Here is a 448,524-nt window from a genome sequence, read left to right as displayed (position 1 = left end):
ACACCTAAAATTGTTCAAAACCTAAATATCACAATAATAATAATAATAATAATAATAATAATAATAATAATAATAATAGGAGAATGAAAACACCAAAATAAAAAAAAGCCTTACTAATTTCTAGTGGTTTCCCAGAGTTACTAGCTACTCAGCATTTTCACTAGCCACAATTTTGTGTTTGGATAATTATGTTTAATTTGGTTAAAGCCGACAATGACATGCTAAAGTTAACTTAAACTAGATTTACAACCTTTTTAAATGTTAATGCCCCAGTTCACACACAAATCATGACTACATGCCGTTATCAGGTATTGAGCTCTGAAACTGTTTAGGTTTTGCTGAACCTTGTGGTTAATTCGAGTTGTCATTCAAGTTTCTGTATCCAAACTTCAGATATATTGCTTTTATTTTGCAAAAAGGAGTAGGCCAATGGAAACGCAGCTATTAAACACTCAAAACTGGTAGGGTTTTGTCCTTCAGAACATTAGCCTGCTATCAGGAAGTAACCAACTGTTGCTGTGAACAGTTAAGTGCAAAACAAATCCATCTAATTAAAGCTAGTCAAGTGTTGTGATAGGATTCAATGGCTAAGGTGGCAATGGCTAGCTTTTCTGCTACTAGCTAGGTGTAAACATCCTAGCTAATGAATTTCCTGCTCAGTAGTTGAATGCTAGCTTTCAGCTAACAGATTTTTAAACACTGTTTCTTCATTGTCTTTACAGTTGCTCTCTTATCTAGAAGCAGTGAAATGTGGACAATTTGACACAGAACATGTACAAAGCTAGCAACGCAGCATTAGCTTCCCATGCTGAGCATGACTCAGCAGAAAAGTGCAGCTTAACAGTAAAAACATTTGATTTCATAATAAGAATGTGTGATTCCTGAGTGCCTTGCTTGTAATATTTTTTAAAAAACATTTAAATATTTTGACTTTTTTAATCTCAGGGCATCCAGTTTGGGATTTCACTGTGACATAAAACCTACCTTTATGGTTTCGGCCGAATCCTCATTTGTATCTCGTTGAAGATGCTGTATTAAGCTTTTCTAGCCAAAGTGAGTGTCAGCGTGTGCATGTGTATGTGTGTGTGTGCCATTTAGTACCACAGTTTTTGCCTTAGGTTTCAAAATTCTTCTTTTTTTGGGGTAATCCAGATGCTGGAAACTTTAGAGGAAATACTCGAAATATGTATGAAGTTTGGACCAAAGGCAGAGATGACCCACAGCCACGTGTAGGAGCTGTGTTCACCTGCTTTTCATCATGTGTAGTGATTTATATCAAAGCCCGTTGTGGCGTTTTATTTTGAAGGACAAAACAATCCGGTGAAGGTGATGAAGTACTCAGGTTCAGTATTCAATCCTGGACTCTTTGGTATAATTTTGTATGAACTGTTCTCACGGTTGGTGTTATTTTATTTCATTTTGGACAAATAAAGGATATCATGTATGAAATCTGGAACTGTTGGCCTCTTCTGTTCAGCACCTTCAGAGTCAGAGTCCTGTTTCTCTGTTTTCAAACCGGCACGCTCGGCCAACCTGTTGCTGGAAAGTAGGTAATCTATTTTCGTCACGCAGGGAGTATGGAGCAGTTCTGGCAGCAGCCCATCAACACACAGCTTCTTATTCGCTGATGGAGAGGAGGTCCCGTTACCGCAGGACAGCTCCCTCCGCTCAGCCCGGTGTATGAATAAATCCTCTGTGTTCAACTTAGGAGAGGAAAACTTTTCACAAGTATAAAAAGTGTGTGTGTGTGTGTGTGTGTGTGTAAGGGGTTGTGAGGACTGGAAAGCTACGTTTGTGTACCTGCATTGGGCTGTAACTAATGCTAGCTTCCCGTTCTGTCATGACACTGATACCCCTTAATGTGAGTGGTTATTAATGGACACCACGTGGAGGAGATTGTGTTCAGGGTTACCCCATCAGCACGCACATGTGTGTGTGTGTGTGTGTGTTCTTGTAGTTGTGTCTTTTAGGGATCAAATTGAGGATCAGGGGATGTCCATGGGTTCACATGATTGTAGAATTTTTTAAAGTTTTCATTACTTGTTTGTAAACACAACTTTCAAATTGGGCTCCTCCTCCTTGGCTCAGTGCCAGCTGCAGCACACACCCACAGCCTTCAACCGTGACTGCATGAACACACTCTCTGGCCCAGCAACCACCTGTGGCATCGCGTTCCTTGGCATGTTAGCACAAGCTAATCACAGGTATTTAACACATACCTGGTTAGCAGGAAGCTCACTCACGTCACTCTTTGTCCCGTGCTGCTCTCCAAGTTCCTGAAAGCGAGTGAAAGTTGAGGAAAAAGCTTTTTCTGTTTGACGTAGCTCTGAATCAGCCAGGTCGATCAAAAGCACATTTTGAAGAGGCCACTTTTGCAAATTTTTTCTGAAACAAATATTAAGTTTTAGTGATATGTTTGATACATATTTGACAGTTAAAAAAGCAGAGCAAGACTTAAAATCAGAACTCTGTTCTTACAAATGTGCTGGTAAAAAAAGAAGTAGAAGTAAGAGGTACCACTTTGTCCTTAGGGGGTGCTCTCACAGGAACTTGAAATTTGTAGACTTGTCAAGGGCCTCTTTCCTTTTTCAGACTGACACAGATCCTTGAAAAAGATAGCTTGGGTTTTTGTTTAATAAACAGGGAATTTTTTCCCTTTTTTTCTTTTCTTTTTTTTTCTTTTTAATTTTTTTCTTTTTAATTTTTACAGCATTTTTTCTTGATTTTTTTTAATAAACAGGGAATTTTTCCCTTTTTTTCTTTTCTTTTTTTTCTTTTTAAATTTTTTCTATTTTATTTTTTTGCAGCATTATTTCTTGATTTTTTTCAAAAAAAAAATTAAGAAATATTTATTTTTCAATACAATTAGTTTAGTAGAGTACTAGTTTACATACTTCAATCTGTTTCAAAGGTCAATTTATGGACCCAGTTACAGACTGTAAAAAAATGGACGTCATCTTGCTTGGCTCAAAGTGAGGTCACCACAAAAACTGCTCCCCCTGGTGGCTGGCTGCAGTACAGGTCAAAAAATCCACCTCCCCAGTCATTCCAGATGGGCTGTGGTCAAACTTTAAAAAATTAATACACCTGGTAGTAATGTTTCTCACGTCCGATTGTTGTGGTGATTTAAGTATATTATTTGGCTGTCTTGCATTCAAGTCCTCTTTTTTTCTGAAAAGTTTTGTTTTCATTACTTATAAGAGGTTAAAAACGAGGCTTTATGTCACATTTAACGGTGATTGAAAGCTGACGATCTTGTGTATTTTTTTCTGGGATTGTAAAATATGTCAGAACGGAGAGCCAAGAAGAGATTAGACTCTTGAAAGGAAAAAAAAAAACATTATTATAGTCACCCGGTGGGGTATTTTGGCTTCAAAACTGTACAATGTTCCATTAAAAATCTGCACAGAGCGTTCATCACTTTTTGAAACGAGGATGAAGCAGAGAAAAACAGCAGACAGTGAGAAGGGAACATGAAAAGTTTCTCGAAAACAACATTTTTCTTGCTGTCCGCTCTGAGCTGAAGCAGTGCAGGTAATTTCACAACTGGAGGAACCAGAGGCGAGTCGAGTCTGGGGTGAAGTGATGGACGGGCTGCTGCAGGGAACACAGATGGACGTGGTCTGGAGGCTCTTTCGGCCTCTGCCCGTCAGCGTGATATGAGCAGAAGCAGCTTGAAGCTCACCTGATGTGGAAAAGATGTCACAAACTCCTTCACACACACAAAAACAAGTGGAGCAGGGCTGCAATAGTTAGACATTTATTTCGAAGACGGTAAAGTGATGGATTGCATTAGTTACTGTTAACCAGTTTTCAGCTGATGATAAAAACTTTTCCTTAACACACTTTAAATGCCAAAAAAAGTAGTTCCATAGCCGCCAGAAACCAAAGATACAAATGATCAAGTTCATAAACATTTCTTTCCTTCCTGAGAATCTCATCTGGAATGCAAATGAATACAAAATAATAAATAAATCTGGCAAAATAAGGAAACACTGAACACAAACCAGAACAATGAGAAGAGATTAGGATGGTCGACGGAAAGTTTCAGGATGATGGTCACACGTTAGCTTATGGTTACTGCTCTCAGGATGGTTTTTACATGAGGGATAAAAAAATACATGCACTCTGAATAGCTGCTGGAGAAATAAAGTGAGTGTCAGCTCGGACTAGCAAGACAAAAACAAACCTTTAAACAGTTTCCTGTTTGAACTTACACTGCAAAAAACTGGAGTCTTATCGAGTGTTTTTGTCTTATTTTCAGTAGAAAATGTCTTTTTTGACTTAACATGAGCCACATTCACCTGAACAGTCCAGAAAAACGAAATTCAGACCTCATTATTGTCTTACAGTGGCTCCTTGTAGTTTTAAAAAATAGTCCTGGAATAAAGAGTTTTTCTTTTTCTTCCTGAGGGTATTGATGATTAAAGACACTTACACTAAATAAAATCCTGTGTTAACATTTAGTTGAACTAAATCTTCATCCCATCTGTCAATAAAGCCTGCCACCGCTCTACTTCACCTCCTACAACATCAACAGCCCACCAACTTTCCATGCACCTGTGGCTAACCTCAAGTTTTACAGCCCTGGGAAGATAACTACATCTACAAAAAGACTAATCTGGAAGAAAATACTGATTTTAATTCTGTGAGGATGGATTCATTTAACTGACAACGTGCCAGCTGAATATATTCATTTTTTTATGTTTGAGAAAATTTAAAAGGTGGAAATTATTTGAAGTTTGGCAAATTTTTTAACCATTTCTTTTTCTTTTTTTTTTTTTATTCCTTTAGAATTTCAATTTTCTTTTGAAATGTCAATTTCTTTTGGAAAGTTTTGCAAATTTCTGATTTTTTCTGCAACTTTCTGAAATTTCAGTTTTTTTTCAGTATTTCTGAATTATGAAGATTCATTTTTAATGACATTTTTGCAAATTTCTGAAATTTTTGGGACTTTTTAAAATTTCAGATTTTTTGACATTCAAAATTTTGAAATTCCTTTTTTTTTAATTTCATTTTTTTTTAATATTTGCAAATTTCTGAAAATTTTTGAAAGCCTTATCAGGATTTTTTGACATTTCAAAATTTTTGAAATTTCATTTTTTAATGAAATCTATGCAAATTTCCAATTTTTTTGCAACTTTTTGAAATCTCAGATTTTTTTTGACATTTTTCAAAATTTAGAAATACCTTTTTGGTTTTTGAAAAATATATATATTTTTAACATTTGCAAATTTCCGAAAATTTAAACAACTTTTTTAAACTTCAGAATTTATTTTTTAATTTTTTTTAATTTTGAGATTTCAACTTTTTTAAATTTGGCCATTGTTATTTATTTCAAATTTCTTGAAGTTCAATTTTTCTTTCATTTTCCTGACATTTTAATTTTTAAAAAAAGGAAAAAAAGTTTGAAAAATGTATTCAAAATATTTAAACCTAGACATCATGTGTAAAATATCAGAAATAAAAAAAGAATGTTTATATTTAAACTTGTTAAGATAATTAAATCACTAGATTTTTACTATGTATAGAATCTTGATCTAGACTGATAGGATGAATGTGGCTTATATGGAGTATAATAAGACAATTTTCATCTAAAATATGACAAAAACACTTGATAAGAGTTCCGTTTTTTGCAGTGTAAAGGCATTTTAGTTTCCAGTTTCGTGACCGTTCGGCTGCTGAATTTCTGGAAAAGTCACCTCAGAAAAAAGTGCAGTATATTCGTACAGTTTTGTAATGCATCCTAGTAGAAACACTGATATTTGGCAAACTTTTCAACTTTGGGTTAAACAAATTATGCGCCATAAATGCTCTTTTTAACTCAAATCAAGCCTCAACAAAACACCCCTTCAAAATAAAACATCTATGCTAAATTCACTTCCTGCGGGTCAAACTGGATCATTCGTGCACACGTGGTTGGAATTCTCTGAATTCATAACTGAGTGCTCAGCGTTTCACCCTCATTTATACCTTTAAATATCTCACACATCTGTCAAACACCATCACACCTGACGAAGGTTTCTGCGACGCTGATGGGTGAGATTTGGCACTTTCAACAGTCTTAGACGACTAATATACAGAAAAGGGTTTTGGTACTTCTTTATCTGTGGATTCCTCTTCCTGTTCCAGCTTTAAGGACGTTCACCCTTTCATAAAATCTTCCTCTTTCTTCTTCAAATGTCTCTGAGGTCGTCTGCCACAGCAACACTCGTAGAATAGTTCCCAACACTTTAAATCTCAAAACTTGCGCTAATCTCTCCTGGAGATTACGGCAATGATGCTTTTTTTGAAGGAACCAAAAACTTGATCGAGCACGTTGAGCTTTGCATTATGTCCCATTGTTCTCTGTGTTTTTTTAAATAGAGCATTAGTCCTTCAACTCTCAACCCCACAGTCCGTCCTCGGTGCTGGGCAGGAGTCTTTTTGCAAATGGAAAGCAGTGCCCGCGCAAACACGGCTGTCAGGATCCACACACACTCCAAAAACACACCTCACTTTTCACGGGAATGCTGAAAGATGGGGAGCGCTCCCCCCTCCTCGCTCACAGGCTGCCTCCAGCTCTTTCCAGCCCGTTCCAGCCAATCAGCTCCTTTTGGCTACGTCCGCTGTTTGCTCAGCGGCCCTCAGGGGTGGACCAGCCAGCTGTTGGCGTCCTCCAGGTCCGTGTCCAGCTCCTCGTCCTCCTCCAGAGGCTCCGGGGTTCGGAGGGCCAGGTCTCTGAGGAAAGCGGGCGAGTAGGCGGTGGGCTGGGAGACAGACTTGAGGCCGATTTTTTTCTTCATGAGGTGGAACTGGTCGCGGATGAAGTTGTAGAAGTCGTACTCGTAGCGCATGCGGTGGTAGAGCACCTGCAGGGCTTCCAGAGTGGGCGTGTGTTTCCGTACGGTGCCCGTCATGTTTCCCATCTTCCTGTAGTCTGCAGGAAAAAAAACACATTATCTTTTAAAGATAAGTGTTCTCTATGTTTCACTCTTTCAAAATAAAATACATGTTTCAATCAGATATGGAGGTAAAGCTGGAATTTTTGGCCGAAGCCCAGCATTCAATTACTGTTCCAGTCTCAAGCAATTTTTATGTAACGAGTAACATTCAAGTTGTTGAACACTTGTTTAGGTGTGTCTGGACCAAATTTAAAGGAAAAATACGTCAAATAAGTTGCATAAGTTTGTAAAAATCAGTGTGTTATCAATTCAATAGTGACAAAGATGGCCCAGATTTTCTGTTAGGTCTCAGTTTCACTGTAAAAGTAAGCCAGAAACTTAAAAAATGTTTTGTTTTGATTTACTACCAAATTATTCGATCAAAACTTTTAGGATAACTTTGGAGTACACCTTTTGATTTAATTTGGGATTCTTTGATATTTCTGAATTTTGCGACATTTAGTTTGCTTTTTTATCACCAGACCAAGAGAAAAAAATTGAATGATGATGACATCCACAAACTTTATCATGAGACATATTTTCCCCAAAACATGAACATTGTGAGTCAGTTTTTAGGACTAATTCAGGGGATCTGAAATCTCAACTTTTTTTCAATCTATCTTTTAAACAAAGACTGAAATGAAAGATTTGAATTGAAAAAAAGAGCAAAAAAAATCCTGATTTTAAATCATGGAACAAAAAATCCTGATTTTTTTCAAGAGAAGAGATAGATTATTCCAGTATTGTAAGACAAAACGTTTTCTTGAGATTATGAGAAATAACACTGGATCACAAGAAAAAAACTGGAATGAACTTGTTTTCTCAAGACATAAGAGCCTTTTAGAGTTTATGGAATTAATATCAGATTATAATGTTAGGTCTAGCTAAGGATTATGGACATGATGACGCAATTTTTTTATGAATTGTTTTCTTAAGCCACAAAAAAAGTATTATTTACCCAAGACAAAGACAAACTAGCAGTGACTAGCAGACAAGCAGACTCACTGGTTTAAGCCAAAATGTGCAATAATTACCTTCTGTACAATTAACATATTTGATGCTTGTATCTGTGCAATAATCCAAATTTTATGTAATTATTTTTATCACATATTTTTAGTAAATTTTCATACTTCGATTTTATACTCATATTTGTTTTCACGTAAAATTTTTGCTTCCATTTCGTACTTTCTTATATTTGTATAATTTGTATTTTATAATGTCTTATCTTTTATATTTTTCACTTTTTATTTTTAACACTTTTTGAAGGGAGTAGCTGTTACTAAAAAGCAATTTCCCCTTAAAATCATGAATCAATATTTATCTATTTATTTTTTATTATTTTTTTTATTCATTTGTTTATTTATTTATATTTATTTATCTATTTATTAATTATTTTTTTGTTTGTTTATTATTTATTCATCTATTTATTTTTTCTTTATTTCTTTATTTTTATTTATTTGTTTATTTACAAATTATTTATTCATCTTCTCATTTATTATCTATTGATCTAATTATTTATTTTTTTATTTATAAATTATTTAGTCATCTTCTCATTTATTATCTATTGATCTAATTATTCATTTTTTATTTATTTGTTTATTTATAAATTATTTAGTCATCTTCTCATTTATTATTTATTTATCTTACTATTTATAATTTATTTATAATTTAGCTGTTCTCTTCTAATTTGTTGTTTATTTCTCTAATTATTTGTTATTTATTTATTTTTAAATTTTTTTTTTACACAGAACACACTGTTGCGTGCACCAACCAGGGCTCTTGTAGATGTTGAGAACTCCGGTGAAGTAATGAGGTAAGAGCCTCTCCAACAGGAGCAGAACGTCCTCCAGCTCCTCCAGGATTCCCACCAGGAGGTAGTTCTCCAGAACGTTCTGTTTGGCCCTTTCCAGAGCCCATACCCCCGGCTCCCTGAGGAGAGGATAGAGATATGAAGCGTCAGAGATTGGAAAGCAGAAAATCAGTGTTTATTACTCTTCATCCATACGGTACCTGCACTGAGGATGCTGCCCGCAGAAATAAGGGATGATGTAGAAAACTCTGGGGTTGGAGCATTCTGGGTAGTTCTCTAAAATGCACACATTGATGTCCTAGAGAAAGAAAAATAAAACATATTTTATTCTTTAATCAACATTTCTGGTTTTGTTTCCTGGCTGTAATGACTCGTCTTTGCCACTAGAGGGAGCCCTCCTCCAGCACAGCGCTGAAACCCTGACTGTCATCTGAGAGGCCGAGTTCTCTGCCAAACAACATCCTGAGCGCTGAGATAAGCTCTGCCCCTTCACCCCAGCTGCTCTCTGGAGGTGTTGAGTTGTATAACAGATTCCTGCTCACCTGTGAAGGCGATCTGTGGCGTTTAGAGCAGAGCTACGACTGCTGAGCTTCTGCAGAGAAAATCTGACGTGTTTCAGAAACAAAGTGGTTAGATTAGAGCTGTTAACCTCAAATGTTTGAAAAGTCAAAGTAAAAAGAGCAAAAGTCAGGCTGAGGAGGAGAAGAAAGGAGCCACAAATAAGATGTTAAACTGGAAATCCAAAGCGGCCCTTTAAGATTCAGACTCTGATAGAATCAGTAACGGCAGATTGAAACAGAGCAATTTCTCCAACACCGAGGCCGACATGCTCCACCACAGAGATTAAGCCGGGTCAGACAGAACCAGAGGCTCAGACCTTCCCACAAGGCGCGGACTGCAAATGAGGGTGAGGTATGAGGGGCCTGTGGGTGAGCGCTGGGAACCAGGTGGGAGAGCTGTCAGGATCAGCTCGGATCACTTCGCTCCGGGGCATTTTTGGCTCCAGAGAAACACAACCCGTCACCTGACGTGGTCATTTTTGACTCAGACCATCACATTCAGAAAACTGTCCAGTTTCATTCAGTTCAGATCCATCTCCAAAACCAAATCCACTTTTAAAGCTCACTCAGGTCTCGCACCATGCTCCATCACAGAGACGTTGACGCCTTACAAGCCGTCTCGCAGACTCAGTGTTTTTGTCTTATTTCCAGGAGAAAATGTCTTTTTAAACTTAATATGAGCCACATTCACCTGACCAGTCCAGAAAAATGTCTTCAAGTTATTTAAAGACAAAATAAGGTCTGAGATATCTACCAATGGAGCAAGAGAAAAGTTACTTGTATTGGGACATTATTCTAGTTTTAAGCAAATTTTTGAGCATTTTTTGCTTCTTCTTTTTTTTTTTTGTCGATGATGCACCAATCCGATCCTGGTATCAGATATCTGTGGGAAAGGATCGGTCCAAACTTGTCACTAAGGCTAAAATATGGTTTAGTCTACAAGGTCTAAGATTTTACAATCAAACAGTCCTTCCTGTAAATTCTGAAGCATTTTTTTGGGACCAAACGGCTGTTAAACATTTAAACACTTGCAGTTAAAATGAATATTAACTTTATTAATTCCATATGTACTCTATTTTTGTCTTTTACCTAAAACATTACCAGTCTTATCCCTCAGTAGAGCATGCAGGTTATTATTTAACACTGGTATCAGTTCAGGATCGTCCAGGTATCAGTATCGGGACCACATAAGCTGGATCAGTGCTTCCCTACTTAAAATAAGACGTTTTTCTAGACTGATCAGTCGAATGTGGCTCAATTTGAGTAAATCAAGACAATTTTCTTCTTTAATTCAGTCAAAAACACTTGATAGGATTTTAGATTTTTGAAGAGTAAACCTCATTTTTTCAGATTTGCTTTTATGATGTTTGACTCGTTGTCCTATGCTCTCATTTGTTTCACCTTTCTTTCTTTCTTTCTTTCTTTCTTTCTTTCTTCTTTTTTCTGTCTTTCTTTTGTCTTTCTTTCTTTCTTCTTCTTACTTCCTTTCCTTTTTTTCTTTCTTTCTTTCTTTTTTTTTCCGTCTTTCTTTTTTCTCTTTCTTTCTTTCTTTCTTTCTGTCTTTCTTCTTCTTACTTCCTTTTCTTTCTTTCTTCTTTTTTCTTTCTTTCTTTCTTTCTTTTTTCTTTCTTTCTTTCTTTCTTTCTTTCTTTCTTTCTTTCTTTCTTTCTTACTTTCTTTCGTTCTTTCTTTCTTTCTTTTTTCTTTCTTTCTTTTTTCTTTCTTTTCTATTCTGTCTTTCTTTTCTTTCTTCCTTTTTTCTTTTTCTTCCTTTTTTTCTTTCTTTCTTTCTTTGTCCCTTTCTTTCTTCCTTTTTTCTTTTGGTAATTTACTCAGTTGTTTAACGTTTTTATTCTATTAACTTTGTCTCAGAACCTGTTCCTTTTTCCTATTGATGTGATGTCATCTTTTTCCCTCTTTTTCTATTTTTTTAATATATATTTTTTAATTCAATTTATTTATTTATTTATTTATTTATTTATTTATTTTTGTCCGTTTAATATCTTACTAACCTCTAACCTCTCACAGTCTGATATTCTATATTAAATTCCTTGCCATGTTTTTATGTGTCAAAGCATTTTGTAAACAATTTTTATCTATTTATTTATTAATATTTTATTAATTTATTTATATTTTTATTGCGTTTTCATGAATACACATTTATTATAATCAGTGACAACAAAGACAAAGTGAAGTAGAAAGGAACACTTATGGTGCTGGTGGAACGTATCAAGCACGACTCTAACATGGATGAAAACCTCCCAGAAAAACAAAGACAAACAAAAACAAGCAAACAAAATATCCCATATATATGAAGTACAATACAATACAATACAAAAATAAAATAATTGTTAGAATCAGGAATCAAGTTTTTTATCATACTATTATTATTCTTACTCATCTGGATCTGTCCAGCTTCCACCAATGTCAGGAAGTGTGTGAACATAAGTCTGTCCTAATAAGCTGGGACGACATAAATGATGCTCCTCGCTGGTTATTTTCTCCTCTCAGCTGAAAACTGCAGTTGTCTCTGATTCACCAGGCGGCTTCAGGGTCTGTTTGAACTTCATGACAGAGCTCCACGACTTATTGGTGATCAGTGAAGCACGCCACGACACAGTTCTTCAGAGAAACCACAACAAAACCCAGAGGAGCAGTTCAGCATCGCACCATTGTTAGAAAGATAGAAAGAGGGTCGTGGCTGGACTTAAAGCGAGTTTGCAGAGCTGAAATGTCATTTATTGTTTGTTCACTGCGAAAAAACTGAAATCTTTTCAAGAGTCTTATTTTAAGTAGAAATTGTCTTGTTTCCCCTAAAATAAGACACTGTTTTTTTTTACTTTTATTTAAAATTATATCAAATAAATACAAAATAATAACATCTAGAGCAGTTTTTAAGGAATATGCCTCAATTTTCTCAGTAAGATCTGAACACGTGCAGAAATATCCCAGGAAAAAAAAAGTTGCATTAAGTAGCTTTTCGCTCACACTTGCCATGCTAATAAACACGCTGGCAATGACCCGAGACAGGATTTTCCTTCAATAAAGCCTCAGCACAAAAGCTCTCAGAGAAAATCACTACAAACCAAATTAAAGAACGAGTGAGAAAAAGCGAGTGGGAGCCAGAGACAAAAAAAAAAAAAAAAAAAAAAAAGAGAGAGGGGTCAGAAAAGCGGACAGGAAGTGACACGTGTGACGCCATTCCCCGGCACACACACACACGGCTCACTGCCAGGAAGTCCCCGCTCAGCTTCTCTCAACACTTGATACTGGACCCTTATCCTTCAACATTAGGGGACCTCTGGGAATCCAGCCACAACTCAGTTATACACAAGTGCACACACACACACTCTACACACACACACACACACTCACACACACGATAGACAATGAGCACTCTCTTTAAAGAACCCATTAGTATTTTGTAGAGAGCTCCTGTGTGCACACTCAGGCTCATTGTTCCTTTCCTCGCTGTGGATTAGGCTAACTGAGCAGTCACAGAAACCACAACAAAGTCGACCCTAATCTCTACAACTGCCTCCTGTTCCCTGAAAAGAGTGAATGAATCAAATCAGAAATAATTGATGATGTAAACTTTTCCCGTGGGACGGTTTTGCTCCTTTACCACCAGGGAGCGTGGGAGCAAAATGCAAAGGAAGTTAGCTGTAAACACAACGTTTAAACATTCTCACTCTTTCAGCTAAATATCAAATGTGCTTTATGGACAATAGCTTAAAAAGCTGCTAAACTAGTTGCTACTTTGCATAGTGAGCATATGGCTTGTTGAACTGAAACAGTCTCCTTTTAGCTTTTCGTTAAACTCGATGCTAACCGTCAGATTCTTTAGCTTTCTGCGCTGTTTGCTAGCAACACCTCTCATTTTGCAAATATCAAGCTTATTTTATTCCTTCGATCTTTTTTAAACATCATCAGCTCTTCACCAAATCCTGAGCTAACAGTCAGTCTTATGCTCATATACCTGTTATACTAACTAGCTAGCTAGCTGCCTATGTCAAACAGGGAGTGATTGTTGCCTTATGGCTTCATCTATTCTATTTCTTTTTAGCATCATTCTGGCTCTTCATTGAATCCTTAGCTAACTTTCAGACTAGCTATTGCCCTGGCTGTTAGCTAGCTAGCTAGCTAGCTAGCTAGCTAGCTAGCGAGTTACATTAAACAGGTATCTTGTTTTGCCTTCCTTCTTTATTTCTAAAGCTTATTTTCAGCTCTCATCCAGCTGAGCAGAGCGCCAGACTTGTTATAAAGTAAAGTCTCTGCTGTGTTTTCTATCTTGTTGCTTCTTTTCAAATCCTGTCAGACTTTCGCTACTGTCCCTGCTATGCTAACTGGCTAGCTAGCTGCTTATATCGAATGGGAAGTGTCTGTTGCCTTTTTAGGGTCAGATCAAAAATGTTTTAAAGGCACGCTCTGCTCTTTTTCAACTCTTTGCAAAATGAGCTGTGTAAGACTCGTAAAACCTCTGCTTTGTTTTCTACCTAGATGCTACTTTTCAGGAACACTGGGTAAGTTATTTTCTCCTATTTTTTCTTATCATTCTAGCTTTTTACTCAATTCAGAGCTCTCAGACCCCAGCTATTACCCTTGCTGTTAGCTAGCTGGCTAGTTACATCGAACTGGTACCTTGTTTTTCATTATCTCTTTATTTCTGAAGCTCATTTTCAGCTCTCGTCCAATTTAGCACAACACCTGACTTATTAGCAATTAAATTCTCTGCTGTGTTTTCTATCTTGTTGATACTTTTTTTAGTTAATATTAGGTTAATTTTATTCATTCTGTCTCTTTTTAAAAGTGTTTTAGCTCTTCATCGAATCCTGTTAGACTTTTGCTACTGTCCCTGCTATGTTTACCAGCCAGCTAGCTGCTTATACTGAACAGGAAGTGATTGTTTCCTTTCTGGGCTCAGATCAAAAATGTTTTAAAGGCATGCTTTGCTATGTTTTAACTCTTAACAAAATGAGCTGAGGAAGATTTAAGAAGTCTCTGCTACGTTTGTTAGCTAGATGCTACTTTTCAGGAAACATTGTGTCAGTTTTATTCATTCTATTTATTTTAAGCATTATTCCAGCTTTTTACTTAATTCTGAGCTCTCAGACCCCAGCTATTGTACCTGCTGTTTGTTAGCTAGCTAGTTACATTAAACAAGTATCTTGTTTTGCCTTTCTTCTTTATTTCTGAAGCTCATTTTCAGCACTCATTAAACCGAGCAGAACGCCAGACTTGTTAGCAAGTAAAGTCTCTGTTGTGTTTTCTATGTAGTCGCTATTTTTCAGTTGATATTAGGCTAATTTTATTCATTAAGTCTCTTTTCAGAAGTGTTTTAAACTGTAAAACAAATCCCTGCGGACGTTCGCTACTGTCTCTGCTATGTTTACTAGCTAGCTAGCAGCTTATATCGACTGGGGAGTGTTTGTTGCCTTTTTAGGGTCAGATCAAAAAGGGTTTAAAGGCACGCTCTGCTCTGTTTTAGCTCTTTACAAAATGTGCTGTGTAAGATTAAAAAAGTCTCCGCTATGTTAGCTATGTTGCTAGCTTCATGCTACTTTTCAGGAAACATTGGGGCTGTTTTATATATATTCCATATATTTAGCGTCATTATATCTTTTTTTGAATTCTGAGCTTTTAAAATGTACCTATTGCTCTTACTGCAAAAGGATGTAACTAGCTAGCTAGCTAGCTAGTTACACTGTTTTGCCTTCCCCAGGGTCATTTTCAGCTCGCATCAAACTGAGCAGACCACCAGACTTGTTAGCAAGTTAAGTCTACGCTGTGTCACACTTTCACTTTCACTACTGTCCCTGCTATGTTTACTAGCTAGCTAGCTGCTTATATTTAACAAGGGGTAATTGTTTATTTTTTTATTTTTTTATTTTTTTTAATTCTGCTTAAAGTACTGCTTCAGCTTCAACAAAAAAACTTGAGGTCATACATAATTTCTACTAAAAACCTTGCCTATGTTTCCTAGCTAGTGGCTAACTTAAATATATTCTGGCGCTATTTTTGATCAGGACAAAACTTGACAAAACAGAGAAAGTGCAACTTTTCAGCTGCTAATTAAAACTAATAAAAAGTTGACAAGAAGACAATATAATTATGTTTTAACTTTTTTTTCAGGCTTTTTATGCCTTTAAATGGAGGGGATATGACAGTGGATAGAGTAGGAAACAGGATGAGAGAAGGGAACTTTGAGCTAACAGGTGCTAGCTAGCAAGCGCCTTATACATCTATTTCCTTCCTCTTTGTGGCAAGTGTTTGCGAGTGTCGCTAACAAAGTTTTCCTGCTTGCTTCTCAAAGTCCTAAAGAGTTAAAGGACTTGGATTTTAACAATCTCTCACCTTACAATCATCCATTGTTAATACATTTATTAGTTAAAGCTGCTTTAAACTCAAAATTCCAGGTATTTGCTTCATTTTTTACACTCTCAGCAGGATCGGTGTGTGAAAACACTGAGCTCAGCTGCCGCTCACAGAAATCGAAACCCAACTGACATGACTATACGTTCTGTGTCTGAAAAACCATAAACCCCTTTGAGACATCATCTTACAGTAAGTGGGCTGGACCAGATACCAATGTACTTTCTGTTAATGTCAGGGCATGCAAGGACATGAGCAGCGCCTCTTTACAGGCGCACTTGTTTTCTGAGCACGCTGTCGTAAATATCAGATTAATGGGAGCTGATGATTTTCCTTCTCATGGGAATATAAACTGATCAGACCAGTATAAAAGTGTGTCACCTAATCCCTGTTGGTCCTGGATCTGAATTAACCCACAGATATTTTGCAAAGACTTGCATGTTATGCTTGCTAACACATGCACACATTGTGGTAGGTCTGGTTAGTCACTCCCAGCAGCTTTTTGGGAATTACTCATTTTCATGCAGAGTGTTTGAGCCAGCTCAAATAAAGTCATTTCTTTCTAAGTAAGAGCTCGTATTTTACGTCCTCCATGACAGCCCACTGCTCAAGTGTGTGTCCAGTGCATGCATTTCTCCACTGTAGTGTATATGTGTGTGTAAGGAGGGGTGTGGGGACTGCTGGAAAATCCAAGCCGACCACAGGAATGTCTCAGTAACACGTGCATCAGGTTCCCTCAGCCCCTGCTAGCAAACTGACAGTGTTCTTTCATTGACACCTCTCACATACAGGGAGCGCAGGGCAGGCCGGGCTAACACGCAGCAGGCAGGGGATAAATCCAAGGCTGGTCTGAACTCAGAGTGTTGATTTAACAGGGCACTCATGCTGATACACACACATCTGAAAGGCTATATTTGTGAGGACGCTCAAAGATTTATTGAACCGTTTGGTGGACTTTAACCCTCTGACATCTGAAATATAAAAGCATGTATTAACACTTTCTACCTAATTGTTTTGATTCTTCTGAGGGGAATGAAAAAAATATTCATTTTTCCAACATATTTTATTTTTTGAAGATTTTTTTTTAGCTTTTATTTGTTAGACACATCTCCACTCCAGGACATTACAACATAAATCAAAATTGACTAAATTTTTTTTTTCTAAATCTATTGAAAACAGAATTAATTATCATATATTTTTTTAAATTATTATTATTATTATTATTATTATTATTATTATTATTATTATTATTATAGTTATTATTATTATTAATAATAATAACAATACAATTATTATTATTATTATTATTATTATTATTATTATTGTTATTATTATTATTATTATTATTATTATTGTTGTTGTTTTTTCTTTAATTTTTTTTCTAGTCGATAAGCTTTTGACCCTTTGATGCATGTCTGTACCTTTTCTGGAAAATTAAATAAACAACAAAACCAAAACAAACAAACAAGCAAACAAACAAAAAAGGGGGGGTTATCCTTCTTGGGGCATGAATAAAGTTTTTATTTATTGAAGATTTTTTTAAAACTTTTATTTGTTAGAGACATCTCCACTCCAGGAGATAACAAAATAAAATAACATGAACTCAAGTTTTTTTTTCTTAATCTATGAAAAACAGAATTCATTATTATGTTTCAAAACATTATTATTATTATTATTATTATTATTATTATTATTATTATTATCATTATTATTATTATTATTATTAATAATAATAATAATAATAATAATAATATAGTTTTTTCTTTAAAAATATACTAATTTTTCCTAATATATATATTTTTATATTTTACAACTTAACTTTGTGCTTTGTGCTTTTATAGTTGATAAGTTGTTGACCCTTTTATGCCTTACCTTTCCAGAAAATTAAATATTTGAAAAAAACAAAACAAAAAAAACAAAAAAACAAAACCAAAACAAACAAAAAAAAACCCAAAACAAAACATTTTTTAATGCCCCAAGAAGAATAAAAATATCAAAGGACAAAAAAATAAAAAAAAATTGACACAGGCTAATCTGCAGTTCCACCATGGAAATCATTGCATTTAGGAGGAAATGACTTAAATAACTCTCCACTGCGGTGACCAATATTCCCCACATGGTAAATTATAGCTGTTCATGGAAAATAAAATCAGTGCTACAAATTAAAGCTTTTCCTCAACCCAGCCTTACAGAAGCTAAAAGCTCAACTCTCCAAACCAGCAGCTTTACGTTAAAGCTTAATCCTAAACCCTAAACCTGTAATCTTAATACATGATACCCATCTGAATATTTACACTCACAGCTATTGCACAAAACTGTTCAGTCTATTACTCCATGTGAATTCATCTGGTGTTCTGTATTTATGTTTCATAGTTAATTTCAGCTCATTTTATGGGGAACTGTTGCAAAAAAGTGGATCATACAGAAGCTAGCAGCCGCTTTTTATTCACATGATGTAGCAGGTAGCAGCAAGCTGACAGTGTAAAGTTTGTTGCTATTGCTAACATTCCCAAGTTAATATGATGTAATATAACCAAGATTTGGACTGTCGAGCTGTAAGAAAAAACAGAAAGTTTGGGGCAACGATGTAAGGCTGGGCAACTAAATTCAAAATTTCACGACAATTTTTTTTTATTTTGTGACAACATGCTAACACTTTAGCCCACAGCTTTGTGCAAACTTCTGGAAACTTCATGAGAATTTTATTTTAAGTCATTTAAAGGCAGAGTCTGCTGGATTTTACTGAAAAAAATAAAATGTTAACTTAGTTATCAGTGTCTGTGTCTGCCTCAACCCCTTCCTCTGCCTGGTTGTTGATGTTTTAGTTGTTTTGGGACAGTTTCTGGGAGGAGGGTAAGCCTTGTTACATCACCAAATCACAGAGCACCTGGTGGGCAAGTGACTTTGCGTGTTGATTAGTGAGTGGAAGAAGCTAACCTGATAGCGGCTATGGCGGAGAAATGTTCTGCTGTTTGTGCCCCAGTGTTTTAGGAGTTAACCATAATGATTAAATATCATCTGGCTAACAGAGAATACCAAGGGCTCTTATTTCATAGACCAGGCGCAAGCGCAGGCGCACCTGCTGTGTGTGGGTTTAACACAGCCGAGCGCTGTTATCACCAATCAAATGAGCGCCTCTCATCGCCTTTAAATGCCCTGCAGCCGAGGCGCAGCGTCTGATTGGTCACATACATTTACATACAAGTGCACATACATTTATTTTGTCTCTTTCTTCTTCGTCTTTTCTTTGAATTAAATGAAATGAGAGAACCAGATATATACTCAGTATCAGATGTTAAGGCTGTTTATTGTTTAATTGTGAGATGTGCATCAAACTTCCAGCTGCCGTCAGGTTAACTTTCCATTATGACAAACGGCTTTAATCTGACATCAGATGTGACGGGAAAATTAATATAGATATAAATGTATATGCCGGTTCAGACGGTTACATTAAATAGTGATTGCTGTGATTGTTTATTGCATTAAAATGTGCCTGACACTCTGGAAACCTGCCTCTGAGGCTTTGTTGACATGTGCGCACTGTCACCAAATTACAGCTGCGGAGGGTGCACTCCGCTTTGCGCCGAGGATAGGCCAGGTTGGAGCTGGCGAGCTTTCAGCGCACTTTTTTTGGCGCGAAATTGTCACTGCGCCAACATGAATCTGCTGACACCTCCCCCTGGTGGCCGTCACACCCATCTCTGCGCAGACAGTCTACCAAATTGGCAAATTGGCAGCGCACTGCGCGGGGGTGCGCCAGGCTTGCGCCCCCCTGCGCTGCGGCACGAAATTAGAGCCCCAAGTGTTTAAAGATAAAGTGTGCAGGATCTTCCTAAAAATTACTATGTCAACTTTCACAGGAATAATCCTGCTCACTTGTCACTTGGGGGGGTTCTTTACATGTGTGTCAGTATCTGTGTCTGCTTCGAACCCCCTCCTCAGCCTGGATGTTGATGTTTTGGTTGTATCAGAAAGTTTCTAGAGAAGCTAATCAAAGCAGCATGACCAGAATCCAGCTGATTCAGACCCTACCTTTAAGAATGTAACTACAAAAACTGGAGTTTTGACCCAGGAACAGCTTTTTATGGAAGTGTAGGTCACTCCCCAGCAACAAACGGCATTTATCTTCTAACTAAATTTCATTTTTTTCCTCGAAATGTTTTCCCCTCAACATTTCAGCTAAATTCTGTCCCTTTTACTTCTCTCCTAGAGTGAAACATGAAAAAAAATCTCCCTCCTCTCATTTTTCCTCCTTATCCCTGGCCCTAATACCCTCCCACACTCGGGCCTTATAGAAGTAGAAGAGTAAACACTCACACTTACAGGTAAGCCAGTCTGCAGCCGTACAGCTCCCCGTCCCCCTCCCCTTTAACTGTAGCGAGGGGCCCCGTGGTCTGCATACTTTAATAACTCAACTCACATGCTCCAAAACTCCAGGGAAAGCAGTGCAATACTTAATTACACCCAGTCAGACTCGAGCCAGGATGACATCCACTCCTCCTGTTGGCCTCTCAGGATGGCCTCCTGAGCTCTCAGGGCCTCTGACAGCGAGGGGTGTGAGAGCAGTGACTAGCATTTTACCTGCTGTGAAGATTCACCTTAAAAACAGTGACATTGTTACAGTTTTGATGTTTGTTAAGCCAAAGGGTGCTCTGTTTCTGCCACATCTTCTCCTCTTTGATGCACACCTTCACAGCTAACTACTGACTGTTACAAACTCTGACTTTGTTCAAGCAGACCCCCCAGAGAGATCAAAAACTACAGACTTTAACATTAAAGTGAAGCTCTGAATGCCATGCACTGCTAACATCACACTCTCTGCCTTCAGTTTGAGATGCTACACCCCTGGGAAACAGATGTAGGATTCAGAGTTTCTCATGTGGTTACGCCAAATAAAAGTCTGTCACTGGAATCACGATCACATTTAAATACTGGGTTAGCATCAGTCTGCTGCGGCCTTACAATTTTCTCTCCTCCCTCAAGCTACACCTCGTCTGTGACATCTTCAAAGAGCGTTCAGTTCAGTGTGTTTTTTTATTTCTGTAGGAGAAAATGCTCTGCTGTTTGTGCTCCAGTGTTTTGGAAATACAAGAAGAGGAATCATCTAGCTACCAAAGAAAATTAGGTGTATAAAGATACAGTCTGCAGGATTTTCCTCAAAAAATTAAAACTTTACAAGTGTGTCAGCGTCTGTGTTAGCCTCAAACCCCCCACCTCAGCCTTGATGTTGATGTTTTGGTTGTATCAAAAAAAAAAAAAAAAAAAAAAACAAGCAGGAAGAAAAACAACCAAAGTGAAACAAAAATCCAAACATGGTGAAGCTTGGCTCGACTTTCACAGGACGAAGAGCGACTTGAGTTAGCTTCCTGCTAACCAGGTATGTGCCAAATACCCGTGATTAGCTTGTGCTAACAAGCTAAGTCAGGTGCATGGCTCTCGAGTCTCTCCCACATAGAAAAGCCATGCTACAGGTAGTTGCTGGGCTACTGAATGTGTTCACATAGTCACGATTGGAGGCTGCGGGTGTGTGCTGCCGCTGGCACTGAGCCAAGGGGGAGGAGCCAAGTTTGAATGTTGTGTTTACTGACAAGTAATAAAAAATTCCTGCAGACCCAACCTTTAAAGAGGGGTATTTTATGTTACTATATTTTAAACCGTGGTATTTAGTAAGAATGCTGGATGTTCATAATGAATGTGTGCAGATTTTAAAACTGTTAAATAATCGTCTCATTTCCGTAATCTCATTCCCAATCAATAATTGGAAATGAGATCTTCACAAAATCTTGAGATCTCTATAAGACTTGCTAAAACAATGGTAGGCCTCAAACACCAAGGTCTGTCCATAGCTTTGGCCCAACACATGCTGGTCAATCAGAAGAAAGGGGGTTTGTTGAGCCAGGAGCCTTAAAGAAACAGCAGCTAAAATGTAGCATTTCAGACAGACCCTAAAAAAAGGGTTTTCTGAACACCAGTGTGAGAAAATCCTGCTGTAAATCATGTCACGCCGAAAAGGGACAGCATAGACTTAAAAAAAAGCACTAAACCCCTCTTTAATGAATGAACTAAAAAATGTAGGAACCCTCTAAAATCACCAGGGTGTGATTTTATTGCTACTGGGGCTAACTTGTTTACATAAACACTACCACAGTTTCATTCCTGGCTCTCTTTGGCTTACACACCTCTATAATTAGCGTGCATCATGTTCATACCAGAAAAAGAGAAAAAAAGAAAACATCTCAGGTCATGCCTTAAATAACTTCTGAAACTACCTGGCCTGGAGTCAAAACAGATACAGATTGAAAACAGTGTTGTTGGCTGGGATTCAGACATTAAACGACTTCACTGCTCCATCAAATGAGGCAAACACATTAGTGTTTCAGTCCATTAACGACGGCCGCATTGGTTTAGTTTGATATCTACATTAGAATGAGTGGGTCTGTGAGCACTACACTGAAAAAAACTCAAATCTTATCATGTTATTTTTTATTTTTTTTCCAATAAGAATGTCTTTTTAGACCTAAAATGCGCTACATTCACCTGACCTGTCCAGAAAAAATGTCTTGTTTCAAGTTGTTCAAAGACGAAAATATTATATAATATAATATTATTTATCTATTTATTTTGCATTGCATATTAATTGACACTTCTGGAAATAGAGTTAGCCAAAGGCCATGGTGTTAAAGTAGGCTACCTCAAAAGCACAAGATAAGATAAAACAAAGCAGAATAAAATGTATGGGGAGTCAGGTATTAGGGCCCCAGGCAAGGCCCTGTTGAAACCCTTGCATTTCATATAATTCTTTCTGTAGGGCACCATAACCCCAAATTTGGTGCCTTTCGCTTCAGAAAAATGCAAACCCACCTAGCCACAAAATTCAATCTCGGCCAAAAATTGATGATTTTACTGCTTGCCCAAAAATGAATGTTACACAGCGCCCCCTAGGGGTTTAAAATTGCAGCCCCTCAGGCTCCTTTGAGCTACAGCCTTGAAATTTTTGCTGCATGCCTACCATGCCTAGCCCTACAAAAAAGTCTCTTACGACTTTCATGATATCCAAACACTTACTTCGCTATTTTGACCTAAGCATCGGAATTTTTATGATTTGTAGGCTGTGTATTTGAATGAACTCATCCTAGGTTTTTTGGCTTGTGTATACTAGACACATTGTAGATGAATCATATTAATAGTTTTGTCCAATCTGCATGAAAACAAACACACATTTTCAGTGGTGTGCCTCAATTGCATCTATGTCATTGTTTTTACCTGAAACTACAGCGCCCCCAAATAGCAACAGGTAGAAATACATTTAAAGGGTATGTATTTGGACAAACTAGTCCTAAGTTTTTTCTCAGATCAACTCCAAACTTGCCATGTGTATACTACTCACATTGAAGCCGAACAACCATTCTAGGTTTTTTGTCATCTTAATGGGCGTGGCCACAAATGACCACCAAAGTTCACCATTTTTGCCACTTCATGAAAATCTTGATAGCTCTCTTGTACACTGTTGGATCTGAACCGAAATGCGCACAGAGGTTCAGTGTCACAGCCTGAGTGCATTTTTACCACTGGTTGCGCAAAAATATCAATGCTCCAAATTTTTTGGGCTTGAATGTCATGCCTGGACCTACAAAAAAGTCTCTTACGACCATAGTGAATTCTGAACAGGAAGTTGTCAATTTGGACGTAAACATCGGATTTTGACGATTTATAGCCTTTGTATTAAAGTGAACTAGTCCTAGGTTTTTCATCTGATTATCTCCAAACTTGGATTGTGTATACTACACACATTGACGATGAAACTTCATGCGTGGATTTTTGGTAACTCAATGGGCGTGGCCACAATGGACCGCCAAAGTTGACCATTTTGTCAGCATCAGGAAAACTTTGATAGCTGTCTTGTTCAATGTTGGATCAATGTTAACAAACAAGTTAAGTGTGTCATCCTGAACACATCTATATGCCTGTTTCAGCTCAAAGTAAAGCCCCCCCTACTGTCAACAGGAAGTAATATGTTTTTATCTGTCTTTACAACGCGAGTCAAAAAGTCTGGTCAGACTTGACATAAGCTACACTCATTTGACAACCCTCGATAAACATCCTGTTGAAGATCTTACTTGCCAAAATCAAGACCTGAATTGCTCGTTGTGAGGTAAAATATCTGCCTTAGGGATGAGAAATAATTACCTGTCAAGTTTCTCAAAATGAGAACAATGTCTCATTTCCAGAAACAAATAGCTGCATTATTCCTACCCCCTTGGCATTTTTTTTTTAAATTACAAGCACACAGCTGATTAACAGATACAGATTATGTAATATATACAGGGAATTCTCTTTCAAGGTAAAGGATAAAGCTCATAAACAGCTCATATCAACACAAACTTGTGACTTCATTCAACTCACACACACCATCAAATATTTAAGATAATAAAAGTCAGCATCCAGACGATCCTTTGCTTTTGCTAAGAATTATTTACCCAAGTGTGAAACTGATCTTCTCCGTCTAAAATCTGTCAGTATCAGACTCTCATTTCCTCCCCCTGCGACACGCATCAATGCAAACATAAAATTCAGCTTGCAGCGTGTAAATCTCCGACTAATGCCTGAGAAAATAGCTTTGTATTTCAAGCCAGACACAAAACATTACCGCTGCATTAAACACAGGCCTCACCAAATATCGCTCGTCATCCTTCATCCCCGGCGTGCGGATGAGGTGGTTCTGCTCCCCCCTCCAGTCCCCGAAGCGGCGGAAGAAGTAGTTGGAGAGGAACCGGTTGATGGGGTCCCGGATGATGTTGATGTAGACGGGCTGCTCTATCCTAAACCTTCAGGAAGACAGAGGAAGACAGAGTTAGGACGTGGAAATAATGGTACCTGAGTGTGACCGTACAACAGTGCACATCTGTACCTGGTGAAATTGAGGAAGTGAACATGCCGTGTGTAGAGGAAAGGCTGAGGGATGCTGCTGATGTTCTTCATGAGATCCACCTGGAGGAAGAGAAGAAACACACAAAGGTTAGCTTAATGAGTCAGAATAGATAAAGAAGTTTATCTGCCTTAAATATGGACGGTTATTCAAGATAGATGGAAATCCAACACAAAGTCAGCAGATAGATTGTCCGTTTCTTGAGATTTTTCGTCTCTTTTTCGTCATCTTTGCATTTGAAGTGGATCATTACTTTGTATGGTTCATTTGTTGTTCATGGACACCAAACTGGTTTTGTCTTTAGTGATACTTTTACTACTTTTTCTCCTGTGTTTGTCTGAAGATCCTACATGTAACCATGGCTGAATTGTTTACATGTGAAATCAGCTGTAAGCAGCCTATAGCATGTCAATGCTAACTGGTGCTAGGCCAGATGTTTCCCCACAAGGTGAGGAGAAGGAGGTGAGGACGACGTGTAGGTGTGAGCTAAGAAGTGACGACATCGACCTGTCCTTCCATCCATCGTTATTGGGAACATAAGATCTATCTCCAATAAGATGGACGAGCTAGCTGTGCTAACCCAGCAACAGACGGAATACCAGAAGGCAGAGTAGCATCATGCTATTCACAGACATGGCTAACAGAGCTAACACCAGACACCAACGCCACATGTGAAGAGCTTCACCTGCTGTGAGCAGACAGGATCCAGGAGACAGAGACTGAACAGACTGCTGAAGAAGCTCAGTCCTGGACCCTGTGGAGGTGGAGGCTGGCTGACTGGACAATGATGGACAAGCTGTCAGCATCTATTTTCTTATGAAGCTTTTTGCACTTTCTATACACTTTCTTACTTTTGTTTTCTCAATTGCTGCTGTGACTCCACCTGAATTTCTCCTTGGGGATAAATAAAGTATTTTCTATTCTATTCTGGAATTGGATATCCTTGGACGTAAACAAATAAAAATGAGTAAAAATCTCACGTCACGCGACACTGATGTACTGTTTTGTTGTATGTTACTGACTGAAGTAGGCCATATGGTGTCTTTCAGTGGATATAGCAGTATTCTAAGTTGTTCGGAACCTTGTCGTAGTCATGAAGCCAGTATTGTTTATAGAGAGTAACTGTGATATGTTTCTGTTTAAATTCTGTTTAAAATTGCTGTATGCTAACTGCTAGCATATCAGTGTAATTTCCATATATGTTAGCATTTAGCTAACGCTATTTTGTTAATATTGTTTTTGGTAAATAAGGAGATTTATACCATGTTGAATAGGATTCTTAAGTAAAACTTCAAGTAGAAAATCCCAAATCAGATTTTTTTGGGGAAACGTTAGTTAACTGCTAAGCTAATATAGCTGCGCCAGACTAGTCCACCACGTAAGGTCCGGCAGCTCCGGTGTGATGTTAAGAATTGATAAGGGAATCGTTATGCACAAAGGCTAATGATATCGATGGATTGAAACATTTCTTATCAATTCGGAACAGGAACTAGCTTTTTGATACCCATCCCTATAATTAACATAGCTTTAAAACATCATGGATATAAGAACAAGTAGTTGTTTCAAAAGGATAAACAATGCTTAAGTGTCTTTGACATGTATTTTTTCCAGTGGCCACTAGATGGAGTCTTAGCTAATTGCAAGGGAAATTATGTTAATACAGAAAACAGGATGCCGCCTAGCAAACCAATCACAGGGTTTTCTGTCCATTCTGTTTCAACGCATAGCTATGATCTACAAGATATATACAAGCTACGCCACTGATTTGAAGTATGTAGAAGTATAAACACTAAAACTGGTTTCACTTCACATTGACAAAGACCTTTTACTAAATACAAATCCAAATATAAAATCATTTAATTACAGTGAAATGAAACCAAGATTCTCTTTGAAATGGTTAAATGTTCAAGTCGAGTTTATGACCGAGGACAAAATGCAGTTTGTTGTGTATTCATCGGACCATGAGTCCACCTTTATTCAATTTGCAGAATCTTCCACCACAGACTGACCTCACCGCCGCTCCAACCTTTCCTGCACAACAACATCATTGTTTCGTTTCTTATTTCATGTAACAACATTCAGCGCTCTACTTCTAGTTTCTTCCCGACAGACTCAAGAAGGCCAGCATTTTTAAAGCAATTACCCCAAGTTTCTTCTTCCTCTGCTGCAATGAAAGATAAAAAAAACACGCCCCAGAGGCTTTCCAGTTCTGCATGGAGAGGCAGGCTCACAGCAGCCAAAACAAACTTTGGGATATCACAGCACAGAGCTCCTGCATGATCTCTCTGAATGAAGGCCTTACTACTCAGATCTACTTCCTCCTTACAGAAATAGCTTCATGTTGGAAAATTTCCGCGAGTGACGCGTTCCTCTCAGGGATCAGTTATTTTCACCGTTAAGTCTGCTTCAGTCAGGAGATGGAGTTATTTGCTTTCAGTAAGTTATGTTTGGTGGTCTGGCTCTGTTCTCAGAGCTCCCTGCCCCTCCACATGCTTACTTGTGGCCAAAGCCTGAGACAGAGAGGGTACACCTTCTTTCTTTCATGTTCTAACTAAAGTCAAGGCAGGGAGAGCAGCAGCAAAGACTTTTGGTGGGCGGGACAGAGCCAGCATCAACAATCCTTTTCGACAGAGCTGATGCTAGTGCTAGTTCTGGGCTAATGCCTGATTTAGCACTGGCTCCAGGTCCTAAAAACTAGTGCTTAGCAATCCCCAACCGTTTGCTGGGCCAGAGCAAAGCACCCCGACTACGCCAGGGGCTGGGGCGAGGTTACTCTGACCAACTGTTTTAACTTTGGCGGTGGAAAACAGCCATTTTTAAAATGTAAAGCTGCCGAGCGAGTCTTTATTGTAGCTTTGTGGGCTTGAGTATAGTGTTGGTGTCTTTGGGTAAACATATGCAATGAAGTACGGATGTACTAGAACCAACTAAGCGCAAGAGTAAGCACTAGCATGGCGCGGGAACCTGGTTCTTTTGATGCACAAAGGATAAGTATTAATATGTATGACACCAGTAAAATCAGACACAGCATAAAAAGAGCTGTCAGCTGATGGGGCTGGCGATAAGAGCAGCCAAAGACCTGTGGGACAATTTTGTTATGTTTTTGGGAAGGCATATTGTGACCTGGATGAGGGTCCCAACCTCCATTTGGGTTCCACTCAGGGAACCATGACTCTAAAGCCCAATTTGGTACGGGTTGAAGCCTGGTTCTGTTTGCACTTCTACAGCTGACCAGGCCCCTCTTGGTAGACGTCGAATAAGCTGGGGGCCGATAGCCGCATCAAGAAGAAAAACAAGACATAGTAAACAAAAAGCGATGATGGAAGACACTGAGCAATTTGTCTTCTTTGGTATTGGCATGTGCTTTCGTCACAAAGAACAATTAAACTTTGTTTCAGAGAAGGCTGTGTGCCGTTAGGAGAAATACAGCAGTCACTGTCACACAGGAAGTGACCATTCTTTCAACCAATCAGCAGACTGCAGCGTTTTAGCTCCACCTTCTGGGATTGTATCAGCTTAGTTTGGCAACTCAACAAGGTCCCAAAAGGGTCCCAAAAAAGTGGGACAGCTTGTCTCGGTTATCTGGGGTTCTGTCCCAGGATCAGTCAGTGGAGACCCAACAAAATATGTGCCGTACTGAGACGGAGTGAACTGAACCGCTTGGTGGAAACGGAGCTTAAGGCACAGGATAGACCAGCAATTGTTATACATTACTCCAACATTTAAGTAAAATGATCATGACTTAATCACTAGTCTCCTTCCTGCAGCTCTTCTGCTTGCAATTTTGGGCATATTATGTTAAATTGAAGCTGATACATGTCGCCACAGATCAAGGGTCCCTTCAACCTGCAGCTCTGGGGCCTCATGCGGCTCTTTGACTCTTTAGCAGTGGCTCCTTGAAGCTTAAAAAAATATTCAAATACATTAAAATAGACATTTTTAATTTATGGGTATTGATGATTGAAGACACTTGCACCAGAAAAAAAATGTTCACATTTTTTTAAACTAAATATTCAGCGCAAGCATTATCATCAACCATTAGAGGACAAATTTTGCAAAATTTTGAAATTCCCCAAATTTCTGACAGTTTTAGGCATATTTTTAAATTTCAAAAGTGTTGGAAAAATTGTTGGAATTTTTGCAAGTTTTTCAAGTTTCTTAAAATTTCAAAAACTTAATTTTTTTAGAGTTTTTAGATAATTTTTGAAAATTTTTGAAATCACAAATATTTTTTTTTTGTTTATTTTCCCAATTACAAAACCTTTTGAGATCTTTGCAAAATTTTATTTTATTATTTATTTTTTTTTGCAATTCCTTAAATTTAATTTCTTATTTAAAAATTTGGAATTTTTATTAATTTTTTTGGGATCATTTAAAATTTTTGAAATTTGATGATATTATTTTTTTTATTTTAATTTTTTAATTTTTTGCATATTTTAATGAACATTACCCAATCACTTACAACAGTACATACCCAATGATGTTCTGCATTTGGCAAAGAGCAGCTGTTTATAAAGGTGTAAAATAAATGAGTCTGTAGTTCAAGGCCTGAGGAAAGCTTGCACAGCTGTAGGAAGCTAAAACACTCGTAAATAAGAAAGCAGCGAAGAACCTTCAGCTGGATTATAACGTCTTTAATTGGTCGACAAATGCAGACGATGGTTTGAGGATATGGAGTCTTTACTTCATGTTTTTATCCCTCAATCCCAGCTGCTGTGTATCTCCAACTACAGATTAATCTGTTAATTCTTCTACCCCCAGCGTGAGAGGAGATCGTAAAAACCAAATAAAACACAAATGCTTGGAAACGAAGCGTTAACCTTCAATACTGGTGATCCACAACAAGTGTTAATCATTTTCTCAAATCAATGCTCGCTGCATCTGAGTCCCATAAATAGGATTTTCTCCCTTTTCTCTCGTGAAGCTGGATCTAATTCTTAGAGATTCTCAGCAGAGACAGAGCCGAGCAGAAGTGACACAGAGTTGTGAAATTTATTCAGCAGAACTTATAAAAGTTTTAAACTTTTATACTTTACAGCAGGAGAGACTGTTGGAAAGTGGAAGCAGAGTGAGTGGAAATGTACTGAGTTTATGGAGCGGAGGGAGGGTGTGAGGACTGGATCTGACGGGGGCCTCAGATTAGCTGCCCTGTGTACATAAACAAGTATACATATTACTGTTGCTAGCCAAATACTGCTGACGTAACAGGAGCCTATGCATGGTTTACGAGAGCAGGACAGTGATGCAGTTTCTCAGATGTTTGATGTTTCCAGAAAAACAGCGTTAATCTTTTAAAGTCTATGTTTAAAAAGTGACGCTTTAAGTCCAGACCAATGAGTCCAGAGCTAACCTCCAGAGTCCCCTCCCCCCAGCTCCAGGTGGATGTGCAGACCCTGAACACATTTGGCACATTCGATGTGCAACAGTGTATCTGGTCCGTCTGGCCAGATCCCCCCCCCCATCCTCTCATTTAGCTGCCGGGAGACGAAAGGGAAAGTGGAGGACAGTCTGAGATTCCAGGCATACCTGCAACCCCATTGAACCCCCCCTCCCCCTCCTTCCTGAGCCCCCGTGGCGTCCACACAGAGCTCATCAGGGGAAATAGAGGAAGAGCCAAAAACTACAGACGGCTACGACTGCTGCCCTCACCTCAGCTCAATCTGTCTCTGTCTCTGTCTCTGAATCCAAAGACGCTCAGATAATCCCAGCTGTGGACCAGACAAATGGACTTGATTTCACCGTTGTTAGCCTAATTACCACACAGAAGAAGAGCTGTGCTTCAATATCACTGCCTACACCTGGAGATGTTTCTGTCCTTCTGACGCCACGTTCATCCTCCTGAGCTTTGGACCTGGCTGATACATTTTATTGGTGGAAAAACACTGATTGCTAAGACTTTGCTTGATTTTCCAACATTAGACTCTCTCCTAGTTCACTAGTGTGGAGACATCTAATAACTCTAAAACTTGTTTCAACACAGATGCCAATGCTGTCATCAGTACAAACACGTGTGAATATCTGTACTCAGACTGGTGTCCAAACCAAAACAAATATCACAATCAATGATGTTCAATCAGTTTGGTCTGGCACTTTCATGAAAGGTTCCCAAAAAGTGGGACAGCTCATCCCGTTTTATTGAGGGGACAAATTGCATGCCGTGCTGAGACGAACTGAACTAAATTACTTGGTGGAAACGGGGCTAAATACATGTTCCCTACAACTGTGACGCCATTTAAAAGGGAAGAAAACAGACTTTCCAACTGAGTAAATTTATTACCAAGACGCGTTGTTTCAACAAAGAAAAAACCTACCAATTCTGGTTTTAATACAGAAAATGATACCTGTGTCAGTAAATATATATATATATATATATATATATATATATATATATATATATATATATATATATATATATATATATATATATATATATACACATATATATATATTTGGTATTGGTGATTAAAGAGACTGACAAGGGAACAAAAAACATGTCCACATTTGTTAGACAAAATAGGCAGCACAAGCATCATCATCAACTTTTGCAAATTTTGAAATTCCAAAAGTTTTAGACGATTGGCATATTTTTAAATTTAAATTGTTGGAATTTTTTCAAATCTTAAAATTTTCTTAAAAATTTCAAATTTAAAAATACTGCCAAAAAACCCCCCCAAAAATGGCAGATTTTTTTAAAATATTTTTTTTATTATTTTAAATCACAAAAATGTAATACATTTAATGATTTCTGTCAAATTTCCCAAAGTGTTTTTTTATTTTTCAATTTTTTCATTTTTTTTACAATAGTTGCAAATTTTTTAAATTTTGATCCTTTTTTATTTTACATATATATATATACACACACACACACACACACATATATATATATATATATATATATATATATATATATATATATATATATATTTATATATATATATATATATATATATATATATATTTATATATATATTTATATATTTATATATATATATATATATATATATATATATATATTTATATATTTATTTTTATATCTAATTTTTTTTTTTTTATTATTATTTTATATATATATATTTATTTATTTATATATATATATTTATATATATATATTTATATATTTATTTATATATTTATTTATTTTTATATCTTATTTTCAAATCTTTGCAAAGTGTTTTTTTTATTTTTCAATTTTTCCCTTTTTTTTCTACAATAATTGGAAATTTTTTAAATTGTGGTCCTTTTTTATTTTACATACATACATATATATATATATATATATATATATATATATATATATATATATATATATATATATATATATATATATATATATATATATATATATACATACATATATATATACATATATACATATATATATATATATATATATATATATATATATATATATATATATATATTTATATATATGAACCAGGGAGAGTTGACAGTTAAACTGTTTTATTTTGCACCTTAGTTTATATAAAAAATAAAAGTTTTTAGTTTTATTTGCACTTTCATTCATTTTTCAGTCATCAGAGTGACTGTCCTGTCTTTGTTTAAAAATGTTTCAGAATCCCGTTGGGATCTCTTTTTAATCCTGTCTCATCCACTTTCCCTGTAGTCGCCCAAAGGCAAACTGTTGCTGAGTTTAGTTGTTCTGAAGCTTCTAGAGAAAAACTATTTACGATCTTTTGTTTGTGCTGAGGCCAGACGCTTCCCTGTGTTTGCGTTTCTGCGGCCCCGCAATGCAGAAACACGACAGTTTGACGGCTGCGCAGCATCTGCCTGCTGCTGAATGTTTGCAGGAGTCGGTCGGAAACAGGATCCCACATGAACCGAGCCACGCTCACTATAAAGATGCTGTCTTTCTCTTTCAGGAGGCTTTAAAGGACACTTTTCCCCCCTGACTCTTTTTTTTATTTTTTTCCTCAGGAAACCTCCCTCTCACTCACTCACTCACTCAACATTCTCCCACTTCTGCTGAAAGGGACAGACGGGTCACTATGTGCCTCAAATCTGCAAAAAAAGAAAGAAAAAAAGCTCCAGACGCGTAAGGCACCTTTAGTTTTTGGCAGAACCAACGCACGGGGTATCAACTCTGGGCAAACGCATTAGCGGACGGCGGGGAGAGCCAGCTGGAAACGGGTCGGAAACACTGAAGTCTCCGGCCAGAACCACAACTGATGAGACCAGCATCTCTAAACTTAGTGCGTCTGTATCTGCATAAACCAACACACACACACACACACACACACACACACACACACACACACACACAAACACACTCTTTACAAAGACAGAGGAAGGCACACACTCTTTCTCTGACGCTCACAGTTTTCTGACCGGAGCGTTAATGAGCGTAATGGTTCGCCCTCTGTGTGCTCACTGACAGTTTGATGAATGAGTAAACAAGATGCAGATTCAATATTAGCTTTACATTAACATCAGATCGCCGCTAACGCCGTCACGTATGGAGCGTCCGCCGACCCGTCCAGGAGCGGTTCAGGCTTCTGTCCGTATCATGACGCGAGGAGAGGATATGAGTCATGGCTGTGATCCTCCCACCAACGTGAACTCACCCTCTCACCCAGATGACTAAAAGGAGGCGCTGCGTTTGTGCTAAATGTCACTGGGAGGTGTGGGCATGAGGAGGCTTGGCCTGGCACCGGCTCTCTGGATCCAAAATCTAAATTAACTCCTGCACGCTGCGCCTCCACTGCAAACCATTGATCTTCCTGCTTCAGCTCTTGACAGGAAAGGTCAAAGGTCAGAGCAGAGAAAAGAGCAGAAAATCTCCAGCTTCAGTTCTCAAAATAGGAAAGTAAGAAAACCTGATGTCAGAAAAACTGATGTCAGATTTAGTAACTCTTTGGATGGTTCCAGTTTTTGCTGATTTATTATCTTAATTAACAGCATGTGAAATATTTAATTTTGGTGTCTCAACTTAAACTTTATTTAAAGAGCTCATTCAAAACAACAAAAGTTGACCAAAGTGCTGTACAGACTAAAAGCAGCACAAATAACAAGATACATAAAACCAGAGCAAACATAAATTGAAAAAAAAAAACAGAATGAAATAAATTTAAATTTCATGGTGAGTCTCAGGCACCCCTTTACTTTCAATCAAGTCCTCACATGATAAAAGCTTTTTTTGACAACTGAGCAAACCTGGTGTTCAAATATCAGCCTGTCTTCAAAAACTACTCCAGGATCCCTCACAGTAGACCCTGGTGTGAGGAGGCCTAGAAAACCAGGTGAAAAAGTTTGCAGGACCACAACCAAACATTGAGACTTCCTTCATTCAAGTGAAGAAAGTTTGCGCTCATCCAGGACTTAACATCCTTGAAGCATTCGAGCAGGGTCCTTATGGATTTTACAGTCAAAGACAGGTAGATTTGAACATCATCAGCATAACAATGCAAAGAAAATGTGTGCTTCTTAAAAATCAATGGGAGTGTACAGAGTAAGAAGAGAATGGGCCCAAGGCTGGAGCCCTGGGGGACTCTAGAGGTGAGAGGTGCTGAGGATGAAGTGAGTTCACAGTCGTAACAATTCAGAATAAGAGGAAAACGGAGTCTGAAGGCTGATTTATGCTAGATGCGTTGGCGGGATCCGCGGAGCTTTGTGTGGATGAATGACATTATTTTCGTACCTACACCTCCTTGCGCAGTCCCTGTCACGCGGAAACTTTTCGCACCGCACACACTCGACGTTTGTGCGGACAAATGGCAAAAGAACAGGATCTCTTAGAGGTCGAAGTGCAGAAATACAGGCATCTGTACGACTCTTCACACAGAGATCACCGTGACAACCGAGTGGTAAATAATTCATGTCGTGAAATTTCGGCCACTCTCCAGGACAGATATGTCATGTTGTAAACAAAGGCAAACTTCTTTGACTCTTGTTTAGTACTCTGGTGGATGTACGTTTGTGACACACCGCCCCCTGCAGTTTGGGAATGGACACCAATGGACGCTGTGCAGGGTGTTAAAAAGCATAAACGACTCACAAGTTCTCTTGTGCGTCTGATTCCTGTGTGTCACGTTTGCACGGAAAGCATATCATCACCCTTAAAGTGATACCCCGGGATGGAACAAGTTGGGTCCTATCACAAGGTTTAGGGCAGAAATTACCCCTACAGCAGTGTTTTTGTGCAGCAGAAGCCCAGAGCGCTCACACCACACACCCCCTCCCTGCTCCTCTGCCAGTTTCCTCTGCACTCAGACGGGGCCATATTTTACTTGACCAAAAAAACAAATAAACGGACTTCCACCGAAAAAATCTGATATCGGTCTGCATTCACTCTTTATTTAGAGAATTTTCAGTGCGTTACTTTCACACAAAAACACCGCTAAATAAGGCTCTACCTGCGTTTGTTTATATCAGGCACGCCGCGCGCGGACTGATACACTAAGCGGCGAGCGCCTTGTAGAGCTGTGGCTCTGCAGCGGAGGTAGCGCCGTTTTACGACACGATGAGAACTCGAGACTTATTTAGCGGTGTTTTTGTGTGAAAGTAACACGCTGAAAATTCTCTAAATAAAGCGTGAATGCAGACCGATATCAGATTTTTTCAGTGGGAGTCCGTTTATTTGTGTTTTGGGTCAAGTAAAATATGGCCCCGTCTGAGTGCAGAGGAAACCAGCAGAGGAGCAGGGAGGGGGTGTTTGGTGCGAGCGCTCTGGGCTTCTGCTGCACAAAAACACTGCTGTAGGGGTAATTTCTGCCCTAAACCTTGTGATAGAACCCAACTTGTTCCATCCCGGAGTATCACTTTAAGGTGCTGTTTACACGACAACTGTTTTAGGCTGAAATGTAAAAGTATTGTGGCATTTCGCCTCACGTTAACACGGAAACAGTGCTGTAGCCAATCTGAAACGCAAACTTTTGAAAACAGCCTCCAGAGTGATTTTTTTTCTGAAATGCTGCTGACACTGTTGTTGTGTAAACAGTAGGGATGTGACGATACACTTTGCTCAGGAGACGAGATGAGACCATATTTTCACACTGCTTTTAGGATACAAAAATGAAAAAACCTATGACTGGACAAACAAACTTTTTTATTGCACAGTCACAAAACAGTGCATTTTGATTTTCTTTTATAACTTACACCCATGCATGACCCAAGGATGAGCTTTTAACTCATCGTCGAGTCATTCCTCAGTTGTAACCGATGATTTGTGCATATTTTTGGGTCTAGAAACCAGTCCACACATTTGTAGATTGGCATGCATTTTTAAATATTTTACACATTTATGTTTTAGTTCACGTGGATTCATTTACACAAACACAATTTTGCTGCAGTAATAGCTCCATACAGACCTTACTTTTGCATTTTCCGCAGCATGACCGACATGTTGGAAAGAATATTTACAAGAAACAGGATGAGATTTTTATTTCTATGACGTGTGTAATGGACAAAATCAGCAGATCAGAGAAAAGTCGGTGCCTTTGTCTCAAAACTGACGCACACTGAAAGTTTCCCACAGGAGCTTTTATTTGTCAGGTGATACGCAAATTAAAGAGAAACAAAACCCGACTTCCACTGCTGTTAACTTTCAAACACAGGAACCCAGATCCTCCAGCCCAGGCTTTGTGTCTGAGCGTTCCTGCCAGCGTTGGAGGTTTTCTCTGGAACTACACTTTAGAGTCATGTTCACAGCACAGCCCACTAAATCCACCCCGCAGCCACTGGAAAATCTTTGATTTAAGTCGTTTATTTGTGTTTTTAAGAAGCTGAAACACTTCAGGGGTTAGCGGAAAAACACACATGAGGAAGATTACTGTGCTTCCTCACTGAATCTGTGCCGTTTCGATCGGCTATTCGAAAACTTCACCCTGGCATTCCCGCTGGCACATGCCGGCACGTCCCGGTGTCTGAGAGGCTGCGGTTTCTTAAACGAGAGCAAAGCCAACACTCGTGTCCTTGAGATATTTCAGGAAATAATAAAAAGAGATCCCCTGTTCCTGAGCCGTGTTCTCACACTGAATGAAAGACAAACACTGAATGAGCTCCTGATGCTTTTTTTTTCTCCTGCTCGCTGTGACCGTGGAGTTAATGTGCAAAATATGGATCCATTCAGGCTTTTCCCACCTCCTCCTACACGCTGAGATCCTCATACCTGCAGGACACCAGGGAGCGTCCTGACACCAGCTGCTGTTTTTCTCTGGCTCATCAAATGGAAGTTCATCATTTTGGCCTTTTGTATTTCCTAACGATAATGGAAGCATTAAGTACGAGCCTCAGAAGTGAAATCTAAAAAAATTGAAAATAGGCTTAACAATACTAGGATTTAAACTCCATTTATTTTAAATTTCCCAGATGCAAGAAGCAAATTGAAACGATTAAGTGCAAAGAGTATAACTTATTAAAAAAATGAAAACAGACGCTGGAGAGTGATTTTTGATTACTTGCGCAAATTTTAAGCTCTAATAACCACCATTAGTCATGAGTTAGAGCAAGAGTCAGAAAACAGATCTGCTTTAAACCATGCATGAAATGATTGGAAGTTTTAAAATGAAGGTGTTTTCCTCTAAAGGATCCTCTTCATCAGCTCAGTCTTCTTCATTAACTTAAAGAGCAACAGGGAGTTGGTGCGAAGCCCCTGGTTGTTCACGAACCAACGCCTTCTATATCCGACTGTCACGTACCTGTTCATGTTTGGTGAGGCGTGTTTTGTTGTGGATGTCTGAGGAGATCAGGTTGAACTGGTGTTTCTCTGCCAGTAATCTCAGGAGGATGACCACCGTCCGGCTCCCGCACTTCCCCACGCGGTTGTAGACCACCTGGGAGGGGAATGGGAGCACCTGCAAACAAACACAGGAACAAAAACCCTTGAGTCAAGGCAATGTTTGCCAGGAACAAAGCATCGGTATCGTAATGTTTCAAATGTGAAAGTGTGGAGGATTTTTGTCTAAAAAATTTAACGATGGGACAGTTCAGTTGCAGCGATCTGACCAGCCCATCTCCACTATGGACAAGACCATACAATTCCCAACCCTTTGCCCCCTTGTAGAGTCTAACGACCATTGGACCTGAGCTTGTAGTACAAGACTGCCGTGTAAAGAGAAAAGTTAAATAAGATCCAGAAGACAAAAAGGATTGACTTAACAGTCTTTAATGCCCCCTAAAGGCAGTTTGGTTGACAACAGAAGTTTAACTATACATTCACGAAACCCTGACTATCCTTTACCTTTGCCTGCCCACTCAGAACACTCAGAAACAGGAAACCATCGTAAACCTTCCAAATATACATCCAAAGACAAAAGCATCTGTTGCCCAAAGAAAGTCAGCCAATCTCCATCTGGGACAGAAAAGACGCCTAACACCAGGGTATGTAAGAAGCTGCCTCACCCTTGCTTAGCAGTTGATTCCCTGCAGACCTGTCAAATCACTTTGGTCAAATTTGCCTACTTTGAATAAAGTTTTGGACTCAAGCTGGCTGAACTCTCCTCCTTCATCAAGATAGCAGCAGGGCTTTAGATGACTAAGCTAGCAAACAGTTAGCCAGGGGGAACTCAGGGTCCATTCAGACCCCACCTGCAAGAGACATCGGGCCCGGAATCCGTCTTCAAGAAAAGATACTACAAAAGGTACCCATCCCTATCCAAGAATCCTTTAAACTGGACTGAGGTGTAGTAGAAAACTGTCCTGTGATCCAGTGGTGACACTCTTTTTGGAAATCATGGACTTCAAGTTCTCCACTCTAAAAAAAGGAAGGGACCACCTGGCTTGTTGTTAGCACACAGATCAAAATCTGTGATTGGATGAGGATACTGAGTACCAATGGCTTGGGTAGATAACACCTTGGAGGGTACATTAAAGCTAAAAGATACTAGGAATGGGATTTTAGCTTTTAGCAACATAACTTGAACACACGCAGCATTGCAAGTGTGACCAAGCTTTTTGTCCCAACCCTAACTCAAGATATTAGGTAGGAAAATAAACAGGGTACAAACTTCAGCAACGACTTTGGGACACCGAGCCAGATTTCAGCAGGAACAACTGTTTTATGACAGCTACGGCAACTCCCCAGGAACATGCTATTATACCATAGGCAAAAGCACAACAAATGCAGAACCATTTGCTGCACCTGACACATGTCAGTCAAGAAAGTCAGGCATTGAACTTTCACATCTTTGAGTAACTAGGTCAATGCTTAACCACAGGCACTCAAAGCACAAGAGGAAAACAGCGGAGACAGGAAGTCTCACAACACATCAGTTGCTAGCCCTGTTACCACATGTTATGATGAAACCAGAGCGGAGAAGCTAAGCCTGCTAATAACCAAAATGCTAACTAGAGACATGCTCCCATGAAGCTTTGTGGAAGGTGAAGGCCTCAGAGAGCTGATGGCTGAGCCGGTGTAAAAGCCACTGCCCTTGAAAACAACATCAACAAGAGTGGAAAACATATACCTAAAGACTTTGATTACAGTCCCACAGACTTTATTTTTGTTTATGGGTAAAAAAAAGAAATCATCTGCAAGTATTTGCATATTTGAGTATTTAGAGTATCTTAAAAAACTGCTTTTTTAAAGATGAACCTTAGGGACAACTCCAAACTATTCACTGCACATGGCAGATCATTATTGCTCTGTAGTAGAAGTCTCCGCATGGTAACCTGGCCTGTCTGTACATTCAACCTGTTACCCATTAAAAAAGCATTTGGCATCATGACGTGACAAGTATGAAAAAAGAGAACTGTTGAGCCACTGGAATCATATACTGGCAAAAAATTGCACATTTTACTCTCACAACACCAGAAACTGGTCCCTTTGCTTCCTGAATGGTGACAGTGTCGACACTAAATATTGAACTTGCCTCATCCCAATTATTTCGGAACAAGTGGCTCGAATCAAATTAAAAAGTTTCCTGAAACTTTTTGTTTCAATTTTTAATAAGTTGTGTTTGCACTTCAATTAAATATATGCTTTAAAGGATTTGCAGACTATGAAATTCTGTTTTATCAAGGTTTTTACACAGTGTCACTTTTTTCAAATCAGAATTGGATTATAGCAGAAGCAGGGGTGTTTTGAAAAACAACAGAAAAAAAAAGATCAAAGCGTGAAAAGTGATACAAGGAAGGGAAAACAACAAGTCAAACGACAGAAATTCATCAGACGCTGGCTGGATTCTCTTCCCTCATTTTCTCTGACCTTTAACCCCTGTTTCTCACATGCACTCTCCCTGAGGCTGGACTCAATTGACCTCGCAACATATTCTCTTTCAGCTCCGAAACAGCCGCACGCACGCACGAATCTGACTGCTTTCATCTTCTCCCCTCACATGCTTTTTTCCTCTGCTGAGCCCAATGAGTCAGAGATTCGGCCGATTTCTCTGCAAAGCGATACTGACACAGCTTACACACATACACACACTCAAGCTAAAGCATGCGCACATTGGAACCACATGACTCACCAATTAAACAAGCAGCTCAGCCATGAATCGGAGACACAAATGAGGTGGATGTGAGAGTGTGTAAATGGTGGTTTCTCTTGCAGAAAGGAGGAAGTTTCTGGCCGTCGTGTACTGAACTTAAAACTCATTTTAGCACCCGGGTAGCAAGAATGCACTAATTTGGCAATTATCCCTGAGGGCCCCCGGGGTTTACACAAGGAGCCCCTGAAGAATGAATGCAATCTGAGGGAATTCACCAGAAAGACGTGGAGTGACAGGGCCACTCAAAGGAGTTCACCTGAACCACATCAATAACTTTCTAAAGTCAGAGGAATAATGTAAAATCAAGAAAATTAAAGCTGCAAGTAGTGTTGGTCAGATTCTTGCACTGTCTCCGTCCCTTCCTGCTAGTTTCACCTTCACTGTTAAGGTTTTTATCACTTTATAATATGTGTGTGTTTGTCACATTCCGTTTTCCCGCCTTCAGTGAGTCACATGACCAGCTGCACGGAACTCTCAATCAGTGTGACATCATCACTAACTGCTGCCCTCTCAGGAGTGAAACTGACTGAAGTTTTAGAAACAACTCCTCATAAATGCCACAATTTTGTCCAAATCTCTCTCAAAATTACATATTTTAGTAGTAAATTTCGTCAGGAATCCACCCAATGCGTATTTAAAGCTGTACCACTTTTACTATTTTGTGTAGAGGCCTAACTGCCACAGCTTGTGTGGAGCCAACTCCTCCTCCCCCATTCATTCTAATAGGGATAGCTGAAACTGCTTCTTTGGAGTTCACCAACTTTGAAAGCTTGCCATTCAAAAACCATTTAAGAAAAAACAAATTCCTATATCACATTCGTAAAGCGTGACCCACTCTGTCATCTGAGCAAATTTCAAGCTGATATCATTAATGGCCTAGGAGAAGATCATTTTTATTTGAGGCCCTAAAAATTGGCTTAGTTTTGTTTTGAAAGGCAAATTGTCAGCTTCCTGTCTGAGAGGCCAGGGTTGTCTGCATATATTTTGTGAGTATCAATTAGACAAACAATTTGACGTTGGTCCGATCTCTCTACGACATTCCTGCTGCTATTGAGAGCTCTTTTAGTGTGCCTAGGTGGTGCTAAAGAGCACATTTTGGTATAACGGGGGCCAAATCTGAGGTGTATGCCAATTTTGGTGAGTTTTTAAGCACGTTTAGGAGTCAAATTAGAGCTGAGACTGGACAGAATAATAAGAAAGAAACAGATGAAATACAACAGTGAGGATCCTAATTACATGCCTTTATTTGAACTTCTCTTTTTAATTGTACATGTAAATCTTCAAGAGGGACTAGTTTACTGTTAAATGAGCTCACTTTAACAGCTTTAAAGCTGTACCACTTTTACTTTTTTGTGTAGAGGCCTAACTGCTGCGGCTTGTGTGGAGCTGGATCCTCCTCTCCCATTCATTGTAATAGGGGGAGGAGGATCCAGCTTCTTTGGGGTTCGCCCTCTTTTAAGGCTTGCCATTCAAAAACCATTTGAGAAAAAACAAATTCCTATATCACTTTTGTAAAGCAGGGCCCACTTTGTCATTTGAGCAGATTTCATGCTGATACCATTTATGGCCTTGGAGAAGGTCATTTCTGTTTGAGGCCCAAAAAACTGGCTTGATTTTCTTTTGAAAGGCAAATTGCCAGCTTCCTGTCTGAGATGGGTCAGGGGTGTCTGCATGCTATTTGTGCATCTCAACTAAACGAACATTTTGACGTTTGTTTGATCTCTCTACGACATTCCTGCTGCTATTGAGAGCTGTTTTAGTGTGCCTAGGTGGTGCTAGAGAGCACATTTTGGTATAAAGGGGGCCAAATCTGAGGTGTACAGGCCTTTATTTGCACTTCTCTTTTTAATTGTACATGTTCATCTTCATAAGGGACCAGTTAACTATTAAATGAGCTCATTTTAACAACTTTCCTGTTTTTCTTAAGCCTGGCTCTCCCTTGTTTTTGTCTCCAGTGTGGCTTGAAGTCATTATTCATCTTTAGTTAATATCAGTCTTCTTTATCTCTGTGACTGCAGATAGCACAAAGCTCAGCAGGGCCCCCAACACACACACACACACCAGACACACACACTTCCAGATTTTGTCTCTTCTCCTCCAAAAGCAGCAGCAGTAAAAGCAGCGAGACTCATTCCGAATGCCAGCAGTCCAAGCATAACAGCATTAAAGGAGACAGCATGACGGACAGAAAACAAGCACAGAAGAGACAAAGGAAGAAAAAGAGAAGAAGAAGAAGGAGGGATGGGAATATTCAAAAGAGGAAGCAGCCTGATGACAGAGCATTTCCTCCAGAATATTTCCCGGAATCAGCGTTTTAGTGGCCGTCATGTGTGATTAATCCAGTCTGATGTTATATCAGAGGAGGATGTACGGGAACATTTGCTGAAGGATGAAGGGTAAACTGGAAAAACACTTCATTGGTGATGCTTGAACGAGCTGAGACATGCTTTATTGACAGGCGTGCGTAAGCTTGTGTCACTTCCTGTAATAACCACCTTACACCAGATACTCTTTCGTAACATGGATAAAAACAAGGATCAAAGTCTTTCATCAGCTAAATTCATTCAGCCATGAGGCATCAACTATTGACCAATAACTCAATGTGGGGAAAGGAGTCAGCAATTTTGAAAACTGAGAGCATTAACCTGAACAGGAAGGAGGTTATACACATCCTCATCAGTTTTATCTATGTTATTGGAGGGAAAATTGATGGTGTAAAGATTGGTTGACTTGTCAAAATACAATTCAGACAATACAAAACGACAAATGACGAAACCATAAGTCCTGGTATACGCTGTGTTTTGACAAAAGAATTGGCTAATGGTAAGAGTAGCTAAAAAGTCCCTCTGTTCTTCACACTTGTGTTTTCTTGAGAAGACACTACTTCTATATATAACAAATTAAGAAAGCCAAAATTCCCTCTTGTCTTTGTAAGTTGATCATAAGTTAGCATGTGTTAGCATTTCCAGCTTAGCGACTGCCTATTTCAGACAATATACCTACACTTAAGAAACAAGTGGGTAATATTGCTGACACCACAGCAAGTTTTAACACAGTACTTAAAGCTCCTATTAAGAAAATGTATCTGTGTTGATTTTGGCGCCCTCTCGTGGATAGTGTGATATCTTCTTTTGCTAGACTTGTCCTGTAAATGTTTTTTTTGGACAAAAAATACATCCCCTTGTCTTTAAGAGTCGAAAACTTTACTCAAAATATCTGTTTTTTCAGTGCCGCCAATTATCTTGATTGACACCCACCCCCTGGTGGCGGTTCAGGCATAAAATTTGTAACAATATAGAGATTTTAACATTACTAGTGATAGTCTAATTTGCTTCTTAAGGTTATAAAGCGGCTCTACTGTTAATTTCAGGCTGTTTCATAACTGTATAAAAACTTCTCACAGCAGCTTTAACATGCCCTTAAAACTAGTGGCATAGCATGGTGCGCAAAGGTGGACAAGACCTATGCAACAGTCCTTACACTCTCCAGGTTTTGCCCTTTATCGACGGTTCTATCTTCAAGGTAGGGTCTGCAGGATTTTACTAAAAAATTAAAAGTCAACCTTTACCGGAATAATCCTGCTCAATCGTCACTTCTGGGCCTTTATACGTGTGTGTCAGTGTCTGTGTCTGCCTCAGACCCCTTCCTCTGCCTGGATGTTGATGTTTTGGCTGTTTTGAGGCGTTTCTGGGTGAAGAGTTAAGAGTGGTTACCTCAGCCAATCACAGAGCGTACAGTATGCAAGAGACTTTGCATGTTGATTGGCAAGTGGAAGATGCTAACCCGATAGCGGACGTAGCATGGATAAAGAAAAACAAGCAGGTGAAGCTTGGCTCAACTTTCACTCGCTTTCAGGAACTTGGAGAGGAGCACGGGATGAAGAGCAATGCGAGTTAGCTTTTTGCTAACCAGGTATGTGTCAAATACCTGTGATTAGCTTGCGCTAACGTGTTGAGTCAGGTGCACAGCTCTCCTATGTAAAAACATGATGCTACAGGTGATTGCTGGGATAGTGAGTATGTTCAGATAGTCACAGTTGGAGGCTGTGGGTGTGTGCTGCAGCTGGCACTGAGCCAAGGGGGAGGAGCCTAGTTTGAATGTTGCGGCATAAATAGGCATAAATAGGCATAAATAGGCATAAATATCCAAGAAACTAATGGAAAATTTCCCCCAATAGCGCCATCTAGCTGGTATTTGAAAATAAAAAATAACTGGCTGGATAAGTTGGCAATTAAGATAAGGTGAAAAAAACACGTTGTGTTTAAAAGGAAACTCATTTGAGCAAACAGGGCCTGGTTCTTTTGGATGGCGCCCCAACATTCCTCCATGTTTTCAAACAGACTTCTCAGCTTATCACAATACAAATGATCTGGATAAAATACATGCAGTGTTTTTGCAGCACCCCATTTCCCCGCTGATATGATGACAAATGACTGTGTCAGACCTCTAACAGCCTGCTGTTGTATAACAGAAGAACAACACCACAGATGCTATCAGAAGTCCAAAGCTAATGTTCAACACTGTCAGCGCTGAAAGGCCAAACTCTCACACTGAGCCGCCGTCAATTTCTCTCTGCAGGTTTCTGATGGATGCTGGAAGAAAAGGTACCAGGAAGGGACTCTGCCGACAGTCGATCCTCGCTGTGGAGAATGATTTCTGTCAAAGTTTTGTTGTTTTTTACTTTAAATGTGAGAGGTTTTGGCTCTCCTGCTCTCCAGATCTGGTGCCGTCTCAGAGGAGATGAGTCCAGCCCTTTTCCTCTCTCATGCTCTGTTGTTTTCACTTTCTCAGTGTTCTTTCTTTTCTCACACTCTGCCCACACACTGGCACCAAAACCTTCACACACTTCATGCTGTTTTTGAGAGATTATTGGAAGAGACATCGGGTGAACAAACACATACTGACCACAAACACCTCTTTCTCCAAAAGGTCAGCAGACGCCGGGATGGTGAGATCTCACAGGCAGATCCTTCAGGGTGTCATGGCGAAGAGAAGTGGAGAGGTTTCTGAATCACATGGCTGGGTACCAACCAGGAGAGGCTGGCTAACCCTAAACATTAGCTACTGACTTTGACTGATTTCATATGTCATCATTTCCGTCAAGCTAAGACTGATCTTTCACTTAAAGCTGAGGTTGGCAGCAGGTCAGCATGTGCACGCAGAAAACTGAGGTTCTGGTGGACGTGGGGATAGATTAGGAATCAAGTGGAAAGCAGGATGTAAATGAGAGCGTATGGAAAAACCACGCAGCTCTCTGAATAGAGTTATGGGTCTTTATGTGAAGGGAAGCATGTCAGGATTGGCCCCCTGACATGCTCACATGTGTAGAATGTGTTTTCCAAATTCACTGAGTGCTTTTCCAGCATGTTTTCACCTAATTCATGCAAGGGATGGATCAATTTGATTTTTTTTTTTCTAAAAATACATATGCAGTTATTTTGTACTTTTAAGAAAAGTCTTTAAGGCAATGGTTTGTATGTTTTTTAAATTTGAAACAACTTTCAAAAAGCAGAAACACCTTTGGAGAGTTTCATAAGTAATGATAGAAAAGTTTTGATGATGTAGTAACCTCATGGTTTAAATATTTAATGAAACCAGTAGAAAACAAAGGCACTTAAAGTTTTTGTGTCTAGTCCATTAAGCCTGAGAGGCTGTTGGTTAAACACGTAAAGCTTTCTGATCCGTATCTCTTCCACACATTAAAATCGTTAGCAGTGCTGCTGGAGAGATTACTGTCTCCCATTTCCTCTCAAGCACTGGAAATCAATTTATCTTAATTCATATAAACAGCTGCAGAGAGACTTCCTCCATCCGTCTCCAGTTTAAAAGGATGCATCATTAATAACGTGAACGACTTCAGTGTTTTGGGTATTTCTTGGCTGTAGTCTCCAGCTAAGCGCTCACTTTGTTTACCTTTCTGATTGAATCTTGTTTTAAATCTTTGGAGCGGGAGTAGAGGGTTGAACACATTGTAAATTCACACCATGTGAGTTGCTAAATTTGTGATGCTAGGCTACGATAGCTGCGGTAGACGTTAGGTCCAGGAGCTCAGGCATAGTGTAAAGAAGTGTTTCTCAGTTTTTTTCCAACCAAGGACCGTTTACCCCTCCAGAAAAATCCTGCGGACCACCACGAGCTAAACAACCCCAGAACAACACCCCACAACTTGCTAGAGCTGCAACTAACGATTGTTTTTAAAATGGAGTGATACGCCACTTATTTTTACGATTTAAACACATACATTATATTTCTTCAATTCATTGATTCAGAACAAGTATTTTTCACAATTACAGTGACTAGAGTAAAAAAAGTACACTTAGTCCCTCATGGTATTCTATTTTTCTTTATTTTTTTTTAGAATGAGGGAGGAAATGAACCTGAAAATCTGAGTATAACTACATTACTGATATATTATTCCATAATCTTAAAATTCCCAGTATTCAAATACTTCTTATAACCTATTCTTTCATTCTTTCCGAAAAATAAAACAGATTGGCTCCCAATCATGAGCCGGCTCCTGCCATTCACTTTGAAGACCGACACATCACTAATTAACGTCTATAGATGCCAATCCAATTGCAACATTTACTGCGACAATGGAAGAAAATTGAGTTTTCAGGGCAGGTCTGGCAGAGCTTGTCAATCAAAATCCTGCTCGTAAACTACTGTGAGTGAGAGCGGTGCGCTCTTTGGACGAGAGCTCAGCATGGATATGAGGAGAAGATGAGAGATAACAGAGACATAGCGAGACGCTGCAAATCAGAAAAGTTCAGGCAGCTCACGCTCCAACTGAGGACGTGTCAAGGTAGTTCAGAGAGAAAGAGCGGCGCCATCACGAGAAAAGACGACAGATCATGGAGAGGATCAAAAGATGGAGCGCCCGAGATGAACAGGATCAAAAAGAGTCTGATTTGTCTGCTTTTTGGATCAAAGCAGAAAGAGAGACATAAAAGAAGAGAGCCCACTCTTCTTAGGTAGTTTTTGTGTTTACATGGTCAGAGAAAACAAGATTAATTGGGTCTTGAAAGATCATTCAATATGCTCTGGAAAAGCCAAACACCTTTCCCTCACAGTGGTCACAAGCTTTAGAAATCATGGTATAGAAACTTCTAACTAGCTGCTGCTGGTCTCATTTGGTTTGGTGGGTCATAAAACGACATCACTGTTAATTTCAGTCTGTTTCATCGTCGGCCAAAAAAGACTCAAAGGGGCTTTAAAGCCAAACTCTGATTAAATTATTTATGCGATAAAAGTGTTTTTTAAGCCCTGCATTGTGTCTGCAGCTCTCCCTGCCAGGCTGTGCGGAGCCTTAACGAGCTCCAGCAGACACAGAAAAGGGCAAATTATAAACCCTTCATAATGTCTGCCTTTGATACTCTCTAACAGCAGGAATTACAAGACAACTCGGAGACAATGCGTTCAAAAGCCTCAGCACACTTTGAGCAAATTGGTCTTTCATGAAGTCCTTAGGAGACTTAAGCTCGCATTAAAAATCCTAATTTTCTGTTTTAAAGAGAGCTCAAGCTTTGTGTTGGTGTGGTAATGTTAATAATCAGAAGGGTTTGAATTGGCCTCGGGACACTGTCAAGCTGTTTCTCTCAGTATCCAATGGGAAATAATGGGAATCCTTGTGATTTATAACACATTATTACCACTACAGCTCCACAGGCTCATGCTGTGTTAGCAGTTTGGAAACAGATTGACTGAGTTTAAAGCAAAATGTCACCATGAGCCTGTCATAAGTAGGAGTTTAAAGAGGGGGCATTCTGTCTTCACATGTTGGAAACATGGATACACAATAACAATAAGGGATGTTTGATCAGAATATGTGCAGATTTTTGAACTGCTACATGCTCATATATTTTAGAAAATCCTGGATCTGTCTGAAAACTGTTTTAAAAGGGGCTGTCCTAAACAAAAATGGGTATTGAGTAAGTATTTGTTGAAACAAATGCCTTTATCGATTCCTCCTGTGAATTTTCTCGGTACAAAAAGTAGCTTAACAGGTTTTCAGAGTTGACTGAAGTAGGCCATCTAATGTCTCAAAGTGGTTATAGCAGTAATTTGAGTTGTTTGGAACCTTGTCGTAGTTATGAAGCCAGCCATGAGCCTGCACGTAACTTTTCTTTCATTTGCCTGTGAGGATTCTGACATTTGTGCCACATTTCCTGGTTAAGGGTCTTATTTTCTTTCTTTTCTTGTTCACTGTTTTTTTTTGTACCCACTCTTGTCTCTTGTTTCAGGTCCACTGACTCCCTGCTCTTCCGTGTCGCCACGGCCCCGCTTCTGTTTTTCCTCACTCCCTGTGTGTGTTTTTACCCAGTCTAATCACCCTTCTGTTCCAGTTTGTCTCCGTCTTTTTGACCTTGTCTCCGCCTAGAGTTTTGGATACTTCTTCCAGTGTGTTTGCTTGCCCAGTACCAACCTTGGACTGATTAAACCATTTTTAAACTCTTAACCTGTCCCCCGTGGTCCTGCTATTTGGGTCTCTACCTGATGTAACACAATTTGAAGTTTTCAGTGTCGTTCACAAAGACTAAAGGCTGTGTCATGCTTTCCGTGCAAACATGACACGCGGAAATGAGATGCACGAGATCCGCGCAAGGGAATGCGTGTGACATCCATTGGTGTCCATTCCCAAACTGCAGGGGGCGGTGTATCAGAAACGTACTTCTACCAGAGTACTAAACAAGTCAAAGAAGTTTGCTTTTGTTTACAACATGAAATATCTGTCTGTTCTTTTAATTGATACCTCTTCTCTGCCGAGAGTTGCCACAATTTCACGCCATGAATTATTTACCACTCGGTTGTCACGGTGATCTGTGTGAAGATCACCATCATACAGATACCTGTATCGCTGCACTTCAACCACTGGGAAATCCCCTCCTTCCGCTATCTTGTCTGCATGTCTCTGTCCGGCAGGTTAGAAATTTTCGAGAGTTCACAGCGTGGAAATTTTCCACGTTAAAGGGACATTACCAGGGGGCAGGGGTGCGAAAATGACATCATTTGTCCGCACAAAGCCACGGGGACCCCATGGACGCACCAAGCATAAATCAGCCTTTACTGTGACATGTTTCTTTGATGAAAGTTGAAATTCTGTTGTAAAAACAAAGATATACCAATGTATGCTAACCGCTAGCATATTAATTGATTTTACCATATATGTTAGCATCAAGCTGGCGCTATTTTGTTTATATTATTTTTGGTAAATAAGGAGATTCTTACCATGTTCAGTGTATTGAATAGGAATCTTGTGTGAGAAAGTAATAAACATTTTGTTTGCAAGTTTTCTTACAAAACTGTTAGCTAACTGCTTAGCTAAGATAGCTGCAGCAGACTAGTTGAAGTAAGGCCCGGCAGCTCTGGCACAATGTAAAGAACCAATGAGGGAATTTTTTAGCAAAAAGGTTGATGATATCAATAGATTAAACCATTTCTTATTGATTCTTAACAGTAAACACTTTTTGATTCCCATCCCTAGCTCTATAACTAGCATGAGATCTTTATGAGACTTGCTTTAATGATGAAGTCATCACATAGGGATCAGCTAAGTAGTTAGAATTTACTATTTCGTCCAAAGTGACTTACGTTTGTTGTGGAGTTGGGGGGGGATCTGCTGCTTTGGTCAAGGGCACCTCAACAGGGCTCATGTTGACACCTCTCCTGCTCGTAGCTCACCTTGTAGCTAGCCCCTGTGGAGCTACTGCTGCCCACATAATGGCTCACTACACATTTGAGGGGCAGGCTTCAAATACCAACTTCGCCACTTACTCTACCGCCAACAGGACTCTAGAAGGGTAGCCAATCAGAGGGAAGGGGGTTAATGGAGTGGGGAGCCTTAAAGAGACAGCAGCTAATATGAAGCATTTCAGACACAGGTTGAAATAAAGCTTTCTAAAACAGCAGTGTGAAGAAAAAAATATTTTTTTGAAGCTGTAAATCCTGTAAAGCTACTATGGGGGCACCAAAGGGACAGGTTAAAGTCTTAAAAACAGGCAAAATACCCCTTTAAAGGTGATGACTCTACTTTTAATTAAAGCTTGACTTTTTTGGAGTTCACCACAGTGCGTCCCATACAAACAACAGCCCACCTCTATCTGCACGACACATGCACTGTGGCCGTCTGGATCGGCTTACAGAGGCAAGAACAGGCTCCTCTCGGTAAACATATAACTCACAAACAAAACCCAGATGTGACCTGACCGTACAGCCGCTCACAAACAAACCAGTAACCCAGCTAGATTACACTAAGCTACAAGTTAAACGCTCTGCCAGCCGACTGGCTCGATGAGGCTGCAGGAGGAGATAAAAGTGATAGAGGAGGGCATTAAACGGCGAGGAATGGGGTGAGAATGAGCTGGTGATTGACTAAAGGTGGAGATAATGAACAGACGGAGGGAGGGAGAAGCTGGCGGAGGCAGAAAGAGGCAGCACAGAGGAGAGATAGTCATGCAGACATGCAGCTGGATGAATACAAGGCCCCTGTGTAACGCTCAGAGCATTACTGTAGCGCTGAAGCCAGGTCTAGTTGGTATTTAGAGGGAGTTTGCACGCAGCCCCCTCGCACAGACTCAACCTTATCCTGACTGGACTGAACTGGCTCCAAAAAGCAGAGAAACACATCAGAGGGGGAGAACAGTCCAAGGACAGAAAGAGGGACCAGGAGATGTGGACTTACTCTGGGAAGAGGGGGTCCGTGGTCATCCAGATATGTGGATTCACCTGCAATGACATGAAAGAATACGTCTCAGGGTTTGGACATGCCAGATCAGAAGCTTCAACTTCAAAGCAGCAAATACAACGACTTTACATCAGCATAAAGAATCAGGTATTTGAGCTGTTTCCAGATTGAGGAGCCTGAAGGCTCTGAGGATGGTATACAAAGGAAACAGTGGGCCATGGTCCAAACAGTGTTAAAGTAAAGGCAAAACACCAACTTTCCTAAAGCTCCCCAAGATCAAAACATACATTTATTAAACGCTCAGTTTTTCATGTTTCATTCATTTCATGTTCAACGCACCAAGAATGTCCAAAAGAAGAAACAGTAGATCAACACATTTGGCTACTGAGACAAAAAAACTGAGATGACCTTGTCTAATTTTCAAAGGTCAAGAAAGTTATCTTCCTGTAATGATACATAAACAACCCTTTCTGTCAGCCGGCAAACACATCCACCAAGTCAAACGATGAGTTGTGCAGGGTTGAAAAATTCCAGGAATTTTTTTGGGGGGGATTAGTATAATTTGTATTTACCTTGTCATATACATTGTTTTTTATTTTTATTTTTATTATTTATTTTTTTTACTTTCTCATCTTTTTTCCCCTTTTTCTTTTTCTTTATTTTTTTAAACGCCCCCCCCCCCCCCCCTTTTTTCATGGTATTTGTCATATACATTGTTTTTATTTATTTATTTATTAATTTTTTTACTTTATTTTTTTTCCCTCTTCATTTTTCCATTTTTTCTCTTTTTTCTTTTTTTCCTATTTTGGCCAATTTTTCCATCGTATTTCTCATATACATTGTTTGACAAAAAAAATAATTTAGTCTGATAAAAGCAGACATGCATGCAAACATGTCCAATGCAATATTTTAAATTAAGCTGATAACAACAAAAAAGGCTCAATTTTTCCTCTGAGTTTCTCCTGAAATTCAAGAAATGTTACAGACCTCTGAACCATACTGTTGTGCTGTTTTGTCAACTCTACTCAAACTTTATTTATAGAGCACATTTAAAAACAATTGAAGTTGACTAAAGTGCTGTAGAGATCAAAGGCATGACTGAAGAGCTAAGATACCTTAAAAAAAGCTGCTATGCATTTAATTTATTTTATTTCATATTTTATTTATTTATTTAATTCAATTTGAATTAATTATTTTATTCATTTAATTAATTAATTTATTTAATTGCTCTTCTTCCTAACTTTTGATAATGTTTTTTAAATGTTTTTGTATTTTACATGTAGTGTCCTATTTTCTCATGTTAGCTGCTATGTATTTTATTTATTTATATAATTTATTTAAATAATTAATTTATTTATTTTATTTATTTGTTTAATATAATAATTATGTGTTTATCTAATTTAATTTAATTTAATTTATTTAATTTATATATATTTATATTTATAATTAAAATCTATTCTTAAAGCAACTGGGAGCCAGCACAGCGAAGGTAAGACAGGGGAAATGTGGAGTTCTCCAGCCCAAAACACAGAGAGCTGAGATGTTTTATGTTAAAACAAAGAAGTTTATCAAAGTCTGAACACTTCTCCTGCTCTATGCTAAGCTTCCTTTCTAAAATCAAGGCCCTGGCTTCGATCCGGCCTTTCCATCCCATCAGACTTATCACCTCCCGTCACATTTACAACATTCAGATGTCTCAGCGCGGAGACAAAGAGAAGACAAATTGGAGCGTGTTCAGGGGAATACGGCTATTGAAAGAAGAAATATTACCCAGGAGAACAATCTTTCCTCTGAGCGTCTGAAATGGGATCTGACAGACGAGGATGGAAGTAGCGAGAAATGATGCATGAACACACACATCGGCTGAGGAGGACTCCAGCTCGGATCTGTGTTCGAGATGTGTTTACACAGGGAGCTGGACTTCTGAAGTGCTGTTTACATCAGAGATAGTGGAGATCTGAGTAATTAGTCTGTGAGTGTTTGGATCAGTTACAAAATCACACACACTCTGCTGTTACTGTTACTGTGCAGGAGCTACTTCCTGTGTGTTATGGTTCATTAATTTATGACCCAGCTGCACCCTGAGGTGTTCGCGCTTCTAGAGTCTCCTTTGACACTTTTCTAGGAGGAGACTTGAGGGAGGTGTGTGTGTTCGCAGCTCCTCTCCGAGGCATTTAAGGTCACAGCACGGCGAGTTCACAGGCTGTCCGACATCCCCGCTCCTTCTCCTGTCATCCATCACAGACCCTAACCCCCAACCTCCTCCTCTCCCCTCCTCCACGTCTGCCTCCCGTGTGTGCTTCTCATTAGCGTTTCTGGATAGCGGGATTTGGAACTAATTTCTTCCAGGGCACAGAGCTCATAAAGAGCTGACAGCTGCCCCACGCCCCCCCACCACCCACAGAGCGGGAAATGAACTTCGAGGGCCACTGTACAGTGCTCACTGTACTCGTCGACCCCGCCGTCCTCTGACCCACGGTGAGGAGTCAGCGAGCATGAGGACGGAGACTTCACGGGACTCTTTGGCCGGACTTCAATTCTCAAAGTGAACAAAGCTCGCAGAAGAACTCAAACTGTACATTTTTCTCCTGTTTTATTGTTCTCACATGATTTCATACTAATCCAAACTCTGATGACTTCAGTCTGCGCGCTATACGCTACCATCTGTTCATTTAACACTCCCAGGAACAGCTTTCAGCTCTAGCAGAGCACTTTAACACTTCTCTGTGTGTCGTCAGGATTGAACAGCAAACAGAGGAAAGACAGTCCAAACAAGACATGGAAACATGGGTAAAATAAGACCTATATGCCTGTCAAAATCTATTTATTTACAGATGACAGTTAGCTCTGTGTGAAATTTGCGAGGGATGCTAGTCTTAGACATTCCTTTCCCAGTTTGACAAACATAAACTGTCACCAGGCCTGATGTTTGGGGTTATTCCAGCAACTAATGATGGCGTGTTCATTTGAAACCATGCCCCCTAGTGGTAGGCAGCGTGTAAGCTGGATGCTGATAGCCGTGTCAGCTACGAAACAGCGTGACGCCACAGCAGTGCGACACAGTGTACCCCGCTAATAAATCCAACAAAGAAGAAAAACACAACACAGTAAACAAAGAGCAACGATGGAAGACATCCAGCAATTCATCTTCTTTGCGATAGGCATGTAGCTCTTTGATACAAATCCAAAGCTCTTCTTCTGGCTCCTGCCTACCTGGGGTCCCTCACCCAGGTCTGCACTCCTTCTCACCCACTACGCTCTGCTTGTGAAAGACGCCTGGTGCTCCCAAGCCCAGCATGGCTCCGAATCACTAGCCAGACTCTTCTCCTCTGTTGTTCCCAAATGGTGGGAAAAAACCAACAATGTGTGGTTTATATGGATGGGTACCGAGTTAGGTACTCTTTTAGGTACCGAATCATGTCAAAAGTACCGGGTACCGATTTATGTAAAGTCAAAAGGTTTCATGTTTAGGTACCTAAATGCATCCTTGTGACTGTGAGGAAGTGGAAAAGTCAGCGATTTTCCATACTGGACATGAACACAGCATTAAAAGGTTATATATTGAAGAATAAATGTGTTAAATTGAAGAAAAAAAACTTATATTTTATCATAAAACAAACTGATATTTTTTCAACATTAAAACAAAAAAGTACCCAAAATTGGTACCATTGAGTACTAATACTGATTGCCAGGTACCCGGCATCTGTATCGTATTGTTTCAGATGGGAAAGGTACCCATCCCTGGTGGTTTATCACAACCCTCTATTTAGTGTCTTTGCTGGTGGCTGTAGAACCAAAAGTTTTTATGTTCTAAAAACATGTTAAATGTAATGTAAATATCAAAACATCAAAAATGCAATCGTGTTGATCATTTGTGCTGTTTGAAACTGATATTCTTGGATCAGTGTCAACAGGGAGAAGTGTATCCATCTTTCTTTCATCTGATTTGTATCATATGGCTTGTTTAATCAGGTTTTTACAAGCGTTACTTTTGCTGTTAAGAACTAATCACCAGGGCCATTAGGCCCTCATCGTTCTGTTATGGAACGGCCTGTTTGGCAAATAATCGTCCGGTTGGCTATTTACACCATGAAAGAGACGCAGGTGCAGATTACATCATAATTAAGGGGAACCTCCTGGAAAACTCCATCAATCAAAGTCGAACTGTGCATGTTTACCACTCACTAAAAGCAATAAACCTGTGAGCGGTAACAGTGTGACTGAGAGAAGATCAAGAAAAGTTTTTTTAATTTAGCCAAAGAAATGGAGATTATATTTCAAGAATACACATGGACAAACAGCTGTTATCTGTGAGTCAATCAAGCAAACAAAGAGAAAGAGAAAGTTTGGCGATCTTGAACAGTGTAAATACATGTGTTGTTTCTGAGCACACAGTAGAAAACCTAAATTATAAAATCAGTTAAAGCAGTTGATGAATTCCAACATGTCATTCTACGTCTCTTGGAAGGACCCAGATGTCTAAAAGCAAAGAGTGAATCAAACTTTGAAAACTGACGGCAGCAGCCTTGCCGGTTTGTCTCTCTTACCTCATCTGTTCCCTGAAAGAATGTGTCTCCTAAATCCAAAGTTGCTGTATGGCTGCACTGTCTTTGCACATTTTGTCCATTACGATCACACAATGACCGCCTTTAAACAGCCAAACAGGCGCTGTATTCCTGACGTTAGCATTTGTAACCGTGGGGTATACCTCCATTAAATCTAACATCCTTTGAGACGTTAACCTGGCTCATGCATACCACTAATCAACTTTTCTTTCGCCACTGGCAAAAATCGTCAGTTTTCCTTGCTAATTGCCTGTCATACATACGGGCCCAGGTTTTGACCAATCAGGTTTAAAGGGTTTGACTACTAGCGTTTAGGGCCATGAAGCTAACCATTAAGCGGGCGGCCTGGGTTTGAATCTAACCTGCACCATCTCAGACACAGTTCCCACCATAGACTGTATCTAGAGTAGACAGTGTGGCTGTCCACTCACATTTAACGTAATTCATCGTTAAATGTGATGTTTTCAACCTCCTATAACAAGTAAGGATGAAACTTGATAGAAAAAGAAGACTTGTGTACAAAGCAGACAAATGATATCTCCAAATCACCACAACAGTCAGACGTGAGAAACATTTCTAGCAGGTGTATTAATTTTTTAAAGGTTGACCACAGCCCATCTGGAATGACTGGGGAGATGGATTCTTTGCCCTATATTGCAGCCAGACACCAGGGGGAGCAGTTTTCGTGGAGACCTCACTTTGAGCTGAGCAAAGTGTGTGTCCTGCTCTATCCACTGTCCTGTCCGCTCCAGACAAATACCCACAAAGCCCCGAAAAACAACCGTGACAATGTTTCTCCCATGACTCCAGTCTTACCTGACAGCCGCAACACCAGCATCGATCGTCTTGTGTAACCCCAGAAGAAACTTGATATAAGTTTATCCCTGAAGTGTCTGAACTTTCCTTAAAGCTTGTTTTGAAAGCTGAACAGCTGCTGAGGAGGTGTGTCATTGTGGATGGTGGATGTGGAAAAGAGATTAAGACAGCTTTGATGGCTTTCCAACAGCAACAACAACAGCTCAGGCTTCTGCAAAACAACAAAAAGGAGTGCAGCCTGGGTATTCTGCATGCCTGTACCCAAGGACATATCACTTTTAATCTTTAAAGGCAACCACATGGGAAATTACGGATCACCAAAGGTGGGATTATCCTTCAAATTCCAGTGATTTGCGATATCTGAACCGAGACAGAAAGTTTGCACTGACCCAGAAAATGACTTTTCACTCCATGTTGGCTTTCATTAGTCCACTTCCTGTTTTTCTTTGTGCTAATGATACTTAATAAGGGCAACGAATGGTCAAGTGTGAGAGTTCGAAGGGCTCAACGGAGGTCAGAGCGCTCTTTGAACTCATCTTAACGTTTACCCTGTGTTTTCCCTTTTCTCTGAACGAGTGTGTGTGTGTGAGAAAGAGTAAGTAAGTGAAGGAGAAACTAACTGTGCAGCCTGTATGCAAAGGCATGTAGCTAAATGGTTAATTGGATTACTGTGTCACAAGATGCATGGACTTGCGCCAGGAGCAGCTGCAGAAACGCTCCTGAGCAAAACCACCGGATCGATACGCTGAGATGGAAAACTTCGATCAGCAGAGCTTTTACGCTTTAATCAGTGACTTTCAAAACAGTCTATAAATTACACAGATGAGTCTAAAAAATGAAGAAAATCTGTGCTGTTCAAAGTATTTTTTCTTCCCCTGGATTAAAAATAAATTTGCATAAAATAAAAGTGACATCTGCAGAACAAGATGTTTCAATAAATCAACACTTTTGATGATTTGCTGTAAAACATATGTGACTAATACAAGATAAAAGCCTGTGCAGTGCATGTTGGAGCTGCAATGTGAAGTTAGTGTGATTTATTTGGCAGAACAAAATGCAAAAATCTGTAAGGATGACTCTGATTTAAGTCGATCTGGTTGGGATGTGCAGTTTTGGGGAAACTTGGCTCCTGATATAATCTGTACACATCATCATCAGCATCATTTAACTTCTTCACTTGGTCAGCCCTAATACAAAGGTAACTTTTTTTTATCACCAAATGAAGTTTTGCCTTCTTCTTTTCTTTTATTTTGTTTTTAAAAATGTCAACACAAATCCCTGTCAAGCTGCACTTTGTTTTGGTATTTCGGGATATTTGTGCCGAGTTCTGTCATAAAAGTTCAACCAGATGCATTTCTGCCTTCAAAGAGTTTAGCTTGGTTTTATTTCTAGCCAGGGGAACAGGTGTCAACACAACAAAAACAAAAGAGCTGATGCAGTAAATCAGTCTAAATTATACAAGGCAATGCAGAGGTCTAAATCAAACAGTCAAAGTAGGCTGTTGTGTAAAGCTAATGTGATGCTGAACTGAACCCTCTAAAGTATGCATAGTGATGCCGGTTAGAAAAAAATGTTTTGAGTGTTTTTTTTTTGCCTTAAAAAAGTAAAAAAAAAAAAAAATAATATTCTAAAATATAATTAAAAAATTATAAAAATATTATTATAAATAAAATTACTAATAAAAATACTAGTGGTGTCAGGCGATTAAAAAAAATAATGTAATTAATTACAGGATTTGTAATTAATTAATCGAATTAATTACATTTTAATCTCATATCTGCTTGAGATCCCCAAATCAAGAATCTGAATTCTAGGACATTACAAAATTAAAGTGCATGACTAATCAACTGGAAACACCAAGAAGAGGTTTGTTAATCCACATTTTTTTAAGCTGACCAATATTAAAATGTCTGTGTTCGCTGACATTTACGTAAAGATGTCAATTTGATTGCAACTGTTTACTGCGTCTATAGAAGTAAATTGTGTTTTTCAGCAAGGATAGGCTGGGTCTGGCAGAGCTTGTCAATCAAAATCCTGCTTGTAAACTACTGTGGGTGAGAGCGGTGTGCTCTTTGGACGAGAGCTCAGCATGGATATGAGGAGAAGATGAGAGATGACAGAGACAAAGTGAGACGCTGCAAGTTTTTTTGGATCAAAAACAGGAAGATAGACATAAAAGAAGAGAGTCCACTCTTCTTAGATAGTTTTGGCGTTCACAAAGTCAGAGGAAACAAGATTTTTTGGGTCTTCAAGGATTGTTCAAAATGCTCCGAGAATGACTGGCAGCCAATGAGTTAATCGCCTTAATTTTTAAAATGCATTAATTTGCGGTATTATTAATTAATCTAATTAATGGCTTAAAGTGACAGCCCTAATTATTAATTATTTCTTTATATTTCAAGACATTTTTGGATAATATTTGATGGCCTCAACATCTTGCAAGCCATAAAAAGTTTAAAAACTTGTAAAAATACCTTTTTTTTTTTTTTTAAAGATTATATGTCTGAATGTTTCCTGCAGGCAACACTGTACCATTAAGGAATGCCCCATTGAAATGAATGGGTCAAGGAGTCTATATATTTTTTATCTAAAGATGTCACTTATAATAATTTTTCTAATTTTCTTTTTTTTATTTTTCTGATTTTTTTTCTGATCTTTCTAATCAAATACATTTTTTAAATTTGTTTTCTTTTTTTCTTTTTTTTCTTTAAATGGAACATCACAAATTAAATAGACTTTATATCCCTTGTATTTAAAAAGTGAAAGTTAAAGGGATAAAAAGAGTGGAAGTTAAATGGTTAAGTTTGAACTTTACCAAAACTAACATCAAATTCATATTTTCATGGTGAATCCATAATGGTACTATGTTTCCTCAGGGCAAAATTTTCATTTTTTAATTAGCAAATGAATTAAATTAAACTTTAAGAGATAGGATTTACTTGTCTATTGATACAATCAATTTTCTTCTAGACTGAGAAAGACCTGGTAAAGATCTCATTGGTCCTTGCAAGAAAGTACAAGAAAGTGCAAAAAAAAGGGATTCTGCCTCCAGAGGGTCACATGACAAATCATATCAAACACTGTCATTGTTTCCTTAAGATCTTTTCTGTTTTTTAAAAGTATGTCATGACAACCAGGATGTGTTGTGAGTGTAAAAGGTCAAAAATGATTAGGTAGCATAGCGGGTTAAAGGACACTGCAGAATAATGTACAGAAAACCTGTCAAACTTCCTCCGACCCATCCCACACCAGGTCCCTCCGGCTCTGGAATTTTCCCCCATGGTGTTGGCTGACTCCAGGAATGCTACAGTAAGTTTGGGAATTTCATAAACATGTATTTAGAGCTGAGAACATTTCATTTGCTCTGTGAAATTGGCAACCTGGCTAAGTAGAGCTTGGGAAAAGGACACATCCCAGAATAGGGAATAAAGAGGGGAGCTGAAAAACCACACAGGAACGGCCGCTTCGCTGGGTCGCAGTCTTTGGGGCCTTGCTGCGGGACGCATGGAGGGTTACTGAGCTGAAGAGCTGGAATGTTCTACAAGTATGTGAAACCAGATTACAGGTTACAGACTGCACTTTCACATCCAGAACCACATCCTGTTGTAGATTCAGTATCTACCACAGACGAAAACGACAGAGCGGAGGATGTGCACTCACTGTGAGACCCCGCTGAGTACGTACATCCTCCCACCGAGTGACACCGAGCTGCACGTCTGTGGTTATACACATTCGTGGCAAAATAGAAAGCATGTGCAAACAAAGGGTATGGCTCAAACACACACTTTCCCGTGTGTTTTTAGGTCTGTAATGTGTGTGTGTGGTCAGCCAACCCTTTGATTTAGAGTGTGGGAGTGGCCCTCCATTAGTGCGACCCATTCGCCTAATTACAGAAAGGAGTTAAGCTCAAGGGTCAGGGTCTCCACCCACTGCGCCCTGCTCCACAGCAAACACTCAGGGACCAGCAGCGGTGTGGCTGCTTTGTTGAATGAAAATAAATCCTGATTCCAGCTCTGTGTTATTTCAGGTGACCTGGTGGGGAGACTAATTTGTAGCTTTTTTTTGCTCCCCTAAAATTTGAGTTCCTGAAATAGAAACATGGATAGACACATTCATGCAGATGTCTGTGTCAGAGGTTTGGAGACTTTCAGCAAACTGACAGAGACAAACCGTGACGCTGATGCCCCAGGAGAGTCAGATTTCTAACACCTACACTGTAAAAAGTGATTTTACACATTTGTTCTTTCAACTCAAAGGTCTGCAACCTGCAGCCTGCCACCGCTCTACTTCACCTCCTACAACATCAACAGCCCACCAACTTTCCATGCACCTGTGGCTAACCTCAAGTTTTACAGCCCTGGGAAGATAACTACATCTACAAAAAGACTAATCTGGAAGAAAATACAGATTTTAATTCTGTGTGGATGGATTCATTTGACTGACAATGCACCGGATTAATATACATGTTTGATATGTTGCAAACCATTAGCAAACAAAAAATGACGAGTCAAGCAAAATATTCAAATTTTGTTATCTAACTTATATATAATTTAAAAAACATTGAATCATCTGCAAGTGTATAAATTTTCAGAATTGTGTATATTTTTTGCATATTTCAGGAACTTCATTTGTTTCATAGATTTTTGCAAATATTTAAATTAAAAAATTTGAAATTTTTTGCACATTGAGAAAAAAAATTCTGTTTTCATTTTTTGCTAATTTTCTAACTTGACAATATTTTTAATTTTGTAAGTTTTTCAAGATTCAAAATTTCTTGTGATTTTTTCAACTTTTCAAAATTTCAACAATTTTTGTACTTTTGCTAATTCTTAAAATATCAAGTTTTCTGAATTTTTGCAAATTGACAAAACATTTCTTTTTGCAATTTCTGCTTATTTTTTAAACTTTTACAATATAATAGATTTTGTACATTTCTTCAAGATTCAACATTTCTTAAAATTTTTGAAAATTGCCAAACTTCTTTTTTTTTTGCAAATTTTGCCAATTTCTGAATTTTTACCATATTTTGAATTTTTTTTTAATTTTTCAAAATTCAAAATTTCTTGACAAAATCTTTCTTTTCTTAATTTTTGCTATTTTTTATTTTTACAGTATTTCTATTTTTTGTACATTTTTCAATATTCAAAGTTTTTTTTAATTTTTGCAAATTGAAAAATTTTATTTTATTTTATTTTTTGCAGTTTTTGCTTATTTTTGAACTACTACTTCTAGCTTCTTCTCTATTTTTTAATTTTGATTAGTTTTTCAAGATCACCTTGACAAAGACGGTTTTTGGTTGGGAGTGGGAAACGTGCCTACGTCATCATCTTTCTGTTATATTGAAACACAGCATGGTAAAAATTTCACTGTAAAATAACAGTAAAATACTGGCAAACCTGCTGCCAGTACTTTACCATTGCATGGCCGTCAGTGCTCCACAGCACAGACTAGCTGTCTGTGCTTATCTGCATGGACGGGCTGTCTGTGCTCCACAGGGCATGGACCCATGTACTTGGTGATTTTTAAAGTGAGTTTAGTGTTTATGCGAATAAATGAGGTGTGTTGATGGGTTAGGGTCAGGACAGACAAGGCAGCTGGTTGTTGCAATGGAGCTAAACTTGATAAATTAAGTTTGACCTCTTGACCTTTTTTAGTTCAAATTACTTGACACTTCAAGATGAATTAACTTCACTCAGTCAAAGCAACAAGATGTCTTGAGTGAGTTAAGTTGAATCATTTTTTTTGCAGTGTAACTTTGTGTAACAGGAAAAAAAAGTCAACTTTGATCATTTCCAAAGCTTCTGTTCTGCTTCTGAAAAGAGGAATCAGGAGTGACTCATGCAGTTCATGACGGAGTCAACCGTGAGAACGTCTCTGTGCTTTATAATTAGTCAACATTGAAGTGAGCGCTCAGGCTGACAGAGATGCAACATGACAACCTGAAGCATTCATAATTGACACACTTGAAGTAAACAGCACATTCAAATCAAAGCGTGCATGTTGAGTCAGATAACGCTTGATCAGCGCTCTGCGTAGCCACCAGTGCAGATCAGAATAAAAGCTGAAAATAACACTTTGGATTATCACTCCTGAACTCCCACCATATCATTTCACACTTGGCAAAATACTTCAACCTTGCTGTGTGATTTGATGTGAAAGAATTCGAGGAAGGAGAGAAGCGAGGCATCACGTGCATGAAGGTCACGGTGCTCCTCGGTGTGATATCAACGCCAAAGATATCACTTCCAGAATCAGATACAGCAGCCCCGAGCAGGTTGCACTCTCCAGGTGCGAGGAGCAGGGAGGTGTGCAGAGTTATTCTAATTTAAGTGAGGAAAGCACCGTGTATCGCTATCAGCCAAACTGCCACTTAATCTTTTCACACCCCTCACGAAAACATGTTTGAATCGTGACCTCCCGAGACCCGACTCCGTCTCCCCTGCTTCCTCAGGAAACGGCGCCGCTTTGAAATGAACACGAGTGCCGTGAAGTAGAAAAGCAGGCAAACAATTTGAAGCCTCGCTGATTTTCTTACACCTTAACGTGAAAGGAAATGGAAGAAGTGACTCATCACATGATGTTTTTTTTTTTTTTGACAGTGAAAAAGAATCAAAACCTGAGAAACCATCGCCGTTGTCGGCTGTGATCAGAGATTTCCGCTGAGCTTCGTGCTCTGTCAGCTCAAACCAGACGAGTCACTTCTGGTTGAAAGTGCTTGTGCAGTTTGTACGTACCTCGTCTCGCCTTGTGGACACGAGGGCATGACACCGGCTGTCGAGCTAGCCTGTCCTTATGGATAAAGAGCCTGCCGGCGGCCATTTTGACTGACCAGTGATTTTTCCCACACACCCCTACAAAAGAAGTCAAATGGAGGGATCCTTTTAGGTCTTACTTTTAGATTTAGAAAGGAAATGTATCAGACACAGCAATTTTTGAAGGGGTGAGGGGAATCATGTACACTGCAAAAAAAGAAAATCTTATCAAGTGTTTTTGTCGTATTTTCAGAAAAAAAAGTCTTTTGAGACATTTTCTGCCACTACAACAAGAGAAAAGTTACTTGTATTGAGATATTATTAAAGTTTACGTAAATTTTCAAGTAATTCTTACTTAAAATAAGACAAAAACACTTGATACAATTTCAGATTTTTTTGCAGTGTATGAGAAGGTTGTGAAAATATGCTAGGAAAAGCTACAGAAAGAGGTCAAACAATTCATTCAGAACATGGCAGTGGACTGACTGCCCAACATGTGATTTCTTTAAAAAATAACTACACACCAGGGGGTTGAAAAAGTGCTTTGAATCAAATTTGAAAGTCAAAATATTAGAGGTAGACCGATATATCGGCCGGCCGATATATTGGGCCGATATTTGGACATTTGTCTCTATCGGCCATCGGCCGTATTTTCTTTTAAAAAGCCGATTTTTGATCCGTTGTATAAAATGACGCAATTTTTGATCAGGCACAAAAAAGATGAGCACCTCAAACTTGTGGAACCACTTGGATACATTACATACTTTTGTTCAAATTATATTAATAAGTTTAAATTTCTTTTTTGACATTTTAAGAAGAGTGTGAATGTTTACTACTGCTTGTTACATTGTGTGTTTACTCAGACAAAATATGTCATTGTTTTGAAAGCTGAATAAATGTTCAGAGGACTGGACACGACTTGTTGTAATAGATTTCTTTTAGTTGCTCAGAAATTGCTGCGTTTCACAAACATGTGATAAATATATATTTATTTAACAATCGGCCTGAATATCAAATTGGAAAAATCGGGTATGCATATCGGCATCGGCTGCCCAAATTTGGAAAGCATCGGCATCGGCATCGGCCCCCAAAAGACCCATATCGGTCGACCTCTTCAAAATATATTTAAACTCTTAACGTTTATCATTAAAATCAACTGTAGACATCAAAAACAAAAGAATCAGTTCAATTTTAGCGGCTAGTTCATTATAACCAACCACTACTAGGAAACTTCTTGGTCTCTGCTGCTTTGCAACCACTGACAAACCCACAGCAGATGTGAAAATGCATGATGTGTAAATATGTGTCGTACATAAGGGGAACTCAGCTCAAACTGAACGAGTGTATAACGAGCACTTCTGCAGTAGTTGTGAAATGTTGAGTAATTAGCACCAACAGGAAGTTGTTCGGAAACATGCAAACTTGGAAAAATAAATGGAAATCTTATTGAGTGTTTCAGTATGAAATGTTTTTTTTAGACTTAAATTGAGCCACATTCACCTGACCAGTCCAGACAAACGTCCTATTTCAAGTTATTTAAAGACAAAATGAGGTCTGAATTGATGTAACATGTAAAAAAAAAATCTGCCAATGGAACAAGAGAAAAGTTACTTGTGTAAAGAAATTATTTTAGTTTAGAGCAAATTTTCTAGCAACTTTTTGTTGCAGCTCAATGTTGCTCATATCAAGCATAATAAGACAATTTTTACTTAAAATAAGACAAAAACACTTGATAAGATTTCATTTTTTTTTGCAGTGTAGAACCTCCTGAATATAGGTCGGCCTCAAACACCATGGTCTGCACTGCAAAAAAACTGAAGTCTTATCAAGTGTTTTTTTCTTATTTTATTCAATATGAGCCACATTTAACTTATTAGTTTAGAAATATGTCTTGTTTCAAGTTAAAAAATTTGCCAGTGGAACAAGAGAAAAGTCACTTGTATTGAGACATTTTTCTAGATAAGGTTCTCTTGTTCCACTGGCAGATTTTTTAATACTTGTTACAAACAATTTAGACCTCATTTTGTCTTTAAACAACTTGACATTTTTCTGGACTAATAAGTTATATGTGGCTCATATCAAGTATAATAAGACATTTTTTAACTAAAACAAGACAAAACACTTTATAAGATTTCATCTTTTTGCAGTGTAGAACTTCCTGAATATAGGTGATCATCAAACACCATGGTCTAAATGCAAAAAACTGGAGTCTTATCAAGTGTTACGTGTCTTATTTTCAGTAGAAAATGTCTTTTTAGACTCAATATGAGCCACATTCACCTGACTAGTCCAGAAAAATGTCTTATTTCAAGTTTTTAAAAGACAAAAATGAGTCTGAATCGCTTGTAAAAAGCAAAAAAATTTTGCAAAGGGAACAAGAGAAGTTATTTGGATAAAGAAATTGTTCATGTTTTGCGCTAATTTTCAAGCAATTTTTCGTGTGGCACAATTTTGCTCATATCAAGTATAATAACACAATATTAACTTAAAAAAAAGACAAAAATACTTGATAGGATCTCATTTTTTGCAGAGTAAAACTTCCTGAATACAGGTTATCATCAAACACCGTGGTCTGCACTGCAAAAAACTGAAGTCTTATCAAGTGTTTTTGTCTTATTTGAAGTAAAAATTGTTTTATTATAATTCATATGAGCCACATTCAACTCATCAGTCCAGAAAAATGTTTTGTTTCAATTAGAAATATCTTCCAGTGAAACAAGAGAAAAGTCAGCTGTATTAAGACATTCTAGCAAATTTCTCTTTTTCCACTGGCAGATTTTTTTATACTTGTAACAAACAATTCAGACCTCATTTTTGTCTTTAAATAACTTGAAACAAGACATTTGTTTGGACTTATCAGTTATACGTGGCTCATATCAAGTATAATAAGACAATTTTTTACTTAAAATAAGATAATAACACTTGATAAGATTCCAGTTTTGTTTTTTTTTTGCAGTGTATGAAAAGGTTGTAGAAATATGCTGATAGAAGCTAAAGAAAGAGGTCAAACAATTCATTCAGAACATGGCAGATACAGTACACAATCACCACTGGTGACATCTGTGTCGTACGTAACAGGAACTCAGCTCAAACTGAGTGAATGTATGACGAGCACTTGTGCAGTTGTTGTGAAATGTTGAGCAATTACCACCAACAGGAAGTTGTTCAAACAGACGCAAACTAAAAAGGGCAAACTGAACTTTCTCTGAAAGTTCTTTAATTAAAAAAGGGATATTGTGCTTTTACATCTTTAAAGCATGGAAACAAAGTAATAATGCTTGATGTTCATGGTAAAAGTGTGCAAATTATCATAGTGCTGCATATTCATATGATGTACACTGCAAAAAACTAAAATCTTATCAAGTGTTTTTGTCTTGTTTTCAGTTGAAAATGTCTTCTTAGACTTAACATGAGCCACATTCACCTGACCAGTCCAGAAAAATGTCTGATTTTAACAAGAGAAAAGTTACTTACGTGAAGATATTAATGTAGTTTAATTTTCAAGCAAATTTTTCCTGTTGAAAAGTTTTTTTTTTTACTTGTTACCAGCAATTCAGACCTCGTTTTTGTCTTTGAATAACTTAAAACAACATTTTTCTGGATTGATAAGGTGAATGTGGCTCAATCAAGTATAACAAGACAACTTTTACTTAAAATAAGACAAAAACACTCGATAGGATTTCTGTTTTTTTGCAGTGAAGAACTCCCTGAGTGTAGGTGTGCCTCAAACACCAAGGTCTACCCTTGTCAGAGTCAACTTTCACGGGAATAATTCTGCTCAGTCGTCTCTTCTGGGCCTCTTTACATGTGTGTCTGTGTCTGTGTCTGCCTTGAACCCCCTCCTCTGCCTTAATGTTGATGTTTTAAATTGTTTCAGGACGTTTCTGGGCAGAGATTGGGCGCCAATCACATCACGCCTAGTGCACAAGTGACTATGGCTGTGTCCGAAATGGCATACTAACGTACTACTCATACTAAGTATGACGTCAAAAATAGTATGTAGTGCGTTCACATTAAATAGTATGAAAAGATTGTGTGCGCGAGAAATACCCGGATGTATACTATATCGGTAAAATTTTTAAGTATGGGAGGTGGGCATACTAGTCGCACTGACACGCCCCATAATGCATCGCGAGCCCCGTATTTATAAAAGTAAATACAGAATGAGATGACAAGACGAGAAGCAACTGAAATGGACTTAGCTCTACAGGGAAACCTAAACGTAAGTACAAAGAAATAAAGTGCCTGAGGCGACGGTGTCGCCTTCGGTGTCTGCGAGCAGTAAACATTTTTTAATTTTTTGAAGAGAGATGAATTCGTTTTGAGACCGGTGTTAGCTAAAAATCATCCACTAGCGAACTTCCCGTTTTCAAAATAAAAGCACCCGTTTATCTCCTTGAAGTTCTTTAACGCTTTTGTAAACTGGGCTCTTGTTTTGGAGCGGACCGGAAGTTTCTTCGATAGCATATTGGCGCTCTTAACAGAATGTCCGAAATGTCGAAATTAAATTTGTATCCGTGCGTTTTATGGCCCAAATGACCACATTTTGGTTTTCTACGTGATGACTTTCTCGCCTAAAATGTTCTTAAAACTTTCAATGTGGCGAATCAACTGAGATATATGATAGCCTGGTGTGCTTCCATAGACTTATGTGTGCTTCCAATTTTTGTCGTCAGAGGTTTTGAAATGCATCATGGGAAACCGAGTAGTATACTACGGTGTAAACGGTTGGCACTCTAATCATACTTATAGTATGTAGTATACAGTATATACACAACGACCATGTAGTATGTAGTATGTTAGTATGCCATTTCAGACACAGCCTATGTGTGTTGATTAACGAGTGGAAGAAGCTAATCAGAGCAGCTACGATAGCGGACGTAGCACAGAGGAAGACAGAGGCTGAAAATAAGAGTTTTCTAAAACAACAGTGTAATAATTTTCTTTTAGCTGTAAATCATGTAAAGCTACGACAGTTTAAAGCTTAGAAAAAGCACAAAATCTGCTTTTTAACAATGAACATCCAGAAGAATATTTGGCCGGGCTCATCATGACCTCCAGACTAGACAGCATTGGCTCAGCTGTCCTTCCCATCACACCCATCCTTCAGCACAATCACTGCCCCCCGTTACAGCAACACACCACTTCAAGATCCTGTTCATTACCTACAAAGCCCTAAATAACTTCACCGAGGCCGCTTCATACCTGATCCATCTTCTTGAACACTGCTCCCAATCTCACCACCTCAGATCGTCTGATAATAACCTCCTGTCCACCATCGCTGAGACCAAACACCGTATCTCTGGGGATAAAAGTGCCATCACTCTGAAACTCTCCCACCAAACATGTGACCTCAGCTTCCTCGCCATCTCTATTAAATCTTTCTGCATCCTTTTTTCTGTCGTCTCTGTGAGTACACTTTTGTTCTTCTGCTAAGCCTCCGTCCACCAAACACTGACTTTCTGCAGACGGCTTTGCTGAACAAGAGAAGCCAGAAAAAAACAGTTTTAATTGTTTGTTTACAATACAGCTGCTTTGACCCTGAACCTCAACCGCAAAGTTCAGTTTGAAAGAATCTTGTTTTTCTCTGCGTATTCCTCTGGTTTGTTTACGACTCTCACTCCTATTCTTCTTTTATCTTCCTCATTATCCGTATGGTCTACATGTGGCATCCAGCGCTGCTCGTGAAGGTGACTGGTTGCTGAATGACCCGTCTATCCCTCGTGAACTCTAACATTAGTCATCACCAGATGATGCTGATTTTTCCCCAAACAATGATCCTCCTGCACGTGCTGCGCCCTAACCACTCATCATTAGCATGAAACAGGCGCAACAATCGAAGAGACAAACTCGTTTATCATGATGGGGTGGGCGAAAAACAGAAAACAGGCGGCTGTGGGAACTCCAAACAATCTACTCCCTTGTTTTAGTACTCATTGGTGATTGTGCTGAGTCACAAATGAGGCACGCTAAAGATAAATCTGGAAATTACACGACGGATGGACAAACAAACCATATACTGTATTTTAAGAGCGCTGGTAAACCAAATCTTAACATCTACTTAGTGTTTTTGCTGCTGTGTCATGATCTCTTCCATGATTCACTCTTTTTCTTCCTCCACTGTGAACTCACATTAAAAAAAAACAGAAGCCACCGTGAGCAAAGAAACGCCAAAAACCACTTCATATATATGTTTAACTTTCCCACAGAGCACAAAAAATGCTTCATTCGTCTTAAACCTGCAGATTTCACACTGAGCATGTGCGAGCTGCTTGCTTTAGATTTCATGCTCGAGTGTGCGTGCAGCCACAGACAAAGACAGAGTGTGGAAAAGACCCTCTGTTGTCAGAGCAGTGCAGAGTGCGAGCTATAACCCCAAAGCCAAGGACACATATGAAACACACACACTCACACACACACACACACACATGTGAAACACATCTGTCAGGAGTCTGTGTTAGCTTAACAAAAGAGTGAATCAAAACCTGAAGGGTCGGTTTGAGATTTCAGGAAACACTTACCAGTGTTCTGGTTCAGCGTTAGATCAAAACACTCAAAACATCTTCATGTTTTCTGCGCTAAGTGTGAAGTTTAGGCTACTAGCTTAGCTTAGCAGAAGTATTAAAAGCAATAACCTCCTAAATCCACACCTCCTTTAGAGCTAGCTTAATAGTTTCAAAGTTCCTGGTAGCCTAACTTTAGTTGTTCCCTGTTTTGTTTTTTTGTTTTTTACATTAGCTAATTTTTTAGCCTACTATTTTAGCAAGGTTTACAGTTGGCCTGAAACAAGAAATGAAGATACAGTTTTGATCCTGTTCTTGTTTAGAGTTTAATAAAAAAAGAAAAACACTCAAAACATCTTCATGCTTTCTGCACAAAGTGTGAAGTTTAAGCTATGAGCTTAGCTTAGCAAAAGTATTGAGAGCAACTAACTTCTTAAATCGTACCTCCTTTAAAGCTAGCTTAATAGTTTCAAAGTTCCTGGTTGCCTGGCTTTAGCTGTTCCCCGTTAGCTAAAATTTTAGCCTGCTAGTTTGGCAAGATTTGCTGTTAGCTAGAAAAAAAAATTAAATTCTGATCCAGCTTTTACCAAAGTTATATAAAAAGCTACCACTTTAAAGCTAACATAGTTGCAAACTTACTTATTAAAAGACTTGTCATATCCTAATTTCCTGTCTCTAAGCTAAGCTAAGCTTATTGTCTTCATCTGTGGTTAACCGTAAAATTGGATTTGTTTAATTTATCTTTGTAAAGCAAGTAAACAATAAGCTTAGATTAGCTTAGCTTAGTGTCTTTGGTTGGCTGAAAAACACTATACTACTGAAAAAGCTAACATAGTTGCAAGCTCACTTATTCAAAGGCCTACCACTTCTCTTGTGTCCTGTCCCTAAAATAAGCTAAGCTAAGCTTCGAGACAGGACAGGCGCTAACCTTAGCTAAGCTCAGTGCCTTTTGTCTGCTGTAAAATTCAACTAGTTCAATTTAGCTTTGAAAAGAAAAGTAAGTAAACTATTGATGAAAGTGTTCAAATGAATTTTAGTATTGGGAGAAATAACCTACTACATCCATAGCTTCTTTAGAGCTAGCTTAATAGCTTCAAAGTTGCAGGTAGCCTGGCTTTAGCTGTTCCATTTTTTTTTTTATTTTTTTACATAAGCTAATATTTTAGCCAAACATTTTAGCAAAAAGAGTATAAAAAGGAAATGAAATGCTGATCCTGCTTTTACCAAAGGTATAATAAAAGCTACAACATCAAAGCTAATGTAGTTTCAAACTCACTTATTCAAAGACTTGTCACCTCCTTTATTTCCTGTCTCTAAGCTAAGTTTGGCTAAGTGTTTTGTCTGTGGTTATCTTTAAAATTGAATTTGTTTAATTCAGCTATGTTGAGCTAAGCTAAGCTTACCATAGCGCCTTAAATGTCTGTGGTAACCTGTTCCTGCTTTTTCCAAAGGTTTTAAAAAACAACAAATTTAAAGCTAATATAGTTGCAAAGTTACTTAATGAAAGACTTGTCACCTCTCTTGTGTCCTGTCCCTAAGATAAGATAAGATAAGATAAGAAACAGGACAGGCTCTAAGCTAAGCTAAGAATAGTACCTTTTGTCTGTCGTGAAACTGATTTTTTTTTACAATTTAGCTTTAAAACAGAGCAAGTTAACTTTTTAAGAAACTGTGAAAATAAATCTTAGCAGAAGTATTGAAAGCAATTACGTTCTAAATTCAAACCTCCTTTAGAGCTAGCTTAATAGTTTCAAAGTTGCTGGCAGCCTGGCTTTAGCTGTTCCCCTCCTTTTTTAAGTTAGCTAATTTTTTAACCTGCCAGTTTAGCAAGATTTGCTGTTAGCCTGAAACAAGAAATGAAATGTTAATCCTGCTTTGTCCAAAGGTATAAAAAGCTACAAATTTAGAGCTAACATAGTTGTAAACTCACTTATTCAAAGACTTGCCATTTATCTTATTCCCTGTTTCTAAGCTAAGCTTGGCTAAATGGCTTCGTCTGTGGTTAACTGTAAAATTGAATTTGTTTAATAAAGCTTTAAAAAGAAAATCTGGTTTATCATTTTTTTAAAAAAAGAGTGAAAACAAATTTTAGAAAACACATTTCATGTTTTTTTCACAGTGTTGTTAAAGTAAAAAAAAAAAAGAAGCCCATTAGTGTCATAAGATAGTTAGCTTAGTTTAGTGTAGCCTAGCATAAATAAAACTCTGTATTTTTTGCTACATTGTGATCCAGCTTTGTAAAAAAGTCTCTCCTACAGCTTTTTTGGGGCTAACTTGATTGCATGCACATGCTAGTTGGCTAGCTAGGGCTGTTCCAGAATGTTCTCCTAAGCTTAGCTTCCTGCTGTTAGCTGCTGCTAGCTTCATATTTAGCATAAAAACATCAGAGTAGGGTGCATTTTACAACCTTAATCTCTTTCAAATAACTTTATGGCCAAGAAGTTGAACTGTTTAACTTTAGATTTCTCTTTTTTCGTTATTGTAGTAAAAAATAAAAACACTAAAACACAATAAAATGCAGATTCCTGTTTTCTCTGTAAAGGATTGTTTTTCTGAAGTTCAGGAAGCAGGGATTAAAAAATTGAGGGCAGATAAAAGTATTGTATGATGGAAGAGTCCCAAAGAGGAAGTGAGTTACTTTTAGGAGCCAGGTCTCCTCTGGTTTTGTCATGTGACACGAAGGAGCATCAGATTCAGGAAAAAGCAGCTGGTGTAGTCCACAGCGCAGCGAGGAAATGAAAAGAAGAAGAAAAAAAAAGAAAAAGAAAAAAGTCAGGGGGTGAAAGATGGCGAGAGGGGGACAGGAACAAATTTTTATCAAATCAGTTTGTGAGCCCTCTGCGGAGGTCGGCGGGGGAAGATGAATGGCTCTATCTGGCAGTGAGACATTCCTCACTGGCCTGAAATCCCCTCTGCTGAGGAAAACATAATGATTTCACCAGGACGCACTGATTCAGGCTCAAACAGACGCAGATACAACACTGACTGTACTCACATGTGTTGGGGAGTGAAAGAAAAACGGTAATCAGTGGGAAAATAGGAAAAACTGCAGCTTCTGTGATTATCTGGAGATGTTAGCGGTTAGCAGCTTGATTTATACCTTGAATGAAAAGGCGGGATGGAGTGTGATTGACTTTTATTACATCCTGACAGGAAGTGCTGGCTCAGGGACTCGAGCAGCTGTGAGAAAGACCCTTTTTGTTTTCACGACAGCAGGGGACACTTGCATTCCTTTGTATATTGTTATGAGCAATAACAGAAGTTTAATCACACCAATCTGTGTGAGTGTGTGAGTCACACACTGTCAGACTGAGGAGCTATTGATTACAACGCTTCAAACCCAGGATTTAATATCAAATACATGCCTGTGTCTGCACACGGTGCTTATCAGGGTTTGTTCACTGCGCGCTGAGAGGACGGCGCTGCAGCTCTACAGCTCAGCAGCTCGGCCCGGCAGAACAAACAGACAGCATAAAGAGGGCCTGTGTGGTGCTAAGTCTTACACTGAAGTGAGGGACAGAAGTGAGAAGGAGGAGGAATGAGTGAGAGCGACAGAGATGGCATTTTCTCAGAGGTGATAAGCACAGATTGAATGGAAAGACAAGACTTGAAAAGAAAAGTGATGGAGTAGTAAAACCCTTTGGATTGCCTTGTCAGAAATAAAACCTATAAAAAAAATTTCCACAGGGGGAAAAAATCACACAAAGTGCAACTGTTGACCTTTAAAGTGTGCTGCTTTTCTCACGGGCCCCAACAACGGACCTTCATGGGACTGTTTGACACGGAGACATTCGGCATAGATGATCCTTTTCAGGCCTTTCAAAGATTCGTATCACAACAGGTAAAGGTTGTGCTATTGTTGACTGACAGTCACACTGTGGTAAAGATGTGACTTTTAACCAGGTGTGTGTTTGTTCTGGATCAAATTTTCCTTGTTCAAGTCAAGTTTTTACCAGATACAACGTGACAATGTCAGGTATTTATCAGTACAGTTAGTAGCCGTCCATATGTAGTGCTATCGGCAGCCCAGTGCTGTGAGACGTGTCTGTAATGTGTAACATTAGTGGATCCTGGTTATGTCCTGCCACTCATCTACCAATCAGAGCTAACGTAACCTCACTCTTCATTTTATTGATAGACTCTCAAGTTTGAACAGACCACTGCAGAATAACTGCTGACTGTGGGTTGGAATCAACATTAGCACAAACAGTTTAGCCCTTTTAGCCTTGAGCTTGTGCTCTATCTCTCTCCTGTTTAGCTTTCTCCTGCTCATCTGTCCTTATCCATGTATTAGCCTCTAGCTCATATTTTAGCCTCTAGCTCATGTTTCAGCGTTTAGCTTGTGTTTAGCTTGTGTTTAAGCCTTTAGCCCGTGTTTTAGCCTCTAGCTCGTGTTCCAGCGTTTAGCTTGTGTTTAGCTTGTGTTTTAGCCTTTAGTCCGTGTTTTAGCCTCTAGCTCATGTTTCAGCGTTTATCTTGTGTTTTAGCCTCTAGCTTGTGTTCAATCACTGTCCTGTTTAGCTTTCTTCTTCTCTTCTGTCATTTTTTTTGTTTTAGCCTTTAGCTCATATTTTAGCCTCTAGCTCGTGTTTTAGCATTTAGCTTGTGTTTGAGCCTCTAGCCAGTGTTTTAGCCTCTGGCTCATATTTTAGTTTTAAACTTGTCTTCTGTGGTTTAGCTTGTGTTTTAGACTCCAGCTTGTGTTTTATCCTCAAGCACGTGTTTTAGCCTCAAGCACATGTTTTAGCCTCAAGCACATGTTTTAGCCTTTAGCTTTTAGCTTTTAGCTAAACATGGTACCTTTTGATTTTCCATGAATCGGTACCTGGTACTTTTGACAGAATTCGGTCAGTACCTATAAAAGTACCTGATTCTGTACCCATCCCTAGTGTCCAACATCACTTCAAAATTAATTACAGGAATTGTTTCAGCAGATCATCAAAACTTTGCCATGCTCAGTCCCGAAGTAGCATTTTGAAGTAACCTATATTGGCGATGATAATCTTATTATAAAGTGTGGAGTATGATCAGCTTGACAGATTTTTTTACTTGTTACAGCAATCCAGACCTCATTTTTGTCTTTAAATAACTTGAAACAAGACATTTTTCTGGACGTTTCAGGTGAAGGTGGCTCATATTAAGTCTAAAAAGACATTTTGTGCTGAAAATAAGACAAAAATGCTTGATAAGATTTCAGTTTTTTGCAGTGCAAACCACAGCAATGTAGTGCCAACTACTGGCAAGGAGGACTTACTCAAAAATATTGAGTATCTGCTGCTGGTATCGATACCTTAACAGGTATTGATACCTTAAAATAAAGCTGGTATCGGCCCAATACAGAGACAATAATTGATCATTCCTATCAAATATTAAAAAAAAGAAAGAAAGAAAAAAAGGAAGGAAGTGTTTCCATGCAAAGTGGTCTTCTTTTTCTTTATCATGACAAAAAATTCTGCAAAAACAGTTTTCCCTTTCCATGCTGAGATATTAAGTAGCACATAAAACGACCAGCTTGTGCTTAAAACATCTTCTGAAATAATAAAAATCTGACCCATAGCCTAAATAATAAAAACCTCATCATAATTTGGGAAACAGCTTCTATTCTCTGTGGAAATAGTAAATACTTGTGGGTCACATAAAGTGGAACTCAGCACCATGACTGCAAAAATAGATCTGTAGTGTAAAAACTGGCAGGGTTAGAAAAAGAGGAGCATGAAAACTTTCTCTCTGACTTTGTTAATGAATGTTTCGTAAACAACATGACAACCAGGTGCCACAGTCAGACGAGACACGTCGAGCTCTTCAACCGCAACATTTTTCCACAAATGTCAAATCGCTGATTCATCTCAATGAGATAATTACTTTCCTTTAATTCCCCCGATACATCATCATTATGAACATATTTGGGGAGCACGCTCTTACCTAACTACTACTTTGGAAGAACTGAACTCTTCCAAACCATGACTCTTCGTCTCCACTTCCCAGTGTTTTCCATACACTGCAGAAGCCTCGCCATTCTCCGGAGTGTATTTCTGCAGCAGACTGAAAAGTAAAGCTGAAGTATGTGCGATGTGTATAATTCTATAGCATCTGTCCCATGTATAAGTGATGCATGTCTATAATTACACAGTGCACGGTGGCTGAGCTGTGGCCTCTGCATCATCGCTAACATAAATACTCATTTGACGGAAAATGCTGTCAGGCTCTGGTCAGTGCCAGGTTAAACCGCAACTGGACCCGGGTGCAGCCACTCCCTTGTTTTGTGCTGATTTTTTTGCAGAAAGCTTTGAAAAATGTCTGAAAGGTTGCACAGAGTTTGATGCATGAAAAACGGTGCATGCATGATTAAAAAAAGCACGGGTAATGTGTGTTTAAGCGTGTGTGTGAAAGTGTGCAAGGACATTTTACAGTGCCTATTACCAGAAGCCACAGGATGTGTGTCTGCAGCAGACCACCTTGTACCCCATTACATCATAGCGCCTCCTGTAACTCTATACACACACACACACTTCCCTCTGCGTTATTTTTTCCCTGCCCTCATCAGGTGCCAAATAAAGTGCAAAAGCCATGTGTGAAGCACATGTCAGAGGAAGAGGAGAACTTTAACAAACTTTCTGGATAACACTCCGACTATCATGTATCACACCCTCGCTGTCTTCACTACGAGCGTCCCCCCGCTGCGCGTTTTTCTACGTTAACCCGCCTGAACAATCTAAACTGAGTGGCGAATGTTCGGTGATAATGCAATGACAGGCGTTTGGCGCCCCAGAGGACCACAGTGGCCAGGGGAAAAAAAGCAGAAAGAGCAAAGAGCAACAAGCGAGCAATAAACAACAGATGGCGGCTCGCACTTCCAAGAACAGCAAAGGAGTATTTATAGATGAAGCCTCTGAAAGCGGCTGCAGGAACAATCGAGTTTTATAATCAATCCTTCATCATCATAAATAACAGTAAGTTAGAGGAGCAGTCACAGTGGATAACAGAGTGAAGAGGAGACTGGGGGCTATAAAACGAAACACCAGCTTTGATCTGACTTGTGTGTTACCCAATGAGGAAGTGAAGGTGGTGATTACAGAGAAATTAGGTTTGTTCATGAAAATGATTTCAGGGTTGTATGTAGCAGCTGAATCATTTTACACATTTACAAATCATTTTGTAACAATAAAAGCTCCATATTCAGAGAATTAAGTTGGAAAACTTGACTTACTGTAGAAAACTTTAGGGAACTACTTATTTTCTTAAGTAAGCATTTAACTTTCTAAGACAGCTGCTGAGTCTGGGAGCTGTTAAATTAACATATGCTTAAAGGTTAGGGATGCACGATAGATCGGCATCAATATTGGTATCGACTGATGTTGGTCATTTTTTTTAAACATATCTGTATCAGCCGATATGTTACTGGTATCGGCCTATTTTGGTCATTTTTTTAACAATCAGGCCGATATTTTATTGGTATTGGCCGATATATTATCGGAATTGGCCGTTGTTGGTCATTTTTTTGTTTAACATATAAGTATCAGCCGATATGTAATCAGTATCCGTCGATATGTTATCAGTATCGGCTGATTTTGGTCATTTTTTTAACATATCAGTATCGGCCCATATGTTATTGGTATCGACAGATATTGTCATTTTTTTTTAACATATCAGTACCTGCCCATATAGTATCGGTATCGGCAGACATTGGTCATTTTTTTTTAATCATTTCAGTATGGGCAGTTATGTTATCAGTATCAGCCGATATGTTATCAGTATCGGCTGATGTTGGTCATTTTTTTAACATATCAGGAGCGGCCCATATGTTATCGGTATCGGCCGCTATTTACTCATTAGCTATCAATCATTTTCAGAGCATCTTGAAAGATCTTTCAAGACCCAAATAATCTTGTTTTCTCTGACTATGTAAACACCAAAACTACCCAAGAAGAGTGGACTCTCTGCTTTGATGTATCTCTTCCTGTTTTTGATCCAAAAACAGACAAAACACACTTTTTTGATTGTGTTCATCTTGGGCGCTTCATCCTTTGATCCTCTCCATGGTCGTCTTTTCTCATGATCGTGCCGCTCTTTCTCTCTGAACTACCTCGACACATCATCTCAGATTGTTTTTGTCTTTTTTTCCCCCAGTATCAACATTGGTAATATCGATGCATCCCTATTTTAGGCTTTAGACAAAGATAAGCGTTGAAGTTTGTATTATCCCAAATTTTGACGCCAATATTTTCATTTTTACTGCAAATGAATATCGACCCCAGATATCAGTTATCAGCTTCCATGACCACTGATTATCATCATTGGTATCGGCCCTGAAAAAAAACCCAAATCATTCTGTCTGTGCTTATTTCAGTCAGTCTGTCATTAGAACTCAGGAAACATCTTTAGGCTGTAGGAAGTGGAAGCAAATCCCAGATAATCCAGATTTGAACACAAGATCAGCATCTTAACCATTCTATTAGGTGTATGATTGCACACGTCATCAAGGATAGTTTAAACTCACTCAGTAAAACTAAAGCAAATTTGTGTAACTGTTTGGCTCGGAAGTCATATTATCTTGTGTTCTTTAATTGGGCTCTGTGCATTTAAATCTTCCTTCTTCTTCAGAAGACTCATGTATCCCATCCATCATGTTGTCTGTGCAGCAGAAAACAACGCCTTTGGCTCGGAGCTGTCAATCAGGTCTCATTAGTAAATTAAAAAAATACTCGCCTCAAGGTTTGTGTCAAACATCGCCTCTAAGACATGAGTGATACGGCATGAAAGAGTGGAAAATCATTGAGAAAGGAGCAAAGGAAACTGAGTATCAAAGAACACAGGGCTGGAAAAAGTTAAACTAGTTGTTGTACATTTTTTACTTTTTGTTTTAATGCCTTTGTTCAATACAAAGTACTTTTGCCAGTAATTTAAGTATATTAACAAAGTCATAATATTACAAAATAGTTTTCTAAAATCAAGATTTTTTTTTTATCTGAAATTATTATTATTATTATTATTATTATTATTATTATTATTATTATTATTATTATTATTATTATATCAATAAAAAATTCTAAACTCAATAAAACATTTAAAAGTAGTCTGCAATTATTATTGTTATTATTATTATTTTTATTATTATTATTATTTTTTTTTTATTATTATTATTATTATTATTATTTATTAGTCTAAAATCAAGAAAATATTTAAAACAGTCTGAAAAATTATTATAATTATTATTATAATTATTATTATTATTATTATTATTATTATTATTATTATTATTATTATTATTATTAAAACATTAAAACATTAAAACACAACACAACTTTGGGTGAGGTCTCACCTCACTGCCCACGCCCAGCTTAATCTATTTTTATCTGATATTTTAAATTGTTGGTTTGTATATTTCCACGTCTGTTTAGTTAGTTTTTGGCACAGATTTAGGGATAGACTGATAATTGGCCGATTGTCAGCGCCGATATTTGACATTTTGAGGGATATCGGCATCTGCCTTTTTTTGTTAATATGATAGCCGATAAAACATCAATTTAAAACAGTATTACTGTCTTGAGCATTGGCTCCAAATATCGGTACCTCTTTGACTACTGATAATCGGTATCGGCCCTGAAAAAAACATATCAATTCATCTCTAGTTTTTAGCGTATTAGTGCTTTTGTTTCACAGATGCCAAAGAGCCAGTCCAGGTGCAAATGAAAGGTAAAAATCCATAAATCAGAGCTGACAGAGGCACTTAATCCAAATTCTTCACTTGTTGTCTTTGACACAGCTCATGCACTTTAAGCTTTGGAGCATGACTGCACTTTGGGCACTTCTTCTACATCCACTTCCTCCTTTTTTGTCCTGCACTTTCCTGGCACCTCGACTCCAACCACAAGCCCTGAAGTAGAGCAAACCAAGACATACCGACTTATTATGGGTCATTATGAGCCTAATTTTCTGCACAAAGTGAGTTTCAGCTCTAAATTTACTCCCTCTGTTTCTTTTTGCGCTGTGATGCTAAGTTTACTCGGCTCCTTTAGCACATGCTCACCTCGTTTATCACAGCTTGGTTCGAGGCAGCGCTGAAACCCTGCACTGTGCTCCTTTTAACAGACACCCTGCTGAGCCTGACACACACTCTCTTCCTCTCCCTCACACACACACACACACACAGCTACTGTACACATGCATGAGAAGCAGAGGCAAACAAACACAGCCTCCAAACGCCGACGCTGTTGATTCATGCTAATATGGGAGCAGTGGAGCTGCACAGAGTGGAGGTGAGGGAAACTCTGTCACCCTTGACTGGCCTCTTGGACGCACACTCACTCACAGAGACTCAGGAGCAGACATTCTGCTAGCTAATGCAGCTGTAGCATCTTTTTGCACCCACTTCCAAACTTTTGCACGGGCTAAATTTATATTCAAAACCTCAGTGACATGTTCCCGACGTCAGCGCCCAACCACACGCTCGCTTTGCTTCTGTATTGGTCCAACTGTACTTGTGGTCACTCCTTGGTCCATATGCTGCTCCTGCTCAGAGGTCACCATCTCAGACAGTCTGCCCTGGCCTGTAATCAATGTGTCCTGCTGCTTTTAGTGCTGCCTATAAATACACACGCAGAAATCTGTCCCACTCTTTAGTCTAGCAGACGACTCTGCCAAAAAGGGATTAAAGAAAAAGGAGAGAGGCTGAGATAAAGAGGCGGAGGAGCGATAAAGGGAGTCAAAAAGCAGAGGACATCTGGATAATGAGAGAACAGAGACACAGAGGAGGATGCTTTGCTCCTCCACCTGTCTCTGTGAAAGAAAAATCACCAAATAATCTCATTCATGCAGCGGTCACAGCACACACAGTCTGGTCTGAGTCCTGCGGTTTGAAGCGTCTGTGGGGGAATGCAGTCGTGGAAAGCTCAGAGTTGTTTTGTGGGAAGAGTAACCAGCGTGGGCTCAGGTTTGACTGATCCCTCGACCTTTTATTTAAACCAAGCCACTGTGATCATTTCCTCTACACATACAGACAGCAACATGTACAACACACTCTGTTAGAGTTTGCTTTGAGTTCCTTTTCTGTGACGCTCAGAGTAAAATATTCTGCTTTTTATTCCACTTTAGTCGTCTGGCAGTGATGAATGTGATGATATGCATTGAGAGGCAATCAGTGATAATCATTATTGTTACCATCCCTAGATCAGTTTGCATCAACGAGACAAAACATAATTAAAACAGTCAAGAGTTTCAATAAAAACCTTATATTTATTTTGTAATAATAATTAAAAGCAGTTCACTCTCTGATGCAGAGTTGACAAAATAATGTAACTCTGAATAATGGTGACAATTTTAAATTTGACACTCCAACACATTTTGCAGATTAAACTGTAGTTATAAAACTAAAAAATACAATTTGAATGGCATTGATTATTTGTTAAGGAGCATTTTTGCAGCTCTTGAGTGATCTAGTTTTTTAATGTGTGTAACTTTTATTCAATATATTGATTGTAAAACCGCCTTAAAGTGATACTCTGGGATGGAACAAGTTGGGTCCTATCACAAGGTTTAGGGCAGAAATTACCCCTACAGCAGTGATTTTGTGCAGCAGAAGCCCAGGGCGCTCGCACCAAACACCCCCTCCCTGCTCCTCTGCAGGTTTCCTCTGCACTCAGACGGGGCCATATTTTACTTGACCAAAAACACAAATAAACGGACTCCCACTGAAAAAGTCTGATATCCGTCTGCATTCACGCTTTATTTAGAGAATTTTCAGCGCGTTACTTTCACACAAAAACACCGCTAAATAAGGCTCTAGTTCTCATCTTGTCGTAAAACGGCGCTACCTCTGCTGCAGAGCCACAGCTGGTTATGAGGCGCTCGCCGCTTAGTGTATCAGTCCACGCGCGCGGCGTGCCAGATATAAACAAACGCAGGTAGTCTGCCAGGATGAAGAGACACGATGAGAACTAGAGCCTTATTTAGCGGTGTTTTTGTGTGAAAGTAATGCACTGAAAATTCTCTATAATAAAGTGTGAATGCAGACCGATATCAGATTTTTTGGTGGGAGTCCGTTTATTTGTGTTTTTGGTCAAGTAAAATATGGCCCCGTCTGAGTGCAGTGGAAACCAGCAGAGGAGCAGGGAGGGGGTGTTTGGTGTGTGCGCTCTGGGCTTCTGCTGCACAAAAACACTGCTGTAGGGGTAATTTCTGCCCTAAACCTTGTGATAAGACCCAACTTGTTCCATCCCGGAGTATCACTTTAATAAGCTGTCCATCTGCTAGGTTGCTAGGCGGTTGCTAGTTGACTTTGGCTCTCTCTTCTTTGTACGTTTCTTGTAATTTTTTCGTCTCTTTTTTCGGAATCTTTGTATTTGGAGTGGATCCTTTCTTTATATGGTTCATTTGTTGGTCATAGACACCAAACTGGTTTTGTCTTCAGTGATATTTGTACTTTTTTAGCTCCTGTGTTTGTCTGGAGATCCTACATGTAACCATGGCTGCATTGTTTACATGTGAACTCAGCTGTTAGCAGTCTGTAGCATGCCACTGCTAACTGGTTCAAGGCCGGATGTTTCCCACAAGGTGAGAAGAAGGAGGTGAGGACGACGTGCTGGTTCTCAGGTGTGAGCTAAGAAGTGACATGGACCTGTCCTTCCATCCATCGTTATTGGGAACGTAAGATCTATCTCCAATAAGATGGACGAGCTAGCTGTGCTAACCCAGCAACAGAGGGAATACCAGAAGGCAGAGTAGCATCATGCTATTTACAGACATGGCTAACAGAGCTAACATCAGAAACAAACGCCAAATTGGAAGAGCTTCACCTGCTGTGAGCAGACAGGATCCAGGAGACAGAGACTGAACAGACTGCTGAAGAAGCTCAGTCCTGGACCCTGTGGAGGTGGAGGCTGGCTGACTGGACAATGATGGACAAGCTGTCAGCATCTATTTTCTTATGGAGCTTTTTGCACTTTCTATACACTTTCTTACTTTTGTTTTCTTGATTGCTGCTGTGACTTGAATTTTGTTGTACTTGTTACAATGACAATAAAATTCTATTCTATTCTAATTGCTGAAAATTAAGTTTGTCATAAATTCCAGGACATCCTTGATAGATTTATGTAATCTCCATGTCTATAAAGCTGCTGTTTCACTGCGTGAGAGAGTAAATGAACTTTTTTGTCCGTTCATTAATTTTTACTTGAGGTGATCCTGAAACAAAACACACCAAAGGAGATAAGAGACTTCTTACACCAAGACTGTAGCTTCTGGTGGTTATAGGAAGCATCCCAAGGAAATTCAACTAGCTTCTTTATGTTTTGACCTTCTCTGGATTTAAAAAACTGACACTAAGGGAAGACTGACAACAACATGAACCCATCTTTCTTACAACATTTATCTCTTTTCTTTGGTGGTTAAAGTGGGGCTGCTACGCATCTCTGCCTTAGCATGTAGCTTAGTGCCAGCTCCCCTTTAATTAGCTGCTCTGTTCTGAAGCTCAAGCTAACTGCTAACCACAAGCTAGCATAGCCTTACCCACAAAGCTAAATTAAAGAGAAGCTAAATCTTCAAGGCCACGCTTCGCTGAAGTCTGCAGTCAGAGGACACAGCCCGGAGCCGGTTGGTGAGCGGTAAACATACTTCACATTCAGGAGAAGAAGGAAAAAAGTTTATGTCTGTTGTTAAGATGCACCGTGTTGGAATTATACGCCTCGTGTTTGCTGTTTTTGTTAAGACACCGACCACAGCTCCTTGACTTTTAAAAACAGAATGTGGACAAGATGATGATGAGGGGAAGCCACTGTTTACAGAGGTTTTATTTAGTTTACAGGGCAGATATGTCAAATTTATATGTAGTTAGAAAAAAATAAAAGTTTATTTCTTCCATGCTAAAAATGTTGAAAAATGTTGGTGTCATTTATGTTATCTAAGTTAAATGTTTCGTTCACTGAGAAACTCTGCACTGGAGCTGCAACTAATAACTACTAACTGTTCAATGCATCAGCCCATACTGGAGTGAAAACTGCAGTTCCAGCTGTGTCCACTTGAGGCCACCACCAGAAGCCAAGGATTTCCCACTACGGTCCAATGTTCACGAAACTTTTCACTGCAAAGTTACACAGCCTGGAAGCAAAAAGTCGAAACATGTCCCAGTTGCACTATGCATTGCAGGAATCTGGCAAATGATAGTTGGCACGACCCTTAGCCTGTTAGCTTCCCAGCTAAATGAGCCATGGGTCGACTTGGAGCAGAAAGAGTCAAATGCCTCATCGACGTTTGGCAGATGAGCACATTTGTCAAATGTTGGACACCTCTAACAAAAATACAGAAGTTTATGAACTCATGAGTCATGGTGTGAACAGAGGTGCTGTTAACGCTCTGCCAAGGCCAAGAAACTCCAACAGTAGTTGGTAAAGGTAAGAGACCAGCCGGGCAAAACTGGATTGGACGTTTTCAAAACTATCAGCCCAGTTCTGTGATTTTGTTACGTCTACAACTGGCTGTTTTGTTGATGTTTAACTGGATAAAAATGGTAAGAGATGTTAGCCTATTGCTGTTTTTATGCTAATGACCTTACCTACTACTGGAGTGTGATCTAGTTGCTGGGTTGACTGAGTGGTCAATGCAAACTTAGACCCCGTTTACACTACAAATTTCACCCCAAAACAAAAAAACACAGTTGAACAAAATCTGTGCTAAAAAGGAAATGCCAACAGACTGTAGTAAGCATGCTAGGACTGTTGTTGGCGCTAGAACTGTCTTGTCCAGAAGTGGCTTTTGGTAGACTTCCACCGAAGTCGAGTTGGGCCGATCACCTGGCATACTGGCAAATTCTAATTGGAGCAGTTGTTTCATTTTTATTTCATTTTCCACCGTTTATCCAGGTCCGGGTTGCAGAGGCAGCAGTGCCATCAGCAAGGACCAATGACCCCTGTCCCCGGCCACTTCCCCCAGCTCCACTGAGGGGATACCAAGGCGTTCCCAGGTCAGTCAAGAGACATAATCCCTCCACCATGTCCTGGGTCTACCCCGAAGTCTCCTTCCAGTTGGACATGCCCGAACCACCTCATCTGGCTTCTACTCCGAGCCTCTCCTGGATGTCCGAGCTACGAACCCTATCTCTAAGGCTGAGCCCAGACACCCTGCAGAGGAAACTTATTTAAACGGCTTGTATCCGGGATCTTGTTCTTACAGTTACTACCCACAGCTCGAGGCCATAGGTGAGGGTTGGAACGTAGATTGACCAGTAAATTGAGAGCCTTGCTTTCTGGTTCAACTCTCTCTTCACCACAACAGACCGGTATAGCGTCCGAATCACTGCCGACGCTGCCCTGATCCGTCTGTTAATCTTTCACTCCATTTTCCCCTCGCTCGTGAACAAAACCCCGAAATACTTGAAGTAATTGGAGAGGTGGTACAACAAATTTTGAGAGACAGTCAGCAGATTATTCAGCAGGAGCACATCGTAGGAGGCCATTTTTAAAAGTTGGTGTTTTGGGTCATCTAAAACACCATTTCCATGTAAACAAGAGGCCGAAATGCAACAATGCTAAAATAAAAAGTTGCGTAAACGTCCCCTAACAGCATTGGAGTTCGACTGGAAGCAACAACTTCTTCTAGATGTTGATGACTTGCTTGTTTTGTTCTGCAATGTTGACATGAATCCAAACGACTTTAAGGAAGGAGGGAACCAGCTCCTGTGTTGGTACAACTTCTCAAAACTCTCTAAATGTGAAACCATGTGAGAGTTTGCTAATGCTAAGCTAAAGTAAATCAGACCTGAAAGACGGATAAAAGCATAAGAATGTGAAAACTCACACTCACAACATAAAGAAGCAGATGAAACATCCACTAACAACAACACATGTACTGGAGCTGGAACGGGGACTGGGTGGAGGAGGATCCAGGCCAGCCCAGAACGACAGCGGTTTCTGGTTGAGGATGTCAGAGGACTGCATGTAGTGATTACAGACACAAAGACTCCAGCTGGCAGCATCACACAGCCAATGCACCCAGTGGCACCGCGCTGTGTTTGTGTGTGCGTGTGTGATTGTGTCAAACACACCCACCACTGCGCGTACAACCAAACAGAGGCGGCATCTGTTAGCGTAAGAGTTCGCTGTCAAGGAAAGAACAACTTGTGAGTTGTTTTTCATGCTTCCAGGAGAGAAAGCAGTCAGTGGAGGAAAAGTAAAAGTGAAGAGGTGAATGGAAAAAGTTGAGAGAGTAAGAGCAAAGTCTGGGTAAACAGTAGGAGAGAGCGTGGCACTTCTTGGGGTGATAATTTGTGGTAAAGAATTAGAACAGCTTTCGTCAGACTGATGGATGGATTTACAGAACGGGCAGGTCCAGCTGGCAGCGTTTGGGCCCAGGCCCTAACCAGACTGGTGCAAGGAGAAGGTTCAAGTGGGCCAAAAGGCAGGCAAGTTGTTCTGGGCCGGACCAGTGGAAACACACTACACAACCAGGACGTGAGCCAGAGAAAGGAAGAGCCAGGCATCTGATGGCTTTTCAAGAGGAGCTGTAACACAGGAGTTTTAAGGATCATCCCAAAACTATAGAGTTACCCATTTCACCTCGAGCTGAGTTTATACGGATCCCTGACGCGACATTTGACCTCTTGTTAAAGTCAGAGGAGATGCGGTAATCCTGAACGGTTCTAGGCCAAGGGTCTTCAACCTGCAGCTCTTTGACTCCACTGCAGTGGCTCCTTGTAGCTTTAATAAAATATATATTATTAAAATGAAGAATTTTTATTTTATGTATTTTTAAAGACATGACACTAAATAAAATCTTGCGTTAACATTTAGTTGAACTAAATCTAATCTAAACTAACTCTACTTCACCTCCTACAACATCAACAGCCCACCAACTTTCCATCCACTTGTGGCTAACCTCAAGTTTTACAGCCCTGGGAAGATAACTACATCTACAAAAAGACTAATCTGGAAGAAAATACAGATTTTAATTCTGTGGGGATGGGTTCATTAATATGCAAGCAGTTCAAAATACAGGCTTGATGTGTGGCCAAACATTGTCAAACACAAAGACAAAGACAAACACAAAAAATGATTCAAGCACTATATTTAATATATGTTATCAAACTGAAGTATTATCACTTTATGTTATATATTTTTTTTAATTTTGGAATTTTTACAATTTTTTGAAATTTCAAAATTATCTGAATTTTTTGCAAATTATTTAACATTTCATTTTTTTATTTTTTAAATTTTACTTGACTTAATTTAAGACTTTCAAATATTTTCAAGGTTTTGCAAAATTTTGACATTTCTCAAAAATGTGTAATTTTTCTAATTTTTTTAATTCATCTTTTTTAAATGTAAGATAATTTATTAAATTTCAATTTTCCAATTTATGTGCATTTTTTTTTAATTTTCAAATATTTTCAAGGTTTTTGAAAAAAAATAATATCAAGGTTTTTTTTATTGTTATTTTAATAATTCTGTTAAAATTCATTTTTTTTTAAACACCAGCAAAAATATATCATTTCAATTTTCCAGTTTTTGTACATTTTCAAATTTTAAAATGTATTAAAGGCTTTTTCCAATTTTTTTTTTGAATGTTAAAATTTTTGAATTTTTTTGCTTTTTTTTTTTTTTCAAATTAAAGAATTTTTGGTTTTAATAAATTTGCAAGTATTTTGTAAAAATTTTAAAACTAAGACATCACATGTAGAATGTTATAAAAATCTTATTTAGATAGTTATTCACCAGATTTAAACTATGCATATATATTTTTTTACACTCCTTTGTCTTTATTTGGAAGATGAAGTAGATTTCCTCTAGAATGACTTAAATCCAGGTGAGCTGAGGCTAAACGGCTCTTCTGGTAAAACGAACAAACCCCCCCCCCGAAGAGTTTAAATCTAAATCCATGGCCCTCTCATAGAAACACACTCACTGGCCGATTGCAGCTCACCAACTATGTAATTAACACCCCGACCACGCCCGCTGACTCCTTCCTTCGACCAATCCCCTGCCGAGAAAGACGACTCAACCTCAGTCCTGACCAGAGCGGGAAAAAGCACAGAGTTCTTGGAATCTGGGCGTTTGTGTGTCTTTGGATAAAGACTTTGTTAACTTTGGACTTTACTGCTTCAGCTCGAGATGTGCCCTTCAAACATCTGGAAAACGTGGTTTTCTCCACTCAGCCAGAACATTTGTACAGGGTTACTGCAGCTCTACGGCGGATAACGTGAGAATAAGAAAGGCCCGGGAACTGAAGAGCCAGAAGTGTGACAGGTGAAGGCAGGATGTGAAGTTTTGCACCAACTCCCACTTTCCTGGGGGGATTAATCATCAGATGCTTTTTGACCTTTTCTCTCCAAATAAGAGAAAAGTTTTCAGACAGAGTTGGGTAAGCCAAAGACGAGGAGGAAAGAGGGGAGAAGGAGGGAGGCAGTGGGAGACAAAGGTGGTTTTCAGAGGAGGAGAGCACATTTTGTGACAGAGGTGTAAGATTTGGCGAAGGCGAGGTTTGCTTTCCACGGGGGACGACCACATTCCATGGGAACATTTCAAAAATGCTTTTTAGGCCGTTCTCAGAGCCACCACCCCCTCTTTTTCTCATCAATGCATGGATCTGTCTGAGGCGAGGCAAGACGCTCTGACTTTAATATCTTTACTCTCTGCGGATCGCTACAGTAGCATTCCACCTGAGGCAAGTCGGAACAGGAAGAGACACTTGGAATAAAAGTATAAAGATGTGTTTAGTTAAGTGGAAGGTGAAGAAAAAGCAACAAGAGTCGAGCATTTCTTGGAAACGGAAAGGGTTAGAAAAGGTCTCAACTCAACGTTTGCTGGCAGAGCACACTCATCTGTCAGTTTCTGATTGGTTCTAACTTACAGTTCAGCCTCTGGTGACACACAGGGGTAAAATCATCATAATAACTACAGTTTTTTCCCTCAAAATGAGTCGAAACTTTATTAAATAACAGAGTCAGCGCCTGAGGTTGACAGCTCCGACTTCAGGCCCTGTCTCGGTTACAGTTATGACTTTCTGAGTGACGTGCAGAAGTAAAGACCTGTTGTTTGGATATGTGCAGGGAGGGGCTGCGAGACATCTTGGAGGGGTTTCTCTTTATTTAGCTTGGCCTTCAGATATGTGGAGGGACTCTGTAAAAGCCTATAAACAAAAATAAATGCATTCTTTCTGGCCTGTGTGAAGAGTTTGTTTCTCATAAAACCAAAACAGCACGTCGACAATGCAGCTCTGACTCTAAAACCGGGGACATTGTTGTAGTGCTGTGAAATAAAAAGGGAGCTCGTTTCTTGCAGCAGTTGCATAAAATCTGTGAAACAATTAAATCTTTTATGTAAGCTGAGCTCAGCTGAAAGAGCAAGGCTGTGTGTGTGTGTGTGTGTGTGTGTGTGTGTGTGTGTGTTTGTGTGTGTGTTCCAGTATTTCAGTTATTCTCACTCTACAACCAAGTATGAGCCTGAGACGACATTTAAATGCAAATAGTAACAATGATCAGGACATAATAACTTTAACTGTCTTTTAATTTATACAATAAAGATGAAAACACCTCAATACCCATGAGTTGGAAATATTTCTGTTGACTGAATTACGTATTTAAGTGTGAACAATATAATGTGTATGGTCCAATGTGTATAATAAGTTGTTAAGCTAACAGTAGCTATCTGGAAGCAGAAATTTTGTTCATACATCTTACTGATTTTATCCACTTGTTTGTTGATGGGGTAAGGCAGTGTCAAAAAGTCGGGCCAAAAAACATATACTTCCACCTTTCAAGTAAACATGTTAGCAAACAGTTGTCTGAACCTACATTAGCACTCGTTAGCATATGTTAGCAGGCACTTCAAGTCATAGTCTTGGTCTATTTTTAGAGGACAAGGCCAGTATTCCTTATTTCATGTTTTTTTTGCTTGTTTGTTTGTTTTTTTTTTTTTACCCCATTTTGGTCTCCACCTACTGCTAATGCTAGTATCTTGCAAAGCTAACATCTTTCTATTAGCTAAAGGCTACATAATACTGATGCATATTTAATGAGAACCTGAGAACACACTGTGGTTAAGCTTTTCTATGTCACTCTGAAGAGAAGAAAGCCTAGGTTAGCTATGTTAGCGTAGCAAAAAGAAGACACCCAGTTGGATAGTGCGCTTGGTCAGTGATCGGAAGGTTGCAGGTTCAAGCCCGGCTCTGGGCAACACATGGCGATGTGTCCTTGGGCAAGACACTTAACCCCTAGTTGCTCCCACTGCTGCATCAGTGGTGTGTAAATGGGCATGAAAGGGCATAAATGTGTTAGGTATACTGGTGGATAACCAACATAGATACTCTGCACCATCAGTGAATGAATGTGAGAGCGAATGGGTGTGAATGGGTGAGTGTGACCTGCTGTTTAGAGCAGCTTTGAGTAGTCCATGACTAGAAAAGCGCTATATAAGCTCAAGTCCATTTACCATTACCATTACACTTTCTGAACTATACCCATTGGTTTGTTAGTCTTACTGGCAACTGGTCAGAACATGGACTACAGATGGCAACGAGCCCTTCCACTAACTCTGTAAATTAATTAACTGAATAAATAAACTAGGGGCTGGTTCCTTCTTCAATTTAAAAGTGAAATCCACACGCTGATATATTTTAGTGGTTGAGCCAACACTTTGTTTTTATTTAAATTTCTTCACTTTAGTTTGTTACTAAGAGATCAGTAAGATTTTTTAATATTTAATTTATAAAAAGTGCTTTCCACATGTTGTCATATTTCAGTGGTTGAGCCAGAGGTTTGACGTCTCCAAAATCAATCAGTCAATATTCTGCTGAGTTTGTAACAGTTAAATGAAGATATGTTGTTCATATCAGTTCATCTCATTTCATCATAACATGTAGGCCTGGCCTACAGGAAAGGTTTGTTTACATGTTGTCAGTATCCTTTGTTGTCATAATCAAAATTAGATCATTTTCTGAAATGTTTCAGCCCTATTCTGAACTGTAATGGACTTTAAATTAGGGGAGCACTGATTACAATTTCGGGCCAATCACAGATCTTTAAAAAGTCTGACCTGCTGATACCAATTTTTATTGATATTGAAATCGTGCGATTAATTACGATTAAAAGTTTTAATCGTTGCCCAGTCCTAATATATACATACATATATATATGTATAAACCTGCTGATACCGATTTTGGCCGATGCCAATTTTATATTTTATAACTGACAGCATAAATCTTTAATGTTCCAATCCTATTTTATTAAAAATCATTGAACAATACCTGTGAAACAATAAAATCTTAATGTTTAAACTTAAACAACCAATAAAGTGTCCTGAGTTTTAGGTCTCAGAGCAAAAAAGCAACAATGGCTGGCTGTCAGACCTTCCTGGAGGTTTATAAGATCAGTTTCATATGTAAGGATGGGCCAATCACCGATCCCCCAAAATTAAGGAAATCGACCGAATCGGCTCTCAATAGTATTAACCAGAGAGTGGCGCTCTAACACAGTAGTGGGCTGCACCACCTCAACTTTCCATGTATTATAGGCTGTAAGAGCAGCAACATTAACCACAGTTACAAAAAAAGACAAAAATCTACAGTTTTCCCAAACTTGTTCTCTAGTCTTACCGGCATAACATGAGGCTGAATAAGTCGTAATGTTTTTACCAACAGGCTAGAAATTGGCTCATTTTGTAAAGACAGGGCATCTAACAATAATAAAAAAGAGTGAAAAGTGACACAATTTTATAATATTTCTATTTTAAACCAAAAAAAAGAAAAAAGAAAAAACATTTTTCAAAGAAAAGTTTGAGGTAGGCCTGGGAACTTTGGGCCCACCCATGATGCCGCCCCTGCCCTGTGGGCAAAGATGAACATTACATAAATCAGCTGATCTTGTCCTGTAAATGCTAGGGTGGTGTTTTCTGACTATGAAAACATGTTTTCCTTCAGCTGTCAAACACATCACTTGTTGACAAAACGTAAACAACATTTTTTTTTTTTTTAATCTCTGTTGTCAATCATTCAGTTTGACCCCGACGGCCTCAGCAGCTTCAGGTAATAAAAATGTGTTTATGAAGCTGTCAATCTTGTTGCTCGTGGTCTCGTTGGCTTTCTTTGATCCTCAGGAGGCATCAGGATTTATTTCATTGTTTTTCATGAGCGAGAAAAAGTTTTTGAGCTGCTCAAAGTTTTCCTCCCTCACTGAACTCAGCTGAACCTATTAACGGCACCGACTATTTCAGACTTTGAAGTGCATGGCAGTAAGTTCCCCCCAAGCCAGCACAGAGTGGTTTCACCAACATGGGCTGGGCATCTCTGCTCTATCTGCCCAGCTGTGTGTTTAAAGCTGCTATTTTAAACCATCATATATTTTTTCATTGCCCTCAAAGAGGCCAGCAGGAGCTGTGGTGAACTCACCCAGGGTAAAGATAGGCAGAGCTCCTTGAACAAGGTATTTCAGTGACCACTGGGCAACATGTTTTCACTTGACAAGTCCCCTAACGACCAATTACCCCGCTCTGGGTTGTGTGTTAGCTACACCGGGCTGAGAGGAGAAAGTCAGGATCCAGTTACTGAACCACTTGCTGCTGTTTGATGACGAGTGTACGTGTGGTGAATGAAGCAGCAACATGAAGGCTGCTTGTTGGGTGTTCTGTGGCAATAAACAGAGGAATGTGGAGCGTTTCAACACTCGCCAAAGTAAGCAAAGATATTTCCCAAATGGGCACACAACACCAGGGTGCAGAGATACCAAGGAGGGCTAAACCAACAGCGCTCACAAAGTAGCAATTATCGTGTTTCTAATTCTGTCACACGAGGACCTGGATTTAGATTAGAGGTCTCATCCTTAAGGCGAAGCTGCTCCGAGCTAATGTCGTGTAGTAGAAGCAGACACCTCATTTTCTCAAAGGACCTCAATTTATCTTGGCACTGATCTCCTAAATTATGGGATCAACAGCACACAGGACTTCTTACAAGCATCAGTCAGGGTACCACCCAGTGGCTACGGGCTCTGAGCCACCTATCCATTCACGCAACACCACAGGAGCTAGCATAAAAGTCCCCACATGCAGCCATCATCTGTGTCTTGGCAACCCTTTAAAAACAGTGTGTAAAAACAATCTCGACTTCTGGGCTGAACCATGTTTTCTTGAGTACGAAAAGGAAAATAAATTAAATTGAGAATGACTTTGCATAAACAAACCACAATAATTTAAGATTTGAAGGCTCAAAATGAGGCCTCCACCAAAACTGCTCCCCCTGGTGGCTGGCTGCAGTATGGGTCAAAAAATCCATCTCCCCAGTCATTCCAGATAAGCTGTTGAGCCCATACAGTAGTATTCCATTGATCTGTACGTATCCCATTCAATCTGTATGTATATATAACCCAGGGAGTACTCTGAAAAGCGGAGCTTTAACGTCTCTTCTAACTGTATCCACTTGGCAATAGATAGTTCAATCTATGACGAGAGTTCCTGACTGAATTAGACAATTAAAAGCTGCTGTTCTTGCGATTTTTTTTTTCAGGAATAGCAAGATACTTTGGAAAGGAGAGCCAGTAAGAGCTCTGACTATCAGAAGAAAAAAAAAAAAAACTTTTTGTTTTTGAAGTGAAATTTTTTTTTTTTTTTTTTTTTGGTTACCCACCTAAAAGATTGAAGAATAGCAAGATACATTAGAAAGGAGAGCAATGAGAGATCTGACTATCGAAAAGATAAAAAAACAATCTTTTTTGAAGTGGAAAAAAAAATTCTTTTTTTGTCACCCCCCAACAAAAAGAAAGAAAAAAAAAAAAAAGAAAAAAAATTTTTTTTTGAACTGGAAAAATAAAACTTTTTTTTTCGTTACCCAGCCAAAAGGTTGAGATCTGATTATCGGAAAGAAAAAAAAACAACCTTTTTTTCTGAAGTTGAAAAAGAACTTTGTATTTTTTGGTTAAAAAGGATGAGCCACTCTATTCACTCTATATTCAGTCTATGCTTATGTATATGTACGTTATTGACTGATTGAAAATGTTTATATTAAAAAATGTAAAAGTAAGTGATAAGCAAGAAAAAAACTTTTCAGACAGAAGTTGGAGCAGAGAAACTCTGCACTTTTGCAAACAATGTAAGATGTAAACAAAAACAAATTATTAAAACACCGATCTAACTTCTTTTACATTTTTTTAAAAAGGAGTACAAAGCAGTGAAACTTATTATTTTCCACCCCTTCTCCATTAGTAATTGATGTGTAAAAATAGGAAAGTTAGCTTAGCTATGCAATAAATATTAGGACACATATTAATATAATATAATATAATATAATATAATATAATATAAAAATAAAATATGATATAACAATATAATATAAAAATATACTACAATATAATATAATATAATATAATATAATATAATATAATATAATATAATATAATATAATATGATATAATATAAAAATAAAATATGATATAACAATATAATATAAAAATATACTACAATATAATATAATATAATATAATATACTACAATATAATATAATATAATATGATGTAATATAAAAATAAAATATGATATAACAATATAATATAAAAATATACTACAATATAATATAATATAATATAATATAATATAATATGATATAATATAAAAATAAAATATGATATAACAATATAATATAAAAATATACTACAATATAATATAATATAATATAATATAATATAATATAATATAATATAATATAATATAATATAATATAAAAATAAAATATAATATAACAATATAATATTAAAAATATACTACAATATAATATAATATAATATGATATAATAATCACTAACAATCAAATTCTCAGACTCCCCTGCCGTCACATGATTATCAAATCCTGTCTTCAACCTTATATTTTGAGAGAATTCCTTCCTTATATCTCTTTTTAAAAAGGTAAATATTAGGGCACTGTTTAAGCTCTGCAGACAGACAGACTGCTCTACAGTTTAACCCACAGTTTGAAAGAGAAAATGTCCTGATTGTTCTAACAGCAAGTGTCTTTAAATTAAACATTGCCCTCAGATTAAAACCCCATCACGTCCCCTAAACAGTTTTTGAATAAATGGAGGTAGTCAACAATATTGCCTTAAACATGACTGTTGCAGTTTGATATTCAACAATATCTGAAAATTTGAGATTTGACTGCCGAAATAAGGGGTTGGTTTGACACAAACAATGGGGCAAAAGGACATGATGCAGTGAGTTAAGTTATGATACACTGCAATACGACCGAAATTTTGACCCCATAAGCTCTAATCGTGAGGGAACCCTTTAACTGTCCTTAGTCCTTTTGGTTTACACCACAATTGACAAACTGGTGTCTCCACAGCCAACAATATCCCCGAGCATGACATCCCCCCAGACGCGTAGTTAAGTTTCGATTTCATTCTGTCATTTTTTCTTCCCCACTGGCAGGGGGGGTGGGGAAAGGTGAATAAAGAGATGAATAAGGAGGATACTTTAATTTTTGCCTGCTATAGGGAAAATGTTAGCATTGAACTTTATCTACAAGTTGTGTTTAGGTGAAGTTGATTAGCGCAGCTTTGCATTTAGATTTATATGGTATGCGCGTATTTCGACCCCATTAGCTCTAATCATGACACCTAACCCTTTAACTGTCCTTAGTCCTTTTGATTGGCACCCCATTTGAAAAATTGGTGTCTCTACAGCAAACATTATCCCCGAGCGTGACATCCCCCAGACGCGTATTTAAGTTTCGATTTCATTGTCATTTTTTCTTCCCAGCTAGTAGGGAGTGAAGAAGGGTTTAATGTTTCTCTTCAATCCTTTATCAGTTTTATAAAAGTCTAAGCAACAAGTTTTACCACATATTTTCTTTTTGCTAGCTGAAAAAATGAGGGAACACTCTGAAGTCTTCTTCTTTGTGTATTTACTTCAACAAATCCCAATTTTGTTGCACTTAAAATATTATTTGACCACTACAGCATGTTTTCAATCATTTCTCAAAATCAGATGCAGAAAACGCTCCGTGTATCAAACCACTGGGATCTGAGTCCTCGCAGTCGCTGCTGGGAAAGCTTTGAACAGCAAGCCGCGGTTTTAACAGCGCTGTAGCATTTTTTCCTCCATCAGCTCTCTTTTTCATGTGGTAGAAAACAAACGCTCTAATGGAGGATAATTACCTTGTGTTGTTTTAGTGTTTGCCCGTCTCTCTGGAGAGGGCATCGGCAGCCTCTCAGGCACGGAGACGCTAATTGGTAAGGCTAATTGCTTCCATTATGTAATCGCAGGGTCGACTTGAAAGTATTTTTCAAATCATTTCTTATTTTAATGGAGAAAACGAGACGTGCAAATTATCATCAGGGCTATTTAAAAAAGGAAGTATGCTAATCCGACTGCTGCGGGCTGATCCCAGCGCCGACACATCGTTGAAGTGTAAATCTTTCTTCCTCTGGTTAACTTCTACCTTTACTAACCAGCTGGCGTGCACGTTAGGGAGCAGGTAAACAAACAGAGCGTGGCCGGCCTGAGCTCAGCAGGGAGGGCTGCTTGTTTTCCCAACCCACAGGGAATTACGAGCCGTCTGATTGTTTTGGCATTTGGACTGGATGTGACGGCAGCTAGGAGTCGTTTTGGGGTCTGTCAGAGGTAACGCTTGGTTTGCCTCGACACTTCCATGAAGGCGAACGCACTGTATGTGGAGGAAGAGGGCCGAGTTGTCCTGGCTTCACCTCCTAATAAGCCCTGTCAGGGGAAAGTGTCGGATGAAAACGATAATATTATTCCATCCACACCCCCTAAAATAAGATTACCTTGGAGCGGCATTTAAATCAAACAGAATTACATATTTCTGCTTTGCTTTGCCACTTTTGCTCAAACACACGTAAACAACAAATATGAAAAGAAGCAGAAAAATAACCGGATAGTTGGGAGTATTTTTCCAGCTGCTGGTCCACACCTGGAAACTTTGTTTTATAACGTTTTATGACGCTGACTGACAGCTCCACCAGCCTCCGCCTGATTCCTGTTTTATTTGACAGTTTGGTAAATTGCCTTGCAGCATGGACTCACTCTGTCACTTTGGTCCAGGATTCGGTGCAATAAATTTGTCATTTTAAAGGACAAAAATGTGACGAGATGAAATACAGACTTTGTTTTTAATATCCTCTAACAGGAAGTGGGCGTTCTGGTGTGAATGGAGCGGCGAGAGTGCTCCAAAAATCACACTTACATGTCTGGTCGGCTGCACAGAGCTCTTCTGCGTGTGTGTAGTTTGTGTGACTGTTGAATCTCATTGAAGCTAATGAAGCTAAGTCAGGTTTAAGGTTAGAGGAACAGGCTTTGGACTTAAAAGTCTCACAATCTGAACAAGAAAAGAGGGAAAATCACCAATTTATTATCTTTTGTTGAATGTGATGTCTTTAAGCACAGGATTTAACCGAGGACACTACATCTGTGTTCAGCAGCTCCAAGGACTAAGTTAAGAATTCTGTTCTTGGAAGATATGGGACACAGGTATGGGCTGTAGGTAGGAATAGACTGATAATCGGCGCCAATATTTGCTGAAAAGTGTTTAAACAAAGTTAAGAGCTGGAGTTTGTATTATCCAAAATTGGACGCCAATATTTTCACTTTTACTGAAAATGAATATCGGCCCTAAACATTGGTTATAGGCTTTCTGGACTACTGATATCGGCCCTGATATAACCATACTGCTCAAAGCTTCTCTACAAACAAATGACCATATTTCCTCCAAGATCATCCAGATTAAATGTGACTTTTTTCTTTTAAAATAAAGGATATTTTCACAATATTTGAATCCTCAAAACTCAACTCAGCTCTTTATTTTAATATTTGGAGAAACCAAAGATTTTGTTCAGTCGCGACTCTTATAGAAGAGTTCCCTGCCTTCCTCATGTACATGAAAAGCCAAGGCAGGGAGAGCACACAATCCTTTCTGTAATATGTGCTTAAATAAAAAGGCCAAGGCAGGGAGAGCACACTTCTTAACTCTTTTATGCGCTTACATGAAAAAGCCAAGGTAGGGAGAGCACAATTCCCATCTCTATTATGAGCTCACATGAAAAAGCTAAGGCAGAGAGAGCACAACCCCCCAAACCCCCCCACCCCTCTTTTATTTGCTCACATGAAAAATTGATGGCAGGAAGAGGACACCTCCCTTGTCTTTCATATGTTTACATGAAAAAGCCAAGGCAGGGAGAGCACACCTCCACTATCTCTCTTACTTGCTTACATTAAAAACCAAGCCAGGGAGAGCACACTATCCCTCTCTTGTATTTGCTTACATAAAAGAGCCAAGGCAGAGGGAAAACACTTCCCAACTCTTTTATGCCCTTACATGAAAAAGATCAGGTAGGGAGAGCACAAACCCCCCCCCCCCCCCCCCCCCCCCCCCATCCCTTTTTTTTATTTGCTCACATGAAAAAGTTATGGCTGGAACAGCACACCTCCCTTCTCTTTCATTAGCTCACATGAAAAGCAAAGCAGGGAGAGCACACCTCTCCTCTCTCTTTTACATGCTCACATGAAAAAAACAAGGCAGGGAGAGCACACCTTCCCTCTTTTTATGAGCTCACATAAAAAAGGCAAGGCAGGCGAGCACTCCTTTCTCTCTTTTTTTATGTACTCACATGAAAACCCAAGGCAGGGAGAGCAACAGCAAAGACTCCAAAGTACAGAACAGAGTTGTCATAATGTGTACTACACTGGTTAAAATAGACACAGCATAAAGTGAAGGAGCCACTACCAATTTTCTTCTTCTCACAGATTAATTTCTGTTTAATGCTCCATCAACTGTTCAAATCACATCAAATTCAACCCCACGCTCCCTTTGCTCATCAGTCAGGAACCACCCAAGTGTGGAGAGGATCAGATTAACGGTTATGGAGAAAATCAAAGAACCTACAGAAGAATAAAAATCCTTTTCTTTACAGTCAGGCTCGTCTCTGATGTAAAGGCCTCTGTTCTTTCACGTGTGAATGCACCTCACACCTGACTGTGCTGCACTGATTCCCCTCCCTGGCGTTCGTCTTGGCTGAGCTGGAAGGTGTCAGAGTGAAGCGTGATTAAACTCAGTTTTATGGAAAGGTAGACAGCTTGTTTCACTGCTGTAGGCCTCGCTGATTGTCCACAGGTCGTCTGGGAAACATTAAAGTGGATTTAAAACTGCTGAACGTCTGGATTACCCCAGAGTAATGGCTTAATTCAATTTTATTATTGTGTCAAATGTTGAAAGTGCTCTCACAAGACACCGTCATTCAGCCGTTATCCCTTTGACATAAGGATATATGTGACAGACTTTAGAGGACTGACGTGTGCACAGGTCTTCCTCTGTTCAGGTGTTATTACAGTCCACTGTTCCTCTACTGTAAATCACAAACACGGAGCGCTCCCTGAGTCTGCCAGTCCCTCACTAACATCTCTGCTTCTCAAAAGAACTCTGTAACCTTCACACACTCACACACATAAATTTAGCCAGCCAGAAAGTGTCCGGGGAACGTGTTGGAGAGGCAGACGGCCGGGCGGTGCTGGGGATTAGACAGGTATGTGTGCGGACACAGGATACGCTTCAGGATATCTCTCCTCCCTCAAGTTCGTGGCTTATTTACGGCACTTTCAGGGAGGAAGTGTCTGAAGTAAACTGCTGAAGAGGGTTCAAATTAAGTTTCATTGTGTGGTTGAATAAACTTTATGTATATAAAGAATAAGAAGAGGAAGTGATGAAGAAGGAAAAGTGAAGCGTCTGACCTTTGACAGAAACAGACAACATTTAAAAGAAACATTTTTTTTTACTACAGCAATTTAAAGATGAGAACAGCTGACATCTTTGACCTTAAGCTCTTCAGACTGACTGAAGCAACTTTAAATGCAAATGTGTGTGTTGTGCAGCTGAGCTTTTATGTACAAACACAAAGTTTTGAATTCCAGTCACACACCCGGAGTTTATATATTTATATATAAATATTAAAAGTGGAGTCATTGGCTTGGGTTCCAGCGTTCGTTCCAACACCCAGAGGGAGGCAACCCCACAGGAAGTCATATTCTGTTGTATTAGCCTCTGTGAGTGATGCAGTGCCTGTGGTGTATTTAGCTGTTAGCATTAAAAGACTTTGGGCCATGACTTCCTGTGTTGCCACTATTAACAGCAGCTTCGAAAAAAGAAAAAAAAGTTTGCACTAATTTTTGGCTGCACAGATTGCCATAAATTGCTATGAACATCTGACAACTGCTAATGGATTCCAGTGAAGGAGCAACTTCCTGTGTGGAAAAGTGAACCCATTGCTCAAGTGTACCAACTAAAGTTACTTTAGTATTTACTTGAGGCCAGCTTGAAAATCCAATTTCGCCCTGAGGCGCACGCGTAAGACAAGCAGCTTTTGGAGACAATTAGTATCGAGCCAGATTTGTAGTAACAACCCAAGTGTAATTTAAAAAGAAATGTAAAAAAAACATGAAATGTAATAACTGGTCAATAATGTAACAAAAGTCCTGAGTCTGAATGTTATAGAAAAATGTAATAAAACGCAAAATATAACGAGATGCTGAGCCCAAAATGTAGCGTATGTTCCAGACTAAAAGTTGCTACGAAGTCGCATCAGTCAAAAAATGAGTCGTGAGAAGGAAAAAAATCATATATATTAGTTACACTGGACTACAAGTTGCGTTTTTAAAATATTTTTCCTACAGCACCTTATATCTGAGACCATAGTTAAGTTTCAGTTTCTCTTCTCTTTCTGTGCTCCTTTCACTACCCTGTTAGACCGGTGCAGTGTGAGCTTAAATGAGCTCCAGTGGCTTAAAGGTCCCATATTGTGCAAAAATCACCTTATTAAGTCTTTTAGTGAAATTTGTGGGTCTTTGGCTTTCCTCCCAGCCCACAAAATGTGATATTTAATGACAAAACCTGTACTTAGTAGTGCCTGTGAATGTAAAATCCTGACCTAAAACGAGCTGTTTGAAATTTTCGGGGGTTTGCTGAGAGAAATCTCTCCAGCAGCGGGGAGGAGAATGCCGAAGTTGAAGAGCCATCACTGCTCTGTTTTTGGCTGTAAACAGCCACATAGTTCCATGCACAAGCTTCCCATCTCAGAAGAAGACAGACTAAGTGGCTAGAGTTCATTTATCAGGAAATGTTCCAGCTACACTCAGTAAAACTGTGCATGTGTGTGCTAGTCACTTCACAGCCGACTGCTTTTCCAACTTTGGACAGTCCAACAGAGGGCTAGCCAATAGACTGGTCCTGAATCCAGGCGCATTACCAACCATCCTCCAACAAACCTGGGACCCTGGAAATGTGAGTATTTTAAATGCTGTGTGCTGTGGAGCAGATGGAAGAGCTTTTCCTCAGTGTCCCCCCTGTCTCTGTGTTAGCTTCAGGATGCTAACTTTAGCTGCTGTTAGCCTGTTGTTTTAGCCTGTAATGTTACGGTTAACGAGCTTCGCTGTTTTCTAAACATTGTGCACTCGGAGCTCGTGGCTCCGCTCTCAGTGACGTGGAAGAGCGGGGCGGTATCAGCGGTGGCTCATTTACATATGAAGGCCACGCCCACTAAATCAGAGCGTTTTGAACAGAGGGGCTATGAGAGCCTGGAAACAATGCTGCTGGGCTTGATTTATTGGCTTTTTGGACCAAAACATGTTACTACCATTTCATGAAGACATCAATGATCCAACTTGTTAAATTTTGGGTTTTATTACATTTATTTTTTAATTACATTTCGGGTCATTGTTATAAATCGAGCTCTAACAAGCCTGGTAAACCAACACCAGCATCATCTTCCTGTGTTGGATGAACATTTTAATTACCTGGTAATATGTATGTGTGTACAGCAGTGCTTCACAAGTCTACAGAAACATTCAACAGACCGAGTTCACACTTGGCAGCTGTGTTACCGAGGACCCAGGAGAGAAGAGTTGATCAGACGAGCGTTTCTGAGAACCCCACAAGCAGTCACAGCAATCTGGCCTCTTCAAACTGGCGATCAAATAAAGGCTTTTTGGCAAAGAAGATGGATTGTTTGAGGTGAGCTCAGTGCGTTTGCATGTGAGAAGGAAACAAAGATGGAGGAGTCAGTGAAGGGGAACTCACAGCGTCCAGCCGGCTGTCTAAAGGTCTGCACGTTTCACTTACTGCAGCTTTACGTTGAGTGACACTTTCACACACCAACCTCCCCGCTGGCCAAAACAAAACAGGCTCTGTTCCCTCTGCTGCGCGCTCAACTGAGGAGAACACACACAAAACTGTTTCCCACACACACCCTCAGCCGCTAACCCCACCAGGAATCCTCACCTTCATCTCGGCACAGTGCAGCCAAATGTAACAGAAGGCAGCTGAAAGTAAATAAATCAGCTGATTCCTCAACGCTCAAAAGCCCGTACATCCCACACTCTTCCTCTCACACTCACACTGTGCATACATTACCAGCTTAGAAATCTGAATTATTTACTCGAGAGTTTTCCTGTCTTCATGTTTGTGGGGTAAGAAGTTTGGTTGCTGGCTCACGACTCAGTGATGAACAAAACAGAGACAAAACTAGAGCAGAGATCTGAGCGAGATAGAAGGTTTCAATTATTCACAAGAGCATGAATGATAAAAAGAATAACTATGATTCATTTCTTTCTTTCCAACAAGTCACTTTCCTCTCAACTTTCCAGTGCGAGACTTTCTGCCACCAACAATAATGTGTGTCACATTCTGCAGAGCAAGCGTTAAAGGTTCCCCTGTTGGCTGCAGATTTCTCTAAGTGCATTAGACCAGTTCTATTAAAATTAGGGCGGTGAGGAGACCTCAACAACATATTGATTTACACTTTCTCCTTCCCTACATCCAGCACGTAATGCACCCATTAACTGAGTATACACACTGACACTTCGTCTGGGTTGTACAAAAATCCCACATGTAACCGTGGCTGCATTGTTTACATGTGAAATCAGCTGTTAGCAGCATGTAGCATGTCAAAGCTATCTGGTGCAAGGCTGGATGTTTCCCCACAAGGTGAGGAGAAGGAGGTGAGGACGAGATGACATCCACCACTCCTTCCATCCATCGTTATTGGGAACGTGAGATCTATCTCCAATAAGATGGACGAGCTAGCTGTGCTAACCCAGCAACAGAGGGAATACCAGAGGGCAGAGTAGCATCATGCTATTCACAGACATGGCTAACGGAGCTAACACCAGACACCAACGCCACGTTGGAAGAACTTCACCTGCTGTGAGCAGACAGGATCCAGGAGACAGAGACTGAACAGACTGCTGAAGAAGCTCAGTCCTGGACCCTGTGGAGGTGGAGGCTGGCTGACTGGACAATGATGGACAAGCTGTCAGCATCTATTTTCTTATGGAGCTTTTTACACTTTCTATACACTTTCTTACTTTTGTTTTCTTGATTGCTGCTGTGACTTCTCCTGAATTTCCCCTAATGTTTCAGGCCACGTCATTTGTGACCCAGATTCTCCTTTTCAGCTGTGTCTGATTTTATCAGTGTCATTAATCATTGAGTCGTTGTCATTAAAACTCCCTCTGTTCTGTGGTCTTTGCTGCTGCTCCCCCTGCCTTGACTTTTCATGTAAGCACATTTAAAAAGAGGGAAGGTGTGCTCTTCCAATTTCAAGCTTTAGCCTTGGCAAGTGGAGGGGCAGAGAGCTCCCATAACAGGGGCGGTATCATGGGTGGGCCCAACTGCCCAACTTTTCTTGAAAAAAAAAAAATCTTTGTTAATATTCTAAGAAAATCTGTTTTAAAGAGGAATATTATACAATTTTGTTGCTTTACGCTCAGTTTGTTATCGTAAGATGCCCTGTCTTTATAAAATGAGCCAAATTTGCCAATTTTTAACCTGTCACTAAAAAAGTTATGACTCATTCAGCCTCATGTTTTACCTGTAGGACTAAAGGATGATTTTGTGAAATTTTGTAGATTTTTGTCTTTTATTTAACTGTTGTTAATGTTGCTGCTCTTACAGCCTATAATACATGAAATGTTGAGGCAGCGCAGCCCATTGGTGCATTAGAGAGCTTCTCTTTGGTCAATACCTTCGACAGCCATTGCCGTTTAATGAACTCAAATTTTATAAAATCTTAAAGGATCAAAAAGCAAACATATATGCTTTCAAACATACATAGTTCGAGTTCTATATGCATATCTATTTCTATTTATAACAGAAGTTATTCACTAACCTTCTTAATTCAAGGCCCACCCAAAATTAAAATCTTGGCTCCATCCCTGGAGCAGACCTATTATACCAAATCCAACTTACTGTACGGAAAAAAAATAAATAAATAAATAAATAAATAAATAAATAAAATTGTATATATATATATATATATATATATATATATATATATATATATATATATATATATATATATATATATATATATATATATATATATATATATATATATATATTATTAATTAACTCATCTTTTAAAAAAAAAAAAAAAAAATTACGCTTTTTATTTATTTGTTTTCCATAGACTGTATAATATATGGACGTAAAGTCTGGTGCATATATTATACAGATACTGTTGAGTACCAACACCAATTGCCAGGTACCAGGCGTTAGTACCGTATCGTTTTATATGTGAAAGGTACCCGACCATTCTTAGAACCCACACTACAGCCAATCTGTTCAGGGAACACCAGGTGTTCTGGCTTCACTTTTGTAGAAGCCGCTATGTTGTCCATCTTTTTACTTACGGCACAACAATTTGTTCTTCTGGAAAACTCTCAAAAGTTACAAGAAAAGTAAAATATTTCTTCTTCAACCTGCTCTGCTCTACAAGTTTCCAATCCAGCACAGTTTACCAAAGTGCTGCACAGAAAATCCAACTAGCAGAAGGAAAACCGCTTAAATCCATGTGATGTTAACGCACACATGGAGTACAGGACCAAAAAACTTAATGAGTGGAGACGATTACTCATCCAGACCCCCAGGGGAGGGTCTCCAGTCTGCTTTTGTCCCTGTTACATAATGAAGCCTCTGACTGTAGTCAATGGAGAACAGAGGAGTGGGTCTCTGACACTGAGCTGGATCCTCATGGTCTCTGTTTGGACCTCACCGTGCAGGTTGACCCTGACTTTATTAAGAGGAGGCACACACGTGTTTAAACGCCACTGCGGTTTTGTCTGCTGGTGTTTTTCTGTTGAAGTCGCACACACACCTTTTACACACTTCAACCTCTTCCTGTGTTAAAAGCTGCTCCAGACTGAGCAGATAACGTCAGCTCGCGCGCCTGTTTCCAGGTTAAAGAGCTTTCCACAGAAGCAGACTCACAGCTGACTCTGCGGGCACTGGCTTTGTGTGTTTACCACAAAACAAAGAGGAACATGCACTGACTGCTGAAGTTTCTAAATCAAATTAGACTGCAGAGTTTCATCAGAGAGAAAACATTGCCTCAGAGTTTGTAGAGTCTGCTCAGGAAAGAATTAACAGCCTTTGTATTGGGAAAATAAGGCTGTAAAACAACTTTGAAATTGGTCGGCAGAGCGGTTTGAGGGATATTCCTCACTGTGCTGCAGAAACAACGACACGCCAATGTTTGCGCTGAGACTGGGGTCAATCAGAATCAGGATTTCACGACGATATCGTGCAGCTTAAGCGTGCTGGTGTGCGTGTGCATGCTTGAGTCTGCAGGATTGTGTGTGTGTGTGTGTGTGTCTACAGGAAACCAATCTGACCCCCGGGATTAGTGGCCGACTTGGTGAGTGACTGTCTTTCTGTTCCAGATGTTTATCACGTCATAAAGCCCTGCAGCCCTCTGCGAGAAATAGGTAAGAACACAACCTCCTTTCAACACACACCCTGAAACACACACACACACACACACACACACACACACACACACACACACACAAACACACACACACAAGCTGCTGCAGAAGTTGAAGTGGTGTCATGTTGATAAGAAGTCCCCAGAAATGTGAAGAGTATCTAAAGCACATGTGAACCCACAACTACAAGCTTCCTTTCCTCGACCCTTGATGCTTCCTTCAGGCTAGGAGATAGCGCTGATGAGGCTGTTCTCACTGGGGACGTCCCCTTACAGGTTTTTTGACTTCCAATCTGATTTTTTTTTATCATATGTTTTGCCGAGAACGATCCAATACCAATATTTTCAGACCCTTAAAAAAATGCAACATACATTACACACATCCTTTTTCATTATGCTTAATAAAATGAACCATATAACAACCGAACTTGCTCAACCAGGTCATTAAAAAAAATAAAAAATAAACAATAAAATTTGAAAATTGTAGTATCATGATTTTTTTGTTTGTTATTTGTGAAAAAAATGATTAATTTTTTTTTAAAAAAATAAATAAATAAAAAGATAAAAAAAATAAAAAAAATAAAAAATAAAATAAAAGCTATGCTCTGCGTGTCTTGACCCACAACATGCCAGCAACAGCGTGGCTAAACAGAAGATGGAGGATCAGGTATGAAACAAAGACGGTTAGGTTACGGTGGCTTTATAGGCCCAAAAGGTGCATCTATCCTGTAGTTAGTTCAGATGGACCTTGGTTTGTATTCAGACCTGCACCGGAGAACCACAAACCGCACCAGAGTTTGTTCGGAAGCGGACGGAGACCACCTCAAAAAGTGGGTCTGGGTCTGGTTGTTTGGTCCGCACCAGGGTTCGCTTGTGTCTATTCACACCTGCATGGAAAGTCCGCATCAGCGTGGTCCGTTTAAAGTGGACCAAACAGTCCAGGTCTGAATACCACCTAAAAAACTTAAACTGAACTTTGAGGCTCTTCCCCAACTACTCCAACTACTCACTACATTTAAGAAAAGGAGTATCCAACCTGGCTGACAGAGCTCTGAACACCTTCTCTCTTCAGCAACGAACGATATCTGTGAGTCTGGCTTTTGTGTGTTAATAAACAAATGTAATAATTAGTGCTGGGCAAGTTAACGCGTTATTTTCGCGTTAACCCGTCAATCTATTAACGTTGAATATTTTATCGCACATTAGTGCATATTGCTGACATTTAGCGGTGTTTTTGTGTGAAAGACGAATATCAGAGTTTTTCGGTGGGAGTCCGTTTATTTGTGTTTTTGGTCGAGTAAAATATGGCCCCGTCTGAGTGCAGAGGAAACCTGCAGAGGAGCAGGGAGGGGGTGTTTGGTGCGAGCGCTCTGGGCTTCTGCTGCACAAAAACACTGCTGTAGGGGTAATTTCTGCCCTAAACCTTGTGATAGGACCCAACTTGTTCCATCCCGGAGTATCACTTTAATGCCCTGACAGTGGCAATAAGCTTTAATTTTGTATTTACATTTTGTAAATTTGATTTAATATGTGATTTAACTATTACTGTATAACAAGTACTGATTTAGTGTTTGCATGACAGATGTTATGGCACTTTCACAATGCGATTAATTATGATTAATCAGGGAAATCATGCGATTAATTACAATTAAAAGTTTTAATCGTTGCCCAGCCCTAGTAATAATTATCGAAAAGTGGTCAGAAGCAAACACTATTTGGGGGCCTGGCACAGGAAAGTTTGGGAACTCCTGGTGTAGAATATCGCAACATCATGAAACTATCGTATTGTGATGCGTATCGTATCAACAGGTTGTTGCCAACACTCACCTCTAATATCAGGTGCCTGGACATCCCTATTTCTCACCACGTGTCCTATCCTCTTTCATCATTTTATCACTTATTACAGTCATTACGGCTGTAATACTGCAGCAAATCGCACCCAAACAAAAAACAAGCCCCCTCAGGACTTCATTTCTCAAATTGGAAACTTGGCTCTTTGATGCAGAAAACACTTTGGCAACCCCCTCCTTCAAAAACAACAGCTCCACATGCTTCTCACTGTATCAATTAGAGAAATGTCAGGCTCAAAAAAAAAAATAAAAAAATTAGGGAATGCTCTGGCTGTCTCAAATCTCCAGCATAAATTTGCCTTTTGGATGGAACAGTATTGCGCCTTGTTCCGCTGGTGCCAGCCGTGCGTAATGAGCGCAGTGTGGCTGGAGCGCAGCAGCTGGCTGAACAAGAAGAGGTGTCAGTCTGCATTCACACACACACACACACAGACACACACACTGTATCAATCTGAACAGTTGCTACGTCCTTGTTACCATAATAGACCCAACCACGCGCTGACAAGTCACAACTGATGCGAAAATGGAGCAAAGCGAGCTCTTCCTGCAGGTTTGGGGCTGAGTTTGAAGCTTTAGGTTCACTTTGAAAAACACACATGTGGGTTAAATGATCGCTGTGCAAACGCAAGTGTCAGACTCAACGATTGGGTAGCCACGTTGGCCTCCGGTGAGCTCCTCAAAGAGACACCTCTCATTCAGCGCAGCGCCGAGGATCTCTCTTCAGGGCGTCTGGACGAGCACTGCAACTTTTTATCCAGAAGAATCTCTTTGATGGTGACGCGCTTCAGCCAGCAGAGGAAAGAAAAGGAAAGGAAAAAAGTTCTTACCGAGATACTGTCGGATGTCCAGCAGGATTTTCGGGGGTCCTCCGTTCAGCTGATAAAAGAGGGAGCCGAAACAGAAGAAGAAGAGCGTAGCCATGCAGAAACCATAACCTCGCAGGGAGAATCGCCACGGTATCGCAGAGAGTAAGCTGCTGTACTTTCTGTTGTTTCGCTCTCTGATGTGGTTCGGAGTCTGGTTGTTGCTGTGAAGGGGACTGCTGTTGAAATTCTTCATCATCTCCTCCTCACAAAGCGCCGTGGAAAGTCACCCATCCGCCTGTGGAAAGTGAAACTTGTCGCTTTGAGATCATTTGACTCCGTCAGGGCCAGTTATTTTCTCTTTTTTTTAAAGAGAGGGGGACGCGCAGGCACCCAGCTCCGCTCCGCTCCGCTCTGCTCCTCTCAGCTGCCGCAGCCACGGGTTGTTTTTTAGCGCACAGCGTCCTCGCCTCTCGCTCGGCCCCTCTCGTCTGCGCTCGTTGGATGACTGCTCCTTCCTTCCTTCCGTCTCTCCAGCACGAGTTAAGGGTCCATCCTTCTGCTCGGAGTCTTTCTGGGTGTCAGATTACTGAACGTGGAAAGAGGGAAAAAGTTCCACCTCAGACAGGGCTCGGGTTGGACACATGTGCGTAAAACAGCGCCCCCCAGTGTCCAAACAGAGAGGTGTGCTAACAGTGTGACGGGTTGAACTCCAGACAAGTCTAGACAGAGACTGACAGGAGGTCTGGGAGGAGTTGTAGGTCAGTTTTTAAATTACAAATTTAATTTCAGTTAATATGAGAGAACGGCAGCTTCGCCCTTTGCTGGAGTCTGACAGTTTGAAGAGACCACGCTGGGTGTTTAACGGTTTAATAATGATTTGATTTCGGATATTTCATGATTGGCCTCTGTAATTAGTTTTTAGAAAGGCCAAATATAAAGTTTTATGATTTCTTTTCAAAGTTTTCTAACGTAGACTCCTCTGAACCCCTTTGAACTGGATTAAAAACTGTGTCTGCACAAAAAACACTGATTTTTAAAAGGGTTTAATCTTTGACGGCGTTACAAACCAGAACTTTCAGCAGTTGCCTGAACAACCACAAATTCCTCAGGTGTCTTCGCAAAGAAGACAAACTAATAACAATGCCAGCTAAACTTCTTAAAGACACAGGTATCTCTAGATGTTTCAAAACAAGAGAGAAATGAAACTGAATAAGGTTTAACAGGCCAGACACGTTTCCTTATTGGGATGATGATTAAGATTTTCAGGAGTTCTTTTACTTTTCAGATAACTGTTTTTTTTTGTAAGACACTATCTTGCAAGACACAGAAAATTTTTGATTTTCAAAAAAACGAAATAAGAAAATAAAATAAAGTCAAAATCAAATCAAAAAGAAATAAATATTTTCTGTTTCTTCCAAGATAGTATCTCGTAAAAACAGAAAAATATTTATTTTTGATTTTCGCTAAATAAAATTAAAAATTAAAATAAAATGAAAACTCAAATAAAATCAAAAATAAATATTTTCTGTTTCTTGTGAGAAAGTATCTCATAAAAAAAACAGGAAAATATTTGTTTTTGATTTTTAAAAGAAATTAAAATAAATTAAAAACTCAAGTAAAATCAAAAATAAATATTTTCCTATAACAGAAAATATTTATTTTTGTTTTTTAATGAATAAAATAAAAAAATTAAAATAAAATGAAAACTCAAATAAAATAAAAAATATTTGTTTTTGATTTTTTTTTTTAATGAATATATAATGAATAAATATTTACTGTTTCTTGCAAGATAGTCTCTCATAAAAACAGGACAATAATAATTTTTTATTTTTTTTAAATAATCAAAAATTTAATTAAGTCAAAAGTAAAACAAAATCAAATGAGATAGTATCTAAAAAAAAACAGGAAAATCAAAAATGATTATTTTTGGTTTTTAGGGGGCTGATATCTCATAAGGATGGAAAAATCAAAAATAAATATTATCTCATTTTATGAGATAATATCTCTTAAAAAGAATTTTTTTTTTCTTTTAATGTGATAATCTCATAAATATGTAAATAAAAAATAAATATTTTCAGTTGTTTGAGATGATATATCCCAAAAAAGAAAATAATATTAATATATATTAATATTAATAGTTTCTGTTCTTATGAGATTTTATCTTCTAATATTATTTATTAATTAAAAATCCTGTTTTCAGGAGACAATTTCTCATAAAAACAAGAGGAACCTTTTTTTAAATTTTTAAGTGAATGCGATATGCCACCATAGATTACTTTACATGACACCTTTTTAGCTGTCTTGCCACTAAAAGCAGTTTAACACTGCACGTCACATACATCCACCCACACACTCACTCATTCATCCACAAGTGAAGCTTCACACTGATCAAACCACACAGCAAAAAAATTAAATTTAAGCAAGTGTTTGTCTTATTTTTAGTTAAAAAGAAGTCTTTTTAAACTTAATATGAGCCACATTCACCTGACCAGTCTTAAAAATGTGTCTTTTTTCATGTTATTTAAAGACAGAAAGGGTGTAGATTGCCTGTAACAAAGACAAAATCTGCCATTCTGAAGAAACTGAAGGTGGAAACTTTTCTTACCCCATGTGAGAATGACACAGAATGTGGTCTTGACTGTAAGGAGGCAGAGGATGAATCAAACCCAGATAGTGGGCTTTAATTTACAGTGAACACCAATAAACCACCTTGTTCACAGCACTGTGCACATGACAGACTTCCTGCCCAGAGAAAAGCTTCCCTTATATTTCCTCCCTCATCAGGTGCTACCACACACAGGGGTGCTAGAAACATGAACACTTTAATGTTACCTGTTTAAAAACACCAAACCCTCAAATACATACAGCAGCGACCAAAGGCTACATTACTCTGTGTGACTACTGGTTTAGATCAGTCACATTCTCCAAAACCTGATAAATGAATATTAAATGTGGCACCAGTTACCCCCCATATCAATCTACCTGATGGAACCTCCCAGAATATTAAAGAGCCTGCTTGTTTCCTCAGGGACTGTTTCAGAGGCACACCCTGGGGGCGGAGACAGAAAGGTAAGTGATGAACATTTTCACGTTAGTGTTTACTCCTTTTAAGCAAAAATCTGAAATCTTATCAAGTGTTTTTGTCTTATTTGAAGTCAAAATTGTCTCATTAGACTTGATATGAGCCAGATTCAACTTATCAGTCCAGAAAAATGTCATGTCTTGTTTCAAGTTATTTTAAGAAGAAATGAGGCCTGATTTGCTTGTAACAGGTAAAAAAAAGATCTGCCAATGGAACAAGAAAAAAATGCTGCAAAATTTGCTAAAAACCACAAAAATGTCTTAAAACAGTATTGACATGTTTTTGTACATGTGTTGTCTTTATTTTTTTTTCAATAAATTTGCATAAATATCAAAACATAAAAAAACCCCATGAGATTTTTTTAAATTGCAAAAAAATGTTAAAAAAAAAGAAAAAAAAAGAAAAAAGAAAACAGGGTTTAAAAATTTGGCAATAAATGCAAAATTAATTTGAAAACTAAAACTTTTGGAATTTTTGAACTAAAAACATAAAAATTTCAAAAGTTTGTAAAAAATATCAAATTGCAGAAATTAAAAAAAAATTGTAAAAATTTCACACAATTTTGAAATTCAAAAATTTGCAAATGCATTCAAATTTTTTGAAAGAATACTTGATTCCGATAACATATATTTGTTTTGTTTTGTGTTGTTGTTTGCTAATGTTTTGCCACATATGAAGCATATATCTTGATCCGGCACGTTGTCAGTTAAATGAATCCATCCACACAGAATTAAAATCAGTATTTTCTTCCAGATTAGTCTTTTTTATAGATTTATTTCTCTCACCAGGGCTGTAAAACTTGAGATTAGCCACAGGTGCAAAATACATTATACGATGACTGATAAGAAATCAATTTAACCTTAGTCGACAGCTGCTGTGCCTGGGAGCTGTTTAATAAACATAAGGTTAAAGCTTTAAACACAGTGGAGTGTTGGAGTTTGTATTATTCAAAGTTTTGACACCAATATTTTCACTTTTTCTGTGATTGAATATCGGCTTCAAATATCAGTTATCGGCCTCCTTGAGGAACAATCAATATCGGTATCGGCCCTGAAAGAAACATATCTGTCTGTCTCTAGTGAGGATGCTTGTTGTGGAAAAGAAGCAGCTGAGATGAGTGCCTACCTTTCTGTGTGTGTGTGTGTGTGTGTGTGTGTGTGTGTGTGTGTGTGTGTGTGTGTTCCAAACTTTCTCCTCTGCCTCAGGCCGCCTCAGAGGACTTTACGCTGAGCCATATATCTTTCCACAGCCAGGTTAGAACCCACCATTAAGTCTACACCTGCACTTAGGAGGCGACACCAACAGTCAGTCAGCTCAGTAACAACCGCGCCGAGAGCTCGACGCTTTCACTGGCGACAGATAGCGCAATCAGGGGAGCAACAACGACTGCGTGAAACAATTTGGCCTAAAGGACTAAAGATGATAAGAAGACGCTGGATGATTCTGCTGAGGGCTCGTTGGCCCCACTTTTCCTCAGGTAAATGAATTGTAAATAATGCAGCGCTGTGTTTTTGCAAGCTATGCATAAAGATGTGAAGGAGTATTAAAGGTTTATGGCTCTGCCATCCAGATCAGCCGTGCAGCACAGGAGTTTATTATACAGACCTGCAGGACGCTGGTAGAGCGCTTTAAATCAGACTGTCAAATCAAAACCACCAACTTGGGGGTTTTAACTAACTCTTTCATGGTGGTGTGATACCTGGAGGAGTAAAAGCAGTCTCCACGGAGACGGGACAAGCTGGACACATGTTTTAAATGTAATAAAAGCAGATTCCTGCTGTTAATTATCTGCCCTGATGCCTCTGGTTATGTCGGGTTCTTCAGTATTCACTCATTTCCTGGGACAGCGACTCGGCTGCTTCAGACTTTCACCCACATTCAGCGGACAAAACGCCCGCCACATGTGGACACTGGGAATTCTTCGTCATATTTATGAAAATATGAAGCGACAACACCACAAAGATTACACAGCCATCAGAAGTACTCTTCAAAAAAAGGGGATAAGCCTTTAAACAACAAATTAGGATCCAAAAAACAGGAGCCAGATTAAGCCACTTCATGGTCACCACTCAGGTGACCTTTGACCTCTCTGAGAGGAAACGCTTGGCAGTGAAGAATTTCACTATAAGGACTCATTGCTTAGGTACTGCTATTCATTCTGCTCTGCTGAAAACGATTTCTGGGATTGATTTTGTAGTGGTGGTGGACACTGGAGCCTAACTGTCAGACAGAAAAAGGACAGAAGAGAAGAAGCAAGATAAACAGGAGAGAGATAGAGCACGAGCTAAAGGCTAAAAGGGCTAAACAACTCAACAGAAGTTAAGAGGACAGTTATGCTAACAGACACAGAAAAGTTGTGAAAGTAAGTAAATGATTATTTTCCTTTTAGCTTCAGCTATGCTAAATATAGCTACAATGCTAGAATTATGACACGACTGATTCATGAGGCTAAATATAAGATGACATCTTACTGGTAAATAAAGAAATACAAGTGGACATCACAAGGTGAGATCTCTATATAGCTTTATTTTTTACATTCTATGATCCGGACACTTTATCCTGACTTTTTGATGATAAAGTTTAATTTTTAGTGTTGAAGCCAAGCAGCAACATCTGGCTGTGACAAATGAAGGGGAAAGGGGGTAAAATGGGGATGTGCACAGGCAGTTGGTTGAGTTTTCTCTTCTTCTCTTTCCCCTTCTCTTTTTTATTGTTTAACGTGCTTTTTATTTTAAGCTTAACCCTTTTACGTCATATTAAGCTTTGAACCTTTGCATGGTTTATATACATGCCTGATATGTGGCAAGAAGTTGGCAAACAACGACAAAAAATTGAGTCGTGCAATATTATCATAATGTGTTATCAAATTCAAAAATACCTTCAAAAATTTGCAATTTTTTCATGTTTTTTTTTTCATTTTCTTTTTCAAAAAAAAAATTTTTTTTTTTGAGAATCTACTTTTTTTTTTTTAATTTTGCATTTTTTCTAAATTTCAAAATTCTTACAATTTTCGCAAATTCACAATTTTTGTTTTTATTTTTTATTTTTGGCTTTTTTTTTAAGTCCCCCCCCCCCACCCCCCAAATTTTTTTTTGCTAATTTTTCCAAATTAAAAGGGTTTTTGAAAATATCGCAAATTTTTGTAAAACAAAAAAAAAAAATCACAAATTTTTGATAAATTGTAGAATATTTTTGAAACTTTTCCAGATTTTTAAAAATAAAAAAACAAAGACATCACAGGTACAATATTTAAAAAAAAATCAAAATTGTTCTTATCTAGACAGTTATTCCCTGGATTTTAAGTACGTTTTGAATTTTATGTCTTTGTATTGTGAAGATAAATTAGATTCTGTGGCTCCTTAATGACTTTAATCCAGCTGAGCTGGGGCTAAATGGCTCCTATTCAAGTAAAGTTTGCAGATCCTTAATGTTAAAAAGTGTTTTTAATTAAATCAAATACTGTGCTTTTTCTCTTCTTTTGCATATTCACACTTTTTTCATGACAGTGTGTGTATGTGTGTGTGTAGAGGGACATCCAGGAGTCTGAGCTATGGCAAGAAACAGTTTTTATTGTATTTCAGAATGACAAATAGCTATGGACATTACTTTTTGTTGTTTCAATACACAAGCAAATCTGTATGGACAATCATTAGGTAGATGAAAACCAAATAAAATAATTTGTACACATATTTTACAATACATACTGTAGTTCCTCACTGGCTAAAGCAATGTGCATTATGCAGGAAGGTATTGCTATTCATATAGTACAAGCTAATTACAGGTGATAAGAAAAAAAAAAGCAAAAATAAGTTATTTAAATATCAATTACATATACAGAATGTGCAACTTCTGCTAAGCATTTCATATATGTAATCAAGAGTTGATTTTTTTTTTTGTAAGAATGTTAAAACAAGCTGGAAGTGAAGACGTGGAGAAGGTTAACCCGTGAATGGTTAAAGAAGTTGGCGTTGGGAACTCAATGCTAAATTAAAAAACCAGCACAACCCACTGAAACCCTTGATACCTGACGACAAATGCCCACGTGTGGACCTGTGAACAAAACCAAGCCAATTTTTTTTTTTAATATAAAACCGACAGTTTTACCCTCTAAAGTGCATTTACAGTGTCAGTATTTTCATTCTTTACAAAAACACTTGTTGGGTCTTTGCCTCGGCCCCTCGACGTCCCGGCTTTCTCAGAGCGCCGCGTTGATTGAAGAGAGAGGAACACAAGGCATGAAACAGCTGAAATCAAATGCCCACGGTTAAAAAATAAAATAAAAAAAAAAAAATCCTCAAATTTCAGAAATAACACTTTGTCAAATGTTTCAATATGAAATCCTTGGAATACATCTTTAGTTAAAAAAAGGAAAAGGAAAGAAAAAGACGCTTTGTCTTTTTTGTTTAACGTGAAATACCACTGATAGTGAAACATACAACTTAACTGTTAGAAATACAAGGAGAAGAGTTTTTTTGTCAGTGACGCCAGTCTTGTTGTCACTTGAGTGTTTGGCCCCTTTTTTATGTTATGTATTGTTTGTTACATATGGAAGCCCATTTCTGCCAGTTAAGAAAAATTGAAATAAAAAAAGGGAAAAATTTATAAAATAATAAAGTTTTACTTATGAGATAAAAACTCAAAATTATGATATAAAAAGTAAAAAATTATGAAATTAAAGAGTCATAATTATAAGATAGAAGACAGAAAAAAAAAAAACCTTACCAAAGACAAAGCGATAGCTTTACTCTGAAATATGCTCTAGCTGCTGTTTTATATAAGGGCAATGCATTGTGGGTACATTAAGACACTTTAAATGTAGTAATACTACAAAGAAAATCTTAACTTTGCTTTTAGATATCATACTTTCAATTTTCAATCTCATAGTCATGCCTTTTTTAATCCCATTATTTCAATTTTTCATCTCATAAATATTACCTTTAAATGTCATTATTTTTTGATCTGATGATTATGACGTTTTCATATCATAATTTATTCATTTTTAATCTAATAAATATGACATTTTAATTTCATTATTTCAACTTTTTATCTCAATTATGACTTAAAATCTCATAATTCCAATTTCTAATTTCATAATTGGTCATAATTTGTATTTTTTAATTTCATATTTATGACTTTTAACTGTCATTATTTTGGCTTTTTTAATTTCATTATTATGACTTTTTCATCTCATAATTCGGATTTTTTATTCCCATATTTACGACATTTCAATGTCGTTATTTCTTTTTTTTTTTAATTTCATATTTATGACATTATTTAATTTCAAATTTTCTCTCATAATTAAGATGTTTGATCTCATAATTTCAACATTTGATCTCATAATTATGACTTGTTATCTTGTAATGACTCAGTATCTCAGAATTCAGCCCTTTTAATTTTTAAATTTCAACTTTTTATCTCATAATTATGGCTTAAAATTGCTTAATTTTGATTTTTTTAAATCTCATAATTATGACTTTTTAATTGCATAATATTGACTTGTTCCCCATAAATATCACCTAAAATGTCATAATCATGATTTTTTCTTAAATGTTATAATTATGACTTTTTAATCTCATAACTTTGATTTTTATCTAACTTCATCTCATTATTTCAACTGTTTTTTTCTTCAACATTTTATCCCATTATTTGACTTTTTTATTTGTTCGCTTTTTGCTGAAATAGGCTTCCATAGTTACGAAACCATTTTCCCTGATTTTTTTCGTGTCATGTTGTTTATCCTTTACCCCCTGCTGATACAACTGTTTTTCCATCTCCCCTGTGGTTCTTTCCAGAGTTTTCCATCCCGCATTGATTACAGAGACAGTATGTTGTGTTTAAAACGTCCCCAACAGCTTATTATGTGCTATAATTCTTCAACACTGAACCCAAACTTCACACAGGCTTATAAATTCCACATACGACAGCGCAGATGTCAGCTGTGTCTTTGGAAGATTTCCTCATTTCCCGCCTGTGTCCCGACATACGTGACATGTGCAGCGAGCTGATGAAGCCGTTCATTTCTCATGGTAAGGCAACAGAATATGTGCTTGTAAACACAGGGAATGTGTTGTTGCTTTAAGATTTGACTGTGATAGTAAAGAGCATTCTGGGAAAAGAGAATCCAAAAAACAGATCATTGCGTATACTGGAAATATAGAGATATCATGTTAGCTGTTTTAGCTTAGCAATGACTGAGAGCTTGTCTCAAAATAAGGCTGCAACATCCACAAGGCAAACAAAACTTCAGCATATAAATCATTTGAAAATTAACATATGCGTTATGCTATAATACAGGAAAATAATACAAACCGAGCCGTCTCAGATCAACCAGTTCCTCAGAGCTTGGCGTGTTTAGTCCATTAAAAGTCCAGATGTTGTGTTTTTTGTCGCGGGAATGTTGAGTTAAGTGAGGAGTAAATCACTTTGGCTGAGCTACTTCCTTAAAAGACCCTCAGAAAAACGTCGCCCCCCGCCACAAAAACTTGGAAATGAAGCACTTATGAAATATTCAGGGAGTAAACTGTCTTTTTCCCGTAGCTTTAAAAAACCATCCTTACAAAAAGAGTGTGCAATCTTCCTTCAAGGCAGATCCAAGTCTTTATTTTAAGACTTTTAAGGGGGGATGTCCTCAGAGTGTGAGTCTACAGTTTTGATTTTTGTTGTTTTAAAAAGGCAAACATCTTGTCTCTGAGAGAAAACATCTGCAATGCCGTAAACATTTGAGAAACATGACGATGAGGGAATCAGAGAGCAGAGTTCGCTCATTTCAAGTCTTCTGACACGTGCAGGACAGGAACTATGTGGCGCCGTAGTCCCCAGTCGGAGTCACATGGCCTCTCGCCGCCTACTGACCGTGTTTACATGAGATGGTACTGACCAGTGACGTTATACCTGTAAGTCTTTGACAGTTAGGACTGAATCTGTCTGTGTGTGCTGACCAGCCGTGCCTCGCTGACGAGTCTGCGGGCGTGTTTGTCGTCCCGCACACCGGCCTCCCAAACGCTGCTTTCCGTTAGCAAGGCCACGCGGCTCAGCGTGTCCACTCCTGCCGCCATCAGGGGCGTGGTGTACATAGGCAGGCCGATGGACGTGAGCCAATCAGAGACTGTGCTGATGTTTCCTGAGGGAAGAGGCTTCCGGCACATCTCGGTCAGACCTCCAGAGGGAATCTGAGGAGGAAAAAAGAGGAAAAAAACATCAGTTTCTGAACCTACACCTCACATTACCACCATCGTCCTCTCATTTTCCACCTCCTTCTCTCTGGGTAGCTAGCTAAAATGCTACATAATGCTTGAAATATCACTCTACAGCCATGGAAAAACAATTATGAGACCACCCTTTTTTTTTTTTTTTAAATTTCTTGTTCACTTTAAAATCTGGTACCACTAAAGGTACACTATAGGGATCGACCGACTATCGGCCGGGCCGATTATCGGGCCGATATTTGGCATTTTGAGGCATATCAGCAGTTTAGTAGCTTTTTAGTAATTTCAATGCATAAAGGTATTTAAATGATGTTAAGTGTTGGAGTTTGTATTGTTCAAAATTTTGACACTAATATTTTCACTTTGAATGCAAATAATATCGGCTTCAAATACCAGTTATTGGCCTCCTTAACTATAAATAATCGGTATCAGCCTGGAAAAATTTATATTGGTCTATCTCTAAGAATACAATGAACATGACAAAAAACTGCAGCTGATTACACCATCCTATTTGACAGGCTTAAGCTTTCTCTCAGAAGTTGTCAACTCTCATTAAAAAAATTAATAATGTGCAGCCATCTTGGCACTGCTGGAAATTGGCCCGAGTCAAAGAAGTCCCAACATGGTACCACCAAACTGCTAGCTGGTGGAGGCAGGAAACGTCTTTCTACCCCACGAGGTGACCGTGTATTCATCACTTCCTGTGTCAGGAATTGTCGTCAGATATCTAGGGACCTGAGAAATTAGCGTTAAAAAAACTTTCAGGAAAACTTTCAGGAAAACTAGAAAACCTGTCAGCCAGGAGTGTTTTAGTAACCAAAAATAAAATGAAACCAATGAATTCCCAGGAGACGGTGTTTAAATAAAAAAGTTTACTGTTTAATCAACACAAATAAATTGCTCTTCTGCGCACATGGTGCGTAATGATAATCCAACGTAATATTGGCCCAAATAATGCCCCAAACAGTCTCTTCCAACCTGAAATAGTATGAAAATCCCAACCTAACAAAAACTGCAAGGGAAAACACTGTAAACTGTTAAAGAAACGAAAGTTAATCCACACAGAAAAAAAAACAAAAACAAAAATGTGTGATCGATCAACCAAAAAACACTGGTATACCAGGAAAAGTGCCAAAAGAAAGACGATGTTTTGACGATGGTTGATCAATCAAATACATCACTGTATGCTAAGTTTTCAGCAGAATCATTGATGTTGACTTACAGCCATGCGGTGTTGTTTCCGCAGCTCTCTGACTCGGAGCTGGTCCATGTTGGAGGCCACGTCCTTGACGGGCTGATCCAGATCCTCAGAGTAACGCTGAACCAGGGGCTGGGGGATCCCACAGCGGCCATGCTAAAGGAGAGAAAAACCAACACTACGTAAAACAGGGAATACACTGGAAACATGACGACAGCATCAAGGAGAGACAGTTTGATGACAGGTTTAAAGGCAAAGGATCGACCTCTAATGTGAAGCTTAAGGCTAATACACGAAAATGAGCTGGCTTAAAGGAGCATTCCAACTTATTACTGTTATTATGAAGATCCAGATCTGTTTGTTCTGGGATGACTGGAACAGACTAAATGGATCAAATTACTCGTCTGAGGACATCACCTGTTGAATAAGGACGACTCTTAAAGGAGTTAATTGTAGTGTCTACATCTTAGACGTTCCTCCATCATTAAAGATGGGGTATTGTGTTTTTTTTTTTTATAGGCTTTAAATTGTCCCTCTAGTTTCCCCGTAGTAGCTTTACATGATTAACGTCTGAAAGTGTACTTACTTTTATAAAACCCTTATTTCAGCCTCTATCTAGAATGCTTTACGGATGCTGTCTCTTTAAGGCTCCCTGCTGCAAAATAACCCCACTTCCCTCTGATTGGCCAGCCCTCAGGAGACCCTTTTGAGGCAGAATTACACAGTCAGGAAGTCCACATGCAATGGCCTTATCATTTCAGGAAGTCTCACAAAGATGGCGCATTATTTTTTTTACATTTATATTTAAATTTTTATTTATTTATTTATTTATTTATTTAAAAATTGTATGCATTTATTTTTTTAATTATTTATTTATTTATTTATTTATTTTTTTAAATTTAATTTACATTTATCTAAATTATTTATTTATTTTAAGCATCTTGAGTAGTTTACAAACAGACTGAGGGATTTCTTCAACAGATGAATATGTGTCTGTTCGTACATTTGATTTAGTATAATGCTAAAAATAAGCAAGTACTTTGTGCAAAGGCTGGATTGTTGTTTTTTTTCTTTTTTTCATCTGAAAAAAATTTCAATAAAAATATTAAAAGAAAAAAAATAATGAAAAATAATAAAAAAGTGAAAACATCATACCCCTCTTTAATGTACTTTTATGGTCCCACTAAGCAAATACTGTTTTTTTAATCTGAAAAAAAAATTCAATAAAAATAATTCTCAATAAATAAATAAATAAATAAATAAATAATTAAATAAGTTAAAATTTAAATAAAAAAGTGAAAACATTATACCCCCTCTTTAAACCCTAGGGCCACTAAATTCTTATCTTGCTGCCATAAACTACAACAAATTAAGACCCATATATGTCTATAACTGCATTAAAAAATGGAATCGATTTTTTCTGCTTTAAACTGTAAGTTGCTGAACACTTCATTGAACTTTTTGAAGTTTTCCCTCTTCAGCAGAAGCTAATATAGACCTTCTTTAAGTTTTACTTTTCTGGAGGATGAAAGAGGTGGGCGGTTGAAGCACCTCTTTAAAACCGAGCCAGATAACCTGAGGGCAAACTCTGAGCTGGGAGATGTTGGAAACTTTCAGTTTAATCTATTTTTGCGACGAGGGCTGGTTATCTTCCTTTAAATCTCAGGTTCTCTGGCTGGTTTGCCGTCTGATACTATCGTGGATTTACTTCCTTGAATCCTAAATTTTGCTCCTACAGCAGCAGAGTGGCTCCCACGTCTCTGCCAATCCACTCCTCACTAATAAAACCCCTTCAGAGCTGTGCTGTGGTCTATCACACTGTTTCTCACCTCATCCCTGCACGCCTCTTTGTGTGTGTGTGTGTGTGTGTGTGTGTTTGTTCCTGGCAGCATCGGGGGCTCCGCCGAGTTAAAAGGGGGGCCCCAGCCTGGGGTCTGGCGAGTGGCAGAGGGTTTTACGACCCCGTCTGCCTTCAGTAAGATTCAGCCCATAAAGTTAACAGTCTGAACCGCATCATAGTGAGACTCAGGCTGCAGTCTTTCCCTCAGCTCTGGGCTGCGTATTTATTATTGTGCACACACACACTCACACACACACTCACAAATGCACTTGCATACAAAGAAGGGCATCTGCAGACACAAAGAAACAAACTTTAGACTCTATTAGAGTCTATTTTAAGCTGAAGCGGCTGATGTTGCTGGCGTTAAAGTGGAGTCATTTGGATCTGAGCGGCGGTGAAATTATGACTGAGTGAAGTCAGGCGTGTTACAGTTCTGAACTGTACGAGCCTGACGCCAGACAAGTATAGCCCTGAGGTGTCATGAAGCCGGTTTTCACACCGAGCGTGGAAACATGACTTCATATGTGGTTGTTATGAGTTGGCTCAGATGTGGATATTTAAAGGGAGCATCACCTCATCGCTGTATGTTACTGTGCTCATGTTTACGTTTGTTACTCGCATAAAAGAAAAGAAGAAGAAGAAGGTTTTATTACTTCACTGCACCACCTGCTTAAGTTATGAAGAATAGACCAAATACAGATGGTGCATTATGCATTTACTGATCTGCAACACAACCATATGGGAGCAAATAAGAGACAAAGTTAACTGAATTTTAACAGCCGCTGAATGTTAAATACTAAAACAAAACACCACCATCAGGGTCCATCAATGGTTAGACCTCGATGGTACACTGAAAAAAAAGAGGTATTTTTTTCCTATTTTGAGTACAAATCTGTAGTGTAACAACCCTTTTTTTTCCCGCAAAAAACAGTACCTGGTCCTAGGTAGCCCAGGAAAAGAAACTGAAACTTAAATTTTTGGATCTAAGCTTTTATATATTTATTTGTCTATATTTTATGTATTTCTTAATCTTAAATTTCACGTAAATTATTATTCTTATATTTGTTGTTATTATTTATATTTTTATAATTATTATTTTGTTTTTTCTATAAATATTCTGTAATTTTTTAATTTTTTTTAAATGTTTTTTTTGCCCAGGGAAAACAAACTAAAACTTGAAGTTAAGGATCTGAATTTTTATTAATTTCTTTATTTTTATTTCATTTTTTGTTTTAAATTGCACACTATTATTATTATTATCATCATAATCATTATTATTATAAATATTATTATAATTTATATCATTATTATTTTTATTATTATTATTGTTTTTATAAATACTCTGTAATCTTTCTAGATGTTTTTGTATATTTGTATTTCTTTTGTCTTAACTTTTTCTATATCCTATTTTACTGAGTTTATAGCTTGTAGTTCTGCATTTTTTAAGTAGTTGCTCAGCAGATGTTCACATTATTTTTTTGCTAATTGTTGCACCTATACGGCAAGTCAAATTCCTGTGCAAATGTATTTGGCAATAAAAGCTAAATTTGATTCAGTAAGTGGATATTTTTGGATCTGAATTTTAAATAGACAAATAAATTCAGATACATGGTTTTTAAAGCAAAATAAATAAATGCCATGAATTCAGTGGTGTTTTTATGTCAGTATCTAACATTCAGCTCAGTGACTGTTAACAATCGAATAGTTTTGTCTCTTATTTGCTTCCAGACAACCAGGAGTAATACCAATTTGCAATCCAAAGCTCCCTCACCTTGTCAGAGTAAGGCTCCTCTGTCAGATCGATGCCCTCGGCCTCCAGCCGTTGCTCCAGGAGGGTGAGCAGGTCAGGGCTCATCTTATTGTGGGAAACCTTCCTGGAAACCGCCACCTTCCCTCCAAAATCTGACATCCAGGGAGGCTGCACAGCTGGAGGGCTGCCCGGCTCGTCCCCCATGGAGGATGCCGATGAGGTGGTGGCGCTGGGGCTCGCAGGGTTGCTGAAGGTCTTGGCCGGCAGAGCTGGGGCACTCGGGCTCGGGCTGCTGCTGCTGCTACGGATGACGGGGCTGCTGGGCTGGGAACGGGTCAGGGAGTGGGTGGGTGAGGGAGTGGGGGACGGCGAAGAGGGCAGGGAGAGTGGCGAGTGACGCAGGCCATTTGCGAGTCTTTCCTTCGACTTCTTCGCAGGAACCGGCGGAGGGACTGGCGGCTTTTTCGGATGAGTCCGGATGATCCTCTCCCCGCTGGACTCTGGTGGACTTGGAGTTGGACTTGAGAGGGGTTCCTGTGGATTCTGGGACTGGGCTGTTGCACAAGTGGGGTGCAGAGTCAGCTGGGAGGGGATGGGCGGTCTGTCAGCCCTTCTTTTTGGACTCAGCACTGGGGTCCTGTTCTGATTGTGGGAGCCCTCCTCTCTGCAGACCTTGCTCGGGCTGCTGTTGCCAGACTTGGGGCCCTCCTTTGCAAGTGTAAGCTCCATCCTCAGGTCTTTCTGCTCCAAGTTCTGCTCCCAGTGCAGGTCTCCCAGGGAGTGGGAGCGTTTCAAGGGACCAGTTGTCTGCGGAGGTCCATCCAGGTCCTCGCAGCTGCGACTGGCCGGGATTGGGGACCGTCTTTGGGTTTTGCGCAATCCCAGCAAGTTGAAGCCCTTCAGGGTGGGTTTGATGAAGAAGCTTTTCGGGAACTTGGTGCGCTGGTTCTTGTTGTTCTGTTGCAGAGCTTCTGTTGAGAGGGTCATGGGGAGGGTGGGGTAGTCCGGGGACTGGAGGCCTGCTGAAGACCGGCAGGATCGAGAGGTCTTTTTGCTTTTACCTGCAGAGAGGACACATAAAATCCTTTGAAACACTAATACAGTGACACTTTCAAGTATCCTAATGTACCCATAGTTTTGCTTTCCGTTATACTAATGCATGCTTCATTGGACATATCTAGCCGTCTATTTAGCAATGGGATCATGTGTGTTGCATGATTAAAAAACATGCACAAGACACAAAATATTCCTAATCAAAGTTGTCCAGTCTCCTCTCAAACACCTAATTATTACTGTTTCTATTTAATCTGTGAACCACAGTCTGAGGCGGAGGAGTGTTTATGCAGAAAGGGTGGAGTACGCCTGGGATAAGATAAGCTCTGTGACCCGTGCTGGCTGATTAGCTGTCGTCAAAGCACTGATCCCAAACACAGAGAAATCTGGACCAGGGTTCAGAAACATTGGAAAGAAAAAAAAAGACTAAAGCAACTTACCATCTATTTGCAGGCTTACAGAGCGAGAAATGGATGCATGAAATGGATGGTTGCCACAGAGGGTGGCTTGCCAAAGAGTTGAAATGGCAGGATGACAGAGAGAAGTTCAAGAGGTGGAATGTCATGGAGTATCTCAGTGGTTCGCAGAAATGCCAAGAAGAGTAAAGCATATTGAGGTTTGTTATGGGCAGAAAGGTACAAACAAGGAGAAGGAAGGAGAATATATTAGCATTTTAACTTTCAGACAATAAGTCAGTGAATTATGAGCTTACACTCTGTGGCTGATGACAGTGATAAGAGATGACAAGTTACATCTAAAGTGTTTCTTACAATGAAGTCATTTAGCTACATTAACGTTGAAAGAGGCTGTTTTTTTGACTGTTTTAAGGCACTGTGAGGAGTTTTAACTGCTTTTGTTATGTCATGTACAAACTTTGCCCTTAAGAGTATGCACAGCAACCAGGAAGAGCATTCGTCTTTAGCCCCGTTTCCACCAAGCAGTCTTGACTGGATCAGTATGGTTTGGTAGGGGTTGAATCGGTTAAGACCGATCCTGTTTTCCACAGCCAACCGCCCCCTCATGGTAGGCGGCGTGTAAGACGGATGCTAATAGCCGCGTAAGTTCCATGAAGAAGAAAAATTCGACCCAGTAAACCAAGAGCAACGATGGAAGACATTCGGCAACTCGGCAGCCAATCAATGCAGTGGATTGCAGTGTTGTAGCTCCACCTTCTGAAATCCGATTGGTCTATGCTGCATTCCATCTGTAATCAAAAGTTGGGATTTCCGAGGTCCAAGTGGAAACGCCCCCCCAGATCGGAATTTCTGACTTGTGAGTCGGGGAACTCACACCACCCCCGAGTTCCCAGCAGGAAATTCCGAGTATGGGGTAAACTGTAAGTAAGCTCCTGTAATATTGTTTTTGTTTTAGAATTCCTGACTGGCGTTTGTTGCAATAAATCAGCCGTGTATATAGTATAATTTGATGATTGTATACGGAAATACTGCGGTTAAGGCAAGTTTTTCCGACTTGGCAACTGGAACGCTGAACTCAGAGATGACGTTACTCCTACTCCTGACTTCCCAAGTACAAATGGAACGCAGTATTGGTTTGGCACCCCTACAAAAAGGTCCCAAAAAGTGGGACGGCTCATCTTGGTTATTTGGGGACCGGATTGGTCGGTAGAAACGCCACAAAATGCGTGCATACCAAAACGAACCAAACTAAACCGCTTTGTAGTAACGGGGCTTTAATTTACATTTTCTTTGTTTTTAACACCATGGTTAATATTCATGGCTGATACCAGAGCAGAATTTCCCAAAACACGTATGTTATGTTAATGTTTCATTTTTTGAGGTGGCTAATGTCTACCAAGTAGGTCTGATGATGTTAGCTACTTAACGGTAGCAAAGCAGTCAACAAAGTTTTGTCATTGTTACGTTACAGTGAATAATTTAAAAAGGCTTTATGTACCTTATTCACTCTTAATCCCTCAAAAAATCTCTTGGCTATCTGTATTCATTCTGTTCAGAAACACTCATTCTGTTAGCATATGCTGTGTTCCATTTGTACTCGGAACTCAGAAGTTGGGAGTGGGAATGATGTCATCATATATATATATGGCTGATTTATTGCAACAAACACTAGTAAGAAATTCTAGAATCAAAAAATAGAATGGAGCGTTCTCATTGGTCGTTCCTACTTGGAACTCAGAAATTCCGACTTCCAGTTTCAAATGGAACACACAAATAATCCAAGGGTTCTCAAACTTTTTTTGGTTTGTTTACCCACTTTAAATACAATTTCAGCCAAGTACCCCCTTGTATAACAGAGGAAAGTTGTAATTTGGGAAAATAACATGGAAGTAAAGAATATATGCCTCTAGATACTGACAATACTTTTTTAAAAATGACTTTTCAATGGTTTCCTTTATCATCCACCTCAACTTCCCAAACTGCTTTGACTCGTTTCAACCATCTGTCCATGCACCTGTTACCCTCCCAGCTGCGCTATTGTTAGCATACAAATGTACGTGTTGGCTCACTGACCAACTGACGTTAACAGAAAGAGGCCGTTCCCAGGAGTTTTACAAATTCACATTTTATGAATGCAGATGCTCGATTTGGAAACAGTGCCCTGTTTTAAAATTTTCTGTGACGCAACTTTTTATTAACAATCGTCAAGTAGCCACAATTGAGAATCACTGGCATAATCAACACACATTGGAAACTCCTAACAGTGCCTCAAAACAAAAAAGCGCTACATTTCCTGAAAGGTATCGTGGAGTGAATATCATTAAACACCCTTAAATATCCAGATAACTACGTCCCTATGTTTGTAAATGAAAATGATTAGTGGGCCTACAGTTTGACAGAGAATAAAGAAATTTTTCAATGGTATGTGACAGATCTTAAATGATACACTCAGGGCTCTACAGAGACTTTTCCTAAAGAAGGAGAAGTATCTTCATCTAATTAGTCTCCAGACTGATACATATTCAGCAATATCTATTAATATATAAGTGATACAGCAGTGATTTGAGCAGTTTCTACTGTGGAGCCCTGAAAGTGCTGGAAGAAAATGCAGAAACGTTTTATGCAGCTAGTTAAACAGCATTTAGTGGCATGGCAGGAAACAAAGGAGAAAAGAAAAAAGCGAAACATAAAACTCAAAGCAAGCAGCACCAGAGTCGTTTGTCTTTTTCTGAAAGAAGTGGCTTTTATTCCACAACTCTACTGAGTCAGATTGAACCTGAATGACACATACACACATGAAAAAAGGGGGAGCAGAGCTGGATAAAGGAAAGACAAAGCAGTGATTTATGAGTTATGAGCTGTTAAAAAGAAAAAAAGAAAGCTTACAGTTTGTTTTTGCAGGAGGATAGAGCATGTTAAAAAAAAAAAATCACAAATAAGACCTCAATCAAAATCTACAAGAAGAGTCCTCTGACAGTCTATGCACATGACAATTTAAAAATATTTTCATCTTTTTTTTTAGGCACATTCTGTTTCAATGGTGCAACACAGTCACTAGAAACACAACAAATGCAGACAAAGGTTTCAACGTAGCCCTATGCGCCTGTAGCATCACCACTGCAAATAAAAACAGGCGTTTAAAGACATGCTACTCTCAGCAGTAAAACTCTCTGAGCTGGAGATCGGCCTCCCCCCATCCCTCCAGCAGGCTCTCATCCACAGGAAGAAGAGCTGGGAACCTGAGTCCGATACTGGGGAGGGAGCTTGTTCTGTGCATGGGGGAGGGTCCCCTTCTCTGCGCTCCCTGGACTAGGCTTAGCGGTCTTGGAGGACCTGGCTCCCTCTCTGATACAACTCGAGTTTGGCAATGACGATACAGAATGCCTACGAGATGGAAAAGAGGGGTGAAGGATAGAAAGAGTGTGTGAGGTAAGAAGGAGGCACCCGTACTGGAGGAGTTAGTGTAGGGTGCAGGTGAGGATCTGAGGCGTGAGGTGTGGCGAAGCATGGCGAGAGATGGAGCAAAGGTGGAAGCCCGCAGAGGAGGTAGCAGCAGGAAGCTAACTAGCTAGCTAGTCTACGTCAGAGCGGGTCTTTGGGAATGGTGCTGGAGGCTATGTATAGCTGTCATTACCATTCTCCAGGTTCTCATTGCTCTCATAGCAGCCAGAGTCCCGAGGGGAGTCTCCCACCAGGCCTTGTCCCTCGGAGAGCAGCTTCTCCTGGGAGCCGGAGAGTCCGCCGCGCTCTGGATCGCTGCTACCTGGAAATACAGACGACGAGGGGCAACGGTTACATCATCATCTGTCAAGTTATTCACTTCACAATAAAAAAAACTGGATTAGAAATTAAAAATCCTCTCCTATAACTCAAAACAATTGTATATTTTGCGTTGGCATTTTTTACGACTTGGGATTCGATTTAAACCACGATTCTTCGATATTTCCGATTTTTGCAAGTTTTAATTTGCCTTTTTTCATAACTAGACCAAGAAAAAAAAGTTGATTCATGATGAAAATATCTACCGACTATATCAGGAGCCATGTTTTCCCAAAAAGTGCACATCACATGAGAGGGAGGAAAACAATCCGCCCTCTGCTGGAGAAAAGTGGTAATGTTTTTTTTTTCAATCCAGCTTACAAACAAAGACAGAAATGAAGGAAACATATTAAAAAAAAAAAATTCTTTAAAAAAAATAATAAAAAGATCACTATAGAGAAAAAAAATTGGTAGATATTTATTTATTTTTTTTCTTTAATTGATGATTTCATTTTAAAAGGGTGACTTCAGACTCCCTGCCGTTAACAGGTTACACATCCTCAGTGTTTTTAGAAAGCCTAGAAGTAGGGGTATGAGAAAAAAATGGTATAAAAGTATCTGAATTCTTTGTTTTATGATATTCAAAGGTAGAGTCTGCAGGATTTTCCTTAAAAAATAAGAATTCAACTTTTACAGGAGCTTAATCGTCACTTCTGGGCCTCTATAATGTGTGTCAGTGTCAGTGTCTGCCTCTAACCCTCTCCTCTGCCTGGATGTTGATGTTTTGGTTGTATCAGGACATATCTGGGCAGAGAGTAAGCGTGGTTACATCAGTCAATCAAACAATCCCAAGTGAAGTGCATGTTGATTTTCAAGTAGAAGAAGCTAATCAGAGCGGCTACGATAGCGGACGTAGCACAGAGGGAGAAAAAGTGAAACATAACTCCAACAGATAAAGCTTTTCTCTAAAAGAGGGTGAACCTTGGCTCTGCTTTCACTCACTTTCAGGAACCTTGAGAGAAGCACTGGACCAACAGCAACATGAGTTAGCTTTCTGCTAACCAGGTATGTGTCAAATACCTGTGATTAGCTTGTGCTAACATGCTAAGTCAGGTGCACGACTCTCGAGTCGCTCCCACGTAGAAACATGTTGCTACAGGTGGTTGCTGGGCTAGAGAGTGTGTTCACATAGTCACAGTCAGAGGTTGTGGGTGTGTGCTGCTGCTGGCACTGAGCCAAGGAGGAGGAGCCTAGTTTGAATACTGTGTTAACTACTTTGTTAAAAAATGTATATTTTTTCCCCACATTTTAATCCTTCATTTTAGCCTTTATTAAATACAGGGTTGGAAAAGAGTTACCACTTTTCTCCAGCAGAGGGTGAAATGTTTTTCTTTGACTCACATGATGTGCATTTTTGGGGAAAATATGGCTCCTGATAAAGTCTGTAAACATCATCAGCATTATTCAACTTTTTCACATGGTCTGGTGTTAAAATAGCGAACAAAAATCGGAATTATCGAAGAATCGCAATTTAAATATTTCAAATCCAGAGAAAAGCAAAGCGTCACAGCCCTACAGAGAAGCCAAAATCTTCTGAAAAGACTGGTCTAATCCTAACAATACAGCTGTATTATCAGTTACTCTTTCTTTTGCCTCTTAAATTGGAAGAAAATACGCCACGACCAATGTGGTTTTTTTTTCGTTCATGTCTACTCACTGTCGTACTCCTGCAGCAGCTCCACAGCGGTGAGCAGCACGGCTCTGTGCTGAGGATCTTTAATGTTCAGCTCATCCAGGTCCTCCTCCTCCAGCAGCTTGAACGTGTCCAGGTCCTCGTAGCCGTTAAACAGGAAAGTGGGCATGTGCTCCTGTGGGACGGAAGACCACGTCTTTAGAAAAGCTAAGAATAACGAAGATTGAAAAAAAAAAAAAAAAAAAAACCAAAAACGGACTTTGCATCTGAGTCATGAATGACTAACACTTTGGTGCTGAAGCATGAAACACATGTAATGCAAACAGAGAGGTGAGGTACAGGGAAGAAAAAGCAGAAAGGTGGGTGCCTACTTGTCGTCTCCTCATAAATCCTAATCCGTGTTGTGTATTTTTTAACTCCCAGTCGGCTAAATCCACACTGCTTTTTGTTTTTTAGATGCCGTGTAATCACTTTAAGCCGAGGCTAATTCCGTTATGGCTGCCTCATCAGTCAACATACTTTAATATGGCTCAAACTTTGTCACGTTGACAGGCGCATAAAAGTGAGTTGTAGCAGCGTTAGAGAGTTAGCGGGACCCAGAAACCGTACAGAGTCTCCTGCTGTCCAAGATTTAATTAGGACTTAAATGGAAACCTGCCAAAATTAATGTGAGGGCAAGAGCTGAAACCAAAGGTGGAGACAATTACATCAAAGTGCCTCCAACACAAGTATGAAGTTTGTTATCTGAGGGAACAGACAGAAAAAGAAGTCCAGATCCACCCTGTGTGAGTGCACAGTCAGCCATCACTCAACACGTCCGTAACCGCTTCCACTTTGAATACTGCTGGGCTCTGCGTTTGTGCGACCCACGCGCTCTGTCGGACGAACACAGGCTGTGTCAGACTGTGTGTCACCAGCAAGACCATCAATTACAATGGTGGAGTCCACAGCAGAGCACTGAGTGTTCCCTCTGCTCTATTTTCTGCTGGATGGTTCAGGACTAAACAAAGGACCACCAACTAACACGGCACAAACACACGCAGCCCCAGTTCCTCAGTCATAGGATCATTTCTGTCCAATTTGCCCTGTTAAAACACTCAGATGGGCTCCACGTTCAGAGACTGTTTGGGAGTTTCTAGAAGAACTTGAAAAAGTCTCCCTCTAGATATATGCCTGATCCTAACCCACAACAAATTTTGTTAGTTCAAGACAACCTTTTACCGGATACAACACGCTGAGGTAAGGTATTTATCAGTACAGTTAGCGCTATGGTTTGAAACATGACATCAAGCGAATGTTGTTGTAGCCGGCTATATGTAGTGCTATCGGCAGCCACATAGCACTACATATCTTTAAGCTAACATGACAACAAGTAAACACTGTCAGTTTGTACTGTCGTTTAGTAGCCGTCCATATGTAGTGCTATCGGTAGCCCAGTGCTGTGAGTCGTGTCTGTAATGTGTAACGTTAGTGAATCCTGGTCATGTCCTGCCAGTCATCTACCAATCAGAGCTAACGTAACCTCACTCTTCATTCATTGATAGACTCTCAAGTTTGAACAGACCACTGCAGAATAACTGCTGACTGTGGGTTGGAATCAACATTAGCACAACCAGTTTAGCCCTTTCAGCCTATAGCTCATGCTCTATCACTCTTCTGTTTATCTTTCTTCTGCTCTTCTGTCCTTTTTTTAGCCTTTAGCCCATGTTTCACCCTATGGCTCACATTTTAGCTTTTGGCTCGTGATTTAGCCTCTAACTCGTGTTTTTGCCTCTAGCCAATGCTTTAGCCCTTAGCTCATGTTTTAGCTTCTAGCTTGTGTTTTAGCCTTTTGCACTGCGTTGCGCTTCTGCTCTTCTGGCCTTTTTCTGTCTTTCAGCTTGTGTTTTAGCCTTCAGACCACATTTTACCCTGTGGCTCGTGTTTAAGCCGGTAGCTCGTGTTTTAGCCTTTAGCTAGTTTTTAGCCTCTAGCTCATGTTCTAGCCTTTAACTCATGTTTTAGCATTTAGCCCTTTTCTTTGCCTTTAGCTCGTGCTCTGTCTCTGCTGTTTATCTTTTTTATGCTCTTCTGGCCTTTTTCTGTCTTTTAGCTTGTGTTTTAGTCTTCAGAGCACATTTTACCCTGTGGCTCGTGTTTAAGCCGTTAGCTCATGTTACATCCCTAAGATTGTGTTGTAGCCTTTAGCTAGTTTTTAGCCTCTAGCTCATGTTCTAGCCTTTAACTCATGTTTTGGCATTTAGCCCTTTTCTTGCCTTTAGCTAGTTTGTTAGCCTCTAGCTCATGTTCTAGCATTTAACTCATGTTTAAGCATTTAGCCCTTTTCTTTGCCTTTAGCTCGTGCTCTTTCTCATCTGTTTATCTTTCTTCTGCTCTTCTGGCCTTTTTCTGTCTTTTAGCTTGTGTTTTAGCCTTCAGACCATGTTTTACCCTCTAGCTTGTGATTTAGCCTTTACCTCATGTTTTAGCTTTGGAAAAAAATTCACCTGCTGTACAGTGTGTGCCGATAGCGAAATCTGCATTTCAGACCCAAATTGATTTTGAACCAGGCCGTAAATATGCATTCGCTACTATAAAAGTTTTTTTTTTGGCTGGGTGTGTACGTGACTTCCTCTCTTTTTGCAGCCAGCCTCAAGCAGATTCTTGATGAACAGCAACTTTTAGCACTTCCTCGTTGGCTTCATTTTTCTAAACGGGGGCTAAAGCACAAGCTAAAGGCTAAAAGGGCTAAACTGTTGGTGCTAATGTAGATTCCAACCCACAGTCAGCAGTTATTCTGCAGTGGTCTGTTCAAACTTGAGAGTCTATCAATAAAATGAAGAGTGAGGTCACGTTAGCTCTGATTGGTAGATGACTGGCAGAACATGACGAGGATTTACTAACGTTAGTGCCGATAGCACTACATATAGACGGGCTCTAAACTACTGTAAAAACTGACTGTTATGTAACTGTACAGATAAATACCTTACCTCATTTTAAAACAAACACACGCCTGGTTAAAAGTCACGTCTTTTTGTGGGTGTTCTTGAAAGAAAATCTTTAAGGAAGTGATACTTACTCTTTCATCATAAGCAGAAAAAAAATTCAAGAAAAGTGTTTTAAAAATAGCTTCGTGGCAAACTCCTCTCTTAAGTAACTCAGCGATGACTCAGGGGACACGAGCACCCTGACACACTTTAGCACCTAAACTCAGCCTCTGTTTTAATGTTGACATACTCTGAGTCTCTACTCTGCGTCTTGGCAGTCCAAAAATACAAAAACACACACACAGCCCACAAAGTCTTGAGTGTGTGTGTGTGTGTGGATATGAATCCTGCTGACTGTCACAGTGGGAGGAGAGGGCACCCAGCTCACAGCTCCGAGTAGGTTTGGACGTTAGATGTGAGTTATTTGTTGGGGCGTGGTGTGTGAAAGTGGGTGTTAATGTTTACGTATCTGTGTGAGATCAAACATCCGGAGCTGTGCAGCCTGTAATTTCCCTCGCTATATTTATCTCTTTGTGTCTGAAAATGTGTTTTGATGATATGAGAGTAAAGCAGGAAATCCATCCACTTTAAATCAGATTGGTGCACGAAACCAAATTGTGCAAGACTTCAACAGATTAACCGAAGCAGTGTCAGCTCTACCTTGAGATTAATGCGCTCCAGCAGGTCTTCCACTGATGTGGGTTTGGGTGGTCGACCCTTCCTCCTCCTCCTCACCGGCCTTTTCGGCTTCTCCTCTTCATCGCTCAGGACGTCCACGTAGATGAACTTGAACGTGCCCACTTTGTTGTTCAGGAGGCCCATCCACGTCCCCATGGGCGGCTTGCTGATGATGTCGATCACGTCGCCGCGCTGGAGGAGGAAAAGAAGATGGGATCAGAAAGACGTGGAGAGCTTGTTGCAACTTGTGATTCTGTTTCCAGGTCTGGAGGTGTGTGGTACCTTCAGTTTGAGGGAGTCAGTGTCGTACGGGCTCGGTGTGAAGTCAGTGTGGACTCTGGCGCGGCCACAGAAAGGTCCTCTGTACGGCGGCTCTTCATCATCACCATCCTCTGACTTCACACTTTCTCTGTTACTGGCTGAGGAGTCTGTGGTGCTCACAGTCTGACCACCTATGACACAGAAACACACTCATTAGGAATTATAAAAGCAAGAAAAGAATTTAGCTTGCTACTCCTCCAACGTGTTATCACCGATTTTCATCAAGCTTAAGAATTATCACTCATTAAAAAACAAAAATTTGCCCAAGAGATGAATGGAAAATGATCCATCACCATGGTAACTGGACAGCTTTTTTACCTTCTTCCTGTTTTTTACATTCAGTTTCAACAAACAGAGGATTTATAAACAGGACTGGAGCCTTTAGGGTTGGAGGGTTGGGGCTCAGCATTTCAACATCCAGCACTTGCTCCAGAAATGCTGCCCCACCCTCTCTAGTTAAAAGACAAAATGGGGTTTTATGTATTAAGACATTATTCTAATTTCAAGTAACTTTTTGAGCCAAACATTTCTTGTTCCATTGGCAGATTTTTTTTTTAACTTGTTACAAGCATTTCAGAACTAATTTTTGTCTTTAAATAACTTGAAACCAGACATTTTTCTGGACTGGTCAGTTGACTGTGGCTCATATCAACTACAACAAGACAACTCAACTCAAATTAAGTCACACACACTTGATAAGATTTTAGTTTTTTTGCAGTGTAGGTAACACGTTAGTTGATCCATACAACACTGCAAAAAATTGAAATCTTATCAAGTTGTTTTTTTTATTTTCAGTAAAAAATGTCTTTTTAGACTTAATATGAGCCACATTCACCTGACCAGTCCAGAAAAAGTTATTTAAAAACAAAATGAGGTCTGAATTGCTGTAACAAGTAACAAATTATCTGAATATGGAATTCTACTTAAAATAAGACAAAAACACTTGAGAAAATTTCAGTTTTTTGCAGTGCAGTCAGAATTTGATGATATTCACTCCAAAAAACTAAAATCTTATCAAGTGTTTGCGACTTATTTTGAGTTGAAACTGTCTTTTTAGACTTAATATGAGCCAAATTCAACTCATCAGTCCAGTAAAAGGTCTTATTTCAAGTTATTTAAAGACTAAATGAGGTCTGAATTGCTGTAACAAGTAAACAAAAGACATGTTTCCACCAAACAGACCGGCTCGGTTTATCTCGGTATGGCACGCATTTTGTGGCGTTGCCACTGACTAACCCTGGGACGGATCCCCAAATAACCGAGACAAGCCGTCCCACTTTTTGGGACCCTTTCGTATGGGTGCCAGACTGAACCGATCCGCTCTCAGAAGGTGGAGCTACAAAGACTGGATGTCTTCTATCGTTGCTCTTTGTTTACTGTGTCGTGTTTTTCTTCTTCGTTGGATTTATTAGCGGGGTAAACTGTGTCACACTGCTACGGCGTCACGCTATTGTTTAACAGCTGGAGCTTTCGGCATCTGGCTTACACGCCGCCTACCACAAGGGGGCACAAAATGGAATCAGGCTTAACTGAACCAAACTGTGCCAAACCGTACTGAACCAAACCAGACTGCTAGGTAGAAACACAGCTAAAATCTGCCAATAAAACCCCCCAAAATTGCAAAAAATTTGCTTTAAAATTGGCCTAAAACCTTTTTCTTGTTCCATTGGCAGATTTTTTTTACTTGTTACAAGCAATTCAGACGTCATTTTGTCTTGAAATAACTTGAAACAAAACATTTTTCTGGCCTGACCAGTTGAAAATGGCTCATATCCAGAATAACAAAACAATTTTGACTTAAAATTAGACAAAAAAAAAGAGAAAATTTTTCAGTTCTTTGCAGTGTTTGTCGTCAAATTCTGACTTAACATCTTTACTGCAAAAAAAATAAATTAAAAAAAAGTTATGAAGTTTATTTGTAAAAATTGTCTTATTACACTTAATATACACCACATTTAACTGATCAGTTCAGAAAATGTCTTGTTTCAAGTTATTTAAAGACAAAAATGAGGTCTGAACTGTTTGTAACGAGTAAAAAAAACATCTGCCAATGGAACAAGAGAAAAAATGACATTTTTCTGGACTGTTCAGGTGAATGTGGCTCATATTGAGTCTAAAACGACATTTTCTACCAAAAGTAAGACAAAAACACTTGATAAGATTTCAGTTTTTCCACTGTAACACTGTGTGAATCAGCTAACATGTAACCTAATACGTTACGTTTTCCAGTCTTTCCTCGTTGCAGCTACAGGAAAACTTTCACAGGCTCTTTAACACTTTAAGAGCCAAGGAGGAGCTGCATACTCCTGGAAACTGTTGAAATCATGTCCTCAGCTTGGAATGAGGCAGAGCTTCTCATCTAATCATTACCGTATGTGGCTCTGTCTGCCTGCGTGTTTGTGTGCACTGCGGCTTAAAAACATTGTAAGAAGGCCAAGGCTTGGAATAATGGAGGCCATTTAGCCCACGAGGACGTGATGGAAACAACAGGTTGAAGCAATCAGGAGGAGCGAGGAGATAACTCGAGAGCATTATGAGATCACAACAAACGAGGCAGCTGGTGTGAGAAAGTGTCATCAGCGGAGAAAATGACTCTTCATGGCCATCAGTCGGAGAAACTGGTGCTTGGTGTGAGCGTAGTGTAATTTAAAAAGCATCACAGAGGTTAAGGAATCTGTATGAGGAGTGTACAGGCGCAGCGTGTGTTGACAGCACCATCTAGTGTTGAAAATGGCTCAAAACAAGAGATCAGGTGTAAGATAAATGTATTTCACTCACTCAAACAATCAAAGACTAACTCTAAGAAGCCTAAACAGCAGTTAAAACAGTCTTTGCCGAAGCGTTTCTGACTCACTCATGGAGCTCTGTCCGCTCAGTGAACTACGCAGACTTTCCACAGAGCCTCCAGCCTTCAGCTTGGGCTTCTCCAGGGAGTCGGTGTCTGGCTGCGGGGACTGAGGGGAGCCAGGGGTTCCATCTGGACTGGACTGGAAGACAAAGAGGGAAAGAAAGAGGGAGATGCAGATGGTTAATGAAAGGACGTGAGGGAAGAGACAAAGGAAATATTGTTGGTTTAAAAGTTTAAAGGATTGCAGGGATGGGGACGTGGTTTGGATGTTGGATTTGTGGGGAAGAGTGAAAATAAAGATGAAGAACGTTGATGGACATCAAAAGGAGATAGTGGGGTTCTCAGAGGTACTGATTTGTCCACAGGGGCACTATAATTGACTCAAACTGAAAGTTTCCCTCAAGAATCTTGAGTCAAAACTTGGTTTGGCAGCAGAAGGTCAACATTATTCAGATTTATCTTCTTAACCAGTGATGTAACTTGTACTGATACACTTCTTTGTATATTTTTCAATTTCTAGGTATCAACCGAATTCCATCTGTAGCACAGAATACTGATTCATGCAAAGTCAAGAGGTACCGTGTTTAGATGTCTAAATGCATCCTGACTGTGAGGGAGTGGAAGAGTTGGTGATTTTCCATACTAGACATGAATGCGGCATTGCAAGGTTACATATTGAAGAGTAAATATGTAAAATTGGAAAACTTTTAGATTTTTTTATATTAAAAAAAAAAAAAAATTATTACCATATAAACACACAAAAGTACCAAAAATCGGTACAGTTAAGTACCGATACCAATTGCTAGGTACCGGGCATCGGTATGGTATTGATTCAAATAGTGGTACCCAAATGTATCCATCTCCAATATTTCTTTTAAAAAAAGTGAACAAACATGTTACCGACACTTAAAACCCACTGGAAAAAGAAATGTATTTCCTGTGCTGGCCAATGTTGACGTTTGAAATTATCTTGTAAGTTTATCTTTAAGAGCTCCCTGCCCTTCCATGTGCCTATGTGGAATACTAAGGCCCAAGGTGGGGACAATCTGAAAGCAGCTAGGGATGTAACGATGCACCACAAGACAGTTAAAACATCAGTACAAATGTGTGATGATTCAAATTGGCAGAGATAAAAAATAAATCATGATGCCCTATTTAAAGGATAGATGGCTGTTTTTCTTTAAGAGGAAATATATAAATCCTAAAGTATGAACACATGAAAAACTGAGATAGAGATTTTGATTATTTGTATCCTTCCTTTAATATTTTTAATTTTAGATTTGTTTAAAAAATTCCTTTTTAATATACCTTTAGTTATTCAAAATAAAATGTAATTTCACTTTAACTTTTGACACACTTTGTTTTGAACAGTTTACCCTACCTCAGAGAATTAAAAAGGGAAATAACAGAAAATATGTTTCACCGTTTTCATACTTTTAAATTCATGTGTGTGTGTGTGTGTGTGTGTGTGTGTGAGTTTTTCATTTTGCATTCATTGTGTGGTTTGTGTTTTGCAGTTGCAGAAATAATTAAAAGAATGGGAAACTGTAGTGAATCATGAGTCCAGTGTATGGTTACATCCCTAAAAGCAGCTGATGTTGTGTGGACTCAGTTTGATTTTTCCTGTCTGAATCAACGCTTTGTTAAATATGTTGAAATAGTCAATTTTGACACTTTAATCTAAATTAATAATTTCTGATGATTTAATAACATCTTCTCTAAAATTTCTGAAAATGTCTAAAAATAAGCAACAGCTCTCATTGGTATCAGAGTGACATGAGCCTACAGTACAGTACTGTATCTACAGTTCCAGTTGTCCACTAGGTGGCACTGTGGTCTATAAAATGACCACAGCTGAAACATTGTGACATGGCAATTAATTTGTCTTTGCTCTTTCCCAACCGATGTCTCCATGACTCACTTTAGAAAATGTAGGTCAGGGTGCCGCGACCACCGTGGAGGACAGATGTTGAGCTATTTATTAATGACACATTCTGCAGGGCAGCGTCAAACTGGACGACTGCGCCGACCACTGGTGGAGCCACTGGGTGCCCAGTGAAATGAGGCCAGTGCAGATGAGATGCTCTTTCTTCACTCAAACAGTTCAAGTCTTCATTTCCTAAGAACGAGCCTGAGGGAGGTTTGCATCACTGCATGAGCTCAGCATGAAGCACACACTCCACCCTACACGCAGCGCCCAGGGAGAGCGCAGCAGAAACAGCCAATCTATGTGTGTGTGTGTGTGTGTGTGTGTGTGTGTGTAATTTATTGCTCCATGTTTATTCTGTTACTAACACAAATACTCCCACCCACTCACAGCCTGCCTGTGGACAGAATATGTGGCTGAAACTGCAAAACATCCCCTGAATGTTTGCTGAACATGGGGAGCTTTTATGTCTGTGCAGCGACGCTTGGCTCAACATTCTGAGGATTAAAAGCATCATCTGTGGATTTGTTGAACTGTTTCTTTACAAGCTTTTCTAAAATAAAGTTAAGATTTGTTTTTGCATTTAATCATGCCTACATTGCCCAGAACAAAGAAAAAATAAGCTGTTGATGTAAGAGGTTTTCTACCATATTCACACAGCTACCAGTTTCCTTCTCAATTCAAAAATGAGATGCTAATGCTGTTACTTTGTTGTTCTGCTCCATCCAGTTGTTATCATTTTGCTAATTTCAGCTGTTTAGCAGTGTAAATATAAAGCACACTGAAAATCTAGCAGTAAATTGGGCCATAAAAAGATATAGATAAATATTGGGCAAGACTAGTAGCGTTAGCCACCAATGACTGATAAAACTGTTAGCTAAACCTGGCGCGACACTAATAACATAATATTTATATGGTAAAATTCCAACTAACATAATATCAACTTGAAAGAATTACAAAATGACCCACTTACTAGCTAATTATAGCAATTATAGTGTTAGCTTTTGTAATGTTAGCTTGATTGTGCTGTGATGCTAGCCCCACCCTTTGTTCGAAGGTTATAATGGGTTTTAAAAAGTGTTGTTTTACTGTGATAGTAATAACCAGGAGGAATATTAAGGCATATTTGAAATATCTTTGTAGATGCTAATTTATTAAGACTGGCTATACCTAATCAACAGTTGTCAGGTTTCTAGTCACTGATATAAATCTGCCATTTTCAAATCTTAGCATATGAAAATAAAAGGCACAATAAGAACTTTATACCAAAATTGGGCCATGATACAAGATGAGAAAAAAAAACAAGTTTCTAGATACTATTAGACAGCTAGCATTAGCCACCAAGGGATGATAGAGTGTTATAATTCTTAGCCTAACCCTCCTAAAGCTAGTTATACAGTAATTCCACAACATATTTCTTACCAACATGATGTTAGTTTGAAAAGAATAAATAATGACCCCTTACTAGCTTCTGTAGTTATAGCAATTGTTGTGTTAGCTTATGCAATGTTAGCTAGATTGAGTCTGGATGCTAGCCTCACCCCTAATGTAATGTAAGGGCTGTAAAAAGTGTTGTTTTACTGTGATAGTAATAATCAGAATGGATAATTAGCCATATTCAAACTGTCTTTGTAGTTGCTAATTTATTTAGACTTGCTATACCTGATGAAATAGCAGATGTCAGGTTTCTAACAGTTAATATAAATTAAGCAGTTGATAATTAAATGCACCATAGAAACTTTGTAGGGAAACTGGGCCATGATACAAGTTAGGAAAAAAAAAGACTGGACAAGTTTCTAGCTACTACCAAACAGCTAGCGTTAGCCACCAGGGGCTGGCTGAGTGATATTACCATTAGCTAAACCTGGCTCAGGTAAGTGGTACAGTAATTCCATAGCATACTCCTTATCAACATGATAGTTTGAAGTAAATACCAGATGACCCACTAACTAGCTAATGTGATAACAGTATCCTTAATGCTAGCTTATGTCATGTTAGCCAGACAGTGCTGGGATGCTAGCATCACCCCTTATTTAAAGGTAACTACTGGGTTTTAAAAAGTGCTCTTGTACTGTGATAGTAATAACCAGAAGGGTGTTTAGCCACATTTCAATTGTCTTTGTAGATGCTAGTTTATTGTAATTGGCAATGCTAAATAAAATAACAGTTATGTTTTAGCAGCTAATATAAATCTGCCTCTTTCAAATGTTTAGCAGTTTAAAAAAAAAGCACAGTGAGAACTCTGTAAGAGAACTGGGCCATGATACAAGTAAAGAAAAAAAAAGGCTTAAATCAAACAGCTAGCATTAGCCACCAGGGCCTGACTGAGTAATATTATTGTTAGCTAAACCTGGCTCAGGTTAGTAACACAGTAATCCCATAGCATATTCCTTTCGAACATAATGTTAGCTTAAAACAAATACAAAGTGACCCACTTACAAGCTAATGTAATTATAGCAACTGTAGTGTTAGCTTATGTAATGTTAGTTGGATTGAGCTTGGATGCCAGTGTCACCCCTTGTTTAAAAGTTGAATGGAAATTTGGCCATGATACAAGTTGAGACAAAAACTGGACAAGTTTCTAGCTACTATCAGACAGCTAGCATTAGCCACCATGGGCTGACTTAGTAACATTACTGTTAGCAAGGTTAATTATACAGCATTTCCACCGCATATTCCTTACCAACATGATGTTAGCTTGAAACTAATACAAAGTGACCCACTTATGAGCTAATGCAATTATAGCAATCGTAGTGATAGCTCATGTAATGTTAGCTAGATTTAGCTTGGATGCTAGCATCACCCCTTGTTTAAAGGTTTCAGCAAAATTGAGCCATGATAGAAGGTGAGACAAAAACTGGACTAGTTTCTATCAACTTAGACAGCTAGCATTAGCCACTAGGGGCTGACTTGGTAATATTATTGTTAGCTAAACCTGGCTCAGGCTAACAATACAGTAAATCTATTGTAGATTCCTTATCAACATAATGTTAGCTTAAAACAAATACCAAATGACTTTCTTAGTGGCAAATTTAAGGATAGCTAACATGAAGTCAGCTAATGTTTTTTTGCTAATGTTAGCATTAGTCTTTTTAATTATGTGCAACAAGCAGAAACATGGGGCGTTTTGATGAACCCTGTGATACAATATAAGGTCATAACTAAGTGTATTTTCATGGAGAGCTAGCTTGTTGAGCTCTACATTTCCAAATTGCCTATTTTTTCCTCACCATTAGAAAAAGTTTTTTTTACAGAAGCACTTGAATGGGGAAAACGTCTCACCTGTTCAGACAAGGAGCTGCTGTACTTCTTCGACATGCGTTTCCTCATCGTTTCCTTCACCGACTTGACTTTCTTGCCCAGCGAGATCCGAGACGTAGTCGGGGATTTGACCACTTCCCTGTATATGGCCTCCTGGTCTTTATTCTGTGATTACAGGAAGAAGACGCCAAACGCAGAAGAGTCGGGATTAATCAAGGAAGAAGGGAGAAAAATACAGGAGAAAAGATGATGCAGTGTGACAGCTTGCGCTTCTTGAAACCTCTTCTAATATTATCAGCACTTACGTTGCCCTCGGAGCCCGCGTTGACCACATGGAGCGAGCGGTTCGACAGGTCAAAGCCCCCGAAGCTGCATGTTCTCTGTGAGGGGGGTGGAACAATCAAATGAGTCACTTTTAAAAAGTTCAAATCACAGAAAATCCCCATCTACACCCTCTGAGGCTCACTCATGATGATTCATGCTTGGCACGACACGGGCAGCTGCTGGGTTAATGTACATGGGTATATGGTTGGTAAATACAATAAGCAGGGGGCATGATGTCATATGGGACTGTGGACAGCCAACAGACATGATGTAAGACAAACTTTTAAATGAGTTGCTCTTTAAAATTAAGAGTTTCTGTATGGTTCAGGGCAAACGGGCTGTTACACTGACTTTGGAGAACACGCAATACTTGATCTGAAAAAGTCCCTGGAGATCAGACAGAATTAAACCTGGAGAGCTAACATTTCAGTCTGATGCAAAACATGTTGTGACTTAAGGACATTTTTCTTTTATTTTCAACTTAAATCTTATATACATGAACAAGTTAAGAGTGCCAATGATTTCTTGGTTTACACTTTTTAAATCACCACAAAAGGTTGCTGCAGAAGACATTACTGGTGAGGTTTGCAATGCATTCCTTCTGGACAAGACGCTTGTTTCTGCTACTTGCAGGATTTTAGCTGCAGAAAAGAGAAAAACTGTTAAAAATACTGTGAGGAGGATCTATTTTAATGTGACTGCCTCGCCAACTAATGCACGGAGTCTCCGCACACTGTCATAAATGACTTTTAGCAAGGTGTGTGTTTGTTTTAGAATTAAATGGAGATAGATTAGATCAAATAAATTTTCTTTGTTCTTTGTTTGTACTGGATACAACGCGCCAAGGTAAGGTATTTATCAGCCTAGTGCTCCGACATATCCATAGGCTAACGTGACAACAAACTGTCAGTTTGTACAGTAGTTAAGTAGCCATCCTTATGTAGCTCTACTTACAGCCCGGTGCTGTGAGACGTGTCTGTCATGTGTGACATTAGCACAAACAGTTTAGCCCTTTTAGCCTCCAGCTTGTGTTGTAGCCGCTAGCACATTTTTCAGCTTCTAGGTCATGTTTTAGCCTCTAGCACGTGTTGTAGCCTACAGCCCATGTTTTAGCCTTTAACTTGTGTTTTAGCGTTTAGCTTGTGTTTAAGCCTGTAGCTCGTGTTTTAGCCTCAAGTTCCTGTTTAAGCCTATAGCCCATGTTTTAGCCCGTAGCTCGTGTTTTTGCTGCTGGCACTTGTTTAAGCCTGTAGCTCATGTCTTAGCCTCAATTTACTGTTTTAGCCTATAGCCCATTTTTAAGCCTGTAGCTCCTGTTTTCCCCTGTAGCTCCTGTTTTAGCCTGTAGCTTGTGTTTTTGCCGCTAGCTCTTGTTTTAACCTCTAGCTCTTTTTTTTTTTTGCCTCTGGCTCTTGTTTTAGCCTCTAGCACTTGTTTTAGCTGCTAGCTCTTGTTTAAGCCTCTGGCACTAGTTTTAGCTTCTAGCTTGTTTTTTAGCCTCTAGCTCATATTTTCGGACTATAGCACATAGTGTAGCCTGTAGCCAATGTTTGACCCTTTAGCTTGTGTTTTTTCCACTAGCCTGTGTTTTGGCCTTTAGCACTTGTTTTAGCCTCTAGCTCGCCTTTTTGCCTCTAACTCATGTTTTAGCCGGAAATTGTGATTTGGCATTTAGTCTAGCCTTTAGCTCATGTTTTAGCCTTTAGCTTATGCTCTATCTTTCTCCTGTTTATCTTTCTTCTTCTGCTCTTCTGTCCTTTTTCTGTCTGACAGTTAGGCTCCAGTGTCCACCATCACTACAGAATTAATCACAGAAATCAGCAGAGAAAAGTACAGATCTCTGTTCATTCTACTAAACTTCATCAGCCAGCGTGCTGTTGTCATAGACTTAAGAGCCATAAATCAGTCCCGTCCTGTTCCATGCTAAGAAGTAGCATTTAGAAATAACCTATTTTGGTGCTGATAATCTCATTTTAAAGCATGGATTACAATCAGGCAAATATCTATAAGGGAGACTTTTTCAAGATCACTTACAAACTCCTCACAGGAACTTTAAGTCCTTTGGGATGCTCTCTGTAATATCAGAAACTTGGAAAACTAACTGAGCATGGAAGTTGTGCAACACAAGCACTTTTCATGAGCTCAACTTGCTGAACTGTGATTGGTCCAAATGATTATATTATAGACATTATCTTCCATGAACCTTAGAGTCATTTCACGCATCTTAAGATTTTAAAAAGGTTCATTTCACGTTTTTTAAATACAGGAGTCACTTTTTAATCATAATAAATGCAAAACCTAGCTTAGAAAACAAACATGCACGACATACAGGTTGGACGTTTAAGGGTTTCTACTGAGAGGACAAGGTGATATGAAGATACTCCCTTGACTTCAGAGGTGAACAGCGAGATAAGGGGCAGACACAACAGGGAACTATGGCATGAGAGGAAAAGGATCCAGGATCTTATCTCTAAACTGTCTTTGCCTTGTGAACCCTCACTGAGTTCAGTGAGAGGACACACACCAACATACAGACACAGACAACGCTCATACGCATCTGCCAGAAATCACTCTCAGCTCAAGTGACGCATTCGATGGCATCTCTTCTTTAAACTCTGATCTGTGTGACTACTCTCCAACAACCTCCTGGACCAAAAGCGCCTCCATGGCGAAGAGGAACAGCACTTAAAGAATAGTTTTCATATTAGATGTCCACAGCTGCAGTCCACATCACAACTTCCCAGGAAAAGCACAGTTTGGAGAACAAACATGTTTGAAGAGACGTCCAAAAAAAAAGAAAAAAAAAGGAGAACTCTGAATGTCATGGCGATGTTCGATGTTCGATGGAATGGACATGCACCCAGAGAAAAATGTCTGTCAGAGATAATCATAGGAAAGAAAAACAACTAAAAAAAATCACATCTGCAACCATTGAGGCACGGGCCAAATAAGAACACGAAAAGCAACAACAGAAAAAGAGTTTTTGGATGAGGACGACTTCCAGTGATTTCACCAGAACACGATAGGACTCAGGAACTTTTAAAGCTGCAGGATAGCTTCACCATACAACCACCTTCAGTGAGTGCTGCTACTTCAATAAGCACAAGTTATCTAAATTAAGAAATGTGTTATTTTTTTCCAAGGCCGATACTGATACCGATAATCAGTAGTCAAGGAGGTCGATAACTGATATTTGGAGATGATATTCATTTACAGTAAAAGTAAAAATATTGGCATTAATATTTTGAATAATACAAACTACTACACTTCCAGGCTCAGCAGCTGTCTTGTACAGTTAAATGAAAACTTTAAAAAAATTAAACGTTCCCCAAAGTTTTCTACATTAAGTTAAGTTTTCAAAAAAGGAAAAAAGGAGCCACAAAATTCACTTTATCTCAACAATAAAGTGGAAAAAAAATTCTATACACAGTTAAAATCTAGTGAAAAATGATCTAAACAAAAAGTCTTTTGAATTTTTAAGATTGTACAAGTGATTTCTTATTTGTAATAAATTTGCAAATTTTCTAAAAAGAAAAATTACAAAAAAATGAATTTAAAAAATGTGAAAATTTTGAGAAAAATCTCAAAAAAATCTCGAAAATTTCAAGTATTTCTACAAATTTCAAAAATTACCAAAAGTAAAAAAAATCATACACTTGCAAGAAATTATTTTTCTAAGTTGCAAAAAGTTGCAGAATATCCCAAAAATGTAGAAATTTTTAAAATTTTAAAAATTAGAAAAACTTCATACATATGCAATAAATTCAAATTTTAAGTTGAAAAAAGGTGCAGAAAATAAAAAAAATGAAATTTTAAAAGCTTGCAAAAATTCATTTGAAAGTTTTTCAAAAAATGCAAAATAATGAAAATTTTTAGAAAAGCAATAATAATAATAATAAAAAAATTAACATTTCAGAAATTTGCAAAAAAATTGTCAAAAAATTGAGCTTTAATATATTTAATTTTTTTTCTTTATCAATACTTGAATTTGATTACATATAAACAACATCACTTATCTCATCATTTTTTGTGGTTTGCTAATGTCTTGCCTCATATCAAGAAATCATCAAGCTGGCCTGTTGGTAGTTAATAAATTAATTCAGAGCCAAATTAACACAGATTTAACTGATTTCTAATTGGACAGTGGATTAAAAAAGGGCCGATGCCAATATGCCTGGAAATGCCAAGTATTGGTTCCAATAATCAGCCTGGCTGATAATTGGTCCATCCCCAATCTAAATATAAGAGGAAGTTTGTATCATGCAACAATACTTTTCTAATCTCCATTTCAAGTCCCTGTATTAACTGATTTATATCTCCACTTCACTGAACACGTCTTAAGGCTGTGTGCCGTTCAGTGTCAGGCTTGTACTACACATCTCTGCCCACAGGGATCGGTGTGACTGTGTGCCTGTCCTCCAGGGATCTGACATTTATAAAAGGCGCTTTAGCTGTAACTTAACCTCCTTACTGGGCCACTGCACATACCAGAATCCCTTTATATTCAGCTGGAATAAAACGGCTTTAAAGCCAAAGGCATTCACTTAAAGGTCAGGGAAGATGGCGCTCCTCTGAGGGCAGTTAGGTCTGTGATGGATATGTCCGCCTCAGGCCTGTGTCTATACGTGAGCGCAGCTGCTTCACTTTGATGTGGACTTCTAACACAGAGATTGACCTGGTGTGTGTCTTCTGTGTGCGTGTTCCCTGATCGCCACCTCTAACCCCTGAGCTATTCTGCAACTTTAAAGCACCGAGTCCTGCTCACACGAGGCGGTCGATTTCAACCTCACGGTCCAAACTCACAGACTTCTGCTGGATGCGTAAGAGCACACGCTTGGTGCAGCGGTCCACACTGGCCGCCCACTTCCTGTCCGCCTCTCGGTCCTCCTCCAATAGACAGCGGCGCTCAGCGCGGCTGAGGGTAACCGGGCGGACCAGCTGGGCCCAGTTGAGGTGACCGTACAGACTCCGTTCCACCACATAGGTGATGTTGAGCTCACTCACTGCTGTTCGACCACGCAGCCTGCGGGACGGGAACGCCCAGCCCCCGCCGCCGAGACCTTTTGATTTGGCTACATCACAGCGGGCAGGGGAGGAGGGGGTGACAGACAAAGGGGAGACGGGGGTCTTGGCATTGCGCGAGCGCTGGTAGAGGAGGTGCTTAGTGGAGTAGGCGTAGTTGGGGTCAGGTTTCCTGTGCGTCCAGCTGCCGTGGTGCCGGTTGGCGGGTTGATGTTTGGGGCTGCTTGGCGGGGCGTCGTCGAGGGAGATCAGGAGGCGGGACTGGGCGTGGGGTTTGGGGCGGGGTTTGGTGAGGCCGTAGTAGGCGTAGAGAGCTTCGTTGTTACTTACCCCATGGGAGATGGAGCTCAGCGCCTTCCGCATCTCGCCGTCGGTCGTAGAGCGTGACAGCTTCCCCTCGTCGTCCAATCCACAGCCATCCAGCTCAGAGAAGGATGAGCCGCTCCCTCCCACGCCGGAGATGGAGCCACCCAGACCCCCTGAGCCAATCGGGGTCCTCTTGGGAGGCCGGATGAGGCCGTGGGTGCTGGAGGACTTACTGAAGGTCTTCACCAGCTTGTGTCCGGACCACGTGTCCAAGCTGCTGGAGGACGGGGAGTTGGTCAGGCTGTCGGTGTCTCCGTCCAGAGAGAGCTGGTCCTGGGTCAGGGAGGGCAGGGAGATCTCCTGGGGCAGGGGGGGCTTTTTTAGGACCCCGGTGTACAGAGCTGTGTTGTCCTCACAGGTGGGGGTGGACTCCAGATTTAGGAAATCTAGAGAAGACGATGACACAAGCAATGGTTGTTAGTCAGGGGGGTGTTTGCACAGAGTCTGTGTCGTCCTGTGATCCATTGTGGTTTTCCCAACCACAGCTAGACAGCAGAAACTTCAAAACACATTCTTTGAGTCTGAGTATTGGGCAAAACCCATGACAAGATGAGACTGAAGAAAGAATTATAAAACTTTCAATCTGAGAAAAAAGAATCCAATCCAGAAACCTCTGGAAAAGGAAACTGCACTTAAATTTAATCTTAACGTTATTTTGGAAAAAAGGCAACCACCTCAGGAAAGAAATGATAAATGATAATGAGACACTTTAAGAAGGAATGATTTATGAAAAGCAGAAGAAGCTGAGGCGGGACAAACCTTCAGAGCCGTGTTTCTTGCCCTCTTCCACCTTGATGAGCTTCTTCCTGACCCGGCGTGTCGAGTTGACGAGCTTGTGAAGCCGTTTGAACTTCACAGAGTCCTCTGATTGCTCATCGTCTGACTGCTCACGGGACTGCTGGGAGAAAGAAAGAGGAAGGGAGGGGTGACAAAGCAAAAAGGGACAGGCTTTTTCACTTTGACTAAAGGAGGAGATAAACCTTGGAAAGTCTTTCGATAGAAACTTTGAGGGGTGTCTTTATGTGTTTTTTTTGAGGATGCAAAGATGGGAGCGTGGTTTAGGATGGAGTCGAAGTTAGTGAGGTGAGAAATGGACTGTGTGGAAATCAAATTCATGGGTTGATCTGAATGAGGCAGTGAATCAGTGTGTTCGATAATGGGCCGTTTGTGGAGGGACACTGGTGTGACATGATGTTTAATGTCTTCAGTTGTACATTGGGACAAAAAAGAAGAAATAATGAAGTCACTAACAGTTTCATCACTCACACATCCACACAAACACAAAATTCCCCCCAGCTGTGTGTGCTTCCCCCTGTGTGTGTGTGTGTGTGTGTGTGTGTGTGCACAGTAATTCTCCAGCCTCTACGGGACGATAATGATGATTCTGATGAGCCAACTTTGGCCCTTGGAGATCGTCTGGCAGGAGCGACATCATTATCGCCGTGTTCAAACAACTTCATTTGTTTCTATTTGCCACCGGTTTCCACGGCAACGCTCGGCTCCATCGGTCACACGCTGCCAGCTCGGCGGTCGAGGGACACACACGCACGCTCGAGTGCACCCACAGAGAAGCAGACAGAGCCGGCCTGCAGGGCTCAGCTCTCTGTCGTCTCCTGCAGCTCTGCTGCTATCAAAGAAGAAACCACTTTCTTTCTCTTTTTCTCTTTCTGCTGTTGTGGCGTTTCGACCACAGGCCTGGCTCAGAGGATGCGGACATGCATTAAGGATGATGTTAACAACTGTGGCTTGGCTTGGTCCAAAGGACTTTCCGCAAGTTCTTCACCAAACCGACCAAAGTGATGCCATTACCTTTCAATTTTAAGTACAAAACCTTATGAATTACCCCCAAACGATGGGAAACGAGAACAACATTTAATCATTAGTGATGTTCAAGTCTCATCTATTAAACTTCCACGTCTTGTGCTGCACCGCCAACTCTACGGCTAAAACTTATATGGAGTATAGACATTTAGTGTTTCTTTTATGGTAGAAACGAAGGGCAGGTTGATCATTGACTGAGTGGATTATTGGCGCCGATACTGGGCAATTTGAGGAATATCGGCATTGGCCTTTTTTGTTCTGACACTTTACACGGCAAGTTTTAGAAAACTTTATTTACGGTAGAAAACTTTAGGGAGCTATCCATTTTTTAAAAAGTTTTCATTTAGCTTTTTAAGACGTGCTGCTGAGTAGGAATGGGTGCAGAATTAGGTATTTTTTCAAGGTATCCACCAAATTTCATCTGTAGTACCAAGTACCGATTCACATAAAATCAATGGTACAATGTTTGGTACCTAAACGCATTCTTGTGACATGTCCATGCTGGACATGAACACAGCATTACAAAATTATATACTGAGAAATAATTGCGTTAAATAGAAAAACTTTGAGATTTTAAAATTACAAATCAATATCTATTACCATATTAACACCAATGATAGACTGATTATCAGCCGGGCTGATCATCGTGGCCGATATTTGGCATTTGAAGAATATCAGCATCAGCCTTTTTTTTAATCTGACGGCCGATATGAAACCCAATCAAAACTGTGTTGTTTCGGCTCTGATACAGTCACTTCTCAGTCCCCAGCACTGTCCCACCCACAGTACCATCTGATTGGTTAAAAGCAGAGCCATGGCTCGGGTAACAGCCAATCAGCAGTGAAAGCTGTGTGCATGCAGAGCTGGCTCTCACACACACACAACAATGATATAATAAAAGGTTTCACCAACAGGAGAAACTCTGGATAGCAGATAAATGTTTCAAAGGTAAGTTAAGGTGGCAGACTCTCCTGAAATTGTAATAAACATCCCAGTCCTCTATAACTCAGAACTAATGTTACTGTAAACTCAATAATGTTATGTAAACAGTTCCTCCAGACGTGTCTGTTGCTCACATGAATTAAGGTCGCTGAAAATACTGATATGGAAATATTTTAACTTTCACAGAAACAAAAATCAGTCCTCTCATCGATACCCACAGGAATATGTTTTTTCTGCCTCTTAAAAATGATAAGAAATTGCAAGACATTGCAAGAAACTGCAGACATTCAGGAGCTGCTTGTTGATGCTTCTCTGCACAGAGTTTCTCCCTGTCTAAGCTATGGAAGCCCTGGGTGGTCATTAAAAACCAGTCACGTAAAACCAAACAAAAAAATTAATTCAACTGCATTACATGCCTTTAAAAAGCAGCACAAACTCAATATGGTCCAGTTTTATTGCAGTTACATTAACATTTTGGAAAACTTTTTTTTACTGTAGACAACTTAAAGTTTTCTTTTAACTTTATAAAACATGACGCTAAGCCTAGGAGCTGTTTAATAAACCTAAGCTTGAAGGCATTTGGATGAAATTAAGTGTTGGAGTTTGTATTATTCAAATTTTTACGCCAATATTTTCACTTTGACTGCAAATTAATATCGGCTTCAAATATCGGTTATCGGTCTCCTTGCCTACTAATAATCGGTATTGGTATCAGCCCTAGAAAAATCCATATTGGTCCATCTCTAATTAAGACACAAAAAAGTACCAAAAATTGGAACCGTTGAGTACAGGTACTGTTTGCTAGGTACTGGGCGTCAGTACCATAATGAAAAGTACCCATCTCTACTCTGCTGAGCCTCAGAGCTGTTTGATAAATATATGTTTAAAGGCTTTAAAAAATGTTGGAGTTTGTATAATTCAAAATTGTGACACCAGTATTTTCACTTTTATAAATGAATATCGGCCCAAAATATCGGTACCAGTATCGGCCCTGAAAAAAGCCTATCGGTCCATCTCTAGCAGAAACAGCAGAGTCAGATCTTGGTTTCCTTTTTACAAAGAACTCTGTCATCCAACAACATTTGTCTCCTTGACTGTCAGAGAAAATTACTGCAAAGAATGCTACGTTTCCCAACCTCAACAAGAGCTCGAAGGCTACCTGTGAAAACAAAGCTGAAGCAATAATTCCATCACCATAATTACCATTTCACCTTAAAAATCACTACAAGGACTGTTTCCATAACTTTTTTAGGGGGTAAACTTTAAAAGCTCCAACCCAGCATCTTCCTGATGACACAGAAAACAGCCTTCCTCTAACTCTTTAAAGCATCACTTTGCCTTACCGTATCGCTAGCCTCATGCATGCAAACTCCAGAACAACATCTCTAAGCCTCCATCCACATCCACAGATCCAGATTCAGCCCGTCAGTGCGTTCAGCTCTGAGGAATGAGGGGCAGTTTGGGAAGCGCAGTCCCGCACAGCTCTCAGAGAAAAGGCGTGTTGTGCGCGGAGAACAATCCCAGCGTTTGAGCCCCGCTGACCCTGCCTTGGCCCCCACATCGCTAATGGGCCAGTCCTGGAATGTGGCCTCCGATCGCCGGGGGAAGAGAGCATCCATCAGAGAGGAAGAGGCAGCTGTAGACTTTACATTGAGCCATGCATGGGCTGGATGTATTCACACGTCTGTATTTAGAATACAGAAACGGACTCTCGACTGTTAGAATTTGGCAATGACCTAATTCAACGAACCATTTAGAGCAGGGGTGTCAGACTCATGTTCACTGAGGGCCACAGCAGCACAATGGTGTCCCTCAAAGAGCCAGATGTAACTGTTAGACAGTATGAAATAAATGCAACTACTGCTTCAAAAATGCACCCTGGAAAAAGACTTTTCAGAGCAGGCAATTTCTACAACAAAGTTAGCTAGCTAGTGTGTTGTTTTTGGTTGCGTCTTTCTTGAACACATCCTGCTGCGATTGCAGTCATGGTCTCTTAACACAAAAGACAAACTGTTTTTTTCTCCTTAAAGCACAAACATATATTTACCTTCATCTGTATCAACTTTTCTCTTCCTGGACATTTTGGGATCATTGTTTTATTGTTGACTTTGAAGGTGTGCTCTGGTCTTGCTCCAGAGTACATTTCAAAACTCCTCAGTTTAGAGGAGTTTAGAGTGGCAGACTCTTTGTCCTCTTTAAATCTTAAAGACATACCAAACCTAGGGAGATGGAGCTTTCTCCACAGCTGCCCCCGCTCTCTGGAACTCACTCCCCATTTTAATTCAAAACTGCCCTGATCCATCAACATTCTCCGTTAAAAACTCACCTTTTTAAGTTTGCTTTCAATTTGTGATTGCACTGTTGTTTTGTTTTGTTTGACTTGTGTTTTTTCTTTCTTTTCTTTTTTTTTGCTTGTACTGATTTTAACAATTGTACAGTGTCTGAGTTTTTTTTTATAAGCGCTACATAAATATTTAATATTATTTTTATTATTTATTCTACTATTATTGTCATTATTATTATTATTGTTATTGTTGTTATTATTATTTATAATAATAATAATAATAATAATAATAATAATAATAATAATTATTATTATTATCATTATTATTATAGTAATAGTAATAATTATTACTATTATTATTTTTATTATTTTTATTATTATTTTTATAGATGGGCTTTTATTTGAGATTTTAACTGAGCGTGTTTTAATCGTCAAAATGCTGCTTTCATTTTAGTATCATGGGCAGAATCTTAAATCTCTAATCTTAAATCCCTTAACTTGTCTTAATGTGTTTTAATCTTAAAGTGCTTTTATTTTACAGATGTTTCCTTAATTTGGTGGTGGTTTTTAGCCTTTTAATTTCTATGTATTTCCTCACATTTCTCTTTTACTTCTTTTACTTCTCCTCTTGTACCGTTTTTCCTGTTTTAATTATGTAAAGCACTTTGAAACATTGTTTTTGAAAAAGTCTATATAAATAAAGTTTATTCTTATTTTTCTTTACTATTATTATTTTATTATTTTTTTATTATTATTTTATTAATATCATTATTTTATTAATATTATTTTATTATTAATAATAATATTATTGTTAGTATTACTTATTTTATTTTATTTGATTTGATTTTTTCCTCGATTCCACTAGTTCAGAAAATGACACTGATGTGAACACTGCCATCTAGTGGTGGGATGTTGTCACTATTAGGTAACATAATTGGTAGGTATCATGGGAAAAGTAGTTTAATGAGGAGGAAAAAAATTAAATGTGGGTATATATTGTGATACTTTGACGTCTTTTTTTGTAAAATTAAAAAATCATATTTTGGCCAAGTTGGAAGTAGAATACGACTTACGCACTTCCTGTGCATTAGATGGCGCAAGAGAGCTACTACCCTGTATGTTGTCAATAGAGTGTAAAATAAATGTCATCACAAAGTATATTTAAAATTTTTAATTTCTAAACTTGATAATGTGGGTTTTTATTGTAATGAGCAAGTCAGACATCAATGTTTTCCTTGATTATTTTAATTTGGAGAAGATTTACTTAAACATCAAATCTTTTTTTTCATAGTAAACTGAAAAACTGTGATCCTATTGTATAAGACAATCAGACCTTTTCGGCTCTCGTGGACCACATAAAATGGCATGACAGGCCACATTTGGCCCGCGAGCCTTGAGTTTGACACAATTTAGTTGTGTGTTCCTCCAGTAGCTCTTCAGTCCTCTAAAGCAAACCATGAATGACACAAAGTTGTAACTATCTATGTTCAAAAACTCAGCAGAGACCCTTCAGATTCTTCTGCAACAAGAACATCAACAGCACACGTGTTTCTGTGCGGTTTTAAATAAGTCAAGGCTCTGCCGTCAGGAATAAGATGCACATTTCAAAACAGCAGCGATGCACATGAGAGTTATTTTCAGAGCACTTGGAATTCTTGTGTTTGGATAAACTCACTTCCTGTCAAAAAGTGGGTCAGCATAAGAGACTGTATGACTGCATACCACTCCCACATGATGCCATACAGTACAGACATAATGAAAAGCTGGCCACTGTGAATCCTGAACACACAGTTAAGTGACCTAGATTATTAGGAAAAGCAGAAAAACCCACCTCAGCGTATTCAAACACACAAAGAGGATAATAAGTGATTGTCAACGCGGACCAAACTGATTCAGACAGAACTTGATTGTCTGAGCTTCAGCCCCACAACACCGAGGAAAACCTCAGGGGTCTCGACTCACTCAGAGGTGATGGAGGAAGTCTGAGAGTCGGCTCTCCCTGGATCACAGCTGACAAAATCGATGCCAATAAAAGCTTACGCTGCAAAGGGGTTTGGGCTAGATTCTGTGGGAGTCCGCAGTTGGCGTTCGCAAAGCTGCAATTACAACTGATTGAAGGAAACAGACCTTACCTAAGTTTCCACACGACTATTTCACTGTCAATACACGGGCCAGAGAAGTTTGATGAGGGCATGTTACGAATAATACGCCTTTGACAGAATTAACCTCATTAATAAAGATTAGGAGTAGGTTTCAATTCTGGTTTTACTAACTGTTTACTTGTGAGGTCTGTCAAATTTTTGTCAAATTATCATGAAATAACTGCTTTTTGATTGAAATATTTCAAACTAAATCAGCGTATAAGGTTCATCATAACAACTTAAATTAGCACTTAACCTTAAGTAAATATAAGCTAGCATATCATCCTTATACTGTTAGCTAGAAGTGATAAAAGTTGGCGTCATCTTTGGTCTCAAAGAGGCTAGCTTCCTGCTAATGTCCACACAACACATTGTCTTCTTAACTGAGAAAAACTAAACCATAACTATGAGAGAAATGAGTCTTTTCTTGCTAACACTAGTATTAGCAAGCTAAAAACAAAATAAAGCTAGCATTTTATGCTTTTTTTCTGTTGTGTCTCCTCAGACTACCAAAGAGAAACGTTAGCCAGGCGTTGGTGTAGTGCTAGCAAGTGGTTCAATGCTAAAGTTAGCTGCTGTAGTAGAAGGTTAGCTATCAAATAGGTTGTTTTGATTAGCTCGGCTAAATGCTAATCCATTATATCTGTTCAAATGGAGACTGACTGAGAAAGTAAAGCTGTACATGTGCCAGAAATGTAAGATTGCTGCTAACATTACTGCTGAGAAGTTTAAAATACTCTTAAGCTAGCAGTTTGTGCTTTTCTACTGTCTTTTCTATCAGGTCTATCTTGTAAGGCTATAGCAGAAGTGTTGGCTAGCCAGGTGCAACGCTAGCATTAGGTAGTATCCAAAGATTGCAAATAAACTTGAACTTAAGCCTTGTATTACAAACTATCTCATAATAATAAAAGTAGAGAATGGGGGCTATGTGATTGTACTTTAAATCATCAATTTTCTTGTTTAAAGTTAATATAAAATTTAAATTTAAAGTAAAATGAAACTATCTGTAAGCGGCCCTTGTATTCACATCGATTTTGAACTAGAGATGGACCGATATTTTTTTTATCAGCGCCGATACCGATGTCGATAATCAGTACTCAAGGAGGCTGATATCTGATATTTGGGGCCGGTAAGTGAAAATGTGTGTCAAAATTTGGGAAAGACGAACTGCAACACTTAACTTTGTTGAAAGTTTTTAAGCATGTGTTTATGAAACAGCTCCCAGGCTCAGCAGCTGTCTTATAAATTTAAAAGAAAGCATAAAAAAATAATAAACTCCCTAAAGTTTTCTACAGGAAGTCAAGATTTTCCAAAAAATGTCACCAATCAGATGGTACCGTGGGCGGGACGATACTAGAGACAGAGTAGCGCCAAAATAACATAGTCTGGAATTTAATTTCTTATCAGTGGCTGAATTTAAAGAAAAAAGGCTGATACGCCTCAAAATGAAACAATCTGTAAGCGGCCATGGCATTCACATTGACTTTGAACTAGAGATAGACTGATATGTTTTTATCAGGGCCAATACCGATGTTGATAATCAGTAGTAAAGGAAGCCAATACCTGACATTTGGGGCCGATATTCATTTGCAGTGAAACTGAAAATATTCGTGTCAAAATTTGGGATAATACAAACTCCAACTTTTAAATTTGTTAAAAGCCGTTAGCATATGTTTTTTAAAACTGCTCCCAGCCTCAGCATCTGTCTTAGAAAGTTTAATCAAAACTTTAAAAAATCAAAAGCTCCCTGAAGTTTTCTACAGGAAGTCAAGTTTTCCACAAAACGTCTCCAAACAGATGGTACTGTGGGTGGGACGATGCTAGAGATACGCCTCAAAATGCAACAATCTATAAGCGACCATGGCGTTCACATTGACTTTGAACTAGAGACAGATCGATATGTCTTTATACTGATGTCGATAATCAGTAGGCAATGAAGCCGATATCTGATATTTGGAGCCGATATTCATTTGCAGTAAAAGTGAAAATATTGGCATCAAAATTTGGGATAATACGAACTCCAACTCTTAAATTTGTGTAAACACTTTAAGTGTTTGTTCATTAAATAGCTCCCAGGCTCAGCAGCTGTCTTATCAAGAGTAGCGACTGCAGACAGAGAGGCGCCAAAATAACACAGTCTGGAATTTAACTTCGTATCAGTTGCTGAATATAAGAAAAAAAAGCTGATACGCCTTAAAATGCTAAATATCGGCGCCGATAATCAGCCAGGCTGATATCCCTGCTTTGAAAACAACATAATGTATGTGAAACCCATACGATGAGATACTCGTGACATGGTGGTGAGAATATGGTGAACGTTGGAGTGTGGGAGGTGAATGAAGAGCACAGTGAAGACTGGAGAAAAAGGAAGAAGAAAAAGAGATCAAAGTTGGTGAAAGCAACTTCAAGCTTGTTGGTTTATAAACACCTTAATAAACACATATTCATGCACACACACACACACACATACACTCCAAACTGCAGTTGCTCTCCTCCACAACCCTGTCAGCTGTAAAACAAACTCAAAAGGTGAGAGTGGTGGAGGTGAGAGTGTTCACAGAGGAAAGGGGTCAGGGTCAGGGGGTTTTCGGGGTACTTACGTTGCAGTTTGAGGACTGGTTTAGATTGGCTGCAGATCCCTCAGTCCACTCTGCAGTTTCAGTACTGCTGGACTGTCTGCTGCGCTCATACTCCTTCAGCTACGTGGAGAAGAAGAGTTTAGAGAGGCAGAGGAAGAGGATGGGGGTTACCCACTCTCACCGAGCATGCTTCATCTCTCCATACGTGAACAGATGATTGATTGGCGTCAATCATGTACGATTACAGAGCATGTGTATGGACAGAGCAGAGGGAATCAACCAGGGATGTAGTTGTTGAATAAACGAACAATATATAAAATGTAAATATTGGAGCCAGAATGTATCCTAGATTTAAAAAAAAATGAATCAAGGCAGATAGATTTTTAATTTTTTTGCGTGTGCTATTCTCCTACATCCCTAGAAACAAACATCCTCATCAGGGATACAAAAAACACACTGAACAAGACACCAACAAGCACAACAAGATGTCAAACCAGCTATCCACAAAGGCTGATCATTGATTGGTTGAGCTCAGAGCCAATCAGAACTCAAGCTACAGGCCGAAAGGAATCAAGTTGTGCAAAGATGTTGTTAAAAATCTGCCTTGTGGAGAGCAATCGTGTGCCCAAGTGCAGTCATGCTACCCATGAGCAAGGCGTTTTTTTAGGAAGTGACTGACAAAAAGAAGAGAAGAAGAAAAAGAGGAGAAGAAGAGTCACCAGGAAGTGATGAAAGAGAGTTTAAAGGAGAGCAAAATGATCCACCATGTCCACCTGGAGAGAAAAACCACAATGCACCAAAGCATCCTCGCCAGCAGAGGGGGCTATTGAGGGGCTATGACCATCAACCCCATGATTATGAACTCAACACACACACACACACACTCCTCACACCCTGAAATCTCCAGACTCCCATCCTTTAGGAGCGATACCACCTTAAATTTGTGTGTATGTGTGTGTTTGTGTTAAATTTAAGGCTTTGAACGGGTTAGTTAGAGTTAGTCGTGTTAGTAATCCAGATTGATGATTGGAACAGGAAGTGGGGGAGGGAGGCTGGAAGCTAGTCTCAGGGGATCTGAGGTGAAGCAGGTGAAGTCAGAGGCGCCCGTCCTACCCGAGCGAGAGCTTCCTCCACCGTGATCATCTTCTCTTTCACCATCATCATGAGCTGGATCCGCTCCTCGTCGCTCATGGTGATCTCGCTGGCCACGTAGCCGATGTCTTCTCCTGCAGGAAGGATAAAGAGGTCAGGATACGTCGCTGTGACGTCTCTGAAAAGCAGAAAAAAAGCCACGCCAACCTTTGGAGGTCTGCCTCATGACAGGTTTGTGCTGAGACTTGCGGAAGTTCTGCCAGAAGGATTTGTTTTTCTTCTTGTTGTCCCATTTACCTGGAAAGACAGAGGCTCAGTCAGACTGAGGAAGCATCGACTGATGTGCAAAGAAGAGTCTCTTTATTGCAATGAAACTTAAGGATGAGCATGTATGCATCTGTTTCAGCAGTATCATCTGTTTAAAGGTTCATTTTTAAAGCTACTGTAGGAAACTTTTAGCTTGTGTCATATGTGACGCTCCTGTTGGCAGAGCTGTAGCTCCCATCATTCTGCTGCTAGTAGCAGGTATTAGGGTCATCTACTTTAAACCACAGACTGTATAAAAAGACATGGTGTCTGTGATGTCATCTGTTTGTTTCTGATCAGTGCATGTGAGCTCTGATTCTGATTCCAGGCCAGATCCGGGCATATGAGCCATGGCGGACCAAAACTGGAGCAGGAAAGCACCCCGCTCCGCCTTCCCATCTTTCAAGAAAAAGCTCTGGTTCTGATACGTAGGGGATAACGCCTGATGAGGTGTCTGTTATCAAAAGTGGATGTACGATGCGGAGACGTGAATGTCCGATGTGAAGTGAAGGATGGTTGCTTCTGCAAAGTCCATTCATTCCTGATAACGGACACTTTGTCGGGCGTTATCCCGCACGGAACCACAGTCACTTACCAAAAAAATAAATTAAATCAATTATGTTGTTTTTACCGTTCGTTTACTCAAAGTCACCAAATAGTTTCCTTAACTGTTTTTATTGCAAGAAATATCATCCACCATTAGGAATGGGCACTGAATTAGGTACTTTCATAGGTACCGACCGAATTCTGTCAAAAGTACCAGGTACCAATTCACGTAAAATCAAAAGGTACCATGTTTAGGTACCTCAATGCATCCTTGTGATTGTGAGTAGTGGAAGAGTAGCCAATTTTCCATGCTGGACATGAACACAGCATCATAAGCTTATATATTGAGGAATAAATATGTTCAACTGAAATAAAATATGTTTAATAATCAAACAAACTGATTTTTTACGACATAAACACAAAAAGTACAGAAAATTGGTACCGTTGAGTACTGGTTCCGGTTGCCAGGTACCGTGCATCGGTATTGTTTCAAATGTGAAAGGTCCCCATCCCTATCCACCATCCACTCTAATCATTAAATAAACTGACAGATAATGTATGTCAACGTATGTTGTGAGTTTCTGTTGCCATGGTTACCAACATGAGTTTCAGCCAGTGCAATGATTTAGAGCAATCAGGCTGTTTGACCAGGTGTCCTATAATACCCAGAGGCCAATCAGAACCGAGTATTCACACAGACCATTGTATAAAGAGTTTTGTAGTACAAAGTCAACGTCGGCCATATTGACAATGCTAACCTTAATTTAGCTTTTAGCACTACAGTCTTATTTATTGCAACTTCCACCATTTTCTTCCTCTTCTTTCTTTTTTATACAATTAACATTCTTCTTCTTCTCGTTATTTAATCCAGTTAGAAAACAGCTTTTACTTGCACTACAGCCTGGTCTGGGAGGACTTGAAAAGTATGCCATAACCTATTCCGCTTAAAAAAAGTTCTTTATTTTCATAAATTTAACCCTAAAGAGACCAAATTTAGGAATCTTACTCTAAAAGGGACCTGAAAGCTCAAAATTTTATATTAGCATTTGATATTTCTTTTCTTTTTTTTTAATTCTATGTGTTGATTTATTTATTGATTAGGGGTGAAAGTAAAGAAGAGTACCGTTAGTGTGTTTGTATATTTACAAAACGGCGTGATCCTCAAGACAACCTGAGACTAAAAATATATTTTCATCTATTTCTTGCAAAACACTAAGTATGAATCTTGTGCAAAAATACTTTTATTTTTCTGTCTCACCTTTACCAATGAAAAATTGTAACGCTTAAATTCAAGAAGAAGGGAGAAAAACGGGACCATGCATTTCAGCTTACCTCCAGATCCGTCTTCAGAGCTGGATTTGTGCAACGGCATTCTGGAAAAGAAGAAAAGAAAGAGTCAGAATTAGAAAAAAAAGAAGCATCACTTTCAATGTGTTCTCAGGTGTTGGGCTGCAGTTGTGTCCGTTCACCACTTGGGGTCAGTAGTGGCACTCAGTGACACCACCGGGCTCCTGAGGCTTAAGAGGGAGAAGGTGGAGGAGAGAGGAGGAAGATGGTGGTAATAGAAAGTGTTTAAGAGGCAGTAAAGAAAAGAGCAAGGTCAACAGAATGAGCAAAACTGGAGAAAACTGTGAAAGTGAAAAAGCAAAGTATGGAAAGAAAGAAGGAGAAAGAGTGAAGAGGAGGAGAAACCACAGGGCAGACTCAGCCTGTTTGTGTTTCCACTTCCCTCCGCAGGATAGACAGTCACGAGGAAGACAGAGGGACGAGTGGGAGAGATGGAAAATAACTGAGTTAAGAAAAAAAAGAAGCCCTGACATGTCTGTAAACCTCCCTAAATAATCAGAGCTAACGGGGAGAAAATAACTCGAAAACTCACAGAGCTGCTCTCAGCAAGTCATGTGTGAGCGGCCTCACCCAGTTTCCTACAGCACGGCAGCGCAGGATGACTCAAAAAACCACATCAGCTGTGATCTATCTGAGCAGGTTTTATCAAACAAAGTGAGTTTTAGTGATTGAGCAGCTGCCAAAACACCACAAGTGGAGACTTTTCATATTTTCCGATTTTGGGTGCAAGGAGTAGACAAACACACGCTTCAGGCTGAGTTATTTCTGACACAGAGTTTCTGATTGATCTGTTTTTGATTGCATCTGAAGTTTCTGGCTTTCACCTTGAGAGATTCAAAACAACAGATTTGTCCAGTTGCAACGTGCAAAAGTCACTCTCCCACAGGCAACTTTCACACGTCCACTCTCAGCGGAGAGCACGTGCATCCACAGCTCCTGATCCGCTGCCGGAGAAGCGGTGTGAAAGCGTGTGACAGAATCAAAACAGGACGAGCGGGTCACCTCCCTCTCGTATCACATGTGTGTGTTCAGACGCGCTAACCCTCTCCTGCTACAGCGGGAAACCTTCACGCGGCTCAAAGCCCGGCTGCCATGGCAACATAATGAGATGCTAATTGAATGGAGGCCTGTATGGTTTGCCCCCTCTGCTCACCCCCCCTCTCTGATAGGCTAGGGCCAAAGCTAATGCTAATAGAACTCACTCAATAGAAGCTTTTCTGTAGCAGTGCTGCCCTCCTCCTCCTCCACCTCTTCCTCCTCCACCTCCGTGCTCTATAAATTAAGCGCCCGTGCAGCACAGCACACACACACACACATGAAGGCTGATACTCCGTAAAGAGCCTGAATGTCTTTGAAAGAATGTGTCAGTCCAGGCTTTGTGCAGCGAGGCATCTTAATTGGTTTAACCTTAAATCTCTGCCATGCTTTTCTCTTTCAATTCCGCTCTTGGCATTGTGAGGAAGACATTTAGCTGCTCTTCATCTCGTTTGCATAAGAAGCCAAGTTTCTATTCTCTCAATGAGATTGAGTACAGTATCTGAAAACTCTGGCTGAACTGAGGGAAGACAGGTGAGAATTTCTCATGGTGATATCTCTGCTCTGTGGAAAGCTGTTTGAGCTCTTCCTGGGTCCAGAGCATGGACAGAAAAAAACTAATAAACATCTTCCTTTGTATAAGTATTGTGAGTATAAAATTGTTTGCAACTTTTTCAAGCCATGAAAACTTTATCTGAAATCGCCTTAAAATACTTAATGTGTTATATAATATGTAGATTAAAGCTCCTGTAAGGATTTTTTTTTAGCCACCAATGAAACAGACTGACATTGAAACTAGAGCCTCCAAAACCAAACAAAACCATTAGCATAAAACAAAAATCTATTCGTGCAGCTAAGTGAAAAGACTTACTGATTCATGTAGGGTGTATACCAAAAAAGAAACACAAACCAAAAGATCCTCAGAGGAGCTTTAAAGTTAAAAGGTTCCATTATACAGAATGTGCAGGACATATTGACATATGTCTTACTGCTATGAGAGGATCTGTTTTAATGTGACAGCAGCACCACCTTCTGGCCCGGAGTCTCACAAACACTGTCGTAAAGACGTGACTTTTGACCAGGCGTGTTTGTTTTGGAGCAAATTTTCAAATCTCCTTTTTCATGTTTAAGCCTCTAGCCCCTGTTTCAGCCTCTACCTCATGTTTTAGCATTTAGCTCCTGTTGTAGCTCCTAGCTTGTGTTTGCCCCAAGCGCATGTTTAAGCTTTTAGGTCATGCTCTCTCTCTCCTGTTTGGCTTTTTTCTCCTTTTTCATGTTTTAGCCTCTAGCTTATGTTCTAGCCTCTAGCTCATATTTAAACCTCTAGCTTGTGTTTTAGTGTTTAACTTGTGTATTAGCCTCAAGCACATGTTGAAGCCTTTGGCTTATGTTTTAGCCCCTAGCTTGTGTTTGAGCCTCAAGCACATGTTTAAGCCTTTAGTTTGTGTTTTAGCTTTTAGCTCGTGCTTTATTTCTCTTCTGTTAAGCTTTCTTCTGCTTTTCAATCCGTTTTCATTTTTTAGCCTCTAGCTCGTATTCTAGCCTTTAGCTCATGTTTTAGTTGTTTTTGCCTCTAGCCTGTTTTAGGGTAGCATGTGTTTTAGCCTCTAGCTTGTGTTTTAGCGTTCAACTTTTGTTTTGACCTCAAGCAAGTGTTTAAGCCCTCTGCTTGTGTTTTAGCCTTTAACTTGTGTTTTAGCCTCAAGCACATGTTGAAGCCTTTAGTTTGTGTTTTAGCCTTTAGCTGGTGCTTTATCTCTCTTCTGTTAAGCTTTCTTCTGCTCTTCTGTCCTTTTTCATGTTTTAGCCTCTAGCTTGTATTCTAGCCTCTAGCTCATGTTTTAGTTGTTTCTGCCTCTAGCCTGTGTTTTAGCCTCTAGCCTGTGTTTTAGGGTCTAGCATGTGTTTTAGCCTCCAGCTCATATTCTGTTTTAAACTTGTGGTTTAGGGTTTAGCTTGTGTTTTGGCCTCTAGCTCATGTTTTAGCCTTTAGCTTGTGCTTTAGCCCTTAGCCCCTGCTCCATTACTCTCCTGTTTCTCTTTCTTCTGCTCTTCTGTCCTTTTTCTGTCAGACAGTTAGGCTCCAGTGTCCACCATCACTACAAAATTAATCACAGAAATCATTTTCAGCACAGAAAAACACAGATCTCTCTTCTCACTGCTTCCGCTGTTGTGGTGTCATGGAAGCTAAGAAGTATCATTTAGGAATGTTTATTAGTGATGTTATTATTTCAGTATAAGTTTTGGTATTTATTATTTTTAGTGTTGATCACTTTCCTTTTTTTTTTCTTTATTTTTGAGCTGTTTAATTAACCAAAGTGGGGATCAGCAAAGATGATCTCGTTTTTTTAATGCTAACCTGCATGTTTATTCATATATATATATCTTGGCTAAGGTCTTACCTGAGTGTTTAGAATATGAAGTAGAAATTTAGCGCTGATCAAAAGTAGTTTGGCAGAAAATTTTGAGAGATTCACAAACAGATAAAAACATCCCCATAAAACAAGCTAGTGCCCATTAAAAGGAAAAGGATGACTGACTATGTAACGGTTGCGTAGGCAGCTCTCACATGATTCAGTATGAATCACAGGTCAGGCAGGCCTCCTCCTGTCCTGAGTGACGGAGCTGCCTTCGAGGAAGGATGAAAACCCAGAACAGCTGTGAGTCTCCCTTTTAGCCTCTTTCTGCTGTTACTGCAGTCAGCATTAGACTGATATGTGTGTGTGTGTGGGTGTGGGTGTGTGTGTGTGTCCCTGCACGGCTGTCCACCTGCAGAGCGGAGCGAGGTGATCTCCGGTGTCCTGGTTGGACAATAAGAGGCACAGACCTTTAGTGACAGTGACATCGTCCTCAGGAAGAGCAGTGAGGTGACCCCTTCAGGGGAGTCAGTGAAGAGGTCAAAGGTCACATGGAGCAGGATGATAGATGATGCAGGAAAACAGAAACACATGTTTTTGTGCTTGTGACTGTTTTCTGTCTTGCACTCAGGAGTAAATAGCACTAAGCCATATTCTGCTGACGCGGCACTTCACTCTCCCGATGTGGAGCTGTTGTTCTGAATAGATTGTTCACATGGGACGGCTTACGTTTCCATCTGATTATTTGTTGCATAAGCTGCGGTTCTAGTAGTGCAACTGCCTCTAAATGCACAACCTCACAAATCCTACTCAAGCCAACAACTCGTAACCCGAGCGTGCTTTCATCGAGATCCATTTGCTTCCATTGTTGACCGAGCTGATACGCTCTGAGCAACAATGGCCACCAATCAATCACTTTTCAAAACAGGAAGCCCCCAGCCTGAACTCTGCAGCCTTCTAATGAAACTCTATCATCACTGCTGGCCATTATCAGAGCTGTGCCCACCTCCTGCAACCAGCGTGATGAGGGGGACGTACGGACGGAGGGGTGGGGCAACCCAAGATGAAGTCTGGGTAATCTCCTTTGGGGGGTTTTGTCCTGCAGAGGTGATGATGGGGATATCCGAGTCCTGTCTGTGCGAATGTGCATGTGTAAGGGATGTGTCACAGTGGATGTACAGGGGCTTGTCTGTTACTCAGTCTGTGCATAATTTAGCTTAACCTGAAACAAATGCACAACAGTAAATGGGAGACGTTTCAAGAACACATAAAATATTTCAAGTTGTCATGACGCTTGTTTGAGTTATGATACAATAAAACTTAAATGGGACAATGTGATGATTGCAGAATGTTTTTAGTGTGTTTGTAACAGTGGCGTTTTTTGCTAATGTTTACACAAGTGATCTCACCAAGGATTGGATATTCAATTTGTATTCTTGCTAATGTTAGCCTGTTAAGCCTCTTGTATTGCTTACAAAGAAAAAAAGAAGAAGGAAAAAGTAGGAAGTTGCAAGCTAGCTGGATAGCTATAGGTAGCACACTACTGTAGCTAGGTGGGGTGCTTGATAGATTGAGAACTGAAAGGAAAGCTAGCTAGCTAAATTAGGTACACATTTTAGTGACTAACCAGGTTAACTTCTTGAGACAGATAGCTAGAAAGGCAAACAGCTAGCCAGATGGAAAGCTTAACGCAATGTTAGCTAGGTAGGAAGATAGCTGTAAATAGATAGCAAGATAAAACTGTATAATAAAAAGCTAGCAAGATTTTCTTTTACCCACTTACTGAACAGTACTAAAAAACAAACATTCAGGCAAAAAAAAAAAAAATGCTAAGCTAACAGCTAGAACTAGAGACAGCCAAAAAGCTAGAAAGCTAGCATAGACAGGCATCAAGCTAGGTAGCACAGATAAGATGAATGTCAAGTTACCATATAAAGATAAAGTCAAAGCTAGCATAGACAGATATAAAGCTATCTATTATTGATGGATAATATCAAGTTTGCATATAAAGTGAAAGCTAGCATAGTTAGATATTGAGCTAGCTAGAATTGATAGATAAATATCAAGCAAGCATAGATAGGTAGATATCACAGTGAAAGTTAGCATAGTTTAATAGATATCAAGCTATTATAGATAGAAAAAGTGAAAGCTAGCATGGATGTATATCAAGTCAGCATATGAAATTAAAGTTATAGCTAGCATAGACAGATATAAAGCTACCACATAAAAAGAAAGCTATCATTGATATATATTTTAAAGTGAAAGTCAGTATACATAACTAGATAGTTAGCTATCAAGTTAGCTAGCAAAGATAAAGCGAAAGCTTGCATAGACAGATATCAAGCTAGCTAGCATAGACAGATAAATATCGAGTTAGCATATAAAGATAATGGGAATCTCCCATAGACAGATATTACAGTGAAAGTAACCACAGATAAATAGATATCAAGCTAGCATAGATTGGTAAAGTGAAAGTTAGCATAGCTAGATATCAAGCTAGCACATAAAGATATTGTAAGAGCTAGCATAGATAGATATCAAGTTAGTATAGATAGACAAAGATACAGTTAGCATAGAAAGATATCAAGTTAGCTAATAAAGATAGAGAAAAAACTAGCATAGACACATATCATGCTAGCATAAATAGATAAAGTTAAAGCTAGCATAGATAGATAAATACCAAGTTTGCATATAAAATCAAACTGTAAGCTAGCATCGATAGATATCAATGAGAAAAGTTAGCATAGATGAATTGGTATCATGCTAACATAGATAAATAAAGTGAAAGTTGGTAAAGATAGCTGATTAGCATTGATAAAGTGAAAGCTAGCATGGAGAGATCGATATCAAAGCGAAAGTTAGCACAGCTCAAAAGATATCAAATTTGCATATAAGGGTAAAGTGAAAGCTAACATAGATAGGTGTCTGGTTAGCATAGATAGATAAAGTGAAAGTTAGCATAGACACTGCAAATGAAGAGTTGAAAAGAGGGGTTTATTGAAGCCGTTTTTGAGATAAACTGCAGCATGCGAGGCCCTGAGGACTGACAGAAAGCAGACTGACAGTACAGAGGGAGAGCTGCAGACCGAGGGCCTCGTTTTTGGGACCTTTCCTAACAGCAGAAAGACGTCATTCAAAAATGTGGCATCTGGTTCCCATCGACCTCTGCAGTTGTCTGTGAAACATATACAGCCAAGGGAGAAGAGATCATGTCTATGGTATGCACTTCCTCTGCTGCACGTGGTCGTCACGTGAACATGACAATTCATCTGGAGGGTCACGCACGGGTGAGGGGCTGAAGCAGATATTCCCTGCATGAGTCTAACCAGGTATATTCTTTTCTCTTCATGTATCGTTTGTGTCTTTTTTTTTTTACTCCACTTTTCCTGAGGTCTATGTTTGGTGTCGCTCCGCACACATCCAGCTGATCCAGCACCAAAAAAGGGGCCAAACGTGTGGCTGCAGTGACGCTGACTCTGTTTGACAGCAGGACGTTTAAAGGGCTTATTCAAACATGTACGACAATGACCTCATGGTGGGCAATGGTGCAGAAACTTCATGCATAGACACAAAACACAGCAGTGACACAGACTTTGTGTTCAGGAACCAGTGAAAAGGAACTCCACCCATGCACGGTTCCATCCTGCTCTTTCGTTCATGCCGCTTTGCTGTAATCACCATCGGCCTCTCCGTCTGCACCCCCACCTCCCCCTCTTCTGCTGGACACAAAGCCAGGAAGGAAGCCCTGACGGCCAGGGAGCAGAGGAGGGCTGCTGGACTGAGCAGGTCAGGCCGAGGAAGCAGTCAGTAGTTTTCCTTTCAGCACAGCTGTGATGTGATGTGACCACGGTGGCTTAAAAGGCCAGAGACGGGTCATAAAAGTGGTGTCTGTCTCCTTAATTCCCACTTATTGTGATATTAATTGGATATATAAAGCTAGGTTTGACATTTCACTATGTGCTGCGCTAAGCTAAAGGGACAAGTTGAACATTTCTTTACGATATCCTTTACAATAATGTAGAGAATGCTGATTTGTCGCCAAAACTCAGATCCAAAAATCCCACAGGATGAGACTGTAATCTGAGATCTTCTCCAATAGGTTTGAGGATTGCTTGATCCTAGTACAGATTTCCCAGCCTACTTGGAAAATGTCAGCAGCAGTGATGTGTAAACACACCAGGTACAGGCCGAGTTATCCTCTGCCGTCTTATGTGGGCCCCGTATGAAGTTCAAGTAGGGCCCCTGACCCTGTTTCTACAGTTTTCCTTCTTATTGCAGTTTTATAAACCAGGAAACAGTCACTACTCAGGGCTACATATTATCTCCTACAGTGAGGTGCATGTGTAAATAGGAGTTTGTCATCAAAGAAAGAGATGAATGTCCTAAAATTGAAGATTTCAAAAGACACCACACACGACTAGTTCGACTGTTCCCCAGACCTCTGATCCCTCAGGCTTATCACACAAGAAGAAGAGGTGCATACTAGGGCTTGGTACCAAACTTTTATCCTTCGTCTTTAGCTGCCAAGTTTCAGTACCCAAAGGGTTAATCACATGATAAAGAGCTGATGATGCACAGATGATGCACAGCTCTGTCCCTGTAATTAGCCACTCTTAAAACCGATCTAGCATCTGTTTTTGAGGGAAAAATAAGCAACTACTGACAAATCTAGCGACTTTTCTGGAGTTTGGAGACTGACGTGAAAGCATGAACTGATATCACTCAGACGGACAAGTCTTCGCGGTCACACCGGTCATCCACACTGTGCCCGAGCATGCTTCAACCCTAGAGTCCAGGGCCCATATTCACAAAGCTTCTCAGAGAGCTCCTAACTCAGCCTAAAAAGTCCTAGCAAGGAGTCTTAGCTTAAGAGGGATTCAGGAAGTTTCTGAGAGCAACTCTGAGCAAGGAGGAGACAGAAACTTTTATCTTAGTGAGGAGGTGTGGTTGCTGGGTATGACGCATTCTCCTGAAAGCTGTGATTGGTTGGTACAAAAAGAGGAAAAGGTGAGGAGGGAATGCTCCTTGCTCCTAATAATGAACGGACAGTAAAATGAACTGATCACATGACTCAGACTGTATTAAAAAAATGTGTGATGGCGACATTAATTTTATATCATGATGATGAAACTCAGCTAAATTAAATTAATTGTGACTCAGTTTCATAATGTTTGAATGTACCTCATCCACACACTGATTATATTGATTTGCTTAATGATCCGTTTACTGTCCATGCTGCTCAATGTGTTTGATTTTAACGGTGCAGAGACTCAGCTGTCAGCACTTCTTGTGATTACTGGCGTCCTTTTAAAAAGTGGTTTGGTTGAAACTTTATTTTGCAAAACTCGCTACGAATATTCAACCAAATAAAAGTGGCTCACGGATTTTCCAACAATTTCATTCATGCTCCCATATGTCAGAATCATGCGTTTAAGCCTGGACAGCTAGATGAGGTGTTTTCATTGTGGAATAAGCAGGGTATTAGAACTTTTTTAGATCTTTATATTGACGGCAATTTTGCATCATTTCCCCAATTAAGCACTAAATATAATCTTATGTTACTTTATTTATCTTATGTTAAGAATAAATGTTCACAATTTGAAACCACCCCTCAAACACATCCATTTTTTGTGAATCTTTCCCTCCCACCAGACTCCAACCAACTAGTGTCAAAGTTTGTGGGCTGCTTTACAATTTTGGTGTCTTCAGATCGTATCAGAGAAGCTTGGGCCAGGGATTTGAATGCAGAGATGTCTCCAGAATTTTGGGAAGAAGCTATGTCAGGGGTTCATCGTTGCTCTTTTAATTCACGCTACAGATTGATCCAGTATAAGGTGATGCATAGACTGCATTTTTCAAAGACTATCTCTAAAACTTCATCACATCTTCCCCTCAGTGTCTTCTAAATGTGACAGATGCTGTTTGGCCGAAGGTTCCCTGGCACATCTTTTCTGGTTTTGCCCTGTACTGTGCAACTTTTGGACTTCCATTTTCGAATGCTTCTCCAAAGCATATTCCATAGACATTCAACCCAACCACAACCTGGCCATTTTTGGGTGCTCTGCAGAGACTTCAAACTGTCACACGATATACAGATTGCATTGCTTTTAGGGATTGATGGTCGCTAAAAAACATATTCTTCTCACTTGGAAATCCACCTTACCACCCTGCTTTTTGCACTGGCTTAAAGACATGCTTTACGTTATTCAAATGGAGAAGTTGCGTCTGCACGAACCCAAAACAGAGATTAAATTTGAGAGAGTTTGGAGACCCTTTTTTGGCTCATTGTGGCATCAGCTTGCTTTCATGAGACCATTTTGGTGGTCCCGAGGTTGTGTCTCTTCTACCATATCCTTACGTCGCTTACTTCATTACTGAACTGTTGCTCTTGTGTTAACAACTTTAAAACTTTTTGTATTATTACTACTATGTACCATGGACTGGCAGCCATGTTATGTTGTGTTTTTTTTTTTTTTTTTTTTGTGTCTTCTTTGTTAGTCTGTTTAACTGTCTTTCCTTAATGTCCATGTGTCCTGTATCTTTGTACTTGAGTTTATTTGTGTATTTGATCAAAATGGGTTCTGGTGTATTCTACTACCAGCATATTGATTATTGTAAATTGAAAAATCTGTAAATGAAATATAAAAAGAAAAAAAAGAAAAAAAAAGAAAAGTGGTTTGGTTTTGCAGAACAACCAGAACAACGAATGACATGGATAAAAAAAGAATCAAAAAGAAGAGCCTGCTTTTGGCACGGCTCATGGAGGAGAATAAAAGAGTACTGAGGGAGAACTTATATTGATTATAGAGATTGCTGTATGAATGTTATGGAGTTTCATCTGCTCATTGATTTGACTGTTAAGGGGCTGGATCAGCAGATAAACAGCTGTCTCAGGTGGCAGAAACTGTGTTTAACGGGTTGGGAAAGTCCGAAACCACTATCGGTGTTCACTCCTAGGCTTCTTTAAGTCCTCTTCCCTCCTAACAGTTTTTTTTTTAAGGGGCTCTCTTAAGGCTTAAGATGCTTTGTGAATAACTTTTATCGTACCGAGGAAAAATTCTAAGATTTTTCTAAGAATGACGTCACAAAGAGCTACTTCTAGCCTTAGGGTGCTTTGTGCAAACAGGCCCAGTTCGTTTGGCCAGTGTGACCATACGCATGCTGTGCTCAGGCACAATTCACTCCATCATTCGTTTCAGACATGCAGAGGCTGAGTATGATCCAGGATTTCGTGTGCAGACCTTTACGGTTTGATCCCATCCAGACTCGAGCTGTGCTGCACATTGTTTTGACATGCAACAGACATAAAGTTCACTCCAAACACATTTCACGGCTCCACAGTGACTCCAAGACACATGTTACCGTGATAAAACAGGAAAAGAAAGAGAAAGAAACCTACTTCCTGTCTGTTTCTGGGGTGGACACCTCACTGCTGAAGCCTAAGGATTCCTGAGGACAGAGACAATAAGACAAGGGTTAGACTGAAGATTCAAGAAACAGACAGTCAGAGTGAGAGCAGAGAGAGTCTGTGCTCACCTGGATCTCTGTGCGGAGCTGCAGGGAGGTGCTGCTTGGATCCTGTTTCTCCTGAAAAAGACAAAGAAGAGAAAAAAGTTTTATTAGAGTAGAAAAGCTGACTCAAAAAACCACAAGGGGGCATGTTGGAAAAGTGATGTTCTTCAGTCAGGTTGATGTAGACACACCTGTATGGAGGAGTGACAACAAACACGAGCACATGTGCACAATAATAATCAGCCCATAGGCAAGTCAGGTCTTGCAACAGGTCCCTGAACCTGCGTTACTTGTTTTGACTCTTTCTGAATACCACGGTGACGATTTTGGCTTTCCCAACACAACAAGACACGAGAGAAGTGTCAACCTGAGGAGTATGTCACTATTTATGCAGGTGAAATGGGAACAAACAAGGGTTTAATAGACAAAAAAACTACAGTTACTAAAGTTTAATTAGCAGATGCTTTTGTTCAAAGTGACGTACAACACAAGCAAGAATTTAGACAGAAGGAAAACCTAGTAAGTGCGACAAAGTGCTACAAAGTGCTACCCCTGAGGACAAAAAGGGCCTAAGTGTTCCCTGAACAGATGAGGCTTCAGACATCTCTTAAATAATAATAATAATAATACATTTTATTTGAGGGCGCCTTTCATGACACCCAAGGCCACCTTACAACAAACGATAAAAGCAACATTGTAAAACATCATTAAAACAAATCTTCAGAATAAAAGCAAGTGAGGTGCAATGTTCAATTAAAGTGAGTAGGCCAGTTTAAACAGATGAGTTTTGAGTTGAGATTTAAACAGGTTACCTAACTCTATTCATTCCACCATTTGGGAACAACACAGGAGAAAAGTCCGGCTAGTGATTCGGAGCCGCGCTGGGTGATTCCTTTTTTTACATTGTCATGAATTTATGCCAAGGATAAAACATCTGAAAAAGAATATAAATAAACAAATAAATGAATTGACGGGGCAGAATAATAAGAAAATAGTAGAAGGAAAACAATAGTGCTAGAAGGTGCCCTTGGCTCAGGCCTCTGACCCTAATAAATAAATAAAAGGAAGAAGAAAAAGAAAAAAAAGAAATAAGAGAAAAGAGAAAATAAGAGAAAAAGAGAAAATAAGAGAAAAAGAGAAAAAGAAGATAAGCGAAAAGAGAAAAAGAAAATAAGAGAAAAGAGAAAAAGAAGATAAGCGAAAAGAGAAAAAGAAAATAAGAGAAAAGAGAAAAAGAAAATAAGAGAAAAGAGAAAAAGAAGATAAGCGAAAAAAGAAAAAGAAAAAAGGAAAAAAGGAGCAAAAAGAAAAGAGAAAAAGAAAAGAAAACAGGAAAACATACAAAGAAAAATAGAGAAAAAGAAAAAGAAAAAAGAAAACAGGAAAAGAGAAAAAGAAAAATAGAGAACAAAGAACAAGAAAAAAGGAAAAGGGAGCGAAAAGAAAAAGAAAAAAGGAAAAGAGAAAAAGAAAAAAAGAGAAAAGAGAAAAAGAGAGAAAAAAGAAAAAGAAAGAGAAAAAGAAAAAAGAGGAAAAGAGAAAAAAGAGGAAAAAAAGAAACTGGAAAAATAAGAGAAAGAAAAAAAGAGGTGCTCTTTTTCATGAGCTACAAAAGCAAACAAAACCATCAAATAGAAAAAAAAATCATCCTTTACGTTTTGCTATTTTTAACGCCTTAAACTGCTGCTGGGGGCAGATAACAGAGTTTATTTAATCTACATTTCTTAACAAGAGCCACATTGAGAAAACAGTTAAGGAGTAAAAGAAAGCACGCTGAGCTCTTCAGTTAGAGACAAATACAGCTATGGCCACAGGGGGCGCCAAAGAAGACTTCTACAAACAGTTCACTCTGGAGCTTTAAGGCTGATTTATGCTTGACGCGTCTGCTTCTACGAACAGATGAGTCTTCAGACATCTCTTAAAGTTACCAAACTCTATTCATTCCACTATTTGGGAACCACAGGAAAAAAAGTCTGGCTAGTGATTCGGAGCCGCGCTGGGCTGGGAGCACCAGGCGTCTTTCACAAGCAGACCTAGATGAGGGACCCCAGGTAGGCAGGAGCTGTTCTTGTCAATGTTTTGTAAGCCAGAGGAAGAGATCTGATTTGATTGGAGCTGGAAACCAGTGAAGAGAGATGAACAACCAGCGAGAAGAGAGCTGCAGAGGTCGATGTGTGAAATCTCAAGGGCCTGTACCAGAAGCTGTGTGGCCTGTTGCATCCCACCAGTTCAGCTTCTTGCAGGCAAAATGTTCCTTCGTGGCTGTTTTTGCAGTCACGCAGGGCTGAGCTCACGTATGTCTAAAGCAGGTGTCCTCATCATTGCATATCCAGCTGCAGATGTGCCCCACACCAAATGCCTCCACCGTAAAAACACACATTACGCCATCACAGCAAGTCTGCAGCTCGCGTTTTAACCTGCAGCATGTGATTATTTAAAGCCAAAGAGCGGCCGAGAGGGATTGTCCAACGCATACTTCCTCGGTTGTGTATTCTCGAGTGCTTTCTGAACTCTCAAGAAGCAGATTAGTGGCTCACTCACACTCAGTCTGGTGCTGTGAGATATTAACAGGAGCAGATGGGGTCAGCACTTTGCTCCAGGGTAGCCACCAACTCCAGACTCACAGGCCTGTGCTCTAATAAAGAGGTCACAGTCATGTCAACAGCGTTATTTTGGTGCGGTCACGCTTCTTGTTGGTTGCACAAGTATGTGGCTTTTCAAGCTTTAATCCTTCTGCCACGAGCTGGAGGGCAACCAGGGATAACTATGCCCCAAATTCTTGCTCCAAGCACAAAAACAACGTGTTGGAAAATATTTGTGGGAATGGAGATGTGCACATGTGGTGGACTTGGCAATATTTCGTTCAGAGTGCATAAATACAACACGGGGGTTGAGTTAAAGCCTCTGTAAGGGATTTTACACTGGTTCATTAACAGCCTGAAGTAAATATTTATACCCTTTTTTTTGTGTGTGTGTAATTATTAAGAATAAAACATTCACAAACATTTGTACACTGTGTCCATTTAGAATTGGACTATAGAGTGATTCCTTTTTTCACATTATCATAAATTTATGCCAAGGACAAAAAATCTAAAAGATAATCTCAATAAATAAACAATTAAAAAAACAATAAAAAGATACATAAATAAATAAATAAATAAAAGTAATAAAAAATAAATGTAAAGCAAAGAAAAAAAGACAGAAACAGAAAAAGAGAGAAAAAAGAAAAGAGAAAAAGAGAGAAAACAAGAGAAAAAGAGAGAAAAAAGAAAAAGAAAGAAACAAGAAAAAGGAAAGAAGAAAAAAGAGAGAGAAAAGGTAAAAGCAAAAAAGAGAAAAGAGGAAAAAAGAGAAAAAGAAAAAAGGAAGAAAAAGATAAAAAGAGAAAGAAAAAAGAAAAAGAAGAAAAAAAGAGAAAAAGAAAAAAGGAAGACAAAGGTAAAAAAAGAGAAAGAAAAAAGAAAAAGAAATAAGAGAAAAAGAAAGAGAGAAAAAGAAAATAAGAGAAAGAGAAAAGAGAAAAAAGAGAAACAGAGAAAAAAGAAAAAAGGACGAAAAAGGAGAAAAACAAAAAAGAAAAAGGGAGAAAAAAGAAAAAGAAAGACAAAGAGAAAAAGAGAAAAAAAATAGAAAAAAGAAGGGAAAAAAAATGTTTTCATGTGCTACAAAAGCAAACAAAACCATCAAATGGAAAAAAAAGGATCCTATACATTCTGCAATTTTTAATGCTTAAAACTGCCACTAGGGTCATGTTTCAGGTAACAGTTTTTATTTAATCTACATTTCCAAAAAGAGACACATTGAGAAAACAGTTGACAAGTAAAGGACAACACGGTGACATCTTCAGTTAGAGACAACTAAAGCTTTGGCCACAGGAGGCGCCAAAGAGGACCTCATGTGTTTATAAAAATACTTCCATCCACACTCACCAGACAAATGTGCCGATAAGTGCAGAGTATGCCAAACCCATATTTGTTTGTGTCTTTTAGAAATGAACCCTATGCCAGCCAATCAGAATGAACCCCCATCGTTCAGCTGTGAAATTCGAGAACCATAAACCCTGTTTCCAGGCATCAACATAAAACCATGAAACCAGAGTTTTCCACAATCTTTTTTGTTGGCCAGTTTTCAGAAAACATTGTTTTAAGTGACTTAAAACTGAGGTTTTGTGTGGATGACAGACCCAAACTGCGTAAAAATATGATGATGGTGCTTTCAATGATGTATTTTGAGCTCACGAGTGTGAAGTAACATTTTCTAACACCTTCTCCCATTCAACCATTACATTCAACCATCCTTGCTAGCAGCTGCTAACTCTAATTTTACACCTGTTGGTGGGATTTAATTTTTTTCATCAGGAAACAAAACTTTTTTTTTAAATTTCAGATTAAGAAATGCTCTCCATCATTATACTTTTTCTTTTGTACATTTTGGACAATTTTTGAGGAGGAACCAAGGTCAGTGACTTGGCCTTTGAGCCCTAGCGCCAAGTTCCTATTTTCAGTTTCTGTCTGACGTTTAATAATAAATCACTCGCCAGAAAACACAGGATAAAAATGCTGATTTAGCCTTTTTATTTTTGGCTCATGTATAAATAAAGTTCATCTTTTTGATTGAGAAATGAAACTAAAGTTCAGAGAAATTTAGACGGCTAGCTCATCAGAATCAGAATCGCCTTAATCACCAAGTATCTCCAAGAATACAAGAAATTTGACTGGTTAGAAATGCAAGGACAATTGTTGTGAATAAACACTAAATATTACAAAAAAATAAAAAAATAAAGCTTAAGTAGTAAAAAAATAATGATTATAATAATAAGAAGAAGTATTAATTTGCCATTTCCTTTAAGGGACAGGGGGAAAATTCCAGTCTCTTTACCTGGACGTTGAGGTTTTACAGAAAATGACATCATCCAGCTGGGTTGGGTCATCAGGGGCATATTTAGGGGTTTAAGCATCCAGCTTCCTCAAACCAGTGAGTTTCACTTGCTCCTTTCAAACACAAAAGACAAACTGATTCTGGAGTTCCCCGAACGCAGCGCAGGAACAGGAAATGAGTAGTTTATAATAAACGTGCATCATCCTCTATCTCTGTGCCCAGATATCAGATCGTATGATAACAGTCACAGGAAGCTGGATCCAGAGCGAGCTTTCGAGTCAGACTGACCCGTAGTTTCACCTCCATTCTTTTTATTTGGCTGAGTAAACGGGAGGACGACAGCTCCACGCCCTCAAATCATGAGTCAGTGAGTGGATGAGTGTGACACAACCTGGGAGGCGACATCAGGTCTTTAAAGAGCTCTTTAAGGAGGCTGGAGGTCAAAGGAGCAGGAGACCTTTAGCACAGAGGTGGCTAAAGGCCTTAAAATTAGCCTGAGCCCTGCACTTATCAACCAAAGGCAGACGGTAACCATGTTAGCGAGACGGCCTGGCTGGATTTATCTTACACTTCAGCGCTACAGGACAGTTTGCCTGTTTGTCTGTTACAGTGATCAAGCAGATGAAGGCACAGGTCCGGAAGTTTCTCTTGGAAAGTAAGGCCGGAAGAGCTCTGAGATTACCCGCCCGTCTCAGGGAATACAGTGATTCCCATAAGTCAGGCAGCAGGTGCCTCCTAGGGAAAGAAAAGCGAAAGAACAACCACGGTCTGTTGAATCGACCGCACAGGGCAGAGCGATGAGGGTCTGCTCAGAGAAACCCAGTCAGAGAGGGAACAAGGTGTGTTCTGGCATGCACACACAGGCGGAAACAGAGCTGACAAGCGTAGACGCTGAGTGGTTTTGCTATCAGATCCTCTTTGATGGTTTCCCTGGAGTGGGAGAGATACAGTCCTGCTCAATGTTATCTGCAAACCTTCATTTTTTTGCATAATCCCTGCAATATCTTCAGGAATAAATGGAAATGTAACAAATGTATAACATCAGGATCTTGTAATTGGAGGTCCAAAGTAATTTCAACAAAGGAAATTGTTTTTCAACTTACATATTGTATTTTCAAAGGAGAAACAGAAAACACAGCAATTTTTTTACATTGCCGAAAAGCTCTATTTGTTTCATGTGTCCACAGATCATTTTCCCAAAAGGGTTGTGGTTTGTCCAGGTCAAGGGTCTTCAACCTGTGACTCTTTGACTTCTTTGCAGTGGCTCCTTGTAGCTTTGAAAAGATGTGACCAAAATCTAGAGTTTTTGTTTTTTCCTACAGAGGGTATAAACGATTGAAGACAGTGACACTGAACAATATCATGCCTTATCATTAATTAAACTAAATATGCATCAAATATTACAAAAAAAGAAGCTTTCAACTTTTTTTTTCCATTTTTGCATTTTTTTCCCTTTTTTGCAAACTAAGAAATTTAATTTGGAAACATTTTGTTAATTTTTGCAAATTTTTGAAATTTCTGAACTTTTTAAATTTTTGGTTCTTTTTTTTATTTCAATTTTTTTTTCAAATTTGGGGAATTATTGCAAATTTCCAAATTATGTCAGTTTAAGCATATTTTCAAGGTTATTTAAATTCCTTTTCTTTTGAAATTCTGCAAATTTTAAATCTTTTAATTTTTTTGAAAATTGAGATATTTAATTTTAATACTGTATTTTATTTCTTTTTTGCAAATTTTTGAAATTCCTAAACTTTTTAAAAGTCTTTCACCTTTTCATTTAATTAAATCTTTTTTTTAATTCACATCTTATCTAAATTTCAGAAATTTTAAAAATTCATTACAATAAAAATTGTTATTTTTTTTCGCTTTTCCTATTTGCAAATTTATCGGAAATAAAAAATAAGACAGCACTAGTATAATCCTATAAACACAAAATAATTATACACATGATTTTCACCATGTGTAATTTTTTTTTTTACACTTTTTTGTCTTTTTCTGAAGATAAAGTAGGTTTTGTGGCTCCTGAATGACTGTGATCCAGGTGAGCTGAGACTATATGGCTCCGGTGAAAGTAAAGGTAGCAGACCCCTGGTCCAGGTACGTCTTGGAAAAGATTAGTTGTTCCTTGTTAAGTCTTTGCCTCAGGATGGCATCTCCCTTGGCCTTCTACTATAAAGCTCTGTTTGGTTTAGTTCGCGGCGTATAGTTCCTGTAGAAACCATGAACCCAGACTGTTCCAGGTTGGCCTTCAGGTCTTTGGATGTTTTAGTGTTGTTTATGATTTGGTCTTTTGTATCAAACACAAGTTCTCTATAGAAAAAAAAGTTTCACTTAATTGAGTTTTTCAGAAGATATTTCACATTATCTTAAACTTCATGGATGCCAATGAAGGTAAGCAGAACTGTCTGCAGAGGGAAAGTGACAGATACTGACTGTGTCACTCTGAGCCCACTGCCGGGCAAACACGCCACACACGGACACCACAGACATAAACTCAGACGGATGCCCAAAACTGAGGCCAACCTACATGTTCACTCCGCTCCCACCTCTGCAGAAAGAGCCCCTAAGAGACCAGAGACACAAAGCAGCCCTCTGTTCCTCCTGCTCCTCCTCAGCCCCGCCTGAGCGTGCCATCCCTGACATGGAAGGAGGGGGGGGCTGTGAGAGATCAGGGAAAAACAAACAGGACACTACGTATCCTTCACCTTCCTCTGCAGATCTGTGAGATGGATCCGTCACAGCGCAGGGAAACAGGACGGAGGAGCCGGAGAAGTCGGCATCAGCAGATCTGACACAGTTACTAAAAGAGAATTTCCAATTGATGCATTTTTGAGTGGGTTGTGTGTGTGTGTGTGTGTGCTCGACTCAGATCTCAGCCCACGCTCCCAGAGGGGGAACGTTATCCTCTACATGAACTCACCAGCGTCACTTCGAGATACTGGCCTACTTACCCTGGATCGACACACTTGCGTGTGATGGTGCGTGTGTGTTTCCCCCTCCAGAAGTCAACAGGGTTGTTTGTGCACAGTCTAATTTGTGTGTGTGTGTGTGTGTGTGATGAAATCGAAGACGCTCTGATTGCTTAAGCGTGACTGAATCGAGTTAAATGAAAGAAGGGGAGCTGCGGCTAATGAGGATCACGATGTCTGCAAACTGGTGGAAGCAGCATCTGAGAAGACGACAGGCGACCACATCGCTTTCCCTCCGTAACCCGGGACCATCGCTGGAGTCTGCACCGCCTCAGCAGGCCTTGACTCTGCTAATGAGAAGAGGGAAAGGAGGGAAACAGAGAGGTCCAAACACGACTGCAGAACGCAAACCAAAGTAGGTGGATCTGCGGTAAACTGTAGAGTCCAGGTGGCTCTGTGGAGGAGCGCCAATGAGCGCGGTTGGGTAAATCTGTGCGGGCGAGGTTGTAGGTATGAGCCAGTATTCGAGGACGGACAAGCACCAACTGGAAAGCCTGGCACGTGCCCAACAACACACTACCGGTGGGACCGGTATGCACGAGGAAAACCTGCAGAACTGGCTCATTGGGAAGATCTCAGAGGGAGTATGATCGAGCTCACCTCTTACACACATACAGACAGGGAGTACAGCGCTCAGTGGGTGGTAAAAACCAGTTTCCAGGGCCATCCCTGTAACGCCTTGATACACATCCTCTCCAGAACAGGGAATCTGCAGCTTTCAGCAAGATAAATTTAAGACTTTTGAAGACTTTTAATGCCACCTTGGATGAAATTTAAGGCCCAAAACACTATAACTAAAGGTGACTGTTGGGGGAACCTGCTGTATTACAATCCAAACGGACGTCACCCAGCCAACCCTCAATGAAATTGCACTTACCCATAGTTCCAGACTGGCTAGCTATCATGCAGAGAATTTATATCTCAAAGCCAAAACAGACAGATATGAGTTTTCCTCTTTTTTAAAAAATCTGAGCTTCAGTCAAATGATTTTTTTGCTAAATAGATCAAAAGAAGCAACAGGTGCTCAATATAAAACTTGGAAAGTGTACACTGCAAAAAATTAAAACCTTATCAAGAGTTTTTGTCTTATTTTAAGCAGAAATTGTATGGTCTAAAGGACATTTTTCTGGACTGGTCAGGTGATTAAGTCTAAAAAGAATTTTTACACTTAAGAAATATTTTCTACAGAAAATAAAACAAAAACTCTTGATAAGATTTCATTTTTTTTTGCAGTGTAAAAAGGCAGTTAAGTTTGGGAGGTTTGTGGTAATGTCCCTAAGAGTAAAAATCTAGCTATCCTAACATTGAATTGAAGCCTTTCAGAGCATTTTGAGGTTAAATAACAGAAAATAAGGACTTGAGCCAATATGCCATGCAAGAAAGTAAACTAGAGCTAGCTTTTTGAGCTAATCTACCATGTAGAACAGTAAACTAGAGCTAGCATGTTAAGCTAAAATGCCATGCAAGAAAATCAACTAGAGCTAACTTGTTACGCTAATATGACATGTAAGAAAGAAAGTTAGAGCTAGCTTGTTGAGCTAATATACCATGTATGAAAGTAAACTCATGCTAAGTTGCTGCGCTAATATGCCATGTAAGAAAGTAAACCAGAGCTAGCTTGTCAAGCTCATATGTAATGTAAGAAAGTAAACTAAAGAGTTAATATGCTATCTAAGAAAGTTAACTGGAGCTTGTAGAGCTAAAATGCCATGTATGAATCTAACAGGTGCTAAGTTGTTGCGCTAATATGCCATGTCACAAAGTAAACTAGATCTAGCTAGTTGTGCTAATGTTCCATGTATGACAGTAAATTCACGCTAAGTTGATTAGCTAATATATCAAATAAGCAAGTATACTAGAGCTAGCTTATGAGTTGATTTGCCATGTTTGAAAGTAAACCAGAGCTAGCTTGATGAGCTAATACGCTATGACAGAAAGTTAACTAGAATTAGCTTGTTGAATTAATATGCCATGTCCGATAGTAAACTAGAGCTAGCTTGATGAGCTAATGCGCAGTGTATGAATATAAACTCATGCTAAGTTGTTGTGCTGAAATGCCATATAAGCAAGTATAATAGAGCTAGCTTATAAGCTTGTATGCCATAAAAGAATGTAAACGAGAGTTAGCTTGTTAAGCTTATATGCTATGTAACAGATGTGTTAACAAGCAACGCCGAGCTCATTTTTTATCTTTAAATAACTTAAATTACTTATAAATTAAGCATTTTAGTGTGAAATTAGCACAATTTTGGTTGATTTTATACCACATATTTGATGCTAACCCTCATCAGTGTACAGAGAAATACAGACCTCTGAGTAATGTGTTTAAGACCAGTATATAACATTTAATTGATGTAGACATTTTAAGGCCGTAATTTTAGATTCATGAATTTAAGACTTTCCAAGGATACACAGACACGCTGCAAAAGTCTGAACTGTGAGTCGTTGCATATTTGCAGCCTACGTGCTTTTAAAGTGTGGAGCATTCCTAAGCCCCGTGGATCATCATTGTTTTGGTATTTCCAGACCAAATACCAGAGTTATTACAAATTCCAGTGACAGAGTCACAATCCCAATGCTGACTAATAAATCACACAGAAAGATCACAAACACATCGCCGCCTTCTGCAGAGGTTAAGCCAATAAAGGAGCTGCGCCAACATCATTTGAAAGCAATCTTATGGCAACAAAAGCTGCTGTTTGAGCCTGTGGAGTCCCAAACTGAAAACCCTGCAGGTAGAGAGGACAAATAAGCAGCTGAAGGCACACTGTGGTCTTAACCCAGCTGAACTGACCCACTTTGAAGAGCGCGCCTCATGCAGGCCTCAGCGCATTAGCTGCACTGCTCCTCTCCTCATGGCAAAACAAAACTCCAGTCTGCACTTGAATCTGACCTCCAGCTGTCAAGTTGTAACCCTCCAAAGCCGCTGCAGAGAGGAGCAGAGGCTAGCAAATCATTCCGACAACAGAAGAGACGTTTCTGTGTCAAATTTTTCATTTATGTGTCGACAACCTTCAAAGGCCTCAGTTTATTCATGACTTCACATTTACCATCGGAGGTTACCGCAGATTCTGTTGCAATCTCACATTCTGGTTTACAGCGTGTAGAAATGTGTTAAGAAGTTCGCCCCCCAACCACAAATTCCAAAATGATCCATCATGGTCGTATTTGATGCTCTTCATGTGCTCCATCGCTGCGGTCGCACTGACTGACACGCTAATATCTATCTGGATGTTTTCCTCCGTCGGCGACACGTGATAATTCATCCAAAAATAACAGTCCCTGTGTGCCTGAGGGATGCTTCGTGTTTTGGCGTGTTTTCACCTCAAGGAGCTGCAGAAGATGAAAGACAGGTGTGATGTACGGCATTAGCTTCACTCTGTTTTTAGATTTTATCGCTTTCTGGGAGATTTTTTAGCTTCCAGAAGTGGAACGTAAATCCTGGTTGGAGGGAAAAACTGTTTTGGAAGACCAAAGGATCACAGGGAGGAAGAGGAAGAATGCATCCTGAGGTGAAAATAGTCAAAGAAGAAGCATGTACAGAAGGTTTCTAACAGAGAAATCCTTAACAAAGATTAGCTATTAGCCTTAGCATGGCTGACTTGTGACAGCGCCACATTCGAAGGTGTCTGTGTCAAAAGTAGTAAAAAAAATAAATGGGTGGCAAATCAAAAAGAGGGATTGGTTTGTTGCTGTTTTATGTTCATGCTAATTTTTTTCCCATTGTAATAAAATGGTTAAGACGGAGCCAAGAACATCAGGAAGTATCCAAAATTTTCATCGATCGATTTTGGTCTTGACAGTTGAATTTTTTTGTGGCCAGTTGAATTTTGTGTTTTCTATCAGGCTGGACCGCTGGAGGAACAATCTGCGCAAGGAATTTGGATTCTTTTTTTTTCCTTTCTGGGATTTACGGGACATAGGACACCCAGTCTTTATTTGTATCGCGCCAAATCATAACAAACAATATCTCAGCGCTTAATGGCATCAGGCCATCCTATCTTAAAAACTTAATTGTTCCCTATTATCAGTCTAGGTCTTTGCGTTCTCAACGTGCAGGGTCTCCAAAAGTAGTATGGGAGGTCGAGGCTTAAGTTATCAGGCTCCTCTTCTTTGGAATAACTCACTGGATGAGGTCTGTGGGGCAGACACGGTCTCAACCTTTAAGAGTAGACTTAAAACTTTCCTTTTTGATAAAACTTACAGTTAGAGCTGGATCAGGCCTGAACCAGGTCTTAGTCATGCTGCTATAGGTTTAGACCGACACACGGGGCTCCTGTTCCCCTCTCTGTCCTGTTACAGTTACTGGCCGTACACCTCTCTGGGAGCATGGCAGAGGCTAGAAAACTTAAGAAAACAGTAGAGAAATTGTATTTATTTATTTTTATTTTTATAATTACTCACATCATTTGCATAATCTAACCCAGGCGTCTGGAACCTTTACTTTCATAGGAGCCATTTTGCCTCATCTCACCTGGATTAAAGTCATTAAGAAGCCACAAAATCTACTTTATATTCACGCAAAAGTCAGTAAAGTATATAAAATAATACACATAGTTCAAACAGAGTGAATAATTGTGTAAACAAAAAGTTTTTTGAATTTATGCAATTTTACATGTTTTTTTATTAATTTGCCAACATTTTAAAAAAAAAACATTAATAAAAAAAAAACAAAAATATGCAAAAAAAGAAAAAAGAAAAAGAAATTTCAAATAATATAAAAAGTTTCAAAAATATATGAAATAAAAAAAAAATTAATAAATAAAAATTGAAATAAAATAAAAAAATCCAAAAATTAAAAACAGGGAAAAGACTGGTGATAAGTTAGGAGGGACATTATTTTCCCTATTTTATTTGGAGACAATTTTGTGTTAATTTTGATGTAAAAAATGTTTTGTTTATGAAGTATTTTGTTTACAATTAAATTTTTGTTTCGCTTAGGCTGAAATCTGTTTAAAATAAGCATTTTAAATAGTGATAGAGTCAAGTCATTCATTTCATAATTCCACTAGATCCATGTTTGGTCCGTCTCTGCTCAGAGATAAAAAGCTACTATTCCAGGCAATGTGTTCGCACCCACCGGCTCCGCACAGACATGTTTGTAAAGCCTGTCTATAATTAGAGCACGGTGCATCAATCAGTACAGCACAGATTGAGAAAGACAGGAAGTCAGGCACCAAAACAACATCACAACACCCAGCTGATTTTCTAGATTAAACTCTCCAATTTGAGATTTTATTTCACTCTGCATCAACAAGCCATCATAATGAATGGAGCCTGGCCTGGAGTCAGCTGGTTGGAGGTTTTCCGAGTCCAGTGACGGCAACATGGATGAGGAACAGCTCATCACGGAGGCGGAAAACCATGGGGAAATCCTCGACCCCATGACTCCAACTTTCCTGCAAAGCTACTCCAAGCTGTGCTCTGATAACGCCGGCAGTGGGTGATGACAGAGAGGGGAGTTTGGCGCCAAACTGCAACGGAGCGGAGACGAACCGGGCACAGATTTGGTGGAAGTCCAGCATCAGAGGAGGTGCTTATTTTAGAAATCTTTGGACCATGTTGCAGCAAGCAGAAAGTTTTTTTCTTTGAATTAAATGTAGCAAAATTCATGTCTTTAGCTCAAGGTGGATCTGTTCCATATGACGTTCATCTATGGAAAGCAAGGTGTCATCTGCATATAAGCTAAGACAACATTTTCTGCAATTATCACAACAAGTTTTAAAACATTGGCCTGCTTTAAGGATGAATCTGCTTTTATTAAAACCATTTTTACCTTGGTTTGACCTTTCATTCACCCACCCCTTGGAAAAAACACGCTTGTCTATGTTGCCAGCTCTTTGCTCTTTAAGTACTTCCTGCCACTTCAAACAAAAAGCCTCATGCATCACCAAATCAGCGCGTCAGTGAGAGCCATCCAAGCCCCCCGCCGTCTATAGGAGCGCTGGGAAATTGTGTAGCAGTAGCACTAATCCATAGGTCGCATTCCCAAAGGGGGATGTTTGTTTAACCCCCTTTTGTCCCTGATACTCATAAAACTAACATGAAGATGCAGAGGAAGGGCCCAGCGCAGACCAGGCAGGAAGTGGGTACGTCGATAGCCATCTGTGAAAGAGCCTCCGTCATCAGGTCCCAACAGGGTGAGCTCCACGTTTTACCACAACAGGCAGATACCCCCGTGTTACCCAGAAGCCTCAGGGGCCTGCAGACCAGTTGTGAAAGTGAAAACAAACACAAAGGCTCAGCTCCACGCATGTTTGAGAAAATGTTAGTGTTGCAGGAACATTTCTCAAGGCCGACACAAAAACCCCGACAGAACCCAGAGAACAGAAATCTAAAGGAAACTTCTTACTTTCTCTTTGGTGTCACCAGTTGCAGACAGAGGGGCTTTCTCATCTTTTCCTTTAAAAGTTTTTTGGGCCTCAAGTCAAAAAAGTTTTAATACAGTTTGCCAAATACTTGGCACAACTTAGGCCAGGGGAAAATAACACAGTGGCTTTGATTATATGCAGATGATGTCATTAAAGACACGTTTTACATTCCCAAAATTCAGTGACAGGAATTACACTGCAAAAAACTAAAACCTTGTCAAATGTTTTTGTCTTGATTTGAGTAGAAAATATCTTTTTAGGCTTAATATGAACCACATTCACCTGGAAATTCCAGAAAAATGTCTTATTCTGAGTAAAATCAGAAAAATTTTAATTAAAATAAGACAAAAACACTTCATAAGATTTCAGTTTTTTTTGCAGTGTCAAGTTTTTCCTCTGCCTGATTTTGATAAATAACAATACTTAGACCATGCCCACATGCAGCCGGGTATCTGAGAAACCAAATATATTTTTATGTCACTAAAATGATGTTTTGGCCAAAGTGAAGATTTTGGAAAACTCCAGTTTCGTGGTTTTGAGTAAAAGCCAGGAATCTGTTTTTGGTTGTCAAATGTCAACCTTTGAATGATATGGGTTCAATCTGATTGGTTGGTACAGGTTTTACGTCTGAAAAACACTGACAAATATGGGTTAGGCATGCCTCGAGACTCGACACTTTTGGAAAATACACCGTAAAAAAAATTAAACATTATAAAGTTTTTTGTCTTGTTTTCATTATAAAATGTCTTTCTAGACTCAATCTGAGCCACATTTACCTGAGCAGCCCAGAAAAATGTCTTATTTCAAGTTACAAAAGTACAAGTACAAGAAAAAAGTTTCTTGTACTAAGAGGTTAGTCTAGTTTTAAGCAAATTTTCCAACAAAATGTTCTTGTTTCATTGGCAGATTTTTTTTTACTTGTTACAAGCAAATCAGACCTCATTTTGTCTTTAAATAACTTGAAACAAGACATTTTTCTGGACTGACATATCAGGGATAACAAGACATTTTTTAATCAAAATCAGACAAAAACACTTGATAAGATTTCAGGTTTTTTGCAGTGTTAAGTTTTTCCTTTGCCTGATTCAGATAAATAACAACACTTAGGCCATATCTACATGTAGCCAGGTATTTATTTGTTTACGCCAAGCGGTAACCTCCAGTCTAAGAATATGAGACAATGCTGAAGTGCTAAGATCTGCTGTTTCTCGAGTGTCCACTTGAGAAAGTCACATACACACCAAGCCAAAAAAGCTGTTTTCAAATCAGAAATTAACCTATTTACAGCCTGGTCCAAAAAACGTCTCCTGTCTGAGTCGCAAATTTTACTATCAGCACACACTGTATGGAGGGGTGAATTTTTTCTAACTCAGTTCAGAGGATGTTAAGATCAAGAGCTTGCCCAATCAGAGGCACAGCTCAGGGTCACATGACTAAAAGGCACCCTATAGCTGTATGTGAGGCTCTTACCACTTCCAATATGGCCGCCATGGCCGATCTGCTTCAATTTCCGTTTCAGAAACAGACAGGTCACGTCGGGAGACTACGTCCATGTTTTATACAGTCTATGGTTTGTCCACATGAAACTGCAGTTTTGAGTCACTAAAAACTGTGTTTTCTGAAAACTCTGGCCTAAGTGAAGATTGTGGAAAACTCCACTTTAGTGGTTTTTGTGTGGACGGTGGGAGCTCATTCTGAGTGGATTGCACAGGTTTTACGTCTGAAAAACACCGCCATCTATGCTTCTAGCCACATTTATCAGCGGATCTGCCCGCTTTGTGTGTATCAAAGTATTTTAAAAACAAATTAGGGTGTTTTTCTTATTATTTTGGTTACTTTTTTGTGGTGGGAAAGCACAAATGAAGTGTAATACGGCATGTCAGCCTGCAGCTCTTTTTTAATTTCTGCCCAAGGTGAAGTGTAAATAATGTTTTGTGAGGTAAGGGTCAGACAAAACAAGAAATTTTCTTCCGTCTGCTCCCTTTTCATTCATATGTAAAAGTCCAATTTGTTGCACTAAATGTTTTATGTTTTTGTCAGAATGAAATCACATTTTAAAAAGAAATCAAGAAATGCCTGGCCTCAGATCAAATCTGTGTCACCTTCTTCTGCGGCTAATCCTGATGGTACAGATCCCAAAAGTGAAGTCCAAAAAAGCCGAATGAAATGTTCCGATGTGAGATGATACAAGAGATAAAAAAAGACCTGACCTATAAAGTTTGAGGTGGTGATAAAAATAAAGACAATGACTGGAGCCTTCATGAGTGACAGGTCCACAGGAGAGCCACTTTCTAAATGTACCCTACAAACGTAGCTCCTGAACATCGTGGCCCTCTCAGAGTTTTGGCTCACAGCCACTGGTTCCTGTAGGACGGACACTCACTGCTCTCTCTGGACTGTGTGTCTGTTTTACGGAGGTTCGTCTCCGTCTCTCGGGCTCTACCTTCCTTCCTCTGAGCCCCCTCTTGTGCAGAGCTCGTCTTTGCTCCAGTTTTGGCTCCATGAAGGAGTATTACCTTAAAGCAGGAGGGATTCTGTCCCAGCCCACTCCTGCCCTTGGTAAACCCAGATATTCTCCAACCATATTTTCTAAAAACACTCTCCTGAAACGCAGGGCGAAGCTGAATCCATACAGCGTGGGTTGATCCTGCTCTTTGAAGAACTCTCACTGAGGTGCCGTCTGACCCACACTCCTCCCTTCATGTTTTCCCTCTCTTCTTCTTCTCCTATATTTTGGTGCCAAACTTTTCTGAGTGGAGGGACAGCTGCAGGCTCTCACATTCTCCTCACCTCCTCCCTTCGTCTTCCTCTGTTCACATCCTCATCCTCCTCCTCCTCCTCCTCCTGTGCTGAGCTGAGCTCCAGGCTTGGGGCCCAGTCAGCTCTTTTGCTCTCTTCGTGCACAGGGAGCTGTGAAATCTACCCAGACTGCTTCCTCTTCTTCCTGTTTTATCTCCTCAGGATGAAACCTTCTCGATTGTATATGAAAGCAAACATCTAGAAGTAATTTGTGTTGGAAAGCTGCAGAAGACGACCACACAGAGTGCAAACACTTAACCTCTGATCTGACTGAAATGCTTGGATGTATCCACAGCTATGGTTTACTTTATGGCTCTCAGTCCCTCCCTGAAAGCTGTGAGAACAGGATGTGTGCCTGCGGTCATTAAAAGGAAGAGCACGATAAATCAGACATCCATCTAAGCTGTACCTGTCAGCCCAACCAAAACCACATGGCTGCCTTTGAGCAAAGAGGCCTCCTATTAAAGTGGGAAACCAGTAATGACAGAAATATATGTGTGTGAGTTTGGGGCTAAATTAAGAAAAGCTGATGTAACATGATCTGTGGAGGTAGACTTGTCTTATCCTAAAGCACAACTCTGCAACCTTTACTTTCAAATGAGCCATTTTCCCTCAGCTCACCTGGATTAAAGTCATTCAGAAGCCACAAAATCTACTTTATCTTCACAATAAAGACAAAAAAGTGCAAAATAATTATTTACAAAGTTAAAATGTAGTGAATGATAATCAAAACAAGACATTTTTATCTTATAAATGTGTACATGTAATGTCTTAGTTTTTTTTTTTATTTTCAATAAATTTGCAAATATTTCAGAAAAATAAATGCAGGGATTTCATAAAATTTAAAGTTGAATACATTTGAGAAAAATTCAAAACTTTCATTTTTTGAATATTTCATAAATTTATAAATTTTTAAAAAAGGGAATTCTTATACAATAAGATTAAAGATAAAAAAATGCAAAAGAAAATTATCTGAACAAGACGTTTAACTTATTAATTTGTACATGTGATGTCACAGTTGTTTTATTTTAAGTAAATTTGCAGATATTTCAAAATATTTGGCAAAATTGTCATTAATTTTTCATTTTTATTTTATTTTATTTAATTAATTAATTTATTCATTTATTTATTTATTTATTTATTATTGGGGGGGGGTTAGAATTTGCGAAAAAAAAAAAGGAAAAATTGAAATCTAATGAACTATGATAAAGTTTGAAAAAAAAGATAATTTTTAAAAATGCAAAAAAAAAAAATTACACAATTTTGAAATTTCAAAAATTTTAAAGAGATAAAAAGTTTCAGATATTTTAAACATTTCTTATTTCCAAAACATTCAAAAATTGGAAAATAAAGAAATTATTTAAATTGCAAAAAACTTGCAAAAATTCGAAAAAAAAAAAGATTCAAACAGTTTTGGAATTCCAAAAAAATCTTCTGAATACTTTAATTTGATCACATATATTGATTATGTTCCCCAACTAATTATTTTACCCAATAAAGCATGTATATCATGTCTGCATGTTGTCAGTTAAATGAATCTATCCACACAGAATTAAAATCTGTATTTTCTTCCAGATGAGTCTTTTTGTAGATGTAGTTATCTTCCCAGGGCTGTAAAACTTAAGGTTAGCCACAGGTGCATGGAAAACATTTATAAAGAATTATTTGTTTAACTCATCATCAGTGTGTTTAATCATCAATACCCTCTGTAAGAAAAATAAAAACTCTTTATTTCATTAATATTTTTTAAGCTACATGAGCTGCATGAGGCTCCAGAGCCACAGGTTGAAGACCCTTGTCCTAAAGGATGATATCCCCCTCCTCTGACTTCTTCATTTCAAACCTTTTCCAGCAGATCTGTGCTCTCTAACCTTAAAGGAGTTATTCACGAAGCCGTTTGTTAAAAAAAACCTGTCACAAATTGAGCTTTCTAAGGATTTTCAACGATGAAAATCACCATGAATAAGTCATAGGTCGATTATAAAGCCAGCTCCACGCTTGCTCTTGTGTTTGAGGACCTACTGGGAAGTTTCCTGCCCAGAGCTGGGCCCACTGCTGCAGCACCAGCAGCATTCCTTCATCCGTCTCCGCGCAGCTCGGCAACCAAAGGGGTGCCCCACTACCCTACATCCTTGAGAAAAAGCCCCTAAAGCCCCTCCAATGAAGCTCCTGGAAACCAGCACTTTCACATTCAGACCTTTTTCTTTTGGAGACCTAAAGACGAGCTCACATTCATGTGACTTTCATTGCTGTTGTTTTTCCTCGCAAGGTTGTTGGCGAAGATGGTGGAAATAACACCCATAAAGCCACGAGACTGCTTAAAAAGCGGATCGTAGAGTTATTAAAGGATTTGCTAAAATATATTTCAGATGTCCAAAGAAATGTTGGGGTAAGAAAACTAAGAAGAGAGCAACAAATGTCGTGGTCGACAGCTATTTTGTTTTTTTGGGAGATTGTGTAAGAGTGAGTTTACCATGTCGAGCTCTTGGGAAACTCGTCTTTTGCGGAGTTCTTCCATGCGGTCGCTGACGTCGCTGAAGCAGGTGTTGTAGTACTCAGAGTACTCCTGGGCAAGGTCATCTATGTTTCCCAGAGAACCATCCTGGAAAGAGGAAGAGAGGGAAGACAAGGAAAGGATAAGTCTGGGAACTGTGACATCCTGGAAGAGGAAAGCTGAGTACAAGGATAAAACCAATCACAACGACAATTTGTTCCAACTAAAAGGAGACCAAAGGAGCAACTTGCTCAAACAACCCATAAAATCCAAACTAGGATCTTTAAAATGTCCCATGTACGGTTTGGATTTGACCTGTAAAAAATCTGTGAACAGATTCTTATCGCGTCCCATTCAGCGCGCGCCACAGTTTGATTCTGAGGTCTCGTCTTTGTCGAGGCTCGTATCAAGCACGACCTTTGCCTCCTCAGACATTCAGTGAACTCCAAAGCAAACACACACTTCCTGTAAGCTGCCGTTTAGATCAGCAGAGTTCCTGGCTTTGTGTGAAAGGCGGGTGTTTGGGATTGAGGGCGGAAGCTGTGCTCTAAACAATAAAAGGCCTTACCTAATAGAATACACTGTGGATGAAATGTCAGAGAAAGGCCTGAGAGTTACTTTTAGATACTGTACAGGAGTCTGAGAGCAGTGATGGAGGTCAGATGGTTCATCAAGAATTTTTACCTTCTGGGAAACAACAAACAGGAAGAAATTTGACTTGAAACTTTGCTTGAAAACTGGATTTACTGTAGAAAACTTTAAGGAGATTTGTATTTTTTCAAGTTTCCGTTTAACTTAATGTGACAGCTGCTGAGCCTAGGAGCTGTTTAATAAACATATGCTAAAAGCTTTAAACAAAGGTAAGTGTTGGAATTAGTATTAAACCAAATTTTGACACCTATGTTTTCATTTTTATTGCAAATGAATATCAGCCCCAAATATCGGTTATCGCCCCCCTAGACCACCGATTATTGATATTGGTATCGGCCCAAAAAAAAACATATCGGTCTTTCTCTCCTAGGTATATCTGGCAGTATGGTTGTAGTGGAACCTTCCAGCCCTTCCATGTGCTTCCATGGAACGCAAAAGTCTGTGGCAGGGAGAGCAGCAGCAAAGACCCTCAGGAATACAGAACGCATACTAGGTAACCTGTAACTCAGAAATTTCCCAGTTGAAATCTCTGAGTTCTGACCTGAAAGCATTCCAGGCAAATTATGACTTCAGTTTGAGTGCAAGGAAACCTGGGATGTAAACAAACCAAGATGGCAGACATTATAAGCGTAATTCTTAATCATTTCAATCACCAAAGGAGTCGCAACTTGCTCATACAACTTGCTCATTTGAGTGAAACAGAGGAGGGGAAACGACACATAATGTAACAGAGGCTCTTTCTTTATATTTTTCTGTATTTGTTTTTTTTTATTTGAAAATTATTTTGTATAGCTTAATGCTCGGAAAACTAGCTAACACCAGAGCAGCTGCCAATGATGTGTTAACATGAGCATTAGCAATACCTTGCTATGATATCACAAGTCATAACTACTGGGTACTGGTACAGGTTTAGGGGGTGGGAAGTAACAAGTTAAACTGCTGTTCAAGTCGACATTTGCCAGTTACAGGTAGGAAAAACACAAGTTACGAAGCACAAGAGCTTACATCAGTGACAATTCATACAAAACAGGTAGAATTAGTTTAGATATGATGTCCATTTTGCTAGTTGCTGATTGGATGGGTAGATGTAATCAGCATACCTGCAAACAATCGCAGTTTCTCTTGCTTTTTTAACCTGTTCTGCATTTGAACTATCGATAATTTCCCCAGATTCTCTACCAAATTTTCATGTTGATACCAATCAAAAGCTTGTTCTTAAGCACTGTGTAGGGTATGTGTTGTCAGACTTGGCGATCCAACTTGGAAGCGATAAGTAGGGATGACCCGATACAGATTTTTTGACTTCCGATCTGATCAGATTTTTTCATGATATGTTTTGCCAATACCGACACCTTTCTCTGATAAATCCTGTTCTTTGTCGGGTGATTCTGTTGTAAATGACCAATCATATGTGTTGTATCAAAGTGAGCCCTGTTGGTACCTCTCCAAGGACACTCACTTTACAAATGTTGCAAGATGCCATTTTACTATCATTGCTCTCCAAAGAGAAGTAGTCCCACACAGTGGACATGTTAGCTACGTGGTTTGATTTACAGCAGCCGTAAAGCGTGACGGTGCTGACAACACATGAAAACTGGATCTGTCCTGATCATGTTACAAAATCCAGTGGTATCTGATCCTCCAAAATTAGCCATATTGGGAAATCCCTGGGAAAAAGCATCGAAAGTGGTAGACGAGTGAATGTTGATGGCAGTGTGAATCTGTCATGTGCCAAATTGTGTCATCTCTTGTCATCATAGAAGTCAATTGGTTATTTAGAAATCATATAAGAAATGTAAGCCCTGAAATAATCTTTTCAGGATGTAAACAAACCGCTTTTTTACAACGTAGGTAGGTTGGAGAAGGCTACCTCCAATTTCTCCTCTTGGTTAAAATCTGGGCCATTCTGGCGGTGATGTCCGACCGCTGAATATTCATCAGTGTTGATCTAATCTGTGCCAGGCAGACAGCGAGCATTGAGTCACTGTGTAGGGTCCGAACAGTCTCTCTCAGTCTCTGTCTCCCTCAACTAGACTCCCTATCTAGGTGCCAGGCCACAAATGAAAAGGATCACTGTGAGTGCAGGCGAGTGTGCCACACACACACACATACACACACAGACACGGGCACAGGGCCCCTGAGAACAGGCATTAGCATGCACGCACATGCATGTGGGAGATCTCAAAAACACTGGACCAAAACAAACACAGCGGACACATCTCGGGGGACGGAGTTATGAAATACAGTGACTGATTGTGCTCCGACAAACACATGTTCTGCCTCAAAAGTCGAGTTTTCAATGGCGATCCGTCCTCCCACCATCATTAGCTGAGAAACTCTGTTGAAGCCAGACATATGGTTGGGATGACTGAGATTCCTGCAGGGACACACGTGCTTTTCTCTTCATTCCTCACTTTGACTGGAAGCACGCTCTCATTACAGCGCCCTGTGATGTGTTTATCACCGTTTAAAGACCTTGATTGTGCTCCTCTTTTCCCCATTTCTAGAGCTGGACTAAAAGATGGACGTTTCTTACGATAGACATTGATCGATACATGGTTTGATTAGATCATCACTTCCTTCTTGCTTTTACCCATAACTCTTAGAGAAATCAGGAATGTACATCTAAGCTGAGCACAAGTAAAAGTGCTTTGCAGATGTGTGCGTCTGGGACCGGCTCCAAATGTGCGCGGACCTTCATGTGTGTGCGTAGATAACTGGGATTCCTCCAATTCCCTGGTGGCATGAGCTCATGAGGGTCCAACACAGCTGACACCTCACACCCCACCTCCACCGCCACCTTGTAAAGCGATCCCGCACATGCTCAGTTATGAATACCCACCGTGAGACAGCACTTGAAGGGAACAGAAATTTGTCTTGTGTTGGGAACAAGTAATCCACAACAGCAGTATTTTCTCAGGGTGTTAGACTGATCAGTCCAGATCTGAATAAGCAAATGGGAGTAGAGTTGGACGAAATATGAGGTTTGAGATTGTTCCATGTAGTCACTTTGGAAAAAGGGGGAGTGGGATTGGAGGCTGGACAAGAGATGATTTGTGGGATACTGAATCGGGGCAGCTGCTGGGCAAGACGAGGATAAAACATCTGGAGTCTGGGGGAAATAAAACATCTATAAGGGGAGATGTAAAAACCCCTTTAAGGCTTAACTTCAGCTGGAACACACATGTGTTTCAGTGTTAGCATGCTAACAAATAATCTAAAAATACCATGGAAACAACTTTACAAGATTGCTAAATTTCCACACAGTTCGTTTGAAATGCAAACTAATACTTCTGGGGCTGATGCAACTGCTCCTCCACCCTGAATGTGAAGTGAGGCCAACTCCCAGCGTTGACTCAAACAATGGCAACAATAGTCACACCAAAAGCAACACCCAAGCAAGAATGTGAGCGTGCATTTGTGTGCATTCAGAGTAAAGACTGAGCATGTGTCTCCCAAAGCGACTCAATATGTTGAAAACTTTGGTGAGGAATTGTGGGAAACCACTGAGACAGACTGCGAGAAGTCTGTATACAAGTTGTAATGACTGTGAGTTAGCGGCTGCCATGTTGTTTCACCATCACAACACAAATTGCTGGTGTTGCACCACAATGGATAAATATTTCAGCAATGTGATGAGAGCTTCTGAGTGATTATCAAGTGGTTTTCTCCATATTTGCTCCAGATTGCTTTGATGGGATGAGGACAGGAACGTCAATAAGCTAATCTGCCAGAGAAGGATCTGAACAGGAACATATAAGATCCCGAGAGGTAAAAAAGGGGGCACAGTTTTACAAATTAGATTGCAGTCAGCAGCTTCAACTTAATTAATTAGCTTGGCATCCTTGAAATGTATCCAATAAGTCTGTCTCTTCAGACGCTCAGTGGGTCAGAGTGAAGCAGCATCAGGAAAAGTTTACGTCTCATGTTTTCACGCAAGTTGGAGACGTTTCCTGTGATATATACTATGATATTTTCTAAAGTTTACTGCTTCACTCTCCAGCTAAACTTCCCCTGAAATGATGATAACAGACCCTCTGTCTGCCTCTGCGAACACTATTTGAGTTAGCAAAGAATTTTAATCATGTTCAAATCAACTTGCCATACTCTGTCTCCAGCATTGTCCCACCCACAGCAATATAATAATAATAACTTTGTTTGTATAGTACTTTTAAAAACAGAAGTTCACAAAGTGCTTTGACAGTCCAGAAATAAATTAAAAGGAACACAAGCTTCAACACAGAGAAAATAAAAAATCAAAGGTTTATTCTGGACGAAATAGTCATAGAAATACTGTAGTTTCATATCACAAATGAACCCAGATATATGATTTGAAGGCAATTTTAGGCAGCAGACTCTCTAGAAATTGTAAAAAACATCTAAGTACCATTTTTTTGCGCTTTATAAGACAGCTGCTAAGCCTTGGGGCTGATTAGCAAACATATACTTAAAGGGTTTTAACAAAGTTAAGTGTTAGAGTTTGTATTATCCCAAATTTTGATGCCAGTATTTTCACTTTTACTGCAAATGAATATCGGCCCAAATGATCAGATATGGGCCTCCTTGAGTACTGATTATCAGTATCAGTATTGGCTCTGAAAAAAAGCAAATCGGTAGATCTCTACAAGGTATATCTGGTACCATCTGGTAATTTTGACACATATATTGTCACGATGACTGCAAATTAATATTGACCCCAAATATCGGTTATCAGACTTCTATACCTCTGATTATCAGTATCGGTATTGGCCCTGGTAGTTTAATTTTTTTGGTAGTTTTGACACCAATATTTTTACTGTTACTGCAAATGAATATCAGCCCCAAATATCAGTAATTGGCCTCCTTGACTACTGATTATCGGTAACTGTATCGGCCCTGAAAAAAAAATATCAGTCTATCTGTACAAGATATATCTGGTAATATCTGGTCATTTTGACACTAATATTTTCACTTTCACTTGAAATGAATATCGGCCAAAATTATTGGTTATCGGCCTCCTTACAGATATCAGTATCTGTAAGTAAAGATATTGGTATCTGTATCGGCCCTGAAAAAAAGAAAACTGATCTAATTCTACTAGGTATACCTGGTAATTTTGAAGCTAATATTTTTACTTCTACTGCAAATGAATATCAGCCACAAATATCAGTTATCTGCCGCCTTGACTACTGATAATTGGTATCGGTAATGGCCCTGTAAAAAAACGTATTGATCTGTCTATATGAGATATATCTGGTCGTATCTGGTCATTTTGACGCTCATATTTTCAGTTTTACTGCAAGTGGATATTGGCCCTAAATATCGGTTGTTGGCCTCCTTGACTATTAAAAACTGGTATCGTTATTAGCCTTGAAAAAAAAGGTGTATCTGGTCGCATCTGGTCATTTTGATACTAATATTTTCAGTTTTACTGCAAATGAATATCAGCCACACTTATCGGTTATTGGTCTCCGTGACTACTGATTATTGGTATCAGTTTTGGCCCTGAAAAAAAAAACATATCAGTCTATGAGTAGACACACAGTGGCTCACAAATTTGTCCTCTTTCTGCATTTTGGCTTTTTTGGGCTTGAATATACTGCTAGAGATATGAATCACAGAAAAGTAATGTTGAGAGACATTTCTAGAACAAGCATAATATATGAATACTGAGCAAGCACATATTACAGATACTGAAACAATATACTGTGCAGCCCTATTGGAGACATCTTCCCCAACAGTTTACTATTCTGTGAACTGCTGGGTCTTCTTTGGGAAGGGGATGGGGGAAAGTTCCTATACAGGTCATCATTTCCTCTGATGAATGATGCACTTACACCAAATCTGAAAGCGATATGTGTTTGACAAAGGTAATCGACCTGCTCATGAACCTGTTTTATCATCTTTGGCTGTCAGTGTTCAAACAAACTGGAGTTTGCGGTTACAGAAACAAGTACACGATGTAGAATCAAAGAATTAAGAGTTTTGAAACTTGTCTTCTCATCTGCGTTGGCTTGACCAGCTCAGTTCCCAATCACATGGCACACATTCTCTTTCTACCACTTACAGCAAATGTTCAGAGAACGTGCAGTCCAAAGCAGAAGTGACAACTTCTCCATGTTTTCATGGCACACTGCTAAAGCAATCCCTTGCAAAGTTATTAAAAAATTCCTCAGCCAGCATGCACGGCGCTGATAACTTGGGTCTCCTTACATGCTCAGAAATCCCTGCCAAGGCCCAAAGCTAATCTCTCAATCACACTACGCTAAATTCATGTTTCCCATTTCTAGTTAGGTGTTGCAGTCTGTCAAAGAATGTGCTTGTTTACATTCCAACAGGCTGAAAATCGTTAGTCTTAGACTTTACATGTTGGCTTTGGTTTGTCCTTTGGGCTCACATTCCTCACAGTGCTGTCTGTTGTGTCGAGTTGAATGGTAGCATACATGGTGTGAACTATTGTTACAGTGCTGGCTTTGTGCCGACCCATCCTCTGGGGAAACCAACAATGACAACAGTCCTCAATAGAGTCATGTATCTGATGTAATGGTAGAACGTCAGTAGTTATATCACTTTCACTTGTTGCATGACCTCAGGACAGGTATGGCAAGGTGAATTGTCGGCCAGTGTGTTGTATTGTATTGCATTGTGCTAGTGTTTCATCAAGGAGTGAACCAATTGAATTGTTCTCATTCAGCCAAAGTCAAAGAAACATCATCCTAAACCCAACATGCACAGGTCATACAAGTGAGGAAATATGAGCAACCCTTTACTCCACCCAGCCCTCTGTCCATCCAGTTCTCTCAGCTCATCCAAAGGCAGGAGTTCACAGTTAAAGCGCTGACATCAACCCAACGCTCAACTCTGAGTTACCACCTTGTTGTCAGGTTATGACATAAAAAGAAGTTTAACAATGTCAGCCAAATTTCAGATTTGAGATCGTCCCAATTTGAGTTTGTGGCATCAGCTCAGGGTCAGGCAAGGACATAAATCCAAGAAAAAAATGGGGAGTGGGGGTGGGAGTTTGTGTTTATAACCTGGGTTGAAAAATAGTTCAGATGTTCAAATATCATCAGTTAAACTTTTCACTTGGTCTGGTGTTCAAAAAGTAAACCAAAAAAAAAAATCGGGAATATCTAAGACTCACAATTTAAATTGAAGTTGTTTAAGAATCTAGAGAAAAGCGTGTCCTTCCGGTCCCATTGGGAAGTCACTCAAACACCATGCTGTGACAACACTCCAGTGTTGGTCATGACATCAGCACATAGGAATTTAATGACAGGATATGACACCACCCTATCGCAGGATATGTTACCCCCAAATGTCGGGTCTTGACACCATTCCAAGGTCAGGTAATGATGCTACCTTAGCATCAGTTTCTAGCATCTTCCCTTGTTGTAGGAATTGGTTTGGGAGAGAAAAAAACTTGGTTCTGCAACAACGCCATTAGGGATGGGTACTGAATTAGGTACTTTTATTGGTACCAGCTCAATTCTGTCTGTGGTACCAAGCCCCGATTCACATAAAATCAAAGGGTACTTTGTTTATGTACCTAAACTCATCCTTGAGACTGTGAGGAAGAGGAAGAGTAGATGATTTTACATGCTGGACATTAGAGATGGAGGGGTGCCGATACCAGCAGCCGATATTCAAGTCCTCCTAACCAGTGGTTTGACACCAGGGCAAATGTGCATCAGGTCCTGTTCAGACGACATGAATGAATCAGAGAGAGTGAACAGTTAAAACTATCTTATATTGCACTTCAGTTTTTTTGAAAAATTTACTGAAACTCTGACTGTTTTTAGTTGTTTTTTCTTTTCTTTAACTTTTGTTTATTTTTTTTTAAACCGTAAATTCAGAGAGTTGTTTGTGTTTTATTTTGGAATGATCTGTCGCTAATAATCCAAACTTTATGTATCAGAAGTACTACTGGTATCAGTCCTCTGTATCCGTGAGTACTCGAGAGACAGTACTCGTACTGGTATGGCCTTGAAAAAAAGTGGTGTCAAACATTCCTACTGAACATGAACTCACCATTAAAAGTTTTTATATTGAGAATAAATATGTTAAATTGAAAAACGTTGATACTTTATCATTAAACCAATTAATATCATTACAACATAAACACACAAAAATGGTACTGTTACATATCGATACTGATTGCAAGGTACGGGGCATCTGTACCGTATCGTTTCAAATGTAAAAGGTACCCATCCCTAAACGCCACAGAAGCGTTAGCGTACACTGAACCAGTCACAGAACAGTAACAGAGGAAAGGAGATTACATTGTCTCAAGAGAATATGGAGATTCAAGGGAGGAAAAGAGAAGAAGTTCCCACTCGTGTGCCCAATTCCACCATCCATCTCAACTACTTAGGAAAATTTTGGGATTCACCTATGTGGGGAAATTCCCCCAATCAAAGATCGAGTAGTAACCTGACTTCACGGTGTGGAATGGGCCAAAGGAGCCGTCGGGTAAAGACTTGAAAAGGTGAGGGCAGAGGGCAGGGCCCACCCTGATTTGAAAGCTTCTTGAGGATATCCGTGGCAGGAGCAGAGCAGAGCTATGCCAACCCAGCAGAGGAAGCCTGCCAGATCTCTGTGTGACCTCAATAATAGAGCCAGCCAGGGAGGGGGGAGCAGAGGAAGAGTCAGCTGGCAACAATAGACAAAATAAAGCAATGATAGACGCTTTAAAGTGGTTAAGCTTAGCATAGCTGGGCAGGAAAGGATTGGAGAGTATGCTGCAGCTCTGTGTTTAGTGGAGAAAGCATTCAAAGATACCATTCCCAGACGCAATCAATAAGTGTGTCTGGAGAACAGCGCTCAGTCTTTAGAAATGAAGCGCTGTCTGGTGCACAATCAGTGTTCTACAAATAGACGAAGTAAACACCCACACTGTGTGAAACGGCACGAAATGCTTCAAACAGAGGACGAATCTCTGCAAGGGAGTAGGAATACTCAGCTAGAGACGCAAGAAATGAGACGAAAGGTTTACGTCGGACAACGGATGAGGGTCATTTCTCGATCCATGGGGTCAAACCTTGATCTGGAGGAAGCGCAATCAGAAGAACTGCACAGATTCCTCCTTCGTCTGCGCTAAACTGAGGAAAAAGTGTGGTGTAGAGATAAAACTGATCCCCAAGGACTCAGTACTTGTAGTGAAATGGAACTGGTTCGACATTACAACACTTCAAGAGACATTACACATTGTGCTGAGACAGACCTTGCTCTTTCCACTCAGGCACTTCGACTGTGGCTCATTTAACTTTCAATAAAGAGTTTTCAGATGTGAGGAGAAAAGAAGCAGGGTGGAGACAGAGGCAGAAAGCTCGCTCAGACATCTGTAAGTTCAGCTCCTTAAACAGCCATAGCTCCTGCACCATACGGTCGTAAACTGCCTTTGAGTCTTAATTAGCCCTCTGGTTATTTACTCTGCTTCCACCACAAATAAACGACTGGCTTTCTTTGGTGTACTTATTAAACACATTCCACAACACGGCTGGTGTATGGTTAACCTCGAAGGCGAGGGCGCCTTTGATTTACAGTCAGAGTATTAGATTTTCAGGGTTGTAGTTCCTGAGTTGGGACACTTCTCCAGAACAGAAAATAATCAGTGAAAGTCAGAAAGTATGTCGAGCAGATCTCCATCAGGTCAGATCACTATCTGTCCAAGTATGTCTGCCTGTTTTCACGTGTGGGGGGGCCAAGACCAAACACATTTGTAACGCTGAATTAGGTGAGGTCAGCCGGCCCGGGGCTAACCCAGATTTTAAAGGGCGTCCTCGTAAAGGCTGCGGAGCAAACAAAAGCTATTGAAAGTCAAAGAGCGACAGTTATATTTAGCAGATGCATTTTGTAATAAGAGGTAGCTTTGATATGGTCGTCATTGTGCTCAGAAGAGCCTGTGTGCATTGTGAGGAATAAAGTTCAGCTTAAAGGGCAATTTCAAAGACTTTTGTAGGTTGACTTTTTATTGTCACTGCTCTAGCCTGGTTAATGGATTGAAAATAACAACGAGACACCATTTTAAAACAATAAAAATAAAATTTTCTACTATTTAAAGCTCCTGGGACGAACTCTATGTTTATGTCCACTTTGGCACCCCCTATGAATAAAGTGTTTTTGTCTTATTTTAAGTAAAAATTAGTCTTATGATACTCAATATGAGCCACATTCAACTTATCAGCGCAGAAAAATGTCTTATTTCAAGTTATTTAAAGACAACAAATAATGAAAATCTGCCAATTGAACAAGAAAAAAAAATTACTAAAAACTAGAATAATGTGGCAATTTTTTTTTACATGTTACAAAAAAATCAGACCTTAATTTTTGTCTTAAAAAAATACCTTGAAAAAGACATTTTTCTTGACTGGTCAAGTAAACATGACTCAAATTAAGTCTAAAAAGACATTTTTTGCTGAAATTAGACAGAAAAACTTATAATAAAATTTAATTTTTTTGCAGTGTATGTGTTTAGTGAGACTGTCCTCAACTGTCCAAAACTGTAAAAAAATATTAGAGAAATATTTTCCCAAAAATTTATGCTCTAGAAGATTCCTAAATCTAGAAGGTTCTAGGTAAAGAGAGCGCTAGAGTTTAGCAGTCAGCCCAATTTATATTTAGTTTTAGTTGTTCACTGTTTTTTTGTTTAATTATTGATTTACTTATTATTTATTTTTATTCAATTATTAGTTTTTGCATTTACTTATTATTTATTTTTGATACAATTATTATCTTTTTTTATTAAATCATTATCTATTTTTTATATAATATATATATATTTTTTAATAAAATTATTATTTTTTTTGGTTTAATTATTTCTTATTTTTTTTAAATCAATTCTTATTTTTTTGGTTGATGTTATTACCTTTTTTACTCTCAATAATTTTTTGTTGATATGATTTTTTTAATCATTCTAATTGAAAATTGGCTTTGGCTACATTATATATATATATATATATATATATATATATATATATATATATATATATATATATATATATATATATATATATATATATATATATATATATTATGTCACACTAATAAAGCTTATTCTGAATATAAATTGCTTGAAGTCATGCTTTCTTAACAGAAATATTTTTTCTTTGCTTTGCTTTATTTTAACTCCTATGTATCACTAAGAAAAATATGAAGTTAAAAAAGTAACATGTATTGTTTACATGCTTTAAGTCGTCTTGTCAGACACCTACCCCCTTCACAGCTGTTACAGGCATTGATAACTGTAATATAGAAATAACCAGTTTCTCTCCTGATGACCTTGTTTTTCTACGTAGGTCATAAAGGGTCATTACACTTACTTTCGGTCTGTTTCAAAACCAACTGAAAACTCCTCACAGGAGCTTTAAAGACAGGACTTCATTTTTCTGATGGAAGCCCTTTCATTCAGATAAATTATGCCTGTGTGGCCTCTTATTACCTTAAGACCTCTCCCAGAAATCGTGAATTATCACCACTGTCAGCCCAGTTAGCTCATGTGAGCTCTTGCCTGACAAACTGACCCACTGAACTTTAAAGAGACACTGACTGTTTGTGCTAAAGAAAACCAGACCCCATGGACTACATATCTTTCAGTGCAGCATGATTTAAGTCTTTCAAGAACAAAAATGTGGAACTAACATTGGAAAAACTCTGTTATTTATGTTAGTGAATGGCTACTGAATTTTAACAAACTAAAGAATCTGCAATGTAACTGATTCAGACAGGTTTGCAACAATAGCTCAATCTGCATTTCAGATTTTTGTGGAATATTAAACCAGAAATCCTTCCTCAGAGGCTTTAATTTAGGTATAGACCGATGTGTTTTTTTTCAGTGCCGATACTGATACTAATAAAGCCGATAACTGATATTTGGGCCTGATATTCATTTGCAGTATAAGTAAAAACAATGGCGTAAAGATTTGAGGTTTAACTCCCTAAAGTTTCTACAGGAAGTCAAGTTTTCCAAAAAATGTCTCTGTGTGTCACCAATCGGATGGTACTGTGGGTGGGACGATGCTAGAGACAGAGAGGCACCAAAATAAAACAGTCTGAAGTTTAACTTTTTATCGGCCACCAGATTAAAAAAAAAAAGTCTGAGGCTGATATGCCTCAAAATGGTAAATATTGGCGCCGATAATCAGTCCATCTTTTATCTTTAGTTTACTCAAACCAAAAAGTACATCTTCTTGCTCAGCTGAATTAACCTGTTCAGGCATGAACGTGTATGTTCACAACTAACTGTATCACTCACTGTAAATCTTTGAGGAAAAATCAACAACTCTTTGAGGTTAGAGTTGTTAAACTCCAGTTCTGACACCTACCCTGTGGCAGTGGTTGCAGATGTTGAAAAAGAAAAAACCTTTACAGAAAAAGTTAGCTTGTGGCTACTGGTCTTGTTAATTTTGTTATGTCATGAGCATGCATCACTATTAACATTTACCCGTTTCATTAACAGTTACAAATTCCTTACAGAAGCTTTAAGACATTTTGACTAGGGATAGTCTGATTATCTGCCAGGTCGATTATTGGGGCTGATATTTGGCATTTTGAGGCATATCGGCATCAACATTCTTTTTAATCCAATGGCTGATTGCAGTTACATTGAAGTTCTGGAAAACTTTATTTACTGTAGAAAACTTTAGCTATTTTTTATTATTATTATTTTTAATTTGTTGGAGTTCGTATTGTTTAAAACTTTGACACAGAGTCGAAAACTTTGGCACTTGGGCTGCAAATAAATATCGGCTTCAAACATTGGTTATCGGCCTCCTTGACTACAAATAATCGGTATCGGCCCCTTAAAATCCATATCGACTTATCTCTAATTTTGGTTGATTTTATTTATGTGCAATGCACAAAAAGTTCCCAAATTCCATGGGTTTCTAATTAAAAGTGCAGTGAATTAAACTATACACTCTACCTTTACTTCCAGGTGTTGCAGATAAAATCTGCTATGGGAAATTTTCCTTTTTTGAAACAAAACTCAAGTTTTTTAAAGTCCAAAAAAAGTCTGAATTAATCAAAGACATTTTCCTAAAGACTAAATCCTTTAGGTCATCATAAATCAGACAGTAAAACATAAAGTTAATATAGTTAAAGGGTCAAGTTCCTCAATCGCAGCTGAGCTCAAAATGATCTGTCCTTTGTTGAGATTATACTTCACATCCGACTTTACATCAAAATTAGATTTTAGGGATGCACCGATATTAACATTTGGGCCGATTCTGATATCTGATTTCGGTAGTTTTGTCATGGCCGATAAATGATATTCACTGATATCAATATCGATATTTGTAGAGGGTCCAATCTGAGGTAGTTTTGGTGTTTACATAGTCAGAGAAAACAATGTTATTTGGGTCTTGAAAGATTGTTCAAAATGCTCAAAATGTCGGCAGCTAATGAGTGAATATCGGCCGATACTGATATTGATACTGATATATCCCTACTAGTTTTCCTAAAATATTATGTTCCAGTTCCAAGTTTTGGTTTGCATGATACATCCACAGAGCATTTTGTCTGTTTTTAGTAAAAACAGAACTCTTCATTTTTTCAAAGTCGCATATTAAGTTATTATGAAAAATAAATGACGTTTTTTTTTGGTTTTAAAGATCAATTTTGTTTCTTTGGCCCAGGGATGACCATAAGGAGCAGAGATACCCCAATCAAAAATCTTTTCCACAAGTCTCTAAAACATAAGGCTTAAACATTTCAAAACAGTGTGAGGAGTGTAAGGATGTGTATGTGTGTGTGTCTGTGTTTTAGCCGAAGAGGAAAAACGTCAAAGATGAGCACGGACTCGCAGACATTTGCCACCAGAGCAATAAATCTGGAGAAATGACTTGGCCAGGAGCCAGGTCTCCCACCCGGTGTCAGAGGGCAGGATGGCCTCCCCCCTCCAACACACACACACACTATCTCACACACACATTTACACACCATTCAGCTGCCCAGTGCCAGACTAAACCAAATTAACACCTCTGTCTTTACACAGAGTGGAAGTGACTGCAGCACGTTTGGTCAGCAGATCAATCAGATCTCATGGTGTGTGGAATCAAACAAAAGGGCCGTGCTGCAGAAAAAATCACAAGAAGCAAAGCAAAAACTTGTAACACAGGAAACTGAGGTAAGCCTCTTTTGGAGTAGTAGAGTTAAGAGTCCTCCTCCACTGTTGCATGAAAGCAAAGCCTAACAAATGCACAACAGCAGCAGAAAACATGGCAGCACCCGGAGCGCGCACAAAGGGTTAAATCAAGCTTCCAGTGTGTGATAAACGTACCGTTCTCACTCGGTTCCTGTTTACACTGAGGCCCGGTTTCCTCAACAGTGTGACCCACAGCTACAGCACCTGAAACTCTGACCACATGTAGAGAAGCTCTGGGCCTCACCGGACGCACCGCGGGCATTTGTTTGGATTCGTGATTTGCACATTTGCATGAAACGACGCGTTGCGCTGCGCAGCCACCAAGGCGGCAAATCAGCGACAAGTTTGAAGACACGGGTGAAAACTCGCAGGTCGTTGTAAGGCTATGATGTCACTCTATTGGTGTCACCCCTTCCCCCTCCCTTTTTTGTTTTAGAACAACTTACCAGCATCCCCATGACGTCCGTCCACAGTTGGGAGAAAGTGTCGGACGCAGCCGCGCTGTCCGCCTGCGGCTCCTCAGAGGACGCACCGGTCCCCTGCTCACCCTCCATGGTGCGGGAATGTTTTGTGTTCAGTCAAACTAATCTGAGCTTGAATCCAAGCCCACAGGCTGGGGGGCCTGAGCAGTAAACGAGAAACCCGTGCCAAGGCTGCTCCTAGAGAAAGTTGCCCTTGACGCACCGGTGAAATGCACCAACATTGTTTGGCACGATCCAAAGTTTAGTGCGTAAACCGCGCTCTGACATGTTTACAACACACTCCCACGACTTCAAGCACGACGGGTTTGGAGATCAGACTCAACAGGTCATGAGTCCGAAAACTTCCAAGCGGGGTGCTCCCAGCTCCACAGTCCGCACAAAGCGAGTCCTTTCCCGGGTAGAAAGTGAGCCCAACTCCGGGCGAGAGAAGGCGTCAAAGTTGGCAGAAAGTTTCCAGAAAAGTTTCAGAAATCCCTCGACGAGCGGCGGGAGAAGGTGAATAAACTGGAAGAGCGAGCACACGTGAGTTTGTGACTATTAAAGTATTGGTGTGAGAGAACGCCCGGAGCTGAGAGCAAATCCTCCAAACACTGCGCCTCCCCCTCTGCCTCTCCACCTCTCCCTCTCACACACACTCCTCCCAGCAAAACAGTTCAGCAGAAAGAAAACACTTGTCCCCTGCCAGAAGTACAAGGCCAGAAATTAACTCACACTTCTGAGGAATCATTCATGTGTCTGTCCAAGTTTCTTTAAAGAATAAAAGTTTAGTTTGACAAAGGTCACTGAATTTGACTTTTGAGAGTTTTTGAACTAAAGTCTGTTGAATTCTATTAAAATAAACTTTATAGTTAACATTTAACGCTGTTTTTTAAAAGTTTTGATGTCATACTTTTTATTTTATTTTATTTATTTATTTTTTTTACTTAAAACATTTTTTCCCAGTTTCCTAAGTGTTGGACATGGGGACTTGCTAGATTTTTTTAATTTTTTAATTTTTTAATGTGAGATGCAGGGTCCTCCAGGTAACAGAGTATTGACATACCCACAAATTGACCTTTGAAAACCCAGATAAGTTAAGTTTTAAGTTTTCGATGTGTTTTTTTTTCTTCCAGATTTAATGATATACACCCGGACAGGGAGGGCAAACAAGTTTCAACTGTTAAAAGCTAACTTTTATCCGGTAAATAATTATTTTGTTTTTTTTAATCTCAAAAAATGACTAAAGAAAGTCATTTTTTCAGGTTAAGGAAGTCCCGCTGTCCCCTGTAAAGGACATTGAATTAAAAAAAAAAGAAAAATAAATAAATAAAATAATGTAACATGCTACTTTTAAATAAGACAATTCTGTAATGCAAAAAAAACCCCGATACCATAACACTTTTTTATCCTGAGTCTCAAGAGGCAAGATTTGCCATTAAAATTAGAGTTTGACTATAACCTGTAGCAGGGGCGACTTCATGGGTGGGCCCAGGGGTCCCAGGCCCACCCAATTTTTCTTTTTGAAAATTTATTTCATTATTTTTATCAAAAAATTCGTTGTTATGGCCCTTTTCCACTCACACACCTTGGCCCTACTCTACTTATTTTGAGATTTACTAGCCAGGTTCTTTGACCACTTGGGGGCAGGGCTGCCATAAAACAGCTGGGCGACACCCTGTCCACATGATTTTGAGTGTGACAGAACAGTCACAAATTTTTGTTGATTTTTGTTTTTATTTTAACAAAAAAAACTCCTGGTTCTTCCTTTTAAACTGTGAAAAATTGTCGACCAATTTTTAAGTACAAGGAAGTTCCCTGTGAAGGACACTGAATTTAAAAGAAAAAAAAAAGCAACCCGCTACTTTCATACAAGACAGTGATGTAATGCAGAAAAATCAGAAATTGTAAAACTTTTTTTTTCTTTTTGGTCTCAAGAGGCAAGATTCGTCATTAGAATTAGAATTTCACTATAACCTGTAGCAGGGGCGGCTTCATGGGTGGGCCCAAGGGTCCCAGGCCCACCCATATTTTTTTTTGAAAAGTTGTTTTTTCATTGTTTTATTTAAAAAAAATCAGTTTTAAAGAAGAATATTATAAAATGTTGTCAGTTTATGCTCATTTTGTTGTCGTTATGCCCCTTTTCCACTAGCACGCCTTGGCCTGACTCTATTCTACCCGTTCTGTGATGGTTTTCCACTAGCCTGGTGATGAACAATGGTATACTTGCTGCTCAGTCTGTGGCTTTTTGTCACAAACTGAATGAAAGAGGACAGCAGAAGAAGGCTGCAGGTGGCAAGATGGACACCACTCTGGCAGTTGTTGTTTAAAAATGGCGAGTGGCTCTCGTCCTCTTATGTCATGAGTCATCGATGATGACATTGCCTGACGAATCAGTAGCCGGCAGACAGTGACGTCATCTTTTAGTATCGACTCAGCTCGCTTGGAACCAGAGCGGAGTAGCTACTAAAACTCTTTTAGCCTGTTGGTAAAAAAGTTACAACGCATTCAGCCTCATGTTATACCAGCAGGACTTGAGAATGATTTTGGGAAACACTGTAGATTTTTGCCTTTTATTTAACGGTAGTTAATGTTGCTGCTCTTACAGCCTATTAGACAAGGAAACGATGGAAACGCAACAAAATCTGCTTTAAAACATACATACTAACAGGACTTTATCTATATTTATACAGAAATATCTGTTTACTAACTTTTATAATTCGAGGCCCACCCAAAATTGAAATCCGGCTCCATCCCCGGCCTGTAGGCACCCTTAAACCTAAAAGTACAGTTTATTCTGAAACACTGAAACTTTTATCTCATGCTGACACAGCTTTCCACCCATACCTCTCTTCATCTCTCCAGCCACCGCTGAATAGGACTGTGAACAAAGCACATTCTCCACACGATTGTATGGAAAACAAAGAAGCGCATGAGAAAAATGTTTTCAAGGGGGCGATGCACACTGTGCCCTTTGCCCGCCGTAAATCTGGATGAAAAGCTGGACAATAACACAAAAAACACAAAACTTAGTCCAACTTTGTTTTTCCAAAGGGTATTTTTGCTGCTCACACATGCACAAATATCACTAACAGTGTTTTTGTGCAGTGTTACAGAACAGCTCCCAGATCTCATTTGAATAAAAGTAGGATAAAAAAAACAGAACATGCTATGTAGTAGCATGAAATTGCACATCTATCTTGTCCCATCAGCCGTTTGTTATGCTCCACCAGCAGGCCCACTCTATTGTAATGAAGAAGTCCAGAGACTCTCTGCTCCTCCCCTGTTGTTGTCAGAAACACACTTTCTCAGAAACAGCTGCCGCAGCCTGTGACAGATGCCAGAAGCGGCAGAGATAGAGAGGAGAGAGGCTGAACGTTTGAAATCACAGCTCGGCTCTCCTCCCTGCTGTTTCAGGGCAATTCAAAATGCTGCTTCACCTGCTGTTTGCAGGATCAGACTACAGAGCGGCGTGCTACAAGAACATGAATTTAAACACAACACAGCCATAAAAAAACAGACGAAGCTATAAAGATATCACACACATTCCTGTCTGTGACCAGGAGAAAAATGATCAGTTACACAATAATTCCTGAAGCTACAGTTTCACCCAGAGTGCATCAACAAGGCCTCCTGAGGAATACACAGGGGGCTGTGCTAGCAAAAGGCTAACCCTAAGGCTGATATTTTGCAGTACCAAACAGTGCCACAGGGTGGTGCTGCTTTTCTGTTTTGGCTTCTACTTTGCTGTTTTAATACTTTATGCTATCTGCTATCTTGCAATAAGCTGCTAACTGCTAAGACTGCTAACTCTCTATGCCTACACCAGCTACATTATGAAGTACTTTAAGTTGGAAGTAGGTGTGGTTTAAGCTAGCTATCAACATTGCTATATTAACATGTGTACAGTAACAAGGCTAGCATATTGCTGTTTAGCTATCAGACTGTTTACAATCCTAATTAATAATGAAAGATGCTCACATCCACACATGTTAATACTAGCATGTTGACGATTAGCTGTCATACTGTTAACTAGCATGTTCGCAATTACACTGTTTACAAGCCTAATTAATAATGGAAAAAAAAGCTAACATGTACACATGTTAATGCTAGCTTGTTAAGCTTAGCAGTCACACTGTTTACAACCAAAATAAATAATCTAAGAAACCTAACATCGTTTCATGTGATGCTAGCATGTTAGCAGTTACACTTTTTTACATGATAGGAAGCTAACATCCATACATTTTGATGCTAAGGTATTATACTGTTTACAATCCTTATTAATAATCTTGAAAAGTTAGTACTACAAATGTCAATGCTGCAGGTTGATGCTAAGCTATCATGCTGTTTATAATCCTTGTTAATAATCTTAGAAAGCTAACATCTACAAATGTTAACGCTAGCATGTGATAGGCTACCAGACTATTAACAATCTAAATTATTATTACTAAGCTCACATCTACATATGTGAATGCTAGCATGTTAATGCAAAGCAGTCACACTGTTCACAATCCAAATCAATAATCTTAGATTGCTCACACCCACACATGTTAATGCTAGCATGTTGATGCTTAGTTTTAACAATGTTTACAATCTGAATTAATAATGACAGGAAGCTAACATCCATACATTTTGATGCTAAGCTATTACACCATTTACAATCCTATTAATAATCTCAGAAAGTTAGTACTACACATGTTAATGCTAGAATTTTGATTTGCTGCCAGACTGTTTACAGTCTCTGTTAATATTACAAAGCTAATATCCACACATGCTAATGCTAGCGTTATAAATCTTAGCAGTCAAATGGTTTAAGTCCTGATTAATAATCTTAGAAAGCTAACATCAACAAATGTTAATGCTAGCATGTTGATTCTTGGCAGTCACACTGTTTACAATGGTAGTTATACTTGTTAGCATGCTAACACTTTCTAATCAGTTTAGCTTTTTTTCTTGTTTGGTTAGCTTTTTTTTAATGTTGTATTTAGTGTTTTATATTTTATTATGTCATAAAATTAAATGTTGAACTCATGTGCAATGAAAGTGTGATACTCCAGCTCATAAAAGTATAAGCTAACGTTAGCAGAAATAATCAGTTCCTTGTCGAAGTGTTTTCCTTTAAACATTTACAAATCCTAACGTAAGTTTGTTGTGACAGAGACAGACAGAGGTTCACTAAGTTGCGTTTTAATGTTTGGAGCCCTGGTTTGTCGTAGCAGAGAGGCTAACACTTAGCAGTAAGTGTTCCCTGATTCCTCTCCCTCAGACCCAAAATAATCTCGAAAGGCCTGGATGCTGCTAGCTTAAACACAAAAAGGAGTTATCACCCATGTTCCTCTGCGTTGTCTGGACTGGCCTTTCTTCCAAACACACGCCATGGTTCAAAGGTTGTGTAGGTGAACGCTGGGTGTTACAGGCCTTGGATGAGCGGCAGCTGCTCAACAGCTTTCTGCTTACAGTCTAAACACACAACACACGCTTACACAAGAGCAGCTTTGTCTGCCAGCGAGCCTCCAACACGGGGGTCTGCACCGCTGACCTCTAATCTGTAACCTCAGAGCCATGACATCATGACGTCCCCCTTCACACGCGCAAAACCTCTTCCTGCAGAGACCCAGAGCCCGTGCGACCCCACCTGGCCCTGCTCAAACAGAGAGGTCAGACTGTTAATGAGAGGAGGAGGAGGACGCCTGTTGACTCAGTGTGCTCATCAAACACGATGTGTGTGTGTGTGTGTGTGTGTCAGCTTTCCCCTTCGCTCTTCACACTACCCGTTAATCAAGGTGTCATGCTGCCAGACAAGAGGAAACAAGAGTCACTTGCTGGATATTTCACCATGTGCTAATTACACATTCAAAACGCGTCCTGCTTTGATCAGTGTTTCTGGCAAACATTTGGTCGTACATGAGGAGGAAAATCAGAGCATATGAAAACCATACAACTCACAGCGGCCATAAATACGTCCTGGAAGTAGGGCGTGAGAGCTGGAGCTGTTACACGCTTCTGGAAATATATAGGAGGCTCATCCATGAAGAGGGTGATGTCATGAATATAAATCACAAACATAAGTTACTTTAAAAGCTTCAAGATTCTGGACTCGTGGATGTCGAGATGCGACAACGCTTTCATCTGCCTCCTTTCATCTCCTCTGCGATCTATTATTAAAACTTTCATTGTCTTATCCTGCATCCTTTCTCTATCCTGTGTGGTTCCTGTGGCACAGAAAGGAAATTATAGCTTCTAATCAGACTCAAGAGTGGATAAAAGACACGCTACGACAAAAAAAAAAACAATCTGAGACTTTGTCCCTTTATTAAATCAGCTAAAACGAGCCTAAGAGCAGGAAGATATCATTCACAACAAGCTGGGACAAGGCAGAGTTTCCGTCTGCATGTGATTTTTCCAGGTATCCCAGCACACGCATGATCCCTCCGTCTACAAAGCATCAACTAATCTCCAGCCAAGTCCTTTCATTAACAACTCAAACACTCCCACAGGCTAAATTACGAGGAAAGCTCTGATAAACTTCCACTGAGGCAATAGATTTTTTCCCATTTATGCGCCCGCCTTGGGTGACAGTGTATGGTGCTGTGTAATTTTCTACTTTAGATGACTCAGCAGGATTATAACAAAACCTGGATGGCGTGTCCAAACACAGCCTGATATGGAGGAAGAGTGTCGAGCAGAAAAGGGATGAAACTGACTTTAAGGTAGCCTAAAATTCTCTGATTGTGAGCCTGTGAAAAAGAACGGAGGAAGATGAGATAAAGAAAAAATGCAGGACTGGACCTCCCCTGATAGTGAGAGTGACCTTTCTCAGAGGTCAGTGACCCCAGGCTTTAAAAAGTCACACACCAGGCTGCTAAGGGTGATTAACAACATCATAGACAAACATCAAGAGCATCACCGACAACTCCAGGAATGTTACACACCACAAAGCCCTGATGTAAACACTGAAGCCTCGTCTCCACTGAAATAAACAGTTCATGATCCAAGGAACTTTTTTAAAGGGGTGAAAAGGTTCCTCTTTAAGTCCAGTGTGGTTGTATGTTACCTCCATGTGTGGCTAGGGGTGATAGAAGAAGCAGTGGCAAAACAAAAAAATTATAATCCAAATTTCCACCCAAAAAATCAGGAACTTTAAATCCTAGTACTTTTCTTTCAAGGAACTAAAATATGCTATCAACTTCACTGGTTAGCATCTACTCCCAAGAATTGAGACCCACCAAAAAGTGGCTAAAAGATTACTTACACGCAAAAAAAAAAAAAAAAAAAAAAAAAGATTCCCCAAGATTCCCTAGTCAGTCAGTTTTCTCTGTCCAAGCCTCTCGAGAATGGAATAACATACCATCTACTGTCAGAGAGCTCAACACATATCAGTCATTCAGGTCTTACTTAAAACAGTGGCTTATAAAAAGTCAAAACTGCCAGCACTAAAACCATTACCCCTGTCCCTGCTACCTCGTGTCTGCCTTCTGCAAAATTGTCTTGTGCATGCAAGAGCCAACTGTATATGTTTTTTTCTGTGCTATGTTGCATTTTTGGTTTTGTTTCTCTTTCCTCTGCTGCTCAACCCAGTCATGCATGCTTTATTTTAATAATCATATGCTTTTATATAGATCTGTCCTGTGTTAACAGTACCTTAGTATACCTTATGTCTTACTTGCATGGCCTTGTATTTTGTGTTCTCTGTTGATTCTTTATATGCTTTGCATGATTTGGAAACCTACCTTATGCAGCTCCCTCTCTTTTTCATATATGTGGTTATTTACCCTTATGTATTATAATTATTATTTTATTTTATTTCTCTTTCTCTCTTTCTGTCTCTCTCTTCTTCTCTCTCAGATCCTAGTACTGTTTAACTTTAGGGTGTGATTTTATTGATTTATTTTCTTTTCTTTTTTTCTTTATTTTTTAACAACGAACTCTGCATTCTCTCATTCTGCTCTGTTTTATTTCATCTTGTGCTTTTTAGGTTGACCATTTTAACATCTGGCCAGGGACTACAGATGAAAATTAGCCTTTTGGCTAACTCTGGCATATTTACTGTAAATGTCTATTAATATGCATTGTCCCTGTAAATCATAAAAAAAAAAAAAAAAAAAAAAAAAGATATTTTTCAATTGTACAAAGAAAATTGTCTCCAGTTTTAAAGTACCGCAATTACAGGAACAGGAACTTTATCTTGAAGAGGATCTGTTTTAGGAAACTGACAAATACTTTTCTCCCCAGAATTTTTTTTGCTAACATTAAATCCCACAATAACAGGACAATGTTTCACCCCAAAACGCAAAAACAAGGAGAAGACAAATCTGAGTTAACGCTGTAGTTAGCATGTCAGGCCTGTAGGTGGTGCTATAACTGTCTTGTCCTGAAGCAGCTTTTGGTAGATCTCCTCTGAAGTAGAGTTGGGCCAAAGTGGTGCTACTGATGCACATTTTGTTGAAAGACAGTTTCCGTTTTAGGACGGTTTAAACAGTGGTTTTCAAAATGGGGGCTGTGGCCCCTTTGGGAGCCACAAGAGAGCACAAAGTGGTCCACCGAAAAATGGAGGGAATGAAAAATTGAATCTTTTTTTTTTTTTTTTTATCATTTAAATTTTTTAATTGTTAAGTTTTTTTAATAACTATTTGTCCTGAACATACAATCTGTAAAGTGCCATAATTGTCTGGTTCACATCTTTCCAATTGCACCTAAATGCACCTTGTGTGACAGCTGCAACTTCCACATGATGATGTCATGATCTGTGCCGACCTGGCGGTTTGTGCCTCATATTATCCAAAATACTGGACTGAACTTTGAGGCTCTTCCCCTGTCTAACTACTGACTACATGAAAGAAAGGAGTATCCCACTTTAGCTGACAGAGCTGTGAATGCCTTCTCCTTTAGTAACAACCTACTTGTGTGAGTCTGACTTTTGTTGGTTAATAATTTCCTGTTCTAAACAAATGTAATAATTATTGAAAAGTCAATAAAAGTTAGAAAATACATTCTTATTGACATGTCTTTAATCATTCTGAATAGGGATGCACTGATATGAAAATTTTGGCTGATACAGATATCTGATAATTAAAATGGATGTTATGGCTTGGGATGGGTACCTTTCACATTTGAAATGATACTGTACTGATGCCCGGTACTTGGCAATTGGTACCAGTTCTCAACAGTACCAATTTTTTGGTACTTTTTTCTGTTTATGTGGTAAAAGATATCAATTTGTTTAATGATAAAATATAAAAAAAAGTCAATTTAACATATTTATCCTCCAATATATGACCTTGCGATGCTGTGTTTATGCCCAGAAAATAGGAAAATTGCCTACTATTTCACTCCCTCACAGTCACAAGGATGTGTTTTGGGTTTACGTGAATCAGTACCTGGTACTTTTGAAAGAATTCAGTAGGTTCCTATAAAAGTACCTAATTCGGTACCCATCCCTAGTTATGGCTGATAACCGATATTTACCAATATCGATTTTGGTAAAAAAAAAAAAAAAGACACAAAACAATTTGAGATAATGTTTTGAGGTGATTCAGAGAGAAGGAGCGGTGCGATCATTAATAAAGATGACTGTGGAGAGGATCAAAGGATGGCTCACCTGAAATGATCGTGATCAAAAAAGTATGTTTTGTCTGGGTTTTTTTGGATCAAAAACAGGAAGAGAGATATAAAAGCAGAGAGTTAACTCTTCTTAGGTAGTTTTGGTGTTTACATAGTCAGAAAAAACAAGATTATTTGGGTCTTGAAAGATCGTTCAAGATGCATCCTGAATTCTGGCAAAGTAAAGTTTGGGAATTCCTGGGCTAAACGCTGTTTCCGTGTAAACAAGAGGCCCGAACACAACAATACTTTTGCGCTTCACCCTAAAACTGATGTAGTGTTAACAGCCCCTTAAGCATCCTAAGGTAACATCAATACACTTGAACCACTTCCTGCCCAAGTAGTTCCTTTGCTGCTGCGATAACTTGCACCCTCAAAAGTGTCCGGCGCTGAAAGTCATGTCCTAAAAGCTCCTTATCGCTGGAAGAGGAACCTTTAAAGATGCAGAAATTAAGTATCTTTGACTCCTTTTTGATCCTAGTTCCTGCAGTTGAAATGGCCCAAGAACTTTTTCTTCACAGGGTGAGTTCTTGCAGTGGAAATGTGGGTTTATATTCTCTGTTTGCCACTTCAGCTGGCCATACTTCCATCTTCCTCCCTGAATAAATAATCAAGATCAATATGCTCACATCATTAATTTATCTTAGTCGATGGGTCAAAGGCGTTTAAGTCCCGTGACATTCGCTTTGAACATCTGTGTGTGTGTGTGTGTGTGTGTGTGTGTGTGTTTGTGTATTGGAATGTGTAAGAAACAGTGTGTGCATAATGAGCATGCAGCCAGGCCAGTCCCCCTGTGCTTCACACACCGCTGACTCTTGTGTGGGAGTTATCACACAAGCCCAATTAGCATGACAACTAATTACTGATTCCTCGGCCCCCTCCCCCAGCTGAGCCAGTCATTAAATTAAATCAACATGCTGCTCGGCTGAAAACAAAGCTTTCAGGGTGGTGTCATGGACGCCTTGAGCTGCCTGTTTATGAGCTCTATAGGTTTTACTTTCGTAGCCTGCTCAACCATAACACTGGAGTCTTTTGATAACACAACAACAACACAGGAAGTACTCCTGGGCATGAGGGGAGACAGAGAGGAGCAGCGAGGAGGAAGAAACGGAGAGGGTGTGAGATAAACACATGAAAGCGAGATGCAAAAGCAACGGGGAAAACAGTGAAAACAACAACAAATTGATACAGGAAAAAGAGATAGAGGTCAGCCTGAGGTATGGTTTCCATGTGTTAGCCAGCTGTTTGTAGCTCGACACACAAAACAAGCTGGATATGGAAGGTAGGTCAAGGAGAGCATGCTAAATCGGTACATCTACCTATAAAACCAGCACAATATCCTGTGCTGCTGTCAATGAGATGCAGGAATTCAGCTCCAAAGAGAAAACAATAATATTTATCAGTGTCAGTGAGATGCAGTGAAGATAAAGAAAACAGAGGAGGTTCTCAAGGTTTGGAGCGAGAAACATGACCTGCGAGGTTAAGGAGAACTCAGGGGAAAGCTTTTTCCTGGAAGTCTGTTTGTTGTGATACTCACACAGCCGTTCCGTTTCCCTTTTAGTGAGTGTGACATTTTATTTGGAAGACAGATTTATTAATTGGAAAGCTTAAACTGCGTTCACACACAAACGCTCAAGGACTGAAAAAGCTGTAGTAAGCATGCCAGGCCTGTAGTTGGCGCCATAACTGTCTTGTCTGTTCTACTAAAAACGCCAACTTGCTGTCCACAGGGTAACGGTGCCTGCAGTGTTTCAGGAAAAAATAATAATAAACAACACACATGATTAGCTGTTTAGCTAACAATCAGATGAAAGACAATGCTAGCTCTAAACTAGTTTGGCCAACATTACTTTAGCTAATAAACAATATTGTCAAACAGTGGTCTTATGCACTAGCTAGTTTAATAACAACTTCAGCTATAGTTAAACTGGAGCTAATGAGTTCTGCGACATGTTTTTAAGTTGGTTTAACAGTAGCCTCAACAGATTTCCAGCTAGCTAACGTTAACTCTCAGCTTATTTAGCTAATATTATTTTCACCTAGGACTTAGTACCAAAGAATCAAAGAGTTTTATCATGTTATATACCATGTTATGCTATGTAAAGTACAGTTAGCTCGATGCTGACTGAAGCCTTTCTGCAGCTGAAGCTAATGAGTTATCAGACATGTTTTTATTTCTTTGAATTACAACAACTACAGCTTATTTAGCTAACATAAAGTGATAGCTACTAACTCTCCGCTTATTTAGCTAACATTATTTTCACCTAAGATTTTGTACTAAAGCATCAAACAATTATGTACTGTTATGCTATGTTAAGAAGTGTTAGCTCCATGCTGACTTATGTTATGTTACGTGAAGTACTATTAGCATGATGCTGACATTAGCCTTTTTGGGACTTTAGCTAATGAGTTATCAGACATGTTTTTATCTCTTTGAATAACAACTACAACCAAATTGCTAGCTTACAAAAGGTGGTAGCTAGCTTAATATATTCACATGGCAGTGTGAAATGAAACATATTTCAATGGCTAATACAAAGATGATAACCCATTTAGCTAACATTCAGATGACAGCTAATGCTAACTTCCAAATGATAACATTACTTGTGGCGAGGAAAAATATTACCTAGAAATTGGTTTATGCTAACTATAGCCGTAACACATAGCTAGCTAATGTGTCATCTGCTGTAATCTCAGCTACCAGATTTAGCCTTTATTTAATTTTCCCCTCAATTTAAGGTAAAAGTGGCCAAAATAATCAAAAATATTTAGCTTTTAAGCCAATCAAGACAAAGTTAAATTATGCCTCTGAATTTGTCTTTTTTTTTCTCCACAATTTTTAAACACGGTATATTGAAGTTCAAAAAGAAACAAGAATTCCTGCAGAGACTTTTCACATTGTAATCCATGAAGTTGTTAATGTGGTGGTGATCGCAGGTCTCTTTCATGAGCCCGGTGTAGGAAAAACCAGAGAGTACCAAAACAAAGCATATTTCTGCTAAGCCATGGATTCCCTGATTCTCCACACAGTCTACGCCTCCTTAGCCATGTGGTAGGTGATTATGTTACACCATTGTGTGCCTGTGAGTGTGTGAACGGAGACTCCAGGGGGTTTTAATCAGGCGAGACTGAAAGGGCAGATGTTGTTCTGGATGTTAGCGCTGGGTGTCCAGAGTTTGAGCAGCTCTGTGTGAAAGACCAGGATCCTGTGTGTGACGCAGCGCTGCAGAGCTGGGAGCGTGTCTGTAAGGAGAATGAACTGAATCTTTGTTGATATGCTGTTCACAGGCTGCAGCACAACACGAACAGAGTATAAAGAGTTTGTTTTTTTGTTTGTGAGTGGGTCCACAGGTGCAGACAGTGCAGATGTGTTGCGGTCTCTGTGGATGTGGGTCATGAGACAGGACTGGCAGCTGTGGTGGTGTCACAGTGGCAGTGCCAGGCTTAGCTCATGCCCAGTATGTCATCTCATACTGGACAGACTGGTCATGTAACAGCGTGTACTGGAGCTCTGGAAATAGATGATCTGACACATAGAGAGCATGTGGACAGATATTTACCCGTGACCAACCAGTGTTACTACGCTTTCATTTAGCTCCTGAGCTGGTGTGGGAAACACGGGACCACCCTGTTTCTGTAACGTCTCGTCTCATACGTTAAACTCACATCCTTTGGTTCAGTCTGGTCTTACTTTGTAGAATTATCTCTCCTCTCGTTTCTGTTAACTTCACTTCCTGCCCTGACGTGTTCCCCGCTCCTGTGATTGCTGACCCCGCCCTCATTCTTTCCACCTGTGGCTCATTACCGCAGGTATTAATAGTTCGTGTCTCCCTTTGTCCTGTGTCAGTTTTCTGATGTCTCATGTTGGCTCCAATTCACTCCCCATTAGTTTTTGTCAGGCTTGCCTGTGAATTTGAGTTGTTCAGTGACCCTAAATTTTTCCAGCACTTGCTGAGGTTTTCGTTTCTTCCTTTTTTTGAGTTTTCAGTGACTTTTTGTTCTCACTTTTTTTTCAATAAATTCAACTTTTGGCTTCTACCAGTCGTGTGCCAGGGTCCCCGAAGAAGTTCTTGTCAGTTTTCTGCTCTATCCACAAAAAAAGCTCAATAACTTGACTTATTTAATGCCAAAGAGCATTTTTTGGGGGCTGGATGTGTACCTGGTTACTGGTCTTTCTGCAGCCAGCCTCAAGCAGTTTCTCCCAAAGCAGTAACTTTTTGCTGTTCCTCAAAGGCTTAATATTTTTCAATTTTTCTAAACTGGATGTTGCTCCTTGGTCATAACTCTGACTTTCATCTGATCCTGAGAAAAAAAAAATCAGACGTCTAACATTAGAGTAGAAATCCTGAGAAAATTTTGATACAAAGGTCAAAATTTTGAAAAAAATAAAGATAAAAATAATTTAAAAAATGGTGGTCTACCAAGTCAAAATTTGGTGATAAAAACCTTTAATGCATAAAATATGAAAGCCTCTTTTTTTTTTAAAAGAGTTTTTATTCTTCTTAGGGCATGAAAATAAATATTTTAATTTTTTTTTCAAATATCTGATTTTTTTTTCAAGCTCTTAATCTTTATCTAATCTTTATCTTGTCTCTAATTTACCGAAGGCAATTAGGGCGACTGGAAAAAAAAAAAAATCGAAGAAAAAAAAGTCAAAGTTTTGAGTTGAATGTCAGTATTTTGAGATTAGATTTAAAATTCTGAGATTAAAGTCCAAATTCTTGACTTTTTTCTCTGAATTTTGACTTTTTTCCTCAGAATAATAACTGAGAATTCTGAGACCTTTAATCCCTAACTCCCAATTCTAATCTCAGATTTTTAGAAAAAAGTCCAAGTTCTAGTTTCAATCTGTAACTTCTAACTTTAATCACAGATTGCTGAAGCCTTTAATCTCTAGCTTTAATTTCGGATTTCTTAGAAAAAAATTAGAATTCTGACTTTAATCTCAGATTTTTTTTGGGGGAAAAATTTAGGATTTTTCTTATTTATTTATTTATTTATTTATTTTTATTTTTTTTAGAAAAATTGTATTTTTTTTATCTGTTTCAGTTTCAATCTCCTTCCATAATTATCTTTATATTTTTAATAAAGGGAAAAAAAACAGAATTCTGACAAAGGCTCATATGTCTAAGCTGAAAATCAGGATTACCACTTTAAAACCAGAGTTAAAAAAAAGTATGACCTAATAATATGACCTATAACCTCCCTTATATTATTTTTGTCAGTGGCCCTAACCCTGCTGTAGATAGAGGCCCTTTAAAGTAAGTTTTATGCAGCATCTGTCTCCTGACCACATGAAAGTGTCTGTGGGACTTTCTGTTTCTTTAGTTTCATTTACAAAAGCTGGGAGTTTAATGGCTGCTTTTATTGTGCACAGTTTTTATTTAGTGACTTTGAAACTTTGTTAAAGGAAGATTACATTTTCAAGTGGGCAACAGGAGAAAATATTAAAGAAAACCTTCAGTGAGTTTGTTGTTTTTAAGTGCTTTGTGTTCTCTACTCTGGAGGGATTAGAGCTTTAACACCACTTTAAGATGTGAGAGAAAAACTTTTGATAGATGATGAAACTTTCTAAGAATGTATTGAAATGTGCCTTAAATCCCAGAGCAGACTGAGACAGCGCTTTCACAGTTTCTTATCTTTGTTTGTGAATGCAAACACTGCATCGTCATCTGTCTTTTTTACCAGCAGCTTCTTTGAAACTCCTTCCTCTGTTTGCTCCAAATGAGGCAACAAACTGAGACACACTGGCGCCCCCTGCTGTTGCTACACACACTTACACCACACGAGCCCTTCTTGCCCATACAGGACACTGGACGTCAATAAAACCCTCCTGCACATCCTGTTTCATGCTGCCAGGCGCTCCGCCACATGTTCGCCTCTGAGCCACGCTCCATAAAAAGCCTCAGCGTTATTAACGACCACGTGTGTGTGAACATGTAATTATCTGCTGCAGTTTCATCCCAGCCTCACTTTTATAGTGCTCACTCAGAGCATGCAAAGGATCACTGGTAGCTTTGAGTTTACTGTACAGACCCAGCGCAGAAACATGTGAACACAGATCGTCTTTCCCTGCAGATTTATGTCACGCCACGCGCTCCACAGGCTGCAGACATGTTGACATTGGGTTGTGTATTAGATGTTATAATAACTTGTTTCTCGGCCAGCCCCGGGCCGCTCTGTGGTACGCGGTTCTATAATTACTGTCAGGATCCACCAAGCCTTCATATATCTCACACACACATGATCTGTCACACATTAGAAGGCGAATACACAGCCGTGTTAAATACATGCTGACATGCAGAAATCATCCTCTGACTGAGAAGCAGCAGCAGCGGTGGTGGATGGATGGATGGACGGGTATCAAAACCTCAGCGCAGAGTGATTTCAGCACTGATATATTATTCCAGTCCCGTAGCTCTGAGCTGTCAGGAGTTACACCAGCATGTTGAGCTGAATAGTTTCCCCGTGTTATAAGTCAGGGGCAAGAGCCAAAGACAGAAACGTGACCTGACCCAGTGTCTGTTTCAAGAAAACCTCCAGAAATATACTGGTTTTTGCAGTGGATCTTTACTTTGTATGGCTTATTTGTTGGTCATGGACACCAAACTTTTTGTGTCTTCAGTGATATTTTTACTATTTTTGCTCCTGTGTTGGTCTGGAGATCCTACATGTAACCATGGCTGCATTGATTACATGTGAAATCAGCTTTTAGCAGCCTGTAGCATGGTGATGCTAACCAGTGCTAGGCCGGATGTTTCCCACAAGGTGAGGAGAAGGAGGTGAGGATGACGTGCTGGTTCCCAGGTGTGAGCTAAGAAGTGACGACATGGACCTGTCCTTCCAGACATCGTTATTGGGAACCGAAGATCTATCTCTGATAAGATGGACAAGCTAGCTGTGCTAACCCAGCAACTAGAAGGCAGAGTAGCATCATGCTATTCACAGACATGGCTAACAGAGCTAACACTGACATTGGAAGAGCTTCACCTGCTGTGAGCAGACAGGATCCAGGAGACAGAGACTGAACAGACTGCTGAAGAAGCTCAGTCTGAATTTGATAATAAATCTTAAAAACTAATTAAAAGTCTTGTTTAAGAAATGGATTAAAATTGTCTATCCATCATCAGGATGGTTTTAAAATGTGTGGTCACTGTGTCTCTACTCCTCAGGTAGCTCAGACAGATCTGTATGACTGACCACACTCTGAACTGACGCTGACAGCGTGAACTGCACTCAGCCAGAGCAGATTATATAAGACCTCCCTCCTGACTTCATTAGTCAGTTTGGTTCAGGGTCGAACCTTGGCACGTTCAGCCTCTTCCACACTTCCTTTAAATATTTTACCATTTTCTCTCCTTCCTTCCTTCTTTCCTCTCCACCATCCTCTATATTTCACTTGCCTTGCATGTTTCTCATCCATGTTTTAATCACAAAGATCAGTTAATGCTTGGAACTTAATAACTGACACTGCAAAACTCTAATCTTAGGGTTTGTGTCTTACTTTTCAGAAAAATTATTGTAACAGACATAATAGGAGCCACATTCACTAGGCGAGTCTAAAAAAGTGTCTCATTTCACATTAGTAAAGAGAAAAATGGGGCACAGGTTGCTTAAAACAGTAAAAAGAAAAATCTACCTATGAGTGGGGAAAAATTTGCTTTTTGAGCTTATTGAAATAAAAATAGTGTCTTATTAAGAGGAACTGAATAAGTACAGATTACATGATTTAAAAAAAAAAAACAAAGAAACAAAAAAAAAACAATATTTTCAACTTAAGATAGAATTTTATTTATTTATTTATTTTTTTGATTTTTTTTTTTTTTAAATATTGCAATTTTGTTGTACTTGTTGAAATGACAGATAAAAATCTATTCTATTGCAGGAAAGTGAGCAAGTGCACATTTCACTGCCATAATAAGTCAGGGTGAAGGTTTTTGTAAGTAAAAATAAACAAAAAAAAAGAAAAAGAAAAACCAGACAAAATTCATTAAAATAAGTAAATAAATAAATAAATAAATAAATAAAAACCAGAAAAAAAAATAAAAAAGGGAAAAAATGGAAATAAAGATGAAAAACTGTATCTCTTTGTCTACAGGGGGCGCCAAATTCTATATAGTAAACAAAGGAGCTTTAAGTTTGTTCTTTTTTTATATACTCAATTCTTGGCGTTTCTTTTCTTTTCTTTTCCTTTTTTTTGTTTATTCAATTGTAATTGTTTCTTTGTTATAACTAATGTAAATTTTCAGTTTCAGAAAATTGGATCCACTTTAATTATTTACTATGCTAGCTTCTTTTCAAAGCCCTGTGAGTTTCTTTGTATATATCAATAAAGAAATTTAAAAAAAAAAAAAAAAAAAGTGCGGCTTATGAAGTTAAACCATTGAGTTCAATAACTTCACTGTTCTGCTGACAGAACAACCAATCAACCTCTCTTCTTGTGTCTTGTACCATTAAAGAAAACTGACTGCTCTCTATGAATGTGTGTGTGTGAGTGTGTGTGTGTGTGTGTGTAGCAGAGTCTCAATCTGTCTCTGCGGCTGTCTACACTAAATTCAACCACACAACACAGGAACACAGTGCAAGCTCAGCTCAAACCGCTTTAGCCCTCTACTTTCTCAGGAATTTCCCCCGTTTCGTCCAGAGGATCCTGCTTACACTGGTAAAATATGAACCCAGCGGCCGTGCAGAGCCGCAAAAACACAAAACAACAACATGTCGAGTTTCCTGATTGCTTCAACAGGTCCATGTGATGACACTGAAGGTCCAAGATTCCTAAAACATATGGACTGAGCTTTGAAATTAATGTAACTGATGTAAGTCAGGTATAGAAACGTCCTCCATCGAAACCTTTGGCTAGAAGCATGTCATCATTAGCTAGCTGACTGTTAGCTGGGAGTTTAACCTTTTCTGTTGCTACGGGGAACAGTTTAAAAACGTGATGTTAGCTTGTAAGCAGTTGATGCTAACTTTAGCTTTTGTGTTTTGTCTGCAAGAGTCAGTGGGTTATATGCACCGCAAAAATCTGAAATCTTATCAAGTATTTTTGTCTGACTTTTGGTAAAAATTGTCTTTTCATACTTGATATGAGCCACATTTAACTGATCAGTCCAGAAAAATCTCTTGCTTCAAGTTATTTCTTGTCTCATTGGCAGATTTCTTTACTAGTAACAAGCAATTCAGACGTCATTTTTGTCTTTAAATAACTTGAAATCAGACATTTTTCTGGACTTGTCAGGTGAAGATTGCTAATATTAAGTCTAAAAAGACATTTTCTACTAAAAATTATTTGTTTTGGCACAGAGCTTTCCTCAAAATCTCCTGATTTTAAAAGAAGCTACATTTCCAGATGAACTCCCAGAACTCCCAAATGAAAAAAAAATAAAAAGAAATCCACTTTAGCAGCATAAATTACTTATAAGTTAAGCATTTCAGTTAGAAATTAGCATAATTTTGATGAAAAGATAATGTTTTGGTTGATTTTATACCACATGTTCGATGCTAACTCTTGTCTCAGGACAGTTTGCCACTCAGATGCTATGAGGAGGGGCTGTTTTAATTGGACTGCAGCGCCACCTTCTGGCCTGGAGTTTCACGCACACTGTCGTAAAGATGTGACTTTTATTTTTATATGCAGTGCTATCGGCAGCCCGGTACTACAATGTATCCGTAGGCTAACATGACAACAAGCTAACTGTCAGTTTGTACAGTAGTAGTAGTAGTGCTATCGGCAGCCTGGTGCTCTAAGACGTGTCTGTAATGTGTAACGTTAATGAATCCTGGTTATGTCCTGCCAGTCATCTACCAATCAGAGCTAACGTAACCTCACTCTTCATTTTATTGATAGACTCTCAAGTTTGAACAGACCACTGCAGAATAACTGCTGACTGTGGGTTGGAGGCAACATCAGCACAAACACTTTAGCACTTTTAGCCTTTAGCTCGTGCTCTATCTCTCTCCTGTTTATCTTTCTTCTGCTCTTCTGTCCTTTTTCTGTCTGACAGTTCGGCTCGAGTGTCCACCACCACTACAAAATTAATCACAGAAATCGTTGTCAGTACAGAAAATCATGGATCTCTCTTTTCTCTGCTAAACTTCATCAGCCATCTTCCAAACCCCGTTTTAATCTCCATCCCTCCTTTCATGTGAAAAATGTAAACCACATCAGAAATAGCTCTAGTGTTTCAGTGCTGAACCTTTCAGGTCATAAAAGGACCAGAGGGTACCATGACCGAGCCGCGGTCGTTGGCATGAGCTGTGGTGATGGTCGCTCTGACCTCACCAGATCTCATTACAGACCTGTGGGGAGTCCTGTCTGAACGCTCAGGTCCAGATGGTCGCTCAGAACCAATTAACACACCTCTCTGCCTCCCTCTCACAGACTGAATCCCTCTGATGCTCCGTCACTCTCGTCCCAGAGGTTAAGAGAAAAAAAAAAACACTAACACACACAGTAACAACCAACGACCAACAACCCCACGACCAAGTTGAGGGAAACCCAAACAAATGGAGCAGTCAGCGCTCATTAGCTGTGTGTGTTTAATGATCATCCTCTCAGTCTGGGTTAGCAGCCAGCCAGTGCAGCAGTAATGAGCCTCCTCTGCTGCCCCTTCACCCCTGTGAGGAAGAGGAGCTGCTCCAAGCCAAGACGCCTCAGCGGGACCAGGAGCGGTGTAAAGGTTAATGGGCCCGCTGAGATTGAACGCAGGTGGAGGAAAACTAAGTTTGGGGCCCAGATGGCTCCGCCTGAGGTAGGAGCTCAAACCTGAGGAGGAGAGTTAAACACAGTCTGTGTGTGGGTTAGTGCACATGGAGTAATGTCACTTATTCAGATATGCAAATTACACTCTCCTAGCCTTTCCCCACACACCCTGCCCTCCACGCCACAAGAGTGTCAGGAAGTTAAGACTGAAAATAGACAGTAGGAGAAAAAAAGGTGTTTTTTATTTTTATTTTTTATCTTTTTCTTTTGTAATACCTCTTTGTGTCATAATATTATATTCATCAGTATTATTTAAAAGTGTATTAGGCCGAATTGCTGAAACTGCTTGACTTATTTTATTTATTTATTTAATACTTTCTCTCTGGAAGTATGTAGTTTGAAATTTGCCACAAAATAAAAAAATAAACAAACAAATAATAATAATAATAATGATAAAAAAATAAGTAAAACTAACAAACTAACTACATAAATAAATAAATATGAATATAATATAAAATAAATAAATATAACAACTGATTAACTAACTAAATGAATGAATGAATGAATAAATAAATAAATAAATAAATAAATAAATAAATAAATAAGTAAAACTAACAAACTAACTACATAAATAAACAAATATAACTATTATATAAAATTAATTGATTAATTAATTAAATAAATGAGGCAAAACGTTATTAATGCTATTACCTGTTTTAATGCCGTAAATATTTTCACTCGTTTTTCAATGCTAATGTTCCTTTTTTCAGTTTCAGGTTATGTTTTTCAATGCCCATTTTTTTTTCCAATTCAAAAACATTTTATTTTATTTTATTTTATTTTATTTTTTTTATTAATTAATTTTTTTTTTTGCATTTTTTAAAGATTCAAATAAGGTAAAGATTTAAAAATATTTTTTAAATTTAATTTAATTTTTATTTTATTTTATTTTATTTTATTTTATTTTATTTTATATATCTATTTTTTTTATTTTCTTCCTTTTTTAAGATACAAAGATAAAGTTAGTCAAAGCAAAGAAAATAAATAAATGGATAAATAATACAGTTAATAGAAGAAAAAATATCTCACAACCTTATTTAAACCTTATTGAAAATAAAAAATAAAATAAAATAGAATAGAATAGCATAAAAAATGATGATGAAATAATTAATTGTAACAATATAGCTAATAATATAGGATAATACATTTTATTAAAATCACATTCTTTGGTGTGTTGCTTATACTACTGATTACGTGACTTAATGATGGTTATCCTGAGTAGTATGTTTGGTAAACTGTCTAATTTTTTCCATCTCATAAATTTCATGTACAAGGTCCTTCATTTTGTATTTTAAAAAATTTTCATTTTTTACCCAGTGCATTGTAACTTGTTTCTTTATAGCAGCTCTTAAAATGACTAAATCACGTGACCACGATTTGCCATTTGCTCTACACATTCCCTCCAACATCTTGACGTAAATCTGCTGTTGTACTCACTGTGAATTTGCAATGACTTGAAACATCTGATTAGAAATTTCACATGTACCCTCTTCAAAAAACTAGATTAGTTGTATGATGGATGTAATTATATGTTACCAAATACCAAACATTAAAGCCGTTGTTTTGGCTCCACAGTAAAAAGGATCAAATCTTTAAGTTTGAAAACATAAAAACATCCAACTCTTGTTTTCTTGACGTATAAGTAACTCTGATTATCTATTTTAAAACTGTTCAATGAGCAAATGCTGCAAGAAACCAGTCGATTCTTCACAGACAACATGAGACCGATCAGGAAAACATCAGGTATCGAGGAAAGCTAAGGGTCCCTGGAGGACACATTTTGCACCAACTGACTGAAGCCTTCCATTGGTGCAGGAGAGCGGAGCTGCAGGGCTCGGTGCTGCGCCCATGCTGGCTAAAAACATATCCATATCCTGTGGCGCAGAGCTGGCGTTTCGCCCAGACCCATGTAGTATTTACCTTCCTCCTCTCTGCTACCCCTCCTCTTCTTCATCTGGACTTCTGCTTTCTCACAAACCCTCATGAATGTGTGCATGCATCGTCTACATCTGTTATCCAGCAGCCTGGCTGTCAACACCCCTTCAAAATCACACAAAACTACACAAAAACATGCAAAAACACAACTCCAACTCTCGAACATGATGAATAAATTGAGCGTACATTTTGTCAAAAACATGGAAATTGACAGCAGAGACGGTCAGTCGGGAAACAAGGGGAGAACAAGCGGTGTGGCGTGCAACCGTCCATGACCAGGGCTGAAACTGGGAGATTACTATTAAATGGGGTGTGACCTCCACCAACAGGCCACAAGGACACCCTATAATCAATTACTTTTCCTCTTTTTCCCGAGGTTTCTCTGCAGGATCTGGAAGACGTTGAGGGACAGCTGCGAGACGGTTTGCTCGCGATGATCTCAGAGCAGAACAAATGTGAGCACATATGGCTTGTAAAGCAGAGAGCTGAGGTTGGAGAGTTAAAGCTCAGGGTATATCTCAAGAGGTAACACAAAACTCTTCTCAGAGGGGCCCGGGTATTTCCAAGATACTCTGCTATATGTGTGGTTCAGATAGGTTTTTGGCTCCAGTCCCAGAGTTTGGATGAAAACCTGAGAGGCTGACACACTTTAGGCCCGTTCAATACATCAAGCAATAAGCCTGCAGGTACAAACACAAACATCTGTCGTCATCAAGCTGAAGCATAAGACAGACAAAAGCTTCACTCACCAAACGGAGGAGCTGGAAAGCGGCTAGAGGAGTAAATCTGCTACAGCTCCTCTCTGTCGTCCACTCTGACTCATTTTGAAGAAGCTCGCTGAGCTCAGACTCTGTCCAGTCCCATGGTTAAGTTGGCTCAGTCATAACCTGGAGCAGACTTCTGATTCAGTGTTTTAAGGAGCACAAATGTCTGACATCAGAGCGGAGGACATGTGGTGGAAACATGTCAGAGCTCAGAGAAGATACTCGGTTAATAAATCAGAATTTTCTGACTCTACTGTGAAAATGTGAGACTTAAAAAAGGAAAGTTAAGGATCTGAGGATGATCCTTAGATCTCAGGGGCCTGATGGGGCAGGGGCAGGAAAGCTGGAGCAACAGCTCCCCCTGGGGCAAAGTGCTGATAATAACACAGAAGTTCCCTCTATTCTATTTTGAAATCTCTGAATGGTCTGGCTTCAGAGTATTTATCTGGTCTTATGAAGCTTTAATACATTTTATGCTTTTAAAACTTTTATAAGTTTAATAGTTTTTATTGTTTTTGCATTTTTACTTTTGCAGCACTTTGGTAGGCCACTGGCTGTTATAAATGTGCTTTATAAATAAAGCTGAAAGGAGCCATTTTTCCTCAGATCACCTGGATTAAAGTCAGGAGCCACAGAATCTACATTAACTTCAAAATTAACACCAAAAAATGTATAATTGTTTTTTTGTAGATAGTAAATTCCTAGTGAATATTTAGACAGTAATTGATATGATTTTTGTGTAATAGAATCACAAATGTGATGTCTTAGATTTTATTTTTGCCACATTTTCAAATATTAAAAAAAAAAAAAAAAATGTAATGTTTTATTTTTCATGAAATGCAGATATTTATGACATTTCAATAAATTGCAACATTTTTGAGTCTTGCAGTCTAATTTTATATATTTGAAATGTTGACATTTCAAAAATTTGACAAAATTTCATAAATTTGAAAAAATAAAAAATAAAAACATGTACTTTTAAAAAAATATATATTATTTTTTTTTCTTCTTAAATGGAGTTTAATAATTTGCAAAAAAAATGGTGGAATTGAAAATAAAGTTGAAATTTTGGAAATTAAAGAAAAAAATAAAACAATGTACTTTTTTAAAAATATATTTTTTCTTTTTCTTAAATGGAGTGCAAATAATTTGTAAACAATTACAGAATTTAAAAAAAAGTTAAAATTTCAAAAAAACAAACAAAAAAACAACTATTTAAAAAAATAAAATTTTTAAAATTTTCTAAATTTGAAAAAAAAAGCAAGTCAGAATTCTGACTTTTCCACAGTAAAAATAGTATAAAATATTTTTGGGGATTTTTTTTTTTCATTTTTTAAAATTCTTTTTCCAGTGGTCCTCTTACATAAAAGGGTGATGCATATTTAGCTTGAAAAAATGTTAATTTGTGATTTTATTTATTGTCAATGTCTTTAACCATCAATATCCTCTGTAAGAAATATTAAAAAAAAACAAATTCAACTTTATCTTTTAAAGCTTCAAGGAGCCACTGCAAAGAGCTGCATGAGGCTCCAGAGCCGCAGGTTGGAGACCCCTGACTCATCACCAAAATCTGAAAGCTTTATCTTTTTGGTAATCTTGGCAAGAAATCCAAGTTTCACACTTGGAAAGAATTGTTATTTCTGGAAAAAAAAATGAACCCAAAAGACTTTGCAGAACAAGTTTGACTTTAACAAAGTGACACATTCAGCCTCCATCATTTTATCAGTTAACTAAGAAGCTGTTCATTAAACCCTGTCCTCTCCCACTCTCTGTTTTCACTCTGGACCTTTCATGTGTTCACCCTCCTCCTCTTACAGCAGCCCCTGAACGCCCACCTCTGGGTGAGAGCTTAATGCAGAGGAGAATAATTCACCCTGTGATTCATTACTGGCTCCTGATCCTTTAACACCTCATGAGTGTTCACAACTTACACAGGCATAAAGAAAACTGTACTGCAAACACACGCTCTATATCCATGTGTGTGTGTGTGTGTATGTGTGGTTGCAGCTCCTATGATTATTTTTCTACCCGTGGCTGGGCGCACAGCTGTGTTGAAAGAAGGAACCGTACATTTATAGACCCACCGCTGCTCAGGGAAAGAGGCGTGGGCACAAACACCGCCATACCAACCTGGACAGAGGCCACCAATCAGAGACAGAGAAAATGTCACTGCAGCGAGATAAAACATGTGTCAGAAATCTGGTTTATGGGATTGAAATGTCAGGAAAAAATGCCACCAACAAACTATAACATGAACACAGCTGCCCTCTCAGAAAAAGCCAGAGGACGTTTGCCAGAAAGCAGGAGCCTCAAACCAAAGCTGATGAGCAGAACTGCTGACCACGCTGACAGGAAACATTATAACTACACCCTGTTTAAATTACAGCGTACACTCAACAACTGACCAGTCAAGATGTTTCATAACAGGACCATGAACAAACTGAATGACGCTGGCGTTTTACATCCCCACAACTCACTGGATGTAAAAGAAATTCATGATGAGCACCATCACCATAAGGAAGATTTTACAATTCTGTTTTGTATCTTTACACATTTGGAAATATTTATGTATGAGTGTGATGCTGACCATGGGGAGTCTGATCAGATATGGGATGGCAGCCTGGTTGGGCTCCTTATATGTTGCCTTTGAAAATATCATCATCAGCCAGGAAAAAAACATCTTAAAGGACTCTTCCCATGTTCTTCAAACTCTCCTTCCTCCCTACTTCCATCACTCTACTTCACAAACTGCAGTAACGTAAGATAATGCTGTAGTATGAGTATGAGCATAGAGGCAGTCCTACTCTCGTGTTAATTTGAATGAGATTGCTTTACCTTCTTTATTAGTATGTTTTGTATTAACTGAGATGTGTTGTGTCATTGCCATGCCACAGTGGATGTCACAGTTACAGTGGCATGTTATTGTAAATTAGTATGAATGCATGAATGAATCAATGATGTCTGATGACTGTGAGCAGCACTGCACTTATGTCCATAACAAATCCCCCAGGTTGATTAATAAAGTATAATAAATACATAAATAAATAAAGTAAAAAATTCAACATTTAAATAATAAGCAAATAAATACATGAAAAACTAAATGTATGCAAAAATAAAAATAAATAGATAGATCCAAAAATAAAATAAATAAATAAAAACCAAAATACATTTAAGAAATTAATGAATGAATGAAAATAAAAATAAATTAATATATAAACAAATTAAATTTTTTTTTAAAAAAAATTAATAATAATAATTAAATATATTAAAAAATAAATGAATAAATGAAAATAAAAATAAATTAATAAATTTTAAAAAATCAAAAAAGTTAAAAAAAAAGAATAAATAAACAAAAACATTTAAAAAATAAATGAATGAATAAAAATAAATAAAAACATAAATTAAAAGTTAAAAAAAAGAATAAATAAACAAAAACATTTAAAAAATAAATGAATGAATGAAAATAAATAAAAACATAAATAAAAAAAGTTAAAAAAAACATTTAAAAAAATAAATGTATCAAAAAAATAATTAATCGAATGAAAAAAAAAAATGAATAAATTAAAATAATAATAATAATAATAATAATAATAATAATAATAATAATAATAATAAACTAAAATTCTTTCCCATAACTCCACACACACTTGTTTTAAGAAAAACATGACAATCAAAGCTCTTTAGGTACTTGTTAAAGCCAAACCCAAAACTTCATTACCATCCTCTGGGGATTGTAGTTGTTTAATTTATGGTGCAAAGCATGCTGGAATACCTAGTATCATGATGCAAGCTGGCTGCACTAGCTTTCCATCCATGTTATGGCAAAGTCATCTGTACAAAGACACAGTGTTATAAGGGATGGGTATCGAACGAGGTACTTTTATAGGTACCAACCAAATTCTGTTTGTAGTACCAAGAACTGATTTTCACTAAATCACAGGCTACCATATTCAGGTACCTAAACACATCCTTGTGTGTGTGAGGGAGTGGAAGAGTTGGAGATTTTCCATGTTGGACATGAACACAGAACCCGTTTATAGGCCGACACCCACTTTTCCACATCATTTTTAACTGAAAAACCTTGTCTTATATTGGGGTTAATACGTTAAATTAGGCATCAATAATTGAGCTTCAGTAACACAGTTTAAATGAAATTATATCAATATTACAAAGAAGAAGATCATAAAGTGGAGACAGGTTTACTTAAAGCGCCTCTAGTGTGAAAAGTTCCTTACTGCCGTTTTAACCTCCTCCTCTAAAAGCCCCCGGCCCTCTGCTTTGGTGAATCAGACTCTGTGTGTTGCATATGGCTCTGTGAAAGTGTGTAAGTCAGAGGTCTCCCACATGCTGCACGCTCATGATTTGCGACGCCTGTGAGGTCGACGCGGCGGTGGAGGTGGGGTCTGTGGGAGACGGGACCGTTTGGCCGTTAGCACAAACGCAGAGTGTGAGAAAGTCGTGACGGCGAGCGCTCTCTGCAGCTGATACGACTCCTCTGGGACCTAACCCTGAGCTGAGGTCATCCCCTTCGCTCTCCAGCACTCGTACATCACTGCTGACATTACCGCCAAGCCGCCAAGTCAGTGCTGCCGCTCTGGGGAGAGCATGTGTGTTTGGACTCGGGATGTTACGAGAGATCATCAAAATTTACAAGTGAGTGTAACTGACGTGCTGAGCGCCATTATTCATGAGTTTAATCATCCGTAAAAACACAGGAATAACCCTTTAATTCTGCCTCACAGAGCTGCCTGTGTCCTCCAGTTTCATGTGCGCCATGACACAAAGTAAACTGAGTAAAAAATAAAATGTGGGCTAACAGAAAAGCAGCAGAAAGTGTTAATCTGTGTGTTTGATTTGTGTGTGCACACGCGTGTTACAGTACATGTGTATACACCTCCATCTTTCCTGTCCTCGCCCCCTGCTGTGCCAGTCAGCGCTCGGCATCCTGGGGAGTGGGGCGGCAGTGGCAGCAGTAATCAGAGCTCTTTGTATCCACACACACACACACACACACACACACACACACACACACACACACACACACACATGCAGATGAGCTCTAATCATTGAATGTTCTTTTTTCTGCATTAACAGTCGTAATCCTCTCATCTCAGTGCGATGTGTAACCTGTGCCGCGCTCAGAGCTGGGACTCTGCAGATGATTTATTCAGGATCTGGCCTCTCGACTTGTTACAACACAGATTTTACTAAACCAGCTTTGTAGAAACAGCAGATCCACTGTGAAAAGGTGAAAGAGCGATCCTGGAGAGGGAACGTGTAAAACATAAGGCCACACCTTCGTTTGACTCAAACCAAAACAGACATTTCTGAACCAGTGTTTGCTAGAAAATAAGATTTAAACTAGGAATAGACTGATTGTCTTGCATTTTGAGCTGCTTAATCAACATATGCTTTAGAGATGGACCAATATGTTTTTTTCCAGAGCCGATATCGATACCGATAATCGGTAGTCAAGGAAGCTGATTGTAGCGTAGCCTCAAGATGCTAAAAACTCAATGAAGCTGAACAAACCAACTGTCACTGTCTCTCTTTGTAATCCTGAGCCTTTCACATAGGTTTAAGGATTCATGTTAAAACCATGCTTGATTTGGCTGCTTTTTGCGCCACCTGTGGTCAAACTGGTAAACTGACTAAAGCCGTGCTTCCACTAAGCCGTCCGGTTCGGTTCAGTACGGTTTGGTACAGTTAAGCCTGATCCCGTTTGCGTTTCCACAGCAAACTGTGCCCCCTCTTGGTAGGTGGCGTATGAGCTGGATGCTGAAAGCCGCAGCTGTTTAACAATAGCGTGACGCACGACACAGTGTACCCCGCTAATAAATCCAATGAAGAAGAAAAACGCGACACAGTAAACAAAGAGCAACGATGGAAGACATGCAGCATTTTGTCCTCTCTGTGATTGGCATGTAGCTCTTTGATACAAAGAACAATCAAGCGTCGTTTCAGAGAAGTCTGCTGTCACACAGGAAGTGACGATTCTTTCGTCCAATCAACGGTCTGCAATGTTGTAGCTCCACCTCCCGAGAGAGGATCGGTTCAGTCTGGCACCCACACGGAAGGGTCCCAAAAAGTGGGACGGCTCGTCTCGACTATTTGGGGATCTGTCCCTGGATAAGTCAGTGAAAATGCCACTAAATGCGCGCCGTACCGAGACAAACCGAACCGGTCTGCTTGGTGGAAACACGGCTTAAGTAAATTTGCTGGACAAGGCCGATACTCTTGCTAACACTTTGCTTTTATTGGCTCCTTAAGAGAAAACCAACCAGTTAGAGATAGACCGATATGTTTTCTTTTAGGGCCAATATCAATACCAATAATGAGTAGTCAAGGAGGCTGATAACTGATATTTGAGGCTGATATTCTTTTGCATTTAAGTGAAAATATTGGTGTCAAAATTTGGGATAGTACAACGTTAAAAATACCTGGCTCCCTAAAGTTTTCCAAAAATTGGCTCTGCACTGCAAAAAAACGGAAATCTTATCAACAAGCGGCAACCTCCGGTCTAAGAATATGAGACAATGCAGAAGTGCTAAAATCTGCTGTTTCTCCAGTGTTCGCTTGAGGCTGGCTCCAGAAATACAGGAAGTCACAAACACACCAAGCCAAAAAAAGACGTTTTCAAAGCAGAAATTCGCTAATTTTACTACCAGCACACACTGTACGGGGGTGAATTTTTTTCTAACTTGGCTGTTCAGAGGATATTAAGATCATGAGCTCCCCTAATAAGAGGCACAGTTCAGGGTCACATGACCTATAGGCGTCCTATGGCTGTAGGCAAAGCCCTTGCCACTACCAATATGGCCGCTATAGAAATGAGCCACATTCACCTGACCAGTCCAGAAAAATGTTTTATTTAAAGACAAAAGACAAAATGAGGTCTGAATTGCTCCTAACAAAAAAAAAAAAAAAAAAATCTGCCAATGAAACAAGAAAAATTTGCTATTTAAGTTTCTTGAAACTAGAGTAATGTCTCAAAACAAGTACCTTTTCTCTTGTAAGACATTTTTTTCTGGACTGGTCAGGTGAATGTGGCTCATATTGAGTCTAAAAAGACATAATAAGATGAAAAAAATCGATACGATTTCAGTTTTTGCAGTGTACAAGTCACCAATGAGATGGTACTGTGGGTGGGACAATGCTAGTCACAGCATAGAATTTAATTTGTCATCGGCAGCTGGATCAAAAAAAAAGGCAGATGCCAATCTGCTTCAAAATGCTAAATATCGGTGCTGATATTCAGTCCATTCCTATTTTGCTTAAAGGCTTTTAACAAAGTTAATTATTGGCTCCAAATATCAGTAATCAGCTTCCTTGACTAGTGATTATCAGTATCGATATCGGCTCTGAAAAACCATATCAGTCTGTCTCTAATTCAAACTCTCTGAGGAAGGATTTCTGGTTTAATATTCCACAAAAATCTGAAATGCAGATTGAGCTATTGTTGCAAACCCATCTGAATCAGTTACATGTGAGGCTGTGCAGGTTTGAAGCTAACTGCAGATCATTTGCATTGACACTGATATTTGGGTGCCACTTGCACACCCACACACACTCCAAACTGCAAAAATTAACACCGTGCACTCTTTGCAGCCCACAAAACCTGATTCAGAAACAGATTTAACACATTTTTCCTCTTGCACAAACAAAGCCCACCTCCGTTCTTCCTTTTCTAGTGTTTTCTCACGCGTCCAGCTGGATTCTCAAACTGAGAGTCTGATCAAATATTCATGCAGTTTGGTGAAGAGTGCTGTTGCATCAGGCCCACGCTTTAAAGGGAGGTCTGTGTTTGGATTCTTCATGTGCAGCTGGACCCCAAATATGTCTCAGCTTTGTCTAACGAGGGAATTCCTCTCTGTGATGGGAAACAACTGCAGCAGGAAAAGAGCCAAGAAGTGGACATGGAGGGACTCTGAGGGAGGAAATCAGTGCTAATGGAGAACACAACAGCAAACTCCCACAAATACAAAAACTCAGTCTTTCTACAAGAATCTATTTTCATGTTTTATGCGGGAATGTGAGAGTATTTAAGCATTCTCCAGACCCCTCCTCTCCTGTCTCACTCTGCACCAACTGACTCTGACAGATCTTTGATCCAATGCAATGAAGAGGTGCGAGGGTGAGGCGACGCACGCGTGCGAAGATAAGAACAGAGACCTCAAAAGCACGAGTCGGGGATCAGAAATGAGAGGCAGACGAGCTTAAGGTGCTTTTTCAAAGACTGTCTGGAAATGAAAGAGGTGAGGTGAACCATAAAAGTGAGAGGAGAGGGGGAAGGATCAGTGAAACAGCTGGAGTTTGTGCTTACGTATTCAGCCGAGCAAACAGAGCTCACACTCACTAAAACTTCACAAAATAAAGCAGCGATGTGGCAAAATCAACTTTAAAGGAAAAACTAGTTTGAAAAATGTCTCAATTAAAGACACTAAAACAGAAAAATGACGCCTAAACTGTTTGAAATGAGTTAAAGAAACTGCCAGTGGTGTTTTCTCACCCCGTTGGCAGTTTATCTCAACCTTTTAAGGGAAATCCAGGCGTCATTTTGTCTTAAAATCTTGAACTGAGACATTTTTCTGGTCTCGTCAGGTGACCGTGGCTCATATAAGATGTTTTTTACAAGAAATAAAACATAAACACTTAGGTTTCAGTTTGTGCAGTGTACGCTGTAGTAGAGATAGACCTATATATTTTTTTCAGGGCCGATACAGATACTGATAATCAGAAGTGAAGGAGGCTGATAACCGTTATTTGGGGCCGATATTCATTTGCAGTAAAAGTGAAGATTTTGGCGGTAAAATTTTGAATAATACAAACTCCAACACTGCCTCAAAATAATCAGTCTGGCAGATAATTGATCTATCCCTATGCTGTAACATACACCATAGGTCCATAGAAGCCTGATGTGCACATCCTGGAAAATGTAACTACAAGTCACAAGTAGGGGTGCACGATTTGGGGAAAAGGTGCGATTTGCGATTAGGTGGACAATATTGCGATTGCGATTGTGCTTGCGATTTAATAAAAAAAGTTGTGTCATGATGAGTCTACTGACTTGCTTGGTTATCATGGAGAAAAATCTGAATTGCATGTACTGACATTGCAATTGCGATTGCGATAATCGTGCAGCCCTAGTCACAAGCATGGCGGACTGCAAGCCCTGTGACTGGTCAACTGGGTAGCATCATATTTCTAGCATTTACAACATTTCTAGAATCCAAATCTGATCCAAATTTATTTATAAAGCACAATTTAAAACAGCAAAATGCTGACCAAAGTGCTGTACAGTAAAAAGTTTATAAAACAAACAATAAAACACATAGTACAAAAAATAAAAACTGGAAATAAAAGGATCAATCGCCGCGTATCAGCCTTACATCAATGAGTAACTCCTGGTCAACATTAATCAGGTCCAAGCAGGGATGCGCATCAATGATTGGTTCCTATTAAAGCCAGTGCAGAAACGGTTTGGTCCATGGACTTCATTAGCCTTTATGCTAAACCATTCCCTTATTGATTCTTTACATCATGTCAGAGTGGCCAGACCATGTCACGTGATGTGCAACACATCAATCATGCTCGTCAGTCGGCAGCAGAACTGTCAACGCAATGGCGGAGGGCTCTAAGTGATCTAAAGCTTGGCTTCTTTTTAGCAAAAAAGATGCTAACAACGCACGAAACAGAAAAGCTGTAAAACTACTTTTTGTACACAGAAAATTCACAAGAATCTATAAAGAATCAGATCGATGAGCGAAAGTCTTATAAGTCTTATCAGTAACCATCCTTTGGTCCAATCCTATCAGAACCATAGACTGTATATAGAGTGGACAGTGTGGTTCCGCCATTTATCATAGTACGGTTTTGAAGCCAAAATACCGCCATCTCGGGCACAGCCATTGTAGCAGTTTGGAGCCAGAGTCTGTGCAGTTTAGATAATGAGGATTCTGGGAGAGTCTGAGTGGAGCTGGGTGACAATTATTATTATTTTTTTTTTTTGAGTCTAATCACTTCTTGACTCTACCTCCCGATTTTACAATCCCTGAAAAAAATACACAAGAACAGCAGCTGTCAATCATCGTTAAACGTTACGTAAAGCCTCGTTTTTAACCTCTTATAACTAATGAAAACAAAACTATTCAGAAAAAAGGAGGACTTGGATACAAGACAGCCAAATAATATCTTCAAATCACCACAACAATCAGATGTGAGAAACATTTCTACGAGGTGTAATAATTTTTAAAATTTGACCACAGCCCATCAGGAATGAATGGAAAGCCGTATTTTTAAACCTATACTGCAGCCAGTCACCAGGGGGAGCACTTTTTGTGGAGCAAGCAAGCAGACGTCCATTTTTTTACAGGCTATGATAAGACTAATTAAATAAACAGTGTTACTTGTTAATAAACACAACATTCGATTTGGGCTCCTCCTGGGCTCAGTGCCAGCGGCAGCACACACCCACAGCCTCCGACCGTGACTATGTGAACATACTCACTAGGCCAGCAACCACCTGTAACATCATGTATGTACGAGGGAGAGACTCCAGAGCTGTGCACCTGACTTGGCATGTTAGCACAAGCTAACCACAAGTATTTGACACATACATGGTTAGTAGAAAGCTAGCTCGCATCACTCTTTGTCCTGAGCTTCTCTCCAAGTTCCTGAAAGCGACTGAAAGTCGAGCCAAGCTTCACCCTTGTTTCCACTTGCTGTGCTTTGATTGGCTGATGTAAACACACATACAATCCGCCCAGAAACGTCCTGATACAACCAAAACATCAACATCCAGGCAGAGAAAGGAGGTTGAAGCAGACACAGACACTGACACACACATATAGAGGCCCAAGAGTGACGATTGAGCAGAACTGCATCAAAATCTGTCATAAAAACCATCCAAATGCTACATCTGACTTTCATTTCCCTGTTTGCGTCATTCCACTAAAGGTTAATCCGTATTTTTCACAATTTGAATTACATGTCTCAAACTTAAATCAGCTGTTTATTGAAATTCATGCACAATGCTCACATGTATTTCCATTCATTTGTGTTTCTCCCCCCTCTGCGCTCACTGTGCTGACATCACCGCAGACTGCTGAGTGAACATTATTGCCCCGGCTTAAACAAACAGGAGCATTGTCACTCAGATGAAGACACACACATACTGTACAGTACAGAGCTGTAAACGCCAAATGACAGCATCTCATTGGCTGTGGAGCTCCATCTGCCCGGCGACACACTGATGTAATGTAGGACATGCTAACACGGCTGATGTCAGACCTGTCACAGTTTCTACACTCAGCCTGATTGTGAAGTCCTAAAGTGAGTGTAAACCTCCTTGTTGACCTTCGCCACCTGCACTGTGACATCATCACTGCTCACCTAGAACCCACACCAGGCCTAGCTTGTAGCGTGTAGCATGTAGCAGCCAGAAATAAATGGAAAAGTAGTGGTGTACAGATGGATGCGGAGCAGCTGCGCCGACAGAGGGAGACGGCTGAGTAACACATGCACATATGGCAGAAAACGCACAGTCAAACAATTCCTGGGAGGCCGAGGAGGAAATGAACACTGGTGCGTTTCATCACCATCCAATCACTGTCACCGAAGCAAACTCATACATGCGGCACGACGAACCGCAGCAGCAGCAGATGTGGGCGAGACTTTTATGCCTTTAAATAAGTCCAAGGCTGCGTGCTGCGCTGTGCTAATGATGTCAACACACACACCTGTTGCCATGGCGCTGGCCCTGCCCCGGTGTGGGTAAACACACACACACACACACAGGGAGCAGGGTTTTTGCTGCAGCAGCTGGCATCTGCGGCTTCATCTGGAGGGAGAGATAATGAAAAAGCATCGAGAAGTGAGTCCGAGCTCTGGCCGAGTGATTCCCCTCAAAGACGAGCTTTTCATTACGGGTTCAGCTTCGCAGGGTCTCATCAGAGTCCGGCTACGGGCTGACACTCTCTGATGAGCTGGGAGCTGGAAGAGCAAAGAGACTGACAGAGAACAGGAGCTGCTTTGACAGCTCCAGCCCCCAGCCAAAACTCAGTTTGAAAAGTTGACACGCTACGGCCGAAGCATGAAGAAGCCTCTTTTTTTCTGTCGCTTTAATCTGCAAAACACTAGCTTAGCTTCTCGAAATTGCGATTATCAAATGATTCATATCAAGTTCATACATAGATTCTACCTCCACATGAGGCTGAGATACAGCGCTGGACTTTCTTAATGTTGGACATGATCTCTTTGGATTCTTAATTGCTTGAATTAACAGTGCCAGACGACTTAATGGACACCCTGTCCCAGGCTCTGGAATACCAAAGTTCTTTACTTATTACAATGATTGCTAGATCGGGTTTTTTAGGGTGAGGACTATTGTTTTTACTTTGTTTCTTCCTTCTTCTTGATCTGGTCTATAACCTCTAATTTGACCCCCCAAAAACTCACCAAATATCCTATAAGTTTCTCTCTAGCGCCACCTAGACACTTAAAAATCACTAAAACAGCTCTAATGAGCACTATAATTGTCATAGAGAGATCAAACCAACATCAAAATGTTCACCCTATCTTGCACAAGAAGCAGTCAATTTGCCTTTTAAAATAAAACTTGTTCGCATTTTTGCACTTTCTACAATAATTATCTACTCCAACCCCACAACTGCTATCAGCTTGAAATTCACTGAAATGACAGAGTGGACCCCACTTTACAAAAGCTCTTATGGAAATTGTTATTTCGGACCTGGTTTTCCAATGACGAGCCCTCAAAGTCAGCGAACCCCAAAGAAACCCCCTAAGTACCCATAAGAATGAATGGGAGTGGAGCCTTCAGCTCTACACAAGCTGCCACATTTGGACCTCTGGACAAAAAAGCAAAAGTCATACAGCTTTGGAAATGACATAGATGGATTCCTGACAAAATTTTCTACAAATACATTACATTTTTAAAGCCATTTAGGTAAAGTTGTGGCATCTATGAGGAGTTGTTTCGGAAACTTTTGTGAATTTCACTGTTCACAGAGCAGCAGTTGGTGATGATGTCACACACTGATTAGGAGTTCCGTGCAGCTGGTCATGTGACTCACTGAAGGCGGGGAAATGCTATGTTTTTAGACACACACATTATAAAGGGATAAAACCTGAGCAGAGATACTAAAGAGACATGTGGGACCGGCAATAGATCGAGGACCCATCCAACTGCTTGCAACTTTTTTTTGTTTTGTTTAATTTTTCTCTAAATTGATTTTATCATTTTTTATATTGTTTTTTTATTTTTATTTTTCTTATTTTTATTTTTTCTCCTGCTATTTATTCCTATTTTTAATTATTTATTAATTTAATATTTTTGTTTTGTTTTGTTTTGTTTTGTTTTGTTTTGTTTTGTTTTGTTTTGTTTTGTTTTGTTTTGTTTTGTTTTGTTTTATCTACATGTGAGTCTAAATGTCTAACAAATGTGCCGGGTGAGGGGGTTTAGGTTTGGGGGTAGGCAGGGAGTAAAGATGGGTACCAAATGAGGTACTGTTATAGGTACCAACCGAATTCAGTCAAAAGTACCGGGCACCGATTCACTTAAAATCAAACAGTGCCATGTATAGGTACCTATAACGCATCATTGCAAGGTTATATATTGAATAAAGAATATGTTAAACTAAAAAAATATATATTTTACTAAAAACAATTAATGTTTTACCACATAAACAAAAAAATACCAGGCATCAGTACCATATCATTTCAAATGCGAAAGTTAGCCATCACTATAGGGAAGTGAGGAAATATGTCTTTTTGATTTGGTTGATAGGTGATCTAAACCTCACTCTGATAATCAATAAATCACAAAAAAAATGCTAGCTACGCCACTTAATGAGTGCATGTCATTATGTTTGCGATTGTGCGAGGGGTGTGCTTCCCGTTTCTGAGTACCGTACTCTTGTTTCCGCTCTTACAATAACTTTCTTCCTGCGCTGAAGGAAGTCAACCTAAGGGAACTTCAGCAAACTCCCCTTCCTCCCATTCCTTAACCCCCCAAAACATGCCTCCTTCCTCCCTCCATCCGCTCCCTTGTTCCCTGTCAGCTGGTGGGGAGATCCAGATGTGGAGGAGAAGGAGGGGTGCGCTTAACCGGAGAGAAATCCACATCCCCTCGGTGACGGACTTCATTGTGCGAGACCTTCTGGACCAGCCTTTGCACACATACACACAAACAATTATGTGCACCAAACAATAGAGTCCCTCTGCAGGACAAGGCCCAATTGTGTGTGTTTGAGTGTGTGTGTGTGTATCTGGCGACAAAGCACATCAATGGACAACATCTTGCAGGAGATTTGGGGTTGATATCTCGCCAGTTTATTTACAAGGAGTCTCTTGGCGAGATGTGACGCCATTGTCCTTGGAAATCGATAAGGACCCCCCCAAACAAGCGAAGACGAGTCCTCCTCTCCTCTCCTCTTCGTCTTTGTTCCATTTCACAACAGCACAGGATCAAATAACCAGATCTGACTGACACACACACTCACACACACACACACTGTGAATGGAGGCAGACAGGTAATCACAGAGAATTACTCTAGACACAATTGCAAACACATGTACTCCACACACACCCACACACACACACACTCACACACACACAGCATGGAGCCATGTGTATAAAGTTAATAGAGTGAGTCAGCAGAAAGGGAGTCAGTCAGTCAGAAACAAGCTGGAAACATTCTCACAACCAGAGCGCCGCAACCGCCAACTTCTCTGAACAAAAGTTTCTCTGAGTTCTCCAAACTTCAGCCGACTCCACTCGTTAATCGATGTCCTCATTTACCAGAACACGGAGGCAGAAAGAGTCTGAGTTTGTGACAGGATAAGCAAATGAATGAGACGATTCTCCCCCAACAGAAAAATGAAGAAGTACTCACTGCGAGGCTGACGAAAAACTTTCCCCAAGTCAGTGTCTTCCTGCAAAGCACAACACGCTCTAAGTCTGAGAACGGGAGCAGCAGGCGGTGTACAGTGGAGAACAATGCATGTCTGCCAGAGCGTAAGCAGCGGAGACACAGAGAGGTCCAGTCATCGGGCTGCTGCTCACATGGGACGAGGAGGGGAGAGGAAGAGGAGGGTTGGCTGGAGGAGAGGCTACAGTAACGAGGGAGGGATTTCATCTTTGGTTCTAAATATCCGACTCTTTTTCTGCTTTTTTCCCCTAAGAACGTCAAAACAGGAATCATATTTCCAGCTGGATTCAAAATAGACTCAGTCAACCCCTTAGTTCACTCCAGTTTGTCCATTTTTCATGTCCTCATTTAGAATTTGATAAAAAAACTGTTTTTTGTTAAAGTCAAGAACACTTAGAATAGTAGCAGGGGTGTGTCCAGAGGGGCGGCACAAGCCCCCCCTTGAACTAAATTTGGCCACCCCAGCTGCTTTCCCAAAATGACACATCAAGATTGTCTTTTTGCCTTTTCAGAGGCTGTTTAGATCAATTTTTTTGACTCTTGTAGAAGTTTTCTTTGCGCAGAAATCAAGATATTTTCTTTTCTCTGTGGTTTTCTGTAATTTTAAATTGTAGAAAAATATTTTACAGATTTTTTTCACGAGACTGGTCCAAGATTCTCTATATGGTGAAGATTAATCCACTCAGCTGTTTCTGAAGCAGAGGCTTTGTAACACATAAGAAAGTCAAAAAAGGGGGAGTTGAGGCAGGTGTCTAGCGTTGTTGCTAGCAGCTAGCCCCTCTTCAGTGAGTGCTATTAGAGAAATTAGCAATTCAGACAAAAGCATTTCTTAATCTAACTTTTAACTTGTTTATTTTTGCTGCAAAGATTGACTTTTAGGAATGGGTGCAACTTTTATGGTTTTATCCGAAAATCTTGTTTTTTTGCCATTTTGTTTTATCATATTTTATTATTGTTTTTTTCTGCTTTTTAATTACCTTTTGTTTCTTTTAATATCTTTTAGTATGATTTTTTTTGTATTGTATTGCCTTGCTTAAATATGCTATATAATTAAACTTGCCTTGCCTTGTGTGTACATGGTTCCCGGTACTTCCTAAGCCAGCCTCTAGTGGACACTGGAGGAACTGCAGTTTTCAACACTTCTACATCAGCTTCATTTCTCATGGCCAAAGGTTAATGAAGACCACTGTTATTGGGCCTTTTTTTTAATGTCTTTCTTCATTTTTGTTTTATGTTTTTATATGTTTTTATGTGTTTTATGCTTTTTATATTTTTCATAATCTTTATATTCTGCCTATTTTTATTGTTAAAGCACTCTAATAGGCCACTGGTTGTTTTAAATGTGGACCCTGAGATCCTCTGGCACTGGCCTCTTAATAATCCCTAAAGCTCAAACACGGACTTACGGTGAGGCATCTTTCCAACATTATGGCCCCCGTCTGTGGAACAGCCTGCCAGAAGACCTCAGGGCTGCAGAGAATGTTCATATTTTTAAAAGTAGACTCAAGACCCACCTTTTTAATTTAGCATTTAATTAATCCCATATTTTTATCTGTTATTATTTATTTTTTTATTTTATTTATTTATATAATCTCGCCTTTTTACTTGTTACTCTTATTCTATTACTATTTATTTCATTTACTAGTGTTTTATTTATTTATTTATTTTATTCATTTTATGATTGTTAGCATATGTAGTTTTATGTTTCTACTCCATATCTCCAGTGTTTCCTCAGCAGGGGGCTGCCTGCACTGGGGGCCGCTGTTGGCTCTGGCTGGGATGTCTCTGTCTGTGGCGGGCGTCGTCTTGGCCAGGTGGGGGTCTGCAGCAGCGTGTTGCTGCAGTGGGCCCCTTGCTGGTCCTGTAGCGAGGCATGCCCGGGTGGAGGCGTCCTGGCTTTAGACTGTGGACGCCGCCCAGTGCAGTCGGCCTCCTGGCGTTTCCTGACCTGGCTCCTCTGTACTCAGCCACACGATTTTTTATCTACACATTTAAAATCATGTATTGTGTGTGCATATGTATGTGTGTGTGTGTGTGTGTGTGTGTGTGTGTGTGTGTGTGTGTGAGTGTGTGTATATATGTGTGTGTGTGTGTGGGTGGGTGGGTGGGTGGTGCTTTGGGGTGGAGTTTGAATGGGGGGGCGGGGACTGTTTTTTTTTTTTTTACATGTATAGCACTTTGTGCTGCATTTCTTTTAATGTATGAAAAGTGCTTTATAAATAAACTTGATTTGATTTGATTTGATTTGATATAAATAAAACTAACATTGACAAGACAAAGAAGGTGAATAAATGCAATAAATCTATATTTGTGCACATAAACTTTATGCCCCCCTTGGGCTGGGCCCCCTCACACAAAAAGTCTGGACACACCCCTGCTCGTTGGTAGGGATGTGGGATTAAGTGTTTCACAGTCGAATAAAATAAAAAAATCACTCTTCTATGAAATTAAGATACTTGATAAGATTTAAAATAAACATAAACACACACGCTGTGGGTGTGTTTAGTCATTCTTGCGCTCATAGTGACCTGCCAGGCTCTAATCATGGCAACAGAGCAGAAAATGACGTGCCTACTCAGGTTTTGGACCCCGCTCTGATGTCACCCACTTAATCTGCCTTCTTTACTCAAAGGCTCTAATTCACCAGTGGCCCAGATATCACACCGAACCGGGCGAAGAGGAAAAGAAAACAAGAGGAGAGTCGGAGAGAAAGAGTAACCTGACACAGCTAAAAGCAACAATTATTCATGAGTCACTCAGCAGTGAGGTTTATGTCTTTTTTTCTCCTGATATTAATTTGGGAGGAGGAAGAGAAGAGGAGAAGGGGAAAGCATCCCGTTTTGGAGCGCTGCTCCTCGAGGACTCCCAGAGGTCGTGGGAGAGGAGGAGGAAAGAGGGAAAGGGAGAGACATGGGCTTGGAGAGGAAACTTCTTCCACCCTTCAGGACACGGCTCAGCGGGTAAGTCCTGCTGACAGAACCTAATTACGCTGCGTACGCCGCTCTGCCAGACTGGTGGGTGACGGTGAGCAGACACTGACACACTGTGGCAAAGAGGAAACAGATCACGGATGTTAGAAAGAGCAAAAACTCTCAATGATGTGCAGCTCCAGCTGGAACTGGCAGTCGGTTTGACTTGTTTTACTTCTTATTTCCTGTCGCTGGTGGAGACATTTGACCGGCACTGTAGCATGACGCAAGCCAAAGAAATGCTTTGTCTTGTTTAAATCCTTTGACCACCATCCTGTTTAGATCTGCAACATTCAGAGGAGGAAGCATTGAGTGAAAGGTTGTAAACAAAGTGGAGAACGTGCAGAAATGTCGCCAACAAGGGAGAAAATGCAGTCAGCATTCTTCGCTGAAGTGCCTGGAGAGGACGTTTCCGGTGTGTGAGGATGAACATGCTGGATGTTTCAGAGTCACCGAGTGAAGCGGTCTCTGATGCTGCCGATTGGACCATCTGCTCAGATCTGTCAGCTGTAATCATGTTTGGCTTTTGGAATTACAACAACATTTACTGCAGCTAATGAAAGCCTCCAGCGTTTCCACATCGTCATATATAAACAAGAGGCAATTAATTCTCACTGAACCCCGACAAACTGAGGGGCTAAACGCGCACAGCACCAGCAGCTTGTTCTCATTCAGAGCAACTCAGCAGCTCAGTGTTATATTTGTAAACCATCCATCCATCCATCCATCCATCCATAGAGGGAAGTCTTACTGACAGGACACTGGCCACGGAAACACAAGCTTTTTCCATTTACACTAGGGTGACCATATTTTGATTTCCAAAAAAGAGGACAACGGCACTGGCCGCGAGGCACAATATATATATATATATATATATATATATATATATATATATATATTTATATATATATATATATATATATATATATATATATATATATATATATATAGTTTAAAAAATTGATATTTTTTACTACATAACTACAAAAAAGTACAGAAAATTTGTACCGTTGAGTACCGGTACAGATTGCCAGGTACCGGGCATTGGTACCATATCGTTTCAAATGTGAAAGGTACCCATCCCTAATAACACCATGGACAATGGCTTCAGTCTTGGTGAGAGCACTACTAAACTTTTTAGCAATGTCAGAGTCAGGAAATGTCTTTTTAGCAAGGCACTGGTGCAATCCGTGGACCTGTAGCTGTTGAGGTGTTTTACAATATGAAATGCCATTGCACCCTCCACTGCATTTACAGCAACCTCTGTTTGCCCAGGTCTAACAAAGATCTCAGTCAACTTTGCAGAAGAACTCTCACCTCACAAAGCTTTTTATGTTTTTCGGTGTCCATGTGAGCTTTGAGATCTCCAGCACCTTTATTGGACACTGAGACATATGTGCCAGCTTTGCACACGGTACACTCCGCATCCCATTTGTCCCGACCGGTACGGTATGTCGGAATTTTTTTTTTGCAGTTCATCTGTGAAGCTGCACTTATGCTTAGGCGTCTTCCGTGCAATACAGCTCCGCTGTCTAAACAGCCCCCTGTCTTCTCCGCTCTCCGTCTATGTCTCTCTCTCTCTCTCACCTTCTCTCTGACCCTCTCACTCTCTATGTGTGTGTGCACGCACAGAGCAGACCTGCCCACAAGGCAGCCTCTCGGTAAGTGATGCGCATCATAGTATTGTTTGCAAGCGCCTGTCAATTTACGGACGCGCGTAATGGTCCTATGAAAATCAGTGAACACCGGACATTTTCGTGAATTTATTAAACCCGCCCGGACACCCCGGACAGGACGTAAAAAGTGGACATGTCCGGGCAAAAGAGGACGCTTGGTCACCCTAATTTACACTGAATAAAAATGAAATCTTACCAAATGTTTTTGTCTTATTTTCAATATAAAATGTCTTTTTAGACTTAACATGAGCCACATTCACCTGACCAGTCCAGAAAAATGTCCTATTTCAAGTTTTTCAAAGATAAAATGAGGTCTTAATTGCTTGCAACAAGTTAAAAAAATCTGTCAATGGAACAATAGAAAAATTAACACATTGTTCTAGTTTCAAGCACATTTTCTAGCACTTTCTTTTATTCTATCAACAGATTTTTTGCTACTTGTTGCAAGCAATTCAGACCTTATCCCAACGAGATTGAGTTCAGCATTTCCAACATGGACCACAACGGTGATAGGAATTTAAACTCTGTATCAGAAACAAATGGATGACATCATTGACATATACAGTAAAATCTAAAGTCACAAACATAGAAGGTATCAAGAGTGGATTCTATACATAGTTTAAATCTAGTGAATAATCATCTGTACCATTTTTTTTAATTTTAAAAATTCTACATGTGATGCCATTTTTTTTTTTTTTTTTTTTTTATTTTATTACAATTTAAAAAATATTCAATTTTTTTTTTAAAAGTGGAAATAATGTTTAAAGACAGATACATTTCAAAAAGTTGCGAAAATTGCAAAAATAAAAAAGAAATTTCGTAAAAGCAATTTAAAAAAAATTCAAAAAGTTGCAAAATTTAGAAAAAATCCAAAAAATTGCAAGAAATTGCAAAAATTAAAAAAAGTAAAAGAAATTCCAAAAAAATGTTTTTTTTTTTTTTTTTTTTTTTTTTTAAAGTACAATCCTAAAAAGTTGCAAAAGTAAAAAAAACTTTCAAAAAACATGCCTTTAAAAAAAAAATCTTAAAAGTTGCAAAAATGTTTTTAAAAAAAATAATCAAAAAGTAGCAAAAAAAAAAGGCAAAAATTAAAAAAATGTTGAAATGGTAAAAAAAAAAAAAGTTAATTTTGAACAAAAATTGAGTTTTTCCTTCTGTCTTCCTAATACCAATCATGTTTATCAAGCTGGCACATTGTCAGTGAAATGAATCCATCCACACAGATTTAAAATCAGTATTTTCTTCCAGATTAGTCTTTTTGTAGATGTAGTTATCTTCCCAGGGCTGTAAAACTTGAGGTTAGCCACAGGTGCATGGAAAGTTGGTGGGCTGTTGATGTTGTAGGAGGTGAAGTAGAGCGGTGGCAGGCTTTATTGACAGATGGGATGAAGATTTAGTTCAACTAAATGTTAACTCAGGAGTTTATCTCGTGTCAGTGTCTTTAATCATCAATACCCTCTGTATTAACAATGAATAGATAAATAAATAAATAACCATCTTCTAACAAAAGGGAGGTTACTGAAGAACAGACTCCTGAATTCTGATAAACATGTTTGGTAGCATCACTCAGCGTTTACACAGCCCTTTATTTTATTTCCTGACCCTTTGATTTGATTGTCAACATCATGCTCTATTTATCCCTCTCCTTTTCCTCTTTTCTGTCCCCATCTCTCACACACACAAAGCGCTGCGAAATAAAAAACCTCATCAAAAGCCTCAGAATCAATTAGCGGAATGTAAATAGGCCATTCAATTACTTTTAGCACCGAGCACCGTCCTTGTTCCTCCTGAGGCAAACAATCAAGCTGGAGACACAAATTAACGCTGAACAAGAGCACTTGTCTAAAGTCTGATCACACACTCGTGGTAGATCAGAGCGCCGGGGAAAGAACGGAGAGCGTTTGGCCCTAAAGACTTCAGGATGTGCCCAAAAAAATGCTTCTAGCTTGACTTTTCATCGCCTGTGCTAAGAGCTGCTCCCTGTTTCTGAATACTGATCACTGCGCCTTGATTTAACCAGACATAATATATGTAAATACACAGCCAGGCGCTGGGACAAGTCTCTCTTCACCATCTGCAAGCCAGAAGTGTGTAATGAGTCTGAACACAGGGAGAAAAAAGATACTGCAGAGGACATTTGAAGCTGCTGAGCTTTTCACAGGCAAAAATGAGGCAAAATTTCCTAAAAGTTCAGTCTAAATGCTTCTCCTCACACACTCACACACACCTGCTGGCAGTCTCTAAACGCATCAAAGGATTTTTTGACAGCTAAACCGTGCAAAATTCAAAAGCTTTCATGAATTTTAAACAAGTGTCTGTTAAGGAATTTAGCAGCAGCTTCCCATTTAAAGCAATTTATATGCAAATGTGTAACAAGTGGCAGCGCACAGAGGGACCGGAGAGGAATTAGCGCTCGCTCGTTGACTTAACTGACCTGCTACACTAATAAAGACTCTCATTAACGAGCTGCAGCCTTCATGTAAACAAACATACACACCGACTGTACAGGAAGTCACAAACAAACACTCCATGACGCTCATTTCTGAATATTTGATCTGTTTTTGGCTCTGTTAAAGGTGAGCACCTTGACCCCACTGAGGGTTTTTTCCGATTCCACCACTAGATGGCAGTACACATCTGGGATTACCCACACACACACACACACACACACAAAGAAACACTGGTTGGCATGCCAGAATGGGGAGTGAACGTGATGAAAGACCACAGTAGAAAGCAGACAACCAGACTCAGCCGCGGAGCACGTAGGCTGGAGGCCCCGGCACAAACAGCCTCTCACACTGTATCACTACACACACACACACACACACACACACACACACACACACACACACACACACACACACACACACACACACGCACCGGGATGTTAAAGTTTACAGCCTGAGCCTGAGCCGACATGCGTGAAGCCACAACAGCAGAGGTTATTTTTTCACATCAAGGCCAGAAGATCCAACCGGTGGTTCCTCTTCTTCTTCTTCGTCTTCTTCTTGAGTGGCATCAGCTCAGCTGTAACATAAATGAACAACCGCTCTGTGCTCCACATCAGAGTCAGTGCTGCAGGCAGTTCAGGGAGGAGGGGGGGATGGTAATGTGATGATGAAGAGAGACAGGCGAGCTGGAGGAAGCAGAACTCCACTTGGTTTCGCCCAGAGGGTCAAGAAGCCACTTCGCCTGGGTGCAAGACGTCAAGTGGTACGGGACTTTTCTCACACACACAAACACACGTTGGAGGCTTGAATCAATCCTCTGCAAAGGTTACAAGTCACTTATGGGAAGAGTGCATGGACAACTTTTATGGAGGGATGAAGTTATTACATAAAGTTGTGTGACCTGAAATCCATCAAGTCAAATAAACTACTAAAGCTCCTGATTCCCAACCCTAAACCAAGGGTCTGCAACCTGTGGCTCTTTGACTCCTTTGCAGTGGCTCCTTGTAGCTTTAAAAATATAATCGAAATAAAAAAATACATATATTTTGATCTTCAGAACTAAATCTTCATCCCATCTGTTAATAAAGCCTGCCACGGCTCTACTTCACCTCCTACAACATCAACAGCCCACCAACTTTCCATGCACCTGTGGCTAACCTCAAGTTTTACAGCCCTGGGAAGAGAACTACATCTACAAAAAGACTAATCTGGAAGAAAATACAGGTTTTAAATCTGTGTGGATGAATTCATTTAACTGACACATGCTGGATTAACATACATGCTTGATATGTGGCCAGACATTAGCAAACAAACAAAAATGATAAGCTAAGCAAAATTATCAGTATGTGTCATAAAATTCAAGTACTATTATCTTTTTTAAATTTACATTTAAAAAAATGTATTAAATTTCATTTTTATTTTTTAATTTTCTTTTTGTAATTTTGATTTTTTTATTTTTTTGCAATATTTTTTGCATTTTAAAAATAAATAAAAATGTTTTAAATACTTGCTAATTTATTAAAATATTAATAAAAAAAATTAACAACGTTTTTACAATTTTAAAAATCAAAACACTAATTTTATCCACTTTATTGCCTTTATAGTGAAAATAAAGTAGATTTGTGGCTCTGGAATAAATTAATCCAGGTGAGCTGAGGCTACAAACATACTGCAGGGGGTAAGTGTAAGTACCAAATAATTTATTTCCAACTTAGACGTACTGAGAAAAGCCTGTCAATGAAATGATACCTGTGCAACAAAAACTGGGAGTTGCATCCAGCACAGGGGCTTATTTGACATATACCAAAACTAGCCTAGCTAGCAGCAACGTTGTGAGGTTCTTTTTATTCCCCCAATACCAAATGTATGACCCAACAGTCATTTATCCTAGCATTGTAAGTCTTTAGAAGCATGTTAGCCTGCTGAGTTGTTAGCATTTTAGCATACTTTGGGATTTCAAACAGGAACCTATTTAGCACTGCTGTGTCAAGGAGCTTAACACAGCTGCTAGCTTGTTAGCTAACGCTCCTAAATACCAATGTCACACCTTCTTAAGATCTCACCTCTGGAGGGCCTGATGTTCTTGACATTTCATGCCTTAGCCATAGACCAGCCACCTCTTGCTAGCTAAGGGCTGTAGCTTTTGTCATTAGCGAATGCTTGACTTTTTGGATGTAAACAAACGCAGCAGTGACATCTTGTAAGAAGAAGCCATTTGTCATGGCATGAAGGATTGAAGGCTGATAAAGCTAGCTGTGCTAATTGTAATCTATGACCCCATGTTTAGTCATGTTTGATAGACTATGCTCGACTGTCTTTTTTTCTTTCCATCTTTCTTCTCTCTTTGACTTCTGTAGAGTAAGGTTGTTTTTTTTCCCACCATAATTGCGGCTACTTTTTTATTAATATGCAATTTACCGTGGCTATCCAGGACATTGGAATTGGCTAGCTAATCCTATGACATTATGCCTTATTTGAATGAATTAAGGCAAATCTTTGTTAAACTGCTGCGGTATGAACAGGCATGCATGTTGATCACTGAGTATCAAAGAAAACAAATTCTTCAAATGTGCTGAAAACCCAACAATCTGATTTGATTACAAGGAACTGACCAAAAACCATGAACCCAGACCATGAACCCAGACCATGAAGTGTGCTGAGGGTTTGCAAGAATGTGACTTTGTGCCTGTTTACAACTCCAACTTCACATCTGCTCACATCTCAAGTTCATTTTTGCCGTTTAAGCGACGTCCTTTTATGATTTCCTTTTTTATGTCCCTGAATCCAGTTTGTCAGCGCTCGCCCTATGAACCAGGTGATTGTGCGACACTCTCATCTGCAGTAAATCACAGGAATCGTTCACTCCTGTGTCCTCTACGCTATAAATCTTCATTGTACCATCCTCCTCCTCCTCTTTCTTTTGTTTCACTCCACCTTTCAGCTCAAATCACAGGTCTGGGGCCGACCAGTGGAACCAGCAGTGGTGCAAATCCTCGAGTAGAGCTGATGATTGCCTGTGATTACAGCCTGCATCCTCCTCTTCCTCTGACCAGCTCCTCTGGGCTCATCTGGCCCGGCCTGCCCAAGTTAACGCTCTTCACGCTGTCGAGTCATTAACCAGAGAGAGCCGGAGCAAGGAAGAGCTCGCTGGGGGAGGCACTGACACGTTTCCTTCACCTTGACATTGCCTGGAGGTTACACCAATCATTCATCAGTAAAGTGGAGTTCTGGGAGGTAAGAGTCATGTGAATCAAGGGCTTTCTGATACATAAAGGGTCTCTCTGTGTGAGGCGGTCTTATTCCCCGGGCGCGAGCTGCTCAGTGTGCTCTGAACTGTTGGAATGTGTGTCGATGAAAGACGTCTGAGAGAGGAGCCGTGTGTGTGAGACCGGGGGAGTGAGGCTGTGAATCTATGTGGATTTATGAGTCGATATCTGCGCCTGAGTGAGCACGCTCAGTCCACGGTGAGGTGCAGAATGGTGTGAGGCGGCTAAAACACACAGTCGCCTGCGCCTTATCCTGTGTCCCTACACGGCTGATGTGTTTGTGAGCAATCAGACATGTTGGGTTTAGCTGCGCACCATTGTCCTGTCACACCTCTGGTTGACACAGGCAGCCTGTGCTGAACACAAGTCTCTGGAGGTTTCTCAAGCTTTTTCTGACAGTTGAATCTAAAATTTCTTATTTTCCCTAAAAGCTTTGAATCTTTTAAATTTCGCTACAGGTTTAACAGTTTGCACACCGACGGTAACGGCACAAAATTGCAAACATTTGGCGGCGTCATATTCAATCTTTGCAGCTATTTTCCTCCAAACGAAAGAGCGTAAAGAGCTGGGATGCTGGGATGCTAGCACCATCAATGTTGAATGTTTTGGTTTGTGATGTGTCAACAACAAGCGTTTTGATTGGTCGGATGTGTACTTGTCACAAGTGAAACTTTGAAAAAATCAACCTTGGTCCGAAACAATGTTGCGTCTGGTGTGCAAAGTTCTTAAGGCTTTTTTTGTATCTACTGTATATATCCAGCGTTCCTTTAAAGTGCCATCTACTGATTGAGTCAGCAAGCATGAAAAAGGAAACTGTAATTTACAAACTTAAAGTAGAATTAAAGGTATAAATAAAAATAAAATGTCAACTTTTACTCCAATGGCTCAGTGCCAGCGGCAGCACACACCTTCAGCCTCCAACTGTGACTACGGGAACACGCTCACTAGCCCAGCAACCACCTGTAGTATCACATTTCTACGAGACTTGAGAGCCGTGCACCTGACTTAGCATGTTAGCACAAGCTAATCACACTATTACTCCTGTGGGCTCTCCTCAGCCTGGATGTTGATGTTTTAGTTGTATCAGGACATTCCTGGTTGAAGAGTAAGCGTGGTTACATCAGCCAATCACAGCTTGCCCAGTTTGCAAGTGACTTTGCTTGTTGATTAGCGAGTGGAAGAAGCTAATCAGAGTGGCTACGATAGCAAATGTAGCATGGAGAAACAACCAAAGTGAAACGTTTAACCTTTTTCCTAAACAAGAGCGAAGCTTGACTCGCTTTCATGTACTTGGGACAAAAAGCAACGCGAGTTAGCTTTCTGCTAACCAGGTATGTGTCAAATACCTGTGATTAGCTTGTGCTAACATGCCAAGCCAGGTGCTCGGCTCTCAAGTCTTGCAGAAATGTGATGCTACAGGTGGTTTCTGGGCTAGTGAGTGTATTCCCGTAGTCACAGTTGGAGGCTGCGGGGTGTGTGCTGCTGCTGGCACTGAGCCAAGGGGGAGGAGCCCAGTTTTTACTAAAAAGCAACCAAAATTCCGACAGATTCTACCTTTAAAGTCTTAATATACAGGATTAAAGTGAATATAAAGTCACTTTATTTTGTAGGCTAACGTGACAACAAGCTAACTGTCAGTAGCCGTCCATGTGTAGCTCTTGTGGTCTGTTCTCAAGTTTGAACGGACCACTGCAGAATAACTGCTGACTGTGGGTTGGAGTCAACATTAGCACAAATAGATTAGCCCTTTTAGCCTTAAGCTCGTGCTCTATCTCTCTCCTGTTTATCTGTCGTCTGCTCTTCTGTCCTTTTTCTGTCTGACAGTTAGGCTCCAGTGTCCACCATCACTACAAAATTAATCACAGAAATCGTTTTCAGATCTCTTTTCTCACGACTAAACTTCTTAATAATCTAGTGTGGATTGTGATCGAGCATATTTTTTCTGAAATCTTGGCTTCCAAACATTACATGAAGGATGTGTTTAAGATACTCTAAAAAGTAAATTTTACACAGTACAAAGAAAGAAGACATCACCGTGTAAGACAATGACACAGAACTCCTCATCCTGAGTATCAGAGCCAGCCGGGGGAGATTTCCTCGTCACTTGTAGCCACGCTCGACAGTTGTTTTCACTGCCTGTCACTCAGAATACCCAGGAATAATCGACAGCTGCCTGTGGCTCCTGCAAATGTGTTAACCCTTTCACTGCCTCCGCTGGTGCTCACAATCCACCCACACCCTGCGTCCGTCCAACCCCTCCTCCATCCGTCCCCTCAGGGGTGTTTAGGTAGAGCAGCACGGAGCTGCCATCCAGAGCGCTCAGTCCTGACGTGTGCTTTACCTCGGCTCTGTCTGTCCCCGGGGACTGGAGGCCAGCCAGCCGTGTGTAATTAAAAGTGCATAAAGACAGATCAAGCTCTCCGCCGCTCTTTGTGTGTCCAGGAACGGCTCCAGGCTGAATCCAGCCAGTGTCCTGCTCCGTCAAGCTCCAGAGGACTCATTTATTAAAACGGCCGATACCTTTATCCTGGACTTTGATGAGAATAATGATGAATGAAGGATTCAGACACTGTGGGAAGTTGTGTAAGAGGTCTGTTAATGAGAAAAATCAAAAAGTCAGACAATTTTTTGGAGAGAAAAAGGGATACACAGTCGGATGCAGTCTTATCTATCAAGATGATCCAACTGCTCGTTAACACAAATTTCTAATCAGCCAATCACATGGCAGCAACTGAATGCATTTAGGCATGTAGACATGGTCAAGACGATCTGCTGCAGTTCAAAGCGAGCATCAGAATGGGGAAGAAAGGTGATTTAAGGGACTTTGAACGTGACATGGTTGTTGGTCTGAGTATTTCAGAAACTGCTGATCTACTGGGATTTTAACCCACAACCATCTCTAGGGTTTACAGAGAATGGTCCCAAAAAGAGAAAATATCCAGAGAGCAGCAGTTCTGTGGGACAAAATGCCTTGTTGATGCCAGAGGTCAGAGGAGAATGGACAGACTGGTTGGAGCTGATAGAAAGGCAACAGTAACTCAAATAACCACTGGTTACAACCGAGGTCTGCAGAAGAGCATCTCTGAACACACAACACGTCCAACCTTGAGGCAGATGGGCTACAGCAGCAGAAGACCACACCGGGTGACCCTCCTGTCAGCTAAGAACAGGAAACTGAGGCTACAATTCACACAGCAACACCAAAACTGGACAATAGAAGATTGGAAAAACGTTGCCTGGTCTGATGAGTCTGGATTTCTGCTCCACATTCAGATGGTAGGGTCAGAATTTGGCCTCGACAACATGAAAGCATGGATCCATCCTGCCTTGTATCAACGGTTCAGGCTGCTGCTGCTGGTGTAATGGTGTGGGGGATATTTTCTTGGCTCACTTTGGGCCCCTTAGTACCACCTGAGCATGGTTTAAAGTCCACAGCCTACCTGAGTATTGTTGCTGACCATGTCCATCCCTTTATGAGCACAGTGTACCCATCTTCTGATGGCTACTTCCAGCAGGATAACGCTCCATGTCATAAAGCTGGAATCATCTCAGACTGCTTTCTTCAACATGACAATGAGTTCCCTGTACTCAAATGTCCTCCACAGTCCCCAGATCTCAATCCAATAGAGCACCTTTGGGATGTGGTGGAACGAGAGATTCTCATCATGGATGATCAGCCGACAAATCTGCAGCAACTGAGTGATGCTATCATGTCAATATGGACCAAACTCTCTGAGGAATGTTTCCAGGACCTTGTTGAATCTATGCCACCAAGGATTAAGGCAGATCTGAAGGCAAAAGGGGGTCCAACCTGTTACTAGCAAGGTGGGCCTAATAAAGTAGATTGTGTGAGATGGTTTTGTTAAGTGTGACATGTCCAGGGAATTATATTTCTTTTTTTAAAATGTCTTTTGAAGCCTTGCACAGACGTTTACAGTGTGTTAGATAAGGAAGAGGGAATCCCTGACCCTGTCTGAAGTGGACTCTGCTGTCGCAGGTCATGGGTCTTTTCCAGTTTTCAGAAAGAGGCCGGTTTCATTCCGCCTGCTTTTCATCATGTTGGACTATTGTGTCCAAAATCGAGCCTGTCAGGACACACATCATGGCTCAGTACGGCTATTTCTCCTCACCTCAGCTTGTTCCCAGTCTTTTTTCTTTAACCCAAATGTTGGATCTGTTTATATCTTTGCTTTATTTTTCAATTAAGTCTTTGATTTCTTTTTGTTTGCAGCCGTCATCGCTCTCGTTTGTGCAGAATCCTGACGAACTGCTTCCCCGCGCCGTATGCAACACATCTTGGCACGCCGCGCGGATACCGTCGCCAGCTGGTAATTCCGTTTTAATCTCCACTCGCCTCTGTCTCAAATTAGCGATTCATTTTCTCTTGGCGTGAGCCGAGGAGGCGTGCTGTGTTTTTTTTTTTTTTTATCTGCTGAGGAGGATTCAAATCAGAGGGTTCAAAAATTCAATTCTCACCTCCTCCTGTCGGGGCTGCGTTTGTGTCACAAATCAGATTATTTACACCCGTAGTGAGCAAACGTCAGAGCCATCAACAATTCCCGGCAGCTGCTGGAGGAGATGTGGGAGGAGCGGGAGAGGATCAAACCGCTGTGGAGTGGATTCACTGAGAAAGAGGTAAGAGGTAAGATGGAGTTCAGCTCCTCTCAGCTTTGAATGAGCGCTGACTCTGGTTGTAAAAACTCTTGATTTGCATGAACTATCTGTACCCTCCAGGCTTTCCCAGCGAGGAGTTCACAGAGTAAGAGGAGCAGTATTAAATAACCAATGGTAGACCACAGTTAATGATGTGTTGGATGCTCCGGACTCTCTGATTGGACGTTAGCGAAGCTGGGTTTGGAAGGTATGGTGGTTCAGGCTGCGTTGGAACGTAAAGGAGATGGTTTTTGAGGTGACTGACATTTTGTTTTCTGCCAAAAAAACACAAAGAGCCTCCAGAGAAATTCCTGGAAAACTATTGATTCCTCATCTTCTCTGGTTTGGGTTATATAACAAAGTGTGGTTAATAGAAACGCTGCAGTGGAAGCGACTGTGGGGGGAAAAGAGGCGCACATTAAGTCATTCAGCTCAAAGCGCCTTCAGGAGATAAATAAGAATTTATAAATGGCTGTTTGTCTCACACAGCGGCTAATGGTTTCCCATTTTTCAGAGCAAAAATTGAAGCGTATCAACCCAAGGATGCGTAATCAATGTATATTTATGAGCGTAATGCGATCGCCGTTTTAGATAATCAATATTTAGCGCTTCACTGATAACCCAGGCTGCGTGTTTATGGCAGCTAAGCCGTGCCCTTGAGGCTCCACTGGGAGGTTTGTGTCCTCGTACATCACCGTGCAGCCCCATGCGCCCACACACTCACCCACACACTCACCCACACACTCACCCACACACTCGCGTGTGTGTGATAGCCCCAGCAGGTCAGAGACCCCATTACTGCGACAGGTTCCAATCTTGTCCAATTGTGTCCAGAGTGGGCCCACAGACAAAGCCCTGGCATGGGGTTACACTCACTGACCGTGGGAATGAGGGAGTCGGGGGGCTGCTGAGGCAAAGCAGGAGGAGATGAGGAGAGATTTGTGATTTATGAGCGCGAGGACGGCGTTTTTAAAGAGATGTGTTAGCTTGTGCTGGTAGGGTAGAAGGGCTGGAGGATTGGACAAAGGAGCAAGAGGCAGCTCAACCTTTAAGGATCCAAGTATCATTCATTTAACCGATGTTCAATTATGAATTAAAAGAATAACATCGCAAAACATCTCTTTTTTGTCTGTTTCCTTTTTGAATTATATAAAAAAAAAGAAAATCTGTTCAATTTTCAATCCCCCACTTCTTTATATAGTCCAAATAAATGGTAGTTGAATTATGGGCCACGGGCTTATTTTGATTTCAATATTATATTTCTCCAATCATCATGACCTGGAAACAGTACACTGCAAAAAAAATGAAATCTTATCAAGTGTTTTTGTCTTATTTCAAGTAAAAACTGTCTTGTTATACTCAATATGAGCCACATTCAACTGGTCAGTACAGAAAAACGTCGTTTCAAATTATTTAAAGACAGAATAAAGTCTGATGTTAAAAAAAATCTGCCAATGGGACAAAAAATTTGCCCAAAATTTTGCTTGAAACTAAAATAATGTGTTAATACAAGCAGCTTTTCTCTTGTTCCATTGGTAATTCTTTTTTTTTTTTACTTATTACAAGCAATTCTGACCTTATTTTATGTGTTCATTCTCATTTTAGGCGCCGCCCTGTTGGTTGTGGCTGTCTGTTGCAGCACACTGGTTTTGTCTTCAGCAATATTTTTGTGTTTGTCTGGAGATCCTACATGTAACCATGGCTGCATTGTTTACATGTGAAATCAGCTGTTAGCACCCTGTAGCATGTCAACGCTAACTGGTGCAAGGCCGGATGTTTCCCCACAAGGTGAGGAGAAGAAAGTGAGGACAACCGATTCAACTGATCAGTTCAGAAAAAAGTCTTGTTCAAGTAATTTTTAAGACAAATGAGGTCTGAATTGCTTGTAATAAGTAATAAAAATATGCCAATGGAACACAAGAAAAATGCTTGAAATTTGCTTGAAACTAGAATAATTTTGGCGCCGCCCTGTTGGTTGTGGCTGCCTGTTACAGCAGCTCTGTCTTATTTGTCTATTTATCATAATTTTTTCACCTTTTTTTTGTAATCTTTGTATTTGGAGTGGATCATTACTTTGTATGGCTCGTATGCTGGTCATAGACACTAAATTGTTTTGTCTTCAGTGATTTTTTTTTACTATTCTTGCTCCTGTGTTTGTCTGGAGATCCTATATGTAACCATGGCTGCATTGTTTACATGAGAAATCAGCAGTTAGAAGTCTCTAGCATGTCAATGCTAACTGGTGCAAGGCCGGATGTTTCCCACAAGGTGAAGAGAAAGAGGTGAGGACGTCGTGCTGGTTCTCAGGTGAGAGCTAAGAAGTTAAGACATGGACCTGTCCTTTCATCCATCGTTATTGGGAACGTAAGATCTATCTCCAATAAGTTGGATGAGCTAGCCATGCTAACCGAGCAACAGAGGGAATACCAGAAGGCAGAGTAGCATCATGCTATTCAAAGACATGGCTAAGCAGGATCTTTCAGGTGTGATAATTTTCTTCTAAAATATAACATTTTTTTTGTCAAAGCTGGGTGTTCTTCCTACTTGAAATACGTGCTAATACATGGGCTGCCTTGACTAGATAGACTGATAAAACTGGGTTAAAGGGGAGAGGTTAGTAGAGAGCTGGGCTGATGAAACCTTAAGACAATCAGATAAAGACGGTGAGACACAAGGCAACAAAATAACAACAGATGTAAGACGCTAAAAGTAACAATGCTAATACATACTATTAGGAATATGCAACAGCACCTTTCTGACCTAACCCCCAGGAAATGATCAAAAGCCATTTTCTGAGAGCACTAATGAATGACCTACTTTGTCAATGAGGAATGAGGCCTTGTGGGAGAAAAATTGCATTGTAATAGTGTAATTACACACAACCCTTGGGCCATGAAAAGGCTGTGCTGTCAGCTAGCCTCTCTGTGAAATATGGACACCTATCCTGAGCCCATCTCCTCCTGCGCTCCATCTCAGTTCCCCTTGGCTGCCTTTAATTACAGATGGAGGGATAATGGAACAGCACAGAGCTGACCTGCCAGGAGAGAGGGGAAATAAGAGCCACCAGAGAGGGTCACAGGAGCCAGCAGGGTGCTTGGATTAGGAATCACCTATTTTTCCCACTGAGCCTGTATGGGCAGCGTCGGCACAGAGCGTGGTGTCTCCCCCAAATTACCTCCAGAGGCTCCACAAAAAATGATTGATCGACTGGTGGCTGAAAGGATCAACAATACAGCTAAATCTATGGAAGCCCTTTGTCTGATACAGATAAGAGAAGAAACCTCAGACCTAAACCAAAGACAATGAAAAAAAAAAATCATGATTTAACATTTAGTTGAACCAAATCTTCATTCCATCTGTCAATAAAGCCTGCCACCGCTCTACTTCACCTCCTACAACATCAACAGCCCACCAACTTTCCATGCACCTGTGGCTAACCTCAAGTTTTACAGCCCTGGGAAGATAACTACATCTACAAAAAGACTAAACTGGGAGAAAATACAGATTTTAATTCTGTGTGGATGAATTCATTTAACTGGCAGGATTAATATACATGCTTGATATGTTGCGAGACATTAGCAAACAACAACAAACGATGAGGTAGGTGATATCATAAATACGAAAATCAAGTCAGAGTGTTTTTTTTTTCAAATATTGGGAAATTTTTTCCACCAATTAAATTTAACTTTTTTTTTAGACTTATAAGTCTAAACATATTAAAAAAAAAATTCCAAGGTAATCCCAAATTTTCCAAGTCTCAAAAATTTTGGATTTTTTTTGCAGTTTCTAACAATTTGTTTTTTGATTTTGCATTTTTTTTTTAATTTTTTTTTATATATATATTTTGCATTTTTATTTAATTATGACATTTTTTGAAGCCTTTGACATTTTTTTAAATTTAATTTTTTCCATTTTTTGATTTTTTTAATTGTAACATGTTTTAAATTTTGCACGTTTTTTTGACATTTTATGCATTATTTTTGTAAATCTAAACGGTTTTTGTAACTTTTGCAAGTTTATTTAAATTTAACATTTTTTTCTTAAAATTTCAAAAAAAATTTTTGCACTTCTTTTTAAATTTCAATTATTTGAAATTTTTGCTTTTTTTTCAAAATTTCACTTTTTTGCACTTTTTTAAAATTCAACATTTCTAAAAACTTTTGAAAATTTTTGAAACTTAAATTTCTTTAAGTGTTTTTCAAAAACTGTACCTTTTTTTTGACACTTTTGCACTTTTTGACATTTTTTTTAAACATCTTTGCATGTCATAAATTGAAAAAAACCTTCTTTGTCATAAAATTATTCACTTGATAATTGAATTCTTTTTTGCTATTTATAGAATTTTATCTTTTTATTTTTATTTTGTCTTTATTGTGAAGATAAAGTAGTTTTTGTGGCTCCTGAATGACTTTAATCCAGGTGAGCTGAGGCAAAATGGCTCCTGTGGAATTACATGTTGCAGACCCTTGGTCTAACTTGAAATTCACCAGATGCCCCTTTAGATTTCACTCTACACAGTCTTTTTTTGGATGCTATTAAAAAAGAAATGGCGCAGAACAAGATTTCTTCATGGTAATAACTCTTGTGTTTCCAAACCGAGGCCGAACCAATGAAAAGGGTCGATGGAATGAGCAGAGACCCCTGACATTATTCAAAGAAAATGAGGCAGAACAGGTAAGCAGTTAAAATAATTATTGTGACCCCTTGTTCTGGTGGAGCCTCCTATTATTCCAGTGTGGTCTCTTCCTCCGGCTTCTTCAAGGTTAATTGATGAGAAAGAATGGAGCGTGGGGGTCGGGGGTTTGTGGTGTTTGCAGGGATTGTTTCATAACCAGCCCCGAAGCAACTCAGTGGCCCAGAAATTCCATTTAATAAAGATTAGCTCGCTTTTCTCGCAGACCTCATTCTCCTTCTTAATTAAAAGATGGAGATAAAAAATTGGTGGGCTGCGAGTATCAGAAAATATCCTCAGGACTTCTTACACACAACACAGCTCAGCGGTGCCCACATGAAAGGCTGGGACACATGCATATTTAATGCCAATGGGAAACAGCTTAGATCAGTTCCTGCACCGAGCGCACTGGGAAAACTGAAAATACTCTGACGATACACACACCCCCTGCTCCCTGGGCTGTGTGTATGTGCACGAGTAGGTATATATCATACCTGTGTGTGTGCATATGTGAGTGTGTGTGCATGTCTGCAGGGGGGCTGGGTGGGTTTCAGGAAGCATGATTGCACAGCAGGAGTTGGTAGCTGTGTAAAGGAGAGTTACGCAGCGGGAAAACACACGCTCACATATAACTTTGCATTACGGCACAATGCAGCCATTGTTCCTGCCCGTGGGACTGATTTCTCTCACTGAATCAAAGAGAAAAACATTTGTTTGGCAGAGAAAAGCCGCTGTAATCGTGCGCTCTAACTGAAAGATTACACTTTGGTTAGTGAAACAACTTATTCAATAAAAACCAGAGCGCTTACTCCAAGTGTTTTTGTTCCGCTGAGGAACAAATCAAGACATGTTAGAAATGAGAATGTTGCTTTGTTTGCTCTCTTCATTCGACTGGTTTCACTCCAGACTGTTATCTGAGAACAGCTGCATGTGTCAGCAAAAAGTCCCAGAGGCAAAAACCATCTGTTTGACAGATTTTGGTATATTAAGTAATAATCACATCAGCCTCACAAGCTTGTTTAACTATTTGCTTATATTTCTATGAAAACTGTGAACTTTTTTTTTCTTCAAAAGCTTTTTGGAAACAACAGTAGAAAGGGGTAAAGTCCAGTTTCTATGGTGGCCAAAAAGGCTCAAATGATCTTCGTAAGGAGACACAATGCAAATTTATGAGCACATGCAAAAGTCCAATGACAGGTGCCACAAAAAGTCCAAAACGAGCTGCCGTCACTGTAAGGCCCCATTTACAAGACCCTTACAATCGAAAAAAAAAAAAAAACATAGAGAAGAAAAAACAGTGAAGCTGAAAAGGCTGTAGTAAGCATGCCAGGCCTGTGGGTGGTGCTATAACTGTCTTGTCCAGAAGCAGCTTTTGGGAGATCTCCACTGAAGAAGAGTTGAGCCGATCATCTGGTGTATGCTCATTTTGTTGAAAGACAAAAACTATAGCTTGCTGTTTCCATGGCAATGTTGGCTTTGGCATTTCAGAAAAAATCAACTCTGGAGGCAAACGTTTATGTTATGGGTCGGCCAAAATGCCGTTTCCAATTAAACAAGCGACCAAAACGCAGACCTTTGTGTCTGAGGTTAGTCTCTCAAACTTGTTAGGGATGGGTACCTTTCACATTTGAGACAATACGGCACCAATACCTGATACCTGGCAATCAGTATCGGTACTCAACAGTACCAATTTTCAGTACTTTTTTGTATTCATATGGTAAAAAGATTTTTTTTTCAATAATAAAATCATACTTTTTTCAATTTAACATATTCATTCTTCAATATATAACCTTGCTATACTGCGTTCATGTCCAGCATGGAAAATCTCCTACTCTTCCACTCCCTCACAGTCACATTTAGGAACCGAAACATGGTACCTTTCGAACTTAGTGAATTGGTACCGGGTACTTTTGATTGAATCTAGTCGGTATCTATAAAAGAACCTAATTTGGTACCCATCGCTAAAAGTTGTCATTGACCAGTTAAGACATCTTCACAATTTTAATAAGTTTTGTTCAGATCTTGTAAAATTCTCATTTTTTAACACAGTTTACAAACAGTTTCAGGGATTTCCACACAGAGGTGTGGACTCGAGTCATGTGACTTGAGCCGCGTTTCCACCAAGCTGTCCAGTACGGTTCAGTACAGCTTGGCACGGGTTTGGTACAGTTAAGCCTGGTCCTGTTTGCGTTTTCACAGCAAACTGTTCCCCTTTTGTGGGAGGCGGCGTGTATGCTGAAAGCAGCACCTGTTAAACAATAGCATGACGCCATAGCGGCGTGACAGTGTACCCCGCAAATAAATCCAACAAAGAAGAAAAACACGACACAGTAAACAAAGAGCACAGATGGAAGACATGAAGCATTTCGTCCTCTCTGTGATTGGCATGTAGCTCTTTGATACAAAGAACAATCAAGATTTGTTTCAGAGAAGTCTGTGTGCTGCCAGGAGGAATACAGCCGCTGTCGGGGTAAGTGACGATTCTTTCGACCAATCAACCGTCTGCAATGTTGTAGCGCCACCTTCCAAAAGCAGATTGGTTCAGTCTGGCACTCCTATGAAAGGGTCCCAAAAAGTGGGACGGCTCGTCTTCGGTTATTTGAGGATCTGTCCTGGGATAAGTCAATGGAAACGCCATAAAACGCGCGCCGTACTGAGAGGAACCGAACCGGTCTGCTTGGTGGAAACGCAGCTAAAGACTCGGGTCAGACGCAAGTCACAATTTTGATGACTTTAGACTCAACTTGACAATATTATCAAGGATTTGCAACTCAACTTGGACTTTGACATCAATGACTCAGACTTGAACGTCTCTACTTGAGTCTCGAGACTTGGGATTAAAGACTTGGGACTTACTTCAGACTTGCAAAGTAATTACTTCACAGCACAAAACTGAAATCTTGTTTGTTGAAATCTTGTGTTTTTGTCTTATTTTAGGTCAAATTTGTCTTGTTATACTGGGTATAAGCCACATTCATCTGGTAAGCCCATAAAAACGTGTTATTTTAAGTTATTTAGAATAAAGAAAATAATGCTCGAAAGTGAAGAGAACACTGGTATCACCAAACATCTATGAGTCATACTTACATCATGAAACATTAATAGGAATACATGAAGCCTTCGCAGGAAAGTAACATGTTTCTAAAGACATCAGCCTCAACAGCAAAATATTCTTACAGTTCACAGTCATAGTAAGAGTTCATTCCTTGGGGCTCATGAAACCAGCTGAACCCAACCTTTCAGATATTTCAGGTACTCTCTCTCTCCATGGCTCCTTTATTTTCTCCATCTTTTCTCCTCGGCTCCTCATGATAAGCCCGGACACGTCTCTCCGTTTTCTTTCATCCCTGTTTCTTTATTCTGGGGCTGATCCTTCGCTATACCAGCCACCTCTGACTCCTTACGTCTGGGTTTCTATGACAGCAGGCATGTCCGCTGAAGTACGAGGGATGTATATGTGGGATGGAAGGAAGACTGGAGCTTAAATACTTAATGAATCTCAATCTGAACTTAGTCATACATCAAACTAGTTGTTTGGTATCTGAAGCATCTGTGTTAGTGGTTATTCATACCTTCAAACTTTAAATTATCAACCCATAAAAACAACAGATCCCTGACACCATCCATGGAAGGAAAGTTTGTCCAAAGGTGACGCTGTTTTCCTATTGCTGTACATAAATCATGAGGGGGAAGGTGAGTGGGAGCACAGCACTCCAAGAGGTCCTCCAACAAAGAAAATGAGCGACCGTGTTATCCCTGGAAGTAATGGTGAAGATAATTATAGTGTCGCTCAGAAATAGCCCTGAACAAATCATCCCTACTACAGCGCCTATTGAGTTTTCCTCTTAAGACTCCTCTCAATCCATTAACCGTCTTAGCCAGTGGCGTACAATGAAGGACAAAACCTTTGTTGAAAGGTAGGCAAAGGACCTGGGAAACAAGACGTTGGAGGTATGACAATTAATATCTTTTGACATAAACTTCAGCTACTGTCTTTAAAGCGTAAGAAACCAGAACAATTCTACAGTTTCATTAAGCAGATGCTTTTAAAGCTCATAGTCCACTTAACTTCTAGTGGCCACATTGACCCAGCAATCATAGCACTATTGGGTGGCTCGCTAGCTGTAGCGTGTGGTCAATCCACTCCCAACATCTTCCATGACTAAGCACTCATGGCATTTCTGGATAGCTAACGAGTTAGCTTTAGCTGATAGTCCACTTAACTCCCAGTGGTTGCCTTGACCCATCACTCATGGCACTCGCGTATAGCTAGCTAGCTTAAGCTTGTAGTCAACTCATTGCCAACATCTACCCTGACCTTACACTCATGGCATTTCTGGAGAGCAATTAGTTAGATTTAGCTTGTGGTTAACTCCACTTCCAGCAAGCACTCTGACCCAGAACTCATGAAACTCTTGTGCGGCTAGCAAGTTAGCTTTAGCTTATAGTCCGCTTAACTACTACTCCACTTCCATTAAGCACTCTGACTCAGAACTCATGACACTCTTGTGTGGGCAGCTAGTTAGCTTTAGCTTAAAGACCACCTGACCAAGCACTCATGGCACTCACATGTAGCAAGCTAGCTTTAGCTAGGAGTCAGCTCACTGCCAACATGTACCCTGACCCTGCATTCATGGTATTTCTGAAGAGTGAACAAGTTAACGTTAGCTTGAGGTTTACCCCACTTCCAGTAAGCACTCTGACCCAGAAGTCATGGCACTTGCGCATTGCTAACTGGCTTTGGCTTGTAGTCAACTCACTCCCAACACCTACCCCGACCCACCACTCATGGCATTTCAGGTTAGCTAACTAGTTAGCCCTACTTCCAGTGAGATCTCAGACCCAGAACTTGTGACATCTTTGTGTGGCCAGCTAGTTAGCTTTAGCTTTTAGTCCACCTAACCACTAGTGGGCACCTTGATCCAGAACTCATGGCACTGGTGCCTAGCTAGCTAGCTTTGGCTTGTAGTCAACTCACTGCCAACATCTACCCTGACCCAGCACTCATGGCTTTTCTGGATAGCTTACTTGTTAGCTTTGGCTTGTAGATGACTGCACTTCTAGCAAGCAATCTGACTAAGAAGAAATTTCACTTTCGAGTAGCTAGCTAGCTTAAGCTTGTAGTCAACTCACTCCCTACACCCACACTGACCCAGCACTCATGGCATTTTTAGATAGCTGACAAGTTAGCTTTAGCTTGTAGTCAACTATACTTCCAGTGAGCACTCTGACTCAGAACTAATGAAACTCTTGTGTGGCCAGCTAGTTAGCTTCAGCTTATATTTCACTTTACTTCCAGCAGGCACCTTACCCAGCATTCATGTCACTCACACATAGCTAACTAACTTTAGCTTGTAGTCAACTCACTGTCAACACCCACACCGACCTAGTACTCATGGCATTTCTGGATAGCTTACAAGTTAGCTTGAGGTGGCCAGCTAGTTAGCTTTAGCTTTGAGCCAACTTTAGTTCCAGGGGGCACCTTGACCCTGCACTAATGGCAATGTTGTGTAGCTTGCTAATTAGCTTTATCTTGTAATCAACTCACCTTTAAGAGTATTACCTCAACAATTGTCTCAGTTGAGTTGATTTTAAGCAAAAGCTAACCAGCTAGCTACACAGGAGTAGCAATGAGAGATTATTGGATATCATTAGCAATAACAGCTACACTTCACTCCTCCAATTCTCTTCCAAACCCACTCAGATGAGCTGGGATGTACTTCTGTAAATGCCAGGTAAGCTACTCTCTAAATTTAGCCTTTCATGCTTTCTCTGTGGATTGAATTTTTCTCTATTTGTCTGAGCTGACAGAGATAATGATCACTGTTCCTGGGTGCCACCGAGCAAACATTATGTAGTTTTAATGCAGCACAGCAGGATGCTGAGCACAGGAAGCAGATGGATGTCGCTACAGACATTCAAGGTCGCGGTCTGCCGGCAGCAGAGCTCCTCCATCAGGTGTCTCCGTGCTCTCCTGGGAGAAGCAGCTCGCTATAAAAACACAGAACATCTGTTTGTCCAGCACTGATGCGTCTGTGAGGAAATGACACCGAACACACCAGAGAAACACACAGCTGTATTCTCCGGGATCAGGTTTCCAGTGTCCCAGAGCGACCGCCAGACCCCTTCCAGCTCCCTGAGAGACAGCCTAACCCCATTCCAGACGCATCGAGAGCGACACAAAAGAAATAAAGGAGCTTCATTTGATTACGAGTGAGAAAATAACTGTTACAGGTTAGAGGCTGCAGTGTTTTCTGAGTGGCTCCCAGGGAAATCTCCAAAACTGGAAGACTTGCAAGACATTTATTCCTTTTTAAACAGAATTAAATCTTCTCTTCTTATAATAATCACCAGACTCTGTTAAAAGACGCCACAAAACTCTGAACCCCCTCTTTTCTTCTTCTAATCTTTTCTTCCTGTATTAAAAAAAGGCCACGCTAACACCACGCTAATCCATCTTTCATCCAACCAGTCCAGAATGGAGATCAACCAGTCTCAGATATGATATGGGCACCCACTAGAGGCATGGAGGATTATACTGAGACCCAATTCCCTCCTCAAATCCCACCAACTCCATGTTAATTATTCAAAAATAGAAACTCGTTAACACAGTAAATATTATGACCTAATTTTGTTGGGATTGGGATTTGGAATGATTGGAGGAGCATGTGCACATGACCATGTGTGCATTAAACTAGCAGCTGATTTAATAGCAGAATGGCTAGCCTATCTCTTTAGCCTTACAGTGGTAACTATGGCAATTCTCAGGGTATCAGGACTCTCAGAAGAAGTGTATGTTCAGATATTATAACCGTCTCTAAGGGTGTGCCACAGGGCTCTGTATTAGGTCCACTTTTATCTAATCATTTATGTAGATAATCTTGGTCAAAATGTAGCATCACATGTGACACACATGTGATGCTACATTTTTATGCTGATGACACCATTGTGTACTGCTGACTGGTCAGGTAAATGTGGCTCATGTAAAGTCTAAAAAGAAAGTTTCTACTGAAAATAAGTAAAAGTAATAAAAACACTCAAAAAGTGAGCTCATGAAATGCATAAAACCTTTGTATGGCTAGCTAGTTAGCTTTAGCTCATAGTTCACTGAAGTTCTGGTGACCCAGCACTCAAAGCACAATTGCATAGCTAGATTTAGCTTGTGGTCAACACACTCTGAACACCTACCATGACTCAGCACTCATGGTATATCTGGATAGCTAACTAGTTAGCTTTAGCTTGTGGTCGACAATACTTCCAGTGAGCACTCTGACTCAAAACTCATGAAACTCTTATGTGACCAGCAAGTTAGCTTTAGCTTATAGCTCACTTGACCCAGCACTCACGGCACTCACGTGTAGCTAGCTAGCTTTAGCTTTTAGTCAACTCACTGCCGACATCTTGTTGTACGCTGTTATAGATACCTTGGTGTATTGATTGACAGCTCATGTGTACGATGTCTTGTGAAAAAGCTGAGGTTTTTATAGTTTTTTTTTTTTTCAGAAACAAGTTGTCTTTTAACGTAAAAAAGCGTCTTATTCCCACATCTTTTTAACCTATTTTGAATTATAGCGATCTTGTAGTGTCTTCATATGGTTGATACAGCCTATAATGCCTCCTTGAGGTTCGTAACAACTGTGAACCCCTGACTCATCATTGTGAGTTGTACTCTCGGGTTGCATGGCCTGCTTTGGCGACCTAGCGGCTCACACATTGGTCCACCTTTAACTAAAAGGCAGTTCTTGGTCTGCTAACTCTCTATTTATGTTTTTATCATGCAGAAAAGTACCGGACAGTAGAGGTAGGCGATACAGAAGGTCCCTGACTTGCGTCATTTCAACTTTATGCCGCCAATAAATATATGTGGAGAAGGTTTTGAAGTTACGCCGCTCTGTTTGGAAGATCTTACGACGGGTACTAGTTTTTGATGTGGAGAGTGTGTGAATACACAGCTACACAGTGCTACGCGGTCATCAGCATTGCCCACTTTGTCTCTAGTTGCGTCATAGAGTAGATTGTCTGTGTTTGTGCTTCGTAATTTTCTTGGAATCCTGAACTTTTTTTGCATCATTTTCCATGAATATGAAGTATAATACATGTATTTGGATAATTATCCAGAGATTTAGGGGGTATTTAAGGTCAAAATCTGTTATACGCAGAATTTCAGGGTTACGACGCGTCATAGAAACAGAACTCATTCGTAACTCGATGACTGCCTGTTCTGGGAATTTTGGTACCAATCCAATGCCAAGTAAATATAGGGCCAGTATTGCTGATACCGATACTGATACCGATACTGATACCAATACTGATACCAATACTGATGCTGATACTGATACCGATACTGATACAGATACTGATACCGATACTGATACCAATACTGATGCTGATACTGATACCGATACTGATACCGATACTGATACCAATACAGATACTGATGCTGATACTTATACTGATACAGATACTGATATGGATACTGATATGGATACTGATGCTGATACTGATACCACTACCATTTTTTTTTAAATACTTAAGTTTGATGTATCATCAAACTGCTGACCTAAAGGTGTTTTGTGATTTTTTTTCTTTTGATTATGTTGTTAAAAGCTAGGACAGAGTTTTGGCTATGGTGGACTCAAAGCTCAAGGAGCTGGTGTCCTTAAATGTTTTCAAATCTAAAATGAAAGATCTGGAGGCAGCTTCTATAAGATGTCAGTGTTTTAGCTCAGCTGTTTGAACAATTGTTTCCTAGAATGTGATTTTAATCCGTAATCTTGTGTTTTGTTGACGGTGCTTTGTCTCTTTCTGTGTTTCCTGTCTTTAACTTTGTGTTTCTGCTGCTGCCTGTCTCAGCCAAAGGAAAAAAGGAGGTTTTAATCTCGATGGGACCAACTTGGTTAAATAATGTAAAGGTGTGACACGTTACAGGAAGAAGAGCAGCGTGATGCCAGGTGTAACGCTCTTTGAGGAGAAAAGGTCACGGCTTTGGATCCATTCAAACGCTGAAAGCGGGGTTAAACAACCCAAATGACACGGCAAAGACGCAAAACTCTGAGCAAATGTTTGCTCAGATGTGTGGTGTGTGGGCAACATGCGCTGAAGTGCGACAAAGACTGATGCAGACACACAGTGTGTTCTCAGTCTGAGGGAGTGTGTGTGGCAATAGGAGTGAAGTCCATATAATGAGAGTGTGTGTGGAGCTGCCTCCACTGCAGAGCCATGCTGGGTTCAGCGTATTGATCTGCTCCAGCACCAGCAGCACTGGAGCTGGATAATGACGACTATCTGTGATCTTTCTCTGTCACCCTCTGCGTCTCCGTCCCTCTTTTCTGCCCGCACGTCGCTCCCTGTCGCTTTAAAGAATAAAGTCAGACATAATCCAATCCCTCTGCCAGATGTTGTGGATCACTTTGTTGAGACATTTAGTAATGGGCATTTTGATAATCTTTCTCAGAACCATCTCAGTGGAGGGATTGTGTTTTTCCATTCCATTTTCACTAAATATTGCCTTGTTTTTCGCTCCCCCAGCAGCGCAGATGTTGCCCTAACAAAGTGCTGATACAGATTCTCAGTTCTCAAAGGCTCACGTCTTCAAAGAAACCAGGCTGCTTTTATGTTCGCAGCAGCCTGACGACTGCAAGTCCTTTTTATGTCCCAAATGTAGGCTGTAAAGTTGAAACAGCACAGCTCCCCCACTTCTCCTCACTCCCCCTGACACAAAAGTGTGACATTTTTGAACACCATCAGCTCAAACCAGGTCATTTATAACTGTATTCCCTGCTATAGTTTTCATTTTAGCAAGGTTTTGATACAGCTGCAAACATAAAACAAACAAAAAAACCTCTAATTAAGCCAGGGATCTGAGTGGCTGGGTATGTTGTGCTAAGGAAGTGTTGTTCTGATTGGCTCCCTGAGTGCTATCTGACCGCAGATGGTGCAGACCGATGCAGAGGTGGAAAAACACCGAAGCTAAAGCTCTAACATGACAGAGATGGCACTAAAGCATGAAGAGACTTGTACATAAACAGATTTGGTTCAAAGTCTATTCTTAACAACATAAAGAAAATAATGCTAGCTTGATGCTAACGATTATGGGATAATGCATTGATGTGCTAGTGGTTATCATACATCAGTAAACAATACTGAAAACTCCAAATTTCAAAATGCCAATACGGAAATTAAAGCACAGTTTCGTGCAGGATCATGGCTGACGTCATAACTACAGTAAGGTTCCAAACAACTTAGAATATTGCTTTAACCCCTTTGAGACACTAGATGGCCTACTCGAGTCAAAAACATTTAACAAACATTCCATCAACATCACATGACGTGCAGTTTTTACTTATTTCTATATATTTATATCCAGAGATATCCAGATCCAGTGACCAATTACATTTCGATTTATTTGTTAACTTAGTTAAAACCCAGCTGATAAACAAAGACTAAAATTGAAGGACTTAAATAAAAAATTATAATAATAAAAATATAATAATAAAAATATATTAAAAAAAAAAATAAAAATAAAATAAAAAAAAAAAAAAATAATAATAATAATAATAATAATTTCTGGAAAAAAATCACAATTTATATTATTAATCAAAAAATCTTGATATTCTGCTACATTGATTTTTTTACTTCCCATCCCTACCATCTAGACCAGAGGTCTTCAACCTGCGGCTCTGGAGCCTCATGCAGCTGTTTAACTCCTTTGAAGTGGCTCCTTAAAGCTAAAAAAAAAATATTTTTAAAGAAAGAATTTTCATTTTTCTTGCAGAGGGTAACGATAGTGAAAGACACTGAAACTAAATAAAACTATTGGTAAACATTTTGTTAAACTAGTCATAGATCACCTCTTGCAAAAAAGCTTTCCATTTTTTAATTTTTTTTTTTTTGCAAATACTTTGAATTTAATTTTTTTGTTTTTTTCAGTTAAAAAACTTTTTTTTTTAATTTTGCACATTTTTGAATTTTAAACGAGACATTTTTTCTCTTTTTAATTGCTGCAAATTATTTAAATTCCATAAAAAAAAATAAAATAAAAAATATTTGTTTGTTTTTTCAGCAATTTTTTAAATTTACATCTTTTTATTTTCTAGCAAATTTACAACATTTTGGCAAATCTTTTACAATTTCCGATGTTTTCGCACTTTTCTTGAAATTCAAATTTTTTGAAAAAATTTCTCAACTTTTTGAAATCTCATAAATTTCACACATTTTTTTCTTTCTTCATCTTTTTGTTTTCATTTATGTTTTATTTTACTTATTTATACATTTTATTTTCTTTATTGTGAAGATAAAGTAAATTCTGTTTCTCCTGAAGGACTTTAATCCAGGTGAGCTGAGGCTAAATGGCTCCTATGAAAGTAAAGGTTGCAGACCCCTGATCTAGACTCTCCTTGGCCTCCACATTTCCCGGGTTGCTAAGCTGCGAGATGCGTAAAATATATTTAAGTATAAAGGCAAGTATTTTTATTTTTTCATTTTACATTATCAGAGAACCTCATAGAGAAACCCAAAGGAATGAAAAACGGATTCAAAAAGAACAGGATAAAGGTTAAAGAGGAGGAAAAAAAAATATGAAGCGCACTCTGAGAAAAGGAGACGAACCAGGAAACCCACATCAAGCCGTGACCTACAAGGATGAAAGCAATCACAGCTCAAGGTAACAAATCCATTCATCGATTTATCAATGAACTGCACGTCAATAAGCCCATTCATATCGAGTGAAAACTTCAGCAATACTTGATTCAAAGCTGCTTTGAACCCAAGCGAAAAAAAGCCTGTAATTCCACATTAAACGAAGGCGTTAATCTCTTCCTCTCCTTTCAAACCACATTACCCAATCAGACGTGAATAACACAGACATCAGCGTGATGAGGAACCAGCTCTGGTCATTTGTCATCTTCCCGTCTCAGGCCTGTTGACAACGTGCTCAAACATCCTCCTCCCTTTCCGCTACAAGCCGCTGCTGACTGCGGTTTAATGCCCCCATCATGTCTGCTTCATGCTCCGCTGGAGATATCATTAGTCTCCATCCTCCAGCCGTGATTGGCTGAATAATGTGAATAATTGTTGATGTTGGAAAGTAATTGGGCGTTTCACCCATCGGTGACGTTGATGATTTGTGAATGGGAAGGAAACAACGCAAATTTTTACAGTATGGTGATAGCAAACCTTTAGTTCAGAGGTGGCAGATGGGAAACTGGGAAACTTGTTCTTGTATATATATATAAATATATAGGTTTGATTTTTATAAATAAGCAACTTATGTAACTATTTTACTACTATTATTATTAATTTTTATATATATATATATATATATATATATATATATATATATATATATATATATATATATATATATATACACACACACAAACACACACATTATTATATTTAATATTTTTTATTGTTTATTATTTTATTTTTATCTTTTCTTTATCATTTATTATATTTATTATAAATATTAAGACATTATTTTTTAATTATTATTTTTATTTATTTTTTTATCATTTATTATTAAATTTATTATAAACATTTAGACATTATTTTTTAAATTATTATTTCTTTTTTCATATAAGTTATTCTTATTTATTGTTATTATTATTTAACTCTTTTTAGGCTGAATGAAGGTAAAATTTAATGTTGGATTATAGAATTTTTTTTTTTTTTCATGCCTGCTAAAATGACAAACAGGTCATTCATTTCATTGTAAAGGTGGGAATGTAATTTCTGCAATTTTGTATTTTTAAGCTAGTAAAAGGAAGTAAGAGAAGAATAACCAGAGAGTGGAAGTGCAGAGCAGAAAAGGAATAGAAGGAAGTATGAAAAGTAGAAGAGTAAAGACAGGAAGTAGGAAAAAGAGAACAAGGCGAAGAAGAAAAACAGCTAACGCTAAAGGGTCGACTTGCCAAATTTATGAGTCGTCACTTTTCTACTGGTAATTTTCATCCATGGCGTCCAGCCAAACTCGGGTTGGAGGATTCTGTCCTTGACTTGTTTCTGCCTCCGACCTAAAGTTTGTGGTTCTTGAAAGAGAAAACACTGCTGACAGATTTTATGAAGACATATCAGGTCTGTACTTCCAAAGAAAACCGGGAACACTGAGGTCTGTCTAACGTCCAAAGACATACGACTGTTTTGCTGTGTCATTATTTAAGCTGAAAACCAAAAATAATGCTCTATAAATAACATCTAAAACAGACTCCCTGAGACAAATCCAACAACATGTTTTTCTTTCCCCGTAAATCTGCCAAGCTGTGAAGTAGCTTGTCTGTTAATATATTTTCATAAAATTTTTATACACCAATTATTCCTAATGGCTCTGTTGGTAGGTGTGAACTGCAATTACAAAGCTATACTTAGCAGCTAGCTGACTGAGCTTAGCAAAAAATGACAACAACAGCAAGTCTGGCCCTGATTTATTGATATGTCAAAAGTTCCCCCTTTTTCAAGTCTGAACTCGCATGTTGAACCTGGTTTGCTTTGAATTGACTATCCCAGAGCCACTTAAAGAGGGGGTAATTTACTATTCCATATTTCAACATGGATATTAAAAAAGAAGCCACAGTATAAAGATCTCCTGACTGGTTCATGACACACTGGAGGGACGAGCCTTGACTAAAAAATAGAGTCTGCCCATAGCTTTATGCCAGACAGGTTTCAAAAGCACTGTCCAATCAGAGGGAAGGGGTCTGTGAAGGGGGGGGGGCTTTAAAGAAACAGCACCTCAAACTTAGGACCTCAGAAAGAGGCTGAAATAAGAGTTTCTTACACAATGATCTAATAAGAAAAAAATGATTTTTGAGCTGTAGCTCATGAAAAGCTGCTATAGGGGTACCAAAGAGACAATTTGAAACATTAAAAGCAGAATACCCCCTCTTTAAAGGGACTTTGTAAGTGATCTTAAAAAGTCTCATCTTATATTTGCCTGATTGTAACCGGGTAAAAGATAATCAGCGCTAAAATAGATTAGCTCTAAGTGATATTTCTCAGCTTCCTGAACCAGACTGATTTACAACACACCTATGTCTCTATGACAACGCAACACCGGCTGATGAAGTTTAGCAGTGAGAAGAGAGGTCTGTGTTTTTTTCTACTGAAAATGATTTTTGGATTGATTTTGTTGAAATAGTGAACACAGGAACTGGACTGTCAAAATAAAAATGGACAGAAAGGCAGAAGAAAGCTTAACAGGAGAGTGATAGAGCACAAGCTAAAGGCTAAAACAGGAGCTAAAGAGTAGCTGCTACTAATCTATTGTACAAACTTACAGAGTTTGCTTGATGTCACGTTTCAAACATAGAGTATAAAAAAAAAGGGAATGTCATCTTTCTCGGCTTGAAAAACTGCTCCCCCTGGTGGCTGGCTGCAGTACAGGTCAAAAAATCCATCTCCCCAGTCATTCCAGATGGGCTGTGGTCAAACTTAAAAAAATTAATACACCTGGTAGAAATGTTTCTCACGTCTGATTGCTGTGGTGATTTGAAGATATTATTTGGCTGCCACGTATTCTCGTCCTCTTTTTTCCTGAAGAGTTTCATTTTCATTAGTTTTATGAGGTTAAAAACAAGGTTCAACGATGTCTGACAACTGCCGTACTTGTGTATTTTTTGGGGGGGATTGTAAAATATTTTGGAAGATAGAGTCAAGAAGTGATTACACTCTCGAAAAAAAGAAATAAAAAGATACACACAAGGGATAGGCTGATTATCTGTCCCAAGATTTAGCATTTTGAGGTGTATTGGCTTTTTTTTAATCCAGCCGCCTATGATAAATTAAATTTCAGACTGTGTTATTTTGGCTCCATTATAGCCCCGCTACTCTGTCTGCAGTCGCTACTCTGTCACAAGCATCGTCCCACCTACAGTATCATCTGATTGGTGGCACGCAGAGACGTTTTAGGGAGCTATTCATTTTAAAAAGTTTTTATTTAACTTTAAAAGTCAGCTGCTGATCCTGGGAGCTGTTTAATACATTTAAAGGGGTTTTAACAAAGTCAAGAGTTGGAGTTCATATTATCACAAATTTTGACGCCATTATTTTCACTTTGACTGCAACTGAATATCGGCCCAAAATATCAGTTATTGGCTTCCTTGACTTCTGTCATCTCAATTTTTTTTTTTATTTGCACCAAAATCTTTGAAATTTAATAATTTTATGAAACTTCATAAATAAATTGAAATTTTTGCAAATTAACTAAATACAATTTCTTTACATTTCAAAAGAATAAAAATTTTGCAACTTTTTGAAATTTTGATAGTATGTCAACCTTTTTGCGCCTTTTTGAAATTTCAGAAAGAAATTTAAAATTTTGCAAATAAACTAAATATTATTTCTTAAAATTAAAAAAAAAGAAAATTTTGCAATTTTTTTGAAATTTTGAAAATATTTCGACATTTTCACAATTTTTTGAAATTTAAAAAAGAAATTTAATTTTTTGCAAATTAGCCAAAAACAATTTCTGATTATCAGTATCTGTATCAGCCCTGAAAAAAAATATATCACTCTATCTCTAATTAATACATAACCTTGTGGCGTTGTATCTGGTAAAAAGTCATCTTTAACTAAGAAAAGTAGTGTTAAAAAAACTATTTATTTGCTTCAGCCTCTTTAAGCCCCTGATGCTTTCCTGTGATGATCAAGTGTATGAGAGTGTGTTAGACCATCACTGAGAAAAACAAACCAAACTCCTGTGGATGATTATTTTTTTCTTTAGGCGAGCGCAGCAGTAGCTGGAAAAGAGAAAATTATCTGTATGAAATTGGACCTTAGTGGATAACCCCAGTCAAAAACTTCCTCCACTTTACCTGAAGCCATTATTCTCATTATGGAAACCACAATTAAAAGCTTATTCTCCGACTTAACCATGCAGGGAGCAAAGGATCTGAAAGCACTTGGGCAGAAAATGGCAAATTAAAAGTGAATGTCTTATGCTAATGTATAAATAATCTACCTGGGTTTGCGTACGGGAGTGTGAGCTGGAGGCATGTGGTGTGTGTGGCCGTGTGTGTGTGTGCCTGTGGCAGAGCGCGTAGCGTCTGTAGTGGTACGTCCTTGGGGAGCGGAGCCGTGTTATTACAGGAAGTAATCTCATGAGGAAATGGAATATTCATGAGCGCCACGCTGCCCTTAAAACAAAGCTCTCCAAAAGTCTCCGACGGCCGTCGGAGGGGATGGAGGAGCGGATTGGCATTTAATAAAATGAAGGATTCTGCATGCATAAACATTAAGGAGTGTATGAATGTCAGTGAGGAGCTCCATTTCTAAACCAGGCATCCACCACCAAGAGGAGGGAGAGGATCTATCTCAGCGAAGCAGCCGCCAGCGTGAAAAGTGAATATTTGTGATTTCTCCTCCTCAGGCATATTAAATAAAACACCACAATAAGAGCGTAGGGTTTTAAAATTAGAGCCCTTTGGAAAGACTTCTGGGATAAATAATGAATGAAAAACAAGACGTTACCCTCACATGTGCCTGCAGGAAAAACTTCAACAGGCCAAGAAATGTTGATGCATCTATTAATAAATTTAAATCTATCATTATACGCAGGAAATAAACAGGTTTCTCTTTATTTATTAATGAATATTCAATATTCAAACCTTCTATCTGCAAATTCTAGCCAATGAAGCTGTCTAATTGCGACCGTGGCTAACCTCAAGTTTTTTTTCCAAGGGAAGATAACTACATCTACAAAAAGACTTATCTGAAAGAAAATACAGATTTTAAATCTTTGAGGATGGATTCTTTTAACTGATAACGTGCTAGCTTAATGTACATGCTTAAAATGTGGCAAAACATTAGCAAACAACATAAATGATAAATGATCAATAATGAACATTTTTGCAAAAACTCATTCAACCAGGAAAACCATTTTAAGCCATCAAACTCAAATATCATGAAAAATATAAAATTGCTGCATATAATTATATTTATTTTTCTTTTGTTCTTAATAATAATAATAATAATAATTTAAAAATTGGTAAAGTTTTTGCACCAAAATCTTTAAATTTCAAAATTTATGAAACTTCAAAAAGAAATGTAAATTTTGGGGAATTCTTTTTAAATTTCAAAAAGACTTGTTAAGTCTTGTAAACTAAATAATGCAATTTCTTAATATTAAAATAAATGAAAATTTTCAACTTTTTTACATATGAAAGTATTTTTAAATGTTTGCAACTTTTTGGAAATTTTAAAAAGAAATGTAAATTTTTGCAAAGGAACTTAATACAATTTCTTAAAATTAAAAAAGTATAACAATTTTTCAAATCCCAGAAATTTTTATTTCAACATTTTTGCAACTTTTTCAAATTTTAATTTCAAAAAGAAATTTAAATTTTTGCAAACTAACTAAATTCAATTTCTTTATATTTAAAAAAGAAAATTTTGCAACGTTTTAAAATTTTGAAAGTACTTTGACATTTTTGCAACTTTTTTTGAAATTTCAAAAAGAAATGTAGATTTTGGCAAATTAACTAAATATAACTTCTTAAAATTTCAAGGGAATAAAAATTTTGCAACTTTTGACAATTTTAAAGTATTTCAACATTATTGCAACATTTTGAAATTCCAATTTGTTTAAAATACTTGCAAATTTTCAAATTTGATTTTTTTTTTTTTTTCTTTTTTTGGGGGGGCGCCATCCACGCCCCCAATTTATTTTAAATAAAAAAAAACTATGACACCACATGTACAATTTTATAAATAAAAACAACATCTTGTATTACATTATCATTACTAGATTTTACTATGTATTTAATTCCATACACTTTATTATTTATCTATAATGACTGTAATCCAGGTGAGCTGAGGCTAAATGGCTCCAATGAAAGTAAAGGTTGCAGACATCTGATAGTCTCTTTCCACTTCTTGTTATTTATAACGCTACCATGGAGTGTAAAAGAAAAACACCAAGAAGGAAAACGACAACTGTTCAACCAGGATGAACGACAGATTCTTACGACTATTCTCTGTTTTCGTCTTCACACTCAATCTTCTTTTTTCTCTCACACACACAAACACAAACCAAAGGCGCTCAGCAATTACCCCTGAAATAACCCCTTTGACTGATATCTCAATTACGTTACGCCACTCTGGTGTGTTATCTTGTCTCGCACACTCTTCTCCTGTCCCTGTTCTCAGCTGCTCCGTGGACGCTCAGGGGGGGGATGAGGTGACCTTGTTGTTGTCGAGTGTGTGTGTGTGTGTGTGTTTGTGTCTTTACACAGGCCTCACTTTGGGCTGTTGCTGAATTCAAGAAGCAATATGGAATAAATACCAGTCACAAGACTTCACCCCGCTTCATCGCAGAAAAATTTTCTACCGTGCTCCCACAGGCAGCGGCGGGAAGCAAAGTGGGACAAAATTAAGTTCAGTGAATCAGGTTAGTGGAGTAGTGACACAGTCGCTCAGTGTTGCAGCAGATGTAAGGCAATAACAGAGGGATAATGAAATCGAGGCAGCCTGTGTTTTTGTTGAAGCTGCTGTCACGCATCAATCTGGAGGAAGACAAAAGCGAAAACCAGATTTTTTTTCTCTTACCTGAACACGACAAAGACGAGGAGTCATCAGGGGCGGCAGCAGACACAACATGGAAGAGAAAGAGGAAAAAAAACAGTTTAGAGCATTTTCACTTCCTTCGAGTCAGTTGATCAGCACCGTACTTTATCATTAAAACAATTAACCCATCATTAGCGACGCATTAACAATTAACGCTGTGTTTTGAATTAGTGATGCTGTTGGCTGAAAAGTATAAACAGCTAATGGCGCTTGGGATTGCTAATTGATTTAAGCTAACGGCTGCAATTACTCTCAAGTCAGGTGTGTCAATAGTCCAGAGCAGGAGCTGCATTTCAAATCAGGGGCTCAGGAGCAGTTCGGTGAATGGTTTTAGAAAGATATTACCGTTTGGGAACCACTTGTTCTTTTAAATTCAAAACTGGTATCGTTTTTACACCAAAATCTTATGACACTTCAAAAGACACTGAAATTTAGAAAATTTGTGAAATTTCAAAAAGAAATGAACATTTTTGCAAATTAACCTAATAAATATTTTTTAATTAAAATAAAAAATGCATTTTCTTTAAATTTTGAAAGTATGTCAACAATTTCGCAACTTTTAAAAATTTCAAAAATAAATGCAAAATTTTGCAAATAAACTAGATTTTATTTCTTTGAATTTTTAAAAAAAGACAATTTTGCACGTCTTTTTAATTCTGAAAGTATTTTAACATTTTTTGCAACTTTTTGAAATATCAAAAAGAAATGTAATTTTTTGCAAACTAACTGAATATGATTCCTTTATATTTAAAAAGAATGAAAATTTGGAACTTTTGACATTTTTGCAGCTATTTGAATTTTTTTTTTAAAATGTAAAATTTTGCAAATTATCTTAATACAAATTCTTTAAATTTAAAAAAAGGATTACAATTTTGCAACTTCTGAAATTTTGAAAGGATTTATTTTTTTTTAGCAAACTTACTAAATATAATTTCTTTAAACTTCAAAGGAATGAAAATTTTGCAAATGTTTGAAATTTTGAAATTTTTTTATTATTTTTTATTTAACTTGAAAAAAATATATAAATCAAATTTTCCAATTTTCAAATACTTCCCATCTGGTTTGGTCTCATCTGGAGCTGTGGGACAGCTGACAAGCAAAACGCTCCCCACAGTCGTTTTATAAGCGGTCGGAGCAGCTTTGGTTAAAGTACAGTACCAGATCCAGACTCAGTGAGAGCCAGCGACAAATATGTAACGAGCTGTTGCTGCTCTTAGTTTCACAGACATGCAGATGTCACAGTGGATGAGATGACGCATCGCAAAGCTGCTGGGATCCCTCCACCAGAGTGAATGAAAATAAATTAAAGTCTCATGCGCTCTGTGGAGGTAAATGGCTTATGGCATTTGCTCACTTAGAGCTAACAGTTTCATGCTGTCAGTGTGGCTAGGCCCACATTCAAGAAAAACCCTTCTTTAATGGCCTCACTCTTTACTGAGACTGATCACCAGGAGAAATATGAGCCTCTGTCCGTAATAACACACTAAGTTATTACTCCCCGTCCACTGTGAGGCTCCCTGAGCCCGCTGGCTGCAGACTGCAGCTCCACACTGAGGTACAGTCGGACTTGGCTGAGTTTCCAGTGGCATGGAGTCCAGGTTTTTAAACTAATTACTGGAGGGAACTTATTTCAAAACATTTTTGGACATTTCCTTTTCTTTGGGGGTTTAGTGAGCTTGGACAGAGCTGTATTATACTTTTTCCAAATCCAGGAGCTGAAGAAAAAAGAGTTTAAACCTCTGACAGCTGAGTCTATAGTTCATGGATATTTATTTCTCTTACTTTAGTGAAAAAAGTCTGATTAACTGTTTGAGACTTTTTGATTATGTTAAAAAAATGTGAAAGATACTAAGCTAATACTTCAAATCCACTCATCGGTTAATCCATCTGCACATTTTTCTGTCTTTCTAGTCCTATCAATCCATCCATCCAGTCAACCAGACAAGCATATTCCATCTACCCATCTTTCTTAATCTATCCCTCCATCCATCCACCCAACCACCAATCCATCCATCCATCTGTCATCACCCAACCATCCATCTGACTATTCATCCATTTTTCACCATTTATCGATGGATTGATCCATCCATCCATCCATCCATCCATCCATCCATCCATCCATCCATCCATCCATCCATCCATCCGTCCATCCATGCATCCATCTTTCATCATCCATGCATCCATCTATCCATCTATTCCATGGATCCATCTATCTTTCATCGTCCATCCATCTGTCCATCCATCCATCCATCCATCTATCCATCTATCTTTCATCCATCCATCCATCCATCCATCCATCCATCCATCCATCCATCTATCTTTCATCCATCCATCCATCCATCCATCCATCCATCCATCCATCCATCCATCCATCCATCCATCATCCATCCATCAATCTTTCATCCTCCATCCATCCATCCATCCATCCATCCATCCATCCATCCATGCATGCATCTATTCATCCATCCAGTCAACCAACTATCGGTCTGTTTATCCATCAATTTATGCATCCGATCCTTCCATCCATCCCTCTTTCATCAACCAACCATCCATGCATCCATCCATCCATCCATCCTTCATCATCCATGCATCCATTTATCTTTCACCATCCATCCATCCATGTATTTATGCATCCAATCTAACCGAATATCCATCTATCTTTTATCCTCCATGCATCCATCCACCCATCCATCCATCCAATTATCCATCCATCTATTCATCCTCCAACCAACCGTCCATTCATCTATCTTCATCATCTATCCATCCATCCAACGTCCATCCATGCATCCATCATCCAACCATCCATTTATCAATCCATCTGTCCATTTATCCATCCACGCATCCATGCATCCATCCATCCATCGTCCATCCAGCTACCTTAGCATCCAACTATCAATCCATTCATCAATCTACTTAACCCTCCCCCTATCCATCCACTTATCCCTCCCTCTATCCATCCATCTATCCATTCATCCATCCATCCCTTTATCTATCCACTCTTTCTTTCTGTCATCCAACCATCCATCAACCCAACCTTCCATCCATTCATCCTTGCATCCTTTTGTCCATACTTATTCATCCACCTTCCTTCCATCTTTCCATTCATGTATCCATCTATTCAACTTCATTCATCCATCCTGTTTTTCAGCCATCTATCACTCAATCATTTTATTACTACATGCATTGGTCAATCTTTCCATCAGTCCATCCATTCATCCTTTCACCTCTTCATCCATCCAGCTATCACCAGTCCTTTGTTTACCTCGTCACAATTACACTTTTGTTCACTCAGAGTTCTGGTCTTTAAGCTCATCTCACAGTCAGTTTGACCAATCCCTGTGTCTGATCTGAGCCTCACTTTCTGATCTTAGAAATCTTCACAAGACTCAGCTTGTGGTTCACCTCCCTCAGAGTCAGAGCTGTTACTCAACCATCCTGGGTCAGCATGTGACTGTGACTGAGGAATGTCTTTGAACAGGACGGTTTCTCTCTTTCTGCTCCTCCAAATATCTGTGCTGTACGTACATATGTAAAAACCAACAGTAAGAAATCACAGCTCTCCAAAAACTGCAGCTCAGTTCTTCACAGGCAGTGATTAAATCAACTGCAGCACTGAGCCAATGTACATCATTAAATACCCCATTAAACCAAAAACTCGCACTGATGCAAAATGTTCCCAAACAGTAATTAACACTGCGTTTATTAAATCAACGCTCACTTTTTTCCCACATCCACAGCTCCATAACCACAGCTTTACATCCCTGCTGCTGCTAACCCCAACAACCAATGAAACGAGAGACTGACAGCTCTCCTGCCCACACTGAACCCCCAGCAAAGTATTCCTTCAAAATCCTCTTCGTCCAACTCATTGACGTCTATTTTGCTAACGGGAACAGAACGCAGAAGAGAAAACGCATCAACGCACTTATTCTGTCATCTCACTTTCACTCACATAAATTTCCTTCAGTACCGGTGCCCCCAAGGCCCAAACTTGGTGGTGATAAATTCTCTGGCATTTACATCAAGATGCAGTCACGAGGTCAACTGTTGGGGCTTGTCTCTCCTGCAGGACTCTCAAACCTGTCAGAGCGCTGCCAGATGCTTTACGGCCCGGTCCCCTCCCCTATCCTAAACCAAAGTGACACACTCAGATGCACACATACACACACGTACACACACTGCTTGATGTGACGCTGTGTCATTACAATAATATTCCTATTTAAATGCATGGACTGCTATTTTGCTAAAGGCCCTTGTGTGGAGAGGAGAGGGGCTTCCGCGTGGACAGATGTGTGGATAGATATTTTTCCTCCATAGGTCACGACGCTGATGGTCTCAGCGGCTTTTTATAGGTAATTCAACACACACTGAATGTATAAAGTCACTTTGTCTGTCACTATAGTTACAGCCGCCTGCAGAATTATAATAGCAACCCTTATGTCTCAGCACAGACTGCACAATTTATCATCTAAAGCCGCGCGCTAACGCAGAGACAGACAGTAATTATTCAGTTCCAGTAGGAGACGACGGTGTAGGATTAAGTTCTTCTTTAAACACAGCTCAGGCTCAGAATTCTGTTTTGCTTAAATGCAACATAACATCTGTGAGAGAGGAATAACCGAGGGAGCAGGCGAGCTGCTGGGTTCAGTCCAAAGCTGAATTTCAGCTCCAGGCTCAGCCCGGCCAACTGTGATTCAAGTTCAGCTTCCCCCCCCTTATCCGAGGAATAAAATTCACTGCTACTGATATGTTTACACTAGGAAAATCTTTTTTTACAGGGCTGCAAAAGCTCTGAAGTGAGAGGAGCCACAGGGATGGAAAATGTCAGGGAAATGTAAAGAAAATCACAGTATAAACCAATCAAAGTATAAACAAATTGAGCGATCAAATAAAAATAAGTGAATAAAAGTAAAACATGAAGTAAAAATAAAAATAAATTGAAAAATTTCAATAAATTACTAAAAATAAAAAAAATAAAATAAAAATATAAACAAATTGAGCAATTAAATATAACAAAATAAAAATAAATAACAAATGCAGAAAATGATAACAATGAGGCAGAAAACACAATTATTAAATTAAATGACATTAAATTGAATTAAATTAATCTAATTAATTAACTAATCAATTGAATTAAATTGAATTAAACTATTAACAATGAAATAAAATAGAAATAAAAAATATAATAAAATAAAAATACATTTAAAAAATAAAAAAATACTAACACAAAATACAATAAAATAAAAATAAAAACAAATTAAGCAATAAATTAAAATGAGAAATAAAAAATAGATATAAAGAAAATTAATAATAAAAATAACAAAATAAATAAAAAAATACTGTGTTCTATGCTATTGAAACTCTCACACGAAATTGAGCACACTATTAATGTTCTTATGCAAAAATTGAACAAATAACATTCATAATAAATTTAGATCATTACGTAACAAGTCTGAGAATCTGCCTTGCAAGAGCATTACTGAAAATCTCCTTGCAGTTTAGTCTGCTAGCTTGCAATCACATCCATTTAGTGGTGCTATCAAGGCACGTAAACCAAGTTCTAGTCCTTCTTTCCAACATAGTTGGACAAAAGTGTATGGATTTATTGCCAGAGATGGCCGGAAATCAAGTGATATGCACCCTTTGCTGTGAAAGTGTGGTTTGATAGGACATCAAGTCCAAACACGAAAAGTGTTAGCAAAGTGTAACAGAGCAAAGCATTCAAAACTTTCTGTACTGGTAAAAATAAGGCAACAGGAGGAAGTTATAGCATTTCTTACTGAGTAGCTAAACATGGAAAACCACGAAATTGCTCAAAATTAATATTATCAAAATGGACTTGAGATGCACAACTAATTATAGAATCAATAATGCTCAGAACTGGAGAAAAAAAGGACACAGCCAACACTATAAAAATCTGGAAACATGCTGTAAATCTCTGCAAAATACGAGCTCAAAGGAACATTTAGAAGGCTGAAATTCCCAAACGCCACAGGGAAGCTGCCCAGAGGTCAAAGGTCATACACATCCATCAACAAGTGTATTCGTCCTCCCAATGTTTGAAATAATGGAGCCATAAACTTGTGTTTGTGCCCCCCGAGTGGGATATTGTTATAGCTGCATTCAACAGTAGCGGGTGTCCTCTTTCCCCCCAGGTTTCCACTGAGCTCCTCTGTTTTCTCTCCACAGGCCGCCGTGCCACTGTCCTATTTTCTCCCAAAGACAGGAAGCAGGAAGCTGAAGCACCCAGAGGAGGGTTAATGCAACAGGAAACATTACCTCCATGGCTGTGGCAGCTCTCTGCCGTTTCTTACTGTGTGCTTGATTCATTGCTGGATGTGAATGTGGGAAAAGGGGAAAGAAGCAAGAAAGGCATCATGTGAATCTGCTCAGGAAAGAAGCCAGAAGAAGAAAAACTGCAGATTCCACGGCGAGATTCACAACCATGCCCCTTTGTCAAAATGCAACGCCACAGCAGGAAATATGTCACAGCATGTGCGATTCCCCGATGAGGTGGAGCGCTCTGCCAGCACGATACCGCCGGGCATCTCTCACCTCTGCCCCGCGTCTGTGACAGTCGATGGCAAAACATATGGCGGCGCCAGCAGAAGCTGCGTCAAGGAAAAAAACAGAGAGGGTTGTGGGACCGCAGCCGTGCCCGGGGTCACACAAGCCCAGTTTGCAGGGATGGAACCTGCAAGGCGACGATGATGCTGTGGGCCACGCTGACGAGCAGGGGAGACACCGCAGTGGTTCCTGGGGCTCGCTGTCAGAGTGACCTTCACACCTGAAACACCCTGAGACGACTCTGCACCTCGTGATACAAGAAGTGCTGAAAAATGAGGTGAGGATGCTCCTTTTTAAGGCCTTCTATCTTCTCAGCGAGGAATAATAACTCACTATAACTTTTCCAATCATTTGGCATTTAAAGCTTGAGCTAGGTCTGGCTGATAACACATTTTGCTGAATGATATATTGTCCCACAAATTATTAATGATGAACAATATTATTGTTTTGAGACCAAATTCACTACTAATACAATGATAATTTGATATAAAACAAAAATTGACCTTGTACATACAAAAACATGCTCTCTAGCACCACCTAGGCACACTAAAACAGCTCTTAATAGCAGGAGGAATGTCGTAGAGAGATCAAACCAATGTCAAATTATTCGTCTCACTGAGACGCACAAATTATATATAGACACCCCTGACCTATCTCAAACAGAAAGCTGGCAATTTGTCTTTCGAAATAAAAATCGTCCAAATTTTGGGCAAGAAACAAAAGTTATCTTCTCCTAGGCCATTAATGGCATTGGCTTGAAATTTACTCAGATGACAGAGGTGACCCTGCTTTACAAAAGTGGTGCGTGAATTTGTTGTTTCTCAAACGGTTTTTGAATAGCAAGCCTTCAAAGTCGGTGAACCCCTAAGAAGCCCTTTCAGCTCCCCCAATTAGAATGAATGGGAGAGGACTATCCAGCGCCACACAAGCTGTGGCATTAAGGTCTATACACAAAAAAGTAAAAGTGGTACAGCTTTAAAATGACATGGGTGGCTTCCTGACAAAATTTACTACAAAATTCTGGTTTTTGCAGAAATTTGGTCAAAATATGGCATTTAGGCTTCAAGTTTTAAGTTTTAATTTAAGATCATGGTAGAGCTAACTTCAAACTGTCTCAGTCTTTGCACTGCTGAAGTGTCATATTTAACTTCTCATCCCACACCCAACTTCAAGAGGATTTTTTCATGTTGACAAGCGGACAATTAACCTCCAGGTCATGCGAGCACCTGAGGCCAACACCGGCTCCACAGGAAAACACGTTCACTCGCACATTCTTCCTCGTCTGAGCTCCGAGGAAACATCCAGCCATCCGTCTTCATCATCTCACACTCACCCCGCTCTGACAGCTGATGGATGTGTGAGGAACTTTACACGGGGCGACGAAGGGTGTCGGCAACTGTGTGTGTTTATGTGTGTGTGAAAGCGGTACTATGAATGCAAATTGAACATTAAGGAAGTGTGTGTTTGTGCTGCTCTCTGGGAGTCTGGTTCATCCTGTTACAGCGTCCTTCAGAGTCTCAACCGTCTCCCAGCTCAGGGGGTTTTTAAAACGCCGGCCACGTCAACAAACAATTACATTTATCCCAAGGTTACAAGTCTGCCGGCAAAACAACTGCAACACACTCTTAAAAAGTGCTACCTCCGTCTGAAAGCTCTGTAATCTCTATCATTACTGCACCGAATCTGCATCCTGACAATAACAAAAACACAGACAGACAACTTCTTCTCCCTGTCACCTCTTTGTTTCGATAGGAGCTGCATAATTAGCAGTATTTTAAGCCAGCCTTTCCCAGCATGAGGCTTTGTGATAAAGAGGAGAAGCGCTTGAGGAGGAGGAGGGAGACAAGGCTCGTCATGTTCAGCCTGGAACCGTGACACATCAAAGAAGAGGCCCTACCCGAGGAACAGATGAGATCTGCGCTGATCTACGACCCCAGCCAGACTGCACGCTTTCAGCTCACACACACACACACACACACACACACCTAGCTCCCAACATGTACACACACATGCACATATTTCGAGTTTGATTGCGGGGACCAGCTTCTGTCAACACGCCTCAGATGTGCGAGTTTAATCTGACTCACTTTGGAAGAGTCTTAAAAATAGCTCCGGCATGATTCTCTGTTTGATTACGGAGAATCAAAAGAGCGACACATGCAAACGACGTGCAAAAAAGCGAGACCGTAAAAGCCTCAGTGAGCGGCAACACAAGGTTTCAGGCTTGCAAAAACAAACAAATGAAGTTGTTTGAGGATTTTTTTTTTCCTTTATGTGGGATTTGATGTGCTTTTTTAACACCAGCATATTGAAGGGAGAAGAAGCTAACGCGCTAACGCTAACATTCTTGACACGTGTGGGGCCGGCTGCCTGTCTATCACATCTCTGCCGGCCAAGGGAGGACAAGTGACAGACAGGCTGCTCGCTCCAAACACCAGCAGCCTTTTCTCAATCCTCCAAGCCTCAAAGTGAAATCTGTGTGAGACATTACATTCCCACCTGGAAAAGAAAAAAAGGTAACAACATCATCAAACAAGGCGGTGATATTCAAACACTAACTCTATAATTAAACTGCCCGGACACATTCATCAAACTGACACTGTTTAATGGATGAACTCCGTCACTGCAGCAGCCTGAGGCTTCATTTTTCCTTAAAAGCACCTGAAGGAAGGAGCTCAGAGAGCTGTCATCAGCCCGACACGCCTCCAGAAGCTTTCAGGTCGACTCAGCTGTCGATAACATGGACGTGGAGCATCGACATGAAAGGGTGACTCAGCGAGGAGGGGCTGAGGCGTCGACAGGAGTTGTTCTCATGAAGAAGAATTAGGCTAACGAGAAGTGGTGTGTGAAGAACTTGAAAGCCATAAAGTAAAGATACACTGCAAAAAACTGGAATCTTATCAAGTGTTTTTATCTTATCCAAAGTAAAGTAAAGTTAAGTAAAAACTGTCTTTCTATCAAGTTATTCAAAGACAAAATGAGGTCTGAATTGCTGTAACAAGTAAAAAAAATCTGCAAATGGTGACAAGCAATTCAGACCTCATTTTTGTCTTTAAATAACTTTAAATAAGACATTTTTATGGACTGACCAGTTGATCAAGCATAATAAGACAATTGTTTCTTAATAAAAGGCAAAAATAGTTGATAAGATTTCAATTTTTTGCAGTGTATCTTACTTGAAATCTACTCCAATAAAAGTGAAACTCACTTACTGAAAAAAATCACTTGAAGAAAAGTCTCAAAGTAGCTCAAATTGAAAGTACTTAAGTATAAAAATTGACAAGTACAAAGAAACAAAACAGAAAAAGTTGTTTCTCTTGTGAGCTTTAAGATCAATTCTCCCCCTATCCCTCCTTCACCTCTTGCCTCCTCCCTCACTGCAAAAAAACTGAAATCTTATCAAGTGTTTTTGTTTTAATTTTAGCAAAAATTGTCTTCTCATACGGGATATGAACCACACTCAACTGGTCAGTCCAGAAAAATGTCTTGTTTTAAGTTATTTAAAGACAAAATGAGGTCTAAAATGGTGTCAAAAGTTGCAAAAAAATTAATGGAACAAGATAAATTTTTGCTCAAAAATTTGCGAGAATAATTTCGTAAAACAATGTCTTTGAATAACTTGTAATAAGACATTTTTTGGACTGGTCAGGTGAATGTGGCTCTTGTTGAGTCTAAAAAGACATTTTCTACTGAAAATTAGGCAAAAACATCTGATAAGATTTCAGATTTTTGCAGTCCTCCTTCACCTCTTCTTCTTGGCCCCTCTTCTTGCTTCCTCCCTTACTTAATTTAAACCCACAAGTTTGGGATCAATCTCCACTAGGAGTTGTTTCTCAAAACTGTGAGAGTTCAGCTGCGCTTGTTGTGGGCTGAAGACAAGTCCTTTAATTCAGACAAGAGCAAGAAGAGTTTAATTTTTGTATTTAATTTTTCATTTTATTTTTTGATTTTTAATTTTAAATTTTTTTTCTAGATATGGCAACAGATGTCCATCTTCTTCTGAAGCTAAACTAGCATGAGGTGCTGTTGGTGTGGTGGGATCCCCACCATCGCCAGTGGACGAGGTTACTGCAGTAATGCTGTAGACACTGAGGAACATTCCCACGCTTTGAGATGGGTCTCAGCATGATATGAAAGCGCCAGTTATTGGTTTGAAAACAGTCCGTATAATCCATGCACAATGAGATAACTACATTTTATTTTGTAGCGAGTAACAACGGTGACAGTTAAAATGTAGTGAAGTAAAAGTGAAAGTTGTCATACGTATAAAAACTCAAGAAAAGTACAGATCCTCCCAAGACCTACTTTAAGATGCTATGAGGATCTGTTTCATTTGGACTGCAGCGCCACCTTCTGGTCCGGAGTCTCCGCACACTGTCATAAAGATGTGACCTTTAACCAGGCGTGAGTTTGTTTTGGAACAAATTTTCTCTGTTCAAGTCAACTTTTTACCGGATACAATGCCACAAGGTGAGGTAGTTATCATGGTCATTTATCATGGTTCCACAACATATCTGTAGGCTATTGTGTCAACAAGCTAACTGTCGGTTCATACTGTAGTTTAGTAGCTGGCTGTATGTAGTGCTATCGGCAGCCCTGTGCTGTGAGACGTGTCTGTAATGAGTAACGTTAGTGAATCCTGGTCATGTCCTGCCAGTCATCTACCAATCAGAGCTAACGTAACCTCACTCTTTATTTTATTGATAGACTCTCAAGTTTGAACAGACCACTGCAGAGTAACTGCTGACTGTGGGTTGAAATCAACATTAGCACAAACAGTTTAGCTCCTGTTAGCCTTTAGCTCGTGCTCTGTCTCCCTCATGTATATATTTCTTCTGCTCTTCTGTCCTTTTTCTGTCTGACAGTTAGGCTCCAGTGTCCACCATCACTACAAAATTAATCCCAGAAATTGTTTTCAGCAGAGAAAAACACAGATTTCTCTTTGCTTTGCTAAACTTCCAGGATACCCTCAGCCCTCTGTTGCAGCCAGGTCAACCTGATTGCATCATGTAGCAGACCACAACAAACAAAACAGAGAAAAGTCTGTGTTTGTGTCCCAGCGGGGTGAGTATGCTGTTGTTGTAGCCCTGTGTTCCAACTCAGAGCTCCATAATAGGAGCAGAGATGAAGGGCGTCATTAAAATCCTGTTTAGTGTTGTGTCTGAGATGAGGCCTCCACTTAGTTTCACAAATCGATGTGGTCCCGTTCCATTAGGAGGGCAATTACACAGAGAAGTTTGATTCATGTGACACCGCTAATGTTTGTGTTTGAGCATTTAAGCTACACCGAGATGGACACGACGCGACTGCAGCTCAGGAACAGAGAGGAATCAATACAGCAGACGGACTCAGATGTGTAATTAATTGGCGTGTTTGGACTGCGTGAGCCTGCTTGTGCAAGTGTGTGAGTGTGTGTTGGGTTGGTGAGCAGAGAAACAGGCTGTGGTTTGTGATTCACCTAGCTGCTGTGGTCTATGAGTGCATGTCTCTGTCTGCTGCCTTAAGTCACACAGACTGCACACTCAGAGCATAACGTCGCTTTAAAACCGTCCACGTGTCCGAAAAACCGAGAGGAGATTTATGGGAAATGAAACGTCTTTCACATCATCTGACGGAGCAAAGATCAAACTGGTTTACAGGCTTCTCGATGCAGACTACAGCTGCGGCTGAGCTGCCCTCCTGACCCTGCAGATGGGACTTTGTTTCTCAAACAATAGCTCAGATTCATAACTGTGAAACAGATCACAGATACAGTGATTCAAACCTTCCTCTGAGCTACATCACCGATTTAAAAAACTTCAAGTTCACACAGCAGCTGTGTCTATTGTCCTCTGGTGTGAATTAGTGACTTTAATTGTGTTTAATATCAAGAATAGCCACAAAGTTTAGAGACTCAAGAAGTATCTACATAAATCGGAGATTTGTCCAGTGTTATTCTAGTTATTTAAAGGCAACAATGAGGTCTGAATTGCTGTAAAAAGTACAAACAATCCGCCAGTGGAAAAAGAGAAAAGTTGCTTGCATTTAGTCATTATTCTGGTTTAAAGCAAATTTTGGGGTGAATTTCTCTTGTTCCATTGGCAGATTTGTTTTTACTTTTACTTTAGTAAAGTGGAGATTCACTGAAAGCTGACAAGGCAGCTGTAGCGCCAACTACAGGCCTGGTATGCCTGTGACAGCATTTTCAGTCCCTCAGAGTTTCCATGTAAACAGAATTTACTTTAACTGCACTTTTTTGCATTTTGGGGAGAAATGTTGTTGTGTAAACAGGGCCTTGAGGCTGCGTTATGGTTTCCTTGCAAACGTAACGTGCGGAAAAGTGACGCACAAGATCCGCGTGAGAGAACGCGTGCGGTTTTTATACTTTTTAAACTGAACTCTGCAGGGGGCGGTGTATCACAAACATATCAGAGTACTGAATGTGAGACGAAGAAGTTTGCCTTTGTTTACAACATGGCATATCTGTAGCAGAGCTTTTTCCAGGTTCCATGAACTGAATTCTCTTCTCTGCTGAGAGTGGCCGCAACTTCATTCAGTGAGTTTTTAACCACTTGGTTTCACAGTGATCTCTGTGTGAAGAGTAATAAAGATGCCTGTATTTCTGCACTTCGACCACTAGGAGATCCTGTTCTTCTACCATGTTGTCTGTGCATCATCGTCCGGCAAGTTAGAAATCTATTGAGTGTGCGCGGTGCAGAAATTTTCAGCTTGAAATGGACCACCAGGGGATGTAGGTGCGAAAATGACATCATTCATCTGCACAAAGCCGTGCGGACCCCGCGGACACATCAAGCGTAAATCAGTTTTAAGACATCGATGTGTCTGAAGACACGTTTTTGTTTCAAGGGTTTATTCCATTTTATTCCTTTTTTTTTCAACCTAAGCACTAAAGGGAGGAAGGAAATATCTATTATTGGCATTTTTCAAAAGTTCTGCTCCAATGGTCATTTAGATTTAGATTCTGCCCATGACCATGAGGCACTTTTTGCAGTGATACCAACAAGAAAGTTCAAAGGGATCATCAAGGGAGCAGTTTTCAACATTCTCCCGTTAAGGAAAAAGAAAGAAGGCAGCGAAGCGCCAACTACTGACCATAGAATGCTACATGAGATATGTGAAGGACCCCATGTAAATTACTTGACATCAAAGTCAGAGTCATTGATATCACATTCAATGACTGACAGGTGTTATTATAACAGCATTAAGTGACAAAAGTGCCAAGCGTTAGCATAATGACTCATCAATAAAAGGCTAACTGAGCTACACATCAAGTTTTACAAATGCTCATAAGTTAGTTACTTTTGCACAAAAGCTAACACGTGTGCACTTGTGCAAACCATATAACTATGTTGTGGCAACGTGCTATTCTGACTGTGTTAGGAATCATCTTAAATACCTTGAATTTTATGCTTGTATTAAAATTTTTGATATGACAGTTATGCTAATATTTAGTACTTTTTTATATCATAACACTATATTTTAAATGGGAGTAGCTGTAAGGGGATCAAGTAGCATTTTTGATTCTGATATCTTGAGCACACAAGCTAACATTAGCTAACCTGGTTATCTTCTCTGCGCATTCATTTTAAAAATTGTCACTTGTTAAGAACTGTGGGTCCCTGTAGAACTGGAAGTTATGAGACTCTTTGTCATCCACATTAGAGTTAGTAGTTAGCATGCTCATGCTACATTAGCCATGATGCTAATTTTTTCAAAGCAAGACAGTGATGCTGAATACTGATTGCACTTGATGAAACCACATTGACAAAGTGCTTCACATGACATGCTAACTTTAGCTTTCAACACCAGCCTCAAACACAATGCTATCGCTAGCTGTAGACAGACACTAATGTTAGAACCTTAACTAAAGAGACGAGCGATTTGAGCTAACGGTAGCTTCAGTGAACAAACTGTGTTATGAAACTTCTGCCTCCATCAAACCGCTGAGGTCGCTTGATGCATCACACACTCACACACACCACCACTACAACAAACACCATCACACCAGGCTGGTCATAGCGTGAGCGTGTGTTTACGCAACCCATGATGTGCATTTCTGAGTGAGTGAGTGAGTGTGAGAGGGAAAGTGAAGACACCGAGAAACGTGGATGTTATTATCGCTGAGAGGAAGAAGAAACGCTTCCAGATTGTGAAAGCCGGCTGCTTGTTGACATTCAGCGCCGTGGTTATTAGATCGGTCTGCGGGAGAAAAGACATTTGGGACATTTTGAGCTGGTTTTATAAGAAGAGGGATGAAATTAAAACCATACAGAACTTTATGAAGGTTTTTGTACACAACTACTGTTTATCCCTGCGCTATAAAACCAGATCAGAGCAAATACTCCTCGGCTTCCAGCGCTTCTCTTCTTTTCTGGTTGACCCAGTTAAAATGTCAAAGAGGAGAGACTTCTTCTTCTTCTTCAGAGCAAAACTTGCAAGAATCGTTTACACAGCTAACTTTTTGATACCGTTCCCTTCCGTCTCATCTCGAGTCATCATGCTCCTTATGAATATTTCATCCCCGATCCTTTTCTGGAGCATTTTGCTCCGTGTTCAAAGCTCTGATCTTTGGGCAGATGTTGATGACTCGAGAGTTTCCTTTTGAAGAGGAGGAGGCTACATGCTAAAGATACCAAAACATGGAACAAAGTGAATGTTTGATCATAAAGAATGAGGAATTACACATGTTAAATGGAGTATATGTGATTGCCAGTAACACTGGGTCTTAAAATGTCAAGGTTTTTTGCTCGTTCGTGCAAAAAGCTGGCAAGAATAAGAGTCAAACAGTCAAAACGATGTACCTACAACATTCCTCGTGATGTTACTAATGTACAACGTCCATACGTGATCCAACAGGAGCAGGATGAACCTGATTTATGAGTAAGACATGCAGCATCGCATCCATTAAATGATTAATCATATCAAAGACGATTATTCTGCCGGGACAAGTTCACTGTTTTCCTTTTTTCTCTCCGTCTTTGATCCCAAATTGGATGGAGACCAAGCCGTTGCATTCCAGAGGCGTTTTTTAAGGGATTAATCATGCATTCCTGTCTGCATCCAGCCTTCAGCTCCCACGAGTGCCGCTCGCTTCATTAAAAACCTGAAGGGCTTTTCCGTGGAAAATTATTTTGGCTGTGCAGTAATTAAAATAAAGCAGAATGAGTGGAGAGATACAGATGATGTGCTGAGTGCTGAAATGATAGGTGTCTGTTTAAATGGATGAATGCTTTAGTTTTATTGTAGCGTAGCCTCAAGATGCTAAAGACTCAATGAAGCTGAATAAACCAACTGTCACTGTCTCTCTTTGTAATCCTGAGCCTTTCACAGACGTTAAATAGGTTTTAGGATTCATGTTGAAAACCATGAAAGAGCAACTTCAAAGCTTCTGCATTAAAACTTCGATTTGGCTGCTTTTTTGCGCCCCCTGTGGTCAAGTGGTACTCTTGCAACCTGTTTGCGTTTCATGGCTTTTTAAGAGTCAACCAATCCAATTCAATTAAAGACAGACTGATATGTTTTTTTCAAAGCCGATACCAATACCGATAATCAGTGGTCGAGGAAGCTGATATTTGGAGTCGATATTCATTTCTCTCATCAAGTTAAATGAACACTTAAAAAAATAAATAGCTCCCTTAAGTTTTCTAAAGTAAGTTAAGTTTTTTAAAAAAACAAATGTCTCTGCGTGTCACCAATCAGACGGTACTGTGGGCGGGACGATGCTAGAGACAGAGTAGCGACTGCAGACAGAGAGGCATGGCTGGATTGGAGCCAAATAACACAGTTGGAAATTTAATTTCTTGTCGGCTGCCAGATTAAAAAAGAAAAGCCAATGACTATGTGCCTCAAAGTGCTAAATATCCACCTGGCCGATAATCAGTTCACCCCTAGTTTCAATACAAGGAAAATGGATGCTTACGCTAGCTCTGAAGACCTTTGCACACCAACAGTAAACTATGATTTAGACTACAAGGTCTAAAATTTTCAATCAAAAAGTCATTTCTGTAAATCCTGAAGCATTTTTTAAGCAAACTGAAGTTAAACATTTAAACACTTATAGTTTAAGTAAATATCAGCTTTGGTAATTCCATATCTACTTATTATTGTCTTTTATTCAAAACTTTACCAGTCTTATCCCAGGGTAGAGCATGCAGGTTATTATGTAACACCGGTATTAGATCAGGATCAGGATCAGTCGATACCCAAAACCCAGGTATCAATATCAGTATCAGGACCAGAAAAGCTGGATTGGTGCATCCCTGGTTTTGGTATGTGACGTTTTGATCGGTTGGATGTGAACTTGTCCCAAGCGAGGCTTTGGAAAAATTGACCTCTGTCTGAAAAAATAAAAGCCGCAATTTCGCTTAGGGAAACTACATTGCTGGTGTAAAGCTTGCATTGAAAAACAGTTGGTTTGAAAAAAAAAAAAAAAAAGTCAGCCCACAAGCAATTTTTTTCAGCCTGCTGCCAATGTTTGAAGTTTTATTACATATATATTTAAATTAATTAATAAAATCAATAAAATTAATATTTAATTTTAATTAATTTAATTTATTTTTTAATTAATTTTAACTTTGTAATTTTTAATTAATTTAATTAATACATTAATGTAGATAAAGTAGTCATTTATATGGGAAAAAGTCTAAAGCAGGTGTCCAGTTTAATACTATTCCTTATTTTGAAAGGATGGAAAATGCACTATCAGTGGTTTCATAGGAGCATGTTGTGTCCCATGTTGTTTAGGTTATATTGCACCAAATGCCTCTGGAGACACAGGCCTAGTATTTGTACCATATTAATGTTCACTAACTTCATGCTGTGAAATACGGTGAAGCAAAGTGTTTTCAATTTCAAAATTACTTGTATGAGTTTTTATTTTGCTTGTTAAGTTTTTGCCTGTGACCCTTCACCCTGATTTATTTTTGGCCCTTCATTGAAAATAATTTGGGCACCCCTGGCTGAAGGAGATTAGAATTGATTATCGTCAGTTTATATTGAGATAAAAGGCGTCTGTACAGTGCCCAAACATACTCTAACCCTAAAGCCCGGTACATTTGGTCAGTGTGTCGTGCTTAGGCATGGTACACTTCCTTGACTTTGACATGCTTCTGAGAAATGTACTCCAGCATGGTACACTTCATGCTCAAGCACAGGCAAAAGCACACGTACGCAACAGGGACAAGTATAACCCATAGTGTATAATCACTGCCTTGCTTAATCAATCAGGCAGTTAGAGGGCTGTGTCAGACTGAAATGTATAAACATCAGCCCAAAAGTAACAAAAAGCATGTTTTCTGTCAGTCCCTCCAGGATGTTGCAGACTTTTTTGGGGATTGTTGCAGCTAGAATGACTAATGTAATGCACGTGCAACATTTTTATATGTTTTTTTTTTTGTATTAAATTGCAGCACTGAGCAAAAATCACAAAAGTAGTTGCAAATTTTTTAAAATAAATATATGATTTGTTTAAAAAAAAAAAAAAAAACAACATGATCCAGTTCGTCTTGGTATGGCACACATTTCCTGGCGTTTCCACAGACCAATCCCGGGACAGATCCCCAAATAACAAAAACCAGCTGTCCCACTTTTTGGGACCCTTCTGTTTTGGTGCCAGACCAAACCGATCTCCGAAAGGTGGAGCTACAACACTGCCGACCGTTCATTGGTGGAAAGAATGGTCACTTCCTCCTGGCGGCACACAGCCTTCTCTGAAAGGCTGCTATGCTATGGCATCATGCTAACTGACGAGGCTACCAACATCTCGAAGGGACCAAGCTTAACCCAGCCATCCTGTACCAAACCGTACTGATCTAAACCGGACTGCTTGAAGCAAACAGGGCTTAAGTAATGGACAGTGACAGAGATGGATACTCTGATGGAATAAGAATATTTTTCTAACTTTTAAGCAGTTACTGATTACATTAGTTTTCAAACTTTTCAGATGGATGAATGTGACTTTTTCTTTTCCCAATAGTGATTTCTGAGAAATACAAACAGCTCAGGACCTGTCGACTGATGCTAAATTCAGGCACACAGCCGTGGATTAAAGCAAATCTGGCAGGAGATTAAAGGGGGCTTCTTGGAAAATTATATCTTCCAGCCAGGTGAACTGAAATGAACTTGGAATGGGACTATAATTTCTCAAAAGTCTGCAGCTTAATGAACACAGGCGCTGACTCCACTGTGAGTTAACTGTTCTTTGTTGGGTTTATGGAGCACTGAGGAGAGGGGAGGGGGGCTGGATGTCGTCTTTTCACCACAGGGAGGCCTGGGAGGCTTACAGAGGCGTGGGGGAGCCGTCCTGACTGGGAACCCTGCTAACCCTGAGTCCCTCTGTGCTCCGCAGGCTGACGCTGCTCAGCCATCCACAGCCGGCCACACAGATAATGGATGGCGATGGATGACAGCTCTCTGAGGATTCTCCTCTTCTCCCTCTTTACTCAGGGAGAGAAGATAAAGAGAGGCTGGGAACAGAGCAGGATATATGATCTGTGGTTTCTTTTGTTGGACCAGGAGGAATCGAGGACTTCATTTCTACAGCAGATGGATATTTATATGATTTCTTCAGGAGGCACCTGGAAAAAACATGAGCACAGATGTTTCCAACAACACCTGATGCTGACAGGATGGATTTAAGCCGCCAAGGAGAGGACAGCAGGCGATGGATGAGACATATATATGGTTCATTTCCTTCAAGAGTATCAGTCTGTGTTTGTGGGGATGAAAACTGTACTTCACAGAGGGAAACAAATCATGAAATTAGGAAACTTCATGATGCTGTCTGCCTAAATCACAGAAAACAGTCTGGAATGTTCCATATTATGGTGTTTGTGGCTATTAACAGTATTTCCTTGTAGTATTTCAAACTAAGTTTTAAATGGGAGATCTGTGGCCCCTCAGCTTCATGTGCTCCACTGATTGGCTGCCTAAATGAGGTGGATACAAAGGGATGCAGAGGCGGAAAAACACCAAAAGAAGAAACATGAAACTACTTTTTAAAGTAATTTGCCCAACACCAATAGTAGATGTCAGAAAGAAGATGGGGAAGGCAGAGGCCAGAAAAGAGGCCTATCTAGGTAAGAAAGAAATCATCACTACCTGACAAAGTTAGGCGAGAAATTCTGCCCCATGAGAGGAGAAATCAGCCCTTTAAAACTGGACAATTTGGTTCTGAAGTCGCGTAAGATGTTTAGAGAAGTTTACAGGTTGAAAATGAACATTTTTAATCTGTTCCCCCCAAAAATTGCAAGCGTTAGCTGTATAAAAAAAACATCCTCCTATTTGGTGGTGGTTCCCCCTCTAGACAGTCAGACATATACGCACCAACTTGTGCGCTCTGTGAGGAATTAGACAAAGAGGGATGTAGAAGTTTTCAAACCCTTGTGCAAACTTGTGCGTGTAGCATCCCTTTATAGGGATTATCCCCCAGCGCTGAGATTAAAGTGATTTATAAGTGTCTGTATTTCTGCACAGCGGACACGTTTGATCAGCCGCTCCAGTAGATTTGGCTCGGTAATCTCCTTAGCAACTGGAAAGAGCAAGTCAGAGCAGCTTTGGCCAATTTTATTCACATTTCTAACATGTAAGTGTAAAAAAACAGAGATCTGAACTTGTTTTTGTTGGAGGAGTGGAGCGCAGGTGGCCATCTATCATTACACATTCTCTCCAGGTGACAGTACCATCTGCTGCTGCTTCCTCACCGCCAGAGTCTTCCTCATGTGCAGGGGTCTGCAGCCTTTACTTTCATTGGAGCCACTTTTCCTCAGCTCACCTGGATTAGAGTCATTCCAAAGCCACAAAATCTACTTTATCTTCACAATGAAGACAGAGTATACAATTCTATACATAGTAAAAATATAGTTTCTGTTTTTTGTGTGAATATGATCTCTTAGTATTTTATTTTAAATATTTTTTTTAAAGAAGACAATGTTTTTTTCAAGAATTTATGAAATAAATGAAATGAATTATGAAATTTTAACATATTGAAAAAAAAAAAATCGAGAAATTTAAAAAAATTCAAATTTACGAAATTCTTTCAAAAATCTAGTTTCTAGTTTTTGTGTGTTTAAAATTGCACATTTAATGGCTTAGTTTCTTATTTTATCATCAATATATTTTTTTCTTTTTTTAAAAAGACAACTTTTTTGTCATGAATTTCATGAATTCGCTAAATTTTTGAAATTTTAATAAGATTTAAAAATTTTACAAAGTTTAAATTTGCAAAATTCTTTAAAAAAAATACATTTTAAAAATATGCATAAAAAACATTTCAAAATTCAGAAATTTCAGAAACTTGCCAAATTCAATCCATTTGCAAAAAAAAATGTTATTTAAAAAATTTACTAAAAAATGAAAAAAATTCAAAAACAGAAATTTAAATTGTCTGCAGAATTTTATTTTTTTTTTTAATTTGCAAGAGTTTATAAAATCTTTGAAATTTAGATTTTATTTCTAAATTAAAAAAAAAAATGTCAAAAATTTGAAAGTGAAAAAAAAAAAAAAAAAAAAAAAAATTGCAAAAGATTTGACTCTGGTTAACCATACTCTCTCTGTAGAATTTTTATACACACACTCCCAAAAAAAGAGCTTATTTAGTAAGAAAAAATATAAATGATATTAATTATAAGGAGTTTTGTACAGACAAGAAAAAAATATACACATAAATTAAAATAAAATGAAAAATTAAAATATTAAAATAGTGCACTGAAAAGGACAAATCACTAAAACATCCTTACTTACTCATCTTCTCCCCTCCACCGCTGCCATGTCTCACTCTTTGAGGCAACTGAGGAACTAAATAAACACAGTAAAAACACACCTCCCTTCATTTTACAATGCTCTCTTGTGTCGCCCTGCAGCCCACTCCACAGACATCTGTGCTCTGGTAAAAAGAAAGCGCCAGCAGCGGTTACGTAGCTGAGATACGTCAACAAGGTTGAGCAGGGTGAAAGTGCTTTGTCACGCCTGGAGGAGAGGGAAGTGATTTCTAGAAGAGGGCGGTTTATTGATTACGTCTGAGACATGGGAAAAACTTTTTAATCAAACGACAGGAGAGTGAGGGGTTGGTTTGTGATGGTCTGAAATCATCATTTAGTTCAGTAAAGTGATAGTTGTGTCTAATTTGTGCAGCAACAAAGCTTCATCTCAGTTACCAGGAAGTCATGAATAATAAGCAGGTTCAAACCACAGAAGCTCTGTATATGCTACGGATGACTGCTAGACTCATTAAAATCAGAGCGCATGTATTCATACTCTCATGGGACTCACTGTACGACACTGACGGTGAAGTCTGAAGAAGAGAGGAAAGGTGCACGGATCACATCCAGATCTAAACAACTCCTGACTCAAGTCTTCAGGAAGAATCTTTGTGAGCTTAAAATTCTTCTAAAAACAGCGCTGGAGAGGATGCTTTAAAGTTCAGAGCTGAAGTTCTGCCCCAGTTTTTCAGCAGCCCTGTTGGCTCTACGTCTTCCTCCATCATCTTCATCAATTAGAACAATGAATGTTCGAGGACACTCGGCACGCCACAAAAACAGACCTGCAGAGAACAAAAAGTCTATCTGGGGGGCAGGTTTTGTCCCAGATGTCTTCAGTGGAGGGATGTCGCTGAGCGGTGAGATCAGTGCCCTGTTTACCAGCCGTCATGGTTCGGCACACGGATGCAGAGTCATGCGGAGTGGCAGTAATTGGATCCGAGAAAAGCCAATCAAAGAGAGCTTCAGGTGCAGGTCTGTGTACCTGTGACCTCCTGAACCCAACAGGACTTTCATGTTCCCACTCATTAAACCCATAACCCTCCATCGTCTCACTGAGTTTCATCCAGAGATGTTTGATGAAGAAGGAAAACGCTGACAAGAAAATCTTTCACTTCCTCTTTCATCATGAAAACCTGGTATCACTGGGAGGTAGGGTATACAGCCTAATATCCATGTGGTAGGGCGTTGGCTTCTCTTCATGGCTCTGCCTCTTTCTACCACCTGTTGTTACAGCAACACTGTCCCTTAAAGGTTGTGTGCTGTGGTCTTCCTGCTGGGCCAATAGCTGGGAAGCCACCGTCTTGAAGAGCTAGGGCAGGCAGGTATGTTACCATGGGCAGTAGATGCCTGGAATCCCAAGACAAAAATCAAGATCCCAGGGTTGTGTTTGCCACTGACTCTTCTCCCTTTTTCTCTACTCTTTGTTTTCCCATGAGATTTGGGGAGCAAGGTTAAGGTAGAGTATTCAGTCCAACCTGTGTGGTGTGGGGCTACAGCCAGACCAAGTTACTGTCCTCTTTTTTTAGCATCTTTCTGCTGATTTCTCTTTATTTTACTCTGTTTGTTATTCCCCATGAAGATGGAGTTGCACAGATAGGTAGGGCATGCAGTCTTACTTGGTTCAGGTCAAAACAAGCCTCTGGTCCCTGAATCTGCCTTTGGTGTCCTACTTTACGCATCTCCCTACTGTCTCATGTCTTGTTTCTTTTTCATTTCTTTTTTCCAATTCCTGTTCATAGATATGGGAGGATGGGGAGGTAGAGTGTACAGGGCTATACCCAAAGTATAGTTCTGTCCTTGCCCCTGCTTTTTCTGTCCTCTTCCCAGCACCTGTCTTAAGCGCCAAGATTTGTTTTCTTTTGTGTTTCCTTATGAAAATAGGAGGGCATCAGAAGGTAGGGCATGCAGCCTCACTTGGTTCAGGGGTTGGTTCAGGTCAAAACAAGCCACTGGCCCTGGGCCTGACTTTAGTTTTCTATTTTAAGGACCTCACTTTTGTCCTTTGTCTTGTTTCTTTTTCATTTCGTCTATTCCCGTATGGAGATATAGGAGCATCAGGAGGTAGAGTGTACAGGGCTAAAGCCAAAACAGACTTTCGTCCCTGCCCCTGCTTTTACTGTGCTCTTTTCAGCACCTGTTTAATGCTCTAACACTCTGTTTTTTCTTCTATTCTTTCGTTAGAACAGGAGAGCATTGGGAGATAGGGCATGCAGTCTCAAGACAGGTGGTTTGCTGGGGTGAAAACAAGCCTCTGGCCCCTGATCTGACTTTGCTGTCCTGTTTCAAGCATATCTTCACTGACCCTCCTGTCATATTTCTTTTACATATATTTTATTCTTAAATTGGGATATGGGAGCTTAGAGAGGTAGAGTGTACAGGGCTTTAATCAAAACAGACTTCTGTTCTTGGCCCTGCTTTTTCTGTTTCTCTTTTAGCACCCGTCTTATGCTCTAACACTTGTTTTTTTTCCTCTGTTCCTTCATTAGAATAGGAAAGCATCACAAGGTAGAGCATGCAGGCTTGATTTAGGGGATTGGTTTGGGTTGGCACAAATTTCTGGCCCCAGATCTGTCTTTTAGATCTGCTTTTGCTGTCCTATATTAAGGATCTCTTTTTCATTTTCTTCTACTTCTACTCCTATACAGAGATGTGGGAGCATGGGGAGGTAGGGTGTACAGGGGGATAGCAGAAACAGACTTCTGTCCTTGACCCTGCCTTTCTGTCTTCTCTTAGCCCCTGTGTAACATTCAAACACTCTGTTTTCTCTTCTGTTCCTTCATGGGAACAGGAGAGCATCAGGAGGTAGGGCATGCAGTCTAACCCCTGAACCTTGTTTTGGCTCGGACAAGCTTCTGTCCCTGGATCTTCTGTCCCTGTCCCCTTTTTAAGAATCTCTCTTGCACATTTTAAGAATCCTTGCTTCATAAACAGGTCTCTTGAAGAAGATAAAGTGTACCGATGTCAGAGCTTGTTGATGTTGAACCACTTCCCTCCATCATCCGTCTGATAAAAGACAAAACGAAGGAATGACAAAACACCCAATTAACTCGAGGCTCACACAAACAGCCAGAGATATATGAGCAATTACTCTGACACAGTCAAACCCTCACATTGATTTATAAAACAACTTTCTATTTCTCCCCACACCACAACAATCAATCCTTGCTGTTCCTCCTCTGCGAGTATTAATTGCTGTGAGCGGTAAAATTACCAGATGTGTGAACACGGGGTTCACACTGGAAGGCTGCAGTGTGACTTATTGACCAGTTCATCCGTTTCCTAGTGCTGCCATTTCAGATTTCAGTGTAATTACAGCCTCACCGGGCAATCTGTGCCATCGACTGCCTCCTTCAAATAAACAACTCCCTGCAGGCGGGGAGAATGAAGCAGAATGACGGGGGCTTAAAACAGGCGCTGACTGTACAAGTTGGATACAAAGACACCTGTATCTGTAAAGATGCATGTTAGAGCAAACGTTTCAAGAGAGACAATAAATATTCAGCCGTCACAGTGAAATCATACTCTATTAGATTTAAATCAACTAAAAAAGTCGACTTGGGCGGTATTTAGTAAAAGACTTTGACTGACACCTCTCCCACCAGTCGTTTTGCAGACAGAGAGCGTCCTTGTAATTACAACAGAGGGTTGGGGTCACATTAAGGATTTAATAAGATTTCAAGAATAAAGCCATAAATTGGAAGAAAAGCTGTAAAATTCTGAAATTGAAGTTATGAATCTACTGAAAAAAAAAGTTGTGGGTTTTTGAGAATAACACAGTAAAATGATAAGATTGAAGTCATAAATCCCTGAGAATAAATACATAAATTTACAAGATTATTTTTGAATCAGGGCGCTGGTACAGCACAGCAGTTTGGTTGACATGAGCAACATGAGGCTAGCCCTTGACTGGTCGACCCTGGCCGCATGTCACTCTTGACACTAACCCTATATCCACTGTCCTGCCTCTCTGTAGAAAAAAAGCAAAAAAATCTAAAAAAATAAATAAATAAATAAATAAAAAAATTATAATAATAAATAAATACATAAATAAAAATCTAAAATTAAAAAATAAATAAATGAATATTTTTTAAAAAAAAGAAAATCTAAAAAAAATAAATAAAGAAAATTCTAAAATATAAATAAAGAAATAAAGAAAAATCTAAAGAAAATGTTTTTCTGTCTTTAAGGTATAAAAAGGTCAAGAATAAAAAAAAATTCTTAAACAAATAATTTTTTAGATCAAAGCTGTGGTCAATAACAGAGCTTTGAAAGTACAAGATAATAGTAATAAATCGATGACAAAAAATCATAATTATATTAACAAACATGTAAACTCAAGACATTAAAATTGTACATTTGCAATAGCAGAGTTCAATTTTTTTTTCACAAATTAGTTAATAAAAATACTTGGCCAAATTTGAGGGCATGAAGATTTATTTACAAGATTTAATACTTCCATTACCAAAAGGGTCGACCCTTGACTGGTCGACCCTGGCTGCTTGTCACTCCTGACTCTAACCCTGTATCCACTGTCCTGCCTCTCTGTAGAAAAAAAGCAAAAAAATCTTAAAAAAAAAAAAAAGACAGAAAGAAAAATCTACAAAAAAATAATTTAAAAAAATTCTAAAATACATCAATAAATAATTGAAAAAATAAGATTTTTTTTTTAAAAAAATAAAAAAATAAAGAAAATTCAAAATAAAATGTTTTTCTGTCTTTTAGATATAAAAAAGTCAAGCATAAATAACATTAAAAAATGTTTTAAAAATTATTTTTAAAATCAAAGCTGTAAATGGTCAATAACAGAGTTTTAAAAGTACAAGATAAAAGTGATACATTAATGAGAAAAAATTGTAAAATTTTGTAAACTCAACACATTAAAATTGTAAATTTGCAATAGTAGAGTTGCAAAATTGTTTACTTATTACAAAATAAAAATTATTGAACAAATTTGAGAAAATCGACATTAATTAACAATATTTAGCATTTCTATTACCAAAAATAAATAAATAAATTTGAAAGATTAATGTTTTGATTTTTCATTAATAAAGTCTCTTGAGAGAATCCTGCTTCTTGAGTATAACACAAGATGCTTTATCTTCCTAATATCAGATCAAAATTTACAACTTTAATCTCTTTAAATCTAATATTTATGTCTAACTTGTTTAAATTTTTAACTTTCATTCCAAAATCTCAATATTCTTCTGTTGTGATGTGGCCCCAATAAGACAATGTAATAACAGAAGCTAATCTTTATGCTAACAGTAATGTTAGCTTCTGTCACAAGGCTAAATCGTAATCACTTTGACTGTTTTGTGAGCTTTAACACATAAGTCCAGATGCAGAGCACAAATTAACAAAAAAACATCAGTTTCCTGTCACATTGTTTGCTCTGAAGAATCTGCAGAGGAGCATAAATGAAACATTAGAGTCCCTCAGAGACCACGTCAAGTGAGCATTTATTATTCATACCAACTGTATGACATAACACCGTGTTTCAGCACAAAACTTGTTTCAGTAACTCGTGTGAAATAAGCTGGAATATCCAACTTCAAAGAGGCTCTACATGTATATAATTAAAAAAAGAGACAGAATTTACACCTTTTCCGTTTCAGAATCTTCTCATTAGTCGAGAGGAAAGACCACAGCTCAGTGTTCATGCTGACGGGGACTAATGGGAACCACGGAGGATTCTTTGGATGGTAGAAAGGTCATCACTCTGCGATACGTCCCTCAGAAACAGTCCATGTGAGCGGCTCCCATCTTTTTATCTATCTTTAAGTGGAAAAACACAAACCAAACCTTTTTTCCCCGTAATAATAACTGTGGCCTCCTACGATCTTAGAGTCAATCGATAATCTATTCAGCGCTGCTCAGCAGACGAGAGCAGAATACATCTACATGTGAAATGTCACCAAGGTCACAGGATTCCAATGCGCTTTAATAAGCGCCAAGGGGTTTAAGGGGCTGGTCATTTATTCTTCTGGACTAATGCATGGATATGAATGCAAAAAGACAGAATCAGAGGCACATGTGCTTCGTAAGGTAGAAGACGTGCTGATAAGGAGATACAATGAAGAAGAGGAGCAATCACTTTATAGCCAGCATTTATTCTATCAAAGAATTCAACATGTGTAGAAGGCAAAGAATACTTGATAGTATTTCAACAATTTAGCTCTTCAAAGTTTTTTTTAACTCTTTAACTCTTTGGCTGCCATTGACGTCTCACTAAGTCTATAGAAGTCAATTATGCCTTTCAGTGGGAGGAGGCCCGGTCAGCAAAACTTGTCAATCAATATCAGGTTACTGTGGGTGAGAGCTAGAGTTGCCATCTGTCCTGTAAATTTTGGAATCAACCCATGAAATACAGAATTATCTCGTAAAATATGGAATTGCCCCGTAAAATACGGAAAAGTCCCGTAAAATATTGGGGAGGCGGGGTCTGGTAAACGTAAGGCTCAGAAACTACTTTGGGTGAAATTTAGAGTTGCCACCTGTTCCAAAAAATATAGAATCGACACATTGAATATGGAATCCTCCCACAAAATACGGAATTGTACAGCAAGATATGGAATATTCCCGTAATATACAGAACCATCCTGTATAACACTGAATTGTACTGTAAAATACGGGAGAGGCGGGGTTTGGTGAAGCTTGTCAATTAATATCAGGCTTGGAAGCTATTGTTGGTGAGAGCTAGAGTTGCCACCTGCCCCGTAAAATACGAAATGGTCCCGTAAAATACTGAATCATCCTGTAAAATACGAAATGGTCCCGTTAAAAACAGAATCATCCCGTTAAATACAGCATTGTCCTGTAAAATACAGCATTTTCCTGTAAAATACGAAATGGTCCTGTAGAATACAAAATGGTCCTGTTAATACAGAATTGTCCCATAAAAATTCAAAATTGTCCCGTAAAATGCAGAATTGTCCCATAAAATATGGAATTCTCCCTTAATATACAGAATTATCTTGTAAAATACTAAATTTTTCTCCAAATTACTGGGGAGGCAGGGTCTAGTGAAGTTTGTCAATCAGTATCAAGCTCAGAAACTTATGTGGGCCAGAGCTAGAGATGCCACCCTTCCTGTAAAATACAGCATTGTCCCTTTAAATACAGAATTGCCGTGTTTATCACACTTAAACGTTGGGTCCTGTTTGAATCAACATGTGACACAATTTGTTCTGATTTCCAGTTTGACTTGAATGTAGCACCATTCTCCTCGCGTCTGCCTACTGATAGCAGCAGTTGGTTTGGTTGGTTGGCTGTGAGAATGACAGCTTCTCCAGATTATGAATTTGATATATCATTTTAGTCGAGTCATCAATATTTAGGGGATCAGGTTTCAGGCATTTCCTAGTAACAGCTCTTTAGCCGTCATTTTAAGCAATCTGAACACCTACTGCACTGTAACCGGACTCTTCATGGACTGAATATGAGAGAACCCTGCTCACTTTGGAGGTCAGAGGTCAGTGTTTGCAGCTGTTGAGATTAAAAGCCTCACTTCAGGACATTTCATCTCAGCCCTCTAGCCAAATAACGGAGCTTCCTGATTCACATCACCACCCAAAGAGGTGGTCCCCTTTTTGAAAAGGATACAGATCTTTTTATAGCGCGCCTGTTGTTCTGTTCCCCCTGTTTCTCCTCACTCTACACACTCCCCCCCTCAAAGCTCAGCGCTGTCTCCTCCGTTCTCGGAGGAGATGAACATCTTACCTTGGCAGAGCGAGCCTGACAGGGCACGACGCAGAGAGCTCCTAATGAGCTGAGCTCAGGGCTGTTTGGCTTCTCTCTTCGTCAGCGTGTACAGTGGAGGGGAGTTCACATGACAGCACAAAGATGCTCTTTGGATCTTTGATACAGCCACCACCTTCAGCTCCTCGCATACGACTCTGGTTTGAGCTGCGGGAAGACGCTGGGAGGCAGAACTCTGAGATACCTTTCTGAGAGTTAAGATGTGATAGTACCTGGCTATATGTAGCGCTATCAGCAGCCCGGTGCTCTAAGACGTGTCTGTAATGTGTAACGTTAGTGAATCCTGGTTATGTCCTGCCAGTCATCTACCAATCAGAGCTAACGTAACCTCACTCTTCATTTTATTGATAGACTCTCAAGTTTGAACAGACCACTGCAGAATAACTGCTGACTGTGGGTTGGAATGGACATTAGCACAAACAGTTTAGCCCTTTTAGCCTTTAGCTTGTGCTCTATCACTCTCCTTTTTCTCTTTCTTCTGCCCCTCTGTCCATTTTCTACCCTTAAGCTTGTGTTTTAGCCTTTAGACCATTTACCCTCTGGCTCATGTTTTGGCCTGTAGCTCATGTTTTATCCCCTAGATCATGTTTAAGCCTTTAGTTCGTGTTTTAGCCTCTAGCTCATGTTTTACCCTCTAGCTCATGCTTTAACCTCTAGCTCATGCCTTAGCCTTTAGCTCATGTTTTAGCCTTTGGCTCATGTTTGAGCCCCTAGCTCATACTTTAGCCTTTAGCTCATATTTTAGCATTTAACTTATGTTTAAGCTTCTAGCTTGTATTTTAGCTTCTCGCTTGTATTTTAGCATCTGGCTCATGTTTTAGCCCCTAGTTCGTGTTTTAGCCTTAAGCTCATGTTTGAGCCCCTAGCTCATGCATTAGCCTTTAGCTCATGCTTTAGCCTTTAGCTCATGTTTTAGCCTTAAGCTAGTGGTTTAGCCTCTAGCTCGTTTTAGCCTTTAGCTTGTGCTCTATCTCTCTCCTGTTTATCTTTCTTCTGCTCTTCTGTCCTTTTTCTGTCTGATAGTTAGGCTCCAGTGTCCACCATCACTACAAAATTAATCACAGAAATCGTTTGCAGCAGAGAAAAACACAGATCTCTCTACTCATTGCTAAACTTCATCACCCAGCATAGAGACTTAGATGTGCTGTAGATCAATCCAGTCCTGGATGACCCAAACTGGAAGCTAAGAAGTAGCAATTTTGGCGCTGATAATCTCATTATAAAGAGTGTATCAGGGTTTGGCAGATATGAAGGGAGACTTTTTCAAGATCACTCTTAAACTTTCTAAGATCATAACAGAATCGAATCCAAAGAACAGCATATCGTCCCAGCCTTACAATCAACACAGGTGTGAAACAAGACACATGAGGGGCCATAAAAGTGGAGGGCAACACAAGGCCAGGAGGGAGAACTAAACCAACACAGAGACTAGAAAAATCCAAAATACAGAAACACTAAGAATAAATTTAAAAAAAAGATCTACACAAGTCAAGAACCAAACTAGAAGTAAAAGGAGCAAAAACTAAAGACAAAAACAGGAAACACAGAACAAGAAAAACAAAGATCAACACCGGACAAGAATCACAAAGACATACAACTTTTACAGGGAGACAACCTCTAACGCAGAGCACCCAAATCCTTCTTTCATGATGCTGGAGCGGGACCAGACTGGAAGTACTCCAACGCAAACAAATATAATTTTTCTCTAAATCTCAGTTTAATCAGATCAAATAATATAAATCTATTTACCATTGGGCTTGGATGCTACTGACGCTAAAGCAGCAACAGCGAGTGCTAAATTCTCAAACAATCACAATATGAAACTCAAAATGACCTTGACAGTCACGCACCATCTTTTTTAAAGGAAATAAAAACTGGGCCAAAATCAGAGCGATGATGAATTCCACTATTGAACCAGGGGATAAAAAAACCCTTTGTGTCCTCTCCTCTGTAGCCTAGTGTTGTAAAATAAATGGATTTGACAAGACTTCCCGAAGCCTTTCATTGTGCTCACCGGTGGAAACACTCACATTATTGGGAGCCGTGATAACTGCTTCTGTCAGCACATTGTGGCCGAGGGACGAATAGTCGCCTCCAGGAAGGAAAAAAAAATCTTGTTCCTGAGAAAATTGAAGGCCGAGGTTTTGGGGGAAGCAGCGCTGGCTGGCTTTGTTGCTCTGCTCGGAGTCAAACGATAACTATCTGGATGCTGGAAGGAGCTGGATTTCCACACCTCTGGTCCTTATTGAATCTCTCTTCTGTTACAAATGGTTTTTAAGGGAGACAGAAGAGTCCTGCAGAGAACCACATAATGATATGGTGGCCTGTCTGGACCACTGCGGTGATGTCACTGATGAAAACTTCCCTCTAGGGGCCCTGAAATGCACATCTGGGACATGTTACTGCGGCGAAAACGCAGGATATTAAGACTTTATACCTCATCATTTGGCCTCATTGTTTCCTCAAATCCTTTCAGTGATTACACCAAAAACTGGACATGTACCCCGTAAACACCAATCAGCTATAAACAACGTCATTTTAACTCAGCTATAACTGCAAATCTCCTGTCACTGCACCCGCATTGACAGAAGCGTAAAAAGAAACTATAATATGGATCATGATTGAACGCTAACTCTCCGTGTGCAGCTACAAATTCTGCTAACAGGGCTGGAGTTTTATGACAGCCATTTAACGAGACGAGGCGGCGCGGGGACAGAGGGTTTCTGTGACAGCGGGGATCTGGGAGATGAGGATCTCTGGCTGGGAGAGGCATGACTTCAAAGCAGTCCGGATCAATGATGCTGTTTGCCGATTGATTCCCTGCACCTCTCAGGAGACGAGGACTCATCAATAGGGCTCAGCTACAGACTGGAGAGGGATTAGACGCTCGGCTCTGATCTGGGTCCTCGGACTAAATTTGGGGCTAAATCCTCTTTGTAATGAGACGTACAGCATTCATTTAGGTGTTGGAAGACATCCCCGCGTGTGCCTTTGTGTGCGTTGTGGAGTTGTTGTCGCTCAGGAGGAAGTAAAACAAAGGATTAGGCTGTTTGAGAGAGTAATGTGCGTAGGTACGTGGAGCAGAAGCAGAGTAAAAAGCTTAATCTTTTCCACGGCGCTGAAAAATGTGTGCAGAGGATGGACCGTAATCCCTGGAGAGGAACAGAGCTGCTACAAATCGTTTCTTTATCCACCTTTCAAAATTTAAGACAGTGTTACGGACAAACAAAGATTCATGTGATAAAACACCAATCTGAGCTACAATGATCAAAAGGAGAAGATGGAAACGGTAAAATATCACAAAGCTGCTTATCTTCTCTAAAGGGTGTACAAAGACAGATTTGATTATATGATTTCCTGCTTTAATGCACAAACACATAAAAAGGATAGAATATGAGGGGTTTTATTGATAAGGATCAACATCACCATGCAGTGAAATATGATGGGAAACATAAAGTGTGGTGCTATCCTTTAGAGAAATTGAAGTTATGCTATCAAACGTCATGCAGGGCTGTGTTATATAACTTTGACTAAACACTGTGTTTAGTTATGTTGTTAGTTGGTGTTGCAGGATGTTACATTACATCACTTAATCTTACTTATTACACCAACTCTGCTCTGTCTTATTGTAATACGTTGGGTTACCTTGTATCAGTTGAGTCTGTGTGACATTACATTACACTGTGTTACGCTAAGTTCCATTACCAAACATTTTGTTACACTATGTCATGTAACATAACATTGTGTTAAGTTATGCGATGTAACGTTACGTTAGGTTACATTACACAAGATTATGCATAGTGTAACATTACACTGTGCTAACTTATGCTGGCTGATGTTATTGTATGCTGTGTTACTTTATGTTGTGTAATGTGTTACATTTTGGTGTGTATCATTAGATTACGTTACATTGTGTAACGTTCATTTTTTATCCAAAACACTGTGGTACAAAGTGTTGTGTAACGTGGTGTGTTACATGTTGTTTTACGTTCTGTTGTTTTACCTTTCTGTTGTTTTATGTTACATTGTTTAAGATTCTGTTGTTTAAAGCTACGTTGTTTTACGCTACGTTGTTTTACGCTACGTTGTGTTACGCTACGTTGTGTTACGCTACGTTGTGTTACGCAGCGTTGTGTTACGCAGCGTTGTGTTACGCAGCGTTGTGTTACGCTACGTTGTCTTAAGCTACGTTGTGTTACGCTACGTTGTGTTATGCTACGTTATTTTATGCTAAATTGTTTTACGCTACGTTGTGTTATGCTACATTGTGTTACGCTACGTTGTGTGACGCTACGTTGTGTTACGCTACGTTGTGTTACGCTACGTTGTTTTACGCTACGTTGTTTTACGCTACGTTGTTTTACGCTACGTTGTGTTACGCTACGTTGTGTTACGCTACGTTGTGTTACGCTACGTTGTGTTACGCTACGTTGTGTTACGCTACGTTGTGTTACGCTACGTTGTGTTACGCTACCTTGTTTTACGCTAACTTGTTTTACGCTACGTTGTTTTACGCTACGTTGTGTTAAGGTACATTGTTTTACGCTACGTTGTTTTTCTGTAATGTTTGTGTAATGTTGTTTTACGTTACGTTGTTTTACATTATGTTGTTTTACATTACGCTGCTTAAGTTACGTTGTTTTCAGTTATGTTTTTTTTATGTTATGTTGTTTTGCGTTATGTTGTTTAACATGACGTTGTTTTACGCTTTATTGTTTTGTGCTATGTTGCTTTACGCTACATTGTTTTATGTTATGTTGTTTTACGTTATGTTGTTTTACGCTTTATTGTTTTACACTGCGTTGCTTTGCGCTACGTTGTTTTATGTTGTGTTGTTTTATGTTGCGTCCTCATGTTACATTGTGTTTAACTGTGTTATGTTACATGGTTGTATTGTGTTGAGTTGTGTTGTGTCAAGCTGTGTTGTGTTATGATACATTGATTTTTATTTTGAGTTGTGTTACCTTACTCTATGTTATGTTGTGTTAGGTTAGGCTATGCTAAGTTACGTTTTTTTTTTTACCTTTTGGTATGTTACTTACTGTTATTTTACCTTATGTTACTTTGTGTTACATTAAGTTGTTTCGCATTTTGTTATGCTGCATGTTTTACATTATGTTACGTTACCTTATGTTGTGCAGCTGTATGTAACGTTAAGATGTGTTACGTTGTGCTACATTGTGACATTTTGTTATGTTACGTCATTTTATCGTTTGGTATTGTTGCGTTTTCTTGCATAGTTTCTTTACATTGTGTTACACTACATGGCCTTAGTTTACGTTGTTTTACGTTATGAAGCTTTACTTTTTTTTACATTGCAACATTTATTGTTACGTTTAACATTAAGTAACATTAGGTTGCCTTGTTTTGCTTCATATTATGTCACATTGAACTTCCTTACTTTAAACCATGTCAGGTTACCTTATATTGAAACACCACGTCTCTGGAATCACATAAAACTGTATGATGCTTTAAAAAATGAAGGACCAGTGCAGATATTTGTTTTAGGTTCAAATTCTACACACTGACTATGAAGCAGCATCAGGAAATAAAGAAAGTATTAAAAACAGTGCTGTTTAACCTTAACCACAAGCACCAACCATCCATCACAACCACAAATGACCAAACTGAAGTTAAGGTGAGGTATAAACATGAACGATGGCACATTAAAGGGTCACAACCTGACATGAGAGTCCACCCAGCAAATATTTCTGTTCCTGCCCCCGAACATGAATACTCCTGCTCCTTTGGTGTAATAATAGCTACTTACTGACCTCTTTACATGTGTATATCATCTCTGGCTTTGTATCCTGAGCTGTACATGAAGAATGTAATGAAGGATGACAGAAACACCTGGCATGGAAAACTCCAACATGCCAGCCACTTTTGTTATATGTGCTGGAAATATATTGTGCTTTCTATTCTTTTTTTTCTTCTTCACTGGGAAGCACTTCCAGTTGGCACTCCATCTGCTCGCCAGTGGGTTTCTGTAAGCAAAGCTTCCTCTGGAAACAACTGAACTGTTACGGCCGCAGAGATTGGGCATATGTTGGAGATTACAGTTGGAAGGGCTGCTGCAGAGACATTCTGGGTGCTCTGTTCATAATCTGAGAATTTCAGGAAGCTGGATTGTAAATTTACGGGGAGAATTCAGTGACTGATTGCAAACCAGCGTCTGAACCTTGACCCCCTCCTGAGGAATAAACAAACTTGGATTTGATGGTCATAATCACAGCTCTATTAGTCATGTGTCAGCGGTGTGTGGAAGGAGGAGGAGACCACTGAGGGATGGCGTGGTGTTAGCGGTTAAGGCTCCTCCATCTCTCCTATTGATCAGACCCTGGCTCTGTGATTGCCAGGAATTATTAGCGAAGCTGGACTCCCACTGATTTAGGTTGGAAACACCCCCCCAGCTCTGGTGTATGTGAGGGACAAAGGGACAAAGAGAAGGAATAAATAGGACAGAAAGAATGATGACAATGAGAGCGGCTGCTGCAGAGGCTTGGTATACCACAAACAGAGGTGATGCTCTTCACTTTGCATTATGAGTGAAAAGTGCTGCAGCGTTTTTACACTTTCTTTTCAATCAGAGGCTGTGATTGTGGTGCAGATTTATGAATGCTAAGTTTTATTGCATCGGACAGATTCGGACAGCTTGATGTTAAATATTACGTGTCATAATATATTATTCTGCTACCATGATTGTTTTGCTCTGGAAATCACTGCAATGCCTCGAAATCACATCTCAAGAACAACAAATTTGCATTTTCACTAAAGCAGGTTTAAACTGTACCACACAAAGAGGAAACCAATAATAATTGTGATCCAGAACAGCACACATCATTTTTTTCATGATTATCAACAGTTAATGAAGTCATTAACTGATATTTGGGGACGATGTTCACACTGGTATTAACTCAAATAATCCGCACATGAAAATAAATCACAACGTTCAGGTCCATAAATAATGATTATGTGGAATTAAGTGCAATAACACAGGAAAAAAGTATTGAACACGCTAACTGAGACTCATCTAATACTTAGTGGAGAAGCCTTTGTTTGCAATGACAGCTTCCAGAAGCTTCTTGTATGTTTGAACTAATGGCCCACACTGCTCAGGTGTGATTTTGGCCCATTCCTCTGCACAGATTGTCTTTAAATCTGCAATATTCTTTGTTTTTTTGAAACCATTTGAGAGTCAACTTTGCCGTGTGCTTTGGATCGTTGTCCTGCTGGAAGGTCCAGCCACGTCTCATCTTTATCATCCTGGTGGATGGCAGCAGATTCAGATCAAGAATTTCCCCATACATGGCTCCATTCATTGCTCCGTCAGTTATATGAAGTTTGCCAACACCATGAGATGAGAAACAACCCCATGCCATGATGCTTCCACCTCCAAACTTCACTGTTGGTGTAGTGTTTTTTGGCTGATGTGCAGAGCCATTTCTCCTCCAAACATGGTCTGTAGTATGACAGCCCAAAAGTTCAGTTTTGGTCTCATCTGACCAGACAACATTCTCCCGGTATTCTACAGGCTTGTCAAGATGCTGTTTAGCAAACTTTAAACCAGCTTCAACATGCCTTTTCTTGAGGAATGGAGTCTTGCGGGCTGAACGTCCATAGAGGCCATGGCGGTGGAGTGCATTGCCTATTGTTTTCTCTGTAACAATTGTACCTGCTGCCTCCAAGTCTTTCTGGAGCACTTTCAGGGTGGTCCTTGGCTCGTTGAGTACTCGACTATCTTTCTGACTCCCTGGTCAGAAATCTTCAAGGAGCTCCTGTGCCAGGCCTGTTGATGGTAAGGTGGTGCTTCTTCCACTTGTGAATAATGGCCCCAACGGTGCTGACTGGAATATTCAGGTGCTTTGATATAAGTCTGTAACCAGTTCCATTCTGATGCTGAGCAACAATCAGGTTGTGAATGTCTTCAGAGAGCTCTTTGCCTTTACCCATCATGAGGTGTGGTATTTAACTGCTTGGTGAAAAAAACGACCTTTTTTATAGGACCATCAGTTTGCTCTAGCCCAGCTGATGTTGGTTTGCACTAACTGGAAGTTCAAGTGATAATTACTGACAGATTTCAGGTGGTATGGTGCATTTCCTTGCCAAAGTATACAGCCTTTCCATGGTGTGTTCAATACTTTTTTCCTGTGTTATCGTACTTAATTCCACATAATCATTATTTATGGACCTGAACGTTGTGATTTCTTTTCATGTGTGGATTATTTGAGTTAATACCAATGTCTGGTAGAAATTTTGTTTGAATTGCAGCTTTGGAAATAAATCTAATGAGAAAAAAGTTGGCGCGTTCAATACTTATTGTTCCCACTATATATATATATGTCTAAAATCTTCCCCCTCTAGTTTTGGGGGCTTCTGTGAAGAGCCTTTGAGAAATGCGTTGATTGCCACTGAATCACAAAACTGAGCAGACAATTTTCATTTTTGTCAATTTTCAGCTTCAACACTTGATGTTGACTGTGCACCAATTCCAATCAAATTAAGAGTTTAAATGATTTGCAAAGAATCAAAATCTGTTTTTTTTTTTTCTCTCACAGGATTCAGGTTGTGTGTGTATTTGTGCACAGACCCAAAGTATTGATGGTTTTCAGTGCATATTTTCATTTCTTCGTTGCTCTGTTGCTGTAAATGTCTTTGTTAAATTCGTTAAAGACAGAAAGACGCTCAACAAAAACCTGAAACCAAAAAGCTGGTGTGCAGAGAGCAGAGCCTTCCAAAGGCTTAGCGTGCAGCAGCTGTGCAAAGGTGTGACTTAATGCATTTAGTAAGCAGAGATAATGAAGTAAATATCAAACAGCACAGGAGAGGAGTGACACAGTGTTTTGGTGTTTACAGACGAACACACTAAGTGATAAACCCCCTAAATCCCCTCAGAGACCGGCTGGCCGTCCTTCGCTGAGAGAGGAGCCTCTAAATTTAGCCCGACCTCGTCGAACATGGTATGTGCAGCTCAGAAAACCACCAAAAAGCCACAATCAGGCCAAAAATAACGCAGAAAAACTGATGGTCCTGGTCTAAATGAAGTACTAATAACGAGTCCCATTCCTCCTCGGGAAATTTAGCGGCGCTCTCGAGGCCATTTCGCAGACAACCACATCTCTCTCATCTCCCACTCCGGCTGGCGAAATGAGCCCCACATCAAATCTGTTTCAGGGCCCAGTGCCTCTCGTAGGCTCCCACTTCTTTATGGCTTTTCCAGCTGCCAGCCATTGATAACAAAAAGGCATTGGCTCCTGAAGAGCCCTCTTCACAGCCGCAGCCAATGGCTGTCATCCATGGCGTCATCTCATTACCATAACAAAGGCTGTTTATCTGCAAGATTCTCATCACGGCACAAACGTGTCTTTGTCTGTCATCCCTCTTCATCTAAAGAAGGCCTCCAGGTTCCCGCTAATTTAATATTTACATTCCTCCACCGCTGTACGCCATTTGATCTCCACCATTCTGTCAGTTTGGACAGGTGTTAAGATATGCTAATGCTAATGTTTTTGTCACGGCGGCTTCTTTTAAGTCACATCAGATGTTCATGTTCTGCGATGTTCGTCCACCGGTTATTTTTAGAGCCGTGTGATGAGGAAGAGGAACCATGTTACACGTCTGTTTCTGCACCAGGACCGAGAGTTTTCTAGATCGACTCCAGACAGTTGGTATTTAACACTGTAAGACTAAATGAATCGATTTACCACGTCTTTTGGAAAAAGGCGATGCCGACCCAGCCAAACCACGATGAGGGGAAACAGTGGATGATTTTTAAGTCAACAGCCACCGTGCTTTTTCTTCTTCCTGTTTCTGTTCTCCCTGTGTGAGGTTGATCTGAATCCCCTGTCTAAGGCGAAGCTGCTGTGAGCCAGAATAAATCAGAGCCATCTGTGACTAAAGTGAACGCTTTTTGGGTTTTGATACCAGGCCACTGGATGTGGGCACAAACAAACACAACACGCAGATAGAAACACAAACACACATTCACACACACACACCTGTGCCTTCGCAATCATGTGGAATCCAGAGAGGACGGAGAGGACACTGACAGCTTTTAGTGGGAAGCTGCACATCCTGAATCAGTGACCTTTGGATGAGGCCGCGGTGAGAAACAAGAACTGAGAAATGCACAAAGTTTGAAAACAGGATCATTCTCAGAAGTGGTCTTTGATGGGCTTACTTGGGCTTTTGGTGGATTGACAGATGTCTGAATGCATTAGAAATGATTATTTCTGACAAATAGTATAATATTGGTCATCATTTTACAAATTCAGATGAAAAGCAAAAGGGTCTTACTGGTTTAACACCTTTTTGCTTTAGGTGTGGGTATCGCCTAGTGGCCTTGGCTGCAGGTAGGTTTGCCACCTTTAGGGAGGAAAATAAGGGACACCCTCAGGGAGGGGATATGGAGGGGGCAGTTGTGGTTAAAATTTTTTGTTTTTTTTCTACAATCATGAATGCTACTGGTTATCAATACTGAACTTTTTTCATGTTGTACTAATGAAATGATCAGTTGATTTTTGTAGTAGGATGAAATTTTCAAATTAATGATATTTTATTAGTTATCAATAAGATTCCTGTATCTGGAGATGCTTCAGGTATCAACCAATCTTTCAATCAAACTTTATTTGTATAGCACTTCTCATACAAAACTTTTTTAATACAAAGTGATTTACAATAATAATAAGAATAAAAGAATTTAAAATAAAATAAAAGGAGCTAAAACTAAAATAGTGATTAATTAATCAAAAAAAAAATTAAAAATAAAATATGAAAATAGAATTTAAAATCCACCAATCAACTGCGTTTGTGGGCGGACGCAAATGCATGTTGAATTCAGGCTGCGTTCAAGACAAACTGGAAATATGGGAAAAATTGCGTCCCGTATTGATTTAAAATTGGATGCAACGTTTAAGTGTGAAATAGGGGACGATTCCATATTTTACGGGACGGGTGGCAACCCTAGTTGCAGGCCCTATGAGGAGCCTGGTTAGAGCCCAAAAGGCAACAACCACCAGATATGTAAAAATGACCCAAAATGTTATTAAAATCATGTGTATTAAAACCCAATATGTGACAACTGGTTGATGATGTAATAAATGTGCTGAGCACAAATGTTATAAAACCCCAAACTTTACAACTTCTTTCCCCAAATGTAACAACTTGCTACATTTTAGGTCAGTTTTTACACTTTGGTTTTGATAACATTTTTTTTACATTACATTTCAGGCTCAGCACTTTTGTTGCATCATTTACCAGTTGTTAAATATTGTTTTATTATTATTTTTGTTATTGTTACAATTCTGGTCTATGTCACATTTCATGGTCTAACAAGTTATGTCACTCCCCCCTCACCCGGTTTTCTGTTAAAAGCCTGAAAAAATAACTGTATTCTTTTTAATTTGACATTAAAGAGGGGGTATGGTGCTTTCATTTTAACTTCATACTAGGGCTGAACAATTTATTGTTTTCAGATTGAAATCGCAATTTTAGACAATGCAATTTTGAGATCGCCAAAGCAGCAATTTTTTGCAGCGCTCCTGACTGACTCAGGATCTGTTGTGTCAAGTATTATACACATTCTGTTTTACAAATTTGTAGACAATCTATATGTTAAAAGTGCTGGTAAGCAGGTCAACAACACAAAGCCTCTGTTTAGGAGTAGAAGTTGATGAAAACAGATTATTTATCATCACTATTGATGGTTAAAAAATCGTGAATTGCAATATCTGCCAGAAAAATTAGATCTTTTCCTAAAATCCCTCAGCCCTACATGTGAATATCCCAAAGCTTGATTTGAAGAAAATCGTGAATCTAATTGAAATCACAATATCTGCCAGAAAAATCGCAATTCAATCTTTTCTTAAAATCGTTCAGCCCTACTTCATACCGTCACTTAAGTAAATTGTAGTAGATCAATAAGTTTACAGTTCAAAAAAATCCCTATTTTTCTCACGCTGGTGTTTTAGAAAACCTTATTTCAGCATCTGCATGCAACACTTTGTTTTGTCCGCTATCTCTTTAACGCTCCCTGCTCCACTGACCCCCTTCCCTCTGATTGGCCAGCCCTCTAGAGGCCTGTTGATGGCAGAGCTATGAGCAGATCTTGATGTCTTAAGAAGTTACAACTTAATGAAATGGAAACAAAACCCCGACACACGGCCTGATTACCCAACAGAACATCAAAAGCTTGAATGAAGATCGCTGCAGCTTCTGACTCTCAGCAGGTCGACAGATACTCTGTGCTACACCCCCCCTCCACCTCCAAGACTGAAGTCTCACACGCTTCACACTTGAGACGCCAAACCCTCTCATCCTGTGCACATGTACCACTCTTTCATGTTTATATGTATATGTATACTCTGAATGTTTGTTTTCACAGCCCTCTGCTTCTTTTATCACCTGTCTATCCACAGATATCAAGGCGCGCTTTAATGTCTCTTTCACACCGGCAAACAAAGACATCTCCCACTTTGCATTCCCCTCCTGTGCAGACGCATGGAACCAGCAGGAACGGATGAAGGTATAGGAGCTGAAAGAGTATGAGGAATATGAAGGTTATTTTCTAAGAAACTGTCTTTTGACTCTTGCAGTTTGTTTGAAATGCTAAGAAATAAACAGATCTTGCAGAAAAAGATTCCTCGTGGCTCTGAATGAGACCTCGTGGCTCTTCGCTGTAAACCGTGGGCGTGTTTGGGGATCTGGAGCTGCGGAGCTTCCTGACATGGATAATGTCAACACAACACAGCCGTGGCAGAGGGTCAGCTTAAGAGGCTTAGCGAACTGTCATGTCAGCTACACGATACACACGCACACCGGCACGCATTCCTCACCGCTGCACTCTGACATTCAGGAAGTGATAGTCAAACACAGAGATTGAGTTCCCCTTTAAACCCTGATCATGGATTTCCTTTGTGCTCACATTTTTTTGTTGTTTTGTGCGGTTAAAGAAGCATCTGGATCACATGACCCAACATGGATAAACAGAATCAGACACAAATCATCCCTAATAGGGTTAAGATTAGCACTTCAGAGGTCCTGGACAGACATTTGATGCTCTGCGAGCTGTGGGGGGATCTTTCTGTGACTCTGAGAGGTCTAATTCGGGACACATGGCCTCTTAGTTTGTTTTCTTCCTGCGCCCCAGTCCACCCACTCTGTTGGTATCATGTGCAGAAGTGTGCGTGTTTACACGAAACAAGATTACTGACAGGGGATCACTGTCAAGTGATTAAAAATCTGGATTGGCTCGAGGCGAATGCTGCGAGAGGGAAACGCAGGGAGCGGGCTGTGTGCTGTTTTCTGAGGAGCCAAAACAATGGCTTTAATGTTCGGTTTGAAAATAAAAACATTTCCTGAAACTGAAATAGAAACAGTTTTTTTTTGTTCACTGTCTTTAACTTGCATATTGTTGGCTGGACACCACAGAACTTACGAGACCCTAAAAGCGTTGAACACTTGTTAGGCAAGTTCACCTGAAGCTCCAAAACCAGGAGACAGTTTGTTTCTTTCTGCTGTTGTTTACCAGGAAGTGGAAAGGATCAAAGATTGTTTAAAAAAACTGAAATAGTCTCTTCCACAAGTCTCTTTTTCGTCATCTTTGTACTTGGAGTGGATCATTACTTGATTGTGGACACCAAACTGATTTTGTCTTCAGTGATATTTTTACTATTTTTTTCTCCTGTGTTTGTCTGGAGATCCTACATGTAACCATAGCTGCATTGTTTACATGTGAAATCAGCTGTTAGCAGCCTGTGGCATGTCAATGCTAACTGGTGCTAGGCCAGATGTTTCCCCACAAGGTGAGGAGAAGAAGGTGAGAAGTGACGACATCGACCTGTCCTTCCATCCATCGTTATTGGGAACGTAAGATCTATCTCTAATAAGATGGACAAGCTAGCTGTACTAACCCAGCAACAGAGGGAATACCAGAAGGCAGAGTAGTATCATGCTATTCACAGACATGGCTAACAGAGCTAACATCAGACACCAACACCACATTGGAAGAGCTTCACCTGCTGTGGGCAGACAGGATCCAGGAGACAGAGACTGAACAGACTGCTGAAGAAGCTCAGTCCTGGACCCTGTGGAGGTGGAGACTGGCTGACTGGACAATGATGGACAAGCTGTCAGCATCTATTTTCTTATGGAGCTTTTTGCTCTTTCTATACACTTTCTTACTTTTAGTTTCTTAATTGCTGCTGTGACTCCTCCTGAATTTCCCCTCAGGGATAAATTAAGTATTTTCTATTCTATTCTAAAATGATATAAAAAGTCCCCCTGTTGAAGATTAATACAGCTGAATATTTTACAGAGCTGGACTCTTTTGGTCACGATTAGCAACAGGTTAGCCAGATAACGGGTACTAGCTAACACTGGCTAGCTTGTTTCAGTGAACCTCTGCTAACCCATTCCGTCATTTTTTCTCTTCTTGATGAATAACAGCAGAAAGACACAGACTGACTCGTGGTTTTGGAGCTTCAGGTGAACTTTAGACGTCTCACTCTCGTAAGTCCGTGGAATCCAGTGGAGTGCTGCGCTATTCACGATTTTTGCGGTTTTTAGTTTGTTTTTTTTAACACCAGACCATGTGAAAAAGTTAAATGATGACGATGATGTCTACAGACTATATCAGGAGTCAGATTTTCCTGGAAAATGCACATTACATGAGTTAGGGAGAAACATTTCGCCCTCTGCTGGAGGAAAGTGGGAACTTTTTTCCAATTCAGTTTCTAAACAAAGACTGAAATTGAGAATTTGAAAAAAAAAAAAAAAAATAATAATAATTAGTATTTTTTTCTACCACCTCTACAAATCACACCTTGCTAGCCCTTCACCCTAAACCCTCTCCTCCACACCAAAAGAGTGACAGGAAGTTGAAACTGAAAAAAGATAGAAGGCAGAGAAAAAAGTGTGATCAAAGTAAAAAAAAACTTTTTTTGAAATTAGAAACTGTTATTGATAAAACCCATGATATCAAATTAATTATATTATCTGAAATCCAATAAAAAAAATATATATATACATATATATCCCTGTTTTTAACTCCAGCCAATCTTTATAAATGGCATGTCCTGTTTTGATGCTGTTAATTTTTTTAAGACTATCATTTTGGCTCCATAGTTTTTTGGCTCAGGCTCAGAAAAGCTGAAAAAGATTTTTACCTGAGCCAGATCTGAATTTACCTCCTGAGATCCAGAGTTTTATTGTTTTGTTGATCAATTCATGAGACTTTTGAGGTAGAAAACAATGAAACCAAACACTGACATGTGCTCGCCAGAAACATAAATAGGCAAACTGCTCTAATGTGAAAAAAAATTGGGTTAAAAAAAACACTACCCCTGTGATGAACGAGGTTCCTTTCAATCGATACTGCAGATTAAAATATGCAAATCGTCCTGCGTGAAGGTTAATTGTTTCTGGGAACATCTTGATATTTATGACACCTGCACACGCCGCGTTAGAAATCAATCGTAAAAGGTCAATCACTAAAAATGAAACCCACTCCCTGAGTGCTCCAACTGAAAAATTAATACTCTGCTTCTAATTTTGCTGCATTTTTGAGTTGGAAAACTGCATAATTCCTCCTCAAACTGTTATCCTGACCTTCATTTAAAAACATTTTTCACCAGAGGTTCGACGCTGGAAACAACGCCGAGCTGATTGTTTTGTTTTGTAACAGAAATTAAAAGTTATTGGATGATTGCGTCTTCCAGGGATGAAGGTTTTTAATCTAATAAAAATACGACTGTGACGGTTGGATTTTCTAGTCTGAGATTAGGCTCCACAATCCCTCTGGATCTGCCTATCACCTCCTCGCATGCATGTGACTTGGATGAAGTCCAGGAGTCGATGCATGCAGACAGAATAACTCGTCCTCACGAGGGAAAAACCATCCGGGACGCACAGTAAGCCGCAAGAATCGAGTCTATTGAGCTGAGTGAAGAAGCTCAGATGCAGTCCCAGAAATCTTCTTGGTGCTATAATCAATGCCGTCGCCTCCACGCCGTCTGAGATTGAATATGTATCGAAGCATCGGAGTGTTAGGATGTGGAGTTTCCCCTCTCTGAAAGCACGCTGGGTCTAACAGATGCAGGGCCACGCACACACACAGACGTGTCCACAGTGTGACCTTTTCAAATTTGCAGGACGTGTGTGTTTTTCATCGTCTGCTCCTACCTGCAGCAGGTTTTACCTTTTGTCTGTTTTACAGCGAGGATTCTCTGGAGAGGAGCTCTGCAGTGGATCTGCACTGAATAAACAGCTCGACTCGCAGGACGCTGGCTTTGTTCTGGGGATTTTGTTGAATATGTGTGTGTGTGTGTGTGTATTTGCCGTGGTAAAAGAGGATCTGCTCAGTTTCAGCTCAATTTATGATTATTGACTTATAGAGTTCATGCGTTTGTAGCGTTTTACCCAAGTTGCCTCAGCAGACTTTGCTCATCTATTTATGTATTTATTGTTTTATCTGTGTCTTTAACTCTTTAATTTGTCTCTCTAACTTTTCCTGCCTCAGGGCTGCGGTTGTAGCCGAGCATTCTTGCTAAATCTGCCATGTTTACATCATACAGCACGCGCGTGCGCTTGAATGCACGTCTATTTTTGACGGAGTGCGCCACAGGAACGCGTCAAGAGAGCAGACATGAAATAAGCAGGAAAATGAGACGATCAGAATATTCAGTCATGTCAAAATAAAGCTCCATATTGTAAATCTCATCCTTGTTTATCAAAACTACGTCACTTGCATGTGGTCAGAAGTCAACCACAGGTCAGATCCAGAGGAAATCTGACGTTTTGGATGAGGAAAAGTTCATCTTCACAATTCAATACAACACAAACACATTGTGGAGCGAAGGCATGGACTGAAGCTGCTGAAGTTTAAGGAGGGCCAGCTGAGCTTAACATGCTAATTAGTTACTATGCACATACGTTGTCATGGGTGGGGTTCCTGCAGGAACATGTGGTTCTCCTGTGATCTAGTGATCTATCCAGCTGCTATGGAGTTTGCTGCCCCACGCTGCAGTATCAATTGATGTGCGCCAAAAAAAAAAAAGCACTGTACAACTGCGCTCATCCTTTATGAGTGAATTAGGGGTAAGACCATGAAGCCTGTGTAAAAGTGCGACAATTTGCAAAAATAAACTAGTTCACAACCTGTTTACAAAAAAACAAAAAAAACTGAATTGCTCACTTTTCTATCATCACACACCGCAACTCATCAACAAGGCGCCGTCCTGTTGGTTGTGGCTGCTCTCCCTTCCCTGTCTGTTTCTTGTTATTTTTTGTCTCTTTTTCGTCACCTGTACATTTGGAGTGGATAATTTTTTTGTTTGGTTCATTTGTTGGTGATAGGCACCAAACTGTTTTTGTCTTAAGTGATATTTTTACTATGTGTGCTCCTGTGTTTGTCTGGAGATCCTAGATGTAACCATGGCTGCATTGTTTACATGTAAAATCAGCTGTTAGCAGCCTGTAGCATGTCAGTGCTACCTGGTGCAAGGCCAGATGTTTCCCACAAGGTGAGGATGACGTCCTGGTTCTCAGGTGTGAGCTAAGAAGTGACGACATCGACCTCGTGATAAATAAAGTATTTTCTATTCTATTCTATTCTATTGTATTCTATTCTATTCTACTTTTTTATATAAGTCGTTATTCTCTGAGTTGTTAAATTTAGGAGTTGTATGCAAAGAGGATAAAGACCTGCCCCTTTGCCTAATCCAAACTCAGACAAAGCAAAGTTGAGTTCAGCATGTCTGTATGGCTTCTGTCGACTATAGGTTTCATAACTCTGTATCAAAAACCAATGGTGATGTCATAGGCCAATCAATTAAGTACTTTTAAAGATACAAACTTAAGTCCATCGGTGGCGCCAAGTACCGCATTACGTAAAATCAAACTGTACCATGTTTCTGTACCTAAAAGAATCCTTGTGACTGAGGAAGAGTAGGCAATTTTCCATGCTGGACATGAACACAGCATTGCAAGTTTATACATTGAGAAATAAATATACTGAACTGAAAAACTTTGAGATTTTATTATTAACCAACTCAATATTTATCACCATATAAACACACACAAAAGTACCAAAAATTGGGGCTGTTAGGGTTGAGTACTGGTATCGATTGCCAGGTACTGAGCATCTGTACCGTACTGTTTCAAATGTGAAAGGTATCCATTTTAGAGCACAACACAAAATTTGAGTCTAATCTTTGTTATTCTCCTTTTAAAATAAATGGAGCTGGAGTTCACAGATTCCCATAAGCCCATTTGAAAATGGACAAATCCAATCCGACAATAGCTTATGTCTCAAGCAAATCGCTGGGACTGATCTAATGACTACCCACAATGCACTGCGAGGCATATGTAGCGAGAGCTGCTTTGCATAATCAGAAAGAAGAGGTCTTGTTTGGCCCACTTCTGCCTTTGTCTGGCTTGTCAGGTTGTCTGTTAAACAATTATTCCACTTCCACTTCGCCGTGTGCTTTATCTCCGTGTCACTCACACAGAGAGTGACGCCGGCTGCTCAGGCATCAGCTTTGTTCCTGGTTCTTTTTTCCTTTCTTTAAAGGGACTGGGAGCGAGGTTTTCGTCGGACGTAGGTTAATCCCAAGAGGAGCAAAACGTGGTTTGATTGTAGTATTTTAAGAAACGTGAAGGGGAGTGGTGAGCTAATTGAATTAAGAATGCTAATTTTGAAGCATGTTTGTCATGTTAAAGGCTGAAAATGCTAAAGATTTCTTTCAATTCTACACTGCTTTTCCACCCTGAAGAAGAATCTGTGTGTGATGTGTTGGAGAAGAAAAGCGAAGTGATCCAGCAGACAGAAAACAAAACAAAAACCATCTCTGTTGTCTGAGGGAGCAGCAGTCCATTCAGCATGTCCGCGTGTAAAGAGGAGTGTTACCGTGTCCTGTGTTGAAAAATGACTCAGTGCTCAAAATGATTCTGCACTTACCACCCCACAGCCCCTCGGACCCCTCGCGGCAAAACACATCCACTTACCTGCAAGAGAGGAGAGACAAGAAAATCAATGACTGCGCACTCAATTATATCAGGACTTAGAGAGCAGGTGCTCCCTTTGTTTCCTCCCCAGAAGACGGAGAACCACTTTATATCCACTAAATGTATGTAGCAGATGATTGAAATTCACACCTTGGAGGTTTGTGAGCTGCACTACTAGAAAAAACACAAAGAAAGGCAGAAGTGTTTCTAAGAAGAGGACGATATATTGTGCACACTCAGCCTCTATCACACTACAAAGCAGGAGGACCCACTGAAATCTGCATATGACCTCCAGTCTGCCCTTGACTTTAATCAAGAGGCCATAAAACCAGATACAACACATCAAACGTAGAGTGATGACAATCGACTGTACGGAGTATGAGGAGGCAGAGAACAAAGCCAGATGGAAACGATGGTGGAAATGAATCCATGGATTTATTGTGTCTTATCTTAAACTGTCTGGCCCTCCCCTGTCTGTCTGTCCCCCTATGAGGGGGGTGGTAATGGGACCATAAACCTTGACCTCATCCCACTGTATGCACTGGCTGTACACTGACACACCTCTAACAGGTTCATCCACAAATGGTTTTGGGTGACATTTCAGCAGACGGGTAATATCGAAAGCTGTGACTGGACGCCATATTCTGGATTAGGTTAGGGACATACATGATTAATCCATGTTAGGTGATGTCATTGCTGGGGATGTCAGGGTACACTCAGGTGTCACTGATGTTTTATCAGCGACACAGCATGGCACTATCCAATGAGATTTGGTATATTACGATGTGATACTATAAGATGCTATATGTTAATGTTCTTCGTGATGAAGTACAATATGACTCTGTATAATAAATTGAGGTTAGAATTATAAAGTACATAAGGTAAGATATGACACAGGTATGACAATACAAGATGGAAACATAAGTTGCCATACAGTATGATGCAATAAGGTTTGATATAATGAGGTGCAGAATGATACAATAGGAAACAATACAATGAGGAATGTTACACTAAGATACAATAAGACACAATATGATATGATATGATATGATATGATATTATATGATATGATATGATATGATATGAAATGATAAGCTATGATATGATATGATATGATATGATATGATATGATATGATATGATATGATATGATATGATATGACAAAATAGGACGGGATAAAATAAGATAAGATATGATATGAGAAATGATATGATAGATATAATATGATAGATATAATATGATATGATATGAAATGATAAGCTATGATATGAGATGATATGATAGACATTATATGACATGATATGATATAATACCACATGATAAAACAGGATATGATACGATACGATATGATACGATACAATAAGATACGGCAAGATAAAATAAGATAAGACATGATATGAGACATGATATGATATTACATGATAAAATTGGACATGATTAAATAAGATAAGATATGATATGAGAAACAATATGATACATATGATATGATATAAAATAAGACATGATCAAATATGATATATGGTATGATATGATATGATATGATATGATATGATATGATATGATATGATATGATATGATATGATATGATATGATATGATATGACAAAATAGGACGGGATAAAATAAGATAAGATATGATATGAGAAATGATATGATAGATATAATATGATAGATATAATATGATATGATATGAAATGATAAGCTATGATATGAGATGATATGATAGACATTATATGACATGATATGATATAATACCACATGATAAAACAGGATATGAAACGATACGATATGATACGATACAATAAGATACGGCAAGATAAAATAAGATAAGACATGATATGAGACATGATATGATATTACATGATAAAATTGGACATGATTAAATAAGATAAGATATGATATGAGAAACAATATGATACATATGATATGATATAAAATAAGACATGATCAAATATGATATATGGTATGATATGATATGATATGATATGATATGATATGATATGATATGATATGATATGATATGATATGATATGATATGATATGATATGATATAAGAAAGTAAGATATAAGACATTATGACATGATTCAGCACTGTTGGTTATCATGATGAAGTACAATACGATACAATGAGGCAGAGGGTCTCAAACTTTTTAAGATAAGGAGACATTTTTCCAAGGACCCTCTCAGTATCATAACACTGATTAGCATAATATTAGTACTTTGTTATAAAGTACTTTGTAGTACTTTGCAACAGGTTACTGCTAGGTTACACTTGTACTGCCAAGTTATTAATTTTGTCAACTTTGAGAAAATGTTTCCTTAAAGGTTTATTTGTTTTTTTTTTCCTATCGTTGCCTCTATGAAGTGATGGACATGTCCAATCATGTTATCACTGATCCCATAGCACAAAACTAAATTGGGCGGAAGTATTGGAAAAATAGCTGTTTTAATTGGTCCAAGAGATCCTACTTTGCTGACAGGTTTTTTCAGTGTACACTCTTACTATTGTTTTTAAATTATTCTGTGGTTTCCCAAGCTATGGTTCATGGACCCCTGGGGGTCCTGGGACGCCACTTTGATAATCACTGCTATAAGGTATGATATGTTAGCATTACATATGATGAGGTATGACGAGACAAGAAGAGACACATAAAATACTCTCTAAGACAATGAGGTACTATAAGGTATGATATGATATAATGAGATGTGATACAGTATGATAAGATACAATGTGATATGATAAAATATGGTACGGTACTAGTTTATAAGCTACAAGAAGACAAGATGCATTTGGGATGATAGAAAATGATGTGACAAGGTTCGAAAGCTGTAAGGAACAATGAGATATAAAGAGATATAATAAGAATGAGATAAGTAAGTATGATAAGTGTGAAAGTGGAGTATTTTTACTTTCAATGTGTTCAGAGTAAATGTGACTGTCTTTTTAATTCAACTTGAGGAGAAACTGCTTCCTTCAAGGCTTCATATTTAATTATCTAACAAGTGTTAAACTTCTCATCTTCAGGCGTGCACATTCTCTGACAGACCTAAAATGAGAAAAGCACTCATACCTGCGAGACTGATCTCAAACTTAAAACCAATTCAAATCAAATTGCAATCTGTTGGTTGCAAAGACTTTTTTCTAGAGTTTCAGCTTTACAGAGTTTGAACCATGTAGTACAAATACTTCTATATGCTGCTTGTACCATTAAAACTCAAGAGCCAATCAGAAAGCCACAGATAAATAACTCACTTAACACAGAAAAAGGCCGAAAACAGGAATCAGGGATCAAAAAGCAAGCGCTGGCTGCTGACATTAGATTAACAGGCTTACAGGGATTACAGCGTGACAAACAGGGACTTTTCCTCCTCTCCTTACTCAGCAGAGGCAACAGCAAAAAGAAGGACTTGTATTTTATTGAGGGGCATATCATTTCATTCTAACGTCTCTGAAACGTTTCTGACATTAACAACCATTAGTGCGCGGATAAACTCCGCTGTGTGTGGAGTCTGGCTCTCCATTAAACCAAACAGCAGTGAGAGACGCTCAGCCAACACAACAAATACACAACAGTGAGACAAACAGTCTCTGGTGTGAGAGCAAACAGTGATTTACAATCTGTGGATGGTGTGTGTGTGTGTGTGTGAGTGTGTGAGGGCCCAGCAGGGAGGAGTGGAGCCTCAGAGCTCAGCATGAGGCCTCTGGTGAGTGACTTATCTCTGCATAGCTGATCAATAATTAAACATGGGACATGCTCTAATGAGGATGATAATACCACGTTAGTAAGATAACACCTCGGTGAGAGGTGCTGGACCGCTCCTCTTCATTTAGACACACTCATCAGCCCATTAGCCTGTGTCACTTTACAGATTAGCATACTTTTTCACTGCCTGGCCCTCACACCATGCACTTCTCTTTCCTCTACTGTTTTTACCTTCCTTTTCACCTGTTCCTCTACATCAAAGCATCACTTTCTTGACATCATCTGTCGCAAGGGTCTTCACCTTTAGCTCTGGAGCCTCAAATTGTTAAAATAATTTTTTACATTGTTGATTGAAGATATTGACACTAAATAAAATCCTGTGTTAACATTTAGTTGAACTAAATCTTCATCCCATCTGTCAATAAAGCCTGCCACCGCTCTACTTCACCTCCTACAACATCAACAGCCCACCAACTTTCCATGCACCTGTGGCTAACCTCAAGTTTTACAGCCCAGGGAAGTTAAGAAATGAATAATTAATTCATGTATGTAATCAGATTCAAGTATTCTTTGAAAAATATTGAGTTTTTTGCAATCTTTTAAATTTTTAATTTATGAATATTTTCATTTTTTTGAAAATGTCAAAGTTTTCTAGATTTCTACATTTTTTTACATTTCAAAATCTAAGAAAATATATGAAATTTCTTTTTTTTTTAAATTTTGGAAATCTTTATAATTTCAACTTATTGGAATTCTTTGAAATTCTTTGAATTTTCTACATATTTTTGATTTTTGATTTTTTTTTTTTATTTCAAAATCATTTTTTCAAACTTTTTCAAGTTTTTGAAACATTACAAGTTTTTGCAATAATTGCAGGTTTAAATTGAAAACTCTTACCTAATTTTTGAAATCTCTTTTAATTTTTATTTTTTCTTGGTTTTTAGATTTTTTTTATTTCAGAAATTTCAAAATCTAAGGAAATAAGTTTGCTTAAGTTATGCAATTTTTTTGAAAAAAAAACTTTTTTTCTCAATTTTTGCAAATCCTTATTATTTTAACTTTTTGAAATTTATTAAACAAATTCTTTCAAATTTCCTTTATTTTTAAAATTTTTTTTATTGTTTTTGAAATTTCAAAAAGATTTTTAAACTTTTCAAATTTTTGCAATAATTGCAATTTGTAAATTGCAAGCTTAATTTTTGCAAATTCATTTACTTTTTTTAATTATACTTTTTTAATAGTTTCAAAATTTTACAATCTTAAAAAAAAAATGTAACTTTTTAAAAATGTTTGCAAATTTTTGAGGTCACAATTCATTTTTTTAAATCCTTTGAAATCCATAAATTTTTGACATTTTTTAAAATGTCAAATCTTTTGTAATTTTTCCAAAATTTCAGATGTGAAAAACTTTTTGAAAGTTTAACATTTTTTGACATTTCTGCAAATTTAGATAAGTTAGCAAATATTTAAAACTTCAACATCAGATGTACAGTTTCATAAATTCAACAACCTCATAGTTGAGATGAGTAATCACTATGTGGAGAGTTATTTTTCATTCAAAAGCCTTTATTGTGAAGATAAAGTAGATTTTGTGGCTCTGGATCAACTTTAAACCAGCTGAGGTAAAATTAAGGGTTGCAGACCTCTGATCTATCGTATCCACACTCCCTCCTCTTTCACATCTTGACGCAACGCGCTGCAACACAGCTCCCACCCTCCAACCCTCACATCGATACTTCTCCAGATGCTGTATGACACGTGCGGTAAGGAGCGTTTCTGAAGCCATCCATCAGAGGGAGGACGAGCCCTCGCACCATCCCAGCTACTCGTCTTTCCCCCTCCTCCCTGCAACCCTGAATCCTGCAGACAGAGTTTAATAGGGCCCATTAATCAGGGGGGCTCGTCGAGAGGAGGCCAGACTGTAAGTCAGCAGAGGAGAGGAGAAGTGATCCTTGAGGACATCCTGTGTAATAAGGAAGCGCAGACCTCGACGCACATGCATCAGCGACTTTAAGCGTGGACAAAGCAGAGAGCAGGACGTGCAGGACAATTAAGTTTAATGTTAAAAACCAGGCCTTTTATGTCTTTGATTAATTCAGACATTGATCATTTCAGTCAAGCGATGGCAGGTGATGAATGTCTGGTTGCAGTGACGCTAATGACGGCTAGCAGAAGGCAGGTACTGATAACTGCCTGAGACGCCTCCGTCTGCGTCTTCTTCTTCTGTCTGCTCCCTCAGGGACCATTTAATGCATGCACAAAGAGATATCACTCATTTGCAGCAGCTCCATCTATAAATATCAGGTTGTTTTGGAGGGATATGTGCAGCAGCAGCAGCAGAAAGAGGAAATGACAGAAAATGCAAGACAAAAACGTACACACCGGAGTTTATTCTGGGTGAAAATAATCTTGTGTCAAAGCCAAGACCTCTGTTTTCTGAAGATACCTCGGGCTCATCCAATGCCATCTGCTACACCAATACCTTCTCATAATGCGGCTCGGCGAGGGCCAGTTGGCAGAGAATCTGAGTACAGCGAGACTCGAGAGATGACTGGCAGGAGGAGAGCGGCAGAAACTCGGGCCAAGTTTGGGCCAACATAAAAATCTGCTCCCTTGAAAGATAAGACTCTGTGTTTAAGGAGGAATAGAACTTCAGCATTCTTCCCTCTATCTGCCCAGGTGCAGCGGGTCGATTTCCAAAGATTCATCCCGCCAGACGGTGTGCTATTTCCAGTCTGAGGCATCTGCCAGTGGTCATATTTTGTGAGATGGGGAGATTTTCTCAAAAACTTTGTCTTCGATACAAGCCCCAGGCAGGGAACAAAGAAGGACTGTGTCTAGATTTTATCTCCCTTTGGTTTCTTTGGTAAAAATATAGACTCAACCGCGACTCAGGATGCAGAAACTGAGATTGGATCGAGTCCTGGGCGGTATATTGGTGTCTGAAGCCCCGTTTCCACCAAGCAGTCCGGTTTAGATCAGTACGGTTTGGTACAGGTTGAGATTGATCCTGTTTGCGTAAACCCATCAAGGAAGGAAAACACGACAGTAAACAAAGAGCAACAATGGAAGACATCAGGTTTAGTCCTGAACCCCAACAGAAGGGTCCCAAAAAGTTGGACGGCTCGTCTCACTTATTTGGGGAACTGTCCCTGGATTACTCAGAGAAAACACTGTAAAATGTGTGCCGTACCGAGACGAACTGAACTGAACTGCTTGGTGGAAACTGGGCTTACGATCTACCGTCCACCAACTTCATGGCAGTTTGGATTTTAGAAACATCGACTTACTGTCATGACCCATATTATACCCTTTCCACATGCTCCTTACATCGCGTTTCACTAAAAGTTGTTTTTGATGTTCGTCTGTCACCCCTCTTCACTGACTCTTGGCGCCGTCTGTTGGCGCTACGTGGGCTCTGACCCTCTCAGCTGAGCAGAGAGTTACAGTTTAGCCGCGTTTCCACCGAGCAGTCCGGTTTGGTTCAGTACGGTTTGGCATGGTGGTAGGTGGCGTGTAAGTCGGATGATGAAAGCCGCAGCTGTTAAACAATAGCACGACGCTGTGGCAACGCGACATATTTCCCCGTTGATAAATCCAATGAAGAAGAAAAACACGACACAGTAAACAAAGAGCACAGATGGAAGACATGCAGCATTTCATTCTCTCTGTGATTGCCATGTAGCTCTTTGATACAAAGAACAATCAAGCTTTGTTTCAGAGAAGTCTGTGAGCCGCCAGGAGAAATGCAGCCGCTGTCTCACAGGAAGTGACGATTCTTTCCACCAATCAACGGTCTGAAGTGTTGTAGCTCCACCTTCTGAGAGCTGTTAGGTTCAGTCTGGCACCCATACGAAAGGGTCCCAAAAAGTGGCTCTGTTATTTGGGGATCTGTCCTGGGATAAGTCAGTGGAAACGCTACAAAAAGCACGCCGTACTGAGGCGAACCGGTCTGCTTGGTAGAAACGCAGCTTTTGACACAATTTAACATGTGAACTGTGCCGTAGTTTCCACAAGTAACAGCAATAAGTCCCCATAATTCAAATGTCAACACTAATATCCAGGGATGGGTACCTTTCACATTTGAAACAATACGGTACCAAAGCCTGGTACCTGGCAATCGGTACCGGTACTCAACAGTACCAATTTTTGGCACTTTTTGTGTTTATGTCATAAAAAATATTAATTTATTTAATAATAAAATGTCGATTTTGTTCAATTTAACATATTTATTCTTTTATATGTTACCTTGTAATGTTGTGTTCATGTCCAGTATGGAAAATCTCCTACTCTTCCTCTCCCTTACAGTCACAAGGATGCATTTAGGTACCTAAACATGGAACCTTTTGATTTTACGAGAATTGGCACCTGGTACTTTTGATTGAGTTCAGTCAGTATCTATTAAAGTACCTATTTCGGTACCCATCCCTACTAATATCACTTTTGGTCCTGACAGACCTTGAATGTGCAAACATGTAGTTATTCTGTTCTGTGAGTCCCTCTGTGTGTTACAGGTTGGCACTGACACACACAACTGTTGAGAAGAGCGCTGGTCTCTCTGCACTGAAAAACACTGAAATCTAACTAAGTGTTTTTGTCTGTTTAGGCTTAATATGAGCCACATTCACCTGACCAGTCCAGAAACATGTCTGATTTCAAGTTATTAACCATTATTGAATTGCTTGTAACAAGTAAATAAAATCTGCTTATTAGACCTCATATTTGTCTTTAAATAACTTGAAACAAGACATTTTTCTGGACTGATCAGCTGAATGTGGCTCATATTGAGTATGATAAGACAATTTTTACTTAAAAGAAGACAAAAACACTTGATGAAATTACATTTTTTTGCAGGGTGTGTTTTTTGCTCCTAAATGTAGATTGTTAGACATGTTCGATGAGTCAGAGCTTTTGTCCAATAGTTGCTCTGTAAATCTAGAGATGAGGAGAAAGGATGAAAAGCTCTGCTGCAGATTGCTGTACAGAACAAGTTCATTGCTGTTATGAAGCTAACAGAGTGAGCACATATTGCTAACGTCAGCAGCTAAATATAAGGGGAGCTACATTTCCTTTTTGAAGACTTTATAGTTAAAGTAAGATCACAGCCCTTTAGCTAATGCTGCTTCACAAACTCACTCACGCATGCACATCACAATCAAAGTGTCTGATGGTTGAATACTGAAGGTAAGATTAAATGTTTTCTGCATATCCAGAAGTTTTCAAAGCACATTGTTTGACTGAAGCTGCTGTTAAAGAACGGTGATCAGTGTTTTCAGTCAGAAACATGAGAAACAACAAGTGATTTACAGGCATAGGAATTCATCCAATTCTGCAATACTAGCTATAAATACCCTGACATACCATGATACTGTTTCAAACTTGTAAAAAAAAATACTGCCATACCGCCCAGGCCTGAGCGCATCACTTTCAGACAAATACACGCCGTGTAGAGCGTGGGACTGATCCACATGTGCCTCATACATAAACAACAACAATAGGATACATCTGTCAGGCAGCTCAGTCCCCAGAGGAGATGCTTATAAAGACAGCCGGTTAGGCCATCAATAATTAAAACAGATGTAATTCCCATTAGCCGTGGGAGTAGGCGCATAAATAGTTAATGTGCTCCTCGTGTCCCTTCCCCCACGTCCACGAGGTTCCTCTCATCTCACATCTCCATCCTCCACTTCTCCACCCCAGCAAGCCTCAAACAGACACACACCACCACTCTGATTATAATGGCCCCACTGGGAAGGTTGGGCAGGACGGAGACGGAGAGAAAGAGGGCAGCGCCAGGTACCCAGAGGGAACAGGGTTCAGGATTTATGAGCCCGCGTCAAGGGACTGGTTATCCAGAGGAGTGGGAGGCTCTCCAGTATGCTTACTCTTCATCCTGACAATGATGACAAACAGGCAGCAGTCCTGCTCAGGAGATGGAGAAGACCCAGAGCAGATGGACTTGGTTAAGTTATATCAGGACGCTAAAGGGTCACATCAGGGGAAAGACTCAGTCCCTGTTTCTGAGAGCATCAGGAGGAGCGACGATCGAGTGGCGGAGCACAAGAGTTGTACTCCCGCCTGATGAATAACAGGGACAGGATGTAGAGTGGGAGGCTGGAATTGAAACAGCCGACTACTTGATGTCGCCCCATCAGTCACCAGACGCCCCTCATTAATCCACACGCCCCCCTCCTCCTCATCCATCCTCCCTGCTGCTGGCGTGTCTCCCCCTGTTGAAAGAGCCGCCTGTGAAACAGAGGCACGATGGAGGAGCCAAACGAAGAGCCCACTGTCCATCCATCTCTCTGATGACACAGGGCCTAATGTGCTCGTCCTGAAGCAGCCGCACGGATACGCCTCAGGCACCGACAAAGGGGTTCCCGGACACCACAACAAACTCTGAGACCAGGAAGTTAGAGTATCGCCACCAGCCACCAGCGCTGTGCGTAAATTAGCATCTGACAGCTTTAACAGCTTGCATTAAAGAGAAAGATCAGAAGATCACTCACACTCCTTATATGGTTATTACTTCCTCTACACCAAAGGTGTTCAACCTGTGGCTCTGGAGCCTCATGGGGCTCTTTGACTCCTTTGCAGTGGCTCCATGTAGCTTTAGGAAAATATTATTTAGGATTAAGAATTCTTTTTTTTTTTTACAAAGGGTACTGGTTATTAACGACAGTGCCAGGTTAAAATAAATGGTATATATGTCGCAAGACCAGAAGAACAAGAAGTTTATGTAATACTAAGAAATAAATCAATAATAAGAAATAATGATAAAAATAATAATCACAATTATTATGATTATTGCAAGGTTTTTAAAATTGCAAAGTTGTTTAAAATTTTTTACAAATTCTGTAAATTTCTCATTATTTTTTAATTATTCCATTTTTTTATTATTTCATTTTTTTGATTTTTCCAAACCTTAAAAAAATTCCTTTTTTTATTATTTCAAATGTTTTTCAATTTCAATTTTATTAAATTACTCCACATTCCTTAATTTATTTTTTTCTCAAATATTTTTTTAAACTTTTCAAACTTCAATTAAGATTACACATTTTTTAATTATCTTTCAAACCTGTAAAATTTAATTTCCTTTCTTAATTGTTGCAAATGTTTTTAACTTTCAGTTGTTTAGAATTATCCAATTTTTTTAGATTTCTTTTTTTTTTTCAAATTATTCCAAACCTTTTACATTTCATTTCTTTTAAATTATTACAAATGTTTTTTATTTTCTTTTTTAAAAAATAATTCCAAACACTTTTCACTTCAAATTTGTTAAATAATTCAATTTTTTTAAATTTCTTTTTTTCTGAAATCATTTCAAACTTTTATATTTCAATTTTTTTATTATTCCAAGTATTTATTTTTCCAATTTTTCTTACTTATTCCAATTAATTTGCTTTTTTTTCAATCATTTTAATTAAAAAAAAAATAGAATTTCAAGTTATTCTAATTTTTTTATTTCAATCTAATAAAAAAATTTGAACTTATTGAATTTAATCGCTTTTTGAAAGTATTTGCAATTCATTTAAAAAAAAAAAAAAACCTTAGTTGTCATTTCATATTAAGAAAATTCTATACCCCAATAGATAATTCTTCACTAGACTTTTACTATGTAAGATTTTCATACACTTATTTGTCTCTAATGTGAAGATAAAGTAGATCAACCTGAGGTAAAGTGAGCCAAGGTAAAGTGGCTCTTTTGAAAGTGGAGGTTGCAGACCCCTGCTCTACATGAACCAGTCATACTCACATAATGGAATCATGTCAAGACTTTTTCACATGCACATCTCAGCTGACATGCTACACGCTGTTAAAGCTACGCTGCGGCGCTGCTACATCTAAGTGAAAAAGTCCAGATTTAATTTGTCTGACCTACATAGCCGACAGCAGGAGCACGCCAAGCCACGCTGTTAATCAACCTCAACATCACAGGGCTCCTCTGCACCCGTCGGAGGCGAGGTCCCTGGAATCATAATCTGCTCTCCGGTTGCTTCCGTGTGATGTTTGTGGATGGAAAAAAAGAGATGCGTGGATAATCAAAACCCACCCGTGGAGTGTGGGTCGGAGGGCGTCAGAATGTGAAGGCAAAGCAGGGATCAGACATGTGTTGGGTGCCAAAGGCGTGATGCAAGGTTACATAAACCCAGCGACAGCAGAGTATCAGCACAGAGGCTGATGGTTTCTTTTTGTAATTAAGACAAACCAACCAAACGATGCACATGTGGTACCGTAACTTCAGAGCGTTGTGTCCAGTTTTAACTCATTCATGCTTTCATCTCCTCATATCACATATAGAGCCCAGCACAGACTTGCCCCTCACTATATTTCTAAGCTTTAACCCCATATGTTCCCCCACGCAGTCTGAGATCCTCTGGCAGTGCTCTACTGACTGCTCCAAGGTCTACGATCAAGACCAAGAGTGACAGAGCTTTCTTGGTGAGAGGCCCTAGACCAGGGGTCTGCAACTTTTACTTTCATAGGAGCCATTTTGCATCAGCTCACCTGGGTTAAAGTCATTCCCTAGCCCCAAAATCTACTTCATCTCCACAATACACACAATACATTTTTTTAAATTCTAAACATACTTAAAATCTAGTGAATAACTACCTGTACATTTTTTTTCTGTATTGATAAAATTGTACATTTAAGTCTAAGTTTTTGAAATATTTGTTGTATTTTAAATTAATTTGCAAATATATAAAAAAAAAAAATAGAATTTCTAAAATTTTGCAAAAAAAATCAAAATGAAATTAATGAAAAATTCAATTTTTTAATACATTAAAAAAAATCCAATTGTCTTGTAAATTGTAACTTTCATAAATTTTCAAACATTTCAAAAACATTTAAAACTTTAAAAAGTTGCAACATTTTTGAAATGTGGAAAAATTGCAAAATTACAATTTATTCCACTCCCACCCAAAAATTAAGAATAATGAGATTTCATAAATATGCAAAAAAAAGTGAACAATTTTAAGTATTAAAGAGTTGCAAAAATGTTTAAAATTTGAAAAATTTGCAAAGATTACAAAAATATTTCACTTTTCAAAAAAATTGAAAAAATATTCCAAATTAAAAAAATCAGATATTAATATGAAAAAAACTCAAACAATTTTAAAGAATTAAAGACTGCAAAAAAGTTTTTTTGAAAAAAAAAATCTAAATTTTGAAGCTATACCCGAATTTATTAACGTATATTATAAATATTGCTTAACTTTTTTGTTGTTTGCTCATGTTTTGCCACATATCAACATATCAAGGGTGTATACTAATCCGGCACGTCCGGCAGTTAATGAATCCATCCACACAGAATTAAAATCAGTATTTTCTCCCAGATTAGTCTTTTTGTAAATGTAGTTATCTTCCCAGGGCTGTAAAACTTGAGGTTAGCCACAGGTGCATGGAAAGTTGGTGCGCTGTTGATGTTGTAGGAGGTGAAGTACAGCGTTGGCAAATTCAGTTGGAAAAAACTTGAACAGTTCAACATCATTCTGAGAATTGCGGTATCTGTAAATGAATCTGCAAAGATCACTGTGAAAAATGAGGATTGGTCTAATTTAGGAAACACCGACAAAAACTGAGCTTCCTCGCATGACCATAAAATCAGAGGGAAACAGAAACAGCAGCTCTGAGTTTTATTTTCCACTCTACACGACTTCTCTGTGATCTGAAACTTCTCCAAAGACGGCTTCACGGCCCCACCGCTCCTCCGCTTCTGCCACCAGCCGTGCCAGTCCACTTTCTCTGGGCCAACATCTCTCCCACCGAGGTGGAGCCGGCAGCTCTCTGACAAACACACCGAGTCATTCATCATCTCCCAAAGGAGTCAGCACCACATCAATCTGTCTGTCAGCAGCCCTCCACGCCAATCTGCCTCTGCCTGCCTGCGTGCATTCCATGCCAGATCTCAGCGCTCCACAGCTTTCGCCTTCGTCCAATGGTTACGCTCTTTATATCACCAAGGAGCTTTGAAACACAAGCAGGGCAACAACTAACATCCCCTCTGTTCTCATAAGCTGTAAAAATTAGCTGTGCAACCAGACGCTAGTGTTGAACGTGGGAGCTTGTAACCATGTTTTTCTTTATTCAATTCAAAGCCAACAGGGAAGCTTCATTTCACAGCACACTGATGCTCCATTACTTCGAGAAGAGACGGTAAAGAAATCAAAGCTAACAGGTCAGCATATAGGCTAAACCAGATCTGCTGATCTCATGTGTTTTTCTGATTTTCCCTGCAGGGCGTTCAGACTACAGGCTACAGGTTTGTACGACCAGCAAAGAGATCCAGAGCTCCAGAGACCAGCTCCCAGGGGAACTGGACCAGGAGACGCTAAGGGCTTCAGGAGCATCAGTATCAGCTCTTTGCTGACTCAGCAACCTGCTCTGATGAGGAGCCACACATATACAACCTTTGTTTTGGTGTTGGGGGAGCAGGAAGGCTGGTTAGGACAGAGACTAAAGCTGAAAACACGTTTGCTGCCAGGACGAACACGGATCCCCGGTTTATTTGACAGATGTTGGCGTTGAGAGGCAGCGATGAGCTCAGTGTGTCTCAAGTTTGAGGCTCCAACACCAGGCACACCTGTCCAACAGCTCGTTAACGCAAGTTTCTAATCAGCCAATCACGTGGCAGCAACTCAATGCATTTAGGCATGTAGACATGGTGAAGACAATCTGCTGCAGTTCAAACCGAGCATCAGAACGGGGAAGAAAGATGATTTAAGGGACTTTGAACGTGGCATGGTTGTTGGTCTGAGTATTTCAGAAACTGCTGATCTAGTGGGATTTTAACCCACAACCATCTCTAGGGTTTACAGAGAATGTTCCAAAATGCCTTGTTGATGCCAGAGGTCGGAGGAGAATGGACAGACTGGTTGGAGCTGATAGAAAGGCAACAGTAACTCAAATAACCACTGGTTACAACCGAGGTCTACAGAAGAGCATCTCTGAACACACAACACGTCCAACCTTGAGGCAGATGGGCTACAGCAGCAGAAGACCACACCGGGTGACCCTCCTGTCAGCTAAGAACAGGAAACTGAGGCTACAATTCACACAGCAACACCAAAACTGGACAATAGAAGATTGGAAAAACGTTGCCTGGTCTGATGAATCTGGATTTCTGCTCCACATTCAGATGGTAGGGTCAGAATTTGGCCTCAACAACATGAAAGCCTGGATCCATCCTGCCTTGTATCAACGGTTCAGGCTGCTGCTGCTGGTGTAATGGTGTGGGGGATGTTTTCTTGGCTCACTTTGGGTCCCTGAGTACCAACTGAGCATGGTTTAAAGTCCACAGCCTACCTGAGTATTGTTGCTGACCATGTCCATCCCTTTATGAGCACAGTGTACCCATCTTCTGATGGCTACTTCCAGCAGGATAACGCTCCATGTCATAAAGCTGGAATCATCTCAGACTGCTTTCTTCAACATGACAATGAGTTCCCTGTACTCAAACGTCCTCCACAGTCCCCAGATCTCAATCCAATAGAGCAGCTTTGGGATGTGGTGGAACGAGATTCTCATCATGGATGTTCAGCCGACAAATCTGCAGCAACTGTGTGATGCTATCATGTCAATATGGACCAAACTCTCTGAGGAATGTTTCCAGGACACCAAGGATTAAGGCAGTTCTGACGGCAAAAGGGGGTCCAACCTGGTACTAGCAAGGTCTATCTGAAGAAGTAGCCAGTGATTGTATGTTTAGTTGCATTTAGCGTAGCAAAGGGACTACCTTACTACTTACCGGAAAGTTTGACAAAAGTTTTCAATCTTTTGAACAAACCAAAGCAGCATGGCAGACGTCACTTTCTGAGACAAGAGGTATTTTTGTTTGTTTGTTTGTTTGCTTGCTTCCTCAACGACCCCTGTGTTCCCCCATGTCGCGCACAGACAGCTCTGAGTCTCACTTCGCATTCAAATGGCGGGATTAAGAAACGTGCAGCGGTGGACCTCTGCTCGCCTCCCCATATTTCACTCTCTGATTCCTCCGCTGACAGCTGCAGCCCTGCAGCGACAGATGATTTGATTCAGGCCTTTGCTCCCTCTTTAAGAGCTCCTGTCAGAGATGAGAGCTTCGTGTTTCTGAGGTGACAACAAGCCGCAAGTTTGGACCACAAGGGCACTTCAGAGAGGGCGGAGGCCTGACGAGAATTTTAAAGGCGTGAGTCGTAATCACTCCCTCAATTTCCACCGATTAAGACTCTTGTTGCACACCACCCACACCCTTACTCAGCGTTCTCCTGCTCCTTCACATTCCTGTCAAAAAGTTCCTTCACTTTCCGCCATTAGCCCCGTTAATAGGCCATTAAAATGCTGCACCATCAAAGTGTGACTGTTACTCCCCGCTCGGTCCGGCCTTTCATTCTGCAGGAAAAGCCTGAACCAGGGAGGATATAACAGGAGGCTAATCCAGCAGGGATACTCCCGACAATAAAAATACCTTACCGGCAGCGCCAGGCGGAATGACCCATTTTAATTGTGCGTACACTAATCTATCCCACAGCTAAAAAGTGCTGCGGTTACATCCAGCACTCTTCCTCTGCGGCTCAGCGGTGCATTGTGTGGGTGTGTGAGGTCTGGAGGATCAGCAATATTGTTTTTGTGGGACTCGGAAGGGCTTACAGAGACATTTCTGCCCCTGGGGCTGCACCGCGTTAAATCCTCCATCAGAAACTTTTGAGAGGATGAAAAAAAGGATGGATTTGATTGTTAAAATCTTTAAGATCACACTCACAGAAAGCCTGTTCTGTAGCATGAGAGGTTGAAACCAGCAGCAACCTGATGGGTCATGTTTTTCTTGGCTGATCTCTGAAGCCTGTTCACCAAGTTTGAGTGAAACTGAAAGCATTTTTTTTCTCCTGTTCTCATGAGTCTGACTCAGCAGCGTGAAAAAAGGAGCGTTGGGTTAAAGCAGGACAGCTATTAGCCTACAAAAGCTTCCTATAAATGCACTGAAAGGCAATAAAGCGGCAGCGTTTCTGAGCAGCGGTTGCTGCTAACAGACTTCTCCACTCTGGGTTGAAGTGGACTGCCGCCATAAAACGTCAGCACATTTTGTTCTTTAAGAGGAAAATGGTGAATCCACAGGAAAGGAACGACCTGTTGGTCCCTGATCAAACAAAAAGTGGCATCTTAATGTCACCTTAACCCATTGCAGACGTCTGTATGTTTTTTTAAATGGATCTCAGTCCAGTTATACTTTGGTTAATACAGGAGTTCCACAAGGTTCTACCATGGGCCCACTTCTTTATCAATTTTTCACTGATCTTTCACAGATATGTTTTGTCACATCCATCTTTATGCCGATGATACTCTAATTTATCACTTTAGCTTAATTCATTATACATAGACCCTTTTTCTATCTTTGAAAGAGTCTCCCTTCTAGATATCTGCCTGATTCTAATCGACACTTTAAAATGAGATTATCAGCACCAATTTTGCTGGTTACAGGTTATTCCTGAATGCTAATTCTCAGCTTCCCAAATGGGTCGACCAGGACCGGACTGATTTACGACACATCTAAGTCTCCATGACAACAACACACCAGCTGATGAAGTTTAGTTGTGAGAAGAGAGATCTGTGTTTTTCTCTGCTGAAAATGATTTCTGTGATTAATTTTGTAGTGGTGGTGGACACTAGAGCCTAACTGTCAGACAGAAAAAGGACAGAAGAGCAGAAGAAAGATAAAAAGGAGAGAGATAGAGCACGAGCTAAAGGCTAAAAGGGCTAAACTGTTTGTGCTATTGTTCATTCCTACCATAGACTGTATATAGAGTGGACAGCGTGGCTCTGCCATTTACCATTGTATGGTTTTGAAGCCAAAGTACCCCCGTTGAGAGTCTAATCACTTCTTGACTCTGCCTCCCGACATATGTTACAATCACTGAAAAAAATACACAAGAACGGCAGCTGTCAATCATCGTTAAACGTGACGTAAAGCCTTGTTTTTAACCTCGTATAACTAATGAAAACGAAACTTTTCAGAAAAAAAAGAGGACTTTAATACAAGGCAGCCAAATGACATCTTCAAATCACCACAACAATCGGACATAAGAAACATTTCTACCCGGTGTATTAATATTTAAAAGTTTGACCACAGCCCATCTGGAATGACTGGGGAGCCAGATTTTTGACCTTTCCTGCAGCCAGCCACCAGGGGGAGCAATTTTGGAGGAACCTCACTTCGAGCCGAGCATGACGTCCATTTTTTTTACAGTCTATGATTCCAACCCACAGTCAGCAGTTATTCTGCAGTGGTCTGTTCAAACTTCAGAGTCTATCAATAGAATGAAGAGTGAGGTTACGTTAGCTCTGATTGGTAGATGACTGGCAGGACATAACCAGGATTTACTAACGTTATACGTTACAGACAAGTCTTAGAGCACCAGGCTGCTAGTAGAGCTAAATATAGACGGCTGCTAAGCTACATACAAAAAGTCAGTGTCACGTTAGCCTACAGATACGTCAGCGCACCAGGCTGCCGATAGCACTACGTATAGCCGGCTACTACAACATTAGCTTGATGTCACATTTCTAACCATAGCACTACGTTACTAATATTTTACCTCAGCGCTTTTTATCCAGTGAAAAGTTGACTTGAACAAGAAAATTTGTTTTGATCTGATCTCCATTTAATTCCCAAACAAACACACACCTCACTAATAGTAATTTACGACAGTGTTGGGAGACTCCGGGCCAGAAGGTGGCGAAGGAGTGCAATTCAAACAGATCCTCCTCATAGCATCTTTAAATACTTTCTTAAACCTCACACATGTTTTTGAGTTATTTATACTTATTTCAATAGATGTACATAATTATATATGCTTCCATTTACCTTTGTGTGGAAATCCACATGTACAGTATGTGTATATAGAAAGTATGTGGAGCTTGGTTGAAGGGGTTGGGTCATCAATTAACCTTTGCAGAACAACCCCTGTTTCCAGAAGGAGCTTGTATCTCTGTGTTGACTGGAGCGCACAAACGCCACTCTGCGTTTCCCCTGAGGTTAAAAACAGTATTGTGATTTAACATTTGACTCATTAAATGCGATACATAAAAACCTTTAGCCCCTTTTTTCTGTGCACAGAAATCTCACACGACATCGCCGCAGGTTGGAGCTGACATTTGGCACCTCCCATTTATCTCGCTAAAGGTCACGAAGTGTAGCAGGTTCTGTAATGAGTCATGTGCACGACGGATCAGGGTTCACACCAATACCAGAAAGGTCAGCTGACAGGGCATGATGGCCTGCAGGCTCGCTGTTTGCCTTCATTCAATAAAATGATGGATTTATTGGCGGGCGTTTATGCTTAACATCCAAACAGCGTCCTAACACACACACACAGCTATCAGCATCTTCTTTCCTCTTAATATAAACCGTCACTGTGTTTTCCAGAGAGTATTGTCACAGAAACAACACTGTGTGGATTATCACACGCCAACAGTCAGCATGGCTGTGTTGGAGCATGTAACCAAGCTTTATAAGACATGTGCCAGGCCGTCTTTCTTCCCTCTGGCGTCCTGGCCTTCATTCGGGTCTTTTTGAAATCCTTGGCATGGCCTCCCTTTGTGACAGGTGTTAATCATTCTTGTCAAAACAAACACATTTGGCAGCCGCCGTCCCAAAGCCGACGGAGAAACTGACAGGGTCAATGAACTGCAGTTACAGCTGATGCTAAAACTTAAAGATACTCTAAAGAACTGATTTAGAAGTGGCATTAGTGTTAATTTGGCTCATTTCATGACTGCTTAAACCTCTTCAATGGAGTTTTGAGGCATGTGCTGACTCACTGATTGAACGGACTATAACACCTCAGCTTACAGCCTGAGCCAGTGGACCCCCAACCAACACATTTGGCAGTCAGACGTCTGAAGCCAACAGAAAGTCTGAAAAGAAGCAACACTTTTTGAAACTTAAAGATAGGGTCTGCAAGAATTTTCTGTTACTTACGTAAACACAACATTCAAATTGGGCCCCTCCCCCCTGCAACAGTGCCAGCAGCAGCTTTAAAGCTCCTGTGATAAACTACATTTGTGTTGATGTGGCGCCCCCTCTGGATAAAGTAATACCTCTTCTATCTTTGCTGATCTTGTTTTTTGTTTGTTTGTGCTCTAAAGCATGAAAACCACTTCCTGATTCCTTTTCTAATGAAACATATCACTTATCAAGAACCTCCCCTGAGAAAAATGTAAACAGAGTCTGAACCGTCACACCTACCCGGCAGTGGCAGTCTCAGACACTTAAAAAAGTATCCAAAAACAAACCACTGGTTACAAATTGGCATCAGTATCACTTTTAGTCAAGTTAATGGCCACTTAAAATCTCTTCTTGGCAGCTTTAAATCATGTTCTAGTTCACATAGAATTTTCTTTATAGAAATCCCTTTTTTTAGATTGTTTTTTTTTTATTATTCTGTATCATTTCATCATTTTATGATCTATTTTTTTGCAGTAAGTTGCAAAACTTAAAAAAAAATAATTTTCAAAAATTTGCCAAAAATGGGATTTCAAAAATGTGCAAAAAAAAAATTTAACAAATTGCCATAAATTCGCAAAAAATTGTACTTTCAAAAATTTGCTGACATTTAAAAAAATAGAAAAAAAAGAAAAAAAATTCAGAGAAATTAAATTAAATAATTTTCAGACATTTGCTCAACACATTGCATAAATTTAAAACCCTTTGAAAAATTATGTTTATTTGCAAAAATGGGATTTAAAAAATGTGCAGTTTAAAAAAAAAAAAAAAAAAAAATGTCATAAATTTGCACAAAAATTGTAATTTCAAAAGTTGGATATGTCATTGTCCAGATGAGCAGCACTCTCTGCCAACTGGATGGAGCTAAACAGCAACACAGCATCAGGATCAGCTGTGAAATCCAGCCCTGTCCAACCTGAAGCCCTGAAGCCATTCACACCTTAGTGGGGCTCGTATATTTATTACGTTTTCATCAGGAATGTGTCCGACAGATGCCGGGTCTGTTTTCAGGGTGTAGTTTTGATCCTGTTGACATATTGAAGGTTTTATATTGAAGGTTGATCAACTTACAACATGTTATCTGTAACATAAACACCTTATTATTCCTGACGTGATCCTGAACGACTGCCAGCTGCAAATCCTCGACTGAAAAGCTCCTGGACTCATTTTTCACACACCTCTGTTTACCACCCAGACAAAATCTCTCCTGCAAACAAACTCCAACCAGAGCTAATAATCTCTTTTCCACACTAAGCTAGCCAGTGAGCAGTGCTCCTGATATGCTGCTAAGCGGCTGTCGGGCCCGTGTCTGTGTTGCTCCACATCCTCTGGTGCAGATGGGAGATAAAGAGCGGTCCAGGCCGGTGTCGCTGGTTGGGGCTGATAAGCCCTGTTAGCGGCCTGGTGGTTTGCTGGCAGGTCGCTGTCCACGACAGACTTCAGAGGCAGATAAGACCTCAACTTCTAACAAAAGCTGCGAGTGAAACGAACGGGAGTCATGATAAAACCAGAGAAGAGGAAAAGGCAGAGTCCAGGATTGAGTTTTGGAGATGGTATCACCCTCATAGTCGGTGTGATGGACCTTGCTTCTGTCAAGTAAGGTGGCCTACAAGGGTGGAATGGTCCAAAAAAGAATCGAGTTCCAAATAAAGAGAAAAGAGAATCACAAAGTCCAAAACAAATTCAAGGGTTGATCATAGGACAAAGAAAGTTGATGCTTCAAATGAGGGAAAAACAAAGAAAGTCCTCCAGGCCTGCAGGGGGCACTATCTAGAGTTTAATTTTTCAAGAAGTGCACATCAGCATTAATCATAATATAAATTAATTCATACTTTAGCCTCTGTTCAAGCTGTTAACATTAAGGCAGCTGGACTTATGACTTACACTGCAGCCAGCAGAGGGAGCTGCAAATCTTTCAGGTAAACACTTATGTTGTCCTTTGAAATATAAACTGTAAAAACAATACTGAAAACACAAATACATCCAACACAAATATTCAAGTCGGCTGCCATTTTTTAAGATGGCAGCCGAATAGTTAAGTCAGTGACCGATCCCATAGACCGATATGTTTTTTTATTTTTTTTTTTAGGGCCGATACCAATACCAATAATCAGTAGTCAAGGGAGCTGATATCTGATATTTTGGGGCGATATTCATTTGGCTTATAAAGTTAAATGAAAACACAAAAGAACAAAAGAACAAATAGCTCCCTAATGTTATCCAGACTGAGTCAAGTTTTCCAAAAAATGGCTCTGCGTGTCACCAATCAGATCGTACTGTGGGTGGGACAATGCTAGAGACAGAGTAGTGACTGCAGACAGAGAGGCGTGGTTGCATCAGAGCCAAGATAGCAAAGTCTGAAATTCAATTTCTTAGCTGCTTGGTTAAAAAAATGCAGATGCAGATATCCCTCCGAGTGTTGAATATCGGCACCAAAAAGGAAAATCACTGTACAGAGGCAAATACTCTTGCTAGCACTGTACTTTTATTGGCTTTTTAAGAGGCAACCAATCAGTTACAGATAGACTGATACATGGACAGTGGGAGATACTCTTGCTAGCACTTTGCTTTTGCTAGCCCTTTGAGAGGCAACCAATCAGTTACAGATAGACTGATATGTTTTTATTTAGGGCCGATACTGATACCGATAATCAGTAGTCTAGGGAGCTGATAACTGATATTTGGGGCCGATATTCATTTGTCTTATCTAGTTAAATAAACACTTAAGTGTAACTTTGTCTGAAATTTAATTTCTTAGCTGCTGGGTTACAAAAAAGGCGGATGCAGATGTGCCTCAAAATGCTAAATACCGGCACCAAAAAAAAATTCGACGGACAGTGGGAGATACTCTTGCTAGCACTTTGCTTTTGCTAGCCCTTTGAGAGGCAACCAATCAGTTACAGAAAGACCATTGTGTTTTTTTTAAGGCCAATACTGATACCGATAATCAGTAGTCAAGGGAGCTGATAACTGATATTTGAAGGTCGATATTCAATAATCTTATCAATTCAAATGAACAATTTAAAAAAACAAATAGCTCCCTAAAGTTTTCTACAGTAAGTCAAGTTTTCCAAAAAATGGCTTTGTGTATCACCAATCAGATGGTTCTGTGGGTCGGACAACGCTAGAGACAGAGTAGTGACTGCAGACAGAAAGGCGCTGTTGCATCAGCGCCAAAATAAAAAAGTCTAAATTTAATTTCTTAGCTGCTTGGTTAAAAAAATGCAGATGCAGATATGCCTCAAAGTGTTGAATATTGGCACCAAAAAGAAAAATCACTGGACAGAGGCAGATACTCTTGCTAGCACTGTACTTTTGTTGGCTTTTTATGAGGCAACCAATCAGTTACAGGCAGACCGGTATGGTTTTTTTAAGGCAATACGGATAATCAGCAGTCAAGGGAGCTGATAACCGATATTTGGGGCTGATATTCATTTGGCTTATCAAGTTAAATGAACACTTAAAAAATATCAGCATGCTAAAGTTTCTACATAAATGCAGATTTGCCTCAAAATGCTAAATATCGGCGCCAATAATCAGCTGATAATCAGTCTATAAATTGGCATCTCTTGACATATCTCTTGACAACAAACGGTTGCTAGGCGCTACCCAAGTAGCTGCCTGTTGCAGCAGCTCTCTCGTCTTTGTCCGTTTCTTGTAATTTTTTCGTCTCTTTTTCGTCATCTTTGTATTTGGAGTGGATCATCACTTTGTATGGTTCATTGTCGGTCACGGACACCAAACTTTTTGTGGTTTCGGCGATATTTTTTATTACTTTTCTCCTGTGTTTGTCTGGAGATCCTACATGTAACCATGGCTGCATTGTTTACATGCGAAATTAGCTGTTAGCAGCCTGTAGCATGTCAATGCTAACTAGTGTAGGGCTTGATGATTTCCCTCGAGCTGAGGAGGCGGTGAGGACGACGTGCTGGTTCTCGGATGTGAGCTGGGAGGTGACGACATGGACCTGTCCTTCCATCCATCGTTGTTGGGAACGTGGGATCTCGCTCCGGGGGATGGACGAGCTAGCTGTGCTAACCCAGCGGCATCGTGCTGTTCACGGACGTGGCTGACGGAGCAGACATCGGACGCCGCGACACATCGGAGGAGCTTCGCCTGCTGTGAGCAGACAGGATCCAGGAGACAGAGACTGAACAGACTGCTGGGGAGGCTCAGTCCTGGACCCTGTGGAGGTGGAGACTGGCTGGGCTGGAGAGTGGTGGACGAGTGGTGGACGGGATGTCGTCATCTAATTTCTTATGGACATTTTTGCACTTTCTATACTCTTTCTTACTTTTGTTTTCTTAAATGCTGCGGTGACTCCTGAATTTGCCCTCGGGGATAAATAAATAAAGTATTTTTTCTATATTTTACTGTCTTATTGTGAGGGGTGGTGGTGGCCATGGCCAAGAGGAGGTGGTGGTGGTGTCATTTCTATCTCAAAAAAATATCCTCCGTTCTAAATTTTAAAAGATTGTCCCTTGGAGAGTATTTATGCCAAATACATTCTTGCACCACTGTTTGAACAATTCTCCTGAAATGTGCAAAAACCTGCTGCACCCGTGGGTCGAACTGACAACAGTGTTGAATCCACTACATGTGTAACACCAGGCGCCGTGGCCTGAACTCTGCTAAACGCATCTCACTGAGTTTTGTCTCTGAACAATTCAAGCTCTGACACCTCGGAGCGATGTGTTCATGTAGTGAGGTCTTCTGGGAGCTACTTCCTGGAACTTCCTGAGACTCTTACATCAGCCTGACAAACCTTTAGCTCCAAAGTCTCATCCTGTCTGTTTGAACCCGCGAGCCCTCCTCCAGGGACGCAGCAGACCCACTCTCCTCAAAGAAAAGAAGACTACTTAGACAGAAAGAGAATAACAAACCCAGTGTCTGCGACCTTGTTAGGAAAACATCTAAATTTGGCAAACGTCCTCTTTCCTTTAATGCAAACAGCCAACTGTGCGATATCCATATTCGTTAGGTCGCTTTGTTCCTGGCTCCCTAATCAAACTCCTGATTAAAACAAATCTAGCAGGAGCTGGAGCCAATCTTTCCCTACCCACAATCCATTTCCCAGCAGCAGCTGTCCAGCGGCAAACCAATGCTCACAACAATAATTAGGTGAATCTCCCTGGAAGAGGGGGAGAATTGGCTCGCTGAGATTTAATAGCAGGCTATTGGCCGAGGCGAGCCGCCGCATCGCAGACAGACAGCGGCCCTGAACGGTTCTGATGAACGGGCGTGCGTTTGTGAGTGTTGTAGGTGTAAATATTTGGACCGCGGGGTGTGAACGCTGCGAGCCTCCGCAGCAGATGGTGTGTGGAGCCATTCAGGAGCCGGTCTGAGGTAACACGCCGTCAAATAATTGGAATTCTATTCAGATTTGGCGCGTGGAGCAGACTCTTGACAGATAACAATTCTGGGCTTATTAAGGAGAATTTACAGATATCTGGTTGGTGGTGCATGAAAAGGTGCCAGAGTGCACACCCAATATGAAAATTACACCTAATTACCAGGTGTAATTTTCTGCATTCTTACCTGCTCTGTGGTTAACCTTCACCTTGATATTTAGGGAGTGACTGTTTATTTGCAGTAACAGATTAAGGTCGTGCATTCCTCGCCAGAGATGTTGATACAATAAGAGTAGAGAGTCAGGAACTTTCAGTGTCAGCTCTTTCACAGTGAAGCAACACAAGACTTAAAACCCACAGAGCTCGGCTGCCAGCTCCCTAGCGCGTCCACCTCCGTCCACCTCCGTCCTCCCCTCGGTGCCTCTGCATCTGTTGCAGCCTCGCAGGCAGATGTTCCTGTGAGGAGAGGCAGCAGGCGGACATACCCCCCCTCCTCTCCTCCCATCATCCCCCATACCGTTACCTCTCTATCTATCCAACTGCAACAATACCCCCAACCCTGTCCAAGCCCTTTGTATGAGCGTCATTGACCCTCATCTCCAGACAATTACAGCCAGTAACAAGACACTGAGGGCCCACTGCTGGCTCAGAGCACACAAAGCCTGCTTGACTGTCAGGCAGAGCTGATTGAGCGTACAAATGTGTGGACTGGGATATGAAGAGTGATTGTAAAGTTGCACACATTTCTCCACATTTAGCTCTAAAAGATCACTGTTGATGCAGATTTAGAGAAATAATTGTGAAATATATTGGTCATTAAAAATATATATAAATATTGATTTTTTTTATCTAAACTAAAGTTATAAATAAGCATCCTGATTCTAAATATTCAGCTAAGATTTAGGCAACAATTTTACAAAACCTTGCTAATATTTTTAAATATGAAGTCAACATTGCTAAATCTTGAGGTATGATTTCTAAATAAATATTTAATAATATATATATATATATTTTTTTTTTTTACTTATATTACATACATAAATTAATATATACACAGAAAATAAATTAAAATAAGTTTAAAAATATTATATGTATATTGAATAATATAATTTATTTTTAATTATTTTCAAAAAAAATATCTATCAATTAATTAATTTTGAATAATATTTAAAAGTGAAATACTTAATCTGCAAATTCACAGTTTCACTCGCGGGAAGCACCAAAATAAAAGTTGGAGGAAGGGACCCAGCCAAGCAGGATTTTGAGAATGTCAAACACAGTCCCCTCAATCAGCCGTTTAAAAATAAATGTACCAACTGCTGTGATGGTACTGTTGAAGATCCTGTGGCTGACATCGAAGAAGTAGAGCTTGGCTACATATTTAGAAATCTTTTCTCAAGATTTAGAAATAATAAATAAATTTTCAGTCTTGGCTTAATATTTAGAAATCTTTGCTTAACGATGCTGTGAGGAAGATCCATTTTAATAGAACTGCTTTGCCACCTTGTGGCCTGGAGTCTCCACACACTGTCGTAAATTAAATTTTAGTGAGGTGTGTGTTTGTTTTGTAATTAAATAGAGATTGGATCAAAACAAATTTTCTTTGTTCAAGCCAACTTTTTGAGGTAAGGTATTTATCAGTACAGTTACGTAGCCCTGCAGTTTGAAACATGGCATCAAGCTAATTTTGTAGCAGCTGGCTATATGTAGTGCTATCGGCAGCCTGGTGCTCTGATGTATCTGTAGGCTAACGTGACGACAAGTAAACACTGTCAGTTTGTATGTAGTTTAGAAGCTGTTCTTTTTAGCTCAGCTGGTAGCCCGCTGCTGTAAGACATGTCTGTAATAAGTAACGTTAGTGAATCCTGGTTATGTCCTGCCGGTCATCTACCAATCAGAGCTAACGTAACCTCACTCTTCATTTTATTGATAGACTCTCAAGTTTGAACAGACCACTGCAGAATAACTGCTGACTGTGGGTAGAAATCAACATTAGCATAAACAGGTTAGCCCTTTTAGCCTTTAGCTCCTGCTCTATCACTTTCCTGTTTATCTTTCTTCTGCTCTTCTGTCCTTTTTCTGTCTCTTTTCACTACTAAACTACATCAGCCAGCGTGGCGAGACCTAGAAGTGCCGTGAATCAATCTGGTCCTGGCTGACCTCACTGGAAGCTAAGAAGTAGCAATTAAAAAAACCTCTTAACTAGCAAAATTTTTGCTGATAATCTCATTTTTAAGTGTGGATTAGGATCTGCCACATATCTAGAAGGGAGACTTTTTGAGGATCACTTTCAAACTCCTCAGAGCCCCTTTAAGATTTGGAAATCTTAGCTAAATGTTTAGAATCAGGACATTTATTCAACACATTTAGACATAAAATCCAACATTAATGGGAGTTAGTTGTTTACCTCTTTGCAAAGCAACCAGTGAATGTCCATTAGAAGTGTAACTGCTGCAGTTTTAGTTGTATATAATAAAGCTACAACCCTCTCCATAGTGTTACGGGACTCTTGCCCAGTTGCTACAGATATTTTTCACTGTGGATCAAAGCTCTGGCTCAGAGCCATGTCTGACGGCTGTTAGGGAGAATAATGATGAATATCTGAGCAGCCATTAATCTTGGTCAGGTGTGTGAGAAGCAGGCGTAGTGTGAGTGTGTGTGTGTGTGAGTGTGTGTGTTCTCTTTTATGCCCTGGACCCCCACCCCTCCCTCTCCAGGGCCAGGTGGTGACCAGACAGCACAAGGTCGAGACAGAAGGTCAGAGAGCATCAGCGGCCCCTCACGGGTGACAGAGCGACAATGGGATACACCAGCATACAGTCACGTCAGAGCATCAGTGGAATCAATCTCAAGGTGCACGGCTCATCATGGCAGCGTGATCACATGTTAGCATGTGAATCTACACGCTAATATATAGATATATAGAAAAACAGTCAAGAACCAGGAGTCAAGATAGAGTCAAAACACTGGAAACTGAGTCGACTAGGAGAGCTGGGTAACTACAAAGACAGAAGGTGGTCAGGCAAGTGGCGAGTGGAAACATTGGGAAAACATATTATTGCAGTGTTTTTCAACCTTGGGGTCGCGACCCCACGTGGGGTCGCCTGGAATTCAAATGGGGTCGCCTGGAATTTCCAGCAATTGATAAAAAAAAAAAAAAAAATTAAAACTTCTAATTTTTTTTAATGATTGAATATATATTGCATTTAAATCAAAAATACCACACATTTTCCCTTATAATAATATTTATAATAATCATAATAATAATAATAATAATAAAAAAAACAAGTTTAAAAAAATGCAGTATGAGCCGGAAGGTCTTGGTCACCTGATCACGTGACCGCGCGTATTTCATGTTTCGACGCTTCAAACAGGACACAGAGTCAGAGAACCTGCCTTAAAAATGGAACGGTTTCTTCGCCAGCCTTGCCCAGCCAGGACAGAAGAAAATGAGAAACAGGCACCCAAAAGGCATAGAAAATATGCTGAAAGTTTCCTTCAATATGGATTTACGAGCATCATCGAAAGCAACGAGGAAAAGCCAAAATGTCTGCTGTGCGCTAGCATACTGTCTGCGGAGAGTATGAAACCTAACAAACTGAAAAGACATTTTGAGACAACACACAGAGAATATGTCGGCAAACCAATATCTTTTTTCGAAAGAAAAAATGCGGAGCTGAATAAGCAGCGGATATACTTTAAAAAGGCTATGACAGTCAGTGAGCGGGCACTGAAAGCATCTTTTGAGGTGAGCTACCTCGTAGCAAAGGCTATGAAGCCACATAGCATTGCTGAGACATTAATATTACCAGCCGCCGTCGAAATGGTAAAAACAATGTGTGGGGAGGGAGAAGCTCAAAAACTGAAGACAATACCGCTGTCTGATAACACAGTGAAAAGAAGAATTGATGCAATCGCTGATGACCAAGAGAGCACGCTAACAGAAAGACTGCGACATTCACCAGCTTATGCTCTTCAAATGGATGTAAGCACAGAAGGAAAAAATGCACATGCTTTGACATTTGTTCGTTACTTGCATGAGAATGCGATTCACGAGGACATTTTTTATTGTCTTTCTCTTCCTGAACACGAGACTGCCAAAGCAATGTATGATACACTTCAAAATTATATGGAAAAACACAACATTCCCTGGGAGCCTATGGTGGGATTTTGCACAGACGGGGCGCCGTCTATGGCGGGAAGGCGAACTGGCCTGCGGACACTGATCATGCAGCGGGCCCCATCTGCAATATGGAATCATTGCATGATTCACCGTGAGCAACTGGCATCCAAAGAACTGAGTGAACCTATCGCAGGCATACTACAGCAGGTTGTAACCATGGTAAACTACATCAAGCCACATCCTCTGCGTGCACGTCTGTTTGCAAAACTATGCGCGGACATGGGCTCTGAATATGACAATTTACTTTTTCACACAGAGGCACGGTGGTTGTCTAGAGGTAATGTGCTGGAGCGTTTTTTCAGGATGAGAAATGAACTGTTGTCATTTTCCATGGATGTGAAAAATACTGATTTTATCGACTTTCTGTGTGACCAGCAAAAAATGTGTCTCCTTGCATATGTGACGGACATCTTTGGAAAATTAAACGAACTTAACATCAGCATGCAGGGAAAGAACAAGAATATTATGCAGATGAGTGACCGTATTGATGGATTCAGGGGGAAACTTGCATACTGGAGAGAAAGCCTTTTGAAGTCGAACTTCGGCTCTTTCCCCCAGCTGAGCCAGTTTTTAACAGAAAACAGCATCGATAAGTGCCCCACAAAGGAGATGTGCGCCCACCTGAAACACCTGGAAGATCACTTTGCCACTTATTTCCCCGACTTGGACTTGTCAAAGTTTGAGTGGGTGAGAGACCCGTTTCACTGTGAGGCCGGCGCAGTGGACCTGCCTGCCACCGCTGTTGAACAGCTGATTGAACTTTCATGTGACAAAACGCATCAGGGATTGCATTCGCGAGTGGCAGTGGAGGAATTCTGGTTTGCTGCAAGAGAGGACTATCCAGAGATCTCACTGTGTGCTTTAAAACTGCTGGTTCCTTTTGGAAGCACGTATTTGTGCGAAGCTGGATTTAGTGCCCTTGTGTGCATGAAGTCAAAGTACCGCTCTCGACTGGATGTTACGTCGGAGATGAGATGCGCTCTCTCCACCACAGCACCTGACTTTGATCGGCTGCAGCGGCGTGTGCAGGCTCAGCCGTCACATTAAATATGGTGAGTGAGACAGACAGTCACAATAAAGAAAAGACACAAAAAACTCAGAAGCTGAAACTGAAGCACTGTGGTTTATCTTTAAAATGTTCATTGTTGCTTTTTAAGATGTTTAAGAAGCTGCAGCTCTTTCATAGTTAATTGAGTTATTTGTTCAGAATTAATTTGCAGCCGTGTAAATTTAAGCACCAATGAATGTACATATCCTGACCAGGGACATAAAAATTCTCAACCTAATTCTCCTGCCTTATCCATAATAGTATACATTATATAGCCTTAGGGTTGGTTAAAATTAAGGTTTATTTAAAAAAAGAAGATATATATATAGAATAGAATAGAAAATACTTTATTTATCCCCGAGGGGAAATTCAAAAAACGTTTGTTTTAGGTGTCTGGGGTCGCCAGAAACTTGTGATGTAAAAATGGGGTCACAGCCCAAAAAAGGTTGGGAACCACTGTATTATTGGCTACGTTACTCTACATTAAGAAAAAATAAAAAATCTTCTTGCCATGAATGGCAGCACCTGAGGGGTATTATCGCCTTGTGCTCATTTTTTGTTCGGTAACAGAAATTAGTGGGCTATCCAGAAATAGGTAGCTAGCTAAAAGTAGCTGAATTTGTAGTTCAATATTAACTTGTGAAATTCAGACTAAATTACTCCACAATATCACACCCCAGCCTTTATGATAGTGAACCTAATCACTCACCAGTAGAAACTGATCCAAGAATCATTTTTACAGATTCTTCTGTACTTAAGTTTCGATTTCTTCCTGAGGCAGCTGCCACTATGAAAGCTTGTTAAATTACCTAAGCCACATATTTTATCCTAAATAATCCGAAATGTTGACTTAGGCTGGAGATAAAATGGCCAAAGTCACCTTCTTGACGAAGAGCATGATCCTTTTTGATAAAGATTTGAGCCCAAAACTTATTTTTGTTGAAAATGACTTGGGCCATTATCTTAATAGGGTGACTATTTATTAGTCTCTCAGATATCACGGTTGGTAACTCTTCCATAGCAAAGGCTGAGACACCAAACGACACATTATCAATCTGATCAAGCCTCTTTACGATCATAACACCAAAAGAGTTTAACCAATCAAAAGCAGAAGCCAAAAAGAAGCTGTTGTCAGCTGTATTACCAATACCTGACAAATTTCCAAGTGCAAGATTGAAAGTAGAGATAGACCGATACGGATTTTTTGGGGCCGATACCAATACTGATTATAAGTAGGCAAGGAGGCCAATAACCAATATTTGAGGCCGATATTCATTTGCAGTGAAAGTAAAACTGAGTAGTGACTGCAGACAGCGGAGCGGCTGCATCAGAGCCGCAACAACGTAGCTGTAAATTTGTCTCTTATCAGCCGTCTGATTAAAATAAAGGCTGATGCCGATATGCCCAATATCAGCCCTGATAATCGGTCAATCCCTATTGCCGATAACTGACAAATTTTCGCACACTGGACTGAAAGTGTGATGAATAACAGAAACAGCGCTGGGATGTATTTTTCTGGATGTGGAAAGCCTTTGACTCGTGGAGAGATAAGAGTTGTGTCGCTGAGTTAAAACGCTTGAAACCCAGGTACCATAGGCATTACACCGATATTTTTTGGATTTCCAAGAAAGTGCAAAAACATTTCAGCAGATTTAAGACATTTTTTATTAAATGATTTATGGTACTCCGGCTACCGTATTTTCCAGAGACTTCAAGTCTGGTGCAACTTATATATGTTTTTTCCAGGGGTGCATGATATATTGGTATCAATATTGGTATCAGCCGATATGTTATCAGTATCGGCCAATATTTACTCATTAACTGCCGGCATTTTCAAAGCATCTTGAACGTTCTTTCAAGACCCAAATAATCTTGTTTTCTATGACTATGTAAATAGCAAAACTACCTAAGAAGAGTGGACTCTCTTCTTTTATGTCTCTCTCCCTGTTTTTGATCCAAAAAACAGACAAAGCGTACTTTTTCGATTGCGTTCATCTCAAGCGCTCCATCCTTTGATCCTCTCTATGGTTGTCTTTTTTCTTACGATTGCGCCACTCTTCCTCTCTGAACCCTCTCAACACCATCTCAGGTTGTTTTCTCCTCCTTTTTTTTTTTTTTTTTTTTTTACCAATATCGATATTGGTAAATATTGGTTATCAGCCACAACAACAATGTTAATATTGGATATCAGTATCGGTCAAAATTTTCATATCAGTGCATCCCTTTTTTTTTCCTTTTCCAGATGCATTTTTTGACCAATGTGACTTAAACTTAATAGTGATGTATAGTCCAGAAAATATGGTAATTCTCCACGATTTGATTTGGCTGATCACTCTCCACACTTTGAAACATTGGTGAAATGATGGGTTCACCTTTCTTGCACATGCTGGACCATTTTGCATCAGCACTGGCGTTTTTATAGGAGTGTATTTCAGATTAAAAGTTCCTTTATGATGCAAAAGGAGAAGCTGCAAAAGCAATCCTCCCCAGAAAATGACTAATGGACTGGGATAGTGTCGGCACATTGACAGTTTTTGTTGTACCTTTTGTTCTCTCACACAGCAAGAGGGCACGGATAGCTCGCAGCGCTCCTGATCTACAAATAATAATCCTGATTCTGGCTCTGGCTGGATTCTGCTAGAGCTGGAAGATGGATGAAAACAAAAACACGGCTACATTTGCTGTGCCAAAAAAAAATCTGAGCTGAGACTGGAGCTGAAAAAAAAAAAACACTCCAAAGCAAGATGTGACAGCATGACTTGGACAGGTTTTGTAATTTCATATTGATCACAATGAGGAGACTGAGGTCAGGATGAAAAAGAACACACCTCTCCGCTGCACCTTTAATACACGCTGCTGTATTGATGCTGGATTCACAGATGGATGTGTCATGTATTGGGTGTCATTGTGAAAAGCTTTCATTTCTCCTTCTGTCTGGTGAAAAAAAAAAAGCCTGTAGGCACATGTCAGAACGTACACCCACACAGAAAGCAATGCTCACTAAAACAGCCCCACACACTCATAGATACACACTCACACACACACCGGAGCTGCTGCAGCTTTGGTTCTGCTCCGGTTTGGTTAACTGATTCCTCACACGCCACTCTTCAGTCTTCGTTTCAAAAGATCCATAATTCTTCTGTTAACAGCCGAGCGCCGCCACAGGCCCCTCGCTGCCGAGCTGTAATCCCAAAATGAACTCTGCGTCACCTCCAACACAGCCGAGGGGAACAAAGTAACGCTTAAAGCGAAGGCGAGGAAAGTATGCCAACTGCCCACTCAGCCAATCACGCGTGGGATTTCTGCGGTGAAGGACGTCCAATGGGATTGGAGGAAGCGCCCATGGGGGGGACTGATAACCAAGTTCAAGAAGCGCTATAGGCTACCACGATGCCAACAATCTGTGCTGTAGCATTTCTAATGCATTGGATTCTCTGGCAGGAGATTACTTCAGGGGTTGGATTAGTTTTATCTTCTAAAAAAAGACTAACTTTCTGTAGAAATTCTCTCACAGAGACGACACCAATTTCACGACTTTTATTGCGGCTTTTTAATGCCCTGGAAGGACGGTACGAGCCTCGCTGCTGTCGTAAAGTTCGGCGGTTCCCTCACAACCGCAGCGCTGCTATAAAACGCATTTAATGTCTCCGAATCTCACAGGAAGAAAACAATTGAGATGAGAAGTGCAGACAGCAGACATCTCCACTGTCTTGTAAAGGAAAGGGTTAGCAACATTTCACGTTGTTACTGATACGATCTGCACATCGAGCAGGAAGGGAACGCAGCTTCTCTTCCTGTTTAAGACACATGGCTGCTTGTCTCCTTCAACCTGCGTACCAGAGAGAGAAATTACAGCTTTGTGCCCCTGAACCACCTGCTTCAATGTGCCCTGCATGTCAACGAAGCAGACGCACAGCTAGAATACACAATGTATGCAAACAGCAGGGACGAGGACATTTGTTATCCTTTAAACAAAACAGAAGGAGGAAGACATGGAGCTGCTTTAATATCATCATTATTCTGAAGTTTGGCCGTTAAGAATTCGACTTTATCCATCTCACACCAAACTGGTTTTGTCTTCTAAGATATTTTTACTATTTTTGCTCCTGTATTTGTCTGGAGATCCTACATGTAACCATGGCCTTATTGTTTACATGTGAAATCAGCTGTTAGCAGCCTGTCCCATGTCATTGCTAACTGGTGCTAGGCCAGATGTTTCCCGTCAAGGCGACTAAGTTAAGAAGTAACAACATCGACCTGTCCTTCCATCCATCGTTATTGGGAACGTAAGATCTATCTCCAATAAAATAGACAAGCTAGCTGGCTAACCCAGCAACAGGGAGGGAATACCAGAAGGCATGCTATTCACAGACATGTTGTTGGTCATGGACACCACACTGGTTTTGTCTTCAGTGATATTTTTACTATTTTTCCTCCTGTGTTTGTCTGGAGATCCATGGCTGCATTGTTTACATGCAAAATCAACTGTTAGCAGTCTGTGGCATGTCAATGCTAACTGGTGCGAGGCCAGATGTTCCCCAACAAAGCAACTAAGCTAAGAAGTGATGATATGGACCTGTCCTTCCATCCATCGATATTGGGAACGTACGATCGATCTTCAATAAGATGGACAAGCTAGCTGGCTAACCCAGCAACAGGGAGGGAATACCAGAAGGCAGAGTAGCATCATGCTATTCACAGACATGTTGTTGGTCATGGACATCAAACTGGTTTTGTCTTCCGTGATATTTTTACTAATTTTGCTCCTGTGTTTGTCTGGAGATCCTACATGTAACCATGGCCTTATTGTTTACATGCAAAATCAACTGTTAGCAGCCTGTGGCATGTCAATGCTAACTGGTGCTAGGCCAGATGTTTCCTCATAATGTGTGGAGAAGGAGGTGAGGACAACTAAGCTAAGAAGTGACGTCATCAACCTGTCCTTCCATCAATCGTCAAAAGGATGGACAAGCTAGCCATGCTAACCTAGCAACAGAGGGAATACCAGAAGGCAGAGTAGCATCATGCTATTCACAGACATGGCTAACGGGCTAACACCAGACACCAACGCCACATTGGAAGAGCTTCACCTGCTGTGAGCAGACAGGATCCAGGAGACAGAGACTGAACAGACTGCTGAAGAAGCTCAGTCCTGGACCCTGTGGAGGTGGAGGCTGGCTGACTGGACAATGATGGACAAGCTGTCAGCATCTATTTTCTTATGGAGCTTTTTGCACTTTCTATACACTTTCTTACTTTTGTTTTCTTGATTGCTGCCATGACTCCTCATGAATTTCAGGGGGATAAACAAAGTATTTTCTATTCTACTCTATTAGCTTCTGCACAGACATTTTGCAAACAGAGCTAGCAGAATCTGGTCTTAAAAGACACCAAACAGACTTTGCAGGTGCTTGATTTCACTGACGTTCCTCCTGAAGCCTCATTACAGGAGTGATTTAGAGAAGGTCTTGTCACATACGGTGCTTTTCCTTCTGTTGATCCTATTCTCTTTTATGATGACACACTCAGATCTTATTGCGCAGGCAGGCGCTCGCTATCAGGGTGTAAACCCAAGGCTCATTTTGGTTTTTATGGTCGGCTTGGTAGCAGCTGTTCTAACATCGTTGCAATCAAACCGGCATCTGGAAAAAGCAGGAAGATGCAAATTGGGGCCTCTTCAGCGCATTTGTTCGACGCTATTATGACAGTTTGTCTAATTTTGTAAATGAGAACGTATGCCTGTGTTCGTTTGGAGAATCACATTTGGAGTTTGTGGTTTCTCACTGCACAGCTCCCAGACCCAGACGAAGACCAGTTACAGGAAATGTCATAACATTCCTGTTTATAGTATTTGAGATTCTCAGTCATGGGCTGTCAGAGGGATTTTGCTTTCACTTTTGAGTGCATTCTTTCTTTGTGTGTGTGTGAGTGAGTGTGTGTGTCTAAAGAGAGGGTGGGTGAACAGGTACCACATAAAGCTGGGCAAGGCAGTGCAGGGATTATCCAGTTCATCAGGAGGTGTAAGGCTGAACTAATAGGTGTAAGAATTTATGTCACTCTTAAGACAGAAAAGCACAAAGAGAAAGACGGAGGTGGAAGAAATCTGAAAACAAAAAGAGCCGTCTTATTTAGTGTTGCAGCTAGGGATGGGTTCCTTTCCCACCTGAAAAAATATGGTAACAATACCCAGTACCTGGCAGTTGGTATGGGTACTCAATTGTACAACTTTTTGGTAATTTTGTATGTAAAAATATCAATTTGTTTGATAATACAATCATTTCTCAATATATAAACTTCCAATGCTGCTTTCATGTTAGGGATGCACTGATCCAACTTTTCTGGTGTTGATACCACAATCTGGGCTTTGGGTATCAACCGATACTGATACCGATATTTAGCCGATACCAGTGCAAATAATAACTTGCATGCCCTTCTGTGGGATAAGAGTGGTTATGTTCTGAGTTAGAGCCTAACCCTAACCAACGGCGACGCAAATAAACGGCATGAAATTGGATCTGAATGCGGGACACGATTACAATCAATGTTGAATGTTTTGGTATGTGACATGCAAAAAACAAGCATTTTAAATATCCACGCCAAAACTACGCATCTGTTGTGCAAAGGGCTTAAAAGATAAAAAATGAGTATATATGGAACTAGAAAAGCACTCAGAGAGCTCATATTAATATCATACAGACCAACACTTTAGTCCTACTTTAATGTTATACTTCCTTTTAGCAGACTGTCTGCTACATTTTGGTGTTAGTTGCAGGTTTGTACGATAATTTGTTTCCTGACAGTGTTGAAAATGATGATGACCCAGTTCATATTTCATAATCCAGATCTTAGTATCCAGAATATTGCCAGGATCTGGATCGTACTTTTACATCTGTCAGAAATTATGATGACCTTGTCTTGTATTGTTCTGCAAAGCAATCTGACCATTTATGGTGGAGTTATATACACATATGGTGAAAACGGCCCTATCTCACAATGATAAAGAATCCTTTAAAAAAGTCCTGGATCCAGACGGTGATACGGATCACCTCCAAAATTTAATCACTTCTTCTTTATCACATTTTGAACATTTCCTGACAATTTCATCAAGATCTGTTTGTTACTTTTTGAGTTGTGGTGTTCACAGACCACCCAATACCTAATGCAGTACCCATCCCTAGTTGCAGCCTGATTTGCAAGACAGGCTTTGTAGGTATTGAATATCTAACTTGTAGGTATGTTTAAATCAGTGTGTACTGACCTAAATTCAAAAACAGTTTTCTTTTGTTGACTTAAAATGAGTCTTTTATATCCAAACAGGAAGTCCCTTTCCATAAAGGTTGGCATTTTGCACCGCCATGCTTCGTCGGAAACAGAGAAAGGACTACCGACTTACAAATGAGTGTTGGAAAGCATTAGGAGAAGGATTTTATTAATTGAACATCCTTGGAGCTTTTAGGCCTTCTAGGCCACCATAGATGGGAACTTTATAGGTGGGATGGCTTAGCTTGAGAAATTTTTCAGCCCAAGTTTACACTTTGTACATTTAAATAAAGTCTGCTTAAAAGAGACCGAGCTTATTTGTGGACACTACCAATGAAACTACTCTTGGTTTGAAAACTGACAAAGGAAAATCTGTTCAACATACTGTGCAAATGGGTTTACATGTCTAATTTCAGCCTCTGCTTTTTTAGGAAATGTAATTGATACCAAGATTCACAAAATTCCTGATGCTTTCTCTGCTCTACTGCCATATTGAAACTGTAACAGCAAGTAATGTTTGGTAATGTTTCGTTATCTTTCCCGAGGGGCATATCAGAGAAGAAGAAGTAGAACAAGACACAAATAAAAGAGTATATATCATTCCACTCGGCTGGGTTGGTGAGCACAGCCAGCGGGGTTCAGAGGCGGAAGTTAAGTGGCTCATTAACGGAAACCTATGGCCTCATCCGTCAAGTCTGGAGCCTGTATGTGCTCTTTATGTGTGAGTGTGTATGATCTATGTCCACCTCTTCTACACTCTCTTTGCAGCACTATATTCACTATATTAACAGAAGCAGCTGATTAATTAAAAGGAAGCAGGATTAAAATTAAAGCACGGACAGAGCCGGGTCTGCATCAAGCCCCCAGGAATCCACTATGGAGGAACCGGATCGATTGGAGATCACCGTGTTAGCGCTGCAGATGGCCGCTGTGTGAAAGGTATCATGTGGGAATCAATCAAGGCAGCAACATTTGAGCTCCGGAGATTCCACGGGGATCAGTCGGCTCAGATCGGACGGGCTGGGATTTGGCACTTCAGAGCTTTGCTTGTCACAGTATTGATTTAGAAATAATTACCCAGACTGCTTGGTAATTCCTTGCATGCGTGCATGTACGCTGGCTCTGCCTCCTTTCTGCATGCCTCTGCAGTGAGACCAACTCTCAACTGAGCGTAATCTGTGTGAGCGCCACCTCCTGCAGCGCAAGCTAACAGAGCTGCTAGTCAGTAATTACCATCAAAGCTGGTCAGTTAATGTACAAAGTCTGAATGACAGCTGCAAGCTTACTGACGACTGGATGAATTCCCATCTTTACAGAGACACACATCACTGAAATGCATCATCACCCCACCACCAGTTCAATGTACCACAGTAACACAACCGCTAACATTAGCCCCTGTTTTGATGTTGGATAGCTTGTGGTTATTTTGATATTTTGTAGTATTATCCACCTCTTCATTGATCAAAAGTTTAACAGGAATAATTCTGATCAATCGAGGGCCTCTATATATATGTGTCAGTGTCTGCGTCTGCCTCAAACCCCCTCCTCTGCCTGGATGTTGATGTTTTGGTTGTATCAGGACATTTCTAGGCAGAGAGTATGCATGGTTACATCAGCCAAACTCAACACGTCCAGTGCAAAGGTGACTTCCTGTGTTGATTAGCAAGTGGAAGAAGCTAATCAGAGTGGCTAGGTTAGCGGAGGTAGCACGAAACGCCAAACAGATACAGCGTTTCTTTCAGGAACTTGGAGAACGCACAGGATGAAGAGCGACGCTAATTAGCTTTCTGCTAACCAGTTATGTGTCAAATACTTGTGATTAGCATGTGCTAACACGTGCAGGTGGTTACTCGGCTAAAAAATGTGTTCATGTAGCTTGGGTTGGCACTATTGGTGTGTGCTGCAGCTGGCACTGAGCCAAGGAGGAGGAGCCCATTTTGAATGTTGTGTTTACTAACAAGTAACAATAATTACTGAAGACTCTACCTCTATGCTAAGGATGAGTAGCCGCTAACAATAGCACTCAGACATTCCGTCACATGATGTTATAATTCAACCATGTTATATGACACAACAGGAAACGCAAGAATTGGGCTAGCTAACATTTCAGTCAAGAGCTGGGCCACCGTTCAAATCAAAAGAGCTAGCAGCTAAGTCAAAACAGCTACATTAGCATCCAGCCTATGTAAGGTTAGCTCAACTGTGAATTTATGCCTCTCTTGTTGTATTTTCAAAACAATATGAAAAGGCATGGTTAGCTTGGAAGCGGCTAAGGCTCACATTAGCTGTTGGGTTGTAAAAGGTGCTGTTTCTAACTCAGAAATGAGCCTCTCTAGCTTGCTGCTAGCTAGCTTACCATCCTGAGCGTGACGTTAGGAGAGAATGGCCACAGTGTTAATGAGGTGAATATACAGAAAGATGTAGCAGTAAGGTGGCTAATGCTACAAATTTCACATGATACCAAGTTAGCTTGCAGTGGCTACCAGTTATGTGGTGTTAAGCTATGGTTGTAACATTTTTAAGAGCTCTGAACAGCAGCATAGATATGACTTCTGTGACTCTGAGTGAAAAAGAAATGTGTGGAACAAGAAAAAATATGTGCTGTGTGTTTCTACCGAGGTGGTTTCAGTGGTTTCTGGCTGATGAAGAGTCTACGCAGCTCATCCAGCACAACTGCTCAGCGGGGCTAAACGATCGTGAGACAAGCCGACTGTAAGCGCTCTAATAGCTCTAGATCATATAACCCATCGCTACTGCCCTGCTGTAATAGACTAATTATGGCCCCATGCAATACAGCAGACAGCAGCTGAGCACATTCCCCCTGCTGCAGCCTCACAATCCATTTCTCACGCTTTCTGCTGGGTTAGTGCCTGAGTTAGAGACAAAGCAGGCAGAAACCCTACGACAGAGACACAAACTGGACACAGAGAGATGGATTTCAGATTTGTTCTTTGTTGGCTGGAACAGAAATCATGCACTATTTAGATAACGCAGGATGGGAGGGGATGGGATGCATCATTATCATTAATCTGCTCAAATCTGACACTGATGCCAGACAACGAACGATATAACATGAAATATACAGGAAAAAATGTGTCATGTCAAAATTACAGGGACTTCTTCCACCAGATGCTCTGTGTGTCATTTTCAACCGCACACACTCCTAATAATCAGTATGCTACGGCCGGGGGATGTGTCTAGACTCGCAGAGAGGTTTTTGATCAGCAGGGACATTCTTCTTCTGCCCTCAGTACCAGAACACGGAGAGTTCAGATCTGATAAGGAAAAGACAAAGTGGAAATTTTCCACATGAAATTTAGAAGTCTCTTTGAACTCCAAACCGTGACCAAATATTAAAAAGTGGCTCGCAGCTGAGGGAGAGCTGGGAGAGTCAATTTCATGAGTTATGCAAATTTAAAGAGTTGGTTCAAGAGTTCAGTTTCAGAATTTTCTCGTAGTGGAGTTGTACTTTTTTGATATGTGTGTCAAACCACAGTTATTGAAAAGTTTGCTCACAGAACTACGACACTACTGCTAGGATTAAGGTGTTTGTTCTCAAAAACAGGGGTGGCTTGGAGAGGGGGGCAGAGGTGGCCAAAATCATTTTCTGTGCTGCTTTGCAAAAGGCCTCAATTATCTTTCTTTGTATTTCAATTTAGGCCTTTTTAAAAATGATTTGGAGATAAATTTGCAATGTTACCAATCAAAACCCACAATTTCATAAGATAAAAATTGTAGTAGTTGAGATTAAAGCTGAGGCAAACAGCTAATCTGTCCCTCCTGAATAGCATAAAGGCTAATCATAGCCCATTATCATGAGTTTTTCTGATGGATAAATCTACTTTATATTCACCATAAAGACTACAAAGTGTATCAAATTCTATACATAGATATAATTGAGCAAATAATTGTCTAAACAAAAATTTTATTTGAATTAAAAAAAATAAAATAAATGAGCAAATATTTTTATAAAAAATGTGACACTTCAAAAATGAGCAAAAAAAAAAATGAAATTGAAAAATTAGCATAAATTTGGATAACTTTTCAAACTTTCAAAAGTTCAGAGAGTATATTTTCAAAAATTTGCAGAAATTGCAAATATATTATATACATATATAAATTGCAAAAATATATCATAAAAGATAGAAATAAAAAATAATATTTGCAAAAAGAGCAAGCTAAAACTTTTAAAAAATGTCAAGATTTTAAAAATTTGGAAAATTTAAAAAATTAAAATTTAAAGAATAATAAATTTTATGAATTTGTTAAAGTTTCAAAAATTTGTGACGTTTTCAAAAATGCAAACATGTCAAAGTTTTTGAAATTTCACAATTTTAATCAAAATCAACATCATTAAAAAATTGAAAAGAAAGAAAATTTTTTGAAAAATTTTGAAGTGTAAAACAAATGCTTAAATTCACCCAAAACTTAAAAAGAAAAAAAAAAATCAGATCCTTGCAATTAACTCTAGCATCCCCCAATTGGGGGACTTTGAGGTCCCTCCACAACAAAATGCATTAAAAAAGCACTTTTGTTAATATTGTTAAGTTGCAGAACAGATTAAACATGAGAAACTAAGCTACCAACGCCATTCACCAAACTTTCTGTTTGTACAAGTTATTACTCTGAGCTGGTGACAGAAACACCATTACTGACACCTTTGAACAAATTTCATACGTTCTCCCTTTATTATGACACCAGAATGATTTGAGCAGACCTGTAGATGCAGAGATTTGCTGATTTTAATTTGGATACGTCACTTTTTTAAGCAGAGACCTAAAAAAGTCACAACCTCAGTTTGGCCACCCCAGTTGAAAAAGTTCTTTGCACGCCCCTGCTCTAAAAGAATCAAACCAACACCGTTGTAATGAGCACTCCAGCTCTCCACAAAAGAGCCTTCATCTCCACTGCAGCCGTTGTTATTCTCAATTACAGTATATTTACAATAATGATCCTATTAAACCCTGTGTGTGACTCAGTCAGGTTTGGTGAGAACCACAGTGGTGGTTATTTACCCTCTGCCAGCTCATCTGGCAGGCAGGGCAGCATCAGCTCTGCTCTGAATCCTTCTCAGCAGTCCAGAATAACTGAATCATCATGTTTTCTCCCAGCGCTCCTCGCCTCACAATGACCGCGATTTACTACATCGGACTAACAAGCCTCACAATGGAGCAGCGCCTCTGCCGCCCGGGCCGATCCATGCTGCCAAGTTAATGACACATCTGTGCAAACACACAGGCGCCGAATCACCAACCCCAAGAAAAGCTGTGGGCTCATTTGCTTGACTGGGCTCATCTCTATTAACCCGAGCTTCTCCTCTCTGTGGTAATAAGACGTGGCAAAGCTGGCAGATGGTTGCTTAACCTCTGATCATCTGGACCACACAGGAAAACCAGGTTCCTCCACTGATCAGAGCATAAATCTTTAGACTGTAGACTCAGCTGGTCCAATGAGCTATAAAACACACATTAACGAGGTAGGACCAGGCCTTGAGTAGCCATTCACATGACCCCAAAACATCAGTGTGTCCTTGAGCTGATGGAAAACACTCAATGCTCAATCATTAGCTCTGGATGAGTATCTGAACATGTAATGGCCTTTGTGTGGCCTGAGGGGAATAAATTAACCTCTTTAAACCAGTGGTTACTGGCAGGCAGAGACTGGGAGACGACCTGTGGACCAGTCAAACTAGATCATGAAAAAGTTATGGTCAAGTGTTAAAAAATGAAACAGCTCTGCAGGACATGTTCAATTTCTATTCAAATTGGTATATTTCTGTTTATCGTCAATAAGAATAAAGACAACAAATCAATGCAATTCAGTTTGGTTGGTTGAGCCGTCGATGTTTTCACCAAAACATTGCCGCAAGTCATGGATTTGACTTTTGTATGAGCTAGCTAGCTTGATTACGAAAGCAATGAAATCCAATAGGAGACTTTAGTACCATTAGCCTGATGTGGTGTTTCCTATCATTTGTCAGAGTCTCTACAAATAACTCTTCAATTTTCAAGAAACAACCTAAACTTCTTACTATTTGACATTTCATTTGCTAATTTAGCTCTAATGTCAGATTAACTTGAAAATAAAGAATCGACAAGTGGACATAGGCCAACAAAAGACAGCAGTTTTGTCTTCCCTAGTCTCATATCCCTGATGATCTCCCTTTCTTTTTATCCTGGAGGTCTTTGCTGGTGCTCTCCCTGCTTTGGCTTTTTCATGTACACACATGAAAAGCTATGTCCCATACTCCTGGAGGTCTTTGCTGGTGCTCTCCCTGCCTTGGCTTTGGTATTCCATGTAGGTATGTAGAAAGGCAGGGAGCTCCCAATAGAGAAACGCACCACTACACATTCATTCATTATTTCAAACCTTTGTTTATTCTCAAAAAAGACATTGAGTAGGCGAAACACAGCTCAGACAAACAGTCCTGAAACCATCCAGACCAATACCTGATCGTTTTTGTAATTGTACAAAGTGGTCAACTGTATTAAAAGCTTTTGAAAGATCAATAAACAGAGCAGCACAATGTTCCCTGATGTCTGATGCAGATATTAACGGTTACTAATGTAGAGGCTGAAACTGTGCTGTGACTGTCAGAGGCCAGCATGGGCACCAAAAAGTGGAGGGACAAGGGCCAAGAAAGACACCTGAAAAAAATATGATTCAGACAAAAATAATGACATTATGTTGTTAGTTTATAATCAAAAATGTAGATTTTTTATAACAATGTACTGAGGGAAGCTAAGGGACGACAATATGTCAACCAGTTTTTCCAGAAACAAGGTGGGTCTGGTTCATGTGGGAAAGTTCAGAACGATAGCCTCTTGTTTTTTCCTAACTCTGTGGTTTTTAAGCTAGCTCACTTTTCTCCTCGCTCCTATTTTTGAAGCAATGTCTGGATTTTTACATTTATACTGTTCAGGTTTAGCAATCTGCTCGTCAAAATGATACATGTTTGAACCATAGCACCATTTACCATTGTACGGTTTTGAAGCCAAAATACCCCCGTCACAAGCGGCGCCATTGGTAGCAGAGTCCGCGCAGTAGAGACTGTGAGGGATTCTGGGAGAATCTGAGTGGAGCCATGTGACAAAAATGTATTTTTTTTTCTTTCGTGAGTCTAATCACTTCTTGACTCTACGTCCCGATATACTTTACAAACCCCGGCAAAATACACAGGAACGGCAGCTGTCAATCATTATAATGTGGCGTAAAACCTCGTTTTTAACCTTGTATAACTAATGAAAACAAAACTTTTTGGAAAAACAGAGGACTTGAATACAAGACAGCCCTATAATATCTTCAAATCACCACAACAATCAAATATAAGAAACATTTCTGGGTGTATTTTTTTTTAAAGATTGACCACAGCCCATCTGGAATGACTGTGGAGATGGATTTTTTTTACCTATACTGCAACCAGCCACCAGGGGGAGCAGTTTTTGTGGCGACTTCAATTTGAGGGATGAAGTCCATTGTTTATTTTTATTTTTTTTTATTTTTTGAACAGTTAAGAGGTGGCCTGTGACTTTTTTTTCCATAAAGAGAATCAGTTTTTCAGTCAATAAATATGTAAAATAAAAAGTGTTCAGTGCTTTCCCTACCAAGTAACTGCCATGTTTTTCTTTTCACAAATATGGGGAATTATAGCCAAAAAAATCATCAAAATGCGCTGTTTTATTTTAACAGCATTAAAAAAAATTTGGCCTTGTTTGCTGGCTATACAGGGGCCCAGCAAATTTTTCTTTTCCTGGGGCCCAAAATCCCTGGTGGCGCCCCTGGAAACCAGGCTGATGATCTGAAAAAAAGGACTTGAGTTGAGAAACAGGGTCGTTTGGAGATTGGGAGTTATAACTCAAGCAGATAATTAATCCTTTGGAAAAAAGTGTTTCTGACTGAATTTTTTTTTTGACTTGAGAAGAAAAGCGCTGATAAAATTAAAGACACTGTTATTCTGGTTGAAACGAGGATTTGATGTAACATCTATTTATCACAAAACCTCTGCACAGAATGGAACAACAACTTTTTGCGTGGATGCTCATCCTTCCTCCGCTTCAGTCTCGAGTTCAGAGAGTTCTCGCACAAACGTCTGGCAATTCATAACAGATAATGATAATGGCATTTCAGAGCAGCGGATATCATTAGCTCCTAATGGGCCCAGCATCAGTAACGGGGTCCTGCAAATGAACGGCCATGATCTATGTCTCTTCCCAACAATCTGAGAAGAATAACTTTCCTGCCTTATCATTCTGGATGCTACCTTGGTGATAAAACTTGAGAAAATTAAGTTTCAGTGAAAGTAAGAGGAGAAAAAAGATGAAGTTTTTTCAGGTTATGCAAATGAAGTGATTCACCTTCACCAGAGGAAATAAAGTGGATTTAAATAAAATGTAATTTGCATACATTAATCTGCAAACCTAGAAAGTTTGGAAGCTGCATCCTCATGGTGTCGTCTGAGTTTAGGATGAGGACCGTCCCTTTTTAACGCTCCGGGTGGGAGCAGGGAGCAGACAGGAAGCAGACACAGAGTTGGGAATTCTGCACAGCTCTGTTGTCACATTGTGACTCATTAAGTCTCAGCAGGGCTTTCAATTAGCGGTGATTAAACCCCCCTTTGGTGCTCTTTTTAGGCTAAACTGGCGCTGCCTTCATCCTGAGGAGGAACTCTGTCAGCATTCGCTCCAAACGTCCAACAATAAATCTATTTTTGTGCTTATTGAGACTTTAAAGAACAATCACTCATTACTTCTTCTCTTACGCTCTGGCCAAGTTTTTGCGCTTTGAATGAAGCTCATGCTCCGGAGATGCTGCATAATCAGCTGTAACTGCTGCTTAAAGAGTTTCTGGGATCCTCAGACTCTGCAAAGTTGTGCGTGTGACAAATTATTTTGGCATTATTGAAGAAAGACCATTAAAGGGGCATTCATGCAAAACAGGCAACCCTGAGTTAGTGCGGCTCTCAGCAGCCTTGATGAATGGAGACAGGCGTGCAGCGGGAAACAGAGCTACAGCTGTAATGAGTCTGTGTGCTGCTCGTACATGAATTTCAATCAGGAGGGAAATGTGTGAGCAGACCTTGGAAAAGTAAACAAAGATAAGACTTATGAGGATTTTCTGCTTGTTTTATTCAGTTGGTTAATTCATCAGTGAGCTTAATTATCAGCATCACTTTGGATCTGACTCAGTGTTCGACTGGTGTGTGTGTGTGTGTGATCTATGGCTGTTTGTGTTTGTAGCTAGTTTTATGTGTTTATTATGTCGAAGCTGCACAAATGGAATTAATAAAGTTGGCACCATCGAGGTTTTCCATTCAGTTCATTCATCTCTATCAAACATTTTTATCAGCTTTAAAAATTTAGATTTGGCTAAAAGTTTGTGATAAATGACAAGCTGCAGTTTGGGTAAAAGAATTTCCACTGAGGTGCACGATCACAATTTTCTGGCCGATCACCAATCACCACTCACTAAAAAGCCTAACCTGCCAATACTGGTTTGGGCCGATACCGATTTTTATTTTCATTTTTTATAGCTGGCAACATATACCATCAATTAGGGATGGGAATTGATACGATTTTGTCAATACTGATGCTCTTATCAATTCTGCTCATCGATCTGATTCTGAATCGATTCCCTCATCAATTCCTGTTGTGAATTTTCTTGGTACAAAAAGTAGCTTTACAGGTTTTCTGTGTCAACAATATTTGATTGATTTTATGCTGTTAGTAAATAAAGTGTAATGGGTCCATGAGTCTGGATATTTCTGGGCATAATTAAACAGAAACAGGTAAAAATTTCACACAATGTGACGTTAATGTACTGTGTTGTAATATATTAACAATTCCAGTAGGCCATCTAGTGTCTCAAAGTGGTTATAGCAATGGTTTAAGTAAGGCAAGGCAAGGCAAGTTTATTTCTATAGCACATTTCAGCAATGCAATTCAAAGTGCTTTACAGGCAGAACAAATGATAGAAAACAATTAAAATTCAATTAAAATGAGATTAATTAAAAAGATACAATAAAACAAACAACAAAAAACAAACAACAAAAAACAAACAAACAAACAAAAGATTAAAATAGATTTTAAAACAGATTTGAAAAACAGATTTTAAGATAAAAACAGATTTTAAGATAAAAGATAAAATTAGTAGAAGAAAAGTAGTTTGGAAGCTTTCCATAGTTTTGGAGTCAGCCATGAGCCTTTCAATTGACATTTGAAATTCTCAGTATTTTTTACAAAGAGTTGATGTGATATGTTTCTGTGTTGAAAGTTGAAATTCTATTCTGAAGCTAAAGTTATACTGTTGTATGCTAACTGCTAGCATATCAACGCAGTTTCCCATTTACGTTAGTATCAAGCTTGTGCTATTTTGTTATTTTGGTACATAAGGTGATTTAAACTTTTTTGAATGTACTGAATATGAATCTCCTGAGAGAGAGTGATGTACATTTCTTTATGAAGTCAGTTCATCAGTAAAACTTCAAGCTGAAAATCCTGAATTAGAGATTTCTTGGGAAACGTTTTCTAACTGCTAAGCTAAGTTAGCTGCAGCAGACTAGTCGACGTAAGGCCCGGCGGCTCCGACACAATGTAAAGAATTGATGAGGGAATCATTAAGCACAAATGCTAACGAGATCGATGGACTGAAACATTTCTTTTCGATTCTCAACAGTAACTGGTTTTCGATTCCCATCCCTACCTTCAATGTTCCAATCTTATTTTACTGAAAATCATTGAACAATACCTGTGAAACAATAAAATCTTTATGTTTTAACTTAAACAACCAATAAAGTTTCCTGAGATTTAGGTCTCAGAGCAAAAAGCAACAAAGGCTGGCTGTCAGACCTTCACAGAGGAATATAAGATCAGTTTCATATGTAAGGATGAGCCGATCGCTGATCCCCCAAAATTAAGGTAATCCGCATCGATGGATCGGTGCATGTCTAGTTTCTACAGGATTTCACTAGAGGGACACTCCAGATACACTTAACTCTTGGATTTCAAACCCTGGTCTATCGCAACAAAGTCAGTGTCACTATCCACTGAGCTTATCACTATATCCTGACTGACAAGACAGTGTAAGCCAATCAGCCTGACGTAGTGGTGGTTAATAAACATCAGAGGACAGTAGTAGTGATAAATGTAGCAAGACTGAGCGATAGCAACATCAGGAAGAAGGAACACGAGAAGCTGGAGGAGAAGATATGTGGTTTGTGGGCAACAGTGGTGCCAATCGTGGTTGGGACACTGGGGGCTGTAACACCCAGGCCCAGAAAAGCACACTCCAAGAAACAGTTACGATCCTTCACAGAACCCTCAGGCTGGGTCTACCCCAGGGTCTTCTCCCAGTTGTACATGCCTGAAACACCTCCCTGGGAGACGTCCGTGTGGCATCCTTGACAGATGCCTGAACCACCTGATCTGGATCCTCTCTTCTTCCCTCCTGAATGTCCAGGCTCTGTATACTATCTCTAAGTCTGAGCCCAGACACCTTGAGGAGGAAGCTCATTTCAGCCGCTTGTATCCGCAATCTTGTTCTTTCGGTCACTACCCACAGCTTGGGGCCATAGGTGAGGGTAGGCACGTGGATTGACCGGTAAAATTGAGAGCCTTGCCTTCTGGCTCAACTCTCCCTTCACCACAACAGACCAGCATAGCGTCCGTATCACCACCAACGCCGCCCTGATCCATCTGTCAGTCTCTTGCCCCATTTTCCCCTGACTCATAAACAAGACCCCAAGATACTTGAATACCTCGACTAGGGGCAAAGACTCTCTCCCGACCTGGAGTGAGCAGTCCACCTTTTTCTGACTGAAAACCATGACCTCGGACTTAGAGGTGCTGATCTTCATCCCAGGTGCAAACTGGGCCCCAGTGCAAACAGGAGGCCAATAGGACGATATCATCTGCAAAAAACAGAGATGGGATCCTGAGACCCCCAAACCTGACTCCCTCCGCCACTTGACCAAGAAATCCTGGGGCAGTATGAAGCTCGTTTATTGATGAATCTTTTGACTTGATGTACATTTTTTACATTTGTTTTCTTTTGTTTGATTTGTATGCAGAAAAATGCAACCCACTCCGGCCTTTCTGGATCTGCAGGAGAGTTTGACGCCTCTGCTGTCACCTCCTGCAGCATGGACACTGTGTACAGGTGCTCCACCATGCATGCATTAGCATTAACGCACCTGAATACAAACTGGAGCAAATCAATAAGTCCACACACATCAGGCCACACAGCAACCTGCTGCTCTGCAAGCCGGGAGTGAAATCCAGACACAGGAATGTTATTTCCAATTCATCACGCTACGAGCAAACACAACTGGAGCGGACGGCGGAGAGGCATCGCTGCTGTGGACGATTTGACTGTGACTGATATGAAACAGAAAGAAATGTGTCACAGTGTTACAGGGTGCAGCGTGGTGCTGATTACAGTGACCTGCAGGTGTGAGGGGGATCCCTACACGTCTGTGAGTGTGGGGTGTTTTTGTGATGAAAGCAGAGAGGAAGAAGAGCTGCTACATGAAAAGATGCCAGCACATGACAGAAATCTGACAGCGCGGAGCTTCACACCCTTTACTGTATTTTTGTAAGTGTAGGCGTTGTTGAGTTCAGTCTCATTCCCAAACATGAAGGCTGTTAAACTCGAGGAGAAGACTGCCATCGTGCCACAAAAAACAAATAGAAAACATGTGAACTCGCTTCTGCTTTCTCTGCGTTCGCTTCTCTCCCAACCCCCAAGAGAGGCGACGGATCCTGAGCTTTATTCCCCTCGACAAAAGCGCAGACTGTCTCTGACTATCAAGGATCTGGTCTGGTCCCACTTAGGAAGAAAGTGGGAGTTAAACACAGAATAATATTCAATTCACACTTTCACTTCAACGCCAGACAATGAGAGCACACTGAAGGCCAATATTTGGCAACACGCAAAGAATTCTGCCAGAGTGTCATGTGACACACACATCTGCAACCACTTCAGTGACAATAGTTGCCATGGCGAAGCTGAGGCACTTGAATCATTGGTTCCAGTTTATCCTTTCCTCTTCTGCTCCTGATGGGACACTGTAAAGCTTTAAGCGTATTACATTTCTGCCAGATCTGGGAAAGACTGCTTTCCTGTGCGTCTGGGTTTCATTTGAGGGGCAATTTAAGGATGAGCGTACACGGAGGGGGTGATATTTCATGTTTAGAGGAAACTGGAATCTAGATAAAACAGCTTTCTGACTTTTTAGTCACTTTTGCTGTGGTTAAGCAGATTAGGCGTTTGCTTCTGCAGCAGCGTATTCTGGTTATGATTGCTCTGTGACATGCATGTGATATAAACTGAGCCTATTGATGCTCTACAGAAAGCTAACAGGGTTTGAGCCATACTGCAACACATTTAAAGCCTTTCTGCTGTTGAAGGACCAGAGAATTATAACTACACAAGATTAATTAATTCTAAATCCTTGTTTTTTCTGGCAAACATTTATTTATAGTTTAAAAAACAGCTTCAGCATCAGTCTTAGACCATAGTAAGGCATGCAGATAATCATTTCACACTATTATCAGTATCAGTCTCAGATATTGGTATCAGTCTCAGGAATCGGTATCAGTATTGGTATCAGATATTGGTATCAATATTGGCCCCAGATATGGGTATCAGTATCAATCTCAGATATCAGAATCAAAACAGGTCTCAGATATCAATATCAGTACGGGTATTAGATATTGGTAACAGTATGGTCTCAGATATCGGTCTCATATATCAGTGTTAGATATTGGTATCAATATCAGTCTCAGATATGAGTATCGGTATCGGCCTCAGATATCACTCTTAGATACAGGTATCAGTCTCAGATTTTGGTATCAGATATCAGGATTAGATATAGACATCAGTCTCAGATATTGGTAACAGACATTGGTATCAGTATAAGCCTCAGATATCAGTATCAGTATTGGTCTCTAATACCGGTATCTGTATCTGTATCAGTATTGGTATCAGATATCAGTCTCAGATATTGGTATCAGTCTATGATATCTTTCTCAGATATCAGAATCAGTATCAGTTTCATTGGTCTCAGATATCGGTATAAAATATCGGTACCAGTATTGGTCTCAGATATCAAAATCATTCTTGGTCTAAGATATCCTTCTCAGATATTGGTATCAGTATCGGTCTCAAATATTAGTTTCAGTATTGGTCTCAGGTATCTATTAGATATTGGTCTCAGAAATCAGTGTCAGTATCAGTCTCAGATTTCTGTATCAGTGTTGTACTCAGATAAGGGTATCATTATTGGCGTCTGAATTGGTCTCAGATATTGGTATCAGTATCAGTCTCAGATATGAGTATCAGATATCAGTCTTAGATATAGATATCAGTCTCAGATATTTGTATCAGACATTGATATCAGTATAAGCCTCAGATATCAGTATCAGTATTGGTCTCTAATACCAGTATCTGTATCAGTATTGGTATCAGATATCAGTCTCAGATATTGGTATCAGTCTATGATATCTGTCTCAGATATCAGGATTAGAATCTGTCTCAGATATCTGTATCAGTATCGGTCTCAAATATTAATATCAGTTTTTGTGTCAGATATTGGTGTAATTATTGGTATCAGATATCCATCTCAGATACTGGTATCAGTATTTGTCTCAAATATTTGTATCAGTATTGGTCTCAGATAACTGTGTTATTATTGGTCTCAGATATTGGTATTAGTATCAGTCTCAGATTTTTGTATCAGTATTGGTCTCAGCAATCTGTATCATTATTGATCTCAGATATCGTTATCAGTATCACTATCAGTCTCAGATATTGACATCATTATTGGTCTTGAATATCGGTCTCAAATATAGGTATCAGTCTCAGATACTGGTATCAGTATCAGACTCAGATATTGGTATCAGTTTTGGTATCAGATACTGGTATCAGATTTCAGTATCAGTATTGGTCTTATAGGTCTCAGATATCATTATCAGTATCTGTCTCAGATATCAGTATCCGCATCGGAACCATAAAAGCTGGATTAGTGCATCCTCAGTTATTTTGGCACTTTATCCAATATACAACTGATTGACTTTGTCCAAAGATCAGAGACACAGAATGAAGTGAGGGGAAGAGGCAGGACAAGCTGCTGTGCGTATCAAGATATCAGGAGAGGACAGCTGGTTTGGAAAGCTCTGGTTTTGTAGATAGCATCTGTATTTATCTGAGTTAAAAACTCTTCATGGGGCTTTCAACACTTTCCTTTTAGCCTCTGGTAAAAAGTTAAAGCAAAGTCTGGAAAGGATAATGTGAACACAGCAGGTAACAGACTCATATTACTCTGTTTGTGTTCAATCCAGTCTCTCCGATCTATGCTCGTCAACATTTGAGTCAGCGTAATGTTTTCACTGTTGGCAGTTTAATGGAAAAGGAAAGGAAATATCCTCAAAGGTTTTAGATTATGAACCAAGAAGAGTCACTGTTATGATGATTCAATTCCTGTGAGAGTGTTTTCAGCGCCTATGATCTATGAGCCAGTGATGTAAAAGAAGACAGTAAAAGTACTTTTTTACAGTACTTACCAAATATCGTCAGACAAAAAAAATCCAGATTTTTCGGTTTTAGATTGTTTGCCCCCATCCCTAATCGGTGCCTTATCCTTTTAAATGTGAAGTCCGTCTCTCACTATCACCTATCCTATGTTTGCTGATAAAAAACAAATAAAATAAAAATGAGGAGCAGTACTTTTAATTTTAGCTACTTTTAGGCTTTTACTCCAGTGCTTTCTTTAGTGGGTGACTTTCACTTTTAAGGGAGTAGATTTCAAGATACATATCGTTACTTTTACTCAAGTCAATTACTGTATACACTAATCCTTTGAGCTCCATGTGTGAAAGGCTATTTCAGAAACTTCCAGGACCTCAGCGCCCTAAAACTGTCAGGAAAGTGTCAGGAGCTTCTACATGAACTGAGCTTTTCTGTTCCTCATTTCCCACGCTCTCATCCTCCGTTAAGGAAAACAACTTAACCGGACAAACTCCTGTTGTCCGTTTCAACAGCAGCCGACACAAACTGAGCATTCATACACAAAAATGTGCCGAGGTCAGCCAGAGCTCCTTAAGACAAACATCACAGCAGAGTGAAACCCTCGCTGAGCCGCTTCAGGTCGACTCCAGAAAAAGGCCTCTTCACACAGACGAGCTGGAGCGCTCCGAAAACGCCCCGAGGTTTGTTTACCAAACAGGAGCGGAGGGTGTCGGGGTTGTGAACGAGTTCACGAATGAGGTCACAAGTGGATTTAAGCAGCACTATGTAAATGACCTTTCCTATAGGATTTCAATGAGCGCTAATCTGCCTCCATGACCTAGTCTCATCTCCCTGTGCCCCCCTGTTAACAAAGAGCCTCTGTCAGCGAGTTTCCCTCCGCTGAGAGCACACACACACGTATAGATACATACACACACTCAGGCGCACAATAGATAAAGCTGCTTCGCCTGGAAATGGAGATAAACAAACGAGCCTCATTTTCAGCGCTCCTTCTTCGCCGTGCTGGAATTCTAATGAAGCAGAGACTCTCTCAAAGTAAATACGCTGATGAATTAAACACAGAAATCACAGACTTGTGTAATTGATGCAAATGATGCCTCAAATGCAAAGTAACTTCTCCAGAGATGAGGCTGGGACGTATAAATTAAAGCGTGCTACGTAACGTTACGAGCAATCCGACTTGGATTTGAAACTCATGATGTTTCTGTGGGTGTTGTTCGTATTAACAAAGAGGAGATAGAGGAGGAAGAAGAGGAGGGGGTCATATGAGACGGCGAGCTGGCGTACGTCCACCAGATCGAGGCCATTTGAGGCGGATGTGCTGTTTTTCTGCTGCTGTTGGAGAAAAAGGAGGATAAAGAGAAATAACTGTGTCTTACCTTCATGTGGAAACGTTCCCCATCGTGGCGTGCACCGAAAAGAAAAAGAGAAAAGTAACGATCAGTGAGGCGTTTCATTAAATCAGTAGAATAATTTCAGCAGACTTTAAAAACACAGGGGGGTATATGGATGCCTTTTTTTAATCAACCAATAGATATTCACTCAGAGCTCCAGGTCTGAAACATTTCCTGCATTTCATGTGTGTGAAAAGAGAAGTTTGAGCTTCCATGACGTGAGTGCCCAACTCTCCACTGAACACAAATAATGAATCACGCCTTCCCAGCGATCTCCCAGCTGCCCTTAACTGAGAAAAAAGCAGGAGTAAGAAAAACATTCCCCACTTTCTCTCTGCATAAGCAGCGTAGTAATGATAACTTCCTGCATGTGTGGAAATATAGGGCTTGGCGTGGCGTGCTCTAGTCCCCCAGCGCGTTTCCTTTTTTTCTCCAGCCACGGCCTTTTCCGCCTCTGTGGAGACCTGACGAACGATTCCACTCGACCTCTGACCTTCAGCGGGGGGATGCGTGGCATGCAGTCAGGAGCGTATTAGCAGCTGATGCCTGCAGGCATTCAGAAATTGGCTGAGTCGGGGTATTCCTGGAGGACACGCCTGGGTCCAAACCTCCAGGACTGTGTGAGCATGTGCAAGGGTTCTCAACCTGCGGCTCTAGGGCTGAATGCAGCTCTTTGACTCCATTACAGTGGCTCCTTGTAGCTTTTAAAAAATATTATTGAAATAAAGAATTTATTTTTCTAACAGAGGGTACAGATGACTAAAAACATCAAATAAACATTAAATATAATCATGCGTAGACATTTTGTTGTACAACATATGCATCAGCCCCTGCTAAAAAGATTTCAGATTTTAAAAGATTTGGCAAATTTTTGGTCATTTTTTCATAATTAGATTTAAAAAATCTGAACATTTTAAAGATTTTGCATTTTTTCAACAATTTTCATTTTTGCAAATCTCAACATGTTTTGAATTTCTGCAACTTTTTGCAAATTATCAATTTTATTGTTATTTTTGCAGGTTTTAGAAATATTCCCAATTTGTGATTTTTGCAAATTTTTGGTATTAATTTTTTTTATATTATTCTTTTTTTGCTGATGTATAGAGTGAAAGCAAATTTTGGGAGGAATTTTTGCAAATTTTAGATTTTTTTTAAACATTTGGGATATTTCGCAAACTTTTGGTCTTAATTTTTTTTGTTGTTGTTGTTTTTTTTGCCAATGTGTAAAGTGAAAGCAAATTTTAGGGAAATTTTAGGGTAATTTTTGCAAATTTTTTAAATTTCGTGATATTTTGCAAATGTTTGGTATTTAATTTTTTTTTTTTTAATTTGAAAAAAATAATGTTGGCAAATTTTTGTCATATTTGCAAATTTTTATTTTAATTCCTTATTTTTTGAAGAAGAAAGAAAACATACACTATTGAAGCTTTAAATAAAGTCAAATCTTTCTAACTTTATCAGGTTTTTGCAATTTTTGACATTTTTTAAATTTAGAAAAAAGAAATCATTTTTTGAAGATTTTTTGGCATTTTTTATATTTTGCAAATTGCAACATTATTCAAATTTCTGCAAATTTTGGCAAACTATTTAAACTTCTTTTTTTTTTATTCAGCAATTTTTTTCTAATTATGAAAATTTAGCAAATTTAAATTGTGTCTTTATTTAATCTAAATATTTTTTTTAATATTTGAAAATCTATTTAAAATTAAGAAAAAAAAAAACACAAAAAACTTTGTTTAGATTATCATTCACTAGATTTTTATGTGTTTAGAATTTTATACATTTGTTTGTCCTTATCATGAAGATTAGGAACATTTTATGGATTGACTTTAATCGAGGTGAGCTTAGAGGAAATGGCTCTGATTAAAGTAAATGTTGCAGACCCCTGACTGTGTGGTATTCATCTATAGTAACACATTCCTCCAGGGGCTTGGTATTTAGCAGGGAAGCGTTTGAGGCGTAGTGACCTATTTCTGCAGCTTTGGCTTCCACTTTGGCTTTCCAATCTGGAGGTGTGACGAGCAAAGTGGAAACCAGTTGGAGGATTTACAGCGCAGAGCCTGAGCCACCAACTGCCTGTCGCTGAATGTCACCTCAAAAGCTCCAAATGAGAAGCAAACCTGGTCCCAGTCATTCTGATTACAGCAGCAGGCATGTCAGCGGTGTCTGTCAGCAGCTTTTTCTCCAAACACCACCAAAAACTCTCAGCATAGCTCCGACAAGTTGCCGTGGAAACCTATAACATTCAAAAAAGCATGTTTCCATGGTTTTGAAAAGAGGACGGATGCCAGAATTGACATCCCATAATGAGCTGGTGGTGAATGGGGTTCAGTGGGGGGGCTTCATTTGAGGCTGTGAGGACTGTCAGCACAAACGCCCAGGCTCCATCCTGCCTTTCAGCGAGGGGAGAATACCCAGAAGAGGACTTGTCACCAGGGTTGTCCGGTTATAAAGAGGTTCAACAGCATCAAAATATTCATCTTGTTTACGCTGGAGCATGAGAAGAGGGGAAAGTGGCTACATGCAGGGTAGAGATCTGGAAAGTGCTGGAAAAGAGAGGATTCTGGGGGGATTCAACCGAGCAAAGCCTCAGTGAGAGAAAAGCTCTGTCACACCTCAGCTTGTGTTTTACATCCCAGGTCTGTTTTCTTCTCCTGCAGGGCCAGAGTGCTGACTCAAACACTGTGTCCTTGGCTGGAGTCCACGTGGGCTCCAATCAGCCGCTGGACTGCAGAGGCAGGAGGTTGACATGCTGAACATGATCTGGATACTGAGGAAACACATCTCTCTTCCCCTTGTTGAAAAAGGATGCAGCTGATTCTTTTTAACTGTTGGTTAATCTATCAATAATATGTTTCAACGTGAGCCAGTCAGAACCAACAACTGGGTCAAATCAGTCCATAAAACACCTGCTCAAATGGTACCAGCTTTGCTGGTCTGCAGACAGACTGGCGTGCCAGCTTTACCAGTCTGGGAAATCTCTCTGCGTAACTTTCCACCAGTCTGTAAACTCTGTGTCCAATGAGGTGGTAATGTCCGGTAAAAAGCTCTTAACCTTTTTGTTGCTAGTGGCAACGTTTTTGTCGGATTGTGAATAGAAAAAGGCAAAATCATCGTCAGTGGATTGATTTGAGACCTGTGACATGTAGTGTTGGGAATAACAGTGGCAAAAGTAACAGTGATGAAAATAACAGTGTTAGATATAAAAGTGTCAAAAATAACAGTGTTAAAAATAACAGTTTAAAAAAAAACGGTGTTAAAATAATAATGTTAAAAATAACGGTGTTAGAAAATAATATTTAAAAATAACGGTGTTAAAATAATAGTGTTGAAAAAACTGGGTTAAAAATAACGGTGTTTAAAAATAACGATTTCAAGATAACAGTGTTGGAAATAAGGGTATTAAAAATTACAGTGTTAAAAATAACAGTGTTAAAACAACAGTGTTAGAAATAACAATTTAAAAATAACAGTGTTAAAAAAAACTGGGTTAAAAAAAACTGGGTTAAAAATAAGGATTTCAAAAAAACATGCTGGAAATAACGGTGTTAAAAATAACTGTTAAAAATAACAGTTTAAAAATAATGGTGTTAAAATGATAATGTTAAAAATAACAGTGTTAGAAATAACAATTTAAAAAAAACGGTGTTAAAATAACAGTGCTGGAAATAACAGTGTTAAAAATAACGGTGTTAGAGATAACGATTTTAAAATAATGGGGTTAAAAATAATGGGGTTAAAAATAACGGTGTTGAAACTAATGATCTTAAAATAAAAGCGTTAAAATAACGGTGTTAAAACAACAGTTTTAAATAATGGTGTAAAAAATATTGCTGTTAGAAATAACAGTGTTCCAGCAACAAGTAATCTAAAAGAATATTATTTCAAATGTTACAACACCGTTACCATAAAAAACCTAAAATAAGCCAAAAACACTTGATAAGAGTTCAGTTTTTTGAAGTGAGGAGTAATTCCGTTACAATTCATAACTTTTTAAGGAAAACAGTGAGTAACTTAACTGATTACTTCAGTGGTTCCCAACCTTTTTTGGGCTGTGACCCCATTTTTACATCACAAGTTTCTGGCGACCCCAGACACCTAAAACAAACGTTTTTTGAATTTCCCCTCGGGGATAAATAAAGTATTTTCTATTCTATTCTATATATATATCTTCTTTTTTTAAATAAACCTTAATTTTAACCAACCCTAAGGCTATATAATGTATACTATTATGGATAAGGCAGGAGAATTAGGTTGAGAATTTTTATGTCCCTGGTCAGGATATGTACATTCATTGGTGCTTAAATTTACACGGCTGCAAATTAATTCTGAACAAATAACTCAATTAACTATGAAAGAGCTGCAGCTTCTTAAACATCTTAAAAAGCAACAATGAACATTTTAAAGATAAACCACAGTGCTTCAGTTTCAGCTTCTGAGTTTTTTGTGTCTTTTCTTTATTGTGACTGTCTGTCTCACTCACCATATTTAATGTGACGGCTGAGCCTGCACACGCCGCTGCAGCCGATCAAAGTCAGGTGCTGTGGTGGAGAGAGCGCATCTCATCTCCGACGTAACATCCAGTCGAGAGCGGTACTTTGACTTCATGCACACAAGGGCACTAAATCCAGCTTCGCACAAATACGTGCTTCCAAAAGGAACCAGCAGTTTTAAAGCACACAGTGAGATCTCTGGATAGTCCTCTCTTGCAGCAAACCAGAATTCCTCCACTGCCACTCGCGAATGCAATCCCTGATGCGTTTTGTCACATGAAAGTTCAATCAGCTGTTCAACAGCGGTGGCAGGCAGGTCCACTGCGCCGGCCTCACAGTGAAACGGGTCTCTCACCCACTCAAACTTTGACAAGTCCAAGTCGGGGAAATAAGTGGCAAAGTGATCTTCCAGGTGTTTCAGGTGGGCGCACATCTCCTTTGTGGGGCACTTATCGATGCTGTTTTCTGTTAAAAACTGGCTCAGCTGGGGGAAAGAGCCGAAGTTCGACTTCAAAAGGCTTTCTCTCCAGTATGCAAGTTTCCCCCTGAATCCATCAATACGGTCACTCATCTGCATAATATTCTTGTTCTTTCCCTGCATGCTGATGTTAAGTTCGTTTAATTTTCCAAAGATGTCCGTCACATATGCAAGGAGACACATTTTTTGCTGGTCACACAGAAAGTCGATAAAATCAGTATTTTTCACATCCATGGAAAATGACAACAGTTCATTTCTCATCCTGAAAAAACGCTCCAGCACATTACCTCTAGACAACCACCGTGCCTCTGTGTGAAAAAGTAAATTGTCATATTCAGAGCCCATGTCCGCGCATAGTTTTGCAAACAGACGTGCACGCAGAGGATGTGGCTTGATGTAGTTTACCATGGTTACAACCTGCTGTAGTATGCCTGCGATAGGTTCACTCAGTTCTTTGGATGCCAGTTGCTCACGGTGAATCATGCAATGATTCCATATTGCAGATGGGGCCCGCTGCATGATCAGTGTCCGCAGGCCAGTTCGCCTTCCCGCCATAGACGGCGCCCCGTCTGTGCAAAATCCCACCATAGGCTCCCAGGGAATGTTGTGTTTTTCCATATAATTTTGAAGTGTATCATACATTGCTTTGGCAGTCTCGTGTTCAGGAAGAGAAAGACAATAAAAAATGTCCTCGTGAATCGCATTCTCATGCAAGTAACGAACAAATGTCAAAGCATGTGCATTTTTTCCTTCTGTGCTTACATCCATTTGAAGAGCATAAGCTGGTGAATGTCGCAGTCTTTCTGTTAGCGTGCTCTCTTGGTCATCAGCGATTGCATCAATTCTTCTTTTCACTGTGTTATCAGACAGCGGTATTGTCTTCAGTTTTTGAGCTTCTCCCTCCCCACACATTGTTTTTACCATTTCGACGGCGGCTGGTAATATTAATGTCTCAGCAATGCTATGTGGCTTCATAGCCTTTGCTACGAGGTAGCTCACCTCAAAAGATGCTTTCAGTGCCCGCTCACTGACTGTCATAGCCTTTTTAAAGTATATCCGCTGCTTATTCAGCTCCGCATTTTTTCTTTCGAAAAAAGATATTGGTTTGCCGACATATTCTCTGTGTGTTGTCTCAAAATGTCTTTTCAGTTTGTTAGGTTTCATACTCTCCGCAGACAGTATGCTAGCGCACAGCAGACATTTTGGCTTTTCCTCGTTGCTTTCGATGATGCTCGTAAATCCATATTGAAGGAAACTTTCAGCATATTTTCTATGCCTTTTGGGTGCCTGTTTCTCATTTTCTTCTGTCCTGGCTGGGCAAGGCTGGCGAAGAAACCGTTCCATTTTTAAGGCAGGTTCTCTGACTCTGTGTCCTGTTTGAAGCGTCGAAACATGAAATACGCGCGGTCACGTGATCAGGTGACCAAGACCTTCCGGCTCATACTGCATTTTTTTAAACTTGTTTTTTTTATTATTATTATTATTATTATGATTATTATAAATATTATTATAAGGGAAAATGTGTGGTATTTTTGATTTAAATGCAATATATATTCAATCATTAAAAAAAATTAGAAGTTTTAATTTTTTTTTTTTTTTTTATCAATTGCTGGAAATTCCAGGCGACCCCATTTGAATTCCAGGCGACCCCACGTGGGGTCGCGACCCCAAGGTTGAAAAACACTGGATTACTTATTAAAAAATAACTGACGATGTGAAAGAGGTGATTGTCTCAAGCAGAGTTTCCGCTTTTTAAGTATTAGACATATCAGGGTTATTAGGAAGAAAGTTAAGGAATGATTAAAGAAACAGTGTGACGTAAACACAGAGTGCAATTTTAGCAGGCGCTAACTTAATGTTAGCTCTTACCGTTTTTCCCCCAGTATCATGAGCACAGATCTACTGGCACTTATATGGACAGGAAATTTGAACCAAAAACCCAAAGTCTAAAGTACTGAGTTGGTGACAGGTAATCATCTCTGCAGCCCCTTTTTTAGTCTGTTATACAGCAACAAACTCCTAAAAAGAAAACCCACAATCTGACACTTGTCTTTCTGACAACCCCCTCAGCACTACTGATACTGAGGAGATAACGTAAGATGAATCCAGAGCCCCCATGAGGCCCCAGTAGGATAGTAACTGGTACTGAGATGCATGTCTGCTTCCTCACGCAGCAGTGGCACTGATGTGCATCCAGTGTAAAGGCCTGTTTCACAGCAGGAGTTACACGCTAGTGATGAGACAGCTGTAACAAAGACACCAGAACAAAAGTGTGTCGCTCCCTCTGAGGGGAGGAGTACAAGCACCAAAAGTGTTCATGAAGACAGGGGGTGTGCTCGCTTAGAGTTGGAGAAAAAGTCCTTTTAAAAAGTAGGCGCTCAATTTGGGCTTCAGATTTTTACTGTGATACCAAATGTTTGTTCAACTCAGTGGGTGATGTGGTTTTATTTAAGCGGCAACTTCCTGTGTTGAAAATCAAGCCAATATCAGGGAGCAAAAAACTGCTGTTCCTAAATTGTCCACTAGAGGCTGGCTACAGCATCCCCCCTTACGTCCCATATGAAACGAAAAGCAGTATTAGGCTGTATTCAGACCAGAAAAGTCCTTTGGTCCACTTGTTTGGTGCGGACCAAAAGCGGACTTTATTTTTTTCGTTTGGTGCGCTTCGCATTCAGATTGTACTTTCTGCAAGTGGACTATATTCTGTAAACACATCCACGTGTGTGACGATCCGTGCTCTCATTGGACAGCACTGACAAAGGGCTGCACACAGAATACAGACCCAGAAATGGAGGTAAACATGTGTTTGTGCTTTTATTAGAGCTACTGAATCATTTTCAGTTTCAAGAGCAGCTCCTTCAAAGCAGCTTAACAACACCGTTTACAATTTTGGAACTGCAAAGACATATGGGCTCAGCAAGGAGACGCTTTGCTCTGCGTGTCCTGACCCACAACATGCTAGCAACAGCGTGGCTAAACAGAAGACGGAGGATCAGGTATGAACCAAAGACGGTTAGGTTATGGTGGCTTTATAGGGCCAAAAGGCGCATGTATCTTGTAGTTAGTTCGGATGGACCTTGGTTTGTATTCAGACCTGCACCGGAGAACCATTGTGTCTATTCACACCTGCATGAAAAGTCCGCACCAGCGTGGGAAACGAACCCTGGTCCCTTTAAAGTGGACCAAACAGTCCAGGTCTGAATATGCCCTTAGTATCAGTAGTGGTAAAGGTATTAGCTTCAGTGCAAACATCTGTATCGGTGTCAGTATCAATATAAAGGCCAGTGACAACATCAGTATTAGTGTATGGGTCAGTGCCATTGTTGGTGTCAGTACTGGGATAAGTGTTTTTATCGGTATCGTTATCAGTGTCAGGTAGGGATGGGTAACTTTCATATTTGAAACGATACGTTAGTGATGCTTGGTACCTGGCAATCGGTATCAGTACTCAACGTACAAGTTCATGTTTTTCAATTCAACATATTTATTCCTAGATACATAATGTACTACGTTGTGTTCATGTCCAGCATGGAAAATCGCCTACTCTTGCATTTCTTCATTCACAATGATGCATCTAGGTACCTGAACATGGCACCTTTTCATTTTATGTGAATCGGTACCTGGTACTCTTGACAGAATTTGGTCAGTACCTATGAAAAGTATCTAATTTGGTACCATCCCTTGTGTCAGGGCCATTGTTGTTATCAGTGTTAGCCTTGGGATACGGCGTTCAACCAATAGTGTCACTGCAACACAGTGATGTCATGGAGTTGAGACGGTCTGACTTTGTTCCACCACATAACAAAAGGGATGGGTACCTTTCACATTTGAAATGATACGGTACCAATACCCGGCACCTGGCAATTGGTATTGGTACCCAATGGTGCCAATTTTCGGTACTTTTGTACGTGTTCATGTGGTGAAAGATATCAATTTGTTTAATAATAAAATGTAAATTCCTTTATTTTAACATATTTATTCTTTAATATATAACCTTGCAATGCTGTGTTCATGTCCAGCATGGAAAATCTCCTACTCTCCCACTCCCTCACAGTCACAAGGATGCATTTAGGTACCTGACCATGGTACCTTTGAATTTACATAAATCGGTAGCCGGTACTTTTGACAGAAGTACCTAATCCGGTACCCATCCCTACATAACAGTTCTCATCATAGTATCAGGATTTTCTGTTAAACGGTTTCAAATTGTGATTTTTTGTTCAAATATCACTTTTTTTATTTAAATCCTTTATTTTAGTTGAAAAAGTTGAAACGTCAGATTTCCTTTATAAACCTCAAAAACTAACTCAAGTGATGAGCATTTTTTATGGAAAACATAGCTCCTGATAAAGTCTGTAGACATTATCATCATCATTTAACTTTTTCACATGATATGGTGTTAAGATAGCATGCGAAAAGTCACTAAAATTGGAACTATTGAAGAATCGCAACGTAGATTGAATAGGCACCCAGGAAATCATGTTGTAATGTCATGTTCCCCTTAAATTGAGCACTACTAGAGCTGAGCTATGGTTGATATGACTGATATCAGTTTTATGCTCCAACAGCTTTCCTTTAAGGTCTTTCCCAGCTCTTATTGCAGTCGTACTTTTGTGTCTCAAGGATGTAGCCTGAAATGCCGCGGTGGAAGTTGAGGGCAGCAATTATATGCGGAGACAGTCTTCATTGTCATGCAGGAATCCCACAGCCGAGCTCCAACCAATTGTTATGTAAAGCGGTCATTCATATTTTACAATCTGCTTGGAATGAAGGATAAGGTTGAGGCTTTGTGTGGAAGTGATACCGAGGCGCAGGGAGGAAGACATGTCTGTAAATATGTTGTTACTGTGTTGTGTTGTCTTCATTAAACATCCTGAGTCAGTGCCGCCTGCACACGCTCTTAAACAAATCACCGCTTCCTTTATCATCCGTGTAGCTCCCGAGAACAAAGCCTCCCCGTTCCTTCTCTTCAGGAGACACACGCGAGGGCACACACTCTCCTTAAACATGTTTGTCTGGAAATCAAAGCCTCTCGCCGTCCTCTTCATCGCTATCCTGCAGAATCACAACACGGCACGCAGAGCTGGAGTGTTCTTCTGGTTGATTAGGACGGGGCCTCTCCTTTAATCCTAATCAGGAAATTGATAATGAAAACGCTTCACTTAAGAAGAGGCTTTTGTTGTGAAACGATAGTGTGTCCTCAGAGAATTCACTGTGGCTGTTTATTTCAGGGTTTGTGAGCGATGCTGTTTACACAGTCTGGAGGGAAGAGATTGGGAGGTTTTACCCTTGGTGCTTCACTCTCAGCTGCAGTTGTTTTCAAGTTTGAGAATATCAGATCGGAGCAGAAGCCCTATTGAAAACCTTAGGATTATGATTATTCTTTATTATTTGTTTCCTCCCCTTTAACCCCAAATCGCGTGCCTTTCGCTTGGAAAAAACGCTAACGCACTTAGCCCCAAAAATTCACTTCCACCAAAAATTTATGAATCTGCTACGTCTTCAAAAATGTATCATCTATAGCGCCCCCTAGGGGCTTAAAACTGAGAATGAGAAAAAATGAGAAGTTACAAATGGATTTTTGCAACATCAATAGGCATAGCCACAAATGGCCATCAAAGTTGACCATTTTTGCTTCATGAAAACTGAGTGCATTTCTATCACTGGTTGCACCAACAATAATGTTTCAGGGCGCCACCCAGGGGCTCAAATCTGCTGCCCTTCCAGTTACTTTGAGCTACAGGCCTGAAATGTTTTGGGCATAGCTATCATGCCTAGACCTATGGCTTTTGGCTGACCTGCATTTTGCTCAGGTGGGGACATGTCCGCTGACAGGGCTTGGGCCCAATATTGCTGCTTGCAGCTTTATTTATTAGGGTCCGAGGCCTGAGCTAAGGGCACCTTCTAGCAGAGCTAGAAGGCTAATTTGACCCCCTAAACGTGCTCAAAAACTCACCAAAATTGGCACACATCTCACAATCCCGGAAAGATTCAATAAAATACCGAACATGACCCCTGACATCCCATAATAATCTCTCTAGAGCCAAAAACCTCTAAAACCTTTCAAACAAGATTTCCTCACATTTTTACCCTTTCTGCAAAAATTAACTTGTCAAAAACCACAAGTAGTTATGGCTTGAAAATTTTTCTCATGACAGACTAGACCCTGCTCTACAAAAGCTGTTCGGGAGGTTGTTATTTCGGGCCCGGTTTTCGAATGGTGAGCCCTCAAAGTCGCCGACCCCTTTCAGCTGAGGAGAACACTTTTCAGCTCCAAGCACGCACCTCCCTGGTGCCACATTGGGGCCCTAGACAAAAAAGTAAAGCTCGTACAGCTTTACAAATGACATGGTTGCATTCCTGACAAAATTTCCTACAAAAATATCATATTTTTACACAGATTAGGTCAACATTCTGGCCTATAGGACAAGTAGTTTGGACATTTTTCTGAAATAAATCCTCTATTTTCAGCACTTCGGGGCCAGGACTTGTGATGCATTTGGGCCTCCATAGAAAAAAATTCATGAATCCAGTGTTTGCGCAAAATCAGGCGCCCTCTAGGGGCTTAAAACTGCAGCCCCTCAGACTTCTTCGAGCTACAGCCCTGAAATTTTTTGGCTAGAATTACCATGTCCAAACCTACAAAAAGTCTCTTACGGCCATAAAGATTTCCGGACAAGAAGTTCACCATTTCCACTTAAATATCAGATTTTTTTACGAGTAAATCCAAAATATCTCAAGTCACGAGAAGTACTTATAGACCCAGTGCAAATGAAGTAGGAGGGAATATAAAAAAAATACAGTACCCTGATTGGTTGTCATATTTTCAAAAGCCAATGGGAAGCCTGAATTGTTTTTTCCACCCCCTTTACTAGTAGACCTGAACTGTTGTCCATATCAATTTTATGCTTTAACAGCTTTCCATAGCGCTTTGTCCTCAGGGGCGTATGAGCAGCAGAATCTACCTCTCTGATTGGACGAGAGCAGTTTCACATGAGGACAGAGAGTGCAGTTTGAGGTATATTATTCGCAAGTCCAGGTGAAGTAAGGCCACAACTCACTTTGGTGGAGGGGTGGGTGCATGAGGTTGTATTGTAGTGCACTCTAAACGGAGTGGACAGGGATCAGGGCTGCAGGGGCTGCTGGGAGAAGAAGCCCAGTCCTGCAGCCTATTGTCCTGAAATGACAGTGGTTTCTCATTTGAGGGGGAAAAAATGGACATTGACTGGGACAAAGGCTCATATCACAATGCAGCTCGCCTGAGAAATGCTCAACACCAGGAGTTCCCATGCTGCCAGCCAAGGCTTACATTTCCATTCTCATGTAGAGATTAAAAAAGTAAGATGATCTTATATCGTGCCTTTTTTCCCAGTAAGGGAAAAGGTTTTTAGATCTGCTGTTGCATCTTTAAAGAGAAATTCATGGAAGGCATTCAAGTTGCACGCCACCATTTACTCTCCCCATAGAAAAGCAATTTACTCAGTCTCTTCTCCTCCAACCTCAGCTGTCAACCTTTTATGCTCCATGAACCCACCCATGATCTAATCCTTCCTGTATCAATTATTTAACTTTTAACTGCTTTGGTGCACACAGAATGAGAGTAATCACCTTCCACTCCAGGCTGCAGACACACTCACCCTCCACGTGCAGATGGAAACAGGTTGGCATAAATGTATCATGGCTCTGGGTGTGATTGGGATGTGGTTTGTAAAGTCTCACATGAGCAGGGGTCTGCAACTTACATAGGAGCCATTTAGCCTCAGCTCACTTGGTTTAAAGTCATTCAGGAGCCACAAAATCGACTATTTTCACAATCAAGACTTTAAAGTGTATACTACTACTATGAATTCTTTACATAAGATAAGATAAGATAAAAATACTTTATTCATCCCCAAAGGGAAATTCATGTAGTTTGGGCATAGTAAAAAGTATATATATATGTGTATATATATATATATATATATATATATATATATATATATATATATATATATATATATATATATATATATATATATATATATATATATATATATATAGTTAAAAATATAGTAAATAATTACCTAAACAACAAGATTTTTGAGTTTGTTGTACTTGTGATGTCTAAGTTTTCTCATTTTAAATAAATATGCAAAATCTTTATCAAAAATATGACATTTTGAAAAAAATTTTTAAAACAAAGTCAAAAATTTTTGAAAATTTAATAAGTTTGCAGAAATTAATTTATTATTCCCAAAGTTTGAAAAAATTCCTAAAGTTTTTTACATAAAATCTGCCAAGGAGCCAACATTGTGAATTTGGAAAAAAATGCAAAATTTTAAACAACTCTGACATTCCTTAAAATATTTTTTTTTAAAAACTGATATTTCAAAAAATTTATATATACCAAAAGTCTGCATAAATTTCAAAAACTTTAAAATTTAAATAAATTGCAATAGGTAAAAACATTTTGAGTTTAAAAAAAAGTAACAATTTTGAAAAATTCTGACAATCCTGAAATTTCTAAAAAAAATTAATTAATCGATCAATTAATTAATTAATTAATTAATATTTTTTTTAAAATCAATTAATTAATTAATTAATTAATTAATATTTTTTAAAAAATCATTTTTTTCCACAAGTTTGCAAAATTTCCAAAAACTTTTGAACCAAAAAAATCGCAAAAGATAAACATCTTCTGAAATTAAAAAAAAATTGCAAAAATTTTTACGTAGGAAATTCACAAAAAAAAAAATTTCTTACTTCAAAAGTTTGCAAAAAGTTCCAAAAAGTTGAGAATTTAAAAAATTTACAAAATATCAAAAAATGTGGAATTAGAAAAAATTGCAAAAAATTTTGAACTATATGGAAGAATAACTTTATTTGATGATATACTGATAATATCCCCTAACTCTTAATGTTTTGTTGTTGCTTATGTCTTGCCACACCTTAAACATGTATATTTAGCTGGCACCAGTTAAGCAGGATTAAAATCTGTATTTTCTTCCAGATTAGTCTTTTTGTAGATGTAGTTATCTCCCCAGGGCTGTAAAACTTGAGGTTAGCCACAGGTGCATGGAAAGTTGGTGGGCTGTTGATGTTGTAGGAGGTGAAGTAGAGCGGTGGCAGGCTTTATTGACAGACGGGATGATTAACCATCAATACCCTCTGTAAGAAAAATAACAATTCTTTATTTCAACAATATTTTTTAAAGCTACAAGGAGCCACTGCTCAGTCAAAGAGTTGCTGGTTGCAGACCCTTGCACATGAGGACTGATTCTAAAAAAGTCTGCAGACAGTCTCCCAGCCCAGCTCTGCCCTCGCTTTGAATCTATTCCTGTCAAAAACTTCCTCTTTGTCTGCCTGTCTGCTCCACCGTCTGTCTTTATCTCGTTGCCTCTCGACAGCTCTGCCAGTCCGCCTGTCTGTTTGTATTTCAGTTTGTCTTCCTGCGCTCAGAGTAAGTGAGAACGAAGTGAAACCGGGTGATTATGTCTGCCGGAGCGGAAAAAAATTCCTGAGGCATGACCCCCCCCCCTCGGCCTCTGGGCTGGGATGGCGAGCTGTCAGTCGGCCAGTTCATTGTTGAGCTTTTGTGTGTGACATCATCCCTGCGCTGCGCTGATCCACGGCGTAGAGGTGATTTGCCGGATTAACAGAAACAAAAGGCCACGACCGCTGAACGCCTATCAGTCTGTTCCTGCTACTGTGGCAGATTACCGCTCGGCTTCAAACAGACGATGCTGGAAAACACTCGTCGCCCCTCAGGTAAAAGGACAAGTGTCAGGTTGAATTATGAGCTCCATTTCCACAAAGAACAAAATTATCCCATTTTAACAAACCAGAACATGCAAATGCTGAAAACAAGCTTCCATGGTAACATTTTTCCAAGCCCCCATGTGGAAATAACTTTGGCTTTAGCCTAATCCCCTTCGGAGAAAGCTAGCTTTTAGGAATCTGTTGTTGACTGGTTACATAAACTGGTGCCTTCGAAGAAAAGTAACAGCAGACCTCCTGTGATTCAGACTTCTTAAAGGCTGTGTTTGCAATGAAAGCTAATCTGAGTAACATGAACTTCAGCTGGTGTTTTAGCCTTTGACTTGTGTGTTAGCCTTTAGCCTGTTTTTTAGCCTTTCACCTGTGTTTTAGACTGCAGCCTGTGTTTTAACCTTTTAGCCCATGTTTTTGCCTGTAACTTGGGTTTAAGTCTTTAGCTTTTGGGTAATCATTTAGCATGTGTTTTAGCCTTTAGCTGGTGTTTTAGCCTTTAGCTGGTGTTTTAGCCTTTAGCTGGTGTTTTAGCCTTCAGCCTGTGTTCTAGCATTAAGCTCATGTTCTTGCCAATGACTTGTGTTTTTGTCTTGAGCTCTCATGTAAGCACTTTGCCCCTGCTTTATCTTTTAACCTGTGTTTTAGCTTTTGGCTAGTATTTTGGCCTTAAGCCTGCGGTCAAGCCTCTAGCTCTTGTAAAAGCATTTAGCCTTTGTTTTTGCTTTTAGCCCGCATTGTAGTCTTGAGCCTTTACCCTCCGACGTGTGGTTTAGTCATTTGCTGGTGCTTTTAGCCTTGGCTTATTTTTACAATTTAGCTGTCTTTCGCCTGCATTTAAGCCTTTAGTATGTGTCTTGGCCTTTAGCCTATGTTTCAGCCTTTGGCTGAAGTTAAAGCTTTTAGCTTGTATTTAAGCCTTTCACCTGTGCTTTAGCCTTTAGCTTGTGTTTAAGACTTTAGCCTGTGATCTTATCTTTGACTTGTGTTTAAGACTTTAGCTGGTGTTTTAGGCTTTAGCTGTTGTGTAAGCCTGTAGTTTTTGTTCAAGCTTTACACCTGTGTTTAGTCTTCAGCTGTTTTTTTAGCCATTAGCCTGTTTTTCAGCCTTAAGCTGATGTTTTAGCCATTAGCTGGTGTTTTAGCCATTAGCTGGTGTGTTAGCCTTTAGCTTCTTTTTTAGCATTTAGCTTGTGCTCTATGACTCTCCCTAAACTTAACTCTTGAAGGCTTTCAAACCACTACATATTTCTATGTGATAGAAATTCCTGAATTTGTTTGTGATCAAGAGTTCCAATATTTAAGGAATTTTCAAATTGAAGGACTCTTCTTGAGATTTTTTTTTTTTTTTTTTTTTAGAAATGAATGCCTATAGATTTTTTTAAATCAAGTTGATAAAAAGAAAAAATAAATAAAAATTTCCAAAACTTCCAAAAGTCTCCCAGGAATTTATAAAAGGTGAACAACAAAAACCTGAAAACTCTAATAATCCAGAGCTAAAATCCCTTGGAAATTTTCAGCAACTTTCCTGAAAATTGCAGGAAATTTTCCACCCCTTTTGCAACTCTACTGCAAACTGTCCAAACTAGCACCCAACCAGCTGAAACAATGTCATTTCATACAAATCTTCATGTTCCAAAGAGTGAACTAGTGGACTGATTCAGGATCCTTTGGGCAGTGGCGCCAGGCCCCAGAGGGCAATCCTCACATGTGAGAAAAAAAAAACACAAACGTGGGACCAGAGAGGACGCTCCACATTTCCAGCGATGTCTGAGAGGCTCGCTCTGAGAGTGAATTCTCTGAGGCTATTACAGTAAACAGAGTTTGGTTTGGCACGGCGCTGGTTTAAGGATCTGCTGACATGAAAACGGTGGTTTTGTGGTTCACCCGCTGCAGATGAAGCGGCACCAAGAGAGCACATCCCAGACGTTAACAAAGAGTGACCCTAAATGGCTACATAAGTGTCTTAAAATACACAAGCATCCATGAAAATGAAGCTTTACCCAAAGGGAAACATGCAGAGGGACCAGACTGTGGGCGTGGAAAAGAAATTCCTCAGCAGTTATGTCTGCTACAAGTTTTTGCTTCTCTTCTCTTTTTCTTAAAGCCTCAGATTCAGACATGAACTGCAAGAAACTTCAGATAAATTCCCAGCTTGTACGGTTTAATTCATCGTCTTCCTCACGCTGAGGTAATCTTAGAACGTGTGAATTGAATAATGTGAAGCAAGGTTAACCCCAACAAAAGCAAGCTCCACCAGACGTTTCCCTGCAGAGGCCGCAGGACTGGGACCCCCCTGCTGAAGCCATAATGATGTGGGGTTCAGGTTTTGGGACAGCCTCAGCAGTCACAGCGGAGTCCTCATTCATCACGGCATGCAACAGTAGGGTAAGCGATTAACATTTAATGAATGGAACAATTAACCCCAACAGGTACAGGGGGTCAAAAAGCAGCAATTAGTGGGATGAACTTCAGCCTCCCATACTGAGAACGTCCAGATTGATCCACTAATGAACAGAGTGACTGACTGGCTGCAGGCCAACTTTGACAAAACCTGGTGGATTTTAAAGGAAGAAAACAAAGTGACGATCTTTAATCTTTATTTAGATTTAGATCTTTATTTAAAATTGCAAAAATTAAAAAAAATGAAATTTTCTAAAGAAAATGAAGTTTAAAAAAATTCAAAAACTTGCAAAAAATTATGAATAACAAAATAAGTTGGAAAAAAAAATCTAACATTTTTGAAAGAATTCTTGAATTGGATACTATACATTGATAATAGTGCTTACCTCATCATTTTCTGTTATTTGCTAATGTCTTCCCATATATAAAGCTTGCATACCAAGCTGGCACATCAGCAGTTAAATGAATCAGACTTAAAATCTGTATTTTCTTTCAGATTTGTCTTTTTTTTTAATTTAGTTTTTTTACCAGGGCTGTAAAACTTGAGGTTAGCCACAGGTGTAATCATCAATTTAAGCATGAGGCTCCAGAGCCGCAGGTTGCTGACCTCTGCTTTAACACAAACCCCCTTCGCTATGATTGGCCAGGCCTGTGAAAAGCAGGGGCCAGAGCTTTGGACAGACCTTGGTGTTTGAGGCCCGCTCCTCCAACATGTCATTAACCAGTCAGGAGAGCCTACTGTGATTCACAGATTTCTACAACATATCCATACATACAACCCCCCCTTTAAAATGCTTTAATAATGAGTAAAATAATTAATCAGTTATCCAATTGGTTAAAATGTGAATCTGTAAATGAACTGTCTACCTGATGTGTTCAGTTAGAGGAGCTAACAAATATTTGCCTTCACATACTGACGTTTGTGTTGGAATGTGCCAGAACCCATAAATGTTTTTTTTAATTGCTTTAATACAACACGAAGCAAACCACACAAAAAGTTACCTTCAAAGTGCCGATGCTGCTTTAATAATGTGCGATACGTGTGTGTGAGTGTTTGCGAAGGCGTGTTTGAGGAATGTAGTAAGTGCCAGGTAATTAGGGTTCAGATCCAGGTATGTGGAGCCGCAGGGAGGCTGGAGCACAGACAGACAGACAGATAGACAGACACTCAGCGGGTTGAGTATGGCTCAATCCCCTGCCAGGCACAGCCACTACAAAAGCACTCAGGTAGGGACACATCGACACTGGTGTGGTCCCCGTGATCAAAGCTTTCAGCGCAGCCCTGCCCTCATGCCTTGGAAATGGACCAATTAAGGACGGGGTGTGGGGGGAAGGTGGGGTGAGAGTCGGCTGGTCGCGCTGCGCTCCATACACCGAGCTGGCAGCGGCTTCAGACGAGGTAATTATACACACTCACCCTGTCTGTCTCTCTAACACTCATACTCACTCATCTCTCTACACCCCGGCATTATATCCCTTAAACACAGCCCCAGATAATATGGGCTGACATGAGCCAAACTGCAGCGACACGCAGGACTCGGCTGCAGGTAGAAGCACCGCAAACCTCCTGAAAAGCTGCGCCGCACTTTGAAGACGGCGTCAGTAACATAAGCAAGACTCGCAACCGGTGTCGGCTGTCATCTCTCTGATTTATGGAGCGCCGTTTCGTTTTGAGCTGCATCATGACAGGAAAGCAAACATTTCATCTGCTCTGAGGAGTATGACAGGAATTTGTTCGTGGAAGGGCAGATATTTTCAAAAGGAGCTTGTGAAAAACCAAATTTTACAAGTGGTGCTGTAACAATTCAATAAAGGCTGCTTGAGTGGTTGAAAATTTAACCGCGAGCAATTTTGACAATTACCGAGACATTTAGCACATTTACCCCAGAGAAAAGGAAAGCGTTTGCTTCTTTCAGCTTGTCGTATGTAAATCACGTCTCTAAAAATGATGTTACAAACTGTCAAAGTGACGCCTTGGACCACAGGTTGCTAGACGGATCCCCATTATGTAAACTGTCTCCAGCTGCAGGAGCGTGGATGATGCACGATTACATTTAACCTGGAATAAAAGGATGATTAATGAGGCTTGACCTTTATGGATTAATGCTGCTACTGCTGCTCTGACCCTTTCAGCCCGATGAAATGTAAGCTGAATGCTGGAATAACAATGTAAAGGTGAGCTGCTTAGCCAAACAGATCAAGAAGTATTTGAACACAGATTGCTTTTGGAATTACAGAAATGAGCATTAATCCAGAGCTCTGCGCTCAGGATGGACGTCTCCACCACTTTTAGCTCCTTTGCAGTGAGGCCTTTAAGGCTGGAGGTGCATGGAGGTCAGAGGTAACAGGCTCTATGCACAGATCACTTCCACATTGGTGTGAGGATGTTTGGCTATTTCTGGTTACCAAAAGAAAATTTAGAATCCAACAATAGATGGTGTCATGAGGGCAGAGGTTAAAGATGCTATGCTATGCTATTTCTTTGTTTAAGTCCACTTTTTACTGGATACAACTCGCTGAGGTAAGATATTTATCAGTGCAGTTACGTAGTGCTAGGGTTTGAAACGTGACAACTAGCAAAGGTTGTAGTAGCTGACTAAATGTAGGGCTTTCGGCAGCCCGATGCTACGACATGTCCGTAGGCTAACGTGCAGTGGCTCCTTGTAGCTTTAAAAAAATATTATTAAAAATAAAGTTGTTTTTTTCATACAGAAAGAATTGATGATTTAAGACACTGACCCAAAATAATAATCTTGTGTTAACGGTTTTTTAAATATGTACATATTCATGTACTAAATATGCATCACATCTTGCAAAAAAGCTTTCAGATTATTTTATTTTATTTTACTTTATTTTAACATTTTTATTTATTTATTTATTTTTTGGGGGGTGCAATTTACTTTCTTTCTATTTTTTTTTTTTTTTGCAATTTCCAATTTTTAATATTTCTTCAAACTTAGAAAAGAAAGTCAAATTTTATTAAAGATTTTGCACATTTTTAAAAATTCAAACATTTTGGAATTTCCGCAAATTATTGAATTTTCAATTTTTTTAAAAAAATTGCATTTTTTTTTCTTTATTTTAACAGCTTTTTGAAAATAACACATTTTTTATATTACATTTTTTTAAGGTTTCACAAATTAATTCAGTTTTGCAAATTCTTGACATTTCAAATTTTTGGATTCTGTATATTTTTTTTTTAATTTCTTTTTTTTATTTATGCAACTTATTCAAATTTCATATATTTTGCTTATTTACAACAAGACAAATTTTTCTTTTTGTCAAAAAATGTCAAAATGTAATAAAAAATAAAAAACTAGAAACTATTTTTTTTGCTAAGTATGGAATTTTTTTGAAAATAAAGCAGATTTTGTGGCTCCTGAATGACCAGGTGAGCTGAAGCAAAATGGCTCCTATGAAAGCAAAGGCTGCAGACCCCTGCCACAGACTGTATAAAACATGGACGTAGTCTCCACAACACCACCCGTCTGTTCCTGAAACCGTGAAATGAAGCCAATCTGTGGATGCAGCCACATTCATTGTGACACCTGCTGTGAGTTTCCTTTTGAACAGCTACAGGACGCCTGTCAGTCACGTGACCTGAGCTGTGTCTGTGATTGGACAATCAAAGGATCCTAATAACTTCTAAACCACAGAGTTAGTAAAAAACTTAATTTTCAACACTGTAAGGAAACAAATTATAGTATATTGTAGCAGACAGTCTGCTGAAAGAAAGTATAACATTAAAGGACTAAATTGTTGGTGACAATCACAGTATGCTTGCTGTTTATATGCATCCTGAGATGTAACCGGAACGCTCCTTTGTGCCTTTTAGACTCTAGGTATAAATAGGAGGGTACAGTCAGTATGAAGCAGTGTTTGGCTGGGTTTTACTAACAAGTTCTGTTACTTATAATATGGAAGACGCTAATGATCCCCTCTAGAGTAATCACTGAGAGTGCAGTAATGAGTGTGTGTGAGACAGAGATGTTCAGAGAGGGGAAACATGTGCCGATGTGTTGATTTGCAAAGTGCGCTCGCAATCTGGATCCTGACACAGGCAGATGCTCCAGCCAGCACTCTTGTCACTCTCCATCCTGCTCAGGGTGGCTTGATATCTTCATTTTCCTCTGTTCAAAGAGGACGGCGGGGTCATTACCGTGGACATGTCCAGTAGCTATTTGTAGCTTTGGATAAAAGCAGGAGGATGTTGGTGTGTTGCTCAATTTGCCGGTGCAGGGATGTGTAAAAAATAACAAACATATTTACAGCAGCAGCTGAATATCGAGCTGCTTTCTTCTTGATGAAGGCAAGGACACGGCTTTCTGTGCACTGAAATATAATATACAGCCTTGAGTTTATGGCAGCAAATGACTGTTTCCAGCTCCACGCCACAGGAAAACCAAAACCAAAGAAAAACTCCTGTATCTAACTCTTTCAGCCTTTTTTAACTCAAACTTTAAACACAGATTGTTTTCTTTTTGTCTCAAGTCTTTTCACACTTACAGTCAACTAGATGACTTAGCTAATGAGCTACAGTTAGCTTAAGCTCAGCTTGTGCCATGAAGCTAGCTGAGGTTTTGTTTCTACACGGAACTGCTTCTTTCAGAAGTTTTATTAATTTTGTGAACAAAGAGACCAGCTCCTAGTTTAAAGTTGTTAAAGTTAAGTCTTTCTTTGCAAAGCTAACCCCGTGTGATGCTACGTCCAAGGAGCACGATGACACAGCAAAAAAAAAACAAACAGATGCAGATGTTAGCAGAGCAAACTGAATGTTCCCAACCAAGTTTGAAGATGAAAACTCAATCTTTCTGAACAATTTCAAAAGCACTTTCTCTCAGTGTGTAACTGTTTAGCCTAGCATGTGAAGAGCGCGCTTCACTTGTGTGAAAGCTAATGTTGCTAGTTCTGCACCACATGTCATTCTCTACTCTCTGCTCACATTTCTCAGTAGCTTTTTGAAGCTCTCCTGTCCAAATAAATGTACAAAAAAGATAACTTCTAGGGATGCAGGCTAATGTGACAGCAAGCTAACTGTCAGTTTGTTTAGTAGTTTAGTAGCTGTCCATATGTAGTGCTATCGGCCTCCTGGTCATGTCCTGCCAGTCATCTACCAGTCAGAGCTAACATAACCTCACTCTTCATTTTATTGATAGACTCTCAAGTTTGAACAGACCACTGCAGAATAACTGCTGACTGTGGGTTGGAATCAACATTAGCACAAACAGTTTAGCCCTTTAAGCCTTTAGCTTGTGCTCTATCTCTCTCCTGTTTCTCTTTCTTCTGCTCTTCTGTCCTTTTTCTGTCTGAAAGTTAGGCTCCAGTTTTATCCTTAAGCTCACATTTTAGCCTTTAGCTCGTGCGCTGTCTCTCTCCTGTTGCTTGTGTGGCTTGTGTTTTAGCCTCCAGCTTGTGTTTTAGCCTCTAGCTAATGTTTTAGCCTTTGGCTTGTGTTTTACCCTGTAGCTCATGCTTTAGCCTTTAGCTCATGTTTAAGTTTCTAGCTCGTGTTTTAGCCTCCAGCTCATTTTTTATCCTCTACCTCATGTTTCAGCCTCTAGCTCGTGTTTTGGCCTTTAGCTTGTGCTCTATCTCTCTCCTGTTTAGCTTCCCTCTGCTCTTCTGTCCTTTTTCTGTCGGGCAGTTAGGCTCCAGTGTCTTTTAGCTCAATTTTTAGCCTTTAGCTCATGTTTTAGCCTTTAGGTCATGTTTTAGCATTTAGAACTTGTATTAGCCTTTAGCTCATGTTTTTAGCCTTTAGCCTTCGTTTTAGCTTTTACCTTGTTTTCTAGTCTTTAGACCATGTTTTACCCTCTAGTTTGTGTTTGCGTGTTCAAGCCTTTAGCTCGTGCTCTATCTCTCTCCTGTTTATCTTTCTTCTGCTCTTCTGTCCTTTTTCTGTCTGACAGTTAGGCTCCAGTGTCCACCACCACTACAAAATTAATCACAGAAATCGTTTAAGCAGAGAAAAATACAGATGTCTCTCCTCACTATCAAACTTTGATTCGTAAATGAAGTATCGATAACGCAGCCTGGACTCAGCCTTGCTGCCTTCACTCTGGGATCATGTAGACAGGCTGTCTGGAAGCAGCAGGAACCTTGGACGAGAATAGCTCTGATAATGTATCTGTCATGCATGTGTGTCATCAGGACCTGTTCCCCTGCTCACTGTGGAAAAAGAAATGGCTGCACTGACTTCTTGCGCTGCTTTATTTCAGGCAGTTACCATGACTGCATAACTCCAAGTGACACACATACCCCGTAACTCACACATGTTTAAATACAGTTAAAATCTAAAATGACGGTTACAGCGCTATAAGCATAAACGCAGTTTCACCACATCAACTAAATGAGAAACTCGCTGATGTTTGGCTGAACTGTGGATGGGAGTCGGTGTAATGTCTTCCTGAGAAACAAAAAGCAGGCCAGGATTGTGTTGATCATGTGAGAAGCTGCACAGTAGGAGGGAGACGCTGCTGAAATGCGAGAGCCAGCTGCAAATACAGAATAAATGCAGCTTTCCCACATTTGCACATGCTCCCAGGAGAAGGGTGGTCAAGTCTTTCCTGAGGACAGACACTCGGAGAGAAACTCAACAGATGATAAAAAGGGGAAACCCATCCAGTGAGTGGATATGCATGCACAGCAAAGCACTTAAAGCTCCACTTATCAGGGTTTTTGCTCCAAACAGCAGCAAAGACGTGCAAATATTCTCATGATTTATTCCACAGACTATTTCCTGCAGATGGGGAAGTGATCATGAGCATTTGAGACGATAAAGGTGAATTTATCAGCGCTTAGCTGCAGACTCTTTGAGCAGCATGTCATTTCCTTGGCTGAGATAACATCAAAGCTTTGCATTTGCTCTAACGAGTCCAAAGCAGGGAGGTCAGAGGTCGTGGTGATAGCCATCACTTTGCTTCTCTCCAAACAGATAAACGCTGGTACTTGTAATTTATGCTAAGCACAGTGGTTTAAAAAGGCCCTTAAACATGAGTTGTTTACAGAGGAGCCTCTGAGGAAGTGTATGTGGGACTGAGTCCATGGGATGGGAATGTGATCTATCCCCTTCAGTGCTCGGTGTAACCCCGCTTCTCTGCAAAGTAAACAGCCACTCACTTTGCTAATTGACTTTCTCCGTCCTCTCAGGACAATAGAGGCTGGTCCCTGGCTTCTTTATGACTTCCCCTTTTTATGAGCCCTGGCTTGATTATGCCTTTAAGGGGCCCTTAATAAAGACTAAGCAAACAGAGCCTTTCAGCAGAACACATGGAAAACTCGGAAGCTGTTGAGAAAGGATTATTCTGTGTGAGTGTGTGTGTGTGTGTGGCAGAAAGCCAGCTCTATAGCATGGGACAAAGATGGAGGATATACACCAGAAAACATGAGGGGAATGAAAAGTTCAGGAAAAGCTATAGGTGGAGGAAAACAGCAGGGCCGTGAAGAAGCTCTCTGTTCAGGTTAGAGGAATAAATGCAGTCACCACGTTTATAAAAAAAAATCATTTCTGTATGACTCAGCCAAATGATTGATCAAATGTTTAGATTGAGGGCTGTGCGGTATGGGTAATGTCTATGCCTAACTTGAGTTTCTTGCTACTTTAACGACAGTTGACAAACAAAATTTTGATGATGGCAAAAAATTGTTTTTCATGATGTATTAAACACAGTCACATACTATCCTGTATCATACAGCTCTGTATAGTATGGTACTGTATGGCATCCTAGTATTGGATTGTAATGCGCTTATGAAATTATGTTAAGTTACACTACACTGCGTTGCAATATGTTGAAATGCACTGTTTTAAGTTACAGTTCAGTGCGCTACATTAGATCCCAATGCATTATGTTACCTTGCATTGCACTGCATTACATTGGGTTGAATTACGTTAAATTACATCAAGTTGCAATATGTTAGGTTGCATTAGATTACTTTCCATTGTATTACATTGAGTAGCATTACATTCCGTTGCATTCCGTTGCATTGCATTGAGTTAGGTTGCATTGAGTCAGGTTGCATTAAACTGCATTCCGTTGCATTAGATTAATTTGCATTACATTCAGTCTCTTTGTGTTGCATTACATTACAATGCATTATGTCCAGTTGCATTACATTGAGTTGTACATTATACACTGTTGCATTGCATCGCATTATGCTGAGTTGCATTATACTGAGTTGCAACATATTACATCTGGCTGCAGTGTGTTGCATTACATTGTGTTGCATTATTTTGTGTTACACTGCATTGCACTGCGTCCTGGTTCATTGTGTTCCATTATGTAACATTGGGTTGCAATATATTACAGTACATCATGTTGCACTGCAATGCGTTACACTACATTGAGTTGCGTTACATTGAGTTGCGTTACATCAGCGCTTCTCAATTATTTTCTGTTACGCCCCCCCTAGCAAGAAGAAAACAATTCGCGCCCCCACCCCACCACCCACTCTCCGCCGCAACTATACATAATAGCATTTGTCTATAAAATAGTTATAGGTACACCTCTGCATAACATCGTATCCTTGTTAACATAAAGAAAACAAAAAGAAAGAGATATAGTTCAACTTACAAGAATAACCTTATTAACATTGTCTATTAGTCTGTAAGAGAAAAGATTTTAAGTGCATCAATTTGCCTGAAATTCAAAAAATAATAATATCCTTGTATAAGCTGTAAACATTTTTGACAGACTTATTGCACCATTTACTGCTAAAATTAAAATTAAACAATATCAATAAATGATAAATTCAAAAAATTAATCATTGTAATTATTGTAGTACGGCGGAAAAAAAGCATGATCCCCAGGGTCACACGCGCCCCCCTCAGCATCGCACTGCGCCCCCCAGGGGGGCCCGCCCCACTATTTGAGAAGCACTGCGTTACACTGAGTTGCGTTACATTGAGTTGCGTTACATTGAGTTGCGTTCGTGTTGCAGTACAGTGCATTGCGTTAAACTGTGTTGGGTTTAGGGATGGGTACCAAATAAGGTACTTTTATAGGTACCGACCAAATTCTGTCAAAAGTACCAGGTACTGATTCTCTTAAAACCAGAAAGGTACCATACTTACGTACCTAAATGCATCCTTGTGACTGTGAGAGGAAGAATAGGCTATTTTCCATACTGGACATGAACACAGCATTGCAAGGTTATTCATTGAAGAACAAATCTGTTGAAATGAAAAGAAGTCACATTTTATTCCCCCCCAAATAAGATACTTTTTACCACACAAAGACACCAAAAAGTACCTAAAACTGGTACCAGTGAGTACTGGGAGCGATTACCAGGTACCAGGCATTGGTACCGTATCATTTCAAATATGAAGGTATCCAGCCCTAGTTGGATAACATTGTGTTACCTTATATTGTGTTACATGGCATTTTGTTGCATTACACCTGGTGCATTAAAATGCATTGCACTGCGTTACGTTGAGTTGCGTTATAATCTGTTATGTTACATCATGCTACATCCTGTTTTGTTTCTTTATGCTTTATGTCATATTGTAACGTGTTGTGTAGTCTTGTGTCTTATCATACAATGGCTAATCGTTAATCGCTACCATATGTATACCATACCATTTTATATCTTTGTGTTATAGTGTTGCAAATCCAGTCACAAGTTTGGTACCTGTGGTTGACCAATACTGGTTTTAAAGGTCAAACCTAAAACTGATCATAATAAGTTCAGAAGAACTATAAATAATACTTAAACCAATGTGCATCCACGGCGGAAACTGAAAACTCTGTCAAGATTCAGAATTTGAAATATTTTACAGTTACCTACCAATCAGAAAATGTCACGGACAGGACATTTAAATGATAAAAATCACAGAGTAATAGACAATCCAGCTAAAAAGTGAAGTAGCTGATTTTTAATTTTCCCTGATTTATCGGGGTCATTTGAATAAAACGCTGATACAGATAAATGGCTACATGCCAGGTTTCAGCCAAGGACGAAAACATTTCAACATGTCAGCTCTGCTTTTATCCATGGTTTGCTCCAACTGGAATTCCCCTCGTGAATTAAAATAATTAGCCTGAATGTTGAAGCCTTTGCAGAGAAAAAGACAAACTTCCAACTCTAGTTTTTTCAGACTTGAGGTGTTTTAAAGGCACATTCTGTCACACTAACTCTTGGCAGGTGCCCTGTCAGCCCCAGAGCCCTTTACAACCCTTCAGAGCTGACAGGGTCATCTTAAACAAAAACCTCATTTCCTGCCAGGCGAGAGTGCTGAGACATTTATCAGGATGAAAGGCCTGGAACAGGAAGTGAGGTGAGAGTTTGTCATGTAAGGTGATGAACTTCCTCTGTGCAGAAAAGTAATAATACAGTCAGTTCAAAGCGGCCTCCCCGTCTGCTCCCAGCGAACAGATGCAACACCTCTGGCTGCATTTCTGACATTCTTGGTGCCTGTAAAGCTGCAGGCCCCTCATGATTCACACCTGCACATTTGATCAGCTGTTCAGCGGGAGTCAGAGAAGGACTGAGACATCGAGCTAGCCAAAATGTTGGTGACAGAAGCTCCCCCACCCAGACCCTCACCAAAAACCAACTCACCAATCTATTTACAGGCTTGTCTCTTGTGGCATGACACCCACTTTTTATCGCCCACCCATCGGCACAATGCTGGACACTTGCCTTCGCAGCCGGTTTCAATGGCCGGAAATTGGGAACGCAAAACAGAGCAGCAGTGAAAGGACATGTGGCTCCATCAGCTTCCATACAAACAATGGAGAATCTCCCAGTGTTTAGCTTCCACTTCCTCCCCAAACGCAGCGCTAACAATGAGGCGCTATTATGACTGACTGTCTGCCGTTTCCAGCTCGGCTCTCTCTGGATGAGAACACATCTTCAGACTGTGTGGCCCTCAGCAAAATCATTTCAAGTTAAAGTGGATCATTTCAGAAATTTTTCGCTCTGATGTGATAAAAAAAAAAAAATAAAAGTTTATAATCCCTGGAAACCACTGTGGTAGAAAATGTGATCAGAGACTGAGGAAGGAATGGATTTTGTTATTTATCAGCTACAAAAGCTTCAGTTTCTGCCTCAACTTTATGGTTTTAAAGAGAAGAATCTGACAAACAGCACAGACAGAAAGATAAAACAAAACACAGTGGGTACAATCGACATCACAGGGATAGGAAGCTCACATAAAGGCAAGCACAGCCTGTGATAACCACTAAATGCAGCAAATAAACACTGTTAAAGGGCAGCGTCTGTTTACGCGTAGCATGAAGTCTCATCTGAGTCAACACAACAAGACGTTTTAACTCACAGCAAGATGTCTGTGCTCTGCGTTCATTTCTTTCGTATTTCAGTTGCTAGGCGCCGCCCTGTTGGCTATGGCTGCCTTTTGCAGCAGCTCTCTCTTCTTTGTCCGTTTCTTGTAATTTTTTGTCTCTTTCTGTAATCTCTTTGTATGGCTCATTTGTTGGTCATGGACACCAAATTGGTTTTGTCTTCAGTGATATTTTTACTATTTTTGCTCCTGTGTTTGTCTGGAGATCCTACATGTAACCATGGCTGCATTGTTTTCATGTGAAATCAGCTGCTAGCATGTCAATGCTAACTGGTGCAAGGCCAGATGTTTCCCCACAAGGTGAGGGAAAGGAGAGGAAAACTTGCTGATTCTCAGGTGAGAGCATTGTTTACATGAGAAATCAGCTGCTAGTAGCTTGTAGCATTTCAATGCTAACTGGTGCAAGGCCGGATGTTTCCCCACAAGGTTAGGAGAAGGAGGTGAGGACGACGTGCTGGTTCTCAGGTGTGAGCTAAGAACCTGTCCTTCCATCCATCGTTATTGGGAACGTAAGATCTATCTCCAATGAGATGGACAAGCTAACCATGCTAACCCAGCAACAGAGAGAATACCAGAAGGCAGAGTAGCATCATGCTATTCACAGACATGGCTAACAGAGCTAACACCAGACACCAAGGCCACATTGGAAGAGCTTCACCTGCTGTGAGCAGACAGGATCCAGGAGACAGAGACTGAACAGACTGCTGAAGAAGCTCAGTCCTGGACCCTGTGGAGGTGGAGGCTGGCTGACTGGACAATGATGGACAAGCTGTCAGCATCTATTTTCTTATGGATCTTTTTGCACTTTCTATACACTTTCTTACTTCTGTTGTCTTGATTGCTGCTGTGACTTCAATTTCGTTGTACTTGTTACAATGACAGTAAAGTTCTATTCTCGTCTATTCTATTTCTGCAAGTTTCTACAAAGCTTACGGGTACGGACCAAACGGAGCAGTACCACTGGAAACCATGGGGGCAGTGTTGCTGTTACTACACGATACATAGCTTTAATGAGACGACCACCGCCTCCTGCAACGTCTCCACAGTCGCCATGTTTGTTTTTGAGTTTGTTGTTGTCATAAACTTTTATCTAGCTGCTCCCCCTGGTGGATATATTGGTTAACAGCAATGCAAATGCAATTTACGCCTGGAACTTTGTGATTAGAAGGGCTGGGTATCATTCAGAAATTTTTAACACTGGTACCGATACCTTTATTTCGATACCAGTTCCTAAATGATCCTTTTATCAGTCCCAGTTTTATGATGTCAGTTATCTTATAAAAAATAAACACCAAATTATCGCCCATGCAAAAGAACAGTTGCAAACAAGTGACAGGTCAGAATGGGATTGGAGTTTAACTGTAAATTAAATTCATTCTGTTTTTGTTTTTGCCGGTGAAACGAACTGGACTTAAGGGTTGACCCGTGCTTGTACACGGCGTGGATGGCCAGTGTGACCTGGCTCTGAGAGGGAGGGGCTTAGCACTGAGGTTAGCACAGCTCTTTGAGAAGCAGTGCGTGCTGGAGATCAGTGCTTTCACGTCGGTCTCCACACTCCAGAAAAGATGCTAGCTTTGTCAGTAGTAGCTTTTTTCCCACAAAGAAAAAAAGATGCAGGATGGGTCTGAAAAGTCGCTTTGTATAATAAGCAAACTACAGGAAATCTCAGCCCAAAGAAAGGACGACTCTCACTGAACAAACAGCTCATTCAGCGACAAGCTGCATCGTTTTCTCTGCTTATATCGTCCCCCGATGAGAGATCCAGAAATGTGCAGCCCTTAGCACAAGTGTTTGTTTACATCCTGAGGAATAATACTCTCCCTCTTCGACAAGGGGTCTTCTGAGGCCTTGATAAGGATCATGGGTATTTATTACACCCAGCAGAGCCCTTTCACTGAGTTGTTTGATAATAATAACAATCCTGGTTTACACTAGAGAGTGTTTCCCGGTGTTTATATTAGCTCCAGTTTCTGCATAATGACAAAGAGCAGAGACAAAGACAGTGACACAAAGACGAGCTGTCAGACCACAGTTCATGAAGAATCCAGGCGTATCCACAGCACAGAGACGAGCACAGAGACGAGCTCAGAGGACGGTTTAAATGTGGATGAAGTCTTGGTTATACTATACAATGAACCTCCCCTGAGACTGACATTGTGTGTCCTGTAATTGCCCCGGCTCTGCCGCTCCGGTCGCAGTCTCCGCTGGGGGCTGACATCGCGTCTCAAAGGCAGAGGGGAGATATCTCCAGACCAATCACAGCCTGCGTAAGTCAAACCTCCATCAGCTGGTCACAGCTCCATCTCCTAACCCTCCTCTCACTCCTCCAGGGGAGGAGATCGCTGGGCTAGAGCCAATTCCAAACTGCAGTGAGTTACACACACACACACACACACACACATAGGAGAGAGACAGAAAGACCTTGACCTGCTCATTCCCCTCCACTGCCTCAACGCCAGAGCTCTGGCTCTAAATAAATACAGCCTTCAAAGGGAGGGATCGTTTAACCCTCTGGAACCAACACTTTGTTTCAGCCCTGGTTTCCACAGATAATCCCTCTCAAATCCCAAATCTCTGTGGGATTCATAGTTAGCCAAAGTGGCAGAAATATGCAGACAGAGCTTACGAAACATGTGGAAATCAGAATAAAGGCGAGTGTCAGTGTCGGTGGCGAATTTGGAAACAAGAAAGCGCAGTGTGCAGTAACTGATACAAAGGTTACTGAGAGTAAATGAAAGAGTAGAGGCACTTAGTCACCACACCGTCACTACATAAACAGGATATTCTCACGAGCTGATCGAACTGGAATGACAAGTACAGCGGATATACCGTCACATGAATACTGGAGGCTTGGTTTGGGAGAAGTGTGCGATCAAGAGATACTCGCTGCCTTCAATCCTCCGGCTTATGCAACGACTGAAAAGAGGCTAATCAAGAGGCTCTACATCAGTCAGATCGAGTGTTTCTAAAGATGTCATAGAATATTTCTGTAAGAGGCCCCGAGGACCTGAAGTCAAAGTCAGAGTAAAGTCAGTCAGAGACCAAAGTATTGCTGAATGAGGATGAAGAGTCCTGGTACTTACAAACTAGAGACAGATCTATATTTTTGACTTGTGACTTATCCTGCAGCCAACCAGCAGAGGGAGCTCTAAATCTTTCGGGTAAACACTTATGTTGTCCATTTACTTATAAACTGTAAAAACAATACTGAAAACACAAATACATCCAAGACAAAAATTCAAGACGGCTGCCATTTTTCAAGATGGCCGCGGCACTGGTCAAACAATTAAGTGGCGTAATACGTAAGTCAGTGGTATCGGCGTGGAAAGTGGCATGAGCCTTCTCCAGGAGTCACTTTACAATAAACTGCTCATAACCAATTCAAATTTCAAGATTGTGGACATTTTCCAAGATGGACACCTCCTTAGTAGAAAATTAGCATGTTTGAAAGGCAGGCGCAAACCGGCACAGTGTCACACACAAACAGCTGAGGAAATTGAGACGCAATTGAGGTGCAATAAAAGATGGACAGAGAGAATCTTTGTCTCTCGTCTATCCAACAACGCCATTTTTGAGAAAAATGATGTTTGAAGCAATTGAGGTGGAGAAATCAGTTGTGTGGGTCACAGGCTAGCAGGTAGTCGCTGCTGTGACTGGGCTAACATTGATCGTAAATGCCCTGGCAAGAGTCTGGGGGTCATTCAGTGGCTGTGGTCCTTCAACTGAGCAGATAAAGAGGGAGGTTCATCTCCTGCGCTCTCTAAATGAACGTTCATTACGCACAGGTGGAGACCAGCGCAGCCGGTGAAAACGTTAAAGCTCAAAAATGGCGTTGTTGGATAGACGATAGACAAAGATTCTCTCTGTCCGTCATCTTTCATTGCACTTAGACGCCACATGACCTCAGCTGATTGTGTGTGACACTGTGCCAGTTTGCGCCTGCCTTTCAAACATGCTAAGCATTGGCGCAAAAACAGTGACTGCTAACAGTTTCAGGTTTGATAAATCACTCTGTGAGCGCTAAATAAGATATAGATATGGTTGGCTGATCATACGTCTGTCAAAACATGAATGAATTAATTAATTTTATCAAAATTCTATCAACCATGCCTCACACTTGTATTAAGGAAAAGTTATTTTATTAATTTTGCAATATATCTTTATCATTTTATCACCTGGGCCTAACAAATTTAAACTGATTTCTTATTGGCCATCGGATTTTAAAAAAGCCAATAGCCTAAAAATGCTAAATATCGGCACTGATAATCGGTGTATCCCTCTTACAAACGCTACACATGCCTCAAAAAGCATGATATGCCCACACAGGATCTGTTGTAAACAAAACAGCATGTTGCACAAAAACACAAACGACACAACCTCTGCCCCCTGAGTGGCCAGCACACCCACCAATCACAGGCCTCCTCGTATGTAAACAGGAGTGATTCAGAGGAGCCCTCTCAGCTGGTGAGGCATATGATTCAGACACTTCAGGAGGAAAGGTCGCTATCAGCCCTGTGAAAACAAGAGGCCCTCTCAGTCCGCCTCCTCGCAGGACGCCGATCGCTCCCCAGCTGGGCGCTCCTCTTCATTTACTGCCCCTGCCTTTAACGGCCCGCTGCTCATTCATCACAGCAAAGAGCCGGGGCGCGTACGCTCGCGGGCCTTGTTGATCCACCCACGCTGAATGCCGAGGCGAGGCGCCGGACAGGTGAGGTCAGGGTGGATTAATAACCAGAGTGTAAATCTTTCTCCCACCCTCCTGCAGGAAATCACAGCCTGGGTTTGAAAGCTCCTCGGGATCTGCTCCACTCTGTCTCTGCTCATCGATCCGCTCCAACTTCATCGCTATCATTCAACGAGAGGGGTACCACTCACTTCTTCTGCAGACTGCAGCAGGTCTGGGAAGATTGAGGGTATGATGCTGGCCTGAACCTGAGCCTGAGTGATCTTTTTCATCCTATGCTGGTGTCAGAGTGATCACATCTACAGAGCCTCCAAAGCCAAAAATTCCAACTACAACTTCCTTGAAAATAAAAAATATGACAGCTGTTTTAAATCAAGTCAAAAAGATATTAGGTGGATTTTTAACACTCAAAAAAATGAAACATAGATTCCAGACAGAAACACTACAAGAGTTTCAGTTCATACAGTAGTTTAGTAGCCATCCTTATGTAGTGCTATCGGCAGCCTGGTGCTCTAAGACGTGTCTGTAATGTGTAACGTTAGTGAATCCTGGTTATGTCCTGCCAGTCATCTACCAATCAGAGCTAATGTAACCTCACTCTTCATTTTATTGATAGACTCTCAAGTTTGGACAGACCACTGCAGAATAACTGCTGACTGTGGGTTGGAATCAACATTAGCACAAACAGTTTAGCCCTTTTAGCCTTTAGCTCATGCTCCATCTCTTTCCTCTTTGTCTTTCCTCTGCTCTTCTGTCCTTTTTCTGTATTTTAGTGTGTTTTAGACTCTAGCTTGTGTTTTACCCTCTGGCTCGTGTTTTAGCCTCTACCTTATGCTTAAGCCTTAAGCTCATGTTTTGGCTTCAAGCTTGTGTTTTAGCCTGTAGCTTCTGTTTTAGCCTTTAGCTTGTGTTGTAGCCTCTAGGTCATGCTTTAGCCTTTTGCTCATGTTTTAGCTTCTAGCTTGTATTTTAGCCTCTAGCTCATGTTTTAGCCACTTGCTCACATTTTAGCTTTTAGCCTGTATTTTAACCCCTAGCTCATGCTTTAGCCTTTAGCTCATTCTTTAACTTCTAGCTTGTGTTTTAGTCTCTTGCTCATGTTTTAGCCTTTGGCTCATGTTTGAGCCTCTAGGTCATACTTTAGCTTTTTGCTCATGTTTTAGCCTCTAGTATATGCTTCAGCCTTTAGGTCATGTTTTAGCTTCTAGCTTGTATTTTAGCCTCCAGCTCACGTTTTAGCCTCTGGCTCACGTTTTAGCTTTTAGCCTGTATTTTAACCCCTCGCTCATGCTTTAGCCTTCTTCTTCTAGCTTGTGTATCAGTCTCTTGCTCATGTTTTAGCCTTTAGCTTATGTTTTAGCCTTTAGCTCGTGCGCTAACTCTCTCCTGTTAAGCCTCCTTCTGTTTTTCTGTCACTTTTCTGTCTGACAGTTAGGCTCCAGTGACATTTAGCTCAAGTTTTAGCCTTTAGGTCAAGTTTTAGTGTTTAACACTTGTATTAGCATTTACCTCAGGTTTTTAGCCTTTAGTCCTCATTTTAGCTTTTAGCTTGTGTTTTACTCTTTAGCTCGTCTTTCAGCTTTAAGCTCGTGCTCTATCTCTCCTGTTTATCTTTCTTCTGCTCTTCTGTCCTTTTTCTGTCTGACAGTTAGGCTCCAGTGTCCACCATCACTACAAAATTAATCACAGAAATCGTTTTCAGCAGAGAAAAACACAGATCTCTCTTCTCACTACTAAACTTCATCAGCTAGCGTGGTGTTGTCGCAGAGACTTAGACATGCAGTAAATCAGTCTGCTCCCGATACTAAGTATCATTTAGGAATAACCTACTGTATATTGGAGCTGATAATCTTATTTTAAAGTGTGGATTATCTTCAGACATATGTCTAAAAGGGAAACTCCTCACAGTCCCTTTCCCTGTTTTTATGCAGCTTTTCTGTTTCTTTGATATGAATTTCATCTTAGACCCAACAGATTTTAATTTGAAGTATTGGAATGAGGTGTAATTTTGATTGACTTGCAGAGTGGTTTCATCCCTTTAACCAGGTGATGCCCCTGTGTCATGTGACCTGCCTCCACCAGGGTCTTACCTTGTTAGAGTAGGGGGGCTTGGCGAGGTTGATGCCGTCTCTGATGAGTTTATCCCTGATCATGATCTTCAGCTTCAGCTTGGGGTAAACCACCAGCTCCCTCCTGTTGCCCAGCGTCAGGTTCCTCTGCGCGCTCATGTATCCACCGTTACGCCCCACGCGGTCACTGTTCGGCTCAGTCCAGGACTTGGATCCCCGCAGTCTGGACTCGTACTGGTCCACCATGTGGCTGGTGTAAATGTCAGCTGCGGGGGGCATGGGCTCCAGGGTGAAGTAGAGTCCGCTGGCTGTCTCCTGGGCTTCTTCTTTGAGCCTCCTGACCGCGTCGTGGATCCTCTGCCGGTGGTGCGGGATGTACACACCGATGGCATCCAGGTCCGGGTCTCCGATCTGTTTGCAGACCTCCAGATCGTCGTATCCATTATCCACGAAAGACTCCACGTACTGAGCGAGCTGGAGGGTCTTCAGCCACTCGTAGACAATGACAGGTCCGTTGCTTGTCATTTTGGCTGTTTTCAGATCAACTCGGGAAGGAGACGCAGGAGTGAGGGTTACTCTCCCACCCGGCGCTTCAGACGCATCGTAGGGTTGAGCATAAAAATGTGTGTTTTCACTGCGTGTGTGGAGAGTAAAGACTTCAGGATTAAACAATCAGTTGATAATCCATACCCAGTGTTTGGTTACCATTCCACCCTGAAGAGTCCGCGTTGTTTTCAGCCATTCACACACAGCTCGGAGGGATTTAGTCCGACACCTGTCAGTATTTACAAACCTTCAGCTCCACTTGACAAATCCCAAACGTCGCTCAGACACCAAATCCACTCTCCCACGGTGACTCACCATGCGCAGTAATGTTTCCTTAAACAGATAAGAGCGCAGTTGCCTCAAACTGTTGTCATTCAAAGAGCTGCTCAACCAGATTTCGTCCGTTACGCGCGCCGTCTGCTGCGTCTTCACGGATTATTCTCCTTCTGCAAAGTCATGCGTTTTTCCCCAAAGCGGCGACGCAGCCGTGAGATAAATCCACATGAATCCAAACGGGCTTTAAAAAATGACACAAGCCAAACAGTTCCGCGTCCGATCGCTCAGTCCAAGCGTAGTCCGGCACTTTCTCCAGCCGGCACATCAGCAGCACGGGAACTGCAGCCAGGAGCCAACATGCTCAGCGCTGCTCCTCTGCCGTCCACGCCCCCTAAAATCTCACATTTAAAAATAGTGATGCGCGTCTCCTCTCCACCTCCCCGCTCTCCAAACTTGTCACGCCGCCTCGGGTGAGACTCGCACTGACTCACCAGGTTTCCAGTCCACTTGGAGAAAGTTGAAACAGAGCAAAAGAAACGCGCGTAAACCTGACGCTCAGTTCAAACTGATTTTCCTGCAGCCGGTTTGTGCCACATTTTTATTATTCCCCCTCAGTGTTGCTCGTTTCTCTCCTTCCCCTTTCTCTCTCTGATACACACTCTCTCACTCATTCAGCATTTCCACGGTGTGGTTTCTCAGGACACACGAGCTCCCTCTATGTGTGATCCGAGGAACTGCGTGGATCTGCAGCTGATGTAATGGGACAGGGGTCTGCGGCCTCTAATTTAAAAGGAGCCATTTTTCCTCAGCTCACCTGGATTAAAGTCATTCAGGGGCCACAAAATCTACTTAATCTTCACAATAAAGAGGAAAATTGTCTAAAACTATAAACATAGTAAAAATCTAGTTTCTTGTTTTTGTGTTTATAAAATTGTAGATGTGATGTCTTAGTTTTATTATTTTGATACATTTTTAAATACTTTTTTTGAAAAAGAACAAATTGTGATACAAATTTCATAAATTTTCAAAATTTCTAAAATTTCAATGAGTTGAAAAAAATTCAAAAATTGTTAAAATTTGCAAAACATTTTTCAAAAAATGAAATATAAAAAAAATGTGCATAAATTTAAAATGTTTTAAGATTTTATACATTTGCAAAAAATAAAGATTGTTATTTAAAAATGCTGTAATAAAAAGAAGTAAGAATGTCAAATATTTGCAAATTGTTTTTGTAAAAAAAAATAAATAAATAAAAATGTACATAAAATTTTGAAATTTAAAAAATTTGCCAGAACTCAATACATTTGCAAAAAAAACAGAAACTTTAGATGTTTTTTTTTTTAAGGAAAGAAATAAAAGGAAAAGCTTCACTTTAAAAAAAAGTTGTAAAAAGTGAAATTTTCTAAAAGAAATTGCCAAAATTTAACACAACTGCAAAAAAATAACAAATATTGTAATTAAAAAAAAACTTTATTTTGAAAATTTGTAAAAATCTCAAAAACTTGCAGTTTTCAAGAATTAAATTTCTAAAAATCTGCATAACTTCCAAAAAATTTTAAATTTCAAGAATTTGACAAAATTTTATACATTTGGGAAAAATGTGTTTTTTAAAAAATTCAATTTTAAAAATATGAAAAAAAACAAATTTCTAATTTGTATTAATTAAAAAAAATAGCATTGAAATAATTTTCAGAAATTCCAAAAACTTTGATATTTGCAAAAACTTGCAAAATCCTTCAAATATTGTTGTTATTGTCTATAATTTTGCATAAAATGTCAAAAGTTTGAAATTTAAAAAATTTGCAAAAATACCTACCAAAATTTCAAAGCTTTATTGCAAGCAGTGACACATAATTATTTTAACAAAATGTTATTGAATGATTTTGTTGAGCGCCCATGTCTTTAATCATTCATATCCTCTGTAAGAAAAATAAAAATTCTTTATTTCAATATTAATTTTTTATATCTAGGAGCCACTGCAAAGGAGTCATAGAGCCACAGGTTGAAGACCCTTGGATTAGGAGAAATTGAAGTACCACCTCCATCCATCCATTCATTCTTTGTCTGCATGTTCAGACGTTTCTTGAAGATTCTTCTTGACTTGAAATGTGCCAAACTGCAGACTGTTAGTTTGGATCGACTTACAAGTGAAGGAAATCTGCACGGGGAATCTCAGCGCCTGAGTAAGACCTGTCCGCTCAGACCAAACGGACGCCAAGCCGGTGGCTGCTGATGCATGCTTTATCAAATGTGAGCTGACAGCTTGTTAGGGGTCAGTTTGATACAATCACTATCTCGGCTCCAGCCTGGAAGTGATTTGCCTCGGCCCATTATGACATGCGGCAGGGCAGGAGAACAAACACACGGGGAGGCAGGGAGGCGGGAAAGAGTGGGGAAGCATATCAAACAGGCTCTCCTGTTTTTTTGGAGACGAGGTGTCAGGAACATGCCAAAAAACTGCACGTCAGGGTGTCAGGGGGAGAAGCGCGTGCCGGCGTAGAGCCTTCATCCTGCTCCCAGTCCAATCAGAGCTGACTTCGTTGACATTTTGTGTGATTTACCTGTCGGCTGCTGTGATTGTAATTACACAGAACTGCTCTATTGTCCCTCATCCTTTGTAAACACTCGTAGAAAGTGGTTTGAGAGACAGGAGCCAGACGTGTGCAGAGTGTGATATGAAGAAGGAGTTCTTGAACTGAGGAGGAATCTGCGATGTGTTTAACATCTTTATGCTCAAATAAACCCAACGCATTTCTGTCACACTGTAAAACATTGTGCTGCTGCTCAAAAAGCAACAAGAACACATTTTTTTAAAGCGTGTTCACAAATTATCAGAGCTTACAGAAACAGGTTTTACCCTTTTACCCTGAATGAAAGCCTCATGTGCGTTGGATTAAAACCAACACTCTCCTGCCTTCAACACTGTCCTGGGTGTAAACATGTCATTAGATCAGTTACAGGAGCAAGGGATTATGGGAGTAGGATGACAGATGGAACAAGGAGACTGCTGCTCTGTGCGGCGGGTGGACTCGGGGAGCGTAGCGGCAGTGCCAGGATCACTGTGTTTCCACTCTGCTGCCCCGGGGCTGTGGAGAGCACGCAGCGTGTGGCGAGAGGCGAAGGGTGGCAACCTAACAGGAGCGTCTGGCTGACTGTAGGAAACAGTCGTCACAGTCAAGTCACAGTTTAGACAAGTTATCATTCAAAGCGCCTTTACGGAACTTTCAGGGGGTTTCTGTTTGATTGTATTTTTTCTTTTTTTTTTATTTTTGAAAGTACCGTAAAATTTTGAATGAGATGCTTTATTAAAATTTTTATTCATTTATTTTTATTTATTTTTATCAAAGTTGTTTCATATTTTTTTAATATAATCACATAAAGAACAACATTGAACTTCAAAAAAAAAAAAAAATTAAAAAAAACAAGGACAGTCAGACCCACTTTTAGGTTGCAACCCTCCATTTGAGAATCACTCCAAAGCCCCGTTTCCACCAACCAGTCCAGTTTGGATCAGTGCAGTCTGGCACAGGTTGGGTCAGTTAAGCCTGATCCTGTTTGTGTTTCTAACCATGCCCCCTTGTGGTGGGTGGTGTGTAAGCCGGATGCCGATGGCTGCCTCTGTTAGTATGATGTCATAGCAGTGTGACACAGTGTACCCAGGGATGGGCACCTTTAACATTTGGAACGTAACGATGCCCGGTACCTGGTAATCATTTTTGGTACTCAATGGTACCAATTTTCAGTACTTTTGTGTGTTAATGTGGTACTAAATACTAAATAAAATCTCTACGTTTTTTTTTATTTGATATGTATATATTTTTTTTTACTTTATAACCTTGCAATGCTGTGTTCATGTCCAGCATGGAAAATCACCTACTCCCTCACAGTCACAAGGATGCGTTTAGGTACTTACGTCTCGTCTCTTATATTACGCCTACTTTCTTTAGTTCAGTGTAATATTTAGTTGTCCTTTCTCGGTTTTATTTTGTAGTAATGTCTCTCCTCTTGTTTCAGTTAGCTTCATTTTCTGCCCCGATGTGTTTCCCGCTTCTGTGATTCTTGACCCCGCCCTCATTGTTTCCACCTGTGGCTCAGGTATACGTAGTCCGTGTCTCCCTTTGTCCTGTGTCTGTTTGACACAGGACAGGTGATCCTGTGATTTTAAGTTTTTTATGACTGGTTTTCCAGCATACTCTGAGGTTTTGGTTCATTCTTGTTCTGAGTTTTATGCAACCAAGCCAAGTCAAACCAAGCTTTAACTAGTTGTGTGCTTGGATCCTTGATAACAGTCTTGTCAGGTACCTTAATATGGTACCTTTTGATTTATGTGAACTGGTACTACAGACAAAATTCAGCTGGTACCTATAAAAGTACTTAAGTTGGTACCCATGCTTAAAGCCTCATTTCCACCAAGCGGTTCACAGTTGAGTTCAGTTCGTTCTGGTGCGCCTCACATTTTGTGGTGTTTCCACCAACTAACCTGGGATGGATTCCCAAATAACCGAGATGAACCGTCCCACTTTTTGGGACCCTTTTGGGACCTTGTTGAGTTGCCAGACAAAATTGATCCGATCCCAGACAGTGGAGCTACAACACTTCCGACCGTTGATTGGTGGAAAGAATATTCACTTCCTGTGCCACAGTGGCTGCTGTATTTCTCCTGGCGGCGCACAGCCTTCTCTGAAACACAGCTGCCACATGGAAATCACAAAGAAGATTAATTGTAGATGTCTTCAATTGTTGCTCTTTGTTTACAGTGTCATGTTTTTCTTATCGTTGGATTTATTAGCAGGATACACTGTTTTGCATTGCTTTGGCACCCCAACGGAAGGGTCCCAAAAAGTGGAACGGCTTGTCTCGGTTATCTGGAGATCTGTCCTGGGATTATTCAGTGGAAACGCCACAAAATGCTTGCCGTACCACGATGAACTGAACTTGTGGAAATGGGGCGTAAGGGTTAGAGTGTTTCCTGCTTCATCCACTGTCCTGTCCTCTCTTATCAAAGGCACAAAAAACATCACATTTAAGAAAAAAAAAAGTTGTTATATTCCCTGAAGGAGCTGAATAATCCTTTTCTTCATATAAACTGGTTCATTAATTCACCACAGTTGGTTTTGAACAGGTTTTTGTTATTTCATTGATAAAATAGAATCAAACTGTACGACAGCTCCCTGTAAGTGCACTCTCACGTTGTATGGTTGATATTGTAGTGTATCACTGCTTTATAGTGACATAAAAAGGCAGTCTGTGCCCATTTAGTGCTACAGAGCCATTGCTCTCCCTGCTGAGTGGAGCGATATTGCCCCGGAGCCAGGCGGACTGCTGCCACATCAATAACTCCTCAATAAGCATCCCTTAATAAAATCTGAAATGGGCCGCCCCGAGCATCAGCGCGGCTAAATATGAATATGTGGCGGTGAATCGGGTAAATAAGTGCAGTGCGCTCTGAGTGCGTTGATTGAAGGAGTGTGACTGCAGCAGGTTGAGCGAAGAAAAGCTCCGGTAGACGCAGCTGGAAGGGGAGAGGAGAGAGATGCAGCCCAGCAGACACAATGGCAGCGCTGCTTGACAGCCAGGCTCTCTGTATGCTAATGGTTTAGCTCTGTTTCTTCCAGACGGGGGAGTCTTGGCTGTTAGGGAGCAGGGGGATTTTGTGGAGGCTCTCTTTGGCTTCCAGACATCCAGGGTTGCACCTTTCAGGACCTCAATTTTAAAACTCTGTGAAGCAGAGAATGGCTTCTGTCCACCAGATGCAGAGGCTCCAGGAAGGTCACGCACGCTGCGTTCTCGGTGGAGGCGTTAGCGTGTTGCTCTCTGTCAGCCTCTGATAGATACGTTGGCGCTTCTGCTGAGGTGGATGTAGAAAACACCAAACATGGCTCGTGCTTTGAGCTGGACGTGGTCCTGCGGCGGAGATACAACTCACTGCTTTCAGCTTCTTCTGACCAAAGTGTCTCCAAAAGCAAACTGGACAGATTTTCTGTGGTTTTACTTTGTCAAAGGCCTCAAATGAGTTTTTATTTTCTGTCTCTTTCCGTTACAGCTTTCAGGTTTGGCGAGGGATGATTCTTTAGGAACCGCCAAGACGGGAGGAAACAATCAGAGGGTGAGTCGGTGATTGCTTCTGATTGCTGTAGATCACATCAGAAGAGATGCGCCTGGATAACAAGAATTTCTCATGAAACAGGAAATCGCATAAGACAAGAAAGAGAAGTAGGAAAAAAGGCCAAAATAAAATCTGTGTCATTATTTTTGATGTGATACGAGCAAAAATGAGATTTTAAAAGAAGTAACACTCAAGAGCAGCTCTAATCAATTAGCTGCCTGCAGGCTAAAACTAGCTGCGTTTCCATCACACCTTTTTCGCAAAATAAAAGCAATATTTCTGAAATTTTGATAAGGAACAATCACGCTTTGTGCACAGCTTTAGTAAAATAAAAAGTAACGTCAGTCCGGATGCTGCACTAATGATGATGCAGATTCATGAAACTGTCAGCTGTGATCACGCCAACTCAGAACAAGCAGGAACAAAACATTGAATGAAAACCATCATCCCCAGCTCGCCTGATCTCACACTCACACACCTTCATCCCTCTCTCCTGCACTCTGACCTCTCAGCCGTAGAGCGCAATAACTCTTTATCCAAATTTTAGGGGGGTTCCAAAACGTTGGTGTTTCCATTAGCATTTTTAATGGCGATGTTTAGGTTTTGCACAAGTCTAGGTGTAGTGGCAATGCAGCAACTGACAGGTTCTTACAAAAATTCCAACATCATTACAAATATTGACTGCAGCACCTATCGCAATCCGGAAACCAACCCACAATGCATCATGTTTTTGAGGAGGTGTGTTTGACAGGTTAGCACTACAAGGGTGAAACTAGAATGTCTCTTTCTACCCTAGAATGAAAAATGGGCCAAGAAAATAACCAGTTGAACCCTGTGTGGACGTAAAGTATTTATTTATGTGAGCACCAGGCAGGGGTGCTCCTGGCAACTTTAGAGCCCTGGGCGAACAATTTGGCCCCCCTAAGCCCAAACTTTAAAAAATATATAAAGTTATATGTATATATATATATATATATATATATATATATATATATATATATATATATATATATATATATATATATATATATATATACATATATATATATATATATATATATATATATATATATATATATATATATATATATATATATATATATATATATATATATATTCATATATATATATATATATATATGAATATAAGATATTCTGTAGGCTCAGCAGCAACTTGAAATGATGATAGGGGGAGCACCCACTCCACGTGAAAATGAGTGTTACTGCAGAAAACTTGTGTTTTGTTTTGTGTTTTCTTGTGTGGGTGGTTGCCAACATTGCCCAGAGCAAAAAAAAAAACGTCCCTGCCACCAGATCTGAAATCCAAACCAATGTGTCTGCACTGCAACAAGTGTGCTGCAGTGCTGAACAGATTATCATGTCTGAAGACTCTACACTGAGAAGCTTCGGAGGAACTCTCATGATTTATGACAGGATTAATAACCTGGGTTCACTCATTTAACTTATTTACCTGGTATTGATTCATTCAGATTAAAATGAGCATCCTGTTATATGTTGCAATATCTTTTTTTTTTGTGCAATACCTATCTACCAAGCGCAATACTCTGTTTAATACAGTTCAGAAATTCTGGTTAATACTGCTCAATAAGTGCAACATCTGTTTAACATAGTCCATCTTAGCTTGTATTACCTCTTAACTTAAATTGTTTTACATCTTTATCCGGTTTACCTGGTTCAGTACTTTTCACTATTTTGGTACATAATGCTGCTCTATTGCTTATTTTATTGCATATCTATCATTTATTTTATGACCGTTTTAGATCTTATTTTCTTACGGCAGTACTATGTGAAGAGCAATGTTGACACCAAATTTCCCCCTGGGATCAATGAAGGATTTTTGATTTCTGATATGGGATGAGGCTGAAAATGCAGAGTTTGACAGTATCTAACAACCGGAGCTGTACCACAGTAAAGCAGACTTGCATAGCTCAGCAGAGGACCACAGCTTCTTAACTTTGCGGCCCAGCTCATGTCCTGAGTCTAGACATCTGTCCCATCCAAATTGTTGATTGAATAGCCCCGCCCTGGAGGTTGTTGATCCAGGGACTCCAGCAGACTCCTCTGCAGACATCCTTGACGGAGGGAGAAGGAAGGGGCTTGATCTGACTTTATGCGCTTTTAATTACAAGCGTCTGGCCCGGCCTGCAGCCTCCAGAGACCTGAGGTGAAGGGGGCACGTCAAGACCAGCTGCTGGCTCAACATCCAACTTAACATCCCCGAATTCACCGTGAGTGGGGGGAGGGCGGCAGCCTGGGGTTAATGCAGGGGGTCGCTTGTCTAAGCATATCAGCCGCAGACACCTGTCAATCAACACCACGGAGTCTGTCAGCGAAGGCAACAGGTCAGTGTATGTGTTAGCATCCTCACAGGGGCGATAAACGCGCCTCCATCAATCATAGAGCCGCTCCGGGGGTGCAGAGGGAGCTAAATCCTCAGCTCCTCCTGAGGTCTGCTTCAATAAGAGCCGCGGGTGGTGATGGATGGGACTACAACCCCACAGCCGTGGTGATTACCTTCAGACGAACACACAGGCTGATGGAGTGCAGACTTCTTCTCAAATCAAAACCTGACTCTGGACTGCGCTCCGTTCTCATTTTCAGCTCCTGAACATGACTCCAAGGAGCCCTGAGGCAACCAACGCTTCAGACTGGAAAAAAAAGTACAGAACAGAATAACACATCTTTTATTATTGACTCTGTGAAGAAGTAAGAGTCTCCAGCTTCCTGTTTTTCCCCCTCACAACTTGATTATAAACTGGCAGTATACATTTATAGCTGAAAGCCTCTCCCAAGGAGCAGAATAGGAGGCACATAAAAGAGATGGAGACGCACTACAATAAAGACATAGCTAATTAAAGCCACTGCCGCTACAAAGCAGTAGTTAAAATTAATTGTATTTTTGTGCCGGGAATTAAAAAACTCACAAGGAAAGCTAATGAGTTGAAAATATTAGGCGAACAGCTTTTATCAGGTAATAAATTAATTTTCTGTAAATGGGTCAGATTGGCTTCAAACATTTTGTGTTGGAGAGTTTGGAAAAAGAAGTCTCAGAAAAACAGAAAAATGCCCCAAATCCCACAAACGGGGTAACCGTAGAAACCAAGCTGCTGCTTTGTAGTCTTAAGCCGCTATCATGGAGACCCAGGCCGAACCAGAGAGAGAATTATCAGGCAATACGGCGCCCATTATTGCCTTCGGCGGCGCTTTAATAAGACCCGGCTAACCTGTGACCTGAGCGAGCAGCAGCAGAGAGATTTGGTGGCTCAAAGGGCATCGCCTTGCCCACAGGAATCGCCACTTAATACCCGCTGAGCTGCGCGGATATGTCATCGTGGCGAGCCAGAGTCCATGTAATAAGTATGGACGGCCATGCAGAGAGCGTGCACAGGGGCGTAAGCAGATTATGGATGTATGCAAATTCTTTGACACATGGCCACCAGCAATTTCAGACGTGCAACTGTGAGTATAGTGATATAATGTTTAAATGTGTGGGGTGTGTTTTCCTCGCAGATGGGGGCTAGGAGGTGAAACCTGGGCTGAATACATGAAGACATGAAGACAGACAGAGAAATCAGTCAATCTACTAGTGCCTAAGTTTTATTGCTTATTTCTTGTTTTAGTCGTCCCATGTAGACCAGAATCTGGCTTGAAAATGACCATTATGTCACTTTTTTAGAATCCCCAACAGGAGAGCTCTGAAGCTTGTCTTTTTTTCCACAGACGTTTGAATTCTGGGTTACAAACAAGTCAAAAGGTGGGAAAACACCCCAAAAGTTTGTGTTGCTTAAATAGTGAAATCTCAAAAACTGTTCAAGATATTTAAAAGTTACATCATAAATGAATGACTGATAGATTTGTGAACATTTTAAACCAAAAATAAAATCTGTAAGTGGAAGTATGCTGAAGTTATAGCATCTCAAAGTTGAGGGAGATTAAGGGGGCAGAGTCAAGATCCCCATTCATTCTCTATGGGATTTTTTTCCACTGTTTTTTACAAATAAGTTGGCCAAATATTGCGAAATAACTAGAAAAGTCACAGGACACTAGTACTGATCAATCTGCACATTTTGATGTATAATTTGTGTGGGTTTTCTCAAAACCCCAGGAGGAGAAGCAAATCAAAATTTGTCCAGAAGATGAAGAAAAAGTTGAAGATGTTGAAGAAAAAAGAAACAAATGGAAGATCAATAGAGGGTTGTTGCAAGCCTGAGCCCCTAATAATGGCAGCTAGCATAAAACAGCTCTACAGACGTAGGTGTTTCATGCTTTCCTATATTTTAAAGATGGGTATGAAATAAAAATGGATTGTTGGATGTGCAAACTAAATGTGAGCTGATTTTTAAATCACAACATCTTGCTCTCTCTTTAAATTGCCCAGGATCTTCACTTGCTAAAGGGGTCATTGTACAATGATTCCCAACATGGTTCATCACACATTTGAGCTGCAGGTCTCAAACACCAAAGTCTACCCATAGCTATGCCCCAACTAAGCCACCAGAGGGCTGGCCAATCAGAGGGAAGGGGGTGGGGAGCCTTAAAGAGACAGCAGCTAAAAAGAGTGTTTCAGCCTGGTGTGAAAAGGTTAGGGTTTTCTTGAGCTGTAAATCACCTGAGGCTACAATAAGAGGGGAAGGGATGGGTATCGAATTAGGTACCAACTGAACTCTGTCCGTTGAATGATTCACGTACAATCAAATGGGACCATGTTTAGGTCCCTAAACCCACCATGTGGCTGTAAGGGAGTGTAAGAGTAAGCAATAGTCCTTGGACTGGACATGGGCACAGCGTTGCGAGGTTATATATTGAGAAAAAATATATTAAATTGAAAAACTTTTAAACAAATTACAGATAGACACACACAAAAGTACAGGAAACTGGTACCATTAAGTACCAAAACCAATTGCCAGGTACCGGTGCCATATCATTTTAAATGTGAAAAGTACTGTGTGAAAGGTACCCATCCCTAGTTGGAGACATCAGAAAAAAAAATTTAAGGCTTAAAAAAAATGCAAAATACCTCTTCTTTAATATATTATAAAAAATGAATTAGCAATGCAACTAGCAAATTAACAGTAGCCTTTTGTACATAAGTTATTTCCTACAAGACCCACAAAAAGTGATGACTTATCCAACTTACAGGATCACTTTTTGGGTGTGACAAGAAAACCCTTGGAATTACATTAAGACCTAGCAAGCTAACATGCTAGCTTCAAAGCTATGCTAGCCCTTTTATTTTTATCCTCTTTCTGCCCCGATTTTTTGAAAGGTTCAATCATTTTTATTTGATAGCAACCAAAATAAGATTGTTGCAACAATATTACATGTTTTTGCAAGGTATTAGATAAGCTAACAGTTATGCTAACCTGGCGTGATATTTCTGTAAATTGTGGCTACTAGCTGCTTAATTGTTTGTATTTTTGATGGGATTAGCATGGTCAAGGTTGAAGTGCACTTCACTGCTTAGACTAAATGCCATCAATATCCAGTAAAAGATCCTCTCCAGCATGCTGTTTTTGCGGGAAAACATGTAAGTAACAAAAGCAAACAGCGTCTTTTTAGCCTTTTTATGTGTCCTTTAATTACAGGTACAAGGATAATAGAGGGGTCAGAGATCGGCTAGAGACAGACGGATTCTCTGACAGGACTTTATTGACGACAGACAATCCTATCCTCCTGCATCACCTTGTGATCTACGGCTAAAGTCAGAGCTCAACAGCACCCAGAGGTATACAGTTAAAGTGCCAAAGCAGGCAGCTAGCTCACAGATTGTTTCATTGCTCCAGACATGTAATCAAATCCTGCGAGACAATAAAAGACAAGACGATAGAGACGGGGAGAGATGGGAAAATGGATTCCAGCTCGAAAAAGACATGAACTGATGTCAGTGTGATAGTCCCTTGCCTGTAGGTGTGAGTGTGTATGAGAGCCTTTTTTTCTTTTTGCTGAAGGGAAGGTTTCCAGCTGATGATAAATGAAGCATCATGTGACTTCAGAGAGTGTTTTATAACAATCCCCACAGAAAAGCAGCCGAGCAGAAAGCCCAATTAATAAAGATTAGCTCTCTTTTTTCACAGGCCTTGTGCTCCTTCTTAATTAAAACAAGGTGATTGAAAGTGAACGAATTACTATGCAGATATGTGGAGCCATTTCCTTTGTTTTTTATAAAGGAAAACGATGGAATGGACAGAAACTTCCCCAGACTGACTGATGGCCTTAAACTGAGAACAGGGATTAAAGGTGGCTGTGTTTCTTGGCAGGTTTGTTCCAGAAGGTTCAAAAAGGACTAGGTACTGAAAGATGAACAGACTTCCAAAACATGGATGGAAAAAATATTCAATATAATACACATACTGACTCTTAACATACCAAAACATGCTATTTAGCACCACCTAGGCACATTAGAACAGCTCTCAATGGCAGTAGGAATGTCGTAGAGAGATCAAACCAACGTCAAAACGTCCGTCTCATTAAGATGCACAAATCATACACAGACACCCCTGACCTATCTTGAACAGGAAGCCGGCAATAGGCCTTTCAAAATAAATTTAGCCAATATTTTGGGGCCTCAAACAAAAGTTATCTCCTCCTAGGCCATAAATGGTATTGGCTTCAAATTTGCTCAGATGACAGAGTGGGCCCTGCTTTACAAAAGCGATGTATGAATTTGTTGTTTTTCAAACAGTTTTCGAGTGACGAGCCCTCAAAGTCGGTGAACCCCAAAGGAGCAGTTTCAGCTTCCCCTATTAGGATGAATGGGAGAGGAGGATCCAGCTCCACACAAACTGAGGCAGTTGGGCCTACACAAAAAAAAGTAAAAGTGGTACAGCCTAAAAAATGACTTGGATGGATTCATGACAAAATTTACTACAAAAATATCTTATTTTTACGGAGATTTGGTCAAAATTGAGGCATCTTTGAGGAGACGTTTCTCAAACTTAAGTCAATTTCATTCCTAAGAGGGCAGCAGTTGGTGATGATGTCACATACTGATCGAGAGTTCCGTGCAGCTGGTCATGTGACTCACTGAAGGCGGGAAAATGGAATGTGGAACACACACACACACACATTATAAAGGAATGAAACCTTGACAGTGGAGGCCAAACTGGTATAAGGGGACGAGAGGCAGTGCGAAGACCTGACCAACGCTGCTTGCAGCTTTAATTTTTAAACATTTCCTCAAGGTTTTGTTGTTCCAAGCTGAGGGAAAAGCCTTTACAAAGTGGAGGGTTTTTACCCAAGCAGCCATCCAAATTCAGTTTCTGTACTTCAGGAGGAATACAGACAAAAGAGCAATTACGCATGGTGGCTACGGAGTCTCACTTTAATAAATCTGGTCTCAAATGGACGGGGAAGAGATGGCTGCTAGCCCAGCTTTGTTAAGGTGTTATATTAATGAACAGAGCCTTCAGCATTTGACCTATCCTGCAGGTCCTTAGGGTCTGTGTAATGGAATGATGTATGAGAGGGATATACACACACTCACACACAGCGTTCAGGAGGAAGGACATGGGAAAATCCCTGCATGTATGGACAAAAGATGACAGCTGGATGAAAAACTAAGAAAAGCATGATTGAAATAACTGAATGAAATCACTGCCATCTTAGACCTCATGAACCATTGTTCCTTACACAGACGCATTCACCAAACGTGAAAGACGAGGTGAAGTAAATGGGTTATCGAACACTAGGTTGAATAGCTGTATTAATCTCTGCAGTGCAGCAGAATAGACAAATGCAAAGAATGAAAGGGTTATTATTCATCCCGGGGTCGTTATAGGTGACGCTGATGTCTGTGGATGAGGATTCCATCATCAGCCAAATGATTTCCCAACAAGAGCATGACGCATCAATCAGACTCCATGTTTCAGTGTTAGCTCGGCCTCAGGAAGACTGGCCCATCTGTTTCTACATATAAGAGAGACAAATGAGGTCATTTGAAAAGGAAAACAATCCATTGAATGGGATACCCAGACACATCATGAGCATGAAGAGTCTCCCTTCCAAAGTCAAGTTTGAAGATTATTTTCCCATGTAATGAAGTGTCAACTGACTTGGTATTCACTTTACGACTGTACATATGTCACTTTTTTTTTTCTTATATGTCATTTAACACATTTTCAGAATAAGATGACTATAAATAATATGACCAAAAATAAAAATGTAGTGTTGCTTGAAAAGGCTTTAATATGTGTTTTTGTTACATGAAAATATTCATGAACATTTAGTTGTATGTCTTAAAATTTAGTTAAAAAAAAAAAAAAAAAGATGTAAAAAAAATTGTAAAAAAGCAAAACTTTCTTCCACATGCACTGAGAAAATCTGCTGATAAGTGCGGTTGGAATAAAGCCAAACCCGTCATGTCAGTGTTTTTCATTTGCCATTCAGAATGAGCCCCATTCATTCAGCTGTCATGTTCGAGAACCAAAAACCCAGTTTCCCAGCGTCCACGCAAAACCATGAAACCAGTGTTTTCCAAATCTTCACTTTTGCCAGAATTTTCATAAAACATCAATTTTAGTAAAGTAAATCTGTGTATGATGACAGGCCTAAACATATAATAATATATGAGGTTTCCCAGACACTTGGCTATGTGTGCACATGGCCTACATTAGCAAACCCTTCTATGCAGATGATACAATGATGTAAATTTCCAAACTTAAAGATTTAAAAAAGAAGACCTAGTCATCTATTAAGCAGTGAAATCTGTCTGTGAAGGCTTGCAGTGCAAAGTTTTTAAGGATGTCACTTTTTGCAAATATTTTTTTTTAATTTTAGCAAATTTCCCTTATAATTTGCAACAGGACCCCCTTGAAAATGAGATGCTGCATCTCAAAGGGGCTATCCTAAATAAATTCAATTCAATTTAAATTACTTTAAATTTTTGAAAACTTTTCAATCTTTTTGAAGACTTAGTAAAAAAAATTTTAATTTCAAAATTTTTGCACATTTTTTTTAAATTTCTTTTTTGAAAGATTGTGATTTTTAAAAAAGTCAACTTATTGAAATTTCACAAATTTCAAAATTTCTGAAATATTAAATTTTTTGAAAAATTTTGTCAGTCGTTAAATAAGTTAAAATTTATCCAAATTACTGAAATTTATGACATTTAAATTTTCAATCTTTTTTTTAATAGTTGAAAATTCATTACATATATTAAAAAAAAAACAAGACATCACATGTACAATTTTATTAACACAAAAACTTCTTGTCAGGATAATTATTCACTTGATGTTTATTATGTACTATTACTACACTACTTACTATTACAGGGACTGAACAGACTGCTGGGGAGGCTCAGTCCTGGACCCTGTGGAAGTGGAGACTGGCTGGGCTGGAGAGTGGTGGACGAATGATGGACGGGATGTCGTCATCTATTTTCTTACGGACCTTTTTGCACTTTCAATACACTTTCTTACTTTTGTTTTCTTGATTGCTGCTGTGACTCCTGAATTTCCCCTCGGGGATAAATAAAGTATTTTCTATTCTATTCTATTCTATTCTATTCTATTCTATTCTATTCTATGCACTATATAGAAATGTTTACACTTTTGTCTTAATTGTGAAGATAAAGTAGATTTTGTGACTCTGGAATGACTTTAAGCCAAGAGGCAAAATCACTCCTATAAAAGTTAAGTATAAATATAAAGACAGAGGTGAGCTTTCATCATAGGCCCACATAATGTGAGTGCCTTGGTGCGTTGCAGTGGTTGCCATGCCAACACTAACAGCAGTAAAGTGACTCATTTGGAATATATTACCAAGAAGAAGAAGAACTTCTGGCTCTGTTGTTAAAAGTTTGCCTGAGAGGGTTGGAGTTAAGATTTAACTGAATCCATAAAGCTCACAGCAAGGAGGCGATATGAGATTTCATGTTAGCAAATAAAAGATCTGCATGGAGACAGAAAGCGTTCAACAGCACTGTAATACAGGAGAAATAAAAGAATGATTGATAAAGTGAAAGTATTAACCACAGTGTTGCTGCTTTCTAAAGATAATGTATGAGTCTGATGACTTCAGTGTTTCATATTCAGTTTTCTGCTCAAGTAAGCTCCTTTAAACATGCAACACAAATCAGGCAAAGAAAAGACTCCACTGTGTTTTGATGTACTGCACTGAAACCCCTGGGACACGAAAGTCTCACCTAGCATGCTTGAAAGGCACGAGCACTCCCACGCGTCCATGCACACACACACACACCATCTAAGCCTGAAACCAAAGGCTTTCACACTGGTCCAGTGGGTTTGACTTTGGTGTGTTATTCTGACAGAAGTCATTTGATCTCAGTAAGAGACATCCTCTGCTGGGTCTCACAGAAAAAGATCAGAGGTGTCATTTAAACGACTTTATTATGTTTAATGAATCACAGCACAGCTTCATTTGAAATTAGCTGTTGGGCAACTTTCCTTTCCGGGTCATTCTGTGGTCACAGAGTCATTTGTTACAACAATGGCTACAAGCAGGTTTGGCATTAACAGCTTCATGTCCCTCCACAGAATACTGCACACTCTGTGGGGAGCTGCATTAATCCCCCAGAGGCATCAGAGCAAAGCTAAACAGACACTGACAGATCACTGGCACACCACTGAGATATGAAACACTGGATTTCAGGAGACAAGCCAACAGAAAGAAGCGCGGCTTTCCTCCCAAACATCAAAAGAGACGGAGCAGAGAGGATTACGGCTGAGAAGGCAGCACAAACAAACATCAGGGCACTGCTGAGGGATGGAGGAGGAGTGTACAGGAGAAACAGATTGCTTCGTCTAAACCTAATCAGGGTCTGTTTTCATCAGCTGACAATCACTTGTGCTGGTGTGTAAGCCTTGTAGGACATGCCTGGACCAGCGTTGGTGTTGTAGCTGGCGGGGTGAAATCAAGTTCATTTTTAAGGCTTACTGCTGCAGCACCCTACGTGATTTTCATTTTGATGTTACAGTTAGGAAATTTTCAGTTTTACCCTTTGCATTGTGTGATGAGCTGGAATCGAATAACAGAAGTTTTCACAACTTAGAAGAAAGTCCAACTTCCTTACATTCACTGAATAAGCGAATAAAGCAAATGGAGCACCAGGAGCTTTAAACATGTCATAAAAAAGCCAGTTTTGCACATCCAGCCATAGAAATTATTTTTTCAAATTCTTGTTCATTTTAATGTCTGGTACCAGCTCTGCACATGCAAAGACCAAGAGTGGTTTCCTGCTTACTTTCAAGCCGTAGCTCATCTCAGAAGTCATTAGCTCTCACAAATACCCTAAAACAAAAGAATTATGTGAAGCCACAAAAGCAGCTATCTTGGCATTAGTGAGAGACAGGTAGCCAAAAAACTGAAGATCTCCTAGACAGACGTTCATCACACCAAGAAGAAGCAAGCCCAACACGGTACCACCAAACTGCTAGCTGGTCAAGGCAGGAAACTTCTTTCTACCCCACGATATGACCAAGCACTGATCAGTTCCTGTGTCAGGAACAGTCGTCAGACCTACAGGGACCTTAAAATGAGTGCAAACTGTTTGAGGACAGTTTGAAATTGACTTCTTGAAGCTGGTCTGAAGTCACACCGGGTGAAAGAAAAAGCCCTTCATCATCGAGAGGCAGAGGAAGACCTGGTTACTCTTTGCTAGCGATCACAAGGATTGGACGATTGGTGATTGGGTGAAGGTTATCTTCAGGGATGGATCCAGTTTGGAGTTGGTGTCCACTCCAGCCAACTTCCTGGTTAGGGGGAGACCTGGAGAAGCCTACAAACTAGGCAGTCTGACCCCTACAGGGGTGGAACGGTGAATGAACCAGGTCACGTACAGGTCTACTCTTGAAAACAGTCTTCTTTCCTCACCTTGCAAACTCTTTCCTGACTCAAATGACTGGATTTCCCAACAAGACAATGCCTCTTGTCACACGGTCAGGTCAGTTAAAGCCTGGATGGAGAGCCTGAACATTTTAACCCTGTCTTGGCCAACTCAATCTCTAGATCTTAATCCAACTGAAAACCTGTGGAACATCATCAAACTCCAAATGGAGAACCACAAGCCCCAAAACAAGGCAGATCTGTTTGAAAGTTTGCAGCAGGAATGGGCTGATGTGACAAGACGCATGGCTGCAGTCATCAAAAACAGTGGTTATGCTATCAAATGCTAACTCCTGTGTGCTTTATGTGACTAAAACAGACAGAAAAAAACATGGAGAGCCTGAAAGCTCTATTTTTGGCTGTTCCATGCCAGAGCTATTAATGTAAGAACATCAGTGTTTTTGGTTATTAGTGGCGAGCCAGCCCTTAAATTAAAGTATTATGAGCTTTTTTGTTGTTATCCTCATATTTGTCCAAACAAATTTACCTTAAGTTGTACCAGACATTACAATGAACAAGAAATTAAAGAAAACAAGGGTGGTCTAAACATTTTTTTCCATGACTGTTTAATTCCCTTCATTTGCACTTACTGACAAAACTTGCATCTACTTTGGTCTTGATATTAACTATAAATGTAGTTTTAATGTATCACTGGAATAAACTCCTCTTTCCATGACGGTGGCTGGGCACCGCCTTCCAGGATATAACCGAATGAAGCCTTCAGTAAAGGAAGTAGTGGTCCCTCAGCCCAACAGGTCTTCCTTATTGTTCTCTGGAGACATCTCATTTAAAAAATTGTCTTAAAACTGACACTTAGCAGCACCCGTAATGTGAAATTCCTACATCTTGACATCTGTAATGGCTCATCTGTAAAAGCAGCTTCAGAGAAGGAGCCTGATAGTGGAATCATCCAGAACTTGAGCAGAGACTGAGCCTCGATGGGTCAAATGTTTGAGCACATTTTCTCCTGGGGCCCCTCAACGCCTGGAAACCAATTACAGACCAGTGTTCAACGGCATGTGGTGGAGCTAACAGACTGGCAGAGTAGCAGAATGTATACAGAGGAGGTATCCGTCATTATAATAATACTCCTATTTAAATGCATGAACAAATGCTTTGCTGCAGGGCTGTCACATGCATTCATATGAGTCTTGAAGAATGCGTTTGGATGGCTGCGCAGATCTTCTCTGTGGTTACAGTCAGCGATAACTGCGCCGTGACCTTTATGTAAAGAGGCGGGGCCACTGAATGCAGCTTCATCTGTGAGCCTGATTTCTCTCCTGATAGAGGGACACAGACTTCAAAAGCTTCAAATTAATTTGCTTCAAGTCCCGACAGTGCAGCGAGCATCCTGAGCAAACAAGGTCACACGCCGAGGGCGACACATTCCAACAGCGAGATAAGGAAACTCATTTTCCTGACGGGAGCATTAGGAAAGGTTTTCAAACAAACAATTTCATACTCCTTTGCCTCTTTTTGACTGTAGTGTTTCTGCTTTTGCATTTCCGAAGTCAGTGCGCTGGTTTTGTTCCAGATGCTGTATTACAGCCCACAGCTCAGCTCAGCTCAGGCCCAGAGCCTGTTGGACGTCTGAGCCGTCTACCTGCTGGGGCTGCCTCCGTCTCCTCCTGCAGCTGTGTTTGTGTGAAACGACTGGCTGTGGTTTGTAAGGGGTGGTTTAAACTCCAGGTTTTGTGAGTGTGGCATGGTGAGTACAAGCGTTGGTGGCTTGTTTTAAAGCGGTGGGAAGCTGTGATCTTTGCATAAGTGTTGGAAGAAAAAAAAAAAAAACATTACGGGCAATCCAGAGTGGATGTGGGCAGAGGAGAGAGGAGAGAAACATCAGCACTTTCAGATAGTTTGAGAGAAAAACAGCCGAGTCATTATCAGATGGTTCAGGAAGAGTTCACATCTGCTGTAGAGATGCAGTGGATCAACTATTCAATTCAATGCTAACAAATAACGCTAACAATCAAGGTAACACTTTACATTAGAGGTCTGCAAATTTCATCACACTTTTAATTAGAAAAAGTTTTTTCTTATTTCTTTGTAATCAGCACATTATTTCTTTAAAATAATGTCCAAATTTATTGTTGCAAGTCACAGTTGGTAGGTTACTGTTTTTTTTCCAGTTTCTTTGAAATTCACTCCAAATTGCAAGGTAAGCTATTTCCAGAGAAGCAGGTGATAAATAGCTGCTTAGTTCTTGAAACAGATGCTAGGTTCATTGATTCCTCTCATAGTTACCTTTGAAATGTAAAGTGAATAATTAAATTTCCCAATAAGCAGTTAATAGTTAGCTTTTTGTTATTTAATTACACCAAGTTCTTTAGTACCACATAATAGAGATCACATGAAAAATGATAAACCTTTATGATTAGGCCTTAAATGTTTTACATGATACAACTGAAGGCTTCAGATGTGATATTCACCAGGAGTGGGGTTGGAAATTGGCCTTACCTGATTGCGATAGACACTGCGAGGACAGGCGCACTGCAAAACACAAACTGGCCAGAAGTTATGAGCTAATTTTCACCAAATTCTCATGAAATTTCAGGGGTAGATACAGAGAAATAAGAAAAAACTTTGTCTAATTATTACCTAGGTGCCATGAAATTTTGTGGACCTCTAAAGTAAAGTGTTACCACAATCAGTTATACTGACGTTCACGAGCATTTAATTCTGACTAGATTTGGTGTATAACATCTTGTAGTTATTTGAGGATTATCTGAAAAAAAAATAAATATATATATATATATATATATATAAATATATATATATATATATATATATATATATATATATATATATATATATATATATATATATATATATATATATATATATATATATATTATTTTTTTGTATTTTTTTCCCAGGATAAAGACACCATTTCCCATGAGCACTTGCACCCACTGTTATGAGGATGTGACTTTTACCAAAGTGTGTGTTTACTTTTCTTTGTTTGAGGAACCATCTATGTCCATGTAAACATAGATCATTGTTACTTAATTTTTTTTACATTTTGATATTGTTTGATTTATTTTTGATTGATTTTGTTACATTTTTTTACTCTTAATATGTGTTTGACTCTTGATAAGTTTTCTTAATCCTTATACAGATCTCATCAAAATCTTACAACCAGTTAAAAAAAATTGCTAGAATTGACCTTTTGCACATTTGATATCAATGAGGTTTTAAGTAGAGCTACAACATCCAAAAGTAAGAAGGGGGAGTGTGACAAAGAGCACTTTGAAAAGTAATTTATTGAAAACAGAAAAAAAAAATGGTTTAAAGAGTTTTTTGTAATTTTTGGAGCGATGGTCTTCAACTTTTGATTAGATGATAAACAGCCTATTTCAGTTTACTTGTTTTTAATTAATAACTTTTTCAAAGTGCTTTTTGTCACCCTAACCCTTCTTGCTTTTGCTTATTCTGGCTGTTTGAAATGTGACAACAAACAAACTTTGCAAACTCAATTTGTCCCGTAGTTTCGCAACCAGCGTTATTTGGTGTTACTCACACTAAACACAGCCCGGTGCTGTGAGACGTGTCTGTAACATGGTTTTGTCTTGCCTACCAATCAGAGCTAACGTAACCTCACTCTTCATCTTATTGATAGACTCTCAAGTTTGAACAGACCACTGCAGAATAACTGCTGACTGTGGGTTGGAGTCAACATTAGCACAAACAGTTTAGCACTTTTAGCCTTTAGCTCAAGTTTTAGCCTTTAGCGCATGCTTCTCTTCTCTCCTGTTTAGCTTTCTTCTGCTCTTCTGTCCTTTTTATTTTCAACAGTTCAGCTCCAGTGTCCACTAGTACGATGAAATATATTCACGGTATCCTCTCCAGCAGAGAAAAACACAGATCTCGCTTCCCATGCCTCAAATAACACTTATATATTTGTTTAATGTTTGCGAACTTTACCACTCTGGACTTTAACAACAGTTAAATACGTATGGTCCCCTGACCCTTGGTGTGTATGTCTCATGATGGACTATACTTTTCATTGCTCTTGCCTTTCTTTTCATTATCTGTCCTGATGTGTTTTTAAAGGACATGGTTTCTCTCTTTGTAATTACTCCTCCTGTAATTACTTACCTCAAACCTGTTGACTCCTGGTCTGGCTACACTCTACACACTATATCCGTTGGTTGTTGCAGTCAAGAGAAATATGAACTGATTTCGACACGGTTTGTTTTATTTTGAAAGTCACTGGGTGTTTTTAGGTAGTTTACCTGCACAACTTCCTGTCCCAGTCAATCTTCCCTACGCTGAATTTATGCGTCACAGCTCCGTGTCCGGCAAAAACAGGATGGTTGCGTATTACCTGCGACATGACGGAGCAGCCTGACTCCAACCGGGTGGATCCAGCGTAAATTGACAGATTGACTTAAATGGCAGCAACACTCTCATTTTGCATCATGGATTACAATCAGGTCTATAGAATTAAATTTGGTGTATACCATCTTGTTGTATTTTACTTAAAGACAGGTGATAGAAATATTTTAAAAATGGTTTTTTTGCAGAATAAAACCATTAAATCTCATATTTCCTAAAATAAGCTACTGACCTGCTCCCTTTTATCCAAACATCAGACTGAAGAGCAGACTCTGCAGTTTAAAGTAGAGCAGACGTACCTGCTGTTACCTAAAGCCTTTCCCTCAAGAGCGCTCGAGCTTTTTACAGCAAATAACCAGCTTTTGTGTGGAGGTGGCTAAAATATGCAGAGTCACAGAGGAGAAAATCCTGGCCCCTCCAGGGCAGATTAAAGAAAGAAAATGGATGTATTCGGCAGACTTAGAGGAATTTGCTCAAAGCGAACAGCAAATACTTGTATTGGTATTCCAGGAAAACTGACATTGTTCAGACAGATGGCGTCACTTTAACAGAGGAGCTGCATGTTTGGAGGAGGCTTATTATGGGATTTCATAAACAGGGACTGACTTTAGATGGCACCAGCTTTATCCTTTATTACTGATAAGCTTATTTTCCTTTCAGGTTTGGTCCAATCTCTTATGTAACTGAGGGAAACACATTGTGAAATGTGCCTCTTAAATGTTTTAATGACTCAGCAGAAAATAAAAAGCATAATATGAAAGTTTCATATTTTGATTTCTCACCTTTTTCTGGCATGTGATGGTTTGAGTTGACCTCAAGCAGCAACCTTTGGTCTGAGAATATGAGACAATGTTGAAGTGAACCAGGAAGTCACATACACACCAAGCCAAAAAAGACGTTTTTCACATTAGAAATTAACCTGTTTACTGCCTGGTTAAAAAAACGTCTCCTGTCTGAATTGCTAATTTCGCTAACAGCACACACAGTTTGAGGGTGAATATTTTTCTAACTCAGCAGTTTAGAGGATATTAAGATTTCAAGTTAGTCCAATTAAAGGCACAGATCAACTTACATGACTATCACTTCCAATATGGCCACGGCAGCCAATCTGCTTCAAAAATCTGTTAAAGAAACAAACAGGTGATGTCAGGGAGACTGCATCCAATAATTATATAGTCTAAGGTTTTGATTTATTTGTGACTTTTAGCATATTTGGATTACACCATTAGTGTGTAGTAGTGTGTTTAGTGTGTAGTGTAATTTTTTTGTGTTTTGTGTGTTAGAGCAATGAGGCAATTCATAAAAATTATTTGGTAAAATCTCACTGTGACACCTGAAGGTTTTTTAAATACTTGTATCAAAATGCCAGGCAATTTCCTGTTTGAATTTAAATAATCAATGTTATTATTTGCTAAATTGGTACATTGGTGTTTTAAAGACATTTTCCTTATTTATTTATTTATTTATTATTATTATTATTATTATTATTATTATTATTATTATTATTATTATATTTAATAATAATAATAATATAAACAATAATTTATATTTTTATTATGGTTATACATTTTTATTTTTTATCATTATTGTATTTTTTATTTATTTATTACAATTTTAGGTCCAATGTTTTCATACATCAAAATGGATACAAAATGAATATTAATAATCATAACAAATATCAATATACATATCAAGTTTTGCCATTCTGGTTTGATTGTATCTATCAAAGCAGCATTTCAAGGATAAGTTAAGACACTAAGAAATATATCATGAATTGTGACATGGTCTAAAAATATTGAGATATGAGTAAAATGCCCTAAGTCATGCGCACTTCAGAGACCTTTTGTTCGTCTGTTATTTCTGGACTGCATCTTCACATAAAGCTCGTTGTGTTGTCACACTCAGGGGTCTTAGGTCGACGTATTCTTATCTGAAGTGATTCCTGAAGGATTTCATCAAAGACGTGCCCTTCAAACTCATAATCTGTGTGACCCATGCGTATTAGGTCCTCTTTAAAGCAATTCTACCTTTAGTGATATAAATCCAGTCTTTAAATGTCTAAATAAGCATCATATCAGCAGGTCGCACAGAGCCACAGGCTTATACCCAACAAACATGAAATTCAGGGCTGGGGTCAGGCGAAAAAAACTGACGCTGGGTAAATAAAAAAAGCAATTTACATGCAAATGATACTGCTGGCATTTGCAGTAATTGCTATTTGTGCTGCTGCTCATCTGAAATGTTACAATGGCAGCACCTTTAAACTGCAGGGATGGAGGAAAAGAAAGAAACACTGACAATGCTCTAAATTTTACAGATTGAGTATTCAGTGAGTCGCCTTGTGGAATCGTATTGCTCCGACACTTTAGCACTTTCTTAATCACTGCATTAAACATGTTTATCTCTCAGATCTGCTGGAGAACCAGCTCGTCACGCAGGGTGAAAGGCGTCCCGTTGTTTGGAGTGTACACTCTGACGTGCAGCTGCACTGATTGAAAGGCGAAATACTCGTGTTTGCGCAGCCAAACTCATTTGAATCTAAATCATTCTGATCACAGGCCGGCCCCGCAAACACGTTAAAAGTAACACACTCAGACTCAACGGATGCATCATAATTCCAGCAAGATGAAAGGACTTCATGTGGTTCAGGGAAGCAGCGAGAGGCTGCGTTCTTTCATCTCTGAGATGTAAAATCTGGGATACAGCAAACACACACGGTGTGTAAGAACACACACAGCTGCGGGAACAAGGGATCATGAACTTCTCACTCTCACCAGGACAGTAATTTATGAAAATAAATGTAAACTTCAGGAAAAAAAAAGGCTCTGCAACCTGCAGCTCTTTGACTCCTCTGCTGCGGCTCCTTGTAGCTTTGAAAAATATTTTACATAACGATTTTTTATTTTCCTTACAGAGAGTAATGATAATTAAAGACTAAATATAATCAAGCATTAACATTTTGTTAAACTTTATATGCATCACCTTTTGCTGTAAAGCTTTTTTTTTTTTTTTTTTGGGGGGGGGGGGGGGGGGGGGGGTGCACATTTGTTTGAATTTTTTAAAAATTTAAGTTTTTAACATGTTTTTGAATTTAGAAAAATGCCAATCTTTGTGAAGATTTTCGCTAATTTTTGCAAATTCAACATTTTTTTTGTATTCCTACAATTTTCAAATCATTTAAAATGAACTTATTTTAAAAATGCAGGGTTTTTTTGTATTTCCCAATTTGTTGAAAATAAAGTGTTTTTTTTAAGTTATACTTTGCAAATTTATTCAAGCTTTGGCAAAATTCTAGAATTTCTGCAATTTGTTTTATCTTTTTTGAATTCTAAAATAAAGACGTGTTCTGAAATTTGAAAAAAAGCCAAACTTTGAAAAGATTTTCACACATTATTTCGATTGAAAATTTTTGAAATTGCAGCAATTTTGCAAATATATAAAATGCATTAACCAATGCATTTTTCAATATTTCCAATTTGATGAAAATAATCATTTTTGTTAAAAACAAAAAGAACATTTTTTTTTTTGCAAAGTACTGAATAATGGCAAGTTTTTTTCCAATTTCCAAATTCGAGAATTTATCCAAATAATTTGATTCTTTTTTAAATTTGAAAAATAAAGACATGTTTTCAAAATTAGAAAAAAGATAAAACAAACTTTGTAAAAATTTTCAGAAATTTTTGCAAATTCAGAATTTTTGGAATTGCAGCAATTTTGCAAATACTTTAAATTCATTTAAAAAAAATGCAATTTTTTGAAATATTTCAGATTTGTTGAAATTTTAGCATCTTTTTAATTTTTTAATTTTTTTTTCAAACTTATTTAATAATGGCAAACTATTGAAATTCCAAAATGTTTATATGAAATTTAAATTTAAATTTAAATTGGAATTTATGTAATTAAAAAAAATAAACTTTTTTTTTTTTTAAGTAATTGTGCACATTTTTACATTTCAATTCCTTTTTTAAATTTTGAAACTCACCCAAATTTGATACACTTTGCAAATTTTATGAAATTAATTTCTTTACAAATTTTTATTCCCTTCTTTTGAAATATATTTAAAATAAAATACTAAGACACCACATGTACATTTTATAAACACAAAAAGAAAAACTAGATTTAACTATGTATAGAACCCCATAACTAGAGCCTCCAAAATCTTTAAGTTGGCTGGAGTTTACAGAGAAAAAAAAGATTTTGTGTGGGCGGCAGGCCTACTTAATGAAAAAATATGCGATTTCACAGATAACCGGCTAGGTGTGGACATGACCTTGGAACCACAGGTTTAGAGTATAGTGTATTGGATGGAGCAGGACATTGGGAAAGAGTGGGGACTGACATGCAGCAAAGGGCCGGGAGTTGGATGCAAACTCAGAGCGCCTACATCGAGGACTTCAGCCTCTACATGAGTTACGTAATGCAACAACGAGGCCAAAACAACTCAAAAACTTCCAGATAATCGATGAGCGTTTGCGCCCCACAGCACAACTTGACTTGACGTTATGTCAGAGGACTCATGAGACTCAGCAGCAGAGTTAAAAAGCTCAAATGTTACCGTGTTACGCTTGTTAAAGGTTGATAAGATTTCTTCTGCAGAGGCGAGGTTGAATATTATGGTGTAACTAAATGAGGTGCATGGTTTAATATTCATCAAAGTCATCAGTAAGTGCTTGATATCTTGAAAAATGCATGGGGAAGAAGTGTCAAAGTCTGTGGAGGAGGAAGTGAGTGCATGTGGCTGCAGAAGCTGCACAACAGCAGAAACAAACTCCTTTACTCGCCTCCTGCTTTTGGTGTGACTGCTCAGCTCTGAGTGGCCCTCACGTCCCGTCCCCCGTCTCGAGTGGGATCGCTGTCTGAGGAAACCTCCGCCCCAGCATCACGGCTGCTGTGGGGAAGAAAAAGTCTGTTTCTAATGAGCTGCTCTGGGATCCTCATGTGGTAAAGATAAACTACAACAAAAGAAGAGGGACAAAAAGACTGAACATGGGGGCAGAAATTGGACCCAGAGCTTCTTTAGTGGCGTCTGTCCAATCCCCTCTGTGTGCAGCATATTTCATTTACAGAAAGCGTGTGAGGAACACAACGTGGGAACACCAAAAAGATTCCTGAGCTCTGCTCCGACCGTGTTCAGCCACATGCGTTTTTTTTTTCTTTATTACCATAACAAAGATTAGACTCCAAAGGCAGAGCTGAACAACTGACAGCTCCAAGGAGCTGCTCCGTGTTTCTTTACATCTTCAGATTCCCGCTCAGGTCCCACGGCGTCTTCTTTTGGAGGGAAGCAGTT

At 39.6% G+C, this 448,524-nt stretch overlaps 2 protein-coding genes across 12 annotated transcripts; both read right to left on the bottom strand.

The window, feature by feature from the left end:
- Window positions 1-5,439: 5,439 nt before the first annotated feature.
- usta (uronyl 2-sulfotransferase a) lies at window positions 5,440-110,466 on the bottom strand. Of its 2 annotated transcripts, XM_074684608.1 has the most exons (9): window positions 110,347-110,466; window positions 107,763-108,327; window positions 50,716-50,759; window positions 37,245-37,400; window positions 24,574-24,653; window positions 24,337-24,490; window positions 8,934-9,031; window positions 8,695-8,852; window positions 5,440-6,919 (listed from the first exon to the last, which is right to left on the bottom strand). In XM_074684608.1, the coding sequence occupies exons 2-9, from the start codon at window positions 107,995-107,997 to the stop codon at window positions 6,627-6,629; spliced, it is 1,218 nt and encodes a 405-aa protein (XP_074540709.1). In that variant the 5' UTR covers window positions 107,998-108,327; window positions 110,347-110,466; the 3' UTR covers window positions 5,440-6,626. The 2 variants fall into 2 exon arrangements, with proteins under 2 accessions (XP_074540709.1, XP_074540710.1); XM_074684609.1 differs by lacking the exon at window positions 110,347-110,466 and having other exon boundaries at window positions 107,763-108,370.
- Window positions 110,467-116,116: 5,650 nt separating this feature from the next.
- sash1a (SAM and SH3 domain containing 1a) lies at window positions 116,117-421,553 on the bottom strand. 10 transcript variants are annotated; one of them, XM_074684619.1, is made up of 20 exons: window positions 420,125-421,553; window positions 190,903-191,031; window positions 171,437-171,487; window positions 171,300-171,349; window positions 160,494-160,534; window positions 158,517-158,606; window positions 158,331-158,443; window positions 157,239-157,337; window positions 148,210-148,348; window positions 146,866-147,836; window positions 142,044-142,118; window positions 141,760-141,903; window positions 136,557-136,689; window positions 133,664-133,833; window positions 133,364-133,573; window positions 129,762-129,912; window positions 127,920-128,048; window positions 122,838-123,877; window positions 119,251-119,382; window positions 116,117-117,992 (listed from the first exon to the last, which is right to left on the bottom strand). In XM_074684619.1, the coding sequence occupies exons 1-20, from the start codon at window positions 420,626-420,628 to the stop codon at window positions 117,732-117,734; spliced, it is 4,632 nt and encodes a 1,543-aa protein (XP_074540720.1). In that variant the 5' UTR covers window positions 420,629-421,553; the 3' UTR covers window positions 116,117-117,731. The 10 variants fall into 10 exon arrangements, with proteins under 10 accessions (XP_074540720.1, XP_074540721.1, XP_074540722.1 ...); XM_074684620.1 differs by having other exon boundaries at window positions 148,210-148,345; XM_074684625.1 differs by having other exon boundaries at window positions 116,120-117,992; window positions 147,415-147,836; window positions 148,210-148,345; window positions 420,125-421,551.
- Between the last annotated feature and the right edge of the window lie 26,971 nt (window positions 421,554-448,524).

Source organism: Halichoeres trimaculatus, unplaced genomic scaffold, assembly GCF_033239565.1.
Source record: "Halichoeres trimaculatus isolate MK-OKI-2021-1 unplaced genomic scaffold, fHalTri1.1 fHalTri1_scaffold_13, whole genome shotgun sequence".
Taxonomy (NCBI): Eukaryota; Metazoa; Chordata; class Actinopteri; order Labriformes; family Labridae; genus Halichoeres; species Halichoeres trimaculatus.
This window is presented reverse-complemented; position numbering and strand designations above follow the sequence as displayed.

What these genes read in the sequence shown, in the direction of transcription:
- usta (XM_074684608.1), bottom strand. Translation starts at nt 107,997, where the DNA reads ATGATGAAGAATTTCAACAGCAGTCCCCTTCACAGCAACAACCAGACT. An exon ending in GCCTCACCAAACATGAACAG is followed by an intron (nt 24,654 to 37,244) that starts GTACGTGACAGT and finishes CTCTTCCTCCAG; the next exon opens with GTGGATCTCATGAAGAACAT. An exon ending in AGGATGACGAGCGATATTTG is followed by an intron (nt 9,032 to 24,336) that starts GTGAGGCCTGTG and finishes TTCTTTCTCTAG; the next exon opens with GACATCAATGTGTGCATTTT.
- sash1a (XM_074684619.1), bottom strand. Translation starts at nt 420,628, where the DNA reads ATGACAAGCAACGGACCTGTCATTGTCTACGAGTGGCTGAAGACCCTC. An exon ending in AGCCCCCCTACTCTAACAAG is followed by an intron (nt 191,032 to 420,124) that starts GTAAGACCCTGG and finishes TCCTCTTTCCAG; the next exon opens with GATGGTTCTCTGGGAAACAT. An exon ending in TGGAGGAAGCTCTCGCTCGG is followed by an intron (nt 157,338 to 158,330) that starts GTAGGACGGGCG and finishes TTCTCCACGTAG; the next exon opens with CTGAAGGAGTATGAGCGCAG.